At 40.7% G+C, this 515,140-nt stretch overlaps 1 protein-coding gene and 1 non-coding gene across 4 annotated transcripts; both read right to left on the bottom strand.

Moving 5' to 3' along the window:
• Window positions 1-29,336: 29,336 nt before the first annotated feature.
• Window positions 29,337-323,984, bottom strand: LOC124775036 (probable multidrug resistance-associated protein lethal(2)03659). Of its 3 annotated transcripts, XM_047249810.1 has the most exons (26): window positions 323,883-323,984; window positions 258,369-258,454; window positions 245,699-245,809; window positions 245,200-245,334; window positions 243,664-243,868; window positions 238,897-239,119; window positions 230,143-230,299; window positions 209,718-209,856; window positions 191,849-191,959; window positions 191,523-191,756; window positions 189,334-189,620; window positions 155,136-155,319; window positions 150,190-150,336; window positions 144,126-144,319; window positions 139,305-139,582; window positions 128,091-128,170; window positions 121,937-122,087; window positions 107,121-107,227; window positions 106,917-107,040; window positions 87,949-88,119; window positions 70,785-70,912; window positions 65,088-65,333; window positions 59,840-60,012; window positions 48,911-49,040; window positions 38,721-38,831; window positions 29,338-29,772 (listed from the first exon to the last, which is right to left on the bottom strand). In XM_047249810.1, the coding sequence occupies exons 2-26, from the start codon at window positions 258,443-258,445 to the stop codon at window positions 29,737-29,739; spliced, it is 3,939 nt and encodes a 1,312-aa protein (XP_047105766.1). In that variant the 5' UTR covers window positions 258,446-258,454; window positions 323,883-323,984; the 3' UTR covers window positions 29,338-29,736. The 3 variants fall into 3 exon arrangements, with proteins under 3 accessions (XP_047105767.1, XP_047105766.1, XP_047105768.1); XM_047249811.1 differs by lacking the exon at window positions 87,949-88,119 and having other exon boundaries at window positions 29,337-29,772; XM_047249812.1 differs by lacking the exons at window positions 245,699-245,809; window positions 258,369-258,454; window positions 323,883-323,984 and having other exon boundaries at window positions 243,664-243,831; window positions 245,200-245,327.
• On the bottom strand, window positions 299,342-299,416 carry Trnal-caa. Its single transcript has one exon. It is a non-coding gene; the product is annotated as a tRNA-Leu (tRNA).
• Window positions 323,985-515,140: the final 191,156 nt, after the last annotated feature.

Here is a 515,140-nt window from a genome sequence, read left to right as displayed (position 1 = left end):
TGATGGATACAAGCTTTGAACGTATCATCGTAGATTTACAATCAGATTGTTTTGAAACAGACTCAGATAGAAGTGACGATGGTATTACGATGTAGACTTTCGATCGAAGTAATAATATTTCTTAGTTTTAAATACTCATGGTTTAAAAAGTGTGTTTGTCAACATATCATTTGCATACATTATAATGAGAACTTTCTAGCCTTTTTCCTTAAGACTTTGTATCTTTTGAATTATGCAGACTATAAAGTTAAGCTTCTTCCACCATGTTGTATGCTCTAGTAACACACGAGAATGCAGCTGAATAAATTCGTGAGAAGTCCGATATTTCCACATGTAAACCCCTGTCATTTTCAAGGAACGAACTGGGTAAAGCCCTAAAATGACAGTAACTGTTACTTGCCGAGATATCGGTGGTTTTCGATGTTATCGGTCAGCATTCTCTGAGGTTATTCCCAGATGATGGTTAATTGTTTGCTTGTTGAATGGATTATAAATGCTGTCTCTCACTGTAATGTCGAACGAGATAGTTTACGATCATAATGCCCATTAACAACGAAAAATACAACTTACTGATCATTTTCTCGATAGTCCTTTACATTAGTCTTTTCTACCACTAATTCTTTTTTACACACAGTGATTACACTTAACTGTAGTCAAACACATCCACATACTCACCTAAAAAAATTTTAAAAATCTATTGAATAGAAGCAGTTCCCAAGCAAATTGTATATTAAATTTTAACTTATAATACAGTTCAAATCGCAATAAATGATAATTATTGCAAGTAGTTTCAATGAGCTTGTCATTAGACAATTATCATTTTGAGAAAAAACTTACTTCACGTCTTCACAAAGCTGTGGCAGCTGTTTCGTCTCCCGACGTCATGCAGAGTAAATCTTGTGGAGTCGTAGACGCAAACGCCGACTAGACGTGAACTAACATTTCTCTCATGCCGACTGATCGATATTGGTTTTCATATTTACTCTTCCTCTCATAGATTTGAACGTATAATCCGACATACTGTAGGCAAATGAGCCTGACTTTGCCCACAGCAACGCAATTCGGCAACAGGGACTTTGCCCGCTCTCTGCTGCCGCGCATCTGCAGTTCTCATCCCTCCGGGCTTCCTTAACGCTTTGCCTCTATGTACGGAAGCCTCGTCCTACGTGACACGGACTGTAGTCATTGCAGATATATAACCTATTTTCCGAATTGGGAGCGTTTTTTTTTCAGACTGCTACCAAGTACACCATTCTATACTACACATTCAAATTAATGAAGTAACCTCTGTTAACCATCCAAAGGTAGTATACCTGTATTCAATAATTACCCTTGCATAGGCCTATTAAAATTCTTTTGTGGTAAAAGACCCCTTAAAAATTAAATCTCAGGTACGGTATACACAACGGTGTATTGAAAAATAAGCGGTGAGCACTAATACCGCATGGCTAGTGACTGAAATTCTGTCACCATCTGAATGGAGAATATTGTAGCGGCACCACCATTTAGGATAGGGAAAGTTAGTGGAACATTCTGAGCAAAAGTTACCGCCAGGTGCGGGCCGGATTGCAAAAAAATGGTTCAAATGGCTCTGAGCAATATGTGACTTAACTTCTGAGGTCATCAGTCGCCTAGAACTTAGAACTAAATCCAGTCAACACTGGCGTAAGATTGGATTTGTCGGATTAAAGCTTTGTATATGTGCAATATGAAGAAGGGATACAATCCCCATGCTTGGCCTGCTGGCAGTTTTAATCTACTGTGAGCTCTTTCTTGGTTAGTTACTTGTTATAGTTTCAATGTTAATTTCCTGTTGAGGATTACTCCAAGATATTTCAGTGTGTTAGATAATTGGATAGGATGGTTATAAATGGTAACATAGAAGTTACGCAGATAGAAGTTGCAGGTTGGTCGTTCCATAGTGCTCAGAGCCATTTGAACCATACAGGATGAGTCGTCTACCCCTACCACAGGGTTTTACGCAACCCGCAAGGCCTTCAAATACCAAGTACAAGATTTTTGTATTCTCTTGCTCGCTATGCGCAATTTATTAACCACACAGAAAAAATGAACAAGGCCGTTTTGCAGGAAACAAGGTTTAGTAAAATTTTGTACTGGGACTTAACTTCTGAGGTCATCAGTCCCCTAGAACTTAGAACTACTTAAACCTTAGGACATCACACACATCCACGCCCGAGGAAGGATTCGAACCTGCGACTGTAGCGGTCGCGCGGTTCCAGACTGTAGTGCCTAGGGACGTGCTCTCACTAGCGGCGATAGTTTTCGAGTTATTCAAGAAAAATACGTTTCAAGATCACGAACTATGGCCTCTAGTGAGACGCATCCCACTCCAAGCTTTGACTACAATGAATTTCCTGCAAAAAGGTTCTGTTCATTTTTTACGTTTGCATGTGGCTAGCCGGAGAGTATGAAAATCTTGCAGGTGGTATTCAAAGGCTCTGTGGCTACATAAAACCCAGCAGTAGGGGCAGTTGAATCACCTGCTTCCTCCAGTGCACTGACGACAGGTCCTTCAAGGCCCTACACCACATCTACCCAGGCAATAAATATTGGCATATCACCCGGCGTGATGGTATGGGTTGCCATTGGTTACACGTCTCAGTCGCCCGTTGTTCGCATAGACGACAGTTTGAACAGTGGACGTTACATTTCAGATGTGTTACGACCCGTGGCTCTACCCTTCATTCGATCCCTGAGAAATCCTACATTTCAGCAGGGTAATGAACGACCACATGTTGCAGGTTCTGTACGGGCCTTTCTGGATACAGAAAATGTTCTACTGCTGCCCTGGCCAGCACATTCTCCAGATCTCTCACCAACTGAAAACGTCTGGTCAATGGTGGCCAAGCAACTGGCTGTAGCTGGGTAGCTGTACCTGTACACGCCATCCAAGATCTGTTTGACTCAGTGCCCAGGCGTACTAAGGCCGTTATTACGGACAGAGGTGGTTGTTTTGGGTACTGATTTCTCAGAATCTGTGCATCCAAATTGCGCGAAAATGTAATCACATGTCAGTTCCAGTATAATATATTTGTCCAATGAATACCCGTTTATCATCTGCATTTCTTCTTGGTGTGGCAATTTTAATGGCCAGTAGTGTAATAAAACAAGGGTGTCCATATGTTACTGTGTAGGAGGGGGCCAAGTTGCGGAGGTATGGAGTTTTTATATTATTATTATTACACATTTTTGCCTCCAGGACAGTTGTTAACTTGAATTTTACAGGGTTATTTTTTTTTTATGACCAGAAGTGCGTTTTATATGGCATAGTGCTTTGGCAACTCACGACCAAATTATCAAGTTTCAACCTAATCTAGACCATGAAAACACTACCGATCAGCCAACTTTCTTCAAAATGATCAGAACATATAAAGTGGTATTCTGTCGGTCGGAAATCTTGCCTCCTGACAGCGTGTAACCATTTTTGTAACAGCTGTGGTTTTGAGAAACGAAACCTGCAAATAGATGCACAGACATTATTCTAATACCGTGTTACAAAAACATTTATTAAGCAAGTGCACTGACATACAAAAAAACTTAAAATATTCACATATCTGTGAAATGTAATATTCGTTCCTTTCTCGAATTTATTTGTAGAATTAATCGCTGCACAACTCTTCACCATTGTACTTCTTTTGATTGGAACGTTCAGACAGTAGAATTACGAGTAACAAATACTGTATGTACGCCCCAACAAATATACAACGTTGAATCTGGGTCTTCATAAACAACAATACTGCGCAACACATCAGACTACAACCACTGTAATGGCGTCCAGCCGAAGGTTCAAATTATCCCGCGACTGCAGCGCCATCAGTGAGTCTAGTTATTTTTTACAAGGTCTTTGTACAGGTAGTAAACAGTCCACCATTTCAGTAATCATGGGTCAGTGGAATGCACAACAGCGTTTTATAAAAACAATCATAATTTGGCAGCGACGCAGAGGGAGTTTCGATGTTTTTATAATTTGTTGTTTAAAAATTTTGTCCAAGACAATGTTGAATAAAAGTGGTGAGATACCATCTCCTTGTCTGATCCCTGCATGTATCTCAAATGGAACTGAGATTTCTCCCACAAATTTTATTTTGGATGTAGTGTCTGTCATATGTGTGTTCTAGTTTTTCTGTCTATTCCATATTCGTTTAATGTGTCAAACAGAAGCTGCCTCCCTATGGAGGCGAAGGGCTTCTTCAAGTACATGAAAGGGACTACAGTGTTGTTTATCTGTCTAATCTTCAGGAGTGGTCGCAGGTTGCAAATCTGTTCAACGCAGGACGTCCTTCTTTTGAAGCCTGCTTGGTATTCACGTATCTTCATGTCAGCTTTTGGTTCTAGTCTGTTGAGTAATGTCTTGGAGAGAATTTTGTGGGTTACCAGTAATTATGAGATACCTCTGTAGTTATTAGTCTGTCTTGTAGCCATTTTTGTGGAGTGGACGGATCAATGCACATTTCCATTCCAGTGGAATTTTCTGTGTATACAATATTTCTATAAGAATTTCGTGGATTTTCTTTGTGACGGTTTGGTCTCTGAGTTTCCAGATCTCCAAAATAGTGCTGTCTTCTTCTGGGGCTCTGTCCTTTTTTAGTTGTTTTATAATCTCTCCTACCTCTGTTAATGAAGGTGGCTTTGAATCAGGGTTTTTGTGAAATGCAATATTCCTTTAGGCTTCTTGTAATTGAGGAGTTTATCAAAATAATTTTTAAGAATTTTGCAGTTTTCTTTAGTGTTTGTTTCCAGAGAGCCAACTGTTCTCTTGAAGCAGATATGTGGAGCCTCATAACCCTTTATATTTTCCTTGAAAGTCCTGCAGAAATTTCTCATGTTGCTTCTCTTGATGTCTTCCTCAATTTCATTTAGTCAATTTTTGTCGTATGTCGTCTTCACTTGTCTAATATTTTTCAAGGATTGTTTCTGGACTTTGTGGAAACCTTGCCATGTCTCTTTTGTTCTGTTACTGCTAAACTTCTTCCGGGCCTGGAATCCATGTTCAGTGGCCTGATCACAAGTTGCTTTCCTCCACCTATGTTTTCGTTTCCTAGGAAGTTGACCCCAGTGCACTGCGTCTTCAAGCATTCTAGTTCCCGTCTTATATTTTTTCTGTCCTGTCTTTCTGTTTCTTGCCATTGGCCTAATTTTTACTTGTGGCAAGTGATGGCCAGAATCAAAGAATCCTTTTCGTGTTCTCACATTCAGAATTTCGACTGTATTTTTGCTTGTTATGGCTAAGTGATCTATTTGAAATTCCCCCCTATGTTTTTGGGCGTTTTCCATGTTATGAGCTTCTGTTTTGGCTTTTGAAATTGCATTGACACAATTTTTAACTTAAAAATTTGACAGTAAAGTATGAGATGTTACCCCATTCTTGTTGGCGCATTTGTGTGCTGTGCATATATATATATATATATATATTAGATATAGATATATTAGATATAGATATATTTTTCCCACGTGGAATGTTTCCCTATGACTAAACTGTATTTTTTCCTTTACCCAAGAGCTATTTGAAGGCCCTTTGGCCCTTCTAATAAAGGGAAAAATTTAATGTGAGATATTGTTCTGGATACTCGTAGTGTACAATAGCAGAGGTGCTGTGCCCGCAGTAATCTGGGTGGATCAATGCGCCGATATACGCACAATATACACTGAAGTGACAGAAGTCATGGGATACCTCCTAACATGGCGTCAGACCTCCTTTTGCCCAGCATAATGCAGCAACTCGATGTGGCGTGGACTCAAGAAGTCGTTGGAAGTCCTCTGCAGCAATACTGAGCCATGCTGCCTCTACAGCAGTCCGCAGTTGCGAGAGTGTTGCCAGTGCATGATTTTGTGCACGAACTGACCTCTCGATTACGAACCATAAATATTTGATGGGCTTCGTGTCAGGCGATCTGGGTGACCAAACCATTTGGTCGAATTGTCCAGAATGTTCTTTAAACCAATCGCGAACAATTGCAGCCCGGTGACATGGAACATTCTATCTCGAATGACTACAAAATAAATTATATAGTCTTTGAAGTCAAACCAAGCATTTCAAATTACTCTAACTGATTGAAAATATTTTTATTAATGAGAACACGATAATAATTTTATGCTAAAGATACCTGACACCCAACACTGGAGGTGTTGTGACAAGTTGCCACAAATGAATTTGGTTCTAAACAGATGATAAATGACATAAGTATTACTCGTGTAACTGTGACTGTGGATCAGAGTGTAGGGACAGTTATATATATTGATAGAATCAGTCTAATACTTGTTGTTGGTAATACAACTCAATAGAAATTCTTTCCCTAGCACTGTTAAAAGACAGTTCACAAACATAGGCAACGACTTGCAGATTAACTTGAAGAGTCGAACTGGTTGTCTCTAACTCTGTTGTTGCTGGACACAGTATTCTTCTGACCGATTCTGTAGTCTAGGTGTGGACTGGAATGTAGCCTGGCGTAGAAAAGACCTCATGTCTGAATAGGCTGCCGAATGTGGCATGGAGAATGAATGTCTGTGGGCGTGTCTTGCTACTTCCGTATCATTGGTGTGGACAGCAATAGCGTCTTTGTAGCGTCGGTAGCAGGCGCCAGCGTTGCGCTTACCGACAAGTGATTCTATCTTTTATTAGACAACACATAAGAAATGCAGTCTACTGGATAGGTGGTAGTTTTCACAACAAATATGATAAAATATCAGTTGTTATACATTTTGTGAATGTATAAGTTACAGTTTTACTTCATTAGCTTAAAAATGAAAACTTGTCACTGATTGTTTTTAAAAAACGAGACTATCTGACCGAACTACAATACTGGCCACTAAAATTGCAACATCCTGAAAAAAACATCGTGCAACAAACTTCAGATTAGCATGAAGTGTACTGCATGCTTGGCTACACAAATGATTAACATATCAGCACTAACCAAACAAAGCAGGTGGGAGTAATAGCTAGTTTGTCATTTTGAAACCTCATATGAACCTAGTTTGTTTGTGAGACAATAGTGTTATGTCTCCTGTAAGAAGCAGCACATGTTGGAAAGCGACAGCGGCAGGATCGTATGGTGTCAAGATTGTGGCATATTGTTCCATGTTACTGTTATTCCTGTTGGCTGTGATCCCACATATCAATCAGTTCAGGAGACAATACTCTACATCATGCAGGATTCAATGGCTGGACATGGCTAGCTCCATAGAGGACAGACACTGTTCATTTGGCTGTGCATGATTTTACAGCCACACCACGTGCCTTGAGTCGGGAAAGTGGCTTGTCTACAGCAAAACAAATATACACATTGGCAGTGTAGCAACACCTCGAGTACCTTGGACCGTCAGTTGTTTGTTGTTGCGGTCTTCCATCCAGAGACTGGTTTGATGCAGCTCTCCATATTACTCTATCCTGTGCAAGCTTCTTCATCTCCCAGTACCTGCTGCAACTTACATTCTTCTGAATCTGCTTAGTGTAGTCATCTCTTGGTCTCCCTGTACGATTTTTACCCTCCACGATGCCCTCCAACACTAAATTGGTGATCCCTTGATACCTCAGAATATGTCCTACCAACCAATCCCTTCTTCTAGTCAAGTTGTGCCACAAATTTCTCTTCTCCCCAATTCTATTCAATACCTCCTCACTAGTTATGTGATCTACCCATCTAACCATCAGCATTCTTCTGTAGCACCACATTTCGAACGCTTCTATTCTCTTCTTGTCTGAACTATTTATTGTCCATGTTTCACTTCCATACATGGCTACACTCCTCTATCTTGGCCACAATAATGCGTTCGCTATGCTGCTTGTAGTAACTTACCCGCATTCCTATTTTTTTTATTCATTATTAAACCCACTCCGGCATTACCCCTGTTTGATTCTGTATTTATAACCCTGTGTTCACCTGACCAGAAGTCTTCTTCCTCCTGCCACCGAACTTCACTAATTCCCACTATATCTAACTTTAACCTCTCCATTTCCTTTTTTAAATTTTCTAACCTACCTGCCCTATTAAGTGATCTGACATTCCACACTCCGACCCGTAGAACCCCGGTTTTCTTTCTACTGATAACAACGTGCTCCTGAGTACTCCCTGCCTGGAGATCTGAATGGGGACTATTGGACTGTCAGTATGGCGTTCATTGTTGTGGGCTACCTTGATGCTACAGCAGGGAGATGTGCTCCCAGTGACAACTCTCGATATTCTGGGTGACTATAATAAAAGTACAGCTACTTACAGAGGTCCAGTGTGGGCTGTAACTATCGTATGACAGAGGAACTTAGTAGATATGCGATTGGATTAATAAGGAAATGATTTACACTGGAAATGAATTAGTTCCATTTTTGGCCACCATGTGCAAATCTGGCGTTGTGAATGCGAGAAAGAGGTATAGAAACGTTTCCTTACGACATAATGGATTACGAATTGGATGTGGGCAGAAAAAGTTAATCAAATGAGAAAAGCGTAATGTTACACAATTTGTTCAATATGAGCACTAGAAACATCAATTAGATGCCGTACAGCACCAGATTTGCACCCGGTAGTCAAAATTAGAACTAATTTTTTTCCAGTGTGATCAGTTCCATAATAACACATTAGCAATTTACCATTTTCACAGCCGTATGGTAATTACAGTCCACACTGGACGCCCGTGGGTAGCTGCACTTTAATTATAACCAGTTGATTTAATAGTGGCACCACATCTTATGAGATGAATCCCTATTCTATATTCAGCATCACAATGGTTGTATCCATGTGTGTCACTTCGGAGGAGAACGAACATGACCAGATTGTCTCTGCCTTCATCATGACGGTCCAGCACCTGGCGTCATGGTATTGAGTGCAGTTGGGTTACACACCAACCTAGTCAAAGAATACAAGTAATATATGCGGCAGTGTAATTGCTACAAACATTGAATACAAGTGCTGTGTTGGTTGCCAGTTAGAATGATTCACGAATTTAGAATAGAACATAGGAATTTAGAATAGCTTCTACATCTTCTTTCTCTCTAATTTGCTATCTTATCAGACTTGTTTACTTGCCAACAGTTTATTTTCGTCTGGGATTTGTATATGTATTGCAGGTTTTATTTGAGAGAGTATGCAGCTACTAATATATCTTAATCCAAAGAAACATCCTAGGTCACAGAATAGGGGTGGGTGGTTTGGAGTTGGATTATACCATTTTTGTAGATGTTAACATATGCATTCATATCCATTTTTCTTGATGATAAAGTATACAATATTTCAGATTTCCAAAAATTCTCTGTTATTAGCTGCTGGAAGAACTAAATTATTTGCTCTGCTAGTTGTTCTTGATTATGGGTATTAATGCTGACGCTACCAAATTAAGACTGACGAATTTCCACATCAAACTAGACGGACACTACAAATGTCTCCAGCAACCAAATAGCAAGTATTATTCAGTAAATTATGCAATATCAAACAATGAAAAGTCCAGGTTGAAATATCAACACTATTACAAAAAAGGACACCTTGCTACTCACCATACAGATGAAGCACTGAGTTACAGAAAAGCACAACAGAAAGACTGTTACACTCTGTGCTTTTGGCCAAAGACTTCTTCAAAAAGGAAACACACACACACAAACAAGCATACATCAGGTACACATGACTGCTACTTCTAGTCACTACAGCCAGAATGCAACTGTGTTGAATGAAAGTAGCAATCTGGAGGGGGGCGTGAAGGGGGAGATATAGCAGAGTACACGTGAGGGGAGAGAAGTGAAAACTGCGTGATGGAGTGTGCATGGACTAGATGGTAGCAAGACAAGGCAGTTAGGTGTAGCATCAGGGAGGAGGCCATGGGGGAATAGGGGGGGGGGGGGGAATGAAATGGAGAAGGTGAAAAGAGCAGTGCATGCATTGGCAGAGAGTGGTGGACAATGAGAGTAAGAAAATGTGAATTGGGAGGAGGTAATAGGACAGGGAAAGCAGAAACTGTTGGGTGGAGGGTGTGGGCACAGAAGGTTACTGTAGGTTGCAGCCAATTTCAGAAGTGGTGAATGTGTTGTAAGGATAACTTGCATCTACGGACTTCAGAAAAGCTGATGCTGAGGGGATGATCCAGATTGGCAGGGTTGTGAAGCAGCCATTGAAATCAAGCATGTTATGTTCAGTTGCACATTGTGCCACAGGGTCATCTACTTTACTCTTGGCCACAGTGTGGTAGTAGTCATTCGTCCTGGTGGTCAGCTGGCTGGTAGTCATACCAATATAAGAAGCTGAGTTGGTATACGACATGGGTTCTTTCACAGATTGCCTGGTCGCTTATGGGTCAGGATAAGCTCATGACAGCAATACGAAGCGCTGGGTTGGTGGATTCTGCAGATCTTGCACCTGGGTCTTCCACAGGAATATGATCCCTGTGACAAGGAGTTAGGTTGGGAGTGGCATAGGGATGGACTGTGATGTCATGGAGGTTGGGTGGCTGATGGAGCACATCCCTCATTTCAGGGCATGGTGACAGATAATCAGTGCCCTGATAAAGGATGTGGTAGCCCTGATGAAGGATGTGGTTCGCTTGTTCCAGTCCAGGGTGCTATTGGATGACAAAGGGGTGCTCCTATGTAGCTGGTTATTTGGGGTGGTGGAAGGATGTGAGTATGTTGGGCTGTGGCATAGGAAATCTGTTTGTGGACTAGATGTGGGGGATAATGCCTATTTGTGAAGGTCTTTGGAAGGCCCTCAGCATTCTGGGTAAGGGGTTTCTTGCAATTGTAGATACGCTGGCTCCAAGAGGCCAGGATGTACGGGAGGAATGTTTTGATATGGAAGGGGAGGAAGCTGTTGAAATGCACATCTGTTGGTGGTTGATGGGTTCAGTATTGACAGAGGTGAAGATGGAGTCATCAGAGAGAAGGATGTCAACAGCCAGGAAGGTAAGGGTCGAGGAGGACTAGGTGAAGCAGATGGGAAAGGTGTAACAGATGGGAGAGGTGTCGCTGAATGGGGATAAGTGGACCTGACCTTGAGTAAATATCATGAAGATATCGTTAATGAACCTGAACCAGACTAGGGGTTTCGCGTTTTGATAGGCTAGGAAGTTCTCGTCTAGATGGTCCATAAACAGATTGACATAGGATGGTGCCATGCAGGTGCGCTGTGCGGGATTAGCCGAGCAGTCTAAGGTGCTGCAGTCATGGACCGGCGGAGGTTCGAGTCCTCCTTCGGGCATGGGTGGGTGTTTGTCCTTAGGATAATTTAGGTTAAGTAGTGTGTAAGCTTAGGGACTGATGACCGTAGCAGCTAAGTCGCGTAAGATTTCACACACATTTTTGAACATGCAGGTGCCCATGGCTGTGCTGCGGATTTGTTTGTGTACCTTCCCATCAAAGGGGAAGCAATTATGCGCTGAGATAAAGTTTGTAAGGTGTTTTTCGCCTTTCCATTGTGCCTGTCAGTAACTCAATGCTTCATCTTTACGGTGACTAGCAATCTATCCTTGCCCTGTGTTGCTGATATTTCAACTTGAACTTCCCAATGTCTGATTTTGCCTAATGGCTTTCCTTCCATCCCACAGCCCAGTGATGTTTTTCTTTGTTACTATACTCTAAAGCATTACACTATTCAGTGCCCATCCTTTATCTTCTTTTCTGTGTTTTTCATCACCTTCCCAACCACACATGCTCTGACATCAAAGCCACACTAACAATAGTCTTGTCCAAACACAATACATGGCTGCATGGCTGCTTGGATTGTTGGTGCAGCATCTCATGCTCCAACGTCTTTTCACAGATTATTATTATTATTATTATTCCTAGTGATCATATTTCACTCATCATCCTCACGTAATTTAGTTTTCAGCACGTTACTTTTCATATCGATCTGAGCCACACGAACTTCTGAACCCCAACCTAGCCTATCCCCAAATCCCCCCCCCCCCCCCCCCACCCCGTCCCCCTCTTCCCTTATCCCAACACACACATCCGTTCTGTCCTTGAAACCATCTTTCTGTACTTTTTATATATTTGCGCATGTTTATTGCATATTTTTACGTATCTGTGCGTAATTTGCGTATCTGTAGGTCATCATACACGTCTTTTCCTGTTATCCAGCTCCCCTCATAACCCCACCTAACGCTTTAATTTGCCCATTTCCTGCATCATTTCCCGTTTCATCAACGCCATTGCTACCACAATGGACCCCTACTCCATCTTTCTGCACCAGTTCAGAAAAAGTATCCCTTTCACCAGCTAAAATACAGTCCCTCATCCTGTTTCTTAAACACTACCTGAACCATGGAATCCCTCACAATGAAGTAACCATAAAAATTCCATTTTCTGGATCCCACCCTCCTTCCCAATGATCTTCACCATTTCGCATTTCTCTATTCCTTGTCCATCACAAACCTAGGACTGCAAAAACATATCTCCATGGCACAGGCACCTCTACTCTCTGCAAGATACTGTTTTCTGCCATCCCTGCAACATACATCTTATCGCCGAAATTGAATGCCTTGTTGCCCCACACCTGGAAGAACATTCAAGATACTACCTCCATATGTTATCCAGCCTTCTGGGGGTACCACTATCCAATCCCTACCCTACCCACAGTGTTCCTCCTTGTCAACCCCTCACAGCACCCAGACCCTGCTAAGCTGACGTTTTCAAATTGTCACATACCCCAAAACTCCCTACCAACTCCCTACTAAATCCAGAGCCAGAACACTGTTGTTATCCTTTCCATAAAAATTCTCAGGCACACAGAAATTTCAGTCTTATTGAAAGACTTCACCTTCAGCCTGACACCAAAATTGAACTATGCTGGACTTGTCAAAAACATACTCTCCTTCTCCTGATCCCTTCAATGGAAGCACTTCTTTTCGAGCAATCCCTCAAACCAAAGCCAGCCTAATCCCTATAATGAACCCTGCAATCCCAATTCATACCACCATCCAACCATTATCCCATTCCCTGCCCTACTACCTAAACATCTGCTGGGCACCTTCCAGGAATTCCTTACCTCCAACTTGAGCTCACCATCCTTCCACAGGTCTCTTTCTAAGGACATCAAACTTTCAACGGAAGAAAGAACAGCAATACACAACCTCAAAACAGATCCTGACCAAATGATCCTACCCACAGACAAATGCTACACCACTGTCATCATGAATCGCAATGAGTACCTGGTGGAAGGCCTCTTTTCAGTTATCGGACTACTCCACCTATAAACTGTGCCATAGTGATCCCATGCCAGAAGTCCAATATAACCTTCAATCCCTGCTGAAAGCCTTGAGCCCTCCCCCCAAATCCCTCCCCTGAATTCATTTTGCACCTCACCCCTCTGACAACCTGTACACCCAACCTTCTACATGTAGCCCACAATGGCTCCATCCACATCTCTGTCCACATTAAATCCACCAAGAGTACCTGCATTTCAACAACTGCCATGGCTTCCACACCAAAAAATCGCTCCCATACATACAGGTCGCCTGAGGTAGGTGTATCTGCAGTGACAAGAAGTCCTTTGCCCAGTATGCTGACAATCTCAAATACATGCCTTGAAATGAGGGATATTTTATCCATGATCCTTCCCATCATGCCTAAAGTAGTGTTCCATCATATATCCACAACATTCTAATCCATCCCTATGCCATTCCCAATCCCATCCCCTCGCCAGTGAGACAGTATCCCTGTGGAAGACCCAGATGCAAGACCTATCCACTCCACCCACCCAGCACTTCCTATTCCAGCCCTGTCACAGATTTGTCCTACTCCACTACCTGTGACAGCAGCCATGCCACACACCAGCTCTGCCAAAGTCACTGTACTGCTTTTTATATTAGAATGACTGCCAACAAGCTATCTTCCATAGTGAATAGCCATTGCCAAACTGGGATCGAGAGCAAAGGGGATCACCCTGTGGTACAACATGGAGCTGAACATAAAATGCTGCTTCACAACCCAAGCCATTTTGGTCCTTCCCTCCACCATCAGCTTTTCTGAATTGCACAGATCCAGAATCAAACTGGCCTCAACTTATGGTAACCTACTGCTGCGCTAGTGTCAGTCCTAGTCGAGGGATTGATTGATTTTGATTGTAACAAGGGAGCTAAAACAGCTTAGGTCTGACTCGCCACTGCCCGCAAAGAAACTGGGTTTATTGTGCGGAAATCTGGGACCACTGGCAGAGTGTGGTAACAGACAACAACCAGCAGGCCAGGTAAGGTAAACATGGCACTTGCGGGTGCGGAGCTGCGACGGCAGTATTGCACGCACAATTTGTTTTGAGTGGAGCAACAACGAGGCAGGAAACTGCAGCGTTGCTTGAAGTTATTGCGATGTATGAGGCAGGGCACTAGGCCGGAGCCAGGAGGGCGATTTGTAAGTGGCTGACATGTGGGAACTTATCCCTGCCATAGTTTCTGTGTCTGTCTGACACTACGTCAGAAGCGAAGGAGAAAGCAATATAAATAGACAGGCAATTTTGGCTTGAGAGAGTGTGCCAGGTCAGTCAAGCGTCGGTACAGACCTGTGCTGGTCTTCACTTATATAGTCTGGCAGCAATGTTATAAGTATTCTACATAAAATTGTACTTTGTTTCTATGTACTTGTTCGGGCTATATTCTGCCTCCGGGGACACAACACTGGGGTGGGACTGAACGGCAGGCTGGAACTTGGAGATCACACGGTCTGCATGAAAGAGGGCAGTGACAGCCGCCTGCAACACATCCAGGAGGGGCTCGGTTCCACTCCAGTCTGGGCCACATTCACTTCCGACCTGGCGTACCAGGGTCTGGGTGAGGCATACGCTGCGGGAGACGCAGCAGCGCCAGGGATGGCAAGCACCACTAGCGGCAAGTTGCGACACTGCATCCAGGAGGGCCCAAGGGCCACAGGTGACCAGTACATCCACCTTTATCGGACAGAGCTGGCCAAACTGGGCGGAGGGTGGCAAGGACCAGGGACTGTTGGTACAGTCCTTGGTCCCCTGGAATCACGGGTAGCTATGCGGCGCAAGATGCGACACATCGGCTGGCCGTGACTGGGGAGAGTGCTGCCGACTTCCAACTGAGCGGTCTTGATGACAGTAGCAGTAGCATTGGCATACCAGGAGTTGCTGAGCCGGCGCGACTCGTGGGACAGTGCTGTGGGGGTACGCCGACCCTACCCTCCACCCATCGAGTACTGTAAATTAGCTAAATAAAGAAATGCTGCCGAATAACACTGTATCACTCTGCACTTCCCCTTGGTGCTCTTGAACTTGCTCGGTCTCCCTACGAAACATGGCGCGGTGGATCCCGGCTTCAGTTCTGCTGTCTGGAGTCTCGGGTTCAACCCCTGACCCTGCAACACTACTCCCACACACCATCAACCAAACAGCTGCTTCCCCTCAGTCCTATCAACTCATACCAATACACATCAACTCCTCATAATTTTGCCCTGCTCTCTGACAATGCATCCACAAGTGTTTCCCCCTTCTCTGCTTTTCTTTTCCACTCCCAATTCCCCCCCTTCCTGCTCCTCAATCTTGTGAAGCTGCATCTGATAGCCTTGTCTTGCCACGATCTAGTCTCTGCATGCTCTGTAACACAGCACTCATTTCTCTCTGCCCACCTGTGCCCTGCTATCCATACCCCTTCCCCACTGCACTCTGGGATAGTGCTTTCATTCTATGCTGTTGCATTCTGGCTGGAGAGACAGAAGACAGAGGTCATGTGTGTGTGATGTGTGCTTGTTTGTGAGAATTTGATGTATCTTTTTGCTTTCTGAATAAGAATTTGATCCAATGCTCAATATGTAAAGGTCTTTTCGTTGTGCTTGTCTGCAACTTAAAGTGTCATCTTTATGGTGAGTAGCAGTCCATTCATTTAATAATACTGGTGATATTTCCACCTGAACTTTCCATTGTTTAATTTTGCCTAATCACTTTTCTCCAACCCCCAACTCAGTGATGTTTTCCTTTGTTACTATTCTGTACTCATTGTCCTTTCTTTCTCTTCTGTCCTATATTTTGTCATCGCATTCCAATCTGTACACACCTGATGTCTGAGCCACCCTGTATTGATGGACCCGTCCACACAGATTTTCGCATATTTTAATGTGGCATTTTCCACGCTGGTCTGACCCACACGAACTTGTGAACCTCGATGTAACCAATCCTCTGCACCCCATCCCTCTCTCTCTCTCTCTTCCACTATCCCAATGCGTGCATACTGACATACGTCTGGTCTGTCCATTTTCCCACGTTTTTGTAGGTTGTTGAAGTGTTCATGTGTGTTTGTGCATATTCTTAAATAGTTGTGCGTATCTGTAGGTATTTCTACGCATCTTTTCCTGTTATCCAGCTCCTCTCATAACCTAATGCATTCATTTGCCCATTTCCTACATCATTTCCTGTTTCACAAACGCCATTCCTGTCACAGTGGACCCCTGCTTTATCTTCCCATACCAATTAAGAAAAGCTATCCCTTTCATTGACCCAAACAGAGCCCCACATTCTGTTCCTTAAACGCTGCCTAAGCCATGGAACTCCCCCCCCCAATGGCCTAACTATAAAAATTCCTTTCTCAGGATCCCACCCCTCCTTTCACAATGACCTTCACCTTTTCACATTCTGCCAGTCCCTGTCCTCATAAACTGGTACTGCAAAAACATCCCAATGCCACAGCAATCCCAGACTCATCTATGCTCCCTCCACAACATACTGCTACTCTGAGATTCCTACTACACACATCACATCTTTGAAATTGAGTTTCTTGCACTCCAGCAACTGGAAGAGCATCAAGACACGGCCTCCATAAGTTATGCAGCCTTCTGACATCCTACTGCCACTGTGGATCACCACTATTGCCCCGTATCCTAGCCACAGTGTTCCTCCTTGTCAAGTCTTCTTCACACCCAGAGCCTGCCTAGCTGACCTTTTCAATTTGCCATATCCCCCAAAACTTTCTACCAACTCTCCACTAGATCTAGAGCTGTAACAATACCAGAACACTGTTGTTAACCTATGAACAATGTAATTTCACCACAGAAGTTTCAGTCCTATCCAGATTCCTAACCTTCAGCCCTACACTCAAATTTAACCATGTTGGACCTGTCAAAGACCTCCGGCTGGTGTGGCCGAGCAGTTCTAGGCGCTTCAGTCTGGAACTGCGCGACTGCTACAGTCGCAGGTTCGAATCCTGCCTTGGGCATGGATGTGTGTGATGTCCTTAGGTTAGTTAGGTTTAAGCAGTTCTAAGTTCTAGGCGACTGATGACCTCAGATGTTAAGTCCCATAGTGCTCAGAGCCATTTGAACCAATTTTTGTCAAAGACCTATTCTCCTTCTATCAATCCCCGAAAGGAAAACACTTCTTTGCATTAGTCCCTTCAACAAAAGCCAAACCAATCCCAGCCTTTCCCAGTTCATGCCACCATCCAACCATAACCCTCTCCCACCTCCAAACTAACCATTCCCTGGTCAGCTTCCAGGAATTCCTAATCTCCAACTTGGCACTCAACATCGCACCTAAACCATTTGCCATTGCCGTACTGCTGCAACAATTAGTTCACTTCCAGTTCCTCATCCAGCTTTCTTTCCTGAAGTGTTTGGATCCTGAATCCTGGGTCTGGTTCTTTTATTTCACATTTCATTACATGTGATACCCACATTGAAAACAACACACACACACACACACACACACACACACACACACACACACACACACACACAATGATGTTAACGACATCCACAGGTTTCATAAACAGCACAACCAAATGTTACTGGATTCAACATGATTTATACAGTTATTATAATCAGAGATATCGGCTTAAATTAAATAAACTTTGCACAACATTGCATGAAACTGAATTTTAGAAGGCTGTCAATTTATCATTGCAACTGGGACACTAGTCATAAATACAACAGCATCTTGCAGTGTGATGGTATAGCAGAACAGTTAGCTTATTGAGCTGACGTGCTGGAGGTTTAATGTTCATTTCTCATTAATTGAGGTGAAATTTTTAATTTTCCTAAATCTAATCCAAAGATTTTGATTATTGTTGCTCAAGCAATACCTATGTTTTAGCTGTTTTTTGTTATTCTAGCATGTATGCCACTCTGATGCACTCTAAAGCATCACAAGTCTTAAGTTTCCTTCTTAATCACAGTGCTACACATTTAATCCAGGTAATTCTTGTATCAAAATTCACTGGACAGTCATTTTCCTTGTGGCCAGTCATGCGCATATTGAAGTGTCATTCGAATAAGTGTATCAGAACAAACCACAATAATACGGCATATTGAGTGCACGTTTATTGCACCAGCAATTATTGGGTTTGTTTCATTACCACTGGACTGCACCGGTGACAAGCCAGCAGAGAGGCAGCAGCATAAACCTCCATAACCGTAAGCAACTGTGCATGAAGAGGCAAAGGCTTTGGAAGAGAAGAATTCAATAGTGTAACAACACATGCAGAAGTATGTACAGCATGTTGTTGACAGCCATGTCCAGCTCACCATGAACAGACTACAGCAACTTTGCTCTGGGTGCGAGTGATGCACAGGTTTGAGAAACTGTGCTGCTGTTATGCTGAGCACCTCTTTTCCAGCTCCATTACTCTGTTACAGGACCGTTCACCGATCTGCTCGCGCGAGATGGCTTGCACTCATGCACCGAGCAAGGTGGCACAATGGTAAGGACACTTCATTTGTATTGAGGAGGATGACGGTTCATATCCATTTCCAACCATCCTGATTCAGGTTTTCCATTATTTCCCTAAGTTGCTTCAGCAAAATACTGGTGTGATTCCTCTAAACTGGCATGGCCGATTTCCTTCTTCATCTTTGTCTCTTTCTGAGATTGTGGTCCATCTCTAATGACCTCAATGTCATTGGGGTGTTAAATCCTAATCTTCTTTCCTTCCTTTTCACTCACATCGTAGCAGGAGCAGTTGGTCAGTTCACAGAGACTTAAGGGCACTGATGGTAGTTCTTCAGAGATGTATCATTTCACAGTAACTACTTAATGTCTTCCTTGGCACATTTTTTTTTTTTTTTTTGTCTGTTGTATTGAAGGCAGATGACAATAAAATGTAACTTCCATTTCTTTAATTTTTGAAGCAAAGAACATGAGGAAGCTAAGGACTAGATATGATATTTCTTACGACTGATGCAGGTGGATGAAGAATGTCATTTTCAGATGAAGTTTAAATTGACAGCGTGTATATTAATTTCTCTACTGTGTTTTTTGACAGTTCACTATATCCTCCATATTACTTAATCAAAATAATGATTGTGACATCATTTTCAAGATTTTGTTGACTAATGAAAAATACATAAATAGTTTAGTTTTGGCTTCTGTTGAAAAACTTTAGTTTGAGACCATTTTTATAAAAATTATTTGGAAGGTGCCATCTATTGACAATCTGTTTAACTAATATGGACAACAATGTATAGCTGTTTAGTTCTGTATGCAAGTGTAGTATATCACGTGGTTTCGATCATATGTGCTGATATAAAGAATTGGCAATCTGATTTTACTATTATGCACGACAGCTGTTGGACACGTTCACTTTCTTTGAGCAGTCATTGCATACTGTGTGAAAATGATAAAATGATGTCCATTAAAATAATCTTCTCTATGGCCTTTAATAAAGCACAAAGTCCTGACCTCAAAGGTCAGGATTGTATTTACCAGACCCAGGCAGCATTGCTAGCCAAGCAATAGTAGTAACAGGGAAGTAACCTATTTTGTGACATTTTACAAGCTCCTAACCAGGAATGAATTATACAGTTTCATCTATGTGCTATTGTTGTTTAGTTTTTGAATTTCTGCTTGTTAATTTAATATCTACTAGACAGTTCTCATGTTTTCATTTGTGTCAGTACGATTTTTGACATTTTACAAGTTCCTAACCAGGAGCAAACTATTTAGTCTCACCTGTTTGCTTTGGTAGTTCAGTTTTTAAATATCTTTTTCTTAATCTAATTTACTTGACACAGTTCTTACATTTTTGTTAGTGTCTACTGTAGAGGTACGCAGTGCCTGGCGATAGTCATTTGCTTGTCTTCGTAGTGCAGCTTTCCACCATTTTTGGTATGGATAGGAACTGTGATTACTGTGTGTGGATGTGATCTAAGTTGGTGACAGCTCCAAGCTGTGTTGGCTTCGGATGCACAGCTTGAGGCTGCAGTTGATGGGCATCACTGTTTCAGACCGGCTGTCGGAAACCAACGGATGTCCAGCCCGACCCACAAGTCGGTCAATCAGTCCACACTGGTGGCCAACCCAGTTACTACTCACATTGAGGTTGACCCCTACCCATGCTCGAGTGAGAGGTCACCATGGGGCATGGCAGGCTGCAAAAGACTTCCAGGGGGGCCAAATGTAAGGCCTCCCTGGTTAGTCTGACAAACAGTTTTCAGGTGCTATATGTGACTGACAATTTCCTCAGCCAGATGTAGCCATTTGTCCTGTTTCATAGTAAACCTCTCAACCTGCTTGATCCAGGCAGTTACAGAGGGTCAGATTGTTGGTAGCTGGAAGCTCCAATGTTGAGCATGTTGTGGGGTCCTTAGGGCCAAGGCTGGCACGGAGTGAAAGAAAGCCAGTGTCCATACTGGGAGGAGTCATTCCAGACATGGAAATAGATCCTACTAGATGCCATGCAGAGCACAGGGTGCAGCCAACTGCAGGTGGTGGCTCACATTGGTGCCAGTGGTCGGCCAAGATGAGTCACAACTCCAGAAATCATTATAAAAGTGCATGAAATGGTCATGGAGGATCACCGATTGAATGTGTGAAATTACTCACACTTGTCAGATGTAATCTGAAAGGGTATATCACATTTTAACTGAAGAATTATAAATGAAAAAATTATCTGAAAGATAGGTGCTATGACTCTTGACGCTTGCCCGCACGCATGTGATGTTGCCATGGCAAAATTACACGAACTAAAGAATGAATTTGTTGCCACACCCATGTTATTCACCTGATATGGCTCCATCAGACTGCCTTCTCTTCCCAAAACTGAAAATTTTTCTTGGTGGATGAAGATTCACTTCAAACGAAGAATTGATAGCTGGAGTTAACAACTATTTTGCAGGTCTGGAGGAAACATTTTCAAGATGGGATTGAGGGACTGGAACATTGTTGGACCAAGTGCGTTAATCTACAAGAAGACTACATTGAAAAATAAAATAAGGTTTCAGTGATTTAAGTACTTTTTTTTCCTATTCCGTTCTGAGAACTTTTCAAATCACGCTTGTATTTGCAAAATACTGTTGTGTGCCATGCTATAATGCATTAAAATTGGACACAAAGTATAACTTATTAGCTGTTCTAAACAGCTCTACAGTTACAAATCCATACACAATTAATGCAGTACAGTGTGCACATTGCCTCAGGCAAACTATGTGTGATATGAAGCAATAAGTGGTACAAATGCCACTACAAAGCACACAGTGACTGTGAATCAACAATGGCTGCCATCAGAGCTTTTATTAACAGGCTTGTGGGCAGGCCCCACACTGGTCTGCTTACAGAATGATTCACATTCAGTTTTTGCAAGAACAGACATAGTGCTGATTGTATCTTCTGCATCGCCTTGCCACGATTGCCAACACAACCACCTTATACACACAACCTTTGTGCAACACGAGCACAATGTTCACTTTGTCAAGTGCACTATGTTTGAGGGTCCAGCAGAAGTTGGTTCTGATAGTACATAAAATATTGGTATTCACAGGACAGTGTTCTGCTACACAACAAACAAGGCTCCCACCATTCTGACCTGAACAACTGTCTTTGTGGTTTGAGATGGCTGAGTGTATTCTCCCCACATGAGGCACTGTTAATCACACTTCAAAATTGGTAATGCTAACCTGTCACCTTGCGGAACATACAGAACTGAGAAGCGACATCATTCTTCCTCCTCCACCGTCCAACAAATATGACACAATGAAAACAGTTCTACTAAAACCCATCACTTGCACCCCTGAACGACAGGTGCAGCAAGTCATTTACAATGAACAGCTCATCAAGGGAACCCCCTCACAATTCTGGCACCATCGTTTGCTAGGGGATGGATTGTGAATGTTACATCTCAGCTACAGCTTGCAGTGATTGATCAGAAGACGAAACTACTGGGGAGGAAGTTAGCTATAGCAGACAGACTAAGTTAAGACATTCAACACAGGCAAAACATCAAATTGGGAACCCATGCCTCATCTGCTCAACTGGCTGTCACATGTTCCAAACAATTGTGACGCCGCCCGACCTCAAGTGAAGCTGACATCACGAGCTCCCCTACATGCACCGAGTCACCAGCTGACATGGCACCACAGCAACGGCCAAGTCCACTGCATTAGCTGACACTACCCACTCTCACTCGCAATACTGGTGGCGTCACATGCAATACAGTATATTAGCACAGAAATGTCATCAACCTTGCAAATACCCAAACGACAACCATGGGACGAAATAGGCATGCTGCACCACATTACATCAACAAGTCACCTCCCCTCATCCATAGCAACTTCATACAACAGAAGCCTACATGTTTGAGATCATGATACTAATCTCTACTTCCCCACTGACACAGGATCAGACATGTGCACCTTGACTCACCCACTATGTGAACCACACATTGCAAACATAGGACTGCAGCTGCAAGTACTAATGATGTGGGCATCCATGTACATGGCACCCAAATTCACGCAATGTATCTTTCCAACAAACCTTACTGTAAGTGGAAATTCTAAATTTCGACCTCTTGCCTGACCTCTAACATGATGCTGTGACTTCATCACGGGATGTGAATTTAAATTCACCCCTGCGGATGACCCACATCACGGCCTTCATCGACAGTGGTCTAGTACTACACGAGTCAGCTATCACGCTACAAGCAATTTTTAGATTAGATTAGACTGACTTTCATTCCAATTGATCCGTAGTGAGGATGTCCTCCAGGATGTAGAAAATGTCAGAAAAACAACAATACATGACAAATTTTTACAAAAAAATGGCTCAAATGGCTCTGAGCACTATGGGACTCAACATCTGAGGCAATCAGTCCCCTAGAACTTAGAACTACTTAAACCTAACTAACCTAAGGACATCACACACATCCATGCCCGAGGCAGGATTCAAACCTGCGACCGTAGCGGTCACACGGTTCCGAACTAAAGTGCCTAGAGCCGCACGGCCACACTGGCCAGCCAGATTTTTAGAACTAAAACAAATAAGCTAATGTACCATTCCACAGGTCCCAAGTGGAATGATCATCATTTTTTAATGAAAACTATATGAAACTCATTTTACAAATACTAATGCACTAAATTTAAAATAAAAAAATTTTTTTTATTTATTTATAAGGTTATAAACATGTAATACAACTACTATAATACTTGCTTACAATGAACACATTGCTGCACTGAAATGGCACAGAAGTTAGATTGTACACACACACACACACACACACACACACACACACACACACACACACACACACACACATTTACAATTAACACATTACTGCACTGAAATCAGTTGGTTTTACTGAGAAATTCATCAATGGAGTAGAAGGAGTTGGCCACCAATAAATCCTGTAGGCTTCTCTTAAACTGAATTTCATTGGTTGTTAAGATTTTTATAGCTGCTGGCAAGTTATTGAAAATGTGTGTTCCTGAATAATTAACACCTTTTTGTACAAGAGTAAGTGACTTTAAATCCTTGTGAAGATTATTCTTATTTCTAGTATTGATTCCACAAATTGAGCTGTTGGTTTGAAAAAGTGATATATTTTTAATGACAAATTTTGTTAAGGAATAAATATATTGGGAAGCAGTAGTTAGTATCCATAGTTCCCTAAACAGGCTTCTGCAGGATATACTTGAGTTCACACCACATATAACTCTTACTGCATGTTTTTGTGCCCGGAAAACTTTAGCTTGACTTGATGAATTACCCCAAAAAATAATCCCATATGACATTACGGAATGAAAGCAAGAATAGTATGCCAGCTTTTTCATTTTTATATCCCCTATGTCTGACACAATTCGCATTGCAAATAGAGATTTGTTAAGACACTTCAGCAGTTCTGTGGTGTGCTCCTCCCAGTTGAATTTATTATCAAGCTGTAATCCCAAGAATTTAACACTGTCCACTTCTTCTGTCTGCTTGTCATCGTATGTTAGGCATATACTCATGGGACACTCCTTACAAGTTCTGAACTGAATGTAGTGTGTTTTTTCAAAGTTTAGTGACAAAGAATTGGCTAGGAACCAGTGATTAATGTCCACAAATATTTTATTAGCTGATCTCTCTAAGACTATACTTGATTTGCTATTTATTGCAATTTTGGATCATAGGCAAACAAAACGAACTTGGCATCTGGGTAATGTTACTGATGAAGGGTCGTTGATATATGTAAGAAAAAGTAAGGGCCCCAAAATGGAACCTTGTGGGACCCCACATGTAATTAGTTCCCAGTTGGATGATGCCTGATAGCTTGATACATGTCTCTTTCCTAATAACACCCTTTGTTTCCTGCCAATTTACATGGTCCAGGATCAAATGCATGAGACACGTGCCGACTTGCAATGATTATGTTCTGATAATGATGACATGCACCGGTGGATACACAAAATGTGCCTCGCACTTGCACATGCACGTTGTTACAGCATAAAGTCAAGCGGCAGCACGCCAGTCAGGAGCAAAAGAGAAGAGATGGCTTTGCATAGAGGTTAGCCAATCACATGATAACTGACCACTCTCCAGGACGACAACACAACGGCAGCAGACCCTACGTGAAGAAAACATAAGCACTGTGACCGACTGGTGACAACCCAGTTGAATAGCAGCTTCAAGATTACCGAGTTCTATAGCAGCATCAACACTAGTCATTTCGCTTATACACTCTGTGCAACACAGACTTAGAGACTTGTGATTGTTTATACCAAATAAGATTGCTTATTTTGTATGTTGCCCCTTGCTTGCGACACTTCTATGTAATTGTCAAAGTTAAGTATTGTCATTTACTTTTTTGTAATAAAACTCATTAATATGACTTGTTTGATTTGATTGTCTATGGAAATAAGTACGAAGAATTCCTAGACACCTCATATTTGATGAAGAGTATGGAGACATAATAGTGACCAAAAACCAACACCTGTGATATAAAAACACAGCAGTGGCCCTTTTGGCCATGTCCCCAAAGGACAGTCACACTTAGCTTCTGCAGGCCACTGGCACTCCAACAGATGATGCGGCACATTGCCAAACAGTACAAGTTAGTACAGTGCTATCTGCCTCACTTACTCCTTTGCGGTGGGAGAACACCAACCTCTTGTGTGACATGCCAAGTGCTAGACTCTATCAGTGTGCAATTAGAAACAGTACTACACACGGTATCAACACAATGTTGGGTCCTCCACAAGGACTGATGTCTAACACCACCTCTTCTTCAAGCAGCCAAGATGATGAGATGTTGCAGAAGGCAAAAGACCGAATCCAGATCAAGCTGAATCAGTTTGTCAGCTTTCTTCCCCTCAAAGTTACTATGACCTCCTTCGATTCCTTGGTGTTCTGAACTTGTATTGCCACCACTCACATCATGCAGCAGAAGTACAGGCACCATTGATGGACCCTCTAGCAGGCCCTCACATACAGGGGAAGTGGGAAACAGCATGGACCACAGAATGCAAAGGGCATTCAATTCGACCACTGTAAAAAACCTCTAGCAATGGCAGTGTCCATGGCACCACCAATACCGCACAGTCAAATTACGCTTACAACTGCCGCCAGTGACTTGGCTATCAGCACTGTACAGCAACAGAAGGAAGTGGATACCACACGGCCTATCAGGTTTTTCTCTAAGAAATTTACAGTATCTCAAATCAAAATGGTCAGCTTTCAACTAGCAGTTACTAGCAGTGTGTGAAGCCATATGGCACTTCTGTGAAGACAGATAAGGGTGCCAAATCTTGATTTACACCAATCATAATCTGTTAGTAGAGGCCATATAAAACCCTCAAGTGAAAGTTAATCCTGGGCAATACTAAGGCTGAGGTTTAATTGTGCAATATTCAACTGATGTTCCGCACTTGCACAGAGCAGACATCATAGTAGTGGACTGCCTGTCATGAATGCACACATTCCCTCTCTCTATCTCTCTCTAGGCTGTACCAGACTGCCAGAACAAGAAGAAAAGGACCCATCGGTGCAAGCTTTGCTCACAGACATTTCATCGAATCTCACAATTAAACGATGAGCAATCCCTGGGTTAGAAGTCAATATCCTTTTGATGTATCACAATACAGGATCCACCATGTAGCAAATGGTCTTCGATTGACTACATAATCTTGCACCCCCAGGCTCTCTCCCTGTTACATGGCTAGTCACCAAACAGTTTTCGTGGCAGGGTGTTAGAACATTACTGTCACGTGACACACACGTGCTTCAACTGCCAATGAAGTTAAATCAGTTGACATGTGCAAACACCACTTGGCAGTTTTGTAATGTCATGTGATTGCTTCTGCCATATACTCCTAGATCTCGTGGGACCACAAGTGGAGTCAGAGAGCTTCAAACATCTCTCCGTGGCTGACAGAGTTTCATGCTGTGTAGAAGCTGTCCTGAAAAGCCATTGCAGCAAAATCCACAGCTAAGGCATTTACTACAGCCTGGATATTGTGTTTCAATTGTCCAGATACTATCACTACGGACCAAGGATGCCAATTTGAGTCACCACTTTGTTTGGCTCTTTGTAATCGCTGCAGCATTTCTCACCATTGAACAACAGCATACCACTGTCAAAGCAACAGCTTAGCACACAAATGGCACCATGCAATGAAGACAGCTCTCATGTGCCACAGAGGCACATGGACTGAAGTTCTCCCATGGGTACTCCTTGGCATATGCTTAGAGTGTAAAGAAGATCTAACAGCCTCACTTGCAGACATACTCCACGGCGAGACCCTAATGCTGCCAGTTGAATTTTTATTACCAGAACCCATCCCTGACACCATGGATCTACTGACAATCATACAGTGTGTCAAGAATCATATACACAATTCATTTGTATCTCCTCTGGTGTGACATACATCACCCAAACCATTCATACATAAGAAACTCATGAATTTCACACACATCATGCTCTGTGATGATACATTATGAACAGCTTTACAACCTCCATAAAATGGCCTGTACCAAGTTGTTAAATGAGGAACCCATACCTTTGACTTTGATATCAACAGAAGCACCACAACAGTCTCAACAACAGACTGGAGCCGCTGTGGACACTTGTCACTGAAGATGAAACAAATATCCTACAGAATTATGATGACCTAGAAGTCTCATGTATCTGTGAATCATGGCAGTCCCAACCAGAAACAACCATGATGAATGTACAAGCTCACATTCACATAAAACTGCAGCCAAGTTAGTCAACAATGACTTATGCACTGAAGCAAAGCATCCCACCCCACAAGTATGACCACAATTGTTACCAGTCTTCTTAGGACCTTCTGTCAACAGTGGATTTTGCACCAGCATTTCACACCTCTCATTTATGGGCAAACTGACAATCAGTGTGCCCACTAATATCTCAAATGACATGGTTATCCCAGACATGCATCCTGGTGACTCCACAACAACTGAAATTTAACCCAGAGATCAACAGTTGAAGAGCTAACACCAGCCATGCTCACTTTTCGTAACTACACTGTCCTCTACAATTTACATCATATCAGATGTATGCCATCTCTATGCTCCAACAAGTACAACTGGTCAACATTTCACATGCATCAGACAATGACCTTCAACCATGCCCTCAAGTGCTCCTTACTCCTGGAGGGCACAATATGTGGAGACATCCCAGACCAGCACTACAGAGTGGGGATGCGGAACCTCTGCGACCAAGACACCAGTTCAGACTGAGTGATTGTATTCTCATGTGTCAAATAAATGTTTATATATACACACACTAATAATGTTCATATATCATTTTCATGTCACCTGTTACCACACAGACCTGTGGGGCTGCGACTTATAATGTCGACTATCCTACTTGTGGAATAGAAAATAAGGAGGATTTCATATTTAGTATTGTTGTCATGTTTTGTCAAGCACACAAGCGCAGACAGAAGATTCAGTTAATCGTATAAAGAGTAAGTATTATTTTAAATGGAGCAAATTATTATTCTGACTGGAAAATATTAGCATAGGGTGTCCCACAATACTCCATATTAGGTCCATTTCTAATTCTGTTTGACATGAATGATTTACCAGCAAATATCACCTCCCCATCAGTTTTGTTTGCAACTGATATTTCAGGCTGCAGAAAAAATTCATGATTCAATGATCAGTATTATTAGTAGCCTAGAAATTTAGTTTCAGCTACATAAGTTCAATCTGAACAAATCAAAATCACTGTGCAGTTCAGACCCAAACAGTAGAAATGTGGCCAGATTATGATTATTTACAGCAACCATCATTTTTAGAAGAAACTGACTCAGTCAGGTTCTTAGGACTGAAATCAGAAAAAAATTGTGCTTGCATACACACACACATTGAGTAGTTCATCGACAAATTAAGCAGCTTTGCATTTGTAGTGGAAATATTATCAACTGCAACTGATAAGTGCACGGGAAAATTAAGGTATCTAAGTTATTTTGAACTTATTATTAGTTATGGTATTGTTATTTGGAGAAACTCAGCTAACATTGTTTGGACACTAAAAATACAGAAAAAACATTGTTGAGAATATGAGTACTGTGTGTCAGAAAGAATCATGGGATCCATCAATTACATATCTACAATTACTGACACTCTCATTCATATATATTTATGAAATTATTATCTCTTGTACACCAGACAAGAATTATTTGAGTAAAATTATTCTATTCACTCATAAGTACAACACAAGAAGCAATATTTTATGCTTCCCACACAATGACTGTATTGATAATCTGGGCTCGACATAAGCTATTACATATCCCACTAAGTATATATATCTGTTTATAGAAATATCATTTTAGTATTGCATTGTTCATTATTAATGTAAAACTTTTTGTAACTGTAGTCTAAATTTCTGAGATTTCTTCTGTAAGCAAACCAAATGGTTTACAAATGTGTGTCATGAGATGAATAAATTGCAATTCACATTTCAGTTATTATTATAAACTAGTAACAAAAAACTTACATTTACAGTCATCTGTAACCCATCCCTTCAGTCAGTTTTCAAATCACTGTTATATGAAGGTTTAATTCTTACATGTGGGAAAAAGTTGATGATTGCAAAATAGTAGAAATATAGATTTACATTTTTTAAAATTTATTTTTTATAAATAACTTTCACAATGTGATATTCATATATAATACTCTGTATGCAAAACACACATACTGTTAATAACAACTTAGTGGAAGAATCAGATTGTTTTCTTTGTTAATATCTAACCGTTAATTTTCTATCACATCTGAATGTGTGAATTAGAAACTTTGGTAGATATGATTCTCAGGAGTTTTATTTCTGGGTTAGCTTCTCTCTTTTATACAAACACAATCATATAATTTACTTCTTGCAACAGCAATGACATACTGCACTATACAATTCTCAAAATAAAATGGAATGAAATAAATTAGGTGATACACATCATGAACAATGAGGCTTTCTTAATAGTTTTTGAAGACTCCTTTCAATGCCATCGTATCTTCCTTGTTCTGTTTCCCATTAAGGCTTTTATTTATTTGCTAATGAGCACATGAAGTCTCACATTTCTTCATTAATTAGTCTTCAAGATGATTTTTTATGCATTCTGTTCCTGTAAGACTGAAGAAGACAAAAAAATCACTTGTCTATATGAGTAGAAAGTGTATGACACCACAATTGCATACATAAAATAAAAATAATTTAAAATTATGCAGTTATATTACATTAGTACAATGATCAGTATTTGTCTTTTATTTTATATTTCTCATCACATTTTGTTTTAAACTGATTTTAAACTATAATAACTATGATCTTAGATTAGGGTTTTAATAATATTTAGAAACTGGTTTCTGTATGAAGAAAGTATGTGGTTCACTGCTACAGTGTGCACAGCTAGCATTTTAATGTCTCCCGTTTCTCTTATACCTGTGTATATGACAGAAATAATAGCATGAATGTATTAATGTTTCAGTAGTGTGTTGGGACGGAGATGGGAACTTACCCTTCAATTTATCCTCTCTTCCCGTTACCCATCTGGCCTCAACCTCCGCTAATTTCAAGTTGCTGCCCCTTGTACATCACTTGTTACTCAACAACATCTTTGCCTCTGTACTTCCGCCTCGACTGACATCTCTGCCCAAACCCTTTGCCTTTACAATGTCTGCTTGTGTCTGTATATGTGCGGATGGATATGTGTGTGTGCTAGTGTATACCAGTCCCTTTTTCCCCCTAAGGTAAGTCCTTCGGCTCCCGGGATTGCAATGACTCCTTACCCTCTCCCTCAAAAACCCACATCCTTTCGTCTTTCCCTCTCCTTCCCTCTTTCCTGATGTGGCAACAGTTTGTTGCGAAAGCTTGAATTTCGTGTGTTTGTTTGTGTGTCTATCGACCTGCCAGCACTTTCGTTCGGTAAGTCACATGGTAAGTCACATCATCTGTGTTTTTAGATATATTTTTCCCACGTGGAATGTTTCCCTATATATATATATATATATAAAAAACAAAGATGATGTGACTTACCAAACGAAAGCACTGGCACGTCAATAGACACACAAACAAACACAAACACACACACAAAATTCAAGCTTTCGCAACATACTGTTGCCTCATCAGGAAAGAGGGACGGAGAGGGAAAGACAAAAGGAAGTGGGTTTTAAGGGAGAGGGTAAGGAGTCATTCCAATCCCGGGAGTGGAAAGACTTACCTTAGGGGGAAAAAAGGACGGGTATACACTCGCACACACACACATATCCATCCACACATATACAGACACAAGCAGACATATTTAAAGACAAAGACTTTGGGCAGAGATGTCAGTCGAGGCAGAAGTGCAGAGGCTGAAGCCCAGGCTATCCGTGATCTGAGGGCTGACCGGCCCATCGTCATTCTTCCGGCGGACAAGGGTTCCACGACCGTGGTACTTGATCGTCGGGAGTATGTGGCTGAGGGACTGCGTCAGCTTTCAGACAAAACCACATACAAAGTTTGCCAAGGTAATCCCATTCCTGATGTCCAGGCAGAGCTTCAAGGAATCCTCAGAACCTTAGGCCCCCTACAAAACCTTTCACCTGACTCCCCCACCGACACCCCGCACCCCTACCTTCTACCTACTTCCTAAAATTCACAAACCCAATCATCCCGGCCGCCCCATTGTAGCTGGTTACCAAGCCCCCACAGAACATATCTCTGCTACGTAGATCAACACCTTCAACCCATTACATGCAGTCTCCCATCCTTCATCAAAGACACCAACCACTTTCTCGAACGCCTGGAATCCTTACCCAATCCGTTACCCCCGGAAACCATCCTTGTAACCATTGATGCCACTTCCTTATACACAAATATCCCGCACGTCCAGGGCCTCGCTGCGATGGAGCACTTCCTTTCACGCCGATCACCTGCCACCCTACCTAAAACCTCTTTCCTCATTACCTTAGCCAGCTTCATCCTGACCCACAACTTCTTCACTTTTGAAGGCCAGACATACCAACAATTAAAGGGAACAGCCATGGGTACCAGGATGGCCCCCTCATACGCCAACCTATTCATGGGTCGCTTAGAGGAAGCCTTCTTGGTTACCCAAGCCTGCCAACCCAAAGTTTGGTACCGATTTATTGATGATATCTTCATGATCTGGACTCACAGTGAAGAAGACCTCCGGAATTTCCTCTCCAACCTCAACTCCTTTGGTTCCATCAGATTCACCTGGTCCTACTCCAAATCCCATGCCACTTTCCTTGATGTTGACCTCCACCTGTCCAATGGCCAGCTTCACACGTCCGTCCACATCAAACCCACCAACAAGCAACAGTACCTCCATTATGACAGCTGCCACCCATTCCACATCAAACGGTCCCTTCCCTACAGCCTAGGTCTTCGTGGCAAACGAATCTGCTCCAGTCCGGAATCCCTGAACCATTACACCAACAACAGCTTTCACATCTCGCAACTACCCTTCCGACCTAGTACAGAAGCAAATAACCAGAGCCACTTCCACATCCCCTCAAACCCAGAATCCCCCACAGAAGAACCACAAAAGTACCCCTCTTGTGACAGGATACTTTCCGGGACTGGACCAGACTCTGAATGTGGCTCTCCAGCAGGATACGACTTCCTCAAATCCTGCCCTGAAATGAGATCCATCCTTCATGAAATCCTCCCCACTCCACCAAGAGTGTCTTTCCGCCGTCCACCTAACCTTCGTAACCTGTTAGTTCATCCCTATGAAATCCCCAAACCACCTTCCCTACCCTCTGGCTCCCATCCTTGTAACCGCCCCCGGTGTAAAACCTGTCCCACGCACCCTCCTACCACCACCTACTCCAGTCCTGTAACCCGGAAGGTGTACACGATCAAAGGCAGAGCCACGTGTGAAAGCACCCACGTGATTTACCAACTGACCTGCCGACACTGTGATGCATTCTATGTGGGAATGACCAGCAACAAACTGTCCATTCGCATGAATGGACACAGGTAGACAGTGTTTGTTGGTAATGAGGATCACCCTGTGGCTAAACATGCCTTGGTGCATGGCCAGCACGTCTTGGCACAGTGTTACACCGTCCGGGTTATCTGGATGCTTCCCACCAACACCAACCTATCCGAACTCCGGAGATGGGAACTTGCTCTTCAATATATCCTCCCTTCCCGTTACCCACCAGGCCTCAATCTCCGCTAATTTCAAGTTGCCGCCACTCACACCTCACCTGTCATTCAACATCATCTTTGCCTCTGCACTTCCGCCTCGACTGACATCTCTGCCCAAACTCTTTGTCTTTAAATATGTCTGCTTGTGTCTGTATATGTGTGGATGGATATGTGTGTGTGTGCGAGTGTATACCCGTCCTTTTTTCCCCCTAAGGTAAGTCTTTCCGCTCTCGCGATTGGAATGACTCCTTACCCTCTCCCTTAAAACCCACTTCCTTTCGTCTTTCCCTCTCCTTCCCTCTTTCCTGATGAGGCAACAGTTTGTTGCGAAGTCCTCAATCTTTCCTCTCCCACATCCACACCGGCTGTTCATAGCATCCTCCTACAGGCCAACCGCAAATTAGAACAGCATGCCACCCTCCACCTCAAAAAACTATCCAATCTCCTGGTTTCCCACCTCCGGAAAGGCAACTCACTCACCCTCCACAAACTTTCCAACAAACCTCAACCTCCTCTCATTGCACACAGACCCAGTCTCTCCCATCTACTCAATCTCCCACTTCCAGCTCCACTCCCCCCAAAACCTCAAAATTCTAGTCAACACAATCTGGAACCACAATACCCCAATTCAGTAGTTAACCTTTCCTCCAAACCTCTCTCCCAATCCGAAACCTCTGTCCTATCCAAAGGCATCACCTTCAGCCCCACTCCCAGATTCAACCAAACTACCCTCGTCAAAGATTTACTGTCCTACACTCATAGTCTCTGCTGGAAATATCACTTTGCCACGAAGAAAAATAATCCTGATCCCACTCCTAATGATCCAACTCCCCAAGACACTATCCAAATTGAACCCTGCCTGGAACAGTTCCGTCCTCCATCACAGTGGGACCCACCTCCTCTTCCTCAAAATCACCCTCTCCAAACCTTCCAGGTATTTCTCACTTCCAGCCTTGCCTCTCAATCTTTCTTGAAAAACCTTAATCCTACTCCCAACATCACCACAGCTGAAGCCCAGGCTATCCGTGATCTGAAAGCTGACCGATCCACCATCATTCCTCTGGCTGACATGGGCTCCACGACTGTGGTACTTGATCGTTGGGAGTATGTGGCTGAGGGACTGTGTCAGCTTTCAGACAACACTACATACAAAGTTTGCCAAGGTAATCCCATTCCTGATGTCCAGGCGGAGCTTCAAGGAATCTTCAGAACCTTAGGCCCCCTACAAAACCCTTCACCTGACTCCATCAACCTCCTGTCCCCACCGACACCCCGAAACCCCTACCTTCTACCTACATCCTAAAATTCACAAACCCAATCATCCCGGCTGCCCCATTGTAGCTGGTTACCAAGCCCCCACAGAACGTATCTCTGCCTATGTAGATCAACACCTTCAACCCGTTACATGCAGTCTCCCATCCTTCATCAAAGACACCAACCACTTTCTTGAATGCCTGGAATCCTTACTCAGTCTGTTACCACCAGAAACCATCCTTGTAACCACTGATGCCACTTCCTTATACACAAATATCCCGCACGTCCAGGGCCTCCTGCGATGGAGCACTTGCTTTCACGCCGATCACCTGCTACCCTCCCTAAAACGTCTTTCCTCATTACCTTAGCCAGCTTCATCCTTACCCACAACTTCTTCACTTTTGAAGGCCAGACATACCAACAATTGAAGGGAACAGCCATGGGTACCAGGATGGCTCCTCGTACGCCAACCTATTTATGGGTCGCTTAGAGGCAGCCTTCTTGGTTACCCAAGCCTGCCAACCCAAAGTTTGGTACAGATTTATTGATGACATCTTCATGATCTGGACTCACAGTGAAGAAGAACTCCAGAATTTCCTCTCCAACCTCAACTCCTTTGGTTCCATCAGATTCAAATCCCATGCAACTTTCCTTGACGTTGACCTCCGTCTGTCCAATGGCCAGCTTCACACGTCTGTCCACATCAAACCCACCAACAAGCAACAGTACCTTCATTTTGACAGCTGCCACCCATTCTATATCAAACGGTCGCTTCCCTACAGCTTAGGTCTTCATGGCAAACGATTCTGCTCCAGTCCTGAATCCCTGAACCATTACACCAATAACCTGAAAACAGCTTTCATATCCTGCAACTACCCTCCTGATCTGGTACAGAAGCAAATAGCTAGAGCCACTTCCTCATCCCCTCAAACCCAGATCCTCCCAAAGAAGAACCACAAAAGTGCCCCACTTGTGACAGGATACTTTCCGGAACTGGATCAGACTCTGAATGTGGCTCACCACCGGGGATACAACTTCCTTGAATCCTGCCCTGAAATGAGATCCCTCCTTCATGAAATCCTCCTCACTCCACCAAGAGTGTCTTTCCGCCGTCCACCTAACCTTCGTAACCTCTTGGTTCATCCCTATGAAATTCCCAAACCATCTTCCCTACCCTCTGGCTCCTACCCGTGTAACCGCCCCCGGTGCAAGACCTGTCCCATGCACCCTCCCACCACCATCTACTCCAGTCCTGTAACCGGGAAGTTGTACACGATGAAAGGCAGAGCCACATGTGAAAGCACCCACATGATTTACCAACTGACATGCCTACACTGTGAAGCGTTCTATGTGGGCATGACCAGCAACAAACTGTCCATTCACATGAATGGACGCAGGCAGACAGTGTTTGTTGGTAATGAGGATCACCCTGTGGCTAAACATGCCTTGGTGCACGGCCAGCACATCTTGGCACAGTGTTACACCGTCCGGGTTATCTGGATACTTCCCACTGACACCAACCTATCAGAACTCCGGAGATGGGAACTTGCCCTTCAATATATCCTCTCTTCCCGTTACCCACCTGGTCTCAACCTCCGCTAATTTCAAGTTGCCGCCCCTCGTACATCACTTGTTACTCAACAACATCTTTGCCCCTGTACTTCCGCCTCAACTGACATCTCTGCCCAAACTCTTTGCCTTTACAATGCTTGTGTCTGTATATGTGCGGATGGATATGTGTGTGTGTGTGTGTGTGTGTGTGTGTGTGTGTGCGAGTGTATACCTGTGCCTTTTTCCCCCTAAGGTAAGTCTTTCCACTCCCAGGATTGGAATGACCCCTTACCCTCTCCCTTAAAACCCACATCCTTTCGTCTTTCCCTCTCCTTCCCTCTTTCCTGACGAAGCAACCATTGGTTGCGAAAGCTAGAATTTTGTGTGTATGTATGTGTTTGTTTGTGTTTCTATCGACCTGCCAGTGCTTTCGTATGGTAAGTCACATCATCTTTGTTTATATATATATATATATATATATATATATATATATATATATATATATAGGGAAACATTCCACGTGGCCTTTACAAATGTCTGCTTGTGTCTGTGTATGTGTGGATGGATATGTGTGTGTGTGCGAGTGTATACCTGTCCTTTTTTCCCCCTAAGGTAAGTCTTTCCGCTCCCGGGATTGGAATGACTCCTTACCCTCTCCCTTAAAACCCATATCCTTTTGTCTTTCCTTCTCCTTCCCTCTTTCCTGACGAGGCAACCATTGGTTGCGAAAGCTAGAATTTTGTGTGTATGTTTGTGTTTGTTTGTGTGTCTATCGACCTGCCAGCGCTTTTGTTTGGTAAGTTTCATCATCTTTCTTTTTAGATATATATATATATATATATATATATATATATATATATATATATATATATATAGGGGAGAGGGAAAGACGAAAGGATGTGGGTTTTAAGGGAGCGGGTAAGGGGTCATTCCAATCCTGGGAGTGGAAAGACTTACCATATATATATATATGGCTAGTCTACCACCCTGCAAGCAAGTCCTTGAGGAATAGCCAGCTAATCTCTGCCCTGGTAAAGGAAGCCTCTGAATTGTCAAATTATTTAAGTGGTGCTCCGATATACCAATAATTTCAGAGTCAACATCAATGAGCAGTTCACTAACTTTAATATATCTTATATTCTATTGAAATATGCCAATTCCTCCTCTACTTGGAAACATGACATCCTCTGAAGGTGATTCCTTAGTTAGAGGGACTTCCTTTAAGTAGGCATACCTATCAGCTGACTTCAATCTAAAAAAGGTGCAGCTCTAACTCCAACTACTACAGGAATTTTTCCATTAGTGATCCCACCACCTTCCAATACAATGTCAGCTATAAGCTTTGCCAGCCTTCCCTTCCCAAGCCCATTGAGATGCAGGCCATGCCTAGTGAAACTTGATCTACTGATAGACTCGACTGGCACCACTGCAGTATGACACATGCCCTCTGCCATCAGTGCCCTCTCCAGCCCCATTTTAATGCACCTAACAGCCGCATTAAGACGAGGCCAATCATGCTGAAACAGTTGCAAAAAATGCACATTAGTGCCACCAGTTTGAATAGCTATCTTTACCAGGTCACCACCTACATCATATTCTCCATCCCTATCGACACTGTTCCCTGCTCCACCCACTATCACTACCTGACCCTCCTTCATAAAATTCCTACATAACTCCCCTATGCTGTCAGTCACCTGAGCCAACCCTGCACTAGGCTTCACAATGCTGGTGACCTGGTACTCACTCCCCAACACTTCTTGCAACTGTTGGCCCACACATCTACCGTGTGAACTACCTAGCAGCAGAACCTTCTTCTTTCTGTTAGACTTTGTAACTGACTTTGGGCTCCTATCTGCTGAGGACTGCTTCATGTTTTCTACACTTACAGCTACAAGAGGCTCCTCTCCACTCATCTCTGACAGTTGGTCAAATATATTGCTTATACTCAAAGTACAGAAGTCTGAATACCTCCTCCTCATAACTGCCTTCTTGCCAACTGCCAGTTCCCATTCCCCAGCACCCTTCACCGCCACAGCCTGTCTAGTTCCTCCTTTGTGTATTGTAACTGCACGTGAAGGGCACAGATCTTACTCTCCTGCTCCTCTATCAACTTATTTCTACTACAGATTCTGCATTCCCACGAGAGGATCTCACTAGAATACCCACTGGCTTCCCCACTGCATTCCCCACCAATGAAAATACTTTGAACAAATCGCACACCGTAACCCACTTCTCACAAACCTACAACAGGGCCCACACTTCTCACTCGACGTACAATTTTACAATTACTGAAAATAACTAAAAATCTACGTTACCTAGGTTCAGTTTCAGCAATAGAACTATTTATAGAACTAATAATAGCGGTCTCTAAATTATCTCTCTACTAAGAAAGCAACAATTTTTGTTAAACTACTAAACCACAAAACTAACATTACATCATCAGCAATCAACACATCTACTTATTAGCAAAATGTAAAATATACTAAGAATGTGAATGTTTACATACTGACTAAGAGAAAGAAATATTAAAATGTAATTCACACTGCATTCAGCATTCAGATACAGTATGAACATGATGAACAATTTATATGTTCAGATACAATCAGAGAATCTAGTAAAGTTCATATTACATACAGACAACTTGTATAACCACTGAGGTACATGTTTCACAGTTCTAAAGTTGTACTGATATCCAAGCTACCAACTTTTTTTATTGGCTTTTGCATACTGAATTCAGGAAAGAATAAGACTTGTTTGGATAATTATTTCATTTTGATAACTCGATATAATGGCATGAAACAAACTACAACATATGAGAGACCGTGGTCAGCTGATAAAGTTGATAGTTGTATGCTTTGTACTTAACAATAAGGAGTGTAAATGATTTGCTTCTCAATCACCATTTTGTATTGCCACTTGATGTAAAACCACAGTGTGCAATTGAAATGTCAAAAGAAAGACATTTAAGGACAACCTGAAGCCAAAGGAATGTTTAAGAGACAAAGACACTCTTTAATTTCAGCTACAGCCTGAGTTGTGGCCTGTATATTTTTCATATATATTACTTTTCAATTTTCAGATTAAATTTTTGAGTTAACAGCTTTTTAATAACTTACTTCTTCTGCTATGATCTTCAGCTCTTCTGACACAACCTTGCCTGTTTGTTCAACCATACTGTGGAATATACCGTTCTTGTCACTGAGCAGGACATGTGGATGGTCAAATTCCTGAAATTAGATTCAGTGGTATGTATCACTGACAGAAAGAGTACAAAAAGCGAATATTTTTTGTTTGAATCAGTGAGTTGTGACAGTATAAGACACAATATTTCCTTGTAAATAAAGAGTACGATATAATACTTATGAAATTACATGAAGATCACTGGTTTTTTCTCATACTGCACAAATATTTTACAAGACTTTCATTTGTCACAACACACTAATTCCACTAACATGAGTTATACAGACTGGTCAGAAAATGTCTGAAACACTTGTAGTGATGTTGTAGCGAAAGTTGTACTGAGACATAAATGTTAAGAAAACAATTTGATACGTTGTGCCGTTTCCGAGTTACATAGCTTAGAAGCTAGCCAATCAGGTCGTTTCACGCTCAGATTCAAACAGCCTGGAAGGGGCAGTGTTGCCAAACGTATTCTCCATGTGGTTTGCTCAAACCAAACAAGAGAGCAATACAAATACAAATACGGGAAAATATTCACCTGTAGCAGGGATCGAACCCAGGACCAATGGGTCAGCAATTCCATCTATGCTATGACAACATCTGACTCCAATCGTCTCGGCCTGTGTAGTGAACCTTTATCTGCTTGTCATTCGATCACCGTCGGGAATCGTATGTATGCAGTCGATCTTTGTCGGAAGACTTAGCTGCGAAGGTACACGGAAGCAGGTGTGACAGAACAACAATGGAGGTAAGCTTGACACACACGTAGTGATAACATGGCATGACATCGGTACTGTTTCGAGGAATACGCCGATATGCATTTAGCATACGGCGCTGCAGGTCAAAATGGACCGGAGGCTTGCAACATTTACAACGCAAGATGCCCCAACCGCGTTATTCTGTGTGCAAATACCTTCATACCAGTTGATAGATGGTTAAGGGAGACCGGAAGTTTTGCTGTAACAAATGTTGATGCTGGACAAGAACACTATGTACAGAACGTTCAATTAGAAGAAAACGTTCTCGATGCATTTGCTGGAACACCTAGTACCAGCTCTAGGGCCATTGGTAATGCTTTGGGGGTAAGTAAAGTTATTCCGAAGTTCTTAATATATGCCTGCAAACCACACATGGTAAAATTTATCCATTTGTTTGTCGCTACAGGTTTCGCACGCTGTAGTATTGGACATCCTACACGACGAAGACCTATTTCCGTACCACCTACAGAAGGTACACGATGTGGTGGAAGGGGACTATCCCTCTCGTTACCAATATTCTGTGTGGTATTTAAATAAATGTAACGAATATCCGCATTTCAAAAGGATGGTGTTGTGGACAGACGAGGCATGTTTCATCAGAGAAGGACCATTCAACTCCTGAAACAGCCACATTTGGACGGACGCAAACCCGCATGGTATTTACGTTAAATCATTCCACCGGCGGTCCAGCAGGGAATGTGATTCCAACATGATGGCACACTGCCGCACTTTGCTGCTGCAGTACGTGAGCATTTAGATGCGTTGTATCCGCGAAGGTGGATTGACTGAGGTGGTCGAGTTCCCTGGCCAGCTAATTCACCAGATCTGACGCCATTAGATTTTTATCTGTGGGGGTATGTGAAATAAATCGTCTACGCAATCCCGGTAGTCACAATTGAAGAGCGTCTTGCGATGATAATTTTAGCCTTTGATGAAATCAGGGAAACCTTTGATTTCGGAAAGCTTGTGGACTCCATGACACAGCGTTACAATGCATGCCGTCAGGTTGGAGGAGGACACTTTGAGCAGCTACTGTGAAGATTTATTGTTACGTTTTGCTCCTGGAAATTATGTTGTTACATTAAAGACCTAACAAAACATCAGTTGTATTCCTTTATTTTTCATCATTATTTTCCCTGTATTTGTTACATGTATGGCTATTGACTATGTATGAGTTTTACTGCTTTTCTATAATTATGTCCAAACAGTTACATATTGTTAGACCTTTGTCCACTGCAATCATAAGCAATTGTTGAACGTTACATATGCTGTAGCTGTTGGAATAAATGTATGCACTTGTGCCCATCGCCAATGGGTTTTATGTAAATGAAAGTTGTTCAAATCCTTTACTAACATGAAATTCATACATAAACATTCAAACAACAACAAATTGGTTAAATAAAAATAAAATAATGATCCTGCTGAGGGTTGAATCCGGGACCTTGCATTTCTCATATCTAGCCTTCTACCCCCAGACCATGCTGCCCGATAAGGCAATAGCCTTTAATACATAGCTTTATAGCTATATGCTTACAACATGAAACATACATTTGGCAACACTGCCCCTCACAGGCTGTTTGAATCTGAGCGTGAAACGACCTGATTGGCTAGCTTCTAAGCTACATATTTCGGAAACGGCGCAACGTATCGCATTTTTTTCTTAACATTTATGTCTCAGTACAATCTGCCCTACAACATCACAACAAGCATTTCGGACATTTTCTAACAACCCTGTATAATGAACTTCTTAACATGTAGAGGTGTATTAGTGAGTATAAGAAACTTAACAAATATCACACTGTTTATTGTAGCTGCATAAGTTGCCTCTACTTCAGGAAATGCTCAAAGAATGGCTTTCTATTAAAAAGAATATTTCGAAATGAAACTACAAGCAAAAAGTAAAATTTAAAGAAAAAACCAATTTTTCAAATGTCAGTAGCTTCACAAAGACACACAAGAAATCTTATATGAAATCCTTCATGAATAGCAATTATTAAAACAATATCTGAAGTATTTTAACTAGGACAATCCTGGTGGAATAAAAACAATGGAATAAGTACAGACAATCACTCACACCATAATGGAGGCATTAGGCAGTAGACGGGAATATAAACAAAGACTGAAAGATGGTAGCTTAGTTTGCTATTTTATACAAGACAAGGTCACAATACCACAAGTTCAAAGTGTCTGATAATACTCCCTATTATACATCAATGAAAATTAACAATAAAATTAAGAACAAACATAGACAATCCCATAAATTAAGCATAAAAATTATTTAAAACTCCAATGTTATTACTGTATAGAAGAATAAGTGACTGATAAGTACTCACAAGCAAAATTGTACTTACTGATGAACTGATGTAATTATTCTAATGTAGTTCTTGATTTATTATGAATGTATTTATTAGTACACAAAGTATTTAAGCTGATATTAGTGTGGACCCTAAAAGATGTAGATAGGCCTATTTTGTGAAGTAGTATAGTATACACTAGTATAGTATAGTATATACTACTATAAAATGTTGTTAAAAATTTGTAAACGAAGGATATACACGTACCAGAAACTCAGTGATTTTTCGTCTTTGGGTCTCATAAAGAATCTGTACAGTGTGTGAACTTTTCTTTGCATCTTTATTACTATATCCTGCTGTATGTACCTGGCATTCAAGTGTTGTGTGTGTAAATGTGTTAAAAATTCTGAAAACTGGGTACCTACTTGGGCCTGCAAGGAGAATGGTTAGCAGATGGTTCTATTTTTCTGCATCAAGAAGCCTATGCCATGAAGGTTCTATGATGTGTCAGGATAGAGGATGTTAACTCTGTAATAGTACCTGCAGATAATTTTCATCGTCAGATGTGTGCTGACATGCATAAGAATGGACAAAAGGATGTGTCCATTGTTCCATATAAGCACGCTGTGGGTAGTATGATATATCTGTCATTAGTCAACAGTGCCAGTCAGCATCTTGAGAAACCAATGAAAATACAACACTGGGGAAAGGATCCTAAAATATTTTCAGGGCACTATGGACTTTATTTTCCTACAAAACAAGAAGATCACCTTCAGACCCACAGCAATGCAGACTATGCTGGTGATGTGGAAACTAGGAAATCCGCTACTGGTATGTTGTTAAGGCTTAATGAACCCACTATTACATGGGGTTCAAAAAAACAGAGAATGGCAGCATTTTTTGCAACTGATGTTGGATACAATGCACAAGAGTCATACAGTGAGAGAAAATGTTTTTCATCTGAAAAGAAAGGTGCATTGGTCATTGGCGGCCTTAAACTCTGTCACTGATTTTTCATCAGTCGAAATCAACATGCAGCTAGGCATTCATTTCAAAAATAAGTCTGTTTTATTATTATTATTATATTTTATTATTATTATTATTATCTGTATTATTTATTTATTACTCTCCTATTATTTTAATATTATGAAAGCCAAAATGTTGCTTGAAGTAATCAAACCAACCTGAGCTGGCCAAGAAAGGTGTTGGATCGACTTCTTCCTTTTGTTAAATTGGCATACAAGGTCTTGGCTTTAGCTTGGATAGCTGCTTCAGGCAGAGCCATGCACCATTGGTTATGATGCCCACTCCACTGGCTTAGCATTTTTTCCATTCTTTCCATCATTTTTCCAGCAAAATTTACTCATTTCAGTCACACTTAAGTTAAATGAAGATAGTGCAGTTTTTCAAATTGTTCCCGTATGTCATAAATAGTTCTCACAGTGGATTCAGAAAGTACCAAAGCACACTGAATGTGTAGTGATACAAAACTTCTAACCTTGTTTCTACTGAACATGACCTCCTTACACAAATCTTTCTTTTGACATGGACACCTTCTCTCCTTTACCCAATGTTTTAAATACAGACCCTGTCAAGTGCTCTACTGACTTGAAATGATGATTCAAGTCTCAACAAACACAACAGAAGGTGCATGGTGAGAAATGCTGATGTATTAGTGCTTCCACGTACTGTTAACAGAATGCAACACTGGAGTTAAAACTAAACTCACATATATGCAAGAATGTGGATAATGAATATGCATATAATGGGGTCTATCTGTATAATGTGTAATAAAGCAAGTATGTATCCTATTCTCCAACATTTCTTTCAAATTGACCCAATACTTTAACTGAGTTTAAGCTAAAATACTGTGTGCATCAGATTTGAAAATTTTATGCTAATCTACAAACTGAGCTTTTAATCTCCAACTGTGCAAATATAGGTACAGTTTCTTAGCCAGATATAAGACATTATTCAGACAGAATATTATGATACAGGCATACTGTGGGAATGAGAAAGTCTAAGTCACATGAAGGGGATGCGACAAGTGTTGCTGATATTGAGAAATAATGAGGTCAACTCCACATGGGGAAAATGGGAAAAACTGCTGATTTCATTTACCCTAATGAGGGCAGAAAGTTGTAGCATCAAAACTGAAAATAAGAATCACATAAATTGCAAGGCTTATCAGAAGCCCACATCCTGCCATTGTGAGCATCTGGTAAAGGTGATTCTCATCTCTGTCTCATCCCAGAATGTGCCCACTGGATGTGTGCACATGTCATAGAGTGTAGCAGATGGCATCCTGCGGCATATATGGCAGTATAGTACTGTGACAGAAAAACACAGAGCACACCGTGCAAATGCTCATAGGTATACCATCACTGACTGAATAACGTTCTCAATTAAGAGGCATGGGCACATCATGGTTGAGATAGCTGATTAGGTGAATCATCTTTCGGTTACACTGAGTTACAGTTCTCTTGTATTTCACACGGTCTAAAAATATATTCTCTGATTTTTACTACAAAGTGAGAATGATGAAATAATTTTTCTCTTATATGGAAGACTACTGTAAATTTGTATCAAGCTACTTATAGTGGAATTTGTAGAAATTGATGTCTTTACTGACTGGACACAGAATTCTTCTTTTATCATCTTCTTTGATATTAAAGTTTTTACTTACGTCATTTAAATTATTTCAAGCATATTTACAACTTTCTAGTATATATAGCCCTTTACAGTGGAGCAGGAAGACTGATGACTTTTCAAAGAGGGATTTGCAAAAATCTGTTGCCAAGAATATTGCATTGCTCTTACACTTTTTTTCTAAGTTAAGAAAATGACTAAACTAGGTGACATATTACCGCAAAATGGGCAGAGTAGGCAATTCAGACAGAATGAAAGTTGTTAAAACAAAAAGTAACTTCTACAGCTAGAAGAAGAAAATAACAAGAGGGATTGTTACATGTCCAAGGAAAACATAAATGTTAACAGTGATGGTAAATGCAAAAATAGTACTGAGAATATTCTCTGATAAATTCCACAGAGAGCAAAATGAAGTCATGCAGGCATGAATGTTAAACTGAAGTAAAATAAAAATGGGATAGGGTGTCAATTATTTGAGATGAACACATTACCCTTAACAACAAATAAAACTGAGACATATCAGTGATTGTGAGTTTATTACTATTTCTAGCAGATGACTTGGAAGTTTCAAAATCATTAGGGAACTAAAAAATAAAGACACAGATTGGATTGGACATAAAATCAGCAGACATGTTTAAATATCATGTTAAATATCTTACAAAGCCTCTGACATGTTGATAAATCTAGTAATGAAAGAAAGAGTACTACTAAAATGCCTAAGGAGAAGCAATGTAGTAACAATATTTCAAGGAGAGGATAAAGGCTACCCAAGAAACAACAGAAGCATAACTATTTATTACACCTGTTCAGTCTAAAATAGCAGAAACAGTCATTAAGGACAGAATGATAAATTTCACACTAAAAGTTGGACAGACTTCTGCCATGGGCAAAACCACATTAACAAAATCTACTCAAATATAAATTCAAATATATTTTGCTGGGTACTGAAACTTAACTCAGATCATATTTTAGTCATCTTCTGACATCCAGAGTGTAAAAAAAGCTATTTGTGTCTTACTTCTTGTTCTGTGTATTATGGAGAGGAGCACAAGGAGGAATGGCATTCCGGCCTGAGATGCTACAGCTGGCGGTCATGTGCATGAGGAGTACTTGCTTGTTCATGTGAATGGTGTGTGTCTGACTTTTGCTGATGAAGACTGTGGCCAAAAGCTTTTTGTAAGTGTCTTTTAATTGTGGCTGTCTGCAACTTAACATATCTTCTTTATGGTAAGTAGCAATCTGTCTTTTCCTACATTGTTGATATTCCTACCTGGAATTTCCATTGTTTGATTTAACTAAAACAAAAGATGTTTATGTACACTTTATTATTTTTTTATGCATATAATATAAAAGATGCTTCTATGAGGTTAATAAACTCATTTCAGATTAGAAGAAGAAAGATTAAAAGTGGTGGTGGACCACATCATCTAATAAATACAACAAACACATGAGAAGTGAAGCATTTAGCAACTGTTAGAACTGAATCCACAATTTGCTCTTCATAGCAGAAGGCTTGGGTATAGGCTAGACTTCTTTAACACTTATAACAATGAAGCAAGTATATTTTGTGAATAAACATCCACTGACCACCTATATTTTGGTTTTTATATTTTACTTCTGATAAATATCAGGAATGAATCTGAGGTCTAATCTATCTGCATTTTGATTTTTAGATTTCATTTTCAACATGTATCAGATATAAAATCTAAAAACTGAAATACAGAAGGTTGACAAACTTCTATTCATAAAACATATAACTTCTATTCTCTCTATGCGCTGCATGAAAGCATTATGGATTCCTTGAAGAATTTTACAAAGTGTTTCATTTTTTGCATCTCTATTGCTATACTCCTAGCATGATGTGTCCCACAAACTTCTAATTTCTTTAAATTTCTCCGGAAATGGAGTCATTAAAGTTTTGTCTGTTTTGCGCTCTGTCATGAATGATAGAACAGCAATTAATCCCATAAGCAGTGACAAAAGATGAACTTTTCTCAGGTGGTTGGCAAGACAGTGTTACACATGAAAGAATTTGTTGGGTGAGTAATGGAGATCAGCTGTCAGGTGTCAGGTGGTCATACTTGACTGGCATCATAACAAGAAAAGTTGGTTGGTCGGTTGGACAAAGTGTCTACATACATCCAATATGTCAGTGGGTCGAAAGGTGCATGTGTAGGGGCCTCAAGTGGTATTTTGTCTTTGGTTTTGTACACTGTAAAGAAATATTTCTGTACCAAATAGCATGCTGTGACATAAGCACGTAAAGGTTGTTATAGTTGCAGAGGTACTTCCATTATAAAACATATTTAAGATTCTTAATGATACAAAAGTAAAAAAAGTAGTGTGATGTACGAAGCCATCTTGTAAATTCTGTACATTTGTCCTAAACAATGTGAAAGTATTATGCCCATACACAGGGTGTTTCAAAACGAATATATGTATTTAAAAGCATTGTGGTATTTATTACATTCAATTTATAATTATATATAATACATCAAATGAAAGAGCAACTCATATAGTTTCGTTTGTATACCACTGTGCAAATGGAATACTATGGATCCAACAAGTGAGTGGAGGACATGTTGAGCAATTGAGAGAGATTTTCACGAGTAGCCCCAAGATATCAGTTTACTAGGCTAGTCGTCGTGAACTAGCAGTTCTAGTGAGGTATGTATGGAGGCTTTTAAGGAGATACTTCCTACAATGTCCTTATCATTTGCCGTTTTTACAGACTTTACACCCTACAGAACATGTTTTAACTGCAAATTTTGCAAACTGAATGTTACTGCATGACGATGAAGATCTTCAGTGATGAATCGACATTTCACCTAAGTGAAAATGTCACCACACATAATGTGCACATCTGGGGGTCACCAAATCACCACGGGATGGTACAGATGCAGTGAGACTCTTCTAAATTAAATGTTTTATCTGTCATATCCTGGCGGAAAGTTTATCAGTGAAGCACCTGTAACTGGTTTTCTTATCTTCATGTGTTAGTACAATAGCTCTTTTCTCAACTGGAAGAAGGTGACATACAGAACTTAAATTGCCGGCTAGATGGTGTGCCACCTGCCTGTCATAACTCAGTATGCAGTTGGTTAAACAATGTTCTACCTGACTGCTGAACTGGCCGCAAGGGGCCAGATGACAGAGACTGTTTTGTATGATCTCCACCTTCACACCTGATCCGATGCCATGCAACTTTTACCTTTGAGGGTTCATAAACTATCATGAGTAGTGTCTTTGCTACCAGCTGATCCAATTGCCTTTCAAAATAGCCTTGTTGCACTGATCAAGACATGGGAAGAATTCGAATATCGACGAGATGTCCCATATTGTCCCATATTGAATGCTTGTAAGAAAAACCATTTGAGTTGCTCTTTCATTTGATGTATTATTTATAATTGTTAGTTTAATGTAATAAATACTACAAACCCTTAAAACCCATATATGCATTTTGAAACACCCTGTATGTACAAATATATTGAGCTGAGGTCAGAGCAGGTTGATAAGCCTACTCTGCGAAAGGTAGGAGGAGTGTGTAAATATTTTCTTGTTTTTACATTCATATGTAATGAAAAATGTAACATTAATACGTATACCAGATGACATTCATGCAATGCAAATTTTCAGCAAATGAATATATAAATAAGAATAATTGTTGCAACAGAGATGAAATAATAACAAGTTACATTTAAATACTAAATTTTTCTGTAAGTATTGGTAGTAAAATTCCTGTTGTAGATACGCTGAGTTTCAGTAACAAGTGTACATAAATTTATTGTGCTTGCTTTCTTAAATAAAAATTTGATGTATTTGAGCCTGCACTATAAGTCATATTTTGTCGTAAGTTTGATGATGGCTATGTCCAAGGCCTTCATGAAATTTTTACACGAAATCATTCCACTTTAAGCTGTTGAAACATTACTTATTGTGATTGCAGTTTCACAACATGGTCATTTTCAAGCATTGTGGGTTTGTAATTTAAGTGTTTAGATCATTATTTCACCATATTTCTAATGTGTATGGTATATAGAACAGCAGATAAATTCACATCATCAAATACAATTTCTGTTACACAGCTTTATATTATTGAGTGCGTTACAACATCCCACAATGCTTGAAAATGACCATGTCTCAAAATTGAAATCACAATAAATAATGTTTTAACAGCCCAATGCAGAATGATTTCATTTAAAACTATTTTGTTATATTCCATGCAAAGTTTTCTTCTTTCATTATTTTGTTGCAGCTCTACGACCTGAAGTAATATCTACAACCAAAACTATGGACCACAACTTGAGCTGTGTCTTATATCCTATCAGCATACAATCTTCTGCATCCAAATCTTTAAAAAAAACATGAATTACCTCTTCATATTTGTAAAATAATATTGTCTTCTTGCTGAAAATGCTTTCTTACCTTGAGTTTACCATTGTCCATAACTAGAACCTTATCACTGTCCATAATTGTATGCAATCGATGAGCAATGGTAAGTACTGTACACTCAGCAAACCTCACACGGACTGTTTGCTGAATAAGTGAGTCAGTCCTGAAATAACAGTTATCATTCAGTCAGAATGAGATTTCAAAATGTGGGTACCTACCTAAAGCATATGAAATTAACTGTACTTTAAAACAAACACTGATAGATTGTGAAATCCATCTGATCACATATATTACTATATATGTCGCTTTTGTACATTCGTGACTTTCACTATGAGGAAAGGAGCTATCTGCAGTCAATAAGTTGGTGTATGCATCTCAAAGTAAATTTGAAGTTTAGTGAATTCACATGGTTCACTAATATGGATCTCACTCTGAATTCCCCCAAAAAGTATCTAGAATAGAATAGAATCTTTATTATCACATGACATGTTATATACAATCATTTGATTGAAACATTGGTGACTTGTCAATGAATAATTCTAAGCCTACCTAAATATACCTTAAAACAAGATACATTAAAATAAAGCATATGGATGCTCCCAGAAGCACATTACAACATAGAAAACAATTACATGTTAGATTTCTTCCTGTTTCTTAAAGTTTCCACAGTGGTTTAAAATCATTCTTTTTTAAGTATTTTTCATGTTTGTTTCTCTAGTTTATGAATACTGACATACTTCGAAGAGCAGATACTTTCATAAAAGTAGTATATATGTATACATCTAGATATTTAGGTACATAGTTTATGTGATACATAGTTTATAAGTATGGACATTCATAAACAGTACATATACCTCCATTAAAAGGGAACATAAGCATACACATAGAACATAATGTAGAAAAAAAACAGGGAAAAAACCAAATATAATATCTTCTACTTGTCTTCCTCATTTATAAAATCATCCACGCTGTAATAGCATTTGCTTCTTAAATATTTTCAGTGTTTGCACCTGTGGGTCCTAGCTTGCAACCTTCAACTTTGAACACATTTTATTGCTAAGCTTCAAAGCCATGTCATATGGAGTATTTTCAAATAATGTTAGTCTGTGGTGAGGTAACATGTTATCTTGTTTGTGCTTTGTTTCATAAACATGTGTAAAGGAATTTCCCTTAAAAAGATGTGTTTTTTTTTTTTTTAACTCAAAGAGAAGTGTATCGTATATAAACACGAAAGGAATTGTCAGTAAGTCAAGGCTTGCAAATAAAGCCTTGCATGATTGTCTATTTTTTATTCCAGTCATAGCTCCAATAATTTTCTTCTGTAGCTTGAACACTCTGAGGAGGCTTCCTCTTTCAACTCCCCAAAAAATTGTGCCATATCCTACAGCTGATATAAAATAAGCATGATACACAATGTTCCTAATAGCTAAGTCAGTTACTCAGGATCTGCTTCGTTTTTTTGTGCTAGTTCTTCAGTGTTTTTACAGCAGACTACTGCTGCTGTGTCATCTGCAGACAGAATTGTATCTGACCTGGCATGTCATGTCATTTATACAGTACAGGAATAGTAATGGGCCTAGTATGGACCCCTGGGGTACAACAGCTTGTACTTCCTTCCAGCTAGAGCAAGCTTTCTCACCCTTATGTTGTATAACTACCCTCTGTTTCCTATTTTTTAGATACAAAGTGAACCAACTTAAAGATTTTTCACGGAAGCCATAAGAAGCTAATTCGAGGAGCAGCTGCTTATGATTTACCATATAAAATACTTTGCTGAGGTCACAGAAGATACCAGATACACTCTCCTTGTTATTGAGTCATCTGCTAATTTTAGTGATTAGTTCATTAATAGTATGAACAGTGCTTTGGCCCTTCTTAAATATATACTGATTATTAAGAATAATGTTATGTTTCTTCTTATATTTTTCTAGTTCATTACACATTACTCACTCAAATACTTTAGAAATAATTGGTAGTATTGATACTGGGCAAAAATTTCATATCTCCTCTTGTCTGCCCTTTTTGAACTTCCGCCTGTCCGGGAAGCAGCCCTCATCAAAGGATTGATTTATTATGTGACAGAGTTGGAGTGCAATATAATCACATCCTGTCTTTATTATTTTTGTTAGCAGTTCATCCCAGCCCACAGATTTGAGATTTTTTAGGGATTTTATAATGTTAGCCACTTCATAGCAGGATACATGAGTGAATTTGAATACTACTGATCTGTGCCACATTATATTGGGACTTATGTGTGGAGGAGGGAGATGATCAATTTTGTTAGAATTTATGAAATACCTGTTGAATTCTTTGCAGATATGTCTGGAGTTTGTAATCATTCCCCATCTATTTCTAATTTATGATTAAAACTTTTTTGTTTTTTCAGCACATATTTCAGTCCTGACAATCTGCCATATAGCTTTTGATGTATTTACTGTTTGCATATGTTTTTCCTGTTTAACTACTCTACCAATTTTGTATTTGTTTACATAGCTGACATGCTCTGCATCATAGTTGTTTTTCACTTCCATGTGCAGTATCCTCTTTCTAATACTAGAGACCCTGATGCCTTCAGTTATCGCCGGACGGAGTGGCCGTGCAGTTCTAGGCGCTACAGTCTGGAGCCGCAAGACCGCTACGGTCGCAGGTTCGAATCCTGCCTTGGGCATGGATGTGTGTGATGTCCATAGGTTAGATAGGTTTAAGTAGTTCTAAGTTCTAGGGGACTGATGACCTCAGAAGTTGAGTCCCATAGTGCTCAGAGCCATTTGAACCTTCAGTTATCCAGGAGTTCTTCTTACAGTTTTTGTCACACATTGTTATAAAGGGGAAGCATTCATTGAAAACACTCACGAATTCTGATAAAAAAGCATCATAGTTTGTGCTTACTGAGAACTGCTTGCTGCACAACCAGGACATCTGATTTAGTCTTGAGGCAAATGTATTCACATTGTGTTGGCTGAAGTTCCTGACTCACTTCACTGTTACAGTTTTATCTAAATGTGGCAATGAGATAAAAAGGGCTGAATGATCAGATATACCTAATTTTAAGATGAACTTTTCTGCGGCACCATGGTTGATGCTGCTCACTATATTATCTATACATGTAGCAGAAGATGCTGTTATTCTAGTGTGCTCACTAAAGTTTAATGCTAAGCCATATGTAGATAACATGTCCCTCAGAGAAACAGCAAACCTGTCATCAGCTCTTATATTTATGTTGAAGTCAGCACAAATTATGAACTTTTTACATGACATTTCTATCTGCAACCTACCACCAAGGTTTCAAATTTGTCTAAAAATGCACATGTAGCTGAATAATCAGAGATATGATATATACTAATAATTAATATGCTGTATTCAAAAGTTCATTGCAGCAGCTCTCTAATAACAGTTCCTGGTTCAAGCTTAGTGGTTCTTCAACTAGAATGCATGATCCTCCAAAACCATTTTTTCTACAAAAACTCACTGCTAGTGTTAATAACTTCTTGAGTCATTTGTCTCAAGGAATTGATATACTCAACTTCTTTGTTAACAAAGGAACAATTCAATATAAATCTAAAATTTTCTTGCATACAGCATATTAGGAAGAAAAGAATCTGTTTTATCCAGGCGATGAGACAGTGTGGCACAAGGAGACTCAATTGGGAATATCTGGATGGGGATTTCCGGGTGCAGTATTTGCCTCACAACCAATGAAAACCCCCCAAAAATTTGGTCAGAACAAGAGGGTAGGTTGGGAGAGGGCGGGGGGTAATGGTAATATTCTTACTACAATCCTGCGATTGTATGTACCAGGCAAAAAATATGAAAGTCTCACATATGTGTATGGGTATTTTTTAAATTTGTACAGAGTCAATTTCATACTCGACTTCTGTGGCTGACCTATGTCATGGTCACTTACAGGAAATCTGATCAATTGTAACTTACCAAAGCAATTTTTTCCACCGTTTCTAACCTGCAAGGAACACACAGACCACATGTGGATCCAGAAAGATTGTGACTGCAGATTTTAAAATATGATAAATTTCTTGTGAACTATTACAGTTGGCTTGTTAAGGTTGTATTTAGTTCACCTATAGCTCTTAAATGATGCTTCTAAGCTCAGATTACACTGAACTTCTGTTTGGGTTGGTATCACATTTCTTTTACCAGATAGTCTGTCATGCTCATTTATTAAGAGTGTTAAGATTTCCCAATTGTCAAGATCTGCCAGTTATATCTCATGGCAGGTTGTCTGATTACACTTCTATAAAAGTAAGGAACTATCGTGGGGCATCTAACACAAACTCAGTTGTAGGTTGCCTATCTAATGGCTTCCAGGGGCAACAAAAATTTGATAGTATTTCATATAAACAGTGACCAAATTTAAAAATTTAAAATCCTGACTTAAGCTACTCATTAGGAGGCACAATCTTTTGTGAAAACTTCACCACAGTGAGATATGTATTATAGTTATAAACTGTGTGTATATCTCAAGGCAGCATAGATTAGATTAGATAACTCACCGCTTTCAGATACCCTGATTATTTTCATCCAGTATTTGAGAAGGGGGACACTTAATGACTTGCAATAAACTGCACACATAATTTCAAACCTTTGTAAAACTTGTTCTTGCTTACTCCCCCACAACTAACAACTAGAAAAAAGTTCATCACTTACTGTATCAGGCATTTTCATTCATTATTTTTTTAGAAGTTATTAGTCTAGCATGGGGTCTCTGTAATGTATGGCTGTGTGGAAAGAGTTGAAAGTGCATAGCTGAAAGCACAGCAATCCTAATTTCTTACTTATATGAATGCATGTTAAATAATGTTGATTAAACGACTAATCAGCATATAATTCGTTGTATGCTGAGCACAGATTCCAATGTGTGACAGCATAATTCACTTCTCACCCTATTAACTGTATTCACAATGCATTTTACAGACTGTGTTCACTGAATGTAACTGCAAAATTATATCATGTACAACACATGGGTCATAAGATATGACATCATAAACATAAAGAAGCATGAAAAACTAGCTTTTGCTTCAAACAGAGCGCCAGCTATCCAGAATATACTGATCCAGTGTTTAATAATGAGAGCAGGGACACTGTATTACTTATGAAAAGAATTGAACTTAAGAAAACTCAGCTTGCCTGGAGACATAGAAAGGTATTATCAGTAACAAAGAATTAATTGCAAGAACTCGAACTACCAAAGCATAAACTGCAAAAAATTGACAATGTTCGTAAATCTCACAATGTGACAAATTATCTTTCAGAGATCTGTAGTTAACGATCTTAATATCTGTAAGGTATATTATACTCTTTTTCTTTTATCAAAGAACAATATCGTCTGTCACTAGTGTACTGTTAACTTCTGAAGGTATTGTCACAGTTTTCTCAGGTTTCCTGTCGGCTACACCCAAGTACGGGGGAGGGGGAATCAATAGGTAATTGAACAGTTATGAGCACAACTGAAATTTGAGACATTAAGTCAGAACATTTAAGATTTAATTACTAATGATTTAAGCAATCCATTACTATTAACAGCTCACTTGAATATCATAGTAAGAAAATCACTTCTTTCATATTACTTATCTGAAACTGTTTACAATAAGCTATTGTTTATCAACAATTACACATATGTTTTGCAAAGCATCTTTATGCTCAATTAAGTATGACACCACTATAAGATGTGATATATCTACCGACTGGTACCTGAGTGATGTAACTGAACGGAGCTTCCCACATCTGTAACAGAGACTGCCTTCGCCATTCACAGTGGGATTGTAACAGATCCCTATGTTTCACAATGACTCCAAACTTTGAACATGGTTTCAAAGCTTTTCTAAACTTTTTATCACTTACATGCTTGATATCAAATATTTAACACAATAAACTTATTTGTGAAGTAACAAGAAGTTTGAAGCTGTTTCATAAATGGGAGTTTGATTCTTTAAACGTTGGTGGTTTACTGGTTATACTCCAGCAGGTGACCAACAGGTAGGGCTGTATCAAAAGCATGGGGACTTCTCACTCATAACAAAAGTTATGGGTTTTTCTTAATTATGACTCATGTACCTGTTGAGTTCACAGATTATGATTATGTTCTGTGTGCTTGTAAGCTGCTTGAATAAATTTCTCAAATTACTGGGTGAGCCTTTATTTTAAAACTTAAATTGACTGACTTTCAAATGAGGCTCCTGAGCAACATTCTCATTTTTCAATTTAGAACATGAAAGATTAATAACAGAACTGCTGAACAAAATATATGTCAATTAATCATGGTGTCAACTTATAACAGCTGAATAGTCAAGAATGAAAGCCCTAATGAGGGAAATAGTTACTTATAATTAAGGCTCAAATAGATAAATCTCAGATACCCTTTGAAGATGAAGCTGTTAAATAGGTAATTAACATATTTGCTGATGTACCTTGCTCCATATGCAAGAAAATTTCACACTCAATGCAATGGTACAATACTTGTACTGGTAATTTAGTTTCTTAAATACCATAATGTTTATCAGATACAAGAAGCACTGTAACATGTTCTTAATGCTCAAATAGTCTTAAGCAATATGAAGCTCCTGTTCAGGTGCTTTGGGATAAAATAGAAATATTGTCTGTACTTGTGGAATTGAATGAAATATCAGAAACTGAACAAATACTGTTATGCAAAGCTATACCTTTCCTTGGATTCAACAAAGCTCAAAATTATTTTGACCTAGATTGATTTTAAGGACAAGTAACTTTTTTGCCAAAGATGTAATTTAAATAGCTGAACAATTCCCACTTCACTGAATCAAGTCAAATTGATGTAGCAATAGAAAATCTTCCATACTTTACAGTGTCGAAGAGAATTTTATATTAATGCAGAGCAAGTAATATAACCCCTACAGTGGTTGTTAGAAAATTAGGAGCATCTTTTTCCAAAATAATTTATATATCAGAAACAGTATACATTGCAGATCAGCTTCATGGTAGACTTAAAGCTAGTGGCAATGTGTCTGCGATGGTTCACCAGACGTGTGACCAGAAATTAAATGTGGGCACTATCAACATAAACACATTCCTAAAGGCAGGGAAGTTCTTTAAATTAGGAGAAACACTATAGTCAGCAAAAATTAAAATCTTAGCCTTGCAAAAAACAAAAAATTCCAGCAAGAATACCATGGATTTTGGAACTAAAGAGTGTTCAGAAGTAAAACAGACAAAAGATTCCTCAAATGCCCATCCCATCTGCTTGTGGCATTTGTGGTTTCAAAGTTAATCTTGAGTCCACAACTGAGGTTACTCTGAGATCAATAGATAATTGACTATTTCCTTCAAATGTGAAAATAAAATGTAGTCAGTAGCTAATACACATGTGCTGATCTAATGTAGCGATTCGAGAATTTCTGTGTAAATTCTACAACCACTCAGCCTTCTACCGTCTCGAACACACAATATTCTGGATATGAGTGTGGGATGGTAGAATCCTACCTACTGTGCATCACATGTTAGTGCATGAAGGTTTAAAATCAGTTGTGGGGAGAAAGTAGACGCAGTGGTCGGATGGCAACAACAAGTACCTGTTGGGCAATCCGTAGATGTTTTAGTGAGTGTGTAAAGAAGAACTATGGAGTTTATATACAGCTCTATGCTTATTGTGTCATTGACTATTGTTATTAAAACAAGAACAGCTGAAAAAGTACTCTTGTAGACTCTTGACGCAACCTTATTAGAGGCAAGAATCATTTTTATGATTCCTGTTAAGAAAGGTCATGGTATCCACGAAAATGTTCTTTTAACTGTAATTCAATTTGTTTCTCACATCCAACTGTATGAAAGACTTGCAGGAAATTACACATTCATGTGGAAAGTGATATTTTTATTGTGTATGGAGGTCAAATACATCGTTAGTTGATGAAAAGTAAAATTTTTATGTCTACTTATTTCATAAGTAGAAAGAGTCTAAAAATTCCTGTACCTAGCATTATTTGATAGAGAAGAAGTCAAGAGAGTTTGCAGCAGCCAGTTATCCAGTAACGAAGAGTGGCTGCAAATTCCAAGTAAGTCATCTTGTAAAGAAGTGGAAGGTGGTTTGGGGGAATATGCTGATATAACCCAGATCCACACTCACACTTTAAGTCATCAGAACATTAGACTAACAATAAAGTAGATCAGATCCAGAAGAAGTATATAAGTCTTGGAATGTGCTAGAAAATATAATCTCCAAATTTCTACAATCACATAAAAATGCTAATGGGCACTTTTAAACCACAGTTATGGAAAGAGGGAAAATTCAGGAAAATGGAATAGGTAACAAATAAAAAAATGTAAATGATATGATGCTGACAACAATAAACAAAGCATCTTACTCAATCAGACAAACAAAAAGACAATATGAGGGCAGTTGTGACTGTGAAATTGAATAAAATTTCCAAAAGAATAACACCAGAACTATTTATACAACTAAAACTCAGCCAAATAAGTACCAGCTGCAAAATACCTGCTTCCAGAAAGGAAATGGACAACCCAGGTAATTATAGAGACTTTTCTAAATATTTCAAGAAACTTCTAAAATGCATTAATCCCACATAAAGATTTACATCACAAATTGCTCTAAAAACCAATCCAAATTGACAAGCACCAAGAGAACAGGAAATTGATAGAGAAATCAAAAGCCTAAAAAAATTTACAAAGCATTAGTGAAGATGGAACTATCGCAGAACTCCTGAGTCTGCTGGCCCAAAAACATAAAAATAAATTACATTTATCGCAGTTGACCCATGAAGCCATTTCACATGCTATTTACATTTGAAAGAATTAACCCATTTGTGTCATAACATTGATCTATTTACACACATAATACCTGATATGTAGGTACTGTGTTGAAACATATAGTCCAAACCTTTATATACTGTTGTTATTATTAATTAAATAAAGCTCAACTGTGCTGTCAGAAATAAATTATGGGAACCACTGACTCGGTTTGGAGGAGCAGTAGCAGAATATCGTACTACATGGGGCATGGGGAAAGGACTAATTTCTTGTGAGAGTGCTGACACAAATTGTAGAAATGTGACATATGCCTGGATCTGTCTGTTTCTCTCTCTATATATATATATATATAATTGTCCTGTGAATCTTTTGTCAAAACATGGTGACTAATGAATGGCAAAATCTTCAGGTAGATATATCAATGCTGAATTCTATCTGTGCTGCAGTGTTTTAATGTAGATTATTTTTTCTTTGTATTCTTCCTGTTCGTACAGTGCATAATTGAAGCAGAAATGCTTATCTAGCCCTCCACTGCCTATGCAATAATGGGTAACCACCTGGAAAACAGACTGAGGTTGTACAGCAGAACTGAACCAGTACAATATGGGCTCGAAATGAGACAGCACTCACCTCCACAATCTAACAGTCTTGATTCATTACCACACAGCCACCTTCGTGGCTTAACAGTTTAATTATTTCAGTGCAATACAACACACAGTGTGACATTTAACTATTTATTTACCTAACCAGTGAGTTTTCCCCTTTGCTAGGTGATTGAAGGTAAACTGAGATTAGTAGTTTTGGTATGCTTGCAAAACATTTAGCAGACAAAGAAAATTTTGGATGACTGGAAAACTGCATTGACACACCCACTAAATAAGATGGGAGACAGAACTGTTGTTAATAATTATAAGAAGGATTTCCCTTCTTCCAGTCACATATGAAATGCCATTAAAATGTCTTCTGAAAAGAGACAACAACAACAACTTGAATGCAAAAGTGGCAGGTGTAAAAAAAAAAAAAAAATGTTTCAGACCAAATAGATCTTGCCCATTCAAATTTTAATCCTGAAATTTATCCACAGACATAAAAATTTGAGATTCGAAAGTAGTTTGCAACTTTGTAGATTTTTTAAGAAGTATATGACTCAGTGGACCACATGTCTCTCTTTCAAATTATGAAAGAACGAGGTCTGAACCTCCAGATGACTGCAGTTATTATCGAAACACTAAACAGTACAAAATCTACTTAGTTCAAGGGAGAAATGTTGAAACTTAAACAGAAGTTGCTTTGCAACAGTGTCTTACAAATGTAATCCAAAGGTGGTGAAAACTAAAATTAGAGATTAAAATTGATGAGCCAATCAAATTAGAAAGAACAATTATTAGAACAGATAGAAAACTGAGACACTAATACACAGCAATCAAACCAGAGTTGCTTTATAAGTCAGAAACAATCATGTCAAAAGGAAATAAGGACACTGCAGAAATCCAAAAGAGAGAATGAGAAGTCTTTATGAATATTTTAGGTCCAAATTACACTAAAGAGGGAACACATACACTAAGAGCAAACAATGAAACTGAAAAGATTATTAATAGTTCCTGGATATCAAGAAAAACAGGCTAAAATTTTATGGACATGTTAAAAGAATGAAACTGACCTGCTTAACTAGACAGGTTGCAGAATTCTACAACAACTGCAGTAAAAAAACAATTTAACCAGTAAAATGACTCAGTTCAGTGGAGGACGATGTGAAAGAAGCAAGAATAACACAACTTGATATATCTGACAGAAAACATTTTAAGCACAAAATTCACAGTTGGATAGTTGGCCTGGCAGAAAAATCCATGAAGAATCTGAATAAATAATGATGGCAAATGTGCCCATACTGAGAGAATGAAAGTAATATGGACACAAACAAAAGCTAAAGCAAAACTCTGAAATCCCATTTGTTGTAGATGGTGTGGTCTAGTAAGTGAATAATAGTAATATTTGATGAACTGTTAACCAACTCCTTTTCAAGGTCAGCGAAAAGCAAAAAGGCTGTAAAGTTATTATGAGCTAACAGAGATTATTACTATTTCATATGTAGTTTTTATCAAGAACTTGTTAATAATTTCCAACAGATATAGCACTGAGTTGCTAATAAACAACCATCTCGTATTTTCTCAGTTATGAAACAAGCACCCATAATGAATGGAAACAACTTACACAGGATCCACATTAGCTGTCGCTTCATCAAGAACAAGTATTTTGTTTTTGCGAATAACAGCTCTTGCTAAGCAAATCAGCTGCCTTTGGCCAACACTGAAATTTGATCCACCCTCAGTTACTTGAAAATTAAGCCCTGCTGGCGTTTCATTTACTACTTCTTTCAGCTCAACCTGTAAATTCAGAGAAAACCAAATATTAACAAGATCTGAGACAAAATAAAAGTATTATTTGCATTGTCAAAATAGCAACAAATAGAGCAGACTGATACACACTTAAATGCTGGACAAGACAGATGAAGCCACAGAAGTCTCAGCAGCCACTGACAGTGGTCATGTGTGACAGACAGAGGCAACAGCACGAATTTGTACATATCATAGGAAAATGAAAAGTCACTCCAACCCAGAAATAAGTTATAAAATTAATAATGGAAAAATCAGGACAGAATAACAAGAATATTATGAAAATGTTACATTGCTACCAACCACATACACTGAAGAGCCAAAGAAACTGGTACACCTGCCTAATATCATATAGGGCCCCTGCAAGTATGCAGAAGTGCCACAACACAACATGGCATGAATGCGACTAATGTCTGAAATAGTGCTGGAGGGAATTTACACCATGAATCCTGCAGCGCTGTCCATAAATCCGTAAGAGTATGAGGGGGTGGAGATCTCTTCTGAACAGCACGTTGCAAGTCATCCCAGATATGTTCAATAATGTTCATGTCTGGGGAGTTTGGTGGCCAGTGGAAATATTTAAAAAACCATTATTTCTTTGAAAGCAAAAAATTCAACTGGTGTTGATGACATCTCTAGCAAATTTCTAAAATCCTGCTGTTGCAATGAGTTCAGTGAAGTCCTAGTATCATATATTCAATGCCTCTCTCAAACAAGATATCTTCCCTGAAAGGATGAAATATGCTATTGCAAAGCCCCTCTACAAAAGAGGCAATGCCTCAGATGGTACAACCTTATCAGCCTATCTCTCTTTTGACTACATTTTCTAAAGTTCTCGAAAAGCTAATATATGCCAGAATAGTCAGTCACCTAGAAAAACATGCAACAATTAGTAAAAACCAGTTTGGATTCAGAGAAGGTATTTTCACAATCGAAGCAATATTTTTGTTTACGAATAACGGTTTGGAATGCCTCAACAAGAAGACATTGCCTGTGGGCATATTTTGTGATCTGTCTGAAGCCTTTGAATGTGTTAATCATATAATACTTATAGAGAAGGCATACCACTATGGACTGCGAGGACAAATGGGCAACTGGCTCAAATACTAACTACGGGGCAGACAACAGAAAACAATAGTCATATAGAAGGGATAGAGTCCAACTGAGGAACAGAAAAATATGGAGTTCCATAAGGTTCTGTCCTTGGTCTCCTGCTATTTCTCATATATGTCAATCACCTACTATTGTCCTCAAACAAAGCAAGCAATTTTACAATGTTTGCTGATGACACAAGTATTGTGATAGACAGTAGGATAACCTCTGATCTAGAATTAAATGCCAACCATTTACTTGAGGATGTTCTGAACTGGCTCACAGTAAATTCTCTATCAATAAACCTCAGCAAAACTAATTATATTCATTTCCATTCTGGTCACAAAAGTCCACAGGAAATAAACATTATACATGAGAGTCAACAGATAGAGAGAGCAAATTGTTTGAAATTCTTGGGCAGATATATAGATAGCAGGCTTAACTGGAAACAAAACATCAACCAAACCCTGAAAAGGCTCAGCTTAGCAACATTTGCCAGTCAGATAATCACCAAAATTGGAGACATCAATGTCTCAAGAGCTACTTACTTTGCCTACTTTCATTCACTTATGTGTTATGGAATAATCTTCTGGGGCAATTCACCAATATTGAAAAAGATTTTTACAAGTCAGAAAAGGTTGTCCAAATTTTGTGTGGAGTGCCTCCAAGAATCTCATGTCGCAATCTTTTTAAACAAATAGGGATCCTAACCACTACTTCACAATATATCTTTTCAATCATGACATTCATGTTTCACAATCCTCCTCAATATGACACAAATGAAATGTACCATCACCATAACACAAGGAGAAAATGTGACATACACTGTGACCTGAAAAATCTGTCCCTGGTGCAAAAAGGTGTGAAATACACAAGAACAAAACTCTTCAATGCACTTCCAAGTAATATAAAGTGTCTATGAGATAAAAAAAAGTACTGTTTAAAAATAAGCTAAAGTTCTTGCTTAAAAAAAAGTTTCTACTTTCTAGAAGAATTCTACAGCAGAGATAGCTAATTTTATTTCCCAACTACTATTGAATATTCCTGCCTCAATATATTTTGCTGTGTTAATCATATTAATTGGTGATCTGTAAAAAATTGTTTGGGCAAAATCAGAACGTTATATCGGGAACTCTGCATGTGAGTGTAATTTTATCTTACCAATTGTGTTTCCAACTTGTATTATTAATCTTTGTTTATTGTCTTTATAGAAACTAATGTAATAATGAATTAAATGTGATCTGTAAAAAATTGTTTGTACAAAATCAGAATGTTGTATCTGGAACTCAGCTTGTGAGTGTAATTCTATCCTACCAATTGTGTTTCCAACTCATATCACTAATCTTTGTTTATTGTCCTTATGGAAACTAATGTAAGAATAAACTACATGTTTTTGACTCGTTTCACATCCATGCCTTAACATGCAGAACTGGATCTACAGAATACGTATTGTAATAAATAAATAAAATAAAATAAAACTCAGAAGAGTGTTTCTGGAGCCACTCTGTAGCAATTATGGACATGTGGGGTGTCACATTGTCCTGCTGGAATTATTCAAGTCCATTGGAACACACAATGGACATGAACTGATGCAGGTGATCAGACAGGATGCTTATGTAAATGTTACATGTCAGAATCATATCTAGATGTATCAGGGGTCCTATATCACTCCAACTACACACGCCCCACAACATTACAGAGCCTCCACCAGCTTGAACAGTCCCCTGCTGATATGCAGGCTCCATGGATTCATGAAGCCCATGTTCACCCTGTTTTGTTGAATGGTTTTAATATGTTGATGGCCCAATCGGCAGCAATTCGTGGAAGGTTTGCACTTCTGTCATGTTTAACAAATCTCTTCAGATGTCATTAGTCCCATTCTTACAGGATCTTTTTCTGGCCCTCGGAGATGCTGTGTCCCATCGCTCATGCACTGACTATAACACCACATTCAAACTCACTTAAATCTTGATAACCTGTCATTGCAGCACCAGTAACCAATCTAACAACCATTCCAGACTCTTGTTATCTTATATAGGCATTGCTCATTTCTGTGCTGTATTCTGCCTGTTTACATATCTGTGCATTTGAATATGCTTGGCTGTGCCAGTTTATTTGGCACTTTGGTGTAGAAGAGACATTGAGTTGCAGACAGACACAACAAAAAGACTGCTGCACATTTGAGCTTTTGGCCATAAGGCCTTCTTCTGAAGTAGAAAACACAACAATTCACACAAGCACAATTCATACACACATGACCACTGTCTCTGGCCACTGAGGTGAGCCAAGGTCACTGAGACCTCAGCAGCCAGAGACAGTGGTCATGTGTGTGTGAATTGTGCTTGCTTCACTTTCTGCGTGTATTTTTACAAGGGCATGCAGCTCTACTCTATGGTTAAATGATGATGGGTAAAATATTCTGGAGGTAAAATAGTCCCCCATTTGGATCTCTTCGTGGGGACAATTCAGAAAGATGTGTTCGTCAGGAGAAACAAAACTAGTGTTCTATGGGGAGAAGTGTGGAATGGATCCCTTATTCAGGCAGTAAGGTTAGATAGTTTAAGAAGGGGAATAGATAGTTTTAAGTTAGATATAGTGCAAATTAATGAAGTTCAGTGGCAGCAGGAATAGGACTCTTGGTTGGGTGAATACAGAGTTATAAATATACAATCAAATAGGGATAATGCAGGAGTAGGTTTAATAATGAATAACAAAATAGGAATGCAGGTAAGCTATTATGAACAGCACGGTGAACACACTATTGTTGACAGGATAGACATGAATCCAATAATCACAACAGTTTCCCCTTGCTTCCAGCCAATCACAGTACCAGCACAGGAGGACCATTCGGCTGATGTTACAAGACCCGATCATTTAGTAATACAGACTTTTCCTTCTGCAACTACTGAAAAGGCTGCTGCCCCTCTTTAGGAACTACACATATGTTTGGCCTATCAACAAATCCTCCTCCATTGTGATTGTACTGATAGTACAGCTATCTGTATCACTGAGGCACACAAGCCACCCCTCCAATGGCAAGGTCCATGGATCATGGGGAGTTGATTTCAGTATCACAAATGTTAACATATTTAAAGGATGTAACTTGTCATGCAATTCCAGTTTTATAAGCAAGAGGTGTTCTTAACTTTACTCTTATAACATGGAATTTTGGAATAGAAAGGAAATATGAAATATTCACACTTCAAAATTTTCTAGTAATCTGTGTAGTAGTTTCTCACTCCCGCATTTCTCTATTTATCTTACTTATTTATATGAGTTTATTTATTTATTCCACATTCCATGGATCCATGTAGGAGATGAATAAAAGCTCCATCGATAAACTTTCAGGGTTTTTTCAGGGATACCTTCTGAGTACTTTTGGTATAAAGGACCCCCAACCTCTGGCAGCTAGTTACAGAGTTATTGCATTTCATTTGGTTTCTTGCCTCAATTGGATTTGTACCTATATTGCCCTGAAAATAGTGCACAATAGTACAATGCCAAGGGTATGTGATGTGTCTTGTTTGGAAACAAATGTGTTCCATTTATTGTTCTAACAACAGTAATGCCCACTTTACTCTTCATTCTCAATGTTACATTCAGTACTGCTGGGTTCCATCTCTGGATTGAGTTTCTATCAGTATTGGTTTTATGTTAAAAGTGATACAAAGAAGTATGGATAGGTTTACTGACAAAGAGTTCAAGTCCAGTCTACCATAAACTTCCATGTGTCACTAACAGATTGTATATCTATGACATCAAATGAATTTGCAATCTGCGTATAAGTTTAGTAATATTTAATGCAACTGTAAATCATCAGACATGTAAAATGAAAGAAGTATTTATACAACAGTTTTAAAATCATTCTTCAAGGGTATAAATTATAAGAAACAAAAATTATAAGAAATAAATTCTTATAAGGATGTAAATGTAAGTGAGTAAAGCAGTGAAAAAATCACTGTTCAAAAACTTACTGCTTCCAATGCCTGCCACAGATCAGCATCTGGAAATTCATCAAATGGATCCAAGTTCTTACGGAGAGATCCAGAGAAAAGCACTGGTTCCTGAGGGATTATTGAGATTTTAGGACGGAAGTCATGGAGGCCTATAGTACTTGTGTCTATGTTGTCAATCATAATTTCTCCTTCTATGTTTGCTAGCCTGAAAAGTGCAGCAATAAGGGATGATTTTCCAGCTCCTGTTCGACCAACTATGCCAACCTGTAACAGAAATTTTGCAATAATGAGTCTCAGTGAAACAGTCTATTAATTTATAAATTAAATACATGAAACTATAGTTAATCTGTCTGTAAGTGTGTCAGTTACAATGTGAAAGGCATACTTGATATTAAGAATGTGATTATCAGTTATTTGTAATATTGTTGATCACCAGAGTATTATAGTTTTCTTTCCTTCTACGTCATTTTATATATTTCTGTCTTTGATTTTTATGGAACAATGTACAGTTAAACCATGTATATGTGGATATTTTAGGGTTTTACATGCAATGAAATGTACTTTCCCAATTCTGAGAATATTAAAACATTATGCCAGTTGTGCTTCTTCAGTTTCTCCATGCATATTTCTTGTTTGAACAGTCCACGAGTGTACTGCCAGTCCATAGTCTCCAATGGGCACAATATTTTGGTGATCAGACTTGTCATCATTCTCAGGTGCACTGACGAACTGAGCTCCTGAGAGTGGGCGGCCATCTTAAATCCCCTCCCCTCGTGAGGCATTCTCTCCACGGTCCGTGCCCGCGTGTCAGTGGTCGCTGAGACGCTGGTGTCGGTGTCTGTGGTGGTGTCGGTGTAATTGCCTCGTCCGCCCTAGTCACCCGTTCGTTTCCTTTGCTGAGCATCTTTTTAATTAGACTCAATGTTGGTTCCCATGCCCTGCTACGGTTGTAGCAGCAATCTCAGTTGGTGAGTCCGTCAATGGTACGAATTTCGATAGCCTATCTAACAATGCTGTCCGAGTATTTAGATGTCTGTGCCCAGACCCTGGTATGTTGGTAGTCCATTTCGTGATTTTCAGACGAACAGTGCTCTGCGACCGCTGACTTGTTGGGGTACCCAAGTCGAGTGTGCCTCTGATGTTCTCGGCAACGATCTTCAATGGCGCGCACTTTCTGTCCAATATAGGTCTTCCTACATTGACACGGAATCTGGTATATGCCAGCCTTCCAAAAACCGAGATCATCTTTGACACTTCCCAATAATGCTCATGTTTTATTTGGTGGGCAAAAGACAGTTCCTACTCAGTGCTAAAAACACTGGTGCACAGGGTGCGCACCATCTCTGATGCAGAGAGTCTGCCCCAAGAGCTGGAACACCTCAAAACTGTATTCTGGAAAATGGGTACTCGGAATGGCAGATCAGACATGCTCTCCACCCCACCTCTACAACAAAGTGTGTGGAGATGAAAGAAGTCACAGAGAAAGAGATAGCCACTGCCTATATACCATATACTGGTGCACTATCAGGGAAAATAGGACGAATATTGAGGAAACACTGAGTAGGAACTGTCTTTTGCCCTCCAAATAAAATACGAGCATTATTGGGAAGTGTCAAAGATGATCTCGGTTTGTAGAAGGCCAGCATATACCAGACTCCTTGTCAATGTGGGAAGACTTATATTGGACAGACAGAGCGCACCATCGAAAATCGTTGCTGAGAACATCAGAGGCGCACTCGACTTGGGTACCCCAACAAGTCAGCAGTCGCAGAGCACTGTTCGTCTGAAATTCACGAAATGGACTACCAACATACCAGGGTCTGGGCACAGACATCTGAATACTTGGACAGCATTGTTAGATAGGCTATCGAAATTCGTACCATTGACAGACTCATCAACCGAGATTGCTGCTACAACCTTAGAAGGGCATGGGAACCAACATTGAGTCTAATTAAAGAGATGCTCAGCAAAGGAAACGAACGGGTGACTAGGGCGGACGAGGCAATTACACCGACACCACCACAGACACCGACGCCAGCGTCTCAGCGACCACTGACACGCGGGCACGGACCGTGGAGAGAATGCCTCACGAGAGGAGGGGATTTAAGATGGCCGCCCACTCTCAGGAGCTCAGTTCGTCAGTGCACCTGAGAATGATGACAAGTCTGATCACCAAAATATTGTGCCCGTTGGACACTATGGACTGGCAGTACACCCATGGACTGTTCGAATTATGCCAGTTGTTTCCAGTTTAGTTTAATTTAAAATCAATCAACTGAAGTTCCAATCTCTATTAAAAAAATGAGGAACTCTATTCATTTGCTTAATTTTGTTTAGTTATGCCTGCTAACTGTAGTTTCCTCTTCTTCTTTCTTCTATCATCTCTTTTGTCTACCACATTTTCTAGCTATATTATCCGTCAGTAGCTTAAAAAGGTATCCATTGTAGGTTTCTTGCATTATCCTGTTGTCATTCACTTATTTTATCAACTCTGTCCTGACAGATATTTATACTATCTAGTCAAAAACTCTACGGCCTTGTATACTCTATGCACACCAATCAAATATTCAATTGCATCAAATATAAATGATGCAGACCATTCTTAGTTTGAGCATAAGAAACCGATAAAGTTTTCACAGTATACATATACTTCTGAGAATATTATTATAATTAGTGCAATCACAGGCTTACAGTTTTGTAACAGCAGTAATAATAATAATAATAATAATAACGTATGTCAACACCCTAGACCAGATTCCATTGAAAAAACAGTATTATGACCTGGAGACTTGAATGTACATATTGGCAAAGTCAGTACAGATCTGTAGTAGGACAATTCCCTGCACATAAAAGAACCTATAAAAATAGAGAAAGACTCTTAAACCTGTTTAGACAGCTTAACATAGGACTAAAACCAACATTCTTCACAAAACTTCCTAGAAAACAAACTACATGGATATCAATCACCATATCCAATTTGTGGGGGTAAACAACTTGATCATGTTGGTCTAAGAAGACACTCTGCAATGGAGGTACTTCTTGTACAAGTTGCCAGGAGATCACAATGTCTTTATCATTAAATTCAGGATTACACCAGTATTTCGAAAAAAAGAACCAAAACCAACACAAAAAGTTTGAGATACATAAGTTATGTAGAGAAAATAACTACAAAATGCAGTTTGAAAAATAATGCATGAATGTTGGGAAGTGCTTCAAAGATATTACTCAGTCTGTAGAAGAAACTATTCCACGTAAAAAGAAATGAAAAGATTCTTGGTGGAATGATGATTGTGATGAGTTAATTATCAAGAGGCAATGAGTTTGGAACATCTGGAATGCAAATAAAATTAATAAAACTGAAAAAAATTATAGAAGCAAGGAAACGTGCATCTAAAGATCTCAAAATATCAGGTTACAACATAAAAAAGATCAACCAACATCAATTGAGCTATATTTTAAGCACAACAACACAATGAGCTTTTATAAAACATTCAAAATAATTTAAAGAAATGCACACCACCAAGTTACAGTTTATACATCCAAAAATGGAAAAGACTGCATATAATAGCACAGAGAGCTGCAGAACACTTGTGGACTACTTTAAAGAACTACACAACTGTGATCCACCAAAAGAAGACTTTCATTTTGATAATGTAATCCAAATATTTATTTATTTATTTATTTATTTACACATCAAGTTCCCTAGGACCAAATTGAGGAGCAAATTTTCTAGGTAACAACAGTTAAAAATAAAATGTTTATGAACCCGAATAAAGTGAAGTCATAAGTTTAAGTAAACACAATCAACAATACAACATCAATCAGATTATTTTTCAAGGAACTCCTCAACAGAATAGGAACAACCCATGAGGAAACTCTTCAGTTTAGATTTGAAAGCACCTGGATTACTGCCAAGATTTTTGAACTCTTGACGTAGTTTACTGAAAATGGATGCAGTACTATACTACACACCTTTCTGCATAAGAGTTAAGGAAGTCCGATCCAAATGCAGGTATGATTTCTGCCGAGTATTACTTGAGTGAAAGCTGCTTATCCTTGGGAGTAAGTTGATACTGTTAACAAGAAATGACAGTAAAGAATATATATATTGAGAGGCCAATGTCAAAATACCTAGTCTAGTGAACAGGGGTTGACAAGAGGTTTGCGAACTTACACCACTTATTGACCAAACCACCCATTTCTGAGCCAAAAATATCCTTTTAGAATGAGAAGAGTTACCCCAAATTATAATACCATATGGCATACAACCAGTCTCAATTACCAACAATAGAGGAAATCCAAAAATCATAAAACAACATAAAAGTAACAAAGTGTCAGGAGAACAGTATAGCTGCTGAATTGTGGAAACACTCTAATGAAAATGTTGGTCTATGTCTAACAGAAATCATTAATGAAATTTGAACAATGAACAGTTTACCATCAGACTGGACATTGGTGCTGACATGTGTGCTACACAAAAAATGAAAGAAAACTGAACCTAACAATTATAGAGGGATCCTGTCCATGGCAGTTTTAAAGGAAAGTACCAAGAATGATGTAGGAAGGGAAGGTTTTGTGCAGAGTAAATACTAACTCTAAAGAACATAACAGAAATGGAGAAAACCAGGACCTTGAAATACATAATAACTTTGGCATAATTGAAAAAGGTATATGACTCAACTGACAAATGCATTGATCAGCATTATAAAAGAATTCAGACTCAACAATAAAATGACAGTAATAATTAAAGGAACTTTAACAAACACAACACTGAAAGTAAAATTTATGGAGAAACTTTCAAAACCTTTTGAAATACAATCAAGAGTAAGACAGGGTTGCTTCACCACTCCTACTTTTCAACTGTGCATTAGAGAAGGTAGTGAGAGAATGGAGGAAATCCATCAATACCAAGGATGTTCAATTAGGAAGAAATTCAAATAAAAACACCATAGATTGTCTAAGATCTGCAAATGACATGGGATTAATTACTGACTCACTGAATAGTGCCAAAGAACAAATCTCAGAACTACACAAACAAGCAGATGCATTAGTGCCAAAAACATCATTCGAATAGAACACAATAATAATAAAATAATGGCACAAGGAACTAAAATTCTGGAACCTCTTTAAACTTTTAAAGACTGAGACTAAGAAGAAAGGAGTGGAGAGAATATTTAGTTTTTACAGATGACATAGACATAAAGATAGAAGATTTTGAAATATCAGCAGTAAAAATTAATAAATTACTGTCGTGAAGGATGCAGCAGAATAAACATACTTTCAAATATCTTCTTTTTCTTCTTGTCCCTCTCTCTCTTTTTTTGGTAGTTGGGGGTGGGGTGGGGCGAGGGGGACCCAGATGTTATGTCAGATCTCAAGGACAATACAACCTATTAAACACCAAATACCAGACAGGCTACAGAACAGCTTTAAATATCTGAGTGAATGGATTATAGCCAAGGGGCTAGGTACAGAAGCCCTCAAAGCAACAGCCATAAAAAGCAATAGCCTTCCATACCACATGACATTTACAATAAAAACGATAGTTTTATTATTACATATAATCAACAGTAACTTCATAAAAATTTATTAATGGTGTGGAACATGGATATATTTCAAATGCTTGGGAAGTTAATGAAGCTGCTACAGGTTCAGAAATAAATAACTTGGATGCTTCATAATAATAAATCAGTAACAAAACAATTCACAACTAACCTTTTCTTGAGGCATTATAGTGAAATTTAAGTCCTTGAGTACAGGTGGGGCATTTTCACTGTACTTTAAGAACACGTGATGAAACTTGATTTGTCCTGCTGCTGGCCAGTTGGAAAGTGGCGTTTTACCTGAAGCATTAAATACAATACACAGCAACTATTAATTACATATATAATTAAGTTTACAGAATAGTGGAGTATGTAGCACATTTGTGGCTAGGATGTTAATACAATATGCAATTGTTGCTATTTGATAAATATCAGTGTGGTTGTGTAGACATTTATCTAGCAAAAATATATAGATAACTGTTATGTGTAAGTTGTGTTTTCATGTGTGTGTGTGTGTGTGTGTGTGTGTGTGTGCACGTGTGCACACATGCGTGTGTGCACACGTGCGTGTGTGCACATGAACGTCAGTATGTTGTTGATGAAGGCTTTAACGGCTTACACCTATAACTGTGAGAGTCTTTTTGCTGTGCCTATCTGTGACTCAGCATCTTTGCTATATGTTGAGTAGTGACTTTTCTTCTCATAATATTGATAGATGATTGTTATCTGTATTACTAAATGGCTAACTTGGTGATTTGTCATCATTCCAGTTCTTGGTTACCTATCTAGCGGCTTCTGGGGACAACAAAAATTGTTGAAAGTTGTTGAAAGAATGAAGTGCCATTTGACTGTGTACTACTATATTTATAAATACATTATATTATACTTATAAATATATTATAAATTATTATATTTATGAATATATGACAGCTTATTCTTTAAAAATATGACTGTGGCTCATCACCACTGAAAACTTTTTAACAAAAACTTGAGTCCTAATATTTTATGTAATTATTGTTAAAGGATTAATACAGTAAGACATATTTTACACTTAGAAACTATATGCATTGAGGCAGTGTAACTCATGGTATGCAAATGATGCAGTCTATATTCACCCAGTATTTCAGAATAAAAATACTTAGCAACTTCCAATAAACTTTATACATGATTTGAAACCTTTATGAAACATTTTGTCACTGCACCCATCCCCCCCCCCCTCCACCTCCCTGCCCTTCCCCCCCCCCCCTCCCCCCCCACCCCCACACGCAAAATGGCAAAAGCAAAAAAAGTTCATCATTTCCTACATTTCCACTGTTAATGCAGTAAAACTCCAGCATCCAGAATGACATTTAAATTTATTACATCTTTATTACAAACACTATTCTTATTTATTTATTCGTTCGGCATATACAAGGCAAATATTACAGTGTCATTACAATTCACCAGGAAATTACAACACTACACAACGCTACTTATAGTTTTGAGCCAATCTATGGCTAGGTCAGGCAGGTAATGTATGTCCTTCAGTTCACCACTATATCCAACCACTTCACACACCAGTAGGTGGTCCATTGTCTGGATTTCACCACATTCACACACGGGACTCTCCACAAGTCCCCACTTATTCATTAGATCTTTGCATCTTCCCACACTTGTTCTAAGGCAATTTAAGGCAACCCAGAGCTTCCGAGGGAGATCAAAACCATTTATCTTCTTGCTGGGGTCATCGATAAGCTTTTGGTTCTTGTGTGTCCCTTTGCGCCATGATTCCCCCAGGCTAGCTTTGGGTCGAAGTCCTGTAATTCCCTGCCAATCTTCCAAAAGGGGGACCTAGATTTTAGCCTGTTGATGGGTGATAAGTCTTGGTGTATAGGGAGTTCTGGATTGTGTACGATCTTCCTGTATATTCTTGAGGTCGCCACGGAGCGCCTTATATCAGGGGGTTCTATGTTGGCAAGAACTGGGAGCCAGTCACATGGGGTAGCCCTAAGTGCGCCTGAGATAATTCTCATCGTCTCTTTCAATTGGGTGTCTACTTTATTTACATGCGCACTTTTCGCCCAGACTGGTGAACAATATTCAGCCATGCTGTACACGAGGGATAATGCTGACGTCCTTAGTGTATTAGTTCTGCACCCCCATGATGTTTCGGCCAGTTTAGACATAATGGCATTTTGAGATTTTAATTTCTGTTTGGTGTCTTCCAGATGGGAGCTGAACATTAGTGTGCGGTCTAATTTTACTCCCAGATATTTGGGCTTATCCTCATGTCTGATATGCCGGTCATTCAGGGAAAGCTGTAGTTTCCTGCATGAAGCTCTGTTATTAAGGTGCATTATGGTACTGGTTGTTTTATTGGGGTTGGGACGCAAATGCCACTTAAGGTAGTAGGTGTTCAGCACTTCAAGGTCCGCATTCAATGTTTTTTCAAGATCTTCGAAATTTTTGCTTTGGTATGCGATGGCCAGATCATCCGCATACGCAAATTTACGCGACCTGGTGCTCGGCATATCAGATATGTATAAATTAAAAAGTGTCGGCGCCACGGCTGACCCCTGCGGCAGGTCATTGTTTATGACCATGCTTTTGCTGCTCTTTCCATGGAGATAGACCTTGATCTTCCTGCCTGTCAGCATATTTTTTAGTAATGTGTACGTCTGATTGCATTTGATAATTTGAGTAAGTTTGAGCAGTAGTCCTTCGGTCCAGACAGTGTCATAGGCTGATGTAAGATCTATTAATACCAGGCCCGTTTTCAGCTTGTTCTGATAGCCTTTCTCTATATATGTTGTAAGGGACAGAACTTGTTCACAGCAGTTCCTTCCCACACGGAACCCTGCTTGATAGTGCGGGAGGTTCGCCTTAATGTATGGTGCTAGTCTGGCCAGTAATATTCTCTCAAATAGTTTGTAAGAGGTACAAAGCAGTGAGATCGGTCTACAGTTCTTTGGATTATCTCCATCCTTCCCTGGTTTCAGTACCGCTATTACCTTAGCTTCTTTCCATAACTTCGGGAGTGCACCTGATTTAATGCATTCCGTGAAGAGCTTGGCCATCCATTTCCTCCCAATGGGTCCCAGCTCCCTCAGAAATTCTGGGAGGATTTCGTCGGGTCCGGCTGCTTTCCCTGTTTGCATTAGTGTTAGGGCCTGGGTAATCTCCTCGACGTCTACTGCTTTGACAATATCTAGATTAGTTGGATTATTGGCTAATTCCTTGGTTAGGTTCCTGAAGATCCTTTTCTTCTCCTCAGTCTTCAGGTGTATTTTGGAGGTCTGTTTCATGGCAGTCGCTATTTCAGATGGGCCCACACCTGCGGCCGGTCTTCATGATGTTGTGGCACCACCCAGTTTCCGTAGTAGACCCCAGCTCTTCCTGCTAGAACGGGTAAAGTCCAGATTCTCCATTGCCATCTTCCACCTGTTCCTACATTCCTCATTCATAGTGTTGATCAGTCATTCTGCAGTCTCGTCCTCCCCACTCCTCTCATACTGCTCTAACAATGACTCGCACTCCTCTGACCAGCAAGGACTGTATTCCCTCCGGGCCCCTCGGAGGATATCCTTTAGGGCCCCTTTATATATCAGGTTTACAAGCCTTTGGTAGTTCTCTGGACTTGGTGGTATTCGATTTATTGTCTTGTCAATAAAAGATGTATATTTCCCCCAGTCTGCTTTTCTCAGATTCCACCGTGGAATCGGGGGGCTCTTTATGATCGGGATGGAAAGGCCGATCTCCACAATAATTGGGAGGTGTTGGCTCTGTGGGAAAGCTTCGAGGACTCTTCTTGTAGCTTGCATTGGTACGCCCATTGCGCCGTGTGTGACAAAGGTCAGGTCAGGTGTCGTCTTTGTGCCCCATACTTTTGAATTGAAAAACGCTCTGTCCTTAGGATCAAACAGGAGGTGTAGGTCCCGGTTGTCCACCCAGTCACTTAGTCCAACGCCTTCCGGAGTGGATCTCTGATATCCCCATCTGGTGTGGTGGGAATTAAAGTCACCGGCATAGATTGCTGGATGATTAGCCTGCGGTAAGATTCCTATAGGTTGAAACACGTATGTAACGTAGCAGCGATGGCGAGGCATTGCAGCGTCTCTGACCAGAGAGTATGCGCTTGACCGCGCGAGTGTTACGAGCAGTACTCTGTCAGTAGTTGTTGCGAGGAGTAGCTCTGTTCAGTGGCGTCCAGTACACTAGTAGTCGTCATGCAGAGCGGTCGGTCAGTGGTAGCAGCCCAGTGCGGTTGTGTGATGTAGTCTGTCGGCAACACTGGTCAAGATGCTGAATGAGGTATACTGTTAATTAAGATAATCATCGGATAATGTAAAGTTTATTTATTGTAATTAATTTTCAACAAGTGCCCCCAATAATAATTTTGATTTCAAAAGCAATTTTACATAAAATTTTTATTTAATTGAAATAACTATTTCGTTCCACTTCCCTTAAACAAAAGTTTCAGTTTTCAGTTAAATAATAAAAAAAAAGGAATATTATTATTTGCAATGCAGTTCCTCCGAGCTGTGCGCAAGAATAAGAGCAGAAATTTGAATAGCTGTTACAATGAGGTAAGAATTTAATTCTGATTTTTTTGCACAGGGCCAAAGACCGATATTTCGGTTTAACTGAAGTTTCATTAGCACTGAATTGTTTTTCATTATTTTTGTGGGAGCTTACACCAGAGTCAGATTGCGAATTTCACATTTTTGTTGCCTTTGTCAGTACATTTCATTGCAGGGAGGTTATTCTATTCATTTATTATTTCTGTTTTTAAAATTTCAATGGAAAGGTTACACTTAGTACAATGTCTATTAGCATTTCTAAATAATATTGTCATTACATTTAAATTTTTGTGGGGAGGTTACACTTGGTGACCCTGCCAGGATCGAATTTCGTTGAGAATCTTTTGAACAACAGTCAGATATCTGCTCTTATTTGCTTAGATATAATTAGGATTTGGCGTTACGCTTTTATTAACTTGTGACTTTCTTTCTACAGGTCAACGGCAATTCGTTGCTCTGTTGTATTTGTGTGTTGCTTTTGCATTGTGCTTATTTATTTTGTGAAAAATTGTGACTGTTGTAAAAATGCCGCGAAAGACTGTGAATAGTGTATCGTGAGGTATTATGAACGAAATAAGCGAATTAAATAACTTCACCAATAGTACTAGTGACACGCTGTGTAATGATGACAATCCTGCGTCGACTAACAATCAGTGCATTCCAACCACTAGTGATGACTTTTATATTAATGATGAACAAACGAACTCAGTTGTCTCGTCTGTTAATTTGACGACAATTGATGACGCGGGACGCTCTATTGTAATGAGCGCTGCCGAGCTTAACACACCCGATTTGGAAAATTCAAGTAACGTACAGACAAATTCTGTTAATGAAAATGAACAAGGTGCACAAAGTACGCCGGAGTTCTTTAATTCCGAAATAGTGAATGAGAGTGTACATTTGACAGGGAAAGCTTTTTGTGAACCAAAGAATGACCAAATGGTCACACAAAACGTGACACTTGCATGTACTCCATCACAGAGTACTGTGAATGCAACAGCTACTTTAAGTTTGGAGCAATTTAGGGCAATAATGCTACAGTTTAGGAACGAACTTATTGAAGATTTCAAACAGCGGAAGGAAATGATGATTAATTATTTCAAACAATTTAATGAAAAACTTAATGAACAGAACAAACAAGCTAGCGAACAGATTACAGGTGTTACCATGCAATGCCAGGACGTTAAAGAACAATTACGTGTGAATACTAAGACTTGTGCTAATAACAGTAATGAAAAAGTTGGCACTGTTGCACAAGAATTAAATAGTACACGTGTAGGCACAACAGAATCACATAAAGACAAGATTAATGCAGTCACTGAACAATGTTCAGCGAACGAAACACAGATACACGAAATTAATGCAGTCACTGAACAATGCCCTAAAAACGCAGTGCAGATTCGCGACGAAATTAATTTAGAGTCAGTGGATTCACACACTACGAATACGGAAGTTGACGAGAAATTTGCACGACAGATCAACCAAATTGACGAAAGTGTTACTGTAACAGAATTAACAATTATTTCAGTCACCAATACGTCACAGAATCCGCCACTTTGCGAGCATTTGTCAGAGTCACGCAGCGTGTATAATGTGAGCAATTTACAGAGACTACGAGATGTAAAATCCGAAAAGCCACGCGACTTAAAATATGAAAAACTACGCAACTTGAAATCCGAAATGACACAGACAAACAGATTCACACACAAACCCGAACGTGTTATCAAATTCAATGACGAGAACGTAGATTACGAGCAATTTTTATCCGCCAGAAAATGTAAGGAATTTAATAATGACAGAACACAGGTACACGCTTTGAGCTGTATACGACAATTTATTTTTGTACCTTCACCGCTATTGCCTGTAATGCGGAAACGAGCTTTGAACCTGTTACGACAATTTGCTATTGTACTTTCATCAGTATTGCATATAATGAAGAAACTAGAATTAAAATGGATACAACTATTTGCTTTTGAATTTTTACCGCTATTGCCTGTAACGCAAAAACTAAAATTTATTCTCAGTGCGTAAATGACCTCAGGGGATTCATTACGCTTTAATGAATATGTGCCGTAGCGAGCATAGGGCCCCGAGCTGTAGTAGTGCTGTTTCATCTTTAGTTTTCTGCACTGCTTCCTTCTCTTCTACTATCCTTTATATCTATCAAAACTGCTCTTTAACTTTTGCTCTACCTAGAATTAAGAACATGTAATGAAAACCCGATAAGACAAATTTTTACGGAATGTGACAATATTCATTAGGCACTCGAGAAATGACAACTACCGCCGTAATTTTAATTACAGATAAAATCGTAATCATCAGTATGTGTAAAATTATTAGTAACAGGAACCACATTTTTATAACAATGGATGTTTTTCACCACAATAGCATGAAAGTCAACCGCTTAGCATACCTAACCAACAATGCAGTCTACAAGGTCAACCAGGCTTTAATATTCCGCCGCGTGCACGTATAGTCCCAGGTCCAACAAATAGTAACGCATGGCAGCAAAGAAATAACTACGTACAGACAACACACTATTTCAACTCGCACTGCAATGCGCCGTATAGAAATTACTATCATGACAGACGTAAAAATAACGAGCACAATTTTCAGCGTACATTTAATAACAGTCAATCTTATGAGCATGAACAACGGATAATCATGAATGAAACAGACAATAGGTGTCATCGATAGCGTAATACGTCAGTAAGAAATAACAGAACAGTTCATATAGTGGATATGCCACAACATTCTCCCGTAAATAACAGCAGGTACGATAGAATTTAACCAGATACAGCACAGATCGCATATTACAGTAACGCAAACATTACTTTTGACACGCAGAATTTTGCTTACGAGAATGTTATTTGAAACATGCTCTGTTGAATGCTCCACCTTTATCGCACCCAGATCTTACCAGAAATTTTTCCATTGCCACCGACAGTTCCAACACCGCTTTAGGCGTACACATTTTCCAGGAAATTGAAGAAGATGGTTCTACCGTAATTAAAAACATCGCATTTGCAAGTCGCATTTTGTCACCTGCTGAACGAAATTATTCTGTTACAGAACTTGAAACATTATGTGTTGGATGGGCTTTCACGAGGTTTAGACACTTTCTTTATCGCAGACATACCACAGTTTACACAGACCACAGAGCGATACAATTTTTACTTTCGGCTAAATTCACTCACGATAGATTAAGTAGATGGAAACTGTATTTACAGGAATTTAATTTTACGATTGTTCACGTTCCCGGCACACAAAATGTTATAGCAGACGCACCATCGCGTTCTCTCAGCAACAATCAGCAAGACGTAGCAACCAACTTCTGCAAAACAAATTTCAGTGTCATGTACATTCAGCAAGTTGCTTTTGAAAACTTTATTTCATCGTCATTACAGGACATGGCAAAGGAGCAAAATAAAGACAACGTGTGGAAAGAAATTAAATACCTTTGGCAAGATAGGAATAATGTTACGATTAGAAACCATTACACTGTACGCAATGACATTCTGTTTCGCCGCTCTCATCCTGACAGCAACAATTGGTTATTATGCATTCCTGACGAACTGGTTAACAAATTAATTTGGTACACTCATTTAAGTTACGCACATTACGGAGCACGAAAATGTTTTCTTATACTGAGACAGAACTGTTATTTTACCAACATGGAGAAACGTATACGACGAGTTTTAGCGTCTTGTAAAATTTGTCAGAAAGCTAAATCAGACACCACTTCACATATTCCTCCTTTATATCCCATTATACCTGTGAAATTAAGACACATGGCCGCAGTAGACATTTTTGGTCCGATTCCGAGAACTAACAGAGGTTTTTGCTACATCTTTGTCGCTGTTGAGCTCACTTCAAAATTTGTTACTTTCACTCCATTACGCAAAGCTACTGCTAAAACTGTTTCGAAAGCATTTGTAAAACATTTTCTATTTCATGTAGGGCATGTGATAAGAGTAATTTCTGACAATGGATCTCAATTTCGTAGTAGCGTATGGACACGCATATTACGAGCCAGAAACATTTCTCCGATCTATATATCCAAGTACCATGCTTCTTCGAACCCTTGTGAAAGATTAAAGAAAGAAATTGGTGAGCTGTGCCGAATATACTGCCACAAAAGACATATTGATTGGGATACACACATACTCTCATTCCAAGACGTAATTAATTCCATTCCAAATGAATCCACTATGCTATCTCCGTCTGTTATACTGAAAAACGTAGAACCACCAAACAAAATTAAAGAATTAGTAAACTTCCCCAAATGTCGTCGACTAAGACACCACGAAATAATTGACATTGCGCTGAACAACATCAAACGTGCCGCAGAGCGCCGGAGAAGACAGCAAAAACAGGTTTGTAGACGCCGAGACTTTCACGTTGGACAGAAGATATTAGTACGTACACACTATTTATCCAGCAAATTAAAAGGTAAGTGCAGTAAATTTGAACTTCTATACGCAGGTCCATATCGGATTCGCAGCATCCCTCACCCCAATGTTGTACACGTCGAAACTTTGAGAACCAGAAAATCGAAAGGCAATCACCATATCTCAAACATTAAACCGTTTATTGAATGAAGACACTTTATGATTCAACACACTATGATGTCATTTACTAAAGCAATTATTTCACCTGACTAATTACTGATGATTATCGTATTTTTTCTTGGCAAGTGCCCGGCAAGGTAAGGTTAGCAGGTCGCTTTTCTTGTCGTTACACATCAGACCATGCACATTTTCCACCTTTTTTGTGTATATGATTGTATTCCAGTTTTGTTTATATGCACTGTGAAATAGTTAAGATATAACACACACCAGTTGACTTTGACATATTTTTGCCTTATGACATCTCAACATCGTGACTGTTTTACATTTTTTTGCTGCTGCATTGTATTATTCTGTGTACATTTTCGCATCTGAACACTGTCAATGTCTTTGACATATTACGTTTTCTGTCATGTTATGCTGTATGGTTAATTATGTTATCATAAACCAGTCATTATTTAGTGGGTATATGATTTAAATGCAAGACATTAATCTTTGTTCATCAATTTCAGAAAGAAATGATGCGTGTAAGAAATAAATTCAACAGAAATGGGAATTTCACCTACGGAATAAACGAAAGAAGATGCAATAACTTTATGAGGAAGAGTAAATGGATCAGGATTAACAAACATTAACAAGAATATACTATACTCATCGTAGAATAGCAGTCTTAACTAATTTTTTCTTTCAGAATACAAGGTGATTGATGCAGGCTGTCAGACAGAACTACATATCTTAGTTTTAGTGATGAAATATGCTAGAGATAGGGAATAGTTGTATAATGAGTAATGAAGTGATTTTTTTTGCAGATGATAATGAATGCTGATGAATAATGATGAAGGATATGGTATTATGAATAATGAAGTTTTTCTTTACAGGTGATGATAATAATGAAGTTATGATAATATGGATAATGAATAATGAAGTTTTTTCTTTACAGATGAGGATAATGTTGAAGTTATGTATTTATGCTATATAGTTATTTAAGTATTTGCTGCAGTTTGTTTTGACAGCAGGTGTTACATTGCATAGTAGGATGACAGAAAGTTTTGGAAAGGACAGCTATGGAACACATTTTTAAGCACATTTCACTACCTGTTAATTCGAAGTTCACTACTTTTCAGCATAGTGTGCGTTTCTTCTTTCAGGTCAATAATCCATTTTGTATTTTTTCCAGGAGAAGCTTTTCATGATACTTACTAAACCTGTTACTTATTATACCTGTTCTAGTACTTGCATTTTTATTTTTTTTACCCATTTGTGTTTATCACTTATAAACTGCTTTGTTACATAACCTTGCTACAGCTGACTCATGACGAATGACGCTACCTATCCTCATTTGCAGCAATAGGTCAAAAGCAAATACTGTTATGCCTCACCAATTAATTATCGATCCCAACGCAATGCATTGCTAAAAGAGGTATTACCAGTCCCACATAATGTCACTAGTTTATGATAATTTTGAATAATACTGATCAACTCTGAATAGTATGTCACTTCAGTAATGACTTCTTAATGATACAAAAAAAATATATATATAAAATAATGCTTTGTAACTGGCTAATAACTGCCACTGTTTATTGTAATGAGACTACTTATAATGCCCATGATTATTAATGCTATGACTGTAATTAACTGATTTTTAATAATGACTTCGTAATGATCTGAATAATACTGAATGATGAACTATGTTTTCATTCTATTCAATACTTGCTGGCCACTGAGTGCCAATAATTAATGTCACTCAATGAATTGTTATTAATTATGCCATTAATTAGCTCTTGTTTTCAATGTTGATACTTTATAACTGGAAAAGAATGCGACTGTTTAATAATGCTTTGTAATTAGGAAAAAGCTAATGATTATTACTATTGGAATGACAAATGATTAATTAACTGACAAATGATTAGTTAATTATGCCATACTTTGTAACTGGAAAAGAATGCGATTCTTTAATAAAACTTTGTAATTAGGAGAAAGCTAATGATTATTACTATTGAAATGACAAATGATTAATTAACTATGCCATACTTTGTAACTGGAAAAGAATGCGATTGTTTCATAATGCTTTGTAATTAGGAGAAGGCTAATAATTCTTACTATATTCAAATGACAAATGATTAATTAACTGACAAATGATTAATTAACTATGCCATACTTTGTAACTGGAAAGGAATGTGACTGTTTAATAATGCTTTGTAATTAGGAAAAGGCTAATGATTATTACTATTGGAATGACAAATGATTAATTAACTGACAAATAATTAATTAACTATGCCATACTTTGTAACTGGAAAAGAATGCGATTGTTTCATAATGCTTTGTAACTAGGAAAAGAAGGCTACTGATTCTATGTAAAACAATTAATGAACATTTTTCTGTAATACTACATACTTGGTACCGAAATGTTCAATAACTGGGCTATGAATGCCACAAACTACTAATGAAGTCTGTAATTGTCAATATTATGTGACTTAATGTCCTTCACCTCATGAGTTAACTACCCTGAATTACTGCAATGTCCATTTGTCCTGTTTATCCCAGTGATCATGGAGCACTATATTTGGTTTTGCACTAATTCTATGTTGGTGTGCCTTGTAAGAGCGTGGTGTTGACACGACATGCTGTCCACCACCGTGAGCGGTGAAGACGTTATTATGGTCCCACTGTTTGGTGTACCTAATGTACTGCCAAAATGAAAACATGGAATATTACTACGACAATTCAGTGTCTTGGCTACGCTGATAAATTCTGATGGGAAAAGAACTTCAAGTTGTGTCACTTGGTGTTGTACTTCTGTGGAAAGATATGGACTTTCAGAACAGCTGTGTGCAATCTAAAGTGCTACAACCATGATGCAATCCTTCCCTTTCCTATCCTAATTCTTGTCACATAAGGAAAATAATTTTTTTGGTAACATCATTTATGTTCGTGGGTTATACATTTTTTTTCGATTCGCTGAACTCCAATGCGAGTACACTTATGTCACTGGTCGACATGATGTTTTGCCATTATGTTTATTTGTTGTGAAAATGCTAAAGACATTTTTTCAGTGCGTGTGCACTTTGGACATGATTTGTTTTGCCATTATGTTTATTTATTGCGAAAATGCTAAAGACATATTTTCGATTTGTTCTGAAGTACAGTACATGTGCACTCTTGTCTTTTATATTGTATATACATTTTTATTTTAATGATATGTTCTGAATTACAGTGCATGTGCACTTATGTTAGGTGTTAATATGTTTTCTACTGAACTTCAGTGCCTGTGCACTTTTCTCATTTTTCAACATGATTTGTACTCATTCTGTATATTCAATACTTCAATGCGTATGCACTTATGTCATTTGTTACTCATTGTATATACGTTTCATCATTTACTGATATGTTCTCAACTCCAGTGCATGTGCACTCATGTCACTTGTCATCATGATTTTTTTTTTCTTTCTCTTACCAGTCTGTTTATTTGCTCTGAATATGCTAAAGAATTTTTTCAGTGCGTGTGCACTTTGTTATCTGTCAAATAATTTGTATATACATTTTTCTGATTTGCTACTATGTTTTGTACTCATATCTTGTCTTTGTCTGAAATGTTTTGTACTCTGTGCATGTGCACCACATTTAATTCATGTATCTAAACATTCTGTAAATTGTACAAGTTGACTAATTAATGAAAAATTTTGCCGCGCTTGGCAAGTCCAAATGACTCACCATCGCTGCCAAATTTTTGCCCCCCCAGTGGAGGGTTATGAAACACGTATGTAACGTAGCAGCGATGGCGAGGCATTGCAGCGTCTCTGACCAGAGAGTATGCGCTTGACCGCGCGAGTGTTACGAGCAGTACTCTGTCAGTAGTTGTTGCGAGGAGTAGCTCTGTTCAGTGGCGTCCAGTACACTAGTAGTCGTCATGCAGAGCGGTCGGTCAGTGGTAGCAGCCCAGTGCGGTTGTGTGATGTAGTCTGTCGGCAACACTGGTCAAGATGCTGAATGAGGTATACTGTTAATTAAGATAATCATCGGATAATGTAAAGTTTATTTATTGTAATTAATTTTCAACAAGTGCCCCCAATAATAATTTTGATTTCAAAAGCAATTTTACATAAAATTTTTATTTAATTGAAATAACTATTTCGTTCCACTTCCCTTAAACAAAAGTTTCAGTTTTCAGTTAAATAATAAAAAAAAAGGAATATTATTATTTGCAATGCAGTTCCTCCGAGCTGTGCGCAAGAATAAGAGCAGAAATTTGAATAGCTGTTACAATGAGGTAAGAATTTAATTCTGATTTTTTTGCACAGGGCCAAAGACCGATATTTCGGTTTAACTGAAGTTTCATTAGCACTGAATTGTTTTTCATTATTTTTGTGGGAGCTTACACCAGAGTCAGATTGCGAATTTCACATTTTTGTTGCCTTTGTCAGTACATTTCATTGCAGGGAGGTTATTCTTGGCTTCTATTCATTTATTATTTCTGTCTTTAAAATTTCAGTGGAAAGGTTACACTTAGTACAATGTCCATTTGCATTTCTAAATAATATTGTCATTACATTTAAATTTTTGTGGGGAGGTTACAAGGTCATTGCTGCGAAGGTGGTTTGTAGACTCTGTAGATTGTCATCTCTCCCAGTTTAATGCCTATTGCATGTGGAACCAATTCCACATTGTTCTCGAGGTTTCCTAGAAGCTCATTTTTCATCAGGGTTGCCATACCATGTTTGTCGTGTCCTGAGTATCCCACATTGGTGAATCCTGGTATGCATAATCATTCGATGTTTTCATCTGTCAGGTGTGTCTCCTGCAAGAGTACGACACTTACTCTTTCTCTTGTTACAATTTTTTCAAGGATTTCTCCTTTCGTCCTTGTGTAGCCTTCTATATTGAAGTGGCACACTCTCACCATCTTCGTGAGGTAATTCCGCTTCTGAATCATTTGCCTTCTTGTGGGCCGGGAGGCATTTGAGCGTCTATTCTGAAAACATTCTACAGGTAGTATCCACATACACAACTGCATGTACCTGCATCATTATATAACGCATATTTCAGGAGATATTACATCATAAACACTGAAATTCGTTAAAAAGTAGCTTTTGCTGAAAGCAAAGTGCAGATTACCCTGGCTATACTCATCCAGTGTTTGATAATGAGGGTACTTAGTGACTTCTACCAAACTTTTAAACATAATTCAGACATTTTCTAAAGTTTTTCTCGCTTACATATGTAATGTCAAATATTTAACACATTAGCTCAATTTTAAAGTAATCAGACATTTGAAGCTGTTTCATAAATGGCATTTTGTTCTTTAAAAATCTGGGGTGGGGAGTATTGTCACTTTTTCAAAACCCCTTAATTGTGTACCAGTGCTCCACAGAAATTTTAAATTTTTGGCTCAGATGTGTCTATAACTTTCCTCTGTAGTGGTGTAAAACTGTGACAGCCTGTGATGTACCACATTATTCTTTTATTTCTTTTACATATAAAAAATTCCAGCATACATGCAGCTGGCATTGTGCATTTGGGCTCTGAACTGATCTGGTGTATGATCAGTTCCCTATAAATTTAATTTTTCTTCAATTAATTTCATATTTCATATACAGTTTTATGTCAGACCATTATATATTATACTTTTAGTAATATAAAAGTTTACCTAAAAGACATAATAACTTTTCTTGTACTATGGAACACAACTAGAAATTGCAATATAATCTCATCTAATTCTATAACCAGAATAATATTTAATTATATTGAGCTGTGTTAAGTGTTTTGGAAACAGTGAGAAAGTGTATGGAGGACATACGTGAAGTGTGGATGTCTTATTTCATTGAAATCTATGTAAAAGTATGCATGGGAAAATCTTGTGCAATTGTGAATCATGTGACATATGATAGGTACAGTGACCATGCTTTTGTATAAAGCCATCCATAATGAAAGCTAGAAGTTAAATGAATTAATATTTTATTTCTGAGAGTAATTTGGGCCTTCTTTTGTTTTTATTTGAATTTGGTTTCATAAATTTAGAAGTTCTTCCTTATTTACTTTCTGCAATATACCACTGGATGAGTTAGGGATTACTTTGGTTAATTGGAAGCAGGAATTTTTCTGATTGGCCCTTCAGATCATCAGCCGATGAGAATTAAGTGCTTCCCGCACTTAATGTAGAGCATTGTGCTGTAGTTTAGGGAGTAAGGGAGTTGCTCAGTAGCCGCCTTTCAATTCTTTTACCATAAATGCGAAGTGACTACAGTTTCAAATCATTCAGTGAAATTTTGAGGTTTATATGTGAATTAGTTTGGAAGCTATTTGCAAAATTTCTGATCCGTTGACAACTCCACGTGGCATGTCTCACGAACATTACAGAATATTATGATGATCATTGAACAACCTAATGTAGTAAGTTGCAACATCTGTGGGTCAGTGACTATTTACATCATGGAATTTATTCAGGTTCAACATATAAATTCTGGCTGCTTTATGTGTGAAGACTTCTAGCCAAACAGTATAACAGTGAACTTGCAATGATAATAGTTTTCTGACAATAATTGCATATTTGATATCCATTTAAATTTGTTTTAGAGGCAATAAAGCAGAATTATGTGAACTTTAAACTTTAATGCAAGTAGACGGAATCCCAAACACCTAATATTTTGTTATGAACTTACAGGTAGTGTCTCTGAGCTTGAGTTATGCAGCCTCTGTTAGGCGAATATTAATCAGTGTTTCTTGAAGGCTACTTTTCATTGACTGACCCAGTATCTATTTTATGTTTTGAAACCAGAAATTGTTTGAATCCCTAATAAAAATATGAGACAATGATTTTTCAGTCAGAATCATACATACTCATGTTTTAATCGATGTTAGTTAATAGAATTGTAATTATGACCATATAGAAATGTAAAATTTTAAACATACAAAAACTAATTAGTTTCATCTAGGCCTTTCATTGAATAAAACTAATCACTCTGTTTGCCTGAAAATGAAAGCATGATTTTTCTTTAAGTCAGTTAAATAGTGTATGCAAATTAACGAAGTATATTGCTGCTTTGTATGAAATTATTCACTTTTATTCCACATAAATTTCTATGTAATTTGGGAAGATATACGTAAAAAAACTTTAATTGTATAAAGGCAAAATTCAGTATGTAACAATGACAGAAATTGTTTAAAAATATATAAAGAGAGGCAATTTGTACGCCGCTGAGCTTCAGTCTTAAACTGAATTTTGTATCAACAGCATGTAGTCAGTCTTTGTAAGTTATACGATGTGCGTTCGCTGCTGAACATTTATCATGCGAAATAAAATCATTTGTACACTTGAAGCACAAAACCTTATTTGGATCATTACATAATTTCTATGTGATGATGCAGTAACATCAAAATGAACCTACAACAGCATTTAGAAGCAGCACCCCAGATTACCCAAGATATGTATAAAAGTTGTGGAAGATATTTTTTTATGCTGTGGTAAAACATGGTATACTGAACATTGTTTTTCTTGTGTTTAACTACACTACTCATCCCAAACTTCACCACAAAAACATTTTTGCCATGTTTATTACAATAACGATTTCATACATTTTGCATATCTTTGGAATTGTCAACAACTAGTTGGAGTCTATCTGTCGTGCTGAGATGGAGTAAATTGGTCCATCATTGGTGCTCTATGGAGACAGAATGTTTTAGTTTGAAGTATCTGTTTAGTAGAACTTAGATGCTGCAAAGCTACAGTGTGTGTTATGTGATGTTAAAACATGTTTGGTGTCCATTAGAAACTTTATCTGAAGAAAGTAACCTGAAAATCATAATATTATTTCAACTTCAAGTTACAACCCACCAATGTCTTGCAGGAAGGAGAACCTACCATCTTAGACAAACAGCCAAACAACACTTATGATGACCACAAAGTTCAGTAGAAATAATAAACTTTGATTATTCTACCTGCACTTGCTCATACTAATTTCTATGTACTATGCAAGTGAATGCAAAGCCAGTGGTTTGCTAATTTGTTTATTGCTATGATTCCTGTAATAAACATAGCAAGGAATGGGTCAGAAGCTCAATCTTTACTTGTGTGTGTGCTCAATAAATATGCCTTTAGAATCAAGTGTTAGCTCTTGTTCACAGTGCTGCTCTCATAACTGGTACTCATTTCAGGACTCTACATGAACTATCCACTTTGTCATACTGTTACTGAACTTTTTATAAATAAACTTACCAGAAGATGATTCAAGAGATGGTTCTGGCTTCAAACCAGCAAACTCTAAGACACGTTCTACACCTGTCATCTGGTTTATAAGCTCAGCTGATTGACGTATTCCCCACTGGAACATTCCCATTAGATTGAGAGACTGAGTGATTGCCAAGCCCACACTACCACCAAACATATCTGCAAGAGCATTCAATTACAGGAATTATGATTGTAGAATTTCAAAAAAATTGTCACTTAGCATTACTTATAAATGTTTCTTAGGTAAAATGATACCCCATTTAGTATAATTATCTATCCAAAAGGAGTACTTTCCATTTTGCGACAGTTTTCTGGACAAATGAACATTCATTATTATTAATGCAGTTTATGAGCATTTTCTACAGCATACGGAATTAGAATTAGACCAAACTGTTCACAGTAGTCTCTTCGTTATTTAAAAGAATATTCGAGGTAGTTAGGTCGCCGTGTATTATGTTATTGGCGTGCATAATACCTATAGTTTTCCCAATCTCATGTGCTAAATCAGTCAACCGTTTTCCTAGCACGGTACTAATCCCCATTCAAATATAGCAAATCCAAACTGACAGCTCTAGAATGAAAGTTAATTTTTTGGAATGTTATGAGAAAGTATTTCCCACTAGCAATGTCAGGCACTAGTGTCTATGAAACATTAGGCAAACTAAACAACACAAATTATTCCAAAATCTGAAGAATTACTCAGTAGTAAAGGAAAAGTAAACTGTCTCCACAGTCAGGATTCTTCTGATTTGTGACAGTTTTCTAGGCAGTGAAGAAAAAGGCAGCTGTCTTTTCTGCACTCTTGGTGTAATGTGGTACATTCATATTGCTAATATCGACAGTGTTGAGATGGCACTCAACGATGAGTGTATATGTATGTACAAAAGTTGATCAGCTCTGTGCTGTGAGGGGTTCACTGTGTAAAGAGAGATGTAAATTGTATTCAACTTTTCACTAAAAAAATATTCTTAATGTGGTAGCAGTTCACAGCTATTAATTAAAAAGAATATTGTTATTCGGAAAAAAAGTGATTGGGCCGCACTGAAAGAAAGGCTGTTATTCAAAAAGTGTGCTTTGTGACAAGCTACCATTGTCTGATGAAGGAAACTATAGGAACTGGAATTGGCAAGTGGAAACGTTCTACACCTGTCATCTGGTTTATAAGCTCAGCTGATTGACGTATTCCCCACTGGAATATTCCCATTAGATTGAGAGACTGAGTGATTGCCAAGGCCACACTACCACCAAACATATCTGCAAGAACATTCAATTACAGGAATTATGATTGTAGAATTTCAAAAAAATTGTCACTTAGCATTACTTATAAATGTTTCTTAGGTAAAATGATACCCCATTTAGTATAATTATCTATCCAAAAGGAGTACTTTCCATTTTGCGACAGTTTTCTGGACAAATGAACATTCATTATTATTAATGCAGTTTATGAGCATTTTCTACAGCATACGGAATTAGAATTACCTAGGCAAAACGATAAGGTGTGTGAGTAATCTTTACATGTATTGCAGATCACCAGCCCAGTAAATAACTTCAGTTTTCTTTTTCTTGGTTGGAGATATAATCGTATTGGATGTTGGGTTATTATAGATATGACACTAGTTCAGGTTGTGCAGGATGTGGGAATATATCATATGTAAACTTGTTGGCTAGTGTGCATGCTGCTCAACTGAACTGATTTAGAGGAACCATGAAAAATTTAATTTAGATGGCCATTTCAGGCGAATGTTTAATCAGAATCCTAGCACCTCATCAGTGTCCCACTTCATTCTATGACCATTACCTTGTAATTTTAAACAGTTGCAAATTTTCCTGTAAAAAAATTAATCATGTAACTACCTCCAACACATATGTAAAATTAAAAGTATTATGTAAGTGTAGTCTGTGGCTGAAAGTGTAGGAAGTGGTGATGATTTTTTGACATACAAGTTCTCGTTAATGTTGACAATCACCATGCTCATTTATTCAGAGATGCCACAGTAACTCACAAACATAACAGCAGGTTTGATTAAAGGAATGGAAGTCTAAGAATAAACAGCATTCAGATGCTAATGTTACAGGCAACATCTACAGTTTGATTTAAACCAAATGTAAAATCAAGAAAAACTGACAAGGTACTAATCCCCATTCAAATATAGCAAATCCAAACTGACAGCTCTAGAATGAAAGTTAATTTTTTGGAATGTTATGAGAAAGTATTTCCCACTAGCAATGTCAGGCACTAGTGTCTATGAAACATTAGGCAAACTAAACAACACAAATTATTCCAAAATCTGAAGAATTACTCAGTAGTAAAGGAAAAGTAAACTGTCTCCACAGTCAGGATTCTTCTGATTTGTGACAGTTTTCTAGGCAGTGAAGAAAAAGGCAGCTGTCTTTTCTGCACTCTTGGTGTAATGTGGTACATTCATATTGCTAATATCGACAGTGTTGAGATGGCACTCAACGATGAGTGTATATGTATGTACAAAAGTTGATCAGCTCTGTGCTGTGAGGGGTTCACTGTGTAAAGAGAGATGTAAATTGTATTCAACTTTTCACTAAAAAATATTCTTAATGTGGTAGCAGTTCACAGCTATTAATTAAAAAGAATATTGTTATTCGGAAAAAAAGTGATTGGGCCGCACTGAAAGAAAGGCTGTTATTCAAAAAGTGTGCTTTGTGACAAGCTACCATTGTCTGATGAAGGAAACTATAGGAACTGGAATTGGCAAGTGGAAACGTATCTGAAAATGAAGAAATGCTATACTGTGACTTCATGAGCAATAATCAGCAAGGACAATGCCAAAACTTGGGGCCGAGAAAATCTGATCACAATGAACTGCATATATGGAGCAGTTTTGAACAAGCATCTAGAATTCATGAGCGATCAGGAAACTGCATTTGAGATAATGAGCAAGTTTGATGAATTATACTCAACAGTACTGAAATTTGTGTGCAGGAGGTTGGGTTGGGTTGTTGTGGGGGAGGAGACCAGACAGCGAGGTCATCGGTCTCATCGGATTAGGGAAGGATGGGAAAGGAAGTCAGCCGTGCCCTTTGAAAGGAACCATTCCGGGATTTGCCTGGAGCGATTTAGGGAAATCACGGGAAACCTACATCAGGATGGCTGCACGTGGGATTGAACTGTTGTCCTCCCAAATGTGAGTCCAGTGTGCTAACCACTGCACCACCTCACTCGGTGTGTGCAGGAACAAATTGGACAAGCTGAGGTTAAAAGACTATAGTGACATGGCAATGTTTGTCAGCATTTTTGGGAAAAAAGTGAACAAATTAAAATCAGCAGGTACAAAAAAGATGGAGAAGCTAAACTAGATGTTAAGAACCTTGCCAGAATCTTTGAGGCATATTGGGGACTTGATTTTGTTAAAGCAAACTTTAAAAGAGCCTGTGAATGTACCAATTTCAGATGGAATAAAATCTAATTAGTTATTTTACAGTTGATGCTGACATGATTCCAACTGAAATGAAAAATTTATATCATGTCAAATACATGGAGAAATTTGATTACCTATGCTAAAGTAAAAGAGAAACATTACGTTATATCTATAAGCAATACATCAAAAGTTTTTGATGAAGACAATACATATCTTATGGTTGCATTGAAAGAAGATAGGCTGTACAAAATGAGAAGTAGAATTTATAAGAGAGAGATAACTGTAAATAGTGTGATAGTAAGGATAGTGTGTCAGTAAAGGAATGGCAATGTAGACTTGGACATTTAAATTTTAGTGATCTGAATGTGTTATGTAAGCATCAGTTAGCAGATGGATTGCCAACAAATTTAGAATCAGAGTTTATGAGGTGTAAATTTTGTGTTGAAAATAAAATGCACAATTTACACATTGAAAACAATAGAAGCAAAGCAAAAGAAATATTAGAGCGTATTCATGCTGATTTGAATGCCTCACTCAACTCACAGTTTGCTATGGGGAAAGATATTTTACCACTTATATTGATGATTACTATAAAGCAGCTAGAGTCTACACTATCAAATCTAAAAATCAAGTTTATAATTGTTTTGTGTGATCTGTTAATTAAACTAAAAATCTAAATGGTAAAACTATTAGGAAATTGAGATATGACAATGGATAGTAATATTGAAATTCAGATATTATCAATTTCTAAGACACAAAGGAATCACTTTACATGTGTGCCCTCCCTATGTATATGAATTAAATAGTACAGCTGAAAGATACAACAGGACAATTAGGGATATGTGAAGATGACTGTTTGCTGAAGCAATAATATGTAGGAGATTTGGCATGATGTAGTTTGTGCAGTTGAATATCTTGAAACCAGAACTTTAGGTAATACTATTTGAAGAAAAACTCCCTATGAAATATTGGTTGGGAAGAAACCTAATGTTAAATATTTAAAGATGTATGGAAGTAGAATTTTATAAGTGTATCAGAACAGTTGAGAAATTCAAAGTGGGATTATAAAGCAGACTTGGGAATTTTAACAGGCTACTGTGAAGTTGGATACAGAGTATTTATTAACACAAAGTTATCATTAGCAGACATGTTGATATTGTGGAAGAGGTTGTCAGGTGTGTGGCATAGAGCGCCATAAAAATCGATATTTGTTCTGTGTGTAAGTGTGCTATCTTTGAGGAGAGGGCTTTGAGGAGCATGTTGGACGCTAACGGGAGTTAGCCTCCGGACTTGTATCTGTGTAGACGCTAAGTGTGAAAAATCTGTATATGAGAGAATTCTAGTTGTTTACCTACAACTATACCATATTCCCTCACTGGTGACCCCGTTTTTGTGTAATACGCGTCCGAGTTACCGCCTGAAGGTTATTTACGCGCCTACCGCATCGGGTTTCTCTGCAATCGGGAGGGCCTTTGTTCAGCTCCAGACAACGACCTTTCAGCATTCACCGCCGCCCGGATTCCAGCAACATCTCTCCAGCACTCCTGCCGTCGTAGTGGACATGCCGCAAGAATCTTCGGAATCCTTCAGCCAGAACATGCAGTGGTATTCATCGAGTGCCGCCAGTTTCTTCCAACCGCCAACGGTCGTGGACTCTGGCTTTGTTAGCCTGGACCTTCCCACGTGTTCTCCACAGAGTGTTGGTCGGAACATTTCTACTCCTGTGTCGAACACAAAATTCAATACAGTTCGTGGCGTCGAGCGAGGTTTCGCTACTTTGGAAAATCCAGTAGCAAATTCAAACTCGAATCAGTTCCCGCCACGTGTGTATCCTTCCGCGCCGGCTAGTCAACAGGTGTTCAATGCTCGCCAAACAGCAAATATCACACCGAGTGTGCATCCTAGTGGACGTGTGTGGGATCCTTGTGTTGCTTCTAATCAGGTCAACAATTCTGTGCTGGACAGTAATTACTCCGACATCTACAACCAGCCCCACCACTCACGGTCGAGTGAATACTGTGTGCATAACGGACATTCACCAGCGTACTTAAGCACTTGTGGCTTCTCTCCGAGCTACCACGTCAATGAGAATGCACATTTTGACTACGATCCTCACACCGTTCGAGCGTCCGTCGCTTCTCAGCCGCCCCCCCGGCGTCAAGTGAATTTCACGATTCCTGCATTACGGGACGCCAATAATCTGGACTCGCAATCTTCTGCATGCTCTACTTCTGTCCGAAGTAATAGGTGCACCTCCGCAGTGACTGCAGTGCCGAATCTGCCGAAATTACCAGACTTCAAACCCGCTCACCCGGAGTTCTGGTTTAACCTGGTTGAGCAAACATTCAATGTCTGTGCCTTGGACGACGACGCACGCTTCGCCTGCCTCATGAACCATCTTCACGACCACGTCGATTTAATTTATGATCTGGTCAAAGCACCCCCCCTAGCACGGAAGTATGCTGTGGCGAAACAAACGATACTGGTGCGCGTCTCTAAAACCAGGAGAGAAAATGTGTGACAGCTCATCTACGAAGAGCGTCTCGGCGACAGGTCTCCGTCCCAGCTGTGGCGGTCCATCTGTCTTCTCATCGATGAGCAAGTTATGCCTGATGACATGCTCGCAGAAATATGGACTGAAAAGCTGCCTTTGCCTGTCCAGACTGCAATCTCTGCGTATGGAGATAGGCCAGTAAACGAACGTTTACGCGCCGCCGACAGAGCATACTCCGCCAGGCAACGTGAGCTCCGTGCACTGCATTATGGACATAACTGCACTAAGACGCTTTCTGACGCCACGCCCTTGTCCGGTGCTGCTGATAACAAGTTTTTTAAACTAGCCGCCCTGCCTGCACCTTCAACTCCTCGCAACGACAGTGCATCGGCCTCTGTGGAAGACTCTGGGGCACATACTCCATCACCTAGCAACTACCCACAGGAGCACAGGCCCGCCCAACCTTACTGTTTCTTCCATGCAAGATTCGGGGAGCAAGCTCGCAAATGCCGGTCACCGTGTTCTTACCCAAACTCCAACTGCAGGTAGGCTATGGTGCCACCTCCTGCGATGTAAACAACGGGCACTATCCCACGTTGCACTCCGTTTCGGACAATAACAGTAAGTGTGGTCGAGTCTATGTTCGCGATTTACGATCAGGTGTATGTTTTCTGGTAGACACTGGCGCAGACGTCTCTTTGCTGCCAGTTCGCCTAGCAACCAATAAAGTGCAACCACACAAAACAGTACTTCGTGCAGTCAACTTGTCTACCCTACAGTGCTCGGGTTCCACTTTGTATACATTGAAACTTTCGCCTGAGTGCAAGCTGGAGTGGACGTTTCTAGTGTCAACAATTGAAGAACCTATTCTCGGAATTGATTTCCTCAAGCACTATCAGTTGTCACTAGATTTTGTGCAAAATACTGTGTTTTACCCCTCCCTTAACAAACATATTCCTTTCACTTTGCCGAGTGACAGTTCGGCCAACACCAAACATGTGTGTTGTGCTAAGAAGTGTGTAAACCTATCCTTGGAGCTGCAATCTTGGACAAACAAGTGGCTAGTGGAGTGCGCCAAGTCCTCTAAGTTGCGGATGGAACGTATGGGAATGCTGCTGCATGTCCACGACATACACCACGAGTTGGCCTCCACACAACAATGCCTCACGGCACTACAAGCAGACGACTCGTCGGCTACAGACAAGGTCAGTCCACGCCAATCTGGTGTTCCTGTGCCCGCGCACGTTAACGACAATGTTGTGAACTCTGTAAACTGTGTCAGCACCCCCTTTTGTAATGATAGGGTATGCCTGAGTGCTCATGCTCCTTGCATTCCGAAGGGACAATTAACTTGCCAAGCTCGTGGCAATGAACTACGGCCATCTGCTGTCTGGCCACGCCCACTCGTGCCTACAGCGCTCGTAGCGGCACGGCCCGCTACCAAGAACCAGTGTACCAACCTCGTCCATGTTAACACGTGTGTGGCCTTTACGATGCCTACGAGCGGGTGGCACACCTGTACTTCCGTGCCCTCAGCGCCACAGCTTGGCCTGTCTGCCACTGCCTGCTCCGCTTCACGGACATCTAACTATCGTGCCGCGCCACGTATTGCAGTAGTCACTAACGGCACAGTTCATCGGTTACGTCTAACTGATGGGCCACCCATATCACAACGTCCACGCTGCCTCAAGCAGGAATTTATGAAAATTGCAAAAGAACAATTGGACGATCTGTTACAAAAGGGAATAATTGAACCTTCTTCCGGTTGCTGGGCTAGTCCTATCCTGTTTGACCAAAAGAAAGACGGTACTTTGCGTATGGTCGGAGACTATAGGCGTTTAAATGCCCGCACCATCATTGATAAATATCCGGTCCACACATCGCAGACTTCAATCATGCGCTCGCAGGTGCAAAATACTTGGACTGTAAGCACACATTTCATCAGATTCCTATGGCTCCGGAGGACATTGAAAAGACTGCCATAACCACTCCCTTCGGGCTGTTCCAATACAAATTTATGCCGTTTGGGTCGAAAAATGCCCCCCAAACGTGGCAGAATTTCATCAATCAAGCTTTATCCCATCTAGACTTTTGTTTCCTATATATGGACGACATATTGGTTTTTGCTTCTACTTTAGAACAAAGTGAGGAGCGTGTTCAAGTCGTGACAGATATTTTAGCAGCCGCTGGTATTGAACTGAACAATAAAAAGACTCAATTGCACCAGTCATCTGTCACATTCCTAAGTTATGTTGTGTCATCGGACAGTCTGACACCACCACAGGACAAGATCAAGCCTGTTCTCGAGATGCTACGCCCTCAGACCTACAGGGAATTACGCAGGTTCATCGGAACAGTTAATTATTACCGGAAACATTTGCCAGCCGCTTCTGCGGTGCAGGCTCCTCTCACAGATGCTCTCGCTGGCCCACAAACTTCTGGCACCCGCCAGGTACCATGGACACCAGACATGGACAAGGCATTTAATGAACTCAAACAGCTGTTGGCCTCCGCTGTCACTATTACTCACCCACGGGCAGGCGCCACAATGTTTATCACTACTGACGCTAGTGACAATGCTATCGGCGCAGTACTGAGTCAGACATACAACGATGTTACGACCCCCCTGCAGTTTTTCTCAAAAAAGCTAAGCAACGCGCAGAAGAAATACTCAGCGTTCGACAGAGAACTACTTGCAGTTTACGAGGCCATAAGACACTTCAGAACTGATGTTGAGGGACGAGATTTCTATGTGCTCACTGATCACAAGCCGTTGGTTCCTGCCATAAAAAATCCGCCCCCACGACGCTTTCGTCACATCGATTACATCTTGCAATTTACAAATGACATTCGCTACATCCGAGGAGTGGACAATGTGGTCGCTGATTTTCTCTCACGTGTTGGTGCTGTCACAACCTTAATTGACTTAACGGACCTACCTCAGTTGCAATCGGCAGACCCCGATACCATGCAGTTAATTTCAGACCACAGCTCAAGGGGTCCGTAGCCGCGTTTGTATATGGCCAACCTCTGGTTTTGCCTGGAGAATTAGTCACTCCGACCCCACTTCCATGGCCCTCTGAACTCCCTTCACTTCTCGAGCAGGTGCGCTTGCACTGCAGCAAAATTCAGCCGCCACCTCCGGCTGCTCATACACCTCCGCACGTGTACGTACCGCACACGCTAGACTCTTGTGAGTACGTGTTTCTCAGAGACGACTCAGTCAAAGCCCCGCTTCAGTCGCCCTACACAGGTCCTTACAAGGTCGTCAAACGCTCTGAGAATAACATGGCTCTCCTCATAAAAGACTCTGTAACCATGGTCTCACTCAACCGAGTGAAACCAGCTTTCATTGAGCCTCAGGTGAACCTCTCTGATTCTGCCCCTATTTCTCCCACTCCTGCTTCAAGCGGCCATCCATCTTCCCACACCATGCATTTGGGTATTGATTTTCCACAGCGTGTTTCTCTGCCGAGCACTGCTCCTTCTCCACGTTCATCTAATTCGAGTGGCCAATCTTTTCGGGGCTTCACTCCTCACAGCCCTCGCAGTCGAACTGCCAACCACTCGGATTCTACCATTGTGTTACCATCTTCGTGTGACAGCTCTTTGTCACACCATTCAATCCACGCTGGCTCCTCGTTGCCTTTGGTCATGCTCCCTCGTCTGTCAGCTGATCGCCCAAGGTTGTCTCCTGCACAGTCTAGTGCACCTGCCACCCCCCTCTTAGCAGATGCTTCCCCCTGCCATGGCTTTCCCACACCTCCCTGCCTCCCTACCATTGCTCGTACAGGTGCCGTCCAAGAATCCACAACACATGTGCACCCTGATGACATACATAAATTATCTGTTGTCGTAGATGGCAATACAGTGTGTGTGGTACTCGCGTGTGACAATACTGAGGGAGGAAGTGCAGAATCTCGTGTGGTGCGCCGCTTTAAATTGAGCAGAAGTGCTGCGTGTGGCAATTTGCGTGCCTTTGTTAGGCCTTCTGGCAAGGTGATTCTCTGCCTGCCGGCTGACGAAGTGCTACACCTTCACTCCAGGACGGGACGTCATCTTCAGCCGCCGGCGTTGCTTGCTGACTTCACCGTCGACGTACCGGGCTTCTCCCCTCGGTCTCCTACCAGTCGACTGCTTCCGCCTGACGCAGAAGAACTGTGCGTTACCTTCCTAACTTCTCACCCCCCCCCCCCCATTCACAGGGACGTACTCCATACCGTGCGGGGGGGGGGGGGGGGGGGGCTATGTGGCGTAGAGCGCCATAAAAATCGATATTTGTTCTGTGCGTAAGTGTGCTATCTTTGAGGAGAGGGCTTTGAGGAGCATGTTGGACGCTAACGGGAGTTAGCCTCCGGACTTGTATCTGTGTAGACACTAAGTGTGAATAAATCTGTATATGAGAGAATTCTAGTTGTTTACCTACAACTATACCATATTCCCTCAGGTGAATTGATCTAAAGGGCTCTGATTCACAGTGCAAAACTTTTAGTGATTCTGAGTGAAAAAGCATAAAAAAATGAATCTGTAAATGAACAAATGGAAGAAAAGAGTATCAAAGAGTGTTCAAGCAATCATAAACAAGAACAAGAATTTAAGTTGACAAGGTCAACTAGAGAACTTAGAGTCCTTGACAGATTTAATGATTATGTCATGAGTAACTTCATTTATGTAAATTCTGTAGTGCTGACAGCTCAGAAAATTTTGAGGAAGCATTGAATAGTAATGAGTCCAAATGTTCAAAGCAAGCAATGGATACAGAAATTGACCGCTCAGATAAAAACAAAACTTTGGAACTAGTAATCAAGACAGTGAATATAAATGTTCTTGCAGTAAACTGGATTTTTACAAAAAAATCTGATAACACTTGTAAATTAAGATTTGTTGTAAGGAACTTTCAACACACACACACACACACACACACACACACACACACACACACACAAATAAATAAATAAATAAAATAAAAAAGTAAAGTGTGTATGATATTGATTCACCAGTTGCTATAACACAAACATTGAAAAATTGAAACTTTTGTTGTCATACTGTTGTCAAAAGGGCTTGATTGTGGAACAAATGAACGTACAGACCACATTTTTAAATAGCAAATTTTTTCAGAAATATGTGTAATGCGACCTCCAGTATACAAGGATGAAATAGGCAGAGTTTGTAAGTTACTTAATGTGTTATATGGTTTGAGATAAAGTCACAGAGCATAGTATGATTGTTGGATGAGATTTTAAAAAGTCTAGGTTTCAAAAGAAGTAAATATAATTACTGCCCGTAGATACTGATGACCGCAAATTATATGAGCTGTATAACTGTGTTTGTTGATGATTCTTAATCTGTGGTAAAAGTTACAGGGAAATACAAGAAACAAAGAATCAGTTGTCCAAGCTATTTTGAATGGCAGGCTTAGGTGAAGCAAAGAATTATCCTGTGGTAAACATTGAGTACAACTATACAAAGAATGTAAGGGATCTTTGCCAGGAAAGCTATATTGAACCTATAGCTAAAAAATATCAGATTTAACATTCAAAGTTGTGCAGCATGCCAATGGAAATTAATTTTAGATTACAACCAGCACAAGATGCAAGTCTTGATATTAAACAATGGAAAGTCCATGATGGAGTTACAGCAGTATTATGAAAAGGACAGACTGCTACCCATTATGTAAAGGAGATGTTGAGTCACAGGTAGGCCCAATGAAGAGACTGCTTCACATTTTAGCTTCAGCCAAAAGGTCTTGTTCTGTAGTAAACACAAACACATTAACACTCACACATATGACCACTGTCTGTGGCCGCAGTGGCCAGAGTATTGTTCATGTTCGCGTGAGTCTTGCTTGTATGAATGTGTGTGTTTTCTACTTCAGAAGAGGGCATTTTGGCTGAAAGCTAAAATGTATAGCAGTTTTCAAATCACGATATTAAGTACAGGAACTTGACAGGTGACCTGATGTACATTACTTAAGGAACATGACCAGATATAAGTTACAGTGTAAATTGTTTGAATAGATTTCAAAATGTTACAATGATACTCACTTTAAATATGCTTTGTGAATATTGAAACATTTATATTTAACAAAAGATTTGTACTTAACATATGGAAGGACTTAAAGTATTGAGCTCTTAGATTGATTTGTAGATGCACACTGGGTGGGTCATTTCATAGATCATCAAGTCCATATCAGGCTACAGAATTAGATTATTTGGAAATCTAAGAAACAAAGAGGTGTTACAAAATATTCTGCATGTGCTGAGTATATAGCATTGTAAGAAGCTGCCACAGAGGTTACATTAGTTCTGGATTTTCGAATATTTTTGTTGCAAAGCCTGATGAGGCTGTTAAAGTATATGAAGACAACTCAGGGACAGCCAATATTGCTAGATATGTTAACTTTACAAAAAAAATCAAAGTATATTGAAGTAAATTATGATTTTGTGAATGAATGCTATAGGAATGGAATTACAGACTACTGTAAAGTACATTCAGAAAACAATGTAGCAGACATTTTTACCAAATCTTTGAGCAAGGATAAATCTGTAAAGTTTTGATAAATATTTAATGTAATTTGATTGCAATATAAATGTAAGGAAATGTGGAATATTTATGTCAATAGTATCAACAGTGTCATGAGGGCTCTTGAAAATAATAGTCCAGTAATGACATCACAAAAAAACTGTTTCCTTGCAAAAAATGAGCTAGCAGATTTTATTTTCTATCTTGAGTATGTAATTGATAGTGTGTAGAATCCAAATTTTAGACCTGCAAAACCCTCACGACAACTTCTTGTGGGCAAAAAACCACGAAATTTTGTTATTTTTTTCAGATTTTTTCCTCTTACTTAGAAACTATGCATTCTAAATGAAATGTTTTCATTACTAAAAAGAAAGAGCACTAAATTTTGTGTCAAATGACCTACTTAAATGTCGAAATTGGTGCAGCTGTTTGCCCACAATCAGTTATCACATTTCAGTCATTTTTACCTACTTGGCTAAAGAGTTTGCTGCAGTGCCTGTAACTTAAAAATGGCTACTCCAAATGAAAACTGTCGAGTTATCAAAGCTGTAGAGAATGAAATTTCATGTTACAAAAGTATACAGTTTTTCAGTTTTACGCACTATTAAGTGTTCATATATTTGAAAATCAATCCATTTTGTTGTTTTTTGTAAATCAAAGATATTCAATGAAATGAATATTTCCTGTCAAAACACTGCTGCTGCTGTCCTCTACTTTTTCTCTGTTTTTCTTGGCAGTGCTGAGTGAAGGCCAAGGAATTACAGAAAAATGAGCTATATTATCTTTGGTGCCTTTTATAATGTACTTTTGATGGCATTTTTTGTGAATATTCTATAAAATATATGTATGTTTACTGTCTTTTTGCAACTAGAAAATATATGTGACAGTCAGCTTATAAATGCAATCATACACAAAGTGATATATATCACTGTATTTTCGCTATGTATATGTAAGCTTTATGTAAACATGACGCATCCAATATCATTGTAAGAAATGATCCACAGACAAATTAAGAACAAAGAACAATTAATCTGTCCCATCTTCAAGTGTAAAGGTATTTGTAGATCTCCCTTGATTGACATGTTGTAAACAGCTGGGGCTGCCATCCACTCTATTCCTTTGTTACTGCTTCCATTGTTCACCATGCCCAGACTTCCTTTGTTGTGAGAGGGGTGCGTTCAAAACTCCTTGTGTCATGCAAAATTCTCATTTCTTCATTTCGGTTTACTTTAGTGGCATGGCCAGTGCAATTAAAATGAGTGCTCCAGGTTGTACAGATGTGTGTTTTAATATGTGATGGCAACTTGGCAGATGGTGATGTGGTTAAAGTGAAACAGAAAAATCCAGTAAGGATAGGAAAATCGCAGGACATCGTAAGTTAGTAACTTACAACCTGTGAAGGATTCATCCAGTGCATCTTCAATAACATGATTTTAACATCATTGATGGGGTGAACGCTTTCCATTCCACGGGAGGAATAATGTCAGTGACTCTCTACACAGTTATGGAGTCTGACAAGAACATTGATTGGAAAAGGAGACATTCAACTTTTGAATTTTTGTATACAGTTGATATTCCTCAGTCAATCACCTATCAAAAAGCAAATGATGTTGGCTTAAACAGTATTATTATAAAGGATCTCAATTTTGATTACCCTGAGTGCTTCTTGCTCTCTGAATATGAGACTGTGTGGTTTTATGGAAAGAGGAAGAAATTCACTGATGTTCCAGGTGGAAAGGATTCATGGAAGAAGCCACAAATCGCTGACAGTCAGTTTGTTCAAAAACAATGTGCCTCCCATTCTTAAAGTATGCTCCAATCTTTATAACATACTATATACATGTTTTCTAAGAGCATTGAAAAAATACATAAAACATGTTCAAAGGTGACGTTTTGCCACTTTCAATCAACCACTTTTATTGAAGGCAATGGATATTGTAAGAAGCAAAGGCAGCAATTTAGAACATATCATTGTACAATTAGGTGGTTTCACCTTCTAATGCCCTTCTTGGGGTGCAGCAGTATAATAATGGCAGGAAAGGGGCTTGAGAGACTTACTGTCCACAATATTCACTGAAAACAGTTTTGATAAAGTTTTGAGTGGGTATGTGTATGCAAGAGCTGTTAGAGCTCATACACTGATACGTATGGGATTGTCACATTACCTTTCAGGAGATTGAGTTCAAAGAAGTTTACATGAAAATAACTGAGGAATTGTTGCTTCTCCATAACAGACCATCAGTATTCAAATGTCATGAAAATGAAGATTATATAAATGTGATAATCTTGTCGAAAATGTGATTTGCAGCATTGAACCATGAAGAAAAATATATTTATTTTAAAAATGAAGAAATTCCTCCAGCTGTATTTAAGGTGTCGATTTTATTTTGGCAACTAGTTTCAACATTGCAACAACATCATCTTCAGGCCCATACACTTGTTGACGTCAACTGCATGCGGCTGACACTAGAAGTCAGTGGTGAGATATGGACGTGTTCCATGTGGAAGTTACTACCCACCTACCACACTACCCACCTTCCACACGGAACACGTCCATACCTCACCACTGACTTCCAGTATCAGCCGCACAAAGTTTATGTCAACAAGTGTATGGGCCTGAAGATGACATTGTTACAACATTGAAACTAGCTGCCAAAATAAAATCGACACCTTAAATACAGCTGGAGGAATTTCTTCATTTTTAATATAAATTTATACAAGATGATGTCCCACTGTCCTCCATTTAAACTGTGGATGTACGAAGATGAAGAAAAATAGCTAAATTATGGGTCCAATATTACAGCATGGTTATGCTCACAAAACACTTCATTGAAGCTGAGTGTACTGGAAACTGGAATCAGCATTTAAACACCATTAAAAATGCTGTCATACTTTCATGCCACCAGTCATTTCCTGTATGCCAAAAGTGCTCACCTTTACTTACAAGAGAACATCTCTTTGGAAGACTGAATTGATGCTGCTGAATAAAACAAATTTACAACTGAAGGCTACTTCACTATCAGGTGAAGTGATAAATTTTGGTGTGTCCTACGGTCTGACATGATAACAGAGAAAACTTTAATGAAAACAATGAAAGTGAAAAGCAGTTTAACTCACAGACATGGGTTATCAGAGTCATTGCTCACAAAGGGGACTTCAGGGATGGCATCCTCCTGTGATGTTTGTCAAAAAGCTGCATCATCAGGAACAAGCAAGCAACATGTGGCTTTAAGAACTTCATGCAGAGATAAAACTGAATGACTGGCTGTTAAAACTTTCCACCTTTTCCAACATGTAATATGCTTATGTCAATAAGCAGTGGAGTAATTGGTGATGAATTGGTAAATTGTCATGCGGCATTAGAGGAAGGAATTAAGGGGATCAACAGAATTAGAGAAGAGAACTTTGAAGACATCTCATTTCAATGCAACCTCAACATTATAACACTTGCATCCTGCACTATAGCTCTCAAGATTGGAATGAAGAGGATTCCTGATAAGGACTTGAAGTTCTGTTTCTTGTTTGAACTTTCCCCATACCCCATGTCGCTGTTCACAGAAGACAGACACAATAAGGGTACACAGTCATTGCCCTATGATGCATTCACATCTCTCCAGCAGAATGAAGTACCAAAAAGAAAAAGCTTTGTGGTAGATGGCGGTGACTTGCTCCAAAAGGTCGTTTTGCACATCAAAGAAAAGTTTGGAGCCATCTGCGTGAAATATGAAACCTACTTGAGAAAGCACTAAAGATCCAAAATCACAGTTGTATTCGATGGCTATGCAAGTGATGCTTCATGAAGGAGGACAAAGTCTTCTGAAAGTCACATCATTTAAAGAGACCATGTTCATCAGATACCATTTTTGATGAAGATAAAAATGCTGCAGTCACACAGGAGAAGTTTCTCACAAATGAGAGCTACAAGAAGCACTTGATTTTGACGGTCATGTGGAAATTTGAGGATAGAGGTGTTTAGCTGCTCCAGGAAGAAGAATTAATTGTGGAAATATATACATCCCAAATTGCTGACTCTGACAGTGTGGCAATCGTGAGTGAGGACAATGATGTGTTTGTTCTCCTAACATGTTGAGGAAACAACTACAGCAACTTGTACTTTCATAAACCAGTAAGAAGGAAACCAGCAAGAGCATGGTACTCCCATAATTCTTTCAATGTCAATCCTGCATTTGCCCTTTTCAACCGTGCCCTTACAGGATGTGATACCACATTCACCTTTTTTACCCAAGGAAACAAGAAATTACTGAACCTTATAGAGCAACAGCCACACCTCAAAGCGTAAGTTGCTGAATTTGTTAAACTCTCAGTCTCTCAAGACATAATAGCACAGGCAGAACAGCTGATGTTAGCACTGTATGCAAATCCCAACTGTGTGACTTTGGATGAGCTCAGGTATGAGCTCTTTGTAAAGTCTGCCCTGAGAAAATCTTTCAAACTTGAAAGCCTACGGTCAACATCAGATGCAGCAAGGTGGCACCCAATGTTATCCTACCATCAAGTACAATCTTGACTGGGGAAGAAAACTGATCCATGCCAGTGGTGTTGGAAGTAAAACTTATCAGGTTTGTTTCCCGTGACAATGACGAAAGATGCAGTACCACACACACTACTGAAAATGGTTTCGTGTGCATACAAAACAGGATGCGCAGCAGTAAGCGGATGTCACAAATCTGGACTGAACTGCTCCTCAAGATGCAAACACTGTTGTGGCATATCTTGCGAGAATGCCCCAGAAATTAAACTTGACAAGGTTGAGGAAAAGATTGAAGATATGTTCTAGGACAAGGAAGTTGGTGAAGGTGCCACAATGGATCTTGAAGATCGGATCCTGAACCAGGACCTGCCACAGTGTCCCAAATAACTTCGATGGAACTGAAATTTGATGGAATGTGAATCTTTGGTAATTAAATAGTGTTTCTTTAATACTGTCATGGCCTTTATTTGTTCAGTTGTAAAAATTGTTAAATTATTCACACGTAAATACATATACTTGGTTTTCATTTTAGCACCCCACTCTTACCAATTAAGGAATGGATAAAAATGAATACAAATACACATGAATGAAGAAAATAAAAAGATATATGTAGAAAACACATGTGTACTCATTAGAGGGCCATTTTCCCACTGGAAATTTCATTCCATTGAATACCTTTGACTTACTTTGGGTTTCAAATGTATGCCTAAAACTGAAAAACTAGATGCTTTTGTAACATGAAATTTCATGCTCTACAAATTTGATAACTCGACAGTTTTCATTTGGAGTAGACATTTTTGAGTCGCAGGCACTGGAGCCAATTCTTCAGCCAAGTTGGTAAAAATAACCGAAATATAACTGATTGCAGCCAAACAGCTGCACTAATTTTGACATTTAAGTAGGTCATTTGACACAAAATTTAATGCTCTTTTGTTTTGGGAATGGAAACATTGTCTTTAGGATGCATAGTTTCTGAGTAATAGGGAAAATCTGAAAAAATACCGAAATTTTGTTGTTTTTTACCACTAAAAGTTGTCGTGAAGGTTTTGGAGGTCAAAAACTTGGTCAAAAACTATACGCACATGATAAAGCCATAAGAATCTTCTACCATGTTTACTGTAAGCAAAAAGAACCTTGTTACTGGACTATAAGTATGTATGTGTGTATAACAATCAGTCAGTTCTATGTTGCGTGTTCATTATGCAAGGAGAGATGTAAATTGTATTTAACTTTTTGTTAATAAATATTCTTAACAACTATTTATAATTCAGTTCTGTAAAATACAAATATATGCATACAAATGCTTTGCAAGTGCTACCTTTCAGTGATCTGCAATACGCCAGTTCCACAGAGAACAATTAACATCAAGGTAAAGCCAACTGCACAACCCATACGTACATTGTGGCCATCTTAATTATAGTGTCCCTTTGCTCACTTGCTACCATTATGATAGTGTAGATAATCAGAGCACCATACATTATTGAGCAATCACTCAAGTTATTTGGATGGATATTACATTACTCACTAAGCAATTGCACATAATATGTGCAACATTGTGGTCTCTGAATGCGTATGAATATGGAATGGCCAACACTGATGAAATTCCAGATTTCAACAACCCTGTTATTAGTAATTTGTGAAGTATTAACATTTTAAATTTAAATGATAGAATAACAACTTTCTCCTGCACATTCTATTTGAAATAGTATTTCACCTGGCTTCATACAGAGTAAAGAGGAAGTCTGCAGAAGTACGGACTTATTATTTTTGCCTGATGAAATGATATAATAACAAGTATCACAAAGCTTTATAACATTTACAAAAGAAGTAGACCATTACAGATTAAGTTCAATGACATTAACTGTAAACAGATGTAATGAGTTAACTTATGACTAACAGTGGCATTGGATGTAAATAATTAAGCAACTACAATTTAAATCTATGGTAATTGGAATAAAAATAGAGACAAGTTCCTTATTAAGTTGATTATTTTTTTATATCAGTGAATTGGATTATTTAAAATTTCATTATTTTTGTCTACTTTTGAATAGCTTACCTTGTCCCAGGACTAGAAAGCTGTATGTGACAGCAGCAAGATACACTACACAAACTAAATCCAGCCATAATCCGAAAGCTCTACTTATAGCCATAAATAAGTAATAAGCAGATGAATTTACATCCTGTAAAATATAAACATAATTAATTAATGTACATTCTCAATCACATCGAGGTGTCATAGAAAAATATCAAACACACTTACTTGAATACGATCAAATTCTTTTTCCAGCACTTTTTGAGCACCAAAGGCACGAATAGTTGAAAGACCTTGGAGGGATGCAGTGGCATGAGAAAATACAGGGCTGCGTGCTGTAAAACAGAGGAAGGTCATCAACAACACATATATCTTAACTATGGATTAAATTTAGCATATAATAGTATCTGTTTAGATAAAGAGGCAAACAAGAATAGAGCACAGAAAATGGAAATGACTTATCAATTAATGAAAGACATTTACAATAAAAATCATTCCCAGTAAAAACAAATATCCAACACTACAACACTGTTACCATACTGGAGTGCCTTTATGCAGCAGAATGTTTATCATCAACAAAAAAGGAGAAATTGAAAAGTTGGAGAAAAAGAAACAGTAGATCCTACAGAAGAGGCTTGGTCCCAGAAAAGTTTGGAGTATGTGAAGAAATAATGAAGAAATCTACACTCAAACTGAGAAGCTATCTGACGCTGTCAGGAAAAGGAGAATTTTATTTTATGGTTTGAATGAAACTGGAAAGACTGACTAAAAAAAATTTGACCATTTTGACAAAAATCCCAAAATGCTAATCAGTTGGTTCAGGGAACTAAAAAAGGAAAGTAGAAGTTCTAGACAGGTCAACTTTATGAAACAGGTTTAGGAAGTTTGAGGGTTTCCAGGAAAAGGGCAGCTGCACGGCTATATGGACAGATGAAAGAAGAAAAGAACACAGTGAAGAATGAATAAATACTGGAAAGATGAAAATCAGGAAAAAAGATAAAATCATGAGGAAGCTATTTCATATGGTCCATAGATGGTCAAAATTAAAGAAAGTGGAAAAAGAAGAAGTCTCTGTATGTGATTTCTTCGGTGCTCATATGCACAGATAGCCTTTTTCAAAACATATATATAAAAAAAGGACTTTTAATAAAGCAAAGGAATGAGAGCCTTGTAAATAAAACAGTAAAAGCATAACAACACTGTAGAATGCATCCAACTTCCACATTTTTTTCTTTCCATGGACTACTTATTTTTCAAGAGGTTAAATGGCTCTTAATTCAAGTACTTCTATCAACATATAATTTATCACTGACAAACCAATGAAGCTGTAAAGTAAACTACAGGTCCCTTTCTTTAGTAAGCCAGTCAGTCAGGGTCCAGCCTTCAGCTGATTTACTTCTACCAACTTCCAAGTTAAGTTTTTTTTTACTGTATTTTCCTCATAGTATATTTATTAAATATTGAGCATGTTTTTCTGTTTAAGAAGTTCAACCTCGCATTTTTGTGAGGGTGAATTCCTTCAGTCAGTAGTTGCTAACTGAACAGCAAGTTACATAGCTCATTACCACATCAGCGTCCATTGGTGACACATTAGAGAGTAGCAAGTTGCATATCTGGGACTCTGTCAGCTTTTATAGTTAACTTCTGCAGTTAGTGTTGCTAGGAAGGTTAGGATGGGTGCATTTAGTGTGTGGATACAGGTGAAGCTGTTCGCAATTTGCAAACAGCTGAATTCACTTTTGGCTGTGGTCAGTCACCTTCAGGCTGCTACCTTGGGGTGTAGCAGTGGCGGAGATTGTGGCACATCACATGGGACACCTCAGGTGTCACTTGTTTTGCCAATGGGCTCTGTTTCTGAGACATCTCCTAGTGCACCCAACACAGTGGATCCACCTACTCAGCAGGGTGAGTGACAGTGGTAATGCGTTCATGTTGCTCAAGGCAGCAGGCCAATCTGGAGACTGCCCGCCTGACATCACCCATTCATCCTGCGAGTGGGCAGGTGGCCTCTCCTTCAGCAGGGTCCAAGCAGGCAGACAAGGGGAAGAGTTTACTAGTTATCAGGAGCTCCAACATTCGGCACTTTATAGAGCCCCTTATGCAGACAGCGTTCAGGACTGCAAAGAAATCAAATGTGCACTCAGTATGTCTGCTCGTGTGCCTCATCTGAGAAATGTAGGTGGCCTCGATTGCAGCTACTGAGCATGCAGTGTGCAGTCATCTGCAAGTTTTGGCTTATTTCAGCACCAACAAAGCCTGTTGCATGAGTTTTGAGACCATCCACAGCTCATACAGGTGGCTTGTGAAGATGATGAAGACTGGTAACCTTGAATGCAGGGTGTAAGCAGAGCAAGGAATTTGCAATATTGTTCCCAGAGTTGATCGGCGTCCTTTGGTTTGGAGCCAAGAAGGGAGTCTCAATCAAAGGCTTTGTCGACTATGTGAGAGTCTTGGCTGCAAATTTCTAGACTTGTGTTATTATGTGGGGTTTGCAGGACTCTCTGTGATAAGTCAGAGGAATTTATTTATTAATTTTATTAACAGTATAGAGTAACCCACCATCTTGAAATGTAAGGTGGCTCAGATGCTTCTAAATCTAACAGTTAAGACATCTTATTATTGCAATATTATTGGCATACAGTTACTAATGCTTTTTTAAATAATACAAAGAACATAATATAAAAAAATTCTCTAAGGTTACGGAGAATTGAATGCTTAACAATTCTTAAAATGGTTCTAAATAGTTTGTTTCTGCCTAGTTGATGAGAATATAATTTATATAATGCAAATGTAAAAAAAGTAATACAATAAGAGTGGTGAAAATAAGTTGCAATATGTAGAGGCAAGTAATATACTATATTTGGATGTGTAATATAATCTAAGTAGCTCGTTGGTTGATAATAACCTATTTCTCGATAGAACCTCGAGCTATTCCCATCTGAAATGGTTTGCATTTATGTATGTTTATTGTGTTTGTATGTATTGGTATATTACTTGGAGTGTTGCATGTCAGGACACTACATGATATTCAGCAGTTGCTTGTTTGTCTTATTGTTGACATTTATCATATATTCTATGTGATGCCTTAGATACATACGCCTGGTATTATACAGATTAAATACCGATTGAGCATTTGATACATGGAATACATGAATTTTAACTTTAAATGAGGAATACACTTTGGTTGTAAATTTGTTAGTAGAAATAGAATGTAGTTCATTGCTACATGAATGCAGTATTTCTTAAATAACTTAATACATTACATTTTTAGTTTTATATAAACTTTGTACAGAAGATACATCCGATACAGAAAATTCACTGATTGTAGCTTTACACAACGAAGAGAATATACTTGTGTCTATGCATAGTAAAATGAACAATACATTACTGCTTGTGTGCAGTATACTTTAATCAACATGCAATGTGTCATTGGGGAGGAGGAGTCTCTGAATAAAAGTTGTTCAAGCTTTCTCCTCCGAAGTGACAGTACCTTATTATTAAAGTCTTAGTATGTGTTGTTAGTTTCATGATTGTTACTGCCTGTTGTGTTGTTTGTGACTGTGTTATGGCATGCAGTGTCATCTATTGTTGGTTTGGGTCCATTATGTGTTGATCCTTTCTGAGTCATGTTCACACAGTGTGTTGGTTTCTTCCTCGGTTTCGATATCTGGTCATGCTTGTGTCCTCCCATGTGGTTTGTTGTGTTGTTTTTGCTTATACACACCTCATTGCATATGGGAATTGGCGCTTGTATTCTTCATGGAGTATGTTTGATACAATATAAGCTACACCATTTATTGTGTTCCAATTATCAGGATTATGCATTATCCTGCAAAGTCACTGCATTCTGTATAAGTCTCACTTGTGCTAGATTGTTGCATAGCAATATAACATGTTCTGGTGTTCCAGTTTCTCTGAAAATGCATATTTCATCATTAGTCAGTCCCATGTAGTTTAAGTGTACCAGGTACAGCCCTTGGCCTGCCAGGAAATGGACCATCCCCTGGCTTGGGTCGACATGTTCCAGTTGTAATCTTTTGCGTATGTCAGGAAAGAAAGAGTGTACATGGTGACCCTTGTCAGATGCATCCCACTCTCTCTGCCATGTTTGAAATCACCACTGTTTCATTATTGTTTTGCTTATAATGTTGATTCCCGTAATTTTGGCAACTTTATCGAGACTGTCCCTGTTAAGCTGGTAAAGTGCAGGTCTATAATTTATTGTTATGTCTAATTGGTAGATCCCCATCACAATGCAAAGTGCTTCTAGTGATGAGGTGTTGAAGGCTCTGCTCATTCTCAGGAGTACACCACACTGACCTCACATTGCAATTGACTTCTTAGACTGTATGTTCAGTCTGTGAGCCCAAGCACTTGTGGTGACGTATGGGACAGATTCAAATATCACAATGTGGTGGATCCTCACCATCTTAATTGGTAGTCTGTGCTGAGTTGTGTTGGGTCTTGCTTCTTTTTGCATAATTTTGGAGGCTCTGTCAATTGACAGTGGTTCTATTCGGGTAGCAGAGGATTTGCAGAGTGCACGTGAAGTTTTTTTTATGCTATATGGTAGTTTCAGGTGCTCCGATGAATGCTCACCAGTCAATAAGCAGCAAGGGAAGTCAGACAGCATTCAGATTAAGAACACTTTGATAGTAAAAATTTTATCAGTAAACTCTCAAAGTATTTATAATAAAGTTCCTGAATTTACTGCTCTCCAAAGCAGTGTTCTCACACCCAAATTATTCTTGGGACTGAGAGATGGCTGAAACCCAAAGTGCAAAGCTCTGAGATATTAAGCAAGTATATCAGAAAGACAGATTACAGGCCAAAGGAGGGTAAGTGTTCATTGCAGTTGACAAAAATATTGTTTCTACTGAAGACGAAGTTGGGTGTGACAGTGAAGTTACCTGACAATGGAAAATCCAGGATGGAATGTAACAGTATTATGAAAAGGAAAGTTGCTACAGACCATATAGTGGAGATGCTGAGTCACAGATAGGCACAATGAAAAGACTGTCGCTTTTGGCCAGCAAGGCCGTCATCAAAAATAGATTACAGACGCACACACACACTCACGCTAACACAACTCACACATACATGACTGCAGTCTCTGGCACTGTGGCTTCTGTTGCCACAGACTGCAGTCATTTGTGTGTGAGTTGTGTTTGCGCGAGTGTGTGTGAGAGTGTCTGTCATCTATTTTTGATGATGGTCTTGCTGGCCGAAAGCTTATTTGTGACAGTCTTTTCACTATGCCTATCTGTGACTCAGTATCTCCACTATATAGTGAAGTTATCTGGTTGTGTATAACAGGTGTAGGTGAAACCAAGTTATTTGCTGGGTGTTTGGCCACTCAACTCCACTGTGACAGTTCCAGAGTCATTCAAAGAAAGTCTACAGTCAGTAGCACAGAAATACGTAGATCATGCAATCCTAGTTCGAAGTGACTTTAACCTACTGGGTGTAGACTAGGATGTCAATGAATTCAGTGGGGCGGGGTGGGGGCGTGGGGAGGGGGTGTACAGATAGACAGTCATGCAAAATCCCATTGAACAAGTTTTCTGAAAACTGCCTTGAGCAGCCAGCTCAGCAGCCCACATGTAATAGAAATATCTTAAATTTTGTAGCTACAAATAAGCCATACCTTATCAACAATGTCAGTATAGAAATGGGGATTAGCGATATTGATGTCATTATAGAAACCATGGTTACAAAAGTTAATAAATCAGTCAAGAAGGCTAAGAGAGTGTTCCTGATAGATAGAGCAGATAAGCAGTTGTTAGCTTCTCACTTAGACAATGAATTAGCATCACTTAGTTCCAGTAAGATGGCCACAGAGGAATTATGGGCAAAGTTTAAGCAGACTGTAAATCATGGTGTGGAGAGTTATGTGCCTCATAAGTGGATGATGGATGGGAAAGATCCACTATGGTTTAATAAAGAAATTTGGAAGCTGCAGAGGAAGCAGAGGCTGTTGCACTCTCTGTTCAAAAGAGAACACAAATATGACAACAAACAAAGGTTAGTAGAGATTCGCACATCTGTGGAGAGATCTATAGATGAAGCCTACAGTAACTACTACCATCACACCTTAGGAAAAGATCTGTTAGGGAACCCAAGAAAATTCTGGTCATACATAAAATCACTAAATGGGTCTAAGGCTTCCATTCTATCCCTTGTGAGCAGTCTGTTGTAGCAGTTGGAATAGCAAAATAAAAGTCAAAGTTTTAAATGTCACATTCAAGAAATCATTCACCAAGGAGGATCATACAAATATGGTCCAGTTGGAATCCCAATTCATTGTTACAAAGAGTACTCTACAGTATTTGCCCTTTACCTAGCTTCAATTTATTGTGAATCTCTTGCCCAGCATGAAGTCCCAAATGACTGGAAAAAAGTGTAGGTGACTCTAGTATTTAAGGAGGGTAAAAGGATGGACCTGCAAAATTACACCCCAATATTCCTAACTTCGGTTAGCTGCAGAACCCTTGAACATATTCTCAGTTTGAATATAATAAACATTTTTGAGACTGAGAAGCTAATGTCCATGAATCAGCATGGTTTTAGATGGCATCGCTTGTGTGAAACTCAGATTGCCCTTTTCTCACATCACATACTGTCAACTATGGATGAAGAGCAACAGGCAAATTCCATATTTCTAGATTTCCAGAAAGCATTTGACACAGTCTCCCATTGCAGGCTGTTAATGAAGATATGAGTATATGGGATACATTCACAGATACGTGGGTGACTTGAAGACTTCTTACGTATAGAATCCTGTAAGTTGTCCTTGAAGGGAAATGTTCATCGGAGAAAGGGTATCGTCAGGAGTGCCCCAGGGAAATGTAATAGGACGGCTGTTGTTCTGTGTATACATAAATAATTTGGCAGAAAGGGTGGGCAGCAATCTGCAGTTGTTTGCTGATGACACAGTGCTGTACAGAAAGGTGGCAAAGTTGAGTGACTGTAGGAAGATACAAGACAACTTAGACAAAATTTCTAGTTTGTCAATTACAGCTAGCTCTAAATGTGGAAAATTGTAAGTTAATGCATATGTGTAGGAATAACAAACCTGTAATGTTCAGTTACAGTATTACTAGTGTCCCACTTGTCACAGTCAATTAGTTTAAATATCTGGGTGTAACTTTGCAGAGTTATATGAGGTGGAATGAGCATCTGAGAACTGTGGTAGGGAAGGAAAGTGTTTGACTTCGGTTTATTGTGAGAATGTTAGGAATGAGTGGTTCATTTGTAAAGGAGACTGCATATAGAATGCTGGTGCAACTTATTCTTGAGTACTGTTTGAGTGTTTGGGATCCATACCAGGTCAGACTGAAGGAAGACATAGAAGTAATTCAGAGGAGGGCTGCTAGATTTGTTACCAGTAAGTTCAAACAAGACACTTCGGGAACTAAAATGGGACTCCCTGGAGGGAAGACAATGTTCTTTTCTAGAAACATAAGTGAGAAAATGTAGAGAGCTGGCATCTGACGCTGACTGCCGAATGATTCTACTGCTGCCAACACACATTGTGCGTAAGAACCACAAAAATAAGATTTGAGAAAGTAGGGCTGATATGGAAGCTTATAGACAGTCATTTATCCCTTGTTACAGGAAGTTTCATATCAGTGCACACTCAGCTGCAGAGTGAAAATTTCATTCTGGAAACATCCTCAAGGCTGTGTAAGCCATGTCTCCGCAATGTCCTTTCTTCTGGGAGTGCTAGTTCTGAAAGGTTTGCAGAAGAGCTTCTGTGAAGTTAGGAAGGTATGAGACCAGGTCTTGGCAGAACTGAAGATGTAATGATGGGTTGTGAGTTGTGCTTGAATAGCTCAGTTGGTAGAACATTTGCCTGTGAAAGGCAAAGGTCCCTAGTTGAGTCTCGGTCCAGCACACACTTTTAATCTACCAGGAAGTTTCATATCAGTGCACACTCCACTGCAGAGTGAAAATTTCATTCTGGAGACAACTCCCAGGCTGTGGCTAAGTCATGTCTCCGCAATATCCTTTCTTCCAGGAGTGCTAGTTCTGCAAGGTTCGCAGAAGAGCTTCTGTGAAGTTTGGAAGGTAGGAGATGAGGTACTGGCAGAATCGAAGCCATGATGATGGGTTGTGACTTGTACTTGGATAGCTTATTTGGTACAGCGCTTGCCCATGAAAGGCAAAGGTCCTGAGTCTGAGTCTTGGTCTGGCACAGTTTTAATCCACCAGGAAGTTTTGATTCCCTCACTCTGTGAGTGGAACAGGAAAGTAAATATCCAGTAGTGATACAAGGTACCCCCACCATGCACCATATGGTGGCTTGGGGAGTATCCATACAGATGTAGATATTGTTCTCATCTTGTTTTAACTGAAAATTTTACTTTTTTAATTTCAGGTTTTAAGTGGCTGTCAGTCTTTCCTACCCTGACACAAAATGACACTGGTCATATTACTAAGAAAATATTTGTCACTGGACTGGCTGTTTTTCCAACCTTGAACTGTATCCTCATGCTGTTACAGTTTTTATTAAAATTGATCCTCTCACAGGCATTGGATGAACAATTTAGTACTGGTGTGTTGTTGTGGTCTGACATAAAATGTCACACTTAGATTTGTCATAAAATAAATAAGTGTCATGCTGAAAATTTAGGTACTCACCAGATATATTCATTTGTGTTGTCATAGTAACTTCACATACATCGATGATTTTCTAAGACATGATAATTTATATTTCATTCAATTCATAGTTCACTTTTTATTCATGTGGTGTGCCACTTGCTCAGGTGTCGTCTTCTTCGTTTAGCGCACATATTTTCATATTTTTCCATAGTAAGGCCCCTATTAATTGGGATTTGAATAGGTTATTTTTGGCTTCTAATTATCCAAGGTTCTTTCAGGATTTGATGCCCCATATATATTACATACAAGGAGGCATTCAACAGAAAGAGGAGACTGATATGTGGCAAATTATATAAAGGTCCAAGGAAAAGGCTTGGCAAATGTTTTGTCTGGGGTGTGGCACTATATGGGACAGAAACATTGCAGGTTAGAAGCATTTGAGATGTGGATGTGGAGGAGAATGGAGAGGATAAGCTGGATGGAAAGAGTGATTAATGAAAGAGTATTCGAAAGGGTTGGTGAGAGAAGATGTCTGCTGAAGAATACAAGAGAAAGAAAAAAGAACTGGTTGAGACATTCATTGAGAACAATATCTACATCTATATGGATACTCCGCAAGAACAATATCTACATCTATATGGACACTCCGCAAGCCACCATATGGTGTGTGGTGGGGGTACCCTGTATCACTACTGGTTATTTACTTTCCTGTTCCACTCGCAAATAGAGCAAGGAAAACAAAACTTCCTGGTACATTAAAACTGTGTGCCGGACCGAGACTCGAACTCAGGACCTTTGCCTTTCGTGGGCAAGTGCTCTGCCAAATGAGCTATCCAAACACAAGTCATAACCCATCATCACAGCTTCAATTCTGCCAGTACCTCATCTCCTACCTTTCAAACTTCACAGAAGCTCTTCTGCAAAACCTTGCAAAACTAGCATGTACTTTGAAAGGACTGGTTTGTGGGAGAAGAATGAGAGGAAGAAGGAGATACAAGATGACAGATGACGTAAAGGGAAGAGGAAATTATGCAGACCTGAAGAGGATGGCAGAAGACTGGACAGCCTGGAGAACTACCATGTGAAAACCTGCCTTTTGGCAGGACACTGATAATGATGATATATTACCCAAAGGCACAGGACAGAATACCAGTTTAACTTTCTATTTAACTTATACATGAGTTGATCTGGTGGTTTTATTTAGAATGAAAGATTTTTATCATTGTCATTCCAGTTCCATCATACATACAAGGCCTTTAAGGACACTCGGCATTAAATCCTGAGCTTTTTGGGCTCATGGCTCATGGCGTCAGGATACTAAGTCCCCAGTGCTGCCAGTAGATGACACACTCAGAGATTCACTCTCTTAAGGCTTGTAAAAATGACTGCTATGTATTTGAGTTATTGTTGGATTTGTTATGTACTCTCACGTGTTTGCACACTGGTCAGATTGTAGGCTTATAGATTTTATGCCTGTGAACATAGATATTGCCTTTTATCTAACAAGAGGACCTTACAGACTGGCCCTATTCAATTTTTTTAATGTATATTTATAGGATTAGAAAGACTGTCATCAGTCATCAGTTTCCTAAAACAGTTGACACAATTTTAGAAATGAAAAACTCGGAAAAGTTATCTCCAAAAAGGAGATGATTTCCAAGCATTGTTAAGTATAAAACATTTCACTCATATCATATTGATGCCTTTAGCTGAACATGTAGCAATCAAGTCTGGAGATGCAAAAGCCTCTAGTTCGAATATCCATTACTGTAGTATTTTTTATTTAAAATCTACAGTTTTTGTCAAGTGGAAATTATAATGTTGAATCAGAATTTTCTAATAAAAATAACGTCACTTTATATTCAATTATGGATCATATGAAACAAATTAAAATTTGATACAGAGATGTGAAATAGCTTATAAACATCAACAATACTACATAATAACTTTTCACTCTGCAGCAAAAGGTGTGCTGAAATGAAAAGTCCTCACAGATTAAAACCAGATTAATCTGCCAGGAAGATTCATCAATAATTTTGGTGCATTTAATATGCTCGTTTCTCCACAGAACAAAGAAAGGAGAAATTAGTGGGCATTAACAGTAAACAGAGGAGATACTGAATATCCAGGAAAAAAATGTATTTGCAGTTGACCACCACATCTTTCTCTAATATTGTCCAGCTTTTTGATTTTTTATGTGCTACAACCTACTAGATGCCTACTGTGAGGGATGTCTGTCACTAGAATTGTTAGGTTTTTCATTTGACTCACTGTGGCTCCGCAAAGTTTTATGTTACTACATTAGTTTGCTTCTCTAAACATCATTTGTTCCACCAAGAATGGAAACATACTTATTTTTTTGGTGGACTACATTTCTTTAAGAGTTCCACCAAGGTTCTGCAACTCTCACAAAAGGCCAAAGGGCAGTAACTGAGTCAGGAATAAAAGTATACAAGATTCCGATCAATATACAAAAGGAAATTAATAGCATATAGGTATTCAAAAAGAAACTAAAAACATTCCTCAGAGAACAATTTTTTTAAAAAATGATCAAGTTCCTGTAATATTAAGGCATCCTTTTGAGTAAAAATGGAGGAAACTGCTTGGATTAAAAAAAAAAAAAAAAAAAAAAAAAAAAAAAAAAAAAAAACAAAAAAAAACTGAACTTTTAGTCTATGTTCTTGTTACTCAGTGATTTTTCTTCCAAACAAGCTTCAAAGCATAAATATGCAGCTGAATAATTGTCTTTCACAGTCATTACATTGAACTCCATATACTGTCAGTGTAAAGAGTGCTAGTGAGATGTATTATTGGTCCAGAAAGCATACAATAGTTCAAAAACACATTTACTAGTTTATTTTCTGCACTTTAACCTTATGTTTTCACCACAGTGCCAAAGGTATAAGAGTGTACTTCACACTTGGATATTGTCAGTTTGTATGTGCCACCACGATCTGGCAGAAACATGGCTGCCATAGAGACATTAGCCCCCTCTCTCACTGTATATAGGCTTCTAAAGATGACTTGCTGAGTGTGACATCTACTGGCAACACTACATATCTGGTGGCCTGACATCATGAGCTGCAACCTGATAAAGCTCATGGTTTAGTGTTGATTAAGGACACTTTGTTTCAGTGAAAATACTCTGACTAGGGATGTTACTAGCTGCTTTCTTTCTATGATTGTAAGACTTGTTTCTATTCACAAAACACCAGCATGATTGTTTTTGATTCGAGTTTTAGTTATCTGCCAGCAACTAAACAGTGCATATATAATGTTATATCCAAGAAAACCACAATGTCAAAACAGACACACATAGTCGTTTCACTTGAAAAGAAAGTGAAAAAACAAAATGTATTCGTAATTGTTAGAAATTGTGTTAAGTTGTTAGTTACTATAATTTATCAGTTCAAATTACTGTGAGATTGAGAAGAAACAGAAAAAAACTGATAAATAAGCAGAACAATAAAAATGTCTGTTAGTGTTGATGAGAGAAAGTATGAAGCAGTTGACTTTCCCAAGAGCAAATCACTGTTGTTTGTACCTAATTGTATGAGCAGCAAATCAGACATGTGCATTTGGATCCCTGATTATAGCAATATTGACGATATCTTCTGGTAATTTTGTGATGAGGATAAATTATTGGCAAGTGATTTTTAGCTACATGGTTGGGAAACATGTTATGGGATATGAAACTTTTGCAGTATACAACAGTCTTAAATCTTAAAAATGTTACCTACAAAGATATTAACTTCATGAAATGGCATGAGTGCCATAGGTGCTAAGAATAATAAAGGGAAAACTGACTGCAATAACATGAGCCAATGTTTCAGGTACTCATTATTTACCACTCATGACAATTGGCAAACCTGCAAAGCCATCTGTTCTGGAGAAAATACTCCCACGAGTCTCCAGTCTGCTACAAAAAACGATTTGAAGTATATGGATGTCAGCATGTGTCTTTTATGACTGGTTTCATAAGTCAGTTTGAAAAGTTGAGCAGAGCTCCATCTCATCTAGCTTCAGTTGAAAAGTTGAGAAATAATTGTGTAGTTTACTGCCATCCAATGTTACATACCTAATCCAGTCCATGGACAAAAGGATTTATTCTGAACTACATTATAGGAAGCTGCTGCTTCAAGATCTCCTTCTGAATCACAGTGGTGCAAGTCCATTTGGTGAGATTTTTAATATACTCTCAGCCTTTTATGCCATCAGATTTCATTAAGATCAGTAAGTTAACAAATTATGCAAAAGCTAATTACATTTCCAGTTACTTACAAGCACAGTTTACTCATAGTAAGAAGGCCAGAGAAATAAAACAATATAATTGTTAATATCACCCTCCTAAAATTCATAAATCTGTGAGGTAAAATTTACACAAATATCAGTTTTACCATTTGTAAGTGTACAACTAAGTCAATACCATAACAGATGTTATGTGGCAGATGGTGCTCTGTACTAATATTATGTTGGGAAATGCAGTAAAACTTCACACACAAATGTAGCTCATTCCAGACTGCCTCTAGATTCCATCATTCAGCAAGGGGTTGTGGCAGCTTTTTGCTTCACAGCTGCCTTAGCAGTTCTGTATGTCCCTAGCTTGCTACAGCTATCTGCTAAGGCAGCAAATTTCTTCCTTCATGCATTTACTTTTATCCCAAGTTGTTGATCCTGCCATGTGACTGGATAACTACATAAACAGTCACTGGCTACTGGTATAGGACAATGGTATAACAGGCTTCTGAGGACCCAGCCTCACTCTCAGTCTTCATCTTCTCCTCGTGATGTCAACATCAGCTTCTGCTCTGCACCCACACTGCAAGGGATATACCACATTGTGCCACTTACCATGAAGTTTTGAGACGCACTTGCACTGTGCTGTCTCTATGCCTGCTATGCAGCTGAGACCATAAATCAGATTCACACTGTGTCTTCCACCAGAGATGATTATTCTGCATCTCACATAGAAAAATATCAGTGTCATCCTGGTGACACTGTCAGACAAGATCAAAGCTTTACTCAGTGTCTGCAATTCCTATTACGTCATACCACTTTCTAGTGCCACCACATCAGCTGTAAATTTTGAGGCTATTTCTTTCTTTTTTCTTTAAGTAGCGTAGTCACCAAATAAACGTGCTACGTATCCACTTAAGGACACTGTTTTTTATGCAGCATCTACCATGCCTTGTTTCATTATTTTGTAATCAAACTTGTAAATTACATAGGGAGACACACTGGCAATGCAGTGAGGCATCTGGCAAGTGGCTGTAGCTCCCACCGAACTGGTGCTACAGTTGGGTGGACTAGGCGGCATGGTAGCTCACAGTTTCCATCATTGCTATGAAATGCCACTCCAAACACCAAGTAAATAAGAAAGAAAGAAAATTTCTGCCTCCTGAGAATCTTCCTGGTGTGCACTGCTTAAACAGTTTAAGTTGTATGAAAGTGATACATGCAGTTACTTAATATTGTTCTCTGAATTTTTATTATAACTCTATGCAGTAACCCATCAACAAAATGACCAATAGGCTAGACAAGTCATCTAGCTGTAGAACTTAGTGTTACCCATGCAAAGCCAGGCAGGTCACTAGCAACAAATACATTCAAACAAAACAGTAGAAATAAAAAATAATGCTGATGAGCTTTTGCATTTAGGGCTGTTGAATAGAGTGAGTGGTTGACAGAAAAAGAAATAAACATAAGAGGAAACATGACCTGAAGTGCTTTCAGTAAACTAAATATGATTTTCAAAACTAAGATTCTGATGTGCCTAATGAACATTTACATTTAGTATGTATTACCAGTTTTGACACTGAGAGATGGATTTTTTACATGAAATACATTCAAGAACTAAAGTCTGTCAGAAGAGAATAATCTATGCGTCAAACTATTGACTGAAAAGGATGATATATTTGTGACCATAATTAAAATTAAATGGTGTTGGGCAGGATATGTAACAAGGAAAATGGATGATAAATGGACCACATAATTTCTTAGTTAAACTGCAAGTGATTAATAAACTGTGGTTAGTGTGCCACACTATTCTACCATAACAAATTTGCACCTATCGATTTTCCATTAGCAAACAAAAATTTTCATTCATACTTAGTTAGCTCTTTCTTCCTTTTTTTTAATAAAAAAGAAGAAAAACCCATGTTGACTTCACATTCTTTGCAGGCATTATCTAATTCACTTCATTTCCTCCAGTAGTAAATCAGAACCAACTGATTTCTTCATCTAACACATAAATATTTCATTACTACCAAAGATATTACATGTACTGGAAATATAATTTGTATGAATCCTTATGATGAACCTGCAATAGACATTTACATTCACAAACACGTGAGCTATGGCACACAAATAGACTATTACATACATTTGTTAGTCATACCAGTACAGAGGAAAAAAACTGTTATAGTCTCTAAAGTACTCACTTATTGATTCAAGACGTTTCAGACTGCGTGATGCACTAAGGAATACTGTTCGAATCACCCAGAATACACCAATCAATACTACAGTTGGCACCAGCGTCCAAAAATTAACTATAGCAACTGTGATAACCGTTCCTATAAGTGTAAGAACAATCTGAAAGAACCACAAGATCATGAGCATGCAAATATGATACTTGGAGGTTTACATATAATGTTCTACATTTTACTTTCCATTGAGATTTAAGTATTACAGAAGTACTGAAAGAAAGTGTGTATTAATTTTTTTTATCGACTCGTCAGAACAACCAAAAGGCAAAATCATTCTTTTCATGTGCTAGTTTATTATGTTCACTGCATAAATCAAACTTGGTTTCCTGGTTTAATGTATCAACATTTTTTCCAACTTTATTGACAGTTGATTCTACAGCTCATGAAAAATTTTTGATGGTTCTGATTGAATCTGAATATGCTATAGCCTGCTGAAAGTGTATGATCTTGAATCTATGTTCAAGTAACAGTAATGTAGCTAACGTATTACCACATTCAGCTGGTACAAAGTTCTTTATGATTTGCATTATGACTCTGTCCAAAAGTCTGTACTTGTTGCATGCCATATATTTTGATATTCAACATTCTAGTTACATGGATTACTTCACTGCTTGTAACATATTTTTCTATGTAAACTTTGTGAATAGCCACTTCTGTGAGCTGCACAATGTCACACTCTTCTGCTACATCAACAATGCCTGTGGCTATTAACATGAATGGTACTCTAGCATGGTTTTTAGTGATATTATCAACCACTGGATGTAGCTGTCAAAATCTTTCAGTAATATAGAAAGTTGAATTCCATTTAGAGGGTTCTTCTTAAATTAGTTTGAGGTCTGATTCCTTTTTTAGCTCATCACTTGCCGCTACATTTATTTAAAGCAGATTACAATCCTTTTCATAGCACTAAACAACTTTGACAGTCGGTCAGCCTTTTTACTATTGAATTGAGCATGTGACCAAATGCCATATGACCTTTTCTTCCAAATGCACTGATGTTGTTATGAGACATGTTCAGAAAAAGATTCACAGTGGCAATAAGTTACCTAATTTTTGCAGACATTGAAGATCAACTTTTTGTTTGCACCTCAATGTTATGATGTTTCAAGGACTTCAGTATTGATGTTGAAACACTAGTTTTTAAGCCCCTTTATCAATTATCATTGAACAGCCTTACTTGTAACTGTGTGTCTGACTCTCTTTTCATGGGCATTACTTTTCAATCAAATTTTTATAACTATGAATATCTAAACAACATACAAACAGTTCAGTTAGTTGTTTTATCATATTTCAACAATAACAGACCTTTTGATTATGGTGTACATGCAAAGGGTGATGAGAAACTAAGGTTACAGGGCTGATATTCCTCGAGTTTCATCTGTTATACAGAAATTAGTAGTATGCTGTAATTCCAATACATGCGGTTGGCAACTGTGCAGAGTTTCAGTCATCTGCCACCTACAGCACTAGTTGTAGGTAAGCACAAATAGCAGCTTGTTTGGAAAACTAGTCTTCTGACGAAACCTACTTAGTTATTTGATTTGATTTGATTTATTTCGTGTTCCATAGGTCCAACTGTGTTGGATACACAAGGACATAGAACGAGTCAGTTTTTTACAAATACAATTTGATAATCTTGTAGCATATACAGAAATTTGAGTACATAATTATATAAAAATGATATGAATATAATAGAGGGGAACATTCCACGTGGGCAAAACATATCTAAAAACAAAGATGATGTGACTTACCAAACGAAAGTGATGGCAGGTCGATAGACACACAAACAAACACAAACATACACACAAAATTCAAGCTTTCGCAACAAACGGTTGCTTCATCAGGAAAGAGGGAAGGAGAGGGAAATACGAAAGGATGTGGGTTTTAAGGGAGAGGGTAAGGAGTCATTCCAATCCCGGGAGCGGAAAGACTTACCTTAGGGGGGAAAAAAGGACAGGTATACACTCGCACACACACACATATCCATCCGCACATACACAGACACAATGTCTGCTTGTGTCTGTGTATGTGTGGATGGATATGTGTGTGTGTGTGTGTGCGCGAGTGTATACATGTCCTTTTTTCCCCCTAAGGTAAGTCTTTCCGCTCCCGGGATTGGAATGACTCCTTACCCTCTCCCTTAAAACCCACATCCTTTCGTCTTTCCCTCTCCTTCCCTCTTTCCTGATGAAGCAACCGTTTGTTGCGAAAGCTTGAATTTTGTGTGTATGTTTGTGTTTGTTTGTGTGTCTATCGACCTGCCAACACTTTCGTTTGGTAAGTCACATCATCTTTGTTTTTAGATATAATTATATAAAAATTTACAGTAAATTCTTTGGGCAGCAATATAGAAAAAGAAAATACATATTTTCTTAGAATCATTAAAACACTACAGAAAACAGATACAGAGCACACACAGATACAGAGATCAACTTGTATTATATAATATTAAAATATTACAATTTATTTAGTTAAAAATTCAAGCAACTTCTGTGGGAGAAACATGTAACTGCAGCTGAAATTCGCCAGCAGTTTGTAGAGGTTTACGGGGAAACTGTAATATCTCATCAGAATGTCACGAAATGGTGTCAGAAGTTACTGACCAGTAGGGAAGAAATCACCGAAAAAGGATTGCAGCTACTGATCCAGTACGGCAACAACAGTTTGAACACAGTTCACCTGGAGAAGCAGATTCAGGATAACAGGGGGATCACATTATGGCATATGATGGTAAAACTGGGAATGTTGCTTGGAATCACTTGTCTCATTGTTGATAATATTTTGCAGTACCAGAAATTCTTGTTCCTGATGGGTTCCTCGAATGTGAACCAACCAACACACGGGCACTGCATTGTCATGGACGATGAAACATAGGTCCACCAGAACACCTATAGCAGTAAGTGGTCATCAAGGGAGTGGAAACACTCGTCCTCTAGAAAGACAGAGAAATTTAAAGTGACACCATCTGCCGTGAAGATGACGGCTACAATGTTTTGGGGCATCTCAGGTGTCTTACACCTGGAGTTTTTGGAAAGAGGGAAAACAAGTGACTGATGACTGATACTGCAAGACCTTGACACAACTGCATGAAGCAATTGGGAGAAAACAGCCAAGCCATCTCACTGAGGGTGTCATCTTTCTTCACAACAATGCACAACCTCACACAGCCAAGTAGACCATCACACTGTTGAAACAATTTCACTGGGATGTCATCAACCACCCTCATTGCAACTCAGACCTCACTCCAAGCATCTGGCTGATCATGTAAGGATAGTATTTTTTTGAGGGGCTATACTCAAACTCATTCCACAAAGCAATAAGTGCTTAAACCAATATGGACCCTTTGTCAAAAAATAGCCTAAAGCATGCATGAAACATATTCAAAGTTGTGTATATGGACAACAATAATGATATGATTGCAACAAAAATTTGTGCTGAAGCAAGACTCAAACCCGGGTTTTCCACTTATTGTGACTGGTAGTTTTCTGATTCCTAGTGTAATGTGCTATTTCCAGGGTTTCCAAATCACCTGTTTTACTGCTACATCTGTCTGAATATAATTAACGCAATCAAATGCCTTAAAAGATCCCAATTGGTCATGTTCTATAATTAAAAAAATATTACTATGTGCTCAGTAAATGTATAAATAGTTAACTCAGTAGAATGGCCCTTATGAAATCCAAACTTTGATTGTATTACTGCAAAGGTGAGTCACAACAACGGAATACATTACCTTTTCAAAAATTATAGAAAATTATATATGGAGTGATACTGGGTGGTAGTTATTAATGTTGTGGAATTACCATCTTTATAGAGAGGCGTAAAAATGGTGTATTTCAGTTTTTCTGGGAAAACACTCTGAGTTAATGATGCTTTACACAAGTGGCTATGAATGCTGCATATTATACGGCCATGGCTTTTTAGTGTCTTTTTGCAAATATTCTCCTCATCATATGAATTTTTACTCTTTAGAGTCATTATGATCTTTCTTATTTCAGATGGGTATGTAAGATTAATTTTTAATTCACTAAACTTCCTATGTATTTATTCTCCAGTGTGTTGTTTTGCTTTCTCCTTTGAACTATTTGCACTAATTTTCACACCTAGTTTTAAAAAGTAATTATTAAAAATATCTACTACAATGAATTTTCTTTTACAATGCTTCAATTTTCTTTAAAAGAAATAATGTCAGCTTCTACCGAGTCTTTCCCTGTCTCTCTGTTAATAACATTCCATACTGATTTGATTTTATCATCTAAACTGCCTATTCCATACAATAAGAGTGTATTCCTAGACTTTTACAATGTTTCTTAGTATGTCACAGTACTGTTTATACTTAGACAGTATTTCTAGCTCATTATTTATTCTGGCTCGTTTGCACAAGACCTCTATTCATTGTGAAGAGACTCAGATATGTGTAGTGATCCCAGGTTATTTAATGACTTGCCATTATTACATTTAATTTGTGGGTTTCTTAGAGGGTTTCCAAATCATACATGAAACTTAAGTTATACAGTACAATGTGACTGACTGTACACTGAGGTCTGACAATCTATTTACCACTGGATAGGCATGTGCCTCTTTAACTTCAGTTTGTTGAATGAATACATTATCTTCAAGGGCACTATTACCTTGAGCAACTTCAGTAGGGAAATTTATGACTCATACCAAATTACAAGTGGTTAAAAGCACTTCTAGATCACTCTTACTGTCCCCCATGAAATTTATGTTACAATTTAAACCAATTAATAGCCCCTTCATTGTATCTGACAGAGAGCACAGTAATAAAACAAAATTTTTCATTGAAATTTCCAAATTACCCAGTAGACCCTGTATACTGTAAAAATCACATTTCCCAACAGTACCTCACAAGCACTTGCTTCTGCATCCTGATCTATACTGAATTTACTTTATTTATATTTCATTTTACAAATATGATGACTCTGTTATCCACATTGGATTTACATGAATATCCAGTTAACTTATAATTATTTACATTAAAATTTTCTATCCCTGCAGTTATACGGTGGCCAAACAGATAGATGACATCAACTTCTTTTCAACTACTAAAATCTTGCACACACATTAACAACATATAGTGCTCCTGTCACAGTGGAGCAACAATTGGACAGGCAACACTCCTCACCAGTGTTCCAAACAGAATATAAATATGTATTTTACAATTTAGGAGATTAATCTCAAAAAATTGTATCTTAGTTGGTGACTATCTCATACAAAAATTGTTGCCTTCAAAGTTCATGTTTCTAGGGCCATCATTTTAGGCAGGGCATTGACAGTCATTCAGAGAGTAAGTCAGTTTTTGACTTCAAAAATGTACAGAAAAACCAATATATATTTAGAGATATTCAGTAATGGAAAAAGAGTGCACTGTGCAGCAAAAATCATGGGGTTGGAGAAAATTCATAATTTGTAAATGGTGCCCTGTACAGAACAAATTACCCTGCTGCATGGTCACCATGTTTTTGTTCATGGAAGTTGCTCAGATATGCAGATAATCAATATTATTAAAAGTACTACAGAGTCTAAAAAAGTCCTCTAACTACACACAGCAAATCTTCTATGCCGATCCACCAGTCCTCTTCACACTAGTCAACAGCAATCACTGCACTGCTTGTGTGCTTGATTCCTCTATCCCTGCAGCTTGCTGGACTCAGACCTGGATCACCAGAACAACTGGCAGCGTTACAAATTGACCACTTTACCATATCAGATGCTACAGTCTCGGACAAATGCCATTAGGCCTGGATGCTAGAGAATCCACTGGTCACTGAGACTGTAGCTGGCTCACACCATACAGATCTGAAGCAGATGCCATCTGCCTATCACTGTCACCACCTGCTCCCCCCATGTTTTTAATCTAGTCACACAGTCAGAGGACCAATAAAGAAATGAAATGTCTTTGCATTATTTAGAGTATCACTAGTAATGGTATGCCAACAACTACATTACAATTAAAATGATGAAAAATAAACATTAAATGGAGGATGGGTAAGGTAGCTGAATTTGGACCCTGCCAGTTAACACCACAGTAAACTACATATGAAGTAAAGATGTCTGACCAGTTATAAGCTGAAACTAAAATGCTTACCTGGAAGCAGTCTACTACAGTAAGAGGAAGAATTTCATCCACATTTCCTATGTCTTTTGAAAACCGGTTGAGGATTCTACCTAAAAGGTATAATAAAATGTTAATAAGACATGTATTGTAGCCTTCCAGTTGATAAAACTTGCTGTAGAGAAACAATGATGAGAATGAAAGCTCTGGAAGAGGGAATAGTTAGTGAAGACACAGCTACATAATTATTGAGCACAATATGAGGTGGCAAGTGTTGAGATGCTGATAGCTACATGTAATTACATTACTTATGGGATTTAATCTCTCTATTTGGGAGCACTGAAATATCAGCCAATACTCCACATCAATAACTTATCTCAAGCTTGGTGGATTTATAGAAGATGTGTGTGCCACAAACATGATGATTGGAAAAAGAAGCAAATGCCAATTATAAACAAAGTGTGCAATGATCTGAATCATGTCAGTTGATGTTCTCATCCGTTTATTATACAATCCTGGTGTCAGAGCACATAATACAGTATGATTCCACGTCCCCAAAGAGAAACTTTGGAGTGAAAGTTCTGATGTGACATTTCAGTCTTCTTCCAGGAACTGGCTGAAGTGTGTCCATACAGTTATCTTTTTGTTTGCATGAGTTTATACAGGTAGATAATAAGTGCTCTACACTTCACCTTAACCACAAGCACAATGAGTTCAACATCTATAGATAGGTCCTAGAAGTTTTTGAAATCAGATAAACATCATGATTCCAGGAATAAATCTGAATCTTTGTAGTCTAGCTTTCACCCAAAAATGATAATAATAACTCATTGGTTAATCAAAATATACAGACTTAACTAACTTTATCATTTTTAAATCATACATAGGTATAAACATGAGTTCTGAAAACAAGCACAAGTTACTTGCTAATAAATAAAAGCATACTGTCAAGTTAAATTTACTCCAATAGGCATTGTTTACACCACCAATAAGCATTAATGGCAAGATAAAAACCATAAGAAATAACAAATATTGTGACCCCAGGAATATATTCTGTCATATGTCACTAATTAAGTCCTTTAGGAGACAAATGATGAAAACTACCCTGTTTATACATTCAGTGATGTTCCGAAGTTCTTTCCCTGTGAAATGTCATTAATAAAATAAAACTTGTAAAACTTAAGTTTCATGGCTTATATGGCATCATTTATCCATGGTTTAAGTATTAAACACATATCACAAAGCAGAGGGTAAGAACAAAATTGAGATCAGAAAGAGAGAACATGAAATTTGGCATTTCAAAAGGTCTGCCACTGTACTTAACCTTACATTACTGACACTTCAATAAATAACTTTAAAAGACTGTTGAAGAACTGTATCATTTGCTGATGATCACACTAATCAAAACCAAACTCTGCCATGGTACACAAAACTTCGGTGATAGCTGGTTCACAGCAAAGAGCTTAAGTCTTTTATTTTATAAAATTTCAAATGGACACTGATTTCTTATCACTACCATAAATAAATATGAATGGTTAGACAACAATGAAACAATATATGTTAAATGTCTTGAGATACAGCAGGAGATATACAGTTAATACATAGGTGTAGATAAACGAAACAAGACTCTCAGGGTAGGATGTTTTGCACTTACAATGGGACCATAACAACTGACCCTCACCAATTTGATTCTTATTGGCAGGGTGTATAAGACACAACTGGGACTTCAACATATGAAAAAAGAAAGATGCAACTCACAACTATTTTAGACAAAAACAGGTTTCACAATTTTGGGCATGCGTATCTACTTTTCAGGGTACCTACAATTCAAGAACTCCACAGCCGAGCGAGTACACATGTAGTTTCATAAGCATGAGGTAACTGCACTGAATGTCATCACAGCACCTCCCCCTCCCCCCTCCCCAACTGCCATGATTCTAACAACAAATTTATTATGACCGTGCAAATTATCAAATATATTTGTTCAGATGTAGACCCTTTACATCAATATAAAACCATTCTCACATCAATCTTCAGTGGACATAATTATTGCACCAGCCTAGTTCGAAAGCAGATTTCCCAGGCCATCAGAACCAATCCTGGTACTGCTGATCCTTCCAAAAAACTGCTTATGAGCACACCTTTCATCATTCAGTATTAACCTGGTATTTGACAAGGCTATGACTTCCTAAAATCATGCCCTGAAATGAGGTCCATTCTGTCTGACATTTTGCCCAACACACCTAGAATAGCTTTTCATCACCCTACCAATTCCCACAATATCCTTGTCAGACCCTATGCCCTACTGTCCCCACTGTAAGGCTTGCCTTATGCACCCTCCTACCATCACCTATAACAGCACTGTAACAGGTAAAACATATACTATCAAAGGGAGAGTCACCTATTAATTGACACATGTCATGTACCAGCTGTTATGTAAATAATGTTTGGCCTTTTACATTGGCATGATTACCACCCAGTTATCAGTTAAGATGAGTGGGCATAGGCAGAGGGTGTATACTGGTAACATGCTATATCCTGTTGCAGAGCATAATCTACAACATGACAGCTGTGACCTTAGTGCCTTTTTCTCCACACGTGCCATCTGGATTTTTCGCCCAGCCACCAGTTTCTCAGAACTCTGCAGGTGGCAGCTGGCGTTACAACATGTCCTTCATTCTTGCCATCCAGCTAGCCTTTAATTACATCAATTTCTTCTGTCTCAGTATTTTTTTCTCAGTGACTATTCCTTCTTCACTCCCATTTAGTTTTCTACAAGTTTAATTTTCTAACTTGTCTGTCTTTCCCTGACCCCTGCCCTCCACCTCTACTTTCTGCTATTATTAACTCATGCTCAATGTTTGGTCAGTAATCTCTGTCTTGCATGTTACCCTATCTTCCACTTTTAAACTCTCAGGTTTTCAGACCTCATTCTGTGCACTCCCCAACAATCATTCTTTTCTTCTAATCCAGTCCAGTAAGTCTCCCCTGATCTGGGGTTCTGGACAACTTTTCCGAACTCTCCAAATTTTCTAAACCTCACCAGTCCTTTTCGAACACCCCTTTTCATTCCTCTCCAACTCTTCTGCCAGAAGAAAGAGCCACTGGCTCCAAAAGCTTACAAATTTCAATAAATTGTATGCAGCTTCTCCTGCCACCTCATGAAGAATAAATTTTTTATCTATGCAATTACATTATATTTTCAAAAACTGATTGATGTTGTTGATGTGTTAGCCTATGAGGCCATCGTTCCTTTTTATGAAGCCCCTTTGCCAGTCATTGCTGTCATTTATCTTGTTCAAATTGTAGTCTGTTTTCAACATTATGTGAAAGTTTGCTTGTTTATTTATCTGTATCACCTATATTAACAACATCTTGCCCCTACATCTTTTCTAGTACTGATTTCCATACACTTAGATGGGTCCATTGTTATTTGTGAATTTGATTATAACACTTTACTTGAAGTTCACTACATTGCAGGGCCTTCTCCTGATCATCTTTTGCCAATTTATTTGGAAATTTGAGAGCAATTTTCTTTTCCAGTCTCCAATTACCTTGCTTCTACAGAACTCCTTCATGTTCTTATGCTTTTGTTCTTCACCAAACTGGACAGATTGATTTTTACTGCAATCTCCTGCATTATTTTATTTGCCTAACACAGTAGACTATGTTTTCTCAAATGACTTCATTTTCTACTTGCCATGTATTTAAATTTTTTTTCTGTTTTCATGACTTTCGCAATCACAATTTTTTCCCCATCATTATTTTTTCTATTTTTTTTAAATCATATACTCAACATATATGGTGAGAAATTCTTGGCCACTCATTACCACTTGTTAACTTTTGTCTATTCTCATGATTTTTGCACAAACTTTTCAAGTCTATTTTCATTTGCTTTTTTTCATTTTTCTCTCTTTTTTCCACCTCTGCTTCTTTTTTGCCATTCCCATAATCTCTAACACTCCAAACCCTCCTTCCTTGCCATGATGAATCCCATCATCTATTACATTTGGTCATTTTGAAATCATGTTTTCGTACTGTCAGAACTTAGGTCCCATCCTTGAACTTACCCAGATAATCAGTGACATATATGCCTCATCTGCCAATTTCCACTCAACCAGACTTCTCTCCTTCTAAAAAAATCCTCCAGTTATCTGCTCCTCACATTTCCTTACATGCTATCATCCACCAAGCCAACTTCAAACTGTAACAACAGGCCACACTGCACCTCAAAAAGCTATCCCACCTTCTCCTAAACTACTTCAACAGTGATGTTTCCCTTCCTGTCCCTTACCATCTACCTAAACAGCCCCACCATCAACCACTACTCCTCTCCTACAAACTGAGCTCAGTAAACATTCTTAACATCCCCTAGTGTTCACCACTGCCTTCCGAAGCAAGGATAACTCACGATCACAAGAACCAGTCACAGCATTGCAGTGTTCTCAACCTCTCATCTAAGGCAATCTCCCCTCCTGAATTGTCTGTATTATCCTAGAGTCTCACATACAGCCCTAAACCTGCATTTAATCATGCTGCTTTGGTGAAGGACCTACTTCCCTTCACATGTAATGCCAACTGGAAATGTTGCTTTACAACCCAGTCTCAAAACCTTTCCAACAAATAATCTGCCATTGATCACAGCCTTGAACAGTTCAGACAACAATCCCAACTTGATCCACCACAGCTACCTCAAAATCATTCCTTACAAGCCTTCCAAAATTCCTAACATACAGTTGTGCTTTACAACCTTTCCTCAGGCCCCTACAACATGATCCTAACCTGTACTCTACAGAACTGCAGGCTCTTCATTCCCTAAAAACTCGAATCCATCATTATCCTCCAAGCAGACAATGGATCTATCTCTGTGGAATTTGACTGATGGTAGTATGTAAGCAAGGGTGTATTCCAACTGTCCGACACATCTATGTAAAACATCTATCATCAAGATTTCATCCCTGTCATACAAATTGACCTACATACAATCCTGAAAATCTCAGGCTACTCCCAAGGACTAACACCTCAATCCATAGAATTTCTTACCCCACCCAAACCACACACCATCACCTTTTACCTTATTCCCAAGATCCACTAACCTGACCACCCAATCAACCAAGCTGTTCCATAGCTGTTGACTTCAAAGCACCCAGAAAACATTTATCTGCCTTAGTTGATCAACACCTGCAACCTACAGTACAAAGATTTCCTGCCTATATTACAGAAACTAACAGTTTTCTTGATTGTCTGATATCTGTGCCAGATATACCACCTTCATCCACATCAACATCCACCATATACATGATCTGTCTGCTGCTGAGGATTTCCTCAAACAGCACCCAAACCTGTGACATCCTTCCTGCTCAACTTAACCAACTTTATATTTTCATGAGTGCATGGCATCTGTTCTTTCACACTTATCCAAACCAATTTACACAACATGTATTACAGCTGCAGTTTCTGCCTAATCTGCAGCTGTGATTCATGTTATTTGAATTGAAGGTGGAGGGGGGGAGAAACAAAAGGAATTATGAATGTCAGTTGTATTGGGACGTAATGCGGAATCAGTGATGATGAAGTAAAATGTGTGCTGGACTGGGATTCAAACACAGGATCTCCTGCTTACTAGGCAGTTGGTTAACCACTGCACCAACCAGATGCAACTGACATCAGTAGTTCCTTCCCTTTCCTATCCTTTCTCCCCCTCCACCTTTAATTTACATAAGTATCACAGCCATGGATTCCATATGGTCTCTGTTCTTTCAGACATGTCCAAAAGAACAGACACAAAGCGTTCATATACTTGATTTGCCTTGGTGGGCAATGAACCTACCACCTTCAGTGTGGATGCACAATTTTGTTCAACCTCCTGTGAATCTCAAACTGGCAAGCACGGAGGACATGGACAGGGACTGCAAATACGTGATGATGGGTGAGAATATGGGCCGGCCAGAAGGCATGCCAAGATAGTCCACACAATTGCACGAAACACTGTGTCCAGGTGGTGCAGTGGTTACAGCAACAGCCTACTAAGCAGGAGATCCCAGGTTCAAATCCTGGTCCCACATATATTTTCACTCGTCACCACTGATGCGGCATAAAATCCTGATGCAGCTGACATCAACTGTTCCTTCTCTTTCCTTTTCTTTCTTCCCCCTCCACCTTCAATCAACAACAATTTTACCTTTGAGTGGCAGACATGCAAACAGACCAGAGGCATGGCCATGGGAACCAGGATGGCTCCCCTCTATGCCAAACTTTTCGTGGTTCAAAAATTTGGAGGAGGCTTTCCTGAGATCCATAAGTCTTCAGCCCCTGATTTGGTTTAGATACACTCATGACATCTTTACCATATGGGTTCACGGTGAGGGTGGCCTGTTAAAATTCTTGGGATCTCTAAATACACTGATGGAAAAAAAATTGCAACACCACAAAATAACTAATGTCGAGTAATGAAATTTTGTGACTACATTTGTCTAGGTAACATATTTAAGTGATTTACAATGGAAGATCACAGGTTAATGTAAGCAAGAGTAAGCCACTGCAAATGTGGAACAATGGTACATTAATGACCAGCATAACTGCCAGAATGTTAAATGCAAGCATGCAAATGGGCATGCTTTGTATGGTTCAGGTGCTGGATGTCAGTCTGTGGGATGGAATCCCATGCCTGTTGCACTTGGTTGGTCAATATGCGGATGGTTAATGCTGTTTCTGTATGACAGTGGATTTTTAGTCTGATGATGTCCCATATGTGCTCAGTTGGAGACAGATCTGGTGATCGAGGAGGCCAAGGCAACATGTTGACACTCTGCAGAGCATGTTGGGTTGCAACAGTAGTATGTGGGCAAGCGTTATCCTGGAATGCTGCCCCCTGGAGTGTTGTTCATGAATGGCAGCATGACAGGTTGAATCACCAAACTGACATCCAAATTTTCAGTCAGGTGCACAAGATAACCACAAGAGTGCTCCTGTTGTCATACGAAATTGCACCCCAGGTGATAACTCCGAATGTTGGTCCAGTGTGTCTAGCACACGGACAAGGTGGTCGCAGGCTCTCAACTGGTTTCCTTTTAACCAGTACAAGGCCATCACTGGTACAAAGACAGAACCAGTTATCATCAGAAAGACAACAGACCTCCACATTGCCCTACAATCAGCTCTCATTTGACACCACTGAAGTTGGAAATGACTGTGGTTTGGGGTCAGCAGAATGCACACTACAGTGCCTCTTGCTCAGAGCTGTCCTTCAAGTAACTGATTTGTAACAGTACATTTTGTCACAGCAGTGCCAACTGCTGCACAAACTGGTGCTGCAGAGCAGTACAATATTATCTTGTAGCAGAGATGCTGACTCAGCATCACCGCTATATGGTGAGTAGAAACTTTCCTTCTCATAATATTGTTACATCCCATCCTGGATTTTCCGTTGTTTGATTTGTAAAATGTTATCTATCATTTGTGATCAAGGCAAACATTAAAAATAAAGCAGTACAATGTGCCAGAGCCACACACTGAACACTACTGGTCTTCCCTCTCTGTAGACCCATGTGACAATACATTCTCGTGATCACTGCTTCCAGCAATCATGCACAGCAGCTACATTCCTGCTAAGTCTTTCTGCAATATCCCATCAGCAACATCCAGTTCCTTGCAGCCCTATTACATGACCTTGTTTAAACTTAGTGAGTTGCTGATAATAGTGTCTTCCTCATCTTAAAGGCATTGTGGACTAACCTCAACTCACCACATCCAATCTCCAAGATAACTGATGCACATTACTGTTATGGCATGTATTTGAAGCAACCTGATTTGGACCCTCATTGTGGCACAACTAGTGCCACTCTTATGCAACTGGTGCAAAATATCAATAGACATTATCTTTCAGATGTAGAAACACACCTACCAACTTAAGTTTACGTCGCACAACTCATTCTTGCTACTGTGATTTTTTTTCCCCATCAGTGTGCATTCTCCCAATTAAATTTCACACGCCTACTAATGAATGACAGTACCTACATTTTGGCATTTGCCATCATTTCCATGTCAAATGTTCCCATGCAGCCTTGCCATTCAAAGCAAATGTATTTGTTCAGATGCAGACTTTTTACAGTAGTAAGACACCAATCTCACCTTAGCCATCACAGGATGTAATTACCACACCAACTTAGTTGAAATGCAGGTTTCCTGAGCTATCAAATCCACTGCTGATTCCTCCAAAAAACAACTTATGAGTACACCTCCCATTACTCAGTATTATCCTGGTCTCGAATGTATTAATCTGCTAATTTGACAAGGCTATGGCTTCCAAAAATCGTGCCCTGAAATGGGGTCCATTCTGTGCGACACTTTGCCCAACACACCTAGAATAGCTTTTTGTCATCCCCCTCCTCTCTGAAATATCCTTGTTAGAACCTACTCCTTCTGCACCTACTTCCCTACCCTATGGCTGGCCTTATGCACCTTCCTCATTGTGGCACAACTAGTGCCACTCTTATGCAACAGGTGCAAAATATCAATCGACATTATCTTTCAGATGTAGAAACAGTGTGCTATAACAGGTAAAACATATACTATGAAAGGGAGAGCCACCTATGAAATGACACATGTCGTGTACCAGCTGTTACGTAAATACTGTCTGGCCTTTTACATTGGCATGACTACCACCAAGTTATCAGGATGAATGGGCATAGACAGATGGTGTTTACTGACAGCACACTATATCCTGTTGCAGAGCATAATTTACAACATGACAGCCATGACCTCAGTGCCTGTTTCTCCACACATGTCATCTGGATTCTTCTGTAGACACCAGTTTTTCAGAACTGTGCAGGTGGCAACTGGCATTACAAGATGTCCTAGGTTCTTGCCATCCACCTGGCCTTAATTTACATTAACTTTTTTGGTCTCAGCATTTCTTCTCAATAACTATTTCTTTCTCCAATACCTTTTAGTTATCTACATCTTTTATTTTCTGAAGTGTTTATTTTTCCCCACCCCTCACCTTTGCCACGTACAATGCCTTAACTTTTCACTCTTATTAACTCATGCTCAATGTTTTTGACAGTAATCTCTGCCTTGTGTATTATCCTGTCTTCCACTTTTAAGCTTGCAGGTTTTCAAATCTCATCATGTGTAGTTCCTTTTCATGCCTGACCCCATGGCCAGGGGTTCTGGGGAATTTTCTGAATTCTCCCCATTTCCTAAACCTCACCAGTTCTTTTCTTTCACACCTATTCTTTCCCCTTTAACCCTTCTGTGAGAAGAAGGAGTCATTGGTCCCAAAAGCTTGCACATTTCAATACCTTTATGTGCATGTTCTGTTGCCACTTAGTGAGTAGATTTTTTATCTATCCAATTATCTTATTCTTCCAAAAATTGCTTATTTCATTGATACAGTCAATGCAGTACAATAAAGCAATAATTTTTGGGGACTAAATTATTAAAGAATCTATGAAATTATGCATGACAGAAAATCTGATGAACTACAATAGTAGATACTAGTTGGATAATTCATGGAACCCATCTTTACCATGATTTGTTTGCAAACAAAGACAACAGAGTATGCTGATAGTCAAGCAACAACCCTGAGGAAGGCTGAGTTCTTCAATTCCAGACGGGGAGGGTGGGGGGGGGAGTGCACTCTTCACCATCATGTGGCATGTTCAGTCTGTCACCATAATTTTAATGAATGCACGAAGTACACAAAGTGCACTGATAAATTGCAGAGAGGGAGGAGGGGAAGTCTTCATCAGTCTTTGCTGGATCACTTGAAGATGACTGGCAGGTGTACAGTCAAAAGACCATGACTTGTACTAAATAATGACTGGCTGCTAGCCTAATATTTCTTTGAATATTCAATTTGCTGAAGTTTCTTCACATGCTCTAGAGTTCAGTTTATTTTTACAATTTACCCTCTTCCCAACCCTACACCTTCCTTTCTATGAGTGTACTTACTTCACAGTACTTTTTTCTATTAGTGAGTCATACATGTACCAGGGTTGACTGAAATCGCCCCAGATATTCCAGAGCTATGCTGGAACAGACGTGACTACATATATCATTTCTTTATATATCACTATCTGTAGATGCTTTGCAAAGTCTTTTCTTCTTATTAAGTAACTACACACATATAAAGCAGACACATTGACATGTACAAAGTAAATGAAAGAATGATTTTTTTGTTACTGGATTAAATTTGAAAAATTCTATTCAAATGCTTACATTTTGCATTATAAGCTTCGCATGCATATGCAAATGTTAAATATGTTCCACATATATTATATTTAACATATCTCACACATATTTATATGTATATTTCATCCATATTCCTAGCGAATTTCACTCTGCAGTTTCATCTGAAGTCTAAAGAAATGTTTAATTCTGTATGTAGCTGCAATCATCAGTCAGTCTGTCTACCATTTAGAGCCCCCTCCTCCCTCCCATCACCACTCCAACCCGTCCCTCTTTATTCATACATTTTCAAATTGATTAGTCTAAAATCATACATTCAAGTTATTTCACTTACTTGTGCACAACTTCAAAGAAAAAAAAAAAAAAAACGAAGTGTTTTTAATAATTTCACATTATACGGGGTAGTTTACAACCCCTATTAGAGGCTTATAGGTACTGTAGAGGGGACTTAGAAATAAAGTTTCGATAATGAACCCGCTCCAGAAATGTATGCTTTGGATGTAAAGTAAGTTTGAAGATTATATCACTTTCAAATCTCCTGCTTAGTGGTACACACAAAGGGGAGACAATGAGCTCTTACCTGTGTGCCCTACAGGAGCCCATGGTATGGGCTATGTTTTGAATACTTGCACTGTGAAGGGGGAGATCTGGAAGTGATCCATTCTTCAGACTTGTTTTATGTCCCAGCAGTACATTTCAGGACATGGGTTCTTTACCAAAGTTTTATATACTAACTCCTCTGTGCAACCCATAGAAACATGTAAAATAAATTGTGAAACATCCTGTATTTGTACTGTTCCCCATTGACATATAGCAATGAGATATAATGGATTAGATATTTTGTAGTGGAAAGAATAACTATTTCATAATAGCTATTTTTACTTGGTGTGTGTGTGTGTGTGTGTGTGTGTGTGTGTGACACTAAAATTTATAAAATTGTCACTTTTATTTCATAATGAAACAAGCAATAGGAAGAAATGACAATCTTTTGATTATAAATTAGTGTAATTATGATAAATATTAGAAGACATACATGAATACAGCAATTAAAAATACCTGCAGGATTGTTGTTGAAGAAATGCATAGTTGCTCGTGTTACACCAATAAACATTTGATTGTGTAGCCTCATTGATGCACGTATGCAAAGGATGAAGAATGATATGGAGCGAACTACAGTAACTACAACTGTAGCAACCATAACTGCAGTATAGATATAGACACTTGTGGTTGTATCTGGTATCCAACCATAGGCTGTCAAATATGTGTCAGTCTCATTGTAGTATGTGGCATTACTTTCAGTGTATATGGTTTGCGTTATCTCTTCTGAGTTGGTCCTGCAAAAATTAGGAATATATATATTAAGTAAGAATGCTTTAATGAAAAGTCTATTGAAATATAAAATACAGGAGGGTACCTCACTCCAAAGCTAATGGCTGTGAATAATACAGAGGAATGACTTGTAAACTGGGAGGTAACAAACATTATTTTACAATTATAATTTAAGAATTATACCTCTACAGTCACATGGCAACTGGATCAATGAGCAGAACACAAGTTGCTAGGAATTAAGAAAATGGAAAAAGGTCATAGCTACTACTCACAGATTAAGCCTTAAACCTGATCTGACTCACAGAGTCTAGCCTATAAGGCCTATAAGCCAGTATGAGGAACAGTGATCATGGGCCGTGTGAATGAGCAATGATCATGGGACGTGATCAGTACGTCACCAATCCCTCCAGCTGTTATTGCCAGCTGATGAATCCTGGTGTGCCGCTGCTTCTTTATTTGAGTAGCTCTGCATTTTGCCTAAAAAAAACTGAGTGAACTCCATTCCTAGATTTCATTTTACAGAGACATTTAAGGTCCTTATTTGGCCAATAGACATGTGCAAAATTAAGAGCAACAGAAATTACAAATAGCTTCTTTATATTAACCACACATCATCACCTTCATATCCATGGGTTAGCAGTTCCTTTGCATCTCCATTTTCTGCAATCTATTGCTTCCTTCTTAATGTTCCTGTATATGCTGCTATCCTGCAGATCATCCAGGATCTGAACTCTCCCTCACCTCCTGCTCCTTTCCACAAGCTTCTCTTAAGACAGTTTCTATAAGCTGCTGCTTCTTTCTTAATAAATGTCCAATCCAGTTTCTTTTCCTTCTGCTTATTACATTCAGTAATTGCTTTGCTCTCCCATGCTTCTCAGTACCTCCTCATTTTTCACTCTGTCCATTGAGCATATTATCTCCATTTTCTACCATATTCAAACCTCAAAATCATAAAACCTTTCTTCCTCTTCTCTACATTTCAGCACCATAAAGGAGGACATTCTGCACAAAAATATTTTATTAGACTTTTCTAAAATCTTTGCCATATTGCTGCAAAAACTCTCATTTTCTTACAAAATGCCATTGCTATTCTGATTTTAATTTCTGTGCTGCTTTTCCAGTTGTTTCCTATCCTGCTTCCTAGGTATTTAAAGCTTTGTACATGTTGTAATATTTCTCCATTCAGCATTATCTTTTCCCTTTTATTTCTACCTAGTAGCATTACTTTCATTTTCTTTGAACTGATTTTCATTCCATAAATCTTTCCTTTAATTTCAGTGTATCCACTATATCTTGAATATTCTTTCTCACCTGTTACTAGAAGGACTTCTTTCTCCAATTTTTACCCTCTCATCATCTAGTGGGCAGTGGTCAACAATACTTTCTAGGTACAGATTGGAAAGGGTAAGTGACACACAGTAGCCTTGTCTTACTCCCTTTCCTACTTCTGGCCAACTGGTACTGTCTTTTGTTTTTGTGTTATTTATTTTTTATTTAAATATCACGAGTTTGTAAGTCGTTTGGTTTCCCAGTTCACTTTATTTCCCTTCATTATAGTTGCAAGCTCATTTCGAGCCACATTATCAAATGCCTTTTACAGGTCTATAAAACAATTACAGGGTGGGGCAAATAAAAGCAGCCCAGATGAGGGGATACATTTTGAAACCATTTGTGGCAGTATTAACAGAAAAGGAAAACACCTACAGTTACTTCCAACAGGATGGAGCAACTGCTCATACAACTGGATAAACCTTGCAGAACATTTACACAATCTTTACACCTGACAGCTGTTAGCAGTGATCAGTCTGGTCACAGCTCTACCGCATCTGTCAGTGTGTGATTACTTTGTGTGGGAGCCCTCAAGTCTAAGGTATATCACAACAGCCCTCTTAGTCTTCAAGAACTGCAGCAGAACATTTCAAATGAGATTGCAGCAATTCCAGCACTCCACCTACAAGCCACCATCAGCAGCTGTCTGACCAAGGCCCAAAAGTGCCAAGTGATGAATGGTGCTCACTTTCAACATCTGCTATAGTCAGGTTAGTACTGTATCTCATTTTCTCTGCTGTATTTCATTGTATCCCTTTAAACAAACCTCTCTCCCAGAATTTAAGAGCCACAGTGCATCTTTTGTATCAGTATTTCATCTAAAACCAAATTGCTCTCCAGCCAAATGCTCATCCATTATCTTTTCTAGTCTTTTATTAATGACTCTTAACACAACTTGGCTGCATGTGAATGAGGCTACTTGCCCTGTGTTCAATGCATTTCCTCATTTTCTGTTTATCTGGTACTGGAATCATTACTATATTCAAACAGCCCTCTAGCCATTCATCATTATAATGTATTTTGCTGCATAACCTCAGTATTTGTCTTACTCCTTCTTGGTTAAAACATTTTAGTATTTCTCCTGGTGTCACATCTGTATCAGCTGCTTTCTCATTTCCTATTTATTTCTTCATTAAGATTGGTAGTCCTTTCTCATCATGCATCCAGGATAGTATCAGTTCTTCTTCCAGTATTTCAGCTGATAACCCTAACCCACATTCAATGTCAGTCAATGGCAAAATTTAAAGTACTTGACATAACACTGCGGCATAAATGCGGGTGCATCACAGATAACTCGGATGGCAACAAGACCTCAGTCAGAGATAAAGCTTTATTTATCTAAGAGTAAAACAAAGCAAATGCAGAGCCAAAAAATCAACAGTGTTTACAAATTTTGGCTGATTACTATAATGGAGGTCATTTTTTGGAATGCCAGGCAGTGAAAACTCAAAAACATAATTCTTCTAAGAGCACACAGGTGAAATTAGCGGTTTCCATAACCTGTCAAGCTGGAAATCCTCATCTTGGTTGAGTACTGGAAATCCTCATCTTGGTTGAGTAGGTTGTCTGCTAATTATATTTCCACAGCTTCCTTGACCACTGAATCCCATAGGATAAGGCTCTGGCCAGTTTTGACTTTCCCATAATCCATGGAACGGGCAGTGGAAATATAACGTTCAGCTGCTGCAGATTTGTTGGGGAGTAGTAGATGGTTGTGTCACCAGTATTCGATAAACCATTCCTGTGCAGTGCTTATTGCTAATTCTAGATGCTTCTTACCACACTGATCCACCTTTCGTAAGAGCTACCTGATAATGCTGCTGAAAAAGTAAGGGTTGAAGCATGCCAAGCACTTACAAGATCCCATCCACAGAAAAGTAACATATACGAATCTAAGAGAGCTGCACTTTATAATCTCCAGAACAATTCCCAGTTAGTGGTTTTCCCTGCAAGTCTCTCAGAGCAAAATAGTGGATATTACCCATTATTTTGCTGATGAGTGACCTCTCCATATAGAGAAGATGTACAACTTATAACAAGACTGTCAAGGACCTCACAGCTCAAGGATTAAAAAAAAACTGCTCTACTTCTAACTCCAGCCATCTACTTGAGGACTGAAGCTTCCTAGATAATTTGACCTTACCAATATCCGCACAATTATACAGAAAAAAGGAGATTCAGAAGAAAATGTAAGTTGTAAACCATGCTTGTAGGAGATAATACAAGTGTTAGCTATTAAACCAACATTGAGCAATGCAGATGCACCAACTTATTGGATGGCCAAATATTTTGCTCCATTGTTCAAACCTTTGGTTAGTAAATGTGGCGATATCTAGATAGTGTCACTGTCTCATAAGTCATACATACAGTTATGTACATAGGCTTCTGTGGCTTCACATACTGTATCAGTTGCCTGATTTGGAGCATTCAGAAGTGATTATATCAGTGCACTTCACAAACTTGGATGAAGTGAAGAGTTCTCAGTATGATGCTAGTTGTGTACAGAATAGAAGGAATTAACTGATTAGCACTAATAGATGTATCAGGAACTGTGTATTCTACAACCCCAAAGCACAGAACAGTCTATTTAATTTTCTCTTTCTTCTCTTGGTGATTCTTTACTATTTTTCTTTCTAAACTGCTTGTACTCATAATAATTATTTTCATCATCTTCTTCTTCATCATTAGTAAAATTTATTTCTAAAGAAGACTGGTACATACTGAAGAAGTCATTCTCATCACATTTATCAACAACTTACTCCTCCAACAGTAATTATTACAATCATAAACTAACAAATCACTGCACAACATCACATTCAAAAAGCAAGAGACAATAGTAAAGTCTGTTTTGAAACACAGCACATTTACAATTAAGCAACAACATGCAGTAATACACTGCTCACACGCAGCCTAATTAACTTAATGTCAATGGTCACAAAAGACCACTGTGACACCACAGTATCAACACCACAGAATAACAAGAATTTCTTACTGGAGGCAATTAAAATGTGTTAAGATACAATTATTAATAAACAATACTTTTTGCCCACCTGGAAATTCTTCTTATTCCACATTGGTATGTGGCATCTATATCGTTAAAAAAAATGACACTAGTAACACAAATGAGATAAAGTAAACTGAATTTCTTTCTGGAAACAAAATGTTAACAACATTACAGTTTAACAATACAGGTAAATTACATGACTAAGAAAATATTACCAGTATGAGAGCCAGTAATCACCACCCAGAACAACCACTGGTGTCAATATAAACGCAACAGCCACAAATAACTGTAGACAGTAGTTGCCACCAGAAGAGAAATATGAGAAGTACACAGCACTTCTAACGCCACCCGAGGTTCTCAATTCTGCTTCTTGTCGTGGTGCTGATGCTTCTTCTATAGATGCCATTCGCTGCAAATAGCATGCATTTATATGGGAGCTGTAGATCTTACTGAATTGGATCCTGTAAATGCTTGACTTATTTTACACAGCAAATTACCACAGCAGATAAAAAAAACACAGAATGTATATCCATATTAAAAAAAGATTAAAAGATTGTTTAGTCTCAGCCTGAATACCCAGTGCACAATAATATTTAACTTTCTAGAACACAGGAAGTTACTCAAATAGCCCATGGCTGAAATGGTGTGACTAGAGGTGGAATACAAATGTGTCAGAGAGAAACATGTTACAAATAATAATAGCTCCAATTAACACATACATGCACTTGAAATGTACACTGTATAAATTTTACATAATTTGACAAATGAAAAATCTACTCACCATGCAGCACCAAGAGAGCACACATACAAAGTTACTGAAATTTGCAAGCTTTTGGGGTCAGTTGCACATTTTTCTGAGAGAAGGGCTGAGACAAGGAAGAGTGATGAAAGAAAAGGATTAGCAAGGTTTAGGAAAGTTCAGAAAACTCACCCAGAACCCAAGGTCAGGGAAGACTTACTGGACAGGATGAGAAGGAAATATGATTGTTGGAGGCTACACTGGACAGGATTTGAAAACTTGAAAGCTTACAGGTGGAAGATACGGTTATATGTAAGACAGAGATTATTGCCAAACATTGTGCATGAGTTAATAAAAGCAAAAACATAAGTGCATTATTTGTGAGAGAGGTGGGAGGGGGGTGGCGAAAGATAGACAGGTCAGAAAATGAAAGATGTAAAAAACTAAACGGGAGTGAAGAAAGGAATAGTCACTGGAAATAAATGCTGAGACCGAAGAAATTAACATAAATTAATGTAGGGTGGGTGGCGAGAACAAAGGATATGTTGTAACACCAATTCCCACATGTGGAGTTCTGAGAAACAGGTGTCTGGGGGAAGAATCCAGATGGCACGTGTGGTGAAACAGGCACTGTGGTCACAACTGTCATCTCGAAGAGCTTGTCTGCAATAATATGTTGTGTATGGCCAGTATATACCTGCTGCATATGCCCATTCATCCTAATCGATAACTTAGAGGTAGTCATGCCAATGTAAAAGACCGAACAGTTTTTGCCTATCAGCTGGTAGGCTATATGACCTGTGTTACTTCACAGGTGTCTTCCCCTTTTCTAAACCTCATCACTCCTTTCACTTCACCCCTCTTCCTTCTCTTAAATACCCTTATAAGTGTGTTCTCCTGCCACTATTTGAGGAGTAGATTTTTTATCAATCCAATTATATTATATTTTCAAAACCTGATTATTTTAACTACATAAATTTATTATTTTTACATTGCAAAGTTTCCTTTATCATCTTTTGCCTGTTTTTAAAACTTTCTAGTACACGGCAATTTCCTGAAGTCTGTTGCTGAAATGTACTTAAAGGTTGAACATGAATTTGTAAAACAATGCAAGGGTACAAAAATCTATTGCACTAAAATAACTATATACTACTTCTTCTAACATTTATGACTTGTTTCACCTCTAGAAATGGTTTGTACTTGTGGAATGCCATGTTGCACTGTGGTTCAAAGTCTATGTTAAATTCTACAGCCCCCCCCCCCCCCCCCCCTCTAAAACTGACTGGCTGGGTATGTCAGCCCATAGATCAGAGGGAAGCAACAGAATATCACTTACAAGAGTTCTACATTTACCAAAATACTGTGGTGTTTAAACCAACCTCTGGGTTATGAACATCTTTATCTCACTATTTTAGCAAATTACACAAATTATTTACAAACTGACTTTCGATAAGAGTGAAAGTTTATTCAGTAGAATGTGTTTCTTCAATGACAATTGGTATACTTGTGTTAAAGACTTTTTATAACTGTAAATATACTTCATAAAAACCAACATTGTCAAATAGATAAAAGTAAGAACTAAAATAAGTTTCATTCTGGAAACATACCCTAGGCTGTTGCTAAGCCATGTTTCCACAATATTCTTTGTTCCAGTAGTGCTAGTCCTGCAAGTTTTGCAGGAGAGCTTCTGTGAAGTCTTGAAGATAGGAGATGAGGTACTGATAGAAGTAAAGGTGTGAGGTCGGAACATGAGTTGTGCTTGGGTAGCTCAGTCGATAGAGCACTTGCTTTAGAAAGGCAAAAGTCCCAAGTTTGTGTCTCAGTCTGGCACATAGTTTTACTCTGCCAGGAAGTTTCAGAAATAAAATAGATTAGAGAAACATTTGACACACCTTTGACTGATGCTCAAAATCACATACAGCAAATGAGGTGCTGATTGAGAAAGTTCAACATTTAACTTAGAATCTTACAATTTTAAAGAGTACTAGAGGATATCTGTCTGTGGATTATGTACATACCTGACAAACATCCTTTAATACTCTATAAATATTGAACTTAAAATTCTTAATCAGCACCTCATATGCTGTACATGATTTTAAGCATCACTCAAAGGCAGATAAATTGTTACTCCAATTTGTTTTCTTTCTCACTTTTAGATAACTCATTTCCCACAGCATTTGACTATTTTTTCAATTTTTTTATTTTCCAGTTTTGTTCAGAACACATGAAAAATAATATATTTAACTTTCAAGCAATTAAGTACAAGTTTTTTTCCAAAACTACACCTCATGCTGGTCAATTTGTCCAATTCCAACTTGTTGTTTGGCTATGAAAATTGGACAAATATCCACTGTGTGATTTCTAGGGAGTCTTGCTTTCAATCTACTCAAATAATTGACCAAAAAGTGCAAAATGTAGACAGAATACTGAAGAACATGAGTGAAAACTGTAAAATGAAACTCTGCCTTTGAAGTGCACTGTGCTCCAAAATTAAATTTACGTGAAGATTAAAAAGTGGAAAGAGTGGAAACTGCTCCCAGAAGCTTGCCTTCTATGGACAACATCCAACATACGAATTTTCTGAGAACACTTCAGTGACTGACTACATGGTCCAACATACCTCACCTACTTTTCTAAACCTCATACAGTAGTGGTCGTCAAACTGTGGGCTTTTGGCTGCATCTGGCCCAAGCCAAGTACTGTTGTGGCCAGTGGTTGTCAGCTGTATTTTATAGTGATATTCATCTACCTACTCAAAGGCACATCCAAAAACATCAGGTAACATTAAGAGCTTCTTAAGAGTGTAAATTTAATAGATGTTGGTGAATTCGACAATGAGGTAAGTAAATTTGGCCACTTACCTCAAGGACAGAGAGGTAAACAGTGCATCTATTGCAGGATTGAAGGATATGAGAGGGGGAATGTTTTATTGTTTGTCTTCTATTGCTGACAACTTAAGGGCAGTACCCAATAGCTGCCATGGTATAAATTTTGACTCAGAAGTAGCACAGAATTGTCAGTGCACATTACAGGGATGGTCATCTTCAAAAGCTTTACTTATTTGTAACAAGGAATGATAAATTAATTAAGGTTGTCGTAATACAACATAGTGGTTAGAAGAAAACTGGCATTTAAATCACTTATCAAACTTTTGTGATGGTGTCTCATATTCAACAGTGTATTTAAATATAAGTACAAATACTATTATTAAGGACAGTCAATCATGAACATGGTAAAAGCAACACTTATCCATGAAATTATAGTGTCACAAATGTTAGACTGCTGAGGTTGCCACCAGTCTGAAACAGACCATAGTCAACATGAAGTGTTCAAAATGGTGCTGACTTTTAACTATCAGTACTTGGGGGTGAAAGCCAATCTACCATGCCTGTAATGTAGTTGGTTTACTGCGGGCTCATAACATGCTAATTTATGCAGATTATCAATTAACAATAAGATTGGTATATATGTGGCATGAGGCACTGCCCCGCAACATCAGTATTGGCTCTTGAGCAGAACAGTTTGACTACCAATGTCATAGAGCATCTACTGCACACTTTTGTTGACTAGTAGCCTACATGAACAGAAGTGGTGAAGAGTGGTTCATTTATTGTTTGGGATTTCACTGAGGAATGAAACATTCATTTTGCTCTAACAGGAATATTTCTGATTGATTACAATTATTTACCAGCTAGGACTTGTGAGATGTTTGCATCTGAGGGGCACCTGAGCCAGTCAGGTAAGCAACATGGACTGACTCACAATGTTCCATAGTAACAAATACTCTGGTACAGACAAGGCAATAATCTGTGCATGTACAAGGTGGTTATAATTAAACTTTCACTACTTGAGCCAGCGAATGGGCCAACTTTATGGGAATGGCATTCAGACTGTGCAGTGCAAGATTTGTGTTGTTAGTAGTGTTAGTGTCATCACTTGTCATTAAGTACCAGTATTGATATGGCAACGTAGGTTTGAAACACAAGCATCAGTGTCCATCATTACAGTTGAAGAGAGTCAACATGGGTCTGGAGAAGGTTAGCAGGGCTTTACTCATAAAGCTGCTTTATCAAAACGACAGCAATAGTGCTGCTGCTCTTAGTGAGTACTGACACATTAAAGGAATAGAGAGAGGGCCCTGTTCTGCACCAGGGTTGAAGAACATGATTTGGAAGTTCGAATTAACTAGGGATTTAGGAATTGCTCCTGGGAGAGGCTGATGACCAGTTGTGTCATTCGTTATTAAAGAAGTTATTGATGCCATTGATGAGTATGTTGGCTGCAATGTGCAGTGTTCAAACAGTGTACAAGCTGTGCTGTGATGGCCGAACATTCCATGGACCAAAGTGCTGTGAACAACTGTGAAATGGTATCTGTACAAATTTCACGTTACACACCAACTTTTGCCATGTGGTACAGACATTGAAGTAGACTTTGCTCTTATGTTTCTTTCAGTTAATACTAACAATTGTCACATTTGGGAATCATTAGCAATGACAAACGTTCATGAAGTTCCACTGCAAAGTGAATGCATCACTGTGTGGTGTGGCTCCATGACACAGTTAAGACTGGTCCATTTTTCTTTGAGGAACTCAGACCCTAGGGACCAAGGGCATGCAGTGTGAATGGCACATGCTACTGTGATCTGCTTCATCAACATGTTATCCCTGCTCTACAGGAGGAGGTGCGTTGGGCTCATCTTTCTGAAGCATGAAGGAGCTCCTTATCACATTGCTCATGAGGTCACTAGGTTACTGTGTAATACATTTGGAGAAAACCAAATCATTGGCCAATCATTCCAAACTGTGTGGCCACCAAAATCACCAGATTTGAACCTGTGTGATTTCCAGAAGGGCAGGGTTTATCAACGGGACACTAATGCACGTTGGAAGATGGGTGAAGAAATATGACAAAATTCTCGTCATTCATTCACACACCATGTTCTATAAATCCTATCCTGAAAGAGACCCTTCAGGGGAGTGTATGAATGTATGGAATGAGAGAAAGATGCCATGTAAAAGTACTTGAGTCTAAAATTAAGGAATGTATAGATATTAGAATATGTAACAGGAAACAATAAAATATTACACGTAAGGAATGCTCATAACTAGTAATGAATATATAGTATCCTAACAGAAAGAATTCAGTTAACTACAGTTTCTGAGAGCAAAAATGTTTCCTTAATACATGGATGAGTGCCCAGTGGCCTGCGTGTTTTGTGGCATAATTTGTTGGGATGGCATATCAGAAAAGGGGTGCCATTCATGTCAATGTGTTTCCTCACATGCTATAGTTTTGATCTCATACGCTAAGAGTGCTGCTGTCACATCACATGACATCGTGGCCTGTGTGTTTAAGTAAACTTTGGAGCTATTTAGGCACAACTCATGATTTAGAGATAATTTATGAGAAGAACAATTTGAAGTAAGCATTGTAAATGCTTACAGAAAAGTTATGTAGCCTTTAGAGCTCAAATATATAGGAGAGTTAGACATGGACACTACAGGTTAAGGTTAGTTACAAGTTTTAATCTAGCTCACCTCAATAGGATCTCGTTTTCCTACTTCATCTTCAGGCTCATTGTCTTCCTCCGCACTTGTATCTTCAAACTCAGAATTCATCAGTTTTGCAAAATCCAGACCAGACTCCTGAAGTTCAGAATAACTGCCTTTTGCTTCAACCAAGCCCTGAAAATAATAACAGATAATTCCTTTTCTCAAATAGCTCATATTGCAAACAGTATTCTTTTTTCATTTTTCATCAACATACAATTTTTCAGGTCCTAAATTGGTATATGTGAATGAATAGGAAATTCAGTAATATATCCCTTGACAATTAAAGTAATTAGTTATACTGTAAGAATAAATCATCAAAATAAGTAACCATAACATCCTTTAACACACATGTTTCTCCTAATGTTGCAGTATATTATCTTTGGGCCCAGAGTTCTACGAGAATGCAGTGAATAGAAAATTAAGGAAAGGAAGGTCAGAGTTTAAAGAGCCACTGACCAAGAGGTCATAAGAGATGGAGTGCAAGCTCAAATAGGGGAAGGATGGTGAAGCAAACTGGCCATGTCCTTTCAAAGTGAACCAACTTATCATATAAATCATATACTGAAATGTAGGAAAAGTTACTCTGTGTAGCCACACTTTGATTTGAATGCTACTGCTTCTGAATGTTAATCCAGTGTCATCACATGCTACATACGACACAGAAATGAATTAACGAATGGGTAACTGTAATCTATGCTTCACATCTTGAAATGATTCATTAAGTTCACAGCTTTATACTGCAAATGTTTAGTTATCTGAGTTAATGTATACCTGAGACTGTATGGATAACACACAATGGAGGTCAATGGACCTATGCCAGATGAAACTTTGTGTGCAAAATTCCTAGATATCCAGATGAATTACAAATTGTGGTATGTAAGTTAACAATAGAGTTCAGTTCTGTCTGACTTGGACTTAAGCAATCTTTGTCACTACGTTGATCAGCAGGTGGGATTGTTAACATAATTTCATTCAGTACTGCTCTATTGTAAAATCTTCTGCGGATATGCACGTAAGACCAGAAAACCATTTATAATACAAAAGTGTGCAGTAGGATATTGTGCAGGGTAGGCAAATAAACATCTTGCTAAAACTCTTCAGGGAGATTGAGAGTATATAATGATACATTTGATTAATAATAAGTATAAATTTAGGGTGAACTGTTAATTTCATAATACTATAAATAAAAGTACACTACTGGCCATTAAAATTGCTTCATCAAGAAGAAATGCAGATGATAAACAGGTATTCATTGGACAAATATACTATACTAGAACTGACATGTGATTACATTTTCACGCAATTTGGGTGCACAGATCCTGAGAAATCAGTACCCAGAACAACCACCTCTGACCGTAATAACGGCCTTGATATGCCTGGGCATTGAGTCAAACAGAGCTTGGATGTCGTGTACAGGTACAGCTGCCCATGCAGCTTCAACATGATACCACAGTTCATCAAGAGTAGTGACTGGCGTATTGTGATGAGCCAGTTGCTCGGCCACCATTGACCAGACGTTTTCAATTGGTGAGAGATCTGGAGAATGTGCTGGCCAGGGCAGCAGTTGAACATTTTCTGTATCCAGAAAGGACCGTATAGGACCTGCAACATGCGGTCGTGCATTATCCTGCTGAAATGTAGGGTTTTGCAGGGATCGAATGAAGGGTAGAGCCACGGGTCGTAACACATCTGAAATGTAACGTCCACTGTTCAAAGTGCCATCAATGTGAACAAGAGGTGACCGAGACGTGTAACCAATGGCATCCCATACCATCACGCCAGGTGATACGCCAGTATGGCAATGACGAATACGTGCTTCCAATGTGCGTTCACTGCGATGTCGCCAAACACGGATGCGATCATCATGATGCTGTAAACAGAACCTGGATTCATCTGAAAGAATGACATTTTGCCATTCGTGCACCCAGGTTCGTCATTGAGTACACCATCGCAGGCACTCCTGTCTGTGATGCAGTGTCAAGGGTAACCGCAGCCATGGTCTCCGAGCTGATAGTCCATGCTGCTGCAAATGTCATCGAACTGTTCGTGCAGATGGTTTTTGTCTTGTAAACATCCCCATCTGTTGGCTCAGGGATCGAGATGTGGCTGCACGATCCATTATGGCCATGCAGATAAGATGCCTGTCATCTCGACTGCTAGTGATACGAGGCCATTGGGATCCAGCACAGCATTCCGTATTACCCTCCTGAACCCACCGATTCAATATTCTGCTAACAGTCATTGGATCTCGACCGACACGAGCAGCAATGCCGTTATACGATAAACCGCAATCGTGATAGGCTACACTCCGACCTTTATCAAAGTCGGAAACGTGATGGTACACATTCCTCCTCCTTACATGAGGCATCACAACAATGTTTCACCAGGCAAAGCCAGTCAGCTGCTGTTTGTGTATGAGAAATCGGTTGGAAACTTTCCTCATGTCAACACATTGTAGGTGTCGCCACCGGCACCAATCTAGTGTGAATGCTCTGAGAAGCTAATCATTTGCATATCTTAGTATGTTCTTCCTGTCGGTTAAATTTTCCATCTGTAGCACGTCATCTTCGTGGTGTAGCAATTTTAATGGCCAGTAGTGTAATTTCCACACATACTGCATTCCTGTATAGAGCTCAGAATGGAGTTTCATATTTTGGTGCAAAGGTCTTTAACAAGTTACTGGCAGAGATCAGGAAGGAATCAGAAATCACCAGATATTCAAAAATAAAATAAAAGAGTGCTGTATCATGTGTTCCTACAATTGATCAGACTACATGGACTAGGGGACATAAATGTCAGTTAGTACTTATGTTTATATTAAACAATTTTAACCATGTAGGAACTGATAGATTGCTACTTGCTGTAAAGAGGACACATTAAGTTGCAGGTGGTTAAAATTAAAAGACACTTACACATAAGCTTTTAGCCACAGCTTTCATCAGAAAAAGAAAGAGAAACACACACCATGCATTCACACAAGTGAGCACACCTCAAGCACACGACTGCCAACTCTGTCAGCTCAGACTATACTGCAGCCATCAAGTGAAATGGACACCACATTGTGGACTGGGTGGGAAGGGGAAGGGGAAGGGGGAAGGGATAGGAGTTTGTGGGTGGGAAGAGAGAGGAGCACAGTCTGGCTGAGTGTTCACAGACTAGACTGCCAACAGGTGTAGCATCAGGAGGTGGGAAAAATGGAGCAAAAAAGGAGAGGAGCAGGAAAGATGGTCAGGTGCATTTGCAGAGGGCAGCACACAAAGTGGGCGGGAGTTGAGAATGGGTAGAAGGTTACAGGGCAGAGGGGGTCGAACCTGCTCGATGGAGGGTGTCAGGACGGTATATTACCGTACCTTCAGGCTGTGACAATTACGGGAGCGGAGAATGTGTTGTTAGGATAGCTTCCATCGATTCAGTTCAGAAAAGCTGGTGGTGGACGGGAGGATCCAGATGACTCAGGTAGTGAAGCAGCAATTGAAAACAAGGACGTTATGTTCTGCTGCATATTGTTCCACAGTGGGGTCTACTTTGTTTTTGGTCACAGTTTGGCGGTCGAGATGCGTCCTTGAGGACAACCATACGAATATAAAACACTGTGCAATGATTGCAGCAGAGCTGGTACATGACATGGCTGCTTTCACAGGTGGCTCAGCCTCTGATGGGATAGGATAAGCTTGTGACAATATTGGAATAGGAATTGCAGAGTGGGTGGATGGGCAGGTCTCACACCTGGGTGTTCCAGTGGAATACAATCCTTGTGGCAAAGGGTTGGGATTGGGAGTGACATAGGGATGAACTAGGGTGTTGTGGAGGTTGGGTGGCAAGGGAAGACAGGGGTGGACCGATCTTGTGTAGGATGTCCCTCATTTCAGGTGATGACAATAGGTAATCGAAGCCTTGTTGAAGGATGTTGTTTAGCTGTCCAGTCTGGGATTGTATTGGCTCATGAAGAGAGCACTTCTTTGTGTGCAGATGGGAGTTATCCTTACAAACATTCTCTGTTCCCATAATTACCCAGGCCTCAACCTATCTTAACATACTGTCCCCACCATCTCCATCCAACAGTTTCCACCCTCTCTGTCATATCAGTTCCTCCCCATTCTTGTCTCCAACCCACTTTGTGTGCCGCCCTCTGCCAATGTCTATCTTTCTCTATTCCTCTCCTTTTTGCTCAGTTTTCCCCACCTCCCTGCCCCACAAGCTCCAGTCACTGCACCTGTTGTCCGTCTAGTGCACGCACACTCTGCCTGATGACACTCCTCTCTTCCCCTACCTGTACACTGCTATCCCTTCCCCTTTACCAGCCCCCCCTCCCCCCCCTCCCCCCAAGATTGCTGCTTCCATGCCTCATGACAGTTGCTTTCTGGTCTGAGCTGCCAAAGTTGGTGGTCACATGTGTGTGAGGTGTGCTTGCTTGTGTGACTGAACTGTGTGTGTTTCTCTTTCTTTTTCCAACAAAGTCTTTAGCCAAAACCTTATGTGTAAGTGTATTTTTATTGTGCCTGTCTGTAACATAATGTGTAATATTTACAGTAAGTAGCAATCTATCTTCTCCTACATCGTTGATGTTTGGTTTAAACAGTTTCAACTTCCACTGCATATGGACAGTTGATAGTGTTCTCTAAATGAGTATGAAGTATTAAACAAAAACAACAGCTGAACATTTTAAGAAGAAGAGCAGTGATTTTGTTCAAAAAGTAGTACATTTTTCCTTTATCTATAAAAATTAATATAGAAATAATTCCCATTATTATTGGTGTGAGAAGATTAGCACTGATTGTCAGTATACTTTACAGAGGTAGCCTGTAGTGGCTGGTTGTGCACCTAGTGATAAATGTTAATACAATGTTTGTCACAGTTTTCACAAATGTGAAAAATAAGCAGTTTGTACACTGATACTGTCACCATATATTAAGGAGCAAAATAAGACTTACATCTTGAAGAATAACTATTTCATCTACATGATGCAGAAACTGGATCTGATGAGTAACAAGAACACATATGCTATTTTTGAGCAATCTTGTAATACACTGATCAAAGAGATGTCTGCCTACATGTGGATCAACAGCAGAAAGAGGATCATCAAGAAGGTAGATGTCTGCTTTGCGATAGATGGCCCTAAAAAACATAAAAATGAATTGATGAAGTTCAGAATAGTTCACTTATTATTGGTCATATTCACAAGAGAAAAGCATATAGTGCATCATTCATAATGATAGTAGTAATGAACAGCAAGTATGTAAAATTACAATTCATAATTCACAAACAAGCAGTGTATGTTTAACACAAGTACTGTGCAGTCTGTGGTCTTTCCTAGCAGATGTCAGAAAGATGACATCTCATACAGCTTGTCGGGTAAAAGTATTGACACTTACACCTGACAAGATACATGAGAATCCTTGCTTTTATCACTGTATAGTTTTGATTTACTCATGACACAGCATGCAGAATACTGCATAATACACAAAATATTGAGAGCTATAAGAGATTTTTATAAAACTGCTTTATGTTAAATGCTCTAATTATGAAAATAATAGAAGTTTTAATGACTTATTATATTAAAAATTTATAAACATTATTAAAATGTTTTTGTATTTGAAACAATGTATAAATCACTTACAACCACCTATTGTTTACAAAATACTAAAACAAATAGCTGATATGATACATTTATTGTAACACTATTCTTGGAAATAACTAAAAACCAATTCTCAAACAATGCCTATGTTCAAAGTAACTTAAATGTAACTGTGCACATGTTGAGTAGCAATAAATTCCTATATTCAGTTTTTAATAAAACAAACTTGCTACCAGAGTGGAAGTTTAGAATAACTGTGTCTTTGATAATCCACTATTGTTGCACAGCATTCAAAGAGCTGTTCAGCCCAAAACTCATTAATCTGAAAATCCTTGCACTTAACCTCTTTTTTGCATGAGTAACTCACAGCACATTTCTTTTTATTGGTTCTATAATAGTACAACTTTAATTTGTACCATTAAGCCACATCTGTTCAATTTCAATGATTTCCACGTGATGTTCTGATATGCACGACAAATCAGCTGAAATTTCATCTGTTATTTCATTTTTTTAGTACTGTTCCTTCTTTTTACTAATGAGGGTATTGATGTTTTCATGGAAGAGACTAAATGCAGCTTTAAAAAAATGTCTGCACTTCATCAAAACTGCAGTATTTTGTTTTACTAGCAGCTGTTCCACCTGAAACTACATTTATTACATAGCTCTGTTTTTCGAACTGATTTACCCTAAAAATAGACTTACAGACCAGGCTGGAAATCACTGGGATAGGATGGACACAACCTTGGTGGGATTAGACATTTCTGGCAATTAACCATGCATCAGCTGTATCAGTTATCTATGAAAACTTCATGTCCCTGGTTTTTCCTTTACCTCCTGGTACGAAAAATATAGTCTCTAAAATTGAGCTGCAAGTTATAGTTAGTCCTACCTCAGCAGGTCAAGACTTTATAATCTACATCTATATCTATACTCTGGAAACCTCCTTGTGGTGTATGTTGGATGGTTCTTTGTGGGTCATTGCACTTCCATCCTTTCCTGTTCTAGTGATGAATGGTGCACAGGAAGAATGATTGTTGGTAAGCTTTCATATATGCTCACATCTCTCTAATTTTAGCATCAGAGCTTTTTGTGAGATATCACATGAGGAAGCACTATATTGGTTGATTGCGCTACAAACATATGCTCTTGGGATTTTAACTGGAGTTGAATGACTATTTCCCACGATGCTTTTGTGCTCGCTGAACAAACCTCTGATAAAATGAACCACCCGTATTTGGCATTTAGCTTTAATCATGAAACATGGACCTTGCCATTCGTGGGGAGGCTTGCATGCCTCAGAAATGCAGTTAGCTGTACTGTAGGTGCAACCACAACAGATGAGTATCTGTTAAGAGGCCAAACAAACATGTGGCTGCTGAAGAGGGGCAGCAGCCGTTTCAGTTGTTGCAGTGGCATGACTGAACTGGCCTTGTAACATCAACCAAGGCAGCATTGCTGTGCTGGTACTGCAGACAGCTGGAACCAAGGGGAAACTACAGCCATAATTTTCCCAAGGGCATGCAGCTTTACTGTATGGTTAAATGATGATGGCATCCTCTTGGGTAAAATATTCCAGAGGTAAAATAGTCCCCCATTTGGATTTATGGGTGGGGACTACTCACAAGGATGCTATTATCAGGAGAAACAAAACTTGCATTCTATGGATCGGAATGTGGAATGTCAGATCCATTAATCGGGAAGGTAGGTTAGAAAATTTGAAAAAGGAAATGGATAAGTTGATGTTCAGTGGCAGGAGGAACACAACTTGTGGTCAGGTGAATATAGGTTTATAAACATAAAATCAAATAGGGGTAATGCAGGAGTACATTTAATAATGGACAAAAAAAATAGGAATGCAGATAAGCAATTACAAACAGCATAGTGAACACATTACTGTAGTCAAGATAGACATAAAGCCCATGCCTGCCACAGTAGTACAAGTTTATATGCAACTAGCTCTGCAGATGATAAAGAGATTGAAGAAATGTATGATGAGATAAAAGAAATGGTTCAAATAATTAAGGGAGATGAAAATTTAATAGTCATGGGGGACTGGAATTCAATAGTAGGAAAAGGAAGAGAAGGAAAAGTAGTATGAAAATATGGACTGAGGATAAGGAATGAAAGAGGAAGCCACCTGGTAGAATTTTGCACAGCACATAATTTAATCATAGCTAACATTTGGTTTAAGAATCATGAAAGAAGGTTGTATACATGGAAGAGTCCAGGAGACACTGGAAGGTTTCAGATTGATTACATAATGGTAAGACAGAGATTTAGGAACCAGGTTTTAAACTGTAAGACATTTCCAGGGGCAGATGTGGACTCTGACCACAATTTATTGGTTATGAACTGTAGATCAAAACTAAAGAAACTGTAAAGAGGTAGGAATTTAAGGAGATGGGACCTGGATAAACTGAAAGAACTACAGGTTGTAGAGAGTTTCAGAGGGAGCATTAGGGAACAATTGACAAGAACATGGAAAAGGAATACAGTAGAAAAAGATTTGGTAACTTTGAGAGATGGAATAGTGAAGGCATGTAGGTAAAAAGACAAAGACTAGTAAAAATCCTTGGGTAACACAAGAGATATTGAATTTCATTGATGAATGGGGAAAATATAAAAATACAGTAAACAAAGCAGGTGAAAAGGAATAAAAATGAGTTCAACAGAAAGTACAAAGCGGCTAAGCGAGAATGGCTAGAGGATAAATGTAAGGATGTAGAAGCATATATCATTAGGGGTAAGATAGATGCTGCCTACAGGAAAATTAAAGAGACTTCTGGAGAAAAGAGAGTCACCTGTGTGAATATCAAGCACTCAAATGGTAAACAAGTCCTAAGCAAAGACGGGAAATCCAAAAGGTGGAAGGAATATATAGAGCGTCTGTGCAAGAGCAATGTAAATTAGGGCAACATCATGGAAATGGAAAAGGACATAGATGAAGATGAGAAGGGAGATATGACACTATGTGAAGAATTTGACAGAGCACTGAAAGACCTAAGTAGAAACAAGGCCCCGGGAGTAGACAACATTTTGTTACAACTACTGATGGCCTTGGGAGAGCCAATGATGGCCAAACTCTTCTATCCACTGAGCACAATATAGAAGACAGGCGAATACCCTCAGACTTCAAGAAGAATATAATAATTCCAATTCCAAAGAAAGCAGGTGCTGACAGGTGTGAAAATCACCAAACTATCAGATTAATAAGTCACGGTTGCAAAATACTGACATGAATTCTTTACAGACAAATAGAAAAACTGGCAGAAGCCGACCTCAGGGAAGATCAATTTGGATTCCGTAGAAATATTGGAACACGTGAGGCAATACTGGCCCTATGACTTATTTTAGAAGCTAGGTTAAGGAAAGACAAATCTATGTATATAGCATTTGTTGGCTTGGAGAAAGCTTTTGATAGTGTTGACTGGAATACTCTCTTCCGAGATCTGAGAGGAGCAGGTGTAAAATACAGGGAGCAAAAGACTATTTACAATTTGTACAGAAACCAGAAGGCAAATATAAGAGTCGAGTGGCACAAACGGGGAAGCAGCAATTGAGAAGGGAGTGAGACAGGGTTGTAACCTATACCCTATGTTATTCAAACTGTACATTGAACGAGCAGTAAAGGAAACCAAAGAAAAATTTAGAATAGGAATTAAAATCCAGGGAGAAGAAATAAAAACCTTGAGGTTTGCCGATGACATTGAAATTCTGTCAGGGACAGCAAAGGACTTGGAAGAAGAGTTGCACAGAATGGACAGTGTCTTGAAAAGAAGATATACGATGATTATTAACAAGAGCAAAATGAGGATAATGGAATGTAGTTGAATTAAACCATGTGATGCTGAGGGAATTAGATTAGAAATGAGACACTTAAAGTAGTAGATGAGTTTTGCTATTTTGGGAGCAAAATAACTGAGGGTGGTCAAAAGTAGAGAGGATATAAAATGTAGTCTAGCAATGGCAAGGACAGTGTTTCTGAAGAAGATAAACTTGTTGATATTGAGTATAGATTTAAGTATCAGGAAGCCTTTTCTGAAAGTATTTGTATGGAGTGAAGCCATGTAAGGATGTGAAACATGGATGATAAACAGTTCAGATGAGAAGAGAATAGAAGCTTTTGAAATATGGTGCTACAGGAGAATTAACTAGTGAAAATAGAATTGGGGAGAAGTGGAATTTGTGGCACAACTTAACTAGAAGGAGAGATCGTTTGGTAGAACACATGCTAAGGCATCAATGGATCATCAATTTAGTACTGGAGGGAAGCGTGGAGGGTAAAAATCATAGAAGGAACCCAAGAAGTGAATACATTAAGCCGATTCAGAAGGATGTAGGTTGCAGTAGTTACTTGGAGATGAAGAGGCTTGCACAGGGTATAGTAGCATAGAGAGATGCATCAAACCGGTCTTCGGACTGAAGACCACAACAATAACAACAGCAAGGTGAAATAGCTCTATCTGTTACAATTCTATCCCTTAAACAAATTTCATTTCTTTGTTTTCCAATATACATGTAATGCACACATGATGTGTACACAAAGTCTTATACATGCAGTATTTCACTAAACTTTATTGTTCACAGGATAATTTAAAGTCACATGATGATAATATTTAAACAGTTCAAGTACAAAATATTTAATTTAAATAAATATTCTAAATTTACTATAGCTGTAAGCCATCTGGATGTGAAAAATCAACCTGGTTAAAATTGTTTATGTCAGTGTTGGCAGAGATTATTTGAAAGCTCTCATTCATCTCTCTCAAGGGAATGTTTTACTTTTTCTGAACACTTAACTTTTCAAAAGTTATTTACATCTAAAATTTTCATGTTCTAGAAATAGTATGGAAAGGAGAGATTAATTCTCACCACAGAGAAGGTGTTGAATTTCAGACACACACAATGAAAAGACTGCTAAAATATTAAGCTTTCACAAAAAGTTCTTCTTGAAAAATAGAAAACATACACGCACATTCACACAAGCACAACTCACACTAAAACGACCACTGTCTCTGGGTGCTGAGCCAGTCTTTTTCATTGTGCTTAAAAATTGTAAGCTCTAACATAAAATTAATTACCACCTATCTTGCTCATTTATAGACAACTAGACTATAGAAAACTATGCACCTCTGAGTCTTATGAGAAAAATCTGAATTTATTTCTGTAAAAATTTTGTACTCTCACATATGCTACCACATATAAATGAGTAATCATGTTACCATTTTCTAAGCAGTCTAATTCAAATATTAAACATTACACTAAACATCTCTATCTGCATATTACACTGTCTTCCACCTTCACCTTAAGCTCTCAGGTTTTTAAATCTCATCTGATGCAGTCCCCAAGAATCAGTCTTTCCTTCTCATCCCATACAGTAAGTCTTCCCTGACCCTCTGGGTGACTTTCCCAAAATCTACCCCTTTTTCTAGACCTCTCCAGTCCTTTTCCTTCACCCTTGTTCCTCCTCCTTCAACACCTCTGCCCGAAGAAGGAGCCACTGATTCTGAAATCTTGCCAGTTACAACTTTCTTTTATGTATGTGTTCTGCCAATGCTTGGTGAGTAGATTTTTTATCTATACAATTAAATAATTTTGTCAATAAATGATTGTTTTCGTTGTTATATTAGCCCATGTGGCCATCATTCCTTCTTATTTAACCCTCTTGTCCATTTATGTTGTCATTGCCCCTTCATCTATTCAATTAAAAAACATTACAGTAAGAATCATTTTTCATTCACGTACACTAGGACATCAAAAAGTAAGTTACACATTATTATGGCTGGTCAAAAAAGTTTTGCTGAATGCTGCACTTCAAAGTGACACAGATACACGACACTACTTTTCAACAATCACTAAGTTTCTGTCAACAATGGCCAGAATGTTTTACCAAACACTCATTTCTCAGTCTTCTCTTTGGTCATAACAGCCATTTGAGAAATGCAGTGTGGACAGCCTCATCGTCAGAAGTTGCTACAAATCAGTTCCTCCGGAGCCTGAACATCATTGTCTGTGATTGATGTCAATGACCTTCCTTCCCAGTCAGCACCACATACCTCTGTACAGCCTTGGTCAAATTTTTGGCAACATTTCACTACGGGTGGACACAACATTACATTTGGTCCACGAACCTTCTGAATTTCATGATGAATCGATATGCAATATAGACTTTTGCTCTCAAGAATTGTACTGTCCAGCATACTTCAATTTTGGGGCACATTTCCAGTATCATGCCACTACACTTCTGTGCTGTGATGCACCTGATATCCATACTACAGCAGAACTGTCTCTGCATGGAACCCAGAACATGTACTCCCTTCTGACAAGACACTATGCAATGGCCTTAGGATGGCAAAACATGTGTAACTCACTTTTTTAAGTCCCCCCATACAAAAATAACATTTGCTTTTCCTTTTTATTAATTAATTATTCTTCTACTCAAAAAATTTATACAATTTTTGGATTTGCTTTAGAAAACTATAGGTTTATGAGTTATAAAAGGTAGGTATATAATTTTTTGTATTATTTATAACAATAAAAGTAATCAATTTTTGACAATATAACGTAAATGGATAGGTGAGGAATCTACTCACCAAGTGGTGGCAGCAGAACACACATATAAAAAAGTTTTTTCTTATGCAATCTTTCAGAGCCAGTGGCACTTTCTTCTGGCAAAATGATTTATGGGGAGGAAGAGGGGTGAAAGGAAAGGAATTGGAGTACAAGGATATAGTTCAGAAAAGTCTCCAGAACCCCGGATCAGGAGAGGTGCAACTTTTCCAAACTCTACCCCTTGTCCTAAACCTCTCCAGTTCCTTTCCTTTCACCCCTCTTCTTCCCCTTCAACCCTTCTGCCAGAAGAAGGAGCCACTGGCTCTCAAAGCTTGCATAAGTAAAACATTTTTTATATGTGTGTTCTCCTGCCGCTGCTTGGTGAGTAGATTTCTTATCTATCCAATCACATTATATTCATCATTATTATCATTGTTAGTTTTCTTTCAAAGTCAAATAATGATATGGGCTTTAATAAAATTGGTCATATTAATTAATTTATGGATTTCTGTTACAGATACAATATTTCAATATACTGGAATCATTTTTGTAAATATCATACCGGTAATATCTTCATATATTATTTCATCATTCTTCTTTCTTTACCATTGAAGCTCAAAATGTACCATACTCATAAAGCAATAGCTTCTATTGGCGTGTACATGGCCATAACTTATTGTATTTACATAGACTATGTTATTTACACTACTAAATTAACATGTAGTTGAAAATAAAATCTAGAAAAATTTTAAGATTCATTTTGGTGTTAAACATTATAATTCCACAGCCTCAAGCTACCTGGACAATGCTCCAAGGTAATAACAACTCGTCATTCATCCTTCCTCAAATTCTATAGGTATGCAACAATAATAATTAGCGTGAGTACTTATTGTTAAGGTAATCATCATTGCCTAAATTTTTAAATTAATTCATTAACAATGTTCAGAAAATTATTAAAATCCAGTCACATTATCATTCAGTATACTCAAAATAGCACAAATTTCTTTTGTTCAAAACCCATATACATTTAGCATTACCACCCATTAGAAAACTGTACACATTCTCATCAGATTCTGTCATTTAATAAATTTAACCTACAAAATTTCATTATAAAGATGAACAAAATTATATTCCAGTAACATTCATCTAGAACTTGTCCTAAACTACACACGTGTTATGCAACTATTGTAGACTGCTGACACTGATGAAGATTCAACTCTGATGCAACGCTTCAAGCAAGCTACAAAGTTGCACACATCATTGCAACAACTGGAACACCATTCTCAATGGTTCCCTTGGCGAAATCATTTACACTACATTAATGTACACCACAACATGTGTCCTTATAGGGAAAAAGAAAATGGTTCCATGATGACATTCTTAATTAATACTACAACTCTTCTTGAGCCTTTATATTATATAAGCTATTATAATGCACCAAAATATGGTCCAAGTGAGCCCCCATGGGGCATGGGCACCTGCAGGTGCTCAAGAGCTTGCCCAGTGAGCAGGCGCTAGGGGATAGGCCACCCGCAGGGGTCCATTTCACCATACATGCACATATTATGTGCCTGTCACTTAGTTACATCTTGTGCTTCTTAGTGGAAGTGGTGACAACAATGAGTTCTAGAAGCAGCCTGTTGCCATTTCTGCCAAGTTGGGAAGAACAGTTTTCATTTTTTGAGAAAGATGGGTTGCCTCAGTGGCTTGTGTGCCATAAAGTTCTGAGTACAATTAAGAAGTATAATACACAGCATCACTATATGTCCTTTCATGTGATACAGTATGATGAGGTGGACAGTAACACAAGAAAGCAACTCATTGTCACACTGAAGAGCAAAGTTCAGCAACAGGCAAATCTGACATAAAATAAATAAATAAATATCACAAATGAATACATACTTCTTCTACACCCTGTGTCTTAGTATTGATTTCATTTACTACACACGTGTTATGCAACTATTGTAGACTGCTGACACTGATGAAGATTCAACTCTGATGCGACGCTTCAAGCAAGCTACAAAGTTGCACACATCATTGCAACAACTGGAACACCATTCTCAATGGTTCCCTTGGTGAAATCATGTCTGCTTGCCATTGTCGAGTGCTTAGCACCAGCAGACAATATGGAATTTGAAGGAGTTTGCCTCTCCAAGCAAATGGTACCTCACTGGATTCCGAATATGGACACAGACTGGAAAATCAACTGAAGCAGAAGTGCCAGACTTTACAACTTTTTTGTTAGCCCTTGATGAAACCACAGATGTTGCTCAGCTCACAATATCTGTGAGGGACATTAATTCAGAACTATAGGTTTTTGAGGAGCTGATAGATGCGATACCGAAGGAGTACACAATCCCAGGTCACCACATATGTGTGGTTGTCTGTGAGTCTGCAGAAAACATGTTCTTGCCATGGGACAGGCTCTATTCTGTGGCAACTGCAAGTGGTTGGGAGCCAGTAAGGTTACATGACTTATTTGAAGCAAAAAATCAAGACAGAATTTTAGAAAGAAAGAAATTTTGGAAAGAAATATCAAGTGTACTCTGTTTCGAGCAGCAAGAAGTCTGTTTTGCTGAAAGTGTGAAACACACTTACATCATGAAGGCCATGGTGAAGTGTGTAAATTTTGTGAGATGCTATGGTGTCAACCACCACCAGTTCAAAGTCTTTTTGCATGACCTGGAAGCAGCCTATAGCAATATTCCTTATCACTGCACAGTATGGTGACTTAGCGGAGGCACAGTTCTCGACATAGTTTTCGCAATTTGGGAAGAAACTGCCTTGTTTATGGAAATGAAAGGAGACAGGCAACCATCACTCCCTGATGAGACATGGGTAGCAGACCTGGCCTTTTTAACTGACATTACAAAGCATTTAAACAGCTTAAATGCATCACTTCAAGGAAAGGATCTATTAATTGTTGATATTTACAATAAAATGTATGCATTCATGGACAAAATTCATGTATTTGAAAGGCAACTTGGTAGAGGAAATTTAACATTTTCTGAGTGTTTTTCATTCCTTCGGTTGCCTAAAGAACTAAGTTTTGGGAATTTTCAACAAATTATCATACAACTTCACCAAGGTATTGAGTTGAGTTTCAGGACATGTATTGCCTACAAAACAAGTTAAACTGTTTAGTGCTCCATTTTCAGTTGTACCGGATAATGCTCCTTCAGAAATGGAACAAACAACTTTTGCAAAACATCACACTGCTCAAGGACAGATATTACAGAATCATGAATTTCATAAGATGAGATCATGATCTTTATACGAAAGACTTTCCCAAATTACACAGGAATGCAGCTGACATCATATATATGTTTGGCTCAACACATGGTTGTGAACAACTGTTTTCTACAATGATGAGAGTAAAAACTACAGAAAGGCCCCAGCTGCACGACCCAACACATTAAAAATTATAATCAACCATCCTTTATTGCCTTGTACATGGTCTTCCCCCTAGCCAGTGTTTTGTGCACAGTGCACAGTGCTATTCAACTATGACAATGCATGCATGTGTGCCAGCTGTTTACTCACTCCTGCCTGCCAGTGCCCGCAGGTGCCCAGCCACTTGCAGTTGAGTTCTTAAGCTGGAACAGCCTTGTCTAAACGATTATCTAAATTGTGTATCTGTTGAAGATCTACATTATGTAGTCCTCCTCTGAATTGAGAAAATATATTTGCTATTTGAGAAATTCCTCTGTTCAGTTCTGCTGTTATTTCTTCTTCCATTTGAGAAAATCTTTCATTTTTCTGTGTGAATGCCTGCATAATTGAATCAAATGGTATACTCCTCTCTATGAGAGCCATTTTTGTCAATCTAACAAATATTAATGTATTAAGTCCCATAGTTAGTGTTGCAGATTAACTAAAACAGTACTAATAATAAATGATATTAAATGAAACAACAAGTTTACTGTTACCAGTCACCGTTTTATTTTTTCCACGACGCGTTTCGAAGGTTTAAACCTCCATCATCGGGTGGATTTACATTAGTTAGTATTACATATGTGTGTATGTTGTGTTACGACATTTGGAGGAACTTGTGGCACTGCCTAGTGGAGAAACAAGACACTATTTCAGAATATGGTTTTGGATAACTTTTGACAAAGAATTAAACTGATATTTAATGGTAAACTTTAATAAGTAAACTAGAGTACCTCCAGTGGTCACAGGTTTCTTTTTCTGTCGTAACACTTCACATGTATACTGCCACATTTGTAAACAAATATGGCGTCTGGAATCAGCTGGGTGCAAGGTTCATACAGCAGAAGAGAAGACATAATCGCAAAGTGCAAAGAATATTCATTGTAACAACATTATTACAGGAGGTGTTTGTTTTGAGGTGTCAAATATATGTGTGTGTACTTCAGGTGGTATATAAATCTAATTTTGAAAGGTTAAAACAGCTAAACATTCGTACTCGTTTATGCAATCAGGTGAAAAGTTAAAATGGCTTAAACTTCATACTTGCTAATAACAATTAGGTAAAATGTTATAGGCTTCAATTACAATGATCATATTGGCTACAGCAGTAAAAGCATACATAGATGACACTCTTTGAAGAAAGAGAGAGAGAGAGGAAGGAGTGATTATATGAGAGCAAACATTTACATGGCAAGGAGTCTTAAGATTACATGTTGCACATATTAGCTGCCTAAAGGTTGGGGTAATACACTGGTTAATGTTATAAAATATGCAGATAGATATACATTTGTGCCAGTAGATGATGTACATACAGTTTTAAGCTGACAGGGGGTACAAGCTGTTAGTGTGATGAATTATCTGTGAATGAGGTCAATCTCTTGTACTCTTGGCGGCTGTCAATATTTATGGTAAATATTAGGATATGTGCACGTGTGTGTGTGTGTGTGTGTGTGTGTGTGTGTGTGTGTGTGTGTGTATTTTAAGAGTGTAGGCAGTTGCTGAAAACAGAGATGATACTATTGTAAATATTGTCATTTTTGTCATTTAAGATGGATTCTGGTTGTTTCATTTGGTGTTTGTATATTTGGAGTGTTTCAAGGATGTCTAGTTTTCTGCCTTTTGGTTGGATGTGTAGGATGCTAATACTTGTGTTGTTAACATGGTGTTTTGTTTCATGTAGGTGGGTAGCTATTGCTGATGTGTGGTATTTTTTGTTTTTTAGTGCTGCCATGTGTTCCTTGAACCTAATCTCAAATGATCTGCCTGTCTGGCCTATGTAGAAGCAGTCACAGTCCAAACATTCAATTTTGTACACACCTGTGTGATGAAGTGGGTTTCGTGTGCCGATGTTGTGGGGTAACTTCTGTCCAATCTTGTTGTCTGTTGTAAAGGATATACTTATGCCTTTCCGTTTGAAGACATTAGCAATCTGGTATGAAATGTTACCCAGAAAGGGGATTGTATGCAAGACATTATTTTCTTTTTGTTTTTTGTGTTGTGATTGCTTTTCCATTATTGAGTGTTTTAGAGTGTCTATTATGGAGTTGTTATAGCCATTTTCAATAGCTGTTTGTTTTATTATTTCAATTTCTTGATCACGTTTATCTTCTGAGAGTGGTAGTTGGATAGCTCTATTAATCATGTACCGGTATGCTGCCATTTTGTGTGCTGCGGGGTGGCAAGAGGAGTTGTGGATTGTAGTATGTGTTGTGGTAGGCTTACGATAAATTTCAAACTGATGTCTGTTATTCTGTGTGACACAGGTGATGAGCTTCTCTTGGTTCTTTTGGTCCAGCGGAGCTTGAACATTGTGTTTTAAGCCTTTGCAGAGTAGTGCCTCTTCTTCTGCAGAAGAAGAGGCACTACTCTGCAAAGGCTTAAAACACAATGTTCAAGCTCCGCTGGACCAAAAGAACCAAGAGAAGCTCATCACCTGTGTCGCACAGATCTCGACCACCGCCTTTAAGAAGCAAACCGACAGAATATCAGCCTGCCACAAAATTAACGAATTCATTGAAAAGGAAATTGCAAAACCATTCCCAGCATACAAGAAAAGAGAAGAAGCCCTTACACGTACCATTAAGACTAAATTAAACATAAATAATGCAATAATTGTAAAAGCTGACAAGGGCAACACAACTGTTGTAATAGACAGAACTACATACATAGAAAAAACTTTAGACTTCTTCCAAACCAGCAACATAACTGAAATACATAAAGATCCAACAGCCAGAATACAAAAGGAGATTAAACACATTTCAAACAACATTAACTTTCTACTCACCATCCAAGAAGCAAGAAACATTGTAACAATGAGCCCACAAGCACCTTGTCTTAGGTCACAACCTAAGATACACAAAGATGGGACCCCCATCAGACCCATAGTGAACTGTAGGAACAGCCCAACATTCAAGCTCAATAAAATACTGTTCAGAATTCTCAAACAAGCATACACATTCAATAATGAGAGAACACTTAAAAACACAACAGAATTCACACAATATGTCAAAAACATACAAGTACCTGATGGAGCCACACTTGCCTCATTCGACATACAAAACCTTTATTCATCAGTGCCAATAGATACCACACTACAAATAATTAATGCCAACCTACATAAACACAAAAAAATCCCTTCAACTCACATTAAAGAACTAATGGACCTGCTTTCACACAACTATTTTAAATTTAATAATAAAATCTACAAACAAACAGATGGTCTGGCAATGGGCTCAAATCTTTCCGGATTGTTAGCAGAAATATCTATTAGTAACCTAGAAGACACAATCTTGAATTCCAATCACCACCTCCTCAAAAATATCATCTACTACTACAGATATGCAGATGATATCATAATTTTAATCAAAGGCACTAAAGATGACATCAGTGAGTTGAATCAGTTTTTCAACAACTCCCATGAAAGCATAAAATTCACAGTCGAACACCAAAAAGATGACAGTATAAATTTCCTAGACCTTACCATTACAATAAAGAATAACAGACATCAATTTGAAATTTATCGTAAGCCTACCACAACACATACTACAATCCACAACTCCTCTTGCCACCCCGCAGCACACAAAATGGCAGCATACCGGTACATGATTAATAGAGCTATCCAACTACCACTCTCAGAAGATAAACGTGATCAAGAAATTGAAATAATAAAACAAACAGCTATTGAAAATGGCTATAACAACTCCATAATAGACACTCTAAAACACTCAATAATGGAAAAGCAATCACAACACAAAAAACAAAAAGAAAATAATGTCTTGCATACAGTCCCCTTTCTGGGCAACATTTCATACCAGATTGCTAATGTCTTCAAACGGAAAGGCATAAGTATATCCTTTACAACAGACAACAAGATTGGACAGAAGTTACCCCACAACATCGGCACATGAAACCCACTTCATCACACAGGTGTGTACAAAATTGAATGTTTGGACTGTGACTGCTTCTACATAGGCCAGACAGGCAGATAATTTGAGATTAGGTTCAAGGAACACATGTTGTTGTTGTTGTTGTTGTGGTCTTCAGTCCTGAGACTGGTTTGATGCAGCTCTCCATGCTACTCTATCCTGTGCAAGCTTTTTCATCTCCCAGTACCTACTGCAACCTACATCCTTCTGAATCTGCTTAGTGTATTCATCTCTTGGTCTCCCCCTACGATTTTTACCCTCCACGCTGCCCTCCAATACTAAATTTGTGATCCCTTGATGCCTCAGAACATGTCCTACCAACCGATCCCTTCTTCTGGTCAAGTTGTGCCACAAACTTCTCTTCTCCCCAATCCTATTCAATACTTCCTCATTAGTTATGTGATCTACCCATCTAATCTTCAGCATTCTTCTGTAGCACCACATTTCGAAAGCTTCTATTCTCTTCTTGTCCAAACTATTTATCGTCCATGTTTCACTTCCGTACATGGCTACACTCCATACGAATACTTTCAGAAATGACTTCCTGACACTTAAATCAATACTGGATGTTAACAAATTTCTCTTCTTCAGAAATGCTTTCCTTGCCATTGCCAGCCTACATTTTATATCCTCTCTACTTCGACCATCATCAGTTATTTTGCTCCCCAAATAGCAAAACTCCTTTACTACTTTAAGTGCCTCATTTCCTAATCTAATTCCCTCAGCATCACCCGACTTAATTAGACTACATTCCATTATCCTTGTTTTGCTTTTGTTGATGTTCATCTTATATCCTCCTTTCAAGACACTGTCCATTCCATTCAACTGCTCTTCCAAGTCCTTTGCTGTCTCTGACAGAATTACAATGTCATCGGCGAACCTCAAAGTTTTTATTTCTTCTCCATGAATTTTAATACCTACTCCGAATTTTTCTTTTGTTTCCTTTACTGCTTGCTCAATATACAGATTGAACAACATCGGGGAGAGGCTACAACCCTGTCTTACTCCCTTCCCAACAACTGCTTCCCTTTCATGTCCCTCGACTCTTATAACTGCCATCTGGTTTCTGTACAAATTGTAAATAGCCTTTCGCTCCCTGTATTTTACCCCTGCCACCTTTAGAATTTGAAAGAGAGTATTCCACTCAACATTGTCAAAAGCTTTCTCTAAGTCTACAAATGCTAGAAACGTAGGTTTGCCTTTCCTTAATCTTTCTTCTAAGATAAGTCGTAAGGTCAGTATTGCCTCACGTGTTCCAGTGTTTCTACGGAATCCAAACTGATCTTCCCCGAGGTTGGCTTCTACTAGTTTTTCCATTCGTCTGTAAAGAATTCGTGTTAGTATTTTGCAGCTGTGACTTATTAAACTGATAGTTCGGTAATTTTCACATCTGTCAACACCTGCTTTCTTTGGGATTGGAATTATTATATTCTTCTTGAAGTCTGAGGGTATTTCGCCTGTTTCATACATCTTGCTCACCAGATGGTAGAGTTTTGTCAGGACTGGCTCTCCCACGGCCGTCAGTAGTTCCAATGGAATATTGTCTACTCCGGGGGCCTTGTTTCGACTCAGGTCTTTCAGTGCTCTGTCAAACTCTTCACGCAGTATCGTATCTCCCATTTCATCTTCATCTACATCCTCTTCCATTTCCATAATACTGTCCTCAAGTACATCGCCCTTGTATAGACCCTCTATATACTCCTTCCACCTTTCTGCTTTCCCTTCTTTGCTTAGAACTGGGTTTCCATCTGAGCTCTTGATATTCATACAAGTGTTTCTCCTTTCACCAAAGGTCTCTTCAATTTTCCTGTAGGCGGTATCTATCTTACCCCTAGTGAGATAGGCCTCTACATCCTTACATTTGTCCTCTAGCCATCCCTGCTTAGCCATTTTGCACTTCCTGTCGATCTCATTTTTGAGACGTTTGTATTCCTTTTTGCCTGTTTCACTTACTGCATTTTTATATTTTCTCCTTGCATCAATTAAATTCAATATTTCTTCCGTTACCCAAGGATTTCTACTAGCCCTCGTCTTTTTACCTACTTGATCCTCTGCTGCCTTCACTACTTCATCCCTCAAAGCTACCCATTCTTCTTCTACTGTATTTATTTCCCCCATTCCTGTCAATTGCTCCCTTATGCTCTCCCTGAATCTCTGTACAACCTCTGGTTCTTTTAGTTTATCCAGGTCCCATCTCCTTAAATTCCCACCTTTTTGCAGTTTCTTCAGTTTTAATCTACAGGTCATAACCAATAGATTGTGGTCAGAGTCCACATCTGCCCCTGGAAATGTCTTACAATTTAAAACCTGGTTCCTAAATCTCTGTCTTACCATTATATAATCTATCTGATACCTTTTAGTATCTCCAGGGTTCTTCCATGTATACAACCTTCTTTCATGATTCTTAAACCAAGTGTTAGCTATGATTATGTTGTGCTCTGTGCAAAATTCTACCAGGTGGCTTCCTCTTTCATTTCTGTCCCCCAATCCATATTCACCTACTATGTTTCCTTCTCTCCCTTTTCCTACACTCGAATTCCAGTCACCCATGACTATTAAATTTTCGTCTCCCTTCACAATCTGAATAATTTCTTTTATTTCATCATACATTTCTTCAATTTCTTCGTCATCTGCAGAGCTAGTTGGCATATAAACTTGTACTACTGTAGTAGGTGTGGGCTTCGTATCTATCTTGGCCACAATAATGCGTTCACTATGCTGTTTGTAGTAGCTTACCCGCATTCCTATTTTCCTATTCATTATTAAACCTACTCCTGCATTACCCCTATTTGATTTTGTGTTTATAACCCTGTAGTCACCTGACCAGAAGTCTTGTTCCTCCTGCCACCGAACTTCACTAATTCCCACTATATCTAACTTCAACCTATCCATTTCCCTTTTTAAATTTTCTAACCTACCTGCCCGATTAAGGGATCTGACATTCCACGCTCCGATCCGTAGAACGCCAGTTTTCTTTCTCCTGATAACGACATCCTCTTGAGTAGTCCCCGCCCGGAGATCCGAATGGGGGACTATTTTACCTCCGGAATATTTTACCCAAGAGGACGCCATCATCATGTAATCATACAGTAAAGCTGCATGCCCTCGGGAAAAATTACGGCTGTAGTTTCCCCTTGATTTCAGCCGTTCACAGTACCAGCACAGCAAGGCCGTTTTGGTCATTGTTACAAGGCCAGATCAGTCAATCATCCAGACTGTTGCCCTTGCAACTACTGAAAAGGCTGCTGCCCCTCTTCAGGAACCACACGTTTGTCTGGCCTCTCAACAGATACCCCTCCATTGTGGTTGCACCTACGGTACGGCAATCTGTATCGCTGAGGCACGCAAGCCTCCCCACCAACGGCAAGGTCCATGGTTCATGGGGGGGAAGGAACACATGGCAGCACTAAAAAACAAAAAATACCACACATCAGCAATAGCTACCCACCTACATGAAACAAAACACCATGTTAACAACACAAGTATTAGCATCCTACACATCCAACCAAAAGGCAGAAAACTAGACATCCTTGAAACACTCCAAATATACAAACACCAAATGAAACAACCAGAATCCATCTTAAAAATGACAATATTTACAATAGTATCATCTCTGTTTTCAGCAACTGCCTACACTCTTAAAATACACACACACACACACACACACACACACACGTGCACATATCCTAATATTTACCATAAATATTGACAGCCGCCAAGAGTACAAGAGATTGACCTCATTCACAGATAATTCATCACACTAACAGCTTGTACCCCCTGTCAGCTTAAAACTGTATGTACATCATCTACTGGCACAAATGTATATCTATCTGCATATTTTATAACATTAACCAGTGTATTACCCCAACCTTTAGGCAGCTAATATGTGCAACATGTAATCTTAAGACTCCTTGCCATGTAAATGTTTGCTCTCATATAATCACTCCTTCCTCTCTCTCTCTCTTTCTTCAAAGAGTGTCATCTATGTATAATTTTACTGCTGTAGCCAATATGATCATTGTAATTGAAGCCTATAACATTTTACCTAATTGTTATTAGCAAGTATGAAGTTTAAGCCATTTTAACTTTTCACCTGATTGCATAAACGAGTACGAATGTTTAGCTGTTTTAACCTTTCAAAATTAGATTTATATACCACCTGAAGTACACACACATATATTTGACACCTCAAAACAAACACCTCCAAATGGTTTAAACGATTATTCTGTAATAATGTTGTTACAATGTATATTCTTTGCACTTTGCGATTATGTCTTCTCTTCTGCTGTACGAACCTTGCACCCAGCTGATTCCAGACGCCATATTTGTTTACAAATGTGGTAGTATACATGTGAAGTGTTACGACAGAAAAAGGAACCTGTGACCACTGGAGGTACTCTAGTTTACTTATTAAAGTTTACCATTAAATATCAGTTTAATTCTTTGTCAAAAGTTATCCAAAACCATATTCTGAAATAGTGTCTTGTTTCTCCACTAGGCAGTGCCACAAGTTCCTCCAAATGTCGTAACACAACATACACACATATGTAATACTAACTAATGTAAATCCACCCGATGATGGAGGTTTAAACCTTCGAAACGCGTCGTGGAAAAAATAAAACGGTGACTGGTAACAGTAAACTTGTTGTTTCATTTAATGTCAGTAACAGTCACAGTAAAGCCTAACCTAAAAATAAATGATATATTTTTCTTGTCTCTGTATCATTCAGTAACCAGCAAAATTTCTGAAATTTTCTGTTGGAATTAAATTTTGTCTTAGAAATCTTCTGTGTCACTTGATATTCACCTAATAAGTTCAGTTTCAATGTATGAGTTGTAATTTAGAAATCACTCCACTATCAACCATACAGTGGACTCTACTGAGCATTTGTGTACTGTGTCAACTGCATCTGTTCTTCATCTGCAGCTGTCTCACACACCCACTGCATGGCCGTGTCGTGCAGCACCGGATGTTGGTTGCCAACTGTGCTGCATGGCCACATCATATAGTAACTGTTGACTGTGAACTTCAGGCTGCTATTCACCTCCCAAGTTGATGAGGAAGCTTACAGTGCTCTCTGTTATTGGTTTCTCAAACTATTCTTCTCATAGACTGAACTGAGTGTTTAGCATACAATTAGTGCAAACCAAAGTTAACTTTGATTTCAGGTTTTGACTTTTCATTGTCGAAGGATAATCAAAATTAAATTCAATCAGTACAAAATCTTGTTTCCCCTTTAAATTTCCTACCATATGTCACTGGATAATGATTACTAGTATACTGATATTGTTGCTGAATTAGCTGACAATAGTTTGCTTGTTAATGTTGCCAAGAAAAATTTATTTTTGTTTGTTCTTTGTAGCTAATGACAAATCTTTTACAATTATTCCAAGTTTGCATACGCAGCACTTAATACCATATTGGTGTATTAAATAAAGAATTATATCACTTCCAGTTAATGTCAATTCTTCTGTGGTGTAAATATTATGTAGAATTAATTCACGCCACCTATTCACAGTACTTGTAGATAACTTTGAAATAATCTCTTAAATCACTTTACAGATGAAATGTAAAGTCCAATCTTCAGTTCTGTGTAGCATTTCAAGCAATAACAAAGTATTCAATTGTTTTTATTTTGTGCAGTTGCCTAGCCTTGTTTCCCGTATGGCAAAACTTACATATGTATTGACACTGTCTCTCTTCATTAATGTTCTTCATGTTCACTTGAGAGTAGTGGCACAATCTCCAATCTTGAGAAACCAGGTCATAATTAAAATATTCTTCAAAACAGTGTTTCCTATTTTTAAATGTTTCATTCTTCTTCATAAGTCTCACATTTTTTTGTTAATCTCCAAAAAACATTTTCACTTCAAATTTGTATTTTACACTGTCACCACATGAGAGGGATCTGGGTTTCAAAACCATAGAACAATTGTGATGTGGGTTTAATTTTGATACATTACTTATTAAACTTTCTCCAATTTCTAGTCTCTAAACGGACTTCAACTGTTCTAGATGACAATTTGCTTTTATTACAAGTTGAGTCACATCAATCTGTATCAAGTGGATCTCAAATTCACACTGAGTTGAACTGCAGACTTTTTACAAAAGTGTTTACACAATAATTCTTCAATTACTACTTCATTGATGGGTGATTACTCCAGTTCTCCCCTTAAGCATTCAGTGTGTTACTGGAAACTCCATGCCACACAAAACAAATATTTACCCTCACATGTAAGGCCACATATGTGTAAATAAATGATCTGCCTTTATATTTAACACAGAATTAATTATAATTTTTTCCAATCACTTTGAATTTTTTTTTCTCAAGTGACCTTTAGTAACCTGCTGCTAGAAGAGGGAAACTTATTTTGCATAATCTTTGTAGAATCGTACTAGTATCTCATCAGGTCCAGCTGCCCTTCCTGTCTTGAGTCATTTTAGTTGATTTTCTATCCCATGTTCATTTATTTCAATAGCTACCATTTTTCCAATTGTGTGACAACGGAAAAAATGATGTTCTTCTGTGAAACAATTTTGGAAAAAGACATTTTGTATTTCAATCTTTTCCTGTGCTCTCCATTTTAACACTATTATGATTGCTGAGTGTCAGAACAGTTGGCTTTGATCTGTTTACTGATTTAACATTTGACCCAAACTTATTAGGATTTTGTGTCAAATTGGTAGATTTTTGCTTTTCTTGAACATACCAGCTATGGGTCTCTTTATGCTAATTTAGCTTAGTTCAGTTTTTGTTTGTCCATGAGGTTTTGGCTATGTTTAATTCTGCAGTAAAAGTCCCTTTGCTTTCAGAGCAGCTTCCTAATATGTCTGTCCAACCCATCCATCAAGACTATGCCTGCTACACACCTGCCTGAAATTTATTGTGTAGGTTGAGAAAAACAAAACTGCCATGGAAAATATTTAGAAGACCAGCACAAAACCGACCCTTGTTAATGAACAGGAGAAATGCCCATCTCAGAAAATGATAGAAACCATAATTTCAATGCACCAACTGGTTGCTGTCACATGTCTGCAAATGCACATCCCGTGTATGCTTCATCCCGAATACTTCACTGCCATTACATTTGAGTGTTTAAAGACCAGGTTAATGTAACACAAAACGGTGCTCATGATAAAATAGTGTGTGTCATAAGAATACTATGCCTGCTACAGCCATACACTTTTGGTTAGCATGCAATAGCCACAGCCTGACAGTCTGGAACCTGTGGTACATTACATGTCATTTTTAGGCAGCAGGAATGTTGTGTCAAGTCGTAACTGGCAGTCTTGCAGTATGTAACAACTGGTCAGGAGAGTAGGTATATGCGGAGCTAGATGTGTTGGTTGGATCATAAAGACAGGGATCTGTGGCAGTAAAAGCTAAGATGGTGCTCATAGGAAGAACTGTATTAAGAAGTCAAGTGGTTATTAATTAATAATCATATATAAAAACAAAGATGAGGTGACTTACCGAACGAAAGTGCTGGCAGGTCGATAGACACACAAACAAACACAAACATACACACAAAATTCAAGCTTTCGCAACAAACTGTTGCCTCATCAGGAAAGAGGGAAGGAGAGGGGAAGACGAAAGGAAGTGGATTTTAATGGAGAGGGTAAGGAGTCATTCCAATCCCGGGAGCGGAAAGACTTACCTTAGGGGGAAAAAAGGACAGGTATACACTCGCACACACGCACATATCCATCAGGCACGAGCAGACATATTTAAAGACAAAGAGTTTGGGCAGAGATGTCAGTCGAGGCAGAAGTGTAGAGGCAAAGAAGTTGTTGAAAGACAGGTGAGGTATGAGGTATGAGTGGCGGCAACTTGAAATTAGCGGAGATTGAGGCCTGGCGGATGACGAGAAGAAAGGATATACTGAAGGGCAAGTTCCCATCTCCGGAGTTCGGATAGGTTGGTGTTTGGTGGGAAGTATTCAGATAACCCGGACGGTGTAACACTGTGCCAAGATGTGCTGGCTGTGCACCAAGGCATGTTTAGCCACAGGGTGATCCTCATTACCAACAAACACTGTCTGCCTGTGTCCATTCATGTGAATGGACAGTTTGTTGCTGGTCATTCCCACATAGAATGCATCACAGTGTAGGCAGGTCAGTTGGTAAATCATGTGGGTGCTTTCACACGTGGCTCTGCCTTTCATCGTGTACACCTTCCAGGTTACAGGACTGGAGTAGGTGGTGGTGGGAGGGTGCATGGGACAGGTTTTGCATCGGGGGCGGTTACAAGGATAGGAGCCAGAGGGTAGGGAAGGTGGTTTGGGGATTTCATAGGGATGAACTAACAGGTTACGAAGGTTAGGTGGATGGCGGAAAGACACTCTTGGCGGAGTGGGGAGGATTTCATTGATATCATTAATTAATAATCATTTATAATTGTACATGTGAAAGTTAAGTACTAGCAGTGAATGTTAGCTTTCTAGTATGAGTAGAACAGAGTTAAATATTAGAATTTATTTGAATTAATGGCCTATAACAGTCTGCAATAAAATTTTCAACTGGTATGGATGAAAAAAATTAAGATCAATTAAATGGTGACTTCTCTGGAAGTCTATGGATTATAAAAGTGTGGATAGCACAGTGAAGAACATGAATTGTTGGGAACAAATAAAATAAGTATATTTACATTGTGTTGTCATTTATAACATATCTTGATCATGTGTAATTGTCAAGTTGATGGCCATTAATTACAGACACAACACAAACAACAGGAATATGGTTTATTTCTGTTGTTAGTCATCAAGTTGATAGGCTGGAAATGACAGGTGCCATGACTCCATTCATTGGACCAGAACCTACCCTAATGTGATGGTACACCCAAAACTATGTGGCTGGGTCAGGAGGTAGCACACATAATGCCGGACTCTCTACATCTACATCTACACCTACAGTATACTCTTGAACCACCGTGACACGCAGTGCTGAGTTTCTTCCTGTTCCATTCATGTACGGAGCATGAATATTTGAATGCCTCTGTGCATGCAGTGATTATTCTAAACTTATCTTCACAGTCCCTAAGTGAGAGATGCATAGGGAGTTGTATTATATTCCTAGAGCAGTCACTTCAAGCTGGTTCTTGAGACTTTGTTAATAGACTTTCTCAGGATAGTTTACGTCTGTCTTCAAGGGTCTTTCAATTCAGTTCCTTCATTATCTCTGTGACATTTTCCCACAGACCAAACAAATCTCTGACCATTCGCGCTGCCCTTCTCTCCATATGTTCAGTATTCAGTATCTGGTATGACTCTCACACACTTGAGCAATATTTTACAACCAGTCGCACAAGTGAGTTGTAAGCAATCTCCTTGGTAGATTGATTGCACTTGCCCAGTATTCTACCAATAAATCGAAGTTGTCCTTTACCCACGGCTGAACCTATGTGACCATTCCATTTCATATCCCTACAAACTGTTACACCCAGGTATTTGTATGAGTTGGCTGATTCCAACAGTGACTTGCTGATAGTATAGTCACAGGATACTACATTTTTTTTGTTTTGTGAAGTGTTCAGTTTTACTTTTCTGAACATTTAAAGCAAGTTTCAATCTTTGCAACACTTTGAAGTCTATCAAGTTCTGACTGAAAATTTATGGAGCTTCTTTCAGATAGTACTTCATTATAGATAACTGCACCATCTGTAAAAATCCCGGTTTTTACTATCAATACTGTCTGCAAGGTCACTAATATACAACATGATATGTAAGGATCCAATCGCACTTTCCAGCGGCACAACTGAAATTACATCTACATCTGATGATGACTCACCATCCAAGATAACAGGTTGCATCCTCCCTACCAAAAAGCTCTCAATCCAGTCACAAATTTCACTTGATATCCATATGATCATACTTTTGACAATAAACGCAGGTATGGTACTCAGTCAAATGCTTTTCAGAAATCAAGAAACACAGTGTCTGCCTGATTGCCTTATCCAAAGCTTTCAGTATATCATTTAAGGAAAGTATGAATTGGGTTTCACATGATTGGTGTCTCCAAAATCCATGCTGGTTGTCATTGAGGAGGTTATTCAGCTCAAGGTACCTCATTATGTCTGAGCTCAGAAAGTGTTGTAAGATCCTACAACAAATTGATGTCAAGGATTCTGGGTGGTAGCTTTGTGGATCACTTCTACCACCCTTCTTGTAGATGGGTGTGACTTGTGCCTTTTACCAAGAACTGGGCAGGTTGTTCAACAGATATATGGTAGATTATAATTAGAAGAGAGGCTAACTCAGCCAAAAATTCAGTATAGAATCTGACAGGGGCACCATTGGGTCCTGAATCATTATCCAATTTTAACAGTTTCAGCTGTTTCTCAATGACACTGACACTAATACTTGTTTCATTCATCTTTTTAGTGGTACAAGGATTAAATTAGGGCAATTCTCATGGGTTTTCCTCAGTTTCATTTCCTGTGTCATTCACTATGGACAGGACTCTTAACTTTGGTGTCACTAACAGCCTTTACATATAACCAGAATTTCTCTGGGTTCTGTGAAAGATCACTTGACAGTATTCTGGTATGGTAGTCACTGAAGGTATCATGCATTGCTCTCTTGATTGCACGTTTCATACAGCATCTCTCTATTCATAGCCCTACACTTTGTTTTACACCATTCGTGCGATGTACTTGAGGACAATATTATGGAAATGGAAGAGGATGTAGATGAAGATGAAATGGGAGATATGATACTGCGTGAAGAGTTTGACAGAGCACTGAAAGACCTGAGTCGAAACAAGGCCCCCGGAGTAGACAATATTCCATTGGAACTACTGACGGCCGTGGGAGAGCCAGTCCTGACAAAACTCTACCATCTGGTGAGCAAGATGTATGAAACAGGCGAAATACCCGCAGACTTCAAGAAGAATATAATAATTCCAATCCCAAAGAAAGCAGGTGTTGACAGATGTGAAAATTACCGAACTATCAGCTTAATAAGTCACAGCTGCAAAATACTAACATGAATTCTTTACAGACGAATGGAAAAACTAGTAGAAGACAACCTCGGGGAAGATCAGTTTGGATCCCGTAGAAACACTGGAACACGTGAGGCAATGCTGACCTTATGACTTATCTTAGAAGAAAGATTAAGGAAAGGCAAACCTACGTTTCTAGCATTTGTAGACTTAGATAAAGCTTTTGACAATGTTGAGTGGAATACTCTCTTTCAAATTCTAAAGGTGGCAGGGGTAAAATACAGGGAGCGAAAGGCTATTTACAATTTGTACAGAAACCAGATGGCAGTTATAAGAGTCGAGGGACATGAAAGGGAAGCAGTGGTTGGGAAGGGAGTAAGACAGGGTTGTAGCCTGTCCCCGATGTCGTTCAATCTGTATATTGAGCAAGCAGTAAAGGAAACAAAAGAAAAATTCGGAGTAGGTATTAAAATTCATGGAGAAGAAATAAAAACTTTGAGGTTCGCCGATGACATTGTAATTCTGTCAGAGACAGCAAAGGACTTGGAAGAGCAGTTGAATGGAATGGACAGTGTCTTGAAAGGAGGATATAAGATGAACATCAACAAAAGCAAAACAAGGATAATGGAATGTAGTCTAATTAAGTCGGGTGATGCTGAGGGAATTAGATTAGGAAATGAGGCACTTAAAGTAGTAAAGGAGTTTTGCTATTTGGGGAGCAAAATAACTGATGATGGTCGAAGTAGAGAGGATATAAAATGTAGGCTGGCAATGGCAAGGAAAGCGTTTCTGAAGAAGAGAAATTTGTTAACATCCAGTATTGATTTAAGTGTCAGGAAGTCATTTCTGAAAGTATTCGTATGGAGTGTAGCCATGTATGGAAGTGAAACATGGACGATAAATAGTTTGGACAAGAAGAGAATAGAAGCTTTCGAAATGTGGTGCTACAGAAGAATGCTGAAGATTAGATGGGTAGATCACATAACTAATGAGGAAGTATTGAATAGGATTGGGGAGAAGAGAAGTTTGTGGCACAACTTGACCAGAAGAAGGGATCGGTTGGTAGGACATGTTCTGAGGCATCAAGGGATCACCAATTTAGTATTGGAGGGCAGTGTGGAGGGTAAAAATCGTAGAGGGAGACCAAGAGATGAATACACTAAGCAGATTCAGAAGGATGTAGGTTGCAGTAGGTACTGGGAGATGAAAAAGCTTGCACAGGATAGAGTAGCATGGAGAGCTGCATCAAACCAGTCTCAGGACTGAAGACCACAACAACAACATGCAGTAATCTCTGTTTCTTTAGAAATTTCTTTTTACAGTGACTGTATACCATGGAGGTTTCCTCCCATTATGAACTTTTCTACTTGGTACACATATATCCAGTGAATGGTCAACTAGTCTAGAGTTCCTGTACATGCTCCTGTCCTGTGCTGAAAGTTTCAAGTTCCTCATTGAGGTATGACTACTGATTTTTTATCTAGTTTACTGAATACATATATCTTTCTGCTTGTTTAGTTGTCCTTTGTACTTTGGTAATCATTGTTGCCATAGCCATGTATTGGTCACTGATGCCAGTTTTGATGTGGACATCCTCAAAGAGGTTGCCATTAGATCCAATATATTTCCATCATGAGTGGTGTTCCTAACTATCCATTCTAGGGAGTTTTCAGAGAAGGCACTCAGTAAAGTTTCACAGGGTGTGTTATCATGGCCGCCAAAAAAAATCCGTAATTTTCACAATTAACTGCTGGATTTTGCAAAAACAGACATAACGTCTGATGGGATAACCGCAATCACTGGTTTTTCCAATGTTATTTATAATCTGTCTTGACTGCAAAAAATGTTTATTCACATGACCAGTTTCGGTTCCTCTAGAACCATCTTCAGATATGCAATTTCGGTTACAGGAGTAACCTGTCTATTCACAGCCATCTTCACATGCTGTGTCACAGCTATCATTATCTGGATTGGATGGAAAGTGCCTAATCTAAAATACCCTTGTCTGGACCCCGCCCACACAGTCAGCTAACTGAGTAGCAGCCTCTGATGTGTAGTGCCCACCCAACACATTTAGGAGGACCCTACAGTCCTCAACCCTATGGCACAAGTCCAGGAGGTCACAGCCTACCTTGTCACAGAACTTTGGAAGTCTCTGTTCAGTCCTTCAATCTGACTCAGAACCAAAGGGCACGATCAGTTATCGGGACAATGCTGCAAATTGTGAGCTTCATTGAAACTCCATGTACAGGGCTGGTCTTCTCAGCCTTCTCTGCTGGTCAATGGAATGACCCAAGAATGACCTCAGAGCCCAGACGATAGGCATAATTTGTTCCAACACGCACCACAATCTGCAGTTCATTGCACTGTGTTCCATCAATGACTGGTGGAATAACCTCTTCAACATGTTGAATGAGGCCCCCAGGCATACACACTCAGGGCACCTGGTGTCCGTTCCTGTCCCTTGCTCTCATTTCCCCAAGGGGTACCATCATTCGCCATACATTTGAACTGGCGATAATTAATAGACCCCTGCCCTTTTGCGTTTTCCTCCTCCTGACACCAGACAAGACAGATTTCCCCAAAACAAGTGAAGTGAGTCCCACTGGCTCAGTTTCAGTTTCACTGAAAGACAGCACTTCAAACATGTTGGTTAAGAGGATCGGTACAACACCCTGAGTCCTCCCTGGTCCTCAGCCAACCTGTACAGGACACCTAGATCTACCACTGACATGCCATTTGCAGTCAAGTTGGTGAGTAATGACAAATCCTGTACTTTCTGTGGAGGAGACAGGGTACATGCCAGATGATAGTACTTGAGGCACCTCTGGTACAGATATCACAAGTACATGACTCTCTGGAGAGCTCTTCCAACACACCGATTTGCAGCAGCTGCCAATCATTTGACAGTCGGTCAATTTCCAGCTGCTTATGAACATCAACCAACTCATCCCGTGTTCGAGAGCACATTCACACACACACAAGTGAATGTGACTGCTGACACTGTGACTGCTAACAACTGTAGCTATGTACCATTACGTGGGAAATTTTACAGAGAGGAGCCACAAACACCACTACAGCAAGGGACTGCACAGCAATAAATGGGGTAGAGGAGGTGAAGGCTTTTGATAGAGACTGTAACAGATTCTAACCAGGAGGAACACAGAAAACCAACCAAGAAATTGAATAACCTAAAACAAAGATGTAACAGGTGGCATACAAAATGTGTAAGTTAAAGCATCCACTCAAACTTTTGCATGTTGAGCTCTGCCAGTGGTTTATGAGTGAAATGGAATCAGGGCTTTTGGATTTCAGTTCTTCAGATGAGGGTTGGTTCAGCCTGTCAGGGTACGTGAACTCATGGAACATGCACCATTATGCATTGTAAAATTCCCATTAGTACTTTGAAGAGCCACTGCATAATAGTAAGCTTGGTGTTTGGCATGCGGTGTCAGGTGTCCACATCATAACACAAATCTTTCATCAAACTGTTAATTCTAACCAGCATGTCCATATGTAAGTCAGCTCACAGAAGATGAATTACTGTATGGATATTTTGTGAAACAAATACTAACAAAGAGATAGAGGGGCTGGCCAGTACTTACCTCAGCTCAGTACAGCCGATAGATACACATAAAACAGAACTGAAAATTTACATTCCTAGCTTTCGGAACTTTGTTCCTTCATCAAGGAGGAGAGAGGGGAAAAAAGGGAAGAAGGGAAAGTGGATTCAGTTACTCACAACCCAGGTTATGAAGCAACAGGGAAAGGTAAACAGGGATGGATATTTTCAGCAAGATGCAGCAACAGCACTCACTGCACAGACAACTTTGTCATAAAAGCATGATGTATTCACTGATGAGAGGGTTATCAGCAGAGATAGTGCAATCTCCTGGCCACCTCAATTGCCTGACCTCTCCTCCTGTGATTTACAGCCATGGGGCAAATTGTAGGGCCATGGTACTCAAATAATCCTCACACACTGGAAGAGCTGAACACTGAAAACACTACTGCTGCTACCCCTCAGGCAGAGCTGCTATGCATGCCTCACAGTTTGCTGAATCAAGCACAGTGCTGCATTGATGACAATGGTTGCCATTTTCACTCTTTTCTCTGATGTTTATTCACAAGGCTCAATGGCACACCAGTCTTTCTATAAATATTTTCTGGGCCAGTTTTATTTTAGCCATGCAGTAAAATATTCTTGACCTTTGTCTATTTATACTCAACATTTTCAGCCTCAGATAGATTGTCTGATGTTGACTGCCCAAGTAATCGGCGATCTCTCTCTCTCTCTCTCTCTCTCTTTCCACTAATTAAGCAGAAATATCTACTTACCTTTCTTCATATTCCTATTGACACATGCAGTTAGTATGGTGTAATAAACTTACAATCTTTGATTACCTGCTCTACTTTAACTGAGCTGAAAATTTCAGGCCTCTTTGTAGCTAGATCTCACATGTTACCCTCTTGAGTCAGTTCTCTGGTTATTTTTGGATAAAGCATTTATAACATTTTTCATTAAATTGTCTGTCCCTAATACCCATCCTAATGGCTTGGATCTCTAGCTTGCAGGTTGAAGTTGGCCTTAATACTATATTATGACTATGAAATTTTATGAAGTAGGTTCTTGTTATTTACGTGAATAGAGAACATACTGGCTAAAAGATTTTTCTTATATGGGAAAAGATAAATAATGTGGACAAATACAGTCTGTCTGGGTAGCATATACTTGCACCAAAAGGTTGTAACAATTCTCTCCTAATAAAGAATGTAGAAAACATTTACTTTTGCTGACACTGCATGTGAGCAAGCAGCACTGCAGTGACAATGTATCTGCATTGTAAGAGTCACTTTATACAAAACAGTTTACTTAACTTGCAAATTGCATTGGTATCTAGGGGTGTGCATCTTTTTAATTAGACTAATCAGGTGCTGGATTGTTTGTTAAAACAGGCTTGAAGTACTGATTTCAAAATATGTGGTTTTATTCTCATTCATTATAAAACTGCCCACAATTACAAACACAGTTCAGTATCACAAGAGAGAAAGTAGATTCAGAATGAACACTAATACTTGAAAACAGTTACATTGTCCTTCTGAAACCCACACCTCCAAAGAGCTTCACATGATGTTAACCCTTTGAACAGCAAAAAGAGTCTAACACCACTGGCACCAATCAAGTATAATATAAACAACTTCCAGCATGTCCTATGAGTCAAAATGTTTATGTAACTTCTGTTTTTAGATCTGAATTCAGTTTTAATTTATTGAGTATTTTCCACAAGTATTGATTCCTTTGAGTATTTTTGAAAATAAACAGTTGATGATGGAGTTTTTAAGTTATAGAAAATATTCTTAAAGCTGTTAATTTCAGGTTATACTGAAAAACTGGTTGATTATCAATAGAATCACAATAAAAATATAAATAGTAACATATGTTTAGTCTAATATTATTATTACATTGTAAAATAATGATAAATCATATAGTTTTGTTTTATTAGCATTTTCTGTCATTTATTTGCAAACTAATATTAATAGTGTAACATTGCAGTAAATTAAAATATTAATACACAAACAAAAAAATCATATTTTTGGCAAATTTGTTCCCAAGGGCTAGAAAACTTTGCAAACATCTACAACCATAAATGCCATAATTTATAAATACAAATGGATTCAAATCTGCTCAGAATTTAGCTGGTATTGCATATTTCTTTAACCGAGGAAAGTTCCATTGGGTCTTGATTTAATTCAACTATATGGGAGAACCCAGAACCTAAACAGACCAGAAACACAGTCATCAACCTTTCTTCCAAAAGCCTTAGTCCTACAGAAGTATCAGTCCTTTCCCAAGGCCTTCCCCATTGCCCCACCCCCACAAACAATCATTACGGACTTTGTGAATGACCTTCTCTCCTTGTCCCAGTCCTACAGTAGAAACACTATTCCACCACCAACCCTACCAATCAGACTCAACCCAAAACCAATGCTAAACTCTGCCTGACTCAGTTCACCCCTTCATCCAACCATGATCCACCCCCTTCCTGCTACCACCAAATCAACCCCAGTTAACATTTAAGAATTTCTTAACCTCAAACTTTGCCTCACCATAATTCCCCAAATCCCTCGATATGGAAGCTAGCATTACATCCACAGAAATAACCACAATCAACCACCAAAAAACCAATTCTGACCTTATAATCCTAGCTGCTGACAAAGGCTCCACCACTGTGGCCTTGAACCACAGGAATTACCTGGTGGAAGGACCCCACTAGCTGTAACATTGTCAGATTTGTCCACCTACAAACTCTGGCACAGTGTCCCTACTTCCTTCCAGGTCACCATGACCAGCTATATCCTCACCCACAATTACTTCACCTCGGATGCATCACCTACAAGCAAATACATGATACAGTAATGGGCACCTGCATGGCACCATCCTATGCCAGTCCATTTGTGGGCCATTTAGAGGAATCCTTCCTAACCACCCAGAATTCCAAACCCCTCACCTGGTTCAGATTCGCTGATGGCATCTTCATGATCTGGACTGAGAGTGAGAACATCCTATCCACATTCCTCCAGAACCTCAAAACCTTCTCATTTGCTTTATGTGGTCCTCCTCAACCCAACAAGCCATCTTCCTCAATGTTGATCTCCGCCTCAAACATGGCTGCATCAGTACCTCTATCCATATCACACCATTCAACCACCAGCAATCCTTCACTTTGACATCTGCCACCCATTTCATAACAAGAAGTCCCTTCCACACTGCCTATTCGCCCATGGGTGTCATATCTATAGTGATGAGAGTATCTATCAAAATATACCAAGAGTCTCAATGAGGCCTTCACAGACTGAAATTACCCTCATAACCTTGTCCGTTAGCAGATCTCCTGTGCCTCATCTCTTCTGTCATGCACCAGTTCCTAACATCCCATCATCCTGCCACAAGAGAGCACTCCTAATCTCCTAATGCATGTCAGCACCACCCGGGAATGGAGCAACTGAATCACATTCTCGCCTACCTCTCATAGTTCCCTGAAATGAAGATTATCCTTCCTACTATTCTTCCCACCTCTCCACAGTGGTATTCCACTGCCCACCAAACCCACACAATATTCTCATCCATCCCTACTCCATCCCTGCTCTGAGCCCCTTGCTTCATGGTTCATTCCCCTGTAATAGACCTACACGCAAGACTTGTTCCATACATCCTCCCACCACCTCCTACTCCAGACCAACCACAAGCATCACCTCCCCCATTAAAGGCAGGGCTACCTGTGAAACCAGTCATGTGATCTACAACTTAAGCTGCAACCACTATGCTGCATTCTATGTGGGCATCGCAACCAATGAGCTCTCTGTCCACATGAATGGCCACTGATAAACTGTAGCCAAGAGACAGCTGGACCATCCAGTTGCTGAGCACGCTGCCCAATATAAAATTTTTCACTTCAATGACTGCTCCACAGCCTATGCCATCTGGATCCTTCCAACCAACACTAGCATTTCTGAACTGTGCAGATGGAAGCTCTACTTGCAATGTGTCCTATGTTCCCGTAACACCCCTGGCCTCAACCTTCATTAGTCTACTATATCTACATCTACATCTATACTCTGCAAACCACTGTGAAGTGCATGGCAGAGGATATGTCTCATTGTGCCAATTATTAGGGTTTCTTCCTGTTCCATTCACATATGGAGTGCAGGAAGAATGACTGTTTGAATGTATCTGCGTGTGCTGTAATTATTCTAATCTTATCCTCATAATCCCTACGTGAGCAATATGTAGGTGGTTGTAGTATATTCCTGGAGTCACCTTTTAAAGCAAGTTCTTGAAACTTTGTCAATAGACTTTGAAACTTTATTAATAGACTGTTTTAGACTTTCATGCCAATCTTCAAGAATCTTCTAGTTGAGTTTCTTCAGTATCTCTGTGATTAAAAAAACCTGTGACCATTTGTGCTGTCCTTCTCTGTAGAGGTTCAACATCCCCTATTAGTCCTATTTGATACCAGTCCCTCACACTTGAGCAATATTCTAGAACCGGTCACATGAGTGATTGTAAGCAATCTCCCTTGTAACCTGTCTGCACTTCCCCTGTTCTTCATCCACCTCACTCCTCCCTGTTCCCTCTCGAGCCTTCTGTTCTACCAGCACACCCATAGACTTTTTTCTTCTCCTCTCCTTCTCCCCTTTTCTACTTCCCCCCCCCCCCCCCTCCTCCCTCTTCACGCATCAAACCACCCAACTGCACCTAGCTGCCCTACCCTCTACCTGCCACATCCCTGTATGTCCCACAAGCAGCACCTTTCCATCTCCCACCTCTAACTTGCTATCCCTCCCCCTCCCCCTCTGCACCTGGCCTCCTCCTTATTCTCACCTCCCAGTTTGGCTCTCCCACCCCTGTACACTGTACACTGTCCACTGTACACTGTCCAGCCTTGGTGGCCAGAGACAGTGGCCACATGCATGTGAGTTGTGTGTGCCTGAACATGTGTGTTGTTTACTTTAGAAGAAAGCTTCCTGGCTGAAGGCTCACATGTTTAGCAGTCACTTTGTTGTGCCTGTCTGGGGCTCAACATCTCCACTGTATGGTAACAGCAATCTATCCTTTTCATAATATTGTCATTATTCCATCCTGGATATGGTTTGTGTAAAGAATATACATATATAACTGATGAGATACGCAGATATATACCCACCTGGCAAGATTAACACGAGCTTTTTGTCCTCCACTTAGCATAATGCCTCTATCACCGACAAGAGTCTTATCACGGTGTGGGAATGTGTCAAAATCCGTCTCCAGTGCACAAGCTTTTATTACTTGCCAGTACCGATCTCTGTCGTAAGGTTCACCAAAGAGGATGTTCTGTCGGAGAGTTGCAGCAAACAGCCATGGTTCTTGTGATGCGTATGAAACTTTGCCTCTTATAGATAATGTTCCTGAAGTGATTGGCAGCTCACCCAGAACAGTCTGAAGTAAGGATGACTAGAAAAAAATTAATGCTTAATTAATAACAACAACAAAAAATAAGCTCACATTAATCGAAAAACATTATTTGTTCTTACCAAACATTTCTCACTCCTATATTATCTATCATCTACCTTTTATTCCATGAGGGGCAGTCATAAAAACATAATTATCACCTGGAAAAATAAAGTCATTGATTTGTGTTTGTATGCAGACAGTAAATAGCTGCAGTTCTGGTATACATCGATATCACTGTGTCACAGTAGCATAGGGCACCAAAAGAGGAGCTACAAGAAAATGTTGTAGCTGACTCAAAGTGCAGTATCATGCAGTAATTCGTTTTCAGCAGCAGCAGAAATATTGTAACTGTGTCAGGCCAATTCAGATGACTTATTTAGCTGTCTGAAGTCCCTTGACACAGGTGCAGCATTAGTGCTGCTGCTGAAAATGAATTATTGCATGATACCCTACTTTATCAGTCAGTTGTAACAGTTTGCTTTAGCTCCTCTATTGGTGTACTATGCTACTGTGAGCCATGGATATTGATATATACCAGAACTGCAGCTATATACAGTTCAAAAACATATAAAAAAATCAATGACATTTTTTTCTAAATGATAATTTATTATGTCTTGATAATGTCAGACATAAATATGGCAATGAATATTAATATTTAAGAACAGATCACAGTCTGAGATTGACACTAGAGCAAAAAATTCTGGGGTAAATTTCAATTCACTTTTTATTACATTTTCTGCTGCAGTATAAATTCTAAGGACAGGAAGGGAAATGAAAGGACAGAATAAGGTGGCATTAGCAGAAAAATCTGGTGTAAAGAAAGAGCAAAGTGAAGCCAGGAACCTGGAAACATAAGATATGGCACACTGTGCAATGCCCCAGTAATAGATGGAGGTGGTGATGAATGAAGTAACTAGAACTGAATGCACATCATAGTAAAAGAAATGGCAGACATATGAACACTGGCTTTTTGGACTGTAATTGGACTGCTATATTAACACAAGGATAAATTAGATGATTGTGGCAGAAGCCTTGGTTCAATAGTAAGATATTTATACCTAGTAATGATGACAGCAACAGAAAGAAACACAGCAATGAATTCTTTGCAAAGTGTATAAATTCAACCGAATCAATTCATTTTCTCACACAGCTAGCAATATTTTAGCCAATGTTTAAATTTTCATCTATAGAATAAGGGTTGACATTATACAATAAACAATAATAATAAACCTCATTGGTAGATTTGTGGCCTGTACTTAAAAAGACAGCACTTAAATTACATGTGTTAATCATCCTATGTACTGTATACGTTGATGTACATGAGATTGTATATCATATTTACCCCTACAAACTGCTGACTGGTAAGAACACAACGTAATATTATGTTTATCTTAACAGGAATGTGAGGGGAGGTATAAGAGCAAGAAAGAGGGTACATACAATGTGAAGATAAGTACAACAGGTTCAGCTAAAAGAAGGATAAAATATGTGTGTATCTGGGGGAGGGGGTAGGTGGGGAGGAGGTAAGAAGGCATTCTGTCGGACTTATGAATCATCACTACACATAACGCCCTCATTTTATAACAGTGCAGAGAGATCGGAAAATTAGTTCAGGATGGTTGCACAGAAGCTGCTAACAAAGCATTCACAAGTACTTACATACCTCTACAGTCCCTACAAAAATGAGATGTTTGCATTGCAGTAATTTTATGATCTGAGTTCTGAGACAATCATGTGCAATTCTTTGTCTGGTACAGATATTTCAAGCTCAATTACAACACTTTAACTATAAACAAGTGTGACTGAGAAAACAGTTACCAAGGACTTCATTAAACAATATAATGTGGTTCAGTTTTCTCCTCAGACTAGAACATATAGAGGAAGACTGCCTTTTTTACCTACCTTTCCTGAACCTACTGGCCCTATAATGGCAAACAGCTTCCCTGGCACAACTTCGAGAGTCACATTCTTTAAAGTATCATCAGCATTGCTTTCCCATTTTGCTGTGACATCCGTTAATTTGATACAAGGAGTTTCTTTCTCCACATACTCCTTTTCAGTTTTCATTTGAATAATACTTCTGTCATGAATAGCATCTAGGTTCACTGACTTTATTTCATCGTAGTTGAGGAAGTTCTGTAGAAAGATGCAAAAGTGGTTAGGAATTTTAGAAATACATAACAGTGTTCAGCACTTCTACACCCTTTTGTAGATATCCAGCATATTACCTCAATACGCTTGCCAGAAATGAGACCTTCAGCTAGTGCTGCAATAGCTCTGGGGAATGAATCACTCATTGCTTGTTTCATGATATTGTAATATGCAGAAACAACAAAAACCTAAAAAAAAGAAACAATTATAATCTCTAGTTTAACACATTTAAATGACATAATGAACTAACCTTACATAAAAATGCAAAGCACACAAATTATGATGGGTTATTAAGACTCTCATTCAGGAAGATCAAATGATGGAAAATACATAATGGAATAATACTGTCAATCAGAAACATAATTTTTATGTGAAGTAATACTTTTATTTTTATTTTTTATTTTTTTATTTTACACGTCTAGTTCTATAGGATCAAACTGAGAAGCAAATCTCCAATGTCATAGAACACATCAGCACATGCAAGTACAACATAAAAGCAATAACAGACAAAATAAAATGTTTAAGAACCCAAAAAAAGACAAGACAAGACTTTATGTAAATGCAAACAACAATATAACACAGGAATCAGCTTATTTTTTCAAGAAACTTCTCAACAGAGTAGAAGGAGAGACACATGAGGAAACTCTTCAATTTCAATTTGAAAGCATGTGGATTACTGATAAGATTTTTGAATTCTTGTGGTACCTTATTGAAAATGGATGGAGCAGTATACTGCACACCTTTCTGCACAAGAATCAAGGAAGTGTGGTCCAAGTGCAGATTGGATTTTTGACAAGTATTATCTGAGTGAAAGATGCTAATTCTTGGGAATAAGCTGATATTGTTAATAGGAAATGGCAGAAAAGAGAATATATATCGAGAGGCCAATGTCAGAATGCCCAGACTAATGAATGACTTGACAAGAGGTTCACAAACTTGCACCACTTACTGCCTGAACTTCCCACTTCTGAGCCAAAAATATCCTTTGAGAATATGAAGAGTTACCCCAAAATATAATATCAGACATCATAAGTGAATGAAAATAAGCAAAGTAGACTACTTTTTGCGTCAAACTATCACTTACTTCAGATACCATTCAAATAGTAAAAATGGCAACATTAAGTCTCTGAACAAGATCATGAATGTGAGCTTTCCATGACAATTTACTATCTATCGGAACACCAAGAAATTTGAACTGTTCAGTTTCACAAATAATACACACACACTCTGTGAAATTAAAATGTTTGGTTTTGTTGGATTGTGTGTTGGAAACTGTAAAAAGTGAGTCTTGCTGTGATTTAACATTAATTTATTCTCCAAAAGCCATGAACTTATATCTTGAACTGCACTATTTGAAACAGTGCCAACATTGCAAACGACATCCTTTACTATCAAGCTAAAGTCATCAGCAAACAGAAATATTTTAGAATCACCTGTAACACTAGAAGACAGCATATCATTTATATAAATGAGGAACACAAGTGACCCCAGCACTGTTCCCTGGTGTACGCCATCCCCCCCCCCCCCCCCTCCACAAATCTGACCATGCCCCACTCAGACCCCACATCACAGCCATTCTCAACACTGTGGTTAATGACCTTTGCTGTCTGTTGTTAAAGCAACAATTTGTGAGCTATTCCCCATATTCCATAATGTAACATATTGCGATCAACATAATCAAATGCCTTAGTTAAATCAAAAAAGATGCCTAGCATTTGAAACCTTTTGTTTAATCCATCCACTACCTCACAGAGAAAAACTTCTAAAACTGAGCTGTACATTTGATAGCAAACTACGTGAAATAAAATGATCAATTATTCTTACATACACAGCCATTTCAATAACTTTAGCAAACACTGATGGCATAGAAATAGGTCTAAAATTGTCTGCATCATTCCTGTCTCCCTTTTTAGAAAGCAGCTTTGCTACTGAATACTTTAATCATTCAGGAAACTGACCATTCTTAAAGGAAAAATTATAAATATGGCTAAGTACAGGGCTAACATGTGCAGCACAGTACTTTAATATTCTGCTAGGAACTCCATCATATCCATGAGAGTCCTTAGTCTTCAGTGATTTAATTATTGGGCCAATCTCCCCCTTGTCTGTATCACAGAAGGGTATTTCAGAAATCAATCTCGGAAAGGCATTTGCCAAGAAAGTTATATGATTCCATGTAGACACTAAATTTTTATTTAATTCATCAGCAATGCTCAGAAAATGATTGTCAAATACAGTATGTATATCTGATTCATCAGTGACAGAAGTATTTTTACTACAAACTGACTTTATATAGTCAACCTTGTGCTACTAACCAGACATTTCCTTCACAATTGACAATATGGTTTTAATTTCATCATGTGAATCAGCAATTCTACTTTCATACCACATACTCTTTGCCCTCCTAATAACATTTTTAAGTACCTTACGATACTGTTTGTAATGGGCTACTGTAGCTTGATTGTAACTACTTCTAAAATTTTGATATACTTCCCACTTTGTTCTACATGATATCCTTATCCCACTAGTCAGCCACCCAGGCCACCTTTAATGCTAGTACCCTGTTTAGAGTGTTCTAATGGAAAGCAGCTTTCAAAGAGCATGAGATATGTATTAAGGAAACCATTATATTTGTCATCCATGTTATTAGCACTATAAACATCTTGTCATTCTTGTTCTTTAACAAGATTTAAGAAACTCTCTATTGCCATTGGATTAGCTTTTCTACATAGTTTCAAGTACATATAACATTTGTTTGAGTAGAAAAACCTTTCAGCGTTAAAATTTGTGCATCATGGTTTGAAAGGCTATTCATCCTTTTACTAACAGAATGCCCATCTAGTAATGAAGAATGAATAAAAATATTGTCTATGGCTGTGCTACTGTCCCCCTGCAACCTGGTTAGAAAAACACAGTCTGCTTCAGATCATATGAATTTAGGAGATTTTTTCAACATCCTCTTTCTTGCACAATCACATACAATATTAATATTGAGGTCACCACATATAACTAATTTTTGGTACTTCCCATAGAGTGAACCAAGAACCCTCTCTAGTTTGAGTAGAAATACTCAGATGTCAGAGTTAGGGGACCTATCAACAACAACAATTAGAAGTTTAGTTTCAAATAAACTCAACTGCCCCTGCACAACATTCAAATACCTGTTCAGTGCAGTTCTGTGATACAGCTACAGACTCATCTACATCTACATCTACATCCATACCCCACAAGCCACCTGACGGTATATGGTGGAGGGTACTTTGAGTACCTCTATCGGTTCTCCCTTCTATTCCAGCCTTGTATTGTTCATGGAAAGAAGGATTATCGGTATGCCTCTGTGTGGGCTCTAATCTCTCTGATTTTATCCTCATGGTCTCTTTGCGAGATATACGTAGGAGGGAGCAATATACTGCTTGACTCCTCGGTGAAGGTATGTTCTCGAAACTTCAACAAAAGCCCGTACCAAGCTACTGAGCCTCTCTCCTGCAGAGTCTTCCACTAGAGTTTATCTATCATCTCCGTAATGCTTTCGCGATTACTAAATGATCCTGTAATGAAGCGCGCTGCTCTCCGTTGGATCTTCTCTATCTCTTCTATCAACCCTATCTGGTATGGATCCCACACTGCTGAGCAGTATTCAAGTAGTGGGCGAACAAGTGTACTGTAACCTACTTCCTTTGTTTTCAGATTGCATTTCCTTAGGATTCTTCCAATGAATCTCAGTCTGGCATCTGCTTTACTGACGATCAACTTTATATGATCATTCCATTTTAAATCACTCTTAATGCGTACTCCCAGATAATTTATGGAATTAACTGCTTCCAGTTGCTGACCTGCTATATTGTAGCTAAATGATAAGGGATCTTTCTTTACATGTATTCGCAGCACATTACACTTGTCTACATTGAGATTCAATTGCAATTCCCTGCACCATGCATCAATTCGCTGCAGATCCTCCTGCATTTCAGTACAATTTTCCATTGTTACAACCTCTCGATATACCACAGCATCATCCACAAAAAGCCTCAGTGAACTTCTGATGTCATCCACAAGGTCATTTATGTACATTGTGAATAGCAACGGTCCTATGACACTCCCCTGCGGCACACCTGAAATCACTCTTACTTCGGAAGACTTCTCTCCATTGAGAATGACATGCTGCGTTCTGCGTTCTGTTATCTAGGAACTCTTCAATCCAATCACACAATTGGTCTGATAGTCCATATGCTCTTACTTAGTTCATTAAACGACTGTGGGGAACTGTATCGAAGACCTTGCGGAAGTCAAGAAACACGGCATCTACCTGTGAACCCGTGTCTATGGCCCTCTGAGTCTCGTGGACGAATAGCGCGAGCTGGGTTTCACACGTCCGTCTTTTTCGAAACCCATGCTGATTCCTACAGAGTAGATTTCTAGTCTCCAGAAAAGTCATTATACTCGAACATAATACATGTTCCAAAATTCTACAACTGATCGACATTAGAGATATAAGTCTATAGTTCTGCACATCTGTTCAACATCTCTTCATGAAAACGGGGATGAACTGTGCCCTTTTCCAATCCTTTGGAACACTACGCTCTTCTAGAGACCTACGGTACACTGCTGCAAGAAGAGGGGCAAGTTCCTTGGCATATCTGTGTAAAATTGAACTGGTATCCCATCAGGTCCACCAGCCTTTCCTCTTTTGAGTGATTTTAATTGTTTCTCTATCCCTCTGTCATCTATTTCAATATCTACCATTTTGTCATCTGTGCAACAATCTAGAGAAGGAACTACAGTGCAGTCTTCCTCTGTAAAACAGCTTTGGAAAAAGACATTTAGTATTTCGGCCTTTAGTCTGTCATCCTCTGTTTCAGTACCATTTTGGTCACAGAGTGTCTGGACATTTTGTTTTGATCCACCTACCACTTTGACATAAGACCAAAATTTCTTAGGATTTTCTGCCAAGTCAGTACATAGAACTTTACTTTCAAATTCATTGAACGCCTCTCTCATAGCCCTCCTCACACTACATTTCGCTTTGCGTGATTTTTGTTTGTCTGCAATGCTTTGGCTATGTTTATGTTTATGTTTGTTGTGAAGTTCCCTTTGCTTCCGCAGCAGTTTTCTAACTCGGTTGTTGTACCACGGTGGCTCTTTTCCATCTCTTACGATCTTGCTTGGCATGTACTCATCTAACACATATTGTGCGATGGTTTTGAACTTTGTCCACTGATCCTCAACACTATCTGTACTTGAGACAAAACTTTTGTGTTGAGCCATCAGGTACTCTGAAATCTCAAATGGAATACAGTTTTTTACATACATGGCCACTGCCCACTCTGCAAAGAACTCCTTGAAAAACAGTCATCTAATGTGTATCCTGATAAAGGAAGCCTCCAAATTGTCAAATTATTAAAGTGGTGCTCCGATATACCAATAATGTCAGAGCCAACATATATAAACAGTTCACTAACTTGATCTCTAATACCTCTTATATATTGATGAAATATGCTAATTCCTTCACTACCGGATACCTGACCTTCTCTGAAGGTGATTCCTTTGATAGAGGGACTTACTTTAAGAAGGAATACCTACTAGCTGATTTTAATCTAAAAAAGGTGCTGCTCTAATACCCGCTGCTACAGGAATTTTTCCATGAATGATTCCATCACCTCCCACTGCACTGTCACCTATAAGCTTTGCCAGCCTCCCCTTCTCATATCTATTGAGGTGCAAGCCATGCCTAGTGAATACCAGTCTATTGATAGACTCAACTGGCACCACTCCAATGTGAGCCATGCCCTCCGCCATCAGTGGCTTCTCAAGCCTCATGTTAACATGCCTAACAGCAGCATTAAGATGAAGCTGATCATGACATTGAAATAGTCGCATGAAGTGCACTTTAGTGTCACCAGTTTGAGTAGCTATCTTTAGCAGGTCACTATCTACATTATACTCCCCATCCCTATCAAAACTATTCCCAGCTCCACCCACAATCACTACCTGATCCTCCTTCGTAAAATTCCTACATAACTTTCCTATGCTGTCAGTCACCTGAGCCAACCCTGCACCAGGCTTCACAATGCTGGTGACCTGGTGCTCACTCCCCAACACTTCCTGCAACTGCTGGCCCACACCTCTGCCATGCAAACTACCTAGTAGCAGAACCTTCTTCTCTCTGTTAGAATTCGCAACTGACTTAGGATCCCTAACTGCTGAGGACTGCTGCATGTTTCCTACATGTACAGGTGCAAGAGCCTCCTCTCCACTAAACCCTGACAGTTGGTCAAACCTATTGCATATACGCAAAGTAAAACTGTCTGAATACCTCCTCCTCCTAGCTACCTTCTCACCAAGTGCCAGTTGCCATTCCCCAGCATCCTCTACCCTTCTCAGTCTATCTAGTTCCACCTCTGTGTATTGTAACTGCACCTGAAGGGCACAGATCTTAAGCTCCTGCTCCTCTATCAACTTACTTCTACTACAGATTCTGCATTTTCAGAGAGGATCTTGTTAGAATGCTCACTGGCTTTCCCACTGCATTACCCCCTTCGAAAATACTTTTAACAAATCCCACACTGTAACCCACTAACAAAAAAGTCCACACTTCTCACTCATGGTAATATTTTAACAGTCACTGAAAAAACTAAATGTATATTTTACCTTAAAACAATAGAACTATTGAAGAATTAACAATAGTGATCTCGAATTTTGCTCTCTACTAAGAAAGCAACTACTTTTATTAATAGTAATAAACCACAACTAATACCAATACCACAAAAACTTCACACAATTTCTTATCTAAAACCAAAACTTCATGCGATCACTGGAAAACCCAAAAAAATTAAAAACAGTGAACAAAAATATTTCACTACAAACAATAAGTAACGTCAGCCAAAAACTACCTACTAAATTTAATAAATGATGTAAGTGCACTCTAAAAAAACACAGTTGGCAAAAGTTTTCAAAAGTTTATTAAACCATTATTTTGCCGGAATCACCATGAGCACTCAAAACTACTAAATTTAGTAACTGAATAACAGCGCACAAACAACTTTGTCAGAACTTCATGTAAGAACTGCTCTAGCTGCAACCGCACACCGCGAAATGTAAACACACAGCTAATATTTGGATGAATGATTAAAAACTGCCAAATTTAATACAAATGGCTATCTTTTCAAGCAAACAAAAATTAATACAGTTTTTAGTTTGGCTTAAAGCAACATTATTTCTTAGTTCTTTCCTTCTTTCTTTCTTTTTGGCTTCATTGGACCACTCTGCTCAATTATACAAAGGTCTACACAAAGAGTTTTATTCTTCAATAATACAATTCCCTTCAATAATAATTCAATAATACAATGGTTATAAGAAGGATTATTACAATATATTATTGTATAAACCTTTCTCTTTTTTCCCTTCTGTTTGCACAGCATTTCTTCATTCTTTCAGATTTTTCTTTCTTTCTTTGTTTGAGATCAGCCTTCATGTAGTCCTTTTATTGATGCCCACATATAGCCTGATTTGTGCATCTTACAATATTTTGGTTTGGTCTGTTTTGTTTCTTAGGTCATCTACCGTAATTTGGAGTTCACTTATATCATCCTTGAGTTCCACCATCCATTTAATGTTGCTTTTACTACTCCATAGCCAGCTGCAGTGGCCAAGTGGTTCTAGGCGCTTCAGTCCGGAACCACGCTACTGCTACGGTCACAGGTTCAAATCCTGCCTCGGGCGCGGATGTGTGTGATGTCCTTAGGTTAGTTAGATTTAAGTTGTTTTAAGTTCTAGGGGACTGATGACCTCAGATGTTAAGTTCCATAGTGCTCAGAGCCATTTGAACCATTCAACCTATTCCACAATTTTTCTATTATTCTCTTACCAATTCTGTTTCCTGATGTTCTGGTCAGATGTCCACAGAATGGGATGTACTTCTTCTTGATTGTGTTATTTTATTGTATACTGTTTCATTTGAAGCTCTTCTCTTATGTCCATTTACTCAATATTCATTTTTGCACGTTCCCTTATTACTCTTCTTTCTGTTCGGTGAATTTCTGCTGTGTGTATTTGAAGGTGGTTTTAGCTGCATATGTGATTCCTGGTTGGGTAACTATTTCATAACGTCTAAATATTGCAGCTATTGATGGGCTTGATTTGTTGTACACATTTTTTGTAATGCAATTTGCTTTGTTCAGTTTTCATTCTATTTTGCCATGTTGGTTTCCCATTTATATTGGGTAGGTAGGAGAGTAAGACCATCAGCAAATTTCAAGCAGTTTCAACCAATGTCATTTTTGGAACTTACAACTCTCATGTTCTTTGGGATATCTTAGCACTGTTATCTCTTTATTCATTTCAGTTCACAACAAAATAGTAATGGTGGTAGGCAGTCACACTATCTTTATCCTGTTTTTATGAGGAATGGTCCAAACATTTCTCTTCTAAGTTGCTAGTTAGAGTAAGTTCCACTAGTTTAATTAACTTCGGATGAATTCCTAGAGTCCTTCAAATTTTTAATACTGAGGTATATGGAGATAATCATATGTCTTCTTAAAGATTACAAATGTTATTGTCAGTAGTGTTGTTACATTTCCTGTTATATACCACAATCAATTTTAAACTAATGATCTGCTTTGCACAGCTTCTGCATGGTCTGAAATCTCTCAAGTATTTATCCAACTCCCATTCTGTTTGTTCGTTGATTCTCCTACACAGGATAAATAATATCTTGTACCTGCAGCCTAGGATAGAGATTCCTCTGTAGTTCTGTAGTTGTCCACATTGCTCCTATCCCTCTTCTCGAGTAGTGGGTGGATGATAGCTATGGTTAAATGTTCAGGGAATAAATCAGTTGTTAAAGCCATATATAGGAAGGTCTTGATTGTGTCACTTGGATATTTCAACATTTCAACAGAAACCTGACAGTGTCACCAAATGAAATGATAAAATGACAGTGATGGTCAAGAGTCCCCACCTGGGGAAGTTCGGCTGCCACGTTGCAATCTTTTTCAGTTGACCCACACTGAGTGAATTGCAAGTTGATGATGAAATGATGATGACAACAACACGACAACCAGTCCCCAAGTGGAGAAAATCTTAACCTGGCCAGGAACCAAGCCTGGGCCCACTGCATAGCATTCAGACACGCTGATGACCACTCAGCTAAGTGGGCAGACAATGTCACAAAGTATCCAAGAAAAGAAAAACCAACTACAACACTATCTAAGAGATTGGTGTGAGCAATCCATGACCTAAAACTTTAGAAGCATGCCTCACTTGATGTCAAGGAGCTGGTCATGCACCATCACCTTTAAGCCCAAATCTTAAACAAATAAATATTCAAAAATCCTTTTAAAAGTAGAATGTCTGGTTAGTGAAAATTAATACACACAATAAACAAAATATCGGAACTGAAATGTGGAAAAAAGGCTAAAAAGCCCATAGGATATTAATCTTAGCTAAACCAAATTGTTTATTGTTAAAGCCATATATTTATTCAAGAGATATGCACACAAGCATGTGAATGGTGGCCTTACATGGACTTGCAAAAATTAATGAATTCTATGACAATAATTAATTAAGCAATGCAAGATGTAGTCACATAGTGCAAGCTGTGCATTTTGACACAGTAGTGTTCAGAAATGAAGTTCATGCAGCAACACATTAATTCTCAATAATCAGCCACAAAACCTTAAAGTTCATCAGCATGGAATTGATACTAACAATCATGACAAAAACTAAAGTTCATTACGCACCATTACTATAGTGACAAATAACTAGTACCAACAGATTTCAAGGTACAGAATCATTCTCATCAATTTACTCAGAGTCTCAAGAAATTATCAAGTATTCAACTTGTGACCTCTAGAAATTTTATACATCCAACAAATGCTATCTGAAGACCACAGCTCTCTGGCCGACAATACTGCTCACGAACCCACCACTCTAAATTCTCAGTAACGAAAGCCCATATTCTTGTCTCTGCATGCCCCTTTACACTTTCAGTCATGAGATGACTGCTGAATTCATGTTAAATATTTACTACCATTGGTTATAAAAGTCAATTGTACTTACCTATAACATATTAGTGCATACAGAAAAATCTGTCGTTTTGTCACTTCTCAATACAATATTTATATATTTTTATAATAGTTATGAACAAAACACACAAATATCTTACCAATATAGCACTGCAACATTTGGTTGCTGCTTATGATAATAAGGCCTTCAGATTCAACTATGCCTGCTACAGGAATAACATGTACATCAGAATATCTTCAACACAACAGTGGAACTTTATTTGATCATGGAACGCTAAATACAGAGTTCATGAGGATGAAAGCTAAATACCTGGCTCATGAGACTAGGAATGTGAGAGCAGATCAGTTGTGCTTAGTGAGCTCTTTGTTTGCTATGTTACTAGGTACATTGTACATAGCAACCTAGGCAAGACTAAAGGAAAAAACATAGAATAATCAACATAAAAAGCACCAAAACAAGAGATAAAAACTCTGCACACTGTGAGAACAAAACACAGTGCGAAACTACTTGGTGCAAGTGTGAAAACTGACACTTGAACTCGAGCTGACACTTGCACTCTAACACAGCACATGCCAGATGATGGCTGGGATCGCAACAGCCCACTCATTGGGAATGGAGACCCATCTAGAAAACACACCAGAAAGTACACATGATAGCCAGATCTTGTTGTGTGGTGTGGTACAGAAGCTGCTGGTGAAGGTAGTGCAGTTGTCTGGGTCGCTTCTTGGGTACAGGTGGACACTAGATCAGATGGCATAGGAGGTGGTGGTTGTTGGCCCATGGGTGGTGGAGACTCATGGAACATGTAGGCCAGCTTCATTCTGTCTGTAGTGAGTGTGGCACATTTTCCATTGAAGAGAATGTCCATGGTGCAGTTTCCCCTGATGACAACCTGGTGTAAATCTGTGTAGGGTGGCTGGAGAACCGGTCTGATGCTGTCGCTGTGTAGCATCAGATGTGAACCTGAACTGAGATTCTTCTGTGCAAAGAGTGGACCGGTAACATGTCTGAATGGCTGTGTGAGGCATATCTTCCCTGTGTACTCTCCAAGATGCCCAACGACTGTAGATGGGCCAGTCTCTTGTCACAGGGCAGCTTCTACAAAATTACGAGGTAGTCTCAGTTTTTCCCCTTATACTAACTCTGCCAAGGAACCACCCAGGTCTGGTCTGTATGTGTTGCAAAGCCTGAGGAGGACAACTGGCAGAGACTCAGTCCACCTGGCCACATGGCACATCAGGGCCTCTTTTAGGGTACAGCACCATTGTTTACCATTCCATTGCTGGTCAGTGGTAGTTGATCATCAAACAATGACTCATGCCGTAAAGTGCTGCCAGTTTTCCGAACAGCTTGGACTCGAATTGTCTGCCTGTATTGGTTGTGATATGGAGAGAGCAGCCAAACTGCAATATCCAGTGCATTAGGAAGGCCTGCACCAAGATTTTTTGCTGAGATATTGTCTATCGGAATTGCTTCAGGGCAACAAGTGAATCTGTCTACAATGGTGATTGGGTAATGTTGGCCATTCAAAGACAGTAGTAGCCCAGTGGCATTGACATGTCTAAAGCACACTGTGACATTAGGGTAATTATCTACTGGTACATGAAAATGCCTGCTAACCTTGCTGCGTTGGCACTGAAGACAGCACTTCGTCCACTTTCTGTAATCCTCCTTCACCCTCACCCACATGAAGCGAGCTACAACTAGATGGAGTGGCTCAGGTTGCGCAGGGAAAGCTCGCTGATGGGTGTTCAGAGGTTGGTATGGACATGGTCTGACTGTGGACGCATCACAATACAGTTGTTCAGCAGTGTCAGGAATGTCCATGAGCTGTAGCTGTAATGATGACAGCATGTCTTGTAACAGGTCTTGAAGCTCATGATCCAATATCAGTGCTTCTGCAAGTGCCGTATAGTCCATTGTAGAGATACTTCCAATGCGAGAGAGGGAGTCTGCCATGATGTTGTACATATCAGAGATGTGCTGGATGTCCGTGGTGAATTAGGTTATGTACAGGAGCTGATTGTGTTGTCTCAGCAAACAGCTCACACTATTTTGCTGGAAGGCAAATGTCAGCAGAGCGCTGACATTGGTGGCTTTGTACATCACCAGTAATTCCCTGTCATACATGCTCCATTTCTTCTGTGAGGTTGTCAGGGTTTTAGAAAAAAAGCTAGCAGCTGCCAGGTCTTGGTGACACGCTGTTGAACTACATTGCCTATTGCTGTCTGACTCACTTATGACCACAGCCAACAGTGCTTTCAACTCAGGATGTTTAGAGTTCTCAAATGCTGTGATCATATCATCTTCCAGGTAATTGCTAAGTTACATTTAGACAGTGGGCCCACCAGTGCACCTGTCAGTGGCCCTTGAATTTCAGCTACATGTGATAGGCACTGCCAATAAAAATTCAGCACACCTAAATAGCACCTTAGTTCTTAGTATGTGACTGAACGGGGCAGCTGGCAAGTAGCCTCAACCTTGTCTGGCAAATGGTAGTGATCCAGAGGGGGTAATGCAGTGGCTTACAAAGCCAATCTGCAACTCTCCAAAGACCCACTTCATGATGTTCAGTATGAGTCTGTGTTCACTCAGTCATTGGAAAACATGGACAAAATGCTGGCAATGTTCTTCTGGTGATGCAGAGGACACTGAGATGTTGTTCAGGTACACAAGACAAAACAACAGACCATTAGCACTGAATCGGCAAACCTCTGCCACTACTGCACCACATTCCGGATGCTGAAAGTCACGATCTTCCTCTCAAATAGGCATAAAAATGGCTGTCTTTGGGATGTCCTTGTCTGCCATTGGAATATGTGTTAGACCTTGGCACAATAAAGCACTCTGTACACAAGAGCACTGCTCAATACAAAGTTGTTTGTGCAGCAGAGGTACCAGGTATCTGTAAGGAATCGTGTGGGTATTCAAAGTTCTGCACTCTCCACAAGGCTGCCATGCACTGCACATTTTAGGAATGAGGTGCAGGAACAAAGATCAGGAGCTATCAGACACATGCATAATTCCCTCTTTGGTTGTGTTATCGAACTTGGTCTTCACTATCTTCATCTGGCCTGACACTAGTCTTCGAGGTCAGCAGGAGATCGGCAGCCCCTTAGTCATCTTCATGTGATGAACAGTGTTGTGTTGGATGTCCTTCAGAATGCCCAGAGGCTTCCTTAATGCCAGAAAGTGTCTCATTAGCATGGCATATTTGTTGTCCACAGTGTTTATCAGCTATGCAGATTGGATGGGTGTCTTGTGCCAGAAGTCTGTGGCCGTCAGCCTGGTGGTCTGGTCTACAAGGTGAGCATTGGACATGTCTGGCAAAAGGTCATAGTATGCCAAGAAATCCACACCTATAAGTGGTTCACCCATGTATTCTGTGCAGGCCAAATGCAGAGATAGGCGAATTATTCACAGCCACCAGACAGAATGTCATATGTGGTCAGCACTAATGTAGCAGCGTGCATGGGCAGATGCATAAATTGGATCCTTGTCTATTGGGTACTTATGGCCTGTGCATTGATCATTGATCAATAGGTACTCTGACATTGGCCAGTAACGCGACAAAGCACCTATGGTTGATTGCCATCAGCATTTGGGCATGCACACAGCTTCATGAATTGTTGTACAAGTTTTTCAAAATGCCCTTGGTACCAGCAGGTATCATTCTGCACATCAGATATTGGTGCCGGTGAGTGAGATGTGGCCCTGCTGCAAGAGTGCCTTCTATCCCTTTGCTGGTTGTGATCTCCACCAACACTGCCACTTGCTACCAGCTGTCTAATCTGTTGCATTAGCTCACTGACTTTCACTGCTAATGCCTCATAGTCAGCAAGCACTTCCATGGTGGTTGCACTATCGCACTGCGCATCTGATACAGTAACGGGTGCAGGCGACACAGCATCCAGTACTTTTTTGGCCAATTCTTCTAAGATACTTCAGTCATCAGTATCCTCTTGGGTCCATGCCTGTCTAAAGCACTCCTCTTGAGATGCACAAACACGGCAGATCAGTTTCGACTTCAAGTGGTCGTATGCATTCCCTTCAGTTGGAGTGACAATGATGTCCTGAACTTCTGCTGCATATTGCTGTTCCAGTTGGCTCACCATCAATGCGAATTTAGGAGCATCTGCAGTCAAACCAGAATAGAAAAGAATTGCCTCTACCTGGGCAACCATAAGTCTGGGTTGTGCGGCCATAATGGTGGTAGCCTCACAACCAGTCTGGACATTGTCGGGTTCACGTGGTCCAGACTTTCATCCACTGTGTTGTTTACTTGTGTTACATAGATGCAGGCCGTTGATCATGTTGGGGCCACAGTTTGGTTGCTCAGTATGAGAATCAGGCCTTGGGACCCTACTATGCCTGCTACAGGAAAAATACGGACACCAGAGTATCTTCACCACAACAACAGAAGTTTACTTGACCATAGAATGTTAACTACAGAGCTCATGAGGATGAATGCTAAATACCAAGCTCATGAGACTAGGAATGTGAGAACAGATCAGTTGCACTTAGTGAGCTCATTGTTGGATACATTACTGGGTATGTTGTACATAGTAAACTACTAAAGACTAAAGATAAAAAAAAATAAAATAAAATAAAACAGAATAATGAACATACAAAAAGTAACAAAACAATGGATAAAAGCCCTGCACATTGCAAGAACAAAACACAGCAACCCTAATGGAATGTGTGGGACTACTTGGTGGACACACAAAAATTGACACTTGAACTCGGGCCAACACTAGTGCACTAAAACAACACATGCAGATGCTGGCTGTGGTTGCTACAAACATGTTCAAATTTAACTATGGTTGCTTTTATAGCAGGTATTGTCAAGTACGTCTGGAAGACTCATGCTGATCTCATACTACATTTGTATATGGAGAATTCATAGCAATGGCAGAATTTGCATATACATGTAGTAAATTGTTTATAGTTGTCTGTATGGATAAAAATTAATTACAAAACAATCAATAATGCAATATGCAGTTATGATATATTGTATGATGTCAGTAATAACCACAAAATATTACTTTTACACTCTGGAATGTGCCTTACAGACATGCTCACCTCATCTCCCAGTCTGTTACCTACCAACCCAATGGAGCAGTCACAAAATTTACCCAAAGTGATGGAACATTCTGAGTATTCCAGTTGCCATCCACTGTGTGAAGGAGTGTGTTGGGAAAAAGAATGAACAATGCATGAAGTGTAAATATTGGTGTGGTGAACAGGGTACAGCAGAGCAGGGGGAAAACAGTATACACAATAGTACTATGTTGGCTTAGTAGTTCACAGGTTCAGCAGCAGTCTGGAATTTGGAGAACAGAAGGAGGGAGGAGCATAACCTCATTAAGCAGCCACATTGAGTAGCATTAGCAACTAGCAACTGATCTCTGGGCTGTCAGGGAGCCCTGATGATGACGATAATGATGTTGGTTTGTGGGGCACTCAACATCATGGTCATCAGCACCTGTACAAGTTCCCAATCTTCCCAGTTCCAATCTCACCACTTCCCGAATGATGAGATGATGAGGGTTACACAAACACTCAGTCCCTGGGTGGAGAAAATCCCTGGCCCAGCTGGAAATAGAACCTGGGAACCCATGATCCAGAGGTAGCAATGCTAGCCTCTAGACCACGAGCTGCAGATACAAGCCCTGGCGGTTATGGGCTTTGAAGTGGATCCACCAAGGCAAAGCTACCCAGTAGGTTCCATCCCCTGACACTCCAGAGGGTCTTTCATTTGATGTAGGTTCTGCATACTTCCCACTAACATCACAGAGCACCGGAGCTACTTGAATGCCAACTGGTTTAGATTTATGTCACTAAATTGACAGGGCAAATTGCCTCAGTAAAGCCACTGCTCAGCATCAGTGACTTTTTAATTAGGTCAGAGTTTTTGGGTACTTCTATTCCCTTGCTTTATGTGGGTAACTTAAACAACAACAAAATTAAAAAAATAAACTTAGCACTATAATTGCAGACCACAGATTACATCTGCAGTACAAATGTCAAGTCAACATAAAAATTACTTTTATGTAAATAAAAGTGGAGAATGAAAATACTTTTATCAATGTATGATGACCAAGGTCCTTGAATGAGTGTGTACGAAATGTTCAGTTATAAACTTTACATAACTTTTTATTGTATATGATTGCAGAATAAGAGATTTTTAATGCTTTTAGATATATTTTCCCTGAAAAATACCTCATAATATAACAAATAGCAATTAGTGTTCAAAATATACTAGCATTTTGTCTAACAATTTAAAGGAAAGATAAATTGCTACACCATAAATGCAGCACACTGAGTTGCAGACAGACACAACAAAAAGACACTTACACATTAGCTATTGGTCAAAGCATTCATCAGAAATGAAAACCCACACATTCTTTCATGGAAGCAAGCACACTCACTAACACATGTACACCATCTCTGGCCACTTTGACTGGAGTGTAGCTGTCACAAAGAACAGAAGCAGCAATCTTGAGGGGGTGGGGAATGGGAAGAGATAGTAGGACATGAGTGGGGTAAGAGAAGAGCACTATCTGGTGGAGCATTCAGGGACTACACTGCCAACTGCCAACTGGTGCAGCATAGGAAGGCTGTCGGGCAGGGAGGGGGGGGGGGGGGGATATGCAGTGAAAAGGAGCAGGGAAGGAGAAATATGGGCAAAGGGCAACACACAAAGAGGGTGGGAGATGAGAACACGGAGGATGTGATAGGACAGAGGGAGTGGAAACTGTTGGGTGGAGGGTGTGGGGGCTGTAGATCACCATAGGTTGAGGCCGGGATAATTTCAGGAGCAAAGAATGTGCTGTAAAGATAACTCTCATCTGTGCTGTTCAGATAATCTGATGGTGGAGGGGAGGTTTCATATGGCTCAGGTAGTGAAGCAGTCAGGGAAATCAAGCATGTTATGTTCAGCTGGATGTTACACCACAGGGTGGCCTCCTTGCTCTGGGTCGGAGTTTGGCAGTGGCTGTTCATCCCGGTGGGCAGCTGATTGATAGTCACACCAAGTAAACAGCTGTGCAATGATTGCAGCAAAGCCAGTATACAACTTGGCTGCTTTCACAGGTGGCCCAGCCTCTGATGGGGTAGGATAAGTCTGTGACGGGACTGGAACAGCAAGTGCTGAGGTGTGGAGTGGACTGCTATTGCACCTGGGCCTTCCACAGGCTGGGACTAAGAGTGGCATAGGGATGATGTTGTCAAGGTTGGGTGAGTAATGGAACATCACCTTAGGAGGGGTAGGAAGGATCTTGGGTAGAATGTCCCTCATTTAAGGGCATGATGATAGATAAGCAAAGCCCTGACAAAAAATGTGGTTCAGTTGTTCCAGTCTCGGGTGGTACTGACTGACGAAGGGGGCATTCCTTTGTAGCTGATTCTTGGAAGTGGTGGGAGGATTGGGGATATGAAGGGAAAGGGCATGTGAGATCTATTTGCAGATTAAGTCTGCATTTTAGTCTGTGATGTGAGACAATGAAAATAACTTTTTATGGCACATTGGACTAAACTTTGTTTTTTTATTAGCTTATCAGTGAGTTGTTATCATTTTAATCAAATGTCAGCTTGAGAATCAATCACTTCAAACATTGAATTTTATCTTGTAAGAGGTTAACAGTAGCTTTTTCATGAACAAAGAAATAATTGTTTCCCTTTCATACTGTATGACAGATTTTTGTAAGATTAAGAATGAAACTTTGTTGTGAACTAATTACATGCCTGTCCAACAACTGTTTTTGTTGTGTCTGGCATGGCTGTGTTTCTGTCATTTCTTTTTAAGCACATTTCTAATGCAAGAAAAAATAATAAATATTTAAAAGCCTGTTAATTATATAGCTACATAACAGAAGTGAACCAAGTAGCAAACTTCGTGGAAACACACTGAATATTATCACTGACCTTGTCGGCAGTTATGTTTTCTCCAAGCATGACAAATATTACAATGCTGACAAATGTTGACAGCCGAGTAACAAAAAGACCCATTGAGAGAGTAACAGCTCGAATGTACTGCATAACTTTTATGGCATTCATTTCCTTCCTGGAAAATAATTAAATAAATGGAAATTCAAAGAATGCACATGTTACAATAGACAATTAAAATGCCTCACAGAGATTAAAATAATATGTTTGGTAAACACAATTTAGTGATAAAATTACAGAGAGAAAAGGAAAGTATTCTGTTAAGTTAAAGGGCTTTTAGGTACTTCATGAATTGAGAAAATATTACTCATACAATTAACAGAAGAATATTCAGACAATAATTGCAACACAAAGCTACTGTACAACACAGTTCTAGGCCTGACAGTGAAAGTCCATTTTTTCTGTCAAAATTGCTCTTCTTTTTGAGATAGCTCCATTTTAGGTTAATAAACCTTGTCCAGTGTTTCCTCAGTGAGCGTATACCATCACTGAAGCATGATTCTGGAAAGTTTGCAAGATACACATCTCCTACCATGCCTTCTTCATTAAAATCAAAACATTTTACAGCTGTAATCTAAGACGTGGAAGGAAGAGGTCTCTGTTTCTGAATACAACAGAAGTGAAACAACTTATACCAAAGCTCCTTTGTTGCTATGTACTCAACACGGCTGTGCCCTGAAATGAGGTCCATTCTGTCTGAGATTTCCCCACCACACCTAGACTATCTTTTCATCACCCTTCCCAATCTCTGCAATAAAATATTCTGGCCACATCCTGTGCTCCTTCTGCACCCATTTTCCTACCTGACGGCCCCTACCCCTGTGACCCTCTCTGCTGTCGGACTTTCCTATGCACCCTCCTACAACACATGTCATGCACCAGCTGTTATGTAAACACTGCTCAGCCTTCTACATCTACATCTACATTTATACTCCGCAAGCCACCCAACGGTGTGTGGCGGAGGGCACTTTACGTGCCACTGTCATTACCTCCCTTTCCTGTTCCAGTCGCGTATGGTTCGCGGGAAGAACGACTGTCTGAAAGCCTCCGTGCGCGCTCTAATCTCTCTAATTTTACATTCGTGATCTCCTCGGGGGGTATAAGTAGGGGGAAGCAATATATTCGATATCTCATCCAGAAACGCACCCTCTCGAAACCTGGCGAGCAAGCTACACCGCGATGCAGAGCGCCTCTCTTGCAGAGTCTGCCACTTGAGTTTATTAAACATCTCCGTAACGCTATCACACTTACCAAATAACCATGTGACAAAACGCGCCGCTCTTCTTTGGATCTTCTCTATCTCCTCCGTCAAACCGATCTGGTACGGATCCCACACTGATGAGCAATACTCAAGTATAGGTCGAACGAGTGTTTTGTAAGCCACCTCCTTTGTTGATGGACTACATTTTCTAAGCACTCTCCCAATGAATCTCAACCTGGTACCCGCCTTACCAACAATTAATTTTATATGATCATTCCACTTCAAATCGTTCCGCACGCATACTCCCAGATATTTTACAGAAGTAACTGCTACCAGTGTTTGTTCCGCTATCATATAATCATACAATAAAGGACCCTTCTTTCTATGTATTCGCAATACATTACATTTGTCTATGTTAAGGGTCAGTTGCCACTCCCTGCACCAAGTGCCTATCCGCTGCAGATCTTCCTGCATTTCGCTACAATTTTCTAATGCTGCAACTTCTCTGTATACTACAGCATCATCCGCGAAAAGCCGCATGGAACTTCCGACACTATCTACTAGGTCATTTATATACATTGTGAAAAGCAATGGTCCCATAACACTCCCCTGCGGCACGCCAGAGGTTACTTTAACGTCTGTAGACGTCTCTCCATTGATAACAACATGCTGTGTTCTGTTTGCTAAAAACTCTTCAATCCAGCCACACAGCTGGTCTGATATTCCGTAGGCTCTTACTTTGTTTATCAGGCGCCAGTGCGGAACTGTATCGAACGCCTTCCGGAAGTCAAGGAAAATAGCATCTACCTGGGAGCCTGTATCTAATATTTTCTGGGTCTCACGAACAAATAAAGCGAGTTGGGTCTCACACGATCGCTGTTTCCGGAATCCATGTTGATTCCTACATAGTAGATTCTGGGTTTCCAAAAACGACATGATACTCGAGCAAAAAACATGTTCTAAAATTCTACAACAGATCGACGTCAGAGGTATAGGTCTATAGTTTTGTGCATCTGCTCGACGACCCTTCTTGAAGACTGGGACTATCTGTGCTCTTTTCCAATCATTTGGAACCCTCCGTTCCTCTAGAGACTTGCGGTACACGGCTGCTAGAAGGGGGGCAAGTTCTTTCGCGTACTCTGTGTAGAATCGAATTGGTATCCCGTCAGGTCCAGTGGACTTTCCTCTATTGAGTGATTCCAGTTGCTTTTCTATTCCTTGGACACTTATTTCGATGTCAGCCATTTTTTCGTTTGTGCGAGGATTTAGAGAAGGAACTGCAGTGCGGTCTTCCTCTGTGAAACAGCTTTGGAAAAAGGTGTTTAGTATTTCAGCTTTACGCGTGTCATCCTCTGTTTCAATGCCATCATCATCCCGTAGTGTCTGGATATGCTGTTTCGAGCCACTTACTGATTTAACGTAAGACCAGAACTTCCTAGGATTTTCTGTCAAGTCGGTACATAGAATTTTACTTTCGAATTCACTGAACGCTTCACGCATAGCCCTCCTTACGCTAACTTTGACATCGTTTAGCTTCTGTTTGTCTGAGAGGTTTTGGCTGCGTTCAAACTTGGAGTGGAGCTCTCTTTGCTTTCACAGTAGTTTCCTAACTTTGTTGTTGTACCACGGTGGGTTTTTCCCGTCCCTCACAGTTTTAATCGGCACGTACCTGTCTAAAACACATTTTACGATTGCCTTGAACTTTTTCCATAAACACTCAACATTGTCAGTGTCGGAACAGAAATTTTCGTTTTGATCTGTTAGGTAGTCTGAAATCTGCCTTCTATTACTCTTGCTAAACAGATAAACCTTCCTCCCTTTTTTTTATATTCCTATTAACTTCCATATTCAGGGATGCTGCAACGGCCTTATGATCACTGATTCCCTGTTCTGTACATACAGAGTCGAAAAGTTCGGGTCTGTTTGTTATCAGTAGGTCCAAGATGTTATCTCCACGAGTCGGTTCTCTGTTTAATTGCTCGAGGTAATTTTCGGATAGTGCACTCAGTATAAAGTCACTCAATGCTCTGTCCCTACCACCCGTCCTAAACATCTGAGTGTCCCAGTCTATATCTGGTAAATTGAAATCTCCACCTAAGACTATAACATGCTGAGAAAATTTATGTGAAATGTATTCCAAATTTTCTCTCAGTTGTTCTGCCACTAATGCTGCTGAGTCGGGAGGTCGGTAAAAGGAGCCAATTATTAACCTAGTTCGGTTGTTGAGTGTAACCTCCACCCATAATAATTCACAGGAACTATCCACTTCTACTTCACTACAGGATAAACTACTACTAACAGCGACGAACACTCCACCACCGGTTGCATGCAATCTATCCTTTCTAAACACCGTCTGTACCTTTGTAAAAATTTTGGCAGAATTTATCTCTGGCTTCAGCCAGCTTTCTGTACCTATTACGATTTCAGCTTCGGTGCTTTCTATCACGCTTGAAGTTCTGGTACTTTACCAACGCAGCTTCGACAGTTGACAATTACAATACCGATTGCTGCTTGGTCCCCGCATGTCCTGACTTTGCCCCGCACCCGTTGAAGCTGTTGCCCTTTCTGTACTTGCCCAAGGCCATCTAACCTAAAAAACCGCCCAGCCCACGCCACACAACCCCTGCTACCCGTGTAGCCGCTTGTTGCGTGTAGTGGACTCCTGACCTATCCAGCGGAACCCGAAACCCCACCACCCTATGGCGCAAGTCGAGGAATCTGCAGCCCACACAGTCGCAGAACCGTCTCAGCCTCTGATTCAGACCCTCCACTCAGCTCTGTACCAAAGGTCCGCAGTCAGTCCTGTCGACGATGCTGCAGATGGTGAGCTCTGCTTTCATCCCACTAGCGAGACTGGCAGTCTTCACCAAATCAGATAGCCGCCGGAAGCCAGAGAGGATTTCCTCCGATCCATAGCGACACACATCATTGGTGCCGACATGAGTGACCACCTGCAGATGGTTGCACCCTGTACCCTTCATGGCATCCGGAAGGACCCTTTCGACATCTGGAATGACTCCCCCCGGTATGCACACGGAGTGCACATTGGTTTTCTTCCCCTCTCTTGCTGCCATTTCCCTAAGGGGCCCCATTACGCGCCTGACGTTGGAGCTCCCAACTACCAGTAAGCCCACCCTCTGCGACTGCCCGGATCTTGCAGACTGAGGGGCAACCTCTGGAACAGGACAAGCAGCTATGTCAGGCCGAAGATCAGTATCAGCCTGAGACAGAGCCTGAAACCGGTTCGTCAGACAAACTGGAGAGGCTTTCCGTTCAGCCCTCCGGAATGTCTTTCGCCCCCTGCCACACCTTGAGACGACCTCCCACTCTACCACAGGTGAGGGATCAGCCTCAATGCAGGCAGTATCCCGGGCAACCACAGTCGTAGTCCGATCAGGGGATGCGTGGGACGAGCTGGCCATCCCCGACAAACCCCCATCCGGACCCCCACAGTGATGCCCATTGGCAACAGCCTCAAGCTGTGTGACCGAAGCCAACACTGCCTGAAGCTGGGAGCGAAGGGATGCCAACTCAGCCTGCATCCAAACACAAAGTTATCAGTTAGAATGAATGGGCATAAACATAAGGTGCATACTGGCAACACTCAATATTTCTCAGAATTCCAAAGGCCAGAACTAGCATAACAACATGTCCTTGGTTCTCACCACCCACCTATCCTTAATTTATGTTAATTTCTTTAGTATCAGAAACTCTTTTGAGCAACTATTCCTTTCCTCACTCACTTTTAGTTATCTATATCTATTATTTTCTGATCTATTTTTCCCTGCCACTCCACCTCTCATATCCACCACGTATAATGCACTCTTATTGACTTGTGCATGATTTTTTTCTAAGTAATCTCTGTCTGGCTTATAACTCTATTACACCTTTAAGCTCTCAGTTTTCAAATCTTGTCTGGTGCAGTCCCCAACAATTAGACTTTCCCATCTGGTAAGTCTCACCTGACCTGGGGGTTCTAGGTGACTTTTTGTGACTCTCCCATGCAGCTACCCCACGTGGTACTGCTGTGAAAATGATGCCTTCATTGTGTAGTGATCAGTGGCAGAACTCACAGCAAGGGCTGTTGTCAAGAGTGTCTGTTTGATCTTTACCACTCCCTGTGGTGACAGTGGTTCTCACTTCCTTCAAGACACTGTTGTGGTTGTGTGACATATTGTTATTTTCTGTTCTGGGGTTTGTATGTTTTATGCTGCCCATGCATCTTCATGGATCAATTCAATGTTGTCCAGTACAGACGTGAAGTATTATTATTCAACAATTTATCTTCTTCTACATACATCAAAATAAAAGTTCCCTGCTGCATTTTTTGGTTTATGTGTGAAGGCTAATCTCAGGATTTTGATATGGTTTTCACTAACAGATACACTGATTAAGGTGGAACCTGGCAGTACACTAGCTCACACATCCCATCATTGCCATGAGAGTCATTCTGAATGCCTGTTAAATATGGAAAGGGTAACATTCATGCCTCCTTGCCACCTTGCCACGGTTCATGATGCGGCTCCCCCCCCCCCCCCCCCCCCCCCCCCCCTCCCTCGGAGGTTCAAATACTCCCTTGGGCATGAGTGGAATGGGTGGAATGAGCAGGCCTTAGCATAAGTTAGCTTAAGTTAGACTAAGTAGTGTGTCAGCCTAGGAACTGATGACCTCCACAGTATAGTCCCATAGGAAATTACCAAAAATTTCAATTCACAGCAGCGGTTGACCATAATTCATCATAGTTCAGCCAATCTGCATGAAATATTTATAAATCATATACACAAACCTTCCTTGTTCATAAGTCTACTTATTAGTAAAAACCATACCAAATTCCATATAGTAGTTCCTGAGATTAGCCTGAAAATACAGGCAGAAGTGTGCAGGGCACATAATTTTATATACGTAGAGAAGAGAATTGGGAGAAATGAGCTTATAGTCAGATTAACCCCAAGCTGGCATGACTTCAGTTTTTTATTATACATCTAGACATACAGGGACATCACAAAGGAAGCTCTAACCACTGTATGCCCACCAATCTCTACCTATCATTTCTTTAAAACAAGAATGGAAATTCCTGGACAGAGCAGTATGTAAAATAAAGGCAAGGCAAACACTCACCTACAGCAGATCGGTACATGGACCACAGAATCACATAACAGAACACAACACTCACACTAACTTTCAAGCACTAGCTCTTTTTCTAGGAATAGACACACATTTGTTCACAACCATGCAGACATCCAAATACATACTCCCATAGCCATGACAAGACTATCTGTGCGACATGCCTGTAGCTTGCTTTCCTGGAGGAATAGTTTGAGATAATGGGCAAGAGAGCTGACTGTTGAAAAGATGCACATGCAAAGGAGTACACTGTCCCAATAATGTTGACCATTGAGTGTACTGTATTCAAATATTTGGGTGTCAGAACACCCATGCAACATGGTGCCTTCCCACACCATAACACCATGACCATCCAAAAAATTATGTTCAACAGTGTTCCTGATTGCATGTCCATATGAAGGTACATCCAACATTGTGAAACATGATTGTTTTGGTGGTCCATATGTTATGGTGTGTGGAGAAGTAATGTTGCATGGGCATAGTGACCTCCAAATATTTGAATAGAGTATGCTCACTGGGCAATGTTATTGTGGTACTGTACTCCTTCTCTACATGCATCTTTCTAGGGTTGCATTCGGCCTAGACTTCATTTTTTCAGGTATGACCACATCAAACAACACGAGTGGAGGGGCTCTTGGAGTGAGAAGATATTCAGCAAATGGACTGGCCTGCTCATTCCACCCAATTTAAATCCTATCGAACACATGTGGAATGCATTGAATAGGCATATTGCAGCATGTCCATATTCACTAACAACCATCCAGCAGTTGTCACCTGCACTGGTGGAGGAACAGTATGCTCTACCATGAGAACTCCCAGCGACCTTGTGACCAGTGTCTGAGGACACTGCAGAGCATGCAGTGCTGACCATGGTGATCACACACCCTATTAAAAACCATATCCCAACTTTTGTAATGTCCAGGGAACCATCATGAATCCCAGTGACATCAGTGTAATTATTGTCTTTGAATAAAAGTGTCATTTCTGTCCATCTAACTGGATATTTCTTTCATTTACCTTCTGTGCTATACTATAGCAGTTCTTTCTGTGTAAGATTCAAGTTTCATCGAGCTATGTTACTTGGCAGTGATACATCATTTTAAAGTTACTTTCGTCCTTAAGTTTTACACGCCAGTGTTTGCATTATTAGTGCAATTCCTAATTATTGTCAATACCACTTTTGTGATTTTTTAAAACTTTGATTTGTGTGGAGATTCAAAACCGTGACTTTAGGAGTAAGAAATGAAGGTTTAGAATTTTTTTAATTTATAAATGAAAAACTTTCTCAGACAAAAGATTTCTGAAACAGGTGAAAAATTCTGTCAAATAGGTAACACATTTTTTTCAATTGTTAGGCGGGCTCACTAATATAGATGATAAACATATACAAAATTTAGGTAATCATTTAGATTTGGTAGAAGGAAAGTCAGAAAGTAAGGTTGGGTATTTACATCATATTACATCAGTACCAGATATGCCAGTAAATAGAAAAGGAATTACTGGACACAAAAGTTAATCTAGAACATGTCAAAATTAATTATGTAGAAATGCTTACAATATTTTATATCAGAAGCCCTTTGGATTCTAGTGGTTGCGGTCCTTCCTGGACCACTGCCTAATGACCATTTTTGTAGTAGACACAGGTATACTGACGGCAAACATTACAAGGTGTGACACAGACATACTGACAACAACTATTACAGAATGTGACATAACAACTAAACATTTAACCAAGAGGGTGAGAAACAGAAGAAAAGATGGGAATATGAAACCCCTGTGCTCCATTTCGGAATCTTAGGTATTGAATTATCATCATGATTGTGGTTCATTATGATAGATTATGTTGTGTGAAGACCCTTGAAAAGCAGAAACATTATTTAATATTGTGGTCTTGGGACCAATTTCTTTTACCTTCTAAGGTATGCACCTACAGTGGCACATATTGAAGTAGTGTGGAGGAGTGGAGACTTGTGCAGAGTCAACAAATAATTACCATGGTCTTAGTACTCTTTATATTCTGTGCAATGAAATACCTTTTCATACCTTGTTATAGGGAAGTACCAATTTACTGGTAATAATTACTGTGGTCTTAGTAATCTTTGCTCTCTGTGCGGGGAAGTATTTTTTTACTTGCAACAGGGGAGTAGTAATTTTCTGTTTGGAACTTTCATACAGAAGAGTCTGCCAGATATGGTAATGCTAGTATTGACAATACTGGAGGAAGAAGCACATTCTCTGGGAATTTTTTGCTGTGAGAGACATACTCTAATTTACTGATGGTGTCAATCACCTGACACTTTTGTAGATTCAGGTTATTGGTTTATGATTTTATTCACTATTTATAGCAGGATTTCTTTGGTTTGGTTTATTAAACAATGAAATCTGGTAAGAGTACGTACTGTTTTCTGCTGCATAGTAACATTAAAATGGTAAAGGTTTTGTACAAAAGCAAATTTGTGCTGTTTGAAATTTTCTGAATGTTAATATCATTGTATAATTTTAAGAGGCTGGTTGCTTAACTACCACATCGAAAGTCATGCTTATTCTCAATTTTGCCATGCCTAATGAATTTAAGAATGGGCTACAGGTGTGGCCAATTTGAATCAATGTCCAAATAGCTTCCCGTCAAGTTATTTATTATAGTTTTGTACTACTAAAAGGAACATACAATTTTTCTGGATACTAAACAAAAACAATACCATCCACACAGGCCTTGAAGGCCCAACTGTACAGACCAGCTGCCGTGTCATCCTCAGCCTTCAGGTGTCACCAGACATCGATATGGTGGGGCATGTGGTCAGCAAACTGCTCTCCTAGCCATTGTCAGTTTTCATGATTGGTGCTGCTACTTCTCAATCAAACAGCTCCTCAAATGGCCTCAAAGGGCTGAGTGCACCCCACTTGCCAACAGCACTCAGCGGACTCAGACAGTGACCCATCCAACTGCTAGCCAAGCCTGATAGCACTTAATTTTGGTGATCTGATGAGAACCAGTGTTACCATTGTGGCAATGTCACTGGCTCTGGATACAAAATATGAAATAAACATTTTTATGTAAATCTGTAAAACAAACAAATTACCTAATGCCCGACAGTGACCCATCCAAGTGCTAGCCAAGCCCAATAGCACTTAATTTTGGTGATCTGATGAGAACCAGTGTTACCACTGTGGCAATGTCACTGGCTCTGGATAGAAAATGTGAAACAAACATTTTTATGTAAATCTGTAAAAGAAACAAATTACCTAATGCCCTTTAGTATTGACATTGGAAAGCCTATAGAAGCCTTTGCTGTAGTAAGTAGAAGATTGGGACATATTCATTGGAAGATCAAGAGGTCCTCTTTGTTGTAATAAATGGCTGACCACAGTCAGATATGACAGTCCCGTAAAGTAGAACCTAGCTTCATATGGTAACCTTAATGTTTCTCCTGTGAGGAGTAATGGCCCTTTGACTTTGAAAGAAAAACACAGATAATAATAAGGGATAGTGATATAAAAAGTATGTGTACATACTTACCTGATGTAATTTCCAGACAAGTAGCTTTCAAAAGCAAACCAAGTATCATATAGATGTTCAGAGTAGGTTAACAATTAATAACAGGGAAAATCAAGCACAATTAAAGCGTAACTGTAGTCACAGGAGTGTGCTTTTGAATGTCCAAGTGATTGTGTGTTTACTTTTGCTAGACAAAGAACAAAAGCTTGAAAGTAAGTGTGAATACTGTTTACTGTTATGAGTGCCTGTGTGTCACACATCAGTCTGCTATAGGTGAGTGTCTGCCTATCCTTTATTTCATGTATTGTTCCATCCAGGAAATTTCATGAGTGATGTTCAATTATTTGTTGTATAGCTAAAAATAATGATTCTTCTTGTAATATTTGATATTTGAATTAGATTAGTTAGAAAACAGAAACACACTTGCTCATTTGTATTGGACGGCATGTGTGAAGGTACAGAATTTGACTGAACTGACTTTGGGAATTTTCCCATAAAATTAGAGGTGCAAAATATTCTGTAACTTCATTATCTATAAATGAGCAAACATGTCTACAACTAATTTTATTATACATAAAATAATGCACCTGTATATGACTGACGTGTGGCACAGAGAAACACACAACAGAAAACATTATTTGCACTAGCTTTTGAGATCTTTCCCTTTCTCTGGTTGGAATATTCATATGCTCACACACAACTATACAGACACCAAAGTTTACACATCCACAGTTGTGGTAATTATAATTTTTATGATAACTAACTAGTATAAGTATGATGTTATTTGAGGCAGAAGTTATTCTCTAAATGTCGAAACACTTATTTTGAATTTTCTTATTTCTTTGAGTTATTCCCTGGGCAGCATGCAGCTGATGGAAATCATCAGCAGACACCCCTGAAGCCAAACTCACATGGGACGAGTTAGCTAACACTGATGTGAGCTGTAGTTTTAGGTCATCACTTCCTGTTATTTCATGTTGAGGAACTATTGCCTCATGTGAAACACAAAATGAGGTCTGTGATTTTTGACAATGTGCTATGACAGGTTGAACAAGAGGCAAGAACGTTTTCTATGTCACAAGCACAACTTGATAGATGCCATATTGTATTTGTTCTTTTCAGTTGAAGTAATTATTTAGTGGGATACATCCGATGAATATATGATGTTTCTAAGAACTACCTGAGGCTGAGAATCTCTCAAAAATACATAATTATTGGTACAATGTGTTGTAATAAAATGATGGGAAATGTAATATTTGTTCTTAAAGAATTTTTGTATTTCTTTATTTTCATGTTATAAGTTGTGTGTTATGGAAGTATGCCATTTGAAGGCAATGGCACATTGAAGATGCATAAAAAATGCATCATTCTTGGTGGTATTTGTTATAATTAAATATCAGTTAATAACATCAAAGCTATTAAAATATTTAGAAGATCATAATGTAAGATACAAGGTTGTTTGTTGTAGAAGTTCAGCATAGTGTAGTTGGTAGAGATGCTGAGTTACGAAATAATGTGTAAAGGATAAAGTTGTAAATGAGTCTTGGAACTGACAGGTGACAAAACCAGGGCACCACTATGCTGATCACAGCAAGTGAAAGCTGCGTGGGCAATGACTTTGCAACGCTATGGTGGTGACAACAGATGACAATTGCCACCAACGTATGACGCAGCTTACAGGAGCCAGTTATGACAGCCAGGACTCACTGACATGTACCATGTGGTTCATCACAGCACACTAATCATGGTAAGCAATATACATCAGCATGGAGAAACAATATTTAACAATGCTCAAACCGGCACCTCATTGTCAAATAGCTGGGCAGTGATGTGACATCGGGCGTGTGCTACTCTGTAGCGTGTTGATGATGCAGGCACTTCTGCCATAGGTGGGACACTAACTGCTGCCTGCCACATAAGCCTCTGTATGCCAAGGCATCCCTGCCACCATTCAAACAGTACCATGCTGGATTCAAGCCATCTCTGCCCTCACTGGGGCTCCAACAGAAGATACCTACCCTCCGAGCCCGGAAGTGTGACACAGCCTGATGCCCCTCTCACTGCCACTGCCAGTTACTCTCCCTATGTCCAGGAGACACAGGAATCTGGTGACACAGCATCAGCCACCCAGTAAAGGGATGCACAGTCAGCAGCCAGAGGCTGTCATCTACAGGGAGACACTGTCATATTCTTTGAACCACTCACTAATGGTTGCAATCAAGCCTCAATAAAGAAGTCATTGTAACCATCATCAGACCTTCTTCATCTGCCCAAATCCTTCCTCAGCACAGAAAACTAGTGCACTCTAAGCTATCAGAGCCATTTTGTAATAAATGTATAATAAATTCTAATAATAAATATAATAAATGTCTGTATCTTCCTGTATCCAATTTTTCCACTATTTTCTAAAAGGCTGTGGGTCTCTCTTATTAAATTAATAGAAATATTTTCTGTAATAATCAATGATATGTAAATATAAGTGGACTCTCTCTCAGGAATGAGTTTGTCCAATTTTGTGAAGTTTTAGTAACTGATGCCCTTACAGACTGGACAAGCAACTTCCTTTTTTCCTTATGACATATTCATGGATATTGAAGTCTTTATTAATGTGTACTACAGACAAAATATCATAGCTAGCATATGGACAAGGGTGAAAATGTATGTTTTAACAAAGCTAATGTAGGAATTTTATGTGTGTTCATTTTCGTAAACAAACTGTGTGGTTTAAGAGCCAGACACAGCCAACAGCTGCCACTGGATAGTATTAGTCACAAATCCCATCAACTAGCACATTCCATGTGATGTAATGCATCCCACATGAGGATGGCTTAAGTCACAATAGGTGCTGCTTGGAGCTACCAACACACTACAGAGTAACAAAGAGGATCTCACAGGACTCCATGTCATGGACATCGAAGCTAACAATGTCAAATTTAGATTATGAAAAAGATTTAGTTTCCCCTTGAACCTAGCCTCTGCCCAAGACAGATGTTTGTACCTATAACTGAAAAAACAGTCATCTCAACTAGAATAAGTTAATTCAATGAAATAATAACATAATATAATTAATTAATTATGAGTAGTATTCACTCCAATCCATTGATAGCTGATTGATACAGCAACTGATTTCCATGTTTATCCTGAAAACAAATCAGTCATAACTGCAAAGTTATTTATATTCCAAAATAATGCATTTCACCATAATTACGCATCATCAGATTATCTGAAAGGAAGAAAGGAAGCTAATTAAATAACTATCTTATAGACATTATAAGTTCTAAGCTGCACTAATAATTTAATTATGTAAAACAGTCAAATGAAGGTCATTGTGCCAGCTACCAAAGCTCTATGCCAACCACATACATATAAAACCATCTGGATGAAAATCCAGTCCTCAGAATAACTAAAAAGAACTGTGATAACCTAGATGGAAAAATTTCAGAAATCAACCCACAGCCACAAAGTAAACAAGGTCTGACCTACTGATAAAGGAAACCAATGGAGAATTACAAATACCTTTGAACCATTGTAGCAGCAAGCAGATCACTGCATAGAGCCATGCATACATCATATTGACCTAGATGCCAAACTGCTGAGCAGCCTAAAATTAAGATTATTGAACAGGTAATAATGCACATACTAGGTAAATAGTACTGTGGTAATTAATGATAACATTAAATGTTAACCAGCAAGTATAACAAGGATAAAGCATAGAAAAGCAGGATCCTTTAACAATTAAATAAATAAACCAACTGTAAAATTGCAATAAACTTCCAGAAATCTTAAAAATGTAAAAAAATTACATATGCCTGAGTGAGGAGCAGAATGCTATGACAATCCTCTATTAAATGCATGCTCAAAAACCACACAACTACAGTGAATGTACATACAGCGCAATAAAATAGTTAACACTTGAGCGCTTACATGATGCTCATGGGATTAAAACACATTGTACACCATACAAAAAGACAATAAATTGAAGGTCCAGAGCCAATGGTACACACTAAATAGGTCTTATATTAGAATATGGAAAAACAATGATAAAAAAATTATTGCACTAATAGTGCTAAGTCAATGGAGGAAAAAAGAAGGAAGGAAGATTGGGTTTAATGTCCCATCAACATCGAAGCCATTAGAGACAGAGCACCAGCTCGGTTTGTGTCAAGGATGGGGAAGGAAATTGGCCATGCCCTTTCAAAGGAACCATCCCAGAATGTGCCTGGAGTGATTTAGGGAAATAACAAAAAACATAAATCTTAATGGCCGGACGCGCGTTCGAACTGTCATCTTCCGAATGTGAGTGCAGTGTGCTAACCACTATGCCACCTCACTGGTGTCAATGAAGGGAGCTTATGGCAGGCATCATTGAGTCATAAAATGTCTGATTCTTGCCAACAAACTGATCATTAAGAAGAGTACCACTATGTTCACATGAGTGTGTAACAACTTTTATCTCTTCTAATAAGCTTTTTTCCCTTTTTGACCAAATGAAGTACTTTTAAATTGCTTTCAAGTGCTCCACAAATGCTGAATTATGTACCCGGACCACCACACACAAATTGACTTATTCAATATATTCTATATCCAATGGCATCAGTAATGTGGGAGAACCTGCATCTAAATAAATATGCAAGCTTCTGCTTCAGAAGTATGTTTTTTAAGAGAATTTCTTGGTTCACATTAGGAAGGAATTGCTCAATGCTCTCAGTAATAGTGTCTTCTTACCTAATTGCATTTTGCTATCACTAGATATTAAAAATATGTATACTACACTACTGGCCATTAAAATTGCTACACCAAGAAGAAATGCAGATGATAAATGGGTATTCATTGGACAAATACATTATACTAGAACTGACATGTGATTACATTTTCACTCAGTTTGGGTGCATAGATCCTGAGAAATCAGTACCCAGAACAACCACCTCTGGCCGTAATAATGGCTTTGATACACCTGGGCATTGAGTCAGAGCTTGGATGGCATGTACAGGTAAAGCTGCCCATCCAGCTTCAACATGATACCACAGTTCATCAAGAGTAGTGACTGGCATATTGTGATGAGCCAGTTGCTCGGCCACCATTGACCAGACGTTTTCAATTGGTGAGAGATCTGGAGAATGTGCTGGCCAGGGCAGCAGTCGAACATTTTCTGTATCCAGAAAGGCCCATATAGGACTCGCAACATGCGGTCGTGCATTATCCTGCTGAAATGTAGGGTTTCACTGGGATCGAATGAAGGGTAGAGCCATGGATCATAACACATCTGAAATGTAACAGCCACTGTTCAAAGTGCCGTCAATGCAAACAAGAGGCGACTGAGACGTGTAACCAATGGCACCCCACACCATCACGCCGGGTGATACGTCAGTATGGCGATGACGAATATATGCTTCCAATGTGCGTTCACCGCAATGTTGGCAAACACGGATCGACCATCATGATGCTGTAAACAGAAATTGGATTCAACCAAAAAAATGATGTTTTGCAATTTGTGCACCCAAGTTTGTTGTTGAGTACACCATTGCAGGTGCTCCTGTCTGTGATGAAGCATCAAGGGTAACTGCAGCCATAGTCTCCGAGTTGATAGTCGATGCTGCTGCAAATGTCATCAAACTGTTCATGCAGATGGTTGTTGTCTTGCAAACATCCCCATCTGTTGCCTCAGGGATCGAGACATGCATGCACGATCCATTATAGCCATGTGGATAAGATGCCTTTCATCTCAACTACTAGTGATATGAGGCCGTTGGGATCCAGCATGGCGTTCCGTATTACCCTCCTGATCCCACCGATTTCATATTCTGCTAACAGTCATTGGATCTCAACCAAAACAAGCAGCAATGTCGTGATACGATAAACGGAAATCGCGATAGGATACAATCCGACCTTTATCAAAGTCGGAAACGTGATGGTACGCATTTCTTCTCCTTACACGAGGCATCACAACAACGTTTCACCTGGCAACACTGGTCAACTGCTGTTTGTGTATGAGAAATCGGTTGGAAACTTTCCTCATGTCAGCACGTTGTAGGTGTCACCGCTGCTGCCAACTTTGTGTGAATGCTCTGACAAGCTAATCATTTGCGTATCACAGCATCTTCTTCCTGTTGGTTAAATTTTGTGTCTGTAGCATGTCATCTTCGTGGTCTAGCAATTTTAATGGCCAGTAGTGTAACTTACCCATCAATGACACTATCACCCTCATATCAAAAAATCTTCTAGAACACAGCTGGCTTATGCTGAAAGAGACCAATGAAACTACTCCATTCTCAAAGACTTAGAGTATATAATTATTTTTCTTTCAATAACCAACATTATATACAATCTGATGGCCTGGCTATGGGCAGTTACCTAGCAGGTTTTATTGCTGGCACCTTCATAAACCATTTAAAATGTGAGTACTTCAGTAAAAATATGGGGAGTTCTAAGCAAGTCCTCATCTGTCAACAATATGACATTTTTATTATTTTAATGGGCCAGTGGCTGAGGTTGAGTTGTTGGTAGATGATCTTAATAAGTTTCAAGCAAAACTGAAATTTAGTCATGGACAATGGATGAAAATAAAGTACTCAGCTACCTGGATTTACAAGTACAGCTCAACAATGGCTTTACATTTGGTTTTACATTTACCAGAAACCAACCAAAAGCGACTCTTTGATACACACCTCCTCCTGTCACTCATTCTGTTACAAGCATGCTTTTTCCAAGACTATGGACCACAGCATTAGTGAAGTCCCATTATGTCCAGCAAAATTGTCTGGTCTTAAGTACATTGCTGTTCATAACAGTAGTAATCCAGTGATGACTGACAATCTATGTACAAAAAGACCTTCCCATTTGCTTCACCAACTGCTAATCATAATTTTATGAGAATCCCTTCATAGGAAAGCTTTAATATGAGTTAGCGAAACATTTTTAAGAAACAGCGTGTAGACTCTATTTTCCTTTAACCAATAGCCTACAGAACGATTATATCAACAATGAATAGCTGTATGGACATAAGACATTTAAGACTAAATTTTGTGACATTTACTGAACAGAAAAAGGCAGAGTGGACACCACTCAGCATCCACAGAGCATCAAAGGATAGTGGCCACCAGCCACCGATGCTAAGCAATTTAAAAACACTCCATTGGGGCAAAAGTGGATGAAAGCTGAACTTATTAGAAGAGATGAAAGTTGCTATACACAAAAGTGAACATAGTGGTACTCATCTTAATGATCAGTATGTTATCAAGAATCAGACATGTTATGATTTAATGATACCTGTCACAAGGTCCCTCCATTGACCTAGCGTTTTTATTCCATTAAGTTGTTTTATCATAGTCTTCTTGTAGTCTAACTTAAGACCTATTTGATGTGTGCCATTGGTTCTGGATCTTCTGTTTATTGGCTTTTTGTATGGTGTACAGTGTATTTTTACCCCATGACCACCACATAGGCACTCAAATGTTTACATTTGTATTGTCCTGTATGAACATTCACAATAATTGTTTAGTTTCTGAGCATGAATTTAATAGAGCATTGTCATAGCATTCTGTCCCTCACACATATATAATTTTTTAGATTTGTAAAAGTTTTATTGCAATTTTACAGTTGGTTTACTTATTCAATTGTTCATGGATGCTGCTTTTCTATGCTTTATCCATGTTGAGCTTGCTGGCTAACTTTTAATAATACAATCATTTACCACAATACTGTTTACCTAGTATGCACAGTAAACCTCATTTGGATGGCCCATGTTACCTGCTCCATAATTTTAATTTTCATTGCATTTTAATGTAATTTAATTCCTCTTATCAAGTGTAGGTTATCAGTTCCATATCAGCCTTGTCCATAACTTAAGATACAAGTGCCATCTGTTGTGCTTTTGATGTATTAGCATGGCTATATGCGGTCATCTGCCATTCAGTAATTCTACTGCCAATGCCAATTAGACCATTCAGCTGTTTGGCATCCAGGCCAGTTTGATTTATGTAGGTCTCTGTGTTGTGACCTCTTTGTTGCTATAACAGTTCAAAGGTATTTGTAATTCTTTGTTGGTTTCCTTTAACAGGTTGTCTGACCTCGTTCCCATTGTGGCTATGGGTTGATTTCTGAAATTCAGTTCTTTTTAGTTATTCTGAAAACTGGATTTTCATCCACATGATTTTATGTGTATGTGGTTGACATAGAGCTTTGGTAGCTGGCACAATGAACTTCATTTGACAGTTTTACATGAGTGTGGTTGAGGGGTTTAATTAAATTATTGGTGCTTCTTAGAACCATGACTTACAATGTTTATAGGATGGTTATTTAATTATCATCCTTTTTTTCCTTTTAGATAATCTGATGATGCCTATCCATGGCTTAAAATGTCATTTTTAAATAAAAATAACTTTGAAATTGTGACAGTTTTATTTTCAATATAATTAATTATGATTTAATAAAGCATGAATACCCAGAATTTGTGCCTTCAAAGATTGGCATAAAACAGAAACTATATGCATACAAATGTAAGGTATAAATTATTTTACATAGACTAAAATGCATACACATGTCACTATACATTTGGACTTCATTACTGACAATGTTAATGCTGTGGCAATACATATCATATGCTGTTGCTTACAATTAATAGATCAATAAGATTTTATACATGATTGTTACAAATGATCACAGTAACATATGATATGCAATATGTATAATCATAAGGATATTAATCATTGGAATCATGGGGCAAACACTGATGTATGCAGACACACTTATCCTCTTTGGTTGACTTGTAAACATTAATTTATCACCTGTATTGTCAGTAGTATGTAGAGTGCCTCCAAGTGAAATTTAGAACCAGACTTAGTATACTGAAAAATGATTAGCAGTGCTTGGTACATTTTACTATCAACAATGTAACATATTTTACTTCTTGATGAGGCTGCTAACACTGCAGAAATGCAGTGTCTTCAAGTATTTTTATATGTATGAACACTGTCAGTCTTATTACTTTATAAGTGAGTATGTAACACCTTATTCTGGGAGTTCTGGTGTGTGTGTATAGTTAAATATAAACGTATTTCCTTTGTTCTTTCCACTGGTATACAGGATACCTCATGATGATTTGAGGACTGAAACTGACTGTAATAAAGAAGTATTTATTAGCAGCTCTTGGCAGTGAATCATGAGACTTTTTTAAATGTTTATTCACATCTTTCACTTTATTTTGTGAAAAGGAAAAATATTTAGCAGGTATCAAATTACCAAGTTCTGAGACATATCTGAAAAATGTTTTAGAACTAACTCCAGAGATAAGCCTTAGAAAGTGCTTCTGTATTCTGAAACACTATCCCTGAAAGTTTAATTTACAAAAAATTGGTTCACTGATTCATTTGTACCTGCAAATATGTAGAATAGCTTGATTTTTTAAATCACTTACAATACAAGTCAAATATACTTCAAATGTAGCTGCACTAATGTGCTTAATTAATTCTAGGATGTGGATTTTCCAATTGAGGTTGTTATCTAGCTGTCATTCTCAAAACTGAAGTTTCTGTTTCTTGTATTTCACTGTTTGAGTATACGTTTTTATAGCTTGAGGAGTTGTAAGAGAAGTAGTCAATTGTATGTTTTATGTCTTGTCCAAATTTAATAATAATCCACGTGCCTTTAATAATTTACTGATATTTTCAAATATCTGTGTCTTTCTGGTAAGAGGTTTGGTATGACTGTTTTTTTCTATTCTTTTAGAATTGGCAGAAATGATGAAATATGCATCTCCTGAAATATGCAAGTGGAATATCATTCATATGAGTATGCATCAGAAACAACAGAAGGCCCAAAACAGAACCTTGTGGTATACTACACTATAATGCTTCCAGTTTTATGTTTACAAGAGCTGAAATTGGCTCGCTAATGTCTGTCCCCATCACTCACAGGTGAAACATAGTCAATCAAACATGACTGGTGTATGTAGATATAACAGTATGACCATTTGTAATTTTAGAAGAAAACATGTTTCATGTATGTAAATACCATTATTTTTTTGGGTTACCAGATATTCATATATGAAAGGAGCAAAATAATTTTATGCAACTTATTTTCATTATTTGCATGTTTACAGATGTTGGCATTATTCTTACACTGTGTCTGGAATAAGGGCACCAATATGAGATATCCATATTCTTCATAGGGAAGATATATAAGGAAAGATGATTAAGGTACATATTCTTGATAGGGGAATAGGTATAAGGAAAGAAGATTAAGGTTTAATGTCCCATCAACAATGAGATTATTAAAAATGGAACATCAGCTTAGCCTGGGGAAGGATAAGGAAGGAAATCAGCAATCAGGTGTGCCCTTTTCAAAGAAATCATTCCAGTATTTTATTAAACCAATTTCTGGGAACAACAGGACTCTAAAGTTAGATCATTGAGTGGGGATTTAAACTGTTGCCCTCCTGAATATGGGTGCTCCACCCACCCCCATCCTTGTCACGCACACAGATACACAGTACATGCTCGTAATATACACTAAGTTTCAGTAATATTCCTCTTACAGCTTACATTTTTAAAGTGATAAAAGGAACACTGTGAACTCATGATACTCACTTTCGTGCAGCAGCAACTAAACTTGTGAATGACTTCTCCCATGCATACATCTTGATAACCTGGATTCCAGAAACTATCTCATTCATTATGCGTACCCTGTTATCTGTGCGAATTGCTGTCTTGTACCTGAATCTGGAAGTTAGTCTACCAAGATAACCTGTAGAATATTGAACACTGTGAATTTATTTTCAAATAAAAATTTTAAACAAAATTTTAAATTGGATATTCCTTGCTAAAAATGCACATAGAATCATGAACTTCATAACACAAGAACATGAATATCAATGAAATGTAAGTATTAGCTACAGTTAAGCAAGACAGGACAACTAGGAGTAACTCAAAAAGGAGATGCCATGCTGTGCTTCCAGGAGCTATGTTCCACAGTGCACTATAAACTAAGTGAAAGAATCTGATAACAATAAATAGCTGACCAGGAATCACAAGAAAGTCATAATGATTTTTGCTTTTAATCTTTATGAAGTTATAGTTGGATTTTAAATATCTGATAATTTTTGTTAATGTGGTCATGTAGAATTTACAGTTTAACAGAAATTATGAGATAAATTAAATAACGGTAACTCCAGGTAGGACTTCAACTACGTAGGAAAAGACTGCTACGTACTGTAAAGAAGCACACTTAAGAAGTTATCAGGCCCAATTAATTAGACACTTACATAAACCTTTTGGCCATAGCCTTCATCAACAAAAGAGAAACACACACCATTCATACACACAAGCAAGCACACCTCATGCACACACGACCACCAACTACAGCATCTCAGGTTGGAATGCCTTATAAATTAACGAGTTATAAAAGAAGACAAAGGAATTAGTTAAAGTACTTAACCTTTTTGTTGGATGACACTTGTTTATTATTATGTTTCCTTCAAGGCCCAGCCTTTTCCAGGGCCATGAAATACTTTAATCTCTATGAAAGAATACATGGGTAAGTCTATTTAGAAAACAAAAGTGAAGTTGGCAAAGGTACATGATTAAAGTCAGTGGCAGACATAAAATGTTATCTGAAATCATATCGGATGCTTTCTCAGAAAATGAGTTTGAACAGTTAGTTCAGGATCCCATTCAAAGCGTAAATGATTGCAAAAACATACCTGACCTCTTGGCAAAAATACTCCTAAGCAAACAGGGAGCATTATGAGAGATACAGGGATTAGTGACCACAACGTCTTTGTAGCAAGACTGAATACCATAACATCCAAATCCACCAAAAATAAACACAAAACATATATATTCAAAGAAGGAGATGAAATTTGGTGCTGCTTTTCTAAGAGACAATCTCCACTCATTCCATCTGACTATGTAAGCTCAGGCCAACTGTGGTTTAAATTAAAAGAAATAGTATCAATGGAAATTGACAGATGTATAATAATTAAATTAATGAGGGATGGTACTGATCGCCCATAGCACACAAAACGGGTCAGAACACTGTTGCAGAAGCAATGAAAAAAGCATGCCAGATTCAAAAGACTGCAAAATCCCCAAGGGTGGCAAAGTCTCACGGAAGCTCAAAATTTAGCACAGTCTTCAATGTGAGGTGCTTTTAACAGATTTCACAAAAATACTCTTTCTCAAAAACTGGCAGAAAACAGAGAGAGAGAGAGATTCTGGTCTATTGTAAAGTTCACCAATGACGAACACAACCAGTACCTTCACTGTGCAATAGCAATGGTAATGTTACAGATGACTGCTACCAAAGCAGAGTTACTAAACTCAGTTTTCTGAAATTCCTTGACCAAAGGAGATGAAGTAAATATTCCACAATTTGAATGAAGAACAACTGCCATCATGACAAATTTAGACACAGGTGTTCTCAGTGTAGCAAAACATCTTAAATCACTAAGGAAAGGCAAGGTCTCTTGTCCAGATAGTATACCCATTAGGAACCTTTCAGAGTATTCTGATACAATTGCTCCTTACTTACCAATTACACATAACTGGTGCTAGTCAAATGATCCATATGTAAAGCCAGGGAAGTTCCACAGGTCACACCAATACTCAAGAAAGGCAATAGCAGTAATTTGCAGAATTACTGACCAATATCTCTGATGTCAATTCACCACAGGATTTTGGAACATATACTGTGTTCAAAAATTATGAATTACCTCCAAGGAAACAATCTATTAAGATGTGGTCAGTACATAATCAAAAAATGTTGTTCTTGTTTAATACAAACAGCTCTTCATTCTCAGGAAGTAATAAGTGCCATCAATAGGGGTCTCAAATTGATTCCATGTTTTTAGATTTCCAGCAATAGCAACATCTAATAAAATTGCTTGCCTACAGAGTTTCATCTTATTATGTTACTGTGTGCATGATTTTCTGTCAAAAAGGTCATAGTTCACAATAACTGAAAGAAAGTCATTGAGTAAAACAGAAGTAATATCTGGCATTCCTTACGGAAGTGTTAATTGAAGCAGCCTACCAGAGCTGGTGTCACCAAATGTATATTTCATTTGCTTTTCTAATCGAACAAGAGAGCGATACGAAAACTGGACATTGACCCTGATCCAAAGGCTGAGCAGTTATATGCAATGTCATCTATACTATGAGAACAACTTACACTAATTATATACGGCAGAAAGTTTGAACTGGTATGCGCAACAGCCTGATTGGCTAACTTTATTGACAGTTAACTTGAAAATGGCACAATGTACTGATTTTTTTCTTAAGAGTTATTTCTCAACACAACCTATCCTGCAACACCTTTACAAGCTTTTCAGACTATTTCTGACCACCCAGTATACATGATTTAGGAGACAATATGAGCAGCCCTCTTAGATTGGTTGCAGGTGATGCTGTCATTTATCATCTTGTAAAGTCATCAGATGATCCAAACCATTTGCAAAATGATTTAGACAAGGTGCCTGTATAGAGCAAAAAGTGGCTAGTGACTCTGAATAATAACGAGTGTGCACTCATGCACATGAATATTAAAAGGAAACCGCTAAATTTTAGGTACATGATAAATCTCACAAGCCCAACACCTTTGAATTCAACCAATACTTCAGGATTACAATTATGAATAACTTAAATTGGGATGGTCACATAAATAATGTTGTGGGAAAAGCAAACCAGAGGCTGTGATTTATTGGCAGGACACTTAGAAAATGCGACAGTTCTACTAACAAGACTGACTCCACTATGCTCGCCATCCTCTTCCGAGTACTGCTGTGCAGCGTGGGATCCACAAAACATATGAATGATGGAGGACATTGAAAAAGTTCAAAGAAGGGTAGCTTGTTTTGTTGTTTTGTATAATTGCACATGAGGGTTTTGTAGATTAGGCTATGGTCTATCCAGAACGACAGTTGTCGGAGACTCAGAGGTGTAAGTATGAGAGGGAAAAGAATGCTGTGCTGTCCACAGATGAGAGCATTAAAATCCTAGTAATTAACTACCTAAGATTCACAACAAAATGCCAGAATTTGAAGTGCTCCTGAAAAGTTGTGAAGCTCACATAATACTAACTACAGAAAACTGATTGAAAACTGAAATTGACAGCAGTGAGATTTTTGGGGAAAATTTTAAATTCAGGCAGTCACTGTAAAGAATCTTAAAAAAGAAACAAAAACTACTGCATAATAAGTATGAAACAATGCAGAGGACTATGAAAGTGAGAAGCTGAATGAAATGAATTTGACTGTCGAGAGCAATGCATGAAGTATTCAATGACTACCATAGCAGAGCAAAAACAGTCTCAGATCACACTTCAGTAGTGATGAGGAGCAAGCTGGAATGTAAGAGATTAGTCAGGAAGAATCAGTATGCAAAGAAATGGGATACAGAAGTACTAAGGAATGAAGAAGTGTGATTGAAGTTGTCTAACAGTATAGATACTGCAATAAGGAACAGCTCAGTAGGCAGTTCAGTTGAAGAAGAATGGACATCTCTAAAAAAAGGCAATCACAGAGGCTAGAAAAAAAAACATAGGTACAAAAAAGGTGACTGCGAAGAAACCATGGGTAACAGAAGAAATACTTCAATTGATTGATGAAAGAAGGAAGTACAAAAATGATCAGCGAAATTCAGGAATACAGAAATTTAATTTTCTTAGGAATGAAATAAATAGGAAGTGCAGGGAAGCTAAGAGGAAATGGCTGCATGAAAAATGTGAAGAAACTGAAGAATGAAATGAATACTAGGAGAATTGACACAGCATGTAGAAAGTCAAAACAATCTTTGGTGACATTAAAAGCAAGGGTAGCAACATTAAGAGTGCAGTGGGAATACCACTATTAAATGCAGTGGAGAGACTGGATAGATGGAAAGAGTACATTAAAGCCTCTGTGAAGGGTATGACTTGTCTGAGGTGACTGAAGAAGAAAAAGAAGTCAATAGAGAACAGATATCCATCATTTTGATTTGCAGCTCCTTGTATTGGCCATGTTTGCAGTTAAAATTGTTGGATGTGAGATCCGCTAGTTATGCAAAACACCATTTTTCTCAGTACCCAAACATGTTTCGGCGCCACTGTGCCTTCAACAGTGGGTTCAAATGTAAAGAATAAATAAAAACGAAAACCCACTGTTGATGGCACAGTGGTGCCAAAACATGTTTGCGTAATGAGAAAGATGGTGTTTTGCATAGCTGGCGGACCTCACATCCCACAAAGAGAACAGATAGGTGATCCAGTTCTAGAATCAGAATTTAAAAGAGCATTGGAAGACTTAAGATCAAGTAAGGCAGAAGGGATAGATAGATAGATTCCTTCAGAATTTCTAAAATCACTGGGGGCAATAGTCAAGAAAATGACTATTCACACTGGTGAACGTATGAGCCTGGTGAAGTACCATCCGACTTTTGGAAAAATATCATTCGCACAATTCCGAAGACTGCAAGAGCTGACAAGTGTAAGAATTATAACACAATCAGCTTAACAGCTCATGAATCCAAGTTGCTGATAAGAACAATATACTGAAGAATGGAAAATAAAATTGAGGATCTGTTAGATGAGGAGCAGTTTGTCTTTAGGAAAGGTAAAAGCACCAGAGAGGCAATTCTGATGTTACAGTTGATAATGAGAGCAACTAAAGAAAAGTCAAGATACATTCATAGAATTTATCAACCTGGAAAAAGATATGACAATGTCAAATAGTGCAAGAAGTTTGAAACTCTGAAGGAAAGGAAAACACAGGAGAACTTTCCAGATTTAATCCTCATACACCGAAAATATGAGTGAAATAAATGTTAGTGTCAGCGGTGTCAAAAAACAGCTGAAATTGTTGAAACTGAACAAAGTTTCAGGGCCCAAAGGGATCTTTATCAAATTCTATATTGAATTTGCAGCTAAGTTAGCTCATCTTCTAACTATAATCTATTGTAGAGCCCTCAAACAAATAGCTCTGGCAAGCAGTTGGAAGAAAGCACAGGTCACACGCAGTTAGAAGAAGTGTAGAGATCCACAAAACTACCACTCAGAATCCTTGAAATTGATTTGTTGCAGAATCTTAGAATATATTCCAAGCTCAAATGTAATGAGACATCTCAAAAACACTGATCATGTGAAACCCAACTCATACTTTTGTCACATGAGATAATGAAAGCTTTCTGAAAAACATGTGACTCAGTACTACATCTATGTTTATTGTCAAAAATATGATCATATGGCATATCAACTGAAATTTGTGACTGGACTGAGGATTTGCTGGTAGGGAGGGCACAGCAGGTTATCGTGGATGTAGGGTCATCGTCAGATGCAGAAGTAACATCGGATGTGCCCCGGAGAAGTGTGTTGGGACCGTTGCTGTTCATGTTGAATATTAACAACCTTGGTGACAATACTAATAGTGATGCAGTTATCTATAATGAAGTACTGTCTGAAAGAAGCAGCATAAATACTCAGAAACTGATAAAACTTCAAAGCAGTGCGAAGATTGGCAACTTGCTTTAAATGTTCAAAAATGTAAAACCGTGCACTTCACCCAACAAAAAACATGGTATCCTGTGACTATAATATCAATGAGACACAACTGGAATTGGCCAACTCCTACAAATACCTGGGTGTAATACTCTGTAGCAATATAAAATAGAATGATCTCACAGGCTCAGTTGTGGGTAAATCGGGTGGTAGACTTTGCTTTATTGGTAGAATCATGAGAAATGCAATCAGTCTACAAAGCAGATTGCTTACAAATCACTCATGTGACCAGTTCTAGAAAATTGCTCAAGTTTGTGGGATCCACATCAAACAGTGGTGGATACAGAAAAACTTCAAGGAGGGGGTGCTGAAAATATCTTGAGCTACCTTTAATTTTACCGTGATAAAAAGTAATCAAGTCACATGCAAAGTTTAAGAAAGTTTTATTTAAACTGATTATGCACATATATGAGACAATGCCATTTTGTGATATAAAAAAGTAACAATTATGGTTCTCTTCCTTAAATGATGAATTCTATGCACCTATTCTTCCTTGCAAACTGGTTAATCACATCGTCAGTAGGACATGTGCTATGTGTTAGCTATCTATGTGCCAAACAGAAATGTATAAAATACATTGACGTGGGCGCACATGCTACATAGGAAAGTACAACTACTCAATAACTCGCTTCAGTCGAGCCGACTGACAAAAGAAATGAACAAATAGCATGCGGGCTGACTGACGGGGGCAGTGTGGGTGACAATGCAGGCAGCCCCACAAGGAGGGCAGTGGGCGCCCCTCATATGTATCTGCCACTGGTCTCAATTAGGACTAACAGAGGATTTTGAACGTACACAAAGAGGGGCAGCAAAAATGGTCACAGGTTTGTTTGACCCGTGGAAGAGTGTCACTGAGATGTTGAAAGAACTGAACTGGCAGACTTTTAAAAACAGAAGTAAACTGTCATGAGAAAGTCTACTAACACAGTTTCAAGAATCATTTTTAAACGATGAGTCTAGGAATATACTACAATCCTCTATGAATCGCATGCATAGAGTATGAGAGGATAAGATTAGGATAATTAGTGCAGGCACAGAAGCATTCAAATAATCATTCTTCCTGCACTCCATACGTGAATGGCACTGAAAGAAACCCTAATAATGGATACAACAGTTTGCAGAGTATATATGCAGACGTAGATGTAGAGTGCCACAGATGTGACACACGAACTGGGGTGGCAATCATTAAAACAAAGGCATTTTTCGTTGGGGCAGGATCTGCTCATGAAATTTCTATCACCATCATATGAAAATATTTTGTTAGCACCATCCTACATAAGGAGATATGATGATCATAATAAAGTAAAGGAAATAAGAGAACAGAACGATTTAAGTGTTCATTTTTCTCGCTCATAGTTCAAGGGTGGAACAGTAAAAAAATAGATTGAAGATGGTTCAATGGAACCTTTGCCAGGCACTTAATTGTAAACTGCAGAGTTTTCATGAAGATGTAAATGTAGATGTAGAATAAAGGATAGAAAATGTATATATGGTATATGTACATTTAAAAAATCCTTTGATCAATATATTGTGAAAACATAATACAATAAATTCTTTCTTGCTACAAATTTTAGTTTGCTTGAGTATTTATAAACAGAAATTTATAAAACCGGGGGTATTCTCTTCTTTAGACATTATGATTTTGGAGAAAATTTGATATTTTTTTGCTGTATTGAGACTTTATGATTGCTCACAAAGCATTTCACCATAAGTGGCAGCATGCTGGGAACCCACTATGCACAGAAAAGTTACCATTCAATTGGTCATGGCTGTAAAAGGCAGCCATATATATCAATATATAAACATGTAACATAAATGTGTATACTTTAAGAAATACCAAAAATTCTCTTTTGGATTACTGCTAGATTTTGGCTAAGTACTTTCCCACTGCATACTGTTCAGGTTATCAAATGGACTAAAACCATATCATCTTCAGAAGAACATGTAATTCTCTGGATAAGGCACAGTCATGACACTAAATTGTAAAAGGCACATGCCTCCTGAAAGCACAGACCTAATGGAAGAGTAACAATGGAGGAAAAGCTGGTCAAAAAGGTTTAAGACTACCACTAAATTTAGAATAGAGAAACTTCAGAATATAGCTCTCACACTTCAATCATGCTATGGCTCCCTTTGCCCTAGATTAGTGATTCCCCAATGACTGGTTACCAGAAAATGGCCAACAATGCAAGAATCTGCAATAGGATTCCAGCTGGACAATCACCAAATGCATGTGCAAATTTTATACAATTCTTGCTAGAGAATAATAGCTGATAAGTATCTAACAATACAAACAATGGAAATTCAAGGATGGAAATGATACACAAAAATGAGGAAAGATAGCCATTCACCTGTAGCTGATCAGCAAGTGATCAACTGACATACATAACAGTATAGGCTTTATTAACTTTTGAATACCATACTTGTCTATTTGATGCAAACATTATGCCATAGACAACTAAACACACCCAAATATCTTGGCCATGGATTACAAGTTTATATGTATCATACAACTGCATGAGTGGTTGTCTCTCCCCAGTTTTGTTCACTGTAAATATATGAAGCAGAGATTAGAAAGACAGAAATAATAAACAAACACAGATATCATTTTTGGGCATCCAAATGAACCATCAGTGAAAATGCAATAAGTACACTGACCACTCACTCACATAATTAACCTTAACATGCACCTCACTGGGGGCCATTTCCCATTAGCAAGTAAAGCCGTTACTGTGTGTTTCATATTTCTTTTCTCTGCTATCTTACAGAATCTGACTTATAGATATATTTCATCATTATCATATTTCCTCACTAACCTTGTAAAGGAATGAACAGCAAAACACAAATAATACCACCAAATGCTGCTACTCCAATTTTCGTCCATATAAAGTATGTTATGATAGCTGTTTCTATAGGTCCAATCCACAAGTAATGTCCAAGTATAAACATCATATCAAACCTATTGACATCGTTAGCCATAAGATTTACCACTTGTCCAATGGTAGTTTGTGCCAAAGCAGTCTTATTAAGCTTCAGCGCCTACAAAATATCAAATAAAACAGTAATTGTAAGCAGCTGTGCATAATGGTAGCTACAACATATATTAAGTTAGATGTTTTTGCACAAAACTGTTACTTTCATTTGTATTCATTTACTTCATTTCATTAATTGCTCTCAAGCAGAACAAATTCAGTTTAAAACATCAGGAGACATAATGCGCATAGTTACATCATTGCATATGTGACTCATTTAACATTATGTGGAACGAAGGAAAATCAATTGTTGGATAAGGATAAGAAGAAAAAGTCTTGACATGACAAAATATAGTGATGATATTAACTCATTTGTTATGTTGGAATTTATTGTGCACTTAGGTAAGAGGAGGGCATTGAAGGTCAGGGCACCCTCTTGCCTCTGGGGCTGATAGAGGGCACAAGGGAGAAGAATCAGCAATAATGAATGGAATAAGAATGGAGAAGGCAGTGGAAACCATTGCGTTATGACACATGTGTCTACAGTAAATGTAGCCTGTAATTCAACAATGTCATGATGATCTTTCCACTGGCAAAAGGCACTGGATTAGCCTCCTGTTTGGATCCATGGTGGGGCTATGAAGCAAGTTGTGACCATGAATAAAAGGTGGAAAAACCAAAGAAACAGTATTAGTCTACAAGTAAGAGCATGAAATGTTGGAAGTCTGAATGTGGTAGGGAAGGTTCAATCTAGATATAGATAAACCTGGTACATGATATCCAAGAAGAAGGCATATTCAATAAGAAGAAGCTATATCCAGGAAGAAGGAGCCATTTCCAGTAAAAAAACAATCCATATTAAAGAATAAGAAGATCTGATTAATTTTTACAGGCGGAGACTGTTGGTGGAAACTGGGAGAGCACTGGAGTGATTCTATAACAATCAGTGGCACATTTTGCAGTATTCAGTGTACCTAACTGAGACTAAACTGTTTAAATTTTAACATTAAAATTAGAAACATGAAGACAGAAGATATTCAACTTATTAAAGAAATGTTATATGTTGAATGCTGAAGGCTTTAAATAATAATGAGGCAATGAAATAAATGTTGGAGAAATTTGATACACAAGCTGAGCAGACCAAAGGATTAAAGACAGATACCAGGGAAATAAAACGTGATATAAAATCTGGTACTGAAATCTCAAAACATAACATTTCAGGATACAAAGAAGATCTGATATGCAAAGTAAATGTCAATAATAAACATTAAGGGGTATTACATGCACAGCTTGGGATCCATATGCAAGAATGTATTACTGAAACAAGGTACTGTATAAATAAAATTGCTAATGAAATATATGGCATAAAAGTGCACATACATAGGTATTTTGGTAAAATTACTGAGGATCTACAGAAATAAGTGTATGGTAATATTGACTTAGCTGGAAATGAATTTCTGTGTCCCAGTGAGTGTATTAGAATGTATGATGATCACAAGCCTGATACTGAGACATATTTGGACTTTAATGCGTTCATAGGTGAACATGGAAATCACATGAGGAGAGATCTGGACAGTATGGAAGATCTGTAATGGTTTTTTCCATACAGAAGCCATTACATACCTTCCACGCAGTCTCAATCACTCCCCTTATGATTTCAATATTTTTGTAGCCCTGAAGAAAGACAAAGAGATGTACATCTGGGTACAATCATGGGTCTGTAGTTACAAACATCTTCTCATGAAGGCACTGACCACTTGTTTCACAGTGGCACAAATGTTTTAACAGTTATGGTGATTATTTTTGGAATAATAAACAGCTACTAAAATTTTCTTACATCTGTCTGGTTTGCATTTGACTGCCCCTTAAACTAGCTTAATGTATTGTAATTGATTTTTATTATGTTAATTGTGTAGTTTTTTGATCGACACTGTAGCAAATCTTAAACCCTGTGTCGTTCACCTTAAGGGAAGGATATGTAGTGTGACAGAATTTGTGAATACACTGCTGCCTTTGCCACCTGAGCAATGTAAAGATACATATTTCTTTTAAAATATAAGTAAAGAATTTCTACTCATTATAATTTTATGAAATAATTACAAAATGTGTATTTTTTATGTTTCATGTTGAACATGCAGGTATCAGAATAACATGGCCTCATATACTTCTTTGGGACTGGACCATCACTAAGTCAGTCAGAGCGACAGCTTCAGTCGATGGCCAGCAACCGTTAGAAGATACCACTTTTTTGCTCTGATTCCCTGTGACAATTATTGCTGTGACTCTCAAATAGAGAAATATCTGTTCCTTTCATGTCCAACCACACTTCAATACATACATATGAATTTAAAGTTTCTACAGGGCATATATTGTATGCTAATACTGATATGGATTCTGTGGCAAAATAGACCAGCATGAAGTTGTTATGTGGAGAAAAGTATCTGCAGTGTTTAAATTTCTGAAATAGTGAATAGAAAACCTTTTCTTCTCATTTGAGATATCATGAATATTTAAAAAAAAACTGACTGTTTCAGAAAGAAAAAGTATTGAATTCTATGTAAAAGACAAAGCTAATGAAATCTCTGGTTTTACTATACAGTACTTCACAAAGTACATTTCACGACCGGCTAAAATTAAACAACAAAAAATCCAGAATGGAGTGCAACAATGGCTGGAAGCTCATTTTGTGATAGTCTTCTTGTTGTGCTTTTCCACAACTCAGCATCTCTACTATATGGTGAGTAAAACTGTCCTTTTCATAATATTGTTTTAACACAGCTTATCTGATATTTTACAAAAAGGATACCATAAGTGATCTACCCTTGAAAAGCACAATACCTTTTAATATCGAGATTGCTTACGGTGAGCACAGTTTCTATAATTATAACTTCAAAATATCTGAGAATTGTTTGCTGAATACAGAGAGTCATGCTAGTTGCAGTGTGGCAGTGTTGATTACCTCTGCTTGAAGCTACAGCAATGAAAAATGAACAATAATATGATACTGTTTCCTTAAGCTATTGTATAAATGAAAAAAAACTATATTGATGTTGACAATAAACACCCCAGACAAGAACTTCCATACAAAGTGAAATTATGCTTGCATAAAATGATCAAATTAAAAATATATACAGAACAAATACGATGTATGTGGTATGTCAGTGCATGGTCACATGAAAAGAGGTGTATCATGGCAATATCAGCATCACAAGCAGAACATTAATAGGCAGAGAGAGTATATGATGAAGCTGAACAGTAATTCAATATGTAAAGAAGATTAAAACCTAATAATCATCGGGTTTTGGAAAAGTATAGTAGAGGAAGGAATAGAATACAGAGTTACAGGAGAATACGGGCTTAACAGTAATAATGATAGAGGAGAAAGTTTCTTTGACTTCTGCAAATAACTTCACCTAATAGTAACAAATATGATGTTCAAGAATTATTTCACAGTGGCACAGAGATTCAGAGATCAGATATTGCAATGTAATTCATACCTATGAGCAGATATTGATTTAGATCACAATTTAATAATGTTTGAGTTTGAGAGAATTATCAGTAAGAATCAGTGTTGAAAGAAGTGCAACACTGCAAGTACTGAGGAATGATGCTGAGCATTTGAAAGTCTCAGAGGAGGTAGATACTGCAAAACCGAATACCACAGAATGTAGTTCACCTGAAAAGGAATGGACATTCCTTAAAAGGGCAATCACAAAAGACGGCGAGGCATATTTAGGTACAAGAAAGGTAAGTGTGAAGAAACGTTGAGTAACAGAATAAGTACTTCACTTGATTAAAGGAAATACAAATATGGAGGACGAAATACAAATACTGCCTTGAAAAGACTGGACTGCAGCAATATATGTCACTCTGCAATTAAATGAATAGAAGTGTATGAGACTAAAGGAGAATAGCTGTAGGTAGGACAGATTTAGCAAACAGAAAAGTCAAAATAACTTTCAGCAAAATTAAAAGCAAAGGTGTCAACACTAAGACTGTCCAAGGAATTCCTCTGCTAAACAAAGTGGAGAGACAAAATAGGTATAAGCTGAAAGGGAAAAGTAGTTCAGAAGCTGCAAAAAGGGGATTTTCACCACTACATGTCAGAGGTATATAAATGAATTGGTGTAAGAAAGATACTATAAGTAAAATGTCACTAATAATAAAAGGGGATTGACAAACTTAGGAAACTATGAAGGTAACAAGAGGGAGGAAACGAAACAACATGGAAAAGGGTAAAAGATCTCACACATGCTGATTTATTTTCCTCTTCATATTTTTGAAGAAAGAAAAAACATTGAGTTATCTAGCTACCACGTTTTTGTTACTGTGTGCAGAATGGTAATCAAATTCATGTTCTGCTGGTAGTTGTCCCAATATTCTTATCCTGCTACCGTGCACCAGTACTCTCTACACTCTTATACAACTGTCTCCATTCTACACTTCTCACCTGCTGGAAATCTTAACACTTTCCATTAATACACATCTATTTCTATTCTATTGTCTTAACTTCCCACAACAGTCAATAAAAGGTTGTAAGAACACTGTACTACACTAATTTGTAAAACAAATGTGCAGTGAAATACATTATGTATCCAAAATGTGGCATACCTTCCTGTAAAGAAGTGAACAACTGGCAACCCTCATTTTGAGGCCCAAGTGAAACATTGCCATCATATACGGATGAATGACGATGGCAGAAATCAAAGAACACAATATCACTGCAGTAGCATACAGATATGCTTCCGATACTGGCATGGTACTTCCTGGTGAGAAATACTGTAACAGAAGACCAAGAAAGAGTGGCTGTGCCACCCTTCACATTTCACCAAAGATTATCAAATACATTCATGATACTAAAAAGCTTGGTTTCAGTAAAGAATATGAAAAATATTTCAAATGTATAACCCTAATTTCTCTAGAACATGATAGGAAGTTGTTGGCTCATATTACACCACTGGTAAAAAAGTCTGAGGTGAGAGTTTGAAAGTACTGACCTGTAAGTTACCTATAAAACCAAAGTTTTCATTCATGGCACATCACTATTCAGATTATATGGGTGATTATGAACAGAAAGGGAAGCTTATGAAAATCTCTGATGGGAAAGTAGGAATATCAACAATTATGAAAAGGATAGATTGTACTCACCATAAAGATGACTTGCTGGGTCGCAAATAGGCACAACGAAAAGACTGTTTCACACTAAACTTTCAGCCAAAGTCTTCTTGAGAAAAGGAAGGAAAACACACACACATTCACACAAAGTGCACCTCGTGGTCCACCTCACACACATATGATCGTGAACTCTTGCTGCTCTAGCTGGCTAGAGCATCAGGAGAAAGTAGTTTTGCGTGAGTGTCGTCTTTATGGTGAGTAGCAATCTATTCTTTTCATAATTGTTGAAAAGAAGGTAGTTCACACATTTTAAAATGGAAGGAAGGTTTTAGGTGGAAAAGTTAGTGAATCCACCTCGTCTTATCTTGTGTTCTTTCTTCGTCAACTATGCTACAAGAAGACATTACAATTCTGTGCAGAAATAAAAAGCATTCTTTAAACAACAGAAGAGAAGTAAGATGAAAATCTTTAAAACTTCACCACAAACTACATTCCTGTATCTGTGGAAACTATCATCATCAAATTTATTTGTTGGTAGTGCAACAGAATCCACATCTGTGGAGCAGCACACACTAGGAAACTCTTCATCTGGCTATTTAATGATGATGAGATTCATTTTTTGGCTAAGGTATTTTAAAGTTTTAGAAATCAACTGAACTATTGTAATCTTTTTTTTCAACATGCATTAGTTAAGTCACATAATGTTCCATATACTCTGAGCTCTGTGGGTGATAAACTTCAAAGTTGGGACAAAAATTTATACTAATCTCAAGAAACCCAACAAAATTATTTGTTTCTGAAGTTTTAAAATATATGGTTCATTGAACAATTCTGAAAGCTTCTTCAGTTAATCTGTCAAAGATGTGTCTATATACAGACCAGTATTAACATCCACATTTACAATAAAATTCACAATCTAAAGCAGGGAAAAGTGTACAAATCTTGCAACTAGCAAAGTAATAATAAATTATCATAAGTGTTCATATTCTTACTCCAGTAATTTTTGATATTCCAAAAATTGTATGTACAAACCGGACAAACAATTCAAGAACTGCTCGAATACATCCATACATCATATATTTCCATCCGTATGCACTGAGCATAACACGCAGATAGCTTGGACTTCTATTCTTCTTCACTGCTCTTCTGCAGTCTTGTTTCCACAACCTGTAATATGTTGGGACCTGCTATTAATAATGTAATTAAATATTATAAGATAAATTGAAGATAATGTCCAACATGTAAATGAACTAAAAACAATACAGAAGAAAATAGAAGAAATAAAAGATGACACATGGAAAAAAGTGATGGGCAATGAATACTACTTCTTCAATAGCTCAATTGATTTCTAGTGCCAGATACCTCTTCTTAATCAAGTAACTGACCTAATACTGGGCAATAGTGTTTTACTTACATCAATGTACATCAATAGTTAGGGTTTCTTTTCATAGCATTTGCGTTTGGAAGACACTAAGAATAACTACTTACAGGCAGTCTTCATTAAACACTCATACATACATTTGGTACATACCTTTCAAATCTTTCACCTAACAGTGATGATTTGTGCTCTTTCAGGGGTGCATACAGGTCTTCAATTTCGATGTCTCTCTTTAAGCCTGTTTTGAAGGTTTTCAATGTCCACCTGAAATACATATTTCAGTATGTACATTAAACTTAAATCTTTCTATGAAAACAAAACACAGACTTTTACAATGATCAAGCTTTATTTGTGCAGTAGCACACAAGGATCTCCATGCATGGGTAGTTTACATCCTTCATACACTAATTGCTTTCCCTGGTGTGAAAGTGAATTAAAATATCCACAAAGGTAAATCACAACACTAGTGACTCATAGTCTGTGATAATCTTTGTAAATTCAGTATAAGCTGCACAGAATGACAGATTTATTAATTTATGTTCCATTTTTAGCAACTCCCATGCTGCCTTACCTACTTACCGGTAATCTGCAGCTAAACAATATGTACTGTTCAATACAGTATGCTTTTAATGTCTTTTTAAATATTTTATTTTATTTATTTTTTGTTAATTAAGTTAAATGAAGCTCCTACTCTAAGGATAAGGATCAAGCTATTTGTACAATATTTTCAAATACTTTTTCTTAATCACTATAACAGACTGACAGATGTACACAAATAGTGAGCGCAATTAAGACTATTTGCAGCACACTCTCTTACTATTTTAGTTGTTTATCTTAATGTCCCTGTTTAAAAATTGAAAGCTGTTAAAAAAAAAATTTCGTAGCTAAGGACTGAGTGCTAACACTAAAAATTACACTTCACTGTTTGTTAAAAATTGGTAACAGGGTTCTAAAAGTACACTGAAGGCATTCTCTTTGTTAATATCTTTACAGATGTGTTCCTTCCATTTGAACTGACAGTCAACATTCATTCCTAAAAACTTTGTGTTTGTTATACAGCCTATTCAATTATTGTCTGTCTTTGATTTGACAGTATTATTTTCCCTCTTCAAGTTGGAATTAATGGTGCTGTTTTTTTCCCTCATCAAAAACTCACAAGACCTCACCTGATTTTTCTACCACAGGAGTTCTGCTTTTTAATCTGAGACTTCAGTGCTGATGTCATCACATAATTTTTCACTCCATCTAATATTATCTGACTAATTAATGATGTACAAAATGTTCTTATAAAATTTTAATTATCATCTTGGAAAAATAAAATTAGATGATTAATAATTTTTTGTTTGCTTGCACCACTTGTCTACAGTCCTGGTACACATTGAAATCCCCACTGACAACATAGTTGCAAAACGCTGAGGAACCAAAATAAAATGGTACAGCCCATTGATAAAGCGAAATGCTGTCCAGTAAAGAAGAATACAACAGAGTCCAACCGCGAGTGACTAAAGGTAGTGAACTTGAGAATCAGATGGAAAAAGGCAGTTACTGTAATAATGTTACAAACCCTCAAAACAGCATAAAGGTGATGTCAATTCCACTTGGAAATCCACAATGAAGGTCAACATACTTTTGCTTGCTGACAGCCATGGAAGACAGTTACATGATACTCAGTGGCGCAGCATGGGGAAGAGAAGGAGGGCAGAGGGGCCTTGGGCCTTGGCAGCGAAGAAGTGGGAGGCGGAAAGGAGCGGCCAAGTTGGGTAATCCTGTCAGAAGCACCAGGCCATGGTCATTACATCAAATAACTGTAACGTCATTGGGACCACATAGGTACTTATGCAGAATTTCATGCCAACTGGACAAGTGGAAGTGGTTCAAAATTTAGTTATAAGATTTGATTTAAACAAATATCCCACAAACTAGGGTTACTTGAAACCTTACATTTATTTTGAGCCTGAAATGGACAAATGTTGCAGTCTATTGACAGAGGCAACAGTTTCTGATGAGTTAGTATTATGAGTTTCTGATATGTAGCGTCTTCAGTACAGACACCTACAGGCTCTGTTCTGGTTCTTTTGTCACAGTGGGGAAAAAAGAAGAAGAAGAAGAAGAAGATTGTTTGGTTTAGTCGTCAAACTTTTGTCTATACATGCACTTTCAAAGGATACAGATTGTTGGTACCTTTTCTTACTATCAAATTTCATACCTTTTACAACTTTATCATAGTCAGTTGAATATTTTTTATAAAATAAACCGCATAAACAGACCAATTTAAAACTGTGTCAACATAGCAAGCAACAGTAGGCTACTTGAGCTCACTGTTTTTCTCTTGTGATTTGCACTCAAGAAACCCTGAACCACTTTTCTAACCTTCAGATGTGATATTAATGTGGGCCCAAGTAGCCTGTAAAATGCATTCATGTACAAAACTATACTTCTGATTGTAAAATGTAGTTTATTAAAACTTTTTCTAATAATTATCAAAAAGAATATGAGCATGTTCTAATCAAATGTGCTTGGAGCTCGCCAACAGGGACTGGAAATGGCCAACACTGAAGGATATTTCATTTTTCTGTTGCGATACACTGCTGCACATTTGTGCCCACCATCCATTTGCTATAGCAGACAATCTCGCACTGTAGCAGATGATGTATCACCTGACAAAAGAAACTGCATCAGGAACTGTACACGTCTGAGGACAAGAGTTTTCTCTGCCAAGTGCCTCTTTACTGCACCAAGTGGCTTTTTCCGCTAAAGCATGGTGCAGGAAGCATTCCCAACTCCCAGTACTTCCTGCACCAACAATGAACTGTCCACACAACAAGTGCAAGTTCTTAAATGTTCCTTTGTTGTTAAATTTATGTTCAAGTTATTTCATTGATAGAACTTAACAGTTTGCCATGGTGTTACCAAATAGGTGCAGGATCCATGAAGACATCAATAATGAGTCAGTTTTGCATGTCTAAAAAGCGAACAACATTGCAAGCTCCCATGACTCCTTTCGAGAACTAGTGAGCAAGACTGAGAACATATTTCAGAGGAACTTTATTCAGCAACTACTTGGGGATCTCATGTCCTGAGAATGAAGTATCCCATCACAAAGCCTGTTAAATTCTAGTGAGTGAAGCAAAATATAGTCTCTTTTATGAGCTATATGCAAACCCCTGTGGTGCAACACGTGTAGCTGTTAGAGACTGACATTCCCAATTGTGTAAGATTAGCTTCCCCTACAGTACCTCAAGTTGTTTATTTGTATTTTGTATTTGCTTTAATCACTGTGTTAGATTAGTTTCACTTGTGGCACCTCAAGTTCATTTATTTGTATATTGTATTTTGCTTTGATCACTGTGTTACATTAGATATGTTTATGGTATCTCCAAGTTCATTTATTTATATTTACATATTTTCTTGATCACTGTGTTAGATTATCCCCATTTACTACACTCCATGAACATTAACAATGTTTCTCATATTGTCTTTTTTTAAAAAAAAAAAAAAAAACACAAAAAAACTAGTTTCCGACACACCTATGTGCATCCCACGTGTGTACTCATAAGAGCTTCATGAGTGGTGGGGATTACTGGACTGATTAAATAGAGAATTTCTGTTCATCTGTTCATACACATTTTAGGGGTCATTTACCTTTGTAAATGAGCTCTGCAGTTAATTCTGCTTGTTAACACACCAATAAAGAAACTGTTCAGTATTCAAATGTCTGTCCATTTTACCCTCCACACCTAGCAAACCCATGGGCAACCCCCGTTCCCCCAGGCCAAGCTGCACACCATGACAGGCCGCACCAAATGGCTGCTGATGTCATGCCCCCACAAATTGTCTAGCGCTTGACACAATGGCACACTGCTCCACCGTTCCAGTGCACAACACAGTGAGTGAAGTGTCAGGTCAGGATGAATCGATCCCTGCTTGCCATTACCTTTGAGTTGAGCCCTGGCTGTCAACCAACCCACCTACAATCCCTCCCCCAATACATCTGCCCTCTTCGGGTCCACCAGTGCATATGGCTGGGTTTCACACTTTCTTCCACCACTGTGCACATATTTGCAGACTCCTCAAGTACCAGTGACTCCACACAATTCACTCTAATGGTTGTGCAGCTCCAGCCTTCAGATGATGTGAAGGTGCACGACATCATCACAAGCCTGCCACAGTCAAGCAGATCTGGTGCCCTGGAAGTCAGGCTAAAAATGTAGCTGTCTGAATCAGAAATGCATTGCATGCATGTACTATTTTCATCAGAGGGCTGCACCAACATGCGGCCCTTACTACTCCTCCATTACCTCCATGCACTTCATGAGTCTACAATACATGAATTGGGTCATGTGCGTGTCTGATGCAGTCCGCACCATATTAGCCATGAAGGTCTATACAAACGTTGATGTGGCAGCCATCATGGTGAACAGTGTCTTTGAGTCTCTCTTCTCTCTCACCCAGGCTCCCATGCCAGAGCACCGAGGTAGGCCATCATTTATATATCCCTATCACTTCTTTCCCTCTGGTGAACCATCATCCTTCCCCTGCCCATACTAACATAGTAGGTCCCCTTCCATCGTCCAATGGCCACCGCTACATCCTCACCATTATCAACAGTTTCACTTGGTGGCTGGAAACTGTTCTGCTGGCCGACATCACATGGACACAATGGCCAAGGCTTTCACAGATGCCTAGGTCTTGCATTTTGGGCATCTCTGCCGTGTGATGATGGAACATGGATTACAATCATGTCTTGCCTATTTAAAATGCTCACCAAAACTTACTGTGCACTTATCCATTTTAAGACAAGTTAACACCCTGCCACTAACAGCATGGTGATGAGATTCCACAGGACCCTAAAAGCTGCCCTTACCCATCAATCCATAACTTGGTCTACAGCCCTGCCACTAGTTCTCCTAGGCTTTTGAATGGCCCACAAAACTGACCTGTGTGTGTCTGCCACCACAGTGTGTAACAGCAACCACTCGCTGTCCCAAGCAACGTCATCAAGCCACAGCTCCTGTTGGCCACTACCAGCACCCTGGCATCTGTACACCAGCTCCACAATCCTGGACCTGGCAATCCTGTAATACTACAGCAAGCACAGCTCTTTCATGCATTGGAGCCTCCACACATGCACACATATCTTGCTCTGAATGAACACCAGGCAGCCAGCTATCCTGCAGTACACTGGCCTACACCTTGTGCTGAAGTGTGGGGAGCAGACCTTTTCTATCCATCTCTGCAGTGCTGCCAGCACAGTATCCATCGATTGATTGAAGATGGCATGTACATTCTACCTCCCCAGCCCTTGTGCACCACCAGGTGTTAGTACTGCGATGGCACCAAACGACAAAAATGGTACCCCAGGCAATGCCACTGAACAGCACTTGGGATCCAAGAGTGGAGGCCACCCCACCATTCATACCACCCCACATCCCAGCAGAACTGCCCACAACACTCACTGCCTACCCCTCACCACCAGACCCATCCTCTGACATCGTGCCTGACTCGCAAGGTGCCACACCAAGCATTCAACACAGGGGCACCAGTTAAAACAAAACAAAAAAAAAAAGAAAGAAAAACACACACAACTCCCAATCCCAGGGGATAAAAACTAAACAATTCCCAATCCCTGGAGAAAAAGGAGTTGAGTTGAAATTACAAGCTGGGTTAGTCAAGTTCTATACAGGGTGATTCACTAACTATTTCCACCAGAAATAACTATGAAAGTATGATAGGAGCTGAAAAGTTTGTGAAACAAATGTTGCATGGGACAACAGGGGCCATAATATGACACTGGTTTTTTGTTGCTAGGTGAGGTCACGTCAGAGATATGAAGGTCAACTTTGTTTTTTTAAATGGAATGCTATAGTTTGGTACTTATTTTCTGATAGCAGCTATCAAGACAAATCCAATGATGTGTAACAGTAAGGTCGTTGAAGGCCAACAAAGGTCAAAAAGGCGGCATGAACGTCTATTTACAGAAGGTGTTCAAAGTGATGATTATTGGTATCAATACAGTTCTGCAATTTTCTTATCATGGATTGAGTGGTATTTCTTATCACTTTGGCACTTATTGAAGCACATGCTTTGACAATTCTCTCTTGTATATCATGCAAATAGTAAATATTTGCCGAATACGGTGTATCCATCTAACGTGCCATTGACATGTAAACACCATTCAATGGTTTCGCAATTCAGCACTAACAGTAAGACTAGTATCGTCGAATCAAGGGAACGTGAATGATGTGTTCCTTTGAAGAACAGTTGATATGCTTCTCATTTATGGAGAATGCCAACGAAACTCAGTGAGAGCTAGAGATTTATACGCTGAAAGATATTCTCAACGCACTCACCCTACATGTATGATAAATTGAGAACAACTGGATCATTAATGCATCAGAAACACCCTCCAGCAAAGGAAAGTTACTAATGAGGAGATGGAAATTGGTACTCTTGCCACTGTGGTTCGAGATCATTGTGTCAGTTCACGTCAAATCGCATGGGGAATCTAGCATGAGCCAGAGTAGTGTTATTCTTGTTCTGCATCACCATAAATATCATCCTTACCATATAAGTCTCCACCAAGAATAAACTGGTACGAATTGTATGGGTCACATTGAATCTGCTGATGGGCTCAACTTCAGATTCAGAGGGATGACACATTTATTAATTTGATTTTATTTACTGATGAGGCTACATTCACGAACCATGGAAATGTTAATTTGCATAACATGCATTATTGGGCAACTGAAAATCCATGTTGGCTGTGGCAAGTTGCACACCAAAAACCGTGGTTGGTGAATGTATGGTGTGGGATTCTGGAGCAAAGAATTATAGGCCCCTATTTCATTGAAGGAAATCTTAATGGTAGGAAGTACACCACATTCCTGCAAGAAACATTAGGTCTGTTATTGGAAGAAATACCTTTAGGAACAAGGAACAGAATGTGGTATCAACACGATGGGTGTCTGGTACATTTTTCGCTGATGGCTAGAAATGAGTAGCAGAGACAATTTCCAAATCACTGGACTGGACGTGGAGGAGATGTGTCATGGCTGACTCATTCACCAGACTTGACACCTCTAGATTTTTTTCTTTTGGGGATTCATAAAAGACATTGTTTATAAAGACATTCCAACTACACCTGAAGATATGCAAGAGAGAATTGTCAGAGCATGTGCTTCGATAAATGCCAATGTGATAAGGAATACCACTCAATCCACGATAAGAAGATTGCAGCACTGCATTGATACCAATTGTCATCACTTCGAACACCTTCTGTAAATGGACCTTCATGCCACCTTTGTGATCTTCATTGACCTTCAAAAACCTTACTGTTACACATCATTGGATTCATCTTGATAGTCACTATCAGAAAATAAGTACCAAACTACAGCATCCCATTAAAAAAAAAAAAAGTTGACCTTCATATCTCTGAGGTGACCCCACCTAGCAACAAAGAACCAACATCATATTATGGCCCCTGTTGTGCCAAGCAACTTGTGTCCCACAAACTTTTCAGCTTCTATCATACTTTCAGAGTTATTAAAGTTTCAAGTCAGAAATCCTAAATCTTAGGACACAACCCCACTGTGAATCAATAGCACAGTCAGCACATGTAAGTGAGCCTCCTGGAACATCATTAACAAATACTGAAAAACATTTATGAACACAGAAAGGGAAAGCAATAAATATCAGACATGAAGATCGCAAAAGCAAAAAACTGTTTGTCACATTCTTAACAAGGATGTTATCTCCTCCACTGCCACCATAATTCCAGTCACAGACCCACTCAACATCCTGATACACAGCTAACTTTGAATGTGAAGAAATTAGAGAACAGTACATAAGCAAAATAATTCTGCACTAAAAAATAAACACTCAAGCTTGATACTGCAGTGCCTTTGTTGTTCAGAATTACAATACAAAATTCCTTCCAACATGCACGCATGTCCAAAGGAACAAGTAGTGTGGCAACCACAGCCATTATGAAATACATGAAACATATTCACAGTTGCAAATAGGGACAACCATCAGCCATCAGCTGTATAATGGTATGACAACAATGAAAATTTGTGCAAGACTGGGACTTGAACCCAGATTTCCCGTTTATCGTGAGTGGTTGCCTTACCATTAGGCTATACGAGCATACTTGAGGGCTGACAACATTTGGAGTTTGGGTATGGGCACAGAGCATGCTCAGATAGCCTAATGGTAAAGTGAGTGCTCGTGAAAGCAGGAAATCTGGGTTGGAGTCCCAGTCTGTCACAAATTTCCATTATCATAATTCCATTATACAGCTGATGGTTGTCTGTATTCGCAACTGCAAATACATTTCATGTAAACACTCTTTCCAGCACAAAAATCAAAAAATGCACAAATGTTGTGATTCAACTAATTACATTTCTCGTCAACTCCAGCATCTCAAAGAAGGTACATTTCCCAATGCACTGAAGAGGAGCATTATCAGACCAGCGCACAAAATAGAATCAAAGGAGGAAAAATAAAACTGCAGACCAATGTCACTGATTCCTGTGCATAGTACAATATTTGAGTCAGTGATGCTGGCACAGCTTAATGACCTTTTTGCAGACAACAGTCTTCTCGTATAAAGATCACAGCACCACAGCAGCTGTCACAGAATTTTTGCACAGTGTCTCTATCTATCAAAATGAAGAAAAAACACTGTGGGATTATTGTTAGATCTCACAAAAACTTTTCATCTGGTAAACCATGTACTTCTCTTGCAAAAACTGATGTCATGAATATCTCTCTCTCTCTCTCTCTCTCTCTCTCTCTCACACACACACACACACACACACACACACACACACACACACACACACACATTGAGAGGGGGGATGTAATGATCATATGGAATTTTGAGCAGAGAGAGCCCATCTAGTGTTGTTGGGGTTGAGAGAGTGAGAGGAGGGGGGTGGGGGACTTTCATATAATTTCTAATGAAGTCAGCTGTTGTAAAATAGGTGCAACTTCATTTTAAAATTACAGTAACAGTACAAATATGTGCACCCAGCAACATTTAATTTTATTAAATTCATTCACACCATGCCCTTCACAGATAGGCATATCTCCCAGACCTAGTCCGCAAACAAGTCTCCAGTGCAAATTTTCCGCACACAGCCCCAATCCTCCCACCACCCCCAAAATCAGCCACAAAGGAATGTTCCCTTTGTCACTTTGTACTATCACAGACTGGAACAACTGAACCACATCCTTCGTCAAGGCTTTGATTACCTATGATAATGCACTGAAATGAGGGACATCCTGCCTGAGATACTTCCCACACACACTAAAGTGGTGTTCTGCCACCTACCCAATCTCTGCAACATCCTAGTCCATCCGTAAGCCACTGCCAATCCCAACCCCTTGCCACAAGGCTCATATCACTGTGGAAGACCAAGATGCAAGACGTGCCAAATCTATCCACCCAGCACTTACTGTTTCAGTCCTGTCACAGGTTTAGCCAGGCCACCTGTGAAAGGAGCCATGCCATTTACCAGCTCTACTGCAATCACTGCACAGCTTTTTGTACTGGTTTGACTACCAATCACCTGTCCACCAGGAAGAACAGCCACCACCAAACTGTCGCCAAGAGCAAAGTAGGCCAATCTGTGGTACAACATGCAGCTCAACATAATGCATTTGATTTCAATGGCTGCTTCACTATCCTAGCTATCTGAATCCTTCTCTCCACCACCAGCTTTTCTGAACTGTGCAGATGGGAGTTATCTTTCCAAAGTATTCTCCACTCCTGTAATTATCCCGGCCTCAACCAACAGGAACATATGTCCCCACACCCTCCACCCAACAGTTTCTACCCCCTCTGTCCTACCATCTCTTCCCCATTCTCATCTCCCACCCCGTTTACTTGCTGCCCTCTGTCAATGCATCTGCCCATCTTTCCCAGCTCCTCTCCCTTTTTGCTCCTTTTTTCCCCACCTCCTTGCCCCATAATCTCCTCATGCTGTGCCTGTTGGCATTCTAGTACCATACCTAGCACATACCATCAGACAGTGTTCGTCTCTCCCCCCACCCATACACTACTATCCCATCCCCTTCTCTGTCCCCTCCAGGTTGCTGCTTGCATCCCACATGATAGTTGCATTCTGGCTCGAGATGCTGGAGTTGTCATGTGTGAACGAAGTGTGCTTGCTTGTGTGTATGAATGGTGTGTGTTCTTATTTGCTGATGAAGGCTGTGGCTGAAAGCTTTATGTAAGTGTCTTTCAATTGTGCCTATCTGCAACTTAACATGTCTTCTTTACAGTAAGTAGCAATCTGTCCTTTCTTACATTGTTGCAAATATTAATAGTATTATCTAACTGTTATAAAAATATATACTGTTATATGAACAGAAGGCAGAGAGTATTCTGAAATACACTCTTTTTTGTTGTCTAAGACTCTCTTCCTATCAAAAGTTGGGACAATTTCCTGATTCCAAGACCATTCAGAACTTGGGAAATTGTTGACCATCATTTTATAAACCCTCTTTATTACTGCAGAGATTCTATCAAAGATTGTTGGATAGTGAACAAGGATATCCTCTACCTGAGAGCTTTGTAACAAAGAGTACTGTAATAACCTCCTAACTGAGGATCTGCGTAACAATATTATGAAAAGGAAAGTTGCTACTCACCATATAGTAGAGATGGTGAGTAGCAGATAGGCACAACAAAAAGACTCTTACAATTAAAGCTTTTGGCAGTTAAGGCCTGCATCAATAATAGATCTCACACACACACACACACACACACACACACACACACACACACACACACACACACACACACACACACTCATGCAAATGCAACTTGCACACACAAGTGCAGTCTCAGTCAACTGAAACCCCACTGTGACCATCAGCACTAGTGCATGATGGGAGTGGTGACTGGGTGGGGGAAAGAAGGGGGCTGGGTTTGGGGAGGGGGAGGGATAGTATGGTGGGGCTGGTGGACAGTGAAGTGCTGCAGGTTAGATGGAGGGGAGAGGAGAGATGGGGAGAGGGGGGGAAGTAGCGGAAAAGGAGAGAAATAAAAAGTCTGGGTGTGATGGTGAAATGACGACTGTGTAGTGCTAGAACGGGAACAGGGAAGAGTGTGGACAGGTGAGGACAGTGACTTATGAAGGTTGAAGCCAGGAGGGTTACGGGAACGTAGGATGCATTTCAGGGAAAGTTCCCACCTGCACAATTCAGAAAAGCTGGTGTTGGTGGGAAGGATCCATATGGCAGAGGCTGTGAAGCAGCCATTGGAATGAAGGATATCATGTTTGGCAACTGAATGACCTTCTCCGCCAGGATTACAATTAACTCTCGTCATGCCCTGAAATGAGAAATGTCCTGCCCACTATCCTTCCCACCCCTCCCACAGTGGTGTTCCACCCTCCACCGAACCTACACAATATACTCATCCATCCTTACACAACCCCTGCTCCCATTCCCTTATGTCATGGCTCATACCCCTGTAATAGATCTAGATGCAAGACCTGTCCTGTACATCCTCCCACCACCACCTACTTCAGTCCGGTCACTAACATCACCTATCTCATCAAAGGCAGGAGGACCACCAGTGAAACCAGTCATGTGGTCTACAAATTAACCTGCAACCACTGTACTGCATTCTATGTAGGCATGACAACCAATAAGTTGGCTGTCTGCATGAATAGCCACCGATTAACTGTGTCCAAGAAACAAGTGGACCACCCTGTTGCTGAACACATTGCCAAACATGATATCCTTCATTTCAATGACTGCTTTACAGCCTGTGCCATATGGAACCTTCCCACCAACACCAGCTTTTCTGACTTGCGCAGGTGGGAACTTTCCCTGCAATGTATCCTACGTTACCGTAACCCTCCTGGCCTCGACCTTCGTTAGTCGCTGTCCTCACCCATCCAGCCTCTTCCCTGTTCCCATTCCAGCACTAGACAGTCATCATTCAACCATCACTTCCTGTATTTTTATTTCTCTCCCTTTCTGCTACTCCCCCCCCCCCCTCCTCCCCACCTCTCCCCTGCCTGCCATCTAACCTGCAGCATTTCACTGTCAGCCACCCCGACCATACTATACCTCCCCTCCCCGCCACAGCCTCCTCCCTACCCCTATCCAGTCACCACTCCCATCATGCACTGGTGCTGCTGCTCGCAGTGTGGTTTCAGTTGCCTGAGACTGCACTTGTGTGTGTGTGTGTGTGTGTGTGTGTGTGTGTGTGTGTGTGTGTGTGTGTCATCTATTCTTGATGCAGGCCATAATGACTGAAAGCTTTAACTGTAAGAGTCTTTTTGTTGTGCCTATCTGTGACTCAGCATCTCCCCTACTTGCCAAGTAGCAACTTTCCTTTTCATAATATTGCTACATTCCATCCTGGATTTTCCATTGTTTGAGGATCTGAATAGCTTCAGCAGCACTTGGTGAAGCTTTTTGATTGCTTTTCATCATTTTCAGATTTTCTTTGCACCTCCAATAACATCAAAAAGAAAAAGTGTTAGACATATTTTTTTTCTGTACGGACTGACTCTTCGTTATATATTTTTTCAGTTTACAGAAAAATGCAAACTTTTTTGAAGTCAGCAGGATTCAGTCACATATTTACTTCATACAATGACTGCTAGGTGACAAAACAGACATTTTATAAATAAAGTATCTGGACACTTAACAAAAATGTAGTGTAACTACTTACACAGGAACTGAAGTGTCTTATGCTTGAATGTAACATATTAATATCATTAAATTACATGTTTCTAGAGATGAACAATTATTTTTGTCTGTTCTCTCTATCATGAATAAAAATATTGGATTCCCTTACCAGAATGTGAGTGCAGAGAGTGGGTTTGCAGAACCCCTCGGGTGTGGTATGGCATCAGTATCCTCCTTCTCATTCATTGTTGCACTCTGAAAGTCATAAAATTCTCTTTGTTAGTAACTTAACCCTAATATAAATATGAAAGTATGTGACCATCCCCACAAAACAAATAAAAAAATTAAAATGGGATAAACACATAAAAATACATCTAAACATTATATTTGCTTTTGTGTCCAACACTTAAGTCCCATTCATCTAAATGGGAATGATGATCTGTAAGAAAACAATCAAAATGGAGATTGTGTTACTCTTCATTACAGAATTTAAAATTTCTGTTGCAGAAGGTTTCAGAGGCAGTCATATAATTGCGAATAAACAGTGGAAAAGAACTTTCAAGTTCTGTTTTGCCTGTTCCTATAGCTCACTTTGTCAATGATTGAAATGTCATCACTTAGACAATGAATTTTATCAGGTTCACAATGAGCATAAAAAAGCTATAAAATTACAAGCAGATAGCATGCATAGCCACTACTTACCTTTAGATGGCAACAGTCCAAGTAATGCTACTAGACACATTTAAAAAAGCTATCCTAGCTTTCAGAACTGTTGGTTCCTTGCTCAGGGTGGAAAGATGAATATATTGGAGAAAGTTGAAGAGGATGGGTAGATCATTTAGAGGCCAGTATGAAAGGGATGCAGCTGTTGTGAAGTTGAGAGGCTCAAAGTTGAAGAGCGAAGCAGCAGAGGAAGTAGGAGGTCAAAGATACTACATTACTTTTTACTAGGTCTGCATCATTTACCAGTCATGACTGAACAGATTGTGTCAAATTTTCATTCTTTATCACTGTGACAGTTTCAGTCCAGAGATGACAGAAGGGCAAAGCAAGAAGTAAACATGGAATAAGGGAAAGAGAAATTAATTTTTGACATTGAATGGTGAAGAACTAGATTCAAAGCGGAAAAAAGACTGGAAAAAACCAAAAGTGGTTCCAGAAGAATGGGGTTGAGGAGACAAAGTAAACGGCACTTAAGAGTATATTCCCAAAATAAAGACATAAAAATATAAAATAGTAGAAAAGGAGGTTAAATCTAGGGAGGTGTCAGGACGCGATGACGTGTTGGTTGGTAAGCTCTCATCTCTAGAGTTCACAGAAACTAGTATTGGAGGGTAAGACCTAAGTAGTTCTTGTGATGTAGCAGACACTTGGGGTCCTTGAGTCAAGATGTACAGCATGCTCAGTAACTGGGAGTCCTCAAGGTGGACAGTTCTTCTATGTCCATGTGTGAACTTACCAAGTTTAGTGGTGAATATTCATATATAAAATGTGACATAATGAAGACATGCAAGTGTGTAAAGATCTGTTGCACAGTCTTTGATGTTGTTGGATTTATCGGGTCTAGTGCAGCAGGGGATACAACCCGTCGGCTTTGGACAATGACGTCACAAGTCGCCAGATAGCAGTTTACCATTTTCGCTTTTGCTGTTATGTTTCAGTTTCGTTTTTTTTACTGATTGCTTAATAAAGTGGATCTGTTTATTCTATCTCGTGAGATTTTTTTTTTTTAAAGCCAAAAAACACTTATCAGCCACTGAAGGGAGCTACAACACTAAGAAGAATCGCTTCGCGATTGGCGACTAGTGACGTCAATGTCCAAAGCCGACGGGTTGTATCCCCTGCTGCACTAGTCCCGATTTATCTGTGTTGAAGCAAGAGTAAGTGGTAATGGATGGGCACATAGGGCTGCTGAAGTATCAAGTTACTGATAACTCTTATATTTCTATGAGCTTTTCATAATCCCTCCAACATGTCAATTTTGTTGTATTATATTATCTAACTAGGAAATACGGAAGCGTCCGATCCCGCCCGTCTGCTTTGACCCATGACGCCACAAATACGGCGGAAACGATCATAAACCACGATTCCAGTATGGCGCATATAAAGTCGGTACGTACACATTATGAGGACGAAAAACAAACATACACACTTTCCACAAAAAGCCTAATAATACTAATGGGACAAGCGCGGGAAATAGGGGGTTTTTGGGTGAGGGCAAACTAAATATAAACAAATTTAGACACCCACCCCCATACAAATCCACACAAAACGACGAAAAAAACCGACGTCACAAAACTCCCCAAATACCACTAAACACAATATCATCTGCAATCGGACACTTCCCTTGACCTATATACGTCAACAGCAGCTCCCGATCCCATAAATTAGGATCAAACACTTCTCTTGGCATATATAGTTCAAAAACATCTATCGGTACCAATATCAACATACACAGACACACATTGGGATCGAACACTTCCCTTGACCTGCGCACTGTTAATTTTATCCGTCATATCCATTAATGAACATAAACAACAGATTAATTTTAGTGAAATTACCACACGATGTACCGCGAACAACACTAAATTAACGTTCACACAAAATCGTTAACTCACTGAAATGAATTCCACTAAAACACAGCCGACACTCGAATAATTCTGGATAATGAGCAAAAGCAAACTGAGCCTATTACTCCACACAAACGAAAACCCTGAACATACCACCAGAGAGCACAACAAACCACAACACGACGACATCTACAAACACGCCTCACTCACAAACCTAACTCCGCGCCGTCATGACGTCACACACGACAACACCCTTACGTCATGGGTCAAAGCCGACGCGCGGGATCGGACGCTTCTGTCGACCCTCTAACTAAATAGATTTAATGTTTTTTTACAAATCTGCTCTCATGAAATCTGATATATTTTTATGTTTTCATTATGTTCAGTTTTCTGAAGGACACCAGGATACTGTTCGCCTGCAGAGTTCTTTTCAGTATTGTGATTTGTTTTATTGCAGTTTCTGTTATTAGGGATAACACTAGTTCTTCATCATATGCCATAACATAATATTGAGGTTCCTATGTTTATAGCACAATTTCATTTCTTGATTTACAGTACTTCAGATCATGCTCCTATTCACAAATTAGGCTACATTCTAGCTCTTAAAAGAAAAGGGTAGGGTAGGGTAAAACTGGAAATAAATAAATTCTGCAATCAAAAACCTGTTTAAATTTGAAAAGCACCAATTACCTATCAGGAAAATAGTGTGTTTCATGGGGTATTTCATTGTATCTACCAAAGTGCACATTTTTGTTAATAGCCACATCAGTGTCTTCTACTATTTTCAATATGGATGTCCTATCATTAAATTTGTATATCTGAACTGCAGTTTCTTAAGAATTAGAATAAATAACTGTCCCTTCTGAAATTCTAATTGATACTGTGTGACCACACAATCTGCCTGTTCCTAAGCACGCTACCACACTGGGATGCCGCAGCAGATCTGCTGGCAGAGATGCCAGACAGAAGCAAGGGACACAATGGAGCCTCCCGCACCTGGCATCCACCTGAGTGTGGCAGCTCTGCGGGCAAGCCTGCCAGCCTGGCAGCACTGCCAGTGGAACACTGGTGGTTTATAGCTGCTCCCGTACCAGGACCTGCCACTCAGCCATACCTAGTTTTATCCGCTCTCATGAATGCCATGGGTAGTTTTGACACTGAATTTTTTATCTGGGAGATTCAGATGAGATCAGCAACTTGGGACACACTATCTCAGAACTATTTGAAATTCAAATGAGAAAAAAGTGTTGGGGTTTACAAGGATCATAAATGAAGGTCAGTTTGGAGACTAAGTCTCTCCACACTACAATCCCGTTCAAACTACATACAATAATGCACTTTCTGGGCCCTACTTGGCTGATCGTGGAAACTATCGATCCTCAGTTTCCTCATAATCTGTTTCTGATGCTCCACTCCAACCACAAGAGCTTTATAACACAGACAAAGCACGTTTACTATCCAGGCAATGTAAATTTTCCTCGAAACCTACTTCCAGACCGAAGTAGCACACCTACATCTTCTGCTGCAGCAAGTGATGCTAATGGGCCAGATATATCAGACAAGCTAGAATTATTTTAAGAAAAAAGTATATGTAAAAAAAAAAAGGAGATAGGTTTCAGGCATCTTGTCTAAAACATTTGGAAATTTAATTTCAGTTCATAATAACGAAAAAACTTAAAAGCACTACCATGTATAGTTTACGGTTACAACAAAAACTGTAAATACCACTGTAGACAGCAAATTGCTATCTACCGAGTACACGAGTCACGAAATCTGTTCCTCTTGTGAGATCACTTTTCTTAAAACAGTGACCTTTTTGTCAATTAATATCGGGAGACTTCCACTACCTCGTCAAATGAATTGAATGACTATCTCACGATAATAGTAAATTCAGCACCGTAATTTCTTAAATCATTATAAAGCGTGTCAAATAATCATTTAATGTCACGATCAGCAATGAAGGGATGAGCCCAGGACTTCTTTTTCTGCATTCCCTGTCTATTTCGAACTTGCACACAAAGCTTGTGGCTCTTCTACTGAGCAGAGACTTACGGCCTTCCTCTGGCGTCTCGTACGGCCAGCAGACCTGCCGTGACGTCCCAGTGCGGTAGGGCCCTAAGGCCTAATTAGAATTGTGACTTGACTGGTAACAATGACAGTCCCTGCTACAGCTGAACCACCTTATCTACTTTCTCACACATAAAATGGCCCTACTTGCTCTAACAAGCTTTTGTAGTTATCTCTGAGTTCCAGTATCAACCGTGCTTTATTTGATATGCGCGGTATACTTTCACTGGCGTTCTTCCACAGTATCCAACTGTATTTCTACAATCTGCCTTGCAAATTTTTCAGGACTGGAATTACATTTTCGTTTTCAAGACTGGAATTACATTTTCGTATGTCTTCTCATCTCGATGGTCTGGCAGAAAATATTTTATCTATGCAGCCATAATTCCCCATATTGGTTCCTCTTAATTCTACCTTTTTTTTTTTAATTTCGTGCTTAAACTTCAGAAGGACAGGATGGCACAGCGAAACTGACAGTCCTCCAAAAACTGCAAGTGTTAAACGTGTAGCACAGTGATCAGCAAGGAAATTAGAGACTTTCAATGTTTTAGCATGTGTCAGAGTTCATGTAATAACTGCAGTCCCGAAGAAAGCAGGGGGTGATAGGTGTGAAAATTACAGAACTATCAGTTTAATAAGTCATGGTTGCAAACTACTAACACAAATTCTTTACAGAAGAACTGAAAACCTGGTAGAAGCCGACATCACAGAAGATCAGTTTGGATATCGGAGAAATTTTGGAACACGCAAAGCGATACTGACCCCACGACTTTTGGCCCTGAGCACTATGGGACTTAATTTGTAAGGTCACCAGTCCCCTAGAACTTAGAACTACTTAAACCTAACTAACCTAAGGACATCACACACAACCATGCCCGGGGCAGGATTCGAACCTGCGACCGTAGCGGTGGCGAGGTTCCAGACTGTAGCGCCTAGAACCGCTCTGCCACGCCGGCCAGCTCCCACGACTTTTCATAATATTGAAAATACGTAATACATAATAATAATAATAATAGTAATAATAAGAAGAAGTAAGGCCTACTTCTACTGCTCTTGCACGACGCCAGATGCTTGAGCAATGCAGTTGATGTTCAATGCCAGAGCATACGTCTGTTTACACGAGGGTTCAACGTGGATGAACACACCATTGTTGTCTATTGTCACAACGTTTAAAATCTGCAGTAATATTATGATTAGCTACAGAAGGGTTGTTCTCGAATTCTTTTTTATTTACTTAGCAGATCGCACCAACCTAAAACTTGGGAACAACAAAAATACTAGCTGGAGGGGCAACACAATTACATACCCCCTCCATCTTTTTTTTGCTTACTTCCTCTGTTGTCACCTCTCGCTCCAGTACTCAGCAGACATCGGAAGCATTCCGTCAAATAGCACTTGCTTCCCGACCTTTATACCACAACAAAGTAGCACCAAGAACGGTATTGTTGAACATGAGGAAACTTTGTATGAGACGCCTATGTGAAGCAATCAAGCGCACCGTTTCCATATAAACCGTGTTAGCGACAAGTATCTGTGTAGTAGTAGTAATTTCATCACGAGTTGGGTGAATTGCCGTGCTTCTCTCGGTTAATTCTTAATCCAATCAAGTTTTCCGCCCCCTCCGTGCCTGAACCCTCAGCTACGCCCTTAGCAGAAGTTTATCTTACTAGCCCTTCAGCATTACTATACTGTTATAGTTAAGATTTGTAAACATGGATGACTGCAAGTGAAGCGACTGCCCGGATGACCACCCAAGAGATAGACAATTTGTTCCAGTACATCCACGGAATGATGCTCACAGACAGAGGAAACTCCAGTCAGCCGAATAATAATAATAATAGTTACAATAAATAACCATTTATAGGAATTGAATAGGTTTTACGATAGAAATTAATATTTGGGAATGTGAAATAAGTTAGAGTAAATCAGTTTCAATAAATTTACAACACTTTACTCTCTGGTAGGGTATGGCATTGCTGAATGCTCTATTTGTAGCAGTGCTCTAAATTTAGGATAACTTACAATTACATGAAGCTTGACTTCAGTTGCTTAAGGAAGCGTTCTTATACAGGCCCATTATTAAATGGTCGCGCCCGCATCTCGTGGTCGTGCGGTAGCGTTCTCGCTTCCCACGCCCGGGTTCCCGGGTTCGATTCCCGGCGGGGTCAGGGATTTTCTCTGCCTCGTGATGGCTGGGTGTTGTGTGCTGTCCTTAGGTTAGTTAGGTTTAAGTAGTTCTAAGTTCTAGGGGACTTATGACCACAGCAGTTGAGTCCCATAGTGCTCAGAGCCATTTGAACCATTTTTAAATGGTCGCAGACAGATGTGCGCCGGCATAGACAGCAAATAACTATCAATATTATGAGATTTATGATTAAATAGACGAAATGACATAATGACAAACCTATCACCATAAAAATCCATCATCGCTTGCAAAATGGAAATCATATGCTTGTGTGTAAATCTCTGGCTGGGTTGTACACGTTCCAAATTGTTAATGAAAAGACAAACAACATCCGGGTTGTTATCGAATGTTTCGAGTGTTGCTTTCGTCTACGGCCACGTGTATATTGGGGACACAGCCAGTGCAGCGCAATGTAGATTTCTAATGGGGCAATCTACACTGAGCCGCCCCTGTTACCTGTATTTGGCTGCGGGGGTCTTACGGAGATGCCACAGATTCCTGGCCCCTGCGAAGCTACAGCTATAGTCCAATTAAAATTACGTGGCAGTTGATGTCTGTCACTTGCCACTACAATGTTGCAACATCGGCTATATGCGATACACAAGCATGGCGCGTCACTTCACAAACGCTGTTAATGTGCTACGCGAAGCAGTGTTACAAGCGGCCGCTGCAAGGTAGGGCCTACGTCGGAAATGCGAGATGATCTATCGACAGCTATTTTCAGGTGACCAATGACTGAACCGCGACAGGCGACGCTTATAGTAGGCATGAATTAAAATCATGTCCTAACTAACCACAACCTTGTGAGTGCAATGTATGCGTGAAAACGGCGGTCATCAATCTGCTGCAGAATTAAAATCACGATCGCTTTGTTCACGATGATTAAAGCTAACCTCTACGAACAAACTGAAGACAGAAAAGTTTCAATGCTAAAGGCAAACTATTTCTCACTCGATATCATTTGTTACGTGAAATTATCCTCACACTGACTAGACGAGCTGCTGCGTATCAACCAATGAGCAGTCCTGGTCGGCACTTGGTTGCAGACTACAGGCGACACATGCAGATTGAAAAAGGAACGATAGGAAGAAAAATAAGGGCGAATAAAAAAGTCAATAGGCTGATGAAAACCACGTGGGAAAGTATTAGATACAAAAAAATTCATTTAAAACATTTCATTGTGTAAAAATAATAGTCTTTTGATTAGATTTAGAAATAAAAAAATCCGCTATATCGACGAGGTTCTTATCGACAACCTTTACGCTAAGCACTCCTCTACTGCAGTACGCTGCATCATAACGTGCTGAAATACGAAATAAAAGGTTCAGGTCTAGGAGTCGTGATCAAGACACATCAAGAAGAAAGCTGCATAAGGAACTGAAAATGACTTGCACAACTGTTCTGGCGGTATGGCAACGGCGAACGGTTCGGGCATGACATTGAGCTTTCAGATTGGAAGAAACCAGCTAACGCGTCATGCATCAACTATCAAGTAATTTTAATTAGACTATAGCTGCTACGATGTCAGAAGAACTGATGTAATTACTTTTGTTTTTGGTTTTTTTCTTTTTAAGTGCATAATGAAGCTCTTATATCCGGCACGAGCCACGTAATCTTTTCCTTAATTTCCAAAGGCCTTCTGACTACTCTTTATCCGATTTGCCAACAACCTGAAAGTATATTCAGCCATCTGTCGTGCTCGAGACAATCCGTAATTCAACACTGTTGCTATAGTCATTAGAAAGAGCTGTTGAAGAATCACATTGTATTCTCAAGGAATCGTTATGCTTCATCTCGCACTAGAACCTAAGACGTAACTTTCCTTTGATTGTGTATTTGATCTGATACTTGGTTTCGTAACGGTTATAGTATATTTCCTGTCTACTGCGTCGCAGCAATGTGAAAAATATGGAATACAGACGCGCCGTCATGCTCACAAACGGGCGGCGCAGAACACTGGAGAGTGGAGCAGGGTGTTGGCAGGTGCGTAACAATGTTCCGCTGCGAGTGGGCGCGTCAATAAAGTGAAACGGATGTCGGCGCCCAAACAGTCGTGCACGAACTATTTCCTTCTACGTACCGACCCTGCGCGAAACTTGGCCGTTGTTTGCGGTAGGGATCGCGGTTATCGCTGAAACCGGTTTTCTGTTACATCGGTTCTTTTCGTGTCTAGATTAACCTGACTGTTAAAACCGCTCAAAATCAGTTTCCGGAATACGCGATTTTCAGTTTGTATTGTTACTACTTCCAGTAACAAACGTAGAATTCTAACAGAGATTGAAACATTGTAATGAATATGAAGGAGTCAACGATCATGACCGATATGTGGTTGAGGCTGCGGCAGCAATCGGTCACACTGTTTCCAGACAAGACTGCAAAGGTGAAGCGGGCAGACGTAGCGACAGCTAGAGAGAATGGTGACAAATTGACAACTTCCCTGCAACGGCGCTTTTGTATGATATCAATTTTTCACTCGTTCAGTTATTATTCATAGTTTATAGCATATAAATAAAATTGCGGACATAATCATCAAATTTACCTCCAAACAAGGTATGGGACCATCCTGCAATACAACTGATGTCCGGGGACGACAGCGAGAAGATATCATATAGACTAACAAGGGGAGGCCACGACGTTTGGAACGCGGATTTACTGCAAACTTCGTACACTCGCTGTACTCCATTAGGACAACAAAATGTGTAAGCAGTAGCGCGTACTTCTCAAGCGCTATTGAGAAAATCGCAAGATAATTTCGATCGTCAAATATATACACCTGTGCGTGACCATTTTTACCGTGAAGCACTGGCAGACGAGTGGAGCCGGCACGGTAACGCAGCGTGTTCGGTCAGAGGGTTAACTGCCCTCTGTAATAAAAAAAACTGAGTTAATGCATCAACGACGAACTGAAACGGGTGTTTTGCGACGTCCCCCACGAGCAGATGCAACGAAGGAAACCGAACAAAAAGAGATTTTTTTTTTAAGTGGTTAGCGTTCAAGCTCCGTAATCGCTGGGTCGCTGGATTGAGTCTTGCTCGTCACTTTTTTCTCTTTCTAACACAGTCATTTTCTTTACTATTTATACACTCCTGGAAATTGAAATAAGAACACCGTGAATTCATTGTCCCAGGAAGGGGAAACTTTATTGACACATTCCTGGGGTCAGATACATCACATGATCACACTGACAGAACCACAGGCACATAGACACAGGCAACAGAGCATGCACAATGTCGGCACTAGTTCAGTGTATATCCACCTTTCGCAGCAATGCAGGCTGCTATTCTCCCATGGAGACGATCGTAGGGATGCTGGATGTAGTCCTGTGGAACGGCTTGCCATGCCATTTCCACCTGGCGCCTCAGTTGGACCAGCGTTCGTGCTGGACGTGCAGACAGCGTGAGACGACGCTTCATCCAGTCCCAAACATGCTCAATGGGGGACAGATCCGGAGATCTTGCTGGCCAGGGTAGTTGACTTACACCTTCTAGAGCACGTTGGGTGGCACGGGATACATGCGGACGTGCATTGTCCTGTTGGAACAGCAAGTTCCCTTGCCGGTCTAGGAATGGTAGAACGATGGGTTCGATGACGGTTTGGATGTACCGTGCACTATTCAGTGTCCCCTCGACGATCACCAGTGGTGTACGGCCAGTGTAGGAGATCGCTCCCCACACCATGATGCCGGGTGTTGGCCCTGTGTGCCTCGGTCGTATGCAGTCCTGATTGTGGCGCTCACCTGCACGGCGCCAAACACGCATACGACCATCATTGGCACCAAGGCAGAAGCGACTCTCATCGCTGAAGACGACACGTCTCCATTCGTCCCTCCATTCACGCCTGTCGCGACACCACTGGAGGCGGGCTGCATGATGTTGGGGCGTGAGCGGAAGACGGCCTAACGGTGTGCGGGACCGTAGCCCAGCTTCATGGAGACGGTTGCGAATGGTCCTCGCCGATACCCCAGGAGCAACAGTGTCCCTAATTTGCTGGGAAGTGGCGGTGCGGTCCCCTACGGCACTGCGTAGGATCCTACGGTCTTGGCGTGCATCCGTGCGTCGCTGCGGTCCGGTCCCAGGTCGACGGGCACGTGCACCTTCCGCCGACCACTGGCGACAATATCGATGTACTGTGGAGACCTCACGCCCCACGTGTTGAGCAATTCGGCGGTACGTCCACCCGGCCTCCCGCATGCCCACTATACGCCCTCGTTCAAAGTCCGTCAACTGCACATACAGTTCACGTCCACGCTGTCGCGGCATGCTACCAGCGTTAAAGACTGCGATGGAGCTCCGTATGCCACGGCAAACTGGCTGACATTGACGGCTGCGGTGCACAAATGCTGCGCAGCTAGCGCCATTCGACGGCCAACACCGCGGTTCCTGGTGTGTCCGCTGTGCCGTGCGTGTGATCATTGCTTGTACAGCCCTCTCGCAGTGTCCGGAGCAAGTATGGTGGGTCTGACACACCGGTGTCAATGTGTTCTTTTTTCCATTTCCAGGAGTGTATTACAATTGATGTAATGGGAAAAATACGTGTAATCGGATGAACCTTCTTAAATTTAGAATGTTATTTGGCAGTCTACAAATTTTTATTATCACAAATAATATAATATTCATAACTACCGACTCTTAAACGGCCAAACGCATAAAGTGATACTGAAGATGCATGCTTGTCCGTGATTTGAGAAATCCCTTATACCTGGAAGGAACCCGAAACGACTTGTTACCTCCAAGTTTTGACCGGCACAGCCGGCTTTCGAAAGATGTGCAGTTATCGTCACTTTCGACATTACAAGTTGCGGGATGGTATTTTTCGTAAAAACATGAAAAACAAAGTTAAACGGCACCAGATGCATTGAATAAAGACTGTGTTTCCGCACACGCAAGGTCTTACGAGGTTTTCCGTGGAAGAACAAACCTCGTCATTTTCAAAAACCTCTCTTTCAGCCGATAATTTGGAAGCAAATCATGCGTAATGCAGCATTTCCTTAAATATCGGCGCTGATCATTGGTCATGCAGTATAGAGTGTATTTTTATAGTGTCTTCACGAGAAGCAATTTCTCGTTTTCTTTCGATTAAATACGAACAATTTTGAAGACACGGACAAGCATACATTTTCAGCATTACTTTATGCGATCGGTCGTTTACTAGTCGGTAGTTATTAATATTATTTGCGATAATAAAAATTTGTAGACTGCGGAATAACATTGTAAATTTAATAAAAGTTCAACCGATTACACGCTTCTTTCCCATTACATCAGTTGTAATATAAATAGTAAAGAAAATGACTGTGTTAGAAATAAAAAAAAAACTGTCGAGTGGGACTCGATCCAGCGACCCAGCGATTACGGAGCTTGAACGTTAACAACTGTTTTTTTTTTTCTTTTTTATTCGCTGTAGGTCGTTGCATTTGCTCGTGGCGGACGTCGTAAGACACACGATTAACTTCATTGTTGATCGAATAATCAATTTTTTTATTACAGAGGGCAGCTAACCATCTGGCCGAACAAGCTGAGCTACCGTGCCGAAACCACACAGTTGCCGGTGCTTGCAAACACATTCTGTTGTCCTAATGGAGTACTGCGAGTGTACAAACTTTGCAATAATTCCGCGTTCCAAACGTCGTGGCCTCCCCTTGTAAGTGCGGTCATGTCTTGCACGCAGCACCTGCACATGTACAGTTCAATAGGGCATGGTGCCACAAGGTAACACGTACATTACTGTCTTTGCAATGCTGTCCCGATTCGTAAGTCATGTGTTTGTTGCTAGTTTATAACGTTGTTATTAAAATAGTGCTGATTGTTTTTCCCAGTTTCTTTACTAACCCAATGTTTCAAAGCAAGGGAAATTTTACGAAAAAACATCACTCGCTTTTACAAAAAGTTTTACGCAGAAACAAAACATTTTAGCACTGCTGCTATTGCAAATTGATATACCATTTTTTATCCGGCTACTAATGAAAAATGAAATAATACTGTTGTAACCGACACCAAAAAATATCGGTATCGGTTTTAATCGGAGTGGCACAGTTTGCAGTCCACACCGGACGTGCCACGCTGCGCCGAACCTCCATTAAAAGGTTACGCGCGGTGCGGCCGGTGTGGAGTTGTGAACACGGCTTTACGACTTGTATCGATTCAGGACTAGGGAGCTGACAGGCCAATTTATGCGTACCGCACTGTATAAGGTAGAGACACGTTGCTCCTCGGTCTAATCTGTACGTGAAAATTTCTTCCATTAGTACAGCTCGAACCGGCTGCCTTCGTTGTGCGGCGCCAAGTGGAGGCCCTTTTATAAAACTGTGGTGTCGTTCGCCACAGACACAACGCAAGGTATATCACTTCACTACTCACAGTTTGGCACCAGACGTTACGAGTACAGCCGCGAGAAAATTAGATGTGGTAAAAAAAAAAAAAATTAACTGATAGAAATAACTGGCTACTGAGAAGTAGCAGTTACTGTAATAACCGCTCATCTGTTACCAGCTGTTATTTCAGTAACTGCGAATACTGCGTAGCGGCACCGAAGTGCGTACTACGTTTTCGCATCATTTGAGATCCGACCACGCGTAAATGAAAACAGCAAGGGGGCAAACCATCTATGAGGTATTCTATAGTTCTTGGAAGAAACTGTCAGACCGCGCGCCATCTGTTCATCGGAGTGTGTTTTGTGCTATCGAATTACTTAGAGTGACCGTAAGGAATTCGTCTGACTATGGAAATAACCGTCAATAACCGCAAATTATTATTCCGCGGCCGTAACTTTTCGCTCACAGTTAACTTACTCGGAGACTTCAAGCTGTCACTAGAGGTAAACGGTTCGCCGCTCCTGGTCTCGCGGTAGCGTTTACGCTTCCCGAGCACGGGGTCCCGAGTTCGTTTCCGGGCGGGATTCCGGGATTTTTACCTGCCCCGAGATGGACGTCTGTGTGTTGTTGTGTCGTCTTCTTCTTCTTCATCATCATCCCCATTACGGTCGGAGGAAGGCAACGACAAACCATCTCCATTAGAATCTTGCCTAGTACGGTGGTGTGGGTCTCCCGCATCGTTCCCCTACGCTCTGTCAAAAAGCATGGGACTTCATTTCATTTCCACAGGTAACCTATCACTGCCAGAAAAACAAGTTCTAGGCAAAATAACCTTCACTGAATGCAGGCGCAACGTGGGCATTGCTATTGCCAACAGCGAGGTTAGTGCGTTGTCCTTATCGTTTCATTTCATCGATGCGCAAGTTGTTGAAGTATCAAACAGTGTCATATTATTACTTCATTTCATTTTTCTATGAGTGAATGGAGAAATTTTTTTTTTTTTTTTTTTTTTTTTTTTTTGCAAAAAACGATACACAGCATACACTGTCGATATTTTCACTGATCTACAGATATTTTCAGTGCAGTTTAGATACCACACGGTCCAGCCACATCAGCATGACCACCGCCTGTGTTCGACATCAACATGCAATAATGACTCAGAGACGTCAGTTGGAAGCACTTGCAGTGAAAGGTATGTAAATCGTGTCAGGGGATGTGGAAAACACTGCAGTCGTTATCATTATGCGGAAACGGAGTGATTTATCTGACGCCCAAATGGGCACGATCATTGACTTTCAGACCAAGGGTGGATGCATTTCCGAAACGCTTAAGTTTTAAACTGTTCGCTTGGTGCCGTGGCTGAAGTACGCCGTGCTTGGTAAAATGGCGCAACTGTGGTACACCACGGGCCATAAATGACAGGGGTGAACGACAGTTGTGGAGATGTGTTTTCTCGAATACACGTTCAATTGTTAAGCAACTGGCAGCCCAATGAACAAAGTGGCTACCGACAGTTTTCCTCAATGACCGTTCAGCGAACGTAGGTATGTATAGGTCTCTGCAGCAGGTGCCTGGTTCACGCACCCATGCTGACTGCTGTTCATCGGCGATGAAGGCTGCAATTTACACGCCAATACCGCAACTGGACGTCCAATGAGTGGCGACAGGTGGCATTTCCAGATGAATCACGTTTTATGCTCCACTAGACAGATGGCCATTGCTGTGTATGGCGTGAAACGTCTGGAGGCAAACACCCTGTATGCGTTATTGTATGGGGAATGTTTTTGTGGCATTCTGGAAGGCACCACGCCCACCCCTACATAGTTTTTTTTCCCCTTGTTGCGATGGCTTCTACCAGCAGGACAACGCTACGTGTCACACAGCTCGCAGTGTATGTGCGTGGTTCGACGATCATCCGATTTAAACCCCATCGAAAACCTGTATGACCACCTCGATCGGGCTGTTTGCATCATGGATTTTCAACTGAGAAACCTAGCTCATCTGGCCAGAGCAGTGGAAAAATGGTTCAAATGGCTCTGAGCACTATGGGACTTAACATCTGTGGTCATCAGTCCACTGGAACTTAGAACTACTTAAACCTAACTAACCTTAGGACATCACACACATCCATGCTCGAGGCAGGATTCGAACCTGCGACCGCAGCGGTCATGCGGTTCCAGACTGAAGCGCCTAGAACCGCACGGCCACATCGGCCGGCCAGGGCAGTGGAGTCAGCATGTTCCATATCCCTGTCGATACTTCAGAACCTCACTGACTCTCGAATGAAATTACAATTAAATCAGTACCTTTAGCTGCTGACAGGCTTTGATATACATCAACGGGGACAGTTGAAAATGTGTGCCCCGACCGGGACTCCAACCCGGCACCTCCTGCTTACATGGAAGACGCTCTATCCATTTGAGCCACCGGGGGCACAGAGGATAGTGCGACTGCAAGGACTTATCCCTTGCACGCTCCCTGTGAGACCCATATTCCCAACTTAATGTCCACACACTACATTCGTAGTGCCCCTGCCGTTATACCCATTTTCGCGGCAGACAATCCACCGAGTCCCGTAAGAGTTCAGGCAGTTCGTGTGCATCCGCACTGAAGAAGGTCATCAGCCGATTAGTCTTAACAATATGACCCTACATTCTTAGTTCCCCTGCCGTTATACCCATGCCATGTAAGCAGGAGATCCCGGGTTCGAGTCCCGGTCGGGGCACACATTTTCAACTGTTGATGTATATCAACGCCTGTTAAGTAACTAATGGTATTGATTTAATTGTAATTTCATTCTAGAGAGCTGCACGGTCACCACTGCTGCACTGACTCTCTTCCTGCACGTCTCGCAGCGATCTGCGCTGCATAAGGTGGATATTCAGGTTTGGACAGTTGGTCATATTAATGTGACTGAGCAGTATAGAACTGCCTGCTTTGAGGAAATTTAATTTCGTTGTATATTAACTTCTTTTGAAGCAATGAATTCTTTAACACAGATCGATCTGGCGATCTTCTGTTTGCTCCAAAGTCAGTTAACGTGAGTCTGTGGTGGGAATCACACATGGCCGGCAACATCAAGGAGAAAAAAATTTCATTGCTGTATAAAGCGACCCACAGTCAATTGACTTTTATGACACGTACATATTTACCATTTGTAGCCGCCACACAGTCGGCTGCTTTTTACTATTCCGTTAACTATTATTCTCTCGGGAAATGGTGGCACCCATGATTTATTTTAAAATTACATTCTTTTGATTTTATTATTCAACAAAGAAATGAAATAGACGGATCCTGCTCATGAGATTCCATGACGGAACCGAAACACGGCGGTGGCAACAGCGGCAGATCAAAACGACAACAGCGGCAGATCAAAGCGATGCTTCTCTTTGCAGTAGCGCCGCGCCGCACAGCTCCGTACGAAAGCTCTGTGCTCTGCACAGAAGCGCTAGTCGGTGGCTTCTTGTGGAGGCCGTTAACAGGGATACCCAGGTGTGTGGATGAGCCTGAACGGTTGGGCGATATGCCCTCCTCGAATGACTTCACTGAATGTAATGAAGAACAGAAGAATGAAGTTTTGCCGTGTTGTTCACGCAGCGACAGCAAACACATGACAATAATTTTGCATCTAAGGTTAAGGCATTACTTCATGTTTTGTGTTGCATGTTTGGTGCATTACCGGCTTTCGCGCTGTTGTGAAGTTATTTGCGTATAAACAAAAATAATTGAGATGACAAATCGTTTATATCGTAGCAACGAGCGTTCAATAAGTAATGCAACAAACTTGTTTCTGAAAGCAGGATGGTTTTATTCAGGATCCCAGTCCACCATATCATTCTTCATTGTTCTGGCTAAAAAGCCCTATTTATTAATATAATCTCCATTCAGTGCGACAGCCTTACGCAACCTTCCTGGGATGGTCTGTAAGCCACGTGGTAGCACTCTACTGGTCGACGTCAAAGCCAACATCTTGCTGCACCAATAACATCGCCAACATCCACGTACTGACCACCTCAAGCAATTCCGCACAGATGGTCCTTCCCTGATCTTTATGATCTTATATTCGGCGGCGAGGAACCCATCTGGCACATACCTTCGGGTACCCCAACTAATGGACGAGTGTGTCAGCACTACCAATAGTGACGTCCAGTTTGATTGTGATCCGTCGATCACCTCGAATGAGAACATCCGAACGTTCCAACATCGCAGGAGTCAGAGCTGCGTGCGGCCGGCTGGCGCGTGGTTTGTGCGAACTCGCGATGATGGCAGATGCCTCGTCCTACCACTCACCACGTTGTCGTTCACTGCCAGGTCTCCGTAGACATTCTGCAAGCGCCTATCAGTATCTGTGATGCTCTGGTTTCCCGCCAGAAGAAACTCAAATACAGCTCTCTGCTTGGCACGCACGTCCGTTATAGACGCCATCTTCAAAACTAGGTTCAGCGCCGCCACCTATTCGAACTTCGTGAAGCTATAGGGCCTGAAGCGGGAATAGGCTATCCCACGATGTCCACAACAAATCCCGCATTTTTTCAGCCGAAACTTGGCGAAGGAAAAAAGTGTTGCAGTAGTTACTGAACGCCTCTCATACATTATTACTATTGTAAGTAGGCTGTTTAGGTTTTTATGTTGGTTACGCCACATAGAGCTCTGTATGAAAATCACTGACTGTGCTGTATGCAATCTGTGGCTAGTTGACATTGTTGGAATATTTCCTATTGTAGTGTTGGGCAGTTGGACGTGAACAGCGAGTAGCGTTGTGCAGTGGAGGTGAGCCGCCAGCAGTGGTGGATGTGGGGAGAGAGATGGCAGAGTTTTGAGAGCGGACGATGTGGACGTGTGTCCGTCAGAAAAACGAAATTTGTAAGACTGGATGTCATGAACTGATATATATATTATGACGTTTGAACACTATTGAGGTAAATAGTTTGTTCTCTACAAAATCTTTCATTTGCTAACTATGCCTATCAGTAGTTAGTGCCTTCAGTAGTTGGAATCCTTGTTGGCAGTAGTGGCGCTCGCTGTATTGCAATAATTCGAGTAACGAAGATTTTTGTGAGGTAAGTGATTCATGAAAGGTATAGGTTATTGTTAGTCAGGGCCATTCTTTTGTAGGGATTATTGAAAGTCTGATTGCGTTGCGCTAAAAATATTGTGTGTCAGTTTAATGATGATCAGAATAAGTAAGGAGAAACATGGCTGAGTACGTTCAGTTTTGCTCAGCGGTTTGAAAATCAAATGACGTAAGAGGTTTACCTGCACAGTAATTCATAAATTTTTGTAAGGGGATGTTTCATACTATGTGAGGAGCCATCGGCGACCACTGGCAGCTCGCAATAAATACCCAGAAAATATCCCCGAACAACCCCAGAAATTTTGTCGGTGCTCTGTGGAGTCTGGGTTCACCTCGCACATGGGCGCGTTTACATCTTTCAGCAACTTGCGTTAAGACGGAGAATTAACATTCATCACGAAGTAGTTAAAAACACCATAGTTTCGATGGTACTCTGTAGCCAGTAACTGTGCGGATACACAGTTTTACCATTGTACTGGACTGCAGGCAAGACATAATTGTCGACAGCAACCACAATGATTGCAATACAGGGCGATTAATTTATTGGAGACTACAAAGAATCCCGAAGAACTCGTGCGAAAATCGAGAAATGAAAAAACGCTATACACCTCAATGATTCTGTGGGTGACCGCGATATATACTAAGCGGTGTTAACAATAGTAATGATGACAATACTAGTAATTTCGTGTGGCTCAACGGGATGGTGCGTGTCTTTCAGCTGAATGCCACTTTCATGACTTGGGTCTTCCTAACGTACCCTAGTAATCCTACCGCAGAGTTAGTTAGTTAGTTAATTCATCAATATCATGTTCCATGGAACATCTTGCACGATAAACCATAATGATGTACAACGAGTCATTTTACATTCACATTGCAAATTAATTTGTAAATATGGCTACATGCTGAACATTTCTAAGATTTTATTCATGAGAAACATTCACAGTTTTTTTCCAATTTTACTTTGCTGCCTGCCAGACATTTTATATCACTGCGTAAGTGATGAAAAATTTTAGTTACAGCATTGTGCATCCCTTTTTGTGCTAAAGACATTGTAGTAATGAATGTCATTTTTCCTTCTGGTATTGTTATTATGGACATCACTGTACCCTTTGAACTGCAGTGGATTGGTCACCACAAACTTCGTGGGGGAACAAATATACTGTAGTCATAATGGCCAGCTCTGTAAACAGATGGCTACCAGATGATCGTCGGAGAGCACCACATATTACACTGAAGAGCCAAAAAGAAACTGGTGCACCTGCCTAATATCGTGTAGCGCCCCCGCGAGCACGCAGAAGTGCCGCAACACGACGTGGCATGGACTCGACTAATGTCTGAAGTAGTGCTGGAGGGAACTGACACCATGAGCCCTACAGGGCTGTCCATAAATCCTTAAGAGTACGAGGGGCTGGAGGTCTCTTCTGAGCAGCACGTTGCAAGGCATCCCAGATATGCTCAATAATGTTCGTGTCTGGGGAGTTTGGTGGCCAGCGGAAATGTTTAAACTCAGAAGAGTGTTGCTGGAGCCACTCTGTAGCAATTCTGGACGTGTGGGGTGTGGCATTGTCCTGCGGGAATTGCCCAAGTCCGTCGGAATGCACAATGGACATGAATCGATGCAGATGACCAGACAAGACGCTTACGTACGTGTCACCCATCAGAGTCGTATCTAGACGTATCAGGGGGCCTATATCACTCCAACTGCACACGTTCCGCACCATTACGGAGCTTCCAGCAGCTTGAACAGTCCGCTGCTGACATGTGAAGTCCATGGATACATTAGGTTGTCTCCATACCCGTGCACGTCCATCTGCTCGATATAATTTGGAACGAGATCGTCCGACCAGGCAACATGTTTCCAGTCGTCAACAGTCGAATGTCGGTGTTGACGGGCCCAGGCGAGGCGTAAAACTTTGTGTCGTGCAGTCATCAAGGATACACGAATGGGTCTTCGGCTCCGAAAGCCCATATCGATGATGTTTCGTTGAATAGTTCGTACAGTGACACTTGATGGTCGAGCACTGAAATCGGCAGCAATTTGCAGAAGTGTTGCACTTCTGTCACGTTGAACGATTCTCTTCAGTCGTCGTTGGTCCCGTTCTTGGAGGATCTTTTTTCGCCCGCAGCGATGTCGGAGATTTGATGTTTTTCCGAATTCCTGATATTCACGGAACACTCGTGAAATGCTCGTTCGGGAAAATCCCCATTTCATCGCTACCTCGGAGATTCTATGGCCCATCACTCGCGCGCCGACTGTAACACCACGTACAATTTCACTTAAATCTTGATAACCTGCCATTGTAGCTGCAATAACCGAAATAACAACTGCGCCAAACACTTGCTGTCTTGTACAGGCGTTGTCGACCGTAGCGCCGCATTCTGCCTATTTACATATCTCTGTATTTGAATACGCATGGCTATACCAGTTTCTTTGGTGCTTCAGTGTATTCTTACAGCACGTTACTGAGAAATGAACTCTTTCTTTCTTAAAGATGAGTTATCGCAGAACATTAATCCATATGACATTACTGAATGAAAATATGCAGAATATGTCAACTTAATGATTTGCCTCCCCCCAAGATTTGCAATGATTCTAAGCGCAAATGTGACTGAACTAACTCGTTTTAGGAGTTCGAAAACGTGCTTTTTCCCGTTTAAATTCACATCAACATGGATACCTCAGAATCTGATGTTTCCAGAATGAAATTTTTATTCTGCAGCGAAGTGTCCGCTGATATGAAACTTCCTGGCAGATTAAAATTGCGTGCCAGACTGAGACTCGAACTCGGGGCCTTTGCCTGTCGCCGGCAAGCTCTACCATCTGAGCTACCCAAGCACGACTCAGCACCCGTCTTCACATCTTTACTTCCGCCAGTACCTCGTCTCCTACCTTTCAAACTTCACACAAGCTCTCCTGCGAAACTTCCAGAAGTAGCACTCCTGGAAGAAAGAATATTACGGAAACATGGCTTTGCCGCAGCCTGGGGGATGTTTCCAGAATGAAATTTTCACTCTGCAGCGGAGTGTGCGCTGATACGACACTCCCTGGCAGATTAAAACTATGTGCCGGACCGAGACTCGAACTCAATTTTAATCTGCACAGTGAAAGTTTCATTCTGGAAACATCCCCCAGGCTATAGCGAAGCCATGTTTCCGCAGTATCCTTTCTTCCAGGAGTGCTAGTTCTGCAAGTTTCGCAGGAGAGCTTCAGTGAAGTTTGGAAGGTAGGAGACGTGGTACTGTTGGAAGTACAACTGTGAGGACGGGTCGTGATTCGTGCTTGGGTAGCTAAGTTGGTAGAGTACTTGCCTGCGAAAGGCAAAGGCCATGAGTTTCAATCTCGATCCGGCACACAGTTTTAATCTGCAAGGAAGTTGCAATTTTGAAGATTCCAACCTATTTATTATTTCTTCACACTGAAGACGTTGTGTCATTTTAAAATTGAGAGTGAGACCATTCGCAGAAGTCAATGATACTTTTAAGAACATTGTTTGCCATTTTTTCTGTTTCTGTTTGGATTAATTAAAATACTAGCGTCATCTGCAAAAAGAACTAATCTGCTTGCTGTTTGTTAAGTAGAATGTCATGTACTCATATGAGGAACAATAGTGGCCCTAAGACTGAGCCTTGGGGAACCCCATTCGTGATTTGGTGTATATCTTCCCAGTCAGAATAGTGTCTCCAGATCACATTGGTTGAATTACTAAGTACAACTTTCTCCATGCTTTTGGCCAGAATTATTGTTGCTCAGATGAGGTACTATTCTAGAATACACAACTTTCTCAAAAATTTTGGAAAATGATGTCAGCAGTGAAACAGGTCGGTAGTTATTGACTTTTCTCCTATCACTTTTCTTGAATAGCTAATTGACAATGGGATTTTTCAGTCTGCCTGGAAAAATGCCTTGAGTTAGTGATGCATTACACATTTCAGGTAAGACCTGACTTATTATGTGGGAACAAATCTTAAAGTTTAACGTGGAGTCCAAATCACGTGTTGCACTTTCCGAATGTTTGCATCAGTGAGAGGTGAGAGGCAAGTTAAATGTGCGTGGTCCGACACGCATTCGATGCGACGACATTTTGGTTTCCATGCACGTAATTTACCTCTACACCACAAGGCCTAAGGGCGTGCACACGTTAGTTTGTAGGAGGAGGGTGGGGGGAGAGTCTAGACCAGGAGGTATGGAGTATTTGTAATATTTTGCAAGATGAATGGCGGCTTGTAAGTAACCATAAAAAAACTCCAATTACGACCCAGCTAAAAACCTGCGTAATACCGACTTCTAAATGATTTCCTTGAAAGAAAAGTGCCTGACTACACTGGACTTTTTTCGTACCCTGAGATCTGGAAGGGGAGGTTGCGGGGTGGCATCCTCCTGCCCCAGGTATGGGCGCCCTTGACCAGGGTGGACTATATGCTGTGTTGAAATTCGTCGCAACACACAGGAAGCAGCGTTCCATGTTACGTAAATACCGCTGAGCTTTTTTTGTGTTATCGCAGCAGGAATATCACGAGCTCTGTATTCCGTCTCATTAGCAGTGTGTCCAGCAAGGATGTGACGCAAACCCAACAGACAGGCGTATCAATTTAGCATCAGTTTAAAGAAAACTATAACATTTCCTGGATATTGAGTAATCGCAAGAGTCAGAGGCGGTATGAATCCCTGATTGGCCACCCATATAACGTGTCTGGAATGCAATGGGGAAAACATAATACTTTCATACAAGTCTCGCATAGCAAGAAATTACTCAAGATACAACAACGAAGACAAAGCTGAATTTGTACTCTTAATATTGGTAACGGACATCAATTCCGCATGTAATGAAGGTTTAACCGCTTAATACCCATCATATGGTATTTCCACGAAGTTTGATAAATTTTGGACTGGTGCTTCAGTATTTATAAACCAGTTTACACAGTTTTGGGAGAAGCCATAAAGACAGCGATATCAGGAGAAAACATAAAGCAGTTGGCAGGAATGTTCAAAAGCCTGTTGTGGCAGCAGAAAACTAAATTGACATGCAGGCTAGCGGCCTAATCCGCTTGGGTCGTCTGCACTTAGCAGACAACTGTCTGAGCATGGGGCGACAGACATCTTGGTGAGATTTAGAAGGAACGGCTGCGCTTAGTCAACATGTTCGAGAGGCGTCGAGCCGTTATTTTCTCGACAAATTGCGGTGCCATGCACTTGGCAAGAGGAAGGCAGGTGATACTCAGGAGTTGACCTAGGGTGGTTTGTATACTATGCTGCTTCTGATGATGATGATGATAGACTTAGTTTTGGCCTCTCGATTTCTTGCTATGTAGCGACCACAGTAACAAAGCCTGAGGGAGAATTTCAGCTTAGGCAACCGGAAGATTCAGCCAAAAGTGACGAACGCCAATGATGGATATTTACAGCTATGAAAGGAAAAGCTGCACCGGAAGCCTCTCCCATTTCTCATCAGGTTCGACTTCCCTCGTGTTTCCGAAGATATTATAAATCAACGATTCGGTGTTCTGTAGACGGAATCTCCTTAAACTAAAACTGTTCATGACAGTTAACGGAAAACACGGTTCTGGTTTTCATAACACAAAATATAGTTTATTTCAGTAAGATTCATCTGATTGCACAAAGTTGACTGTATCACTACGTAAATATAGAAGCTTGGGTAAATTTTATCTTACACATCTCTATTACTAATCGATAATTAGAAATTTATGGACTATATTAATGCATGCATTTGTAGTCTTTGGATAGCTCAGTTGGTAGAGAGAGAGACCAGTTGCCTGCGAAAGGCATGCACATGTAAAAGTTCACATTTCAGTGATCAATAAAATTTTTTGCAGCTGCACTATCCTTAACATATCGCACTGTAAAATTTAAGTTGTCATACAACAGTATTGTGAAACAGTATTCTGAAACAGAATAAAATTATTTATTTCAGTTCAAGTACGCTTCAAGTGGGTCCTACTCATCTGGCTAGAACCAAAATGCAAGCTCTAGTTAAGAGGAGAAAATGATGTAAATACAATCAATTTATTTTACTGCTCTCAAACTAATGCTTCTAAACGGAGAAACATAAAACTGTCTCCATTAGTGGTACAGCATTTTACAGCCAAAAATGGAATTCAAAATAAGTTCACAGATTTTTACGAAACCAGTGATAACTCCGCTGGTGGCTTGTTTCAAGCAATTCAAAAGTCAGTGGAAAAACAAAAATTATGTTTTCGTAATGTATTTTGGATAAATATTGACAACAGAAAGGTATCTTGGATAAATATTGACAACATAAATGCTAGTTTTGAAGTTAGCCATTTTTTATTTACAAATATGAAAAATTCGGTGCCAGATTTTATGAATGGGAATTGTCATGCACACATAGTGCATAATTGAATGGGACATGACTTGAGTTCACGAACAACGGATATTCGCCTCAACAAGTACAGAGAGCGCTAGACATACAAACAAAAGAACAAGGAAAAGGATGAGGCCTTCAAAGCGTTTGCTTGTGTACCATATATTGCAAATGTTTCAGCTAAAATAGGCAGAATATTAATAAGACAAAAGTGAAAGTTTCGACCTCCTTTCAAAATATCAGCGCTTTTGGGATGCGTTAAAGACGGCTTAGGGTTGCGCAAAGCAGATGTTGACAGGATTCCGCGTGAATCTTTATAAAGGGCAAACGACGTGCAAAGTGCACTGTTCAGGATCACTGTACAGAACAGCAACGGCATACTCGCCATCTCCAAGTAAATAAGTCCGCTATCGCTGAACACTGTTATTTCCAGTGGTCATTCGTTGAAATATAAAGAAAAAAAAATTGCGGCCCATTCGTTAAACTTTTGGAGCTCAATCATCAGTGGAAAAACAACTGTGTGAATCATACGTGAATCGAGACGGCGGTGTCCTGTTACATTCTGCATGGGGCCTGATTACAGAAAAAATTCGTGCTCATCGTAATCGGCACCGACCTGCGATCATACCGTGCGAAGACAATCGCTCTGATAGTGAAGAGGCGAGCATGAACATGGAGGGTGCCCAGAGCAACGCCAACTAAGCACACCGTGCATATGCCAGTGGCCTCTTATACAGGAGAGCCTAGTGTATAGCTCGTCAGTATTCACCTAAAGATAGCCAAAAGACTTTGCGCCGAAAATCGTACCAGCTAGTTACAGACACCTGGCAGTTCCCTCGAAACTTTATAGGGCTGCTTCTGATGGTTTTCCATATTAATAATAACGTACCGATGCACCGTAAAAGAGAGGCATTGTTTCCCACATGGTGATCCATTAAGTGGAAGATTCCATCCACTGATTCTATAATTTTCTTCACTTCTCCTCTTTTACAGCAGAGTCGGAAAAATGAGCATATATTTTCGAAATTACGTCTCTGTGTCATATGATAACAAACTCATTGCATGTCTCATGCCATTATGCACTATGTGTGCATGTAATTTCCCTTAATAAAATCTGGAACCAAATCTTTCATATTTGTAAATAAAAATGGATGACTTCAATATCAGCATTTCTGTTATCAGAATTTATCCCAGATACATCATGAACAGACAGTTTATACTTTTCCTTTGATATTTATATTGCGTGAAACGGGCCATCAACACACTCATCACTATTTTACAAAAATCTATGAACTTATTTTGAATGCCAGTTTTGGCTGTAAAACGTTGTGCTACTAATGGAAACAGTTTTACGTTTCTCTGGCTAGAAGCATCCGTTTTGAGAGCAGTAAAATAATTAGTCTGTATTTATATCATCTGTTGATTTCTGAATAGCTTGTAACAACAAACCTCTGTAACCATTTTGAAACACCTCACTTTATATACGTGTAATTTTATGCCCTCTTTAGTAGTGTTTCCGCAATTTTCAGTTAGACGATATTTATTGAAGTGACAGCCAATCAGCCGGCCGCGGTGGTCTCGCGGTTCTAGGCGCGCAGTCCGGAACCGTGCGACTGCTACGGTCGCAGGTTCGAGTCCTGCCTCGGGCATGGATGTGTGTGATGTCCTTAGGTTAGTTAGGTTTAAGTAGTTCTAAGTTCTAGGGGACTGATGACCACGGCAGTTGAGTCCCATAGTGCTAAGAGCCATTTGAACCATTTTTTGACAGCCAAACACAAAGAATAATCAACGTTCCCAGCAGTCTTTTTCTAATGACATTATATTCGCTGTTGATTGTTTATTATAATATTGCAAAATAGCCAAGTGGTTACAGACGCAATCAGTGTATACATCAACGTTAGACACACTACTGGCAAAATACATACATGTTTCGCAGTGTAGTCATGGAAAGTCTAGATCAAAAATTAACCAAAACTTTGTGCTGAAAACGCAATAGTAGTCAGCATTAATAAAAATAAATTATGTGAGCCACTATGGGTCATGTCAACCTTTGTCTCATACACCATCTGTGTGAGGCATAAAATACTATATCACGTTACGAGAACACATCATAAAGCAAGCAGATAAATGCAGCACTTTTAACTAATGTTACCGTTATGTGATAGGTCGGACAAAAACTCATGAATCTAGATTAGGGTGTCCATTTCATTTTAATTGAAAAACGGGACATTTAAAATAAATTAGAGAAAAACTTGGGACAATGAAGAAAAAAACGGGACATAAATATTCCTTTAAAACGTGCACTCAGGTGACCCCAAATAACTTTTTACAATTATTCTGCCACACTATCACCGTACTTTTCACTTTTATGTGCTTTATCAAGAAGTGCATATTCATTTAAAATTGTATCGTAAAAGTCAGTACACGATACACCATTAAAGTGTGTTTTGACAATGAGGAAGGCCCTCACTGTTTCAACTTTCATTCTGGTTTTTTCATCTGACCACAAAGAGTTCACTAACGAAAACACACGTTCCACAGCAGCATTTGACCCACGAATTGCCAAACAAAACTCCACCAAATGAATCATGTTTTTCATGTTAATGTTTTTACTTTTGAAATAATCAAATATTTTAGACCACGTTGCACTAACACTTTCTTTGTCTCCTTTTTCACTTTTTATGAAGTTCTGTGCACATGAAAATTCATCAAACAGTTCGTCTTCATCAACAGGAAAATTTGGTACAATACTTTTAACAAAAACACAACAGTCCTGAATATCCTTTACTGTAGCTGCTCCTTTTCAGTATTAACCTAGTCAAATGCTTTAAAAGGCGTGAGAAATGATAAACACCATTCTTTAATACACTCAATGCAAGAGTCATAGAAGATGTCAGCATAAATATGAAATTGTTCTACAGTAATTACACCCTCGTTTCCAGCTTTCTTAGAGTCTCATGTACAAAGGATGTGGGAAATCTTTCAGATTTTCTACATTGCAATTTGCCCAATTATTTGATTATTTCTTGATAAACTTCCACTATTGTGATTTCTTGTTTCTCAATACATTTTAATTGTTGTGGAGAAAGGTTTTAGCTGGCTAGCAAGAAAATGTAGAAGAACAATAGACACCAGGTTATCAAAGAATTGTTTAAGGATAACAGGACACTTATCACGGGAAATGAAATATGATTTCAAAGCAGGAAATACCTCTACAATTCTTTCCAATGCTGGTAGCTGAGATAGCCACCTTGTCTTGCTGTGGGCAAGTACAGTTTTGTATACAGTTTCAGTAAACTTACAGAATTACTTCAGAGATTCAACCCTTACTGTATATATGTGGAAATACTGGTAGATTTTGTTTACAATTAATTGGCAGTAGATGGGTAGGCAATCTGAACCAGTTTTGTAAGGAATTGTGCACCACATGTGCGGGACAGCCAACACCTACTATATTATTCACTGTGTTCTGTTGCAGTTTATAGAACAAATTGTTTTTTTCCTTTCCTCTGCTTGCCACCAAAATTGGTGTTAGTGTTGTCTGCAGAAATTACAGTCACCTTTCCCTCAAGATCATATTTCTTTAAAACCTCCAGCACATAATTCTGAAGTAAATCTGAAGTTTCTCCAGCTAAATTAAGCAATTCGAGCACTTTCACCGTGATGCCATTTTCAGGGTGAAAATACCTGATAAGGAGAGGAACCAACTTCAAATCCAGATGATTCGATGTATCAATCATTACAGATATGAACCGAGCACTTTTCAGTTCATATAAAACCTGCTGAGCTGCATACGGTGCAATATTTGAAATGATTGCATTACATTTTGTGTGTCCACATGTGAATTTGGGATTGAAAAGTTTTTTAACAACTGCTGTAGTACAGTCCAATGACTTAAAGCTATGGTTATGCATTGCGATGTGGTATGCAAACGTAGCTTCTTGTGCTGCCAACTGCCTACCCATTTCTGCTACTGATTTTAAATTTACATAGTAGTAACTCACGCATTTGTTTGCTCTTTTCGTTTGATCACTCATGCGATGTTTCTTAGTCTTAATGTGATTCACAATGTCAGACCTTACACCATGATCAATAGCAAATTTTGATCTGCACAACGTACATTCTACAGTTTCTCCACTACCAGTGATAAAAGGAAACTCGCTTTTTATATTGTTGTTAAAATTACACTTTCGTTTTGGCATAATGAAAAAGTGATTGCACAGTGCAAAACATTAACAGTGACGTGATGAAAGCCAGATATCAAGTATTAGTGGTGTAGAGTATCTCTGGACCGAAAGGACGGATTCAGTGGATCGATTTAGAAGAGAAGAATCTTCGTTGTTATTCGTAACCTATAGTGCGTTTAAAATTACTTGCGACTGTTGACAGTTCGGTACATGTTTGGGGTATGCTGAAAGTCATCGCACGCTTCCTAGCGTAAATAATTGAGCAGTTAATAGCAAGTCAAAACCAGTAGCGTAAAATACTCTGGCCAAGTGGAATCATAAAAAAACAGGACATTTGAGCGACCCCAAAAAAACTTTCGGGACAGCGGGACATTTTGGTAAAAAACTGGACTGTCCCAGGAAAAACGGGACGAATGGACACCCTAATCTAGATTCATGCTGACTGCAAATGTCAGTAATGAACGCCATACTGGGCAAGACAGGTGGTATATCTAAGGTGCTAAGCTTAAGGTAATGGGAAAATGAGGACTACTGTAGTTTATTGACAATGGTAAAAACACGCCATTATCTATGAAATGTAAAATTCATTAAGACACTACATGGCCATGAAGGTACATACAATATTAAAACGTGGAATAGTTAACGAAGTTCTCGTATTACGTTGCTTTGTGGACGGTATGTATTCTGTATTGTCATGTGTTGTTTTACTGAAAAGGTGGATGTAAAATGGTTGTGCTTTTATATCTGACATACAAGAATGTATTTGCATTGTATGGTTCTTTGTGCCATGGCATCTGCCAGACGTTTAGTCGTAAAATACATGACATTTTATACACTGATCAGCCAGAACATTACGACCACTTAACAGCCGGTATGTCCACTTCTGGCACGGATACAGATGCGGCGCATCGTATCATGGAAGCAATGATGCCTTCGTAGCTCGCTGGAGAGAGTTGGCACCACATCTGCACACATAAGTCGCCTAATTTCCGTAAATTTCGGGGAGGTGGGAGATGGGCTCTGAAGGCACTTTCAATCACATCGTAGATCTGCTCGATCGGGTTCAGATCTGGCATGCTGGGGGGCCAGCACGTCCATTGTTCCTCGAACCACTCTACCACACTCCTGGCCTTGTGACGTGGCGCATTATCTTGGTGAAAAAGGTCACTGCCGGCGGGAAACATGATCGTGATGAAGACGTGTACGTGGTCTGCAACCAGTATATAATGCTCCTTGGCTGTCATGGTGCTCCATGGGACGCATGGATGCCCACGTGAATGTTCCCCTGAGCAGAATGGAGCCGCCGCCAGCTTGTCACCGTCTCGCAATACAGGTGTCAAGTAGCTGTTCCCTGGAAGAAGACGGATTCGCACCCTCCCATAGGCATGATGAAGAAGGTACTATATTTCATCAGACCGTGCAACACTCTGCCTCTGCGCCAACGTCCAGTGCCTATAGTCAAGTGCCCATTTCAGTCGTAGATGCCGATGTCGTGCTGTTAACATTGGCACATGCGTGGATCGCCAGCTGCGGAGGCCCATCGTTAGGAGCTACACTGTGTGTTCAGACACTCTTGTACTCTAGCCAACATTAAAGACTGTCCTGTTTTGCCACTATGCGCAGGCTACGACCTCCGGCATCTACACACATCAAAAAAAATTTTGCATCACCTCGGTTTCGAGAGTTCCGGAACCTGTACAGAAAACTGGAATAGAGAGCAACATAAACATCACTTGCGCTCTTTTTATTGCTCATCAAAGTCACATATTGCACGTTGTACCACCATACAGCGAGACCTTCAGAGGTGGTGGTCCAGATTGGTGTTCACACCGGTACCTCTAATACCCAGAAGCACGTCCTCTTACATTGATGATTGCCTGTATTCGTCGTGGCATACTATCCACAAGTTCATCAAGGAACTGTTGGTCCAGATTGTCCCACTCCTCAACGGCGATTCGGCGTGGATCCCTCAGAGTGGTTGATGGTCACGTCACCCATAGACAGCCCTTTTCAATCTATCCCAGGCATATTCGATAGCGTTGATGTCTGGAAAACATGCTGGCCACTCTAGTTGAGCGATGACGTTATCCTGAAGGAAGTCATTCACAAGATATGCACGATGGGGGCGCGAATTGTCGTCCATGCAGATGAATGCCTCGCCAATATGCTGCTGATATGGTTGCACTATCGGTTGGAGGATGGCATTCATGTATCGCACAGCCGTTAAGGCGCCTTTCATGACCACCAGCGGCGTACGTCGGCCCCGCATAATACCACCCCCAAACAGCAGGGAACGTCCACTTTGCTGCACTCGCTGGATAGCGTGTCTAAGGCGTTCAGCCCGACCAGGTTGCCTCCATACTCGTCTAGGGGACTGATGACCACAGATGTTAAGTCCCATAGTGCTCAGAGCCATTTGAACTATTTTTGATAGTCAAACGACGGTATGCTTGTACAGTCCTCCTGTGTGAACGATTTCTTAAATGTGAAATTTAAAACTCTAGTTTTCTTTTGCTACCTTCTATTGACACACCAGACTGCTCAGCTGGACAGAAGTCAGACCCGCTTAGTGATTTTACGTAGTGCATGGTTTTTCTCGGGTTCTCGGCAAAATCTTTTGCTAAGGTACGACGGTGATAGTTGTTGTATGCTTCGCACATCGATCTGTGTAGAGATGCACGAATCTCTGCTAAATTTTGCCTGTCGTCATTTGCGGGTTCTCTTTTGAAACGAGAGTGCAATAGTTTTTGGTTCCTCAGCATTTTCCGATATTTGTTATTAGTTCGCGGTGGGTGTTTTCCAGCGTTAATCCATATACTCGGCTTTCTCCAAAGTGCAATTAACTATCTGATTTTAGTTTGCCCATAATTCCTCTACGTCCATCATACTGCAACTAAAAGATCTCATTTCATTGTCTAACATATGCTAGGAACTGCTTATCTGCTCTTTCCTGTAAAATTACTGTCCTTGCCTTCTTGAATTATTTATTAACTTTAGTAACTCATTTCTATCATAACATCATGATCACTCATCCCTGCCTCTATTCTGATAGCTTCGGTAAGGTCGGCCCCGTTTGTAGTTAAAAGATCTAAAATATTTCCATTGCGTATGGGCTCTCGAACTGACTGCTTAAGTCAATTTTTGGAAAACGTGTTCAAAAGTGCTTCACAAGACTGTCGGTCCATACTGCCTGCAGTGAATCCATAGACGTCCCATTCTATACTTGGTAGGTTAAAGTCGCCTCCGAATTATACTGCATGATCTACTATTCAGTGTAAACTTTCTTTGAATGAATCGAAAACTGCTGCAGCGGAATCGGATGGCCGGTAGAAACATCCAACAATTAACTTGCTTTCACCTAGACCTGTTACACGAGTCCAGATAAGCTCACAGTCACATTCCAATTCGACCTCAACAGAGACAATATTTTTGTCGAGTGCAGTGAACACTCCCTCTTCTGTAGCGTCTAATCTGTGTTTCCTATGTACGTTCCACGGCTTGTTAAATATTTCAGAGCTTTCTACCTCAGCTCTCGGTCCCGAGAATAATCTGAGCGCGAGAACATTCTTTAAGGGCAGTAAGTTTAGGAACACTGTAACGAGTACTTCGACAATTTACTGTTACAATTTTGGCAGTCGAAGTGTGTTTACTCTGAACGCGGTCTGTTTTTGCTACCTGCATGTCGACTGACGAGAGTTGATCAGAGTACCTCAAGCTACTGCCTACCCCAAAAAATCCCCATGTACAGTCCAGTTGCTTCCTCTGTATAGTGCAACCCGTGACCTATAAAGCCGGCCGCTGTGGCCGAGCGGTTCTAGGCGCTTCAGTCCGGAACCGCGCTGCTGCTACGGTCGCAGGTTCGAATCCTGCCTCGGGCGTGGATTTGTGTGACGTCCTTAGGTTAGTTAGGTTTAAGTAGTTCTAAGTCTAGGGGACTGATGACCTCTAATGTTAAGTCCCATAGTGCTCAGAGCCATTCAACTTTGCCCTGTCAAGGGGAGTCCACCCGATATTGGAGCTCCAGAAATCTGCAGCCAAGTCTCTCACAGAGTTGATGAAGCCTTTGGTTGAGGCCCTCCACTCTGCTCCAATCCGAAGGACCTCGATCAACTTTGGGAACAATGATGCAAATTCCGAGCTTTGCTTGCACCCAGTGAGGCCAGCAGCCTTCATCACCTCCGCCAGCCGTCTGTATGAACTGAGGATAGAACCCAAGTAACAGGTGTCATATGTGTCGACATGAAACACAACTTGCAGACGACTGCATACTGCGTGGTCGGTATACACAGGCAACGCCTCCACATCTCGGATGAACCCCCCCCCCCCCCCCCCCCAGTAGACATACTGAGTGCACACTGGTTCATTTTATGGCCCGGAAAGCTGTTTTCCTTCGGGAATCCTTAAGGTACCAAACATTGGAGAGCCTGGTAACTAACAAACCCCTCTCGCTGTGTGCCTGCTTGCACGCTGCTGAAGGAGCGGCCACCTGTGCACTCACAGGTTGAATAGGTGAGGCCAGATGGCCAGCCTCCACAATGACTCTCCGCCTCGAGGAACACGAATACGTTACCACGAGCCACTCATCCTGTGGGAGCCCATGGGCGAAACAAACGACACCTGAGGTATCCCACTACACCTATTATTAGAGAGGTTAGACCGCGTCAAGCGACCAGTGCCCCTACTGGAAGGGTAGTGAGATACAAGTTGGTCACAAGAGCTAACTGGCTGACACTCGCAGACACCAGCTTGTCAGGCTCTGCAGTGACTGCAGTTGTCCCGGTCAAGAACATCTACGGTCAATTTCTAAACGTTGTAATAAAATTTTAATTTAATGGTCGCAAATAAAACGCTTAAATAAAGTGATAAACAAAGAAAAAATACTATTTCTTAGAATCTTTTAATACACAGAATTATTCATAGATACTAAGGGTTTCAGAAACGACTGAGCGAAAACTAGGAGACACACAGAAGACAGACATATATCAGTGGATAAAGCTTGGCTTCAAGCTCTTAACTCACATTATAGGTGCTCAAAAGCATTCGACGAAATTTGTACGTGATCCGAAGTTTATGCTTTTCTAGCCCTCTCGTTTCACGTCCTCCTGTGGCGTGATCACAGAGGGGTGCGGTATTGACACATGCGAGAATAAAATGGTAAATGTTCCCTCTAAGACCAGCCAACTTTACTGATAATTTTAAAAATGTAGGTTGAGACGCCTGCAAGTAGATAACCCTCTGAGATCCCTGCAATCCCAGTCGCCTGCCTGCTGGAGCCTCGGACTACTTTACAGGTTGTCTCTGCTGATTGCAGCTCCGGATCACGTTGAGGTTTCGTTGAATGGTTTTTAAGTGTCCCTAGTGGCTACAGCCTGCACACAAGAGCAAAAATGCAGTCGCTCTGTGCTCTGAGGAGGTGTGACCACGTTTAATGGGAGTGCAGCCCCACAGCGTCTTAAGAGAAGGGCTGGGGTGTCCGGGGGTGTCAAGACGCCGTCCTGTTGCTCATCGCACTCCGAACTGTAGTTTCCGACCGCGAAATGTGTGGAAATCAACGTCCTAAGGAAAGGAGAGGTTTGAGTGACGCCCTTTATGCCGTCCCATGCGGCCTTTTCGTACCGATTCTGAGCGGCGGTGCGTTTCGGCCGCTCGTAAGAAAATCGGGTGATTACAGCGCTGGACATCGTGGTTCTGAACTCCATCCCAGAGACGTCAAAAGAAGGGGTGAAAAGTGGGACTGTGACGACCTTCCTATCGTGTGACGCGTCCACGGTGGAGTTGGGCAGAATTGTGGTGAAATTTGGTGCCAATGTGACGTCATTAACTCACATTACAGAAACTCTGTGCTGTGGCCTTTGTTCCCCATTTGTCGACACCTTCCTGTTTGAAACGTCGTCGAGCCCGAGCTGGCGTCGCAGCTCTCCACGCGTTTGCACCATTACAGAGGAAATTGCAGTTAAATCAATACCATTAGCTGCTGACGGGTGTTGATATACATCAACGGGGACAGTTGAAAATGTATGCGCCGACCGGGACTCGAACCCGGGATCACCTGCTTCACCACTGCCACCGAGGCACCGAGGTCTCAGAGGATAGTGTGACTCCACGGACTTGTCGCTGGCACGCTCCCCGTGAGACCCACATTCTCAGCTTATAGTCCACACACTACATTCGTAGTGCCCCTCCCATTATACAAATGCCATGTAAGCAAGAGATCCAAGGTTCGAGTCCAGGTCGGGACACACATTTTCAACTGTCCCTGTTGATATGTATCAACGCCTGTCAGCAGCTAATGGTATTGATTTAATTGTAATTTCATTCTAGAGAGCTGCACGGTCACCAACGGCATCTGTTCTTCCGGACATGTCCGAAAGAACGGATGCCATCTCTATATCGTTTAAGGCTAACTGGCTGATGACCTTCTTCAGTGCGGATGCACACGAATTGCCTGAACTCTTACGGGACTCGGTGGATTGTCTGCCGCGAGTAGTGGGTATAATGGCAGGAGCACTACGAATGTGGTGTGTGGACTGTAAGCAGAGAATGTGGGTCTCACGGTGAGCGTGCCGGCGATAAATCCCTGCAGTCGCACTATCCTCGGTGCCCTCGGTGGCTCAGATGGACAGAGCGTCTGCCATGTAAGAAGGAGATCCCGGGTTCGAGTCCCGGTCGGGGCACACATTCCCAACTGTCTCCGTTGATGTATATCAACGCCTGTCGGCAGCTAATGGAATTGATTTAATTGTAATTTCATTCTAGAGAGCTGCACGGTCACCAATGGCATCTGTTTTTTCGGACATGTCCGAAAGAACAGATGCCATCTTCATATTACAGAGGAAGGTTGTATGCACCTTTGAGCCAAATGAGAAAGTTATGCGTCGCAACAAGACGTAATTATGTGGTTTCGAGAAAGTGGTTATTTACTTTTGTTGCGCAGTTTATTACGAATAAAATAATTTTGGGTGTTATACCGCGTCGTTATAAAACTCTAAAGTCACTAAACTGCCAACGTTTCGACAGACTTGCTGCGGGGCGATTAACTACTGGACAGGACGAATGTCTTCCCCTATATGTAGTTTTTGCATCACGTAACAATTTTTTGATAGTTGTTTTCTTAACATATTGATGTTGGAAACAAAAGCAGAGGTCATCAAACGGACAGATTAACATAGTTGAGAGTATTCCTTATCTTTTCTTTCCCTAATTTATTACTGAAAAAAAAGCTTCAACATAAATATGAACACATTGCAGATTTAAGGATCAATTTTAAACAATTGCGGGAATTATCCAAGAGAAAAATTCTACTAAAAGATGTCAAAATTTCGAGCAGCTCTTGGGTGCCATTGCTTTATTTATTCCTGAGCTAATGCTCATTTTATTAAATTATGGAAACCAGGTTTAGTCTATCAATGCAAACTCGGGTAACATCACATAACGTGAGCACTATTTTTTGAAACAGCCCACTTGGGGAGCTGTTTACTGTTTCGTTTGCACACTCGGCGACAGCACAAGTAGAAACATACGAAATTTATTCAGTACACATATTTTAGAACCCATTAATTGAATGTAAATATATGAAACTACAACCCGCAACTTTTTTGAATAGTTATTTGTTATTCCATGAACCGGTTTTCTAACCTTCTCAGGTACATCTTCAGATGGTTTTCAGCACTATTTCTAGCATAGTGCTGGGTGCTGGCTTGCGACAGTGTGGGTGGCTTGTAACAAGCAACAGTTGTATAGCACAAGCTGGATGCTGACCAGGTTTCGCTATCACTGTGTAAATGCATACAGATTGTGTAAAAGTGTGTGACTTGGCCATCAAAGTGGAAGCAGACAGATGGACACTTAACAGAAAAAAGCCGCCCACACTGTCGCAAGCCAGCACTCAGCATTGCGTTAGAAATAGTGGTGTAAATTCCAGAAAACCATCTGAAGGCGAACCTGAAAAGGTTCGAAAATCAGTTCATGGAATAATAAATAACTGTTCAAAAAAGTGACTGGTTGCAATTTTATGTATTTACTTACGGGTAGAAACATTGCCCACCGCGAGGCCGTATACAGTCTGGTGGCGTTGCAGGCACGTGAAGCGGTAGAGAAAGTATACAAGAGGAGCAAAAAAAGGATGGGATGCCATTATAGTGGCACGTGCCACAAATGGGTAAATCTATTGATGTCAACAGCTTTGACAAGAAGCAGAATGACAGTCAAACCACAAGACTCCACGCCTCGCAGCAGTACGTGGAGGTTGCATGACAGCTCCGTAAAATAGGATAAGCGGCGATCTGTAGCAGATCTGGCGACAGAATACAATACTGTTGCAGGGACAAGGGTTTCGAAACACACCGTTTTGCGCACACTTTTAAAAATGGGGCTCCGCAGCAGTCGACTGTTACGTGTGCCGACGTTGACCCAACGACAATGTCAGTTAAGATTGCAAAAGAAGTGGAGTCATCGAGATTGGACCGTGGGTTAATGGAAACGTGTCACCTGGTCGTATGACGCGTTTGTTGCACTATGCCGATGATCATGTTCGCGAATGAGTGCTCGAAACAAGATCCATGCCAAACACATAGGTTGTTGGGGGCAGTATATTCTATGAGGGACATTCATCTGAGACTTCTATGAGGGACATTCATCTGAGACCTGTGGTAAGAATAGAAGGCACTATGGGACCTGTGGACTATGTGAGCATTATTGTTGACCACCTGATTCCCTTCACGCTTACAGTCGTCTGGCAGGATAACGGTCCACTTAAAAATATCGGAATCGTGCTGCAGTGGTTTCAGGAGCATGATAATGTACTCACGTTCGCGTGTTATTCACCAAATTCATCTGATCTGAACCGGATGGAACACGACTGGGACGCTACCGTGCGCCAGTTCCGCGCCAGCAAACTCTTAATTTACGGAAACCGAGAGACCTGTGTGTAGACATCGCGTTCCACATACTTCCGGAAAGCTACCAAGCATCTGTCGAATCCATGCCATGCAGAATCGCTGCTGAATTGTGTTCCGAAAGTGGACCAGCACGATACGATGTCTTGTCTTACTTTATTTTTCTGAGGCCAAGAGAGATTATTTTTGATTGGTATTTTACGACAGGTAAGTACAAATCATGACCGATCATCATTACGCAAGAGCTTCCTTGTTTTTCGAAACCGGAGAATGTCAGATGGTTCGTACAACAACATAACCTTTATGTCATGTCCGCTTCCTCGTTCAAATGGCAGTGAGCTTCCGTCTGTCCTAGTGATGTGGCAGTCAACGCGGGGTTAGTGTTCAGTTTTAAAAAAACGGAAAACTAAACTCACTTACTGACCCATAAAAATCTTAATTTGCAAGAAAAACAATATTTACTTTGTTATTTTCTTGTTATTGTTCTGCTTGCTGCAATACTGTTGTCAGAGTCTGAGCAACAGCATGCTTCCTTTCCCACTGGCAGGTCAGTTAGCGGCATTAACCCAGTTAGATGTGAGGTCAAATGGCGAATTGCTCACAGTCAACAACGGCAGCTGGTACGCAGGCATTTGCTTGGAGGGCAGTGCTATCTCACATGCAGTGATGTTACCTAGCTCAGAGGTAAACCTGATTTTATCAGGTACCCTACACCTAACAGGTGGAGTAAGACGATTGTGATGACATCTGGGCGTGGGTCAGAGAAATTCATCCTCGTTTCCGATTGTGTCGTAGTTTAAATTTAACTTTCTAGCTGCAGGTAGAAAATTGACAGAGCGACATATGTACCATTCATATGAGTCACCTCATGTTTGCCCCTCTTGGATTTCGTGCACGAACCGACTTCTCGATTGTTGTTGTTGTTGTGGTCTTCAGTCCTGAGACTGGTTTGATGGAGCTCTCCATGCTACACTATTCTGCGCAAGCTTCTTCATCTCCCAGTACCTACTGCTACCTACATCCTTGTGAATCTGCTTAGTGTATTCATCTCTTGGTCTCCCTCTACGATTTTTACCCTCCACGCTGCCCTCCAATACTAAACTGGTGATCGCTTGATGCCTCAGAACATGTCCTACCAAGCGATCCCTTGTTCTAGTCAAGTTGCTAATTATTATATCCCATAAATGTTCGATGGGATTCGTATCGGGCGATCTGGGTGGTCAAATCATTCGCTCGAATTTTCCAGAATGTTCTTCAAACTTATCGCGAACAGTTGTGGGCCGATGGTCCGATAGCATGGCGCATTGCCATCCACAAAAATTCCTTCGCTATTTGGGAACATGAAGTCCAAGAAGGGCTGCAAACGATCTCCAAGTAGCCGAACATAACCATTGCCAGTCAATGATCGGTTCAGTTGGACCAGTCCATGTAAACACAGCCCACTCCATTATGGAGCCACCACCAACTTGCTCAGTGTCTTGTTGACAACTTGGATCAGTGGCTTCGTGGGGTCTGCACGCAAACGTCGGTGCTCTCGGTCGTTAAGTCAAGGCTATCGACCACTGTGTTGTCAGTGGTGTGAGGAAAAGCAAAATTTGGTAATCTAGACACAGTGTTGACACTGTGGATCTTGAAATATAGAATTACCTAACGATTTCTGAAATGGAATGCTCCATGCGTCTAGCTCCAACTATCATTCCGCGTTCAGTGTCTGTTAATTGCCGTGGTGCGGCCATAATGGCGCCGGAAACCTTTTGACACGAGTCACCTGAGAACAACTGACTGCTTCGCCAATGCACTGCCCCTTCATACCTTGTGTACGTGATACAACCGGAATCTGTATATGTGCATATCACTATTCCATGATTTTTGTCACCTCAGTCTATACATATTCGTTATATATATTCAATCGCTTTTTTCTTACTCCTATATATCTAATATCCAGATGCATTTCGCCTTTTTAAAGTCTTATTCAGAGTACTTTTTCTGGAATAACAAACGGTTTCGTTTTTAATATGACTTTTTGTTGAATGATTCAAATCTAAAAATACCATAAGTAGAATTAAAATGGAGATGCCTTACAAAAGGCAAAACGAGACTGGAGATTACATATAGTGCAGCGAGAAAAAGGCGTCTCAATATTTACAACTTATATTTATCAGAAGAGTTTATGTTGATAAGAACGACGACAACGGCAATAATTCTTCGTTGCATGCAAAACTTAAATTTTTTATAAAGAAATTTGTCTGAACTACAGCAGTGGGAGAGTAATTTGTTCTAACCTCACAACCGTCCTTGTTTGCTCATCTGCCCAAAGGTTTAAAGTTTGAAGATTTAGCATATGTCTCAGATTTATGATCAATTTACGATCTTTTATCTGCGAAAGATCGCGAAAAACTGCTAGAGTTTTTGATAACGTACTCATTCATCTGAGAATAACAGTAATTAGCAAATTTCTATCTTATCATATCGTCCGTTGATCGCGGTACTTAGGGAGTCACTCTATCACCATGAAGAACGTGATTAAAATTCTGATTTAAATCGATAAATGCAGCCACTAGGCGCTACTGGTTTTTACACGCTAGAAACTGAGAAATGCACACTTCGAACTCATTCGTGAAGACTGGAACACGATGGCACAAGGACAATGGGAGACGAAATTAAATGCCTACATCCTAAGAAGTTGCATTTTTCTCATTCATTTGTGACTAAATTTTGATAGAGAAGTACAGCACGCTGAATGATACAACTGAGTCGGTGTCCTTTCTTTAGAGAATTTGCAAAGAATAACAACCCACTTTCGGAAGATGAGGCAACTGAGGAATCTAGAAAGAAACAACAATATTTCCATTCCCTGGACTGAGAGGTGATGTACGAAGTCTATTCAAAAAAATTCCGGAACTTTGTCCATAAAATTTTTCTACGCCTACCTTTTACTTATTATGCATACTCTCCTTCAAAATACTCTCCTCCACTATTGATACACCGCTACCAACGCCGTTTCCATTTCCGGAAGCAGTCCTGGTGCGCCTCTTGCTGGATCGCGCGAAGCGCGTCTGCGAATTTTCTCTTATCGCGTCCATAATTGCCAATCTTCGTCCTTTCCACGGGGTTTCCAACTTTTGAAATAAAAAAAGCCGACAGGGGCCATGTCTGGAGAGTATGGAGGACGAGGCAGCACAGTGATTTCGTGCAACAGTCACGCACCAACAGGGATGGATGTGCGGGTGCGTTATAGTGATGTAAGAGCCATGAATTATCTCGCCACATTTCAGGCCGTTTCCTTCTCACATTTCCTCGCAGGCGTTGCAACACGTCCCGATAGTACCATCGATTAACAGTTTGTCCCTGTGACACGAATTCATTATGAACTAATCCTTCAAAGTCAAAGAAAACTGTCAGCGTGGCTTTGACATTTGACCTGACCTGACTAGTTTTTTTGGTCATGGAGAACCTTTCCCGATCCATTGAGACTGAACCTTCGTCTCAACATCATAACCGTACCGATTAAAGCTGTGTGCCGGACCGAGACTCGAACTCGGGACCTTTGCCTTTTGCGGGCAAGTGCTCTACCAACTGAGCTACCCAAGCACGACTCACGCCCCGTCCTCACAGCTTTACTTCCGCCGTACCTCGTCTTCTACCTTCCAAACTTTACAGAAGCTCTCCTGCGAACCCTGCAGAGCTAGCACTCCTGAAAGAAAGGATATTGCGGAGACATGGCTTAGCCACAGCCTGGGGGATGTTTCCAGAATGAGATTTTCACTCTGCAGCTGAGTGGTAGGAGACGAGTTACAGGCGGAAGTAAAGCTGTGAGGACGGGACGTGAGTCGTGCTTGGGTAGCTCAGTTGGTAGAGCGCTTGCCCCCGAAAGGCAAAGGTCTCGAGTTCGAGTCTCAGTCTGGCACACAGTTTTAATCTGCAAGGAAGTTTCATATCAGCGCACACTCCGCTGCAGAGTGAAGATCTCATCATAACCGTAGTCCCACGTTGCATCACCAGTTTTGATTCTCTTAAGGAAGATCTCGTTCTCATTTGCGCGATCCAAAAGCTCTTCACAGATTGAGAGGCAAAGGTCTTTCTGGTCTTGACTTAAGAGCTAGGGGACGAACTTGGCGGCAACACGATGCGTTCCAAGCTGCTGTGTCTGGATTTCATAATATGATCCAACTGAAATGTTAAATTCTTCTGCAATCTCTCGGACAGACAGTCTTCGATTGGCGTGCACAATTTCGTTGATGTTCCTTACATGAGCGTCGCCAGTAGACGTCGAAGGGCGTCCCAAACGAGAACTTTTAACTTCCCTCTGGCCATTTTTAAACCGTGTGAACCATTCGTAACACCAAGTAAGGCTTAAGCACTCATACCGTAGGCTTCCTGCATCATTTGGTGTGTCTTTGTAAAGGTTTTCGTGAGTTTCACGCAAAATTTAATGCAGACGCGTTGCTCCTTTAACTCTGCCATCTCGAAATTCGCAAACTGTGGGTCACAACGTTCTACTCAATAGAGCACCATTGGTGCGAAATTACGAATGTGCCGGAACTTTTTGTATAGACCTCTCATTGGGTCTAACACTACTCCCGTAACTTGGAGGTCTCGAATTCCAATACTCAATGAGATGCATCGCTGTTCCCGACATAGACCAGGAGGAGTGCTAGCCAGCTCGTGTGGTGTGGCACGTACAGCGGTAGTCTCGGAGGGATGGAATTGAGATCGGTAGGCCCATTTCGTAACAACTGCACATTCTGTGTACAGCCAACACGTGTGTGGCTATCAGGCGGGTTCTTACGCTTCGAGAGGTGAATGCTGTTCTGCTTCCTCATCTCAGCGACAGCAAGATAGCATCAAAATACAGAGAACAGAGAATAAATCTTTCACCCCGTAGTGGAGTGTGTGTTGGGTTTTAACTACACCTAGATGGCAGAATAGAATTTACGTGTTCATCACAAACGGCGTAAGCGAGACTTCATTTTTTATGACTGTATATAGGCATTATAAGGGTGTATCATAAGTAATAGAACTGACACGGTTAAAAGTATGCGATGGCAACAGCAAAAGCGCTGCAATGATCATGGGTCCACAAAAGAGCCGTTTGCGAGATGATTACAAATCCATCGCCTGTGAAGTCACTGCAACGTAGAGGATATTATACGTCATCGTCTAATATGCAGTGAGAAGCCCGAAATTTGGCAGCGGAAGAGACAAAAACTTGCAATCAAAACGCGTACTTCGCCATGCATGTATAGTTGGGAACACGTTTTACCCCCGGACAAGTCCATTGAACCAAGAATGAAAAACAACACGTTTCCCTGGCTCCTAACCAGTTATGCCTAAAACTCCGTTAGCAAGAAAACCGAAATCAGTTTCCAAGATTATTGGTATTATCTGACAGTGGAGTACAGTAGACTGCTACATTGCATGAAATACAAAGAAAAACTTTGCCCGAATTTCAACCGCGTTATTATCATAGCGACCCATGTTACAGCACAAAAGTTCTGGTTAAAGAAATTATTTAATTTTGCAGTCGCATGTTGCTCTTTACACACTATAAAATCACCACTCTTAGAAAGAAGTTTTTAAAAGTTTTTCTTACTCTCGAAAAAGAAGAGTTTCACGTTTCTGCTTTCCTTGATGAAGAGCAGATGCACAATACCGAGAAGCCAGGATGTATTTGTTCATGCGGCTCGCCATTGATTTCATGGCGATCCGCCTCTCACCGTTTGTTCTTTTAATATTTTTAATCGTCTTTCATTTCCTCCCGAAAAGGATAGGGCGGACCGTAGTAGAACTTAGTTCTTTTGAGTTATATTTCGATAGAAATAATTTCAAGTTATTGGTAAATCATGAATGAAAATGCGGTAGCATCTTTTGGTCAACTTTCATATGTGAACAAACTTTTTCCATAATGAACAAGAACAAATGAAAAAGTAGGAACCGATTGATGAACGACAATTTGGAGTCAATTTTGCGCTTCTCTACACAAAATTTGAGCCAAACATCACGTCTGAAATTAAATTCTGCAAATGCCTCCGTACAAATTTTGTTGTAATTACATTTGTTAAATAAGATGAATGTTTTTGAAACAGTTTATGTGAACTAATTACACACACACGCCCAGTTTGTAGGCAACAGCACAAGCAAATCTGCATACCAAAAAATGGCTCTGAGCACTATGGGACTTAACATCTGAGGTCATCGGTCCCTAGAACTTAGAACTACTTCAAACCTAACTAACCTATGGACATCACACACATCCATGCCCGAGGCAGGATTCGAACCTGCGACCGTAGCGGTCGCGCGATTCCGGACTGAAGCGCCTAGAACCGTCGGCCACACAGACCGGCTGTTTGTATACCATTGGTCTACGGATTATAAGATCGCGTCTCATTGTCCTGAGTCAAAATTGTTAGTACGAATTTTTTGTTAACGTTCAGTTTCACACACAGTAAAAACTTCAGTCTGAAAGTTTATTTAGTTTACCAGCAACACACAAGGCCAACTTTTCTCTTGTATTTGTTGCATATGCTCTCCATCTAGTGGTAGTAATCACTTGCCGTCAGTAATAAACTTTAATGGTAACTACTTCAGTAATAAACTTTAATAGTAACTACTTTTTCAGTCTGTAAAATTGACCTAGGTTCTAAGGCCTATTTCAGTGGATGAGGGAATATTTTTAGCTAATGAAATTCGAGCCTGGGTACAATGTCTTGGACCTTGCGAAGGTAACACTCTTTAAACATACAGCAGACTGACATTTTTTAGCCAACAGCCTTTATTAACAGCTATTATAATTGAAAGGATTCTTAAGAATATGGTTTTTTTCCGCCACAACTTACAGAAATGAAAGTATACTTTGGATGACAGTAACAATGAAAACCAAAATGAAGAACTGACTTGGATCTTGAATTTCGATACCCAATGGCGGACACCAAGTGAAACATAAAAAAAGATTGTTAGAAATAAGCAGAATCAAACACCCCGTGAGTAATTATTTTTTTGGTTCAGTAAAAAACGTGGATATACCGGGGCGTACAGTTATTTGAACATTAGTTAAGTATTGTAAATAATTTGCCACTTTAAAAACAGGAGTGTTAATTTTTATTGCAGTCTGTTTAATTAGGCCCCAAACTTGGTTTAGGGCAGGTCTGGCCAATATTTGAGAGCTCAAAGGGAGTGCAGCGGAGTCTGCTGAGTGTTCCTGCTTACCCAAACACTGCGCTATCCCGAGAAGGCTGTAGGCCGAAGGCAGCACACGCGGGACATTTAGGACCACGCGTATGCAACACAATGCGACTATTTCTAAGAGGCAAATATCGCAGTATACTTCTATAAGCAGGATTTTATCACTAATGTTTATTTACAACTTTTTGTTTTTCTACCGAAACTACACTACTGGCCAATAAAATTGCTACACCAAGAAGAAATGCAGATGATAAACGGCTATTCATTGGACAAATATATTATACTAGAACTAACATGTGATTACATTTTCACGCAATTTGGGTGCATAGATCCTGAGAAATCAGTACCCATAACAACCACCTCTGGCCGTAATAACGGCCTTGATAGCCTGGGCATTGAGTCAAACGGAGCTTGGATGGCGTGTACATGTACAGCTGCCCATGCAGCTTCAACACGATACCACGGTTCATCAAGAGTAGTGACTGACGTATTGTGACGAACCGGTTGCTCGGCCACCATTGACCAGACGTTGTCAGTTGGTGAGATATCTGGAGAATGTGCTGGCTAGGGTAGCAGTCGAACATTTTCTGTATTCAGAAAGGCCCGTACAGGACCTGCAGCATGTGGTCGTGCTGAAATGTAAGGATTCGCAGGGATCGAATGAAGGGTAGAGCCACGGGTCGTAACTCATCCGAAATGTAACGTCCACTGTTCAAAGTATCGTCAATGCGAACAAGAGGTGACCGAGACGTGTAACCAATGGCACCCCATACCATCACGCCGGGTGATATACTAGTATGGCGATGTCGAATACACACTTCCAATGTGCGTTCACCGCGATGTCGCCAAACACGGATGCGACCATCATGATGCTGTAAACAGAACCTGGATTCATCCGAAAAAATGACGTTTTGCCATTCGTGAACACAGGTTCGTCGTTGAGTATACCATCGCAGGCGCTCCTGTCTGTGATGCTGATAGTCCATGCTGCTGCAAACGTCGTCGAACTGTTAGTGCATATGGTTGTTGTCTTGCAAACGTCCCCATCTGTTGACTCAGAGATCGAGACGTGGCTGCACGATCCGTTACTGCCATGCGGATAAGATGACTGTCATCTCGACTGTTAGTGATACGAGGCCGTTGGGATCTAGTACGGCGTTTCGTATTACCCTCCTGAATCCACAGATTCCATATTCTGCTAACAGTCAGTGGATCATAACCAACGCGAGCAGCAATGTCGCGATTTGATAAACCGCAATCGCGATGGACTACAATCCGACCTTTATCAAAGTCGGAAACGTATTGGTACACATTTCTCCTCCTTACAAGAGGCATCACAACAACGTTTCACCAGGCAACGCCGGTCAACTGCTGTTTGTGTATGAGAAATCGGTTGGAAACGTTCCTCATGTTAGCACGTTGTAGGTGTCGCCCCCGGCGCCAACATTGTGTGAATGCTCTGAAAAGCTAATCATTTGCACATCACAGCATCTTCTTCCTGTCTGTTAAATTTCGCGTCTGTAGCACGTCATCTTCGTGGTGAAGCAATTTTAATGGCCAGTAGTGTATAACTTTTATTACTTAAATAAATACATTTGACAGTGCTTCGGCCGGCCAGTGTGGCCGTGCGGTTCTAGGCGCTTCAGTCTGGAACTGCGTGACCGCTACGGTCGCAGGTTCGAATCCTGCCTCGGGCATGGATGTGTGTGATGTCCTTAGGTTAGTTAGGTTTAATTAGTTCTAAGTTCTAGGCGACTGATGACCTCAGAAGTTAAGTCGCATAGTGCTCAGAGCCATTTGATTTTGACAGTGCTTAAAAGGTAAGTGGAACTACGAAAAGCTTCACATATCGACATTTAACATTGAGTTGTGATGTTTATAAATTTATGCACATTTCGAGTTTAGAATGCGTAATGTATCTGGAACTGTGGTCTGTGATAGTCAATCACATAGGGTTTGACAAATTAAAGTCTGTTAAACGCCAAAGTTGGCGGGACTTTGTCAGTTGCATAATATAAGAGAAAATGATCACACGGCACGTGTTGAATCTAACACTGGAGAAACTTTAGTGGATCGTCCGTGCAGTGTACAATTTTGTTCTTGGCATGGCATTTCATCAAAGTATTGTAAATTCCTGGGTTGATCTAACATGTCGTTGAAATGGTTACTACAAAGTACGCCTTTCAGGTCAAGTTGGAAGTAATGAGAAACATCAGCAGCCAAAAACGAGAACGGCTGACAAATAAAGAGAAATCAGTCTTCAGTCGTGTAGTGTCTTGGAATTTCTATGAGAACTTATGATGGAATGCTTCACTTACGGAAACGTAGCCAATCACGTCTGCTCCATAAATGTCTCCCTTGAGTTCAGGGAAATGTTCCATGTTATGAACCCGATTTTTAAACAGGATCAGTTTTTGTCTGATAGCATCAATCTTGTCCACCACATCTATTGCCAAATGATTCTCCCCTTGCATTAAGACGCTTACTGAATTCAAATAATTGATGCCGACTATGAAATATTTTATCACTAGTCTGTTTACCATTAATTCAGTTTTTTACCCTAATTGCCACCTTCAGTTCAGCCAGAATTCATTGTCGTTCATCAGAACACAAATGTATCATTGTGTTTGTGGCTGATACTGTAATGACGTTCCAACAAGTGTTTCTGAAGCTCCTAATAGTGCGATGGCATATTAAGCACTTTGCAGGGCATGCAGTTTCCATTCGGCATTGAACGATGCGGCTTCTCCACTTTTTTTTTATTTTATATATTTTATTTAACGCAAGCAGTACTGTCAACAAACTGCCTGGCGTCTGACAAGGCGACTGCTCTGCATTGGGGGCGCCCGGCTGCAGCCTTCGTTTTCCTCTCCCTCGTCGCCCACAACGACCACGCAACCGCTGCATTCAGAGCGTTAGGCAGGAGCGCGTCCGGAGCGCTGTACATATTTACTTTTCAGCATAGTCACCCTGGCGACAAACACTCTTCTCCCAACGCTCTAGTTTGTTGTTACCGGCACTATAGAATGTTTGACTTTGTTGACGGAGCCACAACCTCACCCCTGCTTGCACCGCTTCATCACTATCAAAGAGAAGTCCTCGAAGGTGTTCTTTAAGTTTCAGTAACAGACGAAAATCGGATGGAACCAGGTCGGGACTATATGGAGAATGATCGATGACAGTGAACCCAAGGCGTCGGACTGTTGCAGGTGTATCAGCGCTCGCGTGTAATCTGGTATTGTCATGCTGAAGGAGAGGGTGCTCCACGTGTAGTCGAACCCTTCGTACACCGACATGGTTGCGTTACACGCCGCCATGTTACACGCTACAATTCGGAGCCCTCTTGTAATGTCCCCACAGCAAATACCCTCTACCACGCACCAATTAATCATTTTCAATCAAACCATCCACATTTATTCACTTTGGAAAAGTTATCTGATCTGATTTTCTCGTAATATATGCGGCGACAGCTCGTCGACGCCAAAGTATTTTCTAGTGCATTTATTCTTTGAAATAACAGAGATGCATATATGCATTCTCCATAGTTGTTAGAGGGGTAACTAGGACAGCTTCTGGAGTATCTGTTGAGGGATTGACGTGTTTCTGAGAGATACATATTCTGCTTTTCTTCTCGCTAATGCGAGCCAATTAACATTTGTGGCGCTACTGGTTTGTTTGGGAGAGAAAGAGATTGTAAAAGGAAAATAATTGAGGCGTGGAATCACCGGAGATCTGGAAATGTAATGGAGATGGATTTAATACACGATTTCCTCCATAAATAAGGTTTGTGACTTTTTTGTTCTGGACTGAATGAACGAATGAGTTTTTTCTGAATCATTTGTTGATCACGTTGGCCCTGTAATTAGTGGGGAAGTTTCAGCTGTGTCGAAGAGAGCCTGCAATCACTGAGTCTGTGTTAAATCGTCCAAAAAGGCATCGTACACATCTGGAAATCGCAATCTTTCGTAAAAGGAACAAATTGTCCAAACGATTGATTCTCCCGACTGACTGCAGTGTTTAACAGTAATAATAAATGTAAAGATCTCTTACAGCAAGCCAGCCGCTGATTACCAAGACGAAGGACTCCACCAAAGATTCTATTTGGCTGATTCTTTTTATCACTATATCACGTAATGAAATCTTATATTAAAAACTATACATAGATAAAGGAGAGAAAGAGAGAGAGCGAATGAAAATGGGGATAATACTAATAATCCTCCATTAGTCTAATTTTTCGCCTGTCTTATCACGGATCAGCCAAGAACTGGGAGGGCCTTACCTTACTGTATAGACTTATCTGTGAAGGTGAAGAGATCTTAAAGAACAACTGATACACGTCTATACAGACAAGACATTACACAGAGATAGCGGCTAGCTGCATTGATCATCTATTCTTAGATTAAAGAGACGGCAACTTATTATCCGAACATTAAAAAGTTAAACTCTGTTGGCAGAGGACTGCAAATATGTAGACATGAAGAATAAAGATGTCGAATGTTAATAACTTTTGTTTTATTTAAAAAGCTTTAAGAGGTTTCACGTAAATAATTCTGAGGCATTATCTTTCAGCACATCCTCGCATTACGCTCTTCAAAATTAAGAATATACGTAAGACCCGATCATTCTCGTCGCTTACTTTCACGGTTTATACACACATTTATAAAAAGTTTTGCATCACCCCAGTTCCCAGAACTCCTGAAGATAGACGATGCCTGTGGATATTGTATCACAGACACAGTCCCTTTGACTGTTCAGACATGTCACAAAACCCGCCAAAAGATGTAAACAACCACGCATGAGCAGCGCGTATTAGACGGAGGGGGTCCGACAGCCGATCAGTTCCAGTCATTTCACCAGGAAGGAGGTACACGGCGCGTATTTTCTGTAGTTTAACCAAGCCTAGACGGTCAATACCGTGGTTAGATCGCGTCCGCATTCTTACTTTGTGCCAGGAAGGCCTCTCAACAAGGGAAATGTCCACGCGTCACAGAGTGAACCAAAGTAATGTTGCTCGGACATGGAGGAGATACAGAGAGACAGGAACTGTAGATGACATGCCTCGTTCAGACCCCCCAAGGATTACCACTGCAGTGGATGACCGCTACCTATGGATTAGGGCTCGGAGGAACCCTAACAGCAATGAGTATATGTTGAATAATGGTTTCCGTGCAGCCACAGTACGTCGCGTTACGACTCAAACTGTGCGCAATAAGCTGCATGATGCGCAACTTCACTCTCGACGTCCATGGCGAGGTCCATGTTTGCAACCACGACATCATGCAGCGCGGTACAGATGGGCCCAACAACATGTCGAGTGAACCGCTCAGAACCTTTCTCTTCAACGATGAGTTTCATGTATGCCTTCAGCCAGACAATTGTCGGAGATGTGTTTGGAGGCAACCTGATCAGGCTGAACGCTTTAGACACACTGTCCAGCGAATGCAACCAGGAGGGGGTTCCCTGATATTTTGGGGTGGCATTATGTGGGCCCAACGTAAGCCGCTGGTGATCATGGAAGGCGCCGAACGGCTGTGCGGTACATGAATGCCATTCTCCGACCGATGGTGCAATCATATCGACAGCATATTGGCGACGCATTCGTCTTCATGGACGACCATTCGCACCCCCATCGTGCACGTATTGTGAATGACTTCCTTCAGGATAACGACATTGCTCAACTAGAGCGGCCAGCATGTTCTCCAGACATGCCTGGGATATACTGAAAAGGGTTGTTTATGGACGGCGTGACCCACCAACCACTCTGAGGGATCTACGCCGAATCACCGTTGAGGAGTGGGACAATCTGGAGCAACAGTGCCTTGATAAACTTGTGGATAGTATGCCACGACAAATACAGGCATGCATCAATGCAAGAGGATGTACTACTGGGTATTAGTGGTACTGGACACCACCTCTGAAGGTCTCGCTATATGGTGCTATAACTTGCAATGTGCGGTTTTCATGAGCAATAAAAGGAACGGAAATTGTATTTATGTTGACCTCTGTTCCAATTTTATGTACATGTTCCGGAACTCTCGGAACCGAGGTGATGCGAAACTTCTTTTATGTGTGTATAATTACTTTGAAATTGTACCACTGTTATGGTACAGGTTTTTAATGATAAATAAAAATAATTTACATGTAAATTGAAGGTGGAGAAGGAAAGAAAGGAAAGGGAGGAGATCACTCCTGTCAGCTGCAGCAGGACATTATGTGAAATCAGCGGAGAGTGAAAATATATACAGGGCCAGGATTCGAACCCGGCACACATTTTCATTCGTCTCCCCTGATTCCGACTAATGTCCGGCTGCAGAAGAAAGCAGTGATCTCCTCCCTTTCCTTTCTTTCCTTCTCCACTTTCAGTTTACATATAATGTATAACAGCTGCGGAATCTGTGTGGTGTCTGGTCCTTATGTTATGTTCGAAAGAACAGACACCACGCATTCATATAAAAAATAGTTTACCTGACATTAAGGCATCTGCCCTCTAACAAATCAGACGGGCCGGTTTGTATATGCCACGTTTCATTAATCATATTTTATTGACCTTATATTCCTTAAAAGTTCTTTAATATCATCCTTGAAGCGCTTTGCATATGTCACTGCTGACATCACAAACTGTCTGATATAAAGCAACTATTGAAATGCGAAACAATCACTGACGTAAATATCTCCAGTTGCTAATAACCAGAGTGTAAATGCCAGCCTGCGTTCAGGTCCTGTTGGTCGTCTGCATTAAATATTCTTCCTTTTTAATTTCCTTCCCAGTTGTAATGAAAAGCCAGCGAATAGCGTCAACCGACATGTGTGCAACGTTTTGGATTAATGCCAAGGAAAGCTGCAACTGCAAATACCAGTGTTAAGCGCGCTACCGCTAAGCTTATCGCGTTTACTTACAAACTGAGACGCCTAAATTCTTCCTTTCCTACGCCAAATTGTACTTTTTTGTTCTTCATTGTGGCTATAAAGCGCTGTACGGAATATAAGTTAAGTACTTTACCGCGATATCGCTAGTGCAAAAAAAAAAAAAAATACCAAATACTATGCTTTGATGTTCGTTCCTGGTGTTCAAAGTCAAGTGATGCGCACTAGCGAATGCCCTGCGCATTGTTTCTGCTAACACGTTTTCGCTTGTGTTCGCTTCGGTGTAAAGTGGGCTTCACGTTGCAAAAACGCGCGCAGTCTCCCGGGGCTTCCCCATCGCTGTAGCTTCCTGCTCTGTCTTCTTGAAGTCAAGTCCGTAGACGGCTTTGATGACGTCACGCTTTGAGTCAGCAGTGAGGCGGCGGAATCGTCCTCAGCCGTTAGTCAAATTCGACAAGCGCCATTGTTTTCTCGACATAAAATTAACCACGAGTTACATGGTTTTGCATTCAAAATATTTCAAAATACTGTTAAGTGATTTACATTCGAAATTAACAACATAAACGTGCAATGACAGACATTATATTGCGCTCTCTTTGTCGTACATAAGATCTATGTATATTACATTAAATTACTTCGTAATCAGCTTTAGTGCTAGTATACGGTTTAATATTGCATAGATAGATACATACATTAAAAACAAAAAATGCATACGACAAAATATGGTATACACTTTATAGAACAGTAGTAAACGACTCTGGGGTGTCAGGTTCAAGACGAACAAGTCAAAAACGCAGTATCTTTCTGGAAACACTCAGTTTTGAGTTGTTAGTCTTTTACCTACCATACTAGTACTGAAATAGAACAACATAATGCTTAAGTTTTCGACTGTCCTACATCACTACAGTGCCAGTATTGTATATGGGGGCTCCCCTAGGTCTTTTTGCAGCTGCTTCATACTGAACGCCTTTTGTGATTTTGTGAGCTATTTCTTCGATACAAGAACTGGCTTTGATCCTAATAGTTATTTAGTAGCACATTCACCCAAATGTCTATACTATTGCCAGAATTTTCCATTACAGATCTACAGCATTCGCAGGATATTTGAGAGTACTTTAATTCCAACATATCTAAAATTAAATCCCTTGCGGTTATCAAGTTTTACAAGAATTGTCCCAGATTTGTGAGGAACAACAACCTGAAGTATTTGGTAGCTACAGATTTCAACTTCAGCTATTAAGAATGGTGAGTGGTATTTTAGAAATCCATGATTGAAACTGCTAAGGTATCTAACTTCTGCTGGCAATCGAAAGATAAGAGCTGTACTGGACATAAAAGGTTTTCAAGTGTCACACAAGTTAATCTATTACAATCCTTAAAGCTACCATAACCAGCAATAAATATAATAAAAGTCTAAATCACAGCAGTCTATATACATTTCTGCTGCTTCTGCTACAACTTCAGGAAGGAATAGTTCAACATTTACATTCTGCAAAGGGGAAGGATTAATAGCGTGAATATTGTTAGGGACATTCAACCTGAACTCAAACACTGTAATTATAATCACTCATTCTTCTATATTTTTTACAAACATCTGTTCTAAATAATCTGTACACGATGTCCCTAACATTACACTAAGCAGTCCTAAGTAATTGAGCAGATATTCATGCACCTTCACTAATGTCTCAATGGTATGTAATAAAGCTGAAAATGTTTCTATGCTGAGTTTCCCACAGTTCTTGGGAGAAACTATTGCAATCATAACATCCCAATTTTGAAACCAAGTAGCAAATACTTGAGGTTTTCTTGATTCATGCTAATGGGATGCGCTTATTTACCTTAAACGAACCCTCTTTTTTAGGATCCTTAAGATTGTCACCTACTAGTTTCTTATGACTTCTAATCACTCTTTAATGCCATCAACATAAATCCCTACTAATTTTGATACTCTTAACTATTGTGTTCTCGTCAGACAGATGCACAACAAGTACAGGGCTATTACAAATGATTGAAGCGATTTCATAAATTCACTGTAGCTCCATTCATTGACATATGGTCACGACACACTACAGATACGTAGAAAAACTCATAAAGTTTTGTTCGGCTGAAGCCGCACTTCAGATTTCTGCCCCCAGAGCACTCGAGAGCGCAGTGAGACAAAATGGCGACAGGAGCCGAGGAAGCGTATGTCGTGCTTGAAATGCACTCACATCAGTCAGTCATAACAGTGCAACGACACTTCAGGACCAAGTTCAACAAAGATCCACCAACTGCTAACTCCATTCGGCGATGGTATGCGCAGTTTAAAGCTTCTGGATGCCTCTGTAAGGGGAAATCAACGGGTCGGCCTGCAGTGAGAGAAGAAACGGTTGAACGCGTGCGGGCAAGTTTCACGCGTAGCCGCGGAAGTCGACGAATAAAGCAAGCAGGGAGCTAAACGTACCACAGCCGACGGTTTGGAAAATCTTACGGAAAAGGCTAAAGCAGAAGCATTTCTTAAACAGGAGATTGGAAAACCGATGGATCGGTCGTGGTGGAGATCATGATCAACAATTAATGTCATGGCCTCCACGCTCTCCCGACTTAACCCCATGCGATTTCTTTCTGTGGGGTTATGTGAAAGATTCAGTGTTTAAACCTCCTCTACCAAGAAACGTGCCAGAACTGCGAGCTCGCATCAACGATGCTTTCGAACTCATTGATGGGGACATGCTGCGCCGAGTGTGGGAGGAACTTGATTATCGGCTTGATGTCTGCCGAATCACTAAAGGGGCACATATCGAACATTTGTGAATGCCTAAAAAAACTTTTTGAGTTTTTGTATGTGTGTGCAAAGCATTGTGAAAATATCTCAAATAATAAATTTATTGTAGGGCTGTGAAATCGCTTCAATCATTTGTAATAACCCTGTACAGTATTTGGATAACAAACCCTGTATGAAAGGCCAGGAGCAAGCTTTACAATGTTAAGTTTTTGTTTTCATATATTTGTCAGGTATGCTTAAAACTACAATGTTTTACGTTGTTTACGTCAGACATAGATGGATAACAAATGTATTATTCTTCTCATTCACTTACTTCTAAGGTTTTTGAGTAAGAGCACTAAATCAAAAAGTAGAAAAAAATTTTACTGCTGTCACATGGATTAGCAATGTGAGCATGAGTTGTTGTATCACTGCATAATATTTTATATAGCGTGACATTGATGTTACTATTATCAGTAACGATATATACAACATTACAACAAATTTCGTGATGTATTCTTAGGATAATCACTGCTGTCAGAGTAAAAATTCACCATCTAAGTTTTTGCAGGAGCTAATACCACTATATCCTTGTTATTAGACAAAATTTATTTAATTATGAATGTCTGGACAGTAGAAGCTGCTTCATATCCATCAAATTACTGGCCATCTCTACCAGTCTCTTACCTTTGTATGTAATTTTTGGTTTCACAGAAATTGCATCCAGTCGACAGCACACCAAATTATCATATGGTTCAAGGTGTTCAAGCATAGTTTACGAATACTTTTTAAGAGATTCGTTTATTCCAATGTTAATACCGGAGAAATTAAACTTTTTCAAATGGTGTGAATGTGGCATAATAGTAATTTTCAACTCTCGCAAAAATTTATTTCTGGGAATGAAAAGAAAGCATTGTAAGCAGAGATAAACAATACTGACGAAATCCTCAGCTGCTCATTTATGAACTTAAGACCTAATATTGTATCGTCATCATCTTTACATTTTTCTATGCATTCAGTTAGTAGTTCTGGACTCTACATACATTTTTCTTAAGCTAATTTCTCAACCCGCAATATTTTTAATAGTGATTAATAAATTTTCCGATTTAGCATATGTATTAGATAGAAGTTGTAATTCTAAAATCCGATGAAACGTTTTAGCTTCTATGTTTACATTATCATACACTACAGGGTGATTTAAAAAGAAAAACATATTGCAGTTGTTCATTACAAATTACAAAATATGGAAACACATTCTCATGTAACTAGGTAGAGGATGGTTCAAAGTTTTGATACAGCTGCGCTGTTCTTTGTAGTAACATGGGGACTACATCATAAAAGAAATCATTTTGCGTGTTGTAATTTTCGCAAAGCCAATCGGTTGCACTGTTCAAGTGATACGTGTATTCCGCCATCGATTCAGCGAGAAGCTGCCTCTGCACAAGTAGATTTACGACTGGCACAAAACAATTTGGAAGTTGTTTGTATTGCAATGATAAGAGCACTGGTCAGTCATGCACGTCTGGTGAAAATGTAAAGCGCATCCGAGATGCGTTCGCTCGGAGCCCTCGGAAATCCACGAGGTGGGTAGGGCAAGAACTTCAACGTCCTCAAACGACGGTGTGGCGTATTCTGGGTCTGTTCACAAAGTTTATGGACCTTTTTTTTGGGGAGGAAACTTGGACAGGAATGTCATGACGCAAATTTCTTGTTTCCTCAATTTCACGAAGATTCCAATGATTTCATTTCTATGAATAACGGCGCCCCGCTTCACTATCACATTGAGCTGCGGCCTTATCTTAACAACATACACGGCGTTGGACTGGAAGAGGTGGACGTTCATTGCTCTTCGCTTCTCAGATCACCTGACCCCACCCCTTCCGATTTTTCTCTCTGTGGGTACATATAAGTCAGTATTTGTCCCACGTATGGCAGCTGCTATTATAGGTCTGAGAAATGTAATTATTGAAGCTGTCGTTTCAGTAAACAGGGACCTGTTGTTTCGAGTGTGGAATAAAGTGGACTACTGTTTTGATGTTTCTCGAGCAACGCGTAGTGCTCATGTTGAGTGTATGTTACAGTCTGTGTTTGAACATAAAACTTTGAATTTACCAAGCGACATTCGCAATGTGTTTCTATCTGTAACAGTTTGTCTGTAATAAACAACTCAAATCATTTCTTTCTTTTGAATCACCCTGTGTGTAAGTTTCAAAATTATTGTTCAGGGTAAATGATCATTGTGCGTTGTAATTAGCCAATGGTTAAATCCGCCTTGATTTTTCTAATATCATCGAAATTGTAAACTTTGTTTTCTGAGAATCAATTTACATATTTCACGTTTTCAGTGAACTTTTCTTCGGACTTCTGAGTGTGTGGAACATCAGGAGAGACAAACACTTAGGTAAATTTGGTAATAAACATGGAACAGCACCACTTTCCAAATCCAACTTTTTACGAGGGACTACTAGTATAGAACCTAAAAAAGAATACGCCTTCCTTCAGTATCAATATCCATGTTTGTTGAAATCCATAAAATAATTTGCAAGCTGTTAATAATGAATTAGCATAAGGTAGAGTTGCCCAGATTTTCCAAATAACTGCATCTTCAGGAAAATGCAGGCTGCGAACTCTGTCTTCTTTGTAACTACCAGATCTTCCACCGGATTTTTTGTATCCACATCTTCCTCTTTCTTTCAGGAGAAGGAAAAAACCACTGGCACATAATCCCCTTTACAATAATCGGATTTTCAGCTAGGGACAGACGGCTTCTACGTATAGCACCAATGAAAAAGAACGCGAAACACACACTCGCCTGCACGATTGTCTGACCCATTGAAACAGTTGATAGTGTTCCAGCCAATTCTGCACAAGACCTGTGTTTATCACGAAGGCAGTGCTACCTGACTTTCAAGGACGCCAACGATATTACAAGAAAATGAGCTGCTGATGTCGATATTTTTATTAATCAATAATGGTACCTTTACAAGCTCGTTTCTGAAGAATATTGAAGAGCTTTATTTCCGGACAGGCCTTCAATTGACGCCCATAGACTTATTGCGGAGCTAATACAGATTTACATCGGAGTCGACGAGGTAACGGACGGTGAGTAGAAGGCACTAGAAAACACACAGGAGCAATATGTATTAAGACCACAAAGGGATGTCTTTATCCTGCATAGGAGACCAAATGACGAATGCTGATGCAGATGAAGTTGTCTGCCTGCCATATGGAGGACCGGTGGTTTTTTTGTTGGTAGGAAGGCAGGAACGGGATATACTCAGTCACATGAGGCTAATTGACGAGCTGTATGAACAAGAAGCAGCTTCTCATAGGTCTGAAAATGTGCCAACCGCTGGAAGAGCAGTGTACTGACCCCATGCCCATCTCGGAGTAGCACTTGCAAACTACGTCCTCTATTATTTGCTAGATGTATTCCAATCTCTGTCTTCCTGTACAATTTTTACCCTCTATAATTCCCTCTAGTACCACCGAAGTTATTCCCTGGTGTTTTAACTGATGTCCAACCATCCTACCCCTTCCTGTCAATGTTTCCCGTACATTCTTTTTCGCACCTATTCTGCGGAGAATCTCCTTATTCCTTTCCTTATCAGCCCACCTCTCCACCCTTCCATACTGCATCCTAATCACACTGTAAGGCAGAGGATGACATGGCGTCTGGTCAACATCGTGGCCAACATTGTGCCCGATCGTAGAAATTTATTTTTTTACTTACTGGGCGACTTTGATGTGTGGTTCACCCCCATCGCTTTAGAACGATTTTTGAAACTGGGATTCATTAACATTCTTCCTTCGTGAAGTATGACAATTCTGTTCATTGCATATGGATGTGTGAGAGTCCAGAGTTAAATTTATGTTATTGATAATGGACATGGTTAGAAGGAAAATCTGTTCTTGCGAGACATCCTTTACGATGTCCCTCTCCGGCGAATAAACCACCTTCAGCAGTTTCCCATATTCTTTTTTCGTAAAAGACTGTAGAATGAGTTAAAATTTAATCCAGGACACAATTTGGAGATCATAAATCGCGCGCTTGCGATCTTCCTTGTCTTTCTGCCTCAATTTCAACCACGAAAACACGTCTTTCGTGGCTGGGCTTTGAAGCCGCTAGCGACAAGCCTATCTCGAGAGCGTACAGTGACTCAGCAATCTGGATGCCTCCTCTAAAGTCCCGTTAGCTGCAAAAAGAACGACCTGCAGCAAAGCAGTGACGTGCCATTATTTGCTGTGCTTGCGGCAGACTTGGAACTGTGAAGTAGAGAGCAGATATAGTAAACTGACACTGTGAACGACTCGCGAGCTGTCAGATGCATGCTGAATCGCAGAGTATATATACAGTATTCCGAAAGTGCAGATACATTTATCCCGAACGGATTAAGTTATCACAAATGATATCACGTACAGTTTCCCCTTGAATTGATGTAACAAAATTTTGCAGAAATTTATGCATCCACATCAGCAAGTTCTTCTTTTTTTTTTTTAGGGTATAGTACCAATTCTCTTGTGGCGAAAGTGTATATTTTTTACGGCAGTTCTGGTGCAATAAGTTGTGATAACTGATATCACTTGTTTATTCTTAGCCCAATTTTTCTCATGGTAGAATCGCTGTCGTCTTAACACTGTGGGACTGTGGAGTGGAGTGGAGTGGAGTGTACGCTTTAATGATGCAGCCAGACGGTAAAAAAATGGGAGCCTGATTCCAAATTCCAGCTCGGACACTTCCCTTACACTGGCAAATAATGATCAAGATGTTTTAACACAGAATACATTCCATTGCGAAGATAAAAAAATAATTCCGCAAACAATCTATATTCCCATCCATCAGTTTTCAGGCATGCAGCGAGAGAAACTTCATTTCATGAACCAATATTTCGGCCGTATACCTTTCGGCCATCTTCCCACCGAGCTGATAGACTGAAGCTATAGTAATTGCATCCGTTACTCTAAACACGCCCTAAAACTAGTAGATTAATCAATATGAAAAATATCAAGATGCAAAACTATATGATTTTAATTAACCTTTCTATGCATTATCCGCTCTTCCAGTAGTACTAGTCAAGGGCATATCCCGAATCTGAGGTGATGCGGGTTAGAGGCGGCGTCCAATTCGTACACCATCTGATCAAACGTATCCGGACACCTCTAAGTAACTAGATATCACGAAAGGCGGACCCGCCAGTACAAGAGGAGGCGGAGAAGCAGGAACAGCAGGAGAGCTCTGTGTCTTCGAACGTGGACTAGCCACTGGATGCCACGTGACTATCAGATCCATCGAGGACATTTCAACCCTTCTAAAGCTGTCCATCTCGACTGTTGGTGAAGTGATTGTGACGCGGAAACGTGAAGGAAGAACTACAGCTAAACCAAGACCAGACGGACCTCTAGTACTGACGAAGAGGGGCTATCGGTCATTGCAGAAGGTAGTTGTAAAGAATCGCGTGAAATCGGCGGAAGGAATTGGCATTATTTGAATTACTGCGAGCATGTAATGAGAGAACGAACTCGTGAAGGTAACGTCTTAGACTTTCTAGAAACAAACAGACGCCGGCCGCTGTGGCCGAGCGGTTCGAGGCGCTTCAGTCCGCAACCGCGCCGCTGCTACTGTCGCGGGTTCGAATCCCGCCTCGGGCATAGATGTGTGTGATGTCCTTAGGTTAGTTAGATTTAATAGTTCTATGTCTAGGGGACTGATGACCTCAGATGTTAAGTCTCATAGTGCTTAGGGTCATTTGAACAAACACAACTGAACTTACGAATCAGTTAACGTAGAGGTAGGTATGAGTGATCATAAGGCTGTGATAGCAACTATGACTACGGATGTTACAAGGAATGTTAAGAAACGTAGAAAAATAAAACTTCCTGGCAGATTAAAACTGTGTGCCCGACCGAGACTCGAACTCGGGACCTATGCCTTTCGCGGGCAAGTGCTCTACCAGCTGAGCTACCGAAGCACGACTCACGCCCGGTACTCACAGCTTTACGTCTGCCAGTACCTCGTCTCCTACCTTCCAAACTTTACAGAAGCTCTTATGCGAACCTTGCAGAACTAGCACTCCTGAAAGAAAGGATATTGCGGAGACATGGCTTAGCCACAGCCTGGGGGCCCCAGATTTTCACTCTGCAGACATGGCTGTGGCCCCCACGCTGTGGCTAAGCCATGTCTCCGCAATATCCTTTCTTTCAGGAGTGCTAGTTCTGCAAGGTTCGCAGAAGAGCTTCTGTAAAGTTTGGAAGGTAGGAGACGAGGTACTGGCAGAAGTAAAGCTGTGAGTAGGTGGCGTGAGTCGTGCTTCGGTAGCTCAGTTGGTAGAGCACTTGCCCGCGAAAGGCAAAGGTCTCGAGTTCGAGTCTCGGTCGGGCACACAGTTTTAATCTGCCAGGAAGTTTCATATCAGCGCACACTCCGCTGCAGAGTGAAAATCTCATTCGGGGAACGTAGAAAAATATTTTTACGTAGGAAGAGTGACAGGATACTAATGGCAGAGTATCTGAGGAGTCAACATCAAATATTCGGACTGAAGACGAAAGTATAGAGCGGAAATGGAAAAAAATTCAAAAGCATCATTCAGTATGCCTTAGACAGGATCTCCCGAGCAAAGTCTCAACGGGTCGAAAAGACTGTTGTGTTAGAGACTGCTGCGTAAATAAAGAGAACTTCTTCACAGATTCAAGAGAAGTCATACCCTAGCTGACAAACGAAAGCTGAACGAAGCGAAAGTGAGCGTAAGGAGAGCAATGAGAGAAGCGTGTAATGACTTGCAAAGCAAAATTTCGTCAACTGAGCTGCGTAAAAACACTAAGAAGTTTTGCTCTTACCTAAAATCAGTAAGCGGATCGAAAGCATCTATTCAGTCATTCAGTGGCCATACTGGCTGCGAAACGGAAGATAACGGAGAGAATGCTGAAATACTGAATTCGGTCTACCGAAATTGTTCCATTGAGGAAGGTCGTAATACAGTCCCTCCTTTCAATCACTGTGCGCGCGTCGGAAAGATGGATACTGAAATAACCGTCACGGAGTAGAAAAGCAACTACAAACGCGGATGACATACCTGTACGATTCTACAAAGATTATGCGAAAGTACTTCTTCCCCTTTTAGCAGCAGTATATCGTAGTTCGCTGGAGTAGCGAAGGGTGCCTAGCGACTGGAAAAGAGTACAGGTCATTCCCGTTTTCAAGAAGGGTCGTGGGACAGATGCACATAATTATTGATGTCGATCTATTATAGAACTATGGAACATGTTTTGTGCTCAAGAATTATGACGTATCTGGGAAACAAGAATGTACTCTGCAAAAATCAACATGGATTACGCAAATACAGTTCGCTTATTTCTTCCAGGAAATCCATAGCGCTGTATACTACGACGCTCAAGTTGTTCCCATGTTCCTTGACATCAAAAGGCACTTGACACTTTCCCGCGGTGCTGTTCCGTAAAAAAGATTGAGCTTACCGAGTATCGGACCAGATTTGCAACTGGATTCGAGACTTCCTTGCAGACAGAACTCAATAAGTCTCTCTTAACGGAACGAAATATACAGATGAGAAGGTAATTTCGTGAGTATCCGGAGAAAGTGTGGCTGTTTACAATATATACAAATGATCTAGTAGAAATAATCGGAAGCTCTTTAAGACTGTGCGCAGATTATGCGGTCGTCTATAAGAAAGTAGCAACGCCAGAAGATAGTAGAGATTTGCAGAATGACCTGCAGAGTGTTGGTGAATGGTGCAGGCTGTGGCAGTTGGCCCTGAACGCAAATAAACGCAACATATCGCGCATACACAAGAAGAGAAATCCACTACTGTGCAACTACAGTACTAATGAGATACCTACCGTAAAATATCTAGAAGTAACTATCCAGAGCGATCTTAAGTGGAATGACCACATAAAACAAATAGTAGGGAAAGATCCATAGGAAAAATCTTAAGGAAATGTAATTCAGCCACGAAGAAAGTGGTTTGTAAGTTGCTTGTTTGACCTATTATTGAGTACTGTTCGTTAATCTGGGACCCTTACCAGGTAGGACTAATAGAAGATATGCAGGCTGAACATCAACAAAACCGAAAAACTGCAGGGACGGATTTCTGATTGGAAATGGAGGATAAAAGGTCCTATGAACATGTGTCCGGAAATGCATCATTGCCACGGTAGGTAGTGCTGACGAGTGAGAGTTCCTCTGACTACATGCCGCGCCTGTAGCCCACAGATGACGATTATGCAGACTGATGACGCTTGTTCAGGTAAAGGTTGCTTTGTCGGTAATGAAGACTGATGGCAGAAATCCTATAATTCTGATGGTCTGGTGCAAAAACCGTCGACAAAATCTCTCCCATTCAGGGTAATCCGCTGCTGGTAATCCTTGCACTCCGTTGCAAAAAAATAGTTCAAATGGCTCTGAGCTGTATGGGACTTAACTGCTGTGGTCATCAGTCCCCTAGAACTTAGAACTACTTAAACCTAACTAACCTAAGGACATCACACACATCCATGCCCGAGGCAGGATTCGAACTTGCGACCGTAGGGGTCACGCGGCTCGAGACTGTAGCGCCTAGAACCGCACGGCCACTCCGGCCGGCACTCCGTTGTAGGTAATAGGGATAGTAGTGGTTGTCATGTAGGATAGACATAACCGTACTTTGGCTTACACCATGTTGGCGGGCTACTTGCTTGGAGTTTGTACTAGGTTCGTCTCAGTATCCTGTAGAACGTGGTCCTTCAAATCTAGTGTACGCACAGTCAACCGCCTCTCTGCACGTTCGTCTTCTCAGAGGCGCCATGAACACACAAATGCCCAAGAAGGGTTTGAAATGTTATATGACGTTGTTCGTGTCTGTGAGGGTACTTGTTTGGATATAGCTGTGCTACCTTTCAAGCGTTTCCATCTGCTTGGCAATACACAAACATCATCTCGGCTTCTTCCCGTCATGAATACCGGACCATTTTGCATTACTCTGCGTCGGTTATACAGCCCGCGACACACAAGGAACACACGCCACATAGAGGAACTTTCATCCGTCAGCGCCATCTACCGTGGCAGAGATGCATATCCGGACACATCTTCAAAGAACCTTTTGTCCTCCATCTCCGGCCGGCCGCTGTGAGCGAGCGGTTCTAGGCGCTTCAGTCCGGAACCACGCGGCTGCTTCGGTCGCAGGCTCGAATCCTGCCTAGGGCATGGATGTGTGTGAAGTCCTTAGGTTAGTTAGGTTTAAGTAGTTCTAAGTCTAGGGGACTGATGACTTCAGATGTTAAGTGTCATAGTGTTTAGGGCCATTTAAACCAGTTGAACCTCCATCTGCAGTCCCTGTAGTATATCGATTTCATTAACGTTCAACCTGTAGAAAATATCCAAAGAAGAGCGGCGCGTTTCGTCGCAGGATCGTTCGGTTGGAACGAGAGCTTTACAGAGATATTCAACGAACTCCAGTTGCAGGCGCTACAAGACAGGCATTTCGTATCGCTTAGAGGTTTACTATCGAAATTTCGAGAGTGCGGGACAACAGATTACTTCGGACCACATACACCTCGCTAAATGACCACGAGGAGAAAATTCGAGATATTAGAGGTAATTGAGACGTTCATTCTTCCAACGAGCCGTTCGCGATTGGAACAGGGAAGGGCGGATCAGTTAGTGGTACCAGAAGTACACCCCACCACTCAATGAGATATCTTGCGGAGTATTTATGCAGTTGTAGATGTAGACTACTATCTTCGCTTTTAATGCAGAAAACTGCAACAACAGGCATAACGTTTAAATATATTACTTCTTTGCTACTACCACTATTCACACAGCGTTTTGCAGACTGTATCCATAGCTCGGTTATGAAATTCAGCACTTTGTGGACCAGTAATGGTTAGCCTCATGAACATTTTAAACACGATGTTACAGGAATCATTTTGCTGTTTTCTCCTGGTATAATCTTGTAAGGCGAGGTAACGTAGTGCGAAATCAAAACTTATGTTTGCATAGAACGTAGTCAGGGTACATACAGAATATTATACAGCCAGTTCCAAGAACATTTTCACAAGACGCTGAACGCGTGCAGTTTCAGCAAAATAATGGTCATCCCTTACCGTTCGTACGTTCTGAACAGTTATGAAGAGCACCGTTCAAACTGCACTGATTTTCACAGACGCTACACTAGATGTCCGCAGCTCGTGGTCTCGCGGTAGCGTTCTCGATCTCGGGGTCCCGGGTTCGATTCCCTGCGGGATCAAGGATTTTCACCTGCCTCGAGATGACTGGGTGTTGTTGTGTCGTCTTCATCATCATTATTCATCCTCATTACGGTCGGAGGAAGGCAAGGACCTTGCCTAATACGGGGGTGCGGGTCTCCTGCATCGTCCCCTGCGCTCTGTTACGGAGTATGGGACTCCATCATCATCACACTAGGTCATTTCGCTCTTTCATCAACCGAATATAATATTGTAGCCGTTCATGGTGCAATTCGAATAACGTAAAGATTTGTACACAAAGGTTTATGAATGTCTGTGAATGTTTGCCGATGACGCTGTAGTCCGTGGAAAAGTGCCTTGTTTAAGTGACTGTAGGAGGACACAGGGTAACTTGAATAGCATTTCTATTTGGTGTGACGAATACCAGCTTGCTATAGATGTGGAAAAATGTAAGTTAATGCAGATGAGTAGAAAAAACAATCCTGTAACGTTCCAATACTGTATTAGTGGTGTGCTGCTTAACACATTCTCCTCGATTAAATATCCAGGCGGAACATAGTAAAGCGACATGAAATGGAAGGAGCACGCGAAGTCAGCTGTTGTAAAGGCGAATGTTCGGCTATCGTATACTGCGAGCAGTCGAGGTCAGTGTAGCTCATCCACAAAAGAGACCACGTACAGAACACTTTTGTGACCTGTTCTTGCAATGGTACTAGATACCCTTCGCTAACCACGACATGCTGATTTATGGATGTATTAAATGACCTGGCCTCTGAAGTCAAAACAAAGACGCTTTAGAATACAGCAGGCTCCAAGTCTAACCACCATAAATTTCACGAAACTTCATTGAAACCGTGAAATGTATTACAGCAGACAAAAAATTACTAACTCCTATTTTCAGCAGTTATAATACTGATTGTGGTATATTGTTACACGTCCACCTGGAAGCGGTATTCCTTTTTTATCCTCTGTAAAAACTTGGAGCGGATCTTCAGCTACAGATGCAACACGCCGAATTCTGCACGCCACAACATTGCCCGATAAGCATTGTAATGTTGTGGTTTTACACGCTTACCTTCGTTTAGGACAGATGCACTTGCGCCATACACTGACTCAGCTCTCTGCTTCTGCCGCCACTGCGACGTCAGAGCCGCTACTAAGCCGTGGGCTGTCGCGTTGCTTATGTTTGTTTGACATTGGCAACGAGCTCCCTAGTGCGCGTGCGCAAGTTGGCGACTCCCACCACGAGAGCCTCGCGCGGAAGGAGATAAGCCGGTGCCGGCTGCATCAGTAAAACCGAGATGCTACGGGAAATGACTACTGGGACCAAAATAAAACGTAGCGGAATGTGCGTAAATTTACAAAATTATTCAATATCGATCTTTCCAATATCGGCGAACAGTCGCTGGACTAGTCAAAACCCCAAAGTACCTAGGAGTATCTCTTCGGGCCGACCAAATACATCCTCAGGGAAGGCAAATGTAAGACTGAGGTTTATTGGAAGAACAGTAACAAGTGCAATTCACTTAGGGAACAGATACCTTACGAAACGCTTGTATCGATCAATTCTTGGTTATTGATTGTTCGGTGCCCAAACGAAGTTGGAATAATGGAAAAGAGATGGATAGAGAATGAGAGAAAGAGAGAGAGAGGGAGAGGGAAAAGGAGCCAACGTGAATCTGAGCATCCTACTAGCCTCATGTTAACTTCGGTGCACTGACTCGAATACGAACCGCGGAATGTCAATCCGAAAAGCTTCCATTCTAACTTCTCCTCTGACGACCAGCTCCTGTACCTCAACCACCTATGGTCTCACCGACTCAGTTATTATAAATATGCCATTTCTGTGCCCATTGACCTTGACAAAGCGTATGACCTTGTACGGTATTCCAGCCTCCATGCATGTCATGTACTTCATATCAATTGTGCCAGCCTCATTACTCCCTTTCTATCCAACCATTCAGCCTGTGGGACCAGAAACTACATTACTCGTCCCATTTTCTATCTCGCCATCCCGCTATAGGTGTGCTTCGAAGCTCTGCCATTCAGGCTCTAGCCGGCATTATTGTCTTGAGAGATTCAGTAACTGTATTGAAAAATGGTTCGAATGGCTCTGAGCACTATGGGACTTAACTTCTGAGGTCATCAGTCCCCTAGAACTTAGAACTACTTAAACCTAACTAACCTAAGGACATCACAAACATCCATGCCCGAGGCAGGATTCGAACCTGCGACCGTAGAACTGTATTGAAATTTAAGATAGCTATCATTATTGTTTCGTCTCACCTGTGCGTTTTTAATTACATTACATGTTTCAGTCACTCTGACATGTGGTTCTGAGTAGACAAGAAGGGTTGCTGATGCAACTACATAGATCTGAAGATGATGCAGAGTGATTTAAACATGTAATATAATTAAAAATGTGCAACTGAGATGGAACATTAAACGAGAATTATCCTAAATATATCGCATTCTATCTCTCATTCATTGTCAGGCGATACCTGGCAATTGGTCCTGAAAACGGTCCTGTATACCATCTAAACTGCTGATATCTTAAGCCACTCCTCGTGTCCACCTCCTCCAGCACTCTGATGACACAACTTCTCTAGTCCTATATCCCACCCACCAGAAACCCCAACGACCCCCTCATCTCCAGGCTACGTCCTGGTGTGACCAGTGGCTCTCAAAATCAACCATTCCAAGGGTCAGGCAATAGTTATTGAACGAACCATTCACAATTCCATGACTTCTACCTCACCACTTTATCTAAACACTAAAATACCTAGGACTTGCCCTTGACAGTAAACTGACATTGAAACAGTACCTACTAACCAGCCAACAAAATGCCCACAACAGACTAAAACTGCTAACCTGTCAAAGATAGAGATTGCAACCCCTTCACCATACTCTACATCTACAAAGCCGTAGTCCAACCAGTCCTCTCTTGTGGCAATGTCGCTTGGATACCTGCTCAGCGAAAATGTAACCACTTTCTCCAAATCCTCGAACCCCTTGAACTCCGCCTTTCTTCTCCCACACTGTACAACTGTAGATTTCTTACACTTCCCACAAACTCGGACACAAATCAACCTATCGTTTCACCAAAGCATATTAATCCTCATACTCTCCCACACTTGTACCAAGACACCCCATAAACCTTACACATAGACACTCTCAAAGCCCAATTACAATGAAGCTTTGACCACTCCCCATACCAAACAATTTAATACACCCAGAGATCTAACAGTCTTTCCTGCTTCCTCTCCATGTTAACATAGCACCACTTCACCCCACCCCATTAATTTCCTCCACATTTCCAAACGCTTGGTGTTCGGGAGTCCTCCTCAATCTCTTCCATTCCACATCTTCTCCAAAACATTCTGCCCCCCTCCACCACCACCAACAGCCGTCCTTACCTGCTGCTCCAGTTAAGTGAAATGTTCCGTTTTTACGAAGACTATCGTCAGTTTCCTGTGTTTCAAAAAAGGTAACAAGATTTCACTTAACATCTGAGTCTTGCCTCAGTGCTAACACCAGTTCTCATCAGATAACCACATTAAGCGCTGCCATGCTTGGCTAACACTTGGATGGGTGATCTACCAGGTCTGCCGAGTGCTGTTGCCAAGTGGGGTGCACTCAGCTATTGTGGGGCAAATTGACTGAGCAGTAGCAGCTTCGACCTTGTAAACACGGAAGAGCGGTGTGCTGACCAAATGCCCCTCCATATCTGTGTCCATTAACACATATGGGCTGAGGATGACAGGGTGGTTGGTTGGTAACTTTGGGCTTTCGAGGCCTTTACGGACAGGTAGTATTATGTACAACCACCTATTCCAATAATTTTAAAAACACTTATATGTTTTATACGTTAATTTTTTGTTAGAAATTGCACTGGTGAGCCAAAACATTACCACCTGCTTAATGTGTCATTACAGAAGCGATTCTGCGTTGCCGGTAAGTTTCCTGAGGTGTGTGAAACCAGATGCTTACACACCAGTCACGCAGTTTCCGTAAATTACGTGCCGATGACATTCATGCATGGAGCCGGCGCCCAACACCATCCCAGATGTGCTGCGTTAGGTACAGATCAGGCGAATTTCGTGGCCAAGGCATCTATGTGAGGTGACTATCATGATGTTCAAATCAATGTAACACGGTTCTGGTCTTCTAACGTGGACAGTTATCCTGCCGGAAGGTGCGCGTTTGTGTCGGGATATTAAGCACGAGGGATGCCAGTGTTCCACAATAATGTTCACATAGTCCACTATTGCCATGGTGCCTTCGATTACTGCCACAGATCGCAAGGTAGCCCAGGTGAATGTCCTTCATAGGATTATACCGCCCAAACTGGACTACATTTGTGGGGCAGTCTATATTTCGGGCAGCCATTCGTATGGATGATGACATATCTGGACAGGGCCATCGACCTGGTGTAAAAAGAAACGAGATTCACCCGACCAGTAACTAGTCTCCATTGATCCAAGGTCCACTCTCAACAATGTCATGCCCACTGCAGTTGTCACAGACGAGGTCATTGGGCCAACATGGGAACAGGAAGGGATCGTCTGCTGCGCAGTTCGATGTTCAAAAACGTGCACTGCACGGGCGAAGGAATGAAATACGAATACAGGGAAACACCATGTCCAGGTGACTATCATATGTACATATCTGTGGTTGTTGTTGTTGTGGTCTTCAGTCCAGAGAGTGGTTTGATGCAGCTCTCCATGCTACTCTATCCTGTGAAGTTTCTTCATCTCCCAGTACCTACTGCAACCTACATCCTTCTGAATCTCCTTAGTGTATTCATCTCTTGGTCTCCCTCTACGGTTTTTACCCTCCACGCTGCCCTCCAATACTAAATTCGTGATCGCTTGATGCCTCAGAACATGTCCCCTCTTCTAGTCAAGGTGTGCGCCACAAATTTCTCTTCTCCCTAATTCTATTCAATACTTCCTCATTAGTTATGTGATCTACCCATCTACTCTTCAGCATTCTTCTGTAGCACCACATTTCGAAAGCTTCTATTCTCTTCTTGTCTAAACTATTTATTGTCCACATTTCACTTCCATACATGGCTACACTCCATAAAAATACTTTCAAAAACTACTTTCTGACTCTTAAATCTATAGTCGGTGTTAACAAATTTCTCTTCTTCAGAAACGCTTTCCTTGCCATTGCCAGTCTACAATTTATATCCTCTCTACTTCGACCACCATGAGTTATTTTGTTCCCCAAATAGCAAAACTCATTTATTCATTTCCTAATCGAATTCCCTCAACATCACCCGATTTAATTCGTCTACATTCCATTGTCCTCATTTTCCTTTTGTTGATGTTCATATTACATCCTCCTTTCAAGACACTGTTCATTCCGTTCAGCTGTTCTTCTAGGTACTTTGCTGTCTCTGACAGAATTACCTCAAAGTTTTTATTTCTTCTCCACGAATTTTAATTCCTACTCCTAATTTTTCTTTTGTTTCCTTTACTGTTTGCTCAATATACAGATTGAATAACATCGGGGATAGGCTACAACCCTATCTCACTCCCTTCTCAACCGCTGCTTCCCCTTCGGTGTCCCTCAACTCTTATAACTGTCTTCTGGTTTCTGTACAAATTGCAAGTAGTCTTTTGCTCCCTGTATTTTCCCCCTGCCACTTTCAGATCTTGGAAGAGAGTATTCCAGTCAACACTGTCAAAAGCTTTTTACAAGTCCACAAATGGTATATACGCAGATTTGTCTTTCCTTAACCTAGCTTCTAAAATAAGTCATAGGGTCAGTATTGCCTCACGTGTTCCAACATTTCTACGGAATCCAAACTGATCTTCCCTGAGGTCCTCTTCTACCAGTTTTTCCATTCGTCTGTAAAAAATTTGTGTTAGTATTTTGCAGCCGTGGCTTATTAAACTGATAGTTCGGTGATTTTCACATCTGTCAACATCTGCTTTCTTTGGGATAGGAATTATTATATTCTTCTTGAAGTCTGAGGGTATTTCGCCTGTCTCACACATCTTGCTCACTAGACGGTAGAGTTTTGTCAGGGCTGCCTCTCCCAAGGCTATCAGTTGTTCGAATGGAATGTTGTCTATTCCCGGGGCCTTGTTTCGGCTTAGCTCTTTCAGTGCTCTGTCAAACTCTTCACGCAGTATCATATCTCCCATTTCATCTTCATCTTCGTCCTCATCCTCTTCCATTTCCATAATATTGTCCTTAAGTACATCACCATTGTACAGACTCTCTATACACTCCTTCCACCTTTCTGCTTTCTCTTCTTTGCTTAGAACTGGGTTTCCATCTGAGCTCTTGATATTCATACAAGTGGTTCTTTTTCCTCCAAAAGTCTCTTTAATTTTCCTGTAGGCAGTATCTATCTTACCCCTAGTGAGATATGACTCTACATCCTTACATTTGTCCTCTAGCCATCCCTGCTTAGCCATTTTGCACTTCCTGTCGATCTCATTTTTGAGACGTTTGTATTCCTTTTTGGCTGCTTCATTTACTGCATTTTTATATTTTCTCCTTTCATCAGTTAAATTCAATATATCTTCTGTTACCCAAGGATTTCTACTAGTCCTCGTCTTTTTCCCTACTTGATCCTCTGCTGCCTTCACTATTTCATCCCTCAAAGCTACCCATTCTTCTTCTACTGTATTTCTTTCCCCCATTCCTCTCAAACGTTCCCTAATGCTCTCCCTGAAACTCTCTACAACCTCTGGTTCTTTCAGTTTATCCATATCCTATCTCCTTAAATTCCTACCTTTTTGCAGTTTCTTCAGTTTTAATCTACAGTTCATAACCAATAGATTGTGGTCAGAGTCAACATCCGCCCCTGGAAACGTCTTACAATTTAATATCTGGTTCCTAAATCTCTGTCTTACCATTATATAATCGATCTGAAACCTTCTAGTATCTCCAGGCCTCTTCCATGTATACAACCTCAATTTATGATTCTTGAACCAAGTTATGCTCTGTGCAAAATTCTACCAGGTGGCTTCCTCTTTCATTTCTTACCCCCATTCCATATTCACCTAATATATTTCCTTCTCTTCCTTTTACTACTACCGAATTTCAGTCACCCATAACTATTAGATTTTCGTCTCCCTTCACTATCTGAATAATTTCTTTTATCTCATCATACATTTCATCAATCTCTTCGTCATCTGCGGAACTAGTTGGCATATAAACTTGTACTACTGCGGTAGGCGTGGGCTTCGTGTCTATCTTGGCCCCAATAATGCGTTCTTTATGCTGTTTGTAGTAGCTTACCCGCACTCCTATTTTTTTATTCATTATTATACCTACTCTTGCATTACCCCTATTTGATTTTGTATTTATAATCCTGTAGCCACCTGACCAGAAGTCTTGTTCCTCCTGCCACCGAACTTCACTAATTCCCACTGTATCTAACTTTAACCTATCCATTTCCCTTTTTAAATTTTATAATCTACCATCCCGATTGAGGGATCTGACATTCCACGCTCCGATCCGTAGAACGCCAGTTTTCTTGCTCCTGATAACGATGTCCTGCTGAGTAGTCCCCGCCCGGAGATCCGAATGGGGGACTATTTTACCTCAGGAATATTTTACCCAAGGGGATGCCATCATCATTTAACCTTACAGTAAAGCTGCATGCACTCGGGAAAAATTACGGCTGTAGTTTCCCCTTGCTTTCAGCCGTTTGCAGTACCAGCACAAAAAGACCGTTTTCGTTAGTGTTACAAGGCCACATCAGTCAATAAACCAAACTGTTGCCCCTGCAACTACTGAAAGGGCTGCTGCCCCTCTTCAGGAACCACACGTTTGTCTGGCCTCTCAACAGATATCCCTCCGTTGAGGTTGCACCTGCGGTACGGCTATCTGTATCGCTGAGGCACGCAAGCCTCCCCACCAACGGCAAGGTCCATGGTTCATGGGGGGTTGTTGTTGTTGTTGTGGTCTTCAGTCCTGAGACTGGTTTGATGCAGCTCTCCATGCTACTCTATCCTGTGCAAGCTTTTTCATCTCCCAGTACCTACTGCAACCTACATCCTTCTGAATCTGCTTAGTGTATTCATCTCTTGGTCTCCCTCTACGATTTTTACCCTCCACGCTGCCCTCCAATACTAAATTGGTGATCCCTTGATGCCTCAGAACATGTCCTACCAACCGATCCCTTCTTTTGGTCAAGTTGTGCCACAAACTTCTCTTCTCCCCAATCCTATTCAATACTTCCTCATTAGTTATGTGATCTACCCATCTAATCTTCAGCATTCTTCTGTAGCACCACATTTCGAAAGCTTCTATTCTCTTCTTGTCCAAACTATTTATCGTCCATGTTTCACTTCCATACATGGCTACACTCCATACGAATACTTTCAGAAATAACTTCCTGACACTTAAATCAATACTGGATGTTAACAAATTTCTCTTCTTCAGAAACGCTTTCCTTGCCATTGCCAGCCTACATTTTATATCCTCTCTACTTCGACCATCATCAGTTATTTTGCTCCCCAAATAGCAAAACTCCTTTACTACTTTAAGTGCCTCATTTCCTAATCTAATTCCCTCAGCATCACCCGACTTAATCGGACTACATTCCATTATCCTTGTTTTGCTTTTGTTGATGTTCATCTTATATCCTCCTTTCAAGACACTGTCCATTCCATTCAACTGCTCTTCCAAGTCCTTTGCTGTCTCTGACAGAATTACAATGTCATCGGCGAACCTCAAAGTTTTTATTTCTTCTCCATGAATTTTAATATCTACTCCTAATTTTTCTTTTGTTTCCTTTACTGCTTGCTCAATATACAGATTGATCATGGGGGGTAGAGTCCGTATTTTTCGCATTTTACTTATCAAGGATCGTTCTTGTTTTAGGATCGCTCAGTTATGATGTATCGCCACCAAAACTTTTCTTGGCTTCACCAGCATCGAAGCGATGGCATTCCACTCAAATCTGCACTATTTCCAGACGGAATGAAACGCATTTGTCTATACAAAGTGATGGCACTAAGCTAGTTCCTGCCTCGAAGAGACCAAAATCCACAGTTGTTGCATCTGGGCACTTTACAGGTGCTATATATCTAAGAGCAACAGGCTCCTGAAATACTCCGGCGGACAAAATATAAGCCAGAATCAGATGCAACAACACAATGACTCTGCTCGAATGAGAAATAGAACCAACAGTAAGAAGATGGTGGTCTTTTTTAACTGACTGTAGCTCACACATTATATTTTTATCCTGATACAGATTCTGCAGAGTCTGGATGTAGATATATTGCAATGATAAGTTGATGTTCATCCAAGAAGTGATGCGGATCTCAGTGGTTGAATGCTAAAAACGCACTTATGTTATAAGTGGTTCTTCCACATATATTATAAATATTCTGTACCGCCGGCCGAGTGGCCGAGCGGTTCTAGGCGCTACAGTCTGGAGCCGCGCGACCGCTGCGGTCGCAGGTTCGAATCCTGCCTCGGGCATGGATGTGTGTGATGTCCTTAGGTTGGTTATGTCTAAGTAGTTCTAAGTTCTAGGGGACTGATGACCTCCGAAGTTAAGTCCCATAGTGCTCAGAGCCATTTGAACCATTTATTCCGTACCTGTTTAACACAGAAAATATTAGTAGTTCCATATGTGGGTTGGCAGATTGATTTCTACGTCACATCTGTTGCAATGTGTTGCACATAGGTTTCCTGAACGTCAGACCTGAGTTTCTCGCGGCTTATACACTGTTCAGACCCTACCATTTTCAAGGCAAAACTGCAGCAGGTAAGCGCTGTGCGAGGGAATTTAAAACCTCGGTTTTCAGAGAAACTTCGGGAAGATAAAACACACACTGTAAACAATTGCACCATCATAAATCAAAGACGACCGTCGTCAGATGTTATCGTTAGTGAAATTGATAGTCAACGAGTGGGGTAGCATAAGCTCTTCTCTCCGTTTTGACAAGGGAGAGAGCAGGATACCCTACAGAATTTAAACACAAAACCGCCACCTCCATTTATAAGGTTATTTGCTAATTTAATTTATCCCAATAGCTGTAAGTACGTGCCAGAATCTCCGTGTTGTTATATTCCATGGGTTGACCGGTGCCACGACAATGTTCTGCAATGGTGGTTTTTCTCGGTTGTTATAAGCGTGTGTGCCGCTTATACTCAGTACAGTAGTCCTCCACAATCCTGATAGTCTGACCAGTATACGAGTGCGACATGTCACAACTGCAAGGAATCCGACAGATATGTGTTGACTTCCACTTACTTTCTGTTCAGTGACCAGTACTACGAGCAGACAAATGGAGTTGCGATGGGAAGATCATTGCCACCTGTTATTGCCTGTTTGCTTATGGAAGATTTCAATGAACGCGCCTTGGAGTTGGCAGCTTTGAAACCTGACTGTTATTTTTTAATATATAGACGATACTTTTGTTGTTTGGCTTCATGACAGTGAGAATTTGAATGACTTTTTAAAACACCTGAATTCAATCCGCCGAAAAAATTGTTTCAGGATGGAGATGGAAAAAAATGGCTGTCTTCCCTTCCTTGATGCGTTGGTCAGAATGAAGGTGGATAGTACGTTGGAACATGCTGTTTATAGAAAACCTACTCACACTGACTTGTATCTGCAGGCTGACAGTTGTCACCATCCGGCTCAAGATGAAGAGGTATTTCGCACCTTGGTTCACAGGGCCCATGTCATCTCTGACCCTGTGAGTTTGTCAACTGAGTTAGCCCATTTCGAAGTCACGTTTCGTCACAGTCGTTATAGTGAAAGGCAGATCTGATATGCGTTGCGCTATCGGCCAGTTGTGTCCCGGGTGAGTAAGGACAATACCGATGTGGCACCAAATTTTACAGTATTTTTGCCTTACGCAGAAGCATTTAGAACGGGATTGGTCGCATTCTGCGAAAATATTATGCTCTTTGAACACCGTCTGAGATCAGGGTCCGTTTAGGATCCGTAAAGGACGACCTTGATTTGCGTAACTTGGATGTCTATGATATTCCTTGCAGTTGTGGCATCTCATATATTGGTCAGACTATCAGGACTGTGGAGGACTGGTGGTATGAGCATAAGCAGCACACACGCTTACAACAGCCGAGCAGATCTGCCTTTCAGAACATTGTCTTGACACTGGTTATCCTATGGAAGATAACGACACGGAGGTTCTGGCATGTAGTTCCAGCTATCTGAGTAGTGTTCTTATGGAAGCTGTTGAAATTAAATTTGCAAGTAACCTTACAAATTGAGATCGTGATTTTTTTTCAAATTCTACAGGGAATCAAGCTCTCCCCTTTGTTAAAGAACAGAGGGCCAGAGCTTATGGTGCCTCACCCGTTGATTATTAATTTCACCAACGATAACTTCTAGAGACGGTAATCTTTGATTTGTGATGGCGCTAGTGTTTGCACTGTGTGTATTATCTTTCCGGAGTTTCTCTGAAACACGAGGTTTTACATTCCCTTCCACAGTACTTACGTGCTGCAGTGTCCACCTGCTTAGCTGGATGGTAACGTGCTTGCCTCGGATGCGCTGGGCCCGAGTTCGATTCCCGGCCGGGTTGGAGATTTTCTCCGCTCGGGGAATAGGTGTGGTGTTGACCTCATCATCATTTCATGCTCATCATCCACTGCAAGTCGACCAATGTGGTGCCGGCTGAAATAAGACTTGCACATGGCGGCGAACCCGACTGGGACCTCCCGGCCAACAATGCCATACTATCATTTATTTCACTTGCTGAAGTTTTGCTTTGAAAATGCCAGGGTGTGATCCAGTCGAAATATCGGCGCTTGTCTACGACATCACCTGCCTGCCTTTCCGTAACTTATTTGAATACCTGAATGTTGCTTGATATAGGCTAAGAAATCGAAACTGGCAATCAGGTAATAAATTGAAAATTTTACAGCCCATAACGCGCAATGTTTTCATTAGAAAAATTATGTAACTGTCTTGCAAAGACCACGTGAGAAAGAAATGTGATTAGGTTGCCAAGTCACTAACTCCTTCCTCATTCAACAGTAGCTATGTCACCCAGGTGAGACATACTGAGCAGTTCCCGTCGAAGTTACGTTTAAAATAGGCTTTCCCAGGGCCATCACGTCAATTGTGTAATGTTGATGTGAAGATTCATGAAAACTGCCACACCAGCGCCAAATGTCGTGGAGAATAACACGTGAATGTTTTCAATGCTCTGTCCACACGTTGGTCCATCATCCTGCTCAAACCAATGTAATACGATTCTGGACACGGCAACATTGCTATTCTACACAGTATTTTCATTTATTTAATTGTGTCAGAAGCATCGTACATAAAATCAGAATGATTAACATATACATATCAAGTATATAACAAATACAAAAGAGTATAAAAGTATATAGATATATAAGCAGGGTCAAGTAGTTTTTTATTTTATGAAGTCTTGGACCAAAACCTGGACACGCCCAGCGCTTCCGGGGTGCCATTCATCAAATCCTTCATGGTGCAGGTGCTTGGGCACAGCACACACTGCGTGAGGTGGGTGGTGGTTTGAGTGTGCCCACAGTCACACAGCGCCGGTTCATTTGAGAGGCCCCATTTGCGCACATTCTTTTTGGATCGTGTGACACCAGAGCGCAGCCTACTAAGAGATTTCCATGTCGTCCATCCTTCCGTATGGCTGGGAGGGAGTTCTTCGTTTGGGACTAACCATTCCCCAAGGTGCGCGTTTTCTTCTCGCCACATTGCCAGCCTCACTTGCTGCGATGTCCCAACGGTGTTTTCTGCTGTGTGCAGGAAGCTTTTTGTAGATTTTAGTGGACGGCGGGCTGGCTGGTGTTTGTACGACGGGTGGGCTGGTGAGGTCAACGCCTTTGTCTTTTCCTTCCTGGCCGCTGCTTTCCTTCTAATATCTGGTGGGGCCACGCCCGCCAGGCAGTACAATTCATCAGTCCGGGTTGGTCTCAGACAGTCTGCGATGATGCGGCAGGATTCATTAAGCGGTATGTCCACTTGCTTGGCGTGGCTAGAGTTGTACCACACAGGGCACGCGTACTCCGCTGTTGAATAGCACACAGCAAGAGCTGTGGTTCTCACTATTCCAGGCTGTGCCCCCCATGTAGTTTGCGCACAATGTTGCTTCTCGCGGCTACTTTGTGTTTAGTGTTCATGCAGTGCTTTTTATAGGTGAGTGTTCTATCCAAGGTGACGCCTAAGTATTTTGGTGTTTTGAAATGTTCCAGGGGCACTCCTTCCCATTTAAGTTGTAGTCTTCTTGCAGATTGTCTGTTCTTTAGGTGGAAGGCGCAGGTTTGGGTTTTCCCTGGGCTGGGTTTGAGATGGTTCCCCTTATAGTAGGTGGCAAGCTGTTCGAGGGCTTCTGACAGATTCTGTTCAACAGTTTCAAAGCTGTCTGCTTGAGCGGTAATGGCGCAATCATCTGCATATATGAAGCTTTCGGTGCCTTGGGGGAGGGGCTGGTCATTAGTATATATATTAAAAAGTGTTTGCGCCAGTACGCTTCCTTGGGGGAGGCCATTTTTCTGTATCCTCCACCGACTTCTCTGTCCCTGAAAATCCATGAAGAATCTTCGATTCTGGGGTAGGTTTCCAATCAGTAAGGTTAGTCTGTAGTCCTTACTCATTGCGTATATTTTCCCCAGGAGCAGTCGGTTGTTGACTGTGTCGCAGACTGCTCATAGGTCTAGGAAGACAGCCCCGGTGATCTTCCTGTTCTCGAACCCATCCTCTATGTGTTGCGTTAATTTTAGCACCTGTGACGTGCAGCATTTGCCCTGTCTGAAGCCTGCTTGTTGTGGGATCAGGAGGGGCTCGATGGCGTCCGTGATTCTGTGGAGTGTCATCCTTTCCAAAACCTTGTACATATGGCATAGCAGAGAGATCGGCCTGTAGTTTTTGGGATTGTCACGTTCTTTGCCTGGTTTTAGGATGGCAATGACTCGCGATTTTCTCCAGATTTTTGGAATTTTGCCGTATGTCATGCAGTTGTTCATCATATCGACTAGCCATTTCCTTGTTACAGGTCCAAAATGCTTTATTTGCTCGACGCATGTATCATCAAGGCCGGCTGCTCTCCGCATTTGGCACTTCCTGGTCACCTTCTCCAGTTCCGCTAAGGTAAATGGCTTGGATAGTTCTTCGGTCTCCTGAGGGGGGTTTCGTTCTATGCCCCTCTTTTTTGTCTTTAGATTGTCATACCTTGGTGGTTTCCCATTTGTGAGAAGCTGGTGTGCAATTTGGTCTGCTGTGACGTTCACGTGTAGATTTGGTTTGGTGGGGTCATTGGCTAGGGGTTTTATGAGTTTCCAGGCCTTTTGACTATCTCTGCCAAAATTAGTTTCCTCCATCAATTTGGTCCATTGCTCCATTCTCACTTCTGATATCCGGGAGGTAATAACTCTTCCTTTGGTGAGGGTTTCTTCACTGAAGGGGTTTCTTTCGAAGAGCATTTGATACTCTTCCAGTAGGGCTACTGTTTCCTGGGTGAGTCCTGGTGTGTAACTTGTTCTGCATCCCCTTGGAATAGACGCTCGGGAGCAGGTTTTGACGGTGTCCACGAAGCTGTCATAGTTCTCTGGATCTGGGCTATATGTCTGGACTCTCTCTTCTAGTATTCTGGTGAATTTGCACCAGTCTGCCTTCCTGAAATTATATCTCCTTCTGAACTTTACTCTTCGTGGTATAACTATTGGCAACATTTGGCACATTATTGGGCGATGTTGTGTCTTTGGGATGGGGGCGCAGATAGACTTAAAGCAGTGTTGTGCTATTTCTTCGCCGACGAATAGGAGATCCGGGTTGTATCCGCGGCGCCACCTGCCGCTGTTGAAAGATGTGGGAAGTTTGCTGTCGTGGATAAGTGCCAGGTGATCTGACTCGGCCGACGCCAGAACGGCTTCGGCGTTTTTGTCTTCTTGTGCACATCCCCATACGTGAGTATGGCTGTTGAAATCGCCGATGATGAAAGCCGTTTTCTGTTTACCGATTTTTACTGGTGGTTCAAAGTGGAAGTCTACATTTTGGGGCTTATACAGTGGGGTCACCGTGTATTCGCCATATTCCACCGTGATAATCTCGATATCTCTCTCCTCAGTGTGATCCGCCATCCTCACTTGGTGGTCCGGTTTGGTGAACACGGCACTCCCGTATTGCGCGTGCGGTCTTTCTGCTACTAGTTTCATCCCTGGAACCTTGGGGCGTCGGTATTGGATGTCCCTATGTGTTTCTTCCACGCAGAGTACATCACATTTGGTTTTTTGACAAAGCTCGCTCAGCAGTTGTTCTTTGCAAGACGAAAGACCTTCTATGCTCACAGAGATGATCGTCAAAGCCGGTTCTGATAAGAACCTATCCGGTTTTTCTCGAGACATTATGTCGCTCTACTGTCATGCTTCTGGTGTGAGAGGATCTGCCGGCTTAGAGCTGTTGCCCAGGGGACGCCCGAATGTGTTATTAATGACACATCCTTCGCAGAGGCTTCTCTCGTGTCCCCCATTGTACACAGTAAGAATCCAGAACAATATCTCGGACAAAATTTTTTTCCTTGTATTAGTATTTCATTCCTTCCCCCGTCCAGAGCAGGTTTTTGAACATCGAACTCCGCAGCAGATGGTCCCTTCCAGTTCCCATGTTGACCCAATGACCTCGTCTGTGACAACTGCAGTGGGCATAAGATTGTTGAGAGTGGACCTGGATCAATGGAGACTAGTTGCCTGGTCGGGTGAAACACCTCTTTTTTTTTTTTTTTTTTTTTTTTTTTTTTTTTTTTTTTTTTTTAACACCAGGTCGATTGTGCTGTCCAGATATGTCATTATACAGACGAATGGCTGCTCGAAATATAGGCTGCCCCACAGATGTAATCCAGTGGTGGCAGAATAATCAAAAATGGCTCTGAGCACTATGGGACTTAACCTCTGGGATCGTCAGTCCCCTAGAACTTAGAATTACTTAAACCTAAGTAACCTAAGGACATCATACACATCCATGCCTGAGGCATGATTCGAACCTGCGACCGTAGCGGTCGTGCGCTTCCAGACTGAAGCGCCTAGAACCGCTCGGCCACAACGGCCGGCCAGAATAATCCTATGAAGGACAGTCATCTGGGATACCTGTGGACTATGTGAACATTATTGTGGGACACTTGCATCCCTCGTGCTCAATATCCCGACACCAACGTGCACCTTCCGGCAGGATAACTGTCCATGTAGAAGACCAGAACCGTATTATATTGGTTTGAACTGTATGATAGTCAACTCACGTTATGCCTTGGCCACGAAATTCCGTCTGATGTCGGTGAAGCCGAGAATGGAGCGGGTGGCACAGTATCATATTTGATCAGTTCCTATGCAAAAATTACACTGGATAAGTAAAAACGGTAAAACTACAGACAATAACACAGACATGTTTATACGATACTCACCTAGAGAGTGTGTCACTAAATAATTGTCGAGAATGTTAATTCTATGATTCACACTAGGCCGCTGGTCCTCCGATGTTGGTGGAGCTGAGAACAGGCTAGGTGGCAATACATTACAACTGATCGATATTAAGACAACAAGAACGACAGTGGACATGTAAAATGCTAAAAATACAGACACTGACGGATACATGTGTACAGTGTGTTCAAAAATTCTCGTTACAAACTTCTAGGACTTGCAGAGGATAGTGAGAACATAACATTTTGATAGGAACTCATGTCCAGAAACGTACCGTTTCCGTCCTATGACAGTTTCAGTTCAGATATGCAACGCATCCGTATCTCCTTTCACTCAAGCTAAGTGGTCCTGCATACTTGTGATCTGTCTGCAAAACGTATTGGATCCTTTCTTGGAAGTTGTGTCCTCAATGTGTGTCAGAAAACGTGATTTCAACATGATGGTGCACAACATCACTTCTCACATACGGTTCGAAGAGATCTCAACAGACGATATAGTGAAAGATGGATAGGCCGACGTGGTCCAACAGTGTGGTCTCCACATCAACCCGAAGTTGTAAGGCATCAGTACTGTTGTGTACATATAGTATTCTAGTTTTTGTTTTGGAATTACGTAATCATGTAACGTTTAAGTGTTCATATAAATAAATGTGCTGAAGTTCTAAATGGATGTTTTGTTGTGTTTCCTTTCGAATTGATAGCTAATAATTGTCCGCACCACGCCTAATTCAATTCCTCAAGCAGAAGTGGATGAGTTAAACATCTGAAGTGAAACCGTCTTAGAACGGAAACGGTACATTTCCGGGCAGAGGTTCCTACTCAAAATATTATGTACTCACTCCCCTCTACAAGTCCTAAAAATGTGTAATGGGAATTTCCAAACATTCTGTATATGATATCCTGAGATGATGTGTAAAATCTACAGAGGTTGCCCTATAATCATCATCATAATTCAATAGTCCTAAAACAATGACAACAGTTTATAGGTATCGAAAACGTATACAGTTACATGTCACCCTCCCTCTAAATTATTTCTGTAATCAATCTCTTATCAGTGGAACATTTCCAGACTGGCTAAAATATGCTGAAGTTAAGCCTCTTTACAAGAAGGGGGTTAAAGAGATACCATCAAACTATCGACCAATTTCACTTTTGCCAATTTTCTCAAAAATATTTGAAAAGGTTGTGTTCAAGGGTCTCCTTAAGCATCTGACTGCAAATAATATATTGTCCAAGTCACAGTTTGGATTTCTTAAGAGTTCTGATACAGAGAGAGCTATTTACACTCACAGTGAGAATGTACTTAATTCATTAGATAATAAATTAGAGGCTACTGGCATTTTCTGTGACCTGTCAAAAGCCTTTGGCTTTGTAAACCACAGCATTCTCTCAAGTAAATTAGATATTATGGTGTCACTGGCAAAGCTGTGAAATGGTTTGAGTCGTATCCACCTAACAGGGAAACAAAGGGTGTCATTCCAAAATTCCTGTACAGTAAGCAGTCAGTCTTCATCTTTTTGGGAAGTAATTACATGTGGTGTTCCTCAAGGTTCCATCTTGGGTCCATTGCATTTTCTTCTGTTACATTGCCAGATGCCAAGTTTATTTTGTTTGCAGATGATTCAAACATTGCAGTAAGTAGCAAGTCGAGTACAGATTTAGAAATAGCTGCTAATCAAATTTTCACTAACATTAATAAATAATTTAAAGCTAATTCACTATCATTAAACTTTGAGAAGACCCACTATATGCAGTTCAGAACCTGTAAGAGATTTCCTTCCAGCATGTGTATAACATATGAAGACATACAGATCGAAGAGATTTCTGGGATTTCAACTCGATAATAAATTCAATTGGGAAGGGCATACCACAGAATTGCTTAAGTGCCTAACAAGTCTGTATTTGCAGTGAGAATGATGTCAGATGTATACTTTGTTTAGTTTCATTCTATTAAGTCATATGGGATCATATTCTGGGGTAACTCATCAAACTGAGCAATAGTTTTCAGAGTGGAAAAGCGCGTGATAAGAATCATTTGTAGTGTAAATTCAAGAACATAATGTAGAAACCTGTTTAAGGAACTTCGTATTCTAACCACTGCTTCTCAATATATTTATTCCTTAAAGAAATGTGCTGCAAGTAATATATATCTATTTCCTACCAATAGCTCAATGCATAGTATCAATACTAGGAATAAGAACAATCTACATAGAGACCTAAAATCACTTACCTTGGACCAAACAAGGGTCCCAATATTCAGGAACACACATTTCCAATAAATTGCCAGCATCCATTAAAAACTTGGCTTCAGATTAAGCATGACTTAAACAGAGTTTGATAGGCAACTCCTTCTACTCTATACATGAATATCTTAACAGAGACTGTTAAGCCAGCTTCAGTAAAAATGTCTGTTGGATTTGAGATTTGACAGCACTTGCTCACAACAGTCCAGATTAGGTATTTCGTGCATGATAAATTTATTAATAGTGCATAACAGTGTTTCATTCTGACAGCGTGGTAATTCTGTAAATATTAGCTATTCCAGTTTACTGCATTGTATTCACCTGTTTCGACCGTCTCCTGACAAATGATCAGCATAGTAAGTATGATATTCAAATGTTTTATGTTTTTATGTTATACTTTCTGACATGTTCCACACCCACGAGAATCACCTCATTTTTGGGTCTATGGAACGAAAACTGGACCTAATCTGATCTAATCTAATCTTGAAATGAAGATACCTGCTGCCACTGCAACTGCCACTACTTATCCTGCCAACTCAATTAATGATGATGCTACTGCCGATGCTAATGACACACATGATGCTATTAACTGGCTGGAGTGAAATATGGCCTGTCCGCATGCCTTTTATATGCGAGGCTGAGGGAAATGGGGAGTAAATGTTATCCAGAATCAGTGTAGCTTTCAGCAGGGATTGACGCATATTGCTGCAGCTCCTGTGATGTGAGAGCACTCTGGGCGCATTTGTAAAATTAGAACAAGTGAGGGATCGTTCTAAAGCATTTATTTGTAATCCAGTTTAATAGCAGTTTTACTTTGTCTAATGCATACACAAAACAACTGTTTATCTTCTTATTTTTCAGCCTAAGGAGATGTAGCGGTGGACATCCATTTGTTTCAAGATTTCCAACAGTGGTATTCATGTAAATATCGCATAACCATAATGATTTGTCACTACCTTTTACGTTAAGAGTCGAGTCAGTATGATCGATATTTAGAAGTAATGTCACCATATATTCAAAAATCATCATGATCCATTGTACTTCATGATAATTTCGACTCAACCATAACGCATTTCTATACGTCTGGATGCATTTAATGCGTTTGAAAGACTTTCTTTAAGCGACTATTGTAAAAATGTCGTGGTAACTCGTCCAATGTTCATAAAGGTGATGAAGACGACGTCTTTAAATACGAAATGTCCATATTCATCACGGAAGCCTTGGAAATCAGTTACAATGTTCGCAGCTTTAGGTGCCATCTTGAAATGGTGTAGTTGTTACACAACATTTATTATTTTATACAGGCCTCTGCACAATTCTGGAAATAGGCTGTAGTTGACGATGTGATCATGCAGAATTAATGTGAAAGCTGCTGTGTGTGCTGGGAAGTTTTGAGAAGCTTCAAATTCAACACAGACGTCAGTCAGTCCATTCTTCACACTCTCGTTCTGTTTTGAGCGATCTACAGGGCTATTACAAATGATTGAAGCGATTTCATAAATTTACTGTAGCTCCATTCATTGACATATGATAACGACACACTACAGATACGTAGAAACACTCATAAAGTTTTGTTCGGCTTAAGCCGCACTTCAGGTTTCTGCCGCCAGAGCGCTTGAGAGCGCAGTGAGACAAAATGGCGACAGGAGCCGAGAAAGCGTATGTCGTGCTTGAAATGCACTCACATCAGTCAGTCATAACAGTGCAACGACACTTCAGGGCGAAGTTCAACAAAGATACACCAACTGCTAACTCCATTCGGCGATGGTATGCGCAGTTTAAGCTTCTGGATGCCTCTGTAAGTGGAAATCAACGGGTCGGCCTGCAGTGAGCGAAGAAACGGTTGAACGCGTGCGGGCAAGTTTCACGCGTAGCCCGCGGAAGTCGACGAATAAAGCAAGCAGGGAGCTAAACGTACCACAGCCGACGTTTTGGAAAATCTTACGGAAAAGGCTAAAGCAGAAGCCTTACCGTTTACAGTTGCTACAAGCCCTGACACCTGATGACAAAGTCAAACGCTTTGAATTTTCGGTGCGGTTGCAACAGCTCATGGAAGAGGATGCGTTCAGTGCGAAACTTGTTTTCAGTGGTGAAGCAACATTTTTTCTTAATAGTGAAGTGAACAGACACAATGTGCGAATCTGGGCGGCAGAGAATCCTCACGCATTCGTGCAGCAAATTCGCAATTCACCAAAAGTTAACGTGTTTTGTGCAATCTCACAGTTTAACGTTTACGGCCCCTTTTTCTTCTGCGAAAAAAACGTTACAGGACACGTGTATCTGGACATGCTGGAAAATTGACTCATGCCACAACTGGAGACCGACAGCGCCGACTTCATCTTTCAACAGGATGGTGCTCCACCGCACTTCCATCATGATGTTTGGCATTTCTTAAACAGGAGATTGGAAAACCGATAGATCGGTCGTGGTGGAGATCATGATCAGCAATTCATGTCATGGCCTCCACACTCTCCCGACTTAACCCCATGCGATTTCTTTTTGTGGGGTTATGTGAAAGATTCAGTGTTTAAACCTCCTCTACCAAGAAACGTGTCAGAACTGCGAGCTTGCATCAACGATGCTTTCGAACTCATTGATGGGGACATGCTGCGCCGAGTGTGGGAGGAACTTGATTATCGGCTTGATGTCTGCTGAATCACTAAAGGGGCACATATCGAACATTTGTGAATGCCTAAAAAAACTTTTTGAGTTTTTGTATGTGTGTGCAAAGCATTGTGGAAATATCTCAAATAATAAAGTTATTGTAGAGCTGTGAAATCGCTTCAATCATTTGTAATAACCCTGTATAATGAGAAGTGGAGCTAACTTCTTAAATTCCTTTGGACTGAGCAGACACCCATCATTCTCTTCGCTGTCGTGGTCTGCTGGATGAGACAGTGCATACATATCAAACAGCAGGCTCTATACATTATTAGACCACCATTGCTGTACGTTGTCATGTGTGTAGAACTCAGAATTAAGGTAGACGTTTGCATTTGTCAAATTACAATTGTCGAGTTAATTTAAATCACGTTTCAGGTTCACTTTCCTATTGGTTTGAAATTCAAGTGTAAGGATCGTGGTGTTTCTAATTGAACTGACGTTTTAGTAGTACATGATTGTTGGGATGTGCTTGGAAGTAGAAGACATTCAAACAGCTCCAATGATATGAAATTTAAAGGCAACTGAATGCCAGGGGAAATTATTTTTGAAAGTTTTTAAATGTTCTTCATCTCTTACAGTGAGATGGAGTATTTTCTAATTTCTCAAGCACAGCCTTGTTTTTCTCTGTACTGACACCTACTCCTTGGAAATATGCAGTGCCATCCATTCCACTTCATACTAAAACAAGTTCCTGTTTAACATGAACTAGAATGTGCTTCACATCTTCACAGTACCCTATCAACATCTTGAGATGTATGGATGCACTAAACCATTTGTACTCATCTGCTGATGCAAGTTTTTTCGTGAACCATCCTGCATTTTTTAAACCATTCAAGTCGAACCTTGACACTGAAACATATGTTTTTAAGGTTGATCTGGTACCCATATTATGAGTGTGATCAATTTCAACACCATTCATCTCATATCGTATTCTTGAAACGGGAAAGCGAATGGGTCAGTGTCAGATGAGATTTTGCTGTATGACTGCCATCCTGTTTACAATTTTCCCTTCCAAATATAGGAAACCGTTGCTTGGAATGGTCAAAACATCTTGGTGCTGGATCACAACCAGCATCCGGTCGCTGTTCTCGAATGTCACTAAAGAAAAAGGTATTTGCTGGAAGTATTCTTGAGGTAGGAGCTATAGCCTACATCATATTCAACTAGAGCGAAGTGTTAAGTGATGATGTTGTTCTTGCGTGGTTTCGAGCCCAACTAATTAAGAAATTGATGGTTCCTTGGTGACAACACATGGTGTATTATATAAAATGGATGTTTGACCATCAGCTTCTTTTATTTTAAACCCATGAACCATCTCCACAGACAAGGGTTAAAATGGTTTAAGCCACCACATTACATTTGTACACAGAGCAGTACTCGAATGAGTACTTCTAACAGTCCTGTGCCATACATTGATATTCATGACATACACTACACACTATTTAAGTAATGACAAATGTAATGTGGTGGCTTAAACCATTTAAAACTTAACTGTGAAGATGTTTCATGACTAAAACCGGTTGATATTTGGGTTTAAAATAAAAGCACCTGATCGTCAAACATGCATTTTATACATGACTTGATGGCTGTTGATAGTCATCTTCCAAAAGTGTTTAAAACACGGCGTTTTGGCTGTAAAGTGATGTGCTATTTCTTGTGTGTGTGTGTGTGGTGATTTTATACTACACACCCACCCTACTTCAAATGTAGCTGTATTATGATTTCCTCACTGCGAAAGTCGACTAGATGATCGTTTCGATTGACAATCTTCAACTCGAGATATCACTGAGAGGTAATTGGCATTGCTCGGCATCTCTACAATTTTATATCCTGCATTGACTGTAGGGAAGAATTTGCAGATGGTGTGAATCAATTAGTCACTAAGAAATCATGTTGGCATAGTGTTGTATTCGACATGAATATTGGTTACCAATAATATATCTGCTGATTCGTTTGGTAGGGAGAGTTTCTCAAATGCTGTCTTGTCTTTGAAAATATATACTAAATCACCATCACTGAATTTCTATTTTCACGCACTACCATGTTAATATGACTGCACACAGTATTTAGAAGCTCACTATCACAAAATACAATTGATCTCATTTTTATTGTTTGATGCATGGTCCAGTTACACAAGTCAATGGTTTGTTGGAGAATATTAGTCCACTTATAAAAACTGCTTAGATTAAATTGCATCCACATTCATGCTTTTATCATTTGGTTCAAACATATCACGATACTTGTCTTCATGTAAGAGACTGTCGATTTGTGGTATATTCCACTCCGTTCCATTACTGTCTTGAAATATTTGTTACAAAACTCGCCATCATGATCTTTTTGAAGACTATCTTGGATGTGACTGGTTCTTGTCCACAGCAGTTGATCAAACCTGTATGCTACTGCTGCCCTGTCTTCGTTTGCACAGGTAAGGTCCAGGAAAATTTCGAATACGTTTCAGTGACCATTAAAATATACTTGAAACCTTTTATTCTCCTGTGAATATTATTTCATATACATAAAATCCACCTGCCCTAAGTTGTCCAAACCTTGAATTATTATTGGCCTACACAGGAATGTCTTCCATGCTGAGTTATGGAGTTCTTGAATTACTGCCTCCACAATTATTTGATGATAAGTCTTTCTCGGAGCCTTGAAATTATTAAAGTAATTTCATTGTATTTTATTGTATTCTGAGCCTCAGCCAATCCTGTGAGCAGTCATAATTGTTAAACTATTTCTTTGGTATCATTGTAGTAGATGAAATGGGGAGATCAGGTTTTAATTTTCTTAATCTAAATGTTGATAATGCCACTGCCAAGTATCCCCTTTAATGCAGGTTTAATAACGTTTTTATGTTCCGAACTGCTGGACCATTTTGGCCATATTTACCTGCTTTCCTCTTCACTTCATCATACATCTTATTAGACCATATATTCAAATATATTTTGGTGAACAGCCACCGAATTTTGTAGTTTTTAAGAAAATTGTATTCAGTAAATCAGTGTTTCTTGAAATCCCCTGTTACCACTATCAGTTGCTTCTGGATCCTGGAATATATCTGACTTAGGTAGAAGACATCAACCCCTCTATCCCAGCCAAAGCAGAAGTATTTTCATATTTGATCTTGATTTTCTACCGCTGGGTCATGAAATAAAAACGTAGCATTTGGTTTTTACTCACTCCGGTGGTGAGGCATCATTACTTTCTGTGAAAGTCTTGTATGCTGTATCACCAAACCCTGACAGTGTCTCTTAAAGTAGTTATTATTTGGACTGGAATATTAGAAAAAACATTTATATTTCTGAAATGAATACTGTCTGGATGCCGTAATTGAAGCATTATAATGTTTGTTTTGCCGCAATCAGATAGACCAACATTATCGATCTAACGCTGTCCAGCAGTGGTACTCCACTCTTATTCTATTTTTGCAAAGCATTTTCATACTTACCAGTTACCACAAAGTCTTTGTGATACGGATGTTTCACCCAACTGCTCAAGGTGAAGACTGCATGACTGCATTACCATATGTGGAGTTCTAGAAAGTGGGAAAAAAGAACACAGATGTCATGTACACACACATTTCATTGATTTTTACATATAGCTGGGTATAAATACATTCTCAAGTAAGTTGCAGTTCTACACTTACCTAAAGTATTGTAAACTCTTTTATAGTTCCTTGTATTTATGTTCTATTGCATCGAAATATTGAGCTACATCTTCCTCCACTTGATTTGGAGCTTGCTGTGATTGTTCTAGTGAACTAGTCCATAAAGTTTCATAGAAGGTATGAGCGTATAGCTGCCAGCTCAGACGCTGGTGGAGTACATACTGTATGGTATACTTTAAATTCTTGAAGGTCTGTTCCTGTATGTGAGTCGATTCTGTTTCTTTAAAAGTATACCTGTTCGTGGAAAATCGTGTGGACTGATCTTGTGATCGTCTAAAGCCACTGTAGGTGTTTGACTGTTATGAGCAAACATGCCTATAAATGCACTTGAGTTCTCACACAACTGACACCACTCTGTAGGCGATAAAACCATATTAGTGCCACAATAATGCAGGTTTTCAAAAGTCGCAAGTAGCATGTTTACTTCCACTTGACTATGGATAGGTACTCCTGTTGAGACAGCTTCGTCAGAGGACACTCCAAAACAACAACTGGAAATAAAAATGAAATGAGTTAAAACCATGCACATACATGCACTAAACACACACATATGCAAGCACATTGACAATACTTAAAGGATGGTGGCGATGCAGGCTGGCGGTCTATGGCGGCGATGTTAACTTTTCTGTCACACATTGTTCACTGAAATCAGTACTTATCAGCGATATACGCACTATTTCTGAAATAAAATGCTCTGAGGACCTTCTGTTTGAATCTTCAGTAGGATAAAAGATTGTGTGGCCTACTATTCGAATGTGTGGAACCACAACTAAGCTAGCTGCAACAATTGTATGCATCTTTACTCAGTTGTAGGTGGGAAATGATCTAATAGGAAAACTATTGATGGATGATTATCATTTTCAAGTTTCTTTATTCGCTGATATAGTTCTACCAGTTTTGAATCAATGTATTGTTTGATTAGCACATCAGAGGATTTGTGACATTCATTTATTATTTGCTAAGTTGTCTTAGGTTGATCGTGCCCCAATTTATCCATAATGTAAATGTGTAGTGTAACTTGACACTCTAAAACTCTAACACTAAAAAGAATATATCCACATTCCTAATGGGTAAAATTTCATGAGGGATGTAGGACATCTATAAATAGGCCTGTAGACGAGAAATAGCATGCCTAAGTGCTTTTCTTTGTGAGTTAATAATAGGTTTCTACATGCAGGGGAAAGACAAGTTTGCACGTACAATATGGAGTTTCATGCTGCTGAAAATACTCTCTTGTGATCCTCATTTGACAGGTGTCATTGAATGGAGATATGGCGGGTCACGTGGTCAGCACAATGCTCTCCTGGCCATTGTCAGTTTTCGTGACTAGAGCCACTACTCCTCAGTCAACTAACCACTCAATTGGCCTCACAAGGGTCTTTTTTGGCGATCTTATGGGAACCTGTGTTACTGCTGCAGCAAGGCGATTGGCCTACAGAAAACATGTCATCCATAAATGGAATGTGGAAAACCACGAATATTGTGCATGCTCTGACACATCTGCACAGGCTCCAGCCTCCAGGGAGACCTGTGAGACACTAGAATCCCACGTATAAAAATTAGTGTGATGTATCACTACATGCGACTGATAGCTATCACACAGTATCAGGAGTGTACAAGTGATTAGCATCTTAGTGGTTGAGGGGGGGGGGGCTGGACTGTGGGCCACAGTGGCTATCAATGTGATGTCACGTGGTGGGGTGCTGTATTGGCCAGCACAGCAGTGGTGGCCCTCTTTGGCAGCAGCATGGGTGAGCCAAGCTAGCACAGCGTGATGCAGTGCAGGACTTTACTGGTGGTGAACTTCATGATCAGTGCGCCTGGAGACTCTCCCACATAAATACATAATTGTTCCTGTCTTATTGTAGCAAATGTTGAAACATTAAATATGAGCACAGCATAAGCAAACTTAAACTGAGAGAAAGTCAGCTCTTGGGTTTCAAACTTAAGGTAACCAGGGAAGAGTAAATTTTTAAACCGTTATATCAGAGGGATGGAGGAACTGTTTAAACACGTAAGCTGCACTGTTCTTAAACTTAAGGTAAGTGATCTGTAATAGCCTAGGAAAACCAATGCTTTTTGAATTTCCCACCATTTTAAATATAGTGTAAGGTGTCAGGCAAATCCAGCACCTTCCATGAAAACCCTGACATGATAAGCAAATCCAGTAGTATGTCACATAGCTCCGAATAAATCGTGACATTAAATTAACCAAAGTAATACGATCAACGAGTGAGCAAATGGAATACCACAGACTAACACAGGAATGCCTAAATGCATGTCATACCTTTCCACCGTTAGACGCAGTTCCGAGGGGAGAAACGAGAACAGAAGCCGAGAGCAGAACCGTGTTAAGCTGGAAGGCCCTACGATAAGGGACGGACGGACACTCACGTCGCCGGCTAACCGCTAGGACCACACCACCCGCAAGTTTTAGCGTGAGACTTTTTCGCGTCTCTGTTACGTTAGGACCACCCCCCAGCCCATGTTAAAGGCTAGAGCCCTCCAGAAGAACAGTATAGATCTTACGATAACACAAAAAGGGCTACACCACCCGCAAGTTTTAGCGTGAGACTTTTTCGCGTCTCTGTTACGTCAGAACCACCCCCCAGCCCACGTTAAAAGATAGAGCCCTCCAGAAGAACAGTATAGATCTTACAATAACGCTAAAAGGACCACACCAGCTGCAAGTTTTAGCGTGAGACTTTTTCGTGTCTCTGATACGTTTCAAAATTTAAAAAACATTGCCCCACCACGAAAAGTATAACGTTTCTCATTGGATAGACAGAATTTTTGTAGGCGGAGCTTAAGGTTAACATTGAGACCCTGATTGGTCAGATGAAAACACAGCCAGATAGTTTTTTTAAACCAACTTCGGTAAATTATAGTAAGAAGTTAGGACAGAGTTGCTTCCGAGACAGCGAGGTGAGTGGAGCTGTGCTGCCCGCCGCCCCCTGACGAACACCGACAAGGTAATGAACGCACGCGATGCCGCATAACAGCGCATAAAGCTTCACTCAGAACTGCAGAAGTCTCATCTGTTACACACCCTTTTTGCGTAATACTAGTGTCGATCGTCAATTAAAGCTCATGGTGTTCACATTTGCCACTTGAAGTAAAAATCTGAAATGCGATGATTTTTCTGTTATATAGTTATTGAGAAGCCACATCAGCCACTGTAATTTACGACAATTTAGATAAGTAATTAAAGATAATTGAGGGTCACTGTAGACCATTTTGATAGTTTTCTGTTTTGTAAAACTTATTTTAAACCTAGATTATAGATGTGATATGGCATAGGTCATCCTTCGATCCATTGTAGAACTTGGAAACCCATTCAGGGAATATTCGTTCACATTTTTGTTGAATGCAGTTGGTTTTTACCCTCCTGTATTAAAACATTTCCTTTTATTAATAGTGCAATTTATAAACAATATTTTATGAGTAGAATAAAATTTCCAGTGGTAAACTTAACTGCTTTTTCGACGTTATTTTACCAGCTAACTAAAAATAGGAAAGCCTTGAACCCCTTCCACTAAATTTAGTTAGTATTAAGATTCTTTTACAGGGAGTGCAGCGGAGCTGACGCTGAAATCATTAAGTATTTGGTTATATCATCGCTAGTCTCGCTGAACTCTTCTGAATTCTACATGTCATGTGTGGTCTGGCGTCTCCTTTCCAGCAACAGGTCCCAGGTTCAAACTAGTCAATTCCCTAAAAAACATGCTGAGAGCGTCGTTGCGCGAAAGTAGTAGGGAGACACGATACAGAACAGACACCACGCAGAATGTTAGAAAATGGCGACCCTGCCAGGATGGTAAAATACCATGATTGAAGTCGACCAGATGCCTAACTAGGTCAGAAAAATATCCTGTTAAAGAATTTTCGTAACAAAAAATTTTTTTTTGCACGTTATAAATAGTCGAAAACAGTAACTGCAGCGATAGATAGTAAGAAAGTATTCAATAGAAAGTGAGTCTGGCAGAGACAATAGCATAATTAAGTTATGAATTTTAAAAATTGTTAGAATTAAGTTTTCTCTCCAATGCAAGCGCACAGGATACATCGTTGACAAGTTGGTTCTGACTCAACAAGTAAGTGAATGGATTGTCAGTCTTGGTAGTGTCAAGTCGTGTGAACAAAAAGTTTATGAAACGCGTGAGATCGTATGAGCGCATGTTGACTCGAAGTAGGGCGTGCGAATTGGTTTTAAAACAGAAAATAATGGATTCGGAAAGATTAGCAATGGCAGATCGAGACCTTGACTGAATTGAGGTAGAGACCCAGCAAGAAAATGGACGGAGAATAGAGGACAGTACGACAGACGATACAGTATCGCGAGAAATAGGACAGATAACGCACCATAACGGGGATAATGTACGCCAAGGAATAGAAAACATAAGTCAGCATACGACAGAGGAGCAGGAAAGTAGAGAGACAGTCGATGAGGATTCTAACTTGCGTCTTGAATACATAGAACCCATAGTACAAGTAATCAGAGCTCCCTCACCACAGACTACAAGGAATGCGAGGAGAAACGTGTCACAGCACCGCTCAATGCAATCCGTTGCGAACCAACACTTGGGCGAAAACACAGAGCGTAGGACGTCGGAAGAAAACGCAATAGGACCCACCAATCGGGCAGAATTATTACAACAAATTACGGAAACCATGACAAGGCAAAATAAAGACATAGCGAACCAAATTCAAATTCAGAATGCAGAAACCACGAGACAAAAGCGTGAGATTAAAGAACAAAATAAAAAAATTCAGTTACACCTAAGTCGTATTGAAGACGAGGCAAAAGAATCTCGAGAAGTGATAGGAAACTTAATAACAGGTCACAAACAATTGAGAACAGACATTGACAAGGCATAAGCGGACGTACAAACATTGCGTAATGACATTCAGGACGAGATCAAAACATTACGTAACAACACCCAGGGAGAAGTCAAGAAACTAGAGAAACAGATAAACGAAATTACTAGACATACAGCAGGTAGAGCGCGTGAAGTTGTTGAAAACAGTGTGTTACACAAACGTATCACAAAAGCAGCGCTGAAAAGATATGATAACCGCATAGTCAAAATAGAAGCGCAAACGAAGCGACAATTTCAGAAATTGCGAATAGAGTTGTTGCAAACCATTGAAGAGCGTAGTGAACAGGATCGAACAAGCACAGAGTCTGCAACCACATCCGTATCTGTAACAGCACCGGAAAAACAAGCAATTAACGAAGATATTACGCATTTGCGATTCCAATCACAGGCGGAAAGTAACATACGTGACAATGGAAAGCCAGGTCGCGAAGAGTACAGTGCAATGCATTCAGCTACACGTTCACAACCGATGGAAGAAAATTATTGCGTACCACTCCAACGATACTACGGAAGGGTAGGCGAAAGTTACAGTGGACAATATCCAATGGATCTACCACAACCGGAGAGAACGACGGGAGAAATGATCAGAAACAAAAGTGGCGACGAATCGCGAATTTCATATGGAACTATGACGAAGTATGACAACAATCATTTCCTCACAGTCAGAAAATTTCAACACTTTCGAGAAGGAAACTAATTACATCCACGAACTTTTATTGATCAATTCCGAGTAGGATTACCAGAACACTGGACGCTAGCACAGAAATTAGACTTTATATGTGCACACATGTCAGGAACAGTCGCAGAAACCATGCAGAATGTTGCAGCGACATGCCGATCGTTCGAAGATTTCAGAGAGAAGTTTCTCTCACGATATTGGTCCAGCGAAGCACAGAACAGAGTGAAGTACGAATTATTACAGAACCCATATTTTGAAAATTCAGGAGAGAAGAGTTCCGTGAAATTTTTCGAATTAATGGCAAAGAAAAATCAATGCTTAGATGTACCACACAGTGATGGAGAGTTGATTAAATTATGCGCGATGAAGCTACCATTGAAATACCAGCAATCATTAGTAGGTCGCAGAGGCAATGACGTCGAAGCATTTAAAGGTGTTCTAAGGGAACTAGAGTTCATATTTTCGGAAGATGACGCAAGAAAAAGACGAAGCGCACGTGAAAACGAAAGCAAAAAGCAGTGGAATCCACAAGACACAGTACGAAGAAACAATAATTACGAACCATGTGATAACTTCGCACCAAGAAACGACAACAGATTTCAACAAAGAACCGGTTATGGATTTGGCAATAACTATAATTCACCCAGGAATGGCAACAACTATTACAGAGGGAATAACGACAACCGGAACGGGTACTGGAGAACAGACCGACAAATTATCAACAAAGAAACCACTATCAACAACCTGAACAAGAAAAGAGAATACAGATAGAAGAGGTGGAGGTAAGACCACCAAACCCCGATAAACGTTCGAATTGACAGCTAAGCGCCCATGCCAAAGAGAATGACGCACCGACCCAGGACAATTGCAGCACCTTGAGGAGAGAAGTAAATACCTTATCACGAGAAGAGAAGAAGGAAGAAACAAATCCGCAGGGACCAGATGAAAACGAAGACAAGAAACTAACAATATCGTGTTGGGACGAAATTAATTGGGAGAATACTGACGAGGAAGATGAATTACCAGAGGCATGCACAACGAATGTAGGAGAAAAGGACGAAGTAATGAGTATTGCAGAGCTATTTGAGATGGAAACCAGGGAAAGCGAATTCAATGAGGATAATGCGCAGTTGAAGTTGAAGTTGAAAATAAGTTACGAGTGGGCACACAACCCAACGTATATAATGAACGAAGTTATGAAGCGATAATTAGAGCATTTAGATGCGATTATGTGGAAGTAGCGACGAAGAAGGAGAAGATAGACGAGGATGAGGAAAAAGTAGAGGATGTTCAAGAAAGCGTAAATGAAGGAAGAAATAGAGAAGAGGAAATAAAAGAGAGACAAGTAGCAGTCGAAGATTATCCTACAGAAAGTTCGAATTCACAAGGGAAATTCCTAAAAAGACTCATGTATGATTTAGTGGAGGATTCGTTGATGCAAGAAGAAGAAGAACAGAACCAACCCTTTCAAATTCAACCAATTGTGAAGGCCATGGTAAAGCATATCCCAGTCAATATTGTAATTGATAGCGGAAATGAACTGACTGCGATCTCAGAAAATTTATTCATGCAGTGTAATCCCAATGAGGAATTGCCAGTTCTGAAAACACCTAAGATTAAAGTAAGAGGTCCTATTAGAAACAATGCTGCGGAAGTTACGAGACAAACAAGGTTAACTCTTTCGTGCCAAGGGCAAAAGATCGAAGCCAACTTCGTGATTATACCTAAACTAACTGTAGATTTGACTATAGGTGCAGATTTTTTAAATGAGAAACGAGCGATAATAGATATGGGGAAAGGTAGCGTAACATTCGGGAATGTCACACTTCTCTTTGAGCAAAAGCTAAAATTAGAAGAAACACCGGTTATAAACAAACAATTAAGAATGACGCGAGATAAAGAGGATGAAGAATTAGAATGGTATGCACAAGAGGGGGAATCGCCTCAACTCATGTTAGAAGTCCATAAAGAAATCGACGAAAAATTGCAAGAAGTTCAAGGTATTTCGGAACACAGTAAAAGAGAATTAGAGGGTATTTTACGAGATGAAGTGGAGGTATTTTTACCTAAGACAGGCAGTATTAAGCACTTTCAGTACAAGTTTGAAGTAAAACAGGCAAAACCTTAGGACTTCACCATGTGAGCCGTATCAAAAAGTTTGAAGATTAATTTTATTACTGGTAAATAATCAGCACAATATTTCAAGATTATGTTGCAGATAAGATCGTCAGGAGAAAGAAGAATGAAGAGAAAGGAAGGTGGGAAAAAGAAAGTAGTTTCAATAAAAACAAAAACAAAAATAACACCAATAGTACCATAGATTAAGGTGAAGGGATAAAGCGTAGATAGTCTAACAGCATGAAATACTAAAATGCTATACACCACGACACTACACAAAAATAAAAAACGAATTTGAGGATTTTTGTAGAAGTTAAGACTCAAAATATCTTAGACAAATAGACACCACGCAGAATGTTAGAATAGCACAAACGATCTGGCAACTGTGCAGCCTGTACCACTATTCTCGGATCACTGTGTTGGATTCTGACATCACAGGGCTGGGAAAAGCTCAGAACATCTGACAACAATTCTGGCTGTACCCATATCCTCAGATCCACAGCTTGGATCGCCATCTTGGATTTGTTTGAATTTCACACCAACAAGATTTTTTTTTAATTTCCTGCCATTTTAAATGGACTCTTAGTTTTGGCGTCATAGGTGTGGGGAAAACTCTATATTTTTTACAAAAATTTCCACCAGTTTTTGAACTTCCAGTTGTTTTATACATAAGGCAATTGGTCTATTTCGAATTTACTGCCAATTTTTGATTTCCAGCCATTTTATAGACAGATATCTTAGCCTATGTCAGAAGGTTGAGGGAGAAATCTGGCAAGAGCGCATAATGTAATAAGTTGGAGGTAGGAAATCTGGCAGAAATACAGATCGCACCCTTACCCACTTAACCCCTCTACTTCCTTTCTCTGACTGGAAATTCTTACCTTCTTTGTTTGGGAGATGCTGTATTTGATAAGTTGTATGGTGAGTTGTTCTTTATGGGTCAGATTATCCTGAAAACAGTCTCCGAACACATCCAGGTGAAAGAGTATATAGTCAGTGTGTGGGGCGGCGGATGAGTTTGTAATAATAATTAATCTATTGCTGTATAAACGCTTGCGTGTTGAATCAGTTTCTAGCTTTTAGAATGTTGTTATTGCTGTCTTTTGCCGTTCTCAACACTGGCTCTCTATTTACTCCGTGACCCCCAGAAAGTGATTTAATAAAACTTGGAGCCAGTAAATAGATATCCTAGTGCCCACTTTACCTGAGAATGTTCTTATAGCTGCAGCTTATAGCTCTGAGGAATTAGGAGATTGTCCGGGATTTCTAATCAAAAACGGTTTTCCAAAATAGTTGAGTATATTCTGAAATTCACTAATAAAAACCACAAGTATCCCTACAACCTAACTAACAGAACAGTTCAGAGTCTAATGCGCTGATGCAACTATAAATGTCCGAATCAAATGTTAAAAAGAATGCTCGCCATAATTTGATGAAAATTCTTCATCAAACGCCACGCTAAATATTTGGTAGAATGTCTGTCCCGCGACGGCACGTGAAAATACGACAACACGCAAACTGAAGCTAGATAATGAAAATCATTCCAGAATTAACACTTCACATAAAATGTCTTCATGGTTCCGCATATCTCTAGTAACTTAATACGGCACCCGAGGCTGTTTGTAGCAGATACACTGATGCGACGCGACTACCGACACAGATGGCGTGTCATTCAGCGTCTGGAGAGAACTGGGGCCTTGCCTTCCTCGCGCAGTGTTCTTATATATAAAGCCGCGGTGCGGACGGCTGAGGGATCGCCTGATCAAATCCGCTCTCCCGACTAGCCGCTGGGCTAGTAACGCACTACTTCAAGATACATAATAATTTATAGCTTCTTTGGCTGATGGCCGAAGAAGCTCTTAATTTAAACGTGCATTCAGCACGCAGGTAAGTATTGATAATAAAATTTTGACGTGGCTAAGTTAAATACTTTGAGCGAGAGAATTAATTAAATTACACTGCACGTAGCAGATGAGCTCTGAACTGCCCCTTTTGAGATCCGCTATCGCTATAATTTTATAGGTATTAAAAAGAAACTTTACACATCTTCATAATCATAGCGGACCTCCAACCTATTTAAATCTAAACATCCTAGCCTTATTTACTAGCCTACTTAATCTATCTTGCTTCCTTCAGTTTTGAGACAAAAACCAGAAAATCATGAATTTCCACTAAAGTCTTAATATGTGAAATCCAAAGTACTGTTTTTATTAAATCATTATGAAAAATGAATCTAAATATAAATTTTGAAGTCTCTAGCTCTTTTCTGTTGCGCCAATGATTTTTCCAGAAAAACGTCCAAATCTCGGAAATGGCTGAAGTTATCGAACTGATATTTAACACACATTAATTTAGTATTATTTCTGACATGCTAGAAAAGTTTTAGTTCATTTGCTTGATTTTTAAGATATTGCGCAACATTTATGACGTCAGAGCTAGTTACAGCAGACTGGCTGGCACACAATGGAAACTGATGTGAATTTACTACAGCGTGAGTAGGCTGCTTCCCTACATCACCCTCTACTTAAATTTTTTTTTGTTTATGAATGTTAATGAATGAAAAAAAATTTAATTACAAAAAGGGAAGCAAGAGTACAGTTTAACTCCCTATGAAAATCAAAATTGAAATATAAACCTGTAGAAACATTAAAGAAAACTTATTACCTGCATTAATTATTTAAATTGTAGGCATGTTCACTGCCTTTTTAAACAATGTCATTACTCAAATTTTTAAGCAAAGTCAACGAAAGATTTTGACATACATATTGCCTTAGACAAACAAACACATACAAATTGAAAAATTATGAAAATTTTAGATCCATTAAATACATTAAATACATCTTTACATACACAAATTCAAAGAAAATAACATGACACATAAACAGATGATTATCTCTTAGCAGTCTTTTCTAAACCTGAAAGAAAAGTTCACAAATAATTTTTACACACGTGGTTGTAGCCGCTTTGGCTGGCGTCCTACACTTCCATTCACAAGGGTAGAGGAGGGGAAGTTGCTATGGTGTGCGTCCTTCACGTTCTCTCTAAATTACATGGGGGAAAGTGGAGGGGTCACTGTGAGTTGTGTCCAAGTCACTCCACGCTTTCTCGCAGCTACCAGGCTGCCATTATCTGGTTTGTCCTGTAGAACAAACAAAAAGAGTGCCTCAGACTCTGTTCACTTAACATCTAAGGGTGGGTCACAATGAAATGGGGATATATACATTTTCTCTTCCAATATGTTACTGGAACAAAGTTAACAGAACTTTTTCAGTATTACTCTCGCGGTTACTTAACTGTCATAAAATCGTTAAACAAATGGCTCAAAACGCCTTTAGTCATGTACTAGAGAAAATCTATGCTCAAGGCATATAATCATAAATCCTATTTAATCTGAATTTATTAGTTCTGGGCCGGAACACTGAACCAATGCTCGGTACATTCCTGACAAATCTGCATCTTAATTACTTAACTGACTCATCTTTGATTACCTTATTCTTAGAGATAGTATGAGTATGATTAGTGGTTGTTATCTCAGTTTCTTTGTACATGTGAGTAACTTTTGGTAATAGTACAGTTGTGAGTGTTCAAAACACACTACGTTTAGTTGACTACAAAATCCACTTATTGGTCCTCTGCTGTTGCCAGTTCCACATCTGCAATTAGGTACTTACTTACTTTGAAGTGTATTTATGCTGAGCTAAAATAATGTTTTACGTCTGTCAGTAGGTTATTTATTCATTTTGCTAGTGTATGTACTTATTTAATACTCACTCTATTAATATTTAAAGCATAGGAAAGCACATTTATTTCATATCTTTAGTGTATTGCAGCTGATCAGTTTGCTCACGTGGCAATCCATTTCCACTCAATCGGACGCTGAAACCACAGGTAGTCTCTCTCAGATCTACCACTAAACTGCATCAAATAATTATGGACGAGCGTAATGCTAAATTCCTTAAACCTATAGGACACCATGAGCTGCTCTGTCTCATCTAACATAAGGGTACCTATGGTCGCATTCACGCCTCCAACTCATAACCTCAATACGTGTAGGTGTATCCTGTCACACACTACACCAAAATAATGGCCAGCTCCAACCTTATAAATACTTCAGGGACGTGTCCTTCACGTCTCAACCACAAACACTGCTCAATTCTATTACACTGCCTTTCCTTGCTACACCAGGTGAGTTTAATCTTACAACTTATCTGCATTTTTTTCCTAACACTAAGCAATCTCTTTTACTATTTCTTAGTTAGCTCTAATGCATACACTAGGTTTCACTACCACTTCAGATCCTGCTTGTACATGAATTCATATATCTTTTTAAATTACTGTTGGTGGACCATCAATAAAACAACACTTTGTAGTTACTATATTACCAGGGTACTATACATAATTGTTACTTAAATACATTTGTATCTTCATTACGTCATACTTCTCTATTGTTTGTCACTATTAGGTTTGTCACATTAGGTATTTTTCTTCACTAATCGGTAGATAGAATGGTTACATAATTCATGGCTTGATAGCCATGACAGAAAATTTTCATGTCTGGAAAGAAAAGGTCGAAATTTTTGAGGACAGGAAAGAGGAAGAATGAGTGAGACCTGAAAGGGAAAGAAGATCTCACACAGCTGGGACTGCACAGCTGCCACACTGTGTAGAGGTTACAGAACAACCTCCTCCCTACAGCATTCATTGGTTTAATGCTGTATTGATCACCATAACAGAAAATTTAATGTATGAAAGAAAAGGTCGAAATTTTTGTAGATAGGAAAGATGAAGAATGAGTGAGACCTGAAATGGAAAGAAGATCTCACACAGCTGGGACTGCACAGCTGCCACACTGTGTAGAGGTTACAGTACAACCTCCTCCCTACAGCATTCATTGGTTTAATGCGGTCTTGATAGTCATAACGGAAAATTTTAGTGTTTGGAAAGAAAAGGTCGAAAATTTTAATGGATAGGAAAGAGGAAGAATGAGTGAGACCTGAAAGGGAAAGAAGATCTCACCCAGCTGGGACTGCACAGCTGCCACACTGTGTAGAGGTTACAAGAACAACCTCCTCCCTACAGCATTCATTCACTACCTATGAATTTCTTTAGGTCAATCACGTTCCTGAGACCTAATAGCTTCTTACTTTTTGGGTACTCCAGCCTATATGCATTGGCATGTGGCTTTCCTATTATCCTGAAAGGTCCTTGGTATACGAACATAAATTTTTTTGTTTCTGCATTTACTTTCTTTGATTTTTCTTTGGTTTTGACAAGGACTAATTGACCTATTTCAAAGCTAGTAGGTACAGCTATTGCGTCATGACGCTTCTTCCTTTCCAACGCTCTTTTTCTCATATTAGCCCTAGCCTTTAGTTTCTTCTCGTCTGTGGATATTTGCGTTAGAATAGGGAATTCTACCATATCTGCAATCACATTGTGCGGTTCTTGGCCAAACATCAATTCGCAAGGTGCAAAACCAGTTGCATCATGTCTTAAGTTGTTAATTACATTCTCAAAATACTTAATGTGCTCTGCCCAACTTGAGTGTTTCCGAGCACAATAAGTTCTGCAAAGCCTATTCAATTCCCTCATAATACGTTCACTCATATTTCCTTGGGGGAAATACGCAGATATTTTCAGATGTTTCACGCCGGCCTTATCTAGACATTCCTTAAATCTATCAGAAGTAAATTGAGGTCCATTGTCTGACAGCAAATTCTTCGGAACGCCAACGTTCACGAAGAAATCTTTTTCCAACTTTTCAACCAATGTTTTTGCATTTGCTCTTTTAATTGGGTATAGTTTAACATATTTACTGAATCCATCCACAACAACAAAAACATGGGTACAACCACCTCTCGAAACAGGAAGAGGTCCAAACAAATCACAAGCCAGTAATTCTAGGGTTTCAGTTGGCTCTACTGGATGCATATCCCCTTGTATTCTGGTGTTGGCAGCACGGACTTTCTGGCACACTACACACGATGTTAGACGCTTGGCCACACGGCGGTACATGTTGTCAAACACAACCTTCTCTTGTAATTTTGCAATGCACTTCTTTGCACCGTAGTGCCCATACCTCAGGTGTACATAGTCAATTAGTAAGTCTACATGTTGTGAGGGAAAGCACAGCTTCCACTCAGAAACACCTACCTTTTTCCTCCTAAACAGAATACCTTTATGCAAACAATAGTATTGCGAAACCTTAGGATAGCTCGCATTTCCTAAATAGCCCTTCACTAATTTCAGTTGGTCATCTGCATTCTGCTCACGTCTCAAGTTCTTAATCACCCTCTTTAATGCACTTTCTTCCTTTACTTCGTGCAATGCAAACATTCGAATTTCATTTGGGTCTGTTGCTGTAATTCCTGCGTCATCACAGAGCTCCGCACTCCTAGATAACCCATCAGCTACTAGATTGTCTTTCCCTTGAATATATTTAACCTCAAGGTCAAACTGCTGGAGATACAATGACCATCTTATCAAACGAGCATTCCTCAATTTACAGGTCTTTAAAAAGGTCAATGCCTTATGGTCACTGTAAACTATTATCTTGTGACCTAATAGATACTGCTCAAACTTCTGTACCCCAAATACAATTGCTAATGCTTCCAGTTCTGAGATGCCGTAATTTCTCTCTGCTGCCTGTAAAGATCGACTGGCGAAAGCTATAGTCTTGTGCACTTCTTGTTCGTTCTCTATTTCTACTTGGAATATCTCCACAGCTATACCATAGCCACTAGCATCAACAGACATACAGAAAGGTTTTTCAAAGTCAGGATGATGCAAAATTGGACTATTAATTAACGATTGTTTAAGCACCTCAAACGCCTGTTGACATTCTGCTGTCCAAACCCAAGGGGTATTCTTTTTCAGCAGGAGGTGAAGACAGGGAGCATTAAAAGCCTGATCACTAACAAAACGCCTATAGAAGCCGAAAAGACCGAACATTGATCTCAACTGCTTCTTGTTTCTGGGAGCCTCAAATTTTTCAATTACTGCTAGCTTGCCTGGGTCAGGCAGAATACCTTTTCCACTTATCCTATATCCCAAGAAACCTATTTCCTCTTTAACGCACTCTGTCTTTTCAATCTTTAGTTTCATTATAGTTAGCTGGCATAGCATTACTTTCCGTACTGTTGTTTACATGCATATTTCTGTTTGGAACAAAATTATTATCCCTTGGACGCCATTGTTGGTTCTGATAATTATTTCCCCAATTCCTACCTCTCTTAGGATGACGAACACCTACTGTTCTGATGTTTACATTGCCATTTTGCTCGTTCCTAAAATTACTATTATTATTATTGGCATTACGGTTATTACGTGCTTGCTCTTCATTGGCAGCAACACGTTCTACACGTTCCAAATATTCAATGAAACGATCCATATTGTCTCTAGGGGCTGATATAATTCTAGTTTGCCAGTACCATGGCAGTTTGGCTTCCAGACCTAGTATAATCATTTCTGGTTTTAGCTTTTCCGCCAAATGTGACAAACGTGAAATCCATGACCTAGCAAACTCTTTAATAGATTCCTTGCCTGCATTGAAGCGTTTTCCACTCCAAAATTCTCTCAACACTTCATTTTGCTTATTGCTAGACCAATACTCATTAATAAAAGCTGTTTTAAATTCCGCTAATGTTTTACATTTCAACATAACATCAGCTGACCAACGCATGGCGTCACCTGCTAAATGGCTTCTAATAAATGAGATTTTCTCCCGCTCAGACCAAGTTGGTGGAATCACATCTTCAAAATCGTTCCAGAAATGTAGCGGGTGGATATTTTTATCTGGATCGAACCGCAAGAACTGCCGACACCCGATAAAAGCGGCGTTTGCAGCTACAACTTGTTGTACATTACCATTACCAGAAGTTACTGAAGCTACTTTACTCTCAATGTTAGCAATGTTAGTACTTATATTTTCTACTTTCATTTCAACATTATCTACTCTTTGCACAATATGAGTAGTGTCAGTTTTGATTGCTTCTACTTCTGCTTGACATATGTTTACTTTTATATTAACATCTTTAAATCTATCTAAGCACAGTTCAGATTCCGCTTCGATCTTTTCTGTTAACTTGTGCTCCAGCTTCGCATCTTCCATTTGGAAGTCTTTGCGAACCTCAGCGACTTCGGATTTTATTGTCTTATACATTTCAGAAAATTGTTGAGCAACCTTTTTCTTAATATCCTCATGATTGCAATCAATTTTTATAATTCAAACTATTTAGATCCTCTTTCAACTTATTGCAACCAGCCTTGAAGGTATCGTCCATTACCTCCAATCTTTTATTGAAATTAGTTTGACTGGCCACAATCCTATTATTTACCTCAATTATATCAGATTTTAATTCAGCATTACTGCTTTTGACCTGTTCACTTATTTCAGACTTTAATTCAGCTGTCATTTGTGCATTACTGGCAGCTATTGCTTGTAATATAACATTTAGATCCACAGCCCCAGCATCTTTGGGTTGCTCACGAGATGGCTTTTTATCACACTCAGGTGACGAAAAACTAGCTTCAATACCAGAATCATCAAAACCAAATGAAACTTCTGATTGATTAGTCATATCTAACTGCTCCTTCTTAAACTCTACCATCTCTGATGACTGTTTCATTTTCAATTCATCAGAGAAACTATCATCCAATAAATTTACAATTTCTACTTTCCGCTTTACTACAGGGGTCTCTATTATTGAACCATTGCCCCTTCGCACACTACTGTCAGGAGACAATACTTCATGTTTCACCTTAACATTACTACTTTCATGCATATTTACACTTGAAACGTTGTCTGAATTTACAGTTCCCTCAACAGACATAGGTTCTAATTTAAGTTTAAACTCAGTTTCTTTTGGCGGTTCCATCGCCGACAGTCTTTTAGTGCAGGTTAGTAAAATTTTTAACAGTTTTTCACTTAACTTAGTTCCCTCTGCACGACGTATGGCGTTGCCGGCGCGGCGTACCAGGATTCCTGATGCGACGTGGCACGTTGAGCTGCGGACGGCTCTCCGACGGCTGTTGTGTGTTTGCGTGGCCCGCAATTGCAGGCTCTGCGCCGGCTGCTCCAGGGGACGACTGCGGTGCGGCGAGACTGGCTTCTCGCGATGCCGGCAGCACCGCTAGACTCAGTGCCAGCTCCGTCAATCCAGATGCGTTGTTAATCCAATTGCGTCGTCCACATGCACACGTAACACTTTCACTGTTCTATTCTCAGTTGCGTGTCGCATTTCACTCGCGAATCCGAATAGTTAAAAATCACTTTCACTTAGTTGTTTCCCGGCCGATGCACCATATGTGGGGCGGCGGATGTATAAGTTTGTAACAATAATAAAAAATCTGATTGCTGGATATATGCTTGCGTGTTGAATCAGTTTCTAGCTTTTAGAATGTTGTTATTGCTGTCTTTTGCCGTTCTCAACACTGGCTCTCTATTTACTCCGTGACCCCCAGAAAGTGATTTAATAAAACTTGGAGCCAGTAAATAGATATCCTAGTGCCCACTTTACCTGAGAATGTTCTTATAGCTGCAGCTTATAGCTCTGAGGAATTAGGAGATTGTCCGGGATTTCTAATCAAAAACGGTTTTCCAAAATAGTTGAGTATATTCTGAAATTCACTAATAAAAACCACAAGTATCCCTACAACCTAACTAACAGAACAGTTCAGAGTCTAATGCGCTGATGCAACTATAAATGTCCGAATCAAATGTTAAAAAGAATGCTCGCCATAATTTGATGAAAATTCTTCATCAAACGCCACGCTAAATATTTGGTAGAATGTCTGTCCCGCGACGGCACGTGAAAATACGACAACACGCAAACTGAAGCTAGATAATGAAAATCATTCCAGAATTAACACTTCACATAAAATGTCTTCATGGTTCCGCATATCTCTAGTAACTTAATACGGCACCCGAGGCTGTTTGTAGCAGATACACTGATGCGACGCGACTACCGACACAGATGGCGTGTCATTCAGCGTCTGGAGAGAACTGGGGCCTTGCCTTCCTCGCGCAGTGTTCTTATATATAAAGCCGCGGTGCGGACGGCTGAGGGATCGCCTGATCAAATCCGCTCTCCCGACTAGCCGCTGGGCTAGTAACGCACTACTTCAAGATACATAATAATTTATAGCTTCTTTGGCTGATGGCCGAAGAAGCTCTTAATTTAAACGTGCATTCAGCACGCAGGTAAGTATTGATAATAAAATTTTGACGTGGCTAAGTTAAATACTTTGAGCGAGAGAATTAATTAAATTACACTGCACGTAGCAGATGAGCTCTGAACTGCCCCTTTTGAGATCCGCTATCGCTATAATTTTATAGGTATTAAAAAGAAACTTTACACATCTTCATAATCATAGCGGACCTCCAACCTATTTAAATCTAAACATCCTAGCCTTATTTACTAGCCTACTTAATCTATCTTGCTTCCTTCAGTTTTGAGACAAAAACCAGAAAATCATGAATTTCCACTAAAGTCTTAATATGTGAAATCCAAAGTACTGTTTTTATTAAATCATTATGAAAAATGAATCTAAATATAAATTTTGAAGTCTCTAGCTCTTTTCTGTTGCGCCAATGATTTTTCCAGAAAAACGTCCAAATCTCGGAAATGGCTGAAGTTATCGAACTGATATTTAACACACATTAATTTAGTATTATTTCTGACATGCTAGAAAAGTTTTAGTTCATTTGCTTGATTTTTAAGATATTGCGCAACATTTATGACGTCAGAGCTAGTTACAGCAGACTGGCTGGCACACAATGGAAACTGATGTGAATTTACTACAGCGTGAGTAGGCTGCTTCCCTACAAGTGGATTAATTGAAGTAATTAGTAGAGTGGTTCTTACAGCAATGCCAGAGGACATGTCACGATGGAGTGCCACAGTCACGTGCATCAGCCACGCCATCTGTTTCTCCTAGCTCCAGTCTCGATGTTCACTGCGATTCAGTAGCCGCAGGCAGCGCAACAGATGGCCGCAAACGTTTACCTTGTTGCCAGAAGTTAATTTTTATGCGTTTAAATGGTTCCGATTATTTAGAAAATATGTGCAATACAGAGTGAATTATGATTATCATTTAGTATATAATGGAAACTAAGTGCAAATTCCACCGCATTGACGTAATACACCATTGGTTGTATATTTAATGTTAACAAAGAAAGGACAGTAAGTTCTATTGTTAACAACACTGCTAATCAATGTTTTCTTTACGTTTTGAAAAAAAAGACGTAAGGATTGCAAACATAAACCAGTAAAGAAGTAAAACAACAAATATAGATATTACTTTTAATAGTTTGGAAACCTCTAGTTTTGTAAACCGGAAATAAGAAAAACCTCTGCTTTTAAAATTTCCACCACTTGGTGGAACGCACCTCTGGTAGCAGATTTGGTTTCTAAATGCACCACACATTGATTTTATCTTGGAACTTTTCTATTTGGTCCGTGTTTGCATAGAAAAACAGTAATATCAGAAAGTGAGTCCGCCCTGATGCATAACACCTCGTTATTTGTTTATCTCTTTATTATCCCAAACTAGTTTCGGCGACCAATATCACCATCATCATTGGGGTTTTTTAATCTAAAAACTGCAGACAATAGCATGGTTATACAAACACAGTAAAACATTATTACATTTTCACTATTCGTCTTTTGAAATATAGTTTTCTATGGATACTTTCATGCTACCTTATTTATTGTATGTTACAGCATGTTTAAGCAATTATTGGCACTGATATGACAGTGCACCATACATGTGATTCAGCTAAGCCATTCGCATGCAGTACTCCAGAAAAATATCGTAATTTTGCATTATTTAGATTAATTGCAAGAATGTGCTCACTAAATGGTGTGTAGTCGCTTGTCGTAGTTATATTAATTATTCTCTTTTTCTAATAGAACTATACTAATTTCTGCAGATAGTATTATACCGGGTGATCAAAAAGTCAGTATAAATTTGAAAACTTAATAAACCACGGAATAATGTAGATAGAGAGGTAAAAATTGACACACATACTTGGAATGACATGGGGTTTTATTAGAACCTCCCCATATTGCTAGACGCGTGAAAGATCTCTTGCGCACGTCGTTTGATGATGATCGTGTACTCAGCCGCCACTTTCGTCAAGCTTGGCCTCCCAGGTCCCAGACCTCAGTCCATGCGATTATTGGCTTTGGGGTTACCTGAAGTCGCAAGTGTATCGTGATCGACCGACATCTCTAGGGATGCTGAAAGACAACATCCGACGCCAATGCCTCACCATAACCCCGGACATGCTTTACAGTGCTGTTCACAACATTATTCCTCGACTACAGCTATTGTTGAGGAATGATGGTGGACATATTGAGCGCTTCCTGTAAAGAACATCATCTTTGCTTTCTCTTACTTTGTTATGCTAATTATTGCTATTCTGATCAGATGAAGCGCCATCTGTCGGACATTTTTGAACTTTTGGATTTTTTTGGTTCTAATAAAACCCCATGTCATTCCAAGCATGTGTGTCAATTTGTGCCTCTCTATCTACATTATTCCGTGATTTTTTCAGTTTTCAAATTTATACTGACTTTTTGATCACTCGGTATATCTAAAAGAGGTGAAGTTCAGTTGCATCGTATCCAACATCAAATTGATTGCTATCTTATGCCGAAGTACATGATTTCATGTCTAAATGAGGAAATACGCCACGTCGGATGAGGAAAAAACAAGAGTCCACGGCCGCGAAGTCAGCACTGAAGGGACACAGAGGAAATATACATTACTGTTATGTCTGCGTAGGTCATGTATATCGAGTGTTAAAATAAACTTTCAGAAATCAATAGAAATTAAATATCCTACTTCTTCGCCGAGACTGAATGCGGAACTCGAAATGGAAAGCTGAACTGTATGGAAGGTACCCTGACAGCTTCCATCTGTGTCATGTTATGCACAATCAGTATCACATTGTAGAACACTCGTGGATTTCTGTCGCTCGTTTCTTATACCATATCAGCAAAATATGTTCTTCCTTCAAAGAAGACCTTTACAAATCTTGGAAAGCTGAATGTAGTAAGAAATTTGCTTAACGGCCATGTTGAGAATCCGCAATACCTGAGATAGGTTGAGCATCAGAGGTAGTGTAGCGTGAGTATTGTAGATAGTGTACTTTCTTATTTTAGCTAAGAAACGTTGACAGTAGCAGACACACCTAATTTTTAAACTAAACTCTGTTTAAACGAAATCCTATTATCCTAAAGCACGGGTGGGTGCCCGCAGGCCGAATCCGGCCGCGATTGGTTTCAATCTGGCCCGCGGAAGAAATTCAGGAGAGATCTTATTGTCAATACGTCAGTGTAATGACCATTTGAGGGCGAATTTGTCGTACTGTCAACATCAACACTAGAAATATTGGCGAACAGTTTTAATGCCGATTTAAATATTCTCAGTACTACAAAAACGTATTGAGCGTGTGAGGGCGAATATTATCGGTTTGACAATTCGCGATTCTGTTGTTCGCATTTTCCAGTTTAATACAACCGCTATACGCTAACTCAAGCGACTTCAATTTTTAAACTGTGGGAGTGGCCGCAGTCGGACAAAACAAATGCACAGTGAATCAGTGTTGTGCTTCGAAGGGAATAGAGCGACATTACTATTACTCTTTGTTTTTTATAACGCTTCCACGGTTGTTAAGGATTTGTTATTCTCGATTGATTCTGTTCTCGCAAAGATGAATGAAGAGATTTTTCATAGCTTTACGTCGGTGAGTGTTATTTGCATAGTATTTATAGCGAATATCGCCATAATGCTTTTTAAAGTGAAGAAGCAAGTGCTGACTTAATTTATTAGATGTTAGAAAAGCAACCCAAACCTATACGACCAGTCATGAAAATAGTTTGGACAGATACTTAAAAAATGCTTGCTAATACTGTTTGTGGACTGAACACACTAGAGTGGCCTGCCAGTGGCCAAAAAGCGCAAAGTTAATCCTCACTGCTTGTCGACTGGGACTGCCTATCTCGTTGCCTTATTTTGGTTTTCTATTCTTTCTCGCGTTAGCATTAATAGACGATTCTTGCACGATTTGGACGTATTAGAACACTGAAAATGTTGAAACTGAAGGTAATTTATAATCAGTCAGCTGCAACCAGTATATTTTATAGGCGTTTATTTATCCATGACGACATTTCAAGATGACTGGCGTCCCATTTTGAGACGTTTACATTTATTAGCATTTTGTAAACATTATTTCTTTACTAATTGCATCTCAGAATTTTGCAGCAGAAGGTTTTAAGAGAGCTACTGCAAAAAATCGTAAGCAAACAAACAGTGTTCACGACGCGAAAGTAAATATAAAGGTCTGAAGATGGGATGTACATTGTCTAACGTCACTTCATCCATCTGTCTTAATGCCTAGTACTCTTCTTCTACCCTAAAGCGCAGGGTGACTATAATTAAAGTTAAACTTTCAAAACGCTGTGGAAATAACACCACTGGTCGGAATGACGTCAAATTGCAACAGAATATTATCGGAGAAGGGGGAGAACGTATGGCAGAAGAAGAAAATAGTGTGAAAATTGATCAATAGATAGCGCTGTATGTCTCAGAATACATAAATGAAACCACCTGTCATGCGCACAACCCATTGCAGTTGGTATAAACACTCCGGGTACACTGCTTTTCCTCCTTCGCGTCTGCAACGTTCGCCATGACTGTCTCAATGCAGGATCGGGCTGTGTTTGTAAAGAAAGCTGTATTACAAGAGTGATGACTGTGCACATCTCGCTCTGCAGAAGTTCCGGACACTGAAGGGTTTGAAAAAAGGCGTTGGTCCGATGGCTGCCATGGGTCTGGAGAAAATGATTCGCAAATTCGAAAAGACTGGTTCTTTTGGTGTGCAACGTGCTACAGGGAGGAAACGAATTGATCCGACGTCAGTGGAAGCAGTGACCACAGCACTGCAGAAGGAGACGATTGGTGGTGTGCAAGCGATAAGTGCACGCATAATAGCCCGAACATAGTACATACCCGTGAGCACGATGCGTAAAATCCTACGAAACATCCTTCTTTGCTATCCATTCAAAATTACCCATGTGCACGAGATGCTTCCTGTTGATCTGCCAGCAATTTCTTGCTCGCATGGAAGTGGACAATGATTGGCCGTGGAAGATTTTGTAGACAAACGAAACCCACTTCCATCAGTCAGGATATGTCAGTATACAGAATTATCGATATGGGTAACAGAAAATCCACACGCAAATCAATCAGTACCAGAAAAGGTCACTGTGTGGTGCGGGTTTACGGCATCATTTATCATAGGGTCATATTTTTTCCAAGAGACAGGTGCTTCCCGTGCTGTTACCTGTACCGTCGCTGGTAAGCGTTATGAGTGTCTTTTGCGCAACCACATCATTCCAGCTATCCACCAGTGTGGATGTTCGGATTGGATAATTTTTATGCAAGATGGCGCACCTCCGCACATTGCAAATCCAGTTAAGCAGCTGCTGAAGCGCCATTTCGGAAATGCTAAAATTATAAGCCGCCATTTCCCTACAGCCTGGCCGCCCCGATCACCTGATCTTAATCCGTGTGACTTCTGGCTGTGAGGCTATCTGAAAGATGTTGTGTTCAGTGTTCCGATTGCAAACTTAGCTGCACTGAAGGCACGCATTGCGCAACACATTCTGAACGTGACCCGGGATCACTTCGATCAGTTGTGGAACATGCTGTTTCGCGATTTCAACTTGTTGCAGAAAACAGTGGACAGCATATTGAACATGTTTAGCGCCACTCACACGAAAATTAATAATCCGATTTGATTTTGACTGATACTTATTATGCTGTTTTTGACTTCAAGACAAATAAAAACCGATGTGAGTGATGTTTTTTATGCTGTTTTTAGCCTGAGGACAGTTAAAAACCTATTTTTCCCATTCGATGTGATATGACCTTGCCGTGGTGGATGGGCTTACGTAACTAACAGTATCATACCTGTACACCAATGCACACTGAGTATTACAGTTTATTTAACGTCAAACGTACGCCTTAGGCATTGTTGTATGATTCATTTGTCATTTGTAGTCGACCACTGTTAAATTATGATGTTTGCAGAGCCATCTATTGCTACATTTTGTAACCATTTATTTTTCTTCTGACATACGTTTTCCCCCTTCTCCGATAACATTCTGTTGCAATTTGTCGTCATTCTGAGCAGTAGTGTTATTTCTACAGCGGTTTGGAAGTTTAACTTTAATTATAATCACCCTGTATGAAGAAGGCAGATCTGAATTGATTGTACTTAGCTTTTCGATGTTGAAGTTCTGACGATGTCTCCCAGGCTGGTGTGTGTGTGTGTGTGTGTGTGTGTGTGTGTGTGTGTGTGTGCGTGTGTGTGTGAGAGAGAGAGAGTGAGTGGTAAGGTCTTATGGGACCAAACTGTTGAGGTCATCGGTCCCTAAGCTTAAACACTATTTAATCTAACTTAAACTAACTTGCGCTAAGGACGACACACACACCCATGCCCGAGGGAGGACTCGAACCTCCGACGGGGGGAGCCGCGAGGACCGTGACAAGACGCCCTAGATCGCGCGGCTACCCCGCGCGGCTCCCAGGCTGGTGCTGCTTCTTATGCAAGCTAGTAAAAATAGGTTCTGGCAGTAGGTTTAAGTTGACGTCTGCCCCAAAATAAATAATCTTGGCCATGATGTCATTTTCCACCAGCTGGTTTAATTGTAGATTCTGATACACTTTCGCAACTGATCACAACATACACATATATTAGTAGTGACAACAGTTTATAGAGCGTTCCTTTAACACACGTCCGCTTTCGTGTATGCCTGACAACCAAGTGCATCATCTTTATTGACACGTCAAATAGCTCGTAAAACCTCCAGTTCAGGCCGGAGTTGTTATTCTGGTGTTCGTTTTAAAGCCTTTGACACAGGTTAATACCATAACAAAAATTAGAAAAATGTGAACCATACGGACTGAGAATAACGCTTACGGTAACTATTGGTAATTGCTTATGAGAATATGATGCTTATGTTGTGCTGACAATGGTGCACTTAATTTGATTTGTGCGTGCTTTCCACTCTGACTGTAAAACAGATGTTTTGCAGTTTTGTGTTTTTTACGAATAGGTTACATCTGTTTTATGTTTCCTGTCAGGATTCACAGATAATGAAAGTAATTTTAGCGTGAACCGTTTTGAGAATCAACTATGTTTTTGAATACAAAATTACGACGCAATTTTCAAATTGGCCTATTTTCTATTTGGGATAGAACTGACAGAAACTAGGAAGCATTTCACTGTATCTGTCTCCTAAGTTTTCGGATGAGACATAAAGTTTCAAAAGACGATTTAATTAATTATTTAACAATATTGCACAATTTGTGATTTTCGTCTTTTGCTTCGTTATCGAAATTGACGTGGTTATTTCTATGATGTTAGTGCTCAGAGGTTTGTTTACATGTAATATGTGTTTTGAGAATGAGATTTTTACTCCGCACCGGAGTGTGCGCTGATATGAAACTTCCTGGAAGATTAAAACTGTGTGCCAGACCGAGACTCAAACTCGATACCTTTGCCTTTCTCGGGCAAGTGCTCTACCAACTTTTTTTTGTCTCATTTTGTTCGTTAATGTCTCATTTTGTTCGTTAATGTTCGTTGCGTTTGTCGGGGGGCTGAACGTCCCATGACACCAGTCCAAGATCGTCGTTGATCCGTTCACTCAGTTATTTATTGCAGAGGGCAGCTAACCCTCTGACCGAACACGCAGAGCTCTCGTGCCGGCTCCACGCCCCATCCTTACAGCTTCAAGTTTCATTATCAGCGCACACTCAGTTGCAGAGTGAAAATCTCATTCTGGAAACATCCGCCAGGCTGTGACAAGGCCATGTCCCCGCAATATCATTTCTTCCTGGAGTGCTAGCTCTGCAAGTCTCGTAGGAGAGCTTCTATGAAGTTTAGAAGGTAGGAGACGAGGTACTGGCGGAAGTAAAGCTATGAGGACGAGGCCTGAGTCGTACTTGGGCACATCACTTGCTGCCGGCACGGTAGCTCAGCGTGTGCGGTCACAGAGGCGCTGCTATCTGTCATAAAAAAAAACTGAGTAAAGGAATCAACGATGAACTTGAACGGGTGTCATGTGACGTCCGCCCACACCAAACGCAACGATCAATACCGACCAAAATGAATTAAAGAAAAAAAAAGTTGGTAAAGCACTTGCCCGCAAAAGGCAAAGGTGCTGGGTTCGAGTCTCGGTCCGGCACACAGTTTTAATTTGCCAGGAAGTAGCAATATGTACATATTTTGTCTGTTTTAAAATTTTATGTTTTCTAGATAACTGTGTGCTTGCAAATCTACATCTAAATCTACATCCATGCTCCGCGAGCCACCTGACGGTGTGTGGCGGAGGGTACCTCGAGTACCTCTGTCGGTTCTCCCTTCTATTCCAGTCTCGTATTGTTCGTGGAAGGAGGATTGTCGGTATGCCTCTGTGTGGGCTCTAATCTCTCTGATTTTATCCTCATGGTCTCTTCGCGAGATATACGTAGGAGGGAGCAATATATTGCGTGACTCCTCGGTGAAGGTATGTTCTCGAAACTTTAACAAAAGCCCGTACCGAGCTACTGAGCGTCACTCCTGCAGAGTCTTCCGTAACGCTTTCGCGTTTACTAAATGATACTGTAACGAAGCGCGCTGCTCTCCGTTGGATCTTCTCTATCTCTTCTATCAACCTTATCTGGTACGGATCCCACACTGCTGATCAGTATTCAAGCAGTGGGCGAACAAGAGTACTGTAACCTACTTCCTTTGTTTTCGGATTGCATTTCCTTAGGATTCTTTCAATGAATCTCAGTCTGGCATCTGCTTTACCGACGATCAACTTTATATGATCATTCCATTTTAAATCACTCCTAATGCGTACTCCCAGATAATTTAGGGAATTAACTGTTTCCAGTTGCTGACCTGCTATATTGTAGCTAAATGATAAGGGATCTTTCTTTCTATGTATTCGCAGCACATTACACTTGTCTACATTGAGATTCAATTGCCATTCTCTGCACCATGCGTCAATTCGCTGCAGATCCTCCTGCATTTCAGTACAATTTTCCATTGTTACAACCTCTCGATATACCACAGCATCATCCGCAAAAAGCCTCAGTGAACTTCCGATGTCATCCACAAGGTCATTACAATTTGGTTGTAAGCCTACGTTGAAGATGATTTTCTATAAGCTGTAAAAATCTGTGTTATATTTCTCGTCTACAGAACTTATAGGGTGTCTACAGATGTTATCTCTCGAAATATTGCGCGAACAGTTTGAACAAATTGTAAACAAGTTAGTTTTACTGAATCTATCTATACCATATCCATAAATTTATAGTACTGAAAAAACGAGTCTTTTGAATCTTGCGATTATTTTAAACTGAACTTTTCTCAACTATACCGAATTTGTAATTAGACTGTTTCAGTCTGAAGTGCCCCATCAGCCGGACGCAACAGTTCCGCATGATAATGCCAGCTTCCGCGTAAGACAGCGCTGGTGTGGTGTTCATAACAAAAAAAATCCTGAGTTCTAAATACTTTAATTACCCCGAAGCTACTTTTCGGGTTACGGAATGTGAAACGCCGTTGAATTTGTCTCTATTACATCTACGATATCGCCGGCCGCGGTGGTCTCGCGGTTCTAGGCGCGCAGTCCGGAAGCGCGCGACTGCTACGATCGCAGGTTCGAATCCTGCCTCGGGCATGGATGTGTGTGATGTCCTTAGGTTAGTTAGGTTTAAGTAGTTCTAAGTTTTAGGGGACTGATGATCACAGCTGTTAAGTCCCATAGTGCTCAGAGCCATTTGAACCATTTTGATCTACGATATTAACAGTAGAAATCACAGAGTCCTATTTGAAAAAGCGAAGTTGTTATAAGAATTTCTACGATTATTTTAGCTATGACAAGACCCCGTTTTGTGAGGCGTATCTTACAATTCACGTACGTGGAGAAAGTGTCTGCGTAGCAATTGCCGACATAGTGTAGCTGAGGCGGAATATGGGGAACCAGCCCGCATTCGCTGAGGCAGATGGAAAACCGCCTTAAAAACCATCACAGACTGGCCGGCACACCGGACCTAGACACTAATCCGCCGGGCGGATTCGTGCTTTGTCATCACGAGGGCGGAAAATAATAACAGTTTCCTGCCACAAATATTGATATGTACATAATAGTTTTCCTCTTGCACGCTTTATTTACCTACGAACACACTACGGAACAGTTCCGGTCAATAACCCGCCTCCTCCGCAGTTGTGTAGTGGAGCGGACCGCAGTCGGCGCTATGTGTGGAACAGCACACTACGAAGCAGGCTGATCTGGGTGGAGGTACGTACAGGTAAATGGCACTGGTGTACTGAACACTATAGTTGGTGTCCGTGTTGTAAACGTGATATTAATTTTCCTGTCCATCCGTTCTAGGCATTCGACAAGGTTTTCACAAATGAAGAAACAGTTGACATGTTACTTTATGGGGAATGCCACAAAAATAGCATATGAGCGGCACAACTGTATGCTCAGCGTTACCCTAGTAGACGACATTCGAACCGTCCTACCTTCACGAATATTATTATAAGGCATCGCGAGACGAAAAGTAAGTCTCCAGGAATGCAGATCCGGAGCAAAACAGTAACACACGAAGCAACAGAAATACCTGTTCTAACGGCCGCTGCAAGAAACCCTCATGTCGGTTCTCGTGAAATGGAGAGACTCGTGGGAATCCCTCGAAGAATCGTGTTGCACATTCTTCACAGGCATAAATATAACCAGTACCACGTGTCGCTACATATCAATGACTTTCAAGTTCGCCTGGAGTACTGTCAGTGGTTTCTGCGGCGAGGCTATGACTTTAGGTGTTGGGTGCTGTTTACCGATGTAGCCACGTTTACAAACCATCAACTTACACAATATGCGCTACTGGTCACCGTAAAACCCACATTGGCCTTGGCAGATAGAACATCAGCGTCAGTGGCGTGTCGTGTCTGGTATGGTATGTGGAGCAATATACACTGAAAAGCCAAAGAAACTGGTACACCTACCTAATGTCGTGTAGGGCCCCCCTGAGCACGCAAAAGTGCCGGAACACAACATTGCATGGACTCGACTAATGTCTGAAGCAGTGCAGAAGGGAACTGACACCATGAATCCTGCAGGGCTGTCCATAAATCCGTAAGGATACGAGAGGGTGGAGAGCTATTCTGAACAGCACGTTGCAAAGCATTCCTAGATATACTTAATAACGTTCATGCCTGGGGAGTTTGGTCGCCAGTGGAAGTGTTTAAACTCAGAAGAATGTTCCTGGAGCCACTCTGTAGCAATTCTGGACGTGTGGGGCGTCGCATTGTCCTGCTGGAATTGCCCAAGTCCGTCGGAATGCACAATGGGCATGAATGGATGCAGTTGATCAGACAGGACGCTAACATACGTGTCACCTGTCAGAGCCGTATCTAGACATATCGGGAGTCCCATATCAACTGCACACGCCTCACACCATTACAGAGGCTTCGCCAGCTTGAACATTCCCCTGCTGACATGCAGGGTCAATAGATTCATGAGGTTGTCTCTATATCCGTACCGTCCATCCGCTCGATACAATTAGAAACGAGACTCGACCGACCAGCAACATGTTTCCAGTCATCAACAGTCCAATGTCGGTGTTGACGGGCCCAGGCGAGAAGTTAAGCTTTGTGTCGTGCAGTCATCAAGGGTACATGAGTGGACCTTCGGCTCCGAAAGTTCATATCGATGATGTTTCGTTGAATGGTTCGCACGCTGACACTTGTTGATGGTCCAGCACTGAAATCTGCAGCAGTTTGCGGAAGGGTTGCACTTGTGTCATGTGGAACGATTCTCGTTGGTCCTGTTCTTGCAGGATCTTTTTTCGGCCGCATTTGATGTTTTACTGGATTCCTGATATTCATGAGGTCGTACGGGAAAATCTATACTTCATCGCTACCTTGGAGACGTTGTGTCCCATCGGTCGTGCGCCGACTGTACCACCAGGTCCAAACTCACTTAAATCTTGGCAACCTTCCATAGTAGCAGCGGTAACCGATCTAACAACTGCGCCAGACACTTGTCGTGTTATATAGGCGCTGCCGACCGCAGCGCCATATTCTGCCTGTTTACATATCTCTCTATTTGTATACGCATGCCTGTACCAGTTTCTTTGGCGCTTCGGTGTATAATTGGTCCATACTTCATTGATGGCACTCTTAATGGGCGAAGTAAGGCGGTTCTTGAGATGTAGTTTGCCAGGACTGATGAAGGACCTACCTCTTCATTTGCATCAAATAGTGTTGTATCAGCACGATTGCCCCCCATCCCCCCCCCCCCCCCCCCTGAACCATGGACCCTGCCGTTGGTAGGGAAGTCTGCGTGCCTCAGCGATATAGATAGCCATACTGTAGGTGCAACCACAATGGAGGGATATCTGTTAAGAGGCCAGACAAACGTGTGGTTCCTGAAGAGGGGCAGCAGTCCTTTCCAGTAGTTGCACAGGCAACAGTCTGGATAATTGACTAATCTGGCCTTGTAACATCAACCAAAATAGCCTTGCCGTGCTAGTACTGCGAATGGCTGAAAGCAAAGGGAAACTACAGTCTAATTTTTCCCGAGGACATGCAGCTCTATTGCATGCATGGAGAGCTGCATAAAACCAGTCTTTGGTCTGAAGACCGCAACAACAACAGCATGATTGATGCCTTGCACATAACGCCATAGTGCCAAGAAATGCGCTAAACCAAAATTCCCAAATCGATGGATAGGGCCAGGCAGTCTTGTTCAGAGATTTCCAGCGCGGTAGCCGGACCTCACCCCCATCGACTTTTTCGTCTGGGTACACGCGAAAATTAATATGAACACGTTCCAACAACAATTGACAATATGAAATCCCATGTGCAATAACACCAGAGAGATAGCAGTGAGTCTATCAGTGTTGGAGCACGCACAGCGGTATTGCTACGTAAATAGTGATCTCTTCGAACTTACATTGGAGAATGTTTCTGAGAGCACTCGTGTTTGTTTTGAAGGTATTATTGGACGTTTATGTAATCATTTCACCATGTAGTCATTGAAAATGATCAGTGACATGTCCTGTATTTGTCGTGTACCATTATATAGTTGATATACAACTATGTACAACTAGCGTTTACCCCTCGTTTAGAGCCTTGGTCAGCCATTAATTATGTTTACCCTGACCGATGATATTCCGTATTTCGTTACCGTTTTGTCAACAATGGTTCAAATGGCTCTAAGCACTATGGGACTTAACATCTGAGGTCATCAGTCCCCTAGACGTAGAACTACTTAAACCTAACTAACCTAAGGACACCACACACATCCATGCCCGAGGCAGGATTCGAACCTGCGACCTAGCAGCAGCGTGGTTCTAGGCGCTGCAGAATGGCTCGACCAGAGCGGCCGGCTGTTGCCGTTTTGTCCATTCTAGTACTGTAGTAAAGATTAACAAAGCACGAAAATGTAAACAGCTTGTTTATTTTTCATTGTGTGTGACTGGACATCTGTATTGTTTCCCGTCCACTTAATAACGGTGTGAACAGCAGTCGGTAACACATCTGTAATACATCTTACGGTTAGTATGTCAACCACAGAGCGATTGCGGGCAATGTTGGATTCATGCTCGCATCGTGGGATGTGAAACAGACGTGGATTTTGCTTATTTCAAGTTTTAACTTCGCTATGCAATTTCCCGGGACATAAAAAACGTATTGCGACGCAACCAAGCCATTATTTTTGTAATTTTACATGTTATTGATTGCGTAAGAAATAATATGGGGTGTCCATTAAAAAAACCTAATGTTTGCTTACGTTTTAGAATGTCTCTCAGTATTTACTATATGAGCCGCTGCCTTACAATCATACTTTTGAAAGTCATTTTTCAATATTTGTTGTTGTTCCAGAGACATTTGCGCTGAAACGTTCAAAAGGACAGTCTGTATATGTATATATACATTGTGCTGAGAAATTCCCTTTACAAACTTTAGGACTCGTGGAGGAGAGTGAGAGAATAATATCTTGAATTGGAAACCATTTCAGGAAAAGAACCGTTTGCGTGCTACAGCCGATTGAAAAAATGTTTGTGAGGAAGGTATACAACAGGGTAGTCATGGTGGGGGAGGGGACGGGGGGGGGGGGGGGAGCAGCACCTTACGTCGGATCGGCTGATGTCATTTGACGTATATCCCTCCTCTCTGAAATGGTTCGAACCTCATTCACTTGTCTGTGAGTCTTAGAGCAACAGGGTCGAGTACCCGTTTGCTGAATACACCGTCGTGATCCTTCTGAATGGCGAAGCTCATAGTAATGAAAGGGCAGCTCGTCGCCTTTATCAAGATCGTTATCCACAACGTCCGACCCCGTATCGTCGCGTATCCTTTGCCCCACAATTACGCAACGGTGTCGCGAAAGCGGTACCTTTACTGTCAGCAGGCGTGACTGCGGTGTTCCGAGGAGACGCCACACACCCGAACTGAAAGTGACCGTCCTGCGTCACGTTTCCTCTTTGTTTCTTTTAATATTAGCGAGTGCAACTGTAAAACAAGTGATGTACTGGGTCACGCCTAATAAACAATTGCAAAAGTGGTGCGTTACCAACATGTTTTCAAATGGATGGAGCACGGAAACTGTACGTTTCCGGACATGGGTTCCAGTTGCAAATATTATCTACTCACTCCCTTCTACATGTCCTAGAAGTCTGTAATAGAAATTCCTGATCACCTGACAGTTACAGGACCGAGGAGGTGTCGGATTGTCAAAAATGTCGTATTATCAAAGGTAGCCTTTTTAAAATTGAATTTAGACTTCGAAGCCAAGAAAATTTAGGTTGTTTCGTACAAATATTAAGTTCAATTTTTATTAGGAAATACAAATTAAAAAAAAGTATTTTAACGATTCTTTATTCTTTGTGTTTTTTGGTGCATAGCTTCCACTCTTCAATTAAGTACCTTGTGATACACGACATTTTTTGTTTTATTATCAGGCGCAAGAACAAACAACGCAGATGGTCTTCCGACCCGTGAACATGCCACATATAATTGACCATTGAAAAACATGGATATTCCAGAATTAAACCACAAACTTTCAAGGATTGGCCTTGTGATTTGTTAATGGTCATGGCGAATGCAAGACGGATCGGAAATTGAAGTCTTTTAAACTCAAACGGCATATCGGTTGGGATCATCGGGATCCTCGGAATGAGAACTTCCTCACCTTCGAATTTTCCTTTGGGTATCGTCGCGTAAATAACATTGTTCATCAATTTACTTACCACCAAACGCGTACCGTTACACAGTTTTGGTTGGTTTATGTTTCGGAGCATGATTACTACGGAGCCAATTTTTAGGCGTAAATTGTGTGGTGGTAAGCCAGGAACATCCAAGAATTTTAAAAATTCAATTGGATAGTTGGTGGCTTCATCTTCGTTTGTTACACAGTCAATAGATTTCAATTAATGCATTTTACCAATGATCTCATTCTGAATTATGTAGTTTATGTCATCTACATCTTTATTCTTAGCCGCTAGAATTGCTCGCTCACTCAACCATTCATTACTTTTGTAGTTAGTAATGATGTTTGGGAATACTTTGTTGATAAGTTCGTCTTTCGATGTGACGAAGTTTCATAAATTATGAGGAAATGAAATCAAGCCTCTCGATTCTTCGACAGGTACTCGACAATTACCGATAGTCAGCAATTGCACAGAGAAATCTACAGCAGATGTATCATTAAGCAATGCAACTCTCATGTTTGTTGTCAGCTGAAGTTTCTTCACATAGCGCCATAGATTCGATGATTTGAGGCAAGCATTTATTTCGTCTGCAGTCGTTGATCTTAGAAGTACTTACTGGCAGTCCTTTCATTCGCAATGTTTTGTATCCTTCTTGCATTACGGCTTTGTCGAGAAATATTCGATAGTCTTGGTCGCGGCATTGTTAAGGATGGTTCAAAGAAAATACAAATTATTTCTTTAAATTTTTAATTAATGATATATACTGATACTTAACCATAGACGTTTAGCTGTAATTTGCGTTTTGTTATTCCATGTCAGATGCGTTTTTGTTATACCACGTTTTATAGTGACGTTTAGCTGACATTTACGTTTTGTTATTCCATGGCAGATGCGTTTTTGTTATACCACGTTTTATAGCGGTCGAAGGGGATAAAAAGTATCCTGTGTCCGTCTCCTGGTTCTAAGTTACCTCTCCACCAATTTTCAGCCAAATCGGTCCAGCCGTTCTTGAGTTGTAAGTAACACGATTTTCTTCTATATATATAGATATACTGTGTGTTCTACGGTAAGCCTAGTGTTACAATACCTATTGATTACATGACTATGTATTTTACGGCCAGTGAAGTTTTAAAAAATATAAATATGTACATATAATACAAATTTATTATGCATTTATATGTGTGTATTACAAATGTATATAAAAACATATATACACACAAATAGCGTATGTATCGCTTAAAAGTCTATAATAGGTTTTTGTTTTAATGAGTCCGTCATGGCTTTTTCTTGAATGGCTTTTAAAAATAAAATGTTCTTGCAGTCGAATTCGCTCTGTTCACACCAACGTATCGAAGTGTTGGTAGCCCCCATAACTTCATCGCAAATGATATTGCATTTCACTCCCGTGGCCGTCTCAATCGGATCGTCATCTACAACACGAGGCGTAACTTCCCAGATTATCTCCTCTTCTGCCAGTTGAGAACCAAAGTTATGGTGTAACACCCATTTTCTCAATTCTTCTGTATCTTTTTGTGAAATGTTAATGTCATCATAAAGTGGTAACTTTGTTATTATCTTCAGATATGTTATCTCTGTCGTCTTTCTTCGGAAGGAGGGGTTTTTCTGGCCAAATATTTTCCCAAGATTTTATCAGAGTGAAAGACTTGACTTGATGCCAAGCAAATGCTGCTCTGACAGATGTGACGTCTGCATCAGCTTGACTACCGATATCAGTTAGAGGCGCTTTTCGTATTCTGGGTTCAAAGTTTTGATTACATTATGATCCATCGGCTGAATCAGTGCAGTCGTCTTTTTTGGCAAATACAAAGCCTCTATGTAACCATCGGCCGTCTTAGCTCTCAATTCGGTCGCAGGTTCGAATCCTGCCTCGAGCATGGATGTGTGTGATGTCCTTAGGTTAGTTAGGTTTAAGTAGTTCTAAGTTCTAGGGGACTGATGACCTTAGAAGTTAAGTCCCATAGTGCTCAGAGCCAACTCTAAATTCTTCCTTGTCCGGGTGTCCTGGAGCATTATCTAACAACAAAAGCGCCTTCAGTGGCAGATTTTTTTCTCAACTACTCTTTGATTTCTTGTACAAAATGGTTGGAAAACCATTTTAAAGAAACTTCTTGGGTAACTCATGTTCGGCTTTAGCTTTTGTACGTCACTGGAAGATATTCGACTTTTACGTTTTTAAATGCCCGTGGGGACTTGGATTTGACCACAGCAAAGAGTTTCAACATATGACTTCTAGTGGCATTTGCGCACACCAACAACTTGGTACGCTCTTTTTGAGGTTTTCTTCCTGAAACTTTTTTTTTTCTTCCATTACAAAAGTTTTTGTTGGGTGTTACCGCCAGCTGAAGCGTGCTTCACGTCGTAAGGCCTAGTTAGTCGATTTTGGCGTTTAAAACTTAAATTAACTGAGAAATTTCAGTTTCGTCAGTTTTTCTCCGCTCATCTGCAAGAAACGAATGCCATACCGCTTCTTAACCAACCATCGCCGGCCGAAGTGGCCGTGCGGTTAAAGGCGCTGCAGTCTGGAACCGCAAGACCGCTACGGTCGCAGGTTCGAATCCTGCCTCGGGCATGGATGTGTGTGATGTCCTTAGGTTAGTTAGGTTTAAGTAGTTCTAAGTTCTGGGGGACTGATGACCTCAGATGTTAAGTCCCATAGCGCTCAGAGTCATTTGAACCAACCATCGCTGGCACGAAAATCATCTTTGTTGGTCATTTCACGATAAAAAAAACTGAGTTTTCTGTTTTAAAATATCGGCCGAAATAGAGACATGTCTGCTTCTTTGCCATCTAAACCAAACATGCAGAGCTTCCTCAACTTGAGAGTTGAGCTTGATATCAATAGCTTTAGAAATGGAAGTTGGAGATTCACCACAGTCATACCATTTAATATTTTCCCATTTATCAGTAAGAGTTAAAGTTTTATGCTTACATTTAGCGTTTCCATTTGTGCTCGCCATCACACAACGCTTTTCAGCACAAAAATTAAAACAGAACAATTAACCCATGCAACAGAATTCAAATTCACTACTAACACATTTTTATACGGACGTGTGGTACGGGCTGCACGGGAGGAGGCGCCTGTCGCAAGTGTGTGCTTGTCTGTGTCGACGTCACCCGTACACCCGAATTTATCAATCGTAGTGACTGGTGGATTGTGACGTTCCTGTCTCCGAAATACTTAACGGATGTTCTTACGACGTACTAAGAAAGCAGCGTAAGTTCGTAAACGATTTCAGACATGACGACGAGGTCATTTCTTAGTTGGCCGAGTAAGTCTATAGTTAGAGCATTTTGTTCAAGGTATCGCTCACAGGTAATTGCCACGCGAAACACTTCGTTTATCAGCTTAGAGGCTGTGGAGCGGTGAAGGTGAAGAAAAGGAGGCACAAGTTGAAAGACAGTTAAGCTTAAGAATATTCACCGTCAGGAACAACAAAGGGAGAGGCGTTAGATGGTTGACAATGCGATTAATGTGTTATCAGTGAATATACTTTCATAGACCTGAAATCGAGTGGTTCAGCCAGTTAGATTGTTAAATGCATATGATTAATGCTGACAACACATAAAATTTTAGCGACTGCTGACACAAAATTGTCGAATTATGACTGATGGAAACAGGGAAATCAGTGAGCAGTACAACAAACAATACAAAATATGTTATCTACTTGACAACTGTCGGCTCTTGAGAGTATTAAAACTTATGGGGCAGAGACGAGGAAGAAGAACTAGAGGCACTGCAGAGGATCATTTCTATTGGAAATAGAGTTATAAGAGAGATGCACTTTCTTCATTTTATTTTTTGTTTATTTGATTTTTATGCCATTGGACATCTGTCTTAATGGTATATATCACAGAATATGTGAACTGAACGCAGGTATTCATGAAATAAAGCACAAAAAAGTAATAAAATGTGCAACCAGACGATCAGTTGTAAGTTCTCGTCTTATTCCAACCTGAGAATTGCATCATCTAGCTAGAAGTGACAGTATTCATAAACGGCCGACTCCACCTTTGTTTTATGTGACACATGTGTTCAGCACATCGCTCAGTGATAGTGTGAATGGGTTGACCAATTTAGTGGCTGTCACTTTCCAGAAGACGCCAAACACGTCTTGCAGTCAGAGACATGCGCTATGTTTGACGGAGTGTAACGCATCCCGAACTTGCAGCGGCCAGAAAACAGATTTTAATCCATGTCACTGGAGCATCCATCTTATTCTCGCTATTATCGTCCCACAGCACACGAAGTAGCCAGTAGATATCAGCGTCCTAACTCGCCAAGAGTTCCTCGACGCAAGCCTAGTCCACACCACTACCCAATGTTGCACCTCTTTGTCGGGCAACTGAACTGAGTATGAATCGGCCCTGCTGTGATTCAGACCTACATGTTCCTACGTGTCCAAACTGCATTGCGAGTCTAAAGTGATATAAGATTTGAATCCCATCGAAACGCGATACTTTGAAACAATGTTGCGCAACATTGCAAGTGTGGACGTGCTCAGGGCAAGATTGGCTCAGTCTGGCACGTAGTCGTCAATGTTATTGTCGTTATCTAGCGCCGATGTATTTTATGTTTTCCAGTATGTGGATAGCTGAAACTACTTTGGAGCTATTTGAAGATCTTCAAATCAAAAACTGCTTGTACGTATTAGCACTTATTGAATAGAGAAACTGCGACAGATGAACACAGGTATTACAATGTTTGTCGGACAAGTCTGCCGTTTTAAAAGCAGAAACGGAGAAACATTGACACTTTGAAATACAGTTTTGGATGGAACACAAGAAATTACTGGGAAGTGGGAAGAGTGGAACTTCTCCTAAAAAGCAGTTCATGGTTCACATACAGGGTGGCACAGAAGAACGGGAACATTTCCACAATCCAATAAAACTAGAAGTGATGAAGGAAAGAAATAGCATTCATAGTAATTGAAACCTTACAGTTTTGCCATTTACGAAACATTTATAGAATTTATCATTTTTTAAAAATTACGTCCTTTAGATGGCGCCCTCCTGTACGAATACATTCGTGAAATCTGCTGTTGAGATTCCTCATTGACCTTGCAACATCTCAGCTGGGATACTGTGAATTGCATCCCGAATTCTCTGTTTTAACTCATCCAGGGCTCTTGGTCAAGTCGTGTAGACTTTGCGCTTGAGGTAGCCCCACAAGGAAGAATCACAAAGGGATAAATCTGGCGATCTAGTGGGCCAGGGAATGTTACCGAATCGTGAGATCACACGGTTGCCAAACAATTGTCGCACATATGCCTTTGATTGCCGTGCAGTGTGTAATGTCGGTCCGTCCTGTTGAAACAAGGCTTCTTGAACGTTTGGAAAGTTGTTCAATGCACGTGCAACGAAAGTTCGTAACATCTCCACGTAATGATCGGCATTGACACTTATTGTGTTTCCCTGTTCATTTGCGAAACACCGCGGTCCGATAATCCCATGTGATGAAACACCACACCATACTGCCACTTTCCTAGCGCCTAAAGGGCGCTCATGAACGTCATTAGGATTTGTGTTTGTCCAGTAACAGTCGTTGTGCTTATTCGCATAACCTGTGAGATGAAAATGTGCCTCATCTGACATCCACAACTTGTTTAGAAATTCATCGTCATTGTTTATTTTTGTTATCATTTGTTGACAGAATCCTAATCGTAACCGGTAATCGTTGTCCTTCAATTGTTGCACCGTCTGTGGTTTGTACGGATGAAATTTTAAATCAAGATGAAGAATTCTGCGCACACTCTCCCGGGACATTCCAACCACTGCTGCTTGCTTATGAACTGAACGGCGTGGGCTCCGTAAGACAGACTCGCGTACAACAACAATGTTCCCTGGAGAACGCACACTTCTTGGTCGCCCTGTTGGTTTCATCTTGAGGGCAGATCCAGTCTCTTCAAAGTTATTGATCCAACATTTTATCGCGTGTGTCCACGGAACGGATCATGACGCGCTAAATAATAAAAACGTCGAAACTCCCTCTACCACGCTACCAAACATTTTTGTGGCTAACGCACACTGTTGTCCGTTCCACTGATCCATGATTACTGGAATGGCGGACTGTTTACTCGCTAACTGTCACGAACCCCATGGCTGCCACTACTCATTTCTAACATTCCCGTTATTCTGTGTCACCCTGTATTAACCTCTCATGTTTTTCCTATCTACCAATCAGTTACGAAGAATTCGCAACTCTGATGAAGAAAACTACAATGTAGGAGAATATTAAATTAATATTTGTTACGCCGCGCGGGATTAGCCGAACGGTCTAGGCGCTCCAGTCATGGACTGTGCGGCTGATCCCGGCGGAGGTTCGACTCCTCCCTCGGGCATGTGTGTGTGTGTGTGTGTGTGTTTGTCCTTAGGATAATTTAGGTTAAGTAGTGTGTAAGCTTAGGGACTGATGACCTTAGCAGTTAAGTCCCATAGGATTTCACACACATTTGAACTCTTTTTTTTTAATAATTGTTACGAACTTCAAATCGCATTTATTGTTTAAGAAGTACAGAACAAGAATAGGAAAAGGTAGCTTACGTATGTTTTTTTTCATGTACTTTTATCCTGTCAAGGCACTGAATCTTTAGATGATACTGCACGAAGTAACCTCTTAATTCACATCTGATTTGCTGCAGTTCATTTGCAGGTATCCTCGGTGCAGTTTGTAGCCCTATAAGTTGTGATTCTTGCAGTTCTAATCTCCACGCTTTATTTATGAAGTTCCCATCAGAATCCTTCTTGTCAAGCGAGCCAGGAGTGTAATTCGGTTTTGAATGGCGTCGTAAAAAATTATACGAATATGCACTTGCAAGAACCATTGTCTCCACATTACTGGGATGTGCTGCTATACGTTTCAGTAAAACTCGAAATTTCGGGCCATATACCGAAAATATTTTCAATAATGCGACGTGCACGACTTAGACTATAATAGAATATTCTGTCAGCAAGTGATAATGATCAGTTGTTGTAGTTAAAGTGTGTGTTCATCAAATTTCGTAGCAGAGGAAAAGCATTATCTACTAAAAACACGAATGGAATAGAGTTTTTTTCTCCATGGCAATGGGGTGGTCTGAAGCAAACGTAATTTTCTATTATCTATTTTTTCATGAAACATTGTATATTTAACGATTCCGTTGTTAGAAATTATTCCTTGTCACCCCGCATCCAAGAAAATATGAAACTGTATTTGACATCAGATGCAGCAAGCACAATAATGTTGTAAACCCCTTTATAATAACAAAACAAAACTGTCTCTTGTAGTGTGGAGACCCACAACAAATAACGTACGACATTGTTCAGGTGTGGACTAGGCTTTAGGGGTCAGGGGTACCGAAAGTATCCTCCTCTCACACCGAAAAATGGCTTGCGCAGAACACCGTACACTGCTGGCCACTGAAATTGCATACAACGAAACAGCAGCATATTTTACTTGTTGTGCGTACACAGTACACTAGAAAGATATAGATGATTTGGAGGTGTACTCCTCAACAAAATTAAAGGATTACTTTTTGAAACCCCGTAACTCTCTCCCATTGCAACGCGTAAGTTCGAAATTTGGTTCAAAGGTGTCTTCAAACTTCCTCTGTAACGGTGCAGGAGAGTGGCGCCTTGCGACGTCACCTTCGTACTCAGCGACGCTTCAAATAGAAAAATATGCGAAAGAAAGACCACAATTCAAAATTTAGTGAGAGCTGTAAGGTGAGTTAATGATGTCGCATTGGCATCAAATTTCACCACAATTCTGCTCAGTGCTACCGTGGACGAGTCACACTGTGAGAAGGTCGTCAGAGCCCCTCTTACTCAAATTTCACCCCTTCTTTTGACGTCTCTGTAATGCCGGTCAGAACAGAACCGTGCCCCCCAACGTTGAAGCACGCGATTTTCTTATGGGTGGACGAGGAAAACATTTCACAAGGGGACCCTCCATACTGTAAATCACGGACTTTGATGCGCTTCAAATATGTTGAAGAGGCACTTACCCTGAGTACCTGGCTATCCGGTTTTTTAGCGGCAGCCCTTGGTTTTTGAGAAAATCGATTTTGAAGTTCACTGCACGCTTTTTATATTCGTAACATTACATGTACTTTGAGCAAGTCAGCGTAGTGTAGCGGTAAAGGTTCACGGCTACCGTGCTGGAGGTACCGTGTTCGAATCCTGCTCGTGTACCTTTTTTTCAAAATAAACTGAATTTTTCAATTTTATTTCAAAGAATATCAACATACAGAGTAAGGTGTGTGAAATTATAAAGATGTAATCAGTTATTAATTTTTTCAAATATTAATTCCGTTTGTGGTTTGCAGTTGAAGTTCCAAATGTACGTACAACAGTCGCTTCTTGTACTACCTGCCTCTACAACATACTTGAAGCGTATCAAAATCCGTGATTTACAGTATGGAGTGTCCCCTTGTCAGAAACACCGCCGCTCAGAATCGGCCCGAAAAGGCCTCATGCAGTGGCATAAAGGGCGTCAATGAAACATCGCTTTCCCTGGTGCATTGATTCCTTCACGTTTTGCCGTCGAAAACGACATTTCGCAGTGTGATGAGCAACAGGACGATGTTCTTGACAACCCTTGACACTGCTTGCGCCCGGGCGTTTCAACCCTTTTGTCAGGATATTGTGGGGCTGTATCCATCTGAACATGATCGCGCCGCTTTGGCGATCAGCGCGAGCGAAATTTTCGCTCTTGTGTACAGGTTGGAAACATGGGGACCGTTCAAAATCATTCAACGAAATTTGAATGCGTTCAGAAGTGGCAAAGGATACTTCTGCTTGCAGAATGAGATATTCACTCTGCAGCGGAGTGTGCGCTGATATGAAACTTCCTGGCAGATTAAAACTGTGTGCCGGACCGAGACTCGAGCTCGGGACCTTTGCCTTTCGCGGGCAATTGATCTACCACTGAGCTACCCAAGCACGACTCACGCCCCGTCCCCACAACTTTACTTCTGCCAGTATCTCGCCTCCCACCTTCCAACCTTACAGAAGCTCTCCTGCGAATCTTGCAGAATTAGCACTTGCTCGCAAAAGGCAAAGGTCCCCAGTTCGAGTCTCGGTCCGGCACACAGTTTAAATCTGCCAGGAAGTTTCGATACTTCTGCTTTTTCAGCCTTCTTGTTTTGCGCCCTCCTGTGGCGTGATCATGTGAGGGTGCAACATTAACATGTACGTGAAAAAAAACGGCAAAGGATTGCTCTAAAATCCTCATTTCGGCAATACCCTCGGGGCTTCCCACGCGACATTTTTGAGCACGTTACACATGTACCTGTCAGAAACAATGACACTAATGCGCCGGCCGGAGTGGCCGAGCAGTTAAAGGCGCTACAGTCTGGAACCGCACGACCGCTACGGTCGCAGGTCCGAATCCTGCCTCGGGCATGGATGTGTGTGATGTCCTTAGGCTAGTTAGGTTTAAGTAGTTCTAAGTTCTAGAGGACTTATGACCACAGCAGTTGAGTCCCATAGTGCTCAGAGCCATTTTTGACACTAATGCGGCCTGGCGGCTACTCTAGCTCCCAGCCAAGGGGTATGGAAGTGATTACCTAAACGTCAGGCGCTAGAACATCCCCAGGCAGACTTGGTGACAAACTTTCTGAAGGTACATTCCTAATGTGCTCAACAGAGGTGTGTGGGTGGTACCGAGGGTGTTGTCGAACTTGAGGGGGAGGGGCTTCTTAGAGAGAAGCTTTGCCGTTTTATTCACGCACATGCTAATGTTGCGCTCCCACGTAATCACGCCACAGGAGGGCGGAAAACAAAAGGGCTGAAGAAGCAGCAGTATCCTTTTCTGCTTCCGGTCGCGGTCAAATTTCGTTGAATGGTTCTGAACGCTCCCTATGGTTCCATCCTGAACACAGGAGCAAAAATTGAGGTCGCGCTGCACTCCAAAGGGGTGCAATCATGTTGAATGGTGATGCAGCGCCATAATATCCCGAAAGAAGCGTTGAAAGGTCCGAGGGTGTAAGCAGTGTCAAAGACAGTGAAGAAATCTTCCTGTTGCTCATCGCAATGCGAAATGTCGTTTCCGACCGCGAAATGTGAAGGAATCAATGCCCCAGGAAAAAGGGTGCTTCATTGACGCTCTTTATGCCACCAGCTGAGGCTTTTTCGTGTCGATCCTGAGCGGCGGTGTGTCTGCAATGTTTCCCTCCGCCACCAACAAGAAAACCGTGTATTTCAACGCTGTGTGTCGTGGTCCTGATCTCCATAACAAAGACGTCAAGAGGGACTGTGACGACCTTCTCACCGCGTGACACGTACGATGGGCGTTTGAAAAGTCCGTGCAAAGTCCGAGAGATTACACCACCGGCGCGTATCGAGGTCATGTTTAGTTAGTAGCATCTTTGGAAAGAACGCACACCAAGCTTCAGCCATATTGGTCTATTTATTTGTATTTGGCATTCGTGTGAATCAAGAAATTCGAGTAAATGTCAAAAAATCGACGAAAAAGAATTTCGTGTGGTGATTAAACATTAATTTATGAAAGGCAAAACACCCTCAGGAGACTAAAGAGAAGCTTGATAAACATTGCGATCATTCTGCACCTTTGATTAGAACAGTTTATAAGTGGTTTCAAAGTTTTCGCAGTGGCCATATGGGCACAAGTGATGCTGAACGTTCTGGACGCCCTGTGGAGGTTACGACTCCGGAAATCATTGATAAAATCCATGATATGGTGGTGGATGACAGAAGAGTTAAGGAGCATGAGATTGCTAGTACTGTGGGCATCTCGAATGAACGGGTACATAATATTTTGCATAAACATTTGGACATGGGAAAGCTATCCGCAAGATGGGTTCCGCGATTGCTCACGCTTGACCAAAAACGGAATCGTGTGTAGTTTTGCAAGGATGGTTTGCAGCTGTTCAGGAAGAATCCGCAGGACTTTATGCGTCGTTTCGTCACTGCGATTGAACATGGATACATTACTACAATCCTGAGACAACAATCTAAACAAATGGTTACGAAGGGAGAATCTGCACCAAAAAAGGCGAAGACCATTCCTTCGACCGGAAAGGTTATGGCGACTGTCTTTTGGGATTCGCAGGGGATAATCCTCATCGACTATCTGGAAAAGGGTAAAACTTTTACAGGTGAATATTATTCATCGTTATTGGACCGTTTGAAAACCGAGCTGCAAGAAAAACGCTGGCGATTGGAGCGCAAAAAAGTCCTTTTCGATCACGACAATGCACCAGCACACACATCAGCAGCTGTGGTCACAAAATTAATGGAAACAGGATTCCAACTTGTTTCATATCCCCCCTATTCTCCAGACTAGGCTCCTTCAGACTACTATTTGTTCCCCAATTTGGAGTAATGGCTGGCAGGACAAAGATTTTATTCAAATGAGGAGGTGATTGCAGCAACTAATAGCTATTTTGCAGACTTGAACAATCAACATATTAGAACGGCGTTGGACAAAGTGTATAAGTCTAAAAGGAGACTATGTCGAAAAATAAAAAAGGTTTACCCCAAACACGTAAGTAGTTTTTATTTTTGCACGGAGTTTTCAAACGCCCCTCATACACAATAGCATTAAGCAGAACGGTGGTGTAATTTGGTGCCAATGCGATATCATTAACCCACCTTACAGCTCACATAAACTTCCGAGCTTTGGCCTTCTTTTGACATGTGTCGACACCCTGCTGTTTCAAGCGTCGCCGAGTCCGAGGGCGACGTTGCAGGGCGCCACACTTTTGTACTACTACAGACGTAGTTTGAAGGCATCTTTGAGCCAAATTTCAAACATATACATCGCAATGGGAGGCAGTTACGGGATTTCGATAAAATCTTAAATACTGTTGTACAGTGTGCTTACAGAGCCGCCACTTCTGGCAGCAACAATGGCTCTATCTATCTGTCCACAGATTCTAACTGTGCTTAAATGAGAGCCAGTGAGATATACTCGTACATCATTCCATGCTGCTTTATTTCTATGCCAGACTTTATCAATCGTAGTTGCTGATAAACGGTAGCATGCCAGTCTCTCGGCAACCCATGAGTAGACGTTGCCAGTGGGTGAAAGATCTTTAGGAGCGGCAACAATGGAACACCTTCCGTAGTGAGGTAGGTCAGAACAACACAGCGTTATCGTGTCGAAAGATAACGTAGTGAAGATTTCAAAGACAGGACATAGCCACTGGCCTTAACGTCGAAAATGAAAGGCTGCTGTCCAAATTACCGACTGTGTGAACCAGATGTGGTGTGTACCCTCGTTGTGCCTAACACTGTCAGTGCGCCTTTTTAATGCAACGTCAAAAGACACCATCACAATGATCGCCTTGCTGGCAGTTCGTGGTGCTTCAAACGTCGTCACATTGTCCATCTGAATACCTGCTGCAAACAAGCCCGTATCATGACTAATGTGGCGTGGCTGAGCAATCCTAATTGTTCTCTCAGGCACTAGTCACGTGGAGCTAATGAGATCTTGAGTACTGTTCTTCTCAGCCTATTTATTCAATAATCACATGGCAGTGGTGGGATTCTGACAAATGTGAGTAGCAATACGTGGTGCAACAATAAAGTAATGAGACTGATGAAAAAATGTTGCTTACCGTTTTAGTCAAGTTTAGTGTTGTCTCCTTCAAAGTAGTTCCCTTCTGATTGCACACACTTTTTCCAGCGCTTCTGCCATTGATGGTAACATTTCTGAAACTCATCTTCTTAATATTTTCCAAGACCCTTTCTACAGCTTTTTGGACATCTTGTGTTGTTGTCGGTCCTTGACCGACGTCTTGACTCTTGGAAATAGAAAAAAGTCGCACGGAGTGATATCTGGTGAATAAGGTGGCTGTGGTAGCACTGAAATTTGTTTTGAGGTTAAAAATTGCTGTACTGAGAGAGCAGTATGGAATGGCTCATTATCGTGATGCAGAATCCAATTACCAGCAATGTTGGCATGGACACGAAGAACTCTTTTACGAAGTCTTTCGAAAATTTCTTTGTAGTAATATTGGTTAACTGTTTGTCCAGGAGGCACCCACTCTTTATGGACAATTCCCTTGGAATCAAAGAAGCACACAAGCATGCGCTTCACTTTTGACTTTGACATGCGAGCTTTTTTTGGTCTGGGTGATCCCTTTGAGCACCATTGCGAACTTTGGCGTTTTGTCCCTGGATCATACTGAAAAAACCAACTTTCATCACCAGCGATAACACGGCTCAACAATTCTGGATTGATTTCCGTCTGCTCTAACAGATCGGCTGCCACATTTTTCCGTGTTTCTCTATATTGTGGTGTGAGATTTCTGGGGACCTTTTTTGCACAAATCTTTCTCATACCAAGATATTCAGTTATTATTAGACGAACCGTTTCTCAATTGATGTTCAGTTCTTCTGCAATCATTTTCACGGATAATCTTCGATCAGATCGTACGAGTTCACGCACCCTGGCCAAGTTGACATCCGTCCGTGAGGTTGATGGCCGTCCACTGCGGTCTTCGTCTTTAACATTCGTTCTACCTTCACTAAACATTTTATGCCAACGAAAAACTTGAGCTCTTGACATAAACTCCTCTCCAAAAGCCTTCAGAAGCTTACCGTAAGTTGTCGTTGCGATTTCACCCATTTTAACGCAAAAAGAAATGGCATACTGTTACACAATATTATTCGGTTCCATTTCCGTGACGAGAGACACAAACACATGTTAACTTATTACAGCACAACTCACGACTGAGCAGTTGCATTGATGTGCTGCATGGACTAGAAGCAGCATATAGACCAAGGTCAAAGATATTGTGCCTACGCAAGCCTGCAGGGTTGCCACATCTTGCAAAGAAAATCAGTCTCATTACTTTATTGTCGCACCTCGTATCTCGCAACAGTTTAGAACAGTCTCGATAGGCCAAGCAAGATCCTGCAGCTGTTGAATTCTGATATGTACTGTAAGGCGTTTCTAGTTTTCATGTGATGTAAAACGAACTTCTTACAAACAACCAACATTCAAATACTATTTGCGGCCGGTAATACAGTTCTCTTTATATTCGTTATATACAGAATGCTGATGACATTATTCCTACCTTATACATTATACTTTGTGCTGAAATGCTAATATTTGTACACTGATCAGCCCAAACATTAAGACCACCCACCCATTATCGATATAAATCCATCCAAGCGATAGCAGCGTCACCTGGCGACGAATGACCGCTAGTCACACACACGCACGGTACGTGTAGTATCAGCGAGTGTACTGTTCGTGTGTGGAATGGGGAAGGAGCGTGATCTGAGTTTGACCGAGGGCAGATTACAATGGCCCAGAGACTCTGCACGAACTTCCCGGAAACTGCACGACTTGCCGGATGTTCGAGGAGTGCTGCGGTGAGTGTCTTCAACACGTGGCGAAACCAAGGTAAAACCATGTCCAGACGTCGTGGGGTTGGGCGGCCATCCCTCATTACACATAGCGGACGTAATAAGTTGGGCAGACTGGTAAAACAGAACAGGCGACGAACTATGGCGGAACTTACATCAGGCTTTAATGTTGGGCAGAGTATGAGTGTGTCGGAACACACAGTGTACCGAACACATCTAACGATGGGCCTCCATAGCCGACGACCCATGCATACACCATTGTTAACCCCACGACATCAGCAACTACAACTGACATGGACACGTGATCGTCGGCACTGGATGTTGGCTCAGCGGCAGAGCTTTGCATGTCTGATGAATCCCGATACCTTCTTCATGGTACGTTTGGGAGTAAGCAAATCCGTCGTCTTCCAGGGAATAGCTCCTTGACATCTGTGCTACCGGACAGAGACAAGCTCGCGGAGAAAATTCACGTGGGCGTCTATGGGTCCAGTATAGCTCGTGCAAGGCACCACGACGGCAAAGGAGTATCGAACACTGGCTGCAGACCACGTACACCCGTTCATGACAGTCATGTTTCCCGACGGCAGTGGCGTTTTTCAACAATATAATGCGCCGTGTCACAAGGACAGGAATGTGACAGAGTGGTTCGAGTTCCAATTATTATGCTGCTGCCCCCCCCCCCCCCTCCAACTCGTCAGATCTGAACCCGATCGAACACATCTGGGATGTGATTGAATAAGACGTCAGAACTCATCGCACCTCCCTGGACTTTACGGCAATTAGGTGGTTTGTGTGTGCAGATGTGATGCCAACTCTCTCCTGCAACATACCAAGGCCTCATTGCTTCTGGCCACGATGCGTCGTCGCTGTTATCGGTGCCAAAGGTGGATATACCAGCTATTACGGAGGTGGCCATAATGTTCGGGCTGATTAGTGTGTAGCCAACCTTGTTGCACACTTCATGCTAATTTGACTTTGTTCGTATGCTGTCATCAGTTTTTTTGCAATTTTAATAGCAAGCAATGTAGACGTAGAAAAGTTAAAAAGGAATGCTCTCGTCAGTCCCGGCTTAGATTAGTGAGAAGAAACGTGATTCCGGCGTAACAATTAGCGACGGCACGAAGATGAAGTTGTGGAATGTTTTCAAAGAGATGGTATCAACACCAATTGAGAGATATATACCACATAAATTAATAAGTGATGGTACTGATCCCCCATGGTACACAAAACGGGTCAGATCGTTGTTGCAGAAGCAACGAAAAAAGCATGCCAAATTTAAAAGAACGCAAAGTCCCCAAGATTGGCAAAGTTTTACAGAAGTTCAAAATATGGCGCGTACTTCAATGCGAGATGCTTCTAATAATTTACACAACGGAATTCTGTCTCGAAATCTGGCAGAAAACCCAAGGAGATTCTGGTCATACATAAAGCATACCAGTGGCAAGACGCAATCAATACGTTCACTGCGCGATAACAACGGTGAAGTCACTGATTACAGTGCCACTAAAGCAGAGTTATTAAACACGGTTTTCCGAAACTCCTTCACCAAAGAAGACGAAGTAAATATTCCTGAATTCCAATCAAGAACAACTGCCAAGATGAGAAACATAGAAGTAGATATCCTCGGAGTAACGGAGCAGCTTAAATAACTTAATAAAGGCAATGCATCCGGTCCAGATCGTATATCAGTCAGGTTCCTCTCAGAGTATGGTGATAAAATAGCTCTATATGTAGCAATTATATACAACCACTTGCTCACAGAAAGATCCGTACCTAAAGACTGGAAAATTGCTCAGGTCACACCAAGACCCAAAAAGGAAAGTAGAAGTAATCCGCTGAATTACAGGCCTACATCACCAACGTCGATTTGCAGTAGGGTTTTAGAACATATACTGTATTCGATCATTATCAAGTACCTCGAAGAAAACGGTTTATTGACACATAGCACGGTTTCAGAAAATATCGTTCTTGTGAAACACAACTAGCTCTTCATACTCATGAAGTAATAAGTGCTATCGACAGGGGATGTCAAATTGATTCCATATTTTAAGATTTCCAGAGGGCTTTCGACGCCGTCCCTCGCAAGCGTCTTCTAACCAAACTGCGTGCCTACGGAGTATCGCCTCAGCTGTGCGACTGGATTCGTGATTTCCTGTCAGAAGTCATCGAGTAAAACAGAAGTAATATCCGGCGTACCCCAAGGAAGTATTATTGGCCCTCTATTGTTCCTGATCTATATTAACGACATAGGAGACAATCTGAGTAGCCGTCTTAGATTGTTTGCAGATGACGCTGTCAGTTACCGTCTTGCAAAGTCATCAGATGATCAAAACGACTTGCAAAATGATTTAGATAAGATATCTGTATGGTGCGAAAAGTGGCAATTGACCCTGAATAAGGAAAAGTGTGAAGTTCTTCACATGAGTACTAAAAGAAATCAGCTAAATTTCGATTACGCGATATGTCACACAAATCTGAAGGCTGTAAATTCAACTAAATACGTAGGGATTACAATTACAAATAACCTAAATTGGAACGAACACATAGATAATATTATGGGTAGAGCAAACCAAACACTGCGATTCATTGGCAGAACACTATGAAGGTGCAACAGGTCTACTAAAGAGACTGCTTGCACCACGCTTGTCCGCCCTATTCTGGAGTATTGCTGTGCGGTGTGGGACCCGCATCAGGTGGGACTTAGGGATGACATCGAAAAAGTACGAAGAAGGGCAGCTCGTTTTGTATTATCGCGAAATATGGTCGATAGTGTCACAGACATGATACGTGAAATGGAGTGGCAATCATTAAAACAAAGGCGTTTTTCGTTACGACGGGATCTACTCATGAAATTTCAATCGCCAGTTTTCTCCTCCGATTGCGAAAACATATTGTTGGGACTCACCTACATAGGGAGAAATGATCATCACGATAAAAGAAGAGAAATCAGGGCTCGCACAGAAAAATTTAAGTCGTCGTTTTTCCCGCGTGCCGTTCGAGAGTGGAACGGTAGAGAGACAGCTTGAATATGGTTCATTGAACCCTCTGCCAGGCACTTCATTGTGAATAGGAGAGTAATTACGTAGAAGTAGACGAAAGCGGGACGTACGTTCTCGTCACTCACGTCCGATCGCCGCAAGGGTAAAACCGTGTGCCATCGCCGAAAATACCATGTTAGAGACGGCACTCTACGAAAAAAAAAAATTGCATTCGACGCCACGTTGGGCACTCTACAGTATCTTTCATTACAGCAGTTCAAGACGACTAGCACGATAAGCGCAGGGAGCGGCGTTTTTTTTGGCGCCTAACCAAATCTGTGTGGAAGAAAACAGGCTTGTGTTCTGTACTTTTGATGTTCAATTGTAAAAATGTCGTCGGTAACGGAGAAAATCCCACTAGGTAGTGTTGTGGGAGCTTGGCTTGGTAAAGAGGGAAAATAGGATGGAGCAGGATTCAAAGCTTCCAGTTTTAGGGTGTGACTAAGGGATAATTACCTGGACAAGGGACTAACGATGGAGGTATGTGCTAGTAAAACCTCGACGCAACAGATTCAAAAACTGGAAATTTAGAGAGAACCGCGCTGAGTAACTAAACAGAGTGTAAGCCTTCTTAAGGTATCAGTCGGTTGGGTATAGTGACGCAATTCAACATGATAAAGAAAGGTCAAGAGAAAACAGCGAAGAAATTAAAGTCGGAATTTAGGGGGAATCAAGACAAAGCCACGAAAGAATAAAAAGCTTTCATGGAAAGTTGCGAGAAAACAGCAAAGAGATGAAGTCTAGGGAAAACTCTGAATGAATTAAAGGAAAATCAAGAGAAAATTGCGAGAGAATATAGGAAGGTATTAGAGGAGAGTCGGGAAAAACCGCAGTTGAATTGAAACTGTTCAAAGAAAGCCAAGAGAAGGTTATGTCGAATCTTAAAAAAGGGCAACAAATGGTAATCCCTGAGCTCAAACGGGAGCAGGAAATATAACACGCGGCCATATACGAATAGGTCACTGGGGTCGAAAGTACATATAATACACGTTTAAGTAAGGTACAACAAGAGGTCGAAAAGTGCGCCAGAAAACTAGATGAGAGAGAAGTACGTACTAAACCGAAGGAAGAAGTAATTCTACAGCTAGGAGACATGATAAGAAAGACAGATATTTTAAATACAGTGCTAATGGAGTTTCAGTAGAATGTTGATCAGAATGTAGAACAAACAATTGACAAGAAGCAAAAGAACGAAGTTAGGTGTGTTGCAAGTCAGACTGGAATAAGGGTGAAAGGAGACCCGCCAAGTGGGATTTGTAAATAGCTGTAAATTTGTTAAGTTCAATCCGAGTGGCATATTACACCTTGCTGCTCTCAAAAGTAAATTTGGTTCGTTGGTTGATTCGGGGGAGGGGACCTAGCAGCCATGTCATCGGTCCCGTAGGATTAGGGGAGGATGGAGAAGGAAGTCGGCTGTGCCCTTTCAAGTGAACCACCCAGGCATTTGCCTAAAGCGATTTAGGAAAATCTGGTCTAAAGGCAAACTATAGGAAATTTTAAATTCGATTTACAATCGTCCGTGCAACCAGAGATATGGCGTAACATATTCTAAATGTTGTTCCCCCTCCATCTTATCAAATTCGTTGGTACGGCCAACCATGACAGCAGAGTTGGAGTTACACAGCGATGCACATAGCATTTGTAGCAGACCAAGACTTAGCGGTCTCAACCGGTAACAGACGTCAAAATCAGCTATTACACTCATCTATCACCGAGCGTGCGTGTGGTTTGGAGTTTTGTACAGCGAAGGAGCGCAGTATTTTCTTTCAGTCACTAATAACAACCTGTACTGCTTCATCTTAGAACGTTTATTAACTATAAAATCATATTTTTATCTCTGTGTGGAAACTTTACATTAAAACAAACTTTTGTCTATGTATTGGTATCACGCTGGATAGTAAAACTTAAACTCTGATCACATCATATACATTACTAGACCATTCTTGAGTTATATATTTTCTGTTTGTGGTCTTCTCCATGAGTAGGAATACTGACAATAAAGTAGTAAAAGTTTCTTGGGTCTTGTTTTCTCCGTTATCTTATAGACATAATGATAATAAACTGTTTTCATTTTCATTTGAGGAAAGAATGCTGTGTTTTATGTAGAGTCCTAAGGTTCTTTACTATAAGTTAAAGTTAACATGATAAGATGTTTTTCATATTTTGTTGTTGTCTTGGATGAGACTGATTTCCTTGTGCGTAATATGTCTATGTAGCACTTGTACCAACAGAAATGTAAACAGATTGCTACTTTAGGTATAGGGCTTAAGAAAACGAGAAGTATGCCTGATATTTTTATGGTATTACTGTTATGATGGCTTACGCGGGGGAAACCATTGTTATTTATTAGTGCGCAGATATTTGTTTTTATGACGATCTTCTTGTTGAATCAAAAAATTTTAGGATTTATTTTCTAGTTTCTTTTTTAGTTTTCAAAAAAAGGTGACTTTTTTTTTTTTTGAAAAAATTCTAGTGGTGGGGGATGTAAGGGTAATCCTATCAGCAGTGATATGACGTAGAAAATTGCGTGCCTTCTCCAGCCGGGGCATTGTCTTGTTGTTAATTCAGAAATTCCCAAGCACTACCAGCACATGCCAGACTCTGAAGTTGGAGTCGTAGTTTGGGTTTTGCGCAGAACAATTACGTGCAGTTGCGTCTCACCATAATGTTTTTGAATAGTTTGCTGACATGATGAAATCTGAGTCTGGACCGTCCATTGGTATGGCAAGAGTGAGTAATTATTTGGTATACTCACGGAGGGGGCTCATCTGAGTCTGGACCGTCCATTGGTATGGCAAGAGTGAGTAATTATTTGGTATACTCACGGAGGGTGCTCGTAATTAAACACGAAACCATTCTTAACGAATGGTTTCCGTTGGCGAACATATTATCACCTGAACAGTTATTAATGCTATCATGGTCTGTCGTAGTGCGAAAGATCAATTTGGAACTGCAATATGGCAATGACAAACCTCATTGTGAAATGGAATATATGTGACTGTTAATACGATAATATTCATAACTAGGCAAGTGTGTTATTTAGGAAGTTACTAAACAGAGTAAATAGTAAGTACGATGCTGTTATCCTACGGAAGCAACAGTTTTTCCATTTAAATTTGAGGAACATTAATAAAGTACAGAGACACATATTCGGTTTAGGCAAGACGGTCAGCCATCCCTTATTCAAGTCTGATCGCCACAAACTAAACTGTTGAAATGAAGCGTGAGCAAAAAATGTAAGGAGGGGAGATTGTAAGTTGGCGAATGGAAAGTGACAGATGCGATGATAAAGCCTTGGAATGAGTAAATAGTACCTGAACAATAAGTAAGATTACGTTGTTTAACTAAGCCTGTCGCAAAACAGCAAACAAAGATCCTTTCCTGTAGCTGCGTGTACGGCGTTTACACAGTCGTTGAATCTTACATGCCTGGTGCAATCTGGTGTTTTGGGAAAAAATAAGAGTGACTACTTGTTCAACAATAGCTGATACAAAACAGCAAATCAACATCCTCTCTCGTATTTTAATTTCCTTTCTTTGTTCTCCACGCCTTTATCTAAAGCACTGTCACTATCAGAAATAAAGCTGAGAGTCAGTGTTTCATAATGCCAGCTTAAATTTTTCTCCAAAAATTAATATTCTCTTTAGATTTCCTGCACGATAGTTAGAAGTCCGATACGGTTATCCCTTTAATTTTCTCTAGCCTTAACCTCATTGTGATGGACGTTATTTTTATGTGTAGTTCTGCTGTTGTTGTTGTTGTTGTTGGATGCTCTGCCAAAGGCAACGGCTTTCACTGCAGGTTCATGATTGTTTATATGTGCAGCCTTACAGGTAAGCCAACGGCAGCAGACAAGCGAAGGTGGCTGCTGTTTTTCGTATGACGCATGTCCTATACAAAAAAATGGCAATATCCAGAAAAGCTAAACTCAGTCACTATAACCTAGTGATCAAAGCCGAATGTTTGTATCAAGTATGAATGCTTCAAAATGTCGGGAAAAGCTGGGCTAAAAGAAGCCGAGAAGTCAGAGCGCAACATTCTGCGCAAAATTATGAGTTCTTATATACCGTAACAGACTGACAGTATATATAGGCTTCGAAGAAGAGAATATTTACATGAAATGAGTAGCTGATGATGACGATTGAAGTTCTATTGTAACAACTAAAACGGCTTCTGACATCAAATGTAACAGTTGTGTTACTAAATGTGACACTTCTGTCACTCAATGTAACTGGGTTTTCTCTTTGGATGCTGTCAATTGTCAGGATGAGCATTCTAAAGCATTAAATAAATTAACTTTTCTCTCTTAACAACATGTGGGCATGGTGGGTTCTTCCTTGGCTCGGGTATGAGGTCGAATGAAACATCATTTTTACATAAGATAACTTTTATTGAAGATTTGTACAACTGTATCTTACGGGATGTTCTGGTTCGGAGAGCGGCAGCTGTGTCGTTGTGAAGTCTTCCGCTGCGGCGGCGGCGGCAGCGGCGGCGTCTGATTACGCGTAGCGGTGTGTATCTCGTGTCGCCGTCTCGCCCAGCTGACGGGAGACGCGCAGCGCGAGGTGGCCGGTTTAACTATTGCGAGCGAAGTCGTGCATCGGATGATACCTTGGGTGTGGCGTCCTAGTGTTTCTCTTCTCTAAGCGGCCGCGTGTGTTGTGCGTCGACCAGCGGAGCGGCGCGGCGGGGCAAGGCCAGTGTCCCGAACTCGAACCACGGACTCCCGCTTGCCAGTCTTCGGCTGTCAGGTCTTTATCCCAGCTCACAGGTGACTGCTGAGGTGAGGCCGTCTCCTTCCCGTCCTCACGAGTCACCCGGGTATGTAAAAACCAGACTTCAAATACCTTTTAACTTCTGTCTTCTGGCGCCGCGGCTGCTGCTTGCTATTCCATTACAGCGGCGGACTTTGTAACCTCCCCACCGTATTTTTAAAAGAAAGTGAATGGACAATACTTAATAGAAATGGGGAGCCAAGTGTAACCTCCCCACAAAATTTTTAAAGAAAGGACGATGCTAATTAGAAATGCTGATGGACATTGCTCTAAGCGTAACCTGCCCACAATGAAATGTACTGACAATGGCAACAAAAATGTGAAATTCGCAATCTGACTCAAATATAAATTCCTCATGAAAAATTAAAGTCCATTCAGTGATAAGAAAATTTAATTAAACCGAAATATCGGTCTTTGGCCCTGTGTAAAACAATCAGAATAAAAGTCTTACCTCGGAATAAATGGATGTCACATATCTGCTCTTGTTGTTGCGCACCGCTTGGAGGAACTGCATTGCAAATAATAATATTCTGTTTTTTTTTTGATTCTAGTGAAATTTTTCTTCAAAAGAAGTGGAATGAAATGGGAAGTGCAACGAGATCTTTAGTTCAATAAAAAATTAAATTTTTGAAAAAATGCTTTTGAAATAAAAATTATTATTGGGGAACTTGTTGGAGAATAATTACAATAAATAAATTTTTTACATTATCTAATGATTATATTAATTAATGGTATACCTTATTCACCATCTTGACCAGTGTTGCCGACCGCCTACATCACACAACCGCACTGGGCTGCTACTACTGACCGACCGCTCTGCATGACGACTAAACCGAGCTACAGACTCGCAACGACTGAACTGACAGACTCGCAACGACAGACTGACTGACCGAGAACCGCTCGCAACACTCGCGCGGTTAAGCGCATACTCTCTGGTCACAGATGCTACAATGCCTCGCCATCGCTGCTGCGTTACATACGTGTTTCATAACCCTCCACTGGGGGGGCAAAAATTTGGCAGCGATGGTGAGTCATTTGGACTTGCCAAGCGCGGCAAAATTTTTCTTTAATTAACAAAATTCTACAACTTACAGAATATTTAAATGTTGTGCACACGCACTAAGTACAAAATATACCAGACAAAGACAAAATGTGAATACAAAACATAGTAGCAAATCAGAAAAATGTATATACAAAATTTTTGACAGATAACAAAGTGCACAGGCACTGAAAAAATTCTTTAGCATATGCAGAACAAATAAACAGACTGGCAAGAATAATTAGATGTAGTACATAAAGTAAATGTTGTGCACACGCACTAAGTACAAAATATATCAGACAAAGACAAAAAGTGAGTACAAAACATAGTAGCAAATCAGAAAAGTATATACAAATTATTTGACAGATAATAAAGTGCACAGGCACTGAAAAAATTCTTTAGCATATTCAGAACAAATGAACAGACTGGCAAAAATATTATATTGACAAGTGACATAAGTGTATTCGCATTGGAGTTCAGCGAATCGAAAAATGTATAACCTATGAACTATGTGGCAAGAATCAGGATAGGAAAGGGAAGGATTGCATCATGGTTGTAGCACTTTAGATTGCACACAGCTGCTCTGAAAGTCCATATCTTCCACAGAAGTACAACACCAAGTGACACAACTTGAAGTTCTTTCCCCATCAGAATTTATCAGTGTAGCCAAGACACTGAACTGTCGTAGTAATGTTCCATGTTTTCATTTTGGCAGTACATTAGGTACACCAAACAGTGGGACCATAATAACGTCTTCATTGCTCACGGTGGTGGACAGCATGTCGTGTCAACACCACACTCTTACAAGGCACACCAACGTAGAATTAGTGCAAAACCAAAGATAGTGCTCCATGATCACTAGGATAAACAGGACAAATGGACATTGCAGTAATTCAGGGTAGTTAGCTCATAAGGTGAAGGACATTAAGTCGCATAATATTGTCAATTACAGTAGTAGTGTGCGGCATTCATAGCCCAGTTATTGAACATTTCTGTACCATGTATGTAGTATTACAGAAAAATGTTCATTAATTGTTTTACATAGAATCAGTAATCTTCTTTTCCTAGTTACAAAGCATTATTAAATAATCGCATTCTTTTCCAGTTACAGAGTATAATTAAGAATCATTAGCCTTTTCCTAATTACAGTTAATTAATCATTTGTCATTAATTAATCATTTGTCTAATTACAGTTAATTAAATATTTGTATAATTACAGTTAATTAATCATTTGTCGTTAATTAATCATTTGTCTAATTACAGTTAATTAATTGATCATTTGTCATTTCAATATAGTAAGAATTATTAGCCTTAATTAATTACAAAGCATTATTAAACAGTACCATAGTTAATTAATTATGTGTCATTCCAATCTATTAAGAATCATTAGTCTTTTCCTAATTACAAAGCATTATGAAACAGTCACATTCATTTCCAACAACAAAGTATCAACATTGGAAACAAGAGCTAATCAATGGCATAATTAATAACAATTCGTGGAGTGACATTAATTATTGGCACTCAGTGGCCAGCAAGTATTGAATAAAATCATCATTCAGTATTGTTCAGATTATTACGAAGTCATTATTAAAATCAGTTAATTACAGTCAAATCATTAATAATCACAGGCATTATAAGTGGTAACATTACAATAAACAGTGTTCCTCCTTCAGTAGTATTCCGACCATTACAAAGTCATTATTAAAATCAGTTAATTACAGTCAAATCATTAATAATCACGGGCATTATAAGTGGTATCATTACAATAAACAGTGGCAGTTATTAGCTAGTGACAAAGCATTATTTTGAATATAGTCTCATTAAGAGGTCATTACTCAAGTGACATGCTATTCATAGTTGATCAGTATTATTCAGAATTATCATAAACTAGTGACATTATGTGGGACTGGTAATACATTTTTTGGTAGTAATGCATTGCGTTGGGATCGATAATTAATTGCTGAGGCATAATACTTTTTGCTTTTGACCTATTGCTGCAAATGAGGATAGGTAACGTCATTCGTCATGAGTCAGCTGTAGCAAGATTATGTAACAACGCAGTACATGTGATCACATTTATAAACGATAGACACAAATGGGTAAAAATATAAAAATGCAAGTACTAGAACAGGTATAATAAGTAACAGGTTTAGTAAGTGTCATGAAAAACTTCTCCGGGAAAAAATACAAAAACGGATTATTGACCTGAAAGAAGAAACGCACACTATGCTGAAAAGTAGTGAACTTCGAATTAACAGGTAGTGAAATGTGTATAAAAATGTGTTCCATAGCTGTCCTTTCCAAAACTTTCCGTCATCCTACTATGCAATATAACACCTGCTGTCAAAGCAAACTGCAACAAATACTTAAATAACTACGTAGCATAAATACATTACTTCAACATTATCCTCATCTGTAAAAAAAAAACTTCATTATCCATATCATCATAACTTCACCATTATCATCACCTGTAAAGAAAAACTTCATTATTCATAATACCATTTCCTTCATCATTATTCATCAGTATTCACTATCATCTGCAAAAAATCACTTCATTACTCATTACATAACTATTCCTTATCTCTAGCATATTTCATCACTAAAACTAAGATGTGTAGTTCTCTCTGACAGCCTGCATCAATCACCTTGTATTCTGAAAGAAAAAATTAGTTAAGACTGCTATTCTGTGATGAGTATAGTATAGTCTTGTTAATGCTTGTTAATCCTGATCCCTTTACTCTCCCTCATAAAGTTATTGCACCTCCTTTCGTTTATTCCGTAGGTGAAATTTCCATTTATGTTAAATTTATTTCTTAGAATCATCATTCCTTTCTGAAATTGATGAACAAAGATTAATGTCCTGCATTTAAATCATATACCCCCTAGATAATGACTGGTTTATGGTAACATAATTAACCCTACAGCATAACATGACAGAAAACGTAATATGTCAAAAACATTTACAGAGTTCAAAAACAAAATTATACACAGAATAATACAATGCAGCAGCAAAAAAAAAAAATGTGAAACAGTCACGATGTTGAGATGTCATAAGGCAAAAAAAAAATGTCAAAGTCGACTGGTGTGTGTTATATCTTAACTATTTCATAGTGCATACAAACAAAACTGGAGTACAGTCATATACACAAAAAAATGGAAAATGTGCACGGTCTGATGTGTAACGACAAGAAAAGCGACCTGCTAACCTTACCTTGCCGGGCACTTGCCAAGAAAAAATACGATAATCATCAATAAGTAGTCACATAAATATAACTGCAGAAATAGTCATAAATGTGTAAATTCATCTGGAAAAATATGCACGGTCTGATGTGTAACGACAAGAAGAGCGACCTGCTAACCTTACCTTGCCGGGCACTTGCCAAGAAAAAATACGATAATCATCAGTAATTAGTCAGGTGAATTAATTGCATTAGTAAATGGCATCATAGTGTGTTGAATCATACAGTGGTTTCACTCAATAAACGGTTTAATGTTTGAGATATGGTGATTGCCTTTCGATTTTCTGGTTCTCAAAGTTTCGACGTGTACAACATTGGGGTGAGGGATGCTGCGAATCCGATACGGACCTGCGTATAGAAGTTCAAATTTACTGCACTTACCTTTTAATTTGCTGGATAAATAGTGTGTACGTACTAATATCTTCTGTCCAACGTGAAAGTCGCGGCGTGTACAAACTTGTTTTTGCTGTCTTCTCCGGCGCTCTGCGGCACGTTTGATGTTCTTCAGCGCAATGTCAATTACTTCGTGGTGTCTTAGTCGCCTACATTTGGGTAATTTTACTAATTCTTTAATTTTGTTCGGTGGTTCAACGTTTTTCAGTATAACAGTCGGAGATAGCATAGTGGATTCATTTGGAATGGAATTAATTACATCTTGGAATGAGAGTATGTGTGTATCCCAATCAATATGTCTTTTGTGGCAGTATATTCTACACAGTTTACCAATTTCTTTCATTAATCGTTCACAGGGGTTCGAAGAAGCGTGGTACTTGGATATATAGATCGGAGAAATGTTTCTGGCTCGTAACATGCGTGTCCATACACTACTACGAAATTGAGATCCATTATCAGAAATTACTTTCATTACATGCCCTACATGAGATAGAAAATGTTTTACAAATGCTTTCGAAACAGTTTTAGCAGTAGCTTTGCGTAACGGAGTGAAAGTAACAAATTTTGAAGTGAGCTCAACAGCGACAAAGATGTAGCAAAAACCTCTGTTAGTTCTCGGAATCGGACCAAAAATGTCTACTGCGGCCATGTGTCTTAATTTCACAGGTATAATGGGATATAAAGGAGGAATATGTGAAGTGGTGTCTGATTTAGCTTTCTGACAAATTTTACAAGACGCTAAAACTCGTCGTATACGTTTCTCCATGTTGGCAAAATAACAGTTCTGTCTCAGTATAAGAAAACATTTTCTTGCTCCGTAATGTGCGTAACTTAAATGAGTGTACCAAATTAGTTTGTTAACCAGTTCGTCAGGAATGCATAATAACCAAATGTTGCTGTCAGGATGAGAGCGGCGAAACAGAATGTCATTGCGTACAGTGTAGTGGTTTCTAATCGTAACATTATTCTTATCTTGCCAAAGGTGTTTAATTTCTTTCCACACATTGTCTTTATTTTGCTCCTTTGCTATGTCCTGTAATGACGATGAAATAAAATTTTCAAATGCAACTTGCTGAATGTACATGACACTGAAATTTGTTTTGCAGAAGTGGGTTGCTACGTCTTGCTGATTGTTGCCGAGAGAACGCGATAGTGCGTCTGCTACAACATTTTGCGTGCCGGGAATGTGAACTATTGTAAAATTAAATTCCTGTAAATACAGTTTCCATCTACTTAATCTATCGTGAGTGAATTTGGCTGAAAGCAAAAATTGTATTGCTCTGTGGTCTGTGTAGACGGTGGTATGTCTGCCATAAAGAAAGTGCCTAAATCTCATAAAAGCCCATACAACACATAATGTTTCAAGTTCTGTAACGGAATAATTTCGCTCAGCAGGTGACAAAATGCGACTTGCAAATGCGATGTTTTTAATTACTGTAGAGGCATCTTCTTCAATTTCCTGAAAAATGTGTACGCCTAAAGCGGTGTTGGAACTGTCGGTAGCAATGAAAAAATTTCTGGTAAGATCTGGGTGCGATAAAAGTGGAGCATTCAACAAAGCATGTTTCAAATAACATTCTCGTGAACAAAATTCTGCGTGTCAAAAGTAATGTTTGCGTTACTGTAATATGCAATCTGTGCTGTATCTGGTTAAAATCTATCGTACGTGTTATTATTTACGGGAGAATGTTGTGGCATATCCACTATATAAACTGTTCTGTTATTTCTTAGGGACGTGTTACGCTATGGATGACACCTATTGTCTGTTTCATTCATGATTATTCGTTGTTGCTGATGTTGTTGCTGCTCATAAGATCGACTGTTATTAAATGTACGCTGAAAATTGTGCTCATCATTTTTACGTCTGTCAAGATAGTAATTTCTATACGGCGTATTGCTATGCGAGTTGAAACAGTGTGTTGTCTGTACGTGGTTATTTCTTTGCTGCCATGCGTTACTATTTGTTGGATCTGGGACTATACGTGCACGCGGCTGAACATTAAAGCCTGGTTGACCTTGTAGACTGCATTGTTGGTTACGTATGCTAAGCGGCTTACTTTCATGCTGTTGTGGTGAAAAACATCTATTGTTACAAAAATATGGTTCCTATTGCTGATAATTTTACACATACTGATGATTACGATTTTATTTGTTATTAAAATTACGGCGGTAGTTGTCATTACGGGAGTGCCTACGGAAAATTGTCACATTCGGTAAAAGTTTTGTCATATCGGGTTTTCATTACAAATTCTTAATTCTAGGTAGAGCAATAGTTAAAGAGCTATTTTGATAGATATAAAGGATAGTAGAAGAAAAGGCAGCAGTGCAGAAAACTAAAGATGAAACAGCACTACTACAGCTCGGGGCCCTATGCTCGCTATGGCACATATTCATTAAAGCGTAATGAATCCCCTGAGGTCTATCACGCACTGCAACTAATTTTTAGCTTTTGTGTTATAGCCAATGGCGGTAAAATTTCAAAAGTAAATCGCTGTATTCTTGCTAATTCCAGTTTCAGCATAATACGTAATGCTGATGAAAATACAAAAATAAATTGTCGCCTCAGGTTCAAAGCTAGTTTCTCCATTACAGGTAATAGCGGTGAAAGTACAAAAATAAATTGTCGTATACAGTGCAAATTGTATATCTGTGTTCTGCCATTATTAAATTCTTTAGATTTTCTTACAAATGCAAATTGCTCGAAATCTACGTTCTCGTCACTCAGTTTGATAACACGTTCAGGTTTGTGTGTGAATCTGTTCGTCTGTGTCATCTCGGATTTCAAGTTGCGTAGCTTTTCATATTTTAAGTCGCGTGGCTTTTCGGATTTTAATTCGCGTAGTCTCTGTAAATTTTTCACATTATACACGCTGCGTGAGTCAGACACATGTTCAAAAAGTGGCGTCTGTTGTGGCATGTTATTAACTGAAATGTTTTTCATCTCTGTTACTTCTTGTTGTAAATTTGATAACTTCCTACGTAACGTGTTGTTAGATGAATCGATCTCATTAATTGTCTGTTGTAAGTTTTGAAATTCAGGTGTTTGGATAAAAGAAACCGGTGCAGTATCGTCTGATTTATTGTCATTAGTATTTTCGATAACATCAATACGACTGGCCAATTCATCACATCTTTCAGTAAGTATTTTAACCTGATCATCGGTTTTAGAATCAGACGCATTAATCTGTTTTTGCAACTTGCGCGTAGTTTCGCTCAGTTTTTTAACATCAGCTTTGATGACATCGCAATCCTGTGTTAGATCTAGTTGTTCGAATCTATCTGTCACTGTTTGAATATTTACTGTGTGTGTATCTGTTTTTGATTTAAGATCAGAAATTTCATCCCGTAATTCCGCGTTCAATTGTTCTATGGTATTAATTTTGTCGGACACTGTAGTAATATTATTGTCTACATACGTCTTCGCTTTCGCGAACATTTTACGTTTGTCCTCTTGTCTTTGTGCAGTGATTGTTTCCATAACCTGACGTTTGACTTTATTTTGATCTTGAATAAATTTGCGGAAACGCGTATCACTGTTCTGTATGTGCTGACTAAAGCGCTCGTTAATCTGAGTGTTCTGCTGTTCGAATTTCGCGTCTATCTTTGCGTCCATAGTGCGCGACATTTCTACCGTCATTGTTCTAAACTCGTCCCGTAGTTGTGCAGCTTTTTCAGAGCATTGTTTAGCGACTCTGCTAATTTCGTCTCTGAGTGTATCTGTTGCGGCTGTTTGCATTTCCCTTAATTCTTGTGCAACAGACTTTATTTCTTCGCTATTTTTTCGTGAACAAGCCTCAATTTCCACGCGCAACTGTTCCTTAGTGTCATGGCACTGCGCGGCAACGTCTCTAATTTGTTCACTAAGCTGTCTGTTCTGTTCCCTAAGTTGTTTGAAATTTTCACTCTGTTGTCGGACCTGTTCACTAAGTTTGTCTTGTTTTTTGTCATTATTGTCAAGTTTTTCATTTAAGTGTTTGAAATTTTCGTCATTTTTGTTCTTAGACTGTAGCATTATTGTCATAAATTGTTCCAAAGTAACATTACCTACTTTATTCTCACTACTGTTTGATGGTGTATCTACAATTGTCGCGTTTTGTGTGACCATTTGGTCATTCTGTAATTTACAAAAACGTTTATCAGTCGGATGTACATTGTCAGACACTGTTCCGGAATTAAATAAATCCGTCGTACTTTGTGTATCCTGATCACTTTCTTTAGACAAATTTGTCTGTTCGTTACTTGGGTATTCCAAATCGGGTGTGTTAAGCTCTGCAGCGCTCATTACAATAGAGCATTCTGCGTCATCAATTGTCGTCAAGTTAACAGACGAGGCAATTGAGTTCGTTTGTTCATCATTACGTTGCGTATCACAATTACTATCGGTCACGTTGTTTAAGTCGGTAATTTCATTCACAATACTTCGCGATACACTATTCACAGTCTTTCGCGGCATTTTTACAATAGTCAAAATTTTTCACAAAACAAATCAACACAGTGCAAAAGCAACACACAAATACAACAAAGCAACAAACTGCCGTTGACCTGTAGAGAGAAAGTCACAATATTATTAACAGCGTTGCGCTAAATCCTAATTATATCTAAGCAAACAAGAGCAGATATCTGACTGTTGTTCAAAAGACTCTCAACGAAATACGATCCTGGCAGGGTCGCCAAGTGTAACCTCCCCACCGTATTTTTAAAAGAAAGTGAATGGACAATACTTAATAGAAATGGGGAGCCAAGTGTAACCTCCCCACAAAATTTTTAAAGAAAGGACGATGCTAATTAGAAATGCTGATGGACATTGCTCTAAGCGTAACCTGCCCACAATGAAATGTACTGACAATGGCAACAAAAATGTGAAATTCGCAATCTGACTCAAATATAAATTCCTCATGAAAAATTAAAGTCCATTCAGTGATAAGAAAATTTAATTAAACCGAAATATCGGTCTTTGGCCCTGTGTAAAACAATCAGAATTAAAGTCTTACCTCGGAATAAATGGATGTCACATATCTGCTCTTGTTGTTGCGCACCGCTTGGAGGAACTGCATTGCAAATAATAATATTCTGTTTTTTTTTTGATTCTAGTGAAATTTTTCTTCAAAAGAAGTGGAATGAAATGGGAAGTGCAACGAGATCTTTAGTTCAATAAAAAATTAAATTTTTGAAAAAATGCTTTTGAAATAAAAATTATTATTGGGGAACTTGTTGGAGAATAATTACAATAAATAAATTTTTTACATTATCTAATGATTATATTAATTAATGGTATACCTTATTCACCATCTTGACCAGTGTTGCCGACCGCCTACATCACACAACCGCACTGGGCTGCTACTACTGACCGACCGCTCTGCATGACGACTAAACCGAGCTACAGACTCGCAACGACTGAACTGACAGACTCGCAACGACAGACTGACTGACCGAGAACCGCTCGCAACACTCGCGCGGTTAAGCGCATACTCTCTGGTCACAGATGCTACAATGCCTCGCCATCGCTGCTGCGTTACATACGTGTTTCAACTTGGTGCGTCTGTGCATGATGCAGTCTCTTCTTGCATGACGGTCTTCAGCACCGAAACTGACTGAAAACTACTGCTGCTCTTCTTTTCTTCCTTCGTCTCTCGACTTCGTCTCCGTTCCCGTCTCCGTCTTCGTCTTCGTCCCCGTCTTCATCTGTCTTCATCTGTCTTCATCTGTCTTCCTCTCCCGGGGCCACCGCGTCTCGCGTATTTATTCACTTCAGTTCACTGGAGGTGAACGACTTCACGGCCATTGCCTCTTCTGTCACGTTGAAAAGCTTCTCGAAGAATCTTCTTGACCTGGGTCATTGGCTCTTGGAATGTAGGCGGGGGCCTCTGATCGCATGTGACGACTGAGAAACACGTGAGCCGGTCGGGCGATGCCCTGACGGCTGAATCGACAGCGCTCGCTTATGTGGAACTCGCTGACTTCATGGTCATTGTTTCTTCTGTTCTGCTGTTCTGCACGCTGAATGCCAGTATGTAACTCTCTAAACTAAACCAAGTTTTTCATTTATATTCTAATTTCTAGTTCACTTTGATTTCACTAATTTATTTACTTAAGTAACACTCAACACTATGGATATCTGTTCAGAATAGATGAAAGCCGACAAACGAAGCAAATTTTTAATGTATTGGGCAAGTTTCTGTTAAATGGTTAAAGGATGTGAGGAAGGACATCAAGAACACTGAAGTGAATCGGGAAGATATCTCTTACCGACCAAAGCTCAGATCACTGATCGAGAACTTTAAGGTCTTCCACGCAGAGCAATAGCGGAACAACAGCTGAACAGGGGAGAGACAGATAGATAAATAGAGAGAGAGAGAGAGATAGAGAGAGAGAAGAGACGCGGGCGGCCAGAGAAAGAATGCAACGCGTTTGGGCTGCAGAAGAAGCTTCCAGAAATGCCATACAATTACCTGCTTGACGCGGTATCTGATGACCATAAAGGAGATTAAAAAATTGAGACATAGATAGTTTTGTCTTAATAAAGTAGCGTCGACAATTTCCTCTTTCTCTGCCTTTTGTCCACTACTTATTCCTTCTAATGCATCCGTTTTACCACATTCTGTTCTGATCTAACGCTCCAGCTACTTTCTTCTCCAAGACTTGTCTGTTCTTGATACTCAAGTTTTCACTGATACCTCCACATTTACTTCTAGTTGGCATTTATTGCCTTTCTACTGACACACATTACAATATCCTATAAATACAGCACTATTTTCCCCACTATCGTAGTATCTTTGTTTCAGCAACTCTGCAAGGAAAACTTCACTAATGTTTTGTATAAATGTTTACACAGTGGTTCACTGTTTATTATTTCTCTATACAGTATAATGTTTTCTTTGTTTTCAAGTATTTCAGTCTCTCTTCCATCGTTGCCACTTCTCACGAATTCTGTTTTCCATCGTGACGTTCCATTGCCTTTTTAGTTTCAACTTTATCTTTAAGGTACAGTCTTCACGGCATTTCTTTTAATTTATAAACATATTAATTACGAGGCAATTTCTTCGGGTTTGCCGCCAGACCCTAAAATCAACATAACTCGATATTTCGGCGACCCATCTGTCCGCCATATTCAGGAGAACGCCACTGCTGCTGAGTCCCGCTGAAAACTGATGCCAAGGCTGCGTGCGAGTCATCGTCCTATGTAGGCTCCGTACCGCACATGGTGCATGCGTCTTCTGCCACAGTTGCTGCCCACCACCCTTTGCAGAACACCTGCGTCAACGACACACCGCGCTCAAAGACTATTTTCAGTCACTCGGGTTGGTCGCACCGAAGATCGTTGTGTTTTCATGCGGGACAGTACATGGTTCCAAGACCTGGTAAGAGGGAAAGAACTGTCTTTATTAATGAAGTTGTCTGCCAATCTAATTTCAATAGCTTCTTTGTGAACACTGCTCTAAAAGCCCAGACTATCGCAGTCCGCCAAATTTCATCCTGTGTCCCTCGTTTAAGCAAAAGAAAAATCGGTCGTAGCAGAAGAGTGTCATTACTTCTAGTTTTTGGAACAGTGTTTATAAAGAGGCAATGGAAATTAGGTTGGCAACACGTGCAACCCAGTACTATCCCGCATCAAAACACACCGTTCTTCGGTGCGGCCAGCCCGAGTGCTTGAAAATAGTCTTTGAGTGCGATGTAAAGTTGCCGCCGGTTTTATACTAAGGGTGGCGCCATACGCCCAGTCACAGAGGGCGCAACCGTGGTAGGCTGCGCATGCGCCATGTACGGTACGGAGGCTTACGAACGTGTAACTCCACCCTATCCAGAACGACGATTTGCAGACTGTGCGTCAGGGAGTGAGATTCCGACCTTGCGGACAGACCTACGCTTGGCGCTGCGATGTCCACTCGTTAGGTTGCTAGCACTGCGAAGGGTGTGGCAAATCGCTGTGTGGCGGTGGCGTTAGCATCGTCGTCAGCTGCCGCATCCGGCTCCCCACCTTCTTCTAACCAGCCTACGACGCAGGGCGTGACTACAGAATGCGAAGTGGCTGCTTTGGAAGTTCCACTTCCAGTTTAAGAACACGAGTCGATAGCGCGTCCCGAGACGTCGACGACTTCGAGGAAGATGAAGAGGTGGGCGCAAGCTGCCTCTGGAAATTCCTGCTCTTCGCCCAAGGGATTAAAGCGAAACAGGCAACTGTAGTAGACGCTGAAGGCTTAGAACTCGTCAAACGACCCTTTTGCAGAGCGCAACTTTCGTCAACGCCTCAAGTGGAGACGAACAGAGGAACGAAGACGTTGGAACAACTGAGAAAGGGGGACCCAAAGACACCTCCGATCGTCGTGCAATCCAAGGACGATCACAATGGTCTCTACAGCATGTTGATGCGACTTGTCGGCGAGGACAACATTATCATCAAATTGTGCGGATGGAACTTTAGAAAGTGATGCTGAAGATAGGAGTGTATTATTGGAAGGCACTGCTCAGTTTGGAGAGCGATAGATGCTGACAGGTCAATCAAGATCATGTTCGAGGCCTACCTTGCAAGTGGAGCTTCGACCACATCCCGTAACAGCTGTACATGGGCTTTGGCTTTAGACTGTAGCTCATATCCCACTTGCCATCACCAAAAAACAAGAGGGAATCGCTGCTAGTGCGCAGTAGTTCATACACATACGACAAAGAATACCCCTCTTGGGTCAGTCAAGTGACAGTCAGTGATCCATTGGAGAAGAAAAACGCCATCACTGATGTTTTCCAGGTCCGTTTTACTCCAGTGGACTACCCAAATGATCCAGAGCATGTATACCTCACTGAGCAATGTCTACTGGTTTTCCTGGAAGCTGGTGGGGCAGATGACCACATCAAAGAAGTTGCAGCTGAAGAAGTCGATGGGCAACTTCGTCATCCCACTAAATGGAAAGCAAGGAGCCCTGACCCACTCAACAATACAGTGCATCATCATGTGCCATTGGGTGATACAGACCATCTAGCCAGAACTTTTAAACGAATACTATCTACAGGGAAATATCTAGAGGCACAGAAGCATGGGGAAGTTGTACCCATACATAAACCTGGAAGGTATCCAAGGCTGCCGACAAGCTGTCAACCAATTAGTTTGCTTACAACTTTGAGTAAGGTGTTTGAACACATCTGCCTAAGCTAACTCCTTCAACACATCCAAGCTGAAGGTCTACCCCTGGATGAACAATGCGGATTCTGGCTTGATAATGCCACAACACACCAACTTCTACGACTTGTGCAAGAAGCACTTGTTGCAATGGAACAAAGAGAATACTTTGGGGCGGTGTTCCTCGATCATTCAAGGACATTTTATTCGAAATGGCATGAGGGGACTTCTTTAGAAGCTCCTGGTTATAGGAGCTCCTCTGGCGCAAGTCCGTCTCCTGAAGTCTCACCTGGAAGGACGCAGCTTTCATGTCAGGATGGAAGGCCTTCCCACACATCATACACACGCTGGCGTACCGCAAGGATTTGTACTAGACCCATAGCTGTACATCATTTACACGGTGGACACCAAGGGTTGACTGAGTAAAGCTAGCTTTGTATGCAGATGACACAGCGTAACTGCTTAACATCTTAGTCAGTGGACAATGAAGTGGCGCCTCAGTTTCAATGGTACCAAGACACAGTGCGAGGAACACAGTGCTAGCACGTCTAACACGACTCTACATCAGCGGAGCAGCCGTTCCTTGGTGCAGCAATACTAAATACCTCGAGGTGATGCTCTACAGGCTACTAACTTGCAAGAAGCATGTACCGTACCTGTTTCTCAACCCGGAGTCACGGATGCTGCCACGACTTGGGATCGTCATCTATCTCACCTTACTGCAACTTGTCTTCGAGCACGCTGCGGTAGTGTGGGGTACTGCAGCAGAGACCCACATTACTCGACTGTAGCGACTTCAACACTCGGCAATCCATCTCGCAATGCACCTGCCGCGAGACGTTTCTTCAGTCGACTTACCACGGGTCGCGGAGCTCCGTCTATTTGACAGTGGTGTTGCTAGGCCGCTCAGCAGTTTTATAAGCAGGCTACATACACAGTCTCCAAACAGATATGTCCGAGCTCCGAGGTGCAGACTGCAGCACCTCAACACTGCTGCATGACTATTGCATGACGACTAAGTCGTTAGAAAGCACATGGCAAGAAAACAAAGCAGACGTGAAAGGGCAACAACTCCAGACAGGACAACGCCATAACCATGCAAAGAGTTTGGAAGAATAAGTCACCAGTTCAAACTCCTCTATCGGCTGGGAATTTAGCTGTTCCAGTCAACTGCCTCAGCTGGTTGTGCCATCAGTTTTCAGTGTGACTCAGAAGCAGCAGCATTCTTCTGAAGATGGCGGACAGACGGATCGCCGAATTATCGATTTATGTTCATTTCAGGATCCGGCAGCAAACTCGAGCTGATTATCAATGATTATTATGCCGGAAGGCCAATGAAGTCTTATTAACTACTATCTTATTGCCTCATCTAACAATGTCATACCATCACCAAATCATATGCATAGCCAATTATTTTTCTATCACCTAGCTGAACACAGCAATATTTTTGGCGTACGGTTTCAAAGTCAGGAAAGAACACTGGAAGTTAACACTCCATAGATACGAATGTCATGCGAGAGGAAGCCTTGCTCAGCTGATCTAGAGTGATACAAAATGCTGAGGAAAGCCTTGTTAAGGGAAGTACACTGATATGACAAAAGTCACGGGATTACGTTCCAATATGATGCCGGAGCTCGTTTTGCCCAGTGTAGAGCAGCAATTCGACGTGGCATGGGCTCAGCAAGTCGTTGGAAGTCCCCTGCAGAAATATTGAGCCCTGCTGTCTCTACAGCCGTCTATAATTGCGAAAGTGTTGCCAGTGCAAGATTTTGCGCATGAAGTGTCTTCATGATTATGTCCCATAAATGTTTGATGGGATTCGTGTCGGGTGATCTTGGTGGCTGTATAATTTACTGTCACATTCCAGAATGTTCTTCAAACCGATCGTGAACGACTGTGGCGCAATGAAATGGCACATTGTTAGCCATGAAAATTCCATCGCAGTTCGTGAAAATGAGGTCCATGTATGGCTGCAAATGGCCTCCATGCCTCCAAGTAGCCGAACATAACAATCCGCAGTCGATGATCCATGTCAAGACAGCCCACATTAATATGGAGCCACTACCACCTCCAGCGGTGCCTTGTTGACAACTTGTGTCCATGGCTTCGTGGGGGTCTGCACACACTTGCACCCTACCATCAGCTCTTACCAACTGAAATCAGGACTCATCTGACCAGGCCATGGTTTTACCAGTCGTCTAGAGTGCAACCGATAGGGTAACAAGCTCAGGAGAGGTGCTGCACGCGATGTCGTGCTGTTAGCAAAGACAAACGCATCGGTCATCTGCTGCCATAGCCCATTAATGCCAAATTTCGCCGCGCTGTCCTAGCGGATACGTTCGTTGTGCGTTCCACATTGACTTCTGCGTTTTTTTCACTCATTGTTGCTTATCTCTTAGCACTGACAACTTTACGCAAAAACCGCTGCTCTCGGTCGTTAAGTGAAAGCCGTCGGCCACTGCGTTGTCTGCGGCGAAAGGCACTGCCTGAAATTTGGTATTCTCGGCACACTCTTGACATTGTGGATCTCGGAATGTTGAATTCCCTAACGATTTCCGAAATAGAACGTCCCATGTGTATCTAGCTCCAACTGCAACTCCGCCTTCAAAGTCTGCTAACACCCGTCGTGCGATCACAATCACGCCAGAAACCTTTTCACATGAATCACCTCAGAACAAATGAAAGCTCCGCCAATGCACTGCCCTTTTTATACCTTGTGTACGTGATGCTACCGTCATCTGTATATGTGTATATCTTTATGCCATGACTTTTGTCACCTGAGTGTGTGGCGACGCCAGCCGAAGGAGGTAAAATGCTGTGTACGTGATATAATGTAATCCCCTTAAAACGGGGAATTGAAAGTGTAAAACACACAGTTTAGTCCTCCGTGAAAGAAGCATAGGCATGGATGATTCCTGCTGTCTCCTCGCTTACATTATAGTGCCTAATTGTCTTAGGGTGGTTCTATTGCTGTGTGAGAGTACGTTGGCAAACAAATTGTCTTAGCCTAATCTGAGCACGAATTAAAATATGGCAAGAGTGATTAGTCACAATAATTATTACTCATACGCATAGTTAATGTCAACGTATTTGGAAACATAGGTCAGAAGAGATACGTAGTGACATTTTTCTCACGACGTGATTACACTGGTTGGCCGAAAGTCATTGGAAGTGTGACGGATCGTTATAATTTATTCTTAAAGACGTAATTATCCTGCAAGTGTGCGTCGCTAATGTGTATAACGAAATCTCTGTAAAATTTTTGAATCACCTGTTTTCAAAAAATTGTTGTGTGACTTACTCTTCCTGCAAGCCTTGTCTTTTACTGTTTGATGGCTCTCTCGGTGGGATGTGGAGAGGGAAAGATTCTGTATTTATTTTATTAAAATACTTGATATTTACAAATTTACTCTCTTTTATTCACTTCAGATCCCGGCAATCCATCTCGCAATGCAAAGCGTTATGATTGGACTCTACTAATTGCAAACCATTTACACGATTTCAGCTAATGAAGCCAGTTGGTAGTGGCCGCGACGCGACGCTCGCGCGACATCAGCACGACATCGAATGTGCATTTACATTTTCACAAGTCGAGCTTGCAGTCTGATGTCCTTTACGAAGTCCGATTATCACTGCTATTTTCAAGCAAATTATTTGTTGATTTGTGATTGGATATTATTACAGTCTTGCGCCATCAAGCTTTTCCGCTCGTCAATGACGACCTCTGCAACTGACTTCAAGATTTTGAGCTGTCAAATGTTTTAATATCCATCGACGCAGTAGGAGTTTTAGTTTTGTCATTAATACAAGAAATTTACAGCTTCATGTTATTACTAGATTCTTGCTATCGTCAATGTGATGTATCCACCACTCAAATAATCAACATTGAAAATATCACATCATCATTTCACTCTTTCTATTTTATTTTTTGGAACACATTACAGAAGGCAAAGGCTTCATATCGGTCGTCGATACCTGTGCAGTGCGTCTGTCTACGTGCAGTCCTGGAATTATGACTTCCTGATGCCCCACGTCCAAATTGGTGGCGATATGACTCACTGTGGACCAACGATCCTCCTGTATGGCCCGGCTGAGGTGAAATGATGTCCGTTCGTCAAAGACCTGTCTGTGGCCGTTCTGCACGGCGGTTTAGGCGTATGGAAACATTGTCCCTACGGTACTGAAGATTCAACCAAGACACTGCTGACTTCGGAAAACCGAATTCTTCTGTAATCCCTCATATACTATGAACCATGAGTCTTGCACCAGTTAAGTATCATCCCACGCTCAAAGTCGGTTAACTGGCGACGTACTGCCATATTTACCAAACACTTCTGTAACAGACCGCTCAGACATCATCTCTACACTCGCACCGTGCTCTGCATGTAACCTCAACATTCGGATTGATATACGTGTTGCACAACCCTTCAAATGGTTCAAATGACTCTGAGCACTATGGGACTTAACATCTGAGGTCATCAGTCCCATAACCACTGCGGTTGCAGGTTCGAATCCTGCCTCGGGCATGGATGTGTGTGTGATGTCCTTAGGTTCGTTAGGTTTAAGTAGTTCTAAGTTCTAGGGGACTGATGACCTCAGATGTTAAGTCCCATAGTCCTCAGAGCCATTTAGCCATCAGTCCCCTAGAACTTAGAACTACTTAAACCTAACTAACCTAAGGACATCACACACATCCATGCCAGGGGCAGGATTCGAACCTGCGACAGTAGCGGTCGCGCGGTTCCAGACTGTAGCGCCTAGAACCGCTCGGCCACTCCGGCCGGCCACAACCCGTCCTTTGACTTTTGGCCACTCTTTTATTTACTGCTTTTGCTGTGTCACCAACAATGTCGTCAGAGGTATACGAAAGGAAGGGTGATTGGAATTTGACGTACCATCGATGTAGAGGTGATTACAGATGAAGCACTCACCTCAATTCGACATGGAAGAGGAAATAAACCGACCTTAGCCCTATCAAAGGGATCATCTTGGCGTTCAATGGATGACTACTGGATCATGCGTTTTCTGAAGTAGTGACGGCTGCGTCAGCTCCATTCCATTCATTCTCTTCCCTCCCGACAGACTGCAACCCCTTTGTGGATGTGACTTAATCAGCAGCTTCTGTCATTCTCTAAGCACAAAAGTCGACCGAATGACATTTACGTATCCCTGGCAGCTGTTGTACACATTTCCTACTTCGGGACGAATATTCTACGCAATCTAGAAGGGCTAATTTTCACGGTAGAGGAATGCGCATTGTGTTCTCGTTAGTAAGTGTACGCATCGTACATGAAAGTACTGGTCATCTCCCAATAGTTTTGTTATAAACAGAAGTTAGTGCCTACAGCTATAAAAAAAATCCTTATTAACAGCTTGAAGTGTTATACACTAGTCAAAGTGGAACACATGATCTACTCCAAAAACACTCATTTAGTCACAAATTCAGCCGTAGCGCCTTTTCTATATCTTTGGCGTTGGCTGTGTGTCGGCTCTTCCATTTACCTTGCCTTTGCTATGGCGTGACTGGCTGCGCGAAGCTTTAATGAAGCGGACTAGAACGGTCATGTGATCGGTAGGTTTTAAGGGAGGCTTGACGGGGAGTAACGGGGACGGCAGTATGCCTTTGTGCCAAAGGTGGTAAGGCGATTGTGGTCGCGGCCAGCAACCAGCACTGAAGCATGTCGTGGTCGCTGTTGGTTCGAAGCGACGCAGAGGACAGTACAGGTGAGTGGGACTGCGTGGCACGAGGCCTCCGCGTAGCGGAACTGGGGTTGGCAGCGTCCGTAGGGGAAGCTGTTCCAGTCAGTGGTTACTTTACACCTGGGTGCGGCCGTGTCCTATCCTGTGGCTTCGCGTTGTGTCTTCAGCCTTCTCGCTGCTGCTGTTGCTGCCGACTGCACCCTTTCATGTGGCTAGGGTGCTTCCTGCTACAAGTACTGTTCTCCGAACTACACTGAAGGGCCAAAGAAACTGCTATAGACACGCGTGTTCAACTACAGAGATATGAAAACAGGCAGAATACGGCCCTGCAGTCGGCACCGCCTATATAAGACAACAAGTGTATGGCGTAATTATTAGATCGGTTACTGCTGCTACAATGGCAGGTTGTCAACATTTAAGTGAATTTGAACGTGGTATTATAGTCGGCGCACGAACGATGGGCACAACATCTCCGAGGTAGCCATGAAGTGGGGATTTTCCTGTACAACTATTTCACGAGTGTGCCGTGAATATCAGGAATCCGGTAAAACATAAAATCTCCGACTCCGCTGCGGCAGGAAAGACCAACGGGACCAACGACGACTGAAGAGAATCTTTCAACGTGACAGAAGAGCAACACTTCGGCAAATTGCTGCAGATTTCAATGTTGGGCCATCAAGTGTCAGTGTGCGAAACACTCAACGAAACATCATCGTCGTGGGCTTTCGGAGCCGAAGGCCCACTTGTGTACTCTTGATTTCTGCATGACACAAAGATTTACGCCTCGCCTGGTCCCGTCAACACCGACATTCGACTGTTGATAACTGGAAACAAGTTGCCTGGTCGGACGAGTCTCGTTACAAATTGTATCGAGCGGATGGACGTGTACGGGGACGGAGACAACCTCATGAATCCATGGAACCTCCATGTCAGTAGGGGACTGTTCAAGCTGGTGGAGGCTCTGTAATGGTGTGGGGCGTGTTCAGTTGAAGTGATATGGGACTTCTGATACATCTAGATACGACCCTGACAGGTGAACGTAAGTAAGCATTCTGTCTGATTACCTGCATCCATCGCCGGCCGGGTTGGCCGAGCGGTTCTAGGCGCTACAGTCTGGAACCGCGCGACCGCTAAGGTCGCAGGTTCGAATCCTGCTTTGGGAATGGATGTGTGTGATGTCCTTAGGTTAGTTAGGTTTAAATAGTTCTAAGTTCTAGGAGACTGATGACCTCAGAAGTTAAGTCCCATTGTGCTCCGAGCCATTTGAACCATTTTTTTTTGCATCCATTCACGTCGATTGCGCATTTCGACGACTTGGGCAAGTCCAGCAGGACAATGCGACACCCCACACGTCCAGAATTGCTACAGGGTGGCTCCAGAAACACTCTTCTGAGTTTAAACAATTCCGCTGGCCACCAGACCCCCCTTACATGAACATTATTGAGCATACTTTGGATGCCTTGCAACGTGCGGTTGAGAAAAGATCTCCACCTCCTCGTACTCTTACGGATTTATGGAGAGCCCTGCAGGATTCATGGTGTCAGTTCCCTCCAGCACTACTTTAGACATTAGTCGAGTCCATGCCACGTCGTGTTATGGCACTTCTGCGTGCTTGCGGGGGCCCTACACGATTTTAGGCAGATGTACACAATCTCTTTAGCTCTTTAGTGTATTTTGGCAGTTGTTGTGGGAGGCTCGTACTACTTAATATATTCTTCTGTGAAGCCATTAGAAGTTCGAACTACCTATAATTGTGGTATTTATTCTTAATTCGGAAATGCTATTATAATTACTGTAAGATTTCAAACTGTCTCCTTCACCTTACAGCGAATTGATGTTACTAAGATTAGTCTGTTTCTTAATTACTCATTGCTTCCATGAATTGTTCTTATATAACTAATTAGTGATCCGCTGACTGCTTTGGTTGTGGTTACGTAAGAAAGGCGGAGTAGCTGTTTCATCAATTTTCACTTTCTTGTGTGACAGTTTAAAGATAGAGTTACGTTAGTCATAGAAACCACAGTAGCTGCCAGTGTTGAGATTTACTTCAAGAAAAAAAAAAATTCCTTGCTTTCACTGCTTGGTTAGTTGGAAATTTTATCGCCTTATACTGATGATTCAAAAAAATTGGTGACTTGGTAACTACCATCACACTTGGCCGTAAATTCATTATTCTTTCATATGTTGTAGAGTGGGTTTTATTTTGTGTGTGTCGTGTCGTACGCTGCCTCAGGCGTTGCCGCCATCCACTGCAGTCAGGAGAGCCTGTGCTCTCTGAAGAGTGTCATAGTGGAATGACAACATAATTGAGGTATTGCAGGTCGGTAAGAAACCGCTTCCTCTTTAAACTATAGTTTGAATTCGTACTACTCTAAGTTAAGAGGTAATAGTTGTGATTCTGATGGGCCCATCGGACCGGAAGTTTGAATAACTAAACTCTTGCCTAAAGATTTTCCCTGCAGTAATTTTGATTAAATAAAATTTTTTAAATTGTGTTTCGCTTAAAGTCCCTTTTTGGGGGGTTGGTTGAATCTTTGGTGCTAATTCTTCTCATGATTCATGAAATTATTAATTCTAAATTTAGTTGTTAAATATTATTCTACCTGTGATGCCTCTCGGTTTGCATTAAAAGGTCTTGCAGTGATTGCTGATTTTTCTCGAATTGAAGCACGCGGCCATGCGTCTGCGCGTCTGCACGGACAAACAACATATATACACTCCTGGAAATTGAAATAAGAACACCGTGAATTCATTGTCCCAGGAAGGGGAAACTTTATTGACACATTCCTGGGGTCACATACATCACACGATCACACTGACAGAACCACAGGCACATAGACACAGGCAACAGAGCATGCACAATGTCGGCACTAGTACAGTGTATATCCACCTTTCGCAGCAATGCAGGCTGCTATTCTCCCATGGAGACGATCGTAGAGATGCTGGATGTAGTCCTGTGGAACGGCTTGCCATGCCATTTCCACCTGGCGCCTCAGTTGGACCAGCGTTCGTGCTGGACGTGCAGACCGCGTGAGACGACGCTTCATCCAGTCCCAAACATGCTCAATGGGGGACAGATCCGGAGATCTTGCTGGCCAGGGTAGTTGACTTACACCTTCTAGAGCACGTTGGGTGGCACGGGATACATGCGGACGTGCATTGTCCTGTTGGAACAGCAAGTTCCCTTGCCGGTCTAGGAATGGTAGAACGATGGGTTCGATGACGGTTTGGATGTACCGTGCACTATTCAGTGTCCCCTCGACGATCACCAGTGGTGTACGGCCAGTGTAGGAGATCGCTCCCCACACCATGATGCCGGGTGTTGGCCCTGTGTGCCTCGGTCGTATGCAGTCCTGATTGTGGCGCTCACCTGCACGGCGCCAAACACGCATACGACCATCATTGGCACCAAGGCAGAAGCGACTCTCATCGCTGAAGACGACACGTCTCCATTCGTCCCTCCATTCACGCCTGTCGCGACACCACTGGAGGCGGGCTGCACGATGTTGGGGCGTGAGCGGAAGACGGCCTAACGGTGTGCGGGACCGTAGCCCAGCTTCATGGAGACGGTTGCGAATGGTCCTCGCCGATACCCCAGGAGCAACAGTGTCCCTAATTTGCTGGGAAGTGGCGGTGCGGTCCCCTACGGCACTGCGTAGGATCCTACGGTCTTGGCGTGCATCCGTGCGTCGCTGCGGTCCGGTCCCAGGTCGACGGGCACGTGCACCTTCCGCCGACCACTGGCGACAACATCGATGTACTGTGGAGACCTCACGCCCCACGTGTTGAGCAATTCGGCGGTACGTCCACCCGGCCTCCCGCATGCCCACTATACGCCCTCGCTCAAAGTCCGTCAGCTGCACATACGGTTCACGTCCACGCTGTCGCGGCATGCTACCAGTGTTAAAGACTGCGATGGAGCTCCGTATGCCACGGCAAACTGGCTGACACTGACGGCGGCGGTGCACAAATGCCGCGCAGCTAGCGCCATTCGACGGCCAACACCGCGGTTCCTGGTGTGTCCGCTGTGCCGTGCGTGTGATCATTGCTTGTACAGCCCTCTCGCAGTGTCCGGAGCAAGTATGGTGGGTCTGACACACCGGTGTCAATGTGTTCTTTTTTCCATTTCCAGGAGTGTATATACTCCTGAATTTACGTTAATGGTTTTTAAATTTTTATGCGTTAAATGCCACTTGTTGTAATCTGGATATCTATGCTTTTACCAGTGTGCAATGCTGTTATGTTTTGGAAAATAAAGAATACCGTTATATTGTATCCTCAATTGTGTTTGGTTCTTCCACTCCAGCAGTTCTATGCCCTGATATCAGCTATCACAGATGTATTGGCTGTATTTGATGAACTTATGACAGTTAACTGATTTCGATCAAATGAGTGATCCTCAGGATTAAAATTGCAAAAACGTGAAATTATTGCTGAATATAATGTTGTAAAAATATTAAAAGCGTAAGAGAACAATAAAAAAGGCCTAGGACTGCCAACATACTGCATACCAACATTGTAAAAAGCTGATGCATAAGGTTTCACCACTGCTATGCAAAACCAGGTAGCGAAATAAAATGGACAGAATGCGTACAGTCCGCAAGTGACTAGATCGACGACACATTTTCACATTTACAGATCATCGACATTTAAAAAAATAATTCTTGCAAATCTGAAAGATTCTCCAACTTAATGTTCAGCGTTCGTCATTTTATCTGTATCTTGTTCTGACACCAACGCTGTTCTGTTCAAAAAGGCACTTTCGTTTCCAGTATAAATAATATTTGCGCTACGAGTTGTCCATTCTTTAGTACAGATCTTGCAACCACAGATTTCCATCTTATCTTACACTTGCAGAATCTCCAGCCTGCTCTATATTTTCGCACTGATGCGAGAGGTGCGCATGGTTGTAGCACAATGTTTCCTAAGGCGGCAGACTTCAGTAACTCCATCCTGCCGTATAACAAATACAGAAATTGTTGCAATGTGGAGAACCGTCTTGACAATTGCTGCCTCTCTTTCAATACATGTTTGCAGGTAACAATTTTTCTTTCTGTTTACAACGCAAAATAGTCTTTCTGGATAACCATAGAGAACACATACAGTATCATCACCTGTTTAATAGTTCAGTTTTTATTCACCTCTAAAGAAAAAGAACAACAAATGCTAGGTCACGAGGGAAGGTTCTGGAAATGGCAGTAATAAAGTTAGTATGGAGGTTTTTCCAACTCTGGTGCAGATGATTTATTACCTGTCATTCTTATCTCTTGCACTTGTCGTCCTTATTAATGATTTATGATCGCACATGCCACTCCTCCACCCAAACTCCACCCCTCTACCTTCTTCAAGGGTTCTATCTTCCCTACTACTCCCGCTTTTTCCCATCCCTCTACCCCATCCAAGGGTAGTTATCCTATTGGCACCCTCAGGCTCAAGACGACTGCCCCAATGACGTCACAATCCAAGATGCCTCACTCTTTGAACTGTTGTATAACTCCGCCACTGTGATGTCAGTCGAATGTAAAAACAGTGGGGAACCCATTCGAGATGGCTAATTTTAAACAGTTAGACAATGTAAAAATGGTGGGAATATAAACAGAGTGACATACTGCATGGTGTATTAATTTAAACCTTTTAAGGGCATGGGTGAATCAGTATTTAATTATTGGTACATCACAAATACTTTGCAGGTTATTTAAACATTTACAAACGTTCGTTATAACCAGCGTTTTTATGCGTGCCCACTGTACCGCCAGGGAGACTTGCCTCGCAGTGCCTGTTGAGCATCTTGGGTGGGAGATATATCCATCACTCGCAGCCGTGTCTGTCCCCTATGAGCCACTGGTCAAACAGCAGCAGCCACTATCTACTAGAGATGGGTCGTTCGCGAACTAACGGGTCCAAAGGAACGGTTCACCAAGATGAATGGAACGAGCGACGAACGAATTCTAAGGAATGGTCTTTCATAGTTCACTTCGGTCGCGTCTCTCTACTTACAGTTCCCGGGAACGGCGCAGTCGGCCGGTCTCGTTCCAGCCTCGGTCCCGTTCCCGTCCGTCTCGGTCTCGGTCTCGCCCGGCCGGACTCGTCCTTCGCGTGGCCACTCGTCGCAGTTCCACTGCCGACTGCTCATAGTTCAGTATCTAGTTATGTTCGTTTCGTTCGCTTCGCACGCCCATTCTAGATCTGTTTCAGCCTTTTTTTGAACTCTGAACTTCTGGTTCTTTTTGTATTCTATTCAGCGTCCACGATCGGTAATTAAAATGTATTTTATAATTACGTAAATTACATAAAAATTACGTGGTATGCAATACATACATCTTTTCAGGTAACGAACGGCGTATCAGCTTACTTCACTATTTCGATAAACAGCAGAAGAAATACTTGCAAAAAGGCAAGATTTTTTGTTAATACACATGCAAAGGACGTCGGTACGGCACACACGAGTGGCCAGTTTCCGACTTTTTTTGATCCAAGGTAAAAGAGCATGTTCATTGTTATGGAAGGCAGACCGACTTACAACCGAATGAAGCCCGCGCTTCGTAATCGATTGTCTGGTATCATGTTTTGTAAAGAGAATATGATAACTCTTACAATATTATTTCAGTGGTACAGTGTGGCGCACGAAAAATCGGCTCCGAGTACTAGACTGTTCATTGCCGTTTACCAATCGTCATCTATTGATTCGAAGTTGTTTGCATTAGCTTATTAGTTACTTCTTCACTGCCTAATTATTACATGTTTATCTATTCTGCTCGTAGCGGTCAACAACTCGTGCGTAATTGGCAAGCAGTCTGTACTCGGGGCCAGTTTTTCGTGCGCCACCTTATATTATTCCCTGCGATCAGCCACATAACGCTACAGTTAGCTAAACGAAATGTTTTGCAGAATCACGAAAATTACAAGTGTGTAGGAATTCTGTTATGAATAAAAACTCTGTACTCCAGGTGGGAGGCAAGTGCCTCCTCTTGGCGCCTTCCATCTTCAGTCACCTGTGCTACTAATTTTCAGTTTTTCATAAGAACCATTACCAAGCACAATGAACGGTGAACGAGTAAAAATGAATGGTTCCCAAAAAAGAGCGATCACCAGTGAACTAGTTCCCAAGGATGAACGACTTTGCCCATCTCTACTATCTACCTCAGAAGCCTCCCAGCCGTGAACTCACGCGGTACAGTTTTCTGCTTCCATACGGAAAGGGAGCATATCACAAGATTTGGACCAGCAGGGCCCAGAGACGTTGAATGTTACATATGTTACACGTTGTTTAAACACAGAGTGGTCTATAGCACTCACTGTATAAGCTTAGATATTACATCTAGTGATCGCAAGATACCAATCTTGTCTCATTTTTTGAGCGCAGATGGAGACAAATTTTTCAACTGTAATAATGTAATTTTTATTCCATCCACCAACCAAAATCAGCAACAAAGGTACCAAATGGGATCAGAGGCGTAGCCCTGATTTCTTCCATTCCATCTTCCACCTTCTGGCGAGGTGGCAACGCAATGCCAAACTAATTTAACAGTGTGGTAAGATTTGGGTGTTTAATATACACTTTGTTCATTTCTTCCCACATACTGCTCGAGAGCAGAAGGGAGAATATGGCGACTTCTATACCGGTTGTAGCCAAACTGAGACGAGTGTTTGACAAATAACACAGATAATTTAGATGTGGGAATGCCATTGTTAACTTTGCTACAAAGATCGAACCATTTTCATTGGCAAGCGCATTTTAAGTTACGTTAAATCAACGGTTGTGCCATGCGTGCTTTGTAATGTCACAGAAGAATTCTTTACATATTTTGAATATCCATAGTGCCAATATGTGACCCATAAGTAACTTTTTTTACAGCTATAGAACATTGTTAAGACACTAGTGCCATCTATGTTTTTTATCCTTGAAATCTTACGTACTTTGATAACTAATACAGACAGTTTTCTTTTGGACACAAGATCAAATTTCGCCATTTACGATCAGAGATTTACAGTCACATTTGCACATTACGACAAGGAACGAGAGTGTGCATTTTAGGAACTTAAAGGGCCCCTTGGAAGAAAGATAATATAGTTCTTGGGAAACCATGTTACATAATTTTCGAGAATCTGTATCTGAAGAAGTGGGAATGAAATAATCACGAAGTCTCATAGGTTAACGAATTGTACGTTAGAGTCTCCAGTACACAGTCAAGATCTGATTAATCCATCATGTAACTTGCTGAGATGCAGCAGCTAGAATGTTATGGTTGAATACTTATCTCTACGATCAAGGCAACTGCAGAGAGAATAAGCTGAAAAAAGACAAACATGTGGCAAATAGCATTTGCTCGACATTTTCTAGCCCTTTTTTAACTGCTCCTAGAGCTAAACGTCCAGCTCATTATGTTTCGAGACAAGAAGGTGGGGATTGACAAGACTGAGACATGCACACAGGATTTGCGACCATTTGTCTGGTGCACTGGTCATCCTGAGAGTTCTTTTTGATGATTTCTGACATCTGCATGTGCAAATTATGTATAATGAGTATTTCTTTGAGAGCGAGAATTTTAAAATTTTTTGTGTGTGATGAACTACTAGAGAAAGGGGAAAGTACATTAGCAGCAAACTAATATTATGTTTTTCCAGAACTCTTCTAACGGCATACATCCAAGGACCTGGTTAGACTGGTTCCAGTTCTCGTTACCACCATTTGGCCAAGTAATTTTAGAATAGAATTCTTGTGTGGTTACTTGGAAGATGAACCAGACCTGAGGATACGACCTACTGCTCACGTTTGTTCAACATTCAGAGAATTCTGTCGAGCGTTTCTTTCGATATATTGGCCGGAAGAGGCGCAGAATAGGGTAAAGAATGGCACGATAGTGTTTCAAAACTACAAGCAGTCAGACTTATCCAGTTCTGTGCGGTTAACATATGATTCATCAGAATAAGTTCTTGTACGACCCATATAGTCCTGCAGTATTGATCTGCATATGTGTGATGGAACTACCAGTACACGTTCGACGCATCATAATTGCTGTACATTGCAAAAACGATGTCGAAGCTTTTAAGACACTGCTTCATGAATTAGAATATGATACAGGTGAGATACTGCCGTGTAAAAATCAGTGGGAATTCTAACAATACCACCACTTGCAAAGTAGGTTAGAAATCAGATTAATAATGTTGATCACGCAGCATACGTTCGCTTTATCGGGCAACAACAAAGTTATTGACTGTGGATGGTATCGTCAGAATGGAAATAATGAAGTCACTGTAAAAAAGTCATTAATTTTGGCACTTATCTTGAATGGATTCCCACGTAGATTTCGTCGAAGTTGTTATGGCTCATCTTGTTGATTCTAGGGTGATTCCCCTTTGACTGCTAGAAGGTGCAGATCTGTATTTTAGCAATATTTGAAGACCTAACAAATGCGTTTTTCAGGAACTTCTTAATGATCAAACAATCCCAGATCAGAACAAAGGTATGGTAGAAATAATTTTTGACTTGGTGTTCACGATCCACATTTTTATTAAACTTCTTGTAAATTCACATATACTTCTTGTTAATAGTCACATCATCAAGAAAACAGTTTCGTATCAATCTTCATATATTTAATTTCCACTTTAACCAAACACAATACTTGACCGTTCTTTTACAAAGCGAAAATAACAACTGAACTTCTGCAAAGTGAAACAAAGACTAATCTGTGCGCATTCGCGCCAAAACGGTTACAAGTAAGTCAAAGATTATTACAGTCTCACAGAAATGAATACACACAAGAACCATATCACTGTAATATATCGATACATCGGAGCACTTATACATTAATAAAACCAAATGTGAATATTGTCACACAAATATGTCTGTTACTTCGCAGAAAAGTAGTACGATATTACTGGTATCGAGAACTGGGGTTGGAGTGCCGTAATGGTCACGTAAATAAAGAACTATTACATAATGCAATCAATACATTCTCCCACTGTGGGGGAAAAATCGTAGGAGTAATAGCAAGAGTCATTATGGGACACACAGAAGTGATCGATTTGATCATGGACAGAACAAGTATCAGCCAACCAATTGGTGTAATGGCAGCCAACAGGGACAAGATAGGCACAAGCACAGGAAGGAATAAACGGATCGGCCTGGAACAGATGGAAATCAAGACTGATGTAGACTAGAACTAGGGAATAATGAGAGAGTTGAAGCTCCATCAGGGGTCGAAAACAGATCAGCCATCCACAAAACAATCAGCCAAAAGCCAGGTAACTCCCACTGTTACGGCGTTAAGTCAAACGCCGGCATGCCAGTCGGGAACAGAGAGGGCTATGACAAGATGTCAGCCAATTGCACGCTGACCGACCCCTCTGCAGGACGACAACGGGACGCAGCGGCCTCCATGCGAAGAGGACATAAGCACCGCGCCCGATCGGTCGCGGCCCAGTTGAACAGCTGCATCAAGATTAGGCACTTATATAGCAGCGACTTTGGAATTGTATGTACTGAAGAACATTGATTATTTTGCATGTCGCTCTTTGCTTGTGACACATCTGTGTAATTGTCAAAATACTGTAGTTTACTTTTAATAATAAAACTCATTAATACGATTTGCTTGAATTGTTGTCTAGCGATCCGAGAAACCAGGTTTCCTACACACTTCATATTCGACGACTAGAAAGGATTAAACATTTGGCGATGAGAAGGTCAACGGATTCCATAGCGGCAGCCCAGTGCCTGGCCACCACAGAGTCTCTGTTTTTTATCATGGGCTTCTCTGTTTTGCTGGCGCCTTCATTCTACTTTATCTTTTCTTTGCAGGGGTGTGGGTTGACTGCAGACTTAAGTCAACACAGAGGTGAATGCAACATGAAGGTTTGCGATGATAAACCAGTGGACTAGACCACTGACCAACTTGTACGTTTAAACAGTATCTCTTATAGAGTTTTTGCTAATCAGTATTTTCAGGTGGGCGTTGCAGAAATTGTCTTTGCTTTTGTGTTTAACTTCTTGCTTGCGTTGTCTGCTTATTGGATTTGCATAGTCCAAAATGAACAACCCACCTCTCCCACCCCCTGTTCTGGCGCCTCAGCTGCAAGTGATAGATGCAAAGCAGCTAAAACAGATGTTTCGGTTCCAGACCCAGCAAATCTCAACGCTACTAACCACGGTACAGCAGCTCCTGACGACTAAAGTCACAAATACAGTACAACAGCCAACACCTGTAGCTATAAGAGCCATCCCACCTTTTCGGCAGTTTAGCAAAAAAGACAATGGGTGGCTCGGTGGTTGCAACAGTTTGATGCCCACGTAACTGCTCACAGCGTACTAGGTACTGTAAAACTACATTACTTTCCTCTGAACTATAGAAAAATTGCACACGTCACGGAAGCAGATCCAGATTTGAGCATTTTGCTAAAATACTTTCGCACATCTTGGCCTCGCTCATTGCGTAGCGTAAAGAACTATGTAGTGCGCCGATATTTTCCACGTCGGTATAGCCTCGCTATACAGCAATGTGTGATTCTTGTTCAAAATGACAGTGGACATTCAGGCGTGTTTATCCCAAAGCTTTGCAAAAAGAAGTGTTGCAGTTACTTCGCCAACGAAACAGTTAGCGCGTCGACACTGTGATTGGAATGTAATGGATGCCCAAATAGAGCAGATGACGTCACAGTGTCACGCATGTGCGGAAAATCAGTCCGCTTCGCCACACAAATTCTTGCTTGGCCTAAGTCGCAATCCCCATGGCAAGGTGTGCAAATGGACTTTGTGGATCCTTTTTGGAACTCTCGTTGGTTGATTGTGGTAGACTCATATAGCAAGTTTTCTTTTGCTGTGCCCATGAACTCGACAATGTCACGTAGCACAATTGTGGCGTTGTCCTTTATATTTTGCTAGAAGTCATAGTGTTGACAACGGCCCTCAGTTCACGTCACATGAATTTGAAACATTCTGTGAATGCAATGGCAACTAGTGCACCGTTCCATCCATAGTCAAACGGCGAAGCGGAACCTTTTGTCAAAACCTTCAAGCAGGAGATGACCAAACTTCTCACCGCACACACCAGGGATCAAGCGCTGCAACTGTTTGTCGCCTCCTATCGTTCACATCTACGAAATGGACCATCGCCGGCGGAATTGATTCACGGCCGCCGCCATCGGACACTGCTCCACCTGCTCCACCCTCCTCAGCATCCGGCACCGAAGGAAGACCGCAAATATCTCTTCGCGCCACATGATATTGTGTTTTACAGGGTTTTTAGCGGCAGCAGACGGTGGGCGCGAGGCGAGATCCTTCGTCGACCTGGCGCATGCGTGTATCTCATTTCAGGCCCAGACAGATGGCAGCGCCGACATCACAATCAAGTTCGCCACTGTCACTGCACGATGATCCTTGTGTATCCTTTCCCCGGATTCACAGATCCCGACGACAGCGCGGCCACAGCAGCCGCCAGGGGGTGTCATCATGATACCATGGGACGACCCCGTGGATACGGAGCCTTCGTCTCCTCCGCCTCCTCTTGTCCTACCGATGCAGCTGGACACGCCCACACTGCAGCAGCCGACGCCTTGTTATGGGCCTCAAGAGGTGGACGCGTACCCATCTGTTCGTTTTCCGGGGGACGTTTCCGCCAGAGGGAATGCCGGGTGGCAGGGTATGACTGGAGGTCTGCCATCCCCCTGCAGACACAGCTTCCAGTCCATCGCAGTATCCTCACTCCTGCTTCCTCCGCCGTTGTCGTGCTCCTTATATACGACGACGGTCCGTGGGGGAGGGGGGGGGGGGGGGGGGAGGGAGAGGAAGGAATGTTACGGCGTAAAGTCAAGCGCCAGCACGCCAGTCGGGATCGATAGAGCAGGGAGCGCTGTGACAAGACATCAGCCAACTGTCCGACCCCTCTCCAGGACGACAACGCGACAGCAACGGCCTCTATGCGAAGACGACAAAAGCGCCGTGCCTGGCTGGTCGCAGCGCAGTCGAACAGAAGCATCAAGATTATGCAATTGTATAGCAGCTACTTATAAACTGTATTACTGAACAACATTATTTTGCAAGTCGCCCTTTGCTTGTGACACATCTACGTAATTGCCAAAGTATTGTCGTTTACTTTTCATAATAAAACTCATTAGTACGATTTGCTCGAATTGTTGTCTAGCCATCCGAGAAAGCAGGTTTCCTAGACACCCCATATTTGACGACTAGGCAGGATTTAACACACATCACAATGACATTTGTTAGTGATTTATAAGCTCTCAGAAATTGGACGGAAGCAAACACTTTGCGATTAGTTACATTGGACAAGAAGGCATAAGAGAGGATTTATTACAAGAATTGGTGAGCAGTAAAGTCCCAGCTGTAAATGTGATAGTAACCATCTCTATTGGGTCGGTATCTGTAATGTGTGTTCTGGACATAGGCAGTCCTTTCACCATAATTTGCGAAGTAGCGTTTCGGAAATGTGAGGAAGTTGGTACTTGGCCAGTCCTGCCATTGCAAAGAATGCGCGGAAAAAGCGCGGAAGTTAAAAGGCAAACTTAGGTTATGTTTAAGTGTCAGCGGGACGAGTTTGAATGGAATCAACTGTACCCTTGCTGAATGTGGAAGCGATACTGGGGACTCTTTTCATGAATGCCCACGATCGGTTAGAGACGCGGGTGGAGGAATAGTGGCGCTGAATGTTGATGTCGTCCGTCTGCAGATGAAATCTGAGGGTTGTGTTTTGAGTGAAGAATCACAGGTGAATTGCCTCCGATTACACGCTCCATGTGAGTCGCAACCAGAGCCGGAAATAGTCGTCAGTTGTAAGAGAGATTCGAACCTTCCACTGTCTGAGCAACGACGGAATGAGGTTTTTTTCTAGTGTTGTGAGGAAGAGTGTCGCTGTATTGAGTGGGCGTCGGAGACTGACTGAATAGAGTTGTGTAACATATTGCAGGAACATGTTGCAGTGTTTTCCGAGGCTCCTGGTGCCATAAAGGGTTTTATGTATGTGTGTGGAGCAAAGAAACACCAGCAGATAGTATTGCATCCCGCATGCCACCAACACATGAGGTTCCGCTTTTTTTTTTTTTTTCTTTTTTTTCGGGGCGTGCTGTCAGATTAGGCGGCTTCTTATACAGCTGAATGTCCCTTCAGCCGTATTTATAAGAAGATTTAACACCATCCTACCTGACGATTTAAGAGTGCGAGTGACGCTCTATGTTGACGTTTTGATCACGGAGATCTTGGGTTAATCATAATGAAGTGTTTAGTCGACTACTATACTCTGATGAGCCAAAACATTATGACCACCTTCTTAATGGCTTGTTTGTCCGTCTTTGAAACGAAATACATCATTGATTCTGCATATCAGGGATCCGACAGTTTGTTCGTAGATTTGTGGAAGTATGTGATTAGATGTTTACGCACAGGTCATGTAATTCGCGTATATAACGGGTCGATGATTTTCGTAAACGGCGATGGCGGCCGATAGCGACCCAAATAGGTTCTGTAGCATTCACATCAAGCGAATTTGATTGCCGAGAAATCAATGTGAGTTCACATAATGCTCCTCAAACCACTGTAACGCGCTTCTGGCTCCGAGACACGGACAATTATACTGCTGAAAGATGACATCTGCATCGGGGAAGAGTTCAAGCATGAAGGAATGTAGGTGGTTCGTAGTTTCAGAGTGTCCAATTACTGCCTTAAGTCCCATGCAAGCACAAGAGAATGATATCCATAGTATAATACTGCTCCCGCCAGCCTACGTCCATGGCGCGCTGCATGTTTTGAGCCGCCTTTCACCTTGACGACTGCGTTTGTGGGGACGACCATCACCCGAAGAGCCGACACGTTTCCATTGATCGACGGTTGAAACCCGATGGTCTCCTGCCCACTGCAATCGTAAGCGAAGATGTCGTTGGGTCAACATGTGATCACGTAGGGGAGGTTCTGCGGAGCTCTATGTTCAACACTTTACGATGAACGGTGTTCTCCGAAACATTTGTACGTGACCCAGCATTGTGCTTTCTCAGCATAGATGCCACAGATCATCATCTATCCTACTGTACAGAGCAGACAAGCAGTCGTGGACGTCCAACCATTTAGCGCCTAATGGTAGTTTCACTGGTCCTTCTACCTCTTTCTGTAGATGCTTACTACAGTAGCACGTGCACATTCGACCACCTTCGCCGGTTTTCAGGCTCTGCGTTATAATAATCTGCCCTTTGCCAAAGTCGCTCATTTCAATTGATTTCCCCATTTGCAGCCCATGTCTTCGCTATGGTCGTTCTCCGTCCGTGTCTACTCCGCTTACATACTTTTGTTACGGCGTCACGTGGCCGCAACACCACTAGACGGCATCCATCGTCGCGAGGGGCATTGGTTATAATGTTTTGGCTTATCACTGTAAGTTTTTGAAGGGGCTAGTATTACGGTAAATTTTCAGAAGACCCAGTTTGGCAGACGAAACAATAAGTTTCTTGGTCACATCATTTCGGATAACGGGATCTAGCCCAGTCCGAACAAAACTAAGGCTATTAGGCAATTTGTCATTCCAAGTACTAAGAAACAACTCAGGCGAGTATACTAACTATGAATGTTATGGGAATGGCAACTCCAGGTACCCCAGCTGTTAGTAGTCACATTTATATCCTTGTTTTTTGTGCTACTATCTATCCTTTTAATGTCCTATGTTTATGTAGATCTTATACTTATGACTTGTTGTTACTGCTCCGCTGCTGACAACACAATGCCCCCCCTCCCCCTCTCGCCTCCTTTTATAATGGCGGGTCGCCTCTCGAGACGTCTAGTAGTCAATTACATGTCCGGATACTTTTTGTCAGATGGGGTATATATCTCGTGGCATGAGTTATATAAAGGCCAAAATAGCGCGAAGAAAATTGTTTCAACATATTTTAATGTCATTGTTTCGTGCAAGTTAAATATCTGAATCCGAATTATCCTGCAAAATTTCTTTCCGACACAGAAAAGCGATGATTTCTCTATATTTCTCTGGAACGATGTACTGACTCTTTGTTAGGCATTATTCCGGCTGGCTGCGAAAACTCTTACACTAACGCTTTACAAGTGTTGTGTTTTTCGGGCGATTTTGGTTCGAATAGACCGTTATGCTTTGCCGGCTCTGACGAGAGGAATTCCCAGTGGATGGTGAGCTGCTGCAACCGTCAAGTTGCGTTAGCAATCTGTGGCGGTTCCAGGTACGGAGATTTTTCTGATGCGTAGGTTCACTGTTTGTCTTTGCTGTGTTTACGTTTAGTTACACCGCACTGCAGAGGTTTGACGTCATGGCAGCACCGACGCGTCATTTTTTCCGAGACTTTCTTTCTTTCTGCTAAAGCTTCTGGCTTTTAACTGATTTTCTCACGAAAAATTTCTTTATATCGTAGTGTGATCTACGACGTGCTACTGTGCTACTGTGATGAATGACATAATCACCACCGCTTCACGCATATGCGACTACAACAGCATACTGTTTTGTATGCCCTGAAACCCTAGACCTTTCAATCTCCGTAGGTACATGCAGTTCGAGTTCTCCAGACATAGGATAAATTATCCACCTTCATTTTCGAGATCACTACCGCACGCTTGTAAAAAGATGCTCGACTCGGATGATTGTTTTTCTTTGGGTGCATGACGTTGGTGTCCATTGCATTTGGCGGTTTTCTAATCTCCCTCTGGCGCTTTCTATGCTCGGGATAATCTATTTTGTCAAGCAATTGGCCATTGGGAACCTAGGCGCACCCAGTACTAGTTATCGGCCTAAGGAGACACCACTCTAATATGCGGCGCGTATAATTACTCCCGTATATTTCCTTATCTCACGATAGTGATCCAGCCCTGAATTAGCAACTTGTCTGACTACTCAGAAATTGTCGAGCGCGAACTTGAATGATACAAATCTTGAGTAAAATCACAACTTCCTAAGAGTAATTCACTTGCACATGATAAATAAACTGTCATTTGCAAAAATATTCAAGCATTCCTCTATTAAAAATCAACTCTAATCAAGGTAAACATCCAAATCAGTTACATAGTAGCACTATCGCTCAGCAGAGTAAACCATCCAGAGCAAAGCTACTAAAATCGCATCCAACAGAAATTAAATTCCACGCCACTGTATTTTTCCATAACATGTGCAGTTAGGCGCCACTCAAGATTACTAACCATCCTTTACAATCAACCATTATTTTAAAAAATCGCAATCTATCATGCTTGACGCGGTACAAATCATTACCAGTGCCGTACAGATGCGAAAAGAACAGAACTTCTTTTAACATTTTTTAAATCTTTTGGCGCCGGCCCTATTCTAGCACGGCCGTAGAAGCTACTCGATTCAACGATCCTTCACCAGCAGCGGCGCCACATAACTTACGCTAGGCTTTCTGCAACAGTTTTTATTTCATATGAAAAACGTGAAGATTCCTCTTTGTCCAGATAGTGATTGTCCCTCTCAACTGTCTGTGTAAGTTCCCAATCTGACATGCTTACCTCGTTTGATCTCTGTATATAATAATTTAACAATCGGACCACAGGCACTCTCGATTCGGATTCGAACACTGGTGATAGAACATATTTTTAACACCGACAAAGGAGCAGCAATGGGAGGTAGGAGGTCGACGCATAAAATTCCTGATCACTTTGTCATATAGGTGGTGGAATAAGTTTACTAGGCCTACTGGTTGTAAACATGGAGCTGGAATAGAGAAGGAAAGGGGCCGAAGTTCTGGTGGTAAGTTTCTTATCCCCTTGCGATATCTCGGTACATTTCGTAGCTTAAGAGCTACTACTAAGGTAGTAACTCATGGAGTGAGAGTGTGTGGCACTGTTAATGGTGATACGTCAGTAGAATGGGGACGTTAAGCTCGTTAATCTATTTAGAAGAAATAGGTACTGCATCAATGTCGAGTTTCACCTTGCCTCTCCTCTCTCGTTGTTTCCAACCACATCTACACAACACTACAATCTTCGCACCAGGTCCATCATCTATAGTGAGGCTGGTGATTCGCCAGTAGACATTCAGTGGAAGATCGTGATGACGTGTTAGATGTTCAAGTTCTCGTTTTGTCCTCAGTTGCCTGCATTCCAATCAATTGAACATTCACTCATGGATATGACTTTTTCTTACGCCCCACTTTCTAGATACGATATCACCTATGTGCTTTGACGCTCTACGTGCTCACAGGCTATGCAGTACATCTGCCCATCAGCGGAATCAGCTCTTTTCAAGCAGAGCACACTCTTCTGCCTACAGAATTTAAGGAAAAAGACAATAAAGTGATGGGTATGTACGAATCGTGGAAAACAGAGTCAAGGCTGTAGCAGACAAGGAGGAATGCACGCAGCCGACATTTTTACAAAACACAAACAGGGTTCAGAAAGGATATATTAATTTCGGTTAGTGTCAGCGTCTTTGTTGCTGTTAGTAGTGGTTTGTCTTGTATCGAAATTGAAGTAGGCAGTACCTGTGGGGCAGTTTGGGTAAAGGTATACATGACAACCGGAATAAATTAATAATTGGTTCGTTTTACCGACCCGTCAATTCAGATGATCCAGTTGCGGAATAGTTCAAAGAAAACTTTAGTCTCAGCACAAGTAGGTGCCCCACTCATACAATTATAGTTGGCAATGGCTTCAATCTATTCTCAATACTTTTAAAAGACTAAAACGCCATTTGACTGTGTATTATTATATTTATCTCTAGTACAAAAGATAAATATAATAATACACAGTCAAATGGGGGTTTACTCTTTTAAAAAGTATTACATGACTGTGGCTCAGTGCCATTGAAAAATGTTTGGTGAAAATACGTGTTAAAAGTTGATTATATGTATAGAACATCTCAGAAATTGTACTAAACGGTTTCTCTAACAATTATTTTGAGCAGTTAGTTCAAGAGCCCGTTCGAGGTGTAAATGTTTGCGAAAACATACTTTCCCTATTAGTAATAGATAACCTTGAGCAAATAGGGGTCGACACGACAAATACAGGGATTTGTGACTGCAAGGTGGCTGTAGAAAAACTGACCACCGCAACGCGCAAGTCCACCAAAAGTAAACGCAAAATATGTCTGTTTAAAAATCTGTATAAAAATTCACTTGAAGGCTCCATAAGAGACAGTTTCCAACCCTACTAATCTGGTTATGTAAGCGTAGACCATATATGGTTTACATTCAAAGAAATAGTATTGGCGGCAATTGAGACATATGTACCAAATAAATTAATAAGATGTGTTACTGATACACCTTGTTACACAAAACAGGTCAGGTCAGATGCTATCATTTACCATCCAGAAAAATCATCAGAACAGCAAAACCAATTTCAACATGGCATAGACACGATATCTGTATGGCGCGAGAAGTGGCAACTGTAAGGAAAAGTGTGAGGTCGTCCACGTAAGTACAAAAAGAAATCCACTAAATTTCGGTTACGCGACAAATCACACAAATTTAAGGGCTATCAATTCGGTAAAATACCTAGGAATTACAGTTACTAGCAATTTAAACTGAAATGATCACACAGATAATGTTGTGCAGAAGGCAAACCAGAGATTACGTTTTATTGGCAGAACACTTAGAAGATGCAACAGGTCTAGTAAGAGACTGCCTACACTACTCTTGTTCGTGCTCTGCTAGATTATTACTGTGCTGTATGGGATCCTTACCATATGGGTTCGACAGAGAACATCGAAAAAGTTCAAAGAAAGGCAACTCGTTTTGTACTATCGCGAAATAGAGCAGAGAGTGGGTTGGGATGGGAATCATTAAAACAAAGCAATTTTTCGTTGCATCGAGATCTTTTCACGATGTTTCAGTCAGGAACTTTCTGCTCTGAACGTGAATATATTTTATTGTCGCCAATGTACGTAGGGAAAAATGATTATCATAATAAAGTAAGAGAAATGAGAGGGAGTAAAGAAAGATTTAAGTGTTCTTTTTTTCGCACACGCTGTCAGAGAGTGGAACGGTAGAGAAACAGTGTGAAGGTGGTTCGAAGAACCCACTGCCAAGCACTTACGTGTGAATTGTAAAGCAGTCATGTAGATGTAGATGTACGTATGGAAACATATTTTACGTGTTCCGAGATGTTTGTTTACCAGGCCTCATGCCATAGCAAACTGCCCGTTGTAAAAATCGCTTACATTAGTGGATTTCCCCATTTGCGTTCCCTTTTCTGGCAATTTCCGTGATTCCACTGTGTTTATTAGGTAAGTCGCAATTGTATTACACCAAAAATACACATTTACTATCACAAATTTTTACAATGACCACAATTTTTTTACAAATTGTTATGATTTGTTAACATCACATCCGAAACGTGTAATTTACTAACTAACCAAGCGTTATTCATTCTCTCGTCAGGTAGTGGTGATAAATTACTGGCTCATCAGTGTAGATGGCGTGAAATGCCGTTAGCATGCCTCCTACTTGTTCGCTGTCGTTTGATGCATGGCTTCATCATTCGGCTAGAAAATCCGGCAGTGTCCCGTGCATACATCTGAACACAGCAGTTCTGGTGCATCCAAACAGTTCACGATACACACGGTAGCGCAAAGTATGGCTAAGGACTTGCCTTTTGCTGCAGGTGAAGAGGCTGTGTCATATGCTTCCCAAAATTTTGGGCAAATTATTAGAATTAATGCACAGATTTAATTTTCATCTTAGGTGCTTTTTTGTACAATTCTGTACACATATTATTAATCCCTTTGATTAAATTTAATATGGTAACCATTCACTGCAAAATATCAGGCACACTCCAAGGACTGGTTTCTAGTGCCCTGAGCTCTTAGGAATAGACTGTTTCTTTCCACCCGGAAAGTTTAATTATCTTGACAGTGTACACTCACTATTACCTCGAAATCGAGAAGTACGAGTGTAGTGATATGATAAGCGAAGCACAGTAGCTTAACATGCCAAGAGGCTGCAAACTATCCGTTGTGAAGGATACCACAGCGAAAGGACAAATGAAAGAGACTAGGGGATTTAAAACATGCATGAAGAAAAAGTGTATAACAACTTGAACAGTGGCCTAAAAATTAGGAGACAGAGCAGAAAGACGAGTTCCAATATAAAGGATAGTGAATCGACCGCTCCATCCCAGTGGTGAAAATGAATGTTTTCCTAGTATTGAAGAAACTGGTTCAATACCACTGTGTTCGGATAACCTACCAAAACAGCCACACGAGCTCTCTGGGTTGCTTTTGATGATGGGTTCGTGCTCGTCGAAAAGATTACCACGTACCAGAATCTGCAAAAATGTTCATACCGTCGTGTATTTAGCCCTCTCTTCAAAATCCTGAAATTAAATCAGGACTGCACTGCGACGGCTGAAGACTTCTTCAGGCGAATTCTATCTAGTTATTACTTGGTGGCCGCTGAACTTGGAAGAGCTACAGAGGAACTGAGAATAGACATATAGTTGGAATAAAATGCTTTGTGATCGACAAATTGCTATAGTAGGGGGCAGTGTTGTCAGCGTGCAGTCAACCATCATTGTCAAGGCTCTGCATCCACAGTGGGTGGACAAAAATATGCAAATGTCAAAACAAAACACTCAACAATGCGTAGTGCGGCTGGAGGAAAAACGCTGGCTTCGAAACAGCTTCCAGTCGTCTCGGAATGGATAAACACATCTCCTGTATGGTTTTCAAGGAAATCTTATACTACTCACCTTGCAAAATCGTGGCAAGCTGAGAGGAGATTGCGTACAAATCATTTGTGCAACCCATCCTAGAATACTGCTCAGGTGTGTGGGAGCCGTACCAAATGGGACTAACAGGGGATATTTAAAGTATACATAGAAGAGCAGTACGAATGGTTCAAAATGGTTCAAATGGCTCTGAGCACTATGGGACTTAACTTCTGAGGTCATCAGTCCCATAGAACTTTACTTAAACCTAATTAACCTAAGGACATCACGCACATCCATGCCCGAGGCAGGATTCGAACCTGCGACCGTAGCGGTCTCGCGGTTCCAGACTGTAGCGCCTAGAACCGCTCGGCCACCACGGCCGGCGCACGAATGGTCACAGGCTTTTTTGACGCATGGAGAGTGTCAGTGAGATACTGAAAGAATTGAACTGGCGGATTGTTGATGATAGAACTAACCCAAGGAATTGTACTAGCGAAGTTTCAAGAACCGGCTTTAAATGATCACTAGGAATATTCTACAACTCCCTACATACAGCTCTCATAGGAATCTTGAGGATAATATTATATTAATTACAGCATACGAAGCGGCATTTACAGTTATTTTTCCTGCGCTCCATACGTGAATGGAACGGAAAGAAACTCCAATAACTGGTACAATGGAAAAGTACGCTCTGCCATACATTCCACAGTGGTTTGCACAGAATAAATGTAAATGTGACGATGATGGAGCTGGATAGCGATCACGCACCTTCCTCTCTTATGGACAAAACAGCTAAAATTCTCCATTAAACAAAAATAAGAAACTATACATTCTTGTGCGTCGGAAGAAAGCTAAATCACAAAAAAATGGTTGAAATGGCTCTGAGCACTATAGGACTTAACATCTGAGGTCATTAGTCCCCTAGAACTTAGAACTAATTAAACCTAACTAACCTAAGGACATCACACACATCCATGCCCGAGGCAGGATTCGAACCTGCGACCGTAGCGGTCGCGCATTTCCAGACTGAAGCGCCTAGAACCGCTCGGCCACACCGGCCGGCGCTAAATTACACAACATCCTCTTTAGTAATTTTCTTTGTTCATTTGGCGTTTATGAAAGAACACCATTTCGACGTTGGGATTATGGCCTGGAATTGCGGATTAATATTCCGTCGTGTGTAAAACCCCGAGCGACACGCTTTCCTAGCGAAGGTTTAGCGCAGACACTCGCGTTCTCACTTGGCTTTTCTCTAGACGGGTAGTAGCGACGTGCAAGAGTCGTGGAGCGGGGTGGGTTGGTTTCGGCTCTTGGGCACATTCCATAACCCGACTACGATATTATTCACTTGGCCTCCCGTGGCCATTTTTGGTTACACGTGATGAAGTCACAGTAAACAAATGTAGTGGTGACTGAGTAAAATCATCGCACAGTGAGTTATTTCAAGACAATTATGCATATACTGTCAAGTAGTACAGCTTGTCGTCGTGAAACATCACGATTAAAGCTTTCTATAAGCCCACGGAAGCGCCCTCACTCCCAGGTGCAGTAATACTGAAGTCGACTAATGCATTGCCTCGGTCGCTCTGCACGTGGCGTGGTTGTGATACTGTATGTTAGCCTCGTTCTACTTACGAAGAAAAACATAGGACATAGACATATAGTAGATGTCCTTATTCCTCCTAATTTTTCATGGTTACGTCGTTACCTTGGAACAGCCCTTAGTTGTGCATTCTGTAATTCATCACTAGAAAGCCAAACAAAAGACAGAAATGTTGTGCGGGGTGTTCAAAAAGTCTCTCCGCAGTGCCACATGATTTGTTAGCCGCGCGTGCCGTATGCCGCAGTGGATATACCGATATGAAACTCAGTGAAATACAAGTTATTAATTTATTGAATATTCATTTTTACTTACAAATTTTCACATTAAATGTTGAAAGTGTCCCCCCTGCTGTTGAATACACAATTCAATTCATCTAATCTTGTTTCCAAACGCAAGCTGTAACATTTCTTCTGTAACAGAAGCAGTGAAAGTAGATATTGCAGTTTTCAATTCGTCCATGTATTTTCGACGGTTTTTATAGACGGTTACTTTCGATGCACCACTGATGAAAAAGTCGGGTGGTGTGAGGTCAGGCGATCGTGGAGGCCAAAGTTCCTGTGAAATTATGCGATCACCAAAAACATCAGCAAGCAATGACATTGAAACGCGAGCTGTTTTCGCGGTTGCACCATCTTGTTGAAAATAACCGTTCAGTATTTCACTTAACACAAGCTCTCGTATGAATGGGTACAGAATATCACTGCAGTCTCGTTGTGCGTTTATTGCTTCGCTGAAAAATATGGGACCCACAATCCGACGTCTATAAATTGCAATCCAACCTCCTATTTTAACAGAATGAAGTGGTTCCTAATGATTTGCAGTACTCCACATACGAGAATTTTGCGAGTTCATGTACCCGGATAAACGAAACCACGCCTCATCAGTGAGAAACGTTTCATTAAGAACATCCCTTCCATTTTGTTGAACGAAATTTTTGAACCATTGACAATAATACAGTCTCTTGCCATGATCAGTATTTTTCAGTTCTTGCACGACTGTCACTTTGTATGGGAAAAGTTCTAATTTTTTTTTGCTTACAGCAGTGTGGGCCATTCCGACAATAATATCGATTTCCTGGACGAGTTTTCTTACTGACTTGTTCGGACTCATGGACATTTTATCAGAAATATCGAGTAGTTTATCCTCAGACAAAACAACAGGACGACCACTACTCGGTTCATCTGTCACTGAACACGTACTTCGAAATTTGTTAATCAAATCTCCCACAGTATCGCGATGTGGAAGTGCTGTCTCCGCGAAAACTAAATTAAATGTTTGACTAACTGAAACTGTGTATTTACCGCCAGCCTTGAACACTTATTCGACTAAAAACACACGTTCTTCAAATATTAGGATCTTAACAGTGACAAAAACGAAGCAAATGAACGAAGGAACTAAGCTTAAACGTTCACGTCGACACGTAACGATACACCACCAACGATACTACTGACGCTGGCTGAGATAAACGAAACGGTGGAATGTTGGGAGAGTCCACTTGAAAGGAAGTAACCCTGGCAGGCGAAAAATCATACGGCACGCGTGGCTAACAGTCATACGGCACTACGGAGAGACTTTTTGAACACCCCGTATATATCTGTCCGAACACGACCGTAAATCGCGGGTATCCGGCGCGGTTGTCGTGTAATCACGGTGCACGAATGAGCACTTAAACACATCAAGCAAATCACTCAATTAACGCCATTTACGTATTTGCTGAAGGTCAGGCCCACGGCTTTGGGTCACACAAATAGCCGTTAAACAATTGTAAACGCGTTCGGCCGTCCTACCGAAATCCGCCCTGCTCACTTAGCAGCCAACAACTAAATTGGTCGGAGTCTCAACACTACCTACTCTCTAGCGCACCAGGCGCTCGACCTTCGATAGTATCTACTGCGACCTGCGTGAGGCAATGCTATATTGTTCTGAATACGTAAGGGGCGGTGGATCCCTTACGATTAGCACCCTAACTACTTTGGTTTCCGCGAAAATACCTTCACACCAGTGTGAAGCCTCTACGATGTGGTTACCGACGCTGCAAGAAAAGCTCACTGTAGCGTCGCTGTGCAGCTCTTTCCTTGCACTTAGTGCAGTCCTACACGAGGAGCATATCGGCCAAGTTTTCATCAGTAAACGTAGCAGTGCATCAGTTTTAGTGAACAACTAAGAGTAAATTGGGAATTACTTTTTGTCAACAGGAAGTATAGTGAGGGAACAAGTTTCTTTCAAAACATGACACACAGCACATACTGTCGATATTTTCACTGCTGTGCAAATACTGAAAGTAGGCTGTTTAGGTTTTTATGTTGGTAACGCCACGTAGCGCTCTGTATGAAAATCATTGGCTGTGCTGTTTGCAGTCTGTGGCTGGTTGGCATTGTTGGAATATTCGCTATTGTAGTGTTGGGCAGTTGGATGTGAGCGCGTAGCATTGCTCAGTTGGAGGTGAGCCGCCACCAGTGGTGGATGTGGGGAGAGAGATGGCAGAATTTTGAGAGCGGACGACCTGGACGTGTGTCCATCAGAAAGAGTAAATAATTTGTAATATTGGATATCATGAACTGTATATATATATATATATATATATATATATATATATATATATATATATATATAGTAATGAAGATTTTTGTGAGGTAAGTGATTCATGAAAGGTATAGGTTATTGTTGGTCAGGTCCATTCTTTGTAGGGATTATTGAAAGTCAGATTGCGTTGCGCTAAAAAAATATTTTGTGTGTCAGTTTAGTGATGATCAGAGTAAGTAAAGAGAGAAATGTAAGAGTACATTCAGTTTTGTTCAGCTGTTTAAAAATCGAATAACGTAGAGGTTTTCCAGCACTGCCATTTATAAAATTTTTCGAAGGGGATGTTTCAATAGTCAGAAAAAAAATTAAAACGTTGCACCGCGAAAAGACTATACGAATTGGATAGAAATCGGTACATGTGACGTACATGTACATACACACAAATGTTTACAAAAAAATGGATGATTTATTCAACAAAAGAGCTTCAGAAATTGAGCAAATCAATAATGCTTTGGACCACCTCTGGCCCATATGCAAGCACTCATTCGGCTTGTCATTGATTGATAGAGTTATTGGCTGTCCTCCTGAGGGATAACGTAACAATTTAGATCGCCAAAACACCGAGGTGGTTCGAGGGCCCTGCCCGTAATGCTCCAAACGTCATCAACTGGGGAAAGATCCGGCGACCTTACTGGCCGAGACAGGGTTTGGCAAGCACGAGAACAAGCAGTAGAAGCTCTCGCCGCGTGCCGGCGCACGTAACCTTGCCGAAATGTACGCCCAGGATGGCTTGCCACGAATGGCAACAAAAAGGGACGTAGAATACCGTCGAGCTACCGCTGTGGTGTAAGGGTGGCGCGGATGAGAACAGAGACGTCCTGCAATGAAATTAAGTGGCATCCCAGACCTTCACTACTGACTGTAGGGCCGTATGGTGGGCGACAGTCATGTTCGTATCCTATTGTAAGTGGGTTGCTTCTGTGTTGGCAGCGCTGTGTAGCGCTTTGCATTGGGTCTCTGACTGCGCTTTCTATGTAAGAGACTGTGGCTGGGTGGACTCGTTGTTGAAAGTTAATCGCCAGTAGTGTTGGGCAGTTGGAAGTTTGTCGCCACCAATGATGGAAATACTGTTGGGCAGCTGGAGGTGAACAGCCAGCAGTGATGGAGGTTAAATGTGAGAAATTAGCATTGATGGAGGGTAGATGTCTGAAGTGTTAGCGTAGTTTAACGATCTGGAAGTATCCGACTTGGAGATTGAAAATTATTCATTATTATATCTGTCACATTATTAAGGTGAAAAATACATTCTTTGGTTTGCAACAAGATCTTTACTTTGCTACCCATACGCCTATTAGTAGTTAGTGGCTTTAGTGGTTAGAATCGTTTATTTAGCTGGCAGCATTGACGCTCGCTGTATTGCAGTAGTTCGCGTAATGAGGATTTTTGTGAGGTAAGTGTTTAATGAAATGTATAGGTTATTGTTAAGATTTCTTTTTAGTCAGGGATTCTTTTGAATTAATTATTTGAAGTCAGGTTGTAATTTTTTGAGCAGTCAGATTGCGTTGCGCTAGAATATTGTGGGTCAGTGTTGACATGATAAGAAAAAAGTAAAGAGAAAGCAGGCTCAGTACGTTCAGTTTTACTCAGCTGTTTCAGAATCAAATAACGTAAAAGTTTCATCTTCTCAGTCATTCAGCGATTTAAGTACAGACTCACTCATTTAAATAAAGAAGTTTCACTATCGCTGACTCGGGCGTCTCACGGACACGTCTTCGGCCTGAATATCATTGGCTGGAGTAGCACTGTCTTCAATGGTGAGTTCGTTTCGAACTGAACCTCGAAGACCAGCGAAGACGTGTATGCAGACACCGTGGACATCGATGGTATACCAACCTTACTGTAGCCAGCCATAGGGCTCGACAACAAGGGGCTATGGTCTGAAGTGTCATTTCATTTCATAGCAGAACTTCTTTGGTTGTCATCCGTGGCACAGTTACAGCACAGCGGCACGTCGACGATATTCTGTGCCCCGTTTTGTAGCCCTCATGGCAAGCCATCCTGGGGCTACATTTCAGCAAGATAATGCCCTCGCAAAGTTTGGTCAATTCTTAACTGCATCACCGGCCGCGGTGGCCGCGCGGTTCTGGCGCTGCAGTCCGGAACCGCGGGACTGCTACGGTCGCAGGTTCGAATCCTGTCTCGGGCATGGGTGTGTGTGATGTCCTTTGGTTAGTTAGGTTTAAGTAGTTCTAAGTTATAGGGGACTTATGACCTAAGATGTTGAGTCCCATAGTGCTCAGAGCCATATGATCCATTTCTTAACCGCATCAGAACCAACTGTGGGAGATGCGCCGATTCCTTACACAGATGGGGTAAACTTCCTTCGGCCGCTTGCGACTGTGGCGCTGAGAGACAGACGGTTAAACACATCGTGCAGGAATGCCCACTAAGGGCATATGAGGGTGACCCACAGGACTTCCTAATGGCGACCCAGGAGGCAATCGACTGTATACTATCTAAGCTGGACGTGGACGTTTGTTTGTGATTGCTCTTCTGTGAGTGTAAATTTACAATTGGTGGTGTCCTTATATACAAACTGTCATTTACTGTTCTGTTTATACATATGTGTTTTTTTTTTAAATCGTGTTGTTTCTGTAATTTTTACTGTGATGTTATGAGCCATACGCTAAATAAATAAATGCCCACCTGCACACGACTAGAGTTTCTACTGGCTGTCTCTGTGCTTGCCAAACCATTCTTTGGCCAGCAAGTTCGCCGGATCTCATCTCAATTGAGAACGTTCGGAGCACTGTGGGCTGGGTCCTCCAACCATCTAGGGCTTTTGACAGTCTAATGCGTCAGTTGGACAGAATTTGGCACGATATATCTCAGGATGGTATCTATCAACTCTATCAGTCAATGCCAAGGTGAATAACCGCCCGCATAAGGGGCAGAAATGGACAAACGCATTACTGACTTCCTCAGTTTGTGAAGCTCTTTCTCGTGAATAAATCATTCAATTTTTCTGAAACTGTTATATTTTACTTGTATATATATATATATATATATATATATATATATATATATATATATATATATATATATATATATATATGCAGATCACATCTACTGATTTAGGTTCCATTCGGACAATTCCTTCGTGGTGCGTCTTCTTCTTCTTTTTTTTTTTCTTATGGTGTATTTTCAGAGCGCCACAGATACAAGTGTTGGCAATTTCCAAGTATATTTGCCTATCGAAGCCGCGGACTCCAAACGATAGATATCGAACGTGCGATTCTAAATCGATCACGCGACTGTGGTGGCGAGAGTTATGACAAATTAATTGTGAGATGCTTCGAAAACTCAAACGATTTATGAAGGTAGTGAGTGGGATGGCTGGTATTGTAGACGTTTCTTCGGTCGATTGGCTCATGTGGAAGAATCTAATTGCTTGCTTATATAATGTAGAAAATTGTTTGAATTTTTGTCGGAAATGTGACACTCTACCAATATTTTTGCGTGACATTGGCAGAATCTACCCAGGTTATGGCAGAAAGGGGATGTTTCTTGTAGCATACACAGCAAATGGACTTTCTCATGTCAACGACGAGTGAGGTAAGTTGTTTTCTTTGTAATTACAACTACTATAGCCACGCTCTTCTTTTGTCGTTGCTGTTGTGCCCACTATAAACATGCTCTTAACGCCCACCACAACAGTCGCGTGATCGATTTAAAATCGCACGTTTGATATCTACTGTTTCGAGCCCGAGGCTACGATATGCAAACATTCTTGGAAACTACCCAAGTGTTAATGGGGGTAACAAATCGAACAAAATACAACTACTCTGTCCTGACGTACCGGAGACCATTGTTCCCTGGTAGCAAAATAACTATAAAACATCCCTAAACAATTAGGAAATTCTGTCGATGGGGTTGGAATTCACTCTGCACATAGCGTTTCGTGCTCGCACCTGCGTGGCTCGTCTCCAACGTGCGATTAGGAGCCTTTGTACGATAGCCTGTAATGAGTCAGGCGCATGGTGGTGCGACTACGAGTAGTTCCCCACCTGCTTGCCTTATCTTCCGCGTCCTTCACGTGCCTGGTTCGCTACCGATAAAAATTTCAGCCGTGCGACTGGAGGTAACTGTCGTACCGTCTGACCTGGTGGTATTCTGAGGAGTACACGTAGAGTTTGCGATTTTGACGACTGGGAACGAGAAATGTCAGACAGCGTGCAGAGCTCCACTTTTCTTTTCTGCGCGAAGGTTGATAAATTAATTAATAGATAAAAAGGGAATTATGATACGTAATGTCTCCTGTATTTTGTCTCGCTATCTGCCGACCTAAGATTAACGACTTTTCTGGAGTTTTGTTACCACGAATGGCTGGCACTGTTAGAGGTTCCTCCTAGATTGCTGCTGGCGTTCTGTGTGAAGAAGAAAAGTCGATAAACTAATGTTGACTTCAGATCCCGAGACTAAAGCCAACCGGTAGGACAGGGAGTGGGCCGCCGGTGGCGACACCTACAACGTGCTGACGTGAGGAAAGTTTCCAACCGATTTCTCATACACAAACAGAAGCTGACCGGCGTTGCCTGGTGAAACGTTGTTGTGATGCCTCGTGTAAGGAGGAGAAATGCGTACCATCACGTTTCCGACTTTGATAAAAGTCGGATTGTAGCCTATCGTGATTGCGCTTTATCGTATCGCGACATTGCTGCTCGCGTTGGTCGAGATCCAATGACTGTTAGCAGAATATGGAATCGGTGGGTTCAGGAGGGTAACACAGAACGCCGTGCTGGATCCCAACGGCCTCGTATCACTAGCAGTCGAGATGACAGGCATCTTATCCGCATGGCTGTAACGGATCGTGCGGCCACGTCTCGATCCCTGAGTCAACAGATGGCGACGTTTGCAAGACAACAACCATCTGCACGAACAGTTCGACGACGTTTGCAGCAGCAGGGACTACCAGCTCGGAGACCATGGCTGCGGTTACCCTTGACGCTGCATCACAGACAGGAGCGCCTGCGATGGTGTACTCAACGACGAACCTGGGTACACGAATGGCAAAACGTCATTTTTTCGGATGAATCCAAGTTCTGTTTAGAGCATCATGATGGTCGCATCTGTGTTTGACGACATCGCGGTGAACGCACATTGGAAGCGTGTATTCGTCATCGCCATACTGACGTATCACCCGGCATGATGGTATGGGGTGCCATTGGTTACACGTCTCGGTCACCTCTTGTTCGCACTGACGACACTTTGAACAGTGGACGTTACATTTCTGATGTGTTACGACCCGTGGCTCTACCCTTCATTTGATCCCTGCGAAACCCTACATTTCAGCAGGATAATGCACGACCGCATGTTGCAGGTCCTTAACGGGCCTTTCTGGATACAGAAAATGTTCGACTGCTGCCCTGGCCAGCTCCAGATTTCTCACCAATTGAAAACGCCTGGCCAATGGTGGCCGAGCAACTGGCTCGTCACAATACGCCAGTCACTACTCTTGATGAACTTTGGTATCGTGTTGAAGCTGCATGGGCAGCTATACCTGTACACGCCATCCAAGCTCTGTTTGACTGAATGCCCAATCGTATCAAGGCCGTTACTATGAGGCGAGAGGTGGTTGTTCTGGGTACTGATTTCGCAGGATCTATGCACCCAAATTGCGTGAAAATGTAATCACATGTCAGTTCTAGTATAATATATTTGTCCAATGAATACCCGTTTATCACCTGCATTTCTTCTTGGTGTAGCAATTTTAATGGCCAGTAGTGTATATTACCATCCTTGGAGGAGGAGGAGATCAGTGTTTTACATCCAGTCGAGAACGAGGTCATTAGAGACGGAGCACAAGCTCAGGTTAGGGAAGGATGGGTAAGTGGCTCTGCCCTTTCGAAGGAACTATCCTGCCATTTGCTTTCAGCGATTTAGGAATCTCACGGGAAACCTAAATCAGGATGGCTGGACGAGTGTTTGAAGTTGCCCTCCCGAATGCTGGTCCAGTGTGCTAACTGCTGCGCTATCCCGCTCGGTCTGGAGACTCGAAAAATTCATTCTAATGTTCATAAAACCTATCTTGGACGAAGCAACCTGTGTGAACAGGAGCCGTGTCGTCCTGGAACACATCACCTTTGCGGAACATTTTACCCTCGGATGTACCTGATCAGCCAAAATGATCACATAACCCTTGTCGGCAATGCGACTCCGCATGGTAAACGTGGCGTCCATGGGATACCAACAATCATCACCGAACTCCCGCCATGTTTCACTTCTCGGCCTAAGGTCGGCCAGAAGTTGGAAACAGTGTGAAGAAAGACTCATCCCTCCCAATTGACTTTTTTCGGTTGCTCCATATTCCAGGTTTTATGGCATCAGCAGCACGTTTTCCTGTTTCGGCACTTGCGTCTCTGATGAGTAGTTTTGGAATTCCAGCTTGCCCTGCAATTCCTTGTTTTTGGAGCTTTCTTTGTACGTAAGTTTATGTGATATCGTTGCCGTTTTTGTAGTTACGTAAATACACACTTTGTTAAAGTGATCACCTTGTGCTTTCTTATTTTGTCAACTCGACGGCGACGTTTTCTTGTGACAAAACCCGTGAATTGGGAGCTCGTGAGCTGTCATTGCCACCGTCTTCGAACTGACAGTGGACGGAGCCGGTAACATTCGAAACTATGAAGCAAGTGCGCACTCTAGAGTAGACACACTACACGGAATATTATTGACAAATCCACTGCTCTTTTGGCTGAGAAGAAAATTATCAGCCGGCCGCGATGGCCGTGCGGTTCTAGGCGCTTCAGTTCGGAACCACGCGACTACTACGGTCGCAGGTTCGAATCCTGCTTCGGGCATGGATGTGTGTGATGTCCTTAGATTAGTTAGGTTTAAGTAGTTCTAAGTTCTAGGGGACTGATGACCTCAGATAGTGCTCAGAGCCATTTGAACCATTTTTTGAAAATTATCACGGCTCGTGGATACTCTGTTGCCGTTAAAAAACACTCGGAAATGTCTTGTCCAGCCAAAAAAAGATCATATAGTTGTGTAGTTAAAAATTGATCGTCCGTTGTCACAAGCGGCAGGCACTAGCGTCCTTGGACAGCAGCGAGTTGCTTTATGTAGTCAACTTTGCTTACTTGAAACAGTGGAGTATTTTGACAGTAGGCGTAGCATATTATTTGAAGGCTAAGAACAACAATGTTTGAAAAGGAAGCGATCTCGTCAGAGAAGTCTTATCACGCGTCTAGTCAGCCAGGTAGTTAGCTAGTTAGTTTCATGTTTCTTGGATCATTTTGCACGGTAGATCGTAATGATGTGGAATGAGTCATTTTACACTCACATCGCAAATTAGTTTGTGAATATGGTCACATGGTGAACATTTATAAGGGTTTTATTCTTTAATTTTTTTATAATATACAGATGTGAGTTAGTAATTCCCACCCATCACCTTTTACAAATTACATATTTTTCTACGAGTAGAAAGATTTGTCAAGCAGAAACTTCTTAATTTTGTTTTCAGATGTTATTTTGCTGTCCGTCAGACATTTTGTATCACCGGGCAAGTGATCAAAAATTTTAGTTGCAGCATTGTTCACCCATTGTTGTGCTAAAGACAACACTATTGCATAGTAATGCAATGTCATTTTTCGTTTTGTATCGTAGTTTTGTACATTGTTGTTACTTTTGAACTGCAGTGGATTATATACAGCAAATTTCTTGACCTAATAAAGATACTGTGCAGTCAGCTATCCAGCTCCTTTAATACGATAGTCCAGGGTGGCTTAGCTAAGTTTTGCAGGAAAAAAAACAACAATTCGAAGTTGGGGTAAAAAAAAATTTTAATAAACTAGTCAGTTAGACGATCTCTCTTAAAGACAAGGTCTTCCAAATTTCGGTGTCGTAATTTGGCCCCTGGTGAGTCAAAATCGTTAATTCCTTTAGGAGGTCTAATGTGCAGTTGCCATAGTTTGGATGAAATGGGAACAGTTTTTAAAACAAGATTCAGGGAGCACAATTATGCAAGTAATAGCAGCGTGCTAAGCTGTCATTTATGAGAAAATGGCCACCAGTTACGTCATATTGAAAGTAGTTTAAATGCACTACATTTTGAACGCAAAGACAGGGATTTCGACATTTTAGAAGGCCTTGAAATTGATGTTCATCGTCGTAATCACCCATGTAGTGTTGTCAATGAACAAGTTACAAGTAATAGATAATGATTTTTCAGCATTTTTGACGACATGCTAGCTTAATTTTTTTAATTTTACTTTTTTTAAATCTTTTGCTAGTTGTTCTAAATGTGTTTTTATTTTGCCTATATGTTGGCGTGAAAGGTACACTACTTTAAATTAGTACTAATTTCAATTATTGTTATTCTAAAATAAATCTTATTGAAAAGTAATGTTTGGCAGGCTGCAGCGCCACTACTTACATGCCATCTAGCGCAAGGCTGTTGTTTAATATACATTTTAATTAAATCGAGTGTGACTGAGACAATAACTTATTGAGAAAAAAAGGTTAATAAAAAATGACATGGATCTGGGAACTGATATTCACTTGGGGTAAGTAACAATATGGCACCAATTTTAGAACTTGTATTTTGACTCTTTCAAAATTAATAATGCTCACAATTTACACACTCAATAAACTAATTATACATTAACAATTAATTAGCTTTACAAAATCATTGGATGTGAGTGCTATATATTGTGTCACTCATCACTTATAAATACACGCATGGCCTTAGTACCAAAGCAACTTTTCCTTAATTATTTCCAACTTCTGTTGAGATTATTTTACAGTTAGCAAACATCATAGTATGTTGCACACAAAAAAATTGTTACTGCCCATAGCATGTAGGTATATATCCAGCACACATAAGATACAACACGTCTTTATACTTGAGAGTCCTCCCTACATCTCTCGATCTAAAGTTACTCTTAACAAATTACCTATAGCACCTTGAATCAGCGATCCCTATTGAGCAGCGACGTTACTACGCGATCGATACTTCATTTGACCATCTCTGGTTATATATAATACTTTCTTACAAAAGTTGAAGTAATTTACCCTATGTATATACCTTTCAAAATATATGTATGAATTTGGGCTTTCAAACCTTTGTGCCTTTATTAATACGTTTCTGTATGCTTTCACAATTGTAAAATAAAAGTGTGTTATTAATTTAGCAGGTCAAGTGATAATGGGCTACACCTGAAACGCGTTATGAAAAAAAAGGAATTCTGTCAACATCTAATGGCTACTTTTGCAACCTATCAACTTTTTTAGAATCATATTAAAATTATTATTGTGCAACAATTATACAAAACTTTGGTAATTAACAGGATTTGAAAATTGTTATGGAAGTTTTATGACACTAAAATAGCAAGAATAATCATTTTGCCTTAATTAAATAATTGTGCCCGAAATTCTGATTTTCTAGCATTTTTAATATTCACAAAAGCGCTACTTCACACATATATAGCTACTTTATTATTGTTGGTGATGTTACATTAGCGGCATTGTTCATCTGAACTAATATTAATTCTCTGATTTTAATTACTCTGAAAATTGTATAAAGTTTTTGAGCAATCACTCTTGTTGGTTGGACTGTTGGCTTCCTTACAGTCAGATATCTCCAAGAAAGCAACAAGCAGTGCAGCATCCCTGCTTCGCTTCATGGTTGTTACGTAGGATGACCAAGCGTCAGATAAATCCGGACATGTTCTCCTTTTCATCTCGTTGTCCGGAGTCTAGACGGATTCTTACATTGTCCTCTTTTCTCACAAAAATGACAGTAATAAAATTATATTTGAAATTATTCCCTCTCTATTGCTCTTTTCTTAAATACCTATCTACAAATGGTAGCAGGATCGTCGATTTTACCGATTTTTCACTACTGATCATGGATCGATCCATAAGTGAGCGCAAATATTCATTATTTAAGATTTCCGTTCCATATTTTCAGTGCCAGATTCACATTTTCTTGACTTGGCGTTATAGTTATCGTGACATATCCTCAGTACTCATGTCTGAATTAGATTTGCTGTTTATTGTAATCAAATAAGTTTTATAATATGATACCTGGGAATGCCTAAATGCGAGTGTTCATTCTCAGATGTTCTTTCTTACAAATATCCTGCCTTCAAGAAAGGTAGAACTGAATTCGAAGCAGAATGTAAAATATGTGGAGCTGGAACTTACGTTTCAGTGACCAATAAAGGTAAGAAATAGCTTTACGGATTGTTTTATTGGCGCGGTTTTATTTCATGGCTTCTTAGTCACTCAGTTTATTTATTTTTGGAAAACTGAACGAGATAAAATTCTCCAGTTCTGCGTAGCATACATAAACATAATTAAATTTATTTAAATGTTATAAAATAACTGCATGTCACTGTGTCACTGAAATATTTTAAATTTCCTGCAGTAGGTGACCAAGGTCTTGAACATCATATTACTACTCAGAAGCATAAGAAAAATCTTTTGGACTTCAGTTCAATTTTTAGGATAGACATATTATTTCAGAAACAGCAATCTACTTCTTCTTTGCTCATTGAGTCCTTGCTGGAGAAGGAGCACTAGCATTGCATAATGTTAGGCATCATTTTAGCAAGAGGTCAGCGGATTGCATGCCAAAATTAAATGAAACTATTTATTTTGATTCAGATGTTGCGAAAAAGATCTCGTTAGCCAGAACAAAAACTCAAAGTATTATAAGCAATGTAATTATTCCTCATGCCTTGAACGTAACCATGGAAGCTTTGAGTGGCATATCTTGACTTGGTGTCTCAACCAATGGAAGTAAACATGGCAACATAAAAATGTTCCCAATTCTCATTCAATATTTTTACTACAGATTTGGTGGTTTAAAAAGTAATTGATCTAAAATCTACTCCAAATGAAAAATCTGAGGCTATTACATAGTATTTTACAGAAACACTACAAGACTTGGGTATTGCTAATAAGTGTGTATCATTTACTGGTGACAAAGGTAACTCAAATTTTGAGGGTATAAATCGCAAAGAAGGCAAGAATAGATACAGCAGATTAAAGATATCTTTGAACAATGAGAATTTAATCATTGTGGGATGTCCAGGCCACATTTTACATTATAAAATTTAGCATGGAGCTGCTATTCTTTTTGTTGATGTGAAGTGTGTCATTGTGAAAATTTATAATTTTTCTATTTACACTGTTAAAATGGAACAGTTACACACACTTTCTATGAATTCGTTGAGGTAAATTACAAACAAGTCCTGTCTAATGTGAAAATTAAGTGGTTGTCTCTTTTCCCAACCACTGAGAGGGTACTGAAAATGTATCCTGCTCTAAAATCTTTCTTTCTGTCTCAAAGAAGCAAGCTAGTTGTTCCAGTTTTTTGAGGATAGATTAGGTGAAGCCTACTTATGGCATTTGCATTCATTTATGTCTATGTTCAATTCAAACATTCTGCTACTAAAACAGGAGGGCAATTCTGTGCTTGAAGTGACTGAACTTTTATATTCTATATATAAGGTGATTGGGGACCTATTAAATGAAAAATTCAATTGCCTAATGGTTAAACAGACGCTGGAATTTACAACAGAAGAAGGCATTGATAAAGAAGTTAAATTTCTTATGGAGGAAGCTATGTTGCTGTATTAATCATGTCATGAATATTTAAAATAATGGCTCTGTAGGGTTGATGACTTTTCCTGTTTCAATTGGATGTCTCTTAAAAAGGATGTTAACTTCAGTCATAGTGAAAAAAATCCTTTCGCATTTGCAAGACAAATGTAAAGCGTTTGAAATTGAAAATGTAAAGGTTTTGCCCATTTCTGTAGTTTTAGACAGGTTCTGAAACAGAATGTCTTGGAGTAAAAAATCGGCCAACTATATATTTATGAATGTTTGTTGATTGTCATTCAGAATTGTTAAAACTTGCTGAATACTTTTTCAGCATATCAGAGAGCAATGCAAATGTAGAAAGAATATTTTTGTTCATTGCAACACAGGGGTCTGATGACAGTAATAGGTTGAACCTTGAATCTGTTAAAGGTATGCTGATGGTCCAGTATAATTTATAAGACTTTCCCTGGGTATCTTCTTACAACTATCTTCTAAGCAAGCCTACACTTCTACAGAAAATTGGATCTTCAGAGAAATACCAATAAAAGTTAAAGAATGTACATTATGTATATCAATTAATTAATTCATTAAATTTGAACCTGTGTTCCCATGTGTCCTCTTTTTTCTAATTTTACCATCCTTTTTGAAACTGTTTGTCCTCTTTCTTACACGTCTGCATCTGGCCGCCCTATTGTTACGCAGATACTACAATGACTGCGTCCTACATTTGGACGAAGTTCGTCCCATTTTTTACAGGAATGCTTGAGGCTTCTATACAGTTTTTCTAATCATCGCTGGATTGGGAGTACTGTAGTGCGGATGAGAACCTTCCTTGGACACCCTATTAGTCAGACAGTCACCATATGATCTGTTTCTGTGTAAGTCTGATTTTAGATAGTATTTATGCACCAAAACTAACTTTGCATGTACTCATCTTGTGGTGTTGCAGTTCTTCTTCTTATATCCATGATTGCTATGAAAATATAACGAGGAATTCGGCCTCACGCAAGACAATTTTTTTCCTGTTTTGTTTTACCCAGACATGTTTCAGCACTTCTTGTGCTATCTTCTGTGGGTTGTTTTTTATTATGTCCCAAGAGTTTCGCTAAATGTTAATATGTAACATCAATTTTACAGTAATAAAATAAAAAATAACCCACTGAAGATAGCAGAAAAAGTGTTGAAACATGTCTAGGTAAAACAAAACAGAAAAAAGGTGTCTTGCATAAGGCAAAAAATCTCGCCCTACTGCATATGCTATTTCTCACTTCACACATTATATAGTCAGAACCTTAGCATCTCAAACCAGATTTTAATAAAAACTGTTGAATATTCAAGAATTTGTGTTTCGGGAAAGTATGCAGTAAATGTGCAGTAGAACATCGATTGACTGTCTCTTGGGACTAGGCGGTGGTCGGAACACTAAAAAGGTCGGATAATCAGAGGAAAATGAAACAAGTTATTTACAGAGAAAGAAATAAATCAAAATTATTTTATTACACAAGAAAGATCAGGACCCTCTTCTGTTTACTCCTACAAAGCGCTGACGTGTTTCCTCCTATAACGTCGTCTCAACGGCTCAGTAACACCCTGGGCAGTTGGCTGAACTACTGAATTCATGTTGGGGAGGGGGGGGGGGGGCGCAAGGGGCGCGGCAAAAATATAGCTTTTGTGTCATCTTGTTGAAGTTGATTCAGATGGGTGGCCTGGGGCGCTGTGTAGCAATAAAATTGCACAAGGTGGCAGGTTTTTTTTTATTTCAAGTATTTTTTATAACATCCGTAAAAATGCATCAAAAAACCTTTCTTTAAACAAACTACCATATATCCAAGCACTTTTTTGAGCTTTGTAATAAATGGGAAGTGCTATGTGTATATGTTTTTAAATGCTCTTGGTTTTCTTAGATTTGCCTATTACAAACAACGGTAATTTATGGTCACCACTTGTTTTGCTGCGTGTTGTAATGTTCAGCCTGTTCTTTTTTAGTTTCATGTCTGTTACTGTTTCGTACTGTGATGCAAAGGTTGTGGAGGGAACATTTTTAAGTTTAGCCCAGTCTCGTCAGTATTGTATAATTGATCATCTACTATATTCCTTGATGTTTCGGGATAGCAGCCGGATCATGTTGACTCCTTGCCACAATATTTCTGCTGGCAACGATTGAGCCATATTCAGATGAGTGTCCACCACTGGAGAGTGTTAGTTCATGGTGATGGCGTTGTAGCAAAAATTGGCGCAGAAACGCATGCGCATTGGCGACAGTCACAGGAGTGTCCTCTACCGAGATCCGTGCCCTCTGAGAATACTGTTCCATTTGTGGCATGCAGGCGCATGCAAAAAGGTGAAACTACATGTCTGCCCTGTGCCGGAACGCGCGCTTGCGGCTCTAAAGACGAACGTCGTATGTCGCCAGACAGGCCATTATGAATAAAATATTTTCTCTCAGAAGAAATTAAAGAGATCACTGGGCCCCAAGGCTGGTCCAGTTGAAAGCCACCGTCACGTTTTATAAGATCTAGTGCTAGACGTGTTTCCACAGACTCTTTAATTACTGAATCCCAAAAGGAGCTCTCTGACGCCACGTTTGACGTTTGTGTTTAGCGTCGTGAGCTCGCGTTCCGAAAGAGGGCGGACATGTCGTTCCTCCTTTACGCAAGCACCTGCGCGCCAAAGATTAAACAGTATTCCCAGAGAGCGCGGCTTTCGACAGAGGACACTCCTGTAACGGCTGCCAATGCGCATGCGTTTCCGTGCCAATTTTTGCTATAAAGCCGACTCTGTGAACTGGCAGTCTCCATCTCGAGGATTGGGTCCCCTCATTTCCAAATCGGAGGATTACGCCGCCTGGGCTATTCTCAGGGTGCAATTGATGCTTTTAGAACAGCCCCCTGCCGCTGCCGACTGTCTGTACACAACTGCCGCCGCCGTCGCCGTCGTCGCCGCCGCCCTGGTGGGGCTCTGCATTGCCCCAGTTGTTGCTCTCGTTGCTGTCCCCAGTCGGGGATACCGAGCCGCCCCTGTTGCCATCATCGTCCAACCACTGCCTGGAGGGATTCGCCGGACCACCTTCACCGCTTGTCGGAGGGGCTGCCGCCCCACCCTGCTCGAGTAGCCCTCATCATCTTCACACCCCACGTGCTCACCACCAACATGGCCCACCCTACCACCTCCATCATTTTCACCTCCCCTTCCGCTGCTCCAACCACCATCACATGGAGCTAATCAGCAGAACCCATCCCCATTACCCCTTCCCATCCGCCCTACTTCTGTACTGTTTTCAGCCTTCACATCCCCTGACTCTCACCCAACCTAACCTGCCATCCCATCATCATCTTTGGAATTCCCACCACTCTCTGCACCACCTACATTAGGCTCCCAGCCAGCACAAATCTCAGTGTGCTGTGCCACAGTCTCTGCCACACCCACGCCCCTACCCCCCCCCCCCCCCCCCGCATCACCTGCCCCTTAGGGAGGACCTGCCCCCTGACACCTACCCCTCCAACCCATCCCCAAGCCCCTTCCCAACCTGCCCAATCCAAGAAACCTACCAAATGCCCTAATGTTGACCTGCCCCCACCCTCCCCACAAAGAAAACCCCTGATCCCCGTGACCCACCCACCCGCATGGACACGACCCCATCTCACACGCCTACATCTCCTTTGACTCACACCTTCATCATATCAAGTTCTGACACTCAGTTCCTTGACACCCATGCTCTCACCATGGTCATCTGTAACTACTTCCCCAATACCCCAGCTCCCTTATCATTTCCCACAAGGACTTGGTCCTTATTAAATCCCCTCATGGATCCTTCCACACTGATCTCTTCTCAAAAATCCCACATATCCACTTTGGCCCACAAGCTACCCTTACCCTCTACCATATCCTTTCCTCTCCCTGACAGCCTCAACCTCCCCGACGTCCGCCGACCTTCACCACCGTGATCATGAAGCTTAGCTCCATGGTCACAGAGACTGAGGTGTTGGTGGAGCTCAATTCCCACCCCGACCTTGAAATCTGCTCAGCCTGCCACATCTTTAATGATGCTGGACTGACTTACCTTATGACAATCTTCACTGAATCCTCCTCCTCCATTGACCATCTCCTTACAGAGCGAGCCATCATCTTTAACAGATGGCACAAAGTTGATCCATCCCATTCCCCTCTCCAATCCTACCACTGCCAACAATGTCTTAAATATAATGTACATGTCACTGCCAATTGCAAGAGTCCCCCTACCTGTCCCCACTGCAAAGATTGACACTTCCTCAAGAGCTGCCCCAACCTCATCTCTCTCCCCTCCTGTAACACCTGCAACAAATCCCATCCTATCTACTCGTATAAATGCAAAGCAAAGCCTCCTCTCATCATCCCAGAGCTCACCATCCCCATCCATCCAGTAGATTCTCCCATCTACCCCAACACCTCCCTCCGCCCTCCTCCTACTGCAGAGGACATCATTTGCTTCTACATCATAGTCCTACAAAATATCCACCCTTTCCAATGCCCCCACTGCCCATTCTGTCTTTCACCTCACCACCTATGCCACCTACTCCCAAAACCAGGCCCACTTCACCTTCACCACTATCACCACCCTCTTCTAAATCTCCCCTACCATGGTGGAACAACATTACGGTACCCTTTACCATAATATCTGCTCCCTGCCCACCCACAAACACCTCTTCCTGCACACCCTCAATCAACACTGCGTGAATGCCTTCATACTCAATGAAACCTCCCTCCAATCCTGTCTCTCCATCTCCACAGCCCCTTACACCCTCCACTGCACCGATAACCCATACCCCCTGGCCTGTGGCGGGGTTGCTATTGGTCACCTTAAACACCTCCCTGTTCGGCTCCAATCTCTCCTCAACAATCCCACCAAGCGTCTCACCCTCAGCCTTTTGTTCCCCACCCTTACAATCACATGTGCCACCATCTACATCTGCCCTCACACCCCCATTCTGTATAATTTCCTGGCCCACATTGACCACACCTTCTCCACCCACATGATTTGCGTGCAGACCTCAATATCCACAGTTGTGCTGCTGCTGACCTCCATTGATGGCATCAGTTTATCACCACCCTCCTGGGAGACCTAGTTCCCCTCCTGCAACATACCCGACCTGCATCCAGCACCACTCCTGACGTGATCCTAGTGTCTCCCAACCTCCTTGGGTGCATCATCATATAAGTGACCACGCCCCTGTCCTCCTCCCCATCGCTTATGGTCGCCATCCCTATCCCTTTCCTCGTCCTGACGTTTCTCCTAAACTTGTCCATGATTGCTCCCGCACCAACTGGGGTGCCTACTTGGACTCCATACACAACTAGGTCGAACACTACAACCTTCCACTCCAATCTCCTAATGACATCTCCCATACTGCTACCTTCCTCCACCAGACATTGACTGACGCCATGGCCACCCATATCCCTACTAAAGCCATCCACCCTCACTCGCCAGCCCTGCCCTCACAGGCCATCCTTCTCCTTCATGAATCCCGTCGACTCTACCAATCATACCTCTGCACTCGTGACCGGGACACACTCACTCGCCACAAGCAATTACAACGACACATTCGCAACATGCTTACTGCGTAGAAACGCCATGCCTGGCAGCAAACAACTCAATGCCACGTTCCCAATAAACACTTCTAAGTAATGGTCTGCATTCCACCACCTTACTGGGAACTGTCCTGCCCCTCAATATCTCCTACTCCATGATGACCATCCCTTCCCTACAGCCTCTTCACCTCCCTGCTATCTGAAGTCTTTTCCTTTCCAGATGATCCCCAATTTGATTATTCCATCTTCCCCAACGTCATTGAACATACAGATACAACTGCTCCTTCCCTTGCTCCTAGCTTCCAGTACTTGGGCCACATGCCACCATCTCATCACTACACAGGACATAATCCCTACACTCCACAGGACATAATCCCTACACTCCACACTAAATGCAACACTGCCCCCAGCCACGACTTCCTTACCTACTGCCACCTCAAATACAGACTTACCCCCTTCCTTGCAGTCCTTGCCGCCCTCTAGAACGTAATCCTTTCCACCAGCTTCCAACCCGACCTGTGGAAAACCTCCCATATCCTGATGTTCCCCAAACCTAACAAGCCTCTGCCTGATGCCTCATCCTATCGCCCTATATGTCTCACCTCGATGTTCAGCAAGCCCTTAGAATCCATCCTTACCCAGCCCATCCATCACCACCTCCACCAACACCACCTCCTCCCCAACACCCTACGTGGCTTTCGACCTTACTTCTCCGCCGACGACCAACTCTTATGCCTCACCCATCTCCTCTCCCTCCAGCTTAACTCCCGTCGCTCCGCCATTTTTGTATCCCTACGACGGCATATGACATCCTGGTCTCCTGTTTAAATTCAAGACCTACGCCCTTCCTATCAACTATGTCCGCTGATTGCCTCCTTCCTCTCCCGCCGTCCCTCTTACGTCACCGTCCATAACACCAATTCCCGCACCTTCTACCTCCATTGGTGAGCCCCCCCTGTGTCCTAGGCTGTGGTGTGTCATCTCGGTGCCAATTTTTTAGTGCAGTGCTTTTGCGTGAGTGTTAAATGTTGTGCGTCTTTTCCGAAATGTAGTGAACAGAAACCATAATGTCGCTAGGTGTGATTTTTTATCTCTTGCAAACAGAAACCAGACTGTTGCCATGTTTTTTAATTGTCTGTCTGCTTTTGTACCTGTCTGCTTCTTGTGTTTTTAAATTATCATCGCCAACTCTTATTTTGTATTTTAACTTCCACAAATTTCCGCCATTTTTAAAATTTAAAAGTCACCATTTTTATCGCCTGCTGTTAATATTCTTGGGCAATGGCCTTGCTGCAGTGGATACACTGGTTCCCAACAGATCACCGAAGTTAAGCGCTGTCGGGTGTGGCCGGCACTTGGATGGGTGACCATCCAGGTCGCCATGCGCTGTTGCCGTTTTTCGGGGTGCACTCAGCCTCATGATGCCAGTTGAGGAGCTACTCGACCGAATAGTAGCGGCTCCAGTAAAAGAAACCATCATAACGACCGGGAGAGCAGTGTGCTGACCACACGCCTCTCCTATCCGCATCCTCAGCTGAGGATGACGCGGTGGTCGGTTGGCCCCGATTGGTCACTTGTGGCCTGAAGATGGAGTGCTTTTATTATTCTTATCTTCTTATTGTGTTATTCAAGTTCTGTAGACTGAAGAGCGGCGTACTAAGCTGCTGCCATCCCGCCCCCTCCAGGGAGAATTGAAAACCAATCAAGGAGAAAAAACAAAACTAGCAGTCCCCATTGGCGGACACTCACCTGAAAATGGCTGAACGGTTGCCAGCCGAAATGTTGTGGCAAGAAGTCAACATGATCCGCCTGCAATCCTGGAACATCACAGAATATTCACTACGCCAGAGAAAGTTCAAGAACCAGATCATCTACCAGTTTATTTTTGGAGACTGTCTTTTTCTTTAAAAAATTTCAACAAGCTCCCTGCTTGCGTCATCGTCAGCCGAAAGTTTGTCACCCGAAATAGCGAGTTGCTTAACTTGGTGACGATTTTTCCACCGGTGAAGTTATCCATCACTTGCTTGGAATCTGTCTCCTTCACTGTCCCTCCTCCCTCAGCCCTCACCCCCCCCCCCCCCCCCCGAATCCCATAAGTCTTTCCTGACGAAACCAAAGCCATATAGCGTCATCCAAGAGCTCAAGTTCAGGTTTTTCCGCTGATTTTCTAATTTTCGCCATATATTGTTAACGAGAAACAACAAGATCTGTTCGGTTCTTTTTCCTGTCTTTAATGGTTGTCACTCTAACACACATTCAGACGTTAACTTCGTAACTGACTCACCTTTGTCAAGTCTTTGCAGAACACTTACTTTCTGCTCGATTATGCACAAAACACGTTTCCTTTTCTTATTTGTAGCCATTTTTAGTCTTTCAAAGTACCACAACTTAAAAAACTGTATGAAATACATAGCAACTTTTAAATTAATGGGAACTCAGTAATATACATAAAAGCGCACAGATAGAGGAACAGAATAGAGAGTACAGTAAAGCAAACAGTCTAGCAATATAGTCGTCTGTCAACTGAGCATGTTTCCAGAGTGAGATTTTCACTCTGCAGTTTCAACTGCACTCTGAAGCTTCAACTGAGCATGTGTTAGGAGAGTCACTGAGACGACACCAACTGTGACAGAAGGAAAATCGATCGACAACGCTGGCACACTGTTCACCATGGAGCGCAGATAGATGATTGGACCCATGGTTGGATAATCCGAGGAGTCGGTTAATCGAAGCTCAGATAATTAAGGTTCTACTGTATAACACTCGCCTCAGAAACAACTTCTAAAACAGTCAAAAGAATAATTAATATAGAACGGAACCAAATAACGGGCAAACGTGTATTCAACAAACTGCCAGGCAATATCAAATGTCTAATACACTATGTGATCAACCCCCCAAAACAGAGGTTTTTTGTATTAGGTGCATTGTGCTGCTACCTACTGCCGAGTACTCCATATCAGCGACCTCAGTAGTTATTAGACATCGTGAGAGGGCAGAATGTGGGGCTCCGCGAAACTCACGGATTTCGAACGTGGTCATGTGATTGGGTGTCACTTGTGCCATACATCTGTACGCCAGATTTCCACACTTCTAAACATCACTAGGTCCACTGTTTCTGATGTGATAGTGAACCTCGTCTGTTGACTGACAGAGACCACCGGCAGTTGAAGAGAGTCGTAATGTGTAATAGGCAGACATCTATCCAGACCATCGCACAGGAATTCCAAACCGTATAAGGATCCACTGCAAGTACTATGACAGTTAGGAGGGAGGTGAGAAAACTTGGATTTTATGATCGAGCGGCTGCTCATAAGCCACACATCACGCTGGCAAATGCTAAACGACGCCTCGCATGGTGCAAGGAGCGTAAACATTGGACGATTGAACAGTGGGAAAACGTTGTGTGGAGTGACGAATGACGGTACACAATGTGGCGATTTGGTGGCAGGGTGCGGGTATGGCGAATGCACGGTGAACGTCATCTGCCAGCGTGTGCAGTGCCAACAGTAAAATTCGGAGGCAGTGATGTTATGGTGTGGTCGTGTTTTTCATGGAGGGAGCTTGCACCCCTTGTTGTTTTGCGTGGCAGTATCACAGCACCTTCTTGCTTCCCACTGTTGAAGAGCAATGCGGGGATGGCGACTGCATCTTTCATCACGATCGAGCACCTGTTCATAATGCACGGCCTGTGCCGGATTGGTTACACGACAATAACATCCCTGTAATGGCCTGGCCTGCACAGAGTCCTGACCTGAATCCTACAAAACACCTTTGGGATGCTTTGGAATATCGACTTCGTGCCAGGCCTCACCGACCGACATCGATACCTCTCCTCAGTACAACACTCCCATTCCCCAAGAAACCTTCCAGCACCTGACTGAACTATGCCTGCGAGAGTGGAAGCTGTCATCAAGGCTAAGGGTGGGCCAACACCATATTGAATTTCAGCATTACAGATGGAGGGCGCCACGAACTTGTAAGTCATTTTCAGCCAGGTGTCCAGATAATTTTGATCACATAGGGTGCATGATGCAGCTACATTTAAGATTGAATTAATGAACTTTCTGTCAAGCAACTTCTACTCCATTGAAGAGTATCTTCGCAGAAACTCTTAAAATTAATATTGTGTGTTAATTTACAATTAGAAGTAGCACTATCAAAAATACAATAACGTTTCATTATATTTTGTTTTTTAAATGACTCCATGATGCCTGCAACTGTTTATTCAAAATCTTCATAGCAACCATGATCAAATAAAATCATTTCACTGTATTGCACTTAAATAAAATGTACACATTGTACTTTTGAAATGTCATATATCCTTTTCTCTGAGATCTACAGAATACAAATAGTGTAATGATATAAGATGTAAGGAAACATTGTTGCACTGAGTTACAAAAATTAAAATACGTGTTATGAATAATATAGCAATATAAAATCCTACGATGAATATAGCAGACCATCATGTGCAAAAACAAAATAAGAAAACACTTAATATCCAGATAGGCACTATTCATCTCTAAACATAGCTTTACTCTATTAAGAAATTGAAATTTACTTCTTAATTTCCCCCTGGTAAGTAACGCAAAAAAATTGAAAAAATACCAATCTATGCCACACTGTAGAAAAGAAGCAAAATAGACCAGATACAGTAATTAGGATAGGACTTTGAAACAAGGTCCATACAGTAACTTGATATAGTTCGAGATAACAAATCTTAAATATCGAAGTTCGTGATCTTAGTCACTTCCAGCTATTAATGGAGCTTCACTTCCTCCGTTTTATTGCAGTCTTCACACTAACAGAAGAAACCAAATCTGGAACCGCAGATGGGTCGTCTGGGGAGGTGCAAAAAACTGTAGTGCAAAGTTAACAAATGAGAGAGGAAGGAAGAAAGAAATTGGGACGAGGAACGAATAGTGTTAACAGTGAGTCAGGAGTGCCGGTTCGCTGTTGAACAGAATTAAGACAGCTGGGATATGTGTAGCAGGAAACTATGTTGATAATCACAGATGAGGATCTAGACGCCTCTTGAATGGGGCTCGGCTTCGAGAGGTCGTAGGGTGCTTGGAATCAGAATGATATGGTTGAAATGGAGAAGAATACGGTGAATGATTCAGTGGTGTCAGTGAAGCCGATGGACATATCGGATCTAATATTGTAGTTATCGATTAATGATAGGTACCTGATTTCCGAGGAGAGGTACTGAAGACACTCGTGCCAAAAAAACCGCTGTAGGAAAGAAAGCGTATGGAAATGTAGTCACCTATCCAGTCACTTCTGCCCTGAAATATTCGTGTGTAAACAACAGAATGTTACACACATGTATCTTACGCGTGCGTTCATGGATAGCTCATTTCGTCTGACGTTTACAATATTAGTATCTTCCTGAACCGCACAACAGTAGCAAATGTTTGACACCACTAAAGAAGGGACTAAAATATAGCTTTTCTTTGTTTCAAGTGGGAATACTTTCTAAAAATTTTAATCATACGAATGCAAGAAATATCATTATGCTTTGAAAATTTATTCTTCCCAGTTTAGATGCTAATCAAGATTTATTACTATTTTGATGGGATAACTTGACTGTGCGTGGTTAGAATGAATAGCAACCCAAGAGATACTGCACAGAAATGAGAATAAAATACATTAATTGTACAACACGATTAAAAGAAGGGGTCGACTGTGAGAGCACATCATAAGGCATCAAGGAATCGTCCGTTTGCTGATGGTGGGAGGTATGTTGGAAAAAATTGTAGGTGAAGCCCAAGGTTGGATTATAATAAGGAGGTTTGAATGAATGCAGGCTGAAGTAGTTATGCAGAGATGACAAGGCTTTTACAGGATACAAATCGCGGAGAACTACATGAAACCAGTCTTCAGACTGAAGACCACAGCAACAGCTGGATATCATCAAGGAGTAAAGAAGAAATTATTTCACTAAAATGTTAACTGGCCCACTTCCAGTGTGATATGAAGATGACATGTGACTTTTGAAGGTTTAATTTAAGACACAGGTTTATTGCCCAACGTGATAATGAATAAAGCACATCGTCCATACCTGATATGCCTGCAGCAATGTTAGACGCAACGGAATATCGTCAGCATTATTGTACCGTGCTATCATCTTTAGCATCTCGAAATTGATATTGTTTTTATAGTTATCCTGTCCTATGACAGGTCATTTGTTTCAAATGTCTATTTCTTATTTGTCTAACCAAGTATTTGTTATATTCAGCTTCACAAAATTTTCTAAATTTAGGGTACATGTGACCTAAGAAGGGGTGTATATGTATGAAATGTCATAATAACTTAGAAAACAAAAAATGCACCCCCAACCCAGGATCGAACCCTTTACCTGCTCAGGCTAACCCAAAACTCTACTCACTGCACCAACTGTACACCAAGACTAACAAGTGCTGACAAAGGTAGTTACCATACATGTGGTCACAGTGTTGCCAGATTGCCACTCTTTAACGTCCTTTTTCTGTCAGATGTGTTCGCCAGACGAAATTTTGTGAGAGACATTTTTTTTATCGCTGGCGTGAGAGGAGTCAGGCTGCGAAGTCCGAGTGCACGAATTTCGCTTCATCCTGTATATATCCTTCCTTAAGCTGCAGTTTTCAGTAAAAAGTAATATTTCGTTGTTTTTTTAATTTCTATGGTTTCATTATTTATCACAGAGTAAGTTAATGTTACACACTGTGTAAGGAATCCTGAAGATACTGTCATAATCAATCATTAAATAATATAATTTACATTAATGGAATAACACAATAAGCCAAGTATTAAAGTTAGAAACTGCTCATATGTCCTGAGGCAGGGTAACTCAGAGCACCCAAATTATCCAGATTATATTAAATATATATTTGTGGATGAGACCTAATTTCTGCTAGTATGTATGTTTTGGGAGTTTCAGCATACCCTACATTCTTGCCTTACCTCCCCCACCCTTATCAATGATTTATGAGACCCCCACCCATCCCTACCTCCCACCCTCTCCTCCTTCCTCCACCCCTTTTGTGAGTTTCAGTGCATCCTACATTCTTGCCACATCTTCCCCACCCGGATCAATCATTTATGAGACGCCCTCCCACCTCTATCTCCCACCCTCTCCCCTTTCCTCCACCCCTCCAGGCCATATACTGCCCTGATTTTCTTTTCTCTGCTAGTCACTTGTCTACAGTGACATCTGGAACAGTTTATGGCATAGTTTAAGTGCTTAAAATGTCTGCCTCAATAGCTGAGTGGTCAGCGCGACGGAATGCCATGCAAAGGGGCCCAGGTTCGATTCCCAGTTGGGTCAGAGATTTTCTCCACTCAGGGAATGGGTGTTGTCATCATCATCGTCTCACCCCCATCGACGAGCAAGCCACCGAAGTGATATCAGCTCACAATACGTGCACTTGGCGACCCGACAGGAGGCCCTAGTCACACGACATTTCATTTCAGTGCTCAAAATTCGCGCTACGGAACATTACGTTCTCTTGTCACGACTGCATCTGCGTATTTGTCGATTTGTGCGCTGTGCAGGAAGAGCTGTACAAACCGCTGTTTTAAGTAGTTCTTTGTGCAGCAAAAGGGAGTAAATTTAATTTTTTTTTAAAAAGCTTAAAGTCCGCGCTAGCAGCTAAAATTTATCAGTGCATTTATTTTGGCGTATTCCTTGTATGTGAAAAGTTTAAGAGTGGGTTTCGATATGGAAGATTGGACCATTCCCTTGTTAAGAGTATATAGCAGTTGCTCCTTAGAGTTAGAAGGATTGTTTCAGTGTTTGGATATAAAAAATTTTGTAGAACAATGTCTACCACTTTAAGGTCAAATTTAATGTTGAGTTAAAATCACTGAGAGTATGGAAATTGACGTAGTCTGGCGTGGACGCAGATACAAACTGGTATCTGTATTACTAAATGGCTAATATCGATTCACGGTATCTCTCGCAGGTTGTCTTTTTAATTACTTCCAAGGGAAACAAAATTTTGATTTTTAAGTATTTCATATTATTACCGACAGAAGTTAAAAATTCAAAATACTGTCATAATATATCATTAAATAATATAATTTACATTAATGGTATAACACAATAAGCCAAGTATTAAAGTTAGAAACTGCTCATATGACTTGAGGCAGGGTAACTCAGAGCACCCAAATTATCCAGATTATATTAAATACGTATTTGAGGATGAGAGTACTTAGTGCCCTCCAACAGGCTTTACACATAATTGCAAATCTTTTCGAAATTTTTTCTCGCCGACACAGGCCCACACCACCCACAAAATAATGAAGGCAATAAAGTTTATTGCTTACTACATTTTCGCCATTCATGCAGAAGAACTTCAGAACGATGCTTCAATTTATTACTTCTTCATCACTAACTCCATTCGCAACAAGTTTTGCAGACGGTATCTAAATATACTACTGAAGGTGCCTTTCATGAGATATGATTTCATGAACATTGAAACGGATGAAAAACTAGCTTTTCGTAAAACGGAGCACAAATTACCCACATTATTCACATGCAGTGTTTGATGATACACTGTGCGGCGTGGATGGGGGGGGGGGGGGGGGGGGCTGGGAGAGGGGTTACTGATGATTACCAAACAGGCATGGTTGGGGACGACGCCATATGGTATACGCAGTTGGAATGTTGGGTTCTGTCTGCACGAAGACAGCGATATAACGACGGAAGTGTACCGATAGTAAAAGCTGGAAGTGAAGAAGGTCAGGAGATTTGTTATTTTAAACGAGTTTTGTCGAACTGAGGCTGCAAACCAACCCATAGTCGAAAACTCACAGCCTCCTCTGTCTGTATTTAATGTCTAGTTATAATGTAATAGTAGTTTGGTGAAATAGCGAAACTCAAAAATCATGTTTTAGCAGAATAGTTGTAGACCACTTTATTAAAACTATCAGTTTCAGATGATTCTCTGATATTAAAAAAAGCGATGTGCCTGAAAATGATATTTTTTTGAGCGAATCTGTTAGCTTTAACAAAGCAACACACGTTTATCGTGCCAAATTACGATTTTTCTAAAATATTTAAAAGTTGTAAATGTTCTTAAAACAATATTGAATTTCACCCATGTAATTAGCGTTTGGCTCTAAAAATGTGAACGAAGTGAACAGGTGTGCTTCATCTGTTAACAATTGTTTCAGAAACAATATCGTGACGAAGTATTGTGCTTAGCATTAAAAACGTTTCACTGTGCGACTGCAGACAGACGGAAGAATGACATTGTTATACCGTAATCACTCAAAATAATTTTTTTAATTGTATTCACAAGTGTTTTCTTAAAATCTGGTATACTGATAGGCGAATTATAAACGAAACCTATGCAGACAAACAATTATGTAAAAGAACTGATAGACACAAATTGGTGGGACTACCGATCTGTGAGTCGATAATGAAGTACTTGAATAGCTTATCAGTTTTTAACCAGACACCAGAAGCTGTTATATACCATTTGATATCACAGATAGTCATCATTACAGCATCCCGTGCACGTGGTATCACTCCCATATCTGCGTAGGATGAGAGTACATGAAAATGTAAACATCTAGATTTATTTAATCAGCGTTTAACTAGATTTGAACTTTGTGTTTTTGCGTAATTTTTCATCAGAGTCCAGGTTTTACTTTTCTGAAATCCCCGAGTTTAATGACGTCGCATTAAGTGTCGCAGATCGTCATCTCTCTACTGTGTCTCTTGTGTTTCTGTGTATTGCAGATGAGCCACAATCTTTATCATGACAGTTGCGGGGTATATCGAAAATAGAGGGTGTACACAGGGTGCCCGAGATGTCCCTAGCCATTTCTAGGACAACGCCCATTTTTGTTTTGTTGTTGGAGGTAGTATGAAAGATGTTTATCGCAGTACAACGAATCAGCGTCGTAAGTTGGAGACTAAATGGAAGCCCACTGCTGAGCGTCGACCACGTTAAAACTGTGAATGTTTTTGACGAGAAACGTTCTGGGCAGCCGTCGACGCCGCAGGAAGCTGTGGAGAGCATACGACAAGCTATCGAGAAGAGTCCAAAACCGTCGGCAGGTTGTCTCAGCCGGGAACACGGAGTTCCCAAGTCCACTGAGTGGCAGGCCTTGCACTGTATGCTGAAGAAAAGAGATTATCACATCCAGCTGCTCCATCGTCTTTAACCTGACGTCTATGCGACATGCTTGGCCGTGTGCCGCAACGTAATGAGGCAGTAAACAATGAACGTTTGTTCAGTGATGAGGCTACTGTTCATATTTGTGGGCTCGTCAGTTGCCACAACAGCAGGATATAGCCTGATGAACAACCTCACATCGCCTCGTAATTGAAACCTTACACTCCAAAGGTAAATGTAAATGTCGTGTGACTAGGGCCTCCTGTCGGGTAGGCCGTTCGCCTGGTGCAAGTCTTTCGAAATGACGCCACTTCGGCGACTTGCGCGTAGATGGGGATGAAATGATGATGATAAGGACAACACAACACCCAGTCCCTGAGCGGAGAATATCTCAGACCCGGCCGGGAATCGAACCCGGGCCCTTAGGATTGACATTCTGTCGCGCTGAACACATTTTTTTTCATAAGGGCCTGAGAGAAGGGTCGAGGCACAGAGGGCAGGGGTCGTCTTACGAGGCCTGGCCTCGATGTCCAGTTCCCGCCCTCCCAGCGCCAAGGAAAGGAAAGGGGTTCGATTGGATCTAGAGCACTTTATTGGATCAAATTCACTTATATATATAACGGGATCCTACTACCGCCATCAGAAACTTCCGAGTCGTCTTCGCGTAATGAATGTAAGGGGGACTCCCTCTAAACCGTTTGCTCTGAGGATCAATCGTGTGCCGTGAATTATTTTTAAGTGTGCCCTCTAGTACACGGAACGCCCCAATGGGCAGGAAGATCCTCAAATAATGCGCCTAAATACACTACTGGCCATTAAAATTGCTACACCACGATGATGACGCGCTACAGACGCGAAATTTAATCGACAGGAAGAAGATGCTATGATATGCAAATGATTAGCTTTTCAGAGCATTCACACAAGGTTGGCGCCGGTGGCGACACCTACAACGTCCTAACATGAGGAAAGTTTCCAACCGATTTCTCATACACAAACAGCAGTTGACCGGCGTTGTCTGGTGAAACGTTGTTGTAATGCCTCGTGTAAGGAGGAGAAATGCCTACCATCACGTTTCCGACTTTGATAAAGGCCGGATTGTCGCCTATCGCAATTGCGGTTTATCATATCGCGACATTGCTGCTCGCTTTGGTCGAGATACAATGAATATGAAATCGGTGGGTTCAGGAGGGTAATACAGAACGCCGTGCTGGATCCCAACGGCCTCGTATCACTAGCAGTCGAAATGACAGGCATCTTATCCGCATGGCTGTAACAGACCGTGCAGCCACGTCTCGATCCCTGAGTAAACAGATGGGGACGTTTGCAAGACAACAACCATCTGCATCATGATGGTCGCATCCGTGTTTGGCGACATCGCGGTGAACGCACATTGGAAGCGTGTATTCGTCATCGCCATACTGGCGTATCACCCGACGTGATGGTATGGGGTGCCATTGGTTACATGTCTCGGTCACCCCTTGTTCGCATTGACGGAACTCTGAACAGTGGACGTTACATTTCAGATGTGTTATGACCCGTGGCTCTACCATTCATTTGATCCCTGCGAAACCCTACATTTCAGCAGGATAATGCACGACCACATGTTACAGGTCCCGTACGGGCCTTTCTGGATACAGAAAATGTTCGACTGCTGCCCTGGCCAGCACATTCTCCAGATCTCTCACAAATTGAAAACGTCTGGTCAATGGTGGCCGAGCAACTGGCTCGTCACAATACGCCAGTCACTACTCTTGATGAACTGTGGTATCGTGTTGAAGCTGCATGGGCAGCTGTACCTGTACACGCCATCCAAGCTCTGTTTGACTAAATGCCCAGGCGTATCAAGGCTGTTATTACGGCCAGAGGTGGTTGTTCTGGGTACTGACTTCTCAGTATCTATGCACCCAAATTGCGTGAAAATATAATCACATGTCAGTTCTAGTATAATATATTTGTCCAATGAATACCCGTATATCATCTGCATTTCTTCTTGGTGTAGCAATTTTAATGGCCAGTAGTGTAGTTCGGTAGTCGTGTGCGGTACAATGCATGGTATCGGAACGCCTCATGAGTCGTTGTCAAGTGGACCCACAAGTCCAGAACGTTTTCGTGAGCGGCTTGCAAAATGAAATACAGCACCATGCCCTTCAGCCAGTTGACGGCGTTCGTTCTTTTAGTGGGAAAGTAAATGGTATGTGGGTGTAGGAGTTTGTCCGGCGTGACAGACACTGGCCGTCGTCGCAACAGGAGCGCCAGCATACGTTGTACAAGACCCTAGCCTCCTCTGCCTGTCACAGCACATGTCAGGCGGTGCGCATCCGAATCGACGACGGCACAGTGCGGACACAAAGGGTCGTCGGTGAGATGGATGGAACCGTCAAACTGTTGGTCGCGGTCCATGCGAGCCTCATCGTCCATAGGTACAATGCCCGTGCGCGTTTGTAGACGTGAGTCAACCCCAGGACCCCTGCCAGTGGAGGCCTCGTTAATGTAGTGTAGCGAACTTTGAATATATGGCCTGCACTCACAAATTGTCCGTACGCCGCCTGGAAAGTGCGGGCCATGGCGGCTGTTAGAGGTAAAATGCGCGCAAAATAATTAAGTTTGGACGCTAGGTAAGTGTTGACGAAACGCGTTCGGAGAATCGTATCCATATTATGGAATCTCCTATCACAGAGCAGCGCCCGTGTCCTTTGTAGTAGCCGGCGATATGTAGCTGTCGCAGTTCGGCCTGTACTGGAGAACTGCGCCCCAAGTGCTTTCAGTGAGGGAACCTTTCGGAAGTGGACCGCTGTCGGGTGTAGAAGGCCTCTCCCGACATCCATGTACGTCGTGTTGCGCATGTTGCCGACTCTGACCGATACCGCGCCGTAGCGGTACAATCACTGAACCTTCGCTTGGATATCGTCGCTCGACCGCACCAAGCGCACCACGTCGTCTGCGAAGGCAGCACATCGGAAGGTCACGTCTCGAATGCTGATGCCTTCCAATCGTTGGCGAAAGCCGTGCAGTGTAGGTCCGAGGGCCGCCGCGAATATGACTCCTGATAAAGGACATCCCTGTCGCACCGACCGTCCAAGGTGATGGTTCAGTCTGATGTCCGTTCATCACAATCCGGGAGTGCGCCCCATGGATTAGACCACTCAGCTACCGCGGGCGGGCACTCCAAAGGTGTGCCTGGGCATTATACAACAGCGCATTTACGCTCAATTCTTTTACCCCTTTGAATAGTAGTGGTTTCTTTCTGAATCCACCGCTTTATTAATTTTTTCCTGAAGTATCACTGCTGCCTTTCGCATGAAATCATCGATGCTATTGCAAGACAGACACATCTAGTGGTACGCTAAGGTTCTTCCACGAATATAGTACATTGCAGCAGTCACTTACATCGTTCAAAGAAACAGTCTGTATGGAGATTGTGCATGTGATTGATAGGATTGTGGCCTTTTTATTTTTATTTTTTTGAGTCATCATATTGAGGAGATTATTGACAGTGAAAGTAAGTTTATCGAAAGTTATTGTAAAGTATATTTGAGTTTGTACTACTGCTTTTACGAACAATTTCGAAGTGAAAGCACAGGGTCAAAATGCACTTTTGATAGCAATTTACTAAATTTTACGCCGATTTTTGCTTGTTATTTAGGATTATAGTATGTTTAGGCATTATGAGTTCACTGAAGTTTCGAGATGTAGGACTGTGGGTGCAAAAATACGAAATTGCTTTCAGATATATCTCATGAAATGAAGTTTGGTTGAAAACTGTATGTGCCAGTAGTTCCAAAGTGAAAGCACTTCTTTAAAACAACTGATTGTTCATTCTTTGCCAATTACTACTTGTATTCGTTGCTTACTATGCTTTTGTGAAAAATCTTGAAATTATATTTTAGAGTGAAACAACCTTCTTAAAACAATTTAAGGCATTGATACGGAAAAGGCAGTAACTGACAAACAGAAAACTTTTCAGGGAAACGAAAAGCAAATTTATGAATTCGTTTTCACTAACATTATTACAAGACTGCCCGGAATGGAAGGCATACACTCATACTTTGTGTTACAAATAAATTTGAAAACATTGACATGTTGTGGTCTATGAAATCTCACTTTCTGTATTTAAAACATACAAAATCACTCCTTATCCAAAATCAGAATTACTGTTATTTGTATTTTATGCATAGATTTTTCGGTAAAATGCCTTATATTTCTCATCAAGGTAAAAATTCTGTGCTCCGTCCACATTTCAGTGTCATTCAATGGCTGTCTTGTTTGTATGACAGGAAAATCATTTCTTGGCAGTCTAATCCAGCTGAGGGAATTGATTTTTAAAGGAGTTGTGATCAAAAAATTGTCACATTCTACAAAAAGTCAAAGAAGTCCTCATTCTTCATCATTATTACATTATTAGGCCTTACATCTTTTGCATTTCGAATATTTCTGGCACCTCTTCTGAAATCGTTGTCTTCTGTCTCTTTTAGAGTTCCGTACCTCAGCGGATAAGAATGGAACCCTTACAAGGTCACTTGTTCTCAGTCTGTCTGTCTGACCGAGTGTTAAAAACCCTTTTTCTCACGAACGGGTAGATGTTTCAAGTTGAAATTTGTGTCAAATTCTGAGGCCTATAGTACTCTGGCGGTGTATACCATTGAAGCTTCTACCTCAACGCACTCAAAAGATTACGTCGTCTAATTTTAATACTTGCAAACTCACTCATCAAAACCTATAGGGTACTTCTCGTTGGTCTACTTATAGAATCATGAAATTTGACAAGAGGCAAGGTTTCACAGCACAAGTAAAGGGAAAAAGTCTGAAAATTATTAATTTGTAATTCCCAAACAGAAATAAAAATTCGTTTGTAATTTGTTATGGGATGTCAAACTTGAAATTAAAACTGTCAGTAGTTCTGGATTCAGGCTGACTAGGTCGCGGTAGTAAAAATCAACATCAGTCAAGGAATGACTTTATTGCTCATATGACGCGTTTCGGAATTTAGCTGCCATCAGATATCCAGAAGCGATTATTGCACGTAGATAAGGCGTTTCAAGTTTTCTGTGGAACAAACATTCGCAGACTACTCCGAAACACGTCTTATGAGCAATGCAGTCATTCCTTGCCTGATGTTTGATTTTTGCCATTGCGATCCAGTCCCCCTGAATGCACAACTTCTGATTATTATAATATTGGTCGCCTGCCTCCTGCATGACTTTATGCCACATTTATATTATCGAAATTAAAACATTCCCGAAAGTCTTGCTATCCCTGGGACCGATATCTTGCCAGTATCGAAGTTGATAACAGGCAAAAATGTTCGTCATTCTCGATTCCCGGAATGGATGAACTGTCTAATTAACTTTGTACGGAACCCTCAATGCGAGAGAGCTACTCTTACTTGGCCAGTTTTTTCTTTTCTCAATGACGGCGAATTACTTATCACAGGGCATGAAGGAATCTCCTGAAACTACAAATTTGGACTTACTGTTGTAAATGGAGGAGGTTTTGGCAGCGTACTGATTTATAAACATACACTCCTGGAAATTGAAATAAGAACACCGTGAATTCATTGTCCCAGGAAGGGGAAACTTTATTGACACATTCCTGGGGTCAGATACATCACATGATCACACTGACAGAACCACAGGCACATAGACACAGGCAACAGAGCATGCACAATGTCGGCACTAGTACAGTGTATATCCACCTTTCGCAGCAATGCAGGCTGCTATTCTCCCATGGAGACGATCGTAGAGATGCTGGATGTAGTCCTGTGGAACGGCTTGCCATGCCATTTCCACCTGGCGCCTCAAATGGACCAGCGTTCGTGCTGGGCGTGCAGACCGCGTGAGACGACGCTTCATCCAGTCCCAAACGTGCTCAATGGGGGACAGATCCGGAGATCTTGCTGGCCAGGGTAGTTGACTTACACCTTCTAGAGCACGTTGGGTGGCACGAGATACATGAGGACGTGCATTGTCCTGTTGGAACAGCAAGTTCCCTTGCCGGTCTAGGAATGGTAGAACGATGGGTTCGATGACGGTTTGGATGTACCGTGCACTATTCAGTGTCCCCTCGACGATCACCAGTGGTGTACGGCCAGTGTAGGAGATCGCTCCCCACACCATGATGCCGGGTGTTGGCCCTGTGTGCCTCGGTCGTATGCAGTCCTGATTGTGGCGCTCACCTGCACGGCGCCAAACACGCATACGACCATCATTGGCACCAAGGCAGAAGCGATTCTCATCGCTGAAGACGACACGTCTCCATTCGTCCCTCCATTCACGCCTGTCGCGACACCACTGGAGGCGGGCTGCACGATGTTGGGGCGTGAGCGGAAGACGGCCTAACGGTGTGCGGGACCGTAGCCCAGCTTCATGGAGACGGTTGCGAATGGTCCTCGCCGATACCCCAGGAGCAACAGTGTCCCTAATTTGCTGGGAAGTGGCGGTGCGGTCCCCTACGGCACTGCGTAGGATCCTACGGTCTTGGCGTGCATCCGTGCGTCGCTGCGGTCCGGTCCCAGGTCGACGGGCACGTGCACCTTCCGCCGACCACTGGCGACAACATCGATGTACTGTGGAGACCTCACGCCCCACGTGTTGAGCAATTCGGCGGTACGTCCACCTGGCCTCCCGCATGCCCACTATACGCCTCCGCTCAAAGCCCGTCAACTGCACATACGGTTCACGTCCACGCTGTCGCGGCATGCTACCAGTGTTAAAGACTGCGATGGAGCTCCGTATGCCACGGCAAACTGGCTGACACTGACGGCGGCGGTGCACAAATGCCGCGCAGCTAGCGCCATTCGACGGCCAACACCGCGGTTCCTGGTGTGTCCGCTGTGCCGTGCGTGTGATCATTGCTTGTTCAGCCCTCTCGCAGTGTCCGGAGCAAGTATGGTGGGTCTGACACACCGGTGTCAATGTGTTCTTTTTTCCATTTCCAGGAGTGTAGATCCGTGTCACAAAAACACTACTGCTTGTTACCAACATGTCTAGACACACTGTTGTCGAGACACAATAAAAGGAGATACTACCAACATCTCTCACCTCTGTATGTGCAACTTACGCTACCTAACGACTACGTTTTCAGTTAACTTCGATTTTATGTAGGCCTACTACCTTCTCTGTGCATTTGGCGTGGCCACATACTATCTACTCGATACAAAATCTCAAAATTGGAATTTTTGCCAGTTACGACCTTTCCTATGTAGGTGCTTCATTAATTGTTTCTTTTTGACAATTTCTTCTTGTATTTGTTGACTACTATGATGATAAAGGTTCATTTTGTGAAAACTTTTAAAATTAATTTTTTTGTGCTACTGGGACTCGAAAGGTTAAGGGGAAGCAACAGTCACGGCAACATCCCACCTGAATGTTTGCCGACAATGTTCTGGATTCGGTGGTGTTCCAACACGACGGCGCCGCACACTGCGTGATTACCTCAACGAGGCGTTCCCAAGACACTGGGCTGGACGAGGCTCATCTCGGTTCTGTGCAGCACGTTCGCCTCGTCTAACATTCTTGGACTTCTTTGCGTGTGGCTCATCAAGAGACATGAGTACAGGTGAATATTAGAGATTTGCAGCATCTGCGTGGACGCATTTCTGCAGTGGTGAGTACAATTACACCAGCAATGTTGAGCGTGTGTTCAGGTGCACATGAGGAGAGCTGGCAACTCGCTTGGGTATGGAGGGCAAGTTACATCGAATGGTATTGATTTCAATAAATTGCGGTGTCGTCTTCCAAGTTATATTCATGTTCTTTCATACTGCAAAATTTTATTGGAACTAAAGTGTTCCTTTGCAGAAGTAGTTGGGCATCCAGTGCTTAGGGTACAGATTTTGCACGCAAGCTTTGAACGCTGCTCTCGTTCGTTCGCGAAGCTACCGGTGCGTAGTACTAAGTCCCAATCCTGGACGCAGCTAGAATTGGCTATTGACAATGAGAGGTGCACGAGACAAATTAGGCAATGCATTGCTTCGCAGAGTTACACGGAAACGTTTACTGGCGGACCTGAACGAATTTTCCTCATTGCTACAGTACCGTATCAGTCACGCTTCGACTCGCGAGACAGAGTTAAACTTCCCACTAATACAGCCATTACGAGCCCTGCTGTTTCCTAACTGCTCCCAGGAAGATTCCTATATCTGACCACTTGTTTCCTAACTACTCCCAGGAAGATTACGACGTCTGACCCCTTGACTGGAATACATACATCGAGCCTACAGTTCACACATCGACTTCAACTGACTCCAAGCAATTTCCGGCAATGACCTTCGCAACAACAACAAAAGTGTGATGCAGTTCAAAGTCAACAGAGAAAAGGTTACCCAAAAACACAGCATTCAGAGACATTAGTCAAAAAAAGCACTAAAATTTCTTCAGAAACAATTGTAAGGAAGGCACGAAGATATTTCTATTTAGCAAGTGCCACAGATTATATAAGCTATCAAAGTCGACCATTCATCTCTGAGTCTGAAAATATGAAATTGTTAGGTATGAATGGACAAAATTCACGAATACATATAGTACAATACATGTTCGACAGGTAGAGTCGAACAAATTTGTGAGAGATGCGAAAGACCCATCGTGGATTGACAGATGTTTTAGAAAGCTGCTTCTAGACCAAAGATACACTGTCTAATCACACTAATGTGACCACCTGTCAAAAGCCTGAATAATCACCTTTTGCAGCGCAGGCCACTGCGAGACAAGCAGGAGGAGAATCAAGTGGTTCTCGAAGAGACGGACAGGGATCTAAGGCCCTATTAGCTCCAGTACCATGACCAACTGCGCTAGATTTCTCGGTTTAAATCCGGGGAGTCTGGCGATCAGTAGAGTTCGGAAAATCCATCCTGGTACACTTCAAACCACACATGTACAATGAGAGCTGTGTGATGCAGTCCATTGTTCTGCTGGCAGATGCCTTTGTAGCGAGGAAAAACAAACTATCTATAGGGGTGGACATGATATCCAAGAACAGATGCCTATTTGTATTGATCTATTGTGCCTTCCAGAACGATATCACTTGGGGAATCTCATGAGAACATTCCCTGAACGTTAAAGTTAGTGGTTGGGCAAATTGGGTTCTGGTGGGTTGCCTATATTCAGGGGCAACCATACATTCAGGGGTAAGCCTATTTTGAGAAACGACCCACCCCTCCCCCTCCTCCTCCTCAGCCCTCTGCGAAATCCCCCAACCCTCGCTCCTCCCCCTACCAATGCACACTTTTAATATCAAACTAATTGACTAATTAATTAAGTTTATGAATTAATCACCCCCCCATGGGAAATTCCTAAACCCTCCCCTCCCGCACATCTCCCCTCCCTACCGAGAAAACAAAAAAAATGGTTCAAATGGCTCTGAGCACTAAGGGATTTAACTTCTGAGGTCATCAGTCCCCTAGAACTTAGAACTACTTAAACCTAACTAACCTAAGGACATCACACGCATCCGTGACCGAGGCAGGATTCGAACCTGCGACCGTAGTGGTCGCGCGGTTCCAGACTGTAGCGCCTAGAACCGCTCGGCCACACCGGCCGGCCCCAGAAAACATTAGTGGGAAAATCGTTTAGTCTGAGCAGTACTGTGTAACCTCCCCACAAAATTTAAAAATTGAAATTAAAAATAATTATTATGGATAGGGATTCTCATTTTTGTGTGACCTCAGAACAAAACTGGTTCCCATTTAATGTACCCACAAAATTCGATTCTCGTTTAATGTAAGCAAGAAACAGAAAAATTCCTAAGCCTCATAATAAAAAAATAAATTCAGTAACCTGGTAAAATTTGGACGGCAGCAGTGCTGCGTCGTGGCCCCGTAAGATCATTCTGAATAAAAAGCAAAAATTCTTACCTCAATAAAAACGACGAATATATCTGCTCTTACTTAACACAGCTCCGTGCAATGCTGGCCTATACATTTGTGATAGGAAGCAACTGATTTTTTTTTAAATGAATGCTTTTTTTAAAATAAAATTACTTTATATTACCAAAATTATTATTAGGACATTTTTAAAACATTTGGATGACAGTTCAGATACATTACTAGATATGCGCGACACTGCTTCTTTACCTTATACAATAATACTCCATCTCCAGATTCCCGACCAGAGTAGACTGCAGACAAACGCAGACCACCTCAGACTAGCGACTAGCAACAACCAACTGCTACAGTTACACAGTTCGTACTGCAGTCAACACTGCTCTCTGGTCAGCGATTCTCATATCGCAGACAGCGCATACCTCTTACATGACCCTCCACTGGGGGGGCAAAAATTTGGTAGCGATGGTGAGTCAATTGGACTTGCCATGAGTAACAAATTTTTCTTAATTAACTAAGTTTACAGTCACAGAATATATACATATATATAAGTGCAGAACATGAATTAAAATATAGTGCACATGCACTGAGTACAGAACATATCAAGCAATGACAAAATGTATACGCAATGAGTACAAAACATATTAACAAATGACATAAAGTGCACATGCACTATAGTACAGAACATATCAGGTAATGCAAAATGTATACGCAATGAGTACAAAACATATTAACGAATGACATAAAGTGCACACGCACTGTAGTACAGAACATATCAGGTAATGACAAAATGTATACGCAATGAGTACAAATCATATTAACAAATGACATAAAGTGCACACGCACTGTAATATATTTTTTTTACCATTTTACAAGAACTAGGATAGGAAAGGGAAGGATTGCATCATGGTTGTAGCACAGTAGGTTGCACGTAGCTGCACTGAAAGTCCATATCTTTCTACAGAAGCACAACACCAAGTGAGAGAATCTGAAGTTCTCTTCCCTGAAGAATTAATCTGTGTAGCCAAGACACTGAAATGTATTAATATTCAATGTTATCATTTTGGTAGTACATTAGGTACACCAAACAGTGGGACCATAATAACATCTCCATCGCTCAAGGTGTGGACAGCATGTCGTGTCAACACTACGTTCTTGTAAGGTACACCAACGTAGAATTTGTGCAAAAACCAAATATAGTGCTCCATGATCATGAGGATAGACAGGACAAACGGATATTGCAGTAATTCCTGGTAATTAGGTCAGAAGGTGAAGGACATTAAGTCTTATGCCAGTCATCATTGAGAATTACACTAGTCTATCAACTGATTTGAGTAATTGGTGGCATTCATCGCCTAGTTACTGAACATTTCTGTACTATGTATGAAGTATTACAGAATAATGTTCATAAGTCATCTGATTATAGTGAACATTGGCACTCATTGCCCAGTTACAAACCATTTTATGCATTATTCAAAAGTGATCATTCAACAATAGTTAATTAATGGCATACTATTTACATAATTCAGCTAGTTATAGTAATCATTGGCACTCATTGGCCAGTTACAAACCATCAGAAGTCATCCTTCAAAACAAGAGCTAATGAGTGTAGCATCAATCTACTAGTATTCATATATATAGCATGTAAGTGACATAATACAAATATAAGAAACAGTGGCATTCATTGGCCAGTTACTAAACATATAGCAAGTATTGAATATTACAAAACATTTTTCATCATTCAAGTGACATATGACATATTTAAAAATAATTATTGGCACACATTGGCCAGTTACAAAACATCAGAAGTCATCCTTCAAAACAGGAGTTAAAGAGTGTAGCATCAAGCTACTAGTATTCATATATATAGCATGTAAGTGACATAATACAAATATAAGAAACAGTGGCATTCATTGGCCAGTTACTAAACATATAGCAAGTATTGAATATTACAAAACATTTTTCATCATTCAAGTGACATACGACATATTTAAAATAATTATTGGCACTCATTGGCCAGTTACAAAACATCAGAAGTCATCCTTCAAAACAGGAGTTAAAGACTGTAGAGCATGCATGCATTATTACAAAATATCATTCACTATTACTCAGAGCTCATCATTCAAGTGACATATGACATATTTAAAATGTAACACACTGTAACTATTACTCAAGGTCTGTGATTAGAAAAACATCATTCAGTATTACTCAGAATTCTCTTAAACTGGTAGCATTATTTGGGACTGCTAATACATTTTTTTATTTATACTAGCAGTGCATTGCCTTGGGATCGATAATTAATTGCTGGGGCATAACAATATTTACTCTTGACTTATTGCTGCAAATGAGGATCGGTAACGTCATTCGTCATGAGTCAGCTGTAGCAAAGTTATGAAACAAATAAAGTATATGTGATCACATTCATGAATGACACACACAAATGGGTAAAAGAAATGCAAGTACTAGAACAGGTTTAATGACCAACTGCTTATAGCACATTAATTTCATGAATAGCTTCTGCGGAAAACAAATACAAAATGGACTAGTAAGCTGAAAGAAGAAACGCATATTGTGCTGAAAAGTAGTGAACTTCGAATTAACAGGTAATGAAATGTGTATTAAATATATATGTTCTCTAGCTGTCCTTTCCAAAACCTTCAGTCATCATACCATGCGACATAAGACATACTGTCAAAACGAACTGCAACAAATACTTAAATAACTACATAGCATAAATACATAAACTTCATCATTATCCTCATCTGCAAACAAAAACTTTAAAGTGGTGCGTTTAGTGGCCATATAAAGTTTATCACTATCAACACCTGTAAACAAAAACTTCATTATTCATATCACCATAACTCCGTTATTATCATCATCTGTAAAGAAAAATTTCATTATTCATATTACTATATTCTTCATCACTATTCATCACCATTCATTATCATCTGCAAAAAGGCACTTCATCATACAACTATTTATAGTATAGAGTTCCTTATTTCTAGCATATTTCATCACTAAAACTAATATGTGTAGTTCTGTCTGACAGCCTGCATCAATCGCCTCGTATTCTGAAAGAAAAATTAGTTAAGACCGCTATCATACGATGTGTATAGTATATTCTTGTTAATGCTTGTTAATTCTGATCCATTTACTCTTCGTGACGAGGTATTGCATCTTCTTTCGTTCATTCCGAAGGTGAAATTTCCATTTCATAGCAATCCACTGCGGTTTGTTTAATTTATTTCTTTGACACGTTATTGCTTTCTGAAAATGATGAACAATGATTAATGTCTTCCATTTAAATCATATACCCATTAAATAAAAACTGGTTTCTAGTGATATAATTGAGCATACAGCATAGCATGACAGAAAACGTAATATGTCAAAAACATAGACAGTGTGCAGGTGCAAAAATGTACACAGAGTATCACAATGCAGCAGCAAAAAAAAATGTAAAATAGTCACGATGTTGAGATATCATTAGGCAAAATGTCAAAGTCAACTGGTGTTTGTTATATCTTAAATATTTCATAGTGCATACAAACAAAACAGGAAAACAATCATACATACATGAAGAATGGAAAATGTTCACGGTCTGATGTGTAACGACAAGAAAAGCGACCTGCTAACCATACCTTGCCGGGCACTTGCCAAGAAAAAATACGATAATTATCAGTAAGTAGTCACATAAATATAATTGCATCATTGGTCATATAAAAATCAGGAAATGGCATTAAAGTACATTCATTTAATAAAGGGTTTAATATTGGAGACATGGTGATTGCCTTTACTTTTTCTGGTTCTCAAAGTTTCGACGTGTACTACATTGGGGTGAGGAATGCTGCGAATTCGATATGGACCTGCGTATAGAAGCTCAAATTTACTACACCTATTCTTTCCTCTGTTGGATAAATAATGTGTGCGTACTAATATCTTCTGTCCAATGTGAAAGTCAAGGCGTGTACAAACCTGTTTTTGCTGTCTTCTCCGGCGTTCTGCGGCACGTTTGATGTTGTTCATCGCAATGTCAATTATTTCATGGTGTCGTAGTCGACGAGATGTAGGAAAGGTTACTAATACTTTAATTTTGTTAGGTGGTTCAACATTTTTCAGTATAACAGTCGGAGATAACATAGTAGATTCATTTGGTATGGAATTAATTACATCCTGGAATGAGAGTATGTGTGTGTCCCAATCAATATGTTTTTTATGGCAGTATATTCTACACAGTTTACCAATTTCTTTCATTAATCGTTCACAAGGGTTCGAAGAAACATGGTACCTGGATATATAGATCGGAGAAATGTTTCTAGCTCGTAACATACGTGTCCATATAGCAGATCGAAACTGTGATCCATTGTCGGAAATTACTTTCAATACATGTCCTACATGGAATAGAAAATGTTTTACAAATGATTTCGACACAGTTTTAGCAGTAGCTTTGCGTAACAGAGTGAAGGTAACAAATTTTGAAGTCAGTTCAACAGCGACAAAGATGTAGCAAAAACCTCTATTAGTTCTGGGAATCGGACCAAAAATATCTACAGCAGCCATGTGTCTCAATTTAACAGGTACAATGGGATGTAACGGAGGAATATGTGAAGTCGTATCTGACTTAGCTTTCTGGCAGATTTTACATGACGCTAAAACTTGTCGAATACGTTTCTCCATGTTGATAAAATAACAGTTCTGTCTCAGTATAAGAAAACAGTTTCTGGCTCCGTAATGTGCGTAACTTAAATGAGTATACCAAATTAATTTGTTAACAAGCTCGTCAGGAATACATAATAACCAATTGTCGCTGTCAGGGTGAGAGCGGCGAAACAGAATATTATGCCGTACAATGTAATGGTTTCTGATGGTAACATTATTCCTATCTTGCCAAAGGTGTTTAATTTCTTCCCATACGTTGTCTTTACTCTGCTCTTGTGTTATGTCTTGTAATGACGACGAAATGAAATTTTCAAATACAACTTTTTGAATGTACATGATGCTGAAATTTGCTTTGCAGAAGTTGGTTGCGATTGCTGATTGTTGCTGAGAGAACGGGATAGTGCGTCTGCTACAATATTTTGCGTGCCGGGAATGTGAACAATTGTAAAATTAAATTCCTGTAAATAAAGTTTCCATCTGCTTAATCTGTCGTGTGTAAATTTAGCGGAAAGTAAAAACTGTATAGCTCTATGATCTGTGTAAACGGTAGTGTGTCTTCCATAAAGAAAATGCCGTAATCTCGTAAATGCCCAAACAACACATAATGTTTCAAGTTCTGTAACAGAATAATTGCGTTCAGCAGGTGACAGAATGCGACTTGCAAAGGCGATGTTTTTAATTACTGTATTGCCATCTTCCTCAATTTCCTGAAAAATGTGTACGCCTAAAGCGGTGTTAGAACTGTCGGTGGCAATGGAAAAATTTCTAGTAAGATATGGATGTGATAAAAGTGGTGCATTCAACAAAGCTTCTTTCAGGTTCATAAATTCAGAATGTGCTTGGCTATCCCAGGACCAAATAGTGGTTTTACCCGTCAATTGACATAATCTAGGGGTGTCTAAAGCAGAGTAATGAATAAATTTACGAAAAAAGTTAATTAAACCCAAAAAGCTGCGTAGTTGTTTCTTCGTCGTAGGAACAGTAATGTCACGTAAAGCTTTAAGTTTTTCCGGGTCAGGCGCAATGCCTTCCGCTGAAATCACATGTCCAAGAAATTTTATAGAAGCCTCGCCAAAGCGCGACCTACTGAGATTAACTGTGAGTCCTTGCGCACGAAAAGCTCGCAACAGTTGCTCAAGAATCAGAGTGTGTTCCGACCAGCCAGCCTCTGCAACAAGAATGTCGTCCACATACGTTGTGATTCTGCCTTTTAATGCAAAAGTATGTATCGTATGTTGTCAAGACTAATAACATTTTCGTGAACAACATTCTGCGTGTCAAAAGTAGTGCTTACGTTATTGGAAGATGCAACCTGTACTGTATCTAGTTAAATTCTATCTGACGTGCTATCATTTGCGGGAGGATGCTGTGGCATTTCCACTGTTTGTACTGTTCTGTTATTTCTTCCTGACGTATTACGTTCGGGATGATATCTACTGTCTGGTTCATTCATGATAATTTGTTGTTGCGGATGATTCTGCTGTTAGTAAGACCGACTGTTATTAAATGTACGCTGAAAATTGTGCTCGTTATTTTTACGTCTGTCATGATAATCATTGCTATACGGCGCGTTGCGATACGAGTTGAAATGATGTGTTTTCTGTACGTAGTAATTTCCTTGTTGCTGTGCGCTACTATTTGATGTGGCCGACGCTATACGTGTAGGCGGCGAAACATTAAAGCTTGGTTGACCTTGTACATAACATTGTTGGTTAGGTATGCTAACCGGCTGGCTTTGATGCTGTTGTTGGCAAAAACCTCTATTGTTACCAAAGTGTGGTTCCTGTTACTGATAATTTTGACGATACTGATAATTAAAATTTTGCCTGTTATTAAAGTTACGGTGATAGTTCTGGAGTGTCTAATGAAAACTGTCACTTTCGGTAAAACTCGTCATATCAGATTTCTTTACTCATTCTTAATCCTAGATAGATCGATAGTTAAAGAGCTATTTTGACAGAAATAAAGGATAGTAGAAGAGAAGGCAGCAGTGCAGAAAAGAGGAGACCGCACTACTACGGCTCGGGGCCCTGTGCACGCTACGGCACATATTCATCGAAGCATAATGAATCCCCTGAGGTCTATTACGCGCTGCAAATAAATTTTAGTTTCTGCGTTACAGGCAATGCCAGTGAAAAATCAAAAACAAATTGTTGTATCCAGTCCAATGCTTGTTCTGCATTACTGGCCAAGCTGGTGAAAATACAAAAGCAAATTGTCGTATCCAGTTCAAAGCGTGTACCTGTGCTCTGTCATTTTTAAATACTTTAAATTTTCCCACGGATAGAAAATGCTTATAATCAACGTTGTCGTCTCGGTATGTTTTAGCAGGTTCAGGATTGCGTAGCAATCTGTTTGTCTGTGACTGTTCGGAGTCTAAGTCACGTAATCTCTGTAAATTACTTAAGTTATACTGGTGGTGTGAGTCTGATAAATGTTCGCAAAGGGGCGTCTGCTGTGATGTGTTAAAGGCTGAAATATTTTTCATTTCCGTCACTTCGTGCTGTAAGGATGACAATTTTCTACGTAATGTATTATTGGACGAATCTATCTCACTGATTGTCTGCTGTAAATTTTGAAATTCGGGTGTTTGATTAAACGAAACTGGTGAAGTATAGTCTGATTTGGTGTCATTATTACTTTCGATAACATCAATATGACTGGCCAATACATCATATTTTTCAGTCAGTATTTTTACCTGATCATCGTTTTTAGTCTCGCAAGCATTAATTTGTTCTTGTATTTTACGTGTGGTTTTGTTCAACTTTTTAACGTCTGCTTTGATGGCATCGGGATACTAAATTACTTCTAATTGTTCAAGTCTGTCGGTCACTGTCTGAAAGTCTATTGTGTGTGTATCTGTTTTTGCTTTAAGATCGGAGATTTCATCATGCAATTCGGTGTTCAACTGTTTGATAGTATTAATTTCGTCTGATACTGTAGCAATATTGTTGTCTACGTATGTCTTTGCTTTCGTAAACAATTTACGTTTATCTTCCTGTCCCTGTGCAGTAATTGTTTCCATGACTTGTCGCTTTGCTTTATTCTGTTCCTGTATAAATTTACGGTAACGCGTTTCACTGTTTTGTAGGTGGTGATTAAAGCGTTCATCAATTTGGCTGTTCTGTTGGTCAAATTTCGCGTCTACTTTTGCATCCAGTGTGCGTGAAAGTTCTGCTGACATTAATTTAAACTCGTCGCGTAACTGTGTTGCGTTTTCAGAGCATTGTTTAGCGACTGTACTAATTTCGTCTCTAAGTACTTTAGTTGTGGCTGCATGTGTATTACTTAATTCTTGAGCCACAGATCTAATTTCTTCACTATTGTTCCTAGCACAAGCCTTAATTTCCTCGCGTAATTGTTCTTTAGTATCACGAAATTACGCGGCAACGGCTGTAATCTGCTCACTAAGCTGTTTGGAATTGTTGTCTAGTTTTTCATTAATTTCATTAATTTGTTGTTTGAGATTTTCACTAAGTTGTTTGTGATTGTTGTCACGCTTATCATTCGACTGTTTAAGACTTTCATTAATTTGTTTGACATTTTCATTATTTTTTAGTAATAATACCATAACTTGATCCAAGCCAAAATTAGCGACTCTATTTTCTATGCTGTGTAATGGTGTATGTGCATTTGTCACATTTTCTGTAACCATTTGGTCATTCTGCAATTCACAAAAAGGTTTGCCAATCGAATGTGCACTGTTGGTCACTATCTCGGAATCAAATAAATCTGACGTATTTTGACTACATTGTTCATCTTCGTGAAAAAAATTTATCTGTTCACTATTCAAATTTTGCAAACCGGATGTGTCAAACTGAGCAGCGTTCATTGTATCAGAACATGCCGCGTCATCAGTTGTTACATTTATGGTGGACATAGTTGAATTTGTTTGCTCATCATTAGCATTAAAATCATTGCTAGTGATCGGTACGCACTGATTGTCTGTAAATGGAGGAGTGTTGCAAGTATTATCGGTCAAATTATTCGAGTCGTCTATATCACTCATTACACATCGCAATGTACTGTTAACAGTTTTTCGTGGCATTTTCCACAAATGAAAATTAAGCACAAAAATTGAAACAAAGACAAAGCAAAAATGGAACAAACACAAGTACAACAAAGAGCAATAAATTGCCGATGATCTGTGAAAGAAAAAGTGACAAATTAGTAAATGCGTTGTGCCAGATGCAAACTACATTTAAGTAAATAAGAGCAGATATATGACTACTTCTCAGAAATTCACAAAGAAATACGATCCTGGCAGGGTCGCCAAGTGTAACCTCCCCACAAAATTTAAAAATTGAAATTAAAAATAATTATTATGGATAGCGATTCTCATTTTTGTGTGACCTCAGAACAAAACTGGTTCCCATTTAATGTACCCACAAAATTCTTTTCTCATTTAATGTAAGCACAAAACAGAAAAATTCCTAAGCCTCATAATAAAAAAATAAATTCAGTAACCTGGTAAAATTTGGACGACAGCAGTGCTGCGTCGTGGCCCCGTAAGATCATTCTGAATAAAAAGCAAAAATTCTTACCTCAATAAAAACGACGAATATATCTGCTCTTACTTAATGCAGCTCCGTGCAATGCTGGCCTATACATTTGTGATTTGTGAAGGGAAGCAACTGATTTTTTTTTAAATGAATGCTTTTTAAAAAAAAATTACTTTATATTACCAAAAGTATTATTAGGACATTTTTAAAACATTTCGATGAGTTCAGATACATTACTAGATATGCGCGACGCTGCTTCTTTACCTTATACAATAATACTCCATCTCCAGATTCCCGACCAGAGTAGACTGCAGACAAGCGCAGACGACCTCAGACTAGCGACTAGCAACAACTAACTGCTACAGTTACACAGTTCGTACTGCAGTCAACACTGCTCTCTGGTCAGCGATTCTCATATTGCAGACAGCGCATACCTCTTACAACTGTTGGTGTGTAAGGTGCAAGTATTATCCTGTCCAGCGGGTACATGTCCTAATTGCATAATTACACTGCTTCAGATTGGAGGTATTGTCTTCTTTGAACATGTTCACGTGTGTGCTCACCTAGATGTGCAGGAATCCACAATGCTACCACCAGAGGATGTCCCTCCCCTCACCAACTACCTCCTCACCCCTCCCAGAAAAAAATCTCAGAAAAACCGCTGAGCGAGTGGACTGGAAGGATCGCATGGCAGGAAATTCAACTATATTGCATAGATGGTACAATAATATATTGTTTATTTATAAAATTAGATTTGCATGGATTGGGTCTCTTTATTTGGAGGGAAACATCTCATCATTCTCTGTTGTTTTGGACGATACAGGTCTTGTAAAATACATCGAAAAGAAGTAATTAAAAACTGAAATAGATCTTTTTTTCCTTTCAAGCAAGCAGTACCATGACGAAATCCTTATAAACGTAACTCACCACTCGTAATTACATTGCTAAAAATCTTCCAGTCGCATCTTGGCACCGATCACAATCTTTGCACCGATCACAAGGCAGACGTTTCTTTCCAGTCAAGCAAGGAATATCATGACGAAATCGACATCAACATAACTCACCACACGTAATTAGGTTGTTGGAAATATTCCGATCGCGTCTTCGCATCGACCGCAGGGCAGATGTGCCGTGGGCTGCACTCGCCGGGACATTGCGTCTTCAGGGGCAAACACACTGGCTGCTTCACCAGTGACCACATTATGTGCCACCAGCACCAGCCAGGGCAGGACTGAAGATCGACACGTGCACCAACCCCTCTCAAGTGGTTACACCCTTTCAAACAAACCATTAGGTGGCGGCAACCCTTTGATATTTGATACGTAAGAAACAATCACCATTCTCTCTCAAGAGTGTCTGTGAGTGAACCAACACGTGGAAGCACACGTAAACCTCTCATTCAGACCTGGTGTTAGTAGTTGGTATATCCCTTTGTTCTGATGCTTCTGGTGCTATGGAAACCTGAAGTGGATGGAACAAAGGCGTTCTAAAAGAACTAGATAGCATCTGTTGTGTGCCACCAGAAACCACACTAGCCTATCCCTTGTCCTGAATAAAATAGTGGATACCTAGGAAAACTCCAGACCTTCCAAAAATGCAGGGCTGAATATGTCTTGGAAATAGGTCCCCCCACTCAATCACATTGACTGGATACTTAATTAACTAGATGCCCTCTGTGTGGGATAGTTTTTGCTTGCATTCTATTGGAGGATACTAGGGCTGGTATACGAGGCAGGGAAATCTGGGATTCGATCCTGCAACTGCCCAGTTTCCAAACCCTATTCTTCCCTTTCTGGATTTTTTCCTTGCACCCTGTTGGCAAATACTGGCACAGGTAGGGCATTTGTCAGGAAGTATGTTATGTTGGAAGTAGCTGAGAATTTAAAATTTCAGTGCAGTTGCGCTGTGTTCTTAAGCAATTTGCAGGAAACCATAAATTGGTTCAAATGGCTCTGAGCACTACGGGACTTAACATCTGAATCATCAGTCTCCTAGAACCTAGAACTACTTAAACCTAACTAACCTAAGGACATCACACACATCCATGCCCGAGGCAGGATTCGAACTTGCGACCGTAGCGATCGCGCGGTTCCAGACTGAAGCGCTTAGAACCGCTCGGCCACAGCGAAACCATAAATTGATCAGTCAGGAATTATATATATGAGTGAGGTTTCTACGGCTGCCGCCGCCCCTCGCATCCCAATCGCCATCGTTTACAGTCATTCCAGTCTCCTTCACTAAGACCTCCGGCCGCCATTGCTTCATTGACATCGTCTTTCCAGCATCTCGCAGGTCACTTGGACATCATGCGCTCTCATGTCCCAATGTCCACATGCTGCCATGGACGTGTGTCTCAGTGATTGCCCCAATTCTGCATCTGGACTTGGCCAGTCAGAGAAGACCATCCGGATGACGATACTGAATCTTCTCAAATACGCATGTAAAAATTGGAGAATGCTCGCAACACACATGATCGCTGTGGCTGCCCAACACATACTGAATATTGGTTTGCTATTAGAGGGCGACATGGTGAGGTCAACTGCGTCCCTATACCCCACCTGACCAGTTTGTGAAGCTAAGTGGCAGCTCGCCCCTTAAGCCAGAAATGTCAATTCATTCTGGTCACTGGCTACCGTCATCACATACCCGGACTCAAGGCAGAGTCGTCCTAGAAAACCAGCCACAAATTTATCAGTGTAATTTCAATTACATATTACGATAATAGTGCCCATCTGGTGACATTCGACAATGAGCAAAGTATCAGAAATACCTCCTCCTCTGACTGTGTCTCTGGAAACATCAATTTCTCACATAAATCTATATCCTTCATATCACTGGACATAATTTTCTGCTTAAAATCTTTCACTCCCCCCCCCCCTCCTTACAGCTGTCAATGCACTGAAATTACAGTTTTCCATATCAAATCTATACCTCCCTTATGACCAGCCATGGTGATTTTCTTTGCACATGTCGGAACGCTGACTGCAGTAACTTTACACTCCAACACACACACATTTTCGATTATCTTTTGTATGTGTATAGCATCCAAAAAAAGTATGGTGTATCCACACGCACACCTGCTAGGTGTCTCGATTCTCCTCAGTTCTAAGATACTGATATCTGAGTCTTACAGCCAATCAAATTCGAGAACAGACTGCAGGTGCTGCACCCCCCCCTTCCCCCCAAGTCTCTCTCAACCAAGTAAAGCACACGTGTCTGGCACTATCCGATTATCAATAGCGCTCCCGCCAACGAAAGGTTTGAAAAACATCACCGATTTGGGTTGTGTTCTGTAATAAACATCGCAGTTGATAGTGAGGATCTGCTTATGGGAGCCGATGAGAGGACATTCGGCATATCCTTTTGGTTACAGCCATATTGCCTTCCCTGTTTGTACACTTAGCAATCCAGTTGAATCCTTGCGTTGGTATGTTGTGCACGTGTTTACGAAATGAATCCATCACCCCTTACGGTCACAAATACTCCTCAATGCGTTGAAATCACAATTCTCCACGTCAAATCTACCCTCCCCTTAAGACTAGACACACATAATATTCTTTTACAGGAACGGTAGTCCGATCATTTCCCACATTTGTCTGGTGATATGTCAGAACAGTAACCACTGTAACGTTACATTCCAACAGCATAACATTCCCGATAAGTAGCGTGACTATCATTTATAGGTGTACAGCGTCCGAAAAATTACGATAGGTCCCCACTCATAGGAGCTGGATGTCTTTCGCATGGCCTACCGTAGCTTCCCGATAGAAAAATCTTACCTCCACATCGTCGTTATCAAATATTTTTCGCGGAATAAAAGACACAATTACAATTAAAAAGGCCTCGCGTTTTTTATTTGTTATGTACGTTCTTGCACGATAGCTGGTGTTTCCCAAACCGGGATGAACTGATACCCCCAGCCAAGTCACAGATCCGTGCAAATTCTCTCGAAATCTCATCACGCTCTGACAGCACAGTTCGATAGTTAGAAGACAGTCTAGTCCTCCACCCATCACTGACTAGGTAGAGGGCTATCACAAAGAAAAAGTAACACACTAACTAATAAGAAGAAATTATCCCTGTGATTACTATGTTAGAAATGCGACAGTGTAATTGTGTCAGAGACTTTGTTGACAGCACAGTCTATCTCTCTCTCTCTCTCTCTCTCTCTTTCTCTTTCTCTCTCGCTTCCTCTCTCTCCTCCCTCCCTCTGCCCCCCCCTTTCTCTCACTGTCTCTCTCTCTCTGTCTCTCCCTCCCTCGTTATTTTTGTAACATCAAAAACAGTAATAATGCGAACTATAAAAACTTCACTAACGTTACATGGTAGAGAACTCAATTAGATTTTACCACATCTCTCTCTTTCGAAAAAAAAAATACCGTCTGCGTGTTGACATCGACCATATGTGTTGATCTCATTAGATGTACAAGTATTGGTCCATCGGAGCAGGCAGCGAGTGATCGAAATTGCTTCCACGGACCTGTGTAATGTTTTGTTGCATGTACTGCAGGAAGACCATATTCCACTGACATCAATCACAATAAAGGATTCTCGTCTTGTTGTTTCATAAGGAGTTTGATATTTTGTTTTTTGCTGTAACACATCAAAACAGTGTATGACTATGTCTGTGTACACATCCATAGCTTCTGTTTTTCTACCATGACTTTGAGGTTTGTGTCAGTTACTAAACCGACATTAACACGTTTCGTTCCACTGACTCTTACAGAAAGCGGAACATCACATGGTGTAAACTGAGCTGCTTCCACAACACACATAATGGTTGAAATAAAAGACAGAGGCGGTGTGTCTTATTGGCAAAAATCACAATATATGGAAATTGGAAGAGTTTGCGGAATTGCGGAGTGTTTCCCAACAGCTACTTGAATGTGATGAGCTATACATTAAATCTCATCTTCCACAGTGACGGGATAGTAGATGTCTCAGTGTTCTGGTTTTGAAGAGACCCAGAGCATTGATTCCTCATATTGGTAGTGCATATTGTACCCAGGTATATGATCACTGTTTCGGTGTTCCAGGCAGTAGTCACCCCCAAATGTTTGGACACTGCGTCTTTCATTTTTATGATTTATAGTGCGTAACAGAATGTTTCCACATGTGCAGGGGCTATTCTGCAGGACTTAAACCCAGAGAGCATGGAAGTATGCATCATCAATTGTCAATCCTACCGGTGGAGAAATGGAATGATTTTCATACGCCCATGCGAGCATGTAAGTACCCTCATCCCTCCACATTTTTGCCATATTTTCATCAGTTTTACGTATTTTCCATCAATTTTTGTAATTTTACCAGGTCTTCAATGTCCAAACCACCACTCTCGACGTTTTGCCATGTCCACACAACGTCTCGTCGCGTCGATCTCATGATGCTGTCAGCCAATGACGTAGCACGATTTTCAATTTCTGTATCATTGCCCAATCACCCTCTCCATTACTTTACCGGAGTCATATATATGTGGACATATTGCAAATCCTGTTACACTGCCTACATCGCTGTTTGTTACTGTAAGAAATATCCATCAGCAGACAGGAGGTGCAAAAACTACGCTTCTTAGCCAAAACAGTTTATAAGTTCGGTAAGATTTTATTACAATTTGCCATCTCCACCTGTGTGGATGGAGTCACAAAGTATTCTCACAATCGTGGGATAAAGTGCGAAATTGAAAGCTCTAGCATTCAGCCCTCTACTTCGAAATGAGTTACCCCTTCGTTGAATCTGTAGGCTAAGGACGCTGAGCAAAATTCTAGATGGCTTCTCTCTATGCATCTCGTAACTCTTTCTCTATCTTTATCCATCCTTCCCTGAAACATTGTCTCTGATTTAATTTGGAACTGATCAGAAGTAGGAAAGCACTATGCCTGCTACATAGATGTCTCGTGAAGGAACAGAACGAATTGAGTTCCGTGTAATCAATACACTTCCATAATTATGCTTTCGCAAAGGCGTTTTCCAGACTTGTACGGACTGACGTTAGTAATACAAGCCGGTGTTCTCATTCTAATGCCGTAACTGCCGTTCTGCGAAGATTGTTCCGTACCGGTCTTACTCACATCACCAGTTCAGTTACAAGTGATCTCTTTAGATGCTGCAAGCTGAGGAATTTAGCATTCCTTACTGGTGCATAGTAGATACGAGTATAAATTATTTGAGAGTATTGTTGTGGTACAGCAGACGATAAAAAAGAAGAAGAAACGTGTGATGTATGCATAATGAAGCTCCAGATGGAGGGAGTTTTAAACATTTTACGTAAATCCCATCTGCTATCAAGTCTACAGAATTGTTGTAGTGTTTCATTCCGTACCAAGATGGTATTGGCAAAAGATAAATGATCAAAGAACGTAAACACACACTCCGAAGGCTACACGGTTCTGCACTTAAGCGTACTATTATGTTAAAGCAGTGTGACTCGTGGTATGTTAGTCGCGTGAACTGAAACTCCAATGAAGGAAATATATTTCCAACACTTGACATACATCCACCCTGCAAGTTTTCTATCCCCCTCACTATGGTGAGAAACTTTAAGATGACAAGAGTACTACCTTCTACACCAAAGGAAAACAAAACACAGATTCTCTGTGTTCCTCTCCAAGCTGCTCTAACTCCATGAACATAAAACAGTCTCTTCCACACGCAACATCTGCCAAGAAAATGTATACACATGGATTGCAGTACCTCACGAATCCCTGTCATTAACTTAGAATCACCGCAGTTATAAAACAAGACTCTGTTTATGTCCAAGATGTGGTAGGGGAATGGAGTACTTCGCATACATCTTCGTTCGTCTAGAGGAGGGTGTCGAAATAGTTTTCTATCGGTTTGGTGGACATGATTCATCACACAAGCATTGGAAGCCCCTGCTGACTGCGATATGGAGAGGTTTGCTGTTAACGATCGCAGGTAGTCTTAGTCACACACAGAACACGCAATTCGAGTCGAAGGCTGCTTACACCACACAACTGATACATTCCTAGAGAACAAAAGAAAAAAATGGTTAAATGTGTGACAAATGAAGCTCGTTACAACCTCTCTCAAACGATTACTCCATCTACCTTCTATCATCATTTAACGCAGATGTCCATTTAGAGGCAGATGGTTCTCTTTTCCAGGAAAGCATCAAAGACAACAATCAACTTGTATGTTTGTTGCTAAAAATCGTGCAGGAATAGATCTGTAAGGTATTTATTAGCTGACACCGCACGGTTCTGATTGGTACAGAGTACAGAGAAGCACATTTTAAATAGTGTTTATTAGCGTTTAAAACACGTAAACAGTCTTTCGCAGGGCCAAACACGCCATCCATTCTGCAGTCGTATATTGCTGTCCCAAAGCTGATAATACACTGCTCTTAGGATAACCACAATTTTTTTTCATGTATCTAGCTATCTGAAGCGTAGTCCATCCCGAGGGTGACGACACAGGACGCCATAATTTTGACCGTTACAGAGAAAGCTTGTACGCATCTTGAGCGATTTGTTTAATAGTGATTGGTTTAATAAATAAAAAGGGAAAAAGGGCAGACAGAGACTATTGATGTAAGGGGGCGTTCGTCTCGTCTAAAAAATAATAAAATATTATTGTTGCCAACTGGGGGAATAGGCGTGGCCTCTGGTGGGTGGTTCGGGGATAGCCTATTGGTCCAGTTCGAAATCGAACAGTTAGAGGCAATACGGATGCTAGGCTACTAAAAACAGTGAGATAGGGACCACTCTTAGCTAAAACTCGATAGAAGACAAACGTACCTCAAGAACACTATAATTCTGGACTGTTAGTTCCATGGGAGTCCATTGTCACTCATGGACGTGTACCTTGATTTACCTATTTGCATATATTTACGTTAGTATATAAGGTATTTGTAGGATGTCTTTGCCAAAACTACTGTGTTTTACCGGACGAAACACCACTCGTCGGCACAGCGGTGGGTTCTTATATTCACTCTTGGAGGAGGTCGAGTTGATACTACAACTTATAAATTACTAGGTCACTTTGTTGCTACTTGAAGAAGATAAATACTTAACTTTGTTACAACCCATATCCACAGGAATGTATGAGTATTTTATTACTGTCAATGGACATTGACGTAACGTGGGAAAAGAGTGGAAATCACCATTTATCCCGTCCTCCTGGATGCTTTTCACTGAACTTCGAGAGCTTCAACAGCGTGATGAGCTCCTAAGCGTTTATCACTGCCTGACATTATGTGGCATGCTCCATATAAGTCTACAGAGTCACGCTGTGGAATCCGATCCCATTCTTCAATGAGAGCACTTGGGAGTTCTCGGAGAGTTTGTGGTGGAACAGGAGCGCCACTAACACGTCTATCAAGCATGTCCCACACATGCATGAAGAGGTTTATGTCGGGACTCTCCACTGGCCATTCCGTTACTTCAATGACCAAGCTTCCCAAGACATCCCTGGTGACACCCGTCACACTGTCCATGGCATTATCGCGCATGAGAAGGAATTCGAGGTTCCACCATATTCACCAACCACCACAAAGTCCAACAGGATCTGACATATTGCCATCACTTTGCGTCAGAGGAAATCTGGACTCGTCTGTGAGTAAGACATTTTGCCAGTGACGTAGGAACGGCAGAACTAAGGCGAGCTACGAGATGTTGTGTCAAGCGGGGTACTCGAACAGGACGTCTGGGTCGCAAGGTCCTTTCTCGTAACCCGTTCCTATCGGTCTGACCGGACACAGCGGCTCCAGTGGGTCTTCTGAGACCGTCTTGCAGTGCTCTTTACCCGCACAGTGCTGTGACACAAAGATGCATAGATATCGATCTTCACATGGAATTTTAATGAGTCAGCGTCCATTCCAACCCGCCATGTGTACTGACCTGTCTCGCTGTAGCGTGTTCACAACCTATGGATGACAGACGAAAATACATTGGCATCTGCAGTAACACGACGGAAGGTACACCCTTCTTGGATCAAACAGGCTGCCCTTGTAACTTTCACTGCATGAAGATGTCGCACCCCGTCGTATGTTCGAGTCCTCCCTCGAGCATGGGTGTGTGTGTGTGTGTATTGTCCTTAGTGAGTTTAAGTTAGATTAAGTAGCGCGTAAGCCTAGGGACCGATGAACTCAGCAGTTTGGTCCCACAGTAAAAAAAAAAAAAATTAAAAAAAAAATGCTGCATTGGAAGTGCTTGTTTGAATACAGCGTTCATAAATGACAACAGCCATCTGTGTGACGCACTAGAGAACTCTGGAATACGGGTACTCACTTCGTTCTGAGGGGCCACCTGATACTGTAATACAGCCGATAGATGGCGAATGACTTAGGTGTTGTGTACATTGAAAGCGAGGATCTCAAGCTATGCAGTAAAACCACATGTACTGTCGTGTATCATAACGATTTAATATCAGACCAAGAAAGAGTAAGCAGAGAGTGTAGAGATCAAAAGAAGGTCACATAGCATAGTACATGTATTATCTTGTCAACTGCGGAATATTTGAAAAGGTATAATGAGATCCACAAGAAGTTGGGGCAGCAGTATCAAGTAATGAATGACTTCCCTCTCACTGCTCTAGAAAACGAAAATTTCAAAAGTTATTCGAACCATAGCATAATAACTGATAAAATCACCTATTGTAATAGACTTAATAAAGCTAAGCAGTCCGTCTTCCTTATAGAGATTCCGTTACCCAAGACCCATAATTTGCAAACGATGAGCAATGAGACGATGGCTAATACATGGGCCTGGCAGATGGGGTAAAAGCCAAGTGGAAACGTAAGTCATTACATACAGAAGTACTAATGGACAACAGCATTGTCCCAAAATGGAATTTGAAGATCCTACAGGACCAAAATATTCATACTTTGCTCTATTGGCAATAGCATATGGCAGTAGTAAGGGGGCTGAGTGGGTTCACTGGTCTCTGATTTATGACCTGTCACCCCTTCTCCCCTCACCCTCACCTTCCACTAATTTATGATTGCACTCCCCACCATGTCGCTTAAGTTATGACCCCACACCCCCTGAGATCCTATCATGGACAGTAGGGTTTTCTGATTTGCACACCTCCACATGTCACGTGTGGTCTGTTGTTGTTGTGGTCTTCAGTCCTGAGACTGGTTTGATGCAGCTCTCCATGCTACTCTATCCTGTGCAAGCTTTTTCATCTCCCAGTACCTACTGCAACCTACATCCTTCTGAATCTGCTTAGTGTATTCATCTCTTGGTCTCCCTCTACGATTTTTACCCTCCACGCTGCCCTCCAATACTAAATTGGTGATCCCTTCATGCCTCAGAACATGTCCTACCAACCGATCCCTTCTTCTGGTCAAGTTGTGCCACAAACTTCTCTTCTCCCCAATCCTATTCAATACTTCCTCATTAGTTATGTGATCTACCCATCTAATCTTCAGCATTCTTCTGTAGCACCACATTTCGAAAGCTTCTATTCTCTTCTTGTCCAAACTATTTATCGTCCATGTTTCACTTCCATACATGGCTACACTCCATACGAATACTTTCAGAAATGACTTCCTGACACTTAAATCTATACTCGATGTTAACAAATTTCTCTTCTTCAGAAACGCTTTCCTTGCCATTGCCAGCCTACATTTTATATCCTCTCTACTTCGACCATCATCAGTTATTTTGCTCCCCAAATAGCAAAACTCCTTTACTACTTTAAGTGCCTCATTTCCTAATCTAATTCCCTCAGCATCACCCGACTTAATTAGACTACATTCCATTATCCTTGTTTTGCTTTTGTTGATGTTCATCTTATATCCTCCTTTCAAGACACTGTCCATTCCATTCAACTGCTCTTCCAAGTCCTTTGCTGTCTCTGACAGAATTACAATGTCATCGGCGAACCTCAAAGTTTTTATTTCTTCTCCATGAATTTTAATACCTACTCCGAATTTTTCTTTTGTTTCCTTTACTGCTTGCTCAATATACAGATTGAATAACATCGGGGAGAGGCTACAACCCTGTCTTACTCCCTTCCCAACCACTGCTTCCCTTTCATGTCCCTCGACTCTTATAACTGCCATCTGGTTTCTGTACAAATTGTAAATAGCCTTTCGCTCCCTGTATTTTACCCCTGCCACCTTTAGAATTTGAAAGAGAGTATTCCAGTCAACATTGTCAAAAGCTTTCTCTAAGTCTACAAATGCTAGAAACGTAGGTTTGCCTTTCCTTAATCTTTCTTCTAAGATAAGTCGTAAGGTCAGTATTGCCTCACGTGTTCCAGTGTTTCTACGGAATCCAAACTGATCTTCCCCGAGGTTGGCTTCTACTAGTTTTTCCATTCGTCTGTAAAGAATTCGTGTTAGTATTTTGCAGCTGTGACTTATTAAGCTGATAGTTCGGTAATTTTCACATCTGTCAACACCTGCTTTCTTTGGGATTGGAATTATTATATTCTTCTTGAAGTCTGAGGGTATTTCGCCTGTTTCATACATCTTGCTCACCAGATGGTAGAGTTTTGTCAGGACTGGCTCTCCCACGGCCGTCAGTAGTTCCAATGGAATATTGTCTACTCCGGGAGCCTTGTTTCGACTCAGGTCTTTCAGTGCTCTGTCATACTCTTCACGCAGTATCATATCTCCCATTTCATCTTCATCTACATCCTCTTCCATTTCCATAGTATTGTCCTCAAGTACATCGCCCTTGTATAAACCCTCTATATACTCCTTCCACCTTTCTGCTTTCACTTCTTTGCTTAGAACTGGGTTTCCATCTGAGCTCTTGATATTCATACAAGTCGTTCTCTTATCTCCAAAGGCCTCTTTAATTTTCCTGTAGGCGGTATCTATCTTACCCCTAGTGAGATAGGCCTCTACATCCTTACATTTGTCCTCTAGCCATCCCTGCTTAGCCATTTTGCACTTCCTGTCGATCTCATTTTTGAGACGTTTGTATTCCTTTTTGCCTGTTTCACTTACTGCATTTTTATATTTTCTCCTTTCATCAATTAAATTCAATATTTCTTCTGTTACCCAAGGATTTCTACTAGCCCTAGTCTTTTTACCTACTTGATCCTCTGCTGCCTTCACTACTTCATCCCTCAAAGCTACCCATTCTTCTTCTACTGTATTTATTTCCCCCATTCCTGTCAATTGCTCCCTTATGCTCTCCCTGAATCTCTGTACAACCTCTGGTTCTTTTAGTTTATCCAGGTCCCATCTCCTTAAATTTCCACCTTTTTGCAGTTTCTTCAGTTTTAATCTACAGGTCATAACCAATAGATTGTGGTCAGAGTCCACATCTGCCCCTGGAAATGTCTTACAATTTAAAACCTGGTTCCTAAATCTCTGTCTTACCATTATATAATCTATCTGTGGTCTAGGACAGATAAAGGAGCCGAAATAAAGTATTACCCTCCCTTTCCCTTCCCCCCTCACTATCCCCCAGTCACACAGCTGAACTGATTAAGATAATTTATTACTCTGCTATAATCAGATCCACATCCCTCTCTAGACCAATTACCTTGTGTACAAATAGCAGTCCAGGATAATTTATTACCCTGCTGTAACCAAATCCTCATCCCCCTGGCTGAAGCTGAATTAATTATGATAGACCAAGTGGAGTGCTTATGTGATAGACCACCTATTCCGACCATAGACCTATATGAATTGATGACCAAGAAAAGGATTTTAGGCCCTATCGTCCCCACCACAAAGATAAAGTGTCATCAAGATGGCGTCCAAGACGGCGGCTGGTCAAAAGCAGACAGAACTATGATGTCACAATCCAAGATGGTGGAACTACCCCACTTGTCCTTGACAGTTCTAAAGGATGCCATCTTCTTCCCCTCTCCCTAAGAACAAGTTCAAAAGTACACACTTCCTGGTATCCAAGTATACCTGACGCCATGGTTAATGAAACAATAGAGAGAGGATGTCTAGCACAACTGTGGGTTGTCCAATATGATTTATTAGTATTTGGACAAAGATAAACAAGACCACCTGTACGTGTAAGAGACTTTTTAAACAAAGTGCACCCTTGCAACATAACAGTTACACTGTGGAGGTACGATGTTCATTTAGTAGACTCTTGCTGCGTAACTATTACACTGTGGAGGATGTCTAGCCCACCTGAGGGGTGTCTAAGACAATTTATTATTATCTGAACAAGAACAAACAAGATCACTTGTATATGTGAGAGACACTTTTTTAACAATTGCACTCTTGTTACGCAACAGCTACAATGAGGTGGTGGTGGATTCATTTTTTAAACCATTTACACTAGTGATGATAATAGTTACACTGTGGAAGTGATGGATTAACTTTTTTAAAGAAATTTCATTTTACTCTAACCAGTTACACTGAAGTAGGGATGGGACTGCTGGATTTATTTTTTAAACAATTAGAGGTGCTTTATTTAACATTTGACCAAATATGCAAACACTTTACCGGGCGTACCGGTATGAAATGAGCGTTAAGATACAAATGTGTCGATAGGGAACGTTTGTTGTGAGCGAGACTTAATTTTTTTTTGTTTGGTTGGTATGACATCTGTCAAAGATATTTAGTATACATCAAGTCATGGAACAAACAACATCGTATGTTTTCATCGTGTGAACAATGCCGAATTTTGAACCAGAAAGTGATGATTTGCGGAAAGCATTAATTATTTGTTTTCATTTGAAAAAAAAAAAAAAAAGTGCTGCAAAGTCGCATCGAATGCTTGTCGAGGCATATGGTAATCATGATCTATCAGAAGCAACATGCAAAAGATGGTTTCAACGGTTCAGAAATAATGATTTTGATGTACGAAATGAACAACGTGGAAGGCCACGAAAAAAGTTCGAAGACACCGAATTGCAAGCAATATTGGATGAAGATGGTACTTTGAGTCGGAAGCAAATGGCAGCAATGCTAAATGTTGCACAACAAACAATTTCTGACCGTTTGAAAGCTATGGGAAAGATCCAAAAGTGTGGAAAATGGGTGCCACATGAATTGAATGAAAGACAGATGGAAAACCAAAAAAACCATTTGTCAAATTTTGCTTCAAAGACATGAAAGAAAATCAGTTTTTCATCGAGTTGTTACTGGCGATGAACAATGGATTTATTTTAAGAATCCTAAACGGGAAAAATCATGGGTTAATCCGGGACAACCATCAACATCGACTGCAAAACCGAATCGATTCGGCAAGAAGACAATGCTCTGTGTTTGGTGAGATCAGAAAGGTGTGGTGTATCATGAGCTTCTAAAACCCGGTGAAACTGTGAATACTAATCGTTGCAGACGACAAATGATCAATTTGAACTACGCATTGATCGAAAAAGACCAGAATGGACCAGAAGATATGGCAAAGTATTTTTTTTACACGACAATGCACCTGCACACAAAGCAAAACTGGTTCAGGATACAATCAAAACACTTGGCTGGGATCTGCTACCCCACCCGCCGTATTCACCAGACTTGGCCCCTTCCGACTACCATTTGTTTTCATCAATGGGAGACGCATTGGCTAAGGAACACTTCGATTCCTACGAAGAAGTCGAGAATTGGGTGTCTGATTGTTTTGCTTCAAGAGACGAACATTTCTATTGGCGTAGTGTCCACAAATTGCCAGAAAGGTGGTCAAAATGTATAGAAAGCAATGGTCAGTACTTTGAATAAAATGTTTTTACTTTTCAGTTCAAAATTAGTGTTTCATTTTCAAAAAAAAAAAAAAAACGCTCATTTCATATCGGTACACTTGGTACATGCTTCGAAAATGCTGCTATCGAGTCTCACTTGTTCGCTGTCATTAACTGTCCGCTGGGGAGCTATCAGCTTCGCACAGATGGGCCTTATGCCTGAATACATCGTGAGTCTGCCGACGCCACGTATCACAGACGCGAATGTCCGCCCCGAAAGCTGAATGGTCAGTGTGGTGGACTACCATGCCAAGGGGCCCGGGTTCGATTCCCGGCTCCGGCTGGGTCAGAAATTTCCTCTGCTCAGAGACTAGGTGTTGTGGTGTCCTCATCATTATCATCCCATTCCCATCGACATGCAAGTCGCCGAAGTGGCGTCACCTAAAAAGACTTGCACCAGGCGCCGGTCTACTCGACGGGAGGCCCTAGTCGCACGACATTTCCGTTTCCACAGATGCGGATGCACAGCCCATTCACAAGCCAACCGTCAGTCCACCTGCATGATGGTGTATGCCTCTCATCTCTTGAAAAGCGACTGCCACTCTGCGACATGATAGATTCCTTCCTCTGTGCCCCAGTCCTCACAACTCCTTGAGTAGAGGCTGCAGCACCCCACCCCTACACTAAGATGATTTACCCAGATGGGGGGAGGGGGGGGGGAGCACAATGTCCACCATACCCACTGGCTCCTGGGCGCAGCCTTGTGGTCGCTCAGCACCGCTTTCAGAGGTTGAATATTACAACGTTTCCCATCCTACAAATGATAGCAGAATCTAATTACAATTCAAATTTGCCACCAAATATTAGGAAGTTATTGAAGTTACCTGTAAGCTACGCAGTAGAGTCAATATCTTTAAATATTCTTCACACATGACACAAACATTTTATAGATGTGGAATTTATGCTGTAGTACTTAATTTTCCTTGATAGGCTCCTTGCACACTGAAGTTATAGTTTGATTGTAGATAATCACATACTCCATTTTGTTAAAAATCTCAGCAAAATCGTGCGTTATATCCACGTCCATAACATAAAAGTAGTCTACACAGAGCTGCTACAATATTTCCGGCAGTTGTTCCAACGAAACATCTATTGTGATGTCACTTAATTCCACCTTATATGCCCACAGAATTTTTATCTCTCCTTGATATGCTTTCCAGCGCTTCTTTGTCGATTTTTCCTCGTATTCCTCTCGCTATTGTGTCGTCTTTATCATGCAACAGAAATTGTATTTTTGATTGACACAGTGTTGCGCAAAGGTGTATAGCAACTTTCCAGTTCGTCACTTAAGTTAGTAATCACTATACGTTGCTTAGTGTGTTTCATGTTTTAAATAATGTCTTTAAATGAAACAGGGCGCAGAGCCTGTGTTGACGCATTTTCTATATATATGTCACTGACAACGTAGGCCACTACCACAACGAGAACATAAACAGCTAAAACTACGTACAAAATTCACAACCTGGTAAGATTTCTTGTCTTGTCCTGAACCCACTTAGCCCCTGTACCGGCAGTTGCATTGAACGCATGAAAAATAGTACCTAGGTTTCTTTGAGAACACAGTTAATTTGGTGATAACTTGTTATTTAAACTGTTGTAATTACACGACTGGCCATTAAAATTGCTGCACCAAGAAGAAATGCAGATGATAAACGGGTATTCATAGGACAAATATATTAGACTAGAACTGACATGTGATTACATTTTCACGCAATTTGGGTGGATAGATCCTGAGAAATCAGGCCCTAATAACGGCCTTGATACGCCTGGGCATTGAGTCAAACAGAGGTTGGATGGCGTGTAAAGGTACAGCTGCCCATGCAGCTTCAACACGATACCACATTTCATCAAGAGTAGTGCCTGGCGTATTGTGATGAGCCAGTTGCTCGCCCACCATTGACCAGACGTTTTCAGTTGGTGAGAGATCTGGAGAATGTGCTGGCCAGGGCAGCAGTCGAAGATTTTCTGTATCCAGAAAGGCCCGTACAGGACCTGCAGAGCTAGTGGTGTCACTGAATTGTCTTCCTTATCTAGTAGGAAGGCAGCTATCGACGCAAATACGTGCAAACGCACACGTATTTGGTGCCTTATAAGGAAGCTCGAGTATCGAGTTGTTGATAAGCTCTCTCAATGTGTGATATCGGTCGTGCATTATCCTGCTGAAATGTAGGGTTTCGCAGGGATCGAATGAAGGGTAGAGCCACGGGTCTTAACACATCTGAAATGTAACGTCCACTGCTCAAACTGCCGTCAGTGCAAACAAGAGGTGACCGAGACGTGTAACCAATGGCATCCCATACCATCATGCCGGGTGATACGCCAGTATGGCAATGACGAATACACGCTTCCAATGTGCGTTCACCGCGATGTTGCCAAACACGGATGCGACCATCATGATGCTGTAAACGGAAACTGGATTTATCCGAAAAAATGACGTTTTGCCATTCGTGCACCCAGATTCGTCGTTGAGTACACCATCGCAGGCGCTCCTGTCTGTGATGCAGCGTGAAGGGTAACCGCAGCCATGGTCTCCGAGCTGATAGTCCATCCTGCTGTAAACGTCGTCGAACTGTTCATGTAGATGGTTGTTGTCTTGCAAACATCCCTATCTGTTGACTCAGGGATCGAGACGTGGCTGCACGATCCGTTACAGCCATGCGGATAAGATGCCTGTCATCTCGACTGCTAGTGGTACGAGGCCGTTGGGATCCAGCACAGCGTTCCGTGTTACCCTCCTGAACCACCGATTCCATATTCTGCTAACAGTCATTGGATCTCGACCAACGTGAGCAGCAATGTCGTGATACGATAATCCGCAATCGCTATAGGATACAATCTGACCTTTATCAAAGTCGGAAACGTGATGATACGCATTTCTTGTCCTTACACGAGGCATCACAACAATGTTTCACCTGGCAATACTGGGCAACTGCTGTTTGTGTATGAGAAATCGGTTGGAAACTTTCCTCATGTCAGCACGTTGTTGGTGTCGCCACCGGCGCCAACCTTGTGTGAATGCTCTGAAAACTAATCATCTGCATATCACAGCATCTTCTTCCTGTCGGTTAAAGTTCGCGTCTGTAGCACGTCATCTTTGTGGTGTAGCAATTTTAATGGGCAGTAGTGTATATCAATGCCACGTAATATAAGTGAGCCAATAAATAATAGTAATACAAGCAGCGGTTTTATCATAACTAAATTTCCTCCACTTAGGACTTGAACGCCAATCCTTGATTTAAAGATAGAGAATTTTACGTATTGTCAACATCAATATCATTAGAAATATCAAAGAACGATTATATACTGATCTACATTCCTTTAATTAAAGTAACTATGAATGGCGCGTGCTGTGCGTTGCAACCCATTTGCTTCATAGAGGTCACAAGTCAGCAGATTACTGGGTCCTATCTATGAGCAGGGACAGTGCAAGAGCGTGTATGAGTGAGTTTCTCCTCAACACTTCCGAAGCTTCAGAGCTAGTGGTGTCACTGAATTGTCTTCCTTATCTGGCAGGAAGGCAGCTATCGACGCAAATACGTGCAGACGCACACGTATTTGCTGCCTTATAAGGAAGCTCGAGTATCTAGTTGTTGATAAGCTCTCTCAATGTGTGATATCGGCAGCTATCCGTCTGCACTGAACGCACCCATTGAGGTAATAGGCTGCAGGTATTCTACGGCTTTCTCATATTTTGCACTTCTCTAATAGAGCTATAAAATCTCAAAGACAACGTGGTCATTACAGATAAAGCATTAAGTCAGTTTCTGTGAAGCTAGGAGGGAAATCGATTGTAGCCAGGCAGAAAAGATCATCGCAGCATTTCTGCAAGGAGATGTATGTAACAGAGATATTTTGGGTTGGGTTGGAGTTCAAGACTTAATTTACTAGATATGAGATTCGAGTACGTTCTACTTGTTATTAGATATCATTGCTTTGTTACAGCAACTTCTTAAAATGATACCAGGAGAATCTGCAGTAACAATCGACTGACACTAACAACGTATTGCCCCCTTGTACAGTCAACTTTCTTGTCATCTCATCGTTCACCGTAAAAAGATGCTATGGGCGGTGAAAGTAGTACTCCCAGTGATTTTGTAACAAAACACAACAACGTTCATTAACAAATATCGACAATCACTTATGGACATTTAAAACTAGGGAGCGACTTCTCACCCACCTTGTATTTCAACTTAAAACTTATTTTGTCAGCATCCATAGCAGAATAGCCAGCACAGCTGAGAACCAAGGGTTCGATTTTCAGTACTGCTACCGACTTTTCCTTGGCGGGAGGAGTGGAACTGGATGCACTGAGCCCTGTGATGCCAATTGAGGAGCTTCTTGACCGAGTAGCAGCTGCTCCTTGTCACGAAAACTGACAACGGCCGGGAGAGCAGTGCGCTGACTCCACGACTCTCCATATAGCATCCAGTAACGCCATTGGTAGAAGATGACACGGCGGTCGGTCGGTACCAATGGGCTGCCAGTTACTGTGGAAGTAGTTTATGCTTTTTTTCCAGTTTTCACATCCATTATAGGGACAACATAAACTGACACCAAATAAATGGCACCTACTAAATACACGTATTTGAAAGCATTATAAATGATCAAACTAATTAACTGAAACTACTGAAATTTAATGAGAGTTCAAAACCAAGGCGTACTTAATTAAATTAGCAAAGAGTGAGCTACGCTGACCAACCATCAAGATATTTCACCGTCCCAAACCCGATCACTCATGAAAAGCTTGTCTTTTAACTTACACTGCGAATTTTTCTGAGTATTAGAAACTATATTGAGTGAAAATCCGAATCCCTGTTATGGTTACCTCGACAGGGAAACTATTAGGACTACACTGAACTACAATCGTCTGGCCACAGCTGTGCGTTCTTTGTCAGCCTCCCTAGCGTAGCAGCAGCGTTACCGCCTACCACACAGGGGTTCCAGGTTCGATTCCCTGCAGGGGACTGGGTGTTGTGTGTCCTTCATCATCATTATCATCATCATTAACTCGCAAGTCGTCGATGTGACGTCAACTAAAGAGGACTTGCAATACGGCGGCCGAACTCCCCCGCATGGGGCCTCCTGGTCAACAATGCCATACGATCATCTCTCTCTCTCTCTGTGCATTCTTTGAGTAGTCTGGAAGTTAGCCCATTTTTAACTGCAGCAGATGAAATATTAGTTCATTTAATTACATGAATAAATAAAAAGAATTATTTAAATTGAGACTGTTCTTTGCAGCAAGAGAGTATAGAATATTTACAACCGCCATTGACTATGAAAGCATCACTTGATGGATACAACCACAAACTGCTCTCTTAAAGTATGAGGTTCAACTTTAACTAATGTACAAGTTCATCTGAAACGTCAACTAAAACCGTCCTACTAGATGATGTTGACTGTTGAAGCAGAGGTCACAAACTAGGCTGAGCTCTTGCATCCTTGGCACTGTATTGACATCAGTGTGAGGGCGCTGCAGTGCTGGGGGAGAGGCATGGTCTTCAGGAGCGCCTCCCATATGTTGTTGCGGATTGCAGCGAACCCTTGCTAACGTCTGTGATATTAGTATGCATTGCAGAGTTTGGTTTGGCACCATGGTCTCTGGACAAAATCACACAAACCATCACAGAATCCGAGTCTTCTGCCGGCCTCTGTGGCCGAGCGGTTCTAGGCGCTTCAGTTCGGAACCACACGGCTGCTACGGTCGCAGGTTCGAATCCTGCCTCGGGCATGGATGTGTGTGATGTCCTTAGGTTAGGTTTAGGTAGTTCTAAGTCTAGGGGACTAATGACCTCAGGTGTTAAGTCCCATAGTGCTTAGAGCCATTTTTGAACGAGACAAATTACGCAATGCACTGCTCCGCAGAGTTACACGGAAACGTTTACTGGCGGACCTGCACGAATTTTCCTCATTGTTACAGTACCGTATCAGTCACGCTTCGACCCGCGAGACAGAGTTAAACTTCTCACTAATACAACCATTACAAGCCCTGTTGTTTTCTAACTATTCTGAGGAAGATTCCAATATGTGACCACTTGTTTTCTAACTACTCCCAGGAAGATTACGATATCTGACCACTTGACTGGAATACATATATCGAGCCATTTGAACCGGGTCTTCTGATTGACCAATA

This window comes from Schistocerca piceifrons, chromosome 2, assembly GCF_021461385.2.
Source record: "Schistocerca piceifrons isolate TAMUIC-IGC-003096 chromosome 2, iqSchPice1.1, whole genome shotgun sequence".
Classification (NCBI taxonomy): Eukaryota; Metazoa; Arthropoda; class Insecta; order Orthoptera; family Acrididae; genus Schistocerca; species Schistocerca piceifrons.
This window is presented reverse-complemented; position numbering and strand designations above follow the sequence as displayed.

Coding starts and splice junctions, on each gene's coding strand:
- LOC124775036 (XM_047249810.1), bottom strand. CDS start 258,445: ATGAATGAGAAGGAGGATACTGATGCCATACCACACCCGAGGGGTTCT. Junction 128,171..139,304: donor CTTCAACAACAATCCTGCAG/GTATTTTTAATT, acceptor TATACCTTTTAG/GTAGAATCCTCAACCGGTTT. Junction 65,334..70,784: donor CTATAATGCCTCAAGAAAAG/GTTAGTTGTGAA, acceptor TTTCTGTTACAG/GTTGGCATAGTTGGTCGAAC.